Here is a 504,144-nt window from a genome sequence, read left to right as displayed (position 1 = left end):
TTTTTTTTTTTGAGGAAGATTAGCCCTGAGCTAACTACTGCCAGTCCGCCTCTTTTTTCCTGAGGAAGCCTGGCCCTGATCATCGTGTCCATCTTCCTCTGCTTTATACGTGAGATGCCTATTACAGCGTGGCGTGCCAAGCGGTGCCATGTCCGCACCTGGGATTCAAACCGGAGAACCCCGGGCTGCCGAGAATCGGAACGTGCGAACTTAACAGCTGCGCCACTGGACCGGCCCCGTGGGTGATATTTCATTTTAAAGGTTTATTTTTATTCTTTTAGGTCTCCAAACCACTTTCATATTGAAGGAAATTATCACACTTTTCATGCAAGTAGCTTACCATACAAAGTTAAGGGTGTTTTACAGAAATGTTAAAGGTAGTTTGAAAGTAGAAAAAAATGACCATTATGATTTAGCTTACATAGATAGAAAAAGTCATCCTCAAGCAAAAGCATGAGGGATATGCATTGGAAATAAAGACTACAGCTCTTTATCCATGGTGGAGAAAATTTTCAGAATCTCCTCCGGAAGACAGACACACTTATTTAAAGATATTAGCCTGGTAACCATATTTTCTCCCTCAAAGACCTCAGGTAACAGAAAACATGTCTCAGCTTGAAATTCACAGAGTTTTATGGTAGAAAGCTGTCATCAAATTAATGCCCATCTTAACTAGAAGGAAGTAAAGCCTCAGAGCAGTAAAAGGACTTGCCCAATGTCACAGTTGGAATGGATAGTCCAATTCTGTTCCATAAAGAGACCCTAGCAATCCTATGGTTGTGTTGAAATGGAAGCTACTTGGACGCAAAACATCATAGGTCCATTGACGAAATGGGTGATGGGAAGTAAGCAAGAAGGAGGCCCCCAGTTCCTGAAGCAGTGGGTAAAGAAAGAGTCTGTAAATTGGGTGAGCAAGGCCTGGGACATGGGAACACAGGCAGCCTTCAAGTGCTCGGGAGCCAAGAGGATGAGGCACTGTTCCCTGAAATCTGTCTGTTTATGGAAGGAAATGATGCTGTGGGTCAGTTCAAGCCCTAGAGATGGAGCCAGGCTGGGTGCCAAGGCCACTGACAACTGAACTGAGATAAGGCTGGTCCCCCGTGGCCTGGAGACTTGACGGGGCAACAGATCAGAACTAAGGAGGGACTGCCCAGCTAGAGATGAGCAAAGGGAGAGAGAGGATGCTTCTGGAAGCTGCCAGCTCTGACAGAAAGCAAAGTCCCTCAGGGAGTCATCAGAATCAAGCAGTTGTGGCCAGGCCACAGGATCTGGTCTGGGCTGGTGGCTTGTTCTCAATCCCCACTAAGTATGTGAGGAGGGGTGAAGAGACTCACGTTTTGCATGTGTGGCATCCGGGACTGGCTCTGGGGCTGGGAGTATGAGAGAATTTCGCTGGGACTTGACTAGGAGGACAAAGGCCCTTGGAAGCAGGACAGATTAAGTGGAAATGTGGCGGATGAAGTGGAAATGAACAGACCCAGCAGGTCTGTGTCTCTAAAGGTCCTAGAATGGTCCTCTCAAGACCTGGAATTTCAACTCAGCTTTGTCTCTGATTTGTGGTGTGTCCCTGGGACAAATGGTTTATATATCTAGGTTGCAGCTTCTTCCTTTTAAAGGGGGAAATAATACAGCTGATAAATAGGGTCACTGAATGTCAGTGAGCTTGTGATTTGCCGAAGTTCAGTCTTTGGGAAGATGGCTGGGTTGTTGGAGGGCCACGGGGCTGAGGCACACGGAAGTGCTCCCAGAGCCGACAGTGCTGGGCAGGCGGGAGCTGTTACCCTTCTCAGCCACCTCTCCTCTAGTGCCAACCGTTTCTTCAGATTGTTCCTCAGAAGCCAATTATCCATTTTCTCCTCACTTGATCAAGTCTGGATTTGGACAGAGACCATGAAGATAGGACTGCATAGCTAAATAATGTTATAACCTATACCCATTTAGCTGACATCACTAACAACATTTGTTAAATCCTTCTTCAATTGCCAGATTCCATGCTAGATACTTTGCACTCATTACCCCTCCTCCAATAAGCCTGCTACATAGTTTCTATTGTTAACCCCAATTTACATATGAGGACACCGAGGCATGCAGAGGTTGCAAGCAACTGGTAGAATCAGAATTTGAACTCAGGCAGCCTGTGCTTTATAACTGCCAAACCACACAGGCTTTCCCAGATAAAGCTACTAGGTCACGAACAAGTAGGAACAGAGAGTAGAGAAGGAATTTTCAATGGGAAGAACTGATAACTGGAGATTTGGGGGAGAAGGAGATGAAGAGAATTGGAATGGAGAAGAAAAAAATGTCAGTTGCTTGTGGGGGAAATAGAGTAAAATTTGTCTTGTGAATAAGATTAAAATGAAGCCATCAAGGCTGATTTTATTCACACATCATATACTTATAAATTAAACATTCATTGAATAGCTAGAATTAAACGTGGTATCAGCCTACTGGGTGCTCACAGCCTAAAAACCAGATGTGCATATACCTCCAAAATCTAGTTCAATGACGGAAAGAGTGTGGAAATACTGCCTAAGATAGACCCCTAGGCCAAAGGTTACAGAAGAATTACAGGAGAGCTTCAGCCAGAGATGCTGAGCTCTCATCTTGTGGCTCTCTCATCTCTCACAGAAGGAAGTACAACGATTCCTCTCTCTCTGCACAGGGGGCAGGGGGTGGGGGCTCCTCTTTGCATCATGATCAAGAAAGTCAAATTCCACTCATCCAGGTCAGCCTCCCTCCCGTAACCCCAGCCAAGATCAGACAAGAATGAACAATCACACAGGGCCAGTTATTCAGAGGTGGAGAGAGGATGTAGAAATGAGGCCCCCGGGGACTTTTTACATCGCAAAGCCCTGAAATTATTCTTAGTTTTGCTCTGTTGTAAGAGGAGCCAAAAAATAGCAACCATTTCTTGGTGGAGAGGTGCTGAGCTGTAAGCCTACTAACCTCTGCCTGATATTTTCCAAGCAGCTTTGTGAGTCTCTAGAAGACGTTTAATGGCCTATTGTAAGGAGAGAGCGGGCCAAAACAATTACTCGAAAGTTATTGCCAGGCTATTTTTAAAGGGATAAAATCCTGACACGAGAAAAGCTAAGCTGTTAATCTTTTTGAACATTGATGTAAACCACCATCAGATTGGGATAGAGTGCGTAGGATTAACAGAATAACTGCTGTCCAGATGCTTCTGGAAGCCAGAAAGCCCAAAACATAACAGGCAGAAGAGCAGGATGGTAGACTGAATGGGCACCACAGGTCTCGCTCGTTCCTCGATCTCTGACTCCGTCTCACCCCCTTACCCATCATCATCAGACCTGTTCCTCTCTGTGTTGGTGGGGTATGAGTTTAAACAAAGGGAGAAAGTCCACCTCAAGCCAACATTGCTTTTCATAATTCTTTCCCTTCTTCCACTTATGGTTTTTCCTGAGTATAAAAATAGAATACTCATTGAAAAGGATTTAGAAAATATAGAGAGTCAAAAAAGAAAGAATTTCTTATAATCTCAATATCTGTTACCCCTGCATTAGGGTAAGGGGCCATTTGTCTTATTTACCAACTTTATCCTCAGAATCTAGAAAAGTAACTGACACACAGTAGGCATTTAATATGCCTTTTTTGTAAGAATCAATATTTTTTGAATGAGTCAATCAGTATTCAGAGATGTCTTAATATCTAGTTATACATTATCCTACGTTTTTCAAAGCATGCACTTTTTTGTAAATTTGTGCATATAATTTTTTCTATGAATTTTTAATTGTGGTGAAATTAACATAATTTATCATTTTAACCATTTTAAGTGCACAATTCAGTGGCGTTAAGTACATTCACAATCTTGTGCAACCATCACCACTATCCATTTCCAGAACTTTTTTATCATCCCAAACTGGAACTCTATCCATTAAGTAATAACTCCCCATTCTTCCCCCATCTTCTGATAACCTCTATTCTACTTTATTTCTCTATGAATTTACATATTCTTTCTTTTTTTTTTTAAAGGTATGCTTCTTTTTTTTGGTGAGGAAGATTGGCCCTGAGCTAACTCTGTTGCCAATCTCCCTCTCTTTTTTTTGTCTCCCCAAAGCCCCAGTACATAGTCATATATCCTAGTTGTAAGTCCTTCTAGTTCTTCTATGTGGGATGCCGCCACAGCATGGCTTGATAAGCGGTGTGTAGGTCCGCATCCAGGATCCAAATCTGTGAACTGGGCCACCAAAGCAGAGAGCGCGAACCTAACCACTACGCCACAGGGCCGGCCTCAAATTTACATATTCTAGGTTCCTCATATAAATGGAATCATACAGCATTTGTCCCTTTGCGTCTGGTTTATTTCACTTAGCATAATGTTTTCAATGTTCATCCATGTTGTAGCATGTATCAGAATTTCATTCCTTTCAAAAGCTGAATACTATTCCATCACGTGTATATACTACATTTTGTTCATTCATCTACTGATGGACATTTGAGTTTTCCCGGTATTTACAGCTTTGCATCTCCTTTTTTTCACTTTGCAATATTTCAAGAGCATTCCTCATTTTGTTTTATATTTCTTTCTTTCTCTCTTTCTTTTGAGGAAGATTGGCCCTGATCTAACATCTGTTGCCAATCTTCCTCTTTTTTTTTTTCTCCCCAAAGCCCCAGTACATAGTTGTATACCCTAGTTGTAGGTCATTCTAGTTCCTCTATGTGAGAGGCCACCACAGCATGGCTTGATGAGTGGTGTGTAGATCCACGCCCAGGATCTGAACCAGTGAACTGGGCCGCCAAAGTGGAGTTTGCAAACTTAACCACTCGGACACAGGGCCGGCCCTTATATTTCTCATATGTAAACTTTTTCTTATTTAATGTAATTGTGAAAACAGAAATTATCTCTTCCCCCTAAAGGGGGAGTTTGAGAAGCAAAAGCTTCCATAAAACACATGCATTTTTCTTGTCTAAAGGGGAGGGGATAGTATGATACATAAGACCACCAATTATAATAGCAAGACACGCTGAAGGACGTGAGAAGCGACCATTCATAGCTAAAGGAAACAATAACCATTAGACCTCTGATTGCTTTCTATTTCTTCAGCAAACTATTGCATGTCACTTAGCGTTTGGACGAAGTGGCGCTCCGCATCTCCATAGCCCCTGAAGACATTATAATCCTAGAGTACAGAATGATAATTAACAGAATGATTGAGTTATTAGACTGGCTTATATTCAGTATAACACTGAATCTGTAAGAAAGAGAGAATGGATACTGAATCGAGACGGAAAACTAAGTGCACGTTTCTACCTCCCAGAAAAAAATACTTTAAAACATTAAAAGAATGAATTAAAAAGAGATATAAAATAAGAAGCAGCGCAACCAGAAAGCTTAAAACTTTGAGAAAATTCATGAATGATAAAAAGCAGATGGGGTCATGTGAATTGAGGAGACTGAATCCAAAACACATGCAGGGGAAGGTAGACGAAGGGTCAGGCGGGGTTCTGGCAGAATCCCAGGCTCAGAATCAAGAGAAAAGAGGAGCGGAAGTAACTGAGTCAATGAACAACTTGGCAACCGAGGGAGGTGGGTTCCTCCTCCTTCCCGCTCTTATGTGAGCAACAGCAGCAGCAGAGTTTAGCACCGGCCAGCAGGGCTGGCCAGGTGGAGCAGATCTTATGCTGCCATGGTCCCCAGAGAGATCCGAGATGTGTACTAGACGTCCAAGTGGGGATGTCAAATAGGCAATTGCAAATTTGATTGTGGAACTCAGGGGAAAGGCAGAGGCTGGAGAGACAAATTTAGAGTCATCTCATATGGATGCTATTTAAAGCCATGAAACTACATGAGGTCACCTAGGAATGTGTATAAAGAAGAGAAGAAGGCCCAGGACAGAGCCCCAGGACACCCCAACATGCAGGGGACAGGTTATAGCTATGTGACACTGAAACAACCAGTAAGTTAAATTACTTTAATCAAGTTTGGGAAAAATTAATTGAATGGATCATCGACGGTTATGTAGAATGGGGCTTGGCTCCCTAGAACAGAACAAAAACACGTTCCAGGCCCCCTACCAAATCCAGGACAGTCTGGACTGACTGGAGCTCTTTGGGGAGAAGAGACTGTATTTGCTCATCTTTACATATCCAAGCTGCCACACAATAGGCACTTGATCAATGTTTATTTAATGAACAAATTTATAAATTTATAACTTAGCACTGCTTGGGAAGGATTTAGACCCAATTTCTAATTGTTGTTAAGCATTTTCTCCACCCACCTCAGATGTTTGTGCTCCATTTTTCTCCCTTTGCAAGTAACGTCTAGAAACATACCTTTTAGATTCAAAGACTTTTCCTTCCTTTTCACCTATCTCAATATTAAATTAATATTAAATCAGCATTTTGTCATTTTATTTCTAATTTTCCAGCTGTACAGATTTCACTTTTCCATCAAGACCTTTTTGTGAAAAATATTGGATAAGAAAATAGTCCCTCCTTAGACTCCTCCAAGGGCGATCATGGAAAGTGACTATCCAAGGAGAAGAATTGCGACGACACAGTCCAGCTACTTTTTCCTAAAGAGATTTTTTTTTAAGACTTTATTTTTCCTTTTTCTCCCTAAAGCCCCCCCGTACACAGTTGTATATTTTTAGTTGTGGGTCCTTCTAGTTGTGGCATGTGGGACGCCGCCAGAGCACGGCCTAATGAGCGATGCCATGTCCGCGCCCAGGATCCAAACCAGCGAAACCCTGGGCCGCGAAGGGAAGCCACGAACTTAACCACTCAGCCATGGGGCTGGGCCCCCTAAAGGTATATTTGACCTCCAAATGATCTCTGAGTTTCATTTCTCTAAGGGAACCAGTGGGTTTTCTTGAAATTGCTAACAATACTCATATCCTGTCAGAACTCTAATGTCTATTCAGATAAAAATGGGTTGAGCACCTGACTTCTATACTCAGTATCCCTGTTCATTGATGTCAGCCATAGTGGATGGGGGCCTCCAACATTGCAAAGAGGGGGAAAATCAGACAAGAAATACATGCAAAAGACAAAAAAATGTATCAGGGAATATTTCCATGCCGATCAATATGGCTCTACTTCATAACTTTTTATGACTTCAGAGATTTACATTTTATGAATTTATAACAACTCATTTAATCAAATCTTCCTTCTTGGACACTTAATTTGTCCTGTCACAAACACCTGTTACAGACAGTTTTGAACTCTAGTCTGATTATTTTCTTGAGATAAATTCTTAGACGAGAGATTGGTAGATTAAAGCACAAGCATTTTAAAGGATTTTTTGACATGAACTGTCAAATGGCTCTTCAGAAATGTTGTACCAACTTATACTCCTGTTATCAGTGAATCCTTTTCCTACACCATTGCTAAAATTAGGGTATTATCATCTTTTGAAATATTTGTCAACTATACGAGTGAAAAAGGTAGTTTATTGTTGCAATTTACATCTCTTTGCTTATGTTTTTCAAATTTTTGTTCAGGTCCAATTTATCAAGCTGTGAATGATACAAGAAAAATGGAACGTGGTGTCTCTTCTTTTTTCCAGAGTGCCTTGTACGATGGCTGATTTCATTCAACAGGCTTCCTTCAAGTGTCCTTAGGACCCAAATGCCTGGACAGTCGCACAACAAGGCACTGACGAAGCTGACAAATGTGAGCCTGTGTCCCAATCCTTTGCTTCTTGCGCTGAAACCATGGGCTTTCACAAGACAGCAGGATGGTGTCTTAAGGCTGAAGAAATGTGTTTCTTTTAAACAGAGTTCATGTAGTGATGAAAGACCTTTGCTATTGGGAATTGTTGGAGTAAAAAGAACCTGCAGAAACCAGAACACGAAATGGCCAACTTCACGAAAGGCAGTTCCAACAGCAAGAAGCCCTTTGCTTTTGGGGCCAAAGATCAATCAGGAGCCTACCCTTCAAACATCCCCTCTCACAATTTGTAGGAAACTTTATAACTCTGAGATGATTATAAGGTTTCTTTGGCAGTGCCAGCAGTTCGGGTGTGTGGTTCATTCTTGCCGTCTCTGTTACTGATGTGATGTGGGTGAGCCTTGGTTCGGACAAAGTATTTTGGTTTCCCATTGTCTGTTATGCAACAGGGCTTGCCCAGGTCACCAGCACAAGGAGTTGAAGGCTTTTGGGCTTCTAGAGGATTACGAACGATAGCCTATCATGGCTGTAAAGTCATAAAGCAGCATTTTGTAACCAGTCAATGAAGTGCTTGGGTTTTCTCGATAAAAACAGAAATTGTTAGACTGCATATGGCCGTCTTTTTCTTTCTTTTGAAAATTTTATTTATTTTTTTATTGAGGTCACATTGGTTTATAACATTATATAAATTTCAGGTGTCCATCACTATATTTTGACTTCTATATAGACCGCATCATGTCCATCACCAAAAGTCTAGTTGCCATCCGTCACCGTACACATCTGTACACATATGCCCCTTTCCCCTTGCCCCTTCCTTCTTTTTCTTTAAAAGGGAGAAAAAGATGGACTTCAGGCAAGATGTTGAGGATCGCAGAGGAAAGAATGCTTTTTAGCATTGAGTGGTGGCACAGGGCAGGGGAATGAGGGCAAAATGCTGTTAAATTCTGAACCGAAATCTCTTGAAGTTGGGAAAAGTCTGGCAAAATATTCAAGCCATAACAAAGCACTTCCCTTATAGCAAAAACGTGTTTCAGCTACCAGTGCTCAGCGGTCCTCCCCTCCCCAGCCCAGGGCACAGCCTCAGTGAACCCTCTCATCTCTGGCCCTCGAACAGATCAGCAGGCACAGCCCCTTCGGGAGATAGCACAGAATCTGCGTCTTTGAGCCAGGAGGGACCTCACAATGTGCCTAGCACAAACTGCTCATAGCAGGTTAACAGCCAGCCCAGAGGAGAGGCACCAGACACCCAGCTGGGCCATCTTCCCTCCAGGATGACCCCTCTCCACCACCCCAGGGGCCTCTTAAGACCCCTTTCCTATCGACTGCTCTTCTTGGGAGTAGAAAGCATTCTAGATACATACTAAAATATATTTACTGATGAAATATATCATGTCTGGGATTTCTAGGGGTGGGGGAACATTGGTGTGGATATAGAGGAAACAAAACTGGCTATGAGTTGATAATTGTTCAAGCTGATAGTGGATGCATGGAGGTTATTGTGCTATTCTCTCTACTTTCACCTATGTTTGAAAATTCTCATAATGAAATGCTTTTAAAAAAAATCATGAGACAATTAAAAAAAAGAAAAAACATATGCTTTTTAAAAATCACGGTGAGGGGCCGGCTCAGTGGTGTGGCAGTTAAGTTCGTGTGTTCTGCTTTGGCGGCCCAGGGTTCCTAGGTTCAGATCCCACGTGCAGGTCTACACACTGCTCATCAAGCCATGCTGTGGTGGTATCCCACATACAAAATAGAGGAAGATTGGCACAGGTGTTAGCTAAGTGACAATCTTCCTCAAGCAAAAAGTGGAAGATTGGCAACAGATGTTAGCTCAGGGCCAATCTTCCTCACCAAAAAAAAAAAAAAAAAGAATTTAGGTGAGGGGAGCTAGGAGATTCCTCCACAGTATTTTTCTGGTGTCCAGTACATGGCTTTTGATCAATAACTATGGACAACAGTGATAATGATCAGAACAATGACATGTGAAAAGACCAGTAGAGAGAAACCTGACAGATATAAAGGCAGTCAGGAGTCAACCTGTCAACAAGCACTTCAGATGATTCAGAAGTAGGTGGCCCCAGGCCCACAGTTTGAGAAATTCTTTAGTAATGAGTTAAATAACAAAACATGATTTTCATCTTCCACTTAAGCTGATTTTCTTTATTCTAACAAGGCCACTCTAACAGTGGGATGTAAGCAATTAACTCAACTTACATCATTAGCCCGAAGGGTTTGAAAAGTGTAAGTATTTCCCAAATGCTATGTACGTAATTACTGCACCCACACATATCTATCAACAAAACAAGCTTCCGTAGTTCTTAACAATCTCTATGCATCAGATAAAGAAGCACCAGTGGTTAGCAACCATATTTTGAAGAGATTTAGTAGAAAAACTGTTAACCATTAAGAAAAAAGGATAGGAAAATACTGAAAGTTCTTGGTATTGATGAAAGCATTTAATTTAAAGAATTTTTTTTAAAAACTTACATCACTTATTGGAATAAAATCTTAATATACTAGCATTTCTCTGGTGGGTCTGGGGAGCCAAGTCTGGTTCTGGAGAAGATCTAAGCCAGGAGTGTTCCCTTCACGGTCACAGTTTCCAATTCTGCATCATCACGTAGTGAGTGAGACATTGAGAGGAAGACGGTAGAAAAACAGGCTCTCTTACTTTGTTTTAGCATTGCAGAATGTCGCTACTCCAGTGGAGGGAGACTTGGCAAGATCTATCAAAATTACAGAGGCGTGTAATGCCGTCCGACTCGGGAATCCTCCTTCTGAGCATTTTCCTGCAGACACAACTGCACACGTGTAAATGATAGGGCAGGGCCGCATTGAGTGTAATGGCAAACGATTGGAAACAATCCAGCTGCCCATCAATAGCAGATGGTTTAATAAGCCATAGTCGTCCACACAATGGGTGCCATGCAGCTCCAAAACAAAAGAGGAGAAGAAAGGAAAGATGAGGACCATCTCTATGTTCTGTTACAGAGAAGGCTCCAAGTCATAAAGGAGAAAAGCAAGATGCTGCAAAGAATAGATGAGAAAGAGAGGAACATAGGAATAAATGTTCTTATTATCTTGATTCTGCATAAAGAAAGCTTGAAGGAAGTAGTGAAAGTGGTTAACTATAGATAGGGTGACCATATTACTTTTTGCCTAAATGGGATATCTTTAAGAGTGAAGGAGTCACTATTAATATTTATACCAAGGCAATAGCTATAGCTTGGGACTGTCCTAGACAAACTGGTTGGTATGGTGGCCCTACGCAGAGGGGTGGGGCCGGGGCTTGGGGAATAGAATAGCTGGGGACAGATGGTAGTGAGGCTTCACGAAGTCTACTTTGACATATTGCTTTGACCTTGGAACCATGCATACATTACTAATTGGAAACAGTGAGAAATAAAATTTAGAAAATATTCATGAATACCATGGTCATTGTAAAATTTGCTGCTGAATTTTAATGGTCTTTAACGGCAGATAAGCATTTCATGTTATATCACCTCCCTGCTGATGGTGTTTGAAGACATGCCTGGAGCATCATGAGTACAGAACTACACTCTCACAGGTGAATTTTCCAATTAGGAGCTGAGGATATTCAACCTGCATTGATTCATCTATCCATTCAGTCATTCATTCTGCTTTCAGCAAATATCAATGAAGCACCTTCTACATGCTGGGCTAAGGACGGGGGACTCTCTGTGCTCAGGATTGATCCTGACCTCCTCATGGACCTCTAGGCCTGGAGGAGGCTGCAGGCAAGTACACGGGATATAAAAGCAGTGTGACGAAGGGCAGTTGCCAGAAAAGTAGCAATACTGTGGGCACACAGGCTTCCCAGAGGAGAGCAACGACCCCTGGAATGAATGAATGAATGAACGCATGCATGCAATAACATAAAATGACCTCATATCGCTGCCAAATCTGCAATTCACTTGTTGTATGACACACAGAGCTACTAATATTTTGGAAGAACAGGACTGGGATAAATTCAAGTTGCTCTGCTTGGTTAAAGAGAGGAATTGGTAAGAAAGAATAGTCCAGAGTTCCAGATCCTGGTTCTCCTCTGCCACTGACTTGCTGTGAGACTTTAGGGAAAGTAACAAGACTCGCTCAACTTTAGAAAATATAAAATAATGGTGTTTGGCAAATGGCTCTCTAAGGTCCTCCTAACCCACAACTCTCTGTCCAACTCGTGGATTTTTATCTCTCTGTTTCCCTCTGCTTCAGTAGGAGACATTAATTTTCCTAACTCAGGACCTTTGCACATGCTGTTCCCTCTGCTTGGAATGGCCTGGCTCTTAATCTTCACTCGGCCAGCTCCTCCTCATCTGTCAGGTCTCAATTTCACCTTTTTTAAGAGGCCTTCCCTGATCGTGCTAAGTCAAGTGCCTTTGTGATTTTCTGTTTCCCTTACAGTTTTTATCATAATTTCCAGATGTTTTATGGGAAATTGTAAGCTCTGTAAAGCGGGAATAGCGTCTGCCTTGTATTCCTAGGGTCTAGCACCTGGGAAGTGGTTGGTTCTCATAAGGATATATTGAATGAATTGGTTGGTCATATTCTAATTTCTTGAGTTGAGTGGAGCTTGCACAGACGACCTCTAGTCCCTGTTTCCGGCTCAGACAACAGCTGTGTCTTGTCCAGACGAATCTGGCGCAATCTCCCTGCCCCCCGCCCCCCATTTTCGGGGGAGGGAGTGCTTGCTTTGGGTTGCTGCGACACTGAAGTGATGACAGACCGCCGCGGCAGGTTTTGAAGGCGGTTAATCTCGCTTCCAAATCTGGATATTTCAGAGACGTAGCTCTCCCAGGACACCAGCTTTTCCGTCTGGATATGATTTTTTTTTTTGTAAAACTGCTAATTATTTTTAGCAGTTTATACAACTGACATATAATTCTGCTGGGACTAAAGTAGCAGAGTTGAGAAGAAGCTTGCCAATTATGTATTATTTTGGAGCCCCCTGCACAAACTATTCTCTAACAGACCAAAAATTATCTTCCCTTGGGCCCCTTCCTCACCATGATTTTTTTTTCCCCACTTCTGCTTTTAATTTGAACTTAAAAGGCTACAGCTAGCTTAATTTAGCAGTTACCACGGAGGGCCAATCACCCCACTCAAGCACTGACTCATCTCTCCATTCATTTTATCAATGACATCAGCCCAGGCTAGAAATAAAAGCTGAGGAAAAGCCAGCTAAGGGGAACAAAGGTTTTTAATTGTTCCATTGGACTCTGCAAATTAATAGTTATTTTAAAAAATGTGTTCATAGTCACCGTTTAAACAAATGTTCTTTTTCTTGACTTCTGCTGGTGCTTGGACCTCAAAGAATGCCATCAAACAATGGAACATGGAGTGCTGGCTGGAGCCATACACAAGATTCCCTCCAAAAATTCACTTGGCAGGGGACGACGTGGCAGCCTAAATGGTGGAGCGGTTTGCCTACAACACAGGCCATGCATGGCAGGGGTGCGAACAAAACCCTGGTCTGCAGAGCGCCACTCTGTCCTTATGAGGCTCTTTTGCTCCTCATGTCAGGCCCATGTCCTACCATACTCACTCCAGTCCGTCTCCACATCCCACCTGCCAGCATCAGGGTGAGTGAGGTCTGCCTTTTCTATTTTCTGCCCAAATCAGGCTGACTGACTGGCCAAGAGGAAGCATTCCATCTGTCTTCATTTTCTAGGGCTGCTGTAACATAGACTACAAACTGGCTGGCTTCCAACAACAGAAATTGTCATCTCGCAGTTCTGGAGGCTGGAAGTCTGAGACAGACCAGGTGTCAGCAGGGCTGGTTTCTTCTGAGGGCCAAGAGCCTCTCTCCTGGGGGCCCCAGGGCTCCACGGCTGTGGCAGCATAATGCCAGTCTCTATGCTTCCATCGTCACCTGGCCGTCTTCTCCCTCTGAGCGTCTGTCTCGTGTCCAAATTCCCCTTTTTATAAGGGCATCAGTCATATTGGGTTAGGACCCACCGTAATGACCTTATTTTAACTTGATTACCTCTGTAAAGAACCCATTTCCAAATAAGATCACGTTCTGACCTACTGGGGGCAGGACATCAGATCTTTTTGGGGGACACAATTCAACTCCTAACCCCATCTAATTTCTCTGTCAACTGAACTGCAAACCTCCATCTGACAGTGGTGGACAGAGAGAAGACCAACAGTGAGACACAGCTAAGGGGAGTCTTTCTAAACCAAGGTGGAGTTTAACCAATATGCAGACAATAGCTGAAATTAAACAGTTTTGGTGTTATTATTGTTATTGTTATTTGCTTTCAACATGCTCCCTGACCAAGTTTTCATTCATTCATTCATTCATTCATCATAGATGTATTGAATTCCTACTATGTGCTGGGCAGAGTTCTAGGGGCTAGATACACAGCAATAAACAAAACACAAAAATTCTGGTCCTCACAAAGCCTATATTCTCGTTGCAGGAGAAAGACACAAGCAGGTAGTATGTCAGACTATAATAAATTCCATGAAGAAAAATAAAGCAAGGAGGAGTATGAGTGCCAAGGGAGAAGAGTAATACAATCTTAGGTTAGTTGGTGAGGGAAGAACTCACTGAGGAGGTGATATGGGGGAAAGACATGAAGGAAGTGTGAGGAAGCCATGTCGATATCTGGGGGAGAGCTTTAGAGGCAGAAGGAAGAGCAATTACAGAGGCCCTGGAGTAGGAGCATCTGAGGACCAGCAGAGGGAGTGAGTGGGGGAAAAGGGCTGGCCGAGGTGAAGCTGTGGAGGGGGAGGGGAGCGCACAGGACCGAAGGCCTTGCAGGACATTCTAAGGACTTTGGCCTTTCCCTCTGAGAGAGATGGCAGCCGTTGGTGGGTTTTGAGTAGAGTGACGTGATCTGACTTGCATTTTAAAGGAGTGCTGTTGGCGGCTGCACGGAACACAGACTGTAAGGTAGCAGGGGAGGAAGCTGGGAGATCAGCCTAGAGGCCACCTGGTGATCCAGGCAGGAGGTGTTGGGGGCCTGGCGAGTGGAGGTGGTGCAAAGGGGTTGCATCCTAGAATCCGCAATGACTGGGAAGGTAGAGCCAGTCTTCTTTCCTAATCAGATCGGATGTAGTTTGTGAGAGAAAGAGACGAGCCGAGAATGACTTCAAGATTTTGACCTGAACAAGTGGAAGGATGGAGTTGCCATCAACTAAGATGTGAAAACAGGAATTTGAGAGGAAAATCAAGAGCTCAGCTTGGAACAAGTTAAGTTTGAGATGCTTATTTGACACCTAAGTGGAGATGTCTGAGTGCTTGCAAGTAGCATGTGTCTATAGGGCAGAACAGACACTTCTTAGACATTCAAGGCACTGCATTTGTCACTTCCGCACAACTACTCAATGTTATCTGCCACTTCCTCCCAACATGAACCATGGCGTTTCTCGTCCCTCTTCTCACTTATTCCTGCCCCTAAGACTTCTTTGGTGATTTTTCTCCTTCTTAGAATGTCATCTCAACTCATTTCTTCCTGTCTGAATTCAAACCACCCTTTGGTTTTTATTTGTTCATTCAACAAATATTTACTGTGAACCAGACATTGCTTAGGCTGAAGTTGGACAGGTGTCCCTGTGTCTCTTGCCCATCACCCACATTGCTCTCCTTTGCTCTCAAATACTGACTGAGCCCTCGCCACCTGGAGCCCTCCTTCTGGCCTCTAGTCATATACAACCCTGGTTGGCATTTGACAAATGGGGTGACTGTCCTGCTCCCTAATGAAGACACAAGCTGTCTGCCTTGAGCACTTGGTACATGTCCAGGGACTCCCTGTAGGGTTGAATTCACAGCTCTGGCTCATCTGCTTGGTCTACAGAGCCTCGCTGTCTGGGTGCACCTCCAGACTGAACCCGAGCTCCCCTCACTTCCCTGGGTTTCCCCCAGATTAATAAAGGAACAGGAGGGAGGAGGCAAAAAGAAGAGGGAAGGGGGGTCTAAGCTGTCAGTGCTGGACCCTCGGCCTCGATCTATCAGCCTGTGGGCTTCTGATCCCTCTGCTCCAGCACACAGCCCTCCCGAGCCCAGTCAACTAGCACTTCTCTGGGGAGGAGGTTTCGTGGTGTCATATAAGCAGCATGCGCTCTGCTCTCAAGCCGACTTGGGCTTGAGTTCTGGCTCCGCCACCTGCTAGTTGGCAACATTAAGCAAGCCACTTAACTGCTATCATCCTTATCTCACTCACCTCTACAATGGCTTACCGTACTCTTTAGGGTTTTTGTGAGAATACATACATATATATAAAGCAGATGGCTCAGTGCAGACACGTAGAAACTGTCCAGGAAATAAATGCCATATGCCCTGAAAAGGCCCATTGGGACCATCTCTGATTCCAGGCTGGACCATGCCAATTCTAGTGCGGTCAGTTCCTTGCCTAAAGGCTTTGGCAACTTCCCGAGGGCAACGTCCTGTGGACACTCAGAAGTGAGTCCAGCTTGAGCTGCCTGCCCCACAAGGGTGGATAGGTGATGTGTCCCTGGGAGAACAAGGGATGAGAGAAAGTCCATAAGGGGGGGTCACAAAGGAGCCATGGGGATCCCGTGTGAACCTCATTCATCCTCTTTTCTTGGATCTCTACAACTTTCCTCACTCTTAGTTTGATATGACTTGATCCCAGTACTTTTAGATGCATGGACACTGAGAGGAATATAAGCCTCTCTCTACTGCTCTAGGAGAGCAAGTGTGATTAGACACAGTGAGTTGTTGCTAGAAAGACCGGCCACCAAGCTCCTGAGGGACAGTGGAGTTAGTCACAAGGCTCAGTCTACACAGGCCAAATCCAGTGGAGTACTCACCCCCCAGCTGAGCCAAAAACATCTGAGTAACTGAGAAAGAAGGATGGGATTGTGGATTTAAGTTTTAGGAGAATGATTCTCTGCAACTTCCTTCTTTGCCCTTGCATAGGTACAATTCCGTTTAATCCTCATCACTCTAGGGGGTGTGGTCCCCCGGTCACAGACGAGGACACGGTCCAGAATAATTGCAGTGGCAGAGCCATGCTCAGAAACCAGTATTCCTCCCCTGGCTCTCTCCTGCCTCAGATATGGATCTCAATCCCCTCTTCCAGAGAACGAGCGTTGATGACAATCATCTCATGGACAGAATCGCACACTGTATGCCCTGCTTGACTCTTCGAAAGGACGACTTATGTTAGGCTTTTCAAATGCCCATTTTCCCGGCATTTATGAAGAACTTGAAGCTTAGGCATGGAAGAATCTGTCTGAGGGCTATGACTTTCGTTTACTCGAGTTATCCAATACGCAATTGCCAAATCTGAGTAAATATAGCTGCTTTCCCCAAACCAGCAGGAGTGAATCAGAACCTCATATCTTTACCTTTCTTTCATTTGTGTTGTTAGGTACAAGGGTGAAAAGTCTCCAGAACTGTGCAGAACTTCTAACAGATAAATATTTACTAGAAAAGAGCACTGGACTAAACGTCAGTGGAAAGTTCTACCTGGTCAGCAGCCTTCAGTTTTGTCCTTGCACCCTCCCCTTTAAACATCCTAAACCTGCAGGCTCGATCTCAGTCTGGCCTCTGGGGCCAACCCTGCCCACAGCCTGGTGGCTTTAACCAACACTCTGACATCCTGTTATGGCTTCTGCTTTGAACGCTCTTCCTTTACTCCCCAAAATGAACCCCATCTGTGACCCAATCATTGGCTTCCTGCCCTGTTTCTTAACCTTGAGTATCCATGTTTGCATCCTGCTAACCACTTGAATTCCTGAGGGGCTGAGTTTCCAGTGACAGATACCCCCCCCAGGAACAGGACACCTGTCCTGAAAATGGGCCCAGGGCCTGGGGCCTGTTCCTTGCCACCAAGGCACCACCTGCCTGAAAAATCTCCAACATTATCTGCTCCCAGCTTGTCCTGGGTTACACCACCTCTTTCTGCAGCCACAGCCTTCAGAGACCTCACTCTGTTTCCAGACGCTAGCTGCTCTTAGCAAAGGCCTCTCAGTATCTTCTCCACGTGCCTGTCCCATTCGGGTAGGTACACCTAGTTCCAGGCTTTGATCTTCATGGTGTCTCCCATCTGACAGATAACCAGGTCATGCAAGCCGTGTCCCAAGACAGGAGGGTGAGAAGAAATAAGTCTAGTCCTGGCTCTTCTACTAATTGGTTGAGTGGCCCTGGGCAAGTCATGTGACATTCCTGAACCTCCCTGCTCATCCTCCGAATGGGCAAGTAGGAAAGGTGCTGAATGGGGGGAGGAGGGGTCTGGAGCTCAACTAGATCATCTACGATCTGAGGATTCTGTGAACTCCACATTTACATAATTAATTTACACAACAAGCAAGACGGAGGGCCCTTGTTCTCAATGCACAAACTCACACACTGCTTAAGGTTAACTTTATGTGTCAGTTTGACTGGGCTTAAGGATGCCTCGATGGCTGGTAAAACATTATTTTGTGTGTGTCTTCGAGTCTGTCTCCAGAAGAGATTAGCATTTGAATGGGTAGACAGAGTAAAGAAGATTGCCCTCACCAGTGGGCATCATCCAATCCACTGAGGGCCAGAATAGAACAAAAGGGCAGAAGAAGGACAAATTTGCTCTCTCTGAGCTGGAACATCCATCTTCTCCTGCCTTTGGACATAGGTGCTCCTGGATCTTTGTCCTTCGGGCTCAGACCCGGACTTACACCATTAGCCCCTCACACTCAGGCCTTCAGACTCGGACTGAATTACACCACTGCCTTCCTGGGTCTCCAGCCTGCAAACAGCAGATCGGGGGACTTCTCAGCCTCCATACCACATGAGTCAATCCTGTAACAAGTCTCTCTTTTTCTCTCTCGGTATATTTAGTTTCACTAGAGAACCCTGACTTATACAACACCCATGCCTTATGCACAATTCTGGTGTGTTCAAAACAAAGCAAAAAAGCTTGGTTGCCATAGGCTGCCAGCCAAGACCATCCCAAGGGAGCTTGAAGCCTGAGAGAAGGGATGCAGCTATGTGGAATGGATGCTCATTACTCTCTGTCCCTGAGCCAGGTCTTGCCTGAGACTCATTCTCAACATGGCACCCCAGGCAGCCAGAATTAATTGATCACAAGACAAAACTTATTGCTCTCCTTCCCTGGCAATCCCACCATCTATGACAACTTTCCACAGATATATTAACTCAAGTGGAATCCCATGCTCACCGGAGACAGCTTGGAAGGAGGAGGGCCGGCACCAAAGGACAGGATGCTAGCTGGTGGTGGCCTGGGGAGAGCAGAAGGGGTGCTGTAGCCTTTCTCCAGCCCCCTCCCCAGGGTTGTGTGTGTGTAGGAGCTTCAAGCCTTTTCAGACCTAACTAAATGGCCCTCCTTCTTCCTTGTATTATGAGCACAGCCACACACTGTTTTCCAGATGACAAGGACAAGTCCCCTACCAGATCTCCTTTGGTTTGGCAAAGCTCTCCCCTAGACACACTTTGGAACAAGGAGAGATGATTCCTCACTAAGGCATCTAAATTACCTATTCCGGGCATTTCCAACATACGTTTTTTAAAAACTGATTTCATTCCTTATATCTGGATAATTTTATAGATTTAAGTTGATAGACCAGAAGGGGATACAATTTAATTTTCTATCTGTAAAACCTAGCAAAGTAGGTTTGCTTATAAACACCTATTTCAGTTTCTTTGACCAGCTATCATATCTGTTATTGGTTCTCTGAATTCGAAAAGCTGAGTTTATTTTGAAAATAAGCAACAATAGTCTCGCCCTCGCCCGCCAGGGGGCCGGGAGGGCTGGTGGGTGGGGGTGTTGGCAACATGGAGACTCTTGTTAGGTCCTTGCCTTTGTCCTGCTCTATGTGGCATGCGTTAGAAAGAAAACATTCCCACCATTCACAACAGTCTGTAAGGTAGTTTGGACCAGTGTTACTCTGATTTTACAAATGAGGAAATTAAGCCCAGAGAGGTTAAAGGGCTCGTCTGGAATCTCATGATTAGTTATGACTGGAAGCAGAATACTGTCCCCTGACTTCTGCTGTTCTTTCTGGGACCTGTAGCTAAGACAGTTCTGCTCTGACATGCTTGTGCCCTTCCTCTCCTCACCGTTTCTAGAGACACATTTCCATGCACAGAACATCAGGGCCCACAAGGGACCCTTCCTGATCACCAGCCAGCCTCCAACGAAACTGTTGCCTTAACTAAGTGATTCTGCAGGGAAACAGGCAGGGGACCACAGACACAGACAATGCAGGAGGGAGGTAGAGAAAGGTTTTCGTCCTCTGTGTGGCTAGAACGTGCGTATATACAAAGGAAGGAGTCAGACTTGGACTTCAGAGTGAGGCAAATGTCAGAAGTCCGTTCGCATGCCTGTAGGTTCCTGGTTCAGTGATCAATCTGACAGTTTCCTTCTCTACCGCTCCTTGCAGAGTGACATGAGCAAATCAATAAATCTCTTTATACCTCTGGGTCCCCGTCTGTAGAATGGGGAAGATAAGAAATCTCACCTCTCAGGATCCTCACGAGGGTGAATCAAGACAACTCACTGTGTAAACAGTGAACTTCTGTGACAAGATCACCATTATCGTTATTAGGTAGTTAGAGCGCGGAATATACAAATAACAGATGGCTTCTGCTTCCTCTCAAAGAGATTACAATCTGGGAGGCATATACGCTATAGTCACATGAAAATGCTTTAAGGTCAACTGCATTCCTGAAGAGCTACATCATTCAGAACACACCTCATTCAAGTCTGATTTTCCCACACGTAGTTACAATCGCAAAACGGCTGAGGGGAGACGTTTTCAGTGCACAAGTCTACAATCACAGCAGCATATTTTTGCTCTAACGATGTTTTAAAAAAATGTCCTAGAACTATCCCTTTTATTTTGCATAGACATTCTCCTAAATTAACAGCACTATGGGTTACGGCCAGCGCCAGGCCCTCTTTATCTATTGCATCTAACTTTATTTCATAGTAATTTACTGTACATTTTCAATTTCACGGCTTTATAAAAGTTTAGATGGTGCAGGGCTGGCCCCGTGGCCGAGTGGTCAAGTTCACCCACTCTGCTGCAGGCGGAATCCTGGGCGCGGACATGGCACTGCTCATCAAACCACGCTGAGGCAGCATCCCACATGCCACAACTAGAAGGACCCACAACAAAGAATATACAACTATGTACCAGGGGGCTTTGGGGAGAAAAAGGAAAAAAAAATAAAATCTTAAAAAAAAAAAGTTTAGATGGTGCTATCAGAGGATAGAAAAGATGTCAAACTATTAAAACAATGAATGTTGAAATAACAGCACTACAGTCACTGTAGGGGAGGAAGACAATTCCTCTACTATGTAGGTCCCTCTGGTTGGTCTAAGAATTAAATCGACAGGGGACAGAATAACAGGAGAAAATCAAACAAAGTTTAACAACATGCAAACATGGGAGAAACTCAGGAAAACTGAGTGACTTGCCAGAATGGCCAAAGCCGCCACCTTAAACACCATCTTCAGCTAAAGACAAAGGAGGACGTGGGGGCTAGTGGTTTGGGGCTTCAAGATAGAGAAAAGCAATTTATATGGAGATGGAAATGCAAATGTTTGTTAAACAAGTGTTTGCTGGGCCATCTGTAGACAATGGGACCCCAGAGACACATTTTACATTCATCACAGTTACTTCACGTATTCAGTAGCCGCTCCTTCCTGGAAGGGCCTTCTATCTTAAATTCTTTTAGGCAATTAGGGGGAAGGTTAAAGATTTTTTCAGAGTCTTTTGTTTTTAAAAATAATCAAGGCAAAGAGACACATTTTGGGGTGGCCAATTCTGATCCCCAAAATCACTCATGAAAGCCTTGACCTGTGATTTGCAGCATGATTTGCCCTCATACCGACCCAGGCCTGTGGGGGTTTCTGTCCACCACTAAGGTGGGGCTGCCACCAGAAAAGGGACTAAACGTGGTTTAAGTTTCACAAGGTCAGTATTCTGGCTTTGTTATGCCATTCTGGACAAGTCATACAAATTTGGAGGAATTTGCACTATTTTAAATGTTGCCCTTTTGGTGATATTTTATTACTATTTTACATAGTATTATTTAAAATTTGCATAATTCAAATTTACATGAAATGTGAGTGCACTGTTGGGATGAAGGGAACAACTTAGAGCAAATAGCATTCAAGTGCGCTCCAAGCTCTCCAAATAAAGGTGGGAACAACTGACTGAGGCGGTGGAGGGAGTGGGGAGCAGGGTGCTGGCTAATTGGGGAATACATTTTGAAGAATGAACATTATGAATACATTGAATAAAAATACAATTTGAATAGAAACTAATTTGGAATGTGTTGAATAGAAGATATATTCTGATTACTATAATAGGCCAATTCTTTGGTACCACTGGAAACTGCTCGATTTCAGAATCAATAGTTCTTGTGATTGCTGTGCTTTTGAAAGGACCTTGGATCCTTTCTGTTTTGAAAAGGTCCACCATCATCCTTTGGGCTTTGCTCAGAAGCATGGTAAACAGCCAGCAGCCAGGAATGAAGCCGCCCCCGAAGGTTACAGAGTTCTGCCTGAAATTCCTGGAAGGCCCAGAATTCAAACCTGCTTTGTCAAGCGTGGGGCACGGACCATGTAATATTTCGCAATAACTAAACAGTAACCATTAATATCTGCCTGAAAGAAGTTCTATCTTTGGTTGCCAAAGGATACGTTAAATCCTCTTTGATGTTTGTTTGAATAATGGAATAGATAGTTTGGGTTGCACAGGAGAGCATAAAGCATATTTTTATCCTGAATGGGCAATTAGAAATCCTGCCTTTAAAACAGCGACAAAATTCCTTGTCTGCTTGAATTACCACATCAATTGGTTAATCAACAAATATTTATTAAGTTCCTGCAATGGAACCTTTGACTTCCCTGTTTAATAACTCTTGACAAATTCTCTGATATCCTGTCAAAGAAAATATTTCCTCTACCAAATCTTTTTTAAAACATGTTTATTTTTCCATTTCATCTTTGGACTTGCTAGGGGTGTTTTTTCGGTTGTTCGTTTGGGGGTTTTTTTTCCCCAAAGAGATGGATTAGTCAATCCTATGTCTCTTTCTAGTTCTAAGTTCTACAAACTTAGGTCAGGAAAGTAAATTTATGTTTCCATGTTATAAAAGATGGATTCATGGGTTAAGATCACCTAGTTCAGCGGTTCCCAAATCTAATTGTGCATCAAAATCACAGAGGGATATATAGAGATATAGATGTAGATATATAACTGAATGGTAGCCAATGTGACATTAGTCTGTGGAAGTTCATGTGGGAACCACTGACTTCATCTTACAGGCAAGGAAACTGGAGGTCACACAATTAGTGGCAGAGTTGGGCCAAGAGACCCCAAGCCTGCTCCCAACTCACAGTTCTATTTCAGTTCTACTGAAGCTTCCAGTACATTCCATAACTGCCAGGATTAAAGAGATAAACATCTTTCAGTGAAATTCCCAATGGATTTTTGGACATGGCCATTTTATTTCTTTCCCTTAGATTTCCACTCTTTATGAGTTTTGGGTCTCAAGTTCTTCAATAGCAAGAAATTTTATTAAAAGTGACCAGTAGCACATAATCCTATACTAAACACTGTTGAAAACAAAGCACAAGTTTCATTCCATTGGGAGCTTGTCAAGCTGGTCCTTCAGCACTTACCGAAGGCTTACTGTGTGCAGGGCTCTATGCCAGGCTCTCTGGAGACATAAGAAGAACAACATCGAAAAGGTATGCTCCAATTACAGTCTGATTGAAGCAAGGGGACCCGAACATATAAAAAGATGATGACACCAATTTGTGCAATAATAAGTTCTCCTCCTGAGTGTATTAGGGCAGGTCAGCTACTATGACACACAAACTCCTAAATGGTTAATATAAATTTCTGGTTGGTGGGCAGGTTTCCTCCAGGCGGAGATTCAGGCTCCTGGCGTCCTTCCATCTTTTAGCTCTGCCACCTTCAACACAAGTTTCCATGCAGTATCAGCTGTCTGCTGCTAGTGCTTTAAAATGATTAGAACCGTAAAGCAAGACTACTTCATGGTCCCCTCCTCATTGAATCAGTTATAAAGTGACTCTTCTCTTTGGGATTCTCTTTAACCAATAGGGAGCTCTTGGCTGAGTGTCCCACCCAGCCTTTATAACTGTGCAGGACCTCACCACAGGCATTCTGTGCAGGAACTTTCCCTCTGGTCTCCTCCTCTACTTTTATTTTTCCTTGCTTCTGATTTCTTTTTCTTCCTTCCTTTCTTTCTTTCTTTTTTTTTGTGAGGAAGATTGTCCCTGAGCTAACATCTGTGCCACTTCTCCTCTATTTTGTATGCAGGAAACCGCCACAGCATGGCTTGATAAGTGGTGCGTAGGTCCACACCTGGGATCCAAAGCCGTGAACCCCAGGCCACTGAAGTAGAGTGGGCAAACTTAACCACTATGCCACCAGGCCAGCCCCTCTTTCTTTCTTTTTAAAAAATATTATTAAATAATTTTGGCAAACCAAGAATTATAAATTTAATAAGTGCAACCAAACCCAAAAATATAAATTGTGCTATGCCATCTCAAAGCCTTTTCTAATGAAGTACGGCATGCACAAGTAAATACATGAAACAAAATATACTGCTGTTGACTCCGAAGAGAACAGAGCTACATTGCCAAATTCTGTGATATTTTTTAATCCAAAGAACCAGTAGCTAAACAGACTATGTCAGGTCGTATTCCTAGGCTGTGTGGTGACAACCGTCCTACGCATCTCCCCACTCATAGAACCACAGGGGACAGAGGTCTTGAATGGGTTCCCCTTTCTGGCCAGGCAATGGGATCCAGCCTTAACAACAGAATTGCTCTGAACGCAAAAAAAAGCAACAACAAAAACCTTCCTTCTAGTGGGGTGGGGAGGGAAGAGAGGATATCATTGAGAAAACAGATTAAGCACAGGAAAGCCCGTATCTGAAGATCATGTAATAATAGGAAAAATTTTCACTGTGAGTATGTGTACAGCCCCTCCACTAATCTGGTAACAAGATTCCATCACCTCTCCTTCCTGGCACCGGGCTGGGCAGAGAATTTAGGGAGCAGATATTTTCTGAGGATTCTTTTTGACTCTTCCATGGGCCCTCCATGATCCTGACTACCACCCAAAGCTGAGGGTAGGAAGATGACACCGGACTCTCTGGCCAGGTGGAGTAGACCAGATGCTGGACAGACCACGTGAGAAAACAGAAGACACATGCACTCATGTACATGTATATTCAGCTCTCATGCACATAGATAAAGCACTTTTTTCTGGTTGCGCAATATATACTTACTATAAAAAAAAACTCATAGAAAATTTAGAAAAGACAAAAGTCATTCTTCACTCCATCTCCCAGAGGTAAACTACACTTTCATACATCTCTTTCCTGCTTTCATAGACATATATACACACATGCTTATGTGTATTGGTGTGTATATATATACAATATAATTAGGTTTATTTTATATGTGTCATTTCGTGGTCTTTTTTTGGATTCAACATTATACCATGAGATTTTTATCCATCGCACTGAAAAATCTTTAAGGATGTTATCAGTAAAAGCTAACATGAATAGCCCATGATTTCCCCAATCATTTCATATTAGTGAACGTTTCGGTTGTTTCCAGTTTTCGGTGTAACAGAAGGGAGAATCGCGTGCACCCGTGTGTCAGTTGCTCAGCTTCTGCAGCACACCCAGAGGAAGCGTGGGCCTGAAGCTCTGCTCTGCTCCCCTGGAGGAACTGGGAAGCAGGGATCTGCTTTCAAACATTGTGACTCAGTGGCCCTGAGTTTGCTTTGATCCCTATTTTAAAGGATGTTGTATTTCCCTTCTCTACATAAGGATGTGCTCTCTAGTTAAAGCTAGAGGCCCCTCATTCCATATGCTTATATCTAGAAGGAGCATATATCCTGACTTGCCTAGCTGGCCCCAGTCAATGTCAATTGTCCCCACGCAGTTAGTAATAAAGCCCCTTCTCACTCTTAAAAGCGTTTGCACTTGGAAGATAAATGATATGGTCACCATCTTATACCCTGTCTGCTTCACTCTTCAGTTCCTGCCATGGAGGCATTTGAGGTGGCAACGTGCTCCTGTCCATTCAGGGGCGTGGTCTCCAGGGCCTGCAGAGGTCAAGAGGAGTAGCAGGGCCTCTGGATTGCCCCAAAACTGCACCCTAAGGACACTGAGCCCACAGAGTGCATGACTTTCCACCTTCTAAACATACGTACATGTGATAGAAGCATTTCTACTGAGGTTGATGGAAATTTGACCTTATATTTATTTTTATCTGTATTACATGGATTCAATCTGTTTTTGACTACAATAACTCAAGAATATAAATACATATCTGTCTTATTTGTAGTTTCCTAACACAGCATTATGTGCACTGTGGATACTCAATTAAGCCACAACTCACTGTCTTTAGGACTGACATCAAAAAACCTTGATAAGATTTTTGACAATTCTGATGCACAAAAACGTGCTCCTGGACAGAGCTTGAAGAAGGGACAGTTGAACTACAATGTTGACAACAGTTGTATTTTGAATGCAAGCACTAAAAGAAAAAATTTTATTTTTTTCCTGAGCAATCAACCTGGCGTTCATTTTTAAAAAATAGAAATAGTTCTATTTTTATCTGATATGAAAGTAAATATCACCAGTAACATCAAAATAAGCACTCTAAACATTTTGATTCACGTCTTTGCAGACTGTTTCTGTGTACCATGAATGCAATCACCAAACAGATGTGCGAGGGGCCCCCATCCCCTCCCTGGGGTCAGCATTCTCTTACATAGAGAAGTGATCGGAAGGTTGGCTGCACTTTCTCTCCTGCAAATGTCCTCACTGGGTGTTCCCCTGCCATCATGGGCTTCCGCCATTGCCCATGTTGCTGGGTGGGACTCTGAACTGTGGTCCCCTCCAGCTAGAGCCTGGGTGGATGTGCTGGTGGGCTGGAGGGCTAGCACCTCCCCTTTGCACCTGACCCTTCCTATCTCCACCACAGTAGCACACCAGACTGCAAGGTGAGGATAATTGTAAAAAGCAATTACAATGACTTTCCCACCCATGTTCATAGCAGCATTATTCACAAGAGCCAAAAGGTGGAAGCACCCAAATGTCCACTAACAAATGAATGGATAAACAAAATGTGGTTTATATGAGAAATGGAATATTATTCAGCCTTAGAAGGAAAGGAAATTCTGACACATGCTACAACATGGATCAATCTTGAAGACATCATGCTAAGTGAAAGAAGCCAGACACAAAAGGACAAATACCGTATGACTCCATTCATATGAAGTACCTGGAATAGGCAAATTCATAAAGACAGAAAGTAGAACAGAGGCTACCAGGGGTTGGGGGAGGCAGAATGGGGAGTTAGCGTTTAGTGGGTATAGAGTTTCTGTTTTGGATGGTGAAATAGTTCTGGGAGTGGACGGTGGTGATGCTTACACAACAATGTGAATGTACTTAATGCCACTGAATTCTACACTTAAAAAAAATGGATTTGGGGCTGGCCATGTGGCTGAGTAGGGTTAAGTTTGCATGCTCTGCTTGGCCCAGGGATTCACTGGTTTCAATCCTGGGTGTGGACCTAGCACCGCTCATGCAGCCATGCTGAGACGGAGTCCCACATGGCACAGCCAGAAGGACCTACAACTAGAATATACAACTATGTACTGGGGGGCTTTGGGGAGAAGAAGAAGAAGAAAAAGATTAGCAACAGGTGTTAGCCCAGGTGCCAATCTTTAAAAAAAAAGTGTTAAAATGGTTAATTTTATGTTATGTATATTTTACACACACAAAAAATATCCCCCCCAAAAAATAGAGGAATTACAATGTAAGAGAGTGAGCGCTAAAGTTCTACCTAAAAACTTACTCTTCCTCATGGCCTCTCATGACCTAGTCTTCTGTGGGAGACCCCCAAGGACACTTCCGACCCCTGCAAACTGCTGATTTGCATCCATGCTCCTCCCATGCCACCACAGCCCCTGCTTCTTCCGGTGTCTCTGTTTATAAGTTGCCCCATCCTCTGAAGAACTCCACTGCTTCCAGAGGATGCGCCTCACTCTTGGGTTCTTCCTCCCACACAGGGCACAAGGAGGGCTGCAGGTCTGCTGGAACTTAGCTAGCTAATCTAGTAAAACAAACACATCTCTCAGAGACGAAGGTTGATAATTTTTCCTGGAGACAATAGAGCTGAAACCCATACTGAGAGACTCCTCAATTAACAAGGCGCTTGTTCTGCTCTTGAAGTCAGTGGGTCCTGTTAGGAGGTGGAAGGCAGTTTGGTTTCTGATGTTCTCCTTGTAAGGCCTGCTAGAATCACAAAAGGGGCTTATTCCTATTTAACGTCCACTTTCTCATCCTCCAGGAGGGTCTCAGAGCCATTTCTTATAAAAGGTGGGGAGAGAGGGTGGCCGTTTCTCTGCCACATAAACAGAGAAACTCTGGCAACGGAGTTTTGACTGGGCCAAAGCTGTGTTGCAGTGTGCAGCTTCAGAGACAGTCCAGGTGCTGGGGACAGGCCAAAGCTCCTTCAAATCAAGGGATGTTAAGACACCTTTGACCAACCATCTAGACACACCCTTGATTTGCCAGAAGCTCCATGGAAAGTCACTTGAATCTTGACCAGCGCTGGGATTCTGACACATGCAGAAGTGTCTGACGTCACTCGGTGGGCTCTGACAGATATAAGGTCTGAGCACAAGGTCCCCAGAAGACAAACTCCGCACAGGTGTGGAAAGGATGTTGAATGAGCCAGACTCACCGGCAGCATGGGCCTTGGGCTCTGAGCCTCTGGGAGGCTATGAGTGATGTGCCCTGACTCATCCCACGGTGGGGGCCAAGCCCCCCCAGGAAGGAAAGTACTTGTAAAGGATTAAATGAAACTCAACTAAAGAATTATTTGCCTGGGAGCTTAAGTCAGCAGGGTAAGGAGCCTATTAAAAAGGCTGCAGTGGTGGAAGGGGTTTCTATACAGGCTAGAGATGTCTGGAAGCCAGTAGGAGGGAGAAGGAGAGGAGAGAACAGACACCTCCAGAGTCACTGGAAATCATGGGTGACTGGACTATGTGAGCAGTTCAATAGTTGGGAGGAAGGTGGCCTCACTAGGGGCAGCCAAGGGCTGTGGGATGACCAGGACAGCCGGGGAACCAGCCTGGTTGTTTGCGAAAGGCCTGCATCTTCCATCACTATGCTTTGCCTTATCCTCAGAGAAGCTGACCAAAGGATATTGCTTCTTTCAGTGACTAAATTTGGAACCAAGGGATCTTGATAAAAACTAAACACCCTTCTTCTCCCTTCTCCACCTGCCCCTTCATCTATCCCAATAAACAGAAACAAAAACATAACATAATAATACAGTGTCACATGCCATGGCTTATGCAGTCTTGTCTCCAAGCAGATAAGGAACAGCCTTGACATAGTGAAGGAGCCCCCAGGGAATCAACAGTGCCCACGGTTTGTAGAAGAGGAAAGAACACAGAGGGCATGATTTTTTCAGAGAATTTCATTGATCATTAGCCAAGCTGTGGCCTCCTTGATGTGCATTGCTGGCATGAGACCCTGCCCATAGCAGGTCTGGTTAAGCAATAGACAGTTTCTAGGAAGTCTAGGTACAGTTATGCTGTAGATTTCTCGGGTCTCCAGGCCAAAGTCAACGTGGGGCCTTTCCTCCCTGAGTTCTCAAACTGAACTGACAGCCAGGGCCAGGAAGCTGGCCAACGGGATCAGAGGAACAACAATGAATGCAGTTGCTATAAGCCTGTGCACACTGAGCCCTTTGGGCAAGCACATCTGGTCCATTCTATTCCACCATTAAAGACTCCTGCCTTTGATTTGGACACAAGACAGAGCATGACTTTCATCCACGTTTCAGCATGGTTATCTCCCATAATGACGGGCTGCCAGATGTTGGTGTCCTAGTGAAGTTGCCCCGATGTCTTAAAAATGTTTTATTGCTCATTCTAGACAAGAGGGAGACTGTGGCTACAGAAACAAGAAATGCATCAAATGACAGAAGGTACCAGGGATGTTCCCAAGAACTGAACAATGGCATCTCGTGGACTGTGTCAATACTGGCTACTTTCATTCATTCATTGTTTCATTAAAAAAATTGTGTATGCATGTATGTGCACGTACGTGTATGTGTGCATGCATGCACGTGTGTGTGTGTGTGTAAGGCACAGCAAGGTGACTTTTTTCTGCCCTGAGTATCTCTCAGTTTGCCGGTTTCCTTGGGGCCACAAGACTTTAAGTAGACGGAGAAGGGCAAGCTGGTTTAAAGGAAGCTTGAGGCACAGCGGTTTGTCATTTGGGCTGAAGACAGATTCAGGGTTTACTGAAGTCTCTTCCAGTGCAGTTTGCGGTAATGAGGATGGAGCGGTGAGCCTAGAGAGGCTGAAGGAGAAGTTTTAAAAAGAGACACTGAGAGGAGCACAGCTGCAATAGGGGATGAAAATTTGGGAGAAGAGGGTATGTTTAAGAATATTTTTAAGGGGCTTTAGTGGTTTGTGGCATAACACTCTCTTCCATATGCCCAAGAAACCTCCACTAAAACCCATGTATATTACCCCATTACAAGGACATAAACAAGGGGATAGAGACTAACGCTGACTCAGGGACTCAGGAAAGACTCCACTCAAGAAGCAGCATTCAGACTTGATCTTGAAGGATGGGTGGGAATTTTCTAGAAAGAAAAAGATGGGTAGGAGAGTGAGTCTCAAAAGCAAGCCCAAGACAGACACTGGTGACTAATGTTTCACTTGTTTGAGGGGAAGTGAGAAAAATAAGGGCAAGGTAGTAAGTTTTTCGAAAAGCTAGATTTATGCAGTTTAAAGGAACTTGGGTTTGAGACGATGTACTTTGTACCTTTGGAGTATGGCAGTTTTTCTTTCTCTTGTGAACTTCAAGGTGATAATAAATAGTATTATTATAATTTATAGTCTCTCTTCCTTGGCTTAATAAAAACAACACACATTTCCCACATTTAAAAAAACATACTGGAAGCCAGTCATGATGACCTCGTGGTTAAAGTTTGGTGCATTCTGCTTCGGCGGCCCAGGTTCGGTTCCCTGGTGTGGAACCACACCACTCGTCTGTCAGTAGCCATGCTGTGCTGGTGGCTCACATAGAAGAACTTGAAGGACCCACAACTAGAATATACAACTATGTACTGGGGCTTTGGGGAGGAAAAAAAAAGGCAAAATAAAAAATATTCTAAAAAAAAATGTACTGGTCTTTGAAATTCTATGACCTGAGAAGTGTGGGTGGTGCATTCCAAGCTGAGGGAATAGATGATGCAAATCCTGCTGGGACAGGCCTGGGTGCACATGGAGAACTGGGAGGAATCCAGCATGTGGCAGAGGATGGGGACAGAGCAGCGGTTTAGGGTTAGATGGGGGAGAGTCTTTCACAAGGAACTCAAACTTTATCCTTCAGGAAGTAGGAGCCAGAAGGTGTTTTATAAGTGGAAGAGAGAGCTAATCATGTTTGTTTTGCTGGAAGATCAACTTGAGCTCCAGTAAAGCAGATAGATTGGAGAAAAAAAGAGATGAGACAAAAAGACCAGTGATATAATATTTTGTGGATAAGATGAGGGTGTTAATTATGACCAGTAGCAGTGGGATGAGGAAACAGAAGACTCTAGAGACTATTCTAAAACAGCATTGGCCTCAAAGACATTCAGTGGAAGGCTGTAAACAATGCTTTAGGGCACCATCAACTAACAGAAACAACCATTTTTTTCAAGTATGTCTGAGGATGTCTTGAAGCTGAGTTGTAAAGACTACAAATAGCCTATCAATTGTTTAGGCTCATGAATCCCAGTGCCTGAACCAACTTGAACAGTTAAGAGCACTGGGGTTACCACAAGTCCATTCCACCTAAGAAAGTATGCCTTTGGGTCCATTGGCCAGGACTTTAACCTGGCATTTTTGAGAATAAGAAATGACATATTCAAAAGACTTTGGGGGCCAGGTAATTTAAGGGAGCAGAATGGATTTACAAGTGTGATGATAAACTGCAACTGACACTTGGCCTCAGTGAGAGGGCTGTAATAGGGAATGGTGGAGACTGTGGCAAATTGGAGCTAATGTGCTCTACCTAAAAGGGCAGCTGCTAGTCTGCACCAGCCTATTGTTGTAATGTGGGAAAGAGGCCAGATCTTCTGATTTTTTTTTAACAAAGCTGGGAATCTGGGTTTTTACTGTCAGCGAATTCAAGTTTAAAAAACAACTACAACACTATAGGAGTCAAAATCCATTTTGTTTGTAAACTGAATTTGTCCATGACCTCCAATCAGAGACCTTTGGTCTGGGGACTAGACGGCTATTAAGCTAATATATATTCACACCAACACCTCACCCAAGAAGGAAAAACGTGAGGCCATTTAGTGATATACATAAGATTTGAGTTGTCTGTAGGAAGAAAGAAAAGGATACGAAATTTTTTTTTTAAAAGATTGGCACCTGAGCAAACAACTGTTGCCAATCTTTTTTTTTTTACTGCTTTTTCTCCCCAAATTCCTCCAGTACATAGTTGTATTTTTCAGTTGTGCGTCCTTCTAGTTATGGCATGTGGGACGCCACCTCAGCATGGCCTGACGAGCCGTGCCATGTCCGCGCCCAGGATCCAAACTGGCGAAACCCTGGGCCTCAGAAGCAGAGCACGCGAACTTAACCTCTCGGCCGTGGGGCTGGCCCCTGAAATATTTTTTGACGAACAGTAATCCTGATTCTCCACGTCTGTTTCCAGAGGAGGTAACAGTGTATTCTGGAAACTATACTTGTCACCTCCAAGCAATGCTACAGCTATTCTCACATTTACTTTTCACAACTGCTTTAAATGAAGGAAGAACAATGTTATTATCCTCATTTGACTGAAGATGGAGTGAGGTCTACAGTTCCCCTAAAATCACTGAGTGTGGTGGCAGCAGAGCTGAGTCAGAACCCTGCCTACTGTCACCACCTTTTGCATCAGTCTACGCAGCCACCTGTGATGGGCTCCTTGGTTTATAGGGACAACCAGGTTTACCCCCTCACAGAACAGAAAGTCTCTCTCTACAGTTGATGGTCTCTGAAAGCGGTGGAGAACATCGGTGCAGGTAGTCATGGTGGGTGAGAGGGTTCAGGAAGCACCAGGGGCTCACCTGGGATGCTCACGGTCCCACGCTTGGCTGTTGCCCCAACAGAGGTAGGAACCGCAAATAGTAATCTAAGTGTGAAGAGCGACCTCTCCGGTCTGCGCCACCCCCAGGATCCACAAGGGGGACTGACTTTCCTCAACTCTCTCCACCTGCAGAACATCAAACAGGAGGATTTTGTTCTTTTTGTCTTCGTTGCTGTTTTCAAAAGACTTGGGGAGGGGCTGGATTTAGGACTGCTGGATGGTTTCCCAGGTTCCTAACTGGAGTGATTTATCTCGAAAGTTGTTTTTTGGGTCTGTTTCAAAACTTGCATTCACCTTTGCAGACTGACATGAAAACGTACTCAGTATTTGAAAAAATAGACATGCACGCAAGCAATGATTTTGAGATGTACACTTGAGGAAACTTGTATAAAATCTGAGAAGTGAATGAGAACAAGGGGGCAAAATATTATAGTAGTTTAGAGTGGAGATGCTGGAGCCAGGGTGCCTGGGTTTAAATCCCGGCTCTATCACTTTCTGGTAGGGTGATTGTGGAAACAGACCTCCACAAGCTTGCTAATAATTGGATCTATTTCCTAATGTTGTTGGGAGGGCTAAATGAATGATGGGGTTGGATTAACTGGGAAACAGATGATGAAGGGAGATTAGCATGAAGGCCTTTGATTGGGGGTGCTCTGTGCTGAGGAAGATAAAGAAGCAAGTTTGGACAGAGGGAGAAATTGGATTGTGATTTAGTCTCTCCCAAGACCTCAGCCAACCCCACCAGGAGCTCTGGAGCTGGTGGAACCTTTCAGAGTTGTCCCAAGTTGGGGTAGATGGACGAGGTATTTACACTCCCACATGGATCAGTCACTCGAAACAGGCTGCTCCCTGGAAGGCTACAGTATGCCTCAAGCAAGGTGGTTTTCTTTAGCCAGAGCAATTCCCTGAGGAGGCTGACCCTGGAGCGCTGTCTGCAGGCAACAGACCAGCAGCTGCGGGAGTAAGCCTTTCCCTCTGGAACAGAGATGGGGCAATTGCAAGTGTATCTGTTACAGTAGACAATTTGCCCACCAAAGCTAATTTTACATATGCACGGAAAACATAATAGAAGTGATATCGATTGATGTATGACAACTTCCAAGTATTTAGGTCACTTCCTTATTTTCAAAGCACAAACAAAAATAAATACATAATCAGAGAATAACAGAACCGTAGAAGCTGGGAGGCATTTTAAGGTTTATCTCTTCTAATTGCTTTATTTACAGATGAAGCAAATTGAAGAACAGAGGTTTAATGACTGCCCTAGGTCACGGCAGAGTCCAGATTTAAATTCAGGTCATCGGACTTCAAGTTCAGTGTCCCTCCCACCGTATCACAATAAAGCACATTGTACCAGGAATGGCAAATAGATTCCATCTTTGATGCCAGCTCTAATGGATGGGTAATGGCTGCCTAGATGAATATGTTGAGAAGGAGAATCAAATTAGAGCTTTAATAGAGAACTCTTACTAGAGTCTGACTCTAGGTTTTAGAACTTCCTTGGCCTAGAGATGGTCAGAAAAATGACAAGCAAGTTAAAAACAAGATTTATAGAGAAAAGTAGACTATTGTCTTAGAAGGGAAAATGCCAGATTTGGTCAATTTATAGCTGGGGGGTATCTCACTGGATTTCTTGTTTTTCCAGAGAAGATAGTTCCTGGAGTTATATTTCCTCTTTTCTTGTTTGCACAGTGAGGGTATTGGACCACAAAATCGTGGAGGCTTCTTTCTGCTGGCCCTTGAATGCATCCAGAAAGCTCTGTTGATGAGATGAATGATCTGGGTTTTTCCCCGGGGCCACTGAGAAAGCTGTGGACATTTCCTTCCAGAGCAGCTTGAGTGACTGCATGAAGGTGGGCTAGGGTACACATCCTGGTTCCTCACAGTGACAAGAAGATAGGGCTCCAGAGTCAAAGCTGATGGGACTAAAACTTAAAAAAAATTATATTGTGGCAAAATATACATAACACAAAATTAGCATTTCAACCATTTTTAAGTGTACAATTAAGTGGCATTACATTCACAATGTTGCTCAACCATCCCTTAGTATCTGTCTCAAGATCTGTTTCATCATCCCATGCTAAAACTCTGTACCCATTAAACACTAACTCCCCAACCCCTGGTAACCTCTATTCTACTTTCTGTCTCTATGAATTTGCCTAAGTACCCCAGTTAAGTGGAATCATATAATATTTGTCCTTTTGTGTCTGGCTTATTTTACTTAGGATAACGTTCTCAAGGTTCATCCATGTCATAGCATGTGTCAGAACTTCATTCCTTTTTCAGGCTGAATACTATTCCCATTGTATGTATATACCACATTTTGTTTATCCTATTTTGTTTGGCTATTGTGAATAGTGTTGCTATGAGCATTGGTGTGGGAATAATATTTTTTACATCCAATTCATGCCTGAAAACTTAGAATCATGAAATAATTGGAGATCACTTATTGTTCATGTTATAGATGAGGAAACAAAGGCCCAGAAAACCCAACCTCTCACCAGGGACAGCCTTACCAGGAGGTACCAATACCATGAGATCTAAAACTTGGATTCACCATTTGGCGGAATCATGGTAAAATGAATGCACTATTCTTTACAATCTCTGTTCAGTTTACTTGTGGCAGATGGGAGAGGTATGATTTTAAAAACATATGACTTACTTTAATAGATATCCAGTACTTGTCAAACCAAGTGGTCAACCTATCATTTTATAACAAACTATCCTAAATTTAGCAGCACACTATTTCGTTACACTCACAAATTCCTCAGGTCTGGAATTTAGACAGAATATGGTGGGGGTCACCTGTCTGTGTTCCACAATCACTTGGGCCTCTGCTGGGGAGACTTACATAGCTGGGAGCAACTTGAACAGCTGGGCATCAGCATCTTCTGGAGATGTCTTTATTCATTTCTGATGCTGAGCTGGAATGCCTCAAAAGCTGGCTCAGCCTGGACTGTTGATTATTGTATCTGCTCTTGACCTCTCCATGGGTCTTCGGCTTCCCCACGACATGGTGGAATCAGGGTAATCACACTTCTTAGGTAGCAGTTCAAGGCTTTAACAATGCGTATTGCAGTCAACAAGGCAGAAACAACAGGACCTTTTGTGACTTAGCCTCGGGAGTCACGCCGCACCACTTTCACTGCACTCTGTTGGCCAAAGAAGTCACAAGCCTGCTCGCTTTCAAGGTAAGGGACACAAACCCCACTTTTCATGAAAAAAGCGTCAAAGGATGTGTGATTTAAAACCATTGCACCTAGTGAATATTGCCGCCTTCAGAGCGGGTACGACCTGAATATCATCTCCTTAAAGTGGTTCCATTGGGATCCCATGTAACTATCCCGCTGCTGCCGTCCTTGCTTACAGCTTTCCAGGATGACTTTTGGAAACCCTTCTAGACTCTACTAAGTATCCTTTTGACGTCCTGGTGGCGGTGAGTCTTTAAAGGTGGATTTAATTTGGGGGAAGTCCAGTCACAGAGGTGGATGGATAACTGAACATCCATCAAGCATTTAGTAGACTACCTGTATGTTCTGGGCACTAGGGAGAGACACATCAATATATAATTCAATTTTTAGTTAAAAACAAAGTAACAAAGTTGAGTGTGAGCAAAAAAACCTAATCAGATTGATTGTCTTGTATGCCTAGTGATTGCACATGAAGGTACTTTGCAAAAAAAACCCACACTAAATACCACTTACATTTTGAGCAACAGTTGTGCCCCCAACCCACCCTACGTTTTTGAAGGACAGCCATCATGTGGGTAGGTAAATTCTGGTGTTTCTTAAAAATATCATCTCCCATGATTTTCTAAATGATGATTTTCAGAGAGGTAGCAAGTTAACTGGACAAGAACTATGAGTCCATGTGCTTTCTTCTACTGGATTCATCTAAATGGCGGAGCTGTGTAGCAGAAAACAGGAATATACTTTCTTCTACTCAGGAAATCACACCAGGTCAGTTTTGGTCTCGTATTGACTGTCCAGGCTTCCTGAACATGGCCTTGAAGCTTTCGTGTTTTAGATATGAATGTTGTCAGGGAAGGCTTAAGCGTAGAAATCCGGATTGCTACAGACTGTGGCCCTGGTGTCCTCACCTACTGTCTATTTGGAGCCTTGTCCTAGAGGGCTGTAAGGTTGCCAAGGCAACCAGCAGTCCTCTGTGAAATGCTCCCAGCCTTTCCCATGAATACACAATTTGTCTGTAGCTTATGATCTGACATTTTACATAAGCCCACAGTAGAATTTTAGCAGCGCTCAGGTTAAAGAGAGTAACTTCCACCTCACAATCTCAGTGATAGCCCAGAGGCCAGGCCAGTAGGCAGAGCACATAGGGATAGTGAAACCCACACTTCCCCACCCTAAACATGATTGCCATCTCCGGGCTTTTCAAGGGAGCCTAAACGCTCTCATATTTTGCATCTGACTTGCCCACAGATCCATCTCTGTGAGAGGCCTGTTTAATTTGGGTATCTCTTCAATTACACCAACTAGGACCCTTATCTCTTTCTCTCTTTCAAAGGCCATAGAAAGATCCAACTAATGTTCTGGGTATTAGTCCTAAATGAAATAGAGATCACAGAAAACAAATACCTGGATGAGTCAGGAAGTGTGGTTTTCTAAGATGGCAATCTGACCAGCCTATTAGTCTGAGTCCTTGACCTGTCAAAGTGCTGCTAGAAAAAGGTGTATTGTGATAAGGGCATTGGGCTAAGAATTAGCGTCCTGGTCTTTCCTTACTGCAGGACATTCTTGTCCAAATCTCAGACCCATCATCACTAAGATGGGAATCATAACACTGACTTTGCAAGGTTGCGATAAAAGTCTTTCATAATATTTGATGCATTCCACAGGTATTTTTAAAACCTTTAAGACTGTTCATTTTAGGGACAGTATTAACCAAATTTTCCAAGTAAAAAACAAAACAAAAACCCCGAAAATTATTTTTACAACTTAAAACTTTAAAAGAACAAGATGGTTGTGATTCTCATAGGTCTTGAACAAGCTGCCATCCTCTAAATAGCAGAATCAGAAACTTAAATACAGAGACTGATTCATAGGAATTAATAGTATCTGAGGTTTACTTACCATGTAGGGCAGCCCAGGAGCTGGCTCAGACTTTATCCTGCAATAAGTAAATCAGGTTACACACACCTTTAGGTATTGGACACAGAGCACAGAGCAGGACATCTGGGCAAAGCAGACTGGTTAAACAATCTGACAAGGCAGTTTATTTTGAGTCAGGTGAACCTATAACATGGTCTGGAAGATCTCAAGCAAACTATTTTCTTTATTTAGAAAAAAAAACCCTTTGAGTAATAAGACCAATAAAATGAGTCTGCTTGAATCCATTTGAGAAGCACAAATATCTCCTTAAGCCAAAAGAATCATATCTGCCCCATGAATATAGAAGGAAAAATTTAAAAATTTTTAAATTAAATTCACTTATTACGCAATGTCCTCACGTATAGTCTTCCTGGCAGGTGAAGTGAGGTGAAAAGATCATTTGACCTTAGAGACATGAGTTCAAGTTTGGGCTCCAACTGTGCTTAGCTGTATGTACTTTGGCAAACTACTTAACTTTTCAAGGCTTTAGATCCTCTTAAACCCATAAAATAGCTTTAAGTGTGAAGTGGTTACATGAGACAGTGTTGGTAAGGATTCTAGACCTCAATTTACCACTAACAAATTTCATGACCTGAGGCCAGCCCTTTAGACTTTTGGTACTTCAGTTTCTTAATCTGTAAAATGGGGTAATAACATCTACCCTACCCATATTGTACAAGGATGTTGTTAAATATAATTAAGTAGTAGACATGACAGTCCTCTGAGGCTCAAGGGAGAATTAATGCTGAAGTTATAATCTATCTATATCTGTATATTTAAAATGCATTTCTTATAGATACCATATAGTTGGATTTTGCTATTTTATCCCTATGTTTTTATTGGAGTTCTAAGGCCATTTACATTTAGTGTAATTATCAATATGGTTGAGTTTAAAGTTATCATCTTAATATTTGTTTTATATTTGTTCCATCTGTTCTTTGTTTGTTTGTTTTCCTTCTTCTGGATTAATTTAGTGTATTTTTACTCTTTTATCTCCTTTATTGGTAATTATATCTACTCAGGTTTTCTTTTGTTTTTAGTGGTTGTTCTAGGGTTTGCAATAATACTATACCACTTTGTGTATAATGAAAGAAACTTACAATAATGTACCTGCATTTTCCCTTTCCTGTCCTTTGGATTTGTTTTTTGTTTTTTGCTAACATCTGTTGCCAATCTTCCTTTTTTTTTTTCTTCCCAAAGTCCCGGTACCTAGTTGTAGCTCCTAGTTGTAAGTCATTCAAGTTCTTCTATGTGGGATGCCACAGCAGCTTGGCTTGATGAGCAGTGTGTAGGTCCACACCCAGGATCCAAATTGGCAAACCTTGGATGGCTGGAGTAGAGTGTGCAGACTTAACCGCTCAGCCATGGGCCAGCCCCCTCTCCTTTGGATTATTATGGTAAAACATTTTATTTCTACATATGTTATAAACCTAACTGTACATTATTATTTTTGTTTTAAGCAATTATCTTTTAATGAAAAATTTAAAACTAGAAAAAAGTCTTTTATAATTTCTTACATGTCTACGATTTCTGGCACTCTTTTTTTCTGTCTATAGATCTAAGTTTTCATCTGGTACCATTTTCCTTTAGCCTAAAGGACATCTTTTAACATTTATTGCAGTTTAAGCTTTCTGTCAAATTCTCTCAGCTTTTGCTTGTCTGAATGTGTTTTAATTTTGCCTCATTTTTGAATGATGTTTTCTATGGATATAGAATTCAAAGTTGACAGGTTTTTTCTTTCAGTGCCTTAAAGACATCATTCCATTGTCTTCTGACTTACATTGTTTATGATGAGAAATCTGTCAAATTCTTAATGTCTGTTCCTCTGCATTTAACATGTCTTTTTCTCTGGCTTTTATACTTTTTTCTTTATCACGTATTTTCAGTATTTAATTATGATGTGCCTTGACCTGATTTTTTTTTATGTGTCCTGCTTGAAGTTTATTGAGCTCCTTATATCTGTAGGTTTATATTTTGTATTAAATTTGGAAATATTTCAGCCACTACTTCTTCAAATATTTTTCACATCCCTTTTTTCTGGGACTCTAATTACAAGTACATTAGACTTCTTGATATTGTCACACAAGTAACTGAGGTTGTGTTCATTTCTTTCCCAGCATTTATTTTTTTTCTCCATGCTCCTGTTTGGATAGTTTCTATTGCTATGTCTTCAAGTTAACCAATTTTTTCTTTTATTTAGTCTAATCTGCTATTAAGCCCATTCAGTGAATTTTTCATTTAAAATATTGTATATTTTTACCTCTAGAAGTTATAGCTATTTACTTTTAAATATATCTTCTATTTCTCTCCTTGTGATACTAATGTTTTCTTTAATTCTGTTATAATAACTATCTTAATGTCCTTGTCTGGTAACTCCATCATTCCTGTTATTTCTGAGTCCTGATTATATTGACTTATTTTTCTCCTGGTTATTAGTCAGATTTTCCTATGTCTAGTAAGTTTTGATTGGATATTGTTTTTCTTGAGAGTTTAGATTTTGTTGTCTTTTTAAAAATAGTGCTGATTTTTTTTTTTTTGACAGGCAGTAAGTTATTTGCTTGATCCTTTTGCATCATGCATTTAAAATTTGCTAGGACAAGTCTGGAGGAGCCTTTATTTTAGACTAGTTAGTAACTGAAGCTTGATAGTTAACCCTTACTACTAAGATTTGACCCTTCGGAAGCCTCTGTTTAATGCTCTGAGTGTTCAGTGAGGGCTTTCTGCTCTAACTGGTCAGAACTCAAACATCTCCTAGCCCTGCTGAACTCTGAGAATTCTTCTGTTCATAGTTCTCTCATAGGTATTCTTTGTCCAGTGTTGTGGAGGTTCACTCTGGGCATCCACAGTTTAGTAATCAGCCAAAGATTCAAGGGAATCCTATGCAGATTTATGAAGCCCACAGTCTCCTCTCTGGTACTCCATCCTGAAAATTGTTCCGGATGCCTCGACCGCTCCAAACTCTGATCTCCATCTCCTCAACTCAGCAAGACCACCTTGCTCTGCTTGAGTTCTCCCACCTCATCCTGCACACCAGAAAACGCCACCAGGCAGAAAGTCTGGGTGACTACAGGGTGCAGTCATTTATTTCTCTCCCCTCAGACATTACATTCTTTCCTAGTTTTCTAGTTGTATATGGAAATTCCAGTACTAATTACTCCTTCATGGCCAGAAAATGAAATCTTCTAAGCAGCCGTCTAAAGTTAAAGCCTGCTTTTGTGTACTAGATCCCATCTTTTTCACCGACTGAAGGATATCTTTTTGGCAGTTCTTCCCTGTCTTTCACACATGATCAAATTTTTGTTCTCTGCTGGATAATTCCAGCACAAACATGCAGGACCTTCTCCCATATCAAAAACAACAACAAAACATAAACAAAGCAAAAAAAAACTTCTTTAACCCCCACTTCCCCTGCCAGCTATTACCACATTAAGTTGCTCCCCTTTGGAGCAAAACTCCTTGAAATAGCTTTCTATAGATGCTGCATCTAATTCCTGTCCTTCTATTCTCTCTCAGACCCATTCCAATCAGACTTTCACCCCCTCCACATCAACTTCTTTCATCAAAGTCAATATTAACTACCACATTGCTAAATCCAATAGTCAATGTTTAGTCCTCATCTTACACTGGATCCCAGATTTATAAGCAGTATTTGTCCCAATAGATCACTTCCTCCTCCTTGATATATTATCTCTACTTGGCTTCCAGAATACTGCACTCTCTTGGTTTCTTTTTCCCACCTCATTCATCACTTCTTTTTTAAAAGCAAAATTGTTTCATTGAGGTATAATTGACATATAAGATTATATTAGTTTCAAGTGTGCAACATAATGATTCAATATTTGTATATATTGCAAAGTGATCACCACAATAAGTCTACTTAACATCCATCACTGTCCATAGCTACAAAACTCATCACTCCTTTTTAATCTCCTTTGTAGTTTCCTCCTCCTCTCCCCAACTTCTTAACTCTGCAGCGCCCAAGGGTCTTGGCTCTCCTTTATTCCCTATATATGCTCATTTCTTTGGTGATCTCATCCAATCCTATGGCTTTAAATACCACGTATAAATTTTTTTCTCCAGCTCAGACCTCTCTCCTAAATGACAGACTTGAATATATCCACTAGGATGTCTGAGAAATTTCAGTTAACATGTTTTGCACTGCTCACACCCTTAGCATTTCACATCTCAGCTAGTGGCAATTCCATATTCCAATTGCTGGCCCAAAAACCTTCTTGACTCCTTTGTCTCACGCATCTCACACATCCATCAGGAAACTTCTCACTACTTTCCCTGTTACCACTCTACTTCGTGCTAGCACCGTCTCGCCTGGATCACTGCTATATCCTCCTAATAGGAATCCCTGCATCAACCCTTTAGTCTACTATCAACACAGTTTACGTTTATTTTCAACATAAATTAGATCACGTCACTTCTCAGTTCAACATTCTCCAGTGGCTCCCCATTTCACACAGGAAAAGCTAAAGTCCTTACGATAGTCTCTAAGGTCCTATGCAATCAGTTCCCATTACCTCTCGAACTTCAACCCTTGCCATTAATAGCCTCCTCACCCCTTCTCTCCAGTCACACTGGTCTCCTTGCTGTTCCTAGAACATGCCCCTCCTTGCTACCGTGTACATTCCATGCAGCAGGGATCTTTGTATATTTTGTTCTTTCTTGTATCCTAAACTCACACAACAGAGCCTGGCATAATAGTAGACTCTTCAATAAATATTCATTGAATGAATGTATGGATGGATGAATGCATAATTACCAGGCATCACCTGAAAATAGCAAAGGAGGGTGAATTTTCTCATCTCTTTGACTCCAGAGCAGGGGTGTGTAAACTGCAGCCTGCAAGTTGAAATTGAACCCATCACCTGCTTTTGTAAATAAAGGTTTATTGTAACCATGCCCAAGACCATTTGTTTGCATACTGTCTGTGGCTACGTTCCCATATACTGTAGCAGCAGAATTGAGTAGTTGCTACCGAGAAAATGTGGTCCACAAAGGCTAAAGTACTTACCATCTGGTTCTTTATGGAAAACGTTTACTGATCCCTGATCTAGAGGGTGCATGTTGAAAGGGAGAATTCAGCTATTCCTTGTTGCTCACACAAAAATCCAGCCACCAAACCCAAAGAATAAAACACATTCAGATTTAGGTAGGTGAGCCAGTCACTCAGTATCATACAAAGATGCAACAACCTCACTTTTGGGGGATAGTCAGCCTAGGAATGCTCCTATCCCATGCACGGGTGGTATTCTGTCTGTGGAGGTGGCAAAAAGTAGCCATGTTTGCCCACACACTTCACCAACGGGAAGATAAGGGAAGTTAGGTCTATTTTTTCACAACTACATAAATTAATCTCTCAAGAGTTGAGAATTTCCTGTAACTGCCTATTCTTAATCATGTTGCCACAGAAGAGTCATTCGTATCATATGCTTTGACTAAGTGACATGTTTCATTTCCTTAAATAGAGTCAGCTCTCATCCATCTTGAAGACAGGGCTTCTCGGAACCCTGACTGGCACAGTGGGTAAGCTGGGGGCTCAGCAGATGCTTCTCCAGGATGCTGAAACCTGGGCTTGAAAGAGGAGAAGGGTGGGCTATAGGATCTCCCCTGAAATGAGCCCATGGAGAGCAAGTGGACCCTGGCTGGAGGGCTTCCCCAGGAAGTTGTCACAGCACTCAGGATGACTCAGGGTTGGGGCTGCTCTGGGCCTGTCCCAGCCTCCTTGGGAACTCCCTGGACTTGGAAGGACTCTGCATAAAAGAGCCGACTGAGAGCCATGCAAAGTTTAGATTTACACCCATGGTAATGGCTAGAATCAGACCAACCTCCTGAGCACCTGGTGACCCTACACCCATCAAATGTGGCACTTTGCTGCATTTGCCTTAGCCACTGGAGAAAAACATTCCTACTTCTCCAGTCCCCAAGCAGAACTCTCTGGTTACATCTTCCACGGGCTGGGGTCCTCCCTTAAGAAGAAGGGAATAAAGTTCTGTAACGTGAAGAAGAGAAGGCTGAGGACGATCACTCAGTCAAATGGTGCTCAAAAGATGACGCCCAACCATCACTTTGTAAAACCAAACAAAACTCACTAGACTTCAACGCAAGGCGAGGACCTTAACTAAGAGGTAAGTTCCACCTGATAGCCACTGAAAATACCGGATTCAAAACTAATTTGAGGAACATTCAAAAGTACTTGCACACCAGAGAAAAAAGACAAACCTTGAGTGATAGTCAACTACAGCAACAGATTTCTGAGTTCAGGTTCCTCTGGGTGGTTATGGAGTCATTCCCTGGAGAATGTTAAGACCAGGATGGTTCTGCTGGACTTTGGTGTAAACTTACCTGAATCCAGACAGCTGGGTTGGGTAAACCTCTAAACTTCCCTCTGACTCTATGATTCCATGAATGATTAGAATAAAAGGAAATTCAAGGAGGAAGAAGAGGCAGAGGACGGTGGTGATCTCCTGTCCTGGCTACCCATCACGCTGCCCTGGCACTCACATCTCTCCACAGTACAAATCAAGACAGGGCTTCTCACGGTGAATGTTGCATTTGTTATTAATAGCAGTACTTGCGAGGAGAACTGCTCATTTTCTAAAGAAATGCTGGGAAACAGGAGAAGCTTCAGCAGAACATTTCAAAAGCACTTTGGACTCAACCCTTGCTAGGTGCATGTCTCTTTTCCTCAGCTTGGATGACAGGAGACGAGTGGGGGAAAACAACTCAGTGAACGACTCTTTCTTTGATGCATTACCTGGAAGTCAAGAATGGAACAATCCTGGAGGCTCTGATCTGACAACTTTTCAGACTCCCCCATGAGATAATAAGGATTCACAACAATGTACTAACTGACACACAGAAATGTTATTTTGTTGCAAGCTTGGACTTAACGTGTTCAGTAACAGAGTTAACAACCTTTGCAGAGGAAGTCACTAAGCACTGTGGGGGAGGAAGTAGAAGAGACCTACAAGGAATACCCAGAGAGACACACCGATACTTCTATTCTTAAAGAAGGTGTTGAAGTGCCAGTTGCCTTTGACCTCAGGAAAATTATCCAGGCATGAAGTCACAAAGAGCTAAGGCAGGAAAACCAGGGTCCCCAGGTGATTACTGGAATGTACCCTGTTGCCTTCTATGCCACAAGAGCGGGGCTGCTACAGCCTCTGCTGTCTGTGGGGATGCCTCCCTCCTGCTGGGAAGGTCACTTGCTCCCAGAGGAGACCACCATAGTGTTCGATAGGAGCATGATGTAAGGAACTCTGGCCTCTCCTAAAGATTTCTCTCCGTGCAGCGCCACCCTGCTCCTCTGCCCCCACAGGTACATCTCCTCCAGCCCAGGTGCCAGAACCTTCTCTGGGGAGATCCAGCCCCTTCTCTAAGCCCATGGGAGTCCCAGTCTCTGTGCCTTTGGAATCTGGCACACTCTGCCGCTTGGGGCTGTGGCCACCTATTGGTGTGCCCCTGTTGGGCTTCCGCTGGCTTCGAGGAGGCTGGGAATAAGCTCATGTTCTGTGAGAGGAGCGGGAGGAGGATGGGCCCATGGAGTGCCTACTCCAAACCAGTCTCTCCACCAACAACCAGTGTTGCTGGTTTCATCTGATATTTACCTCATTACCATAAGTACTGCCTTCTGAAAGCCTCATTGTGTAGTCTCACATGAGGAATGTACCCTCCTCTAATTAATGGGAATTGTACCTACTGTGCCCATTTAATTTCAAAATACCACTCCTCTCCTTCCAATTATTGGAGAGATCCTCTGGCTGAGCCATCTGGACGGATGGCTCCCACCCCAAATCATTTGTGCCCTGGTAATGAGGTGAGCATGAGGGCACGAGCTCTCTGTTTATCCCACCACACAGGACTTTCTGTTTGTGTCTGGTATGTCCTGTCAGCACCCTGGTGTGCCTTGTGTCCTGCTCTGACCTACAGGACGCCTAACTGCCTGGCTTCCGACTGTTCTCCTGGGTCTGGCCCCTCTTGGCTCCCCCTGAGGTTTCTCCCACGTAAGGCTGTCACGTCTGCCAATCTCCTCAAGATCAAGCTGGCAAACAGTGCAATGTGGTGCAGTCCCCAGATGTGTGTGAGGGCAAGGAAAGGCCAGCAGTCACCTCGAACCAGAGAGAACCCTCTCACTCCTCATTGAGGATGGAACACAATTATCCCTTCCCAAACTCAGAAGAAGTGACTGGAATCTTGCGACCTTTGAGCTGGAAGAAATCTTTGACTTATGCACGAAGAGACCAAAGCCCACGGCTCAGGTCAAAGAGCTGAACTTGGCCTCTTGACTCTTAACCCATACTCACTCTTTCCCCTGCATTAAGCTGCCTCAAGCTGTTCATTTCTAGTCAATTAATCTCTTCATTCTAAACTCTTCAGGTTCACAGGGTACCCCAAAACTACAGACGGGAGAAAATCTCCCAACTGGTGCTCTGGAAGGAGATGGAGTCCGAGAGAGGTGAGGCAGGGTTTCTTCTCTCCAAGTAGCAACCAGAGAAGAGCTTTTCTCCTAGAATCGTCATCTCTGAGCCCGTCCACAGCTCCTGCAGCGCCTCACACCTACTGGCCCAACCTGCAGGCCTGGGAGCCTCTCCCAGGTATTGGCTGCTGTCCCAGCAGAAGGTAAGCTGGGTGAGAAGACTACTTCAGTATTAAGGACTCTTTCTTAGTGATATCTCATGCCTGTTTCCTGGAGAATGACCTGCATGCCCTTGGGTTTCTACAGATTTTTTAGTTCCTATTCCTTGTCTGACATGTGACTTATGACCTTTCATTAACCTGGCTATGTGTCTCCTGGACCCCTGATGGCCCAGCCGACAGCACCTTTGATCCACTGACCCCTCTGATCTTCTGTATGTCTCTGGCCTCGCTCTGGATACTCATGCTGTGACTACTAGCTTCTGGGTCCTTCTCCAGGCCCGCTCCTCCCCTGTGCCTCCATCTATCACAGCTCTCCCTGCCCTGCCAAGTTCCTGAGACCTAGTTGATCTTGATACAGATTTAAACCAGCCTGACCTCAAACACATCGGCCTGAGAAACTTGTTGTTATGTTGGCTAGGGTTACACCACTTCACGGTGCCACGGAGCCAGTTTGCATAAAACTGGACTTGGGAAATGCAAACTTTCTAAACAAACACACTGGGAGGTGCTTAAGTTTTTTACAAAAAGACTGGAAACGTTAAAAACTTCGACGTGGAAGGGACACTAAAAATACTTCAGTTCAGCATTTCCCAAAGTGAGTTCTAGGGAAAACAGAGAGGAACATAGGTCCCATGTATTATTCAATGAAAAAGAATTCTGTGGTCAAATAAATTTGGAAAACACTACATATGATAGGCCTTTCATGGGGACTAAAAATATACGTTAGCAAATTAAAGGCTCTGGAAAGGCCTCCGTCAAAGAAATCTCTTAAGCTTTGTTGAAGTCAACACATCCCAAGTTAATCTAAACAAAGAACTCTTCTCTTCTTTGATGCATATTAATTCTGCAGATCTAATGATTCTCGGAATACGTGCCAGGACACGTGGCTGAAGGAAGGCCAAGCCTTCCTTTCGCAGAGGAGGAGAGGCAGACCTAATGAGGTTTCAGAAGCTTGCTCAAGGTCACACACTCAGTCCCAGAGAGAACTGTGTCCAGAACAGACTTCCAAATTCCCGCTCCAGGGCGCTTCCCACTAAACCCTGTTGATTCCTTTTTATAAATGGATTCCTCCGGGAATGCCTCAAAACGTCAAGCATTCTCAATGCTCTTGAAATTAAATTCAAGGAACACAATTGTATCCACACAATGTTTCTGGAATACACATTTTGCATGAAGTGAGAAGAAAACTTGCTTTTTTGTGTGCGTGTGTGAGGAGGATGGGCCCTGAGCTAACATCTGTGCCAATCTTCCTTTATTTTATATGTGGGATGCTGCCACAGCGTGGCTTGATGAGTAGTGTGCATGTCCATGCCCGGAATCTGAAGCTGTGAACCCCAGGCCGCTCAGGCGGAGCCCTCGAACTTAACCACTAGGCCACCAGACCGGCTCCAAAAACTTGCTTTTTCATCTGAGGTAATGAATGGGGACTGGATTAATTTTTTTCACTCAGCATAGGCACTGGATGACATCAGCGGTTGTAAATCATTTAAACCAGCAGGCAACTGTCTCCATAATTTCCATTTACAGGCTCCTGAGGCAGGATTGGCCAAGCGACTCTTTGAAATCCTTTTTGGATTTATTGGTAAGCGATAATACAAATATGTGAAGTGGGACATCAAAGTAATATTTCTTCGTTCTGAATTTTCTTTTTTCTTATTCCAAATCTACCCTCATAAATGCAAATTAAAACAATGAGATACCATTTCACATCTATTGGAATGGCTAACAACAATGACAAAATGCCAAGGATGAGGAGCAACTAATTAGAGCCCTCACGCATTGCTCATGGGAACGCAAATGCTGCAGCCATCTTCCAAAGCAGTTTGGGAGTGTCTTACAGAGAAAAACACTCACTTACCATATGACTCAGACGTTCCCCTCCTAAGTATTACCCAAGAGAAACAAAAACTTAGGTTCACACAAAAATCTGTACACAAATATTTATAGAAGCTTTATTCATAATTGCCAAACACTGGAAACTATCCAAATGTCCATCAACAGGTGATGTATGAACAAATGGTAAATACATACAATGGAATACACGTCAGTAATAAAAAGGAATGAAATTTTTATACACCCAACAACTTCTTGAGGGTGTTGTGCTGAGTGAAAAAAGCTAATCTCAAAAGGTCACTTATTGGGCCCAGCCCGGTGGCATAGGGGTTAATTTTGCGCACTCCACGTTGTCGCCCGGGATTTGCGGGTTCGGATCCTGGGTGTGAACCTACACACCACTCATCAAGCCATGCTATGGGGGTGTCCCATATACAAAGCAGAGGAAGACTGGCATGGGTATTAGCTCAGGGACCGTCTTCCTCACACACACACACACACACACACACACACACAAAAGGCCACATATTTTTTGGCTCAATTTATATAACATTTTTGAGATGATAAAATTATAGAGATGGAGAACAGATTAGTGGTTGCTGCTAGTGAGGAATGGTGGGAAGGGGCAGGAGTAGGGAGGGGGTAACTGTACAGGGGCGGCAATGGGGAGATGTTTTTAGTGAAGGGATCATTCTGTTTATTGGTTGAGGTGGTGGTTACACGAATCTGTGCACGTGATAAAGTGGCAAACCTGATATCAATTTCCTGCTTCTGACCTTATGCCATAGTTACGTAAGATGTGACGGTTGGAGGAAACTGGCCAGACGGAATAGTGGACCACTTGGTATTATCTTTGCAACTTCCTGTGACTCCACAATTATTTCAAAATGGAAAGTTTATACCCATATGTATATACACACATGCATGTGTGCACACACACGTATGATATCCACAATAACATGGATGAATCTCAAATACATTACGCTAAGTGAAAGAAGCTAGGCACCAAAGGCTGCATTCTGATTGATTTCATTTATATGACATTCTGGAAAAGGTAAACTTTAGGGGTGGAGAACAGATTAGTGGTCTCCAGGGTCGACATGTGAGGCAGCCCACTAGACTTGGGAATGACAGAGCTGTTCCGTACCCTGATTGTTGTGGGGTCACGTGAATCTATACCTGTGTTAAACTCGTGGAGCCATGCATCAAAAAAAGAGTGAATTTTACTGTATGTAAACTTAAAAATAAACTTTAAAAAATAGATTGTCAGTAAAACACAGAAAACCTTACTTCTATCCCAAGAAAATATTGTGATTACTTTTGCATAAATTACGCAGTTGGTTTTCACAATTTAAATGCCCATAGCGATACTATCCAAAAGGGAAAAAATTTCCGGAGATTGCGTGATTAAGTAAAAGATTATCTTTACATTTAATCTCTTCAGTATTTTAGATTTTAGCAATACAAATGAGAAGCTTTGATGGCATTTTGGATTATTGACCAGCCAGCTAAAATTACAGCCTGGTGGGTACTAAAGCTTGAATTATTATACCGTGAAATTAAAGTCTGAACAGAGTATGGGAAAGCTAACTTGAAACCAAAATAGGGTTTTGGCAAGGGGGAAAAAAACGCTCAGGAGTTAATTGCATAACTTGAATTCATTCCCTGCTTCCTTGAACATGTTCTCAGTTCGCTCTCACAGCGGCTCAGGTGTACATTCCCGATTTAGCAGTTGATTTTTCAGACTCATTTGGAGTGTTGGAATGCACCCTGTTTGTTCTCCACCTCACCCCACCTGTGAGTCTCTTTTGGCAGGTTTATTTATTCACTCCTTAACTTCTGTTGCATGCTTTCTCATCTGAGTATGTCAACAATAGGATAAGACTGGAATGTACAACACGGTAAACTGAAACCAATGGGTAACTCACAGGCTGACAACTTTGTATTTCAAGTCACCACTCTTGTGCTCAGTATTTTCTTTATGGTATTTTTGGCTTGGTTCCACACCGGAAAGTTTAAACTCTGAAGTTGTAGATATACTGCTTTTAAGAAAAATCAGCTAATCTTTTTTTTTTTTTTGGAGGAAGATTAGCCCTGAGCTAACATCCACCACCAATCCTCCTCTTTTTGCTGAGGAAGATTGGCCTTGAGCTAACATCTGTGCCCATATTCCTCTATTTTCTATGTGGGATGCCACTGCAGCATGGCTTGATGAGCGGTGTGTCAGTCCATTCCAGGATCTGAACCTGCGAACCCCAGGCTACCAAAGTGGAGGGTGTGAACTTATATGCTACGCCACGGGGCTGGCCCCCAAAATCAGCTAATCTTTTGATGTCCGTTTATTTGTTCCACCATCTTTTCCTAGTTGTCAAGAGAAGCAACTTCATAAGGCAAGATTTCATTCTCAGCATCATTACATATAAACATTAAAAGCTGAAATTCCAGCTTGCGCCTGGTGTTTAATCATCAATAAAAATGGAATCTCATGTCTGGCCGTGCCATCTCCCACCACTGGGAAGGTGCTGCTTCCCGCTTTCCTTGTGTCTATCACAGCATGAGGACTGAGCTTCCCTTTACATTCAAAAAATGGAGCTTTCTCCCTCTGAGCTCAAAGTGCCTCAGACGACGCTGACTGGAATCATGCTATAAAATATTCATAACTCAGTTTCATCTCCTAATTCAGAGAGGCATGCCGAGTGGATTGTTTGCTATTTGTTTATATTTTTTACTTTGATTTTTATTAAAGTAATACAAGCCTGAATTTTAAAGAGTCAAATAGTTCTACAATGTTTGTAGAGACAAATAGTAACAAAGAGTAATCCCCCCACTGCCTCTTCTCCAGAAGAACCACTTTCAAGTGTCTGAGCTGATGCTTTTTGTATTGACTTCTATACCCCTAAAGAAAATGCTTGTGTTACTTTTGAAGGGTAGCAGAATGTGCCAGCTCAAAATATGACTGTAGGAGTTCAGGACATGCTACCCTAAAATATGCTGCGTTAGTATATTGATTATTTTGAGCTCTAGGCAAATGCAGGGAGAAGCTTTCTCTGGACTCCCTTATCTGCCTAAAGACAGATCCTCCAAGAGGAACATAGTTGTCATAAATCCCCTCCTGGGAGTTTCATCAACCAGGGAGAATTGACTCTTGTCACGGGACAGGAGACTAGAAGTTGACACCACATCCAGACACACTTTGTCACTAATTACCACACCTCCCATCTATTCTTCCAAGGGCCCATTCATTGTTCCTAAAAATCATGTCCTCTCCCCTAAGAGGCCCACACCCCCACTGCCCTTTCCCTGTGAAGATGGTATTTAAGCCTGAATTCTAAGTCACTTCTTGGAGTTACTCATTCTTCCCTGGGCATCTCCCACGTATACATGAAGTACACATGTTAATAAATTTCTGTTTGTTTTTCTTTTGTTAATCTGTCTTTTATTACAGGGGTCTCAGCTAAGAACTCAGAAGAGTAGAGGGAAAATTATTTTTTCTCCCCTACAGTTTCCTTGATTTTTCCTTTTTAGGCATTGTCTATAGACTTAGACTTTCAAGTTAAGGAGCCGGCTCTCTCTCCTCCGGTTACCCCCTCAAAATACACACGCCTGTCCCATTCCCTTACCCTTCCCGACAGTCATATCATAATTTTTGTTAGATCTTTATTTGGTGTTTATATCATTATGACCATGTACATGCTACTTTAAACTAAACCATGTAGCAAATTATAATGACTTTTCCTATCCTGAACAACTTCTCTGCTTCCCTGGATAATAATTTTATTGTTATTATTATTATTAATACAGATCACTAATTGAAACACAAACTCTCCTTCAATTACATAAACTTCCTCTCAACACACTCAGAGCATCACATATTTTATCAGCTTAATCTTCTTGAAGAAATGTCTCCCAGGTTCTCTGACATGCTCCAGTCTGGATTGTTTTTTTCTCAACAACTGAAGTAGAACTGTCACCCTGGGATTTCCCTTCACCATCTTGCTGAGGATTCCCTTCACTTCGCTCTTGCATTGGACCTCCTGTATCCTGTAACTTGTGTCTTCTTTCTTGGTTTACACCCTTGTTTTGGTGAAGCATATCCTTCAGCATCTTTCTGATAGATAAAGGCATATGGAAAATACAATTTTGGAAATATTGCCTTTCTAAAATATCTTTATGTGATCCTCATACATAACCGATGTTTTGCCTACATACAGAATTCTAAGATAGGAGTCATTTTTCTTCAAAGTTTTGAAAGCATTGCTTTACTGTCTTCTAATCTCTGGTATTTTTGTTGAGAAAACTGAGGACATTTTTATTTGATCCCTTGTATCCTTTAATCTTCCAAGATCTTCTCTTTATCCCAGGAGTTCTAAAGCTTCACAATGACATGCCTTGGTGTGTGTCTGTTTTTACCCGCTGTGTGTTAGTCTAGAAACTTATATCATTCTGATCTGGAAAACTGTTTTGAATTATATTGTTAATGATTTCTTCCTTTCCATTTTCTCTATTCACTTTTGGGGAGAATTCTTCAACTTTATCTTCCAAATTATTGTTTTAAAATTTTTGTTATCTTTCTAAATGTTTAAAGCTCCTTTTTCTTCAAAATTTCCATTTTTATATCATGCCGTTGCTGTTTCAAGGTTGAAATATCTGTTCTTATATCTCCAAAGATACTATTGATAGGTTTTTCTTTAAAAGCTTCTTTTCTTTGAACAGCTGTGTTTCTTTCATGTTGCTTTTTTATGTTGGTTTGTCTTGGTCTGGATCTTTCATATTAGCGTTTTCCTCCCATATCTGGTAATCCTTGAGTACATATTCATAACAGTCAATAGGAACTCTGTACGTGGCTGGGGCTTTTCAACAGTGAATTTCACCCTAGGGTGGCTGAGCTGTTTCATCAGGAGACTTGTAATCAGTGTCTTTAAGACTTTCTTCTTGGCCTGGCCATTTTCCTAAGATGACTCTTCCAGTAGGACAGTGGCATAGCTGCCAGCATTTGGGGAGCCGACGAGGATGGGGAGCACTGGGGTCTCAGATCCAATAAGAACACATATGCTTCATCTCCTTATTTCTACAATAGCACCCACATCCATCTCTGCCTACTGCCTCCCAACCCAGAGGCCTTCTGTTTTCTGTATGCAGAGAATAATCTAATATTCTATGAGTGTGGAGGGGGTCATCTGTTTGACAGAACAAATTGGAAAATGTGATCTGGGGATTAAATTACTCCTTAAAAAGCTTTCAACAAATCCTCCTTATTTAGACCCCTCCCTTGACCTCCACTTCTAGAGGCACTTAGTGTTACCAATTCAAGGCCTTTTTAGGGCATCTGTGGAGAAATCAGCTTTCCTCGCTGCTGACTTAGGATTCAACTTCCTTGTGTCTGCTAAGTCAGTTAGCTCTCATTTATTTGCTTTCCAGAAGCCAAAAGTTTGCTGTGGTTTTCTCCTCTCCTGTTCTCCCTATGCCATTAAAAATCTCCTTTAGTGTAGTTTCAGAGAGATTTCAGGAGAGAGGGATATTAGAGGCATGTTCAGCCTACTATCCTTGTCTGGAAATCACCATGCACTTTTGACAGCAACGTGTGACCTATCAATCATATGAAGCTCTCTCTGCTCTTTATGGAAGGTGTTGCTGATCAGGGTTAGGGCTATCTCTCAGGTGCACCTCCCAACACTATGGGGACGCCAGCAGGTAGGGCCTGAAAGCTCACCATGGAGGACATGGGACCTTGCTTCTCCAGGTACCCACCCGCCTTCCCTTGCCTGGGTGGGCAGTGAGGGGTGAATGTGTGTCCATGTGTTTGTCTGTGTACGTCTGCTTACGGGAGCCATGCTCATCTCAAGCAAGTGGAAAGGAAATGTTTACTTAAGGTGATGAAACAGCTGAGGAAACCTTCAAAATTGTCCATTTATGCCCCCTAATATTACAAGAAGAAATGAAGACCCAGAGTAGAATCATGACATGTTGGAGGCCTATTCCCAGGAGGGACTCAAAGACAATTTACTTTGCCATAAAAGTATTTACACCCCCCAAAATCACATAGCTAATTAATGGCAGAGTTGAGATGAGCACTTCCAATCTTTGGCTTTCCCATTATGCCCTCTCCCACTGCCCCCATTGTACAGATGGGACAACAGGTCCATAATGACTACAGGCTTTGCCTGTAGTTGTGCAACTAATGTTAGTTGCTTAAGAAAAGAAATAACACAGAAATAACAAAAATAATACAGAGCCCTGATGTAGAAAAAAATATTCTGTTGATGCTAGAATGTAAACTGAATCCAATTAAAAACTTTAAAAGTGGAGCAATGACAGCATCATAGCAGAGTGAGTTCCCTTTGTCTCTCCCCTGTAAGTTACAACTAGTCAGACATCCACTGACCAACAGAGGATTCCCTACACAGCACAACAGGACACATAAGAGATCCAGGCATCTATACAGCTGAAGGCAGGTAGACTAGACCCCTGGGAGGTAGTGGAACTAGGGGAGCAACCCTTCTGCCCCTCCCCTAGCAGCTGGTGATTCATGGCACAGATCCCGACTTGTCCACACGCCTGTAAGAAAATAGGCTTGCTCAACTGGCAGAGAGTCTGGATCAGGTTTCTCCCTGTCTCCCAGAAGATCCAGTGTGTGCACCCCCTCCCCCAGCTGTGGCAGTGGCCAGCTCCTTCCCACAGTGGGGATAGTATACAAAACTCAGATTTTCCCAGCTGGGATGGGACGCTCTGACCAGAGTTCTAAAAACACAAACTAGCTAGCACTAGAGATGAGAGGCTGCACAGCAAGCAACAACAGAAACCTTGACCCACTTAGTCCCTTCTCTCCTCTAGTGGTGGCAGGTGGAACCTGTAAACAGAAGCTTCAGGAACCACAGCAGAACTGGGGACCCAGTCCCCAGTGGCTACATCCCCAACATCAGCTCTACCAGCAGTGGGGGCTGTACACAATTCCCTGGATCCCCAGGCTGCCAGGAGTGGCAGCAACACCCATGAGCACAGCACCTCAGGCTACAGTACAACAAGCACCCCCAGATAACCCAGGAACAGCAGAGCAGGTGGTACATGGGAAAGCAGCATCAGAACCCATAAAGAGCCAGTGGAAGAACACAAAACCCAGGTGACTCTGGTAGTAGCCTGGCAACCCCAGTGGCAACACTTGAGAATAAAGTGAAGGCACCAGAAAACATAGAGGCACAAGCAGCACAAGGAGGGCACTGATGATGCTCCTGGCAGAGGCAGTGGGGAGAGGAAAGTGCAAGCTCTCAAATACAACCAGAGGCAGCACAGAACCAAAGTAACCAAAGCCAAATCCAAATACGAAAGGTGGTTATTACTACAAATGTGCCAGTAGAGGACCAATTCATCAAACACCATGAAAAGCTACAGTAACATAGCAGAACAGAAGGAGATGGACAGCTCTCCAGAAACCAAACTTGAAGTTACAGAAGATTAGAATCTTACTGGCAGAGAATTCAAAATAGCTGTCAAAAAGAAACTCAGTGAGTTACAAAGAACTCAAAAGGACAGTTCAATGAGCTCAGGAATAAAATTAATGAACAAGGGGCCAGCCCAGTGGTGCAGTGGTTAAGTTTGCACATTCCGCTTTGTTGGTCCGGGGTTCACCAGTTTGGATCCCAGGTATGGACATGGCACCACTTGACAAGCCATGCTGTGGTAGGTGTCCAACACGTAAAGTAGAGGAAGATGGTCACAGATGTTAGCTCAGGGCCAGTCTTCCTCAGCAAAAAGAGGAGGCTTGGCAGCAGTTAGCTCAGGGCTAATCTTCCTCAAAAAAAAAAAATGAACAGAAGGAATACTTCACTAAGGAGATTGAAACTCTGAAAAAAAAAAAAAACCCAGAAATTCTGGAGATAAAGAACACAATAAGTGAGATGAAAAATAATGTAGAAAACATTAAAGATAGAGCACAATATATGGAGGAGAGAATTAGTGAGCTTGAGGATAGAAACTTAGAAATGAGTCAGGTGGAGGAGGAGAGGGAACTAAGATTTCTAAAAAATGAAGAAATTCTTCAAGAAATATCTGACTTAATTAGGAAAAGTAACATAAGGATCACAGGTATCTAAGAAGGAGAAGAGAGGGAGAAAGGAGCAGAGAACTTATTCAAAGAAATAATAGCTGAGACCTTCCCAAACCTGGGGAGGGAGGTTCAGTTACATGTAAATGAAGCTACTAGAACTCCTAATTACATCACTGTAAAAAGACCTTCTCTGAGGCATATATTAGTAAAACTGGCAAAGTGAGTGACAAAGAAAAAATATTAAGGGCAGCAAGACAGAAGAAAATAAGTTACAAAGGAACACCCATCAGGCTTTCAGCAGATTTCTCAGCAGATACCCTGCAGGCTGGGAGAGAGTGGAATGATATATTCAAAATACTGAAAGATAAAAACTCTCAGCCAAGAATATTCTATCCAATGAAATCATCCTTCAGATATGATGGAGAAATAAAAGCTTTCTCAGACAAACAAAAGCTGAGGGAGTTCATCACCAATACACCTGCCTTATAAGAAATGTTGAAAGAAGCCCTCCTATCTGAAACTAAAAAGCAAAGTTTCACAAAAACTTGAGCAAGGAGACAAATAGAATCAGAAAATTGCAGCTCTATATCAGAACAGGTTAGTAAACACTTAATTATAACATAAAAGATGAAGGGAAAGAAAGCATAAAAAATAACTATTACTAATACCACTAGCTTACAAACTCACAACACAAAAAAGAAGAATCTGTGACAACAATAAGAGAAGGTGAAGAGAAAATGGATAGAACTTGCATAGGCTAATGGAGATAAGAGGCTATTAGGAAAAGGACTATCTCATCTATGGGATCTTTTATATAATCTTCATGGTAACCATTTAAAAAAAATCAGAGCAGAGTTACAAATCATAAATAAAGAGAAAATTGAGAAAACCATCACACAAAACCACCAAACTCAAATGGCAGCCAGAAATACAAGGGAAAAGAAATAAAACAAAAGATAAAATGGAAGTATTAAGCCCTCATATATCAATAATCACTCTAAATGTAAATGGATTGAATTAACCAATCAAAAGACACAGAGTGGCTGGATGGATTAAAAAACAAGACCCAAGAATATGCTGCCTCCAGGAAACACATCTCAGCTCTAAAGACAAACAAAAGCTCAGAGAGAAAGGATGGAAGATGATATTCCAAGCAAATGGCAAGTAAAAGAAAGCAGGTGTAGCTGTACTTATATCAGATAAAACAGACTTCAAGATAAAAAAAGCCAATGAGACAAAGATGGGCATTGCATAATGATAAAAGGGACATTCCAACAAGAAGAAATAACTCAATAATATATATGCACCTATATTATATATAGGAGATATATGTATATATATATATACACACACACACACACACATACACTCCTATATAATAACACAGGAGCACCAAAGTATGTAAAGCAACTATTAATAGACCTAAAGGGAGAAATTGACAGCAACACAACAATAGTAGGGGATCTTAACATTCCACATACATCAATGGATAGATAATCCATACAGAAAGTCAACAAGGAAACAATGGCCTTAAATGAAATACTAGACCAGATGGACTTAATAGATATAAAGAGAATGTTCTGTCCAAAACCAGCAGAATACACATTCTTCTCAAGTGCACATGGAACATTATCAAAGACAGATCATATGTTGGGAAACAAAGCAAACCTCAATAAATTTAGGAAGACTGAAATCATATCAAGCATCTTTCCCAATCACAATGTTATGAAACTGGAAATCAAATACAAGAAAAAAGCTTGGAAAGTCACAAATATGTGGAGACTAACCAACATGCTACTGAACCATCAATGAAGAAATAAAATAATAAGTTAAAAAATACCTGGTGACAAATGAAAATGAAGACAAAACATACCAATTCTTATGGGATGCAGCAAAAGCAGTACTAAGAGGGCAATTTATAGCAATACGGGTCTACCTCAACAAACAAGATGAAAATCTCAAAGAAGTAATCTTAAACTATACCTTAAAAAAAAAGGAAAAGAAGAACAAAGCCAAAAGTCAGTAGAAGGAAGGAAATATTAAAGTCAGAGCAGAAATAAATGAAATAGAGACTAAAAAAAACAATGGAAAGGATCAATGAAACTATGAGCTGGTTCTTTAAGATTAAAAAAATTGATAAACCCATAGCCAGACTCACTAAGAAAAAAAGAGAGAAGACTCAAATAAATAAAATCAGAAATGAAAGAGGAGAAATTACAATGGATACTACAGAAATACAAAGGATTATAAGAGAATACTATGAAAAGCTATATGCCAACAAACTGGATAACCTAGAAGAAATGGATAAATTCTTAGACTCATACAATGTTCCAAAACTGAATCAAGAAGAAATAGAGAACCTGAATAGACCAATCACAAGTAAAGAGATTGAAATAGTAATCAAAAACCTCCCCAAAAACAAAAGTCCAGGACCAGATGCCTTCTCTGGAGAATTCTACCAAACATTCAAAGAAGATTTAATACCTATCCTTCTCAAACTATTCCAAAATATTGAAGAGGATGGGACACTTCCTAACTCATTCTATGAGGACAACTTTACCTTGAAAACAAAACCAGACAAGGACAACATAAAAAAAGGAAAACTACAGGCCAATATCACTGATGAACTTAGATGCAAAAATCCTCAACAAAATATTAGGAAATCGAATACAATACATTAAAAGGATCATACGCCATGATCAATTTATTTATTCCAAGAATGCAGGGGTGGTTCAACATCCACAAATAAATCAGTGTGATACACCACATTAACAAAATGAGGAATAAAAATCACATGATCATCTCAATAGATATAGAGAAAGCATTTCACAAGATCCAACATCCATTTACAATAAAAACCTCTCAATAAAATGGGCATAGAAGGAAAGCACCTCAACATAATAAAGGTCATATATGACAAACCCACAGCCAACATCATACTTAACAGTGAAAAACTGAAAGGCATTGCTTGAACAGGAACAAGACAAGGGTGCCCACTCTTGCCACTCTTATTCAACATAGTACTATAAGTTTGGGCCAGAGCAAGCAGGCAAGAAAAAGAAATAAAAGGGATCCAAACTGGAAAGGAAGATGTAAAATTCTCACTGTTTGTGGATTACATGATTCTATATATGGAAAACTCAAAAGAATCCACCAGAAAACTATTAGAAACAATCAACAACTACAGCAAAGTGGCAGGTACAAAATCAACACACAAAAATCAGTTGCATTTCTATGTACTAACAACAAACTAGCAGAAAGAGAAGTAAAGAATACAATCTCATTTACAATTGCAACAAAAGGAACAAGTATCTAGGAATAAATTTAACCAAGGAGGTGAAAGACCTATACACTGAAAACTGTAAGACATTATTGAAAGAAATTGAAAATGTCATAAAGAAATCAAAAGATATTCCACGCACATGGATTGGAAAAATAAACATAGGTAAAATGTCTATACTACCTAAAGCAATCTACAGATTCAATGCAATCCAAATCAGAATCCCAATGACATTCTTCAGGGAAATAGAACAAAGAATCCTAAAAGTTATATGGAACAACAAAAGACTCCGAATAGCCAAAGCAATCCTGAGAAAAAAGAACAAAGCTGGAGGTATCACAATCCCTGACTTCAAAATATACTACAAAGCTATAGTAATCAAGACAGCATGGTACTGACACAAAAATAGACACACAGATAAATGGAACAGAATTGAAAGCCCAGAAGTAAAACCATACATCTTTGGACAGCTAATCTTTGACAAAGGAGCCACAAACATACAGTGTGGAAAGGAAAGTCTCTTGAATAAACGATGTTGGGAAAACTGGACAACCATATGCAAAAGAATGAAAGTAGCCCCTTATCTTACATTGTACACAAAAATTAACTCAAAATGGATTAAAGACTTGAACATAAGTCCTAAAACCATAAAACTCTTAGAAGAGAATATGGGCAGTACATTCTTTGACATCAGTCTTAGCGGCATCTTTCTGAATACCATTTCTACTCAGGCAAGGGAAACAAAAGAAAAAATAAACAAATGGGACTACATCAGACTAAAGAGTTTCTGCAAGGAAAGAGTTTTTGCAGACTAAGAGTTTTTGCAAAGGAAACCATGAACAAGATGAAAAGACAACCCACCAACTGGGAAAAAATATTTGCAAATCACACATCTGACAAGTGGTTAGTTTCCAAAATACATAAAGAATTCATACAACTCAACAACAACAAAAAAAACAACCCGATCAAAAAATGGGCAGAGGATATGAATAGACATTTTTCCAAAGAAGACACGCAGATGGCCAACAGGCACACAAAAAGATGTTCAACATAACTAATTATTAGAGAAATGCAAATCAAAACTACAATGATATTTCACCTTACACCCATAAGAATGGCTATAATTAACAAGACAAGAAATAACAAATGTTGGAAAGGATGTGGAGAAAAAGGAACACTCACGCACTGCTGGTGGGAATGCAAACTGGTGCAGCCACTATGGAAAAAAGTATGGAGATTTCTCAAAAAGTTAAAAATAGAAATTCCATATGATTCAGCTATCCCACTACTTGGTATTTATCCAAAAAACATGAAATCCACCATTCAAAGAGATTTATGCACCCCTATGTTCATTGCAGCATTATTCACAATAGCCAAGATGTGGAAACAGCCCAAGTGCCTAACAATGGATGAATGGATAAAGAAGATGTGGTGTATATATATACAATGGAATACTATTCAGCCATAAAAAGGACAAAATTGTGCCATTTGCTACAACATGGACGGACCTTGAGGGTATTATGCTAAGGGAAATAGCCAGGTAGAGAAAGACAAACACTGTATAATTTCACTCATATATGGAACATAAAGAAACACATGAATAAGGAGAATAGATTAGTGGAGAATAGGTTAGTGATTAATAGATTAGAATAGAATTAGATTGGGGGAAGAGGGTGGGGGAGGATGAAAGGAGTAAAGGGGCACATATGTATGGTGACAGATAAAAGCTGGACTATTGGTGGTGAACACGATGCAGTCTACACAGAAAATGATATATAATAATGTACACCTGAGATTTACACAATTTTATAAGCCAACATGACCTCAGTAAAATAATTTTTAAAAAAACTTTAAAAGCTGTAAAGAAACCTTCTGACTTTGAACCAATGAAATCTTCTTTGCACCCAAGGAGAAAATGCAAGACAGTAATTCAAATAAATATGTAAAGCATCTTGGTACGCAGTTCATTATCCTTATGACATTCATTAGGGAGTTTCCAGATTTTGAGCTCTTCACTATAATTCTCCCTGATGTTAAGCTTCCCCTCCTCAATCACCGGGGGCTCCCTCCAAACCCTATCTGCTTATCTATCTCAGTAACTTGGGCTGGGCAGTGCAGAATGCTCAAGGATGCCTTCCCTTCAGCTTAGTCCAGAGTCAGTACTTAACTGCCACCTCCTTAGTTCCCTTTACTCTGGGCTCAGTTACATTCAAGAACCAAGGGTCTCCCAAACACAAGGTACACCAAGTCGTAAAAGTGTGCTGGAATTCACTGAGGCTTCCGTCACCGCCCCCCGCCCCCCGCCCCCAACCTGGATGACTCAGGCAGAGGCATTCTCAGCCAATGGGGGGACGGTTTTTTATTTACAGTGAAATTAATCCCAAGAAGGAGGCAGATGCTCCTTTGGTGCCATAGGCCAGGGATTTTATTTTTCAAGGAGTAGAGTCAAACTCATATTAACAGGAAGAACATGAATTCTTCGCCTAAGACTAGAATGTTGGAAGAAAATTCTTGCATGTGTTGGTAAAGCATGTTTCCCCTAAGATGAATTCAGGAGGAAGCCAGCCTCAGCCATTGTGGGTGGAAAGAAGACAAACTATAGTCAAAGATTCTGTTGTATGGGTCTGGGGCACCCTTATGCTTACATGACCTGCAGAAGTCTATGCAAAGGGAAATTCTCACTAAGATCTGGCCAAAGCCTGAGGTAGAGGAGGATGCAAGTTGCAAGGAGACCATGGGTAGGAAACAACTTTACTTTGTGCAGAGGAGCTTTCCAGGGAGGGAGGGGTGTGGATGCTGGTTTGGGAAAGGCCTAAAGAGGAGAACATAGTAGAGGAAAGGGGTGGAAGGACAGATGTGAGAGTTAAGGAAAGAAGGACTATCCACAAGGGCACCCTCTTCCAACATGGAATCCCAGAGTGGAGCAAGGATATGAGATTGCTCCCGCCCCAAGTCTTCCTTACGTGAAATAATGAGATCAACATCAAGGTGCAATATGGGTTCAATCACAGCATGTGAATGCCCATGAAGAGGGCAGGGTCCCTTCCTGATCAGTTGACAGGGCACCAGCTGCTACCAGGTAGAGAGGACAATAGACAACTTCTCAAGTCTGACAGTCACACGACCAATTCACCTAATCCCCCACCCACCCACTCCCACCCAGGAAGAGGGTTTAGGAGGAAAAATATCTTGGAAGTAGAGGAGGAAAACTCTGTTCCTTTTCCCTCACCAAAGATTCCATCCTCTAGTTCAGAAGCCCTGTTAGACATCCTGGTGACTCTACTTGGTCCTGAATTCACAGCAGAAGCCCTGCTTTCTGAGGTGTGGGGGTAAGGCTGGAGGCATCCTGGCTAGCAAGGCAGAGTCTTGCATTCGGATTTATGCTCCTGTCTCTACTATCTAGAGTCCTTTTCCATATGTTCTTTCATTTGGTTATCATCAAACATGAATTTGTTAAGTATTCTAGCAGGAGACCCACTGCTCGGTGCAGAAGAGCAAAGCTTCCGGTGTTGGCCCCCCTGTAGGGTCAGAATTATTAGTCACCAGATGAGTAACCCAGAATACATCCTCCCACCAGTGGCTGCAGATCCAAGACAAGTCCTTGGGGAAGACCTGAATTCAGGAATCAAGCAGCAATTTCATATATCTCAGGAAAGCTGGGAAGATCAGGGCTGAGGGAAAAGTTTTCGGTTTGGCAGTGAGAAGGCCACTGGTAATCTGTAAACTGATTTAGTGAAGGGCTAAAGATCTGAGTGGATTAACAGGGGATAGAGAATATCCTTTCAAGAAGTTAGAGGTAAAGGGGAGAATAAAATTAAGATGCTTGTTTGATGGGGTTGGCAGGGAGTGGGGAAGGACAGATCAAGGAAAGCTAAGCAACAGAGCCTTTACTTACTGTGTATCTTTATTGCACAGTATAGAACACAAGACAAAATATACCGTCTGTTGAGATCATATGTACTATTGTTATGTGAGTCATGACAAGCATTTTTTAAAACCATTCTCGAGATATAATTGGCATACCATAAACTGTAGAGATATAAACCATCTAATTTTATAAGTTTTGGACATATGTATATACCCATGAAACCATCACCAAAATCAAGATAATAAATACATCCATCTCCCCCAAAATTTCCTCCTAAATCTTTGTAATTCTTTCTCCCAGCAATCACTCTCCACCCCAGGCAACCACTGATCTGCTTTCTGTCATTGTACATTCGTTTTTGTTTCCTAGAATATTTATATGAATGAATCATACAGTATATATACTTTTTTGTCTGGCTTCTTCCACTCAGAATAATTATTCTGAGATTCATCCATGTCATTGCAAATATCAATAATTCATTCCTTTTTATTGCTGAGTAGTATTTCACTGTATGGATATACCACAGTTTGTTTATCCATTCACGTGTTGATGAGTGTTTTGAGTTTCCAGTTTGGAGCTATCCCAGATAAAGCTGCTAGGAACATGAGAACACAAGTCCATACAAGACTTTGTGTGGATACATGCTTTCATTTCTCTTGGATAAATACCTAGGTCATATGGTAGGTGTATGCTTAACTTTTTAATAAACTGATCATATGGTAGGTGTATGTTTAACTTTTTAATAAACTGCCAGACTATTTTCCAAATTGGCTGTAACATTTTACATTTCCACCAACAGTGTATGAAAGTTCCAGTTGCTCTATGTCTTTGTTAGCACCTAATATGATCAGCCTTTTTAGTTGTAGCCATTGTAACAGATGTGCAGTGCTATCTCATTGTGATTTTAATTTGCATTTCTATTGGTGACTGCTAATGGTGAGCATCTTTTCAGCATGGGCTTATTTGCCATCCATATATCTTCTTTGTTTGGGTATCTTTTCAGATCTTTTACCCACTTTTTTTTAACTGGATTATTTGTTTCTTGATGATTAACTTTAGGGCTTAAAACTTATGTACTCTGGATACAATTAGTTTATAAGATAAGTGATTTGCAAATATCTTCTCCCAGTAGCTTATTTTTTCATTCTTTTAACCGTGTCTTTTGAAGAGAATAAGTTTTACATTTTGGTGAAGTCCAATTTATCAATTTGTTCTTTCATGTGTTGTGCTTTTGGTATAATACATAAGAAACATTTACAGAACCCAAAGTCACTTTATCTTATATATACTTCTAGAAGTTTTATAGTTTTAGGTTTGACACTTATAGCTATCATCCGTTTTGAATTAATTTTTGTATATGGTATGAGGTGGTGGTCCAAATTCATTCATTTGCATGAAGATATCAAGTTGTCTAAGCACTATTTGTTGAAAAGATTATCTTTTCTCTACCGAATTGTCTTTGCATCTTTGCCAAAAAATCCGTTGTCCATATATGTGTGAGTCTATTTCTGTTCTCTCTATTCTGTTCCATTGATCTATTTGTCTATCTTTGTGCCAATACAACATTGTCATGATTAATGTAGCTTTATAATAAATTTTGAAATCAGCTTCAACTTTCTTCTTTTTCAAACTTATTCTGGCTCTACCAGCCCTTTGCATTTCCATATGAATTTTTGAAGCTATTTTTTAATTTACACAAAAAATCTGCTGTGATTTTTTTATCAGAATTGTGTTGAATTGATAGATCAATCTGGAGATTTGACATCTTAACTTGGGTCTCTGGACTCATGAACACAGTGTATCATTTCATTTAGGTCTTCCTTAATTCCTCTCAGCAAAATTCTGTAGTTTTCACTATACAGGTCTCTCACATCTTTTTTCTGATGTATTCCTAAGTATTTATTTTTGATGATATTGCTAGTATGCTATTATTTCAATTTCAGTTGTTCATTGCTGGTCTATAGAAATACAACTAACTTTTGTATATTGATCATATATCCTACAAAACTCATTTATTAGGTCTAGTAGCTTTTGCAGATTCCATCGGATTTTCTACGTGGATGATCGTGTTATCTGCAAATAACGACAGTTTTACTTCTTCCTTTCCAATCTGGATGCCTCTTATTTCTTTTTCTTGCCTTACTGCACTAACTAGGAACCTCTAGTGCAATGGTAATAGAATAGAATAGAAATGGCAAGAACAGACATCCTTGACTTGTTCATGATCTTAGGAGAAAAGCATTCAGTCTTTTGCCATTAAGTATGATGTTAGCTGTAGGATTTTCATAATTGCCCTTTATGTGGTTAAGGAAGTTTCTTTCTGCTTATAGTGAGCTGAGAGTTTTTATAAGGAAAGGATGATGGATTGTATCAAATCCTTTTTCTATATCTATTGAGATGATCATATGATTTTTCTTTTTTAGTTTATTAACATGACGACTTATATTCATTAATTTTCAAATGTTAAACTAACCTTGAATTCCTGGAATAAACCCCACTTGGTCACAATGTGTTATGCTTTTTATATATATTGTTGGATTGACTGGTTTGTAGTTTTCTTTTTTTGTATTGTCTTTGATTTTGGTATCAGGGCAATTCCAGCCACAAGGAATGAGTTGAGAAGTATTTCTACCTTTCCAGTTTTCTGGAAGAGTTTAGATAGAATTTGGTATTATTTCTTCCTTAAATGTTTCATAGAATTAATCAGTAAAGCCGTCTGGACTTGGAATTCTCTTTGTGGGAAGCTTTTTAACTACAAATTCCATCTTGTGACAATCAAAACCATCTCCAGACATTGCCCAATATCCTCTGGGAGTTGGGGGAGAATAGCTGCAGTGGAGAGCCACTGTTTTAATATCTGTAGAATCTGTAGTGATCAATTCTCAATCCTGACGTTGGTAATTTGTGTTGTCTCTCTTTTTTTCCTGATCAATCTGTCTAGAGATTGATAAATTTTGTTGGTCTTCTCCAGAAGGGAAGAAGAAAGGAGGGAGCGAGGGAGAAAGGGAGGTTGTTTCAGCTGCTGACTTGGCAGAACATTTGCTTCAATTCAATTTCATCCCAACTGGTGCCAATTCTGAACTTTAGCCTCCTCTAGGATTTCCTCAAGTTTGGTTCAGACCGTACATGTCAGACAGACGAGCTCCAGGTGTATTTGAACATGGTTTACATGTGGTCTGTCGACAGCTCTACAATGATTTACTTTTTGCCTGGAAACACTCCTCAGGCCGCTTGTAGGCAATATGTAAATTAACTTTGTTTTGCTACTGTGAGTGATTTTGGTCTTAACTACAGTCCTGTGTTGCGTAACAATGGGGATACATGCTGAGAAATGTGAAATGCAAGCATTGTGCAAACATCATAGAGTGCACTTACACAAACCTAGATGGTATAGCTACCACACACATAGGATCTATTGTACTAATCTTATGGGACCACTGTCATATCCGTGGTCCATAGTTGACAGAAACATCATTATGTGGTGTGTGACTGTATTTCCTTCCTCTCTTCCTACCCGTCTATCCTTCCTCCCACAGAAATGAAGAGGGACCGGTGGGTAGAAAGGGGTGGGGCCACAGATTTCTAGGGGAGTTCTGTAGAATGGCCCGCTTGTACCTGGTCCTGGTTCTGGCACTGAGTAGATTCCCCCTCCTCTCTTTTCATGATCCCTGGCCTTCTAACTCCCCTGCCAAACTTCTTATTCTCCCACCCAGGCTTTCCACAGTCCCCCCAGAGTCAGACCTAGGTCATATAAGACACATTCCAATTCCTGCCCTTGAAGAATTTACACTCTAGCAAAGGAGACAGACAGGAAAACAAAACAATTGTGATAGAAAGTGCTAAGTACTACTGTGGGCAGAGTAGGAGCCAAAGGAGGGAACCCAACCCAGCTGGCTCTTTTGAGTCTCAACTCAAACATCACCTTCTCTGAGGAGCCCTCTCTGATCACCCTAATTCACATGACCTTCCAATCACTCTCCATCACCAACTGTTTATTTCATTCATAGAATTTATCATGATAGGTAATTATCTGTGGGTTTGATTGCTAATTAGTTTATTCTCAATCTCTTTCCATGAGAATGTAAATTTTCTGTGAAGGTTAATTTTATGTGTCAACTTGGCTAGACCATGGTACCTAGATGTTTGCTCAAACACCGTCTAGACATCACTGTCAGGGTATTTTTTAGATGCGATCAACATTTAAATTAGTAGACTTTGAGTAAAGCAGATTATCCTCCATGATGTGGGTGGGCCTCATCCAATCAGTTGAAGGCCTTAAGAACAAAGACTGGGATTTTCCCAAGAAGAAAGAAATCTTCCCAAGACCAGGACATAGAAACTCTACTGAGTTTCCAGCCTGCTGCCCTGTGGAATTCAGATTCAAAGCTGCAACATCAACTCTTACCTGAATTTCCAGCCTGCTGACCTGTCTTACAGATTTGGGATTTGCACACCCCCATAAAAGCACGAGCCAATTCCTTAAGGTAAATGTCAATCTCTCTCTCTTTACACACACATACACACACACATCCTATTGGTTCTGTTTCTCTGGAGAACTCTAATACACTCCCTAAGAGAATGGACTGGACAGTGATAGACTAGACAGTGTGGCCCCCAAACTCTTTGTTACAGATCTACTATGAGATAAATACAGAAGTTGAGAGTAAAAATTTACAAACTTTTATAGTGATTTGAAATTCCTATGACATCCAAGTGCATGTTTATTGTGTTTTCCAAAAGCACTGGTTTCCAGTGGATTGAAAACCAACAAGCCTGGTTCTCTACAACAAAGAGCTTGAGATGCACTGAGTTAGACCACAGGCTCGCCTGTCTCATTCACTACTGTATTCCCGGCGCCTACCATCAGGGTCTGGGGAGTCCAGTAGATAACACCTGCTCCCGTCTTCGTTTAGAAGCCATTGAGAGAGACAGACATACCATCACAGGCAGTTTTGCCTTCAGCTTCTAAAGGACTGAGAATCACTTTTGGGAAATGGAGGCTGCAGGACTGTGTCGGTGTTTAATGGGAGATGAGGAGGGGGGAGGAAGAAGTGGAGGACATCTAAAGATCCCCCCTTTTCACGCCTGCAGGAAAGAATGGTGACGCCCTTCCCAGGAAGCAGGAGTGGGTTTGGAAGTTCAGATAATGGATTCCTATTTGGCTTTACTGAGTGACAACGGGCCATCCAAGGGGGAAGTTGAAATACAGGCCCAGATAAGTCAGAGCTGTGCAGTTGGGCATTGTTGACAAGGAAGGGTAACTGAAATTGGGGTTCACCCAGGAGAGAAGGCCCAGGATGGATCCTTGGGGGAAGGCCTGCAGTGTGAACATCATCCACATGTAGACCTTAGTCCAGATAAAGACCTAAGACACCCCACACACGCCTAAGAAAAAGAGAATTCCAAGAAGTCACTGTGAATTACCCTAAGGTAATTCAACACCCATACCCATACCCTAAGGTAGTCATCAACAGGTCTGCGCGTCTGTTAGGATAGAATTTTCTAAAGCAGGAAAAAAATACTTGAGTGACTATCAAACCAGGACCCAAATCAATAGATTTTCTTTACTTCTTATTAAAAAGATTTTCTGCTGCTCCAACTTTCTAGGAAATTATATATCTGTTCTTCTTCTTGGCTGCCCAGCATCTAAACTTTTACATTTCAGGAATCCCCCACCTTACTGAGGCAAAGCTTGCCTTGCACGATAGAGGAAGAAAATGCCAGAGACTCACCTCCCCAGATGCCCTTGCACCTCAGGCAATGACCCTGGCTCTGCCCATCGAAGGTCCCAGCCCAGGCTTTCGACTGGAAGCTACTGATGTAAAGACGCAGGGCCAAGGCTGCATCCATTTTGATGCTGGGTGGTGGAAGCTGCACAAGTTCTAGAAACATCTCCAGGCGGCACTGTGGGTAGCCTCTAGTCCCACCGCTGTAGCTTTAGAGGTTCTGGGATACGATTTTGGCAGTTGTTCCCATACAAGCCTAATTCTCCAGCCCTCCTGGTGATTCTGTCAAGGACCCATTTTCCCTTTTCATATAGTCCTTTGCTTCTTAAACAGGCCAGAGTCAGTTTTGTTACTTAAAACTAAAATCCCCAAATGAAGTATTCTACCTACATTCTTCCTAGCACTGTGTACAAGAGAATCTTAATTTTACTTTAGATTATACCCTGACTTTACAACAAAACGGTGAACACACTAGAGTGCTTTTACAGTAATATTCCATTCTGTAGAAACATCAGCAGGGAGTCCAGGCTTCTGAAGCACAAATCTTTACGGGGGAGAGGGGAGGCAGAGGAATAGACATGAAAAAGAATTTGAAGTGCACCAGATCTTTCCTGGCAGTCGGAAGAGGCATGATATCTACTGCGCACAGGATTCCTAAAACTCAAGGAGTGCCAGACACGAGGAGGAGCCCATCTCTGAGCCGGGACCAGAGCAGGTGGCTTCCCAGAGGCCAGCAGGGAAGAGGAGGCTCCAGTTTCTCCCTCCATCTCCCTCATCCATCCTCCTCCAGGGTCCCAGGATGGCACATTATCCATCAATATATACAGAGGGATGGGGCCTTTGCTGGCCCCTGCCAGGACCCCCGGAAACAAGGCAGAGAGCAAGTTGGATTCGAAAGGCTTAGCCCTAAACAGGGCTGTTCCCCAGCTGTGAACTGGCACCTGTGATTGGGCAATGCTGGGGTTGTTTGGTGCCTCGGTTTCCTCACTCATAAATTGGGGGGAGGGGTGTGAATTAAGTCAGTGGTTCTCCATCCTAGAGCAAGCACTGGTGCTAACCTTTGGAGTAGTTTTCGCTTTTCACAGGTCCATGTGGGAATGAGAAAACATCCCCCCAAAATAGAGTGAGTTTTTCATAAAGCTAATTTATTTCTGTTAAAGCACGCAGTTATATTTTGTGATAATTCACTTTACGTGTAACATCACGGGGATGGTAGTGAATAATGGGTGTTTTCAGTTAGTTTATTTTAGTACCTAAAAGTTGGCAACTCTATACAGGTCTTCCAAATCCTCTTTTGGAATTTTATCAGTCTGTGAAATCCAAAATCTGGAAATCAATAGACTAACTAAACTCTAAGCTCCCTCCTGCTCTAACCTTCTTTGTGTCTGCAGATCTGACTCAGTGGAAGGACCAGGAGAATATCTCAATAGTCGAGAGTCAGATTTTAGTTTAACATTAAAAATTGAGCAGAATACTCAGGCCGTCATATATTCTTATAGCATTCACTGAATTTAATTGACATCCTTGACTCCTACCTACAATCTCCCATAAGCGGATCCCAGCAAAGATTAAATGCCTCTGTGTGGCCACTGGTAAATAGTTAACTTTGACTTCAGCTAGCCGCCTACATTCTTTCAGAAAACCTTGAGTGAAGGACATTATTCTAACCTTTTACCTAGATGGCCGTCAGCATTTGTCCCACTCCTGACTCTTCCCTCTGCTTCCCACCCATGCCTCACTGCCAGATCTGGGCGCATAGTCAGCACCTGTCACCTGGCTCCATTTCAGAAATAGCCGGGGGGTGACTTCAACTGGCGGGGCCCTAAGCAGATGAGTTTGTGCTTTGAGAGCAGTGGCTCATTTCAAAGTCTCAGTTTTTGAGTTGCTTAGCATGTTTATTTCCATTCTCCATGTAAGGACCTGTTGGGGACAGAAAGATGACAAGAATCTTAATCGATGCTGATAGTTAAATATCACATTTACAACATGAAGCTTTACTAATTAAAAAAAATGTTCTGGGGCTGGCCCGGTGGCATAGTGGTCAAGTTCATATACTCTGCTTTGGCAGCCCGGGGTTCGCAGGTTCAGATCCTTGGCACAGACTTAGCATCGCTCGTCAAGCCACATTGTGGCGGTGTCCCACATAAAAAAAATAGAGGAAGATTGGCACAGATGTTAGCTCAGCAACAATCTTCCTCAAGCAAGAAGAGGAGGATTGGCAACAGATGTTAACTCAGGGCCAGTCTTCATCACACACACACACACACACAAATTGCTCTATTGTTAGTTTCTCGTTTTTGCCTGAGTATCCCAATTTCCACTCAAGGTATGAGAAGATCCAAGCTCATTCTGAGTACTGCTCTAAACTAGGTTATTTGTTTTCCTAAAACTGTGTCCCTTTCATTCAGAGTAGTTATCTCAATCTGTAATGGGATGTAATGACACATGTTTATTTGTGTGATCATTTGAAGAATAGCCATCATTCCCTCTGCGTGCAAAATACTAAGCTATCCAGGATCAGGTAGGATGTTATTGACCATGGTATGCCCAGCACTCTCTGCCCAGTACATAGCAGGCACTCAATAAACACTACTGGTTGAATAAGCAAGATGAAATGCCCGGGAGCTTGTCTCTGCAGTTGTCAAAAAAAAACTTGTTTGTTCTCAAGAACCAACTTTCTGCTACTCTGTTCCTTCGAATCCAATAGCTTGAAGTCTACACTAAAACCCAAAAACCTGAATATTGGGCAAATCAACTGACAACTTATTCTAGATTTTTCTGAAATCCTTTACCAGATTGTCAAACTGTTAAATTAGTTCTACAACTGGCCTAAATCGGTGGCAGCAGAAGGGAATGAAATTTACGGGTTGGATTTTCTTTCTCTTCTTTCATGACAGAATTTGCCAGAAGGAAAGACCACATGGACTCCTCCAAGCTGGCTCCTTTTAGAACCATAGGCTGGAGGAGGTGCCTCCCTTGTGCTGTAAGCAGGGAGCGGCCCTGCTGCCAGGACACCGCAGGTTCTGGGAACAGGGGAAAAGGTTATTCCAGGTCAGTGAGGAGGCTGGTACCAAAATAAGTCCTGGCACTGGCTTGATCCCAGCATGGCTACGTGAGGCATACAGGATGGAAAAGTGGGTAAGAGGAACATTAGCCTGAGGACATCCAGAGAGAAGGAAGCCAGCAGAAACTGGACCAAGCAGGACACATGTGCAAACAGAAGACACCGAGGAGAATGAAGGGGAGTAGACAGTTTAGCTGGTGGTAGGAGAAGGAGAGAGAGGGAGGGAGGGAGAGAGGGAAGGAGGGAGGGGGAGAGAAAGAGAGAGAGAGGCACTGAGGCAACATTAGACTCTTAGCTTCATGAGGGAAGGGACCATATCTATTTTGTACCTGGAGATAAACAGTGTCTGGAACATGGAACTCATCCAATAAGAGTTTGTGGATTGACTGACAGACACGATGAGACAGCGCAGAGCCGGAGAGCAGGGGTGGGGGTTAGATGGGCACCTCTGAGGGGTCAGCAACCTGTTGCATCTGCAGAGCTCTGAGCAGACGATTGTCTCCATCTTATCCATATGGCCCTCATTCCAGCCTCCTATGCAGACAAGATTCCTGTCTTCCTTATTGCCCCATGATTCCTTACAATAAACCTCACCATGTATGGTATCATTTTTCTGGTTCCTAAAAGCTCAGAGAGTCCAACAGAGAAACGTGCAACAAAGAACAAAATAAAAATCCTCCATGAGCCAGAGACGATCATTGTTAACTTTTATCCCAAAAACATAGCTTTATGTTCCACCTTTTTTATACTAAACAAGTGAAATATTTCCATACCACAAATAAGCCTTTTAAAACATGATTTCAGTGGCTACATTTAGTCACTCCATTATATGGGGTATTAGGTATTATGTACTAGACATATTATTTCTGAAACATTGCTTAAGTAATATCATGCAATCCACACAAAGACCTGTACATGATAGTTTGTAGCAGCTTTATTCCTAATTGCTAAACACTAGAAACATTCCAGATGCCCATCAACAGGAAAACGGATAAACAAACTATTGGACAACCATACAACAGAATACTACTCAGCAGTAGAAAGGAACAAACCAATGATGAATGCAACATCATGGATGCATCTCAGAAACATTATGCTAAATGAAAGAAGCCAGACACAAAAGGCAACACACTGTGTGATTCCATTTATGCAACATTCACAAAAAGGCAAAACCGTAGGATAGAAAGTAGATGACAGGCTGGGGCTTGCGGGAGGGGACTGACAATGAAGGGCAACACAAGGCGACCTTTTTGGAATGATGGAGAATGTTTTGATTGTGGTGGTGTTTACATGACAGTATACATTTGGCATAACTCATCCAGCTGTATACCTAATAAAAGTAAATTTTATTGTGTGTAAATGATACCCCCAATAAATCTGACCCCTACCAAAGCAATAATGTCAGATAGAAAGTCCCTTTCACAGATCTTGTTTTGAATATCTGTGGCTGTACCCTTTAGACAAATTTCCAGAGGCGGAATCACTGGATCAAAGTGTATACACATTTTAAAGACACAGATACATTTTTCACCCAGCCTGTTTTGGAGACAATGCTTAAAGGAGCAACTGTAAGACTTTTAGGAACACTGACACACAGAAGACAGCATGCACAGTGTTTTGCAGAAGTCGGGGGACCAGTACAGTTGCTGCCTTTATATCCCCCTCTGACAAAGCATGGGTGACCATAGGACCACTCTACTGCCTTTCATCCAAATTGTCAGGAATACCTTGGTCCACTGACTCCCAACCCTCCATCCCTAAAGCCAGAGCTCAGCACCACCCAGTGTTGTCCAGTTGACCTTCCTGCAATTGTGGGAATTTATTATCTATGCTGTCCCATACACAAGCCATCCTGGGCTCCTGGGTACTAGAAATGCAGCTAGTGCAAATGAGGAACTGAATTTAAATTTTTCTTTAAGTGTTAAGTTTAGTTAATTAAAAATTAAATTTAAATAGCCGCTCAAGGACCGGCCGGTGGTGTAGTGGTTAAGTTCATGCACTCTGCTTCGGTGGCCCAGGGCTCGCGGGCTTGGAACCCTGGGTGCGGACCTACACACCGCTTGTTAAGACACACTATGGTGGTGTCCCACATACAAAAAATAGAGGAAGACTGGCACGGATGTTAGCTCAGGGACAATCTTCCTCACAAAAATAAAAAATAAAAACAAAAAAATAAATAGCCACATGAGGCTAGTGGCTACCATATTGGACAGCACAACTCTAGAAGTCTGGTCCTTGACTGTCGGAGAAGTGGAAGGGTCAGTAGCTTGGCATCCAACGTCCAGTCAGCCCGACTGTGGGGCCCACTTGGACTGTACAGCCCAGGCCTGATTACTGGGTTGTCTGCCTTGCACTCCCATATCAGGACATGGGTCCTATCTTGCTCCTAGTTCTGGAGTACCTCGCTTGATTCTCTACCCTTGCTCCTGGACCCCAGCCTCACTCCCCACAGCCCACCGGCACCTGGAATCCTGCACCAGCTCCACTCACCTGGCATCCACCCTGGCTCCCTCAGCCTGTCTGCCTGCCTGCCTGTCTGGGCTCATCTTTTTAGCTGCTAGGATTTGCCTCGCTGGAATCCTAGAGCATCCACAGTCAGTGTTGGAAGAAGAATCTTTGTCTTTTTTTTATTATCTCTTTCTCTCTTTTTTAAATCTTTTATTCCAAGCCTCAACCCTTATCTTTGAGAATTGACCTTGCCCTTGGGATCTCCTCCTACACATCGATGCCACCTAAGCCCAGGGTGTTGGAGGGCTGAGTGGGGAGAGAGGAGGCATGGGGAGAGACAGCAGCTACAGACACAACGCTCTCCTTCATTCCGACCAAAGCCAGGCTTTGCTGAGTGCTAGGGCTCAGCAATGGAAATATGCATGGATGCCTGGAAGATCTGGTTTAAAAGGCACACCTTATTCATGTTCAGCTTGAAGCCCCCACAGGCACTTCCCCACCTAGCTCCCAGCATGCCTCCACACAACAGGGCCCATCATGCCCCACCCCCTGGGACACGTCAGAATCCTAAAGAGAGAGAGAAACAGAGAGAGAGAGAGGTAGGGAGAGGCCCCCTTTCCTGCCCACCCAAGGTCAACGCCCACCTTCCAGCTTCAGTTTCCTGGTAGAGAAAGTGGTCTACCCCAGATAACACTGAAAAAGCCCACCCTCCTCAGGGAAGACTGGCCCCCAGCCCACACGCTGTGACCTTACCTCACACCCTCTCCAGGACAAGGCACTAGAACACAACGGTCACCTCACATCCCGAGGAAAACTGGGACACGCGTGGGGTTGGGGATAGGGATGGGATATGAATGGGGACTGCTTGCTCACACTGCCTCAGTCTCCCGCCCTGTAGCTGTGGACTATGGCATTCTGGTTTGGCTCTTTCATTGTCAACTGAATCCAAGGCCAGTGAGAATTTGGACAGGAGACCCCTTATTCCTCTGTGTCAAGGACATTTAAGTTCTTTGATGGGCAGAAGCCTATCTGGGGCAGGGAAGGTGATGTGGGCTTTGTTCTAAAGGGGCACAGTCTCCAAAAATGACAAGACCTTGTCAACAATCGTAGAGAGAGCTCATTTATTGCTAATATGGCTAATATGGCAAAAAGACCTTAGAAGAAGCAATAGGAAGAACATATTTGGGGCACGGTGATCAGAAGGAGATACAGAGGGACACTTACGTATGGTCATTTCCCACCAACCAGCGTGCTGCCTCTGCCCTGAGGACACACAATTAGACCACAGCCATGCCTCTCCTGTTGTGTAAAGAAGAGTGAATTGATAATAACGGGGGAAAAAAGAGGGCCATAGCCTAGAAAACCTAGTGCTTTGTTAAAAGGGCTTTCTAAATTATGGCCACAAAAGTATTTTCTGAGTCTGTCATCTGCTACAACCTTGTCCCACAGCAACTCAACATTTAGTATTAGACCTTTGAAGGTAAAACAATTAGCTGAAATGTGATTAAATATATATATATATATATATGGTATTTTATATACATACTCTCCTGACTTTCATTGCTGTCTAAAGACATTTAATATTCAAATTGTATTTATTTTACTAGTAAAATGTGGCATCTTCCGTTTAGCTACACAATATGTAATAAAATGGGATTGGAGAACAGGAGGCTCTGAATGAGTTCATCTTCTGGTGACAGGACCCAACATGTTCATCAGACACAGGCCACAGGTCAGGGAAATGGAGGGCTGGAAGAGATCTTACAAAAAGGAAACCAATCTTCCATAAGCCTGAAGCAAAAAATTGATTGTTAATGCAGAACTTTCTCGGATGTTGTTCAGTCTTCCTCTGATGATTCAGAATATTTGTGAGGTCCCCTGTGGGTGCCACGGAGACACCGGAGAGCACCAGCTGAGGACTGCAGAGTCATGCTGAGTCCATATTGATTAACTCCAGAAACTGTTCATATTGGTCTCCGTCCCACAGAGGTGGAATGTATACTGTGCACAATATTCAGTTCCGTGAGCTGAAAATTTCAGTTGAAATTTTAGAGATTAGTAACAGGACATCCCATCAGCCTTAGGAAGCAGATGGTTAAGACTGTCTTTATGATCATTCACTGCCATTTATTACACCTCGCACAGAGGTGTTAAGATCTGGTGGGCAGTTTGGACTTGAAATAACTCACACAGTTTTTAAAAGGTCTGAGTGATTTAAGCGATTTAACCCATCAAGAGAGCTTCAATCCTTCCCAGCTTCCAACAATCCCCAAATCTCTTGCAGAGCCCGACTGAGTTCTGCCACGCCATTTCCACAGTTCCCTGGACACCCCATCCGGGTTGTCCGCATGCACCTCCAGCTCATATGCCTCAACACGGGCCTCTTATCTCCCTCAAAAGCACCGGTGCAATTCCCTAAGCTGGGAAACTCGGAGTCCTCCCTCCTCTTTGTCCCCTATCATCCCCAGCTAAGTGGTCCCCAAGCCCGTAGATGCTGAGTCAGAAATACCACTCAGGTGCTACTCCCAATTCTGTTTCAGGCTTCCTCTTACTCACCCAGCTGACTACCACAATCCAGCCTGATAATATCAATTCTCACCCATGCAAATTTGAGCAGTTCCATGATGGCTGAAACAGGGGACAAGAAAAGATTCTTTATAACCACCAAAGAGGTGCAAATGTAGTGACCTCTTTCCTTGTCCACAGAGCCCCGTAATACTAGATCCCGCTTATTGAGCATTTGCACTAGGAGTCAGATTCTGCACCAGACGCTTCCTACATTATCTCATTGAATCCTCACTACAGCTCTATGAGGATAGTGGTGTTACTACATTTCATAGGAAACCAGATTCTGTAGCAAACTGAGCCTCAGAGAGGCTGTGACTTGCCCAAGGCCCAAAGCCTAGACTCTTAGCTACTGCACTGGCAAAGCAATGGCTCCAGAATGTGTCTTTCTACATCCAAGAGTGGTGGTGTGGACTCTGCTCAAGGCCAGGTGTCCCTGGAGAACTTGTTACAGTTTAGGGGTGGTTGTGGGAAGAAGGATGCTGGCTGGGTAGGAAAACAGGGAGTTGTTTTCACTTGAAATGGAATTCTGATTGGTTGAATGCAGTTTCTTTCCAACTTGGGCTTGATCTCTTGATTACCAAGTGCGTTCTAAGTGCCCTCAAAGTCCACCTACAAAGTAGAAACCTCCAGGGTGCTGGTGATCCAGCCAGTTGACCGATGATTAAGTGCAGGTTGGCAGTGGGGGTAGCCTGGGCTGCGGCTTCCATGAGACCCTAGAGACTGGGCATTCAGTGATAAAAACGACTTTAGATTGTTTAGGTAGGAACCCATCCAAAAAGATACACACCATCTTGTTTCTCTGCATCATCTGCAAAGGGCCCTCCATTGATCTGGCCCAACAGTGGACCCAAGGGTAGGTCTGGGGCAGCCCCTAGCCACATATGTGCCAACTTCCCCTCTCTCCAGAGGCCCATGTTGCAGTTTAATCATGGTCTGGATCTATTCTGGGCAACATTCATTTCCCGTGGTGGAAATTAGGTTCTGACAGTGTTCATTTCACATTTAATCTCTTCATTCCAATTACAATCAGTCCCTTCGACTCAACGATGACACTTCCTCTGGGTTAAATGGATGGTTCTGCCAAAACCCAGAGCCCCTTCAGGAAGTGCCCCCTCCTCCTTCTGCCCCTCCTCAGGAGGCAGGAAAGCATCGGGTTTGTTGCTGACTCTTGCGCCTTACTGTCACTCCAAAAAGGATGTGCAGGGAAGCAGCATTCTACATACTACTTGCTAGCGAGGGGGACACCTAGTGATGAAATACAACCATGAGAGGTTAAGAACATTCTTTTTTTAAAAAACTGCCATATAGAGGTATGATTGACATATAAACATCGTGTATGTTTAAGGTGTACAACTTGACGTTTTGATAAGTATATACATTGTGAAATGATCACCAAAATCAAGCTAACGAATATATCTATTGTCTCCACTTAGCTACCATTTTCTTTTTGGGTTTTTGAGGGGTTTGTGTGTGTGTGTATGTGTGTGTGTGGTGAGAAGACTTACTTTAAGATCTCCTGTCTTAGCAAATTTCAAGTATACAAAACAGTATTGTTAGCTATAGTCACCATTCTGCACATTAGATTTCAAGAACCCACTCATCTTGCAAAAGTGAACCTTTGTACCCTTTGAAGTTAAGAATATTTTTTTGAGTCTTCATTTTTCTTCATTCAGTTTTCAGGGTTTGCAATTGTATCATTTAAGATGGAAGGCTACATGAACCTGGGGGTTACTGTAAATATTCAATAAGAACAAGATTACCTTTTGACCTTGTTCCCAACACAGACATAGATGAAAAGAAATTAATCTTGTTAATTTGCTGTTTTCTTATTCTACCCGATGGGTGATTCAAGGGTCACAAGGATTTATGAGCTCGTTTTGCAGAAGAAAAAGAATGCCTTCAAGGAAGTTAGATTACCAGATAGCCATCCCTCAGCTGCCCTTGACCCTGAAGTCAGATTGCCCAAGGGTTTATCTGAAGTGAAAGAAACACAGATTTCCCCTTTGTTTCTCTAAAACTCCTCCTTCCGACCCCCTTAGATCTATAAAAGCTCCTGCTTTCTTCTTTTGTTAAGGCAGATTTGAGAGAGCCTATCCATCCTTCTGCCTTCTCATTTTGGCCAACACAAATAAAGTTTTCTTCATCTCGAAGCACCGATGTCTCAGTGGTTGGCTTATTGTGCCTTGGGCATCCGAACTTGAGATTAAGAGGTTCAGTATCATACAGATCAGAGCCTCTGTTTTTTTCAATCTGGCGTTTCCAGGTAAATTAGTGTTGGTCACCCTTTTGACTGCATTGGGCCTACGAGTGCATATTTAAAAACCAAACAAAGACCCTTACTTTCAAAGTTCTTTGTCATCACCCTCAAAAAGTATTTTCAAGTCTCTCATAATTCAGAGGGCAGGTTAGCATTTGACAAAATAGAGGCAACAGGAGGTAGGGGAAAGAGCCTTGGTCAGCATTTGGGGGACAGGATTCTGGTCCCTGCTCTGCCCCATCAGCCAAAGCCCATCAAGGGCAAGTCATTGAACTCTCTCAGTCTCAGTTTCTTTAGCTGTCAAATGAAGATGTTGAACTACAGGACCTTTAAGGGTCCTTCTAGCTCTAAAATTATGTAAGTGTATGAGATATAATCATGCAATTGATTATTATTTATACCTCTTGGGCGTTAGAGGCTGAAGGTGGAAGAAATTAGAATCTGTCCTTGGTGACCTTTCTGGTACATGAGCACTGGCATGTGGGGCACAGGGGAATTGGCAAAGGGTCCTCCAACCCTATTGTGCCAGCCCACCTATGAATTATTCATGTTTTACACACAAGCTAGAAAGAAGAGGGTGGTATTTGCTGGTTTGACCTCTGACAGGAGATAAGCTGGGAAGAAGAATGTTGTTTGCTAGACAGGGTTCATCACGGGCTTTTCAGATGGGAAGGGACTTTACAGATTATCTAGTCTACACCCACTCACTCCCAGACAAACAAACCAACACTCAGATTGACAAAAGTGATTGGATCAAGATTACACAGCTAGTTAGCTGCAGAGTCAGAACAGTCCACAGAGAGGAAAGAAACTCATGTTATTTATAACCTAACACATGCAATGGTAGAGAGTTTGGTTTTCACATCAATGTTCACAAAAGCCACATAATACAACACAAAACTGTGACAAATGTTGAAAGTCATTGCTATATGTGTGCATTAGTCACAAGCAGACCCCCCAGAAGTTCTTGAGAGAGCAGAGGAGAGAGATGGTCCCCAGGAAAGGAGAGAGATAACTCTTAGGAGGCTATTTGTTTCTTGGATACAGAGTCTGATCAAGAAAGAAGGCCCCATCCTCCAGAATCTTGGGCCAAGTAACTAAACGTTTCATTTCAAACATTTCTAGTATTCTTATTGAACATGAAGAATTAGTATACCACTGAATTTTCTCCCCAAGTTTTGGCACACTGAAAATAGGTCAACTTTACCAGCCTCATCCCTTTTTACTCTCCTCTTCCCAACCCCCCTCCAACCATGCTGCCGACCTCCTTACTAGTCCTTGAAACTGCAGATCACCCTCCTGCCTCAGCACCCACACACATGCTGCTCCTCTGTTTGGAATGACTGTCTCCCAGAATCTACCTGATTCATTTCCCAGTCAAGTTTCCACTCAGATATCATCTTTGCTGGAGGCCTTCCCTGACCTCTTATAATTTAGGAGACAGTCTGACTCCTGGTCCTCTTCACTCTGTTCTATTTGTTCCTTAGTTCTCTCACCTTCCAATGCTCTGTACTGTTTATCTGTCTCCCTTCTCATGTGTAAGCTGCAGGAGAGCAAGGGCTTTCATCTGTTCTGTTCTCTGTGCTGTCCTGAGGCCCAAGAACAGCATCTCTAGCACACAGTTGGTGCTGACAAAATATTTTTTGTGTATGCAAGCTCTTACTCGCTCCCTGCCTGCCTCTGCCTTCAAATTGTTACCTCTTTCCCAGACCTGAGAGAGTCCCACCTCCCAAGTGGAAGTGGGTCATCCTCAAAGCTGAGAGGAGAGGAGAGTCTCCAGCCTCCTCTTTTTCATTTGAGGACCAGAAAGGTTAAGGAAACTGTCCAAAGTCACAGAGCCAGGACTTGAACTTGGATCTTTTGTTGACTTCCAACCCAGGGGTCTTTCTGCAGTTCCCCTGTTTGTCTGGGGAATATCTCCTGCCTCCATCTGCATCTGGCTCCCTCTGCTGGCAGGTACCAGACCTCTTCACAGCTCATCTGAGCAATGCTGAATCCCGACTCTGCCACTAATTAGACTTGCGGTCTTGGCCAAGTTATTTAACCTTTCTCTGCCTTGGGCTTCTCACTTCTCAAGAGGAAGGATAATATTTGCCCTACAAGATGTTCCTCAGGATTAACCAAGATGGTGAAAGCACAGCTTCTCCCACAGGATGGGCTCAGTGCCTGGTTGCTCGTTTCCTTTGGCTGGCTTATGAGGAGGAACTTCCTTTACAAAAACATTACATTTCTCAAGGTCTCCTCTGTGGCTTTCATCCCCAAGGCTAAACTCCTAACAGACACGGAAGAAATTCTTAGGGAGTGAACGCAGATGTTAAAGGGGCAGGTGGCAGGGAGAAAGCCCTCTGCCCATGGGGCCATCTTGCTGTCAGGGCTGGCTCATAGGTTCTAGCTCTTGGGCCTGGCACCCTGTTAAAATTGACAATGAAGCCTCCAGGGGGACAGGTAAGGCAACACGGGGCATTTTCTGTTCTTCTCAGGGGCCAGCTCATTGGCAAAATGTCTCAGTTTCAAAAGTCATCCTAACAGGGAAGGAACGATGATTTCCTCAGAGACCATCATGATGAATATTCCCCAAAGTCTGCTCTTCAGTATGAAAAAAAAAAAAAGTAGGGTGTTCTGTGATCTAAACACAGTTCACAAAACACTGGGTTTAAGAGTTATCCAACTGCATTTATGCAGGACTTTTCAGAGCCTTTACTATGCTTAAGTGCATTGTGGCTCTCCTAGAGGAATGGAGGTGTACACACACTAAAACATTTTCCCAACTTACTTGTACCCCTTTTTTCCCCCCACGCAGCTCTTGCAACTAGTGGTTTCTATAGATCACATTTTGGGGGAAAATTCAGCTGTAGACAAACTTCCTTATGTTGAAGCTAAAAAGCTGAGCCTGGACAGATTAGATGGTGTAATCAAGATCAGACGACAAGTTAGTGGTAGAACCAGGGCTAGAATCCAACATCCAGGTGTGTTTTCTATGCTGTTCCATCTACACAGCACTAAGGTTGATGGAGGCCTTCAAGTCAAACCAGCTTTACTGAGCGATCCTGCTATTTTCACTCAAGGAAATCAACTGGCACGGAGTGTAATGAAAGAGACAGACTTTCTAGAGACAAAGAATAAAAGTGTGCATGTGAGTGTGTGTGTGTGTGTTTTGTGAGAGTAATAGCAACAGCATTGAAAGATGTCTTCCCACCCAAAGTAGGTGAATAGTCCCCAGAAGCCCCAAGTACAAGGATTTCTCTCCCTAGGCCTCTCCTGCCCTCACAGGTTCCTGGGAACAATTCATGTAACTGAGTCTGCCTCAGTGGTGGGCAGCATCTCCTGACCCCCCCATGGCCCCCAAAGATGTTGTAATCAATGTGACTTCCTCCGGCAAAAGGGACTTTGCAGATGTGATTACCTTAAGGATTTTGAGATGGGGAGATTGTCCTGCATTATCCGGGTGGACCCTATATGTAATCACAAGTATCCTTATAAGAGGAAGGCAGAGTGAGATTAGACTACAGAAGAGGAGAAGGCACTGCGACAATAATGAAGACAGAGGAAGGGGCCATATGTCAAGGAATAAAAGTGACCACTAGAAACTGAAAAAGGCAAGAAAACAGATTCTACCTGGAGCCTCCAGAAGGATCCCGACCCTTCCACACCCTGACATTAGCCCAGTGGAACTGATTTCAGACTTCTGACTCCAGAACCATAAGAGAATAGATTTGTGTTGTTTTAAGCCACTAAATTTGTGGTGACTCGTTACCATAGCAATAGAAAATTAATACATCCAGGTTGATGAGAACATCCCAGCTCACTCTGAGAAGGTTGTGCCACCCAGATAAGTTGTGACAGGTTCAAGTGTTCAGCTTAGTCATGCCACACTGCTGGCAGCCACCCAGAGATCTCCTCTGGGCATTGCCCTCTGACACAGCTTGATATATAAGAGTTGAGCTTCCCTGTTCAAAGAACATCCGGGCTCCTGGTGGTTTCACCAATTTGTCCCTGTTGCAAGAAGTAGGCAGAGACTGATCTGTGATATTATGCCTTACCTGTGTGGCCTTCAGTGATAGTTTTCCTTGGCAGCATTGCAACTTAGCCATTGAGCAAAATGCTAGTCAAGAAGTTGGGTCTGCCTGGGAACGGGATGTGTTTGTTTATAAAATATTTCAACATTTCCAGGGTGCATTTTCTCTCATGCGTTCTGACACTGTTATCACTCCTGCATAGCCTGCACTGATACTTCGTAATATAACATCTCACCATCAAATCTGAGGCCCGGGAAATTATTTCACCTGAGACCATCAAAACACACCTCGAGTCAGAATGAATTTCTTCTAAGACAAGGCAGCCACAGAAAGTGTCTCTGGCTTAGCTGCTATTCTGTTCATTGAAGATAGGATATTAGGCAGCATTTAATTAGGATACTTGGGCAAAAATCCAGCTGTGATACCATTGCTGTATGCTTCTCCGTTTTCTTGTGACTTCCTGAAGTGAGTGCTAGAGGGGAGGATGTGGCACCTGGGGCGACCATCTGTGACGCAGCTCAGCAAACACAGAGCTAAAGTAGAGGTTGAGTCAACCAAGCATCAGACAGGTCAATGATGCTAACAGAACTGGTGTGAAGCCAAGTCTGAAAAGTCACACTGACCCTCTAGATTTGATCACATTGCCGGAGGTGAAACAAGGACCAAGAGCAAATCAGCCGGGAGGAGATGTCACAGCAGCAGCTCTCAGGAGACTGCATCTCAGCCTTTTCCCTGCTTCTCCTTCAGGATGGACAAATCCATTAAGCTGTACAGGCTAGACAGATATAAGGGACTCACCTCCCACAGGCCTCCAGGTCTGGGACCAGGTGCCCACTTTCAGAATGAGGGTGTTGAGTTGCACAATTTAAACCCCTTAACTCAATAGCCCATGACTTGGATTCTGAAGCACTGGAATGCTCTTTCTGTCAAACACACCTGCAGGAGTCTCATGAGAAATTCTTATAGTCACTAAGGGGCAATTAATAGAGATTACAGAGCCAGACTGCCTGGGTTTGATTCCCATCTCTACCATTTACTAGCTCCGTGACCATGGCAAGCTACTTAAACACCTTGACCTCAGTTTCCCCATCTGTGAAAGGAGGATAGAAAGTGGTACCCATCTCAAAAGACTGTGGTGAACACTGGATGAGTTACTATGTGTCAAGGCTCCAACAGCTCCTGGAATCAACTTTCAGTAAAGGTTAGCTATTATTTTATTATCAAAGATGAGCAAAGGGGTAACCTCATAAAAGGTCATTCACTAAATGACCAATTTTTAAAATTAATAGGTTCTGTAGTCTTTAAGTTATGGCCAGAATAGGCTACTGCTGTAATGAACCATCCCTAAGTTTCATTGGTTTAGCACAATAGAAGTTTATTTCTTGCTCAGGTCAAGTCTAAAGCATGTGTCCCTAATTGGCAGCCAGCTCTCCTCCAAGGGACCCCCTTTTGGAACCAAGCTTCCTTCCATCTTGTGGCTCCACATCTTCAACACATGGCTCCAAGCTTGCCCTGGGGCTTGTCTCTATTTCAGCCAGCCAAAGGGGGACATGGAAGGCATGGCAGGGGATGTTTCATGGGCCAAGACTACAGGTGGGACACATCAAGTGACCACAAGCCTTTGGCCAGAACCCAGCCTACGGCCATACCTAACAGCAAAGGATGCTGGGAAGTTAGCAGCTAGCATTCTCTGCCACCCATCATCAAAGATTTACATGAGAGGATTACACTGCCTTCAAAAACTTTGCCCCCACATCTGAATTTGGTTTTGGCTTCTGGTTTAGTTTTAATTTCTCCCTAGCCATGGCCCACTCAAAATTCAGTATATTCCTGAGGTTTCCGGATTTAGGATATACTCTGGGGAATGAAAATTCCTTATGTATTTCTAATTACAAGTGTTGACTGTTTCTCAAGTGTTCAAGATTTTATAAATGACAAGTTGGGATACATCATTTATATATCTCCCAATGACATATTTTCAGCTTAATCCATTGCCTTTTGATATTCCCTGATTCACAGATTTGTTAAAATGTTTCAGCAAATGAATAGTTGGCTTATATTTTATGCAAATACTTTGCACATACATTTATGCTTATATTTTATGCAAAAATAAAAGACTCCCAGAATCTACAATGTGAAACACACAGGAAATTGACATTTAATGAGCAGGTTACAAAACAGCTGGTGTGAAACAGCCACTTCTAAATTAGAACCAAATTATGAAATTATAACTGAAACTATTGAACAGACTCAAAAGCTGTTGGCACTATCAAAAGCACAACTTCCTGTTGACTTTATAAACTGCTATATTTATTATGTTTTTATAAATGCCTAAATTTTTTTAAATGCTGACTTTTTGTTTCTAACAGGCAGCAATAGGGATTTATAGAGTTGGTATTGGTCTGAGAGAGATTCACTGTGAATAGGTAAAACTGGTCCAAGTGGGGATGCCCTAAGGAATTAATACAAAAGACTATATGACTACTGCCTCAAATTTAATATATCTACTCCATAATTACAAAAATGTGAATGAAGAATAAAAAGTAAATGGTAAAATAAGTTTTTAAAAGTTAAAATATGGATAGAATAAAAAATAAAGAAGGAAGCAGGAAAAATTATATAATATACTAAAATTTGGCTACTAATGGCTAGAAATTACCAATGGTTGCTAGAGTATTTAAGAAATTGTAAAAAGAACCCTAAACCTGCTGTCCGGAAAAAAGTTTGTCAAACAAAAATTGATATTCTAGCAGAAAAGCTTCCATATAAAATCCTGAAATTGGGGTTCCTGGTGATAAAATATGCTTTATTGGGTCCTAAATATATTTATTCTGAAGAAAACTATATTACCCTCTGATTGTTAGCTTTCAAGAAATTGAACTTCACTTCATTACTGCTAGACACAACTGAGAAAACTGAAAAACAGTCAATTAAATCTTCCCAGAAAGCTGTTTGCTATTAAAGTCATTCCTATTCAACGAATGCCAAATTTGGTAAATCAGCCAATGTGGCACAATCAATGAGTTGATCATTAGGCAAGATTTATTTCCACAAAATCAAATTTTGGCAATTCGGCTTTCATTGAATTTACCTAACATCAGTCAACATCCACTCCATCCTTTCACAAATGAGAGATACCTGATTATAGTGGGGCATCACTGGCAAAAGACTGATCATTTTTGGTATGAACTGACCATAATTTACAAACATTTGACCCCCTTTCAGCCCTGAGCTTTCGTGCGTTAACCTCTAACGCCTCCTTCACATGTGGGAGCTGAACTGCCATGAACAGGGCTGAAAAGGAGCCCCACGGGTCACCCTGATTAGAAGAAGCATGCAGCCTTTTGAGTGTTTTATAGTTTTAATTACAACTTAGTGATTTAGTTGTAATTTAGAAGTAGCTGTTTCACACCACCCATTTTGTAGCCTGCTCATCAAATATCAATTTCTTGTGTGTCTCACATTGTAGATTCTGGGAGTCTTTTTTTTCTTTTTGCATAAAATATAAGCATAAATATATATGCAAAGCTATACATATATTAGCTTCCTACCCATGTTAGTTTTTTAGGACTGCCGTAATGAATTACCACAAATAGGGTAGGACAACAGAAATTTATTCTCTCCTAGTTCTGGAGGGCAGAAGTCCAGAATCAAGGGGTCAGCAGGACCATGCTGCCTCTGTTCCATGCCCTTCTCTCAGCTTCTGGTGTTGCTAGCAGGTCTTGGTGTTGCTGGCTTGCAGCTGCATGGCTCCAATCTCCGCCTCCAACACGCTGTCACATGTCATCCTCTCTGTGTCTTCACATCACTTTCTTACAAGGACAACAGTCACACTGGATTAAGGGCCCACCTGTATGACCTCACCTTAACTAATTACACTTGCAATGACTCTATTTCCAAATAACGTTAGGACTGGGGGTTAGGATTTCAACACATCCTTTTGGAGCACATGAGTCAACCCATAACACTGCTTCTGCCCTCATTTTCCAGATATTTATGGTTAATGACAGTCAATTTAGGCAATTCTCTCTCATGTCCCTTGTCACTTTTCTTTTTCTAATTTATTTGAAAAATATCTTTAAATAATGAATTGTACATACCAACATGCTTGACTAATACAAAAGTAGTTTTGGTTGAATCAAGCTTTGTAAAATCTCTTCCTGAAAACCTAGCTAAGATAGAGTATGTCATTCCTCCCTTTTCTAGTCTTCTTACTTTTCTGCAATAGCTTGCCTTGCCTCGGCAATCTCACAATCATACTTTCTAGAAAAAAATTCCAATTAATGTAATTTTATTCTTTTTCAATAAAATTGGTACAGAGGTACTCAAATGCAATACAGCTGTAAGGTTTCCTAAGGCTTATCAAGCAAATAAACTCACAAATAAGAAAATCGCCTTTGTCAAGCTTTCCAATTTGGGGACTGGAAAATTTGCCACCAACTGAGGGAGGTAAAAAGCAAGAGGCTGGTGAAAACTTGGGCAGGAGGGCATGTAGGAGGAAACTGACCTCTCAAGAGAAGGTCAGGGTGTGAGGGTGGAAGCAGGAATGAGCCAGAGGAACACCTCATCTGCCTTCCTGTGGGTGCCACACCACTGACAGGAAGGACACCACGATTTTATAATAATTTAGTTCTTCACAGAAATATGTCCCTCCCTCCTTTTCTTCCTGGTAACTAAATGTCTGAAGAAGGAACTTGAAACCAAGACTAGAAAAGGAAATAGCACAAGAGTTGGCATCAACAAACAAAAGCCCATTAGCTGAGATGAAGCCAGCAAGGATGGCAAAGCCAGGCCAGGAAATGTGCATAATGATGGTGCCAGGTTCCACTTCTGACCTGCCACAAGAGCTGGGGCCTGGCCAGAGGGTCTGAGTCCATTTTCACAGGACAGGCTGGGTCTCAAGAGGATACAGAACAAAGAAAAATTCAAGATATGGCATGAGAGACGAGAGTTTTCTCTCAAAGAGGAGATTGGAGGAAAGAAACCTAAGTGATAGAAGAGAAAAGAGAAGGGGGAGACAGAGATCTGTGACATGGGACAGCCCCTCTGCGACCCTGACATGGAAGCTGTATCTGCAACAGATAAAAAGGGAACAGCAACCAAGGGTTTTGAGGATCAAGATAATCCCAGCCAATATCTCCTGAGCATTAGCTAGGTACCAGGCACTGCATCAGACACTTGGGATATAAATGGGAACAGAGGTGGTAATCTGCTCTGAAGGAGTTTACTGTTAGACTTGCAAACAAACAATGAACACCACAAGATAATCACTATATTGAAGGTATGACTGAAGGGCAGTGGGAGAGGCATGCCAAGCATCTCCTCGGGGCCTCTCAGAGGGCACATCTGAGCTGAGTCTTTATGGAAGAGAAAGCATTTGCTAGAGGGACAGAGAGAGGAGGGATGTCCTCAGCAGAGAGCGTGATGACCAGGTCAGTGTTGCTGGAGCACAGCTAGAGACATTAAGAGCAGCCCAGCAGGGACCTCTAGGAAGGCCCTGGGCACCGTGGAAGGACTTAAGGCTATGTCCTAGAGCCAGTGGGGAGCCAGTGGCAAATTCTGGTGATGAAAGCAACATTATCTGATTTGCGGACAGAAAGATCTTTCTGGACCTGTTTTGGAGGCTGGTGTAGAGGGAGAGAGAAAGAAGGTAGGAAGGCTTGAAATAAGGCCATTGCCTTATTGGAGTAGGACTGGGGGTTGGGGGTTCGTTAGAGGGCAGGGGTGAATATATTTAAGAAAAATAATCAACAGTGCTTGGGAAGCAGGGAAAAGAAAGCCCCTGCACCAAGGCTCTTACTGCCGTTTGGGCAGCTGCATGCAGTGTTGCAATTCCAGCATGGGAACACTGGAGCATATTTACGCATGTTGAGGAAGACGGTGGGTCCAGTCCTGAAGAGATGAGTGTGACTGATCTGCCTAAGGACATCCAGGCGGAGGAATACATCTGGTGGTCAGGAGAAAGGTTTCTCGAGAAAGAAAGAGAGAGAGATTTTAGCATAATGAGCACATAGGTAACAAATGAAGACCTGGTTGTGATGGAAATCACTCAAGCTGACTAGGAAGAGTAAGAAAAGTACCTAGGTCGCAGGGGAAATAACTTGGGACATTTATATTCAAAGGATAGACAGAGGTGAAAAGAAAAATCCATGCAAGAGATTGAGAAGGGGCTAAAAATAACAGGAAGACCAGAAAGGAGGGGAAAAGTTAGCCTCTGAGAGAAGGAGGGACTCCCTATTAAGAGAGATGGGGAGAAGGAGATAAGAATGAATATAATGTATGCATGTGGGTGGGTAGAGAGCAGAAGGGTGTGAGAGTTCATGTTCATGTTTTCTTTGTGGAGTAAGACACCAAGACATGTCCAGGGGAAAGGGTGTAAGAGCATGCGGAGGCTGTGTTGAGGCTGAAATACCAACTGTGGAGATAAGGAACATGTGCATGAGCACTACTGAGCAGTCTTGAGGGTGCAGTTGGGGTTGGATGTCTTAAAGGCACCGAGTCATGCTGATTTGTGATTTATCAGCCTTACTCCGGACCCTGGTTTAAAGGAAGGAAGATGTAAAGCTGAATTTACTCTGTGTTTGTTGGTCTGCCAAAGAAAAAGGGCTAGGACATTGAGAGAGCTGGTAAGAGTGGTTGAAATTATGTACTTTAGAGTCTGGGCTGGAAGGAAAAAGAAAGGATGATAAGAAGGGGCTCACTGTGCCTAGAGGATGTGGAGGAGACAAGGATTAGTGGTCAGGATAGGATGAGCAGTGGTGCTTTCCTTCACAGCATTTGCTTCAGATTAATTAACAGTTAATTAAGTCATTATTTGATTGTTGTTCTCCTGCAGGAGATGTAGGCTCTAGATGAGGAGACCACGTCTATTTGGTTCATCACTGTATCCCAGTGACATCCTACTACGTGTAGTACATGCTAATTAAATTTTTGTTGAATGTTTAATGAGAGAGCTGGAAGGTCTAGGAAAGACTGGATTATGGTCAGAGAGGCATTTGGACCCTCTCACAGGTGGAATATTTCCAAGGGATAATGAGATCCAAGGTGGAGCAGCTGCATTTGGTGGCTAAAGTAGAGTGGAGACAGAGAACCATGGAGGTAAAGGGCTCAACTTGCAGACACATTGCAGCCCCTAGGTTACATTTATGTGAGCACGTCTATGGTGACCTGGAAGCAGAACTGCAGAGCTAGGGGAGGTGGTCAATTCCTCATGGCCTTGGGATATGCAAGCCAAGGGAAACAGGAGAAAGAGCAATTCGACAGGAAGTGGTCTCCTCAGACAAGGGCAAGGAGCGGAGGAGTCTATTTATGATGCGACAGGGCAGAAAGGAGAATGTTGATGGGAAAATCAACAGGGCCCTCGTGACTTCATCTAAGGAAGCACAGAGCAGAGGGGAGAAGGGAGAACAAAGGGGTGGAGGTGGTTGAAAATGAAGGGGATGAGAGGTCAAAATTAACAGGTCTCACGTTTCTAACGAGAACTTTATGAAGAACATATTTGGGTGCTAAGATGGATGCAGGCCCGGGGGGGGGGGGGGGGCGGTGCGGAGGGGGGTTGTTGAGGGGACGGGGGTGAAGGATGCTCCAGGCGCTGCTTGCATCTGGTTCTGGGCTGCAGAGAGTGCCTGTAAAATGGGGAGTGAGCATTGAGAGAGGTCAGTCAGGCAAAATAGTCATCATGGAGAAAAACACTCTGTCCATGGGCACATCTCAATTTTAGGCAGAAATTAACTGTGAAAATCAGTTATGATGCAACTGCTCCATTTCATCTTCTCAAAATTCCCCGCAAATACTCTTCCTTCTGCATGAGTGTTCTGCGTCAGATCTGCCTTTGCTAGTAGCACTTAAATAGTTAAATTTATGGTCCAACTGGTCAATCATTGCAAACTTTTTTTGGGTTAAAAGGCTGTGCACAGCATTATTTTTAAAAAGCCTGTGACCCAATTGGTTCTAATCATTTTATTCTAATGATTATTCTTTAATTCCAAAGATTAGATTATTTTGATTATTCGCAGATTGACTATATTTTTTCTATTTATCTATTTTATTTACTTTTTACTAAAGAATCAGCTTTTGGATTTGGCACCACCTTTTTCCATTTTCTAATTCATTAATTTCTGCTTTTTATCTGTGTTTCATTTCTTCCTTATGCATTTCTTTGGCTTATTTTGTTGCTCTTCATTTTTTAATTTTTAGAGTTGGATATTTAATTCACTTCTTTCTTTCTTTCTTTTTGGATTGATTTTAGTTGGACTGATTTAAGACTATAAATTTTCTCATGAGATCTACTTTATCTGTATTCAAAAGATATCATTATTGCTGTTCTCTAGAAATGTTACAATTTTGATTTCTTTATCATCTTTATACAAAAAGTATTTAATAAAGTGGTTTAAAAATTTTTTAATACAAAATTCTAACCGTACACAAAAGTACAGAGAATAGTATAAGAAATTCCCATGTACCCATCACCTAGCTTCAACAATTATCAATACGTGACCAATCTTGGTTTATCTTACCCCAAATCCCAGACATCTTATCATTTTCTCTGTAAATATTTCAAAATGTAAACAGAGAGATTTTTAATTTCCTAGTGGAAGGGACATTTTGTTTCTGGCTTTATTATTAATGTCTGATTTTATTGCATGATGAGTACTGAGTATTTTCTGCACTATTTATCCCTTTGGAACTTCTGTAATTCACAAGTGTTACATGGGCAGTTGATAAGAAGGTGCATTCTCTATTCCGAGGATACAGAGTTCAATATCCATCACTTAGATTTACTTTAGTGTCATAGATTAGAAGTAGTAATGTAGACGTCTCTGTATATTGCTCATGATTCCTACTTTATGAATGGAGCTGCTGTACACATATCCTCATTACTATTACATCTTCTTGTAATTACACCTGTTAGCATTATAAAGTGCCCTTACATAATGGTCTTTTTGTGTGAATTCCATCTTATGTTAAGATTGAGAGCTGCACTTTCTTTTTTTTTTAAAGATTGGCACCTGAGCTAACATCGAGTGCCAATCTTTTTTTTCTTCTTCTTCCTTTCCCTCTCTCCGAAGCCCCCCAGTACATAGTTGTATATTCTAGTTGTAGGTCCTTCTGGCTCTGCTATGTGGCATGCCACCTCAGAGTGGCCTGATGAGTGGTGCCATGTCCGCGCCCAGGATCCGAACCTGCAAAAGCCTGGGCCACTGAAGCGAAGCGCACACACAAAGTTAACCACTCAGCCATGGGGCCAGCCCCTCCACTTTCTTTTTATTTGTATTTATTTGTTATACCCATAACCTGTCCTAATGTTTTCAGTTTTGGTCACCCCATTCTTCTAAACACCTTAGGCCTTATCATGCAATAGCAATCTTATCAGTCAGGGTTTTTAGTTGCAAGCAACAGAACCCACTCTAGTGAGTTTAAACAGAAAATCAAAGGATATTAGGTAACTCGTGATATTCCTAGGAAAGGCAGAGAATTAGTCTAGGGGGCTGTGCAGCCAGGGACAGCACCCATTCACCCCACAGTCCTTCTCTGGGACAGGACCCTGTCACATCTGGGCGCTGACCCTGCAGCTCACACCCCTGACACTGAGCAATGGAGAACAGCAGTGGACCTCTGCCACTGCTGTTCTGAAAGTCATGTGTCTCTCCACCACCCACCGCCCCTTCCAGAAAGAGATTCCACACAGCTCACTTTTCTTATATTGCCTCTTTTTAAATAGAAGTCTGATGGACAGGACCTAGATCAGTTCCTGTGCCCTGGCTTCAAGGAAAACTGGAACACCGAATTCTGCCTTCTGCCTTCAGGAGGAAAATTCATAATCTGGAGACTTCTCCAAAATATAGGAGGCCATATTTGCCACAAATATGATAAACACCTTTTACAGCAGTATCACTGAAGTTTCAGATATAGAAATTCAACTCCTAACTAAAAAGAGAATTTATTTTTAGAATCCATAACCAGATATTCCCCTGACATCATGTTGTATGTAGTTGTTTTTTGGATATTTGAACGCATGCAGGGTCTTTTCTAAAAATGTCCCTACTTTTACCAAAAAATCATATGTAATCATGAGTTTGACCTTTGCTTTCTTGCTTCTCTTAGGATCACTTCTTCCTCCTTGTTTCTACATCCAAAGCTCTTATTCCAGGCTCACAACTTCTTACCCAGAATACTAGACCTCTTCTGACAGTTCTCTGCCTTTTCTTCTCCTTTTCCCAAGCCATCCTACACAGTGCCCATACCAAACTCTCTGGTGTTATGTTCTCGCAGCCTGGTGGCAGGGTCCAAGCTTTGCCTCATCTTCATTTGGCAGACACGTGCTGAGCGACTATGCCGTGCTAGTCAATGTGCTTGGGGCTGGGGTTCAAACATGAGTAAGATAAGGCCTAATCTTAATCTAGACAGACCATCGAACAGGAAAACACAACATAATGCAAGTCCTATAAACTGTGGCACAGAGAAAGGTGCCTACACCAGCCTGGTGGGCAGAGGCAATCTAAGGAGGCTCCTGGAAAAGGGTCCCTCTGAACAGGGTGGGGAAGGAGCACCGGGATCTACCAGGAAAGGAGGGGGATGGTAAGCACAAGCAGCTGCCTGTGCAGAGGCAGGTAGGCCTGAGGGTGCTTTGTGCTCTGAGGAAAAGCCACAATTACCTTAATTCAGGACCGTAAGCTGCCTAAGATGATGTAGCAGGAGAAGACTGGTATCTCAGAGCAAGATATGACATATTGAGGAGTTGGGACACATTTCTTAAAGCCAATGGGGAGCAACTGAAGGCTTTTTAGCATTTTAGAAAGATCATCCTAGAGGCCAGCCCCATGGCTGAGTGGTTAAGTTCACATGCTCCACTTCGGCTGCTGGGGTTCGCAGGTTTGGATCCTGGACGTGGACCTATGCATGGCTCATCAAGCCATGCTGTGGTGGCATCCCACACAGAACTAGAAGGACTTACAACTAGGATATACAACTATGTACTGGGGCTTTGGAGAGAAAAAAAAAAAAGAAAGAAAGAAAGACCAACCTAGCCACATTATACAGAACGGACTAGAGGAGCTTGCTGGTGGCAGGCAAAAGGTAGAAGGCTATTGCTGAAACCCATGAGAGAAGTTATGGGGTGGCAGTGGTGGTGGCTGTGGGGATATTGACGGGGGACAGACTGGAGAGGTCTCAAGATGGGATCAAAGGCACTTAGTGACTGTGAGAGATAGAGCAGAGCAAGAGTCAGAGAAGACTCGGGATTTCTATGTTCCTTGGGTGGAGAGGTTCTAAAATGAGTCTATGAGAGGAGGTGCAAATTTGGGGAGAGCGGGTAGAGTGCTGATCGGAATGTCCCAAGTGGAGTGGTCCAGCAGGAATCTGGAAGTTAACAAAACTGTGGTGGAGGCTGAAGCCTCAGGAGTAGGGGCGATGCCCCAGGGGAGGCTGGGGAGTGAGGCTTCTCAACCCTGGGTGCCCATCACAAACACCTGGAAAGCTTGGAAGGATACTGATGCCTGGGCAGCGATTAAAGCCCCCTGGCTGGTTCTAATGGGCAGCCTGGGCTGAGAGCCACTGGTCCAGAGAGGAGGATGTCAAGCGTACAGGATGCCCCTTCTCTCCACCCTTTACCAGCCAAGTGACCGTGGGAAAGTCATTAGCCTTTCTGATCTTAAGTTTCCACCTCTAAAAAATGAAGACTGTAAAACTTCAATGAATTCTAAGTATCAAATCTCACAACATGTGTAAAGCACCCAACACCATTCCTGGTGCATACTTCAGACCAGACAAGCATCAGGATTCACTACAGGACCAAGTCTGAGGAAGGGCCTACGCTCAGCCCACATCTCCAAAGAGCGCTGGGCTTTCTGTTTAACAGGAGGGGAAACAAGGACTCTCCCCAACCCGGAATGAACAGAATGACACCCCTCTGGGTGCACACAGTCTGGTGGCTCACACAATAGTCTTTACAACTTACTGCAAGCCGTGGAGGCAGCACGAGGTCTCAGCACTGAAAGCGATATTTCAGCGGCTCTGACTCTTGGTTAAGATATGACACCCATATAGTCACTGAACAAAACATTCCTGAAGCAGCCATTGTGCGCCAGGCAGGGTATCTATTAGGCATTCCTTCTTTCTTTATCCAACATCACTGAGTGCCTACTGTGTGCCAGACAGCACACTGTGTTCTGGGGAAGCAATAATAAACAAGAAAGAGATGGTTTATAACTCCGAAGGGGCAGACCTTTCTCCTTGACATCTCTCTACTCTGTCCCCTCCCCAACATCCCCACAGCCACCATCATTGCCACCCCATAATTTCTTTCATGGGTTTCAGAAATAGCCTCCTAACTCTCGCCTATATCCAGTAGCAAGCTCCTCCATGTCAGATTATTTATCAAAAAATCACACAAATGAACATCACATTACTATATGATTATACAAATACACAATATTATGGGATCATATATGAGGGGGCCTCCATCAAATAGAAAGACCAGGAGGGCTTCCCTGACAAAGTGACAAGCAAACTGAGAAAAGCAGGTGCTGGCCAAAGCGTGGGTGGGTGAGAAGAGATTTCTCCGGCCTTCCACACCTCACCAGTCAGCTGTCTCACGCCTCCACGCCCTTCTTTACGCTCCTCTCTCAGCCTCAGACATCCTGGCCGCCTGGTCCTCCAGCCAGCACTCCTCATCATCCATCCACCTCAAACCCATCTCCTCCTCAAGGTCTTTTCTGACCACATCCTGTTCTCCCAATCACCCCTCCTTCCTGTCTCCACCGTCCACCATCCACTGATCTATCATCGAACCTCTAACCCCTTAGAGCAGGAGACTGAGGTGGGCAAGTCTGTTGGGTCTGTTTACCTCTCTATCCAGCAGCTAATACAACATCGGGTGCCTTAGTCAGAGTTCCCCAGAAAAAGAGAACTAACAGGGTGTGTGTGTGTGTATGAGAGAAAGAAAGTGAGAGGGGGAGAGAGGGATTTTAAGGAATTGGCTCAGGCGATTGGAGAGGCTGGTAAGTCCACAGTCTGCAGCGGAGATCAGCAGACTCCAGCCCCATGGGAGAGCTGATGTTGCAGCTCTGGGCCAAAGGCAGTCTGGAGGCAGAACTTCCTCTTCCTCAGGGGACGTCAGTCTTTTTTCTCTCAAGGCCTTCAACTGATTGGATGAGGCCCACCCACGTTATGGAGGGTAGTCTGCTTTACACAATGTCTACTGAGTTAAATGTTAATCTCATCTAAAAGATACCTTCACAGCAACAGCTAGACTGCTTTTGACCAAATATCCAGGTACCGTGGCATCACCAAGTTGACACATGAGATTAACCATGCCACCACGTAAAAACAAGTGCTTGGCAAATATTTGTGGAATGAACTGATGAAATCTGCTAACGTTACTTTTATCTTCTCCTTTCTCTTCCTTTTCCTTCCTCCTTCATCTGCTCCTCTTTTAATGCCTTTCCCAACTCCTCCCCCTTTCTCCCACTTCCTTTCTATCCTTTATCTATATCTTTCCCCCACTGGTTCCTCCCAGGTTTGCTGGGGGGGTCCCATCAACTATGGAGCTCCACAAGGAGTCCGGGGGAGCAGAAAAGCCCCTGACTGTCACCACGTTGATCCCTGAGAGCCTCCCACCTGGCATGAAAAGAAACACAAGGGAAAGGAACTCATCAAGGACGAACTACGTCAATGCAGAGCCAGGATGAGCACCCAGGTCTCCTGGCAACCAGAGCTCTTTCCACTAACTGTGCCAAACCCGCAGGTGGGGACCGGCTGAGGAGTCACAAAGGCCCCTGGAGGAGAACCCCCCTCCCCACAGACCGCACTCCAGAGAAACCACGGTACCTGGACCCCTGCGCCGCCCTACAGGGAGTCAAAGAGTTCCAGGCCTCTGGAGTCAGAATCCAGGTGTCTCCTCCTCAGGGGGCAGCATGAGACCCACGGTGTCTTCGGTCGCCTCTGCATCAGGTTTCTGACGTGGAGCGATACCGTGCTCGGCTCCACTTCACAGGACTTCATCTTGACCCGCCCACTCCTGCGCAAACATAAGCCTCCGCCAAACTACCTTTCTTCCTTCTCCCTCCCTCCTTTCAATACACGTTTATCGAATACTTTCTCTGTGCCAGATGTTAGGGACACAAAGATAAATAATAAGCCAAGGTCCTGGTCTCGGAGAGCTCCCACGCCAGTGGGGACAGACTCGAGTGGCTGTCGCATGTGCCTTCTTGCCTAGACTGCATCCGTGACTGGTCTCCCCGGCAGCCCTCTGGACGGGCTGGCTCCCTGCTCACGGACAGCTTTGTCCACCTCTTCCAATTTATGCTTTAAAATACTGAGACCGGAGAGGGGAGGTGCTCTGGCAAGACACCGCGGGTCTCCCAACAGCAAGTTCAAGGCCGAATCCTGTTTCTTTTCTTTAAAGCCAGCTGCTCAAGGGGGGTGAGCCCCCGTCTTAGGAGTCGTTGAACAGTTCCAACCACTAGAGGGCACCAAACAACCCTCCATCGGTCCACATGGCCCCACATCCTGCAGAGACTGCACGCCAGGTCACTGTGCTCCCAGGGCCACAAAACTAAAGCATTTTATCTTTCTCAAAGTGAGCCTGGCCCACCAGGCAAGCTTGAAACTGACTGCACAGACTTTACTCTTGAGCTAATAATAAGGTAAGAGGTGAGGGAGTCAAGCTGTCTTTATACGAAGGAAAGAGGCTACGGATTACCTTATTAATTAGCATATCAGAACCAATGACATAAAAGATTTCTAGAACCTATGCTCATTACCTATCCATCTGCCAAACTCTCATGTCGCTAGATAACCAAACACAACCTTGCATTATTGGCAAGCCATTGTATAGCAGTGGCATCAAATAAATGCCAGACCATGGACCCATGCATCAGAGTCACCTAAAAGGTAGGTCTTCCTTTCTCCCCCTCCCTCCTCTCTTCCTTCCTTGATATGTACTTGAGGACCACACCCACTTATTCTTTTTAATGTCTGGAATGGACGCAGGAATGTGTGTTGTCGAAAGCCTTCTGATGTGTAAAAGAGTTTGGAAGCCACTGCTATAAATGGGAGCATCCGCGGAGAGCAAGAGTGAGAGAGAGAATTGAACTCAAAGGTAACTCGCACCTTTGGGGCTACCAGAGGGAGAACAAGTCTGCAAGGTCGCTGGGCGTCCTGAGCATTGTCCCCCTGCTTTGTCAAGCAGCAGCTGCATTTGGTCGTTGGAAAGTGGTGTGAGTCTCTCGGCTGAGGACCCTCTCCCATGACTTGAATCTCAGTGGGATCAAGGCTATCACAAGGCAGGGTATCCTGCTGGAAAGGACACTGGTTTGGGATTAGACCAGCCTCAGTTTGTATCCAGCTCTACCAGCTAATGGTTATGTGCCCCCATTCAAGTGTCCATGAATTCCCCAAGCCTCAGTTTTCTTATGTGCAAAATAAACATAATATTCATCTTGTTGTAGGGAGTAAATGAGCAAAGATCTGCAAAGCGCTTAGTGCCTGGAGGAGTGCAATGCCTGGGAGGTCAGGGATGCTGTCCATGGGTGGACTAGTATTATTATCAGCCTATGAGAAAGGACAGCAGGACAGCCCCGCCCCTGCTTCCTGCAAGGACCAGGCGCCTGGGCTGTCTGCAAATCTGTATTACAAGATACACTTCATCAACTCCAGCTGGTGGTTTACAGGGAGGACTGTCTTTCTAGCACGCAGTCAAAATTTGTCAGCTGAGAAGCACACATGTCCTCACAGTCCAGTCAGGGGTAGAGAGCCTCAGCGTCCGTTTCTACCAGTCTTCAGAAACTTGCCGAGTCTGAGGATGACCTCCATGTTCAATCCCAATGGCCCCTGGAGTCCTATAAACATTTCCCGGACCTCTCCTACGAGGGACCCTGCTGAGTGTCTCCTCCTCCTTGAAGCATCTGTACCTTCGCTCCTAGGAATCGCAGGAGCCCCCCAAGCTGGCCTGCTTCCCTCTGATCACTCCCTCCTGGTTGTTCTTTATCCACACCATGCTCATCAGCATCCCTCAGGATTCTGTCCTCGGCCCCCTGCCCTTCTCCTTTAAGCTCCTCTTAAGTGATTTCATCCATGGTCAGGGTCTGTCGGTCCCTGCAGGGCGATGCTGTCTTTTCTACCTCTGACCTTTAGTTTCATATCTCAGGCGTCTTCTGGGCAGCCACTTATGGGGTATTCATATGAATTTTAAAACTGATATGTCCAAAATTAAATAAATCATCTTGTCCTGAACCTCCTGCTCCCATATACATACCCCCTACCAAATGACCTTATCTTCCTCCTTGTTGCTAATCAATTAATCAGGTCACCATCTAGTCAATTCCCAACCAGAAATCCAGCAATCATCTTCCTATTCCTCTCCCACCACGTTTAATCCTTCCCCAAACCCTGCTGATTTTCTCTCTCGAACACGTTCAGCCCATCTCTAACCCTTATGCAGGACCTCAGCATCTTTCCCTGAACCACAGTGACACAAAGAATTTAAACTCCTTGGTGCCATGTCTGCCCCCACCGATGACAGCATTTCCACTCATTCTCTACCACACAGCTCACAATTTACAATCTCGTAAGATAACATTGTGGCCCTCTCAAACCAGAAAGCCATTTTATGCCCCATGCCCTTCCTTGTGTCAATCCCTTTACTGAGGACACCCATCCCACCTGTCATCACTCAGCTCCCTCTTACTCACGGTGGTGGGTTGAGTGGTGGTCCCCTAAAAGACACGTCCATCCGATCCTGTGAATGTGACCTTATTTGGAAAAAGAGTCTTTGCACATGTAATTAAGTTAAGGATCTCACGATGTGATCATCCTGGATTCTCCAGGTGGGCTCTAAATCCAATGACATGTCCTTTTAAGAAGAGAAGAGACACACAGACAGCCATATGAAGACAGAGGCAGAGATTGGAGGGATGCTGCCACAAACCAAGGAACACCTGGGGCCGCCAAAAGCTGGAAAAGACAAAGAAGGAAATCTCCCTAGAGCCTTCAGAGGGAGCACAGCCCTGCTGACACCTTGATTTTAAACCTCCAGCCTCCAAAACTGTGAGACAATAAATTTCCATTGTTTTAAGCTACCAAGTTTGAGGTAATTTGCTATGGCAGCTCTAGGAAACTAACACACTCACCCTTCAGGACTCAGTTCATACATCATCTCCCCCAGGAAGTCCTCCCTGAGTTCCTCCTACCATGACCCCCCCGCCCCCCCCCGTCCTGCCAGCTTATATCAGAATCCCTTCCTGTGTCTGACTCGCTTGATAAATTCCTGAAAGGCAGCAACTAGGTTCCGGTCCCCATTGTAATATGAGGGTCCAGCATGTTCCAGGAAGATAGCAGGTACTCAACCAGATCAGTGCATGAGAATCCCAGTCCCTGTGCAGCTCCTATGGTCCAGGCCTTATGCCCAGAACTTCACAAATGTTACCTCGGTGAGTCATCTCAATAAGCCAGGAGGTCGGGACCATCATCTTTGCTTCATAGATGCAGAAGCTGAGGCGCAGCACCTGGCCCCAGAACAATCTGTAAGTAGAGTTGGAATTTATATCCAGATCTCTTTGAATCACAGGTCCTAGTGAGCATGAGCATGGCATTTTCAAAAGGCCAGTGGCCAACGAGAAGAAGAGGGATGTTGGAGCAGAGTGGAGAAAAGATTGGGTCTTGATTAGCTGGTTTTGAGACAGAACCATGTGTGTGCGTGTGTATGCACATGTGTGTGTGTGTGAATGGTAAGGAGGGCCATAGGTTAGTACATTAAAGATGAGCTAACTCATAATGCAGCATAGATATATTACAGCAGCTTCAATTCTGAGGCCTGGGAGCAAGGGGTCCTGTGACACAAGAGGGAGAAGAAAGGACGCAGAGGGAGAAGGAAGAAGAGGAGGAGAGGGATAGCTCTGCTACGCTGGGACACAGAACATGTTCTTCCTTCATCCTCTCCATCACTTCCTCTTGTCCGTGCCTCTGCCCCTTCCGGTGGCCTTGTGCTCAAGCATCAGTGCACAGATGCTGTCTCAGCTGCCACGGTGACACTTCACCAGGTACAGGAGGCTAAATAATGGCCCCCAAAGACATCCATGTCCTATCTCCTAGGACCTATGAATGTTTCCTTATATGGCAAAAAGGGACTCTGCAGATTTAAATTAAGGATCTTGAGAGAGGGAGGTTATCTTGGATTATCCAGGTGGGCCCTAAAGGCAACCTTAAGTAACCTTATAAGAGAGAGGAAGAGGGAGATTTGACACAGAGGAGAAGGCAGAGTGACGGCAGAGGCAGGGACTGGAGTAATGCGAACATGAACCAAGGAATGCTGGCAGTCAGGAAGCTGAGAGGCAAGGAACAGACGCTCCTCTGGACCCTGCAGAGGGAGCGCAGCCCTGCTGACACCTTGATTTCTGCCCAGTGCTACTGATTCCAGACCTCTAACCTCCAGACTAGGAGAGAATAAATTCCTGTTATTTTAAGCCATTAATTTTATGGTAATTGGTTACAGCAGCCACAGGAAACTAATATATCAGGTCTTCCAAAATTACCTCCGTCTCAGTCAAACTTGTTTTCTTAACAGCCTTCTTTAATTTGGTGTTAGAGAGGGACAAAATCTGGTTATATCAACTCACCCTAACGACAGTCCCTTAATACTCTCAGAGGCAATGGAGTTTTTAAAGGAGGGTACTTACAACGCCTAAAATTCATGTCTAACCGGTAAGATTAACGTAAAGAAATGAAGTGAACAGAAACTGCAAGCAGTGGGGTGCAAATTTAGGGAGGTGGACCAACAAACAGGCAAATTAGGGATGGAGGTCTGCCATCAAGGGCTGTCCCCTTAGTCAGGTCCTTCTTTTCACACATGGGAACTTAAAGATTCTCCAAAAGCTCTACGTTTGTTCTCAGTGGCTCCAATGCTGCCCCGTGCAGTGCCTGCCACGCTGTAAATGCTGAATCTGCTGGTGAGTGAATGAAGATGGCAGAGAGGGAGGGGAGGAGCAGCGAGGCCACCTGCAGGCACACGGAGGGGGGGTCTGTCAGACGTCTGCCACTTGATTACTGTCCATAAATGGAACCTGTTATTAACATTCATGTAATTTACATTTCTCCTCAACCTGAAGCTTTTCCCCAAGTACTATGTTATTTATTGCATTTTACAATAATTTCTTATTGTCAGGAACACATATCTTGAGTTTTCTGTGCAAATTCACCCCATAAAGCAGATGAAGTCTTTCTGCTGTAGAAAGACCTCCCTCAACACTCCAAGGCAAAGCTCCTCACTGATAACTTCTGGATGGTTGCTCAAGTTAGCACAGAGCAAAAAGCTGACATTATCAGCCCCAAAAGAAAAGCCAGTTGCCCAGAATAATCAAAGCCCACAATGGACACCATTGACAGCATCTGCAATATACTGTCTAAGTGATGTGAGCATCAAAACCTGGAAAGCAAGACCTACACCTATCCTGCAAGCTCCCTACAAGTGTTCTTTTTCAATAGTTATATTTACACTTCCTTTTTTTTTTTTTTTTTTTTGGTGAGAAAGATTCACCCTAAGCTAACATCCGTTGTCAATCTTCCTCTTTTTGCCTGAGGAAGATCGTCACTGAGCTAACATCTGTGCCAGTCTTGCTCTATGTTGTATGTGGGACACCAGCACAGCATGGCTTGATGAGCAGTGTGCAGATCCATGCCTGGGATCCAAACCCATGAGCCCTGGGCCGCCGAAGCAGAGCGTGTAAACTTAATCTCTATGCCACCGGGCCAGCCCATTCTCTAGTTCTTTTAAGAGTGCCAAAATGAATGGTAAAATATGACCACACGGGGCCCTATGAGAGATGAGCCTGTAGAATGAGCTCCAGCACTGATGACAAAATAATCCTCTAACCCCTCCTTGTTTTCCTTCGTTAGACAAAACTATGTTGAGCAGCTGCTACATTCAAATTCTGGAGAGACATGCAGGAAATAACCATTGCATACAGAGGGAGATAGTACCTAAGGGAAGTAGTGCAAATACGCTATAGAATATTGGAACTAGCCATGCTACAAAGCCCCCTTGTTCCTGGGAAGTCTTTGAATCCATGAGTTAATTAGTTCCACTCAGGACAGCTTGAAAGTCCTCTCAGCCTTTGCTCTCCCACTGTCAGTCTGGGGTGGCCATCCCTACCTGGGATTTGCCCATCAGGTGGCCATCAGCTGTTAACCACCAATGCTGGCCTCCAACTTCAGCCAGAGCAGTGCTTCTCAAACTCTGAAGTGCATTCAAATCAACTGGGACCTTGTTAAATGCAGATTCTGATTCCATTAGGCCAGGAGAGGAGGCTGAGGTTCTGCTTTTCTAATGAACCCCCCAGGTAATGATGATGATGCTGGTCTGAGGACCACATCTGAGCAGAAACAAAACCAGTCTCTGGAGGCATACGCTTCTAGCGTCATGGGTGTAAGCTTTCAAGCCCTTCCGTAAGGGAGGAGAGGCTGAACCATCTGGATCATTGGTGGATGGGGGTGCTGATTAGCAGTGTGGTTTCAGAGCTGCTACCTGGCTCACAAAAACGGACAGGTACTAAATCTAAAAATAGAGTTAGAAAGCACAGAGGGAAGCAGCTTCAGAGCCAAGAACAAAGGAGATAAAGACAAAAGTCTTGGGATATCACTCTATTAGGGATACAGGTTTCCCAAGTCTTTGGACTCCTTTCAGGTTTGGGATTCACATAAAAGCAGACACCTTCAGTGCATGTCCTCCCGGTTGGAGAGACTGCAGTCATCCCCTCCCCGCTTCCTCTGGCTGCACAGGCACCACCTCCTGCCACGTACTTCCTGTTGCCGTCCTTGTTGAGTTGAGAATACTATTGGTGATCAGAGGGAGCAGAGGAATGAGGGGTGCTGAGTAAGGAAAAGTTCAGAGAAGCTGCTAGAGTGGGCATTAGAGTGACTGCTCTGTTGAGGCCACTGTACCAGGGCCATCAATACAACTATCTTCTTCTTTATGAGAAGACAAGCCCATGGGCCACGTGCCTTTCGCCTTGATATTCCCAGCCTCTGCTCACATCAGTGCTCACAACATGCTGTTGCCACTGGACTTGGGAGAAGTAGGAGCACGTGGAAGGAGGCTTGAGGACGCAGCAATGCCCCTAAGAACCATCACACCAGCCCAAGGCAGCAGGCTTCCTATAGAAGGTTTGGCCATCCCAAATCATGGTGTCCCTGACTGGACTCTCCTTCACAGTAACAGAGGAGTAAACTGAAGCAGCCGGCCCTGGAGGTCACACAGCAAATCACAAATACTCAGTGATGGCAGCTTGCTGTGTGCCACTGGGCATTTGCAGATCTCTTAGTTGCTCCTCAGATTCTTCCATGTAAAATGGCATGTTGGACTTGATGCTCCTTTAGGCTCCTTTCCGAGGAATCATTGCGCCATCCCACATCCTGTGATGCTACTGACTACGGGGTAGAGCCCGGAGTTTGGGTCCCTTCAGGCCTTGTCTTCCTGGTACCTCAGAAGCATAGACGGCTCAGCCACGGTTGTGTTTTCTCCGCTCTCTGACAAGTCTCCTCACATTTCCTCACTTGATAAAATCCCCAGGCCTATTAATGAATCTATGAGGTCTGCCCTGTGTCCTGGAGATGGGAGGCGGTGGGAGGACTTGAAATCAACCAGGACACATTGTCTTAGAGCAATGTGGCTGAAATTTCTGAATACCCCCTACGTTCTTTTTTTCCTTCCATTCATTTCCCCTTCTCCAGACCCATAAATCCTTAGTTTCTAGAATTAGAAAGAAACACAAAAGAATCCATCTTTCAGTGTTTGGAAGCTACATGTCAAAACTATGTAGCTAAAAAAGTATTAGTAAAAACAACAATATGAACAACAACAATAAACATATTCTGCTTGTGATTGCTGTATTCTCTAACAAAGGTCTTTAGACAGCAGGAGTCAAGCAGACTAATATTTAATTAGCATTGCCTAATTTCTAAGTACTCTTAGTTCCTAGCTTGGCTTTGATTTTGATGCTAATGTTTGATCACTCAAAATGACTATGATGTTGCAAAGCTTCTGCATTCAGCTTCACACACATCAGGAAGACACAACTGGCCAGCAAGCACTAGGTGATGTCACCTGTGAGGGGGGCGTCTAAAGGCTCCCATTCATTTCGCCTAATTTTGGTCAATTTAACAAACCCCAGGTGAAATCACTGTGGCTTTTTCAGGGAGAGTGAAGTTTTCTTAGGGATGAGAAAAAATGTGAAATGAATGAAAATATCCTTCAACAGCACAAACCCCACAAAACACTACTATAGGAGAACTGCAGAAGAGATTTCCAAGCCAAATAAAAACTCTAATTGAGTAGGTAAGGCTTCTTTTAGGTGTCTTGCCTGCATTTACTTACTTCATTCCAGTGGCCACCTTGTGACTCAGGAGATACAGTAATTATCTCCGTTTTACAGAAGAGGAAACTGAGGCACAGCAGATTCAATGACCAGCCCTCAGTCTCACCCAGCTGGTAGGTGGTGGAGTGGGCAGCTGAACACTGTTTGGCTCCAGTGATCACCGCTCTTCATGACTCTGCTCTCATTTTGGTGGAAACTAGGTCAAGATTAGGGAACACTTTAACACCTGCCTGGGTAGGAGGATTCAAGGGAAGGTATGAGGGTCCCAGCGCCCCACTTTCTGGCAGTGTGATTCCAGCCTTCAGGCCGGGAAGGGAGAAAGGAAACACATCCTTTCCCTCAGCTGAAGGGGAAGAGGCGTTCCCAGCCGTTCACGAAGGGCTGCAGCCGCCCGGAGGACAGGGCGAGGATGCGCGCCCCTCCACCCCATCTCCACCCACCCACCCACCTTCACTTGGGTCCCCCAACCACACGCGGGTACTTGCAGCCCTGGGCAAGCCCTGGAGCTCAGCTCTGCGAGCAAAGGGGAAATTAAACCGTTTGCACAGAATGAAATTTGGCCCGTGGAAGGTGCCTGCAGCTGGCGGTTAACACCAAGCAGTAAGAGGATCAACTCCTAGTCCGCTGGCTTAAAAAAGGGGGTGGGGGCGAGAAGTGTGCGCGCAGCCTTTTACCCATTCACGTTAGTTAATTTGGATGATAAGGGTTCGTGTTTAATCCCTTTGTGTGCCAGTGAATATATGAAATCGACAACCCCTGAGAGGGCACCCGCGGCTGGCAAAGCAACCTGCGGGAGGGTGCGGGTCGTGTCCAATCTGGCGTGAAGTAGAAGTCGTGAGGAGACTGAAAGCAAGACAGAGAGGGACACCCTAGGGGTGCGTAGTGCAGACCGAGTCCCACACCTCCCAGGCCGTGGCAGGTGGACCGCTGGCTTTCCCAAGGCCCGGCACCTCAGGCCCCCAGCCCACACCCGCCCCTCTGCGCCCTAGGAGCTCCCCAGGTCCCACCAGAGAGCAGGGCTCCACCCTAGCCATCTCTGCCAAGGACTAAGGACACCCAAAGTGAGAGCCCGGGTCCTGCCATGGTCCAGCCGAGTCGAGAGTATTTAGGCGAGGTGGGAGCAGAAAAGGAGGGAAAGATACCTAAGGAGAGGCCTCGGTTGTTGTCAGATGGAACAGATTAGAAAAAGGTGAGAGCTCGGAGGCTCTTGAGCAGGTCATAAAACACAAACCATTTTTATAGTTTCCATCTGCAAGAAAGCTCACCCCCCCACACACACACACACCCCGCAAGCCTGGAGCCCCCAGAGTGCGGGTTCGAAGGCAGCAAAAGTGAGCGAGCCCTGTCGGTGGGGGAGGAGGCCCCTGGCCGCTGGTCCAGGCTGCCTGCGGAGGCGCAGGCGGCGGCGAGAGTTCCCAGCCGCCGCAGCCCCCCTCCTTCCCCTCGAGCCCGTCCAGCAAATTTCCTCCCTCGTTCCTGTTCGTGCCTTCCCTCCCTCCTCCTCCCCCGATATATTCGCTCTCTAAAACCATAAAAAAGAGATCAACTTCCCTAACTTCACGGAGCCCTTTTCAGTGACAAATATTGATGCCCAAAGTGTCTGCGCTCTCCCGCCCCCAAACGTTAAGAAAAGGCGCCCGCGAAAGGGGGACATAAAAAGTTAACAATGCTGTGAAAATATGTTTGCAGAAAATAGACAATCGTTGGATTAAACGTATTCAAGTATGAAATAATGCCTTTTTGTGTCAAAACTTGGGCGATGGGCGGGTACAAAAGTTCCCTGTGGCAGCTACTTGCTCCCTTTGTGAGCCGTGCGCTTTGGCGTCTCCACTTGGGCGCATTACTCAGAGCCCTCTAAGCGCGATTGTTTCTCCCTTTCTAATGACATTTACCGGATCAAAACATGCTGTTAATTCGATCAGAAGGCTTCACCCTCCCTGACAAAGCCACAATAATTTCTCCTGAAGTTTGTTAAATTGACCAAAATTAGGCAAATGAATAGGGGTCTGTAGGCGCCCCCTCTCGCAGGTGACGTCGCATAATGCTCGCCTGGGCCAGCTGCATTCCCCCTTTTCTTCTTGGCCCACTCTTCTCCGTGTTGCCCCCCAATCCTCCCACCACCCCCCTCACTCTCTCACACACACACACACACACACACACACACGCACGCACGCCTGCCTGTCTCTCCTCCCCCACCCTCTGGCATTATTAAAATTTAGCCCAATGAAACTATTCATACTTTTCAATGGACATTTTCGTATAGGATAATAGGCTACAAATTGAGCCTCTTCCCCCCGCGAGGAGCGAGCCCGAGGGGGGAGAAAAGAAAGCAAGCGACGTGGCCAGGGAGAAGGGGGAGCGCCGCGTGCCGAAGAGCTGCGGGAGGGGCGAGGCGAGGCGGGAGCCTCGTGTGCCAGCCGCAGCCCCACACCTGCCGGGATGTCCGGACAAATAAAGCGGTGTAAACAAAAAGGGGGGAGATGGACGTGTCACCAAGTCGTGTGAGAAAAGCCTGGGAACAAACGGGGCGCCTCCGTCTCCAAGAGCTCTCCCTTGAACCCGGCGGAACAGCCTATTAAAGGCTTACTTAATTACTTTAATGACTCTGGACAGGCTTTAAAACGCACTCGGCGCTGGGACTGTGGGCTTGCTGGGATTTGTAAACAGGCAATCGTGTGAGACTCAGCGGTGGGACTAAAGGAGGCGACGCTGTTTTGTGAGGGTCCTCGCCCCCCGGTGCCCGCGGCCGCTGCGCCCCTGCGCTCCGCGCCTGCGGCTGCTGCAGGCGCTCGCACACCCGCCGGCCCCAGTTTACCGCCTCCTTTTCCCGCCGCGGCTGTTGCCATGCAAATGTTGGTCCCCCGCCGATCACGTGTCCTTTGAAGGGCCACGTGGATTAACAAAGCTGATCTGCCCCCAGCTCGCCCCCCTCGGCTGCTAAATTTTTTTTCTTAACTTCTTTAAAAGTGATCTTGAATGCATACATCCCCCAAACGCAGCTCCCCTAATCCTATGGAATAATTCAACTCGTGAATGCACTTGGAGTCCTAGATGACCGCTTTATAAGGCAGCCTCTCAGAGTGGGGAGGCCGCAGTCTACCTGGGACCCTCGAGGAGGCACACGGGCCGTAAAGTGGACGGGTGCCTCGCGCCACTGCCTCTCCGGTGGGCGCGTACTGACCAGGATGTCAGACAAGCTCAAGGAACGCAAAGTGAGTTGGCTGAGCCCAGACGGTTCTTGCGCCCTGACGGTGGGGGCGTCTGGCTCCCTGAGCCGCCACCTGGCTGGACCGACGGCAGGGACGTGGCCACACGGGATTTCTCGTGCAGAGGAATCCTGAGGGGTTTGGGAAGACAATGAGGATAGAGAGAAGACTCCTCGACCAGGAGAAGCCCACGCTCGGAGACTGGTGGCCACCTCCCCAGCGCCCTGGCGCTCAGCTTGGCGGGGTGGCTCAGCGGGCAGGGAGGCTGGAAGGGGAGCGCGCCCGCGCGGTCGTGAGAGGGCTGAGCTCATTTGACCCAAGTGGGGAGGGGCGTTGGGAGCTGGGAAGACAGTTGACACGCAGGTACAGCCATGCTTTTGACGACTCCCTGGGCAAAGTCAATCCTAAACATACAAACTTTTGTTCGCAGAGAACGCCCGTTTCCCACAAAGTGATAGAAAAGCGCAGAAGGGACCGGATTAACCGCTGCTTGAACGAGCTGGGCAAGACAGTGCCCATGGCCCTGGCGAAGCAGGTAAAGTCGGTGGCCAGAATAGTGTGCCAGGCGCTGAGGACTCTCCGCTGCCACTCCTGGCGAGATGCCGGGAGTCTGGGGATGGAGAGGGCCTTACATGTGGGCCTCCCTCCCCGGGGGCCTGAGCGCTGAGTGAGCCCCAGGCGGCCCTGGCGCAGACCCTCAGCAGCGCCCTGCTCGCTGGTGCTCTCCAGATAAAACCGTGCACCCAGCCTGGGGGTGGCCTGAGCCCGCTGGGCCGCTTAGAGGCGCCCTTCCTCCTTTTGCAGAGTTCCGGGAAGCTGGAGAAGGCGGAGATCCTCGAGATGACCGTCCAGTACCTGAGAGCCCTGCACTCCGCTGATTTTCCCCGGGGAAGGGAAAAAGGTGGGCGCGGGGTGGGCAAAGAGGAACCTGGGTAGGGAGCGAGCGCCACACAGAGCCCTGGGGACCGGGAGTGGGAGTGAAGGGGCGCTTGCGGCAGGTCTCCTCTCTGGACGCTGCTGGAGCGGGGGCCGGCCAGGGTCCCCCGAAAGCTAAGGGGGGCTGGAGAACAGGTTTCTGAGGAGAGTGGTTCCGTAGCCTCCTTTCAGGTCAGGCGAGCCTGACCCCACCCCTCCCTAAGGAAAGGGAGGTCGCTTGCTTGGGCTTTTCCAGTCTCCAGATTAGGCAGAGGGGAGAGCGCGCCTCAGGTGGGAACTTTGGCCAGAAAACGTGATGGGAGGTACCTGGCACCCGCTTGGTCTCCCAGTAGGAAGGGGTCACTCAAGGTTTTTCCTTTCTGCGGTTTTTCTCCCGCCTCCAGCAGAACTGCTAGCAGAGTTTGCCAACTACTTCCACTACGGCTACCACGAGTGCATGAAGAACCTAGTGCATTACCTCACCACTGTGGAGCGGATGGAGACCAAGGACACCAAGTACGCGCGCATCCTCGCCTTCTTGCAGTCCAAGGCCCGCTTGGGCGCCGAGCCCGCCTTCCAGCCCCTGGGTTCGCACCCGGAGCCGGATTTCTCCTATCAGCTGCACCCGGCAGCGCCCGAGTTTGCGGGCCACAGCCCCGGTGAGGCCTCCGTGTTCCCGCAGGGCGCGGCTCCCGGGCCCTTCTCCTGGCCGCACGGCGCGGCCCGCAGCCCGGCGCTTCCCTACCTGCCCAGCGCGCCCGTGCCGCTCCCGAGCCCGGCGCAGCAGCACAGCCCCTTCCTGGCGCCGGTGCAGGGCCTGGACCGGCACTACCTCAACCTGATCGGCCACGCCCACCCCAACGCCCTCAACCTGCACGCGCCCCAGCACCCCCCGGTGCTCTGACGCCGACGCGCCCGCCAGATGGCTCTGCGCTTCGCGCGCTGCTTAGGAGAAATACTCTATATTGTACAGGTGTAAATACTGTGCCAACAAAAACCTGGGTGGGAGAAGGCCAAGAGCGAATTAGTCTTGTGAAGGATATCCCCTTGGCAATAAACGTTTCTATTAAAGAGACATTTCTTTGTTACCTCTTGCTCCTCCACAACCTATCCTTTCCCAGGTGCTGAGGTCGCGAGGCTGATAGGAGCCAAGGTGACAGCCCTCGGTAATTTGGGGAGGTGGCGCTCCAGGATCTGGGGGAGGGGAAAGGCTAAAAGGCGGCGTCGTTTGAGGGCAGGATTAGAGGCTCCCCCGGGGCTCCAGACCAGCATCCGCCTCGCGCGCATCTTGGGCGTTTGCCTCGGAAAAAGGCAGACGCGAGGAACAGGGCCTTTGGCTCTCAGAAAATGAAATCGAAGAACCCACCCCAAACTGGCGCGGGCGGACTTTCGCCAGCCTGGAGCCTAGGCGCCCTGCCTGCCCCGAGGCGGGCCCCGGGGCGCGCGCACCACGTGCCCGTCACTCTGGCGCGCGGCGAGACCCGAGCCGGCCGGACGCGTGACTGGGTCTCCGGTCTCGTTAAGTCTCTGTAAAAAATATGTAGAGGAAGTAAGTTCTGATTATGGCTTAAAAACATCCTACGAAGCTTTATTTTATCTTCGGATGACATCTACTCGGCGCCCGAGGGGTCAGGGAAGCTGGCTGTGCCTTTGCGCACAAATCCGCTCAGCTTCGGGGGCGCCCGGCAACCACGTGAGAGGCCGGCCCTGGCCGGGGTGGGAGATGGGCTCCCTGGGGGATTGTTCCCTCCGCCGAGCCCCACCAGCCGGCTCTGGCGCGGGGTGGAGAGCTCGGTTCTCGGATCAGGTTCTCTGGCCTGGTGAGAAACGCCTCTCCCTTTCCCCGAGGGGCGACTTTAACCTTCTCGCTCCACCCAGAACATAGTCAGGAACATAGTGGGGTCTGGGGGAGACTTGGCTAGTGATCTTTAGGGGATTATGGTTTTCAATTCTAGTCGGATCTGCGCCTTACCCACAAAACAGCGATTCCTTTAAAACAGCAAACTAAAATCCTGTTTTCTATGACCCAAACAGCCAAATGAGCCTCACTATTGTCTTACGTAAACAGGTAAATGAACAAGATATCCAATCGGCTAAAGTTGTGTTTGTGGGGATTTAAATTTTTTTCCTTATTTTTTTCTTTGCTCCCGTTAGCTTTGAGGCCCTTCAAATAAATAATTCGAAATTATGTAGCAGGTTTTCCTCTGTTTCCAGAGGCCATTTAGCTGAACTATGGTGATTTGTCTTCTCCCAGATTAACTGGAGGAAAATAAATTAACTTATTCCATTTCTGTGGACAGGGTTTAAGGGAGCTCTGACCTAGATTGTTTACTGAGGTCATGGAATAGGATGACCAGCAATTTGTAAACCATCAAACTTCATTATGCAGAGACAGGCAACAACCCACACACTTCATCACATTGCCCATAAAGTGAAACTTAAATGTGTGTTTTGGGGGGCAGGGGGAATCCACATACTTTAGAAAAGGTGTTGCATGTAAGGAGTTCTTGTCCTTATGTGCACTACACATCACTGCAAAACCTACGTATAAAATGTGAGAGGCAAACAAGCCTCTCCTCCCTTAGGACCCCGTACAGTTGGGGCATTAAAGTGAGTGTAAGACCAGGAGGCCTTCCGGATAGCAAATAAACACTGAGCAATACGGGATGAAAACGAATTATGCAGAAACGGGCGAATGCGTGGTGCCTATTATTGGAACACATGTCTTACACCCATTTTCATCAGTGCTGGATACAGAATATGAAGAAGGCCTTTCAGGCTTTTTTTCTCTGAGCATTAAGCCAATCTGAATTCCCTTTGGCAGTGAAGCATTAAAGATATAGTGTTACCCTGGAAATATAAATTATTAATATATTCAGCATTTTTGTCACTTCTCAACTGTTAACCAAATTAGACAAAACTTTCTTTTGCTAAGTAGATTTTCTCTTTGGGATTAGCTTTGGGAATGCACAGGGCCACCACAGTAAAAACTTTGGTCATTTACATATAATTTTGCAAACTTCCACTGGCCCATGACAGTCTTTGTACCTCAAACGTTGGTATTCCTGATTTTTTTCTTTCTCATTTAACTGTGGAGGATAAAACCCTGCTTTGGATTCACAATGACCTTAGGATAAAAGTCTCCCTCCCCTTTCTGTGTGTGTGTGTGTGTGTGTGTGAGTGTGAGTGTGTGTGTTGTCTCTTTTTCTGAAACTTTCATCCAAAGTTCCAAATCTCCAGGCTTGGCCAAAAGTCAAACTTGGAATAGTCTGACTTTAAAAAGATTAAAAATGTCACTACAAAATGGCAATGATTCAAATCAGATTGTGACTTTACTGTGTTCTTCCTGCACTTTCTCTGACAACACATCACTTCCAGCCTCCCTGTCCCAAACCCCCACCACTCCAGCCTCTGTCTGAGTCTCTTATGCCCTGTCCCTCCACTCTTTCTTTTAAGTAAGTTGTATAGTAATGGTTTCCAAGAGAGGCTCAGCCAAACCCAGAAATAACAAAAAACAAAAAACAGTGGGTTTGGCTGGAGGTGACCCATTGTGATTCCTCTGAAAGGGGCACCCTCTTGTTTCTTGGGCTTCATCCTTGAGTGGGCAAGAATAAAAATAATCATCCCCATGAAATCAAAGGTTTTCTCCAGGGGCTTGAGGAACAAAGCTGATGGCTGGTGCTTTGGGTCGGTCCCGTGGCTCTGCAGGGCTAGAACGAGGAGCTTCCAGGCACTCCGGCCGCCGCTGCCTAAAGGGTGGTAATACAGAGGTCACTTGTGCTTCCAAGCGTTATTGAGCAAACACAGCCCATGGATCAGCGGGGGCCTCCCGTCTGCGCTGCTAGATACCAGGCAAGGAAGGCAGAGGAGGAGCTATGTCAGGGCTGAAGTGACCCCACAAAGGTATGGAATTCCTAGGAACCTGGCAGTGGCTGTCTGCACAGAGTAACACACCAAGAAAAGGCAGGCAGTGTGGGGCGTGTAGTTGGAGCTCAATAAACATCTGAATGACTGCCTGCCTGCCTACAAGTGCTGAGTCTGCTGGAACTCTGCATCTCCCCCAGACCTCTTCTTTCTGGCCCTCAGGCCCCTCCCTACTTCAGCAGAAACCAGAAAGTACTTGTGCAGCCACCCAGAAATCTGTGGAGTAATCTACACACATTCGGAGGTGGTCAGATGGAAAATGACCCTGCCTTTCCCTAAAAATTTGACCTGGTGGTCTGCAAGCAGGAGACAAATGAAGGCAGATCACTCTTCTGTAGGCCCTGCTAATTCCAGACCCCAAATCCAGGACTTGAACTGAGATCTAGCCTGATGGGAGTTCTGCTCCTTTCACATGAGAAAGATCCAAAACTGGCCTGATTTTACCCTCTTTTCTGCTCCACTGGTTGTTCAGAGTGTAGCTTCTGGAGCCAGACTGCCTGGATTTGCATTCCAGCTCTGCTGCCTACGAGCTGTGTGCCTTTGGGCAAATTGCTAAGCCTCTCTGAGTCTGTTTCATCATCTATAAAATAGAGATATTACAAGTACATTTACCTGATAGGGTTGCTATGAGGATTAAGTGAATTGGTAACTTCAAGGCACTCACCACAGCACCATGGGCACCACAGTGGACCAGGCACCACAGTGAATGTTCAATAAACATTAGTTATTATAATAATTATCCATTCTTCCTTCTGTTCTCCCAAAGGGTCAGATCCTTGGGACTACCTCAAAGTGAAAAACAAAATGCCAAGGCAAATCATGAAAAAATGTAAACCCTAGCGCTTGTTCTTAAACCCCAAGGCTTGTTCTGGAACAAGTCAATGTTCTTCATTTGGGGCGAGTGGGGGTAGTGAGCTCTAGTTCCATTCCATGGTCAATCTGGGAGCCCTGAGCCCTACTCCAGTTATGACTGGTAGTCAGAGCCCCTCTAATAACTCTGCAGTGCTCTCTCTCACGCTTTCATACACAGAAATCGAGCCTGATGTTATTTTGCAACAGCTCATAAACCTGCAATCCCACCCTCTCCAATTATACATTCTAATGCCTATTAACATGCAGATCTTGGCCACTGCAAATTCTGTCTTGAAACCTGAGGTAAATAAAGAAATTCAATATTCCTTAAATACACTTTGTATGGCAGCTTTATGCTCTTCTCAGCATCTTCCCATTTTTCCTCCCCAATCAAGTATTTGATTTATTCATCACCTGTCTGCTGCACTCCTGGCTCCAGACTCAACCCCCCATGCAGGTGACAGCTCTGCTGCAGACCCCAGCTCCCTGGGTCCCGTGCCCTCACTTTCATTTCTCCTTCTCCCCAGCGTTCTGCCTGCCTGGCTCTAGATACCTGACTCTCCACGCATCCACCGCCTGGTGGCAGAATGTCTCTGCACACGTGTGTGCCCCACGTGGTGGGCTATCACTGGCTTCACACTTGTAGCCTCTCCCAGCAGTCCTCTTGCATCTTCAGCTATCTGACTGGAGTGTTTGGAAGGCGGACCCAGGCAGGCTCACCTCAGGCCCTGTCTCTTCCTGCCCACAGGAAGCAAGCAAGCGCTCCCTCCTGGGCTGGTTGGGAGATTTCTAGCTTTTCCTGTGCTTTTTAATTCTAAGATGAAGTTTAATTCTAAGGCGAAGGGTTGCAAGCCCACTCTCTGTCCATCGAAGTGACATCCTCCAATCAGTCGCAAAATTGACATTTTTATCTCCACTTGACACCTACATCTACATCTCAGATGATTCTGAGCACATCTAGGAGGAAAAAAACGCCTTTTATTTATTGGATACCCTAAAACCCCGGAACCTGGGTGCCTATATGCGTGCAGCTAGGAAGGTAGATACACACATATGCCTGCGTGCACCAAGTGGTGCAGGCCCAGGAGTACAGCATGTGTGTGTGCACAGGGTCTGCTTGTGTACCCAAGTGTGCACATGGATGGACAAATGAGGCCAGAGGAAAGAGCCGCCCACTTAAGAGAACTGCTCAGTTAGAGCTGGAGGGACCCAACTATTTCTGGCTCACTTGGAAGATAAGAAGCAATCATTATGAAGGTCGGCAAACCTGCTCCATTATAATCTTTGACAATCCCCCTTCATGATGGGAAGAGCTGAAGCAAAGCAGCAGAGGGGCAGTAGGCAGCGTTATGCCCAGTGCGGCCAGGGAGACAATGGGAAAGCTACCAAACCTCAGAAGACGGGGATAGGAGACAGGAGCAGGAACTCCGGGCTGAGCTCTAAAGAGAGGGTGTGAAGAAAAAGGACTCCAAGAGAACTGGGAACCTGAGCACTTTTTGCTTTCTCTATTCCTGGCTAGCCTCATTTATTATGTTTAGCTTAAAAGCAAGAGTCAATAAAAATATATTAAAGCTTTATGAGTATGATGAAACTTTCTTAGTACACTATTTCTAGGAGCCTGTTTGCTAAGTTTGATGAAACAAGAGTAAGCCTCCTCTCTCACTTTATTACAGATATTATCAGTAGAGGTCTGTCACAAAACAAAAAAACATTTTCATTTCCACCCACTAACAACAGGACTTTATTTTTCACATAAACATGTGTCAGAATATAAATGTGTGATCTAACCCTGCTGTTCTTTCTAAACACAACCTAAGGTGAAGAATAAAATTGCTATAAAGGGCAGCCATGGAGAGAATGCACACAAGTTTGAGGACTCCAAGATACAACCTGTCTCTGTACTTTCTGGATGTATTGTGTGCCACTCATGTGGCACAGCCATAATTTCAACCAATATAGCCTCAGCAAAACTGCAGGGGAGTCTGGGGAGCCAATCCTGAGCACTTGGAGAAGCCGTTTTGGAAAAAGTCAAACTGGAGGAAGGATCATTTGCAAATTTATATTCTGGCCACAAGCCACATGCTTTTAAATTTGTAAAACTCGAAGAATCCCTGATTTCACGAACTCTTCCTATCCTGATGTACAGTGAAGAGGCAGACATGAATACAATTGAACATCATCTGAACTACATCATAGTTCAGTCAAAAAGACAATAGCAACGTGGATATTGTCAAATTAGAGCTGAGTACTAACTGTGCTGACCTTGAATAACGAGCTGACGATGGCCCAAACCTATGTGGTGAGGGGAGGCCACAGGGAAAGGCATTTCACTGCTGTTTTATTAATTTCAGAGGGAAGAAGTTGAGCTAAGAATTCCTTAGAATACAATTAAAACTGGAAAGAGAATTTCTAAAACACTGAAAGTAGGGTTGTGTTATCTGTTAACCTTGGTATGAAAAGAACATTTATCAGTGAGACAGCATTTTCAAAGCTTTTCAATTATGTATCACAGAAAGAGACATCAGGAAAGCTGAATATGCTTTGGATTGGATGATGGAGTTTAGGAAACAGTAATTCCCGAGAAGCACTAAATACTTTCTACGAGGACAGTCCTGTAGGTAATAACCAAGTGATGTGGGTAATGGGAATATCAGATGAATTTATGTTGCACCTGGTTTGGGGGCATCAGGTGTATGCTGTGGTTTGCAAGCTTCTTCCAAAAAAGGTTTGTAGCCTATTTTTCCTTCTAACTCTGGGTCAACTTTGACAAGACATGATAGACCTCATCTCCATTAAGAAAGATGGTGCAGAGCTTCAGAAGTGATCTGAATTCTTGGAGGAAAGGCAGCCACTACTACCAACATCTAGCTCCTTAAAAGCCTTCTGAAGGATCTTCCAGTCACCCTGGAGCTACAGAGAGAAAACTACTGGACAAATAAACCCTTCTTCCCCAAATACATAAATATATCAAAATATAGATGTTTCCTCCCTTCCCTCCTCCTCTTCTTTCTCCACCCACACCTCACCCCCCAATCACCAACAGTTTTTCTCTCAAAGAGTAGGATCCAGTTATCCTGAAGGTTTCTTTGGAGGCCCTTAATCTAGGCAAAGCCATGTTATACAATAGAAGAGAACCCACTTTGGTCTTATTTCCAGATCTATCCTCAGCCCCAGGTAGCCTCACAACCTGTTCCCTCTGGATTCACCTCTATCCCTTGATCAGTCTCTCTCCCTTCTCCTAAACTCCACATCCAAACAGTCATCAGGTCTGGTGGATTTTACCTCCTATCTTTTGAATCCATTCATTTCTATCTCTTCTGCCACAGCCACAGACCAGCCTGCCAATGTCCTTTTTCAGCTTCCTACCAATTCTCCCAGCCTCCATTTTTGCTTCCTCTAATTTATTTTCAATATAGCAGCCAGAGTGACTTTTTTTCTAAAACACAAATCTGAAATTCCCCTGTTCAGAATTATTCGATGCCTGTCCATTCCTCTTACGATGAAGTCCAAGTTCCTTGTCAGGGCTTCCCACTGTGGCCCCTGCATACTTCTCAGGCCTTGTTGCTTGACACTGCCCCAAACTCAAAATCAGGCACACTGACCTCTTTCATTCCTCAGGTGTACCGAGTTCTCTTTCACGCCAGGCTATCATGAATGCTATATTTCACAGGCAAAGAAAAGCTCTGAGTACCTTTTCGCTTAGGCAACTGGCAGCCAGCATACTCAGACCTGCTGACTCTTCTCTAAGGAAAAGTTGATCTTTATTCTCCTCAGGTGAAGGGACATGCATAATTGCAGCAACATTGTGCCCTTTCAGACAAATCTGTCTCTGAAATGGCTTCATAAATTCTAGGTACGGAACACTGACAAAATTATCTGAAATGTATGCTCTGGTCTATATGTTTTTTTCTGGACTTTTATAATCAAACAGTATCATTATTTGAGGCATTAAATATTATCACTAAGAGGCATGGTGAGTAAGAATATGGGTTCTGGAGCTAAACTGCTTGGGTTGGAGTCCTGGCTCTGACATTTTCTGGTTGTAGGACCTTGAACAAATTATTGAGCAGCCCTATGCTTCAGTCCCCATCAGTTAAACAGAATGCTCGTACTTAGCCCATAGGGTTAACAGAAGGAGTAAATGAGTTGATAGAGCAATGCCTGGCCGATGGTCTGTCCCCAGCAACTCAGCTATTACGACTGAGACCTGCATGAGATTGCTACATAGACGAAAACAATTTCCTTGGAAATTACTTACCTGTTTACAATATTAAATTTTTGAAAAAATCATTTATCTTGTCAATTCATTGCCTCTTTTGTCTTGAACCAGTCTTAATTTTAGTGTTTTCCTCTCTGCAACAGAGAAGACCTCAAGAAAGGAAGAATCAGCTCTTTTTTTGGGACTTGCTAGGTATCAGGTACAGGGGCAGCTCCAGAAGTTCTGAATAGAGTTAAGAGCAGCCACCTGATTGGAATAGGGCTGGGAGATTTGTCTTAAAGCTGCCAACACAGTTTGAAGTAGCCTTAGTCGAGCTGATGGAAATTAAGAGGAAGCTGAATCCCTCACAGGTACTCCTTGATGTCTCCCCCGACCTGGCACCACGTTAGGCACTTTCACACACTGTGATCCATTTCATATTACCCTCCATTGTCAGATGAGGGCTACCTCAGAGAGTTTGTCCAAAGTCACGTAACTATTTTGTGGCAGAGCTAGTATGAACCATAATATGTTGCCTTCCCAGACCAGTGCCCTTTCTTCTGTGCAACAGCTGCCAACATCAGGAACATTTTCACGTTTTCTTAGAATTCTATGATTTGGATCTAAGTTTAGGAATACTCTTCTTGTGTAAAGTTGTGGTCCTCCAGGACCTCAAAATTGGGCAGCTGGATGTCCCAATGTACAGTTTCCAAAATCCAGGTTTAAAAAAATAACATTACTTTAAAAAACTAATTACAAAAACTCACTGTGGAAAGTCGGAAAAACATAAGAAAGTATAAAGAGGATACAAAAACACCCATAATCCCACCATCCAGATATAAGCACTAACATTTTTTATATGTTTCCTTAAAACCTTTCTATGCGGGGCTGGCCCCGTGGCCGAGTGGTTAAGTTCGCGCGCTCCGCTGCAGGCGGCCCAGTGTTTCGTTGGTTCGAATCCTGGGCGCGGACATGGCACTGCTCATCAAACCACGCTGAGGCAGCGTCCCACATGCCACAACTAGAAGAACCCACAACGAAGAATATACAACTATGTACCGGGGGGCTTTGGGGAGAAAAAGGAAAAAAAATAAAATCTTTAAAAAAAAAAAAAAACCTTTCTATGCACACACTGATTTTTAAGTAATATTTAAAAAGCTAATACATTTTATGGTATAAAATGTCACCAGAACGAAAGTGGAAAGTCTCCCTCCCACCTCTGCCCTAGCCACCCAGGGCCCTCCTAGAAGCAATCACTAGCACCAGGTTTTTACGAATGCCTTAAAAGATAGTCCAGGCTTACGTAAACTTAGTAATTTTTAAATTCTCTTTTTAAAAATGGTACCATATTTTATGAGTAAACACAAACCCGTATCTCTTTTCCTCACTCTCTGGATCTGACTCACCTTCCATCTCCTTTACCACATCTCCTTCCCAGCATTCCACACTCATATTCCTTCCGGTTGTTGCAGAGGCCAGTCAAAATCATCTCCAAATCTGCCTTGCTGATAAATCCAGTGTGAGACAGATCAAGTTCTTGAAACTTTTTTCTGAGATTGTCCCATAAATACTCCACCAAAGAGATGAGGCATCAGAAACTAGATGATGTCGAGTCTCTCTGTGGTGGGGCCGCACACATTTTAGGATGTGTGAGGTTCTATCGCAGCTCTCTGTACAACATCCTTCCAGTGAATTAAGTCTCTCTAAGAATTAAGGGTCACTGGGCCTAAATAACTTGCCTATTCTGACCTCTTACAATCCCATCTTCCAAAATACTTGTCATTTCCTCAACTTGCCAAGCTCTCCCCTGCCGGTGCATATGCTTTCTCCTCTTTCCTCTAGAAATTCATCACACCACCATCCCCACCTCCTCACCTCCCTTCTTTACCTGGCAAATTCCAGCTTCCCCTTTAAGATGCAGCCATCGGCTCTTTGGGGAAGCTTTCTCTGATATCCCCTCTCCATTCCTCCCAATCTCTTAGGCACTTCGCCGTTGCTCATTACACCCGTGCAAAATCCTATCGATCATGTGATGAATACCTGGTAAGCGCCTGACCAGGCCAGGGCCTGAGGCAACGGGGAGTAAGGCAAGTGACGTCCTGAGAGCACTTAGAGTCTAATGGGGAAGAAATGAGGTAAGCAATTATTAAAGTGTGATAAATGCTAAAAAGGAACAGTCAGGGTGCTGAGCAGAGGCTCCACTGGTCCAAATGAGGTGGAGAAAGTGACATTTCAGCTGATGCCTGAAGGAAGTGTGGGAATTAACCGGGCAAACTGGGGAAGAAAAGGAAGGAAGAGGGTTTCTTGTGTGAAGGCTCAGAAGCATGAAAGAGGAACTTGTAAGGAATTCATGACTGTCCAAATGGCCAGTGAACTGTTATAAGACCAGAAAGATCACTCTGGTTTCACTGTGGAGAAAGAATTGGAGACAGAGGGACTAGTGTTGGTAGCATTTACAGAGGATTTCTCAGCGAAGAGCTGAGAATATCAGTTTACTTGAATTTCATAATTCTGCATTATTTTTGATGGTTGACTTGTTTCTGAGTTTTTTTAAAAAAAGGATGCTAGATTATATTCATCTTTTTAGCACCAGAACCTAGCAGAGGTTAACACAGAGTAGGGGGCTGTAGAAATGTCTATAAAAGCTCTAAGATTAGGGTCTTTTCTCGTTAAATGGAATAGAGCAACACAAAATGGAGTCTCTTACTATTCCTATTAAAATATCCTATTAAATTAAAACAACAGCATCTTTATTAAACACCGATTTCCAAACTTGACAAGTATTACCCGCACTAGTGGAAGCAACCCAAAGACCCACTCACAGTTGAGTGGTTTGTAGGCAGCCACTGAAATTGATCTTTGTGAAGGCAATGCTTGACATGGAAATGAATAATAACGTCAGTAATGTAAGTTATATATGGATAAGAATAAAGATCTGATGTAAACATAGCCAAATTGTACTCTAAATTATGGTGACAGGGTTACAAATGTTAGAGACTAAAGATAATAAAATGCCTAATAAGAACTAAACATTTTAAAAAATTATTTTTATTGTAAAATTAAACAAAGATACCTGGTGGCACAGTAGTTAAGTTCGCACATTCTGCTTTGGCAGCCCAGGGTTCGCCAGTTTGGATCTCGGGTGTGGACACGGCACCACCTGGCAAAAAGCCATGCTGTGGCAGGCGTCCCACATATAAAGTAGAGGAATATGGGCATGGATGTTAGCTCAGGGACAGTCTTCCTCAGCAAAAAGAGGAGGTTTGGCAGCAAATAGCTCCGGGCTGATCTTCCTCAAAAAAAAAAAAACATACAGCAAACCATATGAAACAAATATTGGTTTAATGATTTATTTTAAGGTGAACACCCTTGTAACTACCACCCAGGTCAAGAAATAGAACTATTTTACCTCCATGTGGCCTCATCTCAGTCACAATCTCCTTCCCCCCAACTAAGTAAACTGCTATCCTGACTTTTATAGTCACCACTTCCTTGGATTTCAAAAAAATAGTTTTATCACCCAAATGTGCGTCCCTGGACAATACAGTTTAGTTTTTCTCTTGGTTACTTAAAAATATTGTGACATCTTTTAAATCTCTTATAATCTATAGATTGTCCCCTCCATCCCTTTCACTTTCTTACAATTTATCTGTTGGAAAGCCCAGGCTATTTGACCTGTAGAGCTTGGCAGTGGCTGGATTTTGTGGTGGTGAACTCGTGCACCTCCACACTTTCCTCTGTCTTCTATATCCTGCAGCTGGATCCACAGGCTAGATCAGACTCAGGTTTGATCCTTTTGAGAAAACTAAGCATGTTTTTAAAAAACTGGAATGAACTATGAATAGGTTTCGCATTTCACCATTAGCCCCTTCAGAGTTGTTCCCAGCTCTGCCTATCTGCTCTGCTCGCTGTTGCATCCTGCTCTCAGCTGTCAGTCATGGAGGTGCTCACTGTGTCCGCACACAGCCTCCTTTCGGCTCTAAGAGCTCAGTGAACTAGTCAGTTCCTCTGACATGGAGCAATGACTAGTCTCGCATGGCTTTAGGCAGAACCTCCTCTGGCCCCCTGAGCTGGGAGTTTCCAGCCCAGTCTATTTATTGACACTTCACCTACAAACCTTCATGGAATGGAGGGACATTCTCTCCTCTTCCATTCAAATACACCAGCCTCTTCCCCATTTGTTCCCATTTTGGGGAACAAATTTTCTTTCAATCATATCGAAGAAAAAAAATTGACTTTAAAATTTAAACTTTTTCAGTGACTTCATCTAAAATTTTGAAATGTAGCTTTATGTCACCTTTTATCTTCTGAATACATTTTGGCCCAGAGGCATTTAAAACAACACAATAATTACCAATTACTGTCATCATCATATCCTATGATCTAGTTGATCAGAAATTGTTTGATCATGGTAATGGATAGCTTAGAAGGACCATTCTAATAATCAAAATTTATGGAGCATTAATCTTTGAAGAATTAAAAATACCTTAGCAATTCATTTTTCCTGAAGTGAAACAACAGATCCTCTTTTTCAGATCAGACTTGGTTACACAGCCATTTATGCCTAAAACGGCAATGACACTCTACTTAAGTCGGGAGTCATCCTTGGCGCTTTCCTCTCTCTCTCATCTGTACATACGATCCTTCATCAAAATCCTAAACCTTTCTTCTTCTCCAAGTCCTCTGACCCTCTTATAGCCCCAGCCACTATTTCTCACCCGCAATATTGCCAGTTTCCTAACCAGCTTTCCTAGACTACACTTCTGGCTCCTCAAAATCTATTTCCACACAACAGTCTGCATGGCCTGTTTAAATGAAATTAAGATGGTATTTTCCTCCTCCACTAATTACCTTGATAACCTCTCAGTGTTGCAGTAAAATCTAAACTCCTTACCACTGTCGGCAAGACTCTGTTCCCAACCCTTGCCCACCCCGCCAACCTCACTGCCTTCTGCTCTCCATACAGATCTCTATACACCAACATGGGGGTCTTCCTTCACTTCCTCAGTGTGGGGCCTCCAAACATTCTCCTCCACTCCACTCATCACTCTTTCCTTGTCAGGTGTCAGCAATGCCTTCCTGGACCACCCATCTAAATCAGACTGCCCCTCACTTACCCACTAAATATCTCATGGTAGAAAACTGTTGCTTTTCTCCATTCAAATTACTTTTTGTAATTGTTTTAAATTGTGGTAAAACACACATAAAATTTACGATTTAACCACTTTCCAGTGTACAGTCCTGTGGCATTCAGTACCTTTACATTGCTCTGCAACTACCGCCCACCATCTAGAACTCTTTCATCTTCCCTTACTGAAACTCTGTATCCATTAAACAATTCCCCATTCCTCGCTCCTTCTACCCCCTAGCAACCACCATGCTACTTTCTGCCTCTAGGAATTTGTCTATTCTAGGGATCTCATATAAGTGCAATCAGTCAACATTTGTCTTTTCGTCACTGGCTTATTTCACTTAGTATAATGTCTTCAAAGTTCATTCATGTTGTAGCATGTATCAGAATTTCTTCCCTTTTAAAGGATAAACAATATTCCATTATATGTATATACTACATTTTGTTTATTCATCTGTCAATGGACACTTGGGTTGCTTCCACCTTTTGGCTATTGTGAATAACGCTGCTGTGAACTTGAACACTGCTTGAACTTGAACTTGAACTATGAACAGTACAAATATCTGTTCAAGTCCCTGCTTTCAATTCTTCTGGGCATATACCTGAAAGTGGAATTGCTGGATCATATGGTAATTCTATTTTTATTTTGCGAGGAATCCACAGCAGCTATACCATTTTACATTCCCACCAGCAGTGCACAAGGCTTCCAGTTTCTCCAAATTCTCGCCAATACTTGTTATGTTCTGTTTTTTAAATAACAGCCATCCTAATGGATGTGAAGTAGTGTCTCATGGTGGTTCTGATTTGCATTTCCCTATCGATTAGTGATGTTGAGCATATTTTCCTGTGCTTATCGGCCATTTGTATATCTTTGGAGAAATGTCTATTCAATTTCTTTGCTCATTATAAAATTGGGTTGTTTGGTTTTTTGTTGTTGAGTTGTAGGAGTTCTTTATATATTCTGGATATTAACCTTTATCAGATATATGATTTGCTAATATCTTCTCCCATTCTTTGGGTTGTCTTTTCACTTTGTTGATAGTGTCCTTTCAGGCACAAAAGTTTTAAATTTTGATGAAGTCCAACCTTTCTATTTTTTCTTTTGTTGTCTATGCTTTTGGTGTCATATCCAACAAATAATTCATAATTTTTAATTATATATTTATCAGAATGTTTTATTTCATAAATGCCTACCTTAATAGACTATAAGTTACAGAAAGGCAGAAACCTCTGTTTGGCTCATCATCCTATCCTCGTGCCTACACTGGGGCTGGTGACTAGTAGGTGTTCCAATATATATATATTTGTAATCTGATGAATACATATTTTCTGATTTTTCAATTTGTGATGTAGTATACTATGCTATTAATTTATACAATTATGAAAAATATTAATAAATGTGCTTTCTGTGTGATATTTAATTATCTTTAGCATGAAAATTCACACTAAATTAAGGCACATAAATTTAAATCAAACCACAAGTTTCAAGAAGTGCTGGGGAAAAAATTAAACACAACAGAAAGTATATCAATGCCATATTCTTAAAGCATATTATTTTTCCCAAACCTTTACAGATCTAAAATGAAACGACTAGAGGCCAGCCCTGTGGCCGAGTGGTTCAAGTTCCACATGCTCCACTTCTGCAGCCCAGGTCCACAGGTGCACAGGTTTGGATCCTGGCTGCAGACATACTCCATCATCAGCCATGCTGTGGAGGCATCCCACACACGTAGTAGAGGAAGACTGGAACAGATGTTAGCTCAGGGACAATCTTCCTCAAGCAAAAACAAAAAAGAGGAGGATTGGCAATGGATGTTAGCTCAGGGTGAATCTCCCTCACAGAACAAATGAAATGACTAAAAACCCACCTTCCAAGTTTTAGTCAGTCCATTTCAGATCTGATGTAACTTCATGATATATTTCTTCATTCTTCATTGGCAGTTTTTCAAAAGTGGTACAAACCTCCTTCTTAGATCAAATGAGGGGTACAGCCCCTTTGTGCCAGCTTAAGTGATAGCCCAGATAAAATGCTAAAAAGTGTCTTTATTTCCTTTCTGATTTTGTAAACTTTTGGGAGAAAGTTAACAAGTATTAATCAGCCTTTTAGATCAAGCAAACTCACAAGAGATTCTCTTTAATTTTTTTCCAGTTTGCTTCTGGGAATTAAAATTGAATGGGGCTTGTATTGTCAGCTTCAAAACAGCAGGGGGAGCTCATGAGGTTTTTAAGGCAGCTATTACCAACCACCCTCCCCCTCCAAAAAACATTGCTTTAAGCATAAAATGAATGGTATCAAGGAGAAACCCAAACAGTGAGAAAAGGAAGCAAAAAAATAATAAAATGTCTTCTAATGAGAGGTGAAAATGGCCAAAATTAGTTTCATAATAAAGGATCGATAAAAACCAACACTTAATCCAGACCTACAAACCCAACTCTCACACTATTCTTACCCTCACAACCCAACATATCCCCAGATGCCCAAGTCCCCATCACTGCTCTGGACCCTTAACCATTTTTCTCATGTGTTCAAAATGAAGCTACTAGGCAGCTGGCTTAGAAACTATTGTGCTTAAATTTTCTAAACATGTTTTTAAAATATTCAGTGAAATTCTCTTTGGGGAACAGCTTAAATAGTGTTTTTAAAAAATGAGTTGTAAACCACAGAATGGTGAATGAATACATGAACGAAAGCCCTTATTCATTGGAAAGAGTGAGGGGAACCAGGAGATACGTAGTGAGTTTTAGGGTAGAGAAGAAGTCATTCACTGTGAGGACAGGACTGTTGTTACAAATAGGAACGGAAGAGTATTTCCTATTTGGAAGAGATCATGAGAAATGACACTGGTACTACTTGCCATGTTGTCCTTTGAGCCTTAGCCTGGAAGACAGGAATCAATGTTTAGCATTTACGAGCCATCAACAGCCCTCATTCTGAGGCCTGACAGCCAACTAAGCTGGGAAGCCCTGGACACCATTTCACAGAGGCCTAGACAGACCGCCACAGGGCTCCCTATCTTATACCACTTACAAAAATTAACTCGAAATGGAATAAAGACTTAAATGTAAGACCTAAAACCATGAAACTCCTAGAAGAAAACATAGGAAAAAAGCTCCCTGACATGGGTCTTGGCAATGAGTTTTTGGATATGACACCTAAAGCACAAGCGAACAAGTTAAAAGTAAACATGTAGGACTACATCAAGCTAAAAAGCTTCTGCACGGCTCAGGGTCTCTCCTCACTCACCCTCCCCTTGTTCTCCCATAGGGATGGGTCAGGACATTGCCTTTTACTCTGCCCCACAAGGCCAAGGACGTTTTATGATTTACTATATGAGTGGATGAGATATTCCTTCTGTTGAGTTAAAAGGTCTTGATGTAAGTTTTCTCTAAATGGGTGTTCACTGACTGACAAATGTTGAGGTGTTGGGGTATGACTAAAGAATGATATGAGAAATAAAAGTACCCTAATCCTGCTTTAGACCACCCATTTTCAAGGGATTCTAAGGGAGATATAGACAACATGATGATGAAATACAGCAAATAAATACTTCTGGCAAGCAGAAGATTCCACCCTAACCCATAAAGTAAAGCTTGAGTGAGCTGGATGGAACTTGAAGAATTTCCTTTCACCAAGTGCGATCAGAGTAAACAGCAGAACCAAAGCTACGATACAAGAACAGTCCAAGCTGCTTTCCCCAGAGCTCATACCGCAGTCTCAGATCTATATTCCAATGTAAGAAGCCAGGGCACCTGGGGCCATTTCCAAAGAACCAGAGAAAAGAGGGAATGATGATACTGAAGAAGTGTATAAGAAGCTGGACTTCAGGATTGCTGTATACAGTTGTACACATTGGCACCGCACAAAGGCACCACGAAAAAGAGATGTGTGGGGGCCTGCCTGCACCCTAAGTGCTGTGTCCTGACACAGAGTCGCATCCACCCACGAGATGGGGGTACCCTTTCTAATTCCACACAGAGGTGACATTAGGCCAGCAGCTCTGTTGGACGGGCCACCGCCCTAGCTTCGATGAAACAGCCATCCACTTCATAAAGTATACTTACATTTATCAAAGACTGCCCTCTCCATGCACTTAGAACAGTCTTCATTAATAAACTGTCATTGGAGATATAAGATCTTGGCATTTTTCTTACCCATATCTTTCAGCTCTAGTTCCTTAACATTTTTCTGAGAATTTCCCATCTGCTCCTGGCCCTATTCTTAAACATGTCTGGATGGTGCTCTTTATTATCAGATGCAGGTTTAGCTACTCATCATATCTGCTGATATAATAGGTTTATAGAATCTCAAGCTAATGATGTTCACCTCCTAGGAACTAGTTTGATATCCATTTGTTGGTTTATGTCTATGCCTGATTGCTTTCTTACTGATTTATGCCTTCTGACTGAGGAAGCGACCATGAAGTTAAGAGTAGCTACAGAAAGGCTTCCCACAGTCTTAGGAGTTAGGAAGAGCCTTGGCATACTTTTCCATACAATGTAATACTCTTATTTTTGCAAACAGTAAAAGATGTTATTATTTCATAACATTTTTATCATTACTTATTACCTAATTACTTTATCATTACATAAATATATGATCAATGAGAACATGTGAAAATAGATAAAAATAAAAAGAAGAAAAATCCAAAACTTTATAAAAATCAACTATTAACCTTTTCATGTGCATTCTTCACTCTCTGCTCCGTGTATGTGTGTGTGCGTGTACAATATATTTACAAAATCGGGATTATACTTTCATTCTAGCAGGCAAAGTATGGAGACAGAATGGAAGTAAAGGTTTCTTAAAAACTACAGTTATCTTGGGAAGGCTCAGAAGGGAATGTAATAACGGAGGGCGACTAAAAGGGCTTTGGTTGCATCTGCAAGTTTTTTTTGAAGAAAAGAGGTGAAGTGAATATGCGAAAATGTTAACATCTGTTGAATCTGGGTAGTAGGTAAACAAATGTTTGCTAAATAACTCTCTATATTTTTGTGTAAATTTGAAATGCTTTATAATTTCCAAAATATGGAAGAGCTAGAATGCTATTAGGACTCAGCGTGTGACGTGTTAGTAGCAGTTCTACCATTTCTGGGGGCCTCTGCTTGCGCAGTCTTCTTTCTGGGAGTGTAGACTCTTCTGGTTTTACATAAATGGCTCCTCATAAGTTCAGAAACATTCAATAGAGATTTCTCATAAAAAGACTGGGTAACTCTCTCCTGAAAAGAAAGGGACAATCATTTCAGAAGCCCTTTCTGAGGCCAGCCCCGTGGCCGAGTGGTTAAGTTCGCACGCTCCACTTCAGTGGCCCAGGGTTTCGCGGGTTCAGATCCAGGGCATGGACATGGCACCACTCATCAGGCCATGCTGAGGCAGCATCCCACATGGCACAACCAGAGGCACTCACAACGAGAATATACAACTATGTACTTGGGGGGCGGGGGTTGGGGAGAAGAAGAAGAACGAAAAAAAAAAGAAGATTGGCAACAGATGTTAGCTCAGGCGCCAATCTTAAAAACAAAACAGCCATTTCTCCTTCTTTAATAATATAAAATTTTGATTGTCCCAGTGTCCCCAGTGCCTCATAGAGTGCCAAGCATAACTGTGAGAGAAAAATAAATATTGAACACAAACTGGTAATGCAAGCACTTGAACTTATATTTTCTCTTTCTCTTTGCTGTTACCATCCCAAAATGATGGATCTTTTGGAGGAAGAAAATTTTTTTTAAAATGGTTCAGAAATGACAGACTTATGTGAATTTATGACTTTTGGTGCCCACTGCCTGAAGGTTTGCTTGAGCTGGAATGTCATCAACACATGAAATAACAGCGTGGTCAGAGATTTCACCTTACTGTGCACAACGCACATCAGCACGATCTTCCAGAGCTTTCTGAGCTGAGGGGTTTTCATTGACAAGGTATCTTGACTTCATTTGGGGCCAAGACTATTTGTCTTTTTAGGATTCAGATGAGGGAACTAAATATTGGAGGGCTTTGACAGTTCAGCCTAGGTAATTTTTCCTTCTGGAAAACTGCTAGAATGTGCCAAAATATGTGAGAATCCATTCCTAAAATTTTATCACATAAAAGGAAATATATAAAGAGATTTTAAAACTTAATTGTGTAGTAGATTTCCATGTTGCTAGTGGAGTCTACTCTTTCAAACTTTCATATGGGACTTCAATTTTTATTCACTTCTCCCTTAAGTACTTACTGTTATTAAAAAGTAACAATTGTAAGACTTCCCGAAATATAGCAAGTTTTTATTTGATAGTCCAGAAGAAGGAAGGAGAAAAAAATTAAGAAGAAAATTTTGAAAATCCAAAACACCTGACAGTCAGAAATCATGGAAAACTTTACCAGAACTGTTGAAAGATACTGAACAACCAATTTAAACAGTCTTTCTGAATTTTTCAATAAAAACAAAAGTAAGGAATTTGGTTTGCATTAATTAAAGACTATTACATTCAGCCAACACAGGATCGCACTCCCCCCAACTCCTCTATTCAAAGAGCTGACCCCTTGGTAGGGAAGGGACTGACCAGTGAGGGGCAGTGGTGATACAATGTGAGGAGGCCTCAGCCATACCAAGTTAAGACCCAGCCCAGACATGGGGATCACAGAGACTTGAGAATTAGAGGGTACTCCTGCCCTTGGGCCCACAGCCTATACTTAACGTGCATCCTGAAACGAGGACCTGGCAGCAACCTCTTACCCAGCTTAAAAAGAAGAGAAAAGAGAAACGCAACTCCCCCAACCCAGTGAAGGCCAGCATCTTTTCTGAAAGACTGTGGAACAAACAGCCTGAGGCCACAGTGTGGGTGGGCAGGCGCCAAGGCCTAGTGCTGTCACTGAGGACAGCCTAGAAGGGTCAAAGGGGAGGTGGCCCAGCTCTTAGGACCTGGGAGACCTGACACAGGCACCCCAAGTGCACTGGATAAAGAGCCAGAAAACACGGCACCCCTTAATGAGGTATTTTTGCGCTTGGGTGATCGAAGGGCTGCTTCAGGAGGGTAGTGACAAAAAACCTTAGAGGCTTCTGTATGGCAAAATGGCAAGCACTTTCCATCCCTCTTTTAGGGGGATGCTAAAAAGAAGGCCTTTCCAAGTCTTCACGAGAGATGTGGATTTTAAGGGCGACCTTAGGTCATACAGAACTAATCAAGCGAAAACAATAAGAAAATGAGCCTGACAGTCAGCAAGTATCTGAAGACTTTATCAAAAAGAATTAGAAATGGACAAACTCACTGGGAGCTGCAAAAGATCAAATCTGTAAGGTGGCATTGTGTGGTCGGGATTAAATTATTTATTCATTGTTAATTTATTTATTTATGTATGTGCAAATGACCTTGCTGCTGCAGGTGCTAAAGGGCCTCTGAAAAGGCCAGGTTTTTTAGATCCAGGCCTAGAATATTGGTCCATTTAACTCATTCTTTCCTTAAGGCGATCAGCACTGACTTTTATCCAAGGAGATAGAGGAGGAAAACCATATGTGTGCAGGGGGTGACGCCGGACTTGAGCAGTCCTGCGGACCCAAGTATTTCAGCTTCATTCAAGATTCTGGGGAAGGCTCCATGCAGTTTAATGTCCAAGAAATTAGCAAATGAATGCTTATGTCAACATGTGAAAAATCCCTGGTTAAGCAGATAAAAGCTTCTGGGGAAACCCCAGAAAATGCAGGCTCTTTTTCTTTCCCTTTTTAGTTAATTTAATTTTTAAAAGCGGGCACAACATTTCTGGAGTTCTATGGAAACCCCCAAAAGTTACAAAAAATAAAAAGGGTCTAATGGATGCTTGATCTTTACATGCCTGAAATAGTCTCGATGTGACTCCTGGGAGAAATAAGGAGATTTCACCAGTCACTCTCTGTGTCACGTTATTGTGCAATAGTGTCCTCCCCAAACTGAAAGGCAGAGGATCCATCTCCACCTCTTACACACGCCTAAGGCGTGAAAACAAGCAATTCCTCATATGTACAACAGCATAGTTTGTGGGAGAAACCTGGGGGTGAAATCAATAGTGATGTTATTTTCTCTACGTTTAGACAAATAATGATTCACGGAAATGCTCATCCTGTGTTCCTGCTGACCCAGCACAGTGGGGACACTGAGTCGGACATGACCTTTGGAGGAAGAGAACACAAGAACTCAGCGTGGGGGATTCAGACAAGACGCCGCACATACTGAAGCCCACAACCTCGTGCCAGTGAGTTCTCCTTAAGGAGAACTTTACAAAAGAGATATGTGACAGCCAAAGGTCCCTGGAGGGAAATCCTTCTTCTAAATTGGTAAGGGATAGTTTGCTAAGCAGATGACTTGACTTGGAAAACACTGCATTTCATAATATATAGCTGCCTCTCCTGAACTACAAAGAGGTGGGCTTTCCCCAAAAGGGGGGGAGGGGAGAAAACAAGAAAAAAAACAAAAACAAAAGGAAATGTCTTCAAATATTATAGCAAGATTTTATTTTACATATTCAGTTGTCTTGGTCTCTAAAATATATCAGATTAGCACCAAAGTACTAAATAAACTAATAAGTTCTAAAGGAGAAAAGGAAAAATAGAGAGGACTTCTCTATATTACAGAACATCATTAATTTAGTCTGCACTATTTTGAAAGTTGTAGGCATTCTGACACTAAATGTCAAACTGCCTAAAGAATATAAATTTCAAAATAATTCCTCTCCTCATAAATTTCCTTGAACTTACCTAAGAGTAAAGGGATAGTCAGTATAGAGCAATAACAGTTATAAACCAAAGCCTCATAAAATTATGAATTCTTTAGATGTTTTCAACTTCTGAGTCTGTCATTCATTTTCCTATGGTAAAGTTCTATTTTGTTTGTGGCGCACTGCAATGTAATATATGCTGCTTTGAAGAGAAATTTTTACAGCATTCGATTCCTAGTTAGGTTTTCATTCATAACACAGATAGTGATGCATTTCAAGTAATAAAGCTGCACATTCAAATTTTTCCCCATAATGAACAGATGAGCCTTCTTTCCCATTATTCCAAATTAACTGGTATTTTATTTTAATAACAGAGAATAAAAGGAGTAAAAGTAAAGATCTTTTCCAATACACTTTATAAAAACAACTACCTAGGAAGAGATCAGGGTATTATTCCCTACAAGAAGATAAAATGTATCATTTAAAAAAAACCCTGACATTCATGCAATAATTTGTGCTCTGTAAAGCAATTTACAAACGAGTAGCAACTTTGAAAAGTTAGAGCTGAAGTAGTTCAATCTCAAAATGGTTTTTTTTGGAGGGGATAAGAGGAGAATCTCCATCATTTTCTTACTCTCTTTTAATCTACGAAGTTTGATTTATTGGAAACTACCAGAGTAGAAATTAGCAGGTATCATCAAAATAAACATTTTTAGAATTAGCACCATAGGACTGTTCAGGGCATAGATTGTGCTCAGAAAGGAGTTCACTAAAAAAAAAAAATCACAAAATTTTTAAGTACCAATTTTCCAATTAATTTTCATCAGCCATACCCAGTTCACTAATGCTGTTTTGTAAGTTTGAAATGTCAAAGTAATCATTTAAAAATAAATATAGCTCAATACTGAATTTCATCATTAGACTATTTTCCCTCTCCTTGAGTGTGGGGAGATCTTTTTGTTGATAATTGCCCATGTAGAACACGAGCAGATGCTCTGGTTTGGTGAGTGCATCATAGGATACTACTCGTTAGCATGGGAGAATTCAGAGTGGCAAAGAAATTCAAAAGTTGTCCTTTATAAACCCTGACATCATACAGAGCAACTAAAGCAAAAAAGACGTCAATATTTTACTGTGCTCACCCTTTTCAAGACATGCACAGGTATTCATTCTCTCTTTTTATAAGAACAGCAGCGAGCAACCGCAACACATACTGGTGCTTTATAATGTTCTAGGCATTGTGCTAAGCAATTATCATAGATGATTTCATTTCAGACAAAAAAAACACCCTTGAGGTAGTTATTATTATTTCCATTTTTCAAAACATTTTTCACTTCCAAAACAGGAAACTGGTCATCAACAGGGTTAAGTACCTTCTCCCAGGGCAGACAATAGTGAACGGCAGGGCTGGATTTGAGCCTGTGCCAGGCTGATTCCAGAGCCTGAGCTCTTAGATACTATGTGTCTGCCTCTTTTAAGTATCTTTTGCTTCTGCCTTTTGCCTTTAAATGACTAAAATTTATTAGGCTCCATATCGCAAAATAGCTTCTCATTTACTCAGCCTTGTGTTCATCATTAAACAGGCCGTAATAGTGTACTTTCTGCAGTGTCACTCGATTTTTCCCGGAAGTCTGACAGCACTCTCTGAGGGTGCAGGTGGCTGCTGTCTTCTCTTTCCCCAAAACCTCTGGCTCTTGTCTGATATCACCAGCCCTGGTGCCTCATTCCTGCCAACACGCTCATAAGCACCATTCTCTTTTCTCTGCATTTTCTTCTTTATTATCTCCTCTATCATCTAGTACTTAATAGTGCTTGATAATAATAATAGTAACACTTATATCTAGCACTTCTATGTGCTAGGCACTGATCTAAACACTTTACCTACGTTAACTACTTATATCTTCACAACAACAGTGCTGGGCAGGTAGAACCATTAATCCCCATTTACAAGTATGGAACTGAGACACAGAGAGGTCAAGAAACTTAAGGAAGGTCACAACTAGGAAATGGTGCAGTTTATGATCTAGCCAATTTACTATATTGTGCGATAGCACCTTGAATTATTTACTTATGTCTTTATTGTCTGCCTCCTACTTCCGCCATGTAAGAGGAGAGGGATTTCTGCCTTACTCACCTCTGGATCTACAGCACTCAGAACAGTGCCTAGCATACAGTAGGTGCTCAATAAATATATGTTGACTGACTGATATCTTCTTGCTCATCTTTCAGCTTTCAAGGGCATTTCCCTGACCCTACAGATACTGCCAGATAACCCAAGCACCTGTTTAATTTCACATGATGTACTGGTCATTCACAGAATATCAGCAGTAATCTTTGGGTCTTTGCTGTTTTCCAGTTTGGGGTTTGGGGTGGGGGTTGGGCTGTCTGCTATGAAAATCAAGTGCCTCATAGCCTCAAAGCCTACAGATCCCTGAGATGAAAGAAACCTTAGAGACACACTTCTCTGTCCTTCTCAGTGCCATAGGAAGTTGATCTCTCCCTACAAACTTCATTACTTCAGCTCCTGTGACCTCTGGCTTCCAGCTGGGTTTGCTAGTGAGAGACAACAGCAGGAGGGGAAGGCTGAGAAGAAGTCCTACCCCTGCTGTTTCTCTGCCTTGGTGCCATGATTTTGCCAGTGGCTGCTCCCTCTATAATGCCCAGCTTCTACTGGGCGGTCCCCCTTCCAGCTGTTGATGATTCCTCTTCTACTGCTGTACTGGGTTCCTGGAACAGCACTGCCTGCCTTTGCTACTTCAGACCTGAAGGTAAGGCCTTCCCCACGTGGCTAGTTCTTGAATGCCTCAGCATCCCTTATAGGTCCCCTCACTCTTGCTCCCATCTCTGAAAACAGTTCCTGCATTAAATACTCTTCAAAATCCCAGCTGCAAATTCCTTCTTCTTTCTGCCAGGATGCTAATACAGACACCACCTGGTCCAACGTCCCATCTAACGCAGCATCCCCAGCCTCTACTTGCCCATTTCCACCATTCCAAGGAGTCTTCACCGTTTATAGACTGTTCTATTTATTCAAATCTTACTGCTTTTTCAGAGCAGGAAAGATTTGCTTCCCATGAAATCCTATCTCCATTTTCGGGAGTGCACAGAAGAAGCCGCCTCTTTCCTCTACCTGACAGCCCTGTAAATACCTAAATACAGCTGTCACAGCCTCCCCCAAATCTTCTCATCCCCATGCTAAATGCATTCAATTTATTTTCCACTTTATATCTCTCCATGCCCCCATCTGAGTGCCTGAAAACAAGGGAGTGAAGAAATGGGAGAATAAATTTATAATAATTGAATGGTGGAGTGATAGGATAAAGGAATGAGGAAGGAAGCAGAATCTGCCTACTTGTGACCTTCTCCCTGGAGCTGATTTGTCAATTTCTCATCATACACTTTTTATTGTTATTACTACTTATACTTACATATTACTTCATCCATTCTTAATTTTTTTTAATCTTCTTATTGTGGTAAAATATTCATAATATAAAATTTACTATCTTAACCACTTTTAAGTGTGCAATTCAGTGTCATTAAGTACATTCACACTGTTGTGCAACCATCACCACTATCCACTTCCAGAACTTTTATATCATCCCAAAGAGAAACTCTGTACCCATTAAACAATAATTCTCCATTCGCTCCTCCCTCCAGCTCCTAGTAATGTCTATTCTATTTCTATCTCTATGACTTGCCTATTCTAGGTACCTCACATGAGTGTAATCATACAATATTTGTCCTTTATCTTGCTTATTTCACTTAGCATAATGCTTTCAAGGTTCATCTATGTTGCAGCATGTATCAGAATTTCATTCCTTTTTATGGCTGAATAATATTGCATTGTAAATATATACCACATTCTGTTTACTCATTCATCTGGATAAATAGACGACAAATATTTGCATTGTTTCTACCTTTTGGCTATTGTGAAGAATGCTGCTATGAACATTGGTATATAAATATGTTTGAGTCCCTGCTGTTAATTCTTTTGGATATATACCTAGGACTGGAATTGCTGGATATGCTAACTCTATGTTTAACTTTTTGAGGAGTCACCAAATTGTTTTCCACAATGGCTGCACCATTTTACATACCCAACAGTAATGCACAAGGGTTCCAACTTATCCATGTCCTTTCCAATACTTGTTATTTCCTGTTTTTGATAATAGGCTATTAAAAACAGCCTTTTAAAAAAACAGCTCTACTGAGGTAGGTGATATACAATAAACACCACATATTTAAAGTATAAAATTTAAGAAGTTTTTATGTATGTATACATTGTGAAGCTATCATCACAATCAAGATTATTACCATATCTATTACCCCCAAAGTTTCCTCAGGCCCCTCCATAATCCCTCTCTCTTACCCCCACCCTTCCCAGGCAACTGCATCCATTCTTTAACCCCCTATGTATTTTGGTTCCCCTTACCTATCCTGCCTATTCCCTTCCACCTGGGAAGCTGATCTCTTGGATGAGAGCAAAGTTGATTAGCAGATATGTTCAATAGCTTTTACACACACCAAGTTCCTCCCCCCAGAAAGCTAGCATTTAAGTACCAAGAACAAAATTTCTTTGAACTTGCAGTCTCTGCTTATACCACCTCTTTTCTGAACAAATACAGGGAAATCAGATTTAAATTGTAGTTACCTTTGCGGTAAGAATTATTATTCCCATTTCACAGACAAAGGAACTGAGGCTTTAAGAGGTTAGGCAACTTGCTCATGATCCCAGAACTCAAAACTAAAAGCACAGCCATACAAGAAAAACTGATACGTTGGACTACATCAAGATGTCAAACTTTTACACTTTAAAAGACACCGTTAAGAAAATAAAAACACAAGTCACAGACTGGGAGAAAATATGTACAAATCATATATCTGATAAAAGACTTGTATCAGAATATATAAAGAGCAATTCCAATGACCAATATTAAAAAAGTGCCTGACAACTGACTAAATTTTTTAAATGGGCAAAAGATTTGGATAGACATTTCTCCAAAGAAGATACACTCATGTCTAATAACAACATGAAAAGATGGTCAAATCATCAGTCATCAGAAAAATGCAAATTAAAACCACAGTGAGATACCACTAGGCACCCACTAAGATGGCTAAATCAAAAAGATAGACAATAACAAATGTTAGTGAGGAAATGGAGACACTACAACCCTCATGGTGTGTTAGTGGGAGTGTAAAATAGTATAACCACGTTGCAATACAGTTTGTCAGTTTCTTAAAAAGTTAAATATAACTTACAATACAATCCAGCCATTCCCCTTCTAGGAATGCATCAGAGAAATTAAAATGGATGCCCACACAAAGACATGTTTGCAAATGTTCACAGCACCATTATTCCTAACAGTCAAAAACTGGAAACATTCTAAAATGTCCATCAACTGATGAATGAATAAACAAAATGTGGTATGTCCATACAATGGAATACTATTTGGCAATTAAAAGGAATGAATTCCTGATATATGCTACAACATAGATGAAAATTGAAAACATTATGCTAAGTGAAAGAAGCTAAACACAAAATAAATATGGCATGATACCATTTATAGTAAATGTCTAGAAAGAAAGAAGATGGAAATCTTCTAAAACTACATAGTGGTGATTGGTTCCACAACTCTCTAAATTTACTAAAATCATTGAGTTGTATACTTACAATGAATTTTACAGTATGTAAATTAGGCCACAATAAACTTATTTTTAAAAATCACACAACTGGTAAATGCAAATACACATATCAAGGAAAGTTATCCTGAAAGATCTATGATTAGTAACTCTATGCAAGGAGGTAGGAAGTAGACTATAACTTGGTGCTGGATTTCCTCAATCTCCCTAAAAGTTAACAAAAGCTTATTTGGGGGGTTATACTAAGCAATCATAATTTAAGTGATTCTTTCATAAGAAGCCATTAATTATTTTTACAGCCTTTTACTGTGTTTTGGATTTCTTACAGTTTTTCTTTAGTCTATTACATTCCCTAAGATTCTGTTAAATATACGGGTGGATAGATTTTTCTGATTCTATTTTAGACTTTGTTTTATTTGAATTCCTATAACTGAAAGCATTCCAGTAAAGAGCAATGGTTACTATGAATGTGCTCAAATAAGAACAATCTCTGAGCTTCTCTGAAGACATCCAAATGACCGCCTACTGAGCTAATTGCATCAATCATATATTCACAGTTATTACTTATGTAAAACAGTGGTCTCTATTTATGAGCACTTAAGGCTTCATGGATACAGATAGAATATTCTATCTAAATTATCTGTGCCAGAGATTTAGTTATCTACCACAATATCCATCTGCCTTTCCTCCCTCTCTCCCTTCCTAGCTGGGTACCTTGCTACTCAGAATAAAATTTCCCAGCTACATTTCCCAGCCACCCTTGCAGCTGGGTTTATCCATCTGCCTAAATTCTGGCCATATGTTATAAGCAGCAGCATTGTGTGAGATTTCTGAGAATGGTGCTTAAAGTGAACAGACTCATCTGAAAGGAACCCCATTTTTGCCCTTCTGCCTTCTCCCCTTCTTCCAGCCTGCCACCAAAACATGAAGGCCCAAGCTTCAACACCATTAGAACCACTACGTAACCGTTAAAGGATAAAAACCAAGCTTTAGAATGGTACAGCAGCCTGGGTCCCTAACATATCAGCTCTGGGCTGCCTGCCTCCATTCTTTTTTTATGGGATGGAAAAAATACTTCTACCTTGTTTAATATACAGGAGCCAAGTTCTTTTACTCACACAGAACCCCATCGTTACTGACACACCATTTAACAGAAAAAGAATCCAATGGAATCATTTCTCTAAGGAATGAGAGAAGAGAGAGCAACAAGGAAGTGAAGTTCTAACGCTGTCAGCAACATATCCGTGAGGCCTCAGCAGAGGAGGTACAGTGACACTCAGTAGCCATGGTAATGAGGACTACAGCTGCTAGATTGGAAGTCATCTCAATAATAGGATTTATAGAACTATACTTAAAGACTGCTGCGTAGTGAGGCAGCAAATGGTAAATACACATACATATCAAATGTTCATTTCCTAAATCTGATTTATCTTTTACAACACAAAGATTGGAGAATTATCATGAGATGAAAGCTAAGTCCATCCAGGAGTTCTTGAAATGCTGATCTAATCAGAACATCCCCTCAAAACACAAAATTCTCAAACTATTTGCAGTTTCTTAAAATTCTTAAAAATACAGCACTTGTTGACCATATATAAGGTGAATATATTATCTAGTGTCTTCTCTGACTTTTTTCTCTAAATTATGTGCATTACGAATTAGACTCACCATGTGTTGAGTCCTACCTGTGCTAGGCATTCTCTAGTGTTATTTACTGAACATAATGTAGTGGCTACCTGAGTGCTATGTGTAGATAAACGTTTAAGGAATATTTTATATGAGACAAATTTAATGACATTTATACCCATGATAATGGTGAGATGATGGTAATACAGGACAGATAACATGCATGCCAATGTCCTCAGTGAAGAACTGTTACAAAACATGGGCTTTATTGACTGGTAGAATAAAGTGTGGGTTGGCAGTCTGGGCTCTGTTGCATACGTATGACCAATTTAGGCTTAGAAATATTAAATGACCAAAAAAATACTTAGATGCGCATAAAAACTAATTCCTGAAATTGATCTTTTCAGGAAGACACCTGAGTCTCAGATTCCTTCCTGTACCAAAAAGAAGATGGACAATATGACCTCTAAGCTTCCTTTTAATGTTAGCTTCCTAAGAACATAAATTTTGTCTTAAGAGTGACACAAAATATAAATATAAATAAAAATAGTGCATGCATACAGAGAAAACACACTGTCTTCAGATTTGCTGAAAGGGAAATTTTCTGGCAATAAACCAACACACTTCCCAATGTAGTAAGTGTAAATGATTTGGCTACTGAGACAAATGAACTTGCCCTTAAGATTTCAAGTTAGTAGTTATTTTAAACCTTTAAAGTTTACAAAGTATTATGTTAAAACAAAAAATACATAGTACTGTCAAAATCAAAAGGGACTTGGTGCATAATAGTTGTCCACTCCTTTTAATAGACCAATTGGTACAAATAAACTTGGATATCTGCCTTGGCTGAAACACATTCCAAGCTTATCCTAAGGGGTTGCTAAATGCAGTCTCGTGGGAAATAAAGTGCTCACAAAGTCCTCCTACTTTTGTCTTGTTTAGACTCCTGGTTTGTGTCTTTTGATGTGTGATTTTGTTTTTATGTGCACATGATAAAATTCACCCCATTTAGATACACAAAGCTGAAATAACCTAGAGGGGTTTGGAAATTAGAAAGTGTGGCTGGGAAGCTCCTGGGCTGACAAAGGAGAGCTGTTTACTTTGAAGTTCTGAGAACCTAAAGTCCTCTCACAAGATCATTTTAAGTTCCTGTAATCCTAAATCTCTCTGAAATCCACTCAGTTCATCAACAAGAACTGGGCAGATATAACACAAGCTGCATAGTAAGAAATGACTCACACCAAATAGGCTGTGATCTCCTACTAAGTAACACTACTCCTCATGTACTTAATCATCCCATATTAACCTATATACCTATATATTGTTATTGCTAAAACCTCACAGACAAATTCTAGAACAGGCAAACTATGGGAACAAAGAAAGTTTAGTGGTTGCCTGGGGCTGGGGTAGGGGACTGACCATAAAGAGTAAGGACAATGTTCTAGGTCTTAATTGTGATGGTAGTATCCATTTATCAGAATCCATTGAACTATGTATCTAAAAGGGGTAAATTTTATCATATGCAAATTACACCACAATTTACTTGAGTTAAAAAATAAAAATAAAATCATACATCAAAAGACACAAGCCAGATAACCATATTTAATGCAATTCTCTGAGCATTTTAAAGACACACACACAAATCCTGGCTGGAATCAGTATCTTGACTGCTAACACAGGTATTAGACGAGAAGGGTATTAGATGATGCCACATAACATTTAGAAACAGTGCCGTCAGGAAATCTCACTTAGAGAAAACAATATTTTATCATCAATTATATGGGATATATTCATTAGTGGGTAACATAAGGAATTAGGCCAGAATACCAGACCGTAATTATTTGTGACTCTGAGGTGGAATTAGATAGCCTAGTCTCTAAAACTCTAGTACTTATTACCCTGAAATTCTGTCACATCTGAGTGTCAAGATGCATTAATAAGATGCCTATTTATTTTTTTAAGCTCTTCACTAAGTACCTCAATAGTATTTTCTTAATTTTATTATGATAAATTATTCAAATAATATTTTTCCTTTATATAGTTATATATAAAAATGTTCCAAATGCCTTAATAGATTTTCTACCAGGTTTTTCCATGTCAGAACTGCTAAATGTACAAATACGAACTCACTGGCTGGTTAAATTTATTAATGGGCGTCAATGCACAAGTAATATAACATGTCCTAAAAGAATTATCACTCGATTGTAGCATTTCATTCCTTACATTGAAAATTTTTATTGCTAAAATAAAAGCACATGACCCAATACTCTAAATAGATAACTTAATTGAACAAATGTGATTAAATCTGAGGAAATGAAGAAGCAAGTGACTAGTAATTAATCTACTCAGTCAATAAAGCTATTTCCTAAAAAAGGCTTGCTGAGAGTTCTGTTTAAATATGAAAGATTAAATACATAAGTTTAGTTCCACTCTCTCCTAAAACCCTTCTAAAATGACAGTAAAGGAATAAAAATGGTATAAACTCACGAGGACAAAGATCACAGTAGTGAAGACAACATCATATAAGAGATGTCAACAAAATGCAGGAAAGCAGGGGGATGAATGGTAACTGAGCAGTAGAGCTGAAACCTCAGTACAGGAAGAGGGGGATGCAGACGAGAAGGAAGGGAATCTGACACACAGATCCCTGGACAGGAACAGAATTTGGATGCACGAGAGAACTTGGAAGGCAAGGATTAGGAAAGGGGCTGGAAAAGGGAGGCAGGAAGCTTTCCTAAGGCTCTGTTAGATCCCATGCAACCAGGTGTCAGCTCCTCTCCCTGTCCACAAAGGAAGAGAAAATGCATCTTTAGAGAAACTGAACCAGCAAGTGTCTAGATTTGGAGACATCAGGGAAGCTGTGCCCAGGGTCAGGTGTCATACTAAAAACAAGAATTAAGTGGAAGTCTACCCACTCAATAGTTTAATTCCTGAATACTTTATCCCATTTGGCCTCCAGAGTACTGGTAGCCAGGATTATATTCCCATGGCAGAAGATGATAATATTCTCTATTAAGAAAGTGACACTCAGAAGAGAAAAGACATAGAAATTGACTTTCAGGGGTCACCCAATGAAATGACTAGACCCTCAACAATCACTATCTTTCCCTCAGCACACACTGAGCATTCAATTGACCTGAGTGCCTTACTTTTAAATATAAACGAATACAGAAAGACCACTAAACATTTAGGAAAGTTTCTAACATGAAAGATAGAGATAATAAAAAATAAAATGGCCAAAAAAAAGAAGGGAGATGACAGAGATAATGCAAGGAGCAGAAGAAAACTTAAAACAACCTCCTATAATTAATATCCTTTTAAGAGAAGATTCATTTACCATTGTTGGGGCCAAGGGCAGCCTGCCCCAAAATATCCCACAATGATATATTGATTATTTTGAATCAAAGTTATTTGTTTTGAGTTAAAGATTTGACCCTCCTCTCTCTGTTCCCCCTGAAAGCAGGAAACAAATCTTCCATGTGAAAGGTACCCTACCCTCCCCACACCAGGAGACAGAGACATCCTTATCACCAGAGCTAGGGAATTCATGGTGGAGAAGCCTGTATAAAGAAACCTTGTTACTTTTACTAATTTACTATCTCAAGCCTAAACTCTGCTGAAATTTCTCACTCATTACACACCCCAAACCTAAGTTTCTCTGCCCTGTCATTTCCTCACAAATTTATTGTTTATTTGCATAAAAAGATGTACAAACTCTCTGCTTTGTTCACTCAGAAAGCAGCATTAATATAATGTCCCATGCACATGTATTAAATTGTTTTTTTCTCCTGTTAATCTGGTCTTGTGCCAGTTTTATTACAAGTCCACTGGTAAGAATTTAAGAGGGGTAACAAGAGGAATTCCCCCCTCCCTGATCTCATTCATTCAACAAAGACTTACTGAGCATCTGATATACACAAGTATTGTTCTCATTTCTAAAGGATGCTGAGGTTTAAGACAAAAATTCCTGCCTTCATGGAGCTTACATTCTAGTTATAATGTATCTATGAGACTAGAACAGAATGCTATATGAAGAATAAACATATAACAAAGAAAGAGTTCTAATTAAAAACTATTATAGCCATCTCCATTCCTACTACTTTAGTTCAGGCCCTTGAAGTTTTACAATAACTTGGTAAGAGGTCTCCTTCCATCAGATTTTACTAACACCACGCAATCCATCTTTCTCATAGTTGCTAGAATGATTTTTATTCAATCAATACATCCTGATTATGTCACTCCTCTTCCTAAAATCTTTTAATGGTTCTTACTTGCCTTCAGGATAAAATCTAAACTATTTAGCAAGTCATTAAGGCTCTCTATGATCTGATTCCTGCTTATCTCTTCAGCAGCACTACCTACATGCACCCTATGTTACATCCATATTGAATTATGGCTTATAATTCTTTGAACACATGCTTCCTCTTACGCCTCTAGACATAAGTTTTCAAAAAATTTTCATTTCAACCAACAATAAGAAATACATTTCACACCGTAACCCAGTACAGTGGCCCTCTCTCCCTACCTCCCTCTCCACTCCCCTTCCCCCTCTTCCACAGCCCTCTCCTCTTCCCTCCCCCTGCGTCCCTCCCTTCACCTCCCCCTCCCTCTCTCTTTCTCATGTGCACACACATACACACACACACAATGGGGAAAAAAGTTTCATGAGAGAATACTTACTCATACTATGTGAGGTGCAGGCTTCTATTCTATTTTGTTATTTTTTAAATGCTGGTCATGACACATTAAATTGATTTCATAATCTACTAATGGGTCCCAACCCACCACTTGAAAAACTTCGCTTTAGGCCTTTGCGTATGTTAATGTCTCTGCATGGAACACCATTCTCCTTTTCTTCTCCTAGCTAATTCTTACCTGTCCTTCAAGACCTCATTTATTTTTATTATTTTTTTTGCTGAAGAGATTCACCCTGAGCTAACATCTGTTACCAATCTTCCTCCTTTTGCTATTTCTGGGGAGGAGAAAACAAGGCAGAGAGAGGCCCACAATATTATGTTAGTGGAGCTCGCCCAACAAGGAAAGAAACATCAGGAATGGGGAATAAATATTACAACATACTACTGAGCATCTACTCTGTCATATTGTAAAAAATGTCATATTTTAGCAGAGTGCCAATTTTACAAAGTTTCCCTATTTCTAAAAAAATTCTGCCTAATCTGTGAACTTTATTACAATATTTAATGAACAAAACATCGAGGTGTGATTTATATTCACAGAAATAGGTACCACATTTTAACACAGTAACATTTGCGTCTGTTACTATCTCTGCTTGGAACACTGTTCACCTTTTCTTCTCCTGGTTAATTCTTACCTTCACCTGCAAGTGCTTCCCTAACACTTTAAATTATTTTTTTAAAATCTCAGATACTTCTACTCTATGTTAGGAATAATGTGCCTTTTAAAAATAACTCTAAGTTGAGGAACGTCTATTTATACTCCTGATGTTCAACAAATTCCAGAATGGGGATGGAAATGGTGGCCCGTGCCTTAGAAAACTGTTTATCTACTAGAATTGGGTAGTACCTTGACCAAAGACCAGAACTAGATTGTCTTCCTTAGTTAGGAGTACATTCTCCCAGGTTTTCTATTCCTCAAACACTACAGACAAGATTAAGCAGCACTATACATAAACAATATACCTTGAGAATATAAATTCATAACATAAAGATCTAAATTAAAGTCTCTGATGAGGACTGTCAAGCCTTTCTTGACAAATATAAATAATTTTGTTAAATGGATACTCTTGACATAGAGAAGTGCCTGAACTATTCTTTCATTTTTCCATCTGTCCAAGAGGTAAAGTTCCTACACTTACTGTTTCAGGTAGCAAGGCTTATGTAATTTCCATTCCAATAAATGCCTTTTTAAAAAAAATGAGGTCACATTGGTTTATAACATTATATAAATTTCAGGTGTACATCATTATATTTCGATTTCTGTACAGACTGCATTGTGTTCACCACCAAAAGTCTAGTTGCCATCTGTCACTGTACACGTGTGCCCCTTTACCCCTCTCACCCTCCCCACACCTGCCTGCCCTCTGATAACCACCAATCTATTCTCTGTATCCACGTATTTATCTTCCACATACGAGTGAAGTCATACAGTACTTGTCTTTCTCCATTTGACTTATTTCGCTTAGCATAATACCCTCAAGGTCCATCCATGTTGTTGCAAATGGCAAGATTTTGTCCTTTTCATGGCTGAGCAGTATTCCATTGTATACATATACTACATCTTCTTTATCCATTCATCTGTTGAGGGGCACTTTGGTTGCTTCCAAGTCTTGGCTATTGTGACTATTGCTGCAATGAACATAGGGGTACACATATTTTTTTGAATTAGTGTTTTCATGTTCATTGGTTAAATACCCAGAAGTGGAATAGTGTCACACCCATCAGAATGGCTATTATTAAAAAGACAGGAAATAACAAATGTTGGAGATGACGTAGAGAAAAAGAAACCCTTGTACACTGCTGGTGGGAATGTAAAAGTTTGCAGCCACTATGGAAAACAATATGGAGATTTCTCAAAGAATTAAAAATAGAATTACCAATGAATGTCTCTTAAAGGGAAGAGATGTTGATGACTTTAAAATTACAGCATAGTTTGAATGTCAATGCCAGAGAAAAAGAGAGAGATGGGAAAAGAGGGTGTTACCATTAGCAAGGTATAAAAGAGTAAATTCTTCCATGTACTTTAGAGAAACAACTCTTTTGGCAACTGGAAAGAATTTAAGACATTTTGATCCAAAGGCAACAGTTCAAATCTTTTTAGATTCTTCTGAAAAACAACTTAGGATAGATAGCTAAAAGAGTTGTTTTATAAAAATAATGTTGTAGTGATTTTTAAATGAAGCAATAAGATGAAAATGTAAGATTAAAACTCTTTTTAAAATAACGGCTTATGAGTAAATCAAGGCATAACCTCATTTCGATTTGGAATAAAAGTTCCTAATTATTATTAATTATTAAGATACAAAAGAAGAAATTTAATTCTAGGCTCTGTTTGACTTTTTACATTTTTCTATGCCAAATAAATAAAGGGTCTTTTCTTCCTTTCCCTTTTTTTGAGGTGGTGATTTTTATGAAATGAAATGTGCTCTAAAGGTTACGTCCATTCTTTCCTGTCTTCTACCACCTGGAGTTTCACCAAATGTGATTCACTCAATCATTTTCTTCTGCCCAGTCCCCAATGTCTTAGTATGTTTGCCTAAGTTTCAAGCTACTGCTAAGTTTTTAGATTTCTCTCAGTTAGACCCATTGGAAGTAGACGTTTCTTAGCAGCAATATTAGTTAAGTAAAACTCCATCGTTTATTAACTATGTATATAATTTTCTACTCAAACACAAATTTCAAAGTTGTGTCTTCACCAAATAAACTGAGAAAGCCTAGACAGTTGACACAAGCATGCCTCACGTTGCCAAAGAAAATAAGAAAGACCTGACAAACTACAGGCTAAGCATTAGACAGACACATAGATAGAATCAATGTGCTTTTTCTCATGCAAAGAAAAAAATTAGATGCAAACTTTACATTTAAAACTGCATTGTTCCCCTTTAATCTGGCCACCATCCGAGTGTGATCTGGATGTTAGAGAAGAGATGAATGGGAGACATTGGCAGGGATTGAAGCTTGGGGATGAATGTGGAAATGTAGAATGGATGTTTCTTTTTTCTGGCTTTGAGTTGACTGTTGTTTCTGTCTGTTTTAGAGCTGATCCGAGAGGACAGGGAAGTCAGTGTGGGCGGCTCTAAGGAGCCTCCCTCTCTACAGCTGCGGCTCAGAGGATTACCGCGCTTCATCCACAAGGCAACATTGCACAAGTCGCCTTTGAACAAAAGTCATGGATACTATTAATGATATGGTAATCCTTAATCGAGCTACCTCCCAGTAGTGATTATACTGACATGGGAAGAATATCTAAGTCGTGGAGGCAGCCCACAACAACACTGTGTCATTGTTCACCCCAGGCTTGACCAGGACTAACTTTTACCAGCATCCCTAACGTCACCTTTCCCTCTGGAGCCTCCCCCCAACCCCTGGCCCCAGCTCCCACTCCCACCCTATCATGGTAAAAAAAAGTCGCAAAGAAAACCCCGATCCTAAATCTTTTTTTAGATTTGTTTTTGCAAGTTCCCACACACATTTAGTGTCGTCTCAAAATTCATGCTGTCAACAGTCTCTAGGAACCATTTCTATCTGAGAACAAGACCACACAAAGGTTAGTTCGATAGGTCTCAGTGAAGATGTTTTAATTGTTTGACAATAGATTCTTCTGTCATTTGACTTGCAAATACTGTCCTCTTGCTCTCAGATAACATGTTCAGAATTAGAGAATTTGTCAATAAATTTCCAAAATCTCCTTAATTATGATACTGAGATACCAGTGATTACCTCATTTGACACAACTCAAATACTCTCCGGCAGAGAAAATGTTACAGCTCACTATACTGAGGGACTCCCTAGGGTCAAAACTAATTTACTCAGAGACAATTCCCCTAAATATAAGGAAAGTGACTTTCATGAATAAAAAATATATTTGTGATTTTTATGTAATTATATGTGTGAGATAAACATGTTTACCCTAACACATCAAATGACTTGTAGTGAATGTACTAACGATGATGAAGAACCTATACTCTAACCACCATCCTGACCTAATTATTCCTTTTCCATGGATTATTAATAGTTTAAAGTAATGCCATTCCTCTGCCATCCAAAACAAATCTAAACAAAACCAATAGCGACTCTAATTTTATGGACATTCTCCCAAATTCATGAGACCACATAGATAATCTTTCGAAACCATATAATAAGCCATGCTCAGCACACAATGAAGTTGTGATATGAAAAAGACCTGATTTTTCCAACAAATATCTCTGGAAAAGATCATTGTTCTAAATCAATTTTTCTTTAGCCTTTGAATAAAAAGTTCTTTTGGAAATTATATGTAATTTTAGAACTGCTATATTTACTGTATATGAGATATATACATTTAGCCAATATATGGATATGAAGGAGAAACAACAAATTGTATACATACGATATTTTAAAGGATATTTTCTATTCAATATAAAGCCGTAAATAATATAAAGGTTCATAGTGAACATGTGACAACATATGAAAAATTTTAGAACCATGAAACTAATGTGCTGACTTCTTCCACATTAAAATTAACAACCAACTGTTTTTTCGTTTTTCTGTGGCATGAGTTGTCAACTGGTTGTTTTTGAAGGTGGAAGATGGTAAGAGCACCTCCATCTCTTCATCTGACTTTATATACACTTCTATACTATCTGGATATTTACAATAAGAACATATCGATTTTCTTAATTAAAAAAATAACAAGTGGCCAGAAAACTTGGATTGCTTGGAATGTCTGAACTCTTATCCTCTTGAAGTGGTTATATTTTGTGTACTTATTGTTACAAAGGTGCCACTGTGGCAACTTCACAGTCACAGCAAACTACAGAGTAAAAGTTTTGGGATTCTGGTTTATGTCAAAATTGTCCATACAAATTAATATACCATTGACAAACAAAAGCATAGAAGATTTAACCTCATCTCATTTCCCTCCTCCATTCCTAAAGGAAACCATAGCTGAACACCACCACACCTAAAAACTATCAAGTATAATTTTCACTACCTTGGAAACATACTGAGAAACGTATTGGCCTTAGAGCTGCAAGCGCCAGCCCTGCATCTAACCAGCTGGCTGCCAAGAACCTCTCTGAGTCTGTTTTGAAATCTGTAAAATGGAGACAACAATACCTGCCCCTGCCACCTCATAGACCTATACTAAATTATCATTTTAAAATAAAATTGTAAAGCCAGAAATGACAATGAACTGCCACACCACAGAAATATTTTGTTCTGCGTTCAGTGCCTGGAGTTCAAAGTTGCACATCAATTTGCTAAAAAACAAATAAGTAAATACTTCAAGTTTATATTTAATCAAGATTAGCTATTTATTTATATTATTCCTGTTTTACCAGATAATTGTCTCGTCTTCCATAAACATTGGGTAAAATGATTTATAATTACTTTTGCTCAGTTTGTTAATTCAATTAAACTTGTGAGGAAAATTTAAGTTTTCTATCACATTTAACAGATAGAGAAACTAAGGCACAGAGACTTTAAGAACTGATTTACTTGGGATCAGACAATGACTCAATCCCTTCCTTCCATTATGCTGCCTACTCTAAATAAAAATATTTGCTACCTAACTCAGCACCGTCCAACAGGAACACACTGCAAGCCACAGAGTAATTTAAGATTTTCTAATAGTACATTTTAAAAATTTTTTTAAAAGGTAGAATTAATTTTAATAATTCATTTTATGTAATCCAATATATCCAAACCTCATGTAATCAATATAAAAAATCATGTAATCAATGTAAAAATCATTAATGAGATATTTTAACATTATTTTTTTTAATACTAAGTCTTAGAAATCTAGTATTTTACACTTACATAACATTTCAATTCAGACCTAAAAAATAGTAAGTGGCCAGAGAGTATGATTTCCTTGGAATCTAAGGATTTTTTATTTCATGTGCTCAGCAGCCACATGTAACCTTACTGGTTAGCACCAATATAACTGCTCCTACTTACCGACCAGAGAGGCAGGGTAGTATTAGGTATATGGGTCCGTAGTCAGCCAGTCTGTCTCTGAATCTTGGCTCTACCATGGCTAACTGGGTGACAACGGGCAACTTACTTTCGGGGCTCAGGTTTTTTATATGCAAAATATTTAATAGGACTGTTGTAAGAATGAAATGAGTTAATATTTAGTGCCTGACAAGTAGTAGGTAAATGTTAGCTATTATTATTGCTATTGTCAGAGAACATACGGGAACTCACTCTTACTTGTACCCTCCCCCCAATTAAATTTGAAAGAAACCAGACACATTAGGTCTGTAACAGGCTTTGTTATGTGTTGAATTGTGTCCTTCAAAAAGATTATGAAGTTCTTACCCCTCAGCACCTCAGAATGGGACTTTATTTGAAATAGGGTAGTTGGAGATATAATTAGTTAAGGTGAGGTCCTACCGGAGTAGGATTGGCCAATATGACTGGTGTCTTGATAAGAAGAGAGAAATTTGGACACAGAGACAGAGACACACAGGGAGAGCATCATACGACAACAGAGGCAGAGATTGGAGTGATGTGGCTACAAGCCAAGGACCACCTAGGATGCCAGTCACCACCAGAAGCTAGGAAAAGACAAGGTAGGATTCTACCCAGAGTCTTACCCAGAGTCCCAGAGAGAGCACGGCCCTGCTGACACCTTGATTTCAGACTTCCAGCCTTCAGAACTGTGAGAGACTAATTTCTGTTGTTTTAGCCACCCAGTTTATGGTACTTTGTTGTGGCGGTCCCAGGAAACTAACACAGGGGTCTTCACCCAAAAGGAAGCACTCTGTCTTAGAAACAGCCAAGGTTCTGGATAACTGACAATTTTGCGATTGCAAGGTCTCCTGGAATCAAGGGAGGCTTTTCTAAAGTCTGGACATTCCCATCTTCCAAAGGGCTCTTAGGCTGGTCCTTAACTCTACACGTATGCTTTGGAAGGAGAATCCTGCCCTTGGAAGTGGTATCTTAGTGGGACAGCTGCCTGTAAAATGAATGAACTAAGTCACAAACCTAGAGAAACAATTCCATTGATTTCTTGGGAATTAAACTGGTGTGAGCATGTCACAAAGTCTACCATTTGTTTTTAATGGACTTGGTCATTTTTGGGGGACATTTTCCCCAAACATCCTTTATGATACAATTTTAATGATATTAACTTTAACTGGATTAAGAAGTTTGAGTATTTCTGTATATCCTTAAAAACTAGGGCACTAAAGGTAGAGTATACAAAGAAGTAAAATAAAAATAATTTGGGGGGCTGGGGAAGGGGAGAATTGGAAGAAGGTGGTCAAAAGGTACAAACTTCCAGTTATGAGATAAATAAGTCCTAGGGATGTAATGTGCAGCATGATGACTACAGTTAAGACTGCTGTGTGACATATAGGACAGTAGTTAAGAGAGTTGATCCTAAGAGCTCTCATCAAAAGGAGAAATTTTTTTTTCCTTTCTTCTTATTGTATCTACATGAGATGATGGATGTTACCTAAACCTACTGTGGTAATCATTTAACAATACATGTAAAGAAAACCATCATGCTGTACACCTTAAACTTATACAGTGTTGTATGTCAAACATTTTTCAATAAAACTAGAAAAAGATAATCTAAGTGATATGGGTTTTTACATTTTTAATATTCCTGGCACTGTTAACTGTTCTATATTCTGTTTTCTACAGTTCTTTATTCTCCTAAATTATTGATAGCTATGTTCCTTTTCTCCATATATATATATATACACATTAAAGAATGAAGTTCCCAGGGGCTGGCCCCATGGCCTAGTGGTTAAGTTTGGTGTGCTCCACTTTGGTGGCCTGGGTTTGGTTCTTGGGTGTGGACCTACACCACTCGGTCAGTGGCCATGCTGTGGCAGTGACCCACATACAAAACAGAGGAAGACTGGCACAGATGTTAGCTCATGGAGAATCTTCCTCAAGCAAAAAGAAGAGGATTGCAACAGATGTTAGCTATGGGTGAATCTGGAAGGAAGGAAGGAAGGAAGGGAGGGAGGGAGGGAGGTAGGGAAGGAGGGAAGGAGAAAGGAAGGAGAGAAGGAGAGAAGGAGGGAAGGAGGGAAGGAGGGAAGGCGGGAAAGAGGGAAAGAAAGAAAGAGAAAGGAAGGAAGGAAGGAAGGAAGAAAGAAAGATAGAAAGAAATTCTCTATCACACATGCAGATTTTGTGACAAAAATAGCAAAGAAATAATTTCTCTCTAAAAAAAATTTGTTTTCCCAATTCAGGAATATTTGGCTGACTGAAAACAAGTAAATACTCAATAAATGTTTATTGTATTGATTTAATATGATGATTCTAAAATACTCTTATTTCAATCTTATGTTTTGCTAATTCTTCATATTTGCCAGAAAAACGTTTCTACTACAGCATCATTCAAGTATATTAAAAGACCCCTTCAAATCTCAATATTTATAAGAATGTCAACTGCTTCAAGTAAAGCTTTAGACCTAGAAAGGTCTTAAGAGACCTTTTGATCTAAACTTTTCATTTTACAGATGAGAACACTAGAGCAAGGGAATGTCAAAGACTTGACCAAGGTCACAGGGTTATTAAATGAAAGTCCAACTAGACCTCCTGTTACCTAAGTCTCCTGAGACCCAGTTCAGGGCCTCTACCCCACACTACCAAGCAGTGATTACGGTCATCCTGTCTGGCAGATGAGGTGAACAATTAACAATCAATTAGTGAATTTAAGCAGAATTTAGAAAAATGGTCTTACCATTAAATGAAATAATGCATGTACAGCTCTTAGCATGATGTGGGGCATGTGATAAACACTTGTTAAACAGAACTGCTGTTGTTGTTGTATAATTCAGAGACAGAATGTGCAATAGTGCAAAGCCTGTGGACTTTCAAATTAGATGGACCTGCGTTCAATTAGCTGTGTCCACTGGCTTATGCAATCTGGGCAAATCACTTAATCTTTCTATACAACCATTTTCTTACATGCAAATGAGAATAATAATGAGATAAGGTATGTCAAGTATCAGATAAGGAGAGGCATTTGTTAATATTAACCATGAAGTTATAGTCTGTTATCTGGTATCTTAAACCAAGAACACAAAGAATTAAAAGAGCTCTCTCCGGTCATTAACACAGCCACCTACAACTGAAGGAAAGAGGCCAGGCTCACATCAACTCTATCTTTAGTAACCCCCACCTCAGTCTTTTGCCCCCGGCACCGTTCCTTCGGCATTGACACTTCAGCCTGAGCGCCATGATGCTGCTGCTGTCTGGGTGTTCAGGAAGCTCCCCCTGTGGCATCCTGCTGGAGTCTCTCTTTCTCTTTAGGCTCCATTTTAAAAACTTCCTCCATCTCATTCTCTCAGGCACCTGATCTTGGCTTTCTAAGATAAAGACTACTTAGTGGATTAATTTATCTAACTAAGGTAGCATTCCCAACTTATGTTCTGTGGAACAGTAGCCTCTAAGATGCTCCATGAAAGAAGGCCAAATAAGCTTGGGAAATGTTACAGACTAAATCCCACCGAAGCAGATGCCCACCTTTAGACAAGGCCTACCAGTTGTCTCCTCAGCACTCCTGATTCCCTTTTACACTAGGGTTTTCTACTGCAAGCACCTGTGACTGGGCCTAAGGCTATTCTCTGACTGGAAGCGTGCTCTGCAAGCCTCTGTGCAGAGCGAGGGTATTTATGAAGGCCAAGGATAGCCCTCAACCAGTGGTAGATGGGGGTGGACAGATATGAGATATATCTACTCCAGCTTCCTTGTCCTCAGCTGGCTCTATACAGTTTCCCAGAGGTCCTCAGCAGGAAGGTGCCCTAGATGCCCAAACCGATAACCTGCTCAATAATGCATCCTGGATTGGCTTTCTTCCCTTGCCTGTCCCACTGCCCTGCCATCTTACCAGTGTATCCTTGGATCATCTTTAAAATAAACTACTTGTCTTAGGATCTGTTTCTTCTTTCTCAGAGAGTCATAACACACACACACTAGTAATATTAAAGGCCATGGGAAGTCTTTCAGAAAAGGAATTCACTTAACTTTCTGTAATCAGAAACTTTAATGTTTCTCACACTTATTTAGCCATGGGAATGTTTTTAAGGGTGAGAGCTTTGACCATTTTATGAAGCTAGTGTTCCTCTGATACATGTGGGAAATGCTGAACTAAGCATCAGACTGACATGTTAAAGTATTACCCGCCCCCCCCAGAGATACTAATGTCTTAACAGCTGCTTCTGACTCAAAGAACTGGATCCCTTAAGGTGAGAATTTCAGGTTCTATGGATAAGTGTGATGGAAAATAATGTTGGGGGGGTGTGTCTTGTCATGCCCTTCAAATCAAATCAGGTTGCTAACCGTTTTCTCTGCTATCATGAGCTAATAGGAAATGATGGGTGGGTTTCATGGTTAAAGAGTATCATCATGAGATTTGGCGGACAGTGCAGGAGACGTATGGGATGAAGACAGGTATTTCCTGAAACTGCTCCAGAGAAAAGAAGTATCTTTACAGAGAAGGAGCCCACCTTTCAGTGGTCTCAGCCAACAACATCAGATGCCTGGGACTGCAATATCCCTTAAGGTATTCAAGGAATAAAATGGTCAATACTGATCCGAATTTGAAATACTTAAGCCTTGAACTACTATGTAAAATCAATGACAAGACTTTAGAAAAGAGTAAAAATTTGGGTTCCGTGATAGAGAAACAGAGATTGGGAATATTTTAGTAAGCATTCTTCCTCTGCCTTTAACACAACCTTTGGCAACAGCCATGACTCTACTGTCCAAGCTGGACGCCACTGGCAGGGAGTGGTAAGAAGTCTCGTAAATCGATGTGTGTGGAAGCGTGTTTAGTGCAATCTGGCAAAGCTCATCTCCAGGACCTGACTTTTGCGACTTACAGAAATCCTCTTCCCAACTCTGCAAACACAGTTTACACTCCTCTCACTTTGTCATCTCAGGCACACTATCCCTTCTCATGTCCATTTTTCAGATGTTGAGATATTAAATATTTTTAAATAAATTACCACAGATCAATGTTAAAGATTCTACTTTTTTGTTAGTATTACTTCAAAAATCTTTGTCACTTATAAAATACTAATAAGTGAGATAACAAAGCAATAAAGAGAAATTTTAATTACTCCTAATATTTTCAGGGGTCCATTCTCTGTACTAAAAACGACAGGAACAGAAAACTACTAAGGAATGAGAAAATGTGAAAAAGGAGCACCAAGAGTCAAACATAGCCATGAAATGGGGATATCTGACATTTCCATCTTCATCAAGGGGGATTCTGTCAAGTAGCAACTCAAACTCTTCATCAGTAATCTCAACACCAAACCTGAAACAAACAGCAGTTAGCATCAGTCACCCCCCAAGTTCACATTTGGGTCACCCATACCAACAATACCCTAAGCATATGGCTGCCATTAACGCTTTGTTACTGCTGCAGTCCTCAAGATCAAGAGCACCACGTGAATATCAGAGGTTAATCAGGGTTTTGATCGCTTCAGCTTTCTCAGAGAAAGAGAGTCTACCACAGAATCCCTGCACTGGTGGTGCACAGAAATAGAAATACCGGCATGTTGAATTGTGTGTGATTGTCTTCTATAAAAGTTATTCATTACACTAAAACACTGGTATTGCTTAAACAAGTTAACTCTGAAAGGCCTTTCAATTGGACTGCTTAGCATGAAAGAAAAGGTAGAGAAAAAAAGTGCTTTTCGAAAAACAGCTTCCTAATGCTCTTGCAAAGCATTTCATAATGGCTTTAAAGACATTTTGCATACAAATATTTAAAAAGTGGCAGTGTTTATTCATCAGCAAGAAAGTGTTTTCATCTCTCAAGAACAATCAAAACATAATCCTTGAATTACTGGCATAAATAAGAATGACCTAAGCAATAATAATGAACAAGGCATTCATTCATCATTTTGCAAAGCTGATAAGACCCAGCTGACTTTTGAAAAAGAGGGGAATATATTTTCTTTCCACAATGCAATGATAGAATAACAAGAAAACTTTTTCCCCCCAATTTCAATATTATTTCCTTGATAATTATAAAACAAAACATACACACCATCAAGAACAATGCAACAAACAAAAATGGCTTTTTCATAGGCTACAAAGAATTAAGTTATCACGTATTTGTATTTCAGAAAGTACCGGAAGTTGAATAGCATCTCCAGGACTTTGCAGTTGGATGTCCTTTTTTCACTTGCATAAAATTACAAAAACAAAAAGAGTAGAATCAATTATTTAATGAGACACATAACACTTTTTATCTTATTCCCTGTTATTCTCTTTTCTTTTTCATTTTTTAGCAATGAAGTTACCAGTACTAATGAATATATCTTTGGCATTTTGCCTGAGAAATTAAAGTTAATGCTCAGGTTATATTTGGACTGAAAATCTTAAACTCTGTACTTAAAAAAGAAAATCAACAGGTTTTTCATAAGCATATGGGAAAAAATGCCAGACTAAAAGTCAAGAAAACTGAGTCTGGTCTGTAGCCACTATTATTCAGCTATATAATCAGGGCAAAATACTTAACTTTCATATTTCAGTTTTCTCAACTCTCAAAAAACCTATAGGTTCTCTATCTTACTGGTCACAGGACAATGAGATAATGAAAAAAGTGACTTGAAAAACAGGAAGTATCATAAAAATATTGTGTTGTGTATTATTATTGACACAGAATACAGGTTAAAAAAATCCTCAAAAAATACTAGAATAGATTGCTTAAACCTAATAGTGACACAGCTAGCCCTTTTTCTCAAAAACGCCTTCTTTCTGAGTGGCAGTATGATACAGTGGAGAAACCATGGGCTTCAGATTAACCGGACCAACATTTGAATTCCAGCTCTGCCACTTAGTAGTTCTATGTGGCCTCAGGCAACTTACTTAATCCCCTGAGCCTCTGTTTCTGTATCCAGAAACAGAAAGGATACTTTGAAAATTGAATAAGTTAATATATATAATATGCACACTTTCTTCAATGGGAAACGTATTTTCTTAACAGTTAAAACTATCCTCATTTTATTGATGGATAAAATGAGGCTTTCCCTAACCATTTACCTTCAAATCCACCTCAGTGTCCTAGTCACTACCATATCACACTGTTTTTATTATTATTTTCTTTATCACTGTCTGAAATTACCTTATTGATTACTTGGTTAATGTCTGTCTTTTGTCTCCACTTCTCATGTAAGCTACATGAAAATAGGTGCCTGTCTGTCTTGTTCACCACTGTATCCCTAGAACCTGAAACAATGACTAAAAGGTGTAAATAAATATGTAATAAGTAGACAAATGAATAACTCAGGCCTCCTGGAAGGATATATGTACTTATAAAAAAGAAAAACCTCTGCAAGCTACCATTCTATTACCCATTCTAATAGAAGGTGTCTGGATGATTCATAACAGCAAAAAACTAAAGTCAGATATGTTTAGTTTGGAATACATTTTACACTTCTAATTAAGTATGGATATCTTATATTCGCAAATTTAACCAAACTTCTAATAAAATAATAGAATTACAATTATTCATTCTTTTAGTTATTCCACAAATATTTAGGGACCATCTACTATGTGTAAGCATTATATTAAATGCTTGGAATACAGTAATAAAAACATATGTTACTGAGTAGCAAGCAAGACAGTAAACAAGAAATTGCAATAAAGTCTAATGAATGTTATGATAGAAGAGATACAGGATATTAAGGGGCTATTAACAACATGAGCTAATACAGACTAACAGTGAGGAAAGGATCCCTAAGGAAGGGATGAGCTGAGAGGTAGCTAGGTAAAGCAGAGAAAGAGAGAAAGCATTCTAGGTAGAAAACAAGGCACATTCTGGAAATGAAAGGACCTCAATCTCACTAACGCTTATAATTCAAGTGGGAGAAGGGAGAGAGACCAGGTTTGACAGAAAGATGAATGCCAGGCAGTACAAGCAGACACTTTATGAAATAAAGGCTTTTTGTGAAAGGCATAGAAAGCCATTGGTGATGGTGTTTTTCATGTGTCAACTTGGCTAGGCTAACAATCTCCAATTATTCAATCAAACACTAATCTAGGTGTTGCTGTGAAAGTATTTTGCAAATGTGATTAAAGTTCATATTCAGTTCACTTTAATTAAGGGAGATTATCCTAGATAATCTGGGTGGGCTGGATTCAATCAGTTGAAAGGCCTTAAAAACAGAACCAAGTCTTCTCTGAAGAAGAAGTTCTGCCTATGGACAACAGCTTCAGCTGGTGCCTGAGAATTCCAGCCTGCCCTTGCTGACAGCTTGCCCTATGGAGATTGGACTTGCCAAGCCAGCCTCAACCAGTATAAACCAGTATCATGCAATAAATCTCCTAGGATATCTCCTACTGGTTCTGCTTCTCTAGTTGAACCCTGACTAATATGCCATTAAAGGATTTAAAGCATGTAGTGACAATCAAATTTGTGTTTTTAAAGGCACTCTGACTGAAGTGGGAGGGATTTAAACAATACTTGAGTCAAAAAGACACTTTAGAAAGAGGCTGGCTATTGAAACAATCCAGGTTAGAGAGGACAGTGGCTTGATCAAGATAGTAAAAGTTGGATAAGTGAAACATGCATTTGGGATATGCTGGAAATAAAAGATACAAGACTTGATTTTTTGGTTGGATAAAGGAAGTGAGAAAGAAGAAGTCAAGGATAATTCCCAGGTTTCTGGCTTGGATGACTGGGTAGCTGGGGGTGCCATTAACTGAGCTAAAGGAACACTGGAAGAGGAACAGGTTGTGATGGTGAAGTGAAGATTCTGAGTTCAGTTTTAGACATGTTGAGCGTGGACTGTGCTACATCCAAGAGGAGATGTCCAATAAGCAGTTAGAGATAACTGCTGAGTCCAAAGCTCAGTAGAGTCCTTGGCTGTAAACATAAATTTGGGAGTCACTGCTGTATTAAGGTGATCTGAGGCTACAGGATTAGATAAGATTGCAAAAAAAAAAATATGTAAAGTGAGTTGAGAAGACGACATAGAACAGAGACCTTTTTGAAGGAATGAACCAAAGAAAGAGTACAAAGAACTGCATAAAGGAAGCCAAGAGAAACGGTATTGGAAGCCAAGGACACAGAAGGTTTTAAGAAGGAGACAGCAGTCAGTCATTTCAAAAGCAGTCAAGAGGTCAAGCAAAGCATGCATTTTATTGAATTTGGACATATGGAGCCTATGACCCTGGTGAGAACAGTTCTAGTCGAGTGATGGGGTCCAAAACCATATTGTAGTGGGTTGAGGAGTGAGTGGAACTTGAGAGAATAGAGACAGAGAATGGACATCTCTTTCAAGAAGTTTAGATAAGAAGGGGAAAGGAAAGAGAAGACAACAGGAAGGAGAGGTGGAGTCAAGGGAGTTTTTTTTTTTTTAAAGATGAGTAATATGAGCACAGTTAAATGCTGACAGGGACAGTATCCAGGCAGAGGTAAAAACAGAGAAAAAGAAGAGGAAATTATCAATGGATCCTGTGACAGAAAGAACACAGGTAGACAGGAGAAAGAATACCTCTCTCACTGAAACAGGAGGAAATGAGGAAACAATGGGTTTATAGGCTTTTAAATATCAGGGCCTTCCCTTATTCTAATTTTACTGTGAAGTAGGATGCAAGGTTATTTACTGAGAATGGGGCAGGAGAGAAAGGAAATTGCAAGGGCATGTGTTTTGAAGAAATTGGAAAAGGTCTGAAATAAGCAAGTAGAGAATGGGATACAGAGCCAAGTAAGAGAACATAGTAGGGATAGGCAGAAAGTGTTAAGAATCCAGGTGGGTTGGTGACAATGAATTTATAGTGATATAAATTTACTCAGTAGTATGACTTTCCCCAGCAATCTGGGTGCAGGTGAAGACAAGATGGACAATTGAGTTCACCTAGGTTTGGGAATCTGCTAGATAGATGTGAACAAAAGACAACAAAGCAAGAGTTTACAATATTGAGAAGAAAATGACTAACGTGGGAGAACAGAAGCTAAGCTGCATTCCAGCTTAGAGAGGGAAGTGGGAACATGAGTGTACTGATACACTAGGGAAAAGCAGGGGGCCAACGGACTAGAACAGATGGGAGATACAAGTCAGGAACAGGCTGAAAGTATGATTTCCAAGTTGTGGTTATTCTGGATGATGACACACTCTATTGGGAGAGGCAGGTAGACATAAGAGTAAAAACTAATATTTACTGAGAATTTCTATGTTCTTAGCACTGTGTTAACGGTTTTCCACGCATCGTCCCCATATAATCCCTACAACTATCAATTAATGTTATTATCATCCCAACACTGTCCTGATAGTGTCAGTGAGATCTCTGAGGTGCCTAAAGAGGGCAGAAGAGAAATGGTCTGGAAACGGCACTGAGGAGTGAACAGCTTCCTCTTGAAAGAGTGAAAGAGCTTCCAGGGACTCAATGTCCTTGGTGGAGAGCCAGATTTTGGTTAAAACTAGACTGCAATACTTAGAAGACGCTGAGAATGCGGCACAGTTTCTTCCTCACGGAACGGGAGTTCTGACAAGCACAGTGGAACGATTTCAGAAGGAGAGCAGTGAGAGTTTGGAAGAGAGAACGAGAAGCCCAGATGAACACTATGAAAAGAGATCACTGAGAGGATATATAGGTTCAACAGTTGAGGGGTTTACAACATGGGTAGTGTGACAAGGAAAATAAGGGTGAGGCCACATGGATTTAGACTCTAGAAGAAACCTTCAAACACAACTATCCAGCCTCTATTTTTGGCTCATCACTCATTCTGTCTCTACAGGCAATGGGCAAGTAGCTTAAATTCTCAGACTGTAACAATAGCCAATATCTACTGACTGCTTACTACGTGTCAGACATATTACATGTATTAATTTATATAATCCTCATAACACCACCATGAGGAATGTACTGTTAAGATCTCCACTGGCAGTGAAACCTTACATAGCTAGTATCTGGTAGGGCGTGAACTTGAGCCCTGCTCACTGACTCACGGGCTCCTAAAGTTTACCATTTTGCTATTTTCACTGCTTGAGCAAGGCTGTCATTTCTCTCCCTACAATTGTCTTTCCTATATTGTACACTTTCTGTAGCAGAAAAAGGTCCTTCCACAATTCTTCCAGAGAAACTTAAATGTTAATGTATGATAAGACGATGACAATGTCAGTACGTCCAAAGCCAACCTTTAACACTATACTCTAGAAGTAGATTTTGAAATAAGAACAGTCCAGCTTGGACTTTATCCAAAAAAAGCTTCCATTCTTAAGTACCCAAAAGACTTCCTTTACTTAGAAGGTAGTCTTAAGGCATATAGCCCCAAGATAGCATTTTAGCACAAATCTAGTTTGTTAAAAAAATTGTCTGTCACACAATAACTTTATTCTGTCCTCAGCGTAGAAACTAGCCTCTGACATTTCTCCCTAAGGACAAAAAATAAGTTACTGTCAGGCTTATTAAATTCCATGACAGACAATATCTTGTTTTGTTTTTAGCTCCATACATTTTTCTGTATTTAACAAAAAAACAAGCAAAGTAGCTTTCATACATATAAAATAAGCAGAAATCTCATTATAGAAATTCCCTTCTCTGTTATTTAACAATTTTAAAATATCAAATCATAGTATCTATGTATAGAATGCAAGAAGTAATAAAAAATAAAAATTGAGCAAAGAGACAAACCACAGTTGGATTCTAACTATCTTAATACTGATTTCGCAATCAGACTTTGCTTTTTAGTGGATGGAATTTCCAAGAAACCTAAAAGACTTGAACAGAAAAGATGCGGTATGAGGCCTCACATTTAATGAACATCTTTTATTTACTCCAACAGGTAACTGCAATGGGAAGGCTTAAAATTGAAGTGTTAGCGTGTTAATGATTTTACAGCTCTTCACTAAGGATTTTGTAATTTTTACTAAATGACAGTCTTTAGAAACAAAAGAATACAATCTATTTTAGCTAAATATATTTCGGAATAGAGATAATACTATGTCTGCTATCATAAATTTGGGTTTGTTTCATTGTATTTTAGCATTAATTCTTCAGCCAAATCTCTGAAAACAGGACCATATATTTTCCTGACCAATCTATGTTTAACTGGATATTTAAATTATTTCTGTAATTAAATCATATATAATACTGAAAAAGTCTTTAAGGATGATACCCTTTTCTTTAAAGAAGTACTTGGGGCTTGTTTTTAAAACTTTCTTTAATTTCTTACATGAAGCTTTTTCCCAACTAGACCACATTATCTTTAAAATATAGACAAGAATAGGGGTCCACCTATCCTTAGACAAGGATAGTGGTGCAGCGGTTGAGTTCGCGTGTTCCGCTTCGGCAGCCCGGGCTTCACCAGTTCGGATCCCAGGCACTGACCTACACACCGCTTATCAACTCATGCTGTGGCAGGATTCCCACATATAAAATAGAGGAAGATGGGCACAGATGTTAGCTCAGGGACAATCTTCCTCAGCAAAAAGAGGAGGACTGGCAGCAGATGTTAGCTCAGGGGGAATCTTCCTTGGGGAAAAAAAGAGACAGACAAGGATACATAGTGCAGGAAAAACAGTGTTTTTCATCACCTCTTTTCCCTTCATTATTGTCAAAATCTTTAATACCTTGTTCTCTTAGAAAACATCTGGGTACTATTAAAAAATAATTTCTCAGGCTCTGGAAAAAGTATCTTCAGCTTTTTTTTCCCCAAAATAGAGGAATTATTTAAATTAATGTTCCCGGAATATACTTTTCTAACATTATTAGATGTTAAAACAAAAGCACAATATCAAAAAACACTGATCAAACCCAGGCGATGGAAAACCCATTAACCAGATCATGTATGCCAGATCTCTTAGCATACGACAAACCTGCAACCTGTTCTGAGTAATACGTCTTGTCTTTTCTCCATCCTGTACCCCAAAGTCAGGCTTAAAGTTCCCGAGGAGATCCATGGGTTTGGGCTGGAAGGGTCCCAGAGGGGCCAGGTGGAGATGGGCCTGAGATGTGAGAATTACTAGTGTGATTCTGGTGTTAAGAACCACAAGCCATCTAGGGTCGCTCCAAACCCCTAGAGGACTTCCCAGCTGCCTTTGGGGCCACATCACCTTGGGATCGATCTCTCTCTCTCTCTTTCTCTCTCTCTCTCCTAAATAGATAGATAGGTAGATAGATAGATAGATCTCTCTATATATGTATATCTGGGGTTTTATTGAGAAGGATATTTGATACTATGGGGTAGTCCTTTACTTACGTTAACCAAAATGAACACAAGTGAAGGCCTTCGAATAATGCCTTTTTTTTAAAAGAAATCTCTCAGTACGGGGAATAAAGTGGGAAGTCATGGATTTGAGTCCTCAGTTCTGCCACTTACGAGACATGAGACTTTTGCTAGTGTATTAATCTCTCACAGATTGTTTCTTCATTTGTAAAATGCGCAAGACAATCACACTTAACCTACCAACCTACCGAGTTATTTCTAGCGTCAAGTTGGTTAATAAACATAGAAAACTCCTCTGTAAATTCTGAAGCAGTCTCTTGATGTCAGACATTCACAATATTAACAACACAATTGGGTCAAGTTTGCATTCAACACCATAACTGAAAATGTGGGTGGCTAGTTTTCTCCAACTCCCGTCCCATTCCCTATTCCTCTGGACATAAACTCGGTTTCTGCAGAATATATTTAATTTGAGTTACTTGGAAACAGAGCAATTAGACGATGAGTAATAGCCCAGGCAGGATACAGCTAAAGATTTATGCGAACGACCAAAGAGAGAACGTTTGATCCTGAGCAGGTGTTCTCCCTAGATTGCCTAACCTGAGGTTGATGGACTTTGGGAAACACGGCTTGTTCCCACGTGGGTAAGCCTTGGGGCCGCTGTTTTTTCGCGATTTTGAAGGTCACGTGAGATCCTGTGGGAGGAGGTCAGGGAAATTTTCCAAGCATTTAGGGCCCGAGTGGAAACCCTACCTTGAAATAGTCTTGTTACCACACACAAGCCCACTTCCCAAACCAAAGAGATCTTGCTGTGCGAGCCGCGGTGGGGCATGCCGGGAAGGTGCGGGGCATGCCGGGAAGGTGCAAAAGTCGCCGTGCTGACGCTGAGAGAAGGGAACTGATACTCTGGCACCCTTCGAGGAGAGTGAGGGCCTAAGAGCAGTGCGTGTGTTACCTCCGAAGTGAAATTTCTCTAGTGGTGTCCGTTTCAGAGCTGTTCTTACAGGACAAGACCGCTTGGATTGTTTCCAACCAGCTCCTCTAGTACTCAGCTTGGTCCAGATGGCCCGAAGGGGACTGTTTCTTGTGGCCTCTTCCCACTGTTACCGATCCCCACCTGTACTGACTTCCTCATCCTGGCTCTTTAAGTCTTCTCTGCCTGCGCTGTAATTTTTTTACAATCCTGCAGGGAGAAATGTCTCTGAAGTTTTATTTTTCAACCTGAAATGAATTAATACAGGCCCTCAAAAGTCTCCCAAATCACACTTTAAATCGCAGTGTAAGTTTTCTCATCTTGGACAAATTCCTTTTATGCTTGCATTAGTTTTGGGCAGAGCCCCAGCCCTATGTGAATGGATTATTGATGAAAACCTGTTAAATAGAACTCTATCTGACCTGACTGCAACATGCAAACAAATTGGAACACAGCTTCTGCATCATTTTGAACACAGCATAGGATTTACACTTTTTCTTCTCTCTGGCTCTCTCGCTCTTGCTGTCTCTTTTTGTTATGACTGTGGCTGAGATTTGACAATGCATTAAATAGATTCCTGGTCTGATTTCACATTGGAGGTTTTCCTAAATGATAAATAGAAGGAATATCCTAACTCTCAGGTGAAATTATCATTACTCTATTTTTCACATGTAACCTAATCTAGTTAGTTCAAAATTTAGGGCACTTAGATCCATCTGTGCAGATTGACTGTTGCAGTCCAGTTAGCTTCCAAATGCTGCTGTTTTCTAAAAATATGATTTAAAATATTACTAAGTGTATTCTAATATACTTGTAAAATTTCCTTGCTCTCGCTTCCTCGCTTTTTCTCGCTTTGTGATTCTCTTGTGGGAAGGACTGTCTTTAAGTTAAAAGCAATTAGAGGGGGCCAGCCGGTGGCAGAGTTGGTTAGGTTCTGTGCTCTGCTTCAGCCACCTGGGGTTCACAGGTTCCGATCCCGGGTGTGGACACACGCAGTGCTCATCAAGTCCTGCTTTGGGGGCATCCCACATAGAAGAACTCGAATGACCTACAACTAGGACATACAATTACTTACTGGGGCTTTGGGGAGGAAAAAAGAGGAAGATTGGCAACAGATGGTAGCTCGGGGCCAATCTTCCTCAACAAAAAGAATACCTTTAAAAAAAAAAAAAAGGAATTGAAATTGCTTTATGAGATTTACAAAATATAGCAGAAGAGCTGAAGGGAATAATTCAAGTTAATCAGAAGAAAATATTCAATCATTGGAAAAAAGTAATTACATAAATAGGTTATGTTATGGATTATGTTTAATATTCTATTTTAGAGCAAATACAGTTTACTACAGAACACATTTATAATTATAATCATCACCTTTTAACAAGTCACTTGTGTCATTTTAAACTAACAAACATTTTTAAATGAAATTAAAACTTTTACTGTGGGATCACCATTTCATAGATAAACATATAGTTATAAGTATAGGTATAGATATAACACACCTCTGTATAAATAACTTCAATGTTACATTTTACTGCAAATAAGATAATTTTCCTTTTTCTACTTTATATGTATTATGTTTCTTCTTTGCAACGTATTTCTATACTTTACTATTGATTTTTTTCCTAATGCACAATGGAAATTATGAGTTTTATAAAAAATGTTTTGAATAACACAAAAATATGTAGTATAAAACATAACCCCCTTCACAATAATTGCTCCCTTCCTTGCCCAGAAATGACCTTTGACCACGTGATGCTTCATCCTCCAGGTTTTTTTCATACATATACTAACATATATTATTACTTTAAAATAAAGTTGTATTTGAAAAACTCTGTCATCTTATTTTTTTCACTAAATTAATATTAGATGTCTGTGCTAATACTTGTATAGTTAATTCTTTTAAAAAGCCTATATGGTGTTCCATTATATGGATGTACTGTAATTTATAAGACCAACACCTTACTAATATTGGTTCTGTCTAATTTCTCCTTACCATTTAGCTTCCTGTGCTGTGTCTTTTTTCCTTTTCATTGCATCTCCACTCAATTTGGTATTTTCTGGTGACCCAGGGCCACTTTATTCCTTTTTCGTTTAGCCTGTTTTCTGAAATGTTTTTCTGACTTTTAAGTCATGTCCTTTTCTTTCAAATCTTCTCTTTTCATCCTCCTTTTTTTTCCCATTAAGGACAAAGTTCCTCTTATGCAAAATCTCTCCTGTCTGGTACCCTTGTGCTCGCCTCACACTGTTCCCAACCCCACAGTGAAGAGAAAGAGGCACTGAGTGTTAGGTTTCTGATAAGAAACAAGAGGCTGCTACTCGCAGGGAGCCTTGTCAAGATCTCCCTCATTCTGAGCACTCCATTCCCACGTGAACAACAGTGAATGGAGAGTCCACCCACCCAGCCCACATTGTTCAAGTTGTCCTTTGCCCTTTCTGTCAAATCTTGGCACCCAGGAGACAGCAGAACATGTTCTGAATTCAACGCTGGGTAGCCAGAGATCAATATCACTTGCCTGTTATTGCTCATTAGTTGTTCTTTCTCTGTGCCTGACGAGGAGTGATGCCTAAGCTCCCCTTTGTTGTGGCCCCTTCTCAGTTGGCCCAGCTAAACCCTATAGGGTGGGATGGCTCTCTCCATCCCCAGGCCACCGGCAGAGAAGCAGAGCATGGACAAGGTCGAAGGCCGAGTCTTAAGACATACGTTCTCTTACTGCTTCAGCAGCAGGTTCAGATGCTGTGGGGAAAGTTAGTATATTTTACCTCTTTGTGATCTTAGTTATCAAATACAAGGAGAATATTAACTGCCCTCTTAACTCACAGAACATTGTAAGAATGGAAATTTATAAGATGCTTTGAAAATAAGATTCCAAAGAAACAGAGTTGATTATTCTACACATCTCTTCTCCTTTTTTAGTACATATGTTTTGACTGACTTCCTTTGTTTATATCTGTAATCATTTCTGTTTTTTTCTGTCATTTGTACCTATTTTTCCCATGAATTAGTTCTTAATTATGGAACACAGACAATATACTCATATTTATCTCTGATGAGACTTTCTTTCGGCAGACTTTTTTTCTCAGGGAGGTAGGGTGGACTCAGAGACTGAGAAGGACATGGCTGTTGTCATTTATAAAAATCCTAATTTTTTTATGTTGCTCAAATTTCTTTAATATCTAAAACATTCTCTGGAATGTTTTTATAATTATTAAGGTCTTAATTCTAAGTGGCAATGTCAAATAAGCAAAAAAAGTTTATAAGGAGACTAAATTCCTGTCTGATAGTAGTTTAGGTACTGAGAAAATTAGAGTAATTCTTCGAAGCCATAGCTAAGTTGCTCAGGAAAACCAAATCCCTAAACCAACTCAATGTTTGATGAACTCTAGGCCGATGTCTTCATCTCTCCGTATTTGAACCTTCCCACTTTTATATTGGTGGAACTTTGAGGCCAAATGCCAATTGCCTTCTAATAATCAGGTAGCAGGTAGTGGGATGGTTAGAACAAATGTGAACATGACACCAAACACCTCAGGAGAAAGATGTTTTAAGATTTAAAAATAAGAAATATTTTAGGAGCTTAGATGGCCTACGTATAAGGGTACTTTTCTTCCTTAGTTGAAAACAGCTCATTTCTAAGCACACATTACCATCACTTCCTCTTCCTTTCCCAGTGCATTTTAATACCATATGAATGCATTCTAAAACTAAATTAGTGTTTCGGCCTGTGATTCTTAAAGAAGGGAGGAAATGAAAATTTGTCTTTTAATTAATAAGTGCATAGCTTCTAATAGATTATACACAATCTTGTAAGTCTTCTCAGTCTGAATAATCAAGATCATTTGGATTTTCAAATGCAACACTTAACTGTAATAAAAGAAATCCCAAAGACTCAGAATTCAGTAGAATTATACAACAGTGGACATCATATTGCTGATTAAAGCAATTATAATTTAATGATCCCACTGAGCGTTTCATCTTTGCTGTACCTGACAGAGACTCAGGCCATCAACTAGAAGGAAAAGCCTTAAGAGAATGTGTGACTAGTAGTGTGAGACCACCGCCATCTCAAATGTACAGCTTAAGTAAACTAAAGGAATTTCACATCTGCCAAGTTGGAAAATAACAGTGTATTAAAGATTTCAGAAGGAAGTTGAGCCTAAGTAATGTTAATCACTAGGATGAGGTTCCAAATAACTATACGGCTTTAAAGAGGACGTCTGACGTAAGTATTACCAACAAAAGTATTGATTGCTTGTAAAATTATAGATCAAGCCTTTGCATAATTAAGGTTTGAGAAGTCAATCTCTCACATGCTTTAACGAAAGGAGGATTTTACAAAATGTTGGCAGAGGCATGTGGTAAGTCCAATGGCCTGCTAACTGGTTAGATTATCTGAGGAAGTTATGCTTCTGGATTTGTATTTACGTTGGTCCAATTTGGCTTGCTTACCCTGGACCCTCTATAAAGTTATCAAGTCTATATGTGGTATTAGGAAATGAAGGCATAAATTAAGTCCCAGACCTAATCTCTTTCTCCCATCCCCTCCCCCCAGCCCCTGCTCTCTCCAAGACTTGCCAAAATCTATATTCAATAGATCTAAAATCAAATGAGTCCAGAACATGTAAGAGCATTAATGAAGAGTGTGAGTTTTGGAGTCAGATAAAACTACCTTGAAACCCCAGCTCAGCCACTTACTTGCTATATGATCTTGGTCAAGATATTTAATATCTCGGAACCTATCTTTCCTCGTCTGAATATCTGAATAATAAGGACAAAAATATTTACTTCACAGAGTTGCCATGACAATTAATTATTTTAGCCCAGTGCTGGAATGCAGGAGCAAAAGAATGTACCAGTACTGTTACTGTTAAGTTTCCTGAATGGTCTTTATATGGCTGCTACGTCAAGAAAATATAGAAGGTAAAATTAATACCTAATCCTCAGAAAGCACCCACCCTTTCCACCAAAGGCCTTTGTTGATGGTGACATATGGGATACTGGGTACTATTACTATTAATGCCACGTTACTTCATTTTAGAGAAAGGCTTTGTGAGTGAATATATCCCCAAAATTCATTCGATGTGAGTTGAATAACATTTGTAGAATTTTTGGATGGCAGAAAAATAGCCATAAAAATATTTGGAGTTCATAGCACTATTTAAAAATGTATTATTTTCAGTTTCATCAAAATTAAAACTTCTAGGGGCTGGCCTGGTGGCGCAGTGGTTAAGTTCACACGTTCCACTTCAGCTGTCCAGCGTTCACCATTCGGATCCCAGGTGAGGACCCATGCACTGCTTGTCAAGCCATGTTGTGGCAGGCATCTCACATAAAATAGAAGAAGATGGCCATGGATGTTAGCTCAGGGCCAGTCTTCCTCAGCAAAAAGAGGAGGATTGGCGGCAAATGTTAGCTCAGGGCTAATCTTCCTCAAAATAAAAAATTAAGACTGCTACTCTTCAAAAGATATCATTAAGAAATGAAAAAGCAAGCCACAAATATACATGTCTGAAAAAGGACTTATATTAAACATATATAAAGAACTCTTACAACTCAATAATAAGACAAACAATCCAATTAAAACTGGGCAAATGATTTGATTGGATTCAAAAAGGGAGCTGTAGAAAGGCCAATAAACTCATGAAAAGAAGTTCACCATCCTAAGTCATTGGGAAAATGCAAGTTAAAACTACAAAGAGTAACTACTCTACATACCTATTAAAATGGCTAAAACTAGAAAGACTGACAATGCCAAGTGTTGGAGAGGCTATGGAGCAACTGGATTTTCATATGTTACTGATGGGGATGTAAAATATTACAACAATTTTGGAAAACAGTTTGGCAGTTTCTTACAAAGTAAACAAATGCTTATCCAACCCAACAATTCTATGCCCAGGTATTTACCCAAAGGAAAGGAAAACATATCTATGCAAAGACTTGTATACACAAAACCCAGCAGCCTTGTCCATAATAGCCTCAAACCGGAGACAACTCAAATCTTCATCAACAGGTATATGGATAGACAAATTGTGGCATATATATAGAGTGGAATACTGCCCAGCTCCAACAAGCTACTGACATACTATGGATGAATCTCAAAAACATTCATATATATATATGAAATTCTAAAAACAAGAAATCAGCCAGAGGGCAACTGACTGGAAAGGAGCATGAGGGAACTTTCTGGAGTGATGGAAATGCCCTTTATCTTGACTGTGGTGATGGTTACACAGATGTATACATTTGTCAAAACTCCTTGAACGATATACTTCAAATAGGTGCATTTTATTGTATGTATGCACATCTGTGTAGTAAAGAATTTAACTTTGCCCAGAAAGAGGTCTGGCCTTTCCCCTTAGCTTCTAGAGGTAACCTCTAAGCCCTTGGACTGTCAAATGTAATAGGAGTATCTTTGTCTACCTGGGGGCCTTGGATTATGCTGGTAGACTAACAATTGATATAGAGTTGGAGCTGGCCACACCAGATAGTATTTAGGCTGGTGGCTGACCACACCAGAAAGACCAACTATGTGACATAAGGTGGGTGCTTTGGGTCACACAGTATCAGCCTGACCAGAGGGGCTGGGGACTGGAGACTGAGATTAGCCACACAGGCAACCCATCATGCCTGCATAATGGAATGTCAATAAGAACTCTGAACCACAAGGCTCAGGTGAGCTTCCCTACCTGGCAATATTCTACGTTACACACAGGTACCAGGAAAATAACATGGCCAAGTCTCCATGGGGAGAGGACAACGGAAGCTCTGTGTTTAGTACTTTTCCTGGATTCTGCCCTATGCACTCCTTCTCTTGGCTGATATTAACCTACACCCTTTCCCCGTAATAAACCATGACCATGAGTATAACAACTTTCACTGTGCTCTGGGAATCCTGCTAGCAATTATCAAATCTAAGGGTAGTTTTAGGAACCCCCAAACTTACAATTGGTGTCAGAAGTGAGGGTAGTCTGGTGGGGAACTGTGTTCCTGCTAACTTTCCAGTTTCCTAAACTCCCCAGGAGTTGGCGCTAAACTTCTAGACTTTAGCAATATCATATCTCAATAAAAATGACTTTTTAAAGATGGGGCTTTTTTTTCCTCATCTACTATGTATGTACATGTTCATATGTGTTTGTCCCCCAAAGAGACACTGTGCTTTTTTCCTTTTTTTTTTTTTTTTTTTGGTGAGGAAGATCAGCCCTGAGCTAACCTCTGTGCCAATCTTCCTCTATTTTGTATGTGGGACACCACCACAGCATGGGTTGATGAGCAGTGTAGGTCCCTGCCCAGGACCTGAACCCGTGAACCCTGGACCTCCAAAGCAGAGTGTGCAAACTTAACCACTACGCCACTGGGCTGGCCCAAGGGACACTGCTTTTAATGCTGGGAAAGAAAGACTCTTAAAAAGGCAATTTTGGAAGCACTTTAGTATTTTGTGCTTCAAGTTTCAAAGGTATAAATAGATCTTTATAAACTCAGAAAAAATATGAAAGAATGGGCATCAACTAATTAACAGAACTTATCCAGGCAAAGTGGGAAGAGATAAGCAAAACAGGGGTTGCCATTTATTATTCTCAGTCCATACTATTTAAGTGATATGATTAAGGATCATTTTTGCCTTTTTATGTTTTCCAGAATTTTTCAAATTAACAAAAGAAGAAATGTATTCTTGGCAAATTTAGAAATATATACTAATATATATTAGAAATTTAGAAATATAAAAATGTGACACAGAACTTTATGGTCACAGGAAATACAAAACATTTCATTTCATTTCATTTATACACATACTCTTGTGGCAGAGAAGAGTAATAGAGTGATCAAAGCTTTTAAGCATAAAACATTCTATATTAGTTATATTTGTATAGAATTCTGCAAAGGCAATCATATGGAAAATAAGATGCCAAGGAGCAGAAGGAGTGACATGAAGTATCCAACTGTAAAAGATAAGCTTGTTTTGGAATTTTTTTAAAAATAGATAATGGCGGCTATCAAATCACTATGGTATTTTTGTATTCAATTAGATTGATTTAAAAGAGTGATATAACAATTTTACTTTAAAATTTCAGTATTTACAGTATGCCAGAGTTACAGCTCTCGAGTCATTTAAACTTTTGTTGAATAATTTTATACATAAACTTAAAAGTTTGTGGAGAGTGCATATGTTTTCAAAATTATTTTAGGGATACATAAGTAAAAGGTTTGAAGGCCTGTAATTAGCTATAAACTACATGTGACAATCAGTGGGGGGAAAAAAAATATGCAATGTTCAATCTAAGCCAAGGATACTCTGCCACCTGGTGGCTTAGAAATTCTCACGGTCACTAGGCAGGAATAAAAACCTCGCCTCCAACCAGGCGTGATAATGAACTGATTCATAATATATAGAATTGGGGAGATGCATTATTTGATTACAAGACGGATGGATAGAGAGAAGGAAATAAAACTGTTAATTCTGAATATTATCATTGCGAATACGGGAAATTATCATTGGTAATTTTTTACTGAGTGGGAAAACATCTAAAATCTCTCACCTAAGGCTAACTAATTTCAGAAATTCTCAGAATGAGAATTCATACAGCTTTCTTTTGTGAACTTAAGTAAAAGCAAGTTTTATCTGTCATTTTATTGTGGAGAAACAGAAAAAAAAATTTCTCCATTTATGTGCACTTTGGAAAAATGAAACCACGCGAAAGATTCCATTAATTATAATACTTTATTTAAAGAGTATATGTGTAAATTCTTATTACCTGCTTTCAATGGCTGTCTGAAATTCCTGTTGACTAACGATGTTTTCTTTTAATTTGTCAATATTTCCGTTAAGAAAAATATGGACCCTGTCATAGTAAATCCAGTAGACATATTTCTAACCTCCAGAAAATCTTTCAACAGCTCCTCAAAATTATAAGGTAATAGAATTTTTTAAATGGTCTCATTTCTAGGGTATGTGATTTGAACTTATATGCGCATTCTTCAACTGTATTCTTGAAAGAACTTGAAACAGACAGAAGAAAAAAATACATGTTTAAGATGCAGTTTCACAATCTTCGGAGTTATTGATGACATACAAACCAAACTACAGATGATTTCAGAACTCTCCATCCCTTTAATAGAAGTGCCAATTGAAGTAAGTTTCTATTGTGTCTTTGTCCAAAAAATCTCAAATTTAATAGATACTGTAAATAATGCCTGGTTTTGTAATTCCCTTAAGAGGAGAAGGTAACCAATAAAGAAATAAAGATAAAAACAAAAGTGGACCATCCACCTCGATTAAATACTGACTTGAAAGTGGTCAAGAGTGAGAGAAGATCAGAATGAAACAAATTTGCCAATTTGACTTCAACTCCAGTTAAAGTGGAGGAGGGGCTGATTCTTCTTGTTACAAAATCTATAAAAAATGCAACATAAAAATTGTGATTTGGGGCTGGCCCGGTTGCCCAGCAGTTAGGTGCACACGTTCCACCTCGGTGGCCCTGAGTTTGCCAGTTTGGATCCCAGGTGCGGACATGGCACCGCATGGCAAAAGCCATGCTGTGGCAGGCCTCCCACATATAAAGTAGAGGAAGATGGGCACAGATGTTAGCTCAGGGCCAGTCTTCCTCAGCCAAAAGAGGAGGATTGGCGGCAGATGTTAGCTCAGGGCTAATCTTCCTCAAAAAAAAAAAATTGTGATTTCATGTCTCAGGATGAAAAGAGGATGTGGAGTCAGGAATCCAGCATCAGCTTTTTCCTCTGTTCCATTAATTTAAAACTTTGATTTCTTCTTGGTTCCTTGCTTTACCTTGATTAATTTTCTTATTGTTTGGTTTTCTTAATGAAAACAAAAACTCTCTTTGGGAAGTTGGAGGGGTTCTTTTGTTTGTTTGTTTTTGTTTTGGGCTTGCATTATGGGTGATCTTTAAAAGAAAAAGCTCAATTTATTTATATTAATAAAATGAAGTATTTATGTATGCGTATATGGGTGCGTGTGTGTGTGTGTGTGTGCATAACAACTTGAATCCAAAGCATGGCTTATGTTGATATTAACCACTTTATATTAATATCAGCTGTAACACAGCAAGCCTACCCAAGGAAGGTATCATGTATTTTTTTCTTTTTATCCTCACTGAGCCTGTCATCACACCCTGAATTTAGTAGGTCCTCAATAAGTAAATCACTTAAATAAAATGAATAAATAAGATTATGCCCAAACAAGCTGAGGGAGTTATTAGATTTCAATTTGGTTGCTCTTGGTTAATGTTCACATTATCCAACAAAATTTTCAGTATAGCTTTTTCTGAGTAGTCTTGTTTTTTAGCTATCATTTTGCTTAGTATTTGGTTTAGTCAACTGAAAATGAGAGTTTACAGTTTTGCAAAAATAAATCTGATATATTAGGCTAACTCAGAGCCCACAAACTGGTAGCCTCTGGGTGGCATCTGGTCTACAGATGTGCTTAATATTAACATTTTAAATGAGAAATTTTCATATAAAATTTGGGTTTCTGGTTCCTCTATAAAAACCAGAAGATGTAAGGCTGGCCCAGTTGCAAAGCGATTAAGTTCACGTGTTCTGCTTCAGAGGCCTGGGGTTCACCAGTTTGGATCCCAGGCATGGACCTACACATTGCTTATCAAGCCATGCTGTGGCAGCATCCCACATATAAAATAGAGGAAGATGGGCACAGATGTTAGCTCAGGGCCAGTCTTCCTCAGCAAAAAGAGGAGGATTTGCAGCAGATGTTAGCTCAGGGCTAATCTTCCTCAAAGAAAATAAAAACACCAGAAGACTTATCAATATCTATATCTTCAGTGACAACAATTGGCCAGGGACGAATGGTCACCACTCTCTTTAGAAGCCGGTTTGCCAAAATCCCCACTACTCTTTATTCTTTCCCTAAAACTGAGGCCAACCGTCAGATGGCACTTACCATCCACTCAGTAGTAGAGAAATATTTCCTTGTTACCATTTTTCTATCAGATTAAAAAGGCTACATAGTTCAAAAACATGGGTGAAAGACTATTTCTTTGTGGAAATTAAGAATCTTCGTGCATGTTTAGTCTTTGGACTATAGCCTCTTTGTTTACATTACTTGGCTGGCCTGTGAAGGCATCTGAATTTGTGACTCCCTGGGACAATCAAGAAGAGGAGCTTGGTTGGCATGTCAAGCACATAATTCTGGATAAACAAGTGTGTGTATATGTGTGTGTAAATATGAATATAACAGGCTTTGAAGGCAAAGCTCAGCTTTAGGTGGAGCTAACATATACCTGCAAAAATAACTGAGCACGTTTGGAAAAAGAGCAGTGAGGATGACTAGCCCTATGAGACAGTAAAACATGAAGTTGCAGTTTATGTTGCCATCTAAAAGGAATGGACTTATGAATAGACTCCTTTTTTTTTTTTAAGTATGCTTTGTTTTGGTGAGGAAGATTGGCCCCAAGCCAACATCTGTTGCCAATTTCCTCTTTTTTTTCTCCCCAGAGCGCTAGTACATAATTGCATATCTTAGTTGTAGGTCTTTCTAGTTCTTCTCTGTGGGATGCCACCACAGCATGGCTTGATAAGCAATGTGTAGGTCTGCACCCAGGCTCTGAACTGGCGAACCCCAGGGCATGGAAACAGCATGAACTTAACGACTGAGCCATGGGACCAGCCCCTGGACCATTCTTTGTTGTCTTTCTGAGAAGAAACCTAGAACACTTAAGGCATCTGTCGGCCTTGGAGAAAGCCTGAGATTTGTTCCGTGTGGTGGACGCTATTGCTTAATTGATCAATAACCTTTTACTTCCTCCTTCTTCCGTGGTGGCAGACACTCCACAACAGATGCTGTGAAAATGCCTGACACTCTGTTTCCCAATCTTCCTTTCTGCTGTGAGTGCCCATGTGACACAGTTATGGGTAACATGAAATATAGAGAAATCTGATGGGCCCGCTCCCAGAAAGCTTTTTCACCCTGATAAAAAGGAGAGAGACATAAGGAGATGTCTCTCCACCCTGAATGCCCCTTTCTCTTGCCTTTGAGTGAGGCTGGCTGATGACATGATGTCCAGAGCAGCTGCAGCTATCCTGCAACCTTGAGGCGATGAGCCCAAAGATGAGAAGTCAAAATGCTGAGGATGGTGGAGCTCAAGGTTCTGGGCCCTGGATGGTATTGTGGAGTTGCCAACCAACTCTGGAGCCCTGAACCCCCAGGATTTTTGACTCTTAAGATTATTTTAAATGTCTTCATTGTTTAAGGCACATTTAGTTGGATATTGTTACTTGTAGCCAAAATCATGTTAACGTCTACATTACAGAAGGAATGCCTAAAGAAGGACTGAAGTCATATTCAATTACTGATACATAAAAATAGAATTTTACTGAGAAAAGAATCATTCAAACTCCTTTATCTGTCCCTTGAGTGTATTAGCGTCAAGCCCAGGGGCCCCATGCTCGTTGGGTTCCCTCACGCAGTAAAGAAGATGGCACATCTGTCAGTGACAGTCAGACCATGCTGTGTTTGTCTTTTAATATAAGACATCTGGTGGGGGAGAAAGTTAGATAAGCGCAGGTAACAGTGAGGGCAGAGGGCAAAGTGGTACCTTCTCCACAACTGCTCATCTGGACTCTGGGAGGGTGCCACTCCGTGGAGTGTCCCATTCCAGTCTGGCACAGCCACGTCAGGATAACCGTAGTTGTGCATTGTGGTCAAGTGGAAGGTTTCACCCAAGGTTTAGCTTTCCTGGGCTGCCCTTGGGGCTCACGTGCCCCAAGTAAGTATCTTGCAGAACAGGCCCCAGAAGCAACTGAGAACATGGCTGGGAAGCTAACTCGAGCTGTTGTCATGGCAAAGGCAGCTGGCGCTATGGGGAAGGCTGCAGAAAGACGATCTGATAGTGTTGAGTGGGCATGTCAGCCAAACCCAGAAGGGCGACAGGGCCACCAGAAGCTGGGCTAAGGTCAGCTTGGCCGGAGAGAACCTCCAGCAGCGTTGCCCCAACAGAAGATCCCCGGCTCTCCACACTCAACTTCAGCCTAAGAGGTCTGCAGGGTATCCCTCACCAGATGGTAAAGTGCATCGTCCAGAGGCGGGGGAGTCAGAGGACAGCAGATGAACAGCAAGTGGACCTGAGAACATTGGCTCCAGGTCACATAAACCGCACCGCTTCCCTTCCCTCTCCTCTCACTGAAAAGAGCAGAGCAAAGGACAATCCCTCTGGGAGACTGTTTTTCATCCAAGTCAGGCTGAATGCCTCCCCTAAAGGGACAGCTTAAACTGCCAGGTAGACTAAGGTTTAAACGAGATTGGACACTGGGTGGATTTTTTGCCATTAGCCTGTGAGTAGGGGTGGTGGAGAGGTGGGGAGAGGATGGGAGTAGTGGGAAGACTGGCTTTATTACAGACAAAAATAAAGAGCATATATTTTATCAGCACATTTAAGTTGTAATGTGAGCTAAATTTATGACCTTGCTAAACACAGTATTTCATAAAAAAAACCTAGGAAAGTGACAGCAGCTGGCCTTGGGGGAGGGGAACTGAGGGACTGGGAGCGGGTGGGAGGCTTACTTTCCTTTGAAAACCTTTTGCATTCTGAATATCTTACCGTGTGTATATACTACTTTTTCAATTAAAAAATATGAGTGGTTAGTGTGAACAACAAAACAAACAACTCAATCGAAAAATGGGCAAAGATTATGAACAAACATTTTTCCAAAGAAGATACGCAAATGGCCAACAAACACATGAAAAGATGTTCAACATCACTATTTATTTGGGAAATGCAAATCAAAGCTACAGTGAGATATGACCTCACACCCATTGGAATGGCTCTAATTAACAAGACAAAACATAACAAATGTTGGACAGGGTGTGGAGAAAAGGGAGCCCTCATCCACTGCTGATGGCAATGCAAACTGGTGCAGCCACTATGGAAAACACTATGGAGATTTGTCAAAAAATTGAAAGTAGAAATACCATATGATCCAGCTATCCCACTGCTGAGTATTTATCCAAAGATCTTGAAATCAACAATCCAAAGAGACTTATGCACTCCTATGTTCATTGCAGCACTATTCACAATAGCCAAGACATGGAAGCAACCCAAGTGCCCACTGACTGATGAATGGGTAAATAAGATGTGGTATATATACACAATGGAATACTACTCAGCAATAAAAAAGGACAAAATTGTCCCATTTGCCACAACATGGCTGAACCTTGAGGGTATTATGTTAAGCAAAATAAGCCAGACAGAGAAAAACATTGCATGATTTCACTCATATGCAGAAGATAAACAAACAAATGGCTAAAAAGAACAGATTAGTGGTTACCAGAGGGGAAGGGGGTTGTGTGTGGGCATAAGGTTAAAGGGGCACACATATATGGTGATTGATAAAAATTAGACTATTGGTGGTGAGCACAATGCAGTCTATACAGAAACTGACAAATAATAATGTACACCTGAAATTTCACAATGTTGTAAAACATTATGATCTCAAAATAATTATTAAAAAAAATGAGTGGTTAGTAAAAACCAATGAAAGTAAATAGTATGAAAACTATAAATAAATAGAAGAGTTGTTGATCAATAACTAGTAATTCTTTCTAATAAAAGCATTTTTTAAAAGCCAGGGTGGGCCATTACTTGAAAACCGTATCTAGTAGGAAGAACTAAACAAATGTTAAAGGAGAATACCACAAACCCTCCTGAGTCATCACAGGTTGCTGTAAGGATTAAATGTAAAGCATTCAAAATTGTTCTTGGCACACAGTGAGCACTCAGCTATTATTGTAATTTCTGGAATTGGCTTATGGGGAAAAAGATGCTAAGACTTCTACCTTCTAAGCTCAGAGAACCACCACCTCTGGGGGCCAGCCACCACCCCAAAGGGGCCAGTCAACAGAATGGGTATCAACAATGTTCTCTGCCCCCAACCCTGGCCCCAGTCAATATGACAGAGGACTTGGATTAAAGACAAAGTGCAGTGTTCATGAAGAGAGGCTTTTCCCAGCTCTTCATCTCATCTGCCACACAGGGAGGGGGTAGTTATGTGCGTGGGTGGCCAAGAAAATGGTATGTAAAGCTGTGGAGGACCAAAAGCAGGGGATCCTGATGCCTCATCTCCTGGTTAGAATCCTGACATCTCATTTCCTGGTTAGACAGCTGCTTGGCAATGGAGAAGGGAGGAGATGACATGGTCGGACAGTGGGGAAAGGGGGCAGGATGTGCAACTCCTGGCTCTGAGAAGTGGAAGGTGGATCCTGCTCATGCCTCCAGGCCCCATACCCGGGAGCTGTGAAAGTAGATGAAATTGGGGGTGTAATCACCTGTGCCATAGATGAATATGCTAAATTAATTGGAAAAATTCAAGTAAAATTTGCACATCCAATATAAACATACCAAGCCAAAAATGCACTCAGCCTTTAAGGAGTTTACAATTCAGATGCAATTATGATAGAGTGTGCAATGGCTTTTTCGAGAAAGTTATGGGGACACAGAGGAGGGCATCTAAATCAGATGTGAGGATCCAAGAAGGCTTCCTAGAGGAGATGACACTTAAATTGAATTTAAAGCATGAGTATGAGCTAACTAGAAAAAACGGTAGTGGGGGAGCGTTTCAAGAAAAGCACATGAAGAGAAGTGGAGGTGAGAAATCGCACAATGCATCTTAGAATTTATGTGTGCTTTGGGGTGGCCGAGATGGAGGGTGGATGTGGGAAGTGATAGGATGTCAAGCTAGAGAGGAAGGCCAACCCTAGATAATGCAAGACCTGGCATGCTGAAACAAAAGGTATTACCTTTATTCTTAAGGCAGTGGAGGAGTGACAGAGTTTAAACAGGAGAGTGACATGATCACATTTGAAGTTTAGAAGGGCCATCCGTCCAGCAGTGTGTGGAGTCCAGGGTGGAGGTGGGCAGACTGGAGGTGGGGAGGCCAACCAGGAGGCTACTGCTGCAATCCAGGCGAGAGGAAACAGTGCCCCACTAAAGGCAGACAGCGGGGAGAAGATCGGAGAGACGATCAAGAAGTAGACTCTGTTTGGTGACTCACTAAATGTGAGACAAGGAAGAAGGGGCTGTCTAGAATGCTCTTTAGTTATCTGATTTGGACAGACACCAAGATTCAGGAGCTCTAGAAGGTGAAGCAGATTTTGAACGCGGTAAGTTTGAAATGAATCTCCTGGTAGACATGTGGATCTGAAGCTCAAGAAAAAGAGGTCTGAGCTGGACACATAGATACGAGAGTCAACACCACAGAGGTGATGCTGAAGCCATGGGTGTGCATGAAAGTGCTTCTAGGAACACGTAAGTGAGAACAGCACCTGGAAAATATTGGCACGTAAGGAGTGGGAAAATAGAACCCGCCAAGGAAGCTGTAAAGGAAGAGCCAGAGAGAGGAGAAGAAAACCAGAAGAATGTGATGCCATAAAAGAAAGCCAAGAATAGGCAGAGGTTTAGGAAGGAGTGGGTGGGCAGTAGAGGTAAGTGTTCCAGAGAAGTAAAATAAAGCAAAGACTGGAGAATGTGCATTTGATCGGCACCATGGGGGTCACTGGAGACCTCAGTGAGAGGAACTTCAAGGGGTAGGAGCCCCAAAGCCAGTGGATGGCGTAGTGCATGAGGGAGTAGGAAGGGCTCCTCCTACTGTTCAAAAAGAGTTTGCCAGGAAAGTAGAAGGTAGACAGATGCCAGAAGAGAACGTAAGTTCGCAGGAGAGTTATTTGAGATGTAGGACCTTATATGATGAAATAAAAAGCCATGTTTGAGGAAAACACAGATTGAAGAGAATAAGAGAAATGAACTGAGAATCAAGAAACTTGAGTTCTGGTCCAGGTTCTGCCAATAACTAATTGTGAGATTTGGGGGAAAGTCACCTGACCTTTCTGTGCCTCCATTTTCTCTTCTGTCAAATGAGAGAGCTGGCCTCCATCAAACGTCATTCAGCCAGAATATTTTGTGATTCTGCATCTACTCTATTCTGAGAGGTATAAATGCTGGTGCTTTATTTTAAACTCTTTGAAGCTAGAATGCTGTCACTTCAATTAAACCATTATTTTGTCTACCTAGAACTGTAGCGCGTAAGAAAATGAAGCTCGATGTAATTGCAGAAGTAAATTATGTTGAAGTAAATTGACTTTCAGTTTAAACATGAGAGATAGAAAGTAAATGCTGGTAAAGTCTCCTGGCACCTTTAGGGTGATCGATCAGAAATATTTGATAACTCATGTCTTTCAGGGACATTTGTAAAAGACCCTCCCTCACCCACCTCTGGACCTCTTGCTCATCCACGTTAGCTTGGTTGGGTGATATTTCCCTGAGTGGGCCTGGGTGGGTCTCCCACTCTACATGTTGTAAGAGAGAAAATTCACATCAGCTTTTATCTCTGGAGAGAGGGAAGTTCAGAAAAGAGGCACCTGGTGTGGACCTGATACAGAATGAAATCAACCCGATGACCACAACACTTGAGAAACACAGAACCTCTGACCATCTATGTCACAGAAAGCAACACATAGAAAATAACTTCCACCCAATGGAGAAGGACATTTTGGGTGAATCTGAAATGACAGCATCTGTTGAGGGACTGCAGAAGGTGACCAGGACTCAACCCAACTAAGCCTGTCAACGGCTTGTATGACTTTGTCAAATATCTAAATCTGTACTACCAGTTACAGGACAATATTTAACAGAGAATACAGTGTATGTTTCCTTAAATTAATTTCCCTAAATGTAAACATATTCCTTATTAATATGGATATTCTGCATTATAGTTTGGAGTAATTTTTGTCCATGGAATATTATTTGGTCTCTTGGAACTCTCCAGAACAAAGTATCACAAGGATATAATTTTTCCTGTGCTTCAGAGAATTGCAATCATTTATTTGTACAGGCATCCACTAAATTTCATATCAGTAATATGAACTTATAAAGTCACAAAGTAGTGCAGAGTGCGAAGCAGTCTACCATTTAACAAAAATTCCTGAAGTTATTTTCACGGTGTTTTAGAGCAGCTTGTGAGTGAGTCACAGAAGAACATTTGGGAGTCTCTTCTCTCTCAGATCCTAACACACAAAGCGTGTTTATGTTAGAAAGGCTGCCAGAATGTACTGTCACCTCACACTTAGACAGAAAACAACTCCTGTCTTCCAGTCATAAACAAAACGGAAAGTATCACTCAAAAGATCCCTCCCAAAGCAGATTGTAGTCATTCTTCCACATAAACCAAGGCATATACGTTATATATCACTTAAGAGGCCCGTCTCAGTTGAGGCTTGGAATCTCCTTTCGTGATTTTACTTATTGGAGAGAAGGAAAGTAATCCCTCAGCGTGGGAATGCGCTGTCAAGCTCTCCTACATGACTTTGGGCTGGAAATCTCCAGAGTTTTCTCCCCATGATTCAAAACCTGTGCAGACATTAAGACAAGACTGAAAATCACGTTGACAAGTAAATTAGGAGAAAAGAACAAAATAATAATACAAAGCAAGCTGAGTGAAATTCTCTGTGTCCGTCTACAAGCCCACACGATCCGGGAGGTTGTGACATCCTCCTTGATGGATGTGCTGTAGTTTGGAGCACGGCCCAGAGCCCCGGCTGGAAGTCAGAGCAGGCATCTCAAGTCCTAGCACGTTACTAACTAGCTGTGTGATGCTAGGCCCCTCGCTGGGTGTAGGTTTATTATAAAATAAGGGGATTTGACCATGTGATTGTTAAGAGCCCTTCCCCTTAGCTCTAAAACACCACTGATTCTTTTTCTCTTTCACGAACTCAGAAAATATATCTTAAATATGTCTCTTTTAAATGACAACGGGCACATGGTAGACTGATAATAAATATTTGTTGAACTAATTAATTAGTTCGGGCACTATGAACAAGAGGATCTTCTTTGCAATTATTTGATAAACTGTAACTTATGAGCTCTTTCTCTTTCTGACTAGGAGGAGAGAAGGCTGCGTAATAGCAAGCAGATCAACTAAAACATCTCTGGTACCCTGCTGGTGACTCCAGCCCTGTTGGATCTGTGTGGCTCAAGAATCAAGTTCTCCCATAAGCCTAAAGAATCCTTTTGAGAGGCCGGCCCCGTGGCTAAGTGGTTAAGTTTACGCACTCTACTTCGGCAGCCTGGGGTTCTTTGGTTCAGATCCTGGGCACGGACCTACACACCACTCATCAAGCCATGCTGTGGCAGCATCCACGTAGAAGAACTAGAATGACTTACAACTAGGATGTACAACTACATACTGGGGCTTTATGGATGAAAAGAAAAAAGGAGGAAGATTGGCAGCAGATGTTAGCGCAGGGCCAATCTTCCTCACCAAAAAAGCATACCTTAAAAAAAAAAAAAGAATCTTTTTGTTCTTTTGTCCTGCCAGAATGAAAAATCTTGACCAACTATGGAATGCATTTTACAAACAGAATTGAAGAAGGGTAATTACTAACAAAGAAGTGCTGTGTACCTTCTGAACAAAGAACTAACCGGGGCAGATGAGGTTTACTTCAAATACCAAATGGAATACTACAAGACAAAATTATTTTTAAACAATTAATATTGAGCCAAAAATAAAAGCAAAGAAAGTGCTATAAACTGTGTGAAAGGGTTAAACATTTACTTCTCTTACTTATTTTTATATTTGTTGAGCTCAAATTTGTCAGTATTTAACCATTAACCTTGGACAAGTAACTTTTCTATCTCTACGTTTCTCATCTAGAAAAAAGTAAAGTTCAGAGTGGGGAAAATCGGTCCAGATAAATTCTAGACTCAGTTCTAGCTCCTCTGAATCTATACAAAACTTCTTTTCTGGTTACAGTGATAATAATGTTCATATCAAAAATCTGATTTAACATGGATGAATGTTGAGGACATGATGCTAAGCAAAATAAGCCAGTCACAGAAGGACAAATACTGTATGATTTCTCTCATATTAAATATCTAAAGTAGTCAAAATCATAGAAACAGAATGTAGAAAAGTGCTTACCAAGGGCTAGTGGGACAGAGGCGGAGGAATTAGTGTTTAGAGGGTATAAAGTTTCATTTTTGCAAGATGAAAAAGTTCTAAAAAGGGAGCCAGCTTGGTGACGTAGTGGTTAATTTTGTGTGCTCTGCTTACGTGGCCCAGGGTTCACAGGTTTGGATCCCAGGCATGGACCTATACACCACTCATCAAGCTATGCTGTGGGAGCGTCCCACATAGAAAATAGAGGAAGATGGGCACAGATGTTAGCTCAGGGCCAATCTTCCTCACCAAAAAAGAAAAAGTTCTAGAGATCCATTGCACAACAATGTGAATATACTTAACACTACTGAACTGTACACTTAAAACTGGTTAAGATGGTAAATTTTATGTCATGTGGTTTTTACTGCAATAAAAAATAATTTTGTTTTATCATGAGAAGAAAGGAAATTTAAAACCATCCAAAATTCAGTTACCCAGAGAAAATTTCTATTAACCAACCAATGCTTGTCTACCACAACATAACCTAAGTACAACATTATGTTCGCTGTTTGTTTTTCAACTGTTAGAGTGCCTGCACGATGGTACTTATCTACTGGGAACAAAATCATGGACATGACAAAGACCCAGCTCTCAGTGGGTAACGAAATCAGCAATTACATTAAAGGGCAACAAGTTCTACAACAAGGGGGCACACAGAGAGCAACGGAAGCACAGAGAAGAAGCAACCAAACCAGGGTAGGGATGGGGGAAGGCTTTCAAGAGGAAATGGTGGCTAATCTGAGATGTGAAGGCTGAGGAGAAGATATCAAGGCAAAAAGAAGGCAGCAGCCTTCATTCTAGTCAGAAAGAACACATGCAGAAGTCTAGGCAATGCAGAGTGCTGTGCTTAAGGTGGGTGAGAGGACGTCCCTGGCAATCACCAGGGGCAGGAATACAAAGCCTCTGGACCCTGTGTTAAGGAGCCCAAACATTTCCCTGAAGGCAATAGGGAGTGATTGGAGAGTGTTCAATGTGGAATGGACAAGATTCGATTCAAAATTAGGAAGACACTTCTGGCTTCTGTGTAGAGAATGGATGGAGGGGTCCCGGCTGGTTGAGGGAGCCCACTTAGGTGGCTGGGCAGTGAGCTAGGTCAGACAAGCTGAGGCATAGCCAAGCTCACGTGGTATTTATAGTTTGGGACTGAAGTTTTTTCACCGAATACTCCATATTTAGTATTTTCCCATTTCACTAAAAAATGAATAAACAGGGCCGACCCAGTGGCACAGCGGTTAAGTTTGCATGTTCTGCTTCTCGTCACCCCAGGGTTCGCCGGTTTGGATCCCAGGTGCGGACATGGCACTGCTTGGCAAAAGCCATGCTGTGGTAGGCATCCCACATATAAAGTAGAGGAAGATGGGCATGGATGTTCGCTCAGGGCTAGTCTTCCTCAGCAAAAAGAGGAAGATTGGCAGCAGTTAGCTCAGGGCTAATCTTCCTCAAAAAAAAAAAAAAAAGAATGAATAATCATTGGATGATCTAGAAGAATGAATAAATTCTTAGACTCTTACAACCTCCCAAAACTGAACCAAAAAGAAATAGAGAGTCTGAATAGAACAATCACAAGTAAAGAGATTGAAACAGTAACCAAAAACCTCCCCAAAATAAAAGTCCAGGACCAGATGGCTTCTCTGGAGAATTCTACCAGACATTCAAAGAAGATTTAATACCTATCCTTTTCAAAATATTCCACAAAATTGAGGAAGATGGAACACTTCCTAACACATTCTACAATGCCAACATCACCCTGACCCCAAAGCCTGACAAGAACAACACACAGAAGGAAAATTACAGGCCAATATCACTGATGAACATAGACGCAAAAATCCTCAATGAAATATTGGCAAACCGAATACAGCAATACATGAAAAGATCATACACCATGATCAAGTGGGATTTATACCAGGAATGCAGGGATGGTTCAACATCCACAAATCAATCAATGTGATACACTATATTAGCAAAATGAGGAATAAAAACCACATGATCATCTCAATAGATGCAGAGAAAGCATTTGACAAGATCCAACATCCATCTATGATAAAAAACCCTCAATAAAATGGGTATAGAAGGAAAGTCCCTCAACATAATAAAGGCCATATATGACAAACCCACCGCCAATATCATAGTCAATGGGGAAAAAGTGAAAGCCATCCCTCTGAGAACAGGAACAAGACAAGAGTGCCCAGTCTCACCACTCTTATTCAACATAGTACTGGAGGTTTTGGCCAGAGCAATTAGGCAAGAAAAAGAAGTAAAAGGAGTCCAAATAGGCAATGAAGAAGTGAAACTCTCCCTCTTTGCAGATGACGTGATTTTATATATAGAAAACCTTAAAGAATCCATCGGAAAACTATTAGAAATAATCAACAACCACAGCAAAGTTGCAGGGTACAAAATCAACTTACAAAAATCAGTTGCATTTCTATACTCTAATAATGAACTAACAGAAAGAGAACTCAAGAATACAATCCCACGTACAATCATGACAAAAAGAATAAAATATCTAGGAATAAATTTAACCAAGGAGGTGAAAGACCTACACAATGAAAACTATAAGACATTATTGAAAGAAATCGATGATGACATTAAAAAATGGAAAGATATTCCATGCACTTGGAGTGGAAGAATAAACATAGTTAAAATGTCCATACTACCTAAAGCAATCTACAGATTCAGTGCAATCCCAATCAGAATCCCAATGACATTCTTCACAGAAACAGAACAAAGAATCCTAAAATTCATATGGAGCAATAAAAGACCCCAAATAGCTAAAGTAATTCTGAGAAAAAAGAACAAAGCTGGAGTCATCACAATCCCTGACTTCAAAATATACTACAAAGCTACAGTAATCAAAATAGCACGGTATTGGCACAAAAATAGACACACGGATCTATGGAACAGAATTGAAAGCCCGGAAATAAAACCACACATCTATGGACAGCTAATCTTCAACAAAGGAGCTAAGAACATACAATGGAGAAAAGAAAGCCTCTTCAGTAAATGGTGTTGGGAAAACCGAACAGCCATGTGCAAAAGAATGAAAGCAGACCATTATCTTTTGCCATACACAAAAATAAACTCAAAATAGATCAAAGACTTGAAGGTAAGATGTGAAACCATAAAACTCCTAGAAGAAAATATGGGCAGTACACTCTTTGACAATGGTCTTAGAAGGATCTTTTCAAATACCATGTCTGTTCGGGCAAGGGAAACAAAAGAAAAAATAAACAAGTGGGACTTTATCAGACTAAAGAACTTCTGCAAGGCAAAGGAAACCAGGAACAAAATGAAAAGACAACCCACCAACTGGGAGAAAATATCTGCAAATCATATATCCGACAAGGTGTTAATCTCCAAAATATATAAAGAACTCACACAACTTAACAACAACAACAACAACAAAAACCCCTGTCAAAAAATGGGCTGAGGATATGAATAGACATTTTTCCAAAGAAGATATACAGATGGCCAATAGGCACACGAAAAGATATTCAACATCACTAATCATCAGGGAAATGCAAATCAAAACTACACTAAAATATCACTTTACACTCATTAGAATGGCTATAATCACCAAGACAAAAAATAACAAATGTTGCCGAGGATGTGGAGAAAAGGGAACCCTCATACACTGCGGGTGAGAATGCAAACTAGTGCAGCCACTATGGAAAACAGCATGGAGATTTCTCAAAAAATTAAAAAGAGAAATATCATATGACCCAGCTATCCCACTACTGGGTATTTATCCAAAGATTTTGAAATCAACAAGTCAAAGAGACTTACGCACCCCTACGTTCATTGCAGCATTATTCACAATAGCCAAGATGTGGAAGCAACCCAAGTGCCCATCGACGGATGAATGGATAAAGAAGATGTGGTATATGTATACTATGGAATACCACTCAGCCATTGAAAAGGCAAAATTCTCCCATTCACAACAACATGGGTGGACCCTGAGGGTATTATGTTAAGCAAAATAAGCCAGATGGAGAAAGACAAAAACCGTATGATTTCACTCATATGTGGAATATAAACAAACACATGGACAAAGAGAACAGATTAGTGGTTACCAGAGGGGAAGGGGGTTGAGAGGTGGGCACAAGGGGTGAAAGGGCACATTTATATGGTGACTGACAAATAATAATGTACAACTGAAATTTTACAATGTTATAAACTATTAAGGCCTCAATAAAAAAATGTTTTAAAAGAATAATCATTGTAACCATTTTTCATGGTTTCATGGTATTTCATTGTATGGATAACTCATGATTTATTTAACTACTTGGTTATTTTGAAGGTTGTTTCCAAGTTTTTGTTATTCTAAACCAAGTGGGATGAATATTTTGATACAAAATCCTTATCCACATTTTTAAAATACATTCACAAATGTTAAAAATTATACTTATCTCTTGCAGCAGATGACAGAGGAGATGTTAAAGACACGATTACAATCCAGACGTGCAAGGCAATGTTACCAAAGGGACGTGTGTGTGTGTGTGTGTGAACTATAAACAGTTTACTTTGTCCTAAAAGACCATTCTGGATTGCATAATCTTCCAAAGAAGACATAATCTAACGCGTACATCCCCTACATAGCACAGGACAGGGATGGCTGTGGGTTTGAGCTCCACAGTACATTGCTCCATCCAGGCAAAAGGTCAAGTGTTGCAGAAGGCCAAAGCTAAAAATAAAGAGTGGCACTGGGAAAATTAAGGAGTTGTTCAGGGGGAAGTGAGTCATATCACATTGGCACTTCTGTCTCCTCCTGTGCACTTTGGTAACCTCCTCAGCCAGAGAAAGCACACTGGTTCTTAAATGAAAGTAATTTTAATAACAATAACACTAACGGTTTTAGTAACAATACAGAGTAGGTTCATTCCTGTAGCACTTTTGTTTCCCAAGGCCAACTTCTCATGGACCGTCTCTGGACCAGGCTGCCCTTGTCCATTAATGGCAAGGTCTCCAGGAGGACAGGGCACCACAAAGGTGAGGACCGTCCTTTGTGTTTATCAACGGGTCTGGTAGGAGATAGCTGATTAGAAGACTAGCAGTAACAATATAGAGGGTCCGTGCAACCTGCGCACGGGCTTGGAGAGGACTGCGCGTGGTCCCTTCATCGCTGCCATCCTGGATGTTTCTCAGGTATCCAAATTCCTACGGCCAGTCAGACTGTTTAGAAGGTCGCATCTCTTCAGGAAATCGTCAAAATATTCGTCCTTCAGATGCAAGTCAAACTTTTTCAGGACTGAAATGACATCTTCCTTTCCAACCTCCAAGAGAGAGAAAGAGAGATCAGACGGCTACTTTACAAAGTTTCCACCTAAATCACAGGTTTGGGGATTTCCATTTATTCGTCTTGTTAAGAGTCATGGGGAGGATGGTGGAGAAGAATGGGGGGAATTTATTCAGCATATTTTTTTAGAGTATCTACCATGTATGTATAAGATACAACAGGGCTATAAAGTCATAGTGACCATCTTCTTGGGGCTTACGTTATAATTGGAGAATTAAAACTCCATGTTAATAGCTGTTATCGCTATTTGCACAAGGTAACAATTACACACAAGGTGCTACAACAGTCCAGAAGAGAGAGAGCCCATCCCTGCTAGAACATCCAGGAAGAGAAAGGTAGCAGGGAAATTTTTAACTGAAAGGTTATTTCTTTCTAATTAGAACCTGTATATTTAAGACTAACTTCATTTATATTTTTAGAAAGTTATATCATTCACAAAATGATGAAAAAATGTATAAAAATAAATGCTTAACACTTAGATCAAGAACCTTTCCAATTAGATAATCTAATCTCAATCTTTATTTAACTCAACCGGCTCATACCTTTGGCAGAACAAAAAACCAAAGCAAATTAGTCTGATTTTGTATTTTGCTTATTGTGTCCCCACCTTGCCTAGATATACTGAGATATCTGAAAATCAGGGAAATGCTTTTCAGAGACTCACAGTAAAAGAAGAAGAGAGCAGAGAGTCTTGATGAAAGGCAAACTGGATAATCAAGATAGAGAATTAGTTACAGGAATGATGACTCTGTATCTTATGAATCTTGAAGTTAATAAAAACTATTTAAAAGAAAATATTTTGGTAATAAGAATTCTAACCAGGCTAAGCCTAGAGAACTTACTGACCTCTTTGTTTTCAAGCTGATTTAAAAATGTAATTCAAATGGTAAGTAGTTACTAAACACCAACTACATGTTGCCCAGTGGGGTTACAAAGATCAGTAAGACAAATGCCTTAGCTTCAAGAACTACTGTCTAGTAGGGAAAATGGACACGTAAATACAGGTTAAGTGACACGATACCATTTACAACCATTAAATTGATTTTAAAAACTATTAATATCGATATGCCCAGTTGTTGGCAAGTATAATGATTGAATTGTGTCCCCCCCAAATTCATAGTCAATGCTGTAAGCCCCAATACCTCAGAATGTCACTATATTTGGAGATAGGATCTTTAAAGAGGTAATTGAGGTAAAATGAAACTACTAAGGTGGGCCCTAATCCAGTATGAGTGGTGGCTTTATGAGAAGAGGAGATTAGGACACAGACACACAGAGAGAAGACCAAGTGAAGACACAAGGAGCAGACCCGTCTACAAACCAAGGAGAGAGGCCTCAGAAGAAACCAAACCTGCCAACACCTTGATCTTGGACTTCTAGCCTCTAGAATTGTGAGACAATAAACTTATGTGGTTTAAGTCACTCAGCCTGTGATATTTTGTTATGGCAGACCTAGAAACTAATACAGCAAGGATATGGGCAAAGGAGAAATTTTTATGCATTGCTAGTAAATAAACTGGCACAACCATTTTGGAGAGTCACAAGCCTCAGCAGCCGATTCCATTTGAGTGTCTACCCTAGAAAAAGTCCAGCAAATGCACCCAAGAATAAAAAGCTGTTCCATGTCGCATTACCTCTTAACTGTGAAGAAGTTGAAACTAACTTCTCTCAGTAGGAAAGTAGGTAAAGAAATTGTGGTTTGTTCACACCATAGAATACATCACAGCAGTTAAAATGACTCAACTAATGTATCTGCATATATCAACATGGATAAATCTCAAAAATGATGTTAAGTGAAAAAAGAAAACTGTGAAAATATTTTTACAGTATGATATCACTTATGTGTAATTTAAAAACAAAGTTGTATATATTGTTTATGTAAAGGATGAATACACACATGGGCACGAGAGGCATGGAACATAAGACAGGAGTGGAGAGCGTGGACTGTGGCGCTCTCTTGCTTACCAGTTACATAACCTCTGAGAGCTTAAAAAAAAAATCTCTCTGTGCCTCAGTTTCCTCATCTGTAACATGGGGTTAAGAAGAGTACGTACATTACTGGATTGTTGGGAAGACTGCGTGAGAAAATGTACTTAAATTGCTTAGCTCAGTGCGTGGCTCATACTAAACGCTCAATAAATATTAGTTTACCAGATAAAACATTAACTTAGTAAAAAAAACAATGTGTTCTACTATACAGGTAATCAAATGCGAGCAAAGTAAAATAAAATTGAGTTGTTACTTTTGGCAACATTTTATCTTGAAATGAAAATGCTGGGATAGGCAGGTCTTGGTATACGTGCCCTTGGATGATGCCCTCCCTGTGAGTGGGGGCGGGACCCAGTGACTCACTCTGACAAACAGAATGTGGCAACATGATGGGACATTACTTCCAAAATGAGGTCATGAAAAGCCTGAGGCTTCCTCCTGGGCACTCTCTCTCTCACTCACTTGCTCTGAGGGAGTCAGCTGCTGTGTTGTGAGCTGCCCTGTGGACTGGGCCACATGACAAGGAATGAATGTGTCTGGCCAACAGCCGGGGAGTGAACTTGGAGGTGGACCCTCCTCCAGCTGAGCCTCGGTTAGGCAACTGGCCGACAGCTGAACTGCAGTCTCCTGAGAGCCTTTGAGCCAGAGACACCAGCCCAGCTTCCTGCCCAACAGAAACTCTGACATAATAAATGCTGATTGTTTTCAGCTGACAAAGTTTGGGGGCTAATTTGTTATACAGCCATAGATAACTAATATGCCCAGCATAGGCCAGGGTGGAAACATGCTGGTCGTACGTATATAGCGTCAGTAAGCATATAAATTGGCGTAAATTTCTGGAGAGCAATTTTGGCAGTATTCCTAAAAATATTCACAAATTTTTTTTCATCCGAAGGAAATAGACAAAAATGGTGAATATTCATTGTAGTATTAAATATAATAGTGAACAACCAGTAACAACTTACCTGCCCAACACTGATTGGGGAATTGAGATATTGTCATCATATACCATATATTGATATAATAAGAAATATATATTTTAGTCTTCATTCCTGGCTCCTGGGCAGAGCTCCTACAGTCTGGGTGCTAGGAGAATCTTTTGTTCAAATATTTGGTCTTTGACCCCAGTTCCTGACACAGAGTTCCTAAATCCCTTGAAATATTCTGGGTGATACAAGTGTCTTTTGTTCTAATGAGGAAAATCTTGGTGGGCTCCTGGATAGCTTCAGGATGTGGATTAAGGCTGGTCGCCAAAAAGACCAGCCATAATGAGAACGTTGGAGTAATCAGCCCCAACCCCCATCCTCCAGGGAGGGGGGAGGTGCCAGGGGCTGGAGACCGAGTTAATAATCCATCATGCTCATGTGATGAAGCCTCCATAAAAATCCCTAAAGCATGGGGTTTGGAGAGCTTCTGAGCTGGTGAACGTGTGGAGGTGCTGGGAGGGTGGCACGCCCAGCAAGGGCATGGAAGCTCTGAACCCCCTCCCCCATACCTCGTCATATGCATTTTTTCTATCTGCCTGTTCCCGAGTTGTATCCTTTTGTAATAAACCAGTTATCTACTAAGCAAACTGTTTTCCCGAGGTCTGTGAGCCATTCTAGCAAATTATTAAGCCCAAGGAGGGGGGATCATGGGAACCTCTGATTTACAGCCAGTTGGTCAGAAGCACAGCTAACAACCTAAACTTGGGATTGGTGTCTAGAGGGAGGAAAGTCATTCTTGTGGGACCAAGCCCTTCATTTGTGGGGTGTGATACAAACTCCAGGTAGCAGAATTGAATTAAATTGTAGGACACCTAGCTGATGATATCCACAGAGAACTGGAAAATTGCTTGGGGTGGGAAAAACTCACACACATTTAGTGACAAGAAGTGAAGTATTGAGCTGAAAGTTGAGAGTAAAGTAGGAAAAATGGAGTTTTTCCTTTCAGGAATAAATAAATTATATTACCTGACAAAATCTTAAGAAGACATTAAAATTCCTGTTAAAATTCTCATTAATGGTTTGTTGAAATGTTCACAATATAATAACAACTATGTTCACAAAATAAAAATAATTGAGGATGACAAATTTTTGTGTTGTTTAATTTTTAAAAGACTACATTAGAAATACACCAACACAATGATAGTGATGATCTCTGAGTGATGGAGTTATTAAATGATTTACTTTTTCTTGGTTATATTTTTCTGTAGATTCTAATTCTTCTACAACAAATATGTATTATTTTTCATCTGAACTATCCTTAAGTGTGAAAACTAAAAGCAGGCCTAGTATGATTCTTAAAATACATTTACCTTGGGGGCTGGCCCCGTGGTCGAGTGGTTAAGTTCGCGCGCTCTGCTGCAGGCAGCCCAGTGTTTCATTGGTTCGAATCCTGGGCGTGGACATGGCACTGCTCATCAGACCACGCTGAGGCAGCGTCCCACATGCCACAACTAGAAGAACCCACAAGGAAGAATACACAACTATGTACTGGGGAGCTTTGGGGAGAAAAAGGAAAAAAAAATAAAATCTTTAAAAAAAATAAAATACATTTACCTTGACTACTTTTTTCCGGATCACGCTTTTCAAATTCTTCTCTGATGTTCCTGAATCCCTCTCTGAACTTGCTACATCAAATAAATCTCCTTGTCCTTCCTCTCTTCTTGATATTTTCCAACATGGGCTCCAGATATGACTGAAAAGGAAAAACACCAAAGTAAATCTTGATTTAAAAATTATATAAAATCTCAGAAAGGCAATTAGGTTTGACCCTTTGAGTAAAGTATCATTTTACTTCAGGAAGTAAAGACTTAAATAAGCTTACATAAAAATCCAAAATGCATTTATATAAGTCAGGATTTCTTAACCCGGGGTCCATACACATCTGGGGGCTCACAAGTGTGTTTCAAGTAGTCCATGAATTGCATGCCAAATACAAGGGTAAGTGTGTCCTCCAGGGAAGACAGTTCACAGTGTAAGGAGGTTCTCAGTTGGGTCTGAATTAGGGTGACCACCACCCTGGTTCACCAGAATTGTTGCTTTTAGCACAGAGAGTTCTGAGTCTTAGGAACCCTTCAGCCCTAGGCAAACCAGGGTGGCGGTCACTCCCTCTGCAGTCCAAAAGAGGGTGACGAAAAATAATTCAAAGACTTAATTTAAACTCAATTGAATGTATAAGGAAAAATTAGATTACTTCTTAAGCCATAGAATACTGCCATTTCTTCTTATTTAACCCATGTCCTGAGAATTATTTTGTATATAACCAAAGCTACCAGTATCTTTCTTCCTTAGTTTCTAGGCTAATAGCAATTTGTAAAGGACTCCCTTGTTACCATGAACCCTTACCTTTTGTCATGTGTAATTGGTGGCTCTTGCATTACCATGTTGAGATATTATTACCCTGGCAAGATCAGTCCAAAAGGGTAAAAATATGTTATCACTTAAGAATCCAGATCTGTTGGGGCTGGCCCCGTGGCTGAGTGGTTAAGTTCGCGCGCTCCACTGCAGGCAGCCCAGTGTTTCGTTTGTTCAGGCAGCCCAGTGTTTCGTTGGTTCGAATCCTGGGCTCGGACATGGCACTGCTCATCAAACCACGCTGAGGCGGCGTCCCACATGCCACAACTAGAAGGATGCACAACTAAGAATATACAACTATGTACCGGGGGGCTTTGGGGAGAAAAAGGAAAAAGGTGAAATCTTTAAAAAAAAAAAAAAAAAAGAGACTCCAGATCTGTGACAGGATGGAGAACTCAGGTGCTCTCAATTGTCTCAGGTGTCAGAGGGCACTCTCAAGTGGTGTACAGGAAGCTAATTTCTGCCTTCGATGGAGGCAGGCTAGAAATTAGGAGAAAGGACCCAGGAGAGGCCTCACATATCCCCAACCCTCCATGTGGGGAAGGACGGGGCCTGTGCACCCCTGAGAGAAGCTCTACATGATAAGGCATATTCAAATTCTGGTAGATCTTTTTACTTCTCTTTTGTAATCCATTGGTCTTTGGTAAAGCCTTTTTGAACAGTCCCACTTCGTCTCAGCTGTGCCTCAGAGAATCACAGCAGGACCTTTATGCCACCATTGGGGAGAGCAGTGCTTATGGTGGGTGTAGTGGTGGCAGCAGGAATTAATGTGGCGACCATGCAAAAATGCATCTCAGGGGAATAGAAGGGAAACTTCTAGTGCAGCTGCCTCTGACTCCACCAGAGAATTCTTCTTTTTTTTAATTTTTTTTTTAAAGATTGGCACCTGAGCTAACAACTGTTGCCAATCTTCTTCTTTTTTTTTTTCTGCTTTATCTTCCCAAAACCCCCGTACATAGTTGTATATCTTAGTTGCAGGTCTTTCTAGTTGTGGGATGTGGGACGCTGCCTAACATGGCCTGACAAGCGGTGCCATGTCCGTGCCCAGGATCCAAACCCTGGGCCGCCGCAGCGGAGCACGCGAACTTAACCACTCAGCCACGGAGCCAGCCCCAAGAATTCTCTTTTCAGTGCTCACCTTGGAAGTTCTGGTTTGTTCTATGAAGAAAGGTGACTTTTACTATAAGCACATACTTTACAATGACAAAGAATAAACATACAGAGCTCTCTCATCTGCTTAGTTTTTACCTGATACTTTTGCATTTTTTGATGATCCATTGTGATCTTCAGTCTCCAAGTTTTTAAAAGTTACATCTTTTTTTGAGAACACCTGTTCTGTTCTCATCATACCTGCATTAGGAGAAATGATACATATGATTTAATATATGTTTTATGAAACTGACAAGTACATTATCTTGAGATGGCAAATGAGTGTGACAAGTGGCCACCAATTCCCCACCCTTGGCCCATACCAGACAACATGATTAATCACGACATTCTTTCTGTTGAACCCAAATTTGGCCACTGAAATTTTCTCAACTTCTACCAGACATGGCAATGGTATAGAGCACGAAATATATTTATGTGTATATACAGATATATACACATATATACATACATAACAGATTTGTCTATTCTTTTTATCTTAAAAATGAACAATTCTTTAAAAACTCTTTGGCAGACCATGCATCATGATTTGGAGGTTGAAAAAAATACTACCACTGTATGCACACCATAGATATCCTTACATACGTAATTATGGAGACAAACATCAACTAACCTCTGACTTATCAGTTGGTTCATTCTATCCTTCCTGTTATCCAATATATATGAATCATTTTGGGCTTGAGGTCAACATTAGAAATGAAGAGGGCCGGCCCAGTGGCACCGTGGTTAAGTTTGCACATTCCACTTCGGTGGCCCCGGGTTCACGAGTTCGAATCCCAGGTGTGGACCTACACACTGCTTGTCAAGCCATGCTGTGGCAGGCGTCCCACATTTTAAAAAAAGTAGAGGAAGATGGGCATGTATGTTAGCTCAGGGCCAATCTTCCTCAGCAAAAAGAATAGGACTGGTGGCAGATGTTAGCTCGGGGCTAATCTTCCTCAAAAAAAAAAAACAAACAAATGAAGGACCAACGAGCCATACAAACGTGATGGTTCAACAGCACGGGCTCTGGAATTGGACACTAAGTAGGCTCTGAGTCTGTGTAACTCCTACCTCATAGGGTTGTTAAGGAGTAGACGATATATTGCATAAAGAGCCTACTAGACTGTGTGGCAATTAATAGGCCCTCAACAAATGGCCTTCATGATGACTATGTTGGAATGAGACCAGAGCTGAGAAGAACTCAAGGCCAAATCTAACACAGGGGCCAGGGCATGGCTGAGAAAGGCAAAAGCTGAGGGAAAATTAGGAAGTAGGGCCAGGGCTTATCTGTTCAACAAGCATTTACTGAGCGCCCACCATATGCCAGGTGCCACGCTGGGGCCTGGAGTCAGAAACGAGGAGAGCAGTGAAAGCAGAGAGCTCCCTTCCCCGGACCCTCCCTATTATTGCCATCTAGATTGCTCCCCAGCCCAGCACATTCAAAGCCCCGCAAATTCAAGGTACTGAGATGTGTTTTCATGAACAACGACATCAAAATTTTTCTTGGCAGTTTCAAGAGGTTTATGGTCAGATTAGTATTTGTTCTGCGGTAATTAAAAAGCATTAAGATGAGAGGTACTATTGCCAAACTTTTTCAAACTCCACATCTTTTATATAAAAAACTAGTTTGTTAAGAATTTCCCTAAATTCCGGCCTGAAAGTTGTTCTTTCGTCTTCTGAATTTTTCTGTGGTGTGAGATCCAGGAAGCTGTTTTCAATAAAAGGAACAATGGATTGGCTAAAATGTGAAATATATTCCCCTACAGATATTTCTACATAGACTCCCATTGACTTGGTCCTTTGAATTTTATTATTTGGATTATCAATGTGAAAGCATAGAGGGAATAACCCATAAAATCATGTGCGTCCAAGATAAAAGCTCCTGTAGACTTTTAACCCTATAAATCCCAACATAGGCTCTTGAGTGTCATGAGTCAGCTTGAAATTCCCTTTGTAAAGGCATGCATTCATTAGGTCAAAAGCAGAGGGAATGTGCCTAGCTTTTTTGGGCGTTTCGTCTGAGGTTTGTATGGACCTGTGGGGCTGTCATCAGCAACCTCCGCCTTCTGTTAAAAGGGTCAAATGATGTAGGAATTCCTGAGGGAATGGGTCCCGAACTGCTGTGTAGAACCCTTCAAAGCTTACCGTGATCTTATCTTAGAGTCTCAGGCTATAAGATATTAAGAATATAGGCAAAGGAAAAGGGGGAGATTGAGATGTATTTGCTAAAAAAATATAAGAACATAGTTAAATTCCAGCAAGGATGATGATCAGAGCCCTTCCCAAAACTCTTACCCTTTTTAGCTCAGATTGTTTTAGTTTTTAAGATGGAGTTTTGAATTTCACAATTTAATTCAAGTGGATATGGAAGAGAATTAGTAATTTAAATTAAAAGGTAAAAATCAAGACAGTAGACTTTGAAACTAGGGTTATCAGTCAAAAAGCACTTTCTTCATAAATATATACTCTGCATGTGCATCTGAGGGAGGAAAGGAGCGGGCAGAGAGAGAGAAAGAGTAGATTGTGATCCTGCTTGCCTCTATGGCAGGCTTGGGTTTTGTGTTGTATTGTGGAAGAAATCAGATTGTAGGAGATGGAAAGAAAGAATGACAGCAAGAAAGCTTTCCCAATTCCTTGGATGCTTGCTCTGCCCGCTGAACCATCCAGCAGAGTTCTCCCAACACGCAGCCCTCAGGCCACCCCTCCAGTGCGCTGACTCTGTGTGGACTGAATGACTCGTCCCAGCCATGAGGCCCTGTGCCAGGTGACGTACCTGGGCAGGAGTTGTCAATGCTGACGCGACTGATACACCTTCTCAGAAACTGAGACAACACCATGAGAAGCACATCTCTATAAGAATTAAACACTCCACGGGACCAAAAATGAGACAGGATGATAAGAAAAGAAGAAAGGTTGGCAATGTCAACGGTCGGTGGTACTGGGATTGGTTTCCAACAGATAAACGGTATTATCTTCATCCTTTCTCATCTTCCCTTCCTCTTCTCCTTCTGGATGCTGTTTAATTAATTCATAAATTCTATAAACATTTATTAAAAACTGAACACTTACCAAATACTGGGGACCCAAAGTTGACTGAGACACAGTCTCTGCTACCAAGGAGTTTGGTCTAGTTGGGGACAGCTAAGTGCATCACGATCAGCGCTGTGAGAGCAGAGTACAGAAGGCTAGAGGGCACTGAACACAGCCTCTTAGATCAGGATGAAGGATGAGGGAGTGGAGAAGGGGTGTCAGGGAAAGCTACCCAGGGAAGGCAATGCTTGGAGCAAATTCTGAAGGGTGAACAGCAGTTGACTGGGTGATGAACGTGTGAGTGTTGGAGGGACTGAGAGTGAGCAGGGAGTGGGGCGTTGCACAGAAGCCACATATGGTAGAGGAGACAGCTAAGACGAAGGTGAGAGATAGCAGGATGTGTGCAGGGAATTGCAGGTGAATCCACAGTGGTGGAAGATGCACGGGAGTGTGGAGAGCAATGGGCCCGGAGAGGTGGGTGGGGTCAGGTTGAAATGGCCCTTGAGTAGCAGCTTCAGAAAGGGAAGCAGGTTAGGAACTGCTGTTTACTCTGAAAGCTATGGAGCACCCCGGAATCACAGGAAGCAGAGGAGGAGCAAAATCAGGCCGACATTGCAGAGAGATTGCATGGGCTGCCTCGAAGTCACTGGCCAAGCAAAGGGCCAGGCCAGAGGCCAGGAAAATAGCTGAGAGTTACTGACATAATCTAGGTGACAACTGATGAGTAGTAGTGTAGACAGAAAGGAGGGGACAGACATAAGCAGGGTTGAGTGAAAAATGCATAAGGATTTCTCTTCGCCCTCCTTCACTGAGCCGGGCCATGTCCAGCCACCGCAAGCAGCTCTGGCCCTTTGAGAGTCTGAGAAATATATTCTGCAAAGAGACCAAGGCAACCTACACTGACTCCTTGAGTGTGACTTTGGCTCCTGTTTTTGTTGGTTGGTTTGTTTTTTAATGATCATTTGGTTAACAAATCCTTACCTCGTTTCCAACTCTCCCCATTCCCACCTACTCCAGGAAGTTCGTTATATTTCTTGGCATAAGAGCCAGGAAGACCTAGTCTGAATTTTCAGTGCTCTGAGGACCTCCTCAGAATGTTAGCAGGAAATGAGAAAGCTAGGTCTGGGCCCTTTGCGTCGTGAGCGATGTCGGAAGCTATTTCTCCTAGTCAGGCCCAGACACAATATGGAACTTTCCTCCTCATCATGTACTTAACATCTAATGTTCTTAGCTACTCCCCTTTCCACTAAAGCTCCTCCTTTCTTAATCAAGGCTTAGGATATTCATAACGTGAATTTGAAACAATACTGAATACTGAAAATTTCTCAAGCACAATAGAAATATTTAATCCTAATGTGTGATTAAAATGGTGGCCAGAATTTTCTTTAATAAGACGGAAATCAAATCCCTGCTTTAATCACTGACCTGTAAATGCTTCCTTTGCCTTCAGGATCATTGTTTTTAAACAGCTGCTTCACAGCAAAATAACCCCCAGATCTCATCTTTTCATGGATAAAGTTCTCTAGCTGGAGGAAAATGTTGGCATCACAATTTAAAGAGAGGTTTAATTTTAAAGTGCGTATCTTTTTTAAAATGTAGAATAATCTATTTTTCACAGCAACAAAATAAGAAATCAGAAATGAATTTTTATTTCAATGGGGCAAAACTTTTTGGAAAATGCTTAGCAGTTAGATAGCAATTGCTAATTTTGCTCTATTCAACTCTAAAACAATGTTTCTGATGGGCTCCACATGCCAATCAGTTAATCACGGTTAGGCTGCACCACCAAAACTGTCATCTGTCAGAGTCACAGCTCTTGGTGTTGTAATCTGCTGAGTGGGTGTCAAGTGCTCCAAGGGCAAGAGTCTCTATGGAAACCCATCCTGCCCGAGCTGGTGTCTCCACTCCACCAGTACATGTGCGCAAACACTTTGGCCAGCGTAGTATAACTCCCTCCCTTGGAGGCAAAGTGCTTGTGTCACAACGATGTGGTGGAAATCTGCTTGGTGGCACAGTGTGGTCACACATTTCCGTCTATGTGAAAGGGTGAGGGAAGGAGGGCACCTCCTTTAAGAGTGAGCCCATGTCTGCTGTCAAACACCTGGGGAGGGACAGGTACGGGGCTGCAGAGTGAGAGTCTAGCTCCCTTAGTCTTGACCATAACAGCGTCAAAGTTGTGTAAGAGGAAGCTCCTGTGTGCTGGTTGATGAGACGCTCCTGCCATATGGAAATAGTCTGAGAGCCGAGAAGGAAAGCGCACACAGGCAACCCTGGGCAAGGCACACGAACATGGCCTTCTCTCCCTGGGGACTAAGGATCAGTTCAGTTTGATTCAGCACACGTTGACCAAATTCCAGCACTGTGCTGGGAGGTGGAGATGAAAGATGACTAAGACAGTGTCCCCGACCTTGCGGGACCCACCGTGACAGGTAGAGTTCTGGCAGCAAGACTATCTTTGGGCTTCTGGTATTCACTTGATTTCCCCCTTCATCTTTAGTCTTTTCATAAAGTATTTGTGGATCTTCTAGCCAGCTTTCACTGGTGAGACAGGAACCAAGGAAATGAGTTTTGTCTTCTTTGGGACCAGAACACCAAGAGAGGAGGAAGCAGCAGACCCTTGGGGCCTGTGTGTTGATGGTAATGGAGGGAGACCGTCCTACGGGGAAAGTGAAAGCTTGGGACTCAGAGTTGGGAATCTGGTCTGGCTGTCATTCCCTCCAGGTCTCCTTTCAAGTGTCAAACCTTATAGTTTCCTATTTTATTTTAACAAAATAGGTGGTTCCCTTGTCCCTGGGTGCCTAGTTATCCAACCACTAGCATTCACGCAATGTAAAGGACAACAGTATGCTAAATCTTCACACAGGACCAACCTGTTAGAGGCCTTGTAGCCAAGAAACCAGTTATAATGCTGCCACCCACCTAGGGTCTCCCCACTTAGCTCCAGTTTACAGACTGAGAGACAATACTTCCATTCACATCACAATAAATACAATATCCGTTCAACAGGTGTTCCACGCACATGCAATCCTTCCACCTCAGGGCACTTGAGTGGTCTCTGGGCAACAAAGTTAATATTGAGAAAGCCTCTTGACTGCTCAGTGGTGCTGACTGGAGGGAAATTAGGATAAGAAATGGAGGTAACTGAGCAAGAGAGAGAGAAAACACAATTTTCATACCTCATCTACTTCTGTTGCAAGCTGGGCTCTGGGCTTAGAGGATGAGCTGGCCGTGCTACCCAGCATGGTTCCTCTGCTCTCGGCATGGCTCCTGCTGCCAGTCTGCTGGCCTGAGGTCATCCACAAAGACAAAACCACTAGAAAATATATACTCTCATATTCATCATGGTGGACATTTTATCAGTATTACAGCAAAAGAAAGCAACAAAGGTCAGTATGCTCTTGCTTCATACCGATCAATCAACTTATTAGGCAGCAATATTGCTGTGGCGGGCTATGTTCACACTCAATTCGCCAGCTCAGATTCTCTGTGACCATTACAGGGACCTGGACAGTCAAGAGGAAGACAATGAAGATAAAGTTAACAGCCAAGACCTTATTAGTGAACACAGCATGGATTAGCCGATGGGGAAACACAGGTTTTGATATTGACCAGATAATTGCTTCTTTTTAAAAATTTATCTGCTTACAGAAAATGCTAACATTTTTTAATAAAATTCATTTTAATAAAAAATTAAAAGAAAACTAATAAACATAATTTCACTGCCCAAGATAACCACTAACATTTTAGTGTTTAGCATTTATGTTCTTTTTCTGAGCATATTGTTAAAATAGTTGAGACTATTATTATACATAATTTTACCCACATAGATAAACAGATCCTAATATCTTGCTCTTTACATTTAACCTTATTATATGAGCATTTTCTCATGTTATTACAAACTTTTGAGGAAGGAGTATTTTCCTGGCTGTGTAATATTGCATCACTGGAGAGTTCCACAGTTTACTGTTTGTTTAGCCATTTCTCCAGTGTTGGTTATTAGGCTTTTTCTAAGTTCTATTTATTATGAATAACTCTCTAATGAAGAATATTATGCAATAAGTTTTTCCCCATTTAGAACTAGTTTTTTCTTTTTTTAAATGCTTCTTTGGTGAGGAAGATTGGCCTTGAGCTAACATGTGTTACCAATCTTCCTCTTTTTTTTTTTCTCCCCAAAGCCCCAGTGCGTAGTTGTATATCCTAGTTGTAGGTCATTTTAGTTCTTCTATCTGTGATGCTGCCACAGCATGGCTCGTGGAGTGGTGGTAGGTGGGTGCCCAGGATCTGAACCGGCGAACCCCAGGCCACCAAAGCAGAGCACGTGAACTCAACCACTCGGCCATGGAGTCGGCCCCTAGAACTATTTTCTTAAGATAACTTTATATTAGTAGAATAGCTGGGTCAATGAAAATAAACATTTAAGCCTCTTAATAAAATTACCTTCCAAAAGTCTACAAATTGGTACTCTCTCCAACAATGCATAAGAGTGCCAAGATATGAGTTTGAATCTAATTCTACTTCTTATTGATTGAATGACTAGGGACAAGTTATTTTACTTCTCAGAGCCTCAGCTTTGTTATCTGTAAAATGGAGATGCCGACTTCACAGAATTATGAAATTTACAAGATGTAACATGTGTAACTTGGCACAAGTTCTGGTACATAGTAAGTGCCAAACCTAAATATTGCTTCCTTTCTCTCTTTCTCCTACTCCTTTTCCCACTGTTGAGTGAAAATAAAATAAACTTCAGGGTTGTTCTATGTCTTCTTAGTCAGTCATTTAGCTCATGGTTGAAACTTCTTAACCACAAGCCATCTGAAATAGTTAACTGTACAAGCACAGGCACATTGTTTGTATTCAGTTTATAGAACCCACTAGATACTATGTAATTGAACTGGTAATAAATATTTGGTGCATTTGTTACTGTTACTGCATTTCTGAATAGGCTTGACGTTTTATCTATTTTTCTGTTTTATCCTTATGCAAATTATTTCCCTCTCTGTTCTCAGTTTCCTCATCAGAAAAATACAGATAATACTTGTCCTAGCTTATTAGCGTAATGAAAGTACTTCTTGCTAACTATTGAGGTTTTTACTCACAGACTGACAACAAACACACTGAGCAAGACATGGGTGGGATTAGCCACAAACGTCAGAGAGACATGGAAGGGAAGCGGAAGGAAGACACTAACCTTTTTCCAGAGCCTGCAATTTACACACATTAATGACACACACACACTGTCATGAGGCGTGCTTCACAGGGATTCAGATTTTACAGATAAGGAAACTGAAATTCAGCAAAGTTAGGTAACTTCCTCAAAGTCCTAAGCTACCAGAAGGTAAAGACCCAATTCAAATACTAAACTGTATCCTGGAAGCAGAAGGACATTTTTACGCTTTGTCGCCTCAGCCATTATTAACACTATTGTGGGACTGAACAATTAAATCGTTTTGTTAACTTGCGCTTCGTTGCTTTGAGAGAAAAGCACAACAAGGTAAATTCATCTGGGAAATTTATTTTATTAGTTCTGGTCTAAGGATCGCTTGAAAGGAAGCTGCATTGATCACATATCATTAGCAATCAGGTAAATTACGATCTGCGTGTGGCGAGGGGGTGGGGAGAGTGGGAGAGATTTCACAAGGCCAAAGTTTCACTTGGTTTCAGATTATAAACTATATCACCAGACGCCATCTGGAAGCCAGTTTTATTAACATGGTGAGTCCTGAGGATCCTCTCCGTGCAGGCAGCATGTGCCTGTAGTCATGGGTAACCAACATGAACCTCCCGCTGAGGACAGTCCTGTGCAGCTCTCAGAAAGGAGAGGCACAGAAGGAAAAGGCTTCTTATGTTACCCAGGGTGCCTTTCACAAAAGTGATCTTAGCACCAGCCAGAGTGAGGGAACCCCGCTGCGCTCCCAAAAAAGGAACAAAGACGCGGGCAAAAAACTGGCTGTGACTGTCAACTAAAATAACTAATATTTCTGTGAGGTTAAACTGTATGAAATTTTGGTTTTGTAGGCCAAAATCAGTCAAACATCACCATTTTCATACGGTTTAGCCAATACATATGACATCATTCTATAAATCCAGAATGAGCTGTTTCTGGGAACTGATTTCAAAGGCGACACTTCGTAATTAGGGTTTTGATGCAATATTGCCTCTAACTTATGTTCATCACTTTTAAAGTGCAGCTATGAAATATTTTGACATATTTCAAACTACGCAAAGGAAAAATAACAACTTAATTATAACAGTGGCCTTGGGCAAAGCCAGTGACTGTCTCTGGACTTCAGTTTACATCTATATAAGACAAAAATAATAACTTGCCTCAGGGAGTAATTTGTGAGTATAAAATGAAATGCCATAACTTCAGAGAGAGACCATCATAATTATAAAGTGTTCTTATAGCATCACTAATCATTAGAGAAATGCAAATCAAAACTACAGTGAGATATCACCTTACACTCGTTAGAATGGCTATAATCACCAAGGCAAAAAATAGCAACTGTTGGAGAGGAAGTGGAGAAAAGGGACCCCTCATGCACTGCTGGTGGGAACGCAAACTGGTGCAGCCACTATGGAAAACAGGATGCAGATATCCTACAGGCCTTCAAGCAGGAAAGGAACACCTCAAAGTAACACAAATGACTGTGAAGGTCACTTCCCCAACCTAAGGGTAGGTGGGGACATGAAGGAGCCTTTCACTTCCTAGTAATACAGAAGGCTTGAAAGGCAGATATTCCTCAAAGGAACCAAACTGACCCAAACTCTGAGTTCCTTGAGAGCAGACTCAGGGTCTTAGTCATTTTTGTTTCGTTGGTGTCAGGCACAATATCTGGTGATTAAAAAAGAAAAAGAGAGGGACCACCCCCGTGGCCAAGTGATTAAAGTTCTACTCTCTGCTGGGGCATCCGCATTTTGCAAGTTCAGATCCTGGGTGTGAACCTACTCCACTCATCAGCCATGCTGTGGAGGTGTCCCTCATATCAAGTAGCGGAAGATGGGCACAGATGTTAGCTCAGGGCTAATCTTCCTCAGCAAAAAAAAAAAAAAGAAAGAAAGAAAAAGATTGGCAAGGGGTGTTAGCTCAGGGCAAATCTTCCTCACAAAAAAAAAAAAAAAAAAAAGGAAAGAAAGGGAGAAGGAAGGAAGGAAATTACTGAACTGAGGTACGAATGGTGGGCTTTTAATGCAGCACTTTTGCAAGGCAGAGACCAAGCCCCACCTGGAGGGTCTCAATCTGCTCAGCAAGGAAAGGTGACAGGGCAAGGCTCTCTTACTAACCTTGAGCAAGCTGCGCTCAAAATAGACATAATCTAGTGCCAGCCCAATGGCGCGGCAGTTAAATTCCTGTGTTTGCCTTGGTAGGGGAGGGTTTGCCTGTTGATCCTGGTCTTCCACCTAACACTGCTTATCAAGCCATGCTGTGGTAGGCGTCCCACATATGAAATAGAGGAAGATGGGCACGGATGTTAGCTCAGGGCCAGTCTTCCTCAGCAAAAAAGTGGAGGATTGGCAGTGGATGTTAGCTCAGGGCTAATCTTCCTCAAAAAAAAAAAAAAAAAAAAAAGACATAATCCCGCCTACTTTAGTTTTGCTAAAGGTGATATTGGCTGCAAGGGACTTAGTACAGAGCACAGCACACAGTAATCAATGAGTCCAGTTTGGGGAGATCGGTGTCCTCCAGGGTGGTGGTCTCACAAAGGGAACGAAGGCACCTCCAGGCATGGAAGGAAGGGCAGGTCGGCAGCCGGATCTAGCGAGCTCGCGATGCCCGTTTTTCGGTGTCGCACGAAAGCAGGACAAGCCCCCGTGGCAGGGCTGAACCCCACGACGCCGCACCGCGGGCGCAACCCCGTCCCCTCGCGCGCCCACTCACCGCGGGCGGGCTCCTCGGGGGTCCGCGGGGCCGGGGCCACTACGGGGCTCTCCCGGGGCATCGTCTCTCCAGGCCGGCGGCGGCGCCGGGTCAGGGCCGTGGAGCAGGCCACCCCGGGACGCGCCGCGCCCTGAGAGCCGCTTGGGGCTGCTGTCCCCGCGGGCGGGACGCGCGGACCTGCGGGCTCGGCGGGCGGAAGGGAGCGCGCTCCCTCGGGGCCCCGCGCTGCAGGCCGATCGGGTCTCCCGCGAGCGTCCCCTCTTTGGGATTTCCGTGCCGCCAGGCTGGGATGCGGTGGGTTGAGAAGGCGGCGCCGAGAGGGTCGAGGGCTCGGATCGGAACCAGCTTCCTTCCAGCTTCCCCCGGGCCCCCGCCCTCGGCTGCTGTCCCCCGGGCGTCCCCTTTACTGTTCCCGGGCAGCGGTGGGCCACTGGGTCCGCGACCCCGGCTCCGCTCGCCGCGGGGTGGAGGTTGCCATGGCAACGGGACAGCGCCGAGCAGCCGGTCCCCGCCGCGCTTCTCCCGAAGCCGTGGGAGGAGCCCTAGAAAGGCCCAGAGATGGGATGCGCGGAGGAGACTGACTTCCACCGCACCCCGGGGTGTCTGCCGCCCACAGGGCCCGAGTTTCCCCGGGAAGCACCAAGGAGCGGGGTGCGGGCGCCGGCCTGGCCCTCCTGGCGCAGGGAGCTGCTGCGCCCCTTGCAGCGGGATCGGTGGCCCAGGTCGGGGATAGCGCCTCCGGCTTCTCCCAAAGCAGGCATGTCGGGGGTTCTCTGAACCCCGGAAATGGGTCTAGCAGGGGGAAGGTAACTGCAAGAAAAGAGTTAATCTGAAGATAGCTCCGTTCTTTCTATATTCAGCAAACCATCCAGCTCCCCTAAGGATAATTCAGAGAAATAGCCAAGGTTGGGAGAATTATGCACCCCAGCTGTCTCTGCTTTCTCAAAACAAATAGCGAGGACCGACTGTGTACCTCTCTACATACACAGCTTCTTCGAGAAGGTTAGAAAAGCTAAACAGATGTTCTCTTTCCCAGACCATTCTGTGGGCATTTCCCTAGGACATTGTTGAATGACACAAGTTTAATGCGCAGTTTTGCATCTTAGCAGCGTTAGCGGGTGGGGCAGCAGACACATGTTTAGTGCTGGAGGGTACTATCAAACAGGTTTGCAAAGTGGCTGTGCCATTTTACATGCCCATCAGCAGTGTGTGAAGGTTCCAGTTGTTCCACATTCTTGCCAACTCTTGGCATTCTGTCTGTTTTAATTTTAGCATTCTAGGGTGGGTAGTGGTATGTCACTGTGGGTTTTTTTTTTAAGTTGAATCATATGAAGCTGCTGATAATTGGCTTACAGAAATGGCATTTTCATATGATTCAACCTAATTTGCATTTCTGTGGTGAGTGAGGATGTTGAACACATTTTCATATGCTTATTAACCATCATATAATCTCTTTTGTGAAGTCTATGTTTCTGGCCAAGCCTTCAAGTGTTTTTAGATGGGGTTGGGTGTCTTTTCCTTCTCTGTAGTTTGCATTTTCACTCTTTTTTTTTTTTTTAAAGATTTTATTTTTTCCTTTTTCTCCCCAAAGCCCCCCAGTACATAGTTGTGTATTCTTCGTTGTGGTTTCTTCTAGTTGTGGCATGTGGGACGCTGCCTCAGCGTGGTCTGATGAGCAGTGCCATGTCCGCGCCCAGGACTCGAACCAACGAAACACTGGGCCGCCTGCAGCTGAGCGCGCGAACTTAACCACTCGGCCACGGGGCCAGCCCCTGCCTTTTCACTCTTAATGGTTTGTGTCCCCTGAATTCATGTATTGAAGCTGTGACTCCCAGTACATCAGAATGCGATTGTATTTGGAGACCGGACCTTTAAAGATGTAAATAAGTTAAAAATGGGGTCGTTGGGGTGCATACTAATCCTTTAGGACAGGTATTCCCGTAAGAAAAGAAGATTGGAACATGGACACACAGGGGATGACCATGTGAGGACACTGTGATAAGGTGGACGTCTGCAAGCCAAGGGGAGAGGCCTCAGAAGAAAGTGAACTTGCGAACACCATGATTTTAGACCTCCAGCCTCAGAATTGTGAGAAAATAAATTTGTTGTTTAAGCCAACAGTCTGTGGGTATTTTGTTGTGATACCCTAGCAAACTGAAGCATGGTGCAATTGATTAATGGAAGTTCAATGAAGTCCAATTTATCAATTTTTTATGGTTAATTTTATGATTTTCTTTTATTTTTGTGTAAAATCCGTTCTTGATTTTTTAAAACCTTGATAAAATAGGTTAAACGGATAATCTTTAAAGTTACAGACATAGAATAAAACAATATATGGCTAAAAGCCACTATCATGCTTAATGAGGAAACATTAGAAATATCACAAAGTGAAGAAGAACACAGGTAATCCATTACCTCCACTGTTATTTGAAATTAGTCTTGTGATGCTGGCCAATGCAACTAAACAAGAGAAAAAAGCAAGGAGCACAGTAACTGGGAAGACCCTTTTTACTTAAATGATCATAATTCACAGGTGATTTTGTTTCTGACCTGGAAAACTCAAGAGAATCAATTGAGAAACTGTTGCAACAATAATGTGAGATTTTTTTTTAAGATGATTTAATCCAAATAGAAAAAAGCCAGTAGTCTCTCTCTATACAAACAACACTCTTTGGAGAAATATAATCGAAGAAAGAATCTCATTTAAAGTAGCACCAAAAAAAGGCAAAATGCCCATGAATAGAGGTCACAAGAACATCCAGTCTTCATGGAAAAAACACTGAATATTCTAAAAATACAAAGTCTCTCTAAAATGTTTTGCAATTTAGTGAAATCTCAATTTAATTTTTTTACATTTGATAAGTTAATGCTAATATCTATATAGATATAGACATGGATACAGATAGTGCAAGGCTACAGGAACACACGGATACCTCTGAAGAAGAAGAGTCATAAAAGTGTGTAGTCCTATAAGATAAAACATTGGGAAGCAACAGTAATTAAAACTACGTGGAGCTGGTGTGTGACTAGACAGACGGATCGATGGTACAGCCTAGAGGGTCTAGAGAGAGAGCCAAATTCAAATTAGAATTTAGTACACTGTAAAAGTAGAATTTCTTAACAGTGGGGGAAAGCTGGATTATTTGGGGTTTTTTCCCTAAAGATTGGCACCTGAGCAAACCAATCTTTTTTTTCCTTTTTATTGCTTTTTTTGTTTTTCCTCCCCAAATCTCCCCAGTACATAGATGTATATTTTAGTTGTGGGTCCTTCTAGTTGTGGCATGTGGGACGCCACCTCAATGTGGCCTGATGAGTAGTGCCATGTGCGCACCCAGGACCCGAACCCATGAAACCCTGGGCCACGGAAGCAGAAGGCGCGAACTTAACCACTCGGCCATGGGGCCGGTCCCCCGGATTGTTTAATACATGATGTTGGCTCAACAAGGTACTCATTTAGAGAACAGTCTTATAAACACTAAAAGCTAGTGGAATGTCTGAACTGATCACAAACAGAAGTAATTTCCTAAAACATAGTTAACATTCAAGAGTAACTGAGGAAGTAAATGGGGGAGTAGATTAGCAATTTAATATCGTACTCATTTGTGATCTTGACTTGAGGAAACTAGAATACTACGTCTACTCCTGTAACCCTGAAGAACATGTACCTGGCATATTGAGCAGATGGGATATAATCTAAGTAACATTTCTTGAAAAAGTATTTAGCAGGGAAATGTTTCCTTTGCCAACAGGACCATGTTTTTTCTTTTCTTTTTTTTTGAGGAAGATTAGCCCTGAGCTAACTGCTGCCAATCTTCCTCTTTTTGCTGAGGAAGATTGGCCCCTAGCTAACATCCATGTTCATCCTCCTCTACTTTATATATAGGACGCCTGCCACAACGTGGCTTTCGCCAAGCGGTGCCATGCCTGCACCCAGGATCAGAACCTGCGAACACCGGGTGGCAAGAAGCGGAACATGCGAACTTAACTGCTGCGCCACTGGGCTGGCCCCAGAACCATGTTTTTTCTGATCACTCATGATTTAAAGAAAAAAAAAAAGCTTGTTGTTTTAAACTGAGTGTCTACCATTTCCTTTGTTATATTGGCTTTTCCACCGGGTACCTTACTTTGGAATTTCATTTCTATTGTTTCATCCAGCTTCAGTTAAAACTGCCAGTTAGGGGGCTGGCCCCGTGGCCGAGTGGTTAAGTTCGCGCACTCCGCTGCAGGCGGCCCAGTGTTTCCTTGGTTCGAATCCTGGGCGCGGACATGGCACTGCTCATCAAGCCACGCTGAGGCAGCGTCCCACATGCCACAACTAGAAGGACGCACAACGAAGAATATACAACTATGTACTGGGGGGCTTTGGGGAGAAAAAGGAAAAAAAAAATTAAAAAAAAATCTTTAAAAAAAAAAACAAAACTGCCAGTTAGACACGCGGTCATCCACTTGACAAATATTTAACCCTAGGCGTGGGGGAGTTCAAGTCAGGCTTGAAGATCGACTCTGCTGCGTACTAACTGTGACCTTGAATAAGCTAATTAATCTCTCCATCCCTCTGTTTTCTCAACTGTAAAATAGAGATAATAACAGTATCTATTTTATAGTGCTATTGTGAGGTTTAAATGAGAAAGTGTTTGTGGTTGCATAGTGGCTAGTATATGGTAAGAGCTCAAGAAACAGCTGGTAGTATTAGTACATTATAGTCATTATTATGATTATTGTTATTTGATAGGTTACCACCCCATCCATTTACATTCGCTCCAGGGTAGGGTGGGTAAGGAGGGAATTCCCTCGAAACTTGTCCTCTAAAGTCCTTTCTGCTTCTGTCACATCGACCCCTAGAGGGGTCTTTCACTTTGGCTGCAGTCCTGAATTATTTCAGGGTGTTTTCATGAATACATCATCGAAAATATTTCACTTTTCTCTGTCGAATTGTGACTCAGTGTATTAAAACTTTATTGTGCCCTGTAAAATGCAAGGTAGACTCTTTCTTTTCAGTTTAACTGTCTTTTACAGAATCATTGGTTTCAGTTTAATTATTTTGTAATGAGGATGATTGTTTCCAATTAAAATTAATTTTTAATGAAAAACAAACACATAATTTACCCAGCATGTTTAGGGCATAGGTACCTTTTCTATAGCTTAACAATCATAGAAGATATATCTTTTTATGAGGGCTAGGGTTAGGTATGTCTCGTTCACTTCCATGTCCTCTGACCTAGAATATAATATTGGCTCAACAGAAGCTTATTACATAAAGGAGTGATCTGTTGATAAGATTTTATTTGATTAATACTGAAAGCTTATCAGTTGTGATTTTTTGAGTTTAATTTAATCTTAATTGCTTTATGATTTAATCTTTGAGTTTTATTGATGCATAATTGGCATACAATAAACTGCACATTTAAAATGTGCAATCTGATAAGTTGTGACATGCCCCACAAAACCATCACCACAATTGAGATAGCTACTATCAAAAACCCCAGAAAATTAGAAGTGTTGGTGAGGATGTGGAGAAACTGGAATCTTTGTGCACTGATAGTGGAAATGTAAAATGGTGTGGCTGCGACTGAAAACAGTATGGTGGTTCCTCAAAAACTTAAAAATAGAACTACCATGTGATCCAGCAATTCCACTGCTGGGTATATACCCAAAAGAATTGAAACTGGCTCTTGGAGAGAGGTTTGTATACCCGTGTTTATAGCAGCATTATTCACAGCAGCCAAAAGGTGAAAGCTACCCAAACGTCCATCAATAGATGGACGGACAAACAAATTGTGGACAGTAAACACAATGGAATACTATTCAGCCTTTAAAAAGAAGGAAATTGTAACACATGCTGCAACATGGATAACCTTGAAGACAATATGCTAAGTGAAATAAGCCAGACACAAAAACTCAAATACTGTATAATTCCACTTTTCTAAGATACCTAGAGTAGTCAGATTGCTAGAGATAGAAAGTAGAATGGTGGTTGCCAAGGGGTCAGTGGGGAGGGGACAATAGGGAATTGTTTATTGGGTGCAGGGTCTCAGTTTTGCAAGATGAAAAGAGTTCTGGAGACTGATTGCACAATGATGTAAGTGTACTTAACCATACTAGATTGTATACTTAAAATGTTTAAGATGGCCAATTTCATGTTATGTGTATTTTACCACAATTTAAAAAAAACACAACTCTTACCTGCCCCCCAAAATAATTCATTCCTTTTTACGCTGATTAGTATTTCTTTTTATGGATGATTAAGCCACAGTTTATCTACTTGCCTGTTGATGGACATTTGGGTTGTTTACAGTTTGGTCTACTATAAAGAAAGTTGCTATGAATATTCATGTACAAATCTTTGTGTGAATATATGTTTTCAGTTCTCTTAGGTCAATACCTAGGGATGGAATGGCTAGATCTTATGGTAGGTATATGTTTAACTTGTTGTAAAAACTGCCAAGCTTTTTTCCAAAGTGGTTGTACTACCCCACAAGCAGTCTATGAAGGTTCCAGTTGTTTTACATCCTTGCCAACACTTGGTGTGGTCAGTCTTTTTAATTTTAGCCATTCTAAGAGATGTGTAGTGGTATTTCACTGTGATTTTTTTTTTTTTTTTGAGGAAGATTATCCCTGAGCTAACTACTGCCAATCCTCCTCTTTTTGCTGAGGAAGACTGGCCCTGAGCTAGCATCCATGCCCATCTTCCTCTTCACTGTGATTTTAATTTACATCTTTCTAATAACTAGTGATGAGCATATTTTTGTGTGCTAATTTGACATCTGTATATCTTCTTTGGTAATATGTTTGTTCAAATCTTTTGCCCCCCTTCTTTTATTTTAATTGGGTTATGTGTTTTCTTATTGAGTTTTGAGAGACCTTTACATATATATATATATATACACATATATAATATATAATATATAATATAATATATATACATATATAATATATAATATAATATAACATATATGTATATATATATTCTGGATACAAGTCCTTTCTCAAATGTATAATTTGAAAATATTTTCTACCAGTCTGTGACTCAACTTTTCATTCTCTTAACAGTATCTTTCAAAGAGAAGTTTTTAATTTTGAGGAAATCCAGTTTATCAAGTCATTCTTTTATTGATGATGCTTTTGATGTTGTATCTAAGAAATCTTTGCCTAACTCAAGGTCATAAAGATTTTCTTCTATGTTTTCTTCCAAAAGTTTTCCAGTTTAGGTTTTATATTTAGGTCTATGATTCATTTTGAGTTAATTTTTGTATTTGTGAGGTAGGGAGTAGAGTTTTGCTGTTTTGTTTGTATATATCCAGTAGTTCAATCACCATTTGTTGAAAATACCATACTTTACTTACTAAAGTACTTTTTTTATCTTTGTCAAATATCAATTGTCTGTATATGTGCGGGTCTATTTCTGGCCTCGCTATTCTATTCCATTGATCTGTGTGTCTGTCTGCACACCAATACCACATTGTCTTGATCACTGTAGCTTTAAAATGTCTTGAAATCAGGTATTGTTAATCCTATAACTTAGTTCTGCTTTTTCAAAGGGGTTTTGGCTATGCTATGTCCTATGCATTTCCACGTGAATTTTAGAAACAGTCTGTCAATTTCTACCCACAAAAAAAGCCTACAGAAATTTTTATTGGGGTTGTGTTGGGTCTATTTTGTCAGATTTATTCCTAAGTATTTCATATTTTTGATGCTATTGTAAATGTTGTTTCTTTAGGTTTACTGATTTTCTCTATTTTTGTTCTGTTTTCTATTTCATTCATTTCCACTCTGATCTCTGTTATTTTCTTTCTCCTACTTACTTTGGGTTTAACTTGCTTTTCTTTCTTTAATTTCTTTCTTTTTTTTTTTTTTTTTTTGAGGAAGATTATCCCTGAGCTAACTACTGCCAATCCTCCTCTTTTTGCTGAGGAAGACTGGCCCTGAGCTAACATCCGTGCCCATCTTCCTCTACTTCATATGTGGGACGCCTACCACAGCATGGCGTGCCAAGCAGTGCCATGTCCGCACCCAGGATCCGAACCGGCAAATCCCAGGCGGCCGAAGCAGAACATGCCCACTTAACCACTGCGCCACTGGGCCAGCCCCTCTTTCTTTAATTTCTTAATATGGCAGCTGAGGACATTGGTTTGAGGCCTTCTTCCTTTTCTAATATAGATGTTTAGTGCTATAAATTTCCTAGAATACAATTCATCTTGGTAAATATTCTGTGTGCCCTTGAAATGTGTTCTCCTGATGTTGGGTGAAGTGTTCTATAAATATCAATTAGATCAAGGAGGTTGATTGTGTCGTATGAGTCTTCTACATCCTTTCTGACTTTTTATCTGCTTGTTCTATCAGTAATTGAAAAAGAGGTTATTGAAGGTTAAATTGTGTTCTCCAAAAAGATATGTTCACGTCCTAACCCCTGGTGCCTGTAAATGTGACCTTATTTGGAAATAGGGTCGTTGAAGACGTCTCAAGTTAAGATGAGGCCATTGTGAATTAGAGTGGGCCCTAATCCAATGTCTGGTGCCATTATAAAATGAGAGAAATTCAGACATAGATACACAGAGAGGAGAGCCATGTGAAGACACAGAGCCCAAGAGACACCCAAGGAGAACACCACGTGACAATGGAGGCAGAGATTGAAGTGGTGCATCTACAAGCCAAGAGACACTGAGGATTGCCATCAACCACCGGAAGCTAGGAAGAGGCAAAGAAGGATCCTCCCTTGGAGCCTCAGAGGGATCCTGGCACACTGACACCTTGATACTAGGTTTCCAGCTTCCTGAACTGGGAGACAATACACTTCTGTTGCATTAAGCCAGCCAGTTCGTGGTAACTTGTTACAGCAGCCGCGGGAAACTGTTACAGAGATGTTCAAATCTCTAACCCTATTTGCGGATTTGTCTATTTCTCCTTGCAATTGTATCAAATTTTGTTTCACGTATCTTAAATCTCTGATTCCAGATGCATAAATATTTCAAGTTGTTACGTCCTCTTGATGATCAACCTCTTTATCTTATGGAATGATGTTCTTTATCTGTGATCATGTTCTCTCTTTCTACTTTTAACCTATTTATGTCTTTATGTTTAAAGTGCATTTCTTGTGGCAGATTCTACTTGGGTTTTGTTTTCTTTTCCCTTCTGACAATTTCTGCATTTTCTTAATTCTTTTTGTCTACCATTTTGAGGCTGCACTTGTATGCCTGCTTAAAAGTAGGGGGGATTTTTTTCCTTAGTTTTGTGTACTATTAACAGGTTTTTAATAAAAATTAGAGACCTGGAATATTTTGAGGATAGCCAAATGTGCTCTCCCTCTAGTGGCCACATTGAGTAACGTTATGCAATTCAAACAATTCTTCCAGAGCTGAATTTGTCCTTGGCAAGCTACGTATATTTGAAAGCTGTGTCAATTACTTATTAATTTGACTTTAGTGTTTTCTGCAGCAGTGTTTAAACTTGGATCACAGTCCTAAGAGATATTCAGTGTCTAAATAGACAAAGAGGGGAAACTTGGCACTTTTGGAATCTGGCAAAATAGTAGCCACCTAAAACAGTTAATAACCATTATGGTGTTATTAGCACTTTCATACGTAATTCCGAAACACATATAATAGTTGACACAGGATAGTCATGGCAAACAAGTAACATGAGTGATGACTTTCAAGAACTTGCAGAAGGAGGACAAAGAGCATAAAATATAATAGCAGAAACACAATCAAGATATGTGCAATGATTCCTTTGCAACTTCCTTTGAATCTATAATTATTTCAAAGCAAAATTTTAAAAATATCAGTGGTCATGATAAATGGAAACGGATCCAAACTCTCCAGCTAAAAGAATAAGAATGTCATTTAGAATTTCTTTTTAAAAAGGGAAAAGAAAATATAGAAGTTTACAGGGAACATACCACAAACATACAGAATGGTTGAAAGTAAAAGAATAGAAAGTGAGAAACCAGGCAAATACAAACCCAAGGAAAGAAGGTAGTGCTCTATTCGTTTGGGGGGAAAGGCTTTATGGCAAAAACATTGTCACCGATAAAGAAGACCACAACTTAATGATATAAAGTTAATTTCACCAAGAAGGTATAACAATTCAAACCATGTATGCCTTTAAAAACAAAGCCCTAAAATATGTAGGGCGAGATTTGACAGAACTACAAGGAGAAGTCGATAAATCCACCATTGAAGTGGCTATGATTTTATATGGCGGGCACACATTACAGACAATCATATTTCTGTTCATATAATTACTCCTGTTTTATATAATGAAATTCCATGTAACTACATTTCATAGTGCTCCACAAAAATTACAATAAGTTCCAGGTGCTCCATTAATGGAAAAACTTGAGAAATATTGTACTAGAAATTAAAGCACATTATTTCCCTATTCATTCAACAACCATTTATTGAACAACTGATATGTTTAAGGTATCATGGAGCTTGTAGGTTAAAACAGTCAGTTATTGTACTCACTTAGTTTAGCCATTTAATAGAAATGCATATTGGGGCTGGCCTGGTGGTGCAGCGGTTAAATGTGCACGTTCCACTTCTCAGTGGCCCGGGGTTCGCTGGTTAGGATCCTGGGTGCGGACATGGCACCGCTTGGCAAAAGCCATGCTGTGGTAGGCATCCCATGTATAAAGTGGATGAAGATGGGCATGGATGTTAACTCAGGGCCGGTCTTCCTCAGCAAAAAGAGGAGGATTGGCATTAGTTAGCTCAGGGCTAATCTTCCTCAAAAAAAAAAAAAAAATGCATAAGTGGGAGTTTCATAGAGATTTATTTATACGGGAAACTGCCTCAAAGTCCCTCTCTCCTCCACCACACACACATACACACTCTCTCTCTCTCCCTCTCAGTTAAGTCTGTATCTCCTTCCTAAAAAAATGTGCTTCATGGAACAAGCAAGAGTAGTTTCAAAAATTATGTCGTTAATATGTCGTCTTTTAAAACTAAGAAAATAATACTACAGCAAGTACCAGTATTGACCCACAAACTCAGCTGTGCAAGGCAACTTAAATTCTATTGAGAGACTCCATTTTGCCAAGCGGTGGAAATAATTTGGGCCCCCTTTTCTCTCCACTGCTTTCCGATGGATTACATCTAGATTCCTGGGATTTCTCTATTCCTAAGGATGAGGAGGGAGGGGCATGTGGCCTCGATCTTCGTCTCCCCATGCTGGCATCAGCTGCCAGGTCCTTATTCCCTTCTAGCCTTCAGTCATTGCTCCATCAAGGTCACTCCTGACATTTGCCTTGGTTCCAACCATGAGGCTCTTTGAGTCTGGCTTGCTCTCAGCTAACTTTGGTGCTCTTGGGTACAAAATGTTATTCTGCTGCTCCCAACACTTGGGGCAGGAGGAACTTCATGGGGCCTGTCCAGGGTCCTTCACGCTAGCAGGCCGACCTAGAGGTCACTGAGATTTCTTCTCCTGCTCCCTCGTCATGCTTGGACGACCCCTGTGAGGCTGACTCTAGCCTGTGTACTCAAACACCACCCAGCCGTTTCTCCCTTGGCTTCTTGCTGCCTACCTGGGCTGGGAGAGAGGACAGGGCCCCATTTTCTCAAAGACTCATGGTAACATGTCACTCCTTGCTTTCTCTCTAACATTCTTCCTTTCTCCCAGGTTTGGGAAAACTTGCTGTAATCTTTGGAAGGGTGACGTGGGCAGGAAAGCTTGCTTTCCCTCAGATGTTCTACCAAATCTACTATTTATACTTGAACTCCTCTTCCTTGGGAAACTTGAATGCCAAGAATAGTCTCTTTATTTTCTCTGCTTTCTGAATGTTTTCTTTTTCTAAGGCAATGACACAGAATGACTAGCTGACTGGGGTAAAAGAAAGCACACGGGCAAAAACCTCATATGTTAAAATAGCAAAATACTGTTCTTCAACAGTACAGATGAGCAAAAATGGTCTCTCTGATAACATTTATTAAACACTGATTCTAATAATAACATTATTAGACATTGCAAGTGTTTTTTATTTTATTTATTTATTTGAGGAAAATTAACCGCCAATCCTCCTCTTTTTGCTGAGGAAGACTGGCCCTGAGCTAACATCTGTGCCCGCCTTCCTCTACTTTATATGTGGGACGCTTGCCACAGCATGTGCCGTGTCCGCACCCAGGATCTGAACTAGTGAACCCCCGGCCGCCAAAGCAGAATGTGCGAACTTAACCACTGCGCCACTGGGCTGGCTCCTGCAAATGTTTTTGAAAAGGATTGATAGGATGTATGAAACACTAAATACTAGGGCCGTTCAAAATGCACTTAGAAAGTCAATCAAGCCAGCTCCTGGCGAGTAATGGCTTGATTCACAGAGAATGCAAGTCAGTGAAAGCAGAAGGGGTCAACACGGAGCATGGATGGTTGTGGTTGGAAGGCATTATTACACATGCATAAAAATAAGCTTAATTGTGCTTTAAAGATACTAAGTATACTTGTTGGAGTCCTGGTTACAGTAAGGAGGGGATGCTAAGATGAGGAGTGGAAAGGGGGGAAGGGGAAGTGATGGCTCTGTCTTTAGGAAGTCGGGGGTCTGCCTGTGCTGGTTGGGGCTGGCCTGCCAGGACTGGAGATCCCCCAGGCTGGCCTGCCTCCAGCAACCACTGAGCTGAGCCAACCTCTCTGGGGATGAGGGCCTTCTGGGAGAAGTCCCTCTGACCATCTCTTTTATGATTCCCCAGAAATCACCTCCTTTAAATAGGAATGCCTAAGATCCTTCTAACAAAACTTTCATAAGCATTCCTAAAATGTTAAAAATACAAGTCCTGACTGCGGTAACAGATTGAAAGCCATTCACCTGGAAGTACAACTAGAGCCCCTACTTGGACCCTTGTCACACCACGTTGGAATAGCCATGTAGGCAGCACAAGGATGCCTGTTCCCGGCACGTGAGCTTCCCCAGGGGAGCAATCTTACATTCTGATTTTCTATCACCAGTACCCTGCAGAGTGTTTGGCGTCTACAGTCGGCATTCTATAATGCTTGTTGAAAGATGAAAAGGAAAACAATGAATGAATGAATGAATGAATTGGGCGTGAATGGTTCAGATAATTTCTATTTTGATGGGGAAGAATAGGAAGAAAGTGGATCCCCAAGGGAGTTGATCACTAAAAGATAAGAAGGTTCTATAATGAACAAATGGGTTTAAAAAAAGACACATTTTGTGGTTTCATAACCTTGCTTGGCATTAGCTACATAGCAGGTGGTATTTGGAGTATTTTGCAGGAATGCTCATGGTTTCTGAAGGTGTGTGTGCTGTGTGTGCGTGCACTTTAATAACAGCTTTACTATAAAGGCACTTGATTATAAAGAATTTGTTAATTGAGGTACTGTTCTAATTAACTAAGCTACTCTGAGCAAGGATTGTGGAGAAACATTGCATTTCTTTTGTTTTGTCTTTTTGAAGCAATGCATCCGTGTGAATGAGTCTACTAAATACCTTTGATTGAAATTCAGCAATTAACTTATGGTCTTAGGTAATGAAAAAACAAACTTTCAGGGGCCAGCCCCATGACGTAGTGGTTAAGTTCCGTGCATTCCCCTTCAGTGGCCTGGGTTCGTGGGTTCAGATCCTGATGCAAACATACACCACTGGTCAGTCATGCTGTGGCAGCAACCCACACATAGAGCAGAGGAAGATGGCACAGATGTTAGTTAGCTCGGGGCTAATCTTCCTCAGTAAAAATAAATAAATAAATAACATTTCAGAATTCATTCCTCTTTGCTGAATGCTGAAATTCACCGTGTGAACAAATAGTGATAATGTGTTCTAATTCCTAAGCTTTAGGTGTACGCCTACACACAGGCATTGCGTTATCACCACCATCAGCAAATCCTTAAGTGTTTTTCTGTATTTCCTGTGCCTTTTACTCTTTAGCAGCTCCCATTCTCTATTTCCGATTTGGTAAATGAGACTAATTCTTTACAGGTTTCCGGTAAAAACCCAAAAGTGTAGTTCAAAGCCCTCTCTCATTTCTACATTGCCCCATCCCCCCAGCCTCCAGATACCATGCCACATTTGAAAGAGTTTTCTCCTGTCTCCTAGATGCCTTGTCCATTCTTACACTGGCAGAAAGCCACTGAGTACCAGGACCGGCGGGCAGACACGTGTTCTGCTGAGCGCCACTCTCTCCCCGGCCTGTGTAAGTGATACCCGGATCTTGTGATCACAGGCAGCTCATGCTCCTGAGGGCATCTGAGGCCTCTCTTTTCTGAGAAAGTCCGTGGAGGCAGAGGACAGTGTATGAATTTCCACAGAAAACCTCTTGTCAAGGATTCCCGATACAGCTTTGCGGACGTGACAGGATAATTGGACAGAAGCCGAGGAGGAATATGATATCTCCCATTTGGAACATATCAAAAATTCTGATTGGTAAAATTAAGTGTAGCAAAGATGATGATACTTCCTGAATTGATAACACTGATTAAGTTAATAATTAATTTAACTAAATATCTGTTAAAAAATCTTCTTGTGATGTTTAAATAATCGAACAATTTGACAGCAAAAATAAATCCAGGCATATAAGCAGAAAAAACTTTTTATTTTTTAAGTGCTTGTGGAATCACATATAAGTTGTTCTTTTTTTAAGATTGACGATCAAATAAATGTCATGGTATTTTGATCTCATAAATTAAAGCTATTATAAGAACTTACATGACACACTAGAATTAGAAATACAAGACAAATAATGGAGAGAAGAAAATATCTACTGATGAATAAGCAGTGGGATACTCGAGAATGGTATGAAGGAAAATGAAATTGGATCAGACTTCCTTACAATATATAAAGTAGTGTTAGATTTTAAAAAATAACTACCAAAAGAAGTAGAAGAAAATAGACTAACTACCCAGTAGGGCAAATAGACTAGTATATCTACAAAAGAGACACACATCAGAACATGAAGTATATAGTATCACCATAATATGGATCTGTTAAAATTTCAATAAATAACACTGTTAGAACAATGTAACAAACTAAATATCAAAAGAAAAATAACAAAATGAAAAATACTCAACACGTATTTATTGCCCCAAATATATAAAGAATTGTTGTAAATGTAGAAAAATACTCTACTTTAACTCCATAAATGGTCAAGCAAGATTAAAAGTTTATACAAAAGGAAAACCCTGACAAAGTAAATCGAATCATATGGAATATGTACAGTTTCATAGCAGTTAAAGAAGCACAAATTACAACTCATAAGATGGTACAAATAACTAAAAGATTTTTTTTTAAAGCCAGTGTTGGAGGAAGATCTCTGGGAAATAGGAGCCCGTTTACATTGCCGGTGGGCTCCACATTTCTTTTTTTTATTGAAGTAACATTAGTTTATAACATTATATAAATTTCAGGTGTACATCATAATATGCTGATTGCTGTGTAGATTACACCATGTACACCACCCAAAGACTAATTACCATCCATCACCACACACATGAGCCCTATCACCCCTTTCACCCTCCTCCCTCCCCGCTTCCCTCTGGTAACCACCAATCTAATCTCTGTGTCTATGTGTTTGTTTGCTTGTTGTTGTTGTTTTTAATTTCCACTTGTGGGTGAAATCATATGGTATTTGACTTTCTCCATCTGACTAATTTCACTTAGCATAATACCCTCAAGGTCCATCCATGTCATCACAAATGGCAAGATTTCATCTTTTTTTTTATAGCTGAGTAGTATTCCATTGTGTATATACACCACATCTTCTTTATCCATTCCTCCCTTGATGGGCACTTAGGTTATTTCCAAGTCTTGGCTATTGTGAATAATGATGCAATGAACATGAAAGGCCAACTTTTCAATATGCAGCAGGAAGTAAAAAACTTAAACATTCAATTTACCCATTCCATTTTGGGAATATATGAGAAGGAAAAAAGGGGGAAAGTGAAATTCGTGCAAAGTATTTACAAAGCGGCATTATTTTTCATAATAAAAATAAGAAACATCTCTAATGCACAGTTAAAAGACAAATGGCTTAGCCAACTGCTCTATATTAACAGGATGGAATACAGTACACTCTTACAATTAAAAATGATTGATATGGGGCTGGCCCCGTTGCCGAGTGGTTAAGTTCGCGCGCTCCGCTGCAGGCGGCCCAGTGTTTCGTTGGTTCGAATCCTGGGTGCGGACATGGCACTGCTCATCAAACCACGCTGAGGCGGCGTCCCACATGCCACAACTAGAAGGACCCACAACGAAGAATATACAACTATGTACCGGGGGGCTTTGTACAACTATGTACCGGGGGCCTTTGGGGAGAAAAAGGAAAAAATTAAAAAAAAAAAATCTTTAAAAAAAAAAAAAGATTGATATGTAGATTATGTTGACCCATGGAAATCTATATGTGAAGCTGTGACAAATAACGCTGAGCAAGTGACAAATATGTCCACTGCTAAGGTTCTTGGGGACTGAGCCATATCTTCCTTACATTGAATCCACAGGGCCAAACTTCATTCCTGGTACACAATAAGTGCTCAAGCGTTCGTTGAATGAATGCATAAATGGCTTTTCTGTTTATCCTGAATTCTTGACCTTCTGCCTGCTCTGACTTTGGTAAATTTACACTTTGTAAGCTTTCACACTGCTCACCTGGATTTCTGAACTCGGATAAATGCATACCCTTTGCAGTCCCGGCTCTAAACTAGTGACCTCTGCTCTACTGAAGTCTTCAGACCCAAGGTGACACACAGCTGCAGCTCAGCAAACACCTAACACGATGTCTGCATTCGTCAGCAAGCTCATGAAAAAAATGAATAAACTTTGTCAAATGTACAAAAGAACATTAACAAACACGGGAAGAGAACTAAGAGTTTAGAGTTAAAAACTGATTGTAATCATTCTAGAGGAAAGAACAGCTGTATTGGGAAACTTGTATAAGTATATGAACTGCTAAAAAAACAGGTTAAGGAAAATCAAACCTCATAGTAATATATTAAAAAATAATAATTATATCGATTTCTTAGGCCTAGACAGCATATGTCTCCCCAAGCTCAAGTGCCTGTTTAAAAGAGCCAAACACAGCCAAGGATTCGACCTTCTCTTACTTAACATCCTGGTTCCCCAGCGACTCCGATGGGAAGGTTAACAGCACTGACCCTCAAGAAGCCGCCAGCTGCCTGACAACATTCCGTCCAGAATATGTGCTGAGATTCCGTGAAGAGCAGAGTGGCACATGAAGCCCTTAAGGGATTTACAAAAGGAGTGTCCTACAAGGTCCCCGCTCATGGAGGCATCAGGTTGGGTCATGGGGCGACAGGTTGACCTAACAGAAAAGCAAAATACAGACACACGCACAATTTGCTTAAAAAAAAAAAAAAGTATTCACCTAGTGGCCCCCTGCCCTCGGCCTTTCCTGGAGGCACGGAGCGCCAGACACATAACTCTTTGATAGCAGAATGAATGACCGAACGACTGAATGGAGAGAAGAGGGGGTTCAGCAGGTTCTCAGGTTATATGGGGTAATCCCAGCATCAAGTGACGTTCGTCCTTATTTTGGAGGATCTTAGGGATTTGTGAGAGCGCGCAACTTGGAAGAGGCCCAAATATCCAGGCCGGGAGCTCTGATGAGGGACAAAGGTACAAGGCAGAAGAAGAAAAAAAGAGCCTGCCATGCCTTGGCCAGCGGCGGGTCCCGTGCAGGCCCCAGGTTCCCGAAAGCCGCTGTCCCCCGGGGCGGCCCCTGCCTAAGCCTTCTTATGCTATAAATACAGCGGCCCGCATGCCGCCGAGACACGCTGTTCCCTCCGCTCCCGGGACAGATAACACGAATGTGCCCTTTAAACGTCCCAAGCTGGGGGCACAGCCCCCGGCCCAGCCCGGCCTCGCGGAAGCGCCTTCGCCCCCGATGCCCTCTGCCGGGGAGCGGGGCGGCGAGGGGGGGGTCCCCGCACCTGCCCAGCCAATGCGCTCCGCGCGCCGGGCCCCGGGCCCTCCTCCTCTCGCGAGACCCTGCGCGGGGGATATAAGGCGGGCTGCGGGGCGAGGCGAGCGGCCCCTCCGCGTCGCGCAGGGTCGGAGACGGGGCGGCGGTGCCTGGGCGCGCGCGGGCGAGAGCGAGAGCGCGGCTCCCGGAGGCTGTGTGCGCCCGGCTGTCACCATGAGTGACCAAGCGTGGAGCTTCCTCAAGGACTTCCTGGCCGGCGGCGTCGCCGCTGCCGTCTCCAAGACCGCGGTCGCCCCCATCGAGAGGGTCAAACTGCTGCTGCAGGTGGGGCGGCGCGGGCGCGGGGTGCAGGGCGCGGGGTGCAGGGCGCGGGGCGCGGGCCGGGCCGGGGGTGTCGCGGACATCTGCGCTAGGCCCCGGGCCCCGGCGCCCGGCCTGCTCGGAGGCGAAGGTGCCCTCTGCGTAGACGGGTCCAGCGTCAGTAGCAGATTCCTGGTGTCGGGTGGCGCCCCGCATTCGGGTGTCTATATATGGAAACCCACCCGGAGTAGGTTACAGCCAGCCAGATCCTGCTCCTGGGGCAGCGCTGGCCGTCCCCTGAGGCCGCCTAGGTCGGCCTCACCTTTTAATTTGCGGTGTCCCTTGCACCCTCTTACCTGCACCCACCTTTTACGATGAAAACCTCACAATGATGATTACTCCAGAACTCGCCTACTGTGTCGCGTGCGCTATTCTATAAGCTGACACATGCATGATTTCATTCATGTTTATATAACCTCTGTGAGATAGGAGTTATTTTCCCCGTTTTACAGACGAAGAAGGAATTTTCGGAATAAACGCGGATGGCCTTACTCAGTCTGCCCCCAGTCTTTTCCTCCTCAGCCTGGTCTCGGAATGGCTTAACCTCATCATCCCATCCATCCTGTTTTTCTCCACTTGCCCAAAAGGCAAGGGCCCCTCAAGGAGGAATTGGGCCTCCTCAATTTGGGAGTCAATTATCAATAACAAGAAAAATCCCAGCAAATTGCTCGCAACAGCAACAGACCCCTCAATAATGCATGACTTGGATAATCGGCTAGAAAAATGTCAAGCTCTGATGCTTGGTGGATTTATTCTCCTCCGTCTGATACATCTGCTACCCCGAGATCTGGTGCCCACCCAGGGAGACTAGAGTGAGACTGAGAATCCTCATCTCCTGCCCATCGTGTCTGTTAACCCAGAGCAGGTGCCCCTGGGGTAGGGATTGTTAATCATTTTTCTCTCCCAGTGACCCCCTAGTATAGTTCTGGACTGGCCAATGCAGTAAATAATTGACTCTCTTTATACAGTTAAATCATCTTGTCATTTATTTGGGGCAGAACCTTTTCTCTCCAATGCCCTGATAATTGAGGCAAAATTGGATTTCTTTTTTGCCTTGGTATCCAGGTAGCTAACATTTATTTGTATTTATTCAATATCCATTTGATTTCCCCATACATTTTTTTAGAAAAAGGAATCAAGGAAATGCAAACCTTCTTTTGCTCCTGTTCTCTTGCCTTCTCGCTCTGCCCTGGGCGTCCTTTACCACCGAACTCCTCCCCCTTCCTCCCGGCACAGGTCCAGCATGCCAGCAAGCAGATCACTGCTGAGAAGCAGTACAAAGGGATCATTGATTGCGTGGTGAGAATCCCCAAGGAGCAGGGCTTTCTCTCCTTCTGGAGGGGTAACCTGGCCAACGTGATCCGGTACTTCCCCACCCAAGCTCTCAACTTCGCCTTCAAGGACAAGTACAAACAGATCTTCCTGGGGGGCGTGGACCGGCACAAGCAGTTCTGGCGCTATTTTGCCGGTAACCTGGCTTCTGGTGGGGCAGCTGGGGCCACTTCCCTCTGCTTTGTCTACCCGCTGGACTTTGCTAGGACCAGGTTGGCTGCCGACGTGGGCAAGGGGGCTGCCCAGCGTGAGTTCAGTGGCCTGGGCAACTGTCTCGCCAAGATCTTCAAGTCTGACGGCATTCGGGGTCTCTACCAGGGCTTCAATGTCTCCGTCCAGGGCATCATTATCTACAGAGCTGCCTACTTCGGGGTCTATGACACTGCCAAGGGTGAGAGAAGGGCATCGGGGGTGCAGTGTGGGGAGGAGGAGGGTGTGTGCAGAGAGGATCCTGAGGGATCTGTAACTCACCAAGGCTGATATATTTACTAATCTCGTTTTTATTCTAGTCCCTGGGCTAAACTGAGGCTGCTGAATGAGGAGGTGGCGTGGTATGGATAAACAGCTAAAGGGTTCTCTTTGTCCTCTACTGAAATAAACTCTGGCCTTGAGTTATTCAGAGAGGAAGAAGGGGGAGCCTCGCTCCCTCTTGCCACAGCTCTATCGGTCACTGAGTTTAACTTGGAGCCACTTCAACATGCCCTGTACCCTGGGCAGGACTCTGGCTTCCCTGGATCCAGAGAGGGCAGCCAGCAGCTTCTGTTGACTGCCTGGTTATTTGCGAGGCACCTGGCAAGGGGCGGATTCTTCCGGAAGGGTGGGCATGAAGTTGGAGGTCCGGTAGCTTCTTCTCCATCCCCCCTTGCTTTTTGCCGAGCTGCTGAGAGGAGTCATTTCATGGCCATTTGGCTTCTTGGCTCTGCTCACAGGGATGTTGCCTGACCCCAAGAATGTGCACATTATTGTGAGCTGGATGATTGCCCAGACCGTGACGGCAGTGGCAGGGCTGGTGTCCTACCCCTTTGACACTGTCCGCCGTAGGATGATGATGCAGTCCGGCCGGAAAGGGGGTAAGTCCGAGGTGGGCTAAGCTCAATCTTATTTTTCTCCCCAAGGAGAACACTGTTTGGTCTCTTTTTCAGTCTTCACTATTCTAAGTGAGTTGTTAAAATTATATGATAAGATTTTAAGAAAGATTATAATTAATTCCCCCCTAACAGTCTCAGCTATTCCTTTAAAGATTTTTTTTGTTTTTAACAAAGAGATGATAAGAATGTCAAAAATGGGATATTTAGAGGTGAACCTGACTAGGTATCTTAAATGATAGAGCCTAGGAGCAGAAACAAGGGGAAATAACTGAAGTAATTAGCTAGCTTATTTAAAAATAATTCTTACTTCTTTTATCTAGTTATCACAGGCATTGGTGGGAGAGGGTGATTTCGCTGGGTGAGAGATGGTCTGAAGTGGTCTGTTGCCATAGAAACAGTTTTGGCTTCCATGGGTTGAAACATATGAAATTCTCATTTTTAAAGTCAAAAACAGTCAAATGTTATCAGCTTCATATGGTTCAACCTAATAGTTATTACCTCTTTTATTTTAAACTGTATAATCTTGGGCAGTATTGTCTGAGACTAGACCTCAATTTTCTCACCTAGCTTAATTAACCCTTCCGCTCCACCCTGCTCCCTTCCTGTTTTATGGTTTGGCGATCTGTGGATTAGCTGGTTCAGTGCCCCAGTTCTTCACTTGATCTTGCGTTAAAGGAGTAGGAAGGACAAGAGACCCTGCCTGAGAGTTATGCAGGGAAGGGGAAGTGAGCTGAAGGTTGCGTAGAGCTGGGTCTTAAAGCTCAAGGGGCCATGTGAGTCTAACACTGGTAACACTGTGTGCAGATGTCTTACAGAGGAAAAGTCTCTTTCCTCCAGAATTATGGAGCCCTTACCAGCATTTGTTTCCACAGCGGATATTATGTACACCGGGACAGTGGACTGCTGGAGGAAGATTGCCAAAGATGAAGGACCCAAGGCTTTCTTCAAGGGTGCCTGGTCCAATGTATTGAGAGGCATGGGCGGTGCTTTTGTATTGGTGTTGTATGATGAGATCAAAAAGTACGTCTAAGGTCATTAAAACTCAAGTTCCTCGGTTCCAGATCCATTGTGTGGTTTAATAGACTTCCTAGGGGAGTAAAAGGAACCATCTGGGATAAAACCAGACTGGAAGGAACACCTCAGGAAAAAAATGCTTCATTGACGTTCATTAAACCACAAATGTATTTTGTATTTATTTTACATTTAAATTCCCACAGCAAAGATAACTTATCATACTTATACAATTAACTGAAGAGCTGATAATGAAGAAAACAGAATGTGAAACATCAATAAAGACCACTTAATGCACGTTCTCTATTTTATTGAATTCTTATTAACTACTAAACGGATTAAAAAAATAAGACCATAAATGCATATTTCTTTTTGAAAGATTCACCCTGAGCTAACATCTGTTGCCAATCTTCCTCTCTCTTTTGTTCCTCCCCAAAGCCCCAGTACATAGTTGTATATTCTAGTTGTAAGTCCTTGTAGTTCTTCTTCTATGTGAGCCGCTGCCACAGCATGGCTACTGACAGATGACTGGTGTGGTTCCACACCGGGGAACTGAACCCGGGCCACCGAAGTGGAGTGCACCAAACTTTTAACCACAAGGCCATCAGAGCTGGCTCAATGCATATTTTGTAGCATGACTCATTTGTAACTCAGTGACCAAGCTTTTAAATGTCATATGAGTACCTATAATGCTTAAAGTGCTGGCTTTGAAACTTAAGCAGGTTATGCACTCTCTCTTTATCTTATCTCATACCATGTTGCTGTAGGCTCAAAAGTGGTAACACAGATTGTGGCTTCCATAATCTCACCTTATTTCATGCAGTCTTCAGGTATTCTGAGGTTCTGCTAAAAGCTTTAAATCACTTTCAGGAATTTTGCGTGATTGAGAAGTGCTCAGTTTTAGTGTCTTTAGAGAATTGTGATTCTTAGAATTTTATGACAAGTGGACAGTATTCATTGAAAATCAGTTAGCAAGCTAGTGTTGAGTGTGGATTAGGCTCTGTGGAGGATACAAAAAGACAGGAACCCATCCTGACAGAGGCTTATATGGGTTAGGAGAGAGGAGTGACATGGCATTGTTCAATAATGTAACATAATACAGTGAATCTTGGTTGAGTCGGACTAGAAGGGCAGAGATGAAATGGGGGAGTGGCACGAGTGGACCTTGAAAGAAAATAACTAGATTTGGATACATGGGCATAGAAAGCATCTGCCACTATGAGATACATGGTTATAGAAAGATCTACCAGCACTTCCTGTCTGTAACGATTGATCAAGACCTAGAGGAAGAGTCAGTTTTGAATATGACTCATAAATTTGTGAGCAAGAAGAAAATAACAATTTCAAGTTGGAAATTACGTACTTTTGGTCCAGAAGACCAGACAGTTCATAGAGTCCCGGCTTGCTGAGAGTGATTTGGAGGGAGCAGTCCCTCTCCTGGGCAGCGCTTGAAGGGCAGGCCCGTGTCTTTTGTTTCTCCTGACAGGTGGTTTGAGGCGGGTGGTACCTCTGTACCTTCAGTTCTGTACCCTCCTTCCCAAGCTCTTCCATCTCCTCACCCCAGCCCCCCCACCCCACCAAGACAAAATTGGCTGCCTTGTTTTACCACAATAACTAAGGTCTGTGTTTGACCAAACCACATCCAAGGTTAACGTCTACCCTAATCCAGTAGATCTCTCTGCCGATGGAAAAGGCCAACGAGCTAAAATGGAAGTCCCTCAGTCCCATCTCAAGGCCAGGTCAACAAGCGTGTGTTGTTAGGGGCCTTCGGGATGCATTGTCCTCATGTGGCTTTCCACCCTAAGAGTGACAGGAACAGTCCAAACTCTGCTGCTGACGGAGAAAAGGAAAGCAGCGCAGGCTGGTAGGACAAATACTTTTGTGGAGTGTATCCAAAAGGCAGCACAGCCTTTCAGTATTTTCAAACCTAAGAGTCGGGGGGGAGGGGCACAAAAAGCAGTTGGGAACTGAGAGCAATGAATGAACAGTCCGTCCTCTCAGCCCAACCCAGAGCCGACATTGTTTTCTCTTCTTTAATTTGGTCCCCCTGGCACGGAACGGGAAGTGAACAGGAATCGACATGTGTTAAGTAGTGCACACCGTCTACGTTCTCCGTGTGACCCAGACGGCAGCCTCCCCATTCCTGCTAAGGTTACCTCTAGTGCCCTTGGGGAAAGATTTGTCTAAAGAACCCTGCTGAGTCAGTTCCTCACCACAGCTCCTTAATTCTCAGGAACTCCTAGAACACTAAGCCTCCGATGGAATGCTGTCATCTGGCCAGGGACAGACAGTACTTCCTTTGACTGTCCCATCTTCACAGTCCTCTCCCCACACCCTCACTGTGCAAAGCTGCCATGACTGAAGGGCTGGGAAGATGAAAGGGTTGATGTTAAAGTCCTGCTCCCAGGAACTATCCCTAGCCCCCTTCCCCACAGAGCTCTGCCCCTAAATGCGGTCCTCCTCTTACCAGGCCCCCCAAAAAAGTCTTTTGCATTTTTTATGTATTTTCCCCGTTAAAGCCTCACCTATAGTCCTCTTCATCTTTTTAGCCATCGTATTTTGAACATATGAGAAAAACTATGGAGGCTGATAGAGGAGAAGTTAGCCCATAATGGTAACTGCACATTATAAGAAAACTTGCTTCAACGATTTTTGTTTAAATCTCAATTAACTGAATAACTGCTTCCATTCCATTTTACTTTGTGTGAAATATGCAGTGTAACTTGTGTTGAGGCAAAATGTACAGACACCTACAATGTGGAAGGCTATGGGGGGACATAAGCTCTGCCCGGGCAGGAATTCTTCTTTCACCGCCGTGTGCCTGGAACCTAGAAGAGCGCCCAGGACATAACACGGTGTTGAATAAATACTTGTTGAATGCAAGAATGAATGAAAAGGAAAAGGTGCATCTGAAAACCATTGGGAATCTGGAGAGTATTTGGGGAAAGCAAACCCTCCCATTTGGGTGGAGTCCTGAACACACAAAGGGTAGTGAGTGGACAAGCCTGTTGGGGTCACGTAAGGGATGAAATTTACAGCTGCCTTAAATTCAAATTTGAAGTCCTTAAATACAATTTTACAAAGTCTATCAGACCGTAAGTTCCTTTTACTTTTCTGCTTCTCTTGAATATCAGTTTTTATCAATCCATGACGAACTCAGTCGACCCTCATTCACAGATCCCATGTTTGCAAATTAGCCTCCTCTCTAAAAATTATTTCTACCCTCTTTGTGTTCATTCATGGACATGCACAGAGTGGCAAAAACTGGAGTTGCTGGACACACACGTTCCCCGCTGACGTCAAACAAGGAAAAGAGGCCTGTCATGACCTATTTAATGCCATATTTTTCATGCTTTTTGTTGGTGATTTCACTGTTTAAAATGGCCCTCAAGTGTAGTGCTATCCGGGGTTTCTAAGTGCAAGAAGGCTGAGACATGTCCTACAGAGAAAATACGTGTGTCAACTAGGCTTCCTTCAGCCACGAGCTGCAGTGCTGTTGGTGTGAGTTCAATGTTAATCAATCAACAATGTGTGTTAAATATGTCTTTAAACACACACACACACACACACACACACACACACACACACACAAAAGGTTACGTACTGATTGGTTGACCAAAATGTGACCAGAGGCTGGGAGGAACCTAACCTGTATTTCCGTTAGGAGCCATGGTGCAGTGTTTGCTATTTCAGCATTCCCAGTAACATCGCAGGACGTAACTACCACAAACAATGAGAATCGACTACTAACAATATTAAGTCTATGTTACAGTAAGATTACCAATGTCTCACGTAAAACATTTTGTATAATTTTTATGTTCTACATATTCATTTTTAACTTTTGTAGCCTTCTACTAGAGCATTTTTAAACATTTTATTGGAGTTTAGTTGCCCCATTTCTTGCAATCATTGTTGAACCCAGTACTATTGAGTGACACACTATGTTTTCACATTTGCCTGAATGCTGTGGCCAATACAAAAGCATGATGTGGTCCTTGCCCTCAAGGAATTTCCTTTGCTTTATTTGAGAAGTAAAACAGACTAAAGTCAACAGATGACTCTATGTGATTTAAGTATCAAACCATATGATATATAATCTTAAGTCAGTGATTCCTGAACTTTCTCCAAAAGGCCTATTTTAGTAATCCAGACACAGTGTGATGAAGCTGTGGATTAGAATGATGGCAGTGAAAATGAGGGACGTGTTGTATTTTGAAGAATGGACAGGACATGATACAGACACTGAAGAAAAATGTTAAGAATGCCAAGGTTTTATGCCTTCATCTTTAAGAAGAAATGACATTACCCTGCTGGCAACAGAAGCCAAGAGGCAGCACTTGGGAAAGGCGACGACTTTAATTTCGGATATAATGATTTTGAAGTAACTGAAAATGCCCAGAGGGATCCAAAAGGTAAAGGACTATGTACAGAAGACAAGAAAGAGAAACTTGGGAACTACTTTATTTATTTATTTATTTATTTATTTATTTTGAGGAAGATTAGCCCTGAGCTAACATCTGCCCCCAATCCTCCTCTTTTTGCTGAGGAAGACTGGTCCTGAGCTAACATCCGTGCCCATCTTCCTCTATTTTATATGTGGGACACCTGCCACAGCATGGCTTGATAAGTGGTGCGGAGATCCACACCCGGGATCCGAACTGCCAAACCCTGGGCCGCAGAAGTGGCACATGTGAATTTAACCACTGCACCACCGGGCTGTCCCCTGGAAACTATTTTAAATATGGCATTTTTGTAAACAGCCCTTAAGAATCAATAAAATCAGTAAATATAAAACCAACAGAGAAGATGATCAAGACTTGGAGAAGAGTCACCATTAGGGGTTGAAAAGACAGATGCTAGTCAAAGTCATCAGAGGCAAAAGTGCGAGAAATAAATGCGGTAATCCACGTGACATCAAAGTAGAGGATTATTTCAAAGAGGGCCAATCATGCCAAATGCAGCAGAGAGGTTAACAAAGAATGAAATAGAGAGAAAAAGGTCGTGGGATTTGGCAAGGAGGGAGCCATTAGTGACCCGAACACATTAGTATGGTACTGAGGATGTAAGTCAGGATGTTTAAGAGGTTATGGAGGGAGTGGGGAGTGGGGCTGAAGGGGGACAATACGTACTCCTTCCACACACATTTGCTGAGCATTGATACATGCAAAGCAGTAAGTCGGGCACTGGAGCCACAAAGACTGACCTAGTCCCTGTCATTGAGGAGTCTTAAAAGAGGAAAGAAGGATATAAATAAGTACTGCAATAACTCACAGGATACAGTAAGTCCCATAACAGAGGGATGGTGAGAGAGAAACCAAGTGACCGATGATTGGATGTATGTGGCGGGTGATGCTGCAGGGAGACGTCAGGGGAAGATTCAGAGTATTCACCCCGGGGTCTCTGGAAATCAAATGTACCAGGGTAGACATGGGGGCAGCCTAGGCAGAAGGACCACTGTGTACAAAGAGAGTTATAAACAGCATTTTCAATTTAGTAGAAAAATAAATAAAAACAGGATAGTAGCCAGACGGTCAGTTAGATAAGGGGAAGTTACTTTTTCAAATTTGGAAAGACAGACTCATTTGAGTCCAATGAGTGAGAGTAGGGAGAATGGTAAGCGTGGACAGGACTGTGTTAGCTGACCCATCCTTCCTCTCATCCCATCATTGGAATACCTACACTGTGCAGACCCCGAGAACATACAGTCGAATAAAACTGGATGTCTGCCCTTAAGGAATTCACTCACGGTCCTGGAGGAGGCTGAGACTAAGGAAGGCTTCCGGGAGAGCTGATATGGGAGTTCTGTTTTCACAGTGAGTGGACAGTCATTAGCCAGGTACAGATAGTGGAAAGCTGAGAGGCAGCCCACCTGCCTCAGCATTACAAAGGCCCAGAGGGCGTGAAACACTAAAGTGCATCCCTGTCCTGAAAGGAGGACTGAAAGGGATCTGCGGGGAACGACGAGAGGAGGGGCAAAATAATCAAGTGCTAAGTGTGCTCTTCTGAAGACCCTGGATTTTATACAACAATCTAGAGAGAGGCACTAACTTTTTCAGCAAGGAAGTGACAGGATGAAATTTCCATTTTAGCACTTTGGCAGCAGTACGGAGTGGATTGGTGGGGCAAGGTGACAGCAGCGGAGGGGAGAATGGATTATGGCTGGAAACAAAGGTAACAGCAGGATGACATGAGGACCACCTATGGGACTTGGAGTGGGTTTAAAAGGGCCAGAGAGTGAGCAAGAGGGAGGAGGCTGGAGCTCCCCTCAGGCTTCTGTCATTGGTGGGGACCATATGAAAAAGGATCCTGTTATTCACCACCCCCAACCCCTGGTAGGGGAGAGAAAATGCAGCTCTTTCATTGACGGCTGCCCAAACACCTTCAGGTTCAAGACTAACACAATTCTTTGGGCAGTTTCACTGTAAGATCTAAGAAATTATCTTTAAAAACAAAGTGTGTTTATGGTTTATAAAGCATTTCCATATTGGCAGACCAGGTAATACAAACCAATGCTCCCTCTGAAAACTAGAAAAAACTATATAAAATAAAAACCTGTTTGATGGCACTGGGGAGCTAACAAGGCACAGAAAATTATGGGGCTGAGATTTGGGAGAAGACGACCCAGAGAAGTGACTCTGGTATTTGGGGTCAGTTTTCCCCACGGGGCGTCTGCAGATTGTGGAAAATGCAGCTGAAAGGCTGAGGAACTGGAAAAGGAGTTTGGAATTCTCTCAGGGAGAAAGGGACAAAAACTGCAATCCGGGCCTGCCATGGAAGGGGGGCCCTGGCAAACCTCCCGTGTTTTGGCTGGGCCCCGAAGGGTGACAGTGTTGCAGTGAGCCAACTGGAAGTGGGGGCCCTCACAGCCGCCGATGCCAAACTCCAGATCTCTCGGCCCCTCTAACTGGAGCAAGGCGGCCGGAGACTGTGAGCACCCCTGTGGCCTGCCCCAAGCAAAGGCAAGTCTTGTCTGGAAGGAAATATCATGCAGAGCGGGGGCAACACACCGTTTCTCTGAAGGACAAGATAGTAAATGCTTTTTTGTGTGTGTGAGGAAGATTCACTCTGAGCTAACATCTGTGCCAATCTTCCTCTGCTTTGTATGTGGGGTGCCTCCACAGCATGGCTGATGAGGGGAGTAGGTCTGCACCTGGGATCCAAACCTGCGAACCCAGGGCCGCTGAAGCAAAGCACACAGAACTTTAACCGCAAGGCCACAGGGCCGGCCCTCAGTAAATATTTCAGCCTTTGTTGACCAGATGGTCTTTGACATGACACAGCTCTGCCATACTGCAAACGCGGCTTTGGACAAGACCAATGAATGAGCATGGCTGTGTTCCATCAAACTTTATGTACGGATACTGAGATGTGAATTTCATATAATATTCATATGTCACAAAATATTCTTTTGATTTTAAAAAACCATTTTATAAAAACGGTAAAAGCCACAAAAAACGGGCTCTTGGGCTGCTGAGTTTGGCCCATGGGCTATAACTTGCTGACCCCTGACCTAGAGCTTCAAGTTTTTCCTACAATTTTTCATATAAACCAAAAATACAAATTAACTTTAAAATATCCTATTAGAAATATATTCTAAAGAGTCTATGGGTTAAAAAGTGGAAATCACAATGGAAACTCAAAAATATTTTGAACTTAATGAAAATAAAAATACCATGTTATTAAACTGTGGAAAACAGCTAAAGTTATGCTCAGAAGAAATTTATAGCCTTCAGTGCATCTATTAGAAAAGAAGAAAGGCTGGAAATCAGTGAACCACACATCCATTTCAAGAAGTTAGAAAAATAACAGCAAATTAAACCCAAAGAATAAAGCTGGAAGTAAAGAATTAAGGTAACAGTAGAATTAGTGAAAAATAGACAATCAACAATGCCAGTGAACTGCATATCTAAGTGTGAAAGGCAAAACTGCCAGAAGATAATGTAGCAGAGTCTTCATGCTCTTGGGTAAATGAAAATTTCATAAAATGCAACATTTAATAAAGTGCTAACCATAAAAGAAAAGACTGATAGACTGGACTAAAGTAAAACTAAGAACTTCTGTTCAGAGACACCATTAACAGTGAAAAGGTAAGCCAGACTGGGAGAAAATATTTGTAACATGACTCACACCGGGATTGTATCATATCCAGAACATACAACTGCTCCTATAAACCAACAGGAAAAAGACATTCAACCAATAGAAAAATAGGCAAAAAGCTAGAAAAGGCACTTCGATAGATACTCCAATGGCCAATAAACATGAAAAAGTGTTCAATGTGATTATCAGTCAGAGTAATGCAATTAAAATCATGAGATATCATTACATACTCACCCAAATGGTTAAACTTAATGACACTAAATCTTAGTGAGGATGAGGAGCAACAGGAGCTAACAGCCTTCTGCGGGAGAGTAAATTGGTACGCTCACTTGGAAAACTCTGGCATTATCTGCTAAATATGTAGACTCTTTGAACCAGCAACTCCACTCCCGAGTATATGCCCAATCAAAAGGGATGCACAGGTACTCAAGACACATCTACAGACATATCAGCATTATTTGTAATAGTCAAAAACCTAGAAACCACCTCAAATGTCCATCAACCACAAAATGGATAAATAAATCACGACACAGTCATACACTAGAGTATCAGACAGAAATGAGAATGAATTACAGCTACATGCGACAACAGGGAAGAATCTCACAAACATAAATACGTTCAGCAAAAGCAGCCGGACACAAAAGAATGTATTATAATCCCATTCGGAGGACACTCAAATACAGGCCGAACTACACCATGGTGTTAAAAGTGAAGATGGTAGCGTCCTTTTGGTAGGCGAGGAGTAACGACAGGAGGAAGCCCCGGGGGACCTTGTGAGCTCGGGCGAGGCTCCAGCGCTTGATCTGGGAAGCGGTGACCCAGGGTTTGCTTTGCGACTACAGACTAGGGGAACATTTACATTTTGTGCCCCCTTCTGTATTCCTGTAATCCTTAAACAGTTAACAACAAAATCTATGGAATGTCATCTTTTTGTGGACATAAACCTAAAAGACCACGTCCCTCTCACATTCCCCAAATACACTTTAAAATGTAATCTTCTCGAATTAATGGGGGAGTTAGGTTATTGTAGTTAGGATACACAACTGGATGGGAAACATATATTTGCTTAAATCTGGGTATTTTCTTCATGAAATACAAAGATTCTTGGAATGAAATAAAGAAAACAAAGCATACTCCAAATGCGGGAGATCAGCTGCAATCCCCAAATCCATGAAATAAATGTGATGTGTGATTTTGGTGAAGATTATCATTGTAACATACACTGTAAGCATTTGGAACCAGTTTTTAACTGTTTGTTGGTGACTACCAAAATTTTTTTGCTATCCTATCATAGCAGATGTGAAATTAGGTTCACAGGGAAAAATCCTGTCTCATTATAGTAAAACTATGTTACCTCATCAGTTCCACTTTATAAATCAGTAAAACCTTAAGAATGTCATCTAGAATAGTGCAACTTACGTGAACTTACAAAGCAGATTTTGAAATAGAGGCACAGAACATTCATTCTGTATTACGGTGACTCCAGAAACATCTCTAAGTGGATTAAAAACAGTCACCAGAATTCTAAAATCAAGTAAAATTTTCTGCTATAATGTAATCTTACTTGCCAGAGGCACTCTTTAACTCCGTAGCTGAGACCTCAAATACACTACTGCAGGAGCTATTCAGTGATTTACTCCAATGGCAGTGTAGTTATTAAACTCTCATCAAAAAATTCCAAAACTGTTGTTTTAGCAGCAAGTTTGGAAAAAAGTCTTTCTTATCACTCATAATACATATAATACATATGAAACACTGATGTGGGTAGACACTTTCAAAAATATACATCTTCAAGCTATGAAAAGAGTGTCCATTGTAGCATCATAACAATTTTACAGAACAAATTCGATGATGTGGTTTAAAGAGATGTTGATCAAGAACATAATTATAAGCTAACTCTTTCCCACATAAATGTCATACTTTCAAAGATATAACAAATACCCTCCTTCCAACTTCATCCTCACTAATTCTTAGTCTTGTAAGGCACATAAAAGTTATTATTCTAATTTTTAAAATGGGAACAAGGCAATGCATTTGAGAGACAGACATAGGATCAACACTCAGTTACCTTTCACTCTTCGTTCTTTCTTCACTGGGCCAAGCTAGTTCTTCACGCCTAAAACACATTACAATGGACTGAGAAATTAAAAAAGGATCTTGATTTTTAAGTTTCTTACTAATCTTTATTCGTGGAAATAAAGTAGCCATTAGCATTAAGCACGTTTTCTAGGATGGTATACAATCATTTGTAGATTAAGGCTTTGGCATTTAAGATATTAAACATTTTATGAATTTAATTATTAAAATATAATAAACTTGTGTCTCCAACTTTATATTGGTCATAATACGTTTCACAGTGTGCAGTGTTTGAATCTGAAGATGAGAAGCACACAGTCATATCCATCACAATCACCTTTTTTTTAGAGTTTGCCTAGATATCCATTTTGGACATTTGGATTAATGGGTTGAAAACTGCATTACACTATATTTATAAGCAAACCAGAACATTTTATTTGGAGTAGTAGCTAAGAAAGCAGCTTCCAAGGAATAGGGGAAGCATGAGATTATAGCTATCCCTTAGGAAATAATTTTTATAGTTCAAAATCTTTCATAGAATCTTATTAAAAAGGAGGTAACTAACATTTGACAGATAAGACAATAACTCTCAATAAGAATCTTGCCTAATAATTTTAGACTTCGGACTGGTGTAATTTCTAACTGCCGACATAAATCTTCTACGTGTATATATTAGGTACAAGTGAACCAAATATAAAGTAGTGCTAGATGATTCTTCACTTTTTTAGGTTCTTGAAAATGAAAATAGTATCCTTATGATTCCTTCATAAAAATGCCCTTTAAACCATAACAACTTCAAAGTATCTTGACTTATATCAGAGATTATCACACTTTCCAACTCCTATCCTTCTATTTATCATATGAAGTAATCATGACAACGGAATTGTAAATTCTGCCTTGACAAGATGAATATTGTTGCTCTTCCTGACTTTTACTTCAAGTTGAAAGCCTGTTATCAGTAACACTTAGATGAACCTCCCCTGTCAAAGTAGTAAAATCTAAAGGCACAAAATCAGTATCTAAATCAAAGTACAGCTTTATCTATGGAATTATGTGTTGTATCCTGATATACGGCAGCAAAGACCATGACCATACACAATGCACTCAGAAACTAATGCCATTATGAACATTAAAGGTTTCATATATATTTTTTCCCTAACAACTTAAAAATCAATTTAAAAAACTGGCTAACTTACCATGGGGCACATGTTCAAATGCTGAGTTTTAAATTCAGCATTATTTTATCTTTCCTTCAAGATAGGTTGTTATACAAACACTAAAAGTGCAATAAGTTAAAAAACAAAACAAAACCTTGGTTTAGTGTAACTAAAGTTTAAATATAAAGCAGAGCATTAAATGATGTAAAAACTTCTTCACCAGAACAGAGCATCAAATGACAATGAACACTATAGCACAAAAATCTCATCATCAGGTTGTGTTTACATGAATTTTTTAACCCCACTGTTCCTGGCTTAATGTGCCCTATCCTAAATAAAACCTATTGATACAAATGAAGACCAAGAAATTGTGAATTGTGTTTATAGTAAAATGCAGTTTGGCTTTCTGCCAAAAGTGTTAAGAAAGTAAGTTCAGCATACATGTTACAGAGCTTGAATTAACCCCCAAAATAAAAAACAAATCTTCCTATTGTGGCTACAAATAAATAATTCATGTTAAAAAAGGAAAGGTTTGGCGCTTAATATAGAAACTTTCCAATACATTCTAAGGGTGTACTGAAAGGCCATTCGTGAACAACAGTGAGAACTAGGACAGCAGACACAAACATGACTGAAATATACTTTGTTGTATGAAATAAGAGCCTAGAGAGTGACAGAAAAATATTCTAATTTCCAAAGTCAACTATATTACATGCTATTTGCCATTGCTAATTCCATTAAGTTTACTAGGCCTTTAAAAGCAGGACCAGCAAAAATGATACTTCCAGGATTCAATCCGAAAGCCCAAACCCAAACAAAACAAGAAATGAGCTGACATTGAAAGTAGCCTCAACAAATAGGTGATTTTTTTCCTTTATCATTCATATTTTAGTTTTCTTTTTCAGCCCTTAAAACACTAGCTAGAATTTCTAAAGCTATGAGACAATGCATTTCTTTTTTATCGTCTCTCTTAATACAGTAAATAGTAAATATACCAACTTGTTAACAGCAACACTTAAAACACTGTTCTGACACAATTCAAGATCTGCTTCTTGGCTCTTCGAACTGGTGGTGCTATTTTGCTGATTCAACAAATACTAGCTTTTGCTTATGATGATCTGGTCCTTGGACAAACTCCTGACAATGCAGCAGACCGGAGCTCTAAAGCCGACCTCATTTCTCAAAGTCATTAACGGCACTTTGCCTGAACGTGTTACAAACACGAACGAGGAGCTTCTGAGCTGAACTTTCTAATGTTTAGTTTGCAATCATTTGGAATGACTGATCAAGTTTTTAAGATGTACCTCAGCGCACTTCTACAGAGGTAGTGGATACCTCTGGTGCATCACAAGGACTGCCCCCGTACGAGTTTCTCTCCATCTGCTCATCAGATCTAAATCAGCTCCACCAATAAAAATAAATTTTAAGACGTTTCATAAGAAAGTGTGACTGTCTTACATGAAGTTATGAGTCACACCACCTGAGTTCTAAAGCAAAGATAAAACCAAGTCAAATTTGGGAGCTATGCTCATGGTTTAACTCTTATAAGAAATGAAAAAAAACATCAAATGACAACTAGTTTACATCCTGGGTCCAATGTGCGGTGATACCATCACAACTGTTCTGTCAGTGGGACAGCTGAATCTATTTCTACATAGAGAAAACATACATGCATACTACCATTTCTCTATTAAATACACATACATCTCATATAAATACATCCTCATAGGAAACACTGATTTTACATTAAATTGTCTTTTTGAAAACAATTTTGCATTGAATTATAATAAATTACAAGTTGCTGTTGTACACCTTCAATTGCTTAAAACAGTATACAGATGTTTACACAGAGAATTATAGTAATATACAAGAGCACTTCAGTAAGAATTGGATGAACAATGTTTAAGGTAAAGAGTTTTTATAACCAAGCTGTACGGACATTAGGGGGCTTAGGTCTTAGCAACAGGCCACTGGATGTGTCAAAAACTGGTCGCTCACTCTTACAACTGAGCCCACTGGTGGCACTGGATGTCCTGGAAGCTCCTCCTGAAAATTTATGAAGAACAAGAAATAATTTGAATTCTTTAAACTAAACACATAAATCATCATCTGATAAACTTCCTCTCCTAATTTTAAGTCCAGACTATATTCTTTTCCCTGTCTCATGAGTGTTTTTAATAGTCTAATATGATTTTCAACCAGAAATGCAGTTCAGAATCCCTGTGGAACTTCAAAATATAATAACAAACATACCCAGGGTCTACACTAGGGGATTCTGATTCAATAGTTTTGGGGTGGGAATAAATGTTTTAAACAGCTTCTCAAATGATTCAAGCAAAAAGAAAAAAAGCAAAAATCTTTGTATAACCATTTATACACCTATTCAACAAATAATTTACCACATTCAAGGCAGAATACCAAGTATGAGTTATTGGAACAAGACCTACGTTAGTCACTACGCCAATGAAGTAATGCTTGGCGAATGAATGAATGGAATTAAGAGTCATTTGACTGTTTAAGACTCACATGAACACCAGGAAGCTGTGGCATTATAAGTGGTTCCAACTTTCTTTTAGTATCAGCTCCTACTTTTTATAGTTTAGAATGCATACATGACAGACTTCTGTAAAGGGAAATTCCTGGCCTTTCTATGTGTCGCGTAGCCTAGCACTAAGCAGTTACTCTATGCCTACATTCTCTGGGCTACCCCACCAGCTAGGTGTGTGACTGATCCTATAACAGGCAGTAAGAGGGATTATAACTGATGACTCTACAGATTGCTAATTTGTGTTTTAGTTAGCTAATGAGGAAGATAAAGCACATATAAGGGCTGGAAGATATTACTAATAATTCTTAACCGGGTAGGGGGAATGTTTCAACAACCTGTAAACCTCATATCTATTCATTTCTTCCTTTAATAAATGTATTGAAATTCAAAGTCTCTCCACTATCTAAGAAACTATTGATATTTTCAACTGCTTCACCCTAGTTTCTTTCCTATGTTGCCATTACATGCTGTAAATGAAATCTGAAATTAAGTGAACACAAATAAAACAAAGCATAACAGTGAAAAATAACAGAATGCATTCCAGAAGTCAGCATTTTAAAACTCTTTCCTAAGAATGTAAGTTATATTTTTTAAAAAGGGTAAAAGATACCAACAAGTACAAAGTAATTGTGAATGCGCTTACTTAGTGGGCTATACTGGCCGAGGGTCGATGGCACTCGTCTTGAGGACGGTGATGAGCTGAGATAACCCATGTTGCGATGATAGTCCATCAGCTGTTCCGAGCGTTTCATCCCCACTGTTGGCTTCACAGCCTCAAGCCTTTTCAATAAAGCCTTCATTTAAAGAGAATCAATTTGAAAGTCAACATTAGATAAGTAACCATAGTTTTTAAAATGGCAAAGACAAATAAGTACTTTTTAGCACCTGAAATTCATGAAATAAAGCAGAAAAGACTTACATCACAGTTGACATACCATTTGAAAAAGTATTTCAAATAATAAACTTTTAGGAAAATCTAAGGGTTTTCTCCTTTCCTACAGCTAATTAAAACCTGTATTATTACGATTTTAACAACTGATTACAGGCACATCTCTCTTCTTTTATGTCAGGTTACAATCTTAGATACGGTGCTCTAAGTTAAAATACATTAAACTGGACTTTCTCATAGAAATGACATGAAGGAATAATGTTAAGAGTCTAGTGTTCAACTCTAGAAATGACATGAACTTATCTAAGCTACATAAATTCAACATATGAGCACAGAGCCGCAACCTTCAACCTGGTTGCTTTCCAGCAGTGCCTCAGGGCTACCAGGACAGGGCGGGAAGGCCCAGTGGGCAGCGCCCTCAGGCTTCCCTCTCTTAATTTCTACCAGCCCAGCTGTGCTTTCTGGATTGTCTGTTTTATATACTAAATATTCAGCATAAAATTTAGTTTGAAAAAAGCCTTTTTTTGCTGTTAAGTCTGAAAATCAACTACTAAAGGATATATACACCAACTAGCTGAGGCAACACAGTATCCAATATCGTGATCGTTTCTTTAATACAATTCAGTACGGCTCTAATGCGTAACGTTCCTAATTTTATTTTCTTTCTTCCCAAAGCAGAAGGTGAAAGTTTCTTTGGATTTTCACTGAGAAAGGAATATTTAAGTAGACCAAATGGATTTGGAATTGATCCATGGTTGTGTTTTATTATTTTCTTTATTGATTTAAACTTTCTCTGTGGCAAGTTGATCTTTATTTGAAAAGAAAATGCTGTTCTGCCCTAAGAGTCACATTAAAAAATCAGCCTCATGAATTCAGTCAGAGGACAAGTTTTCTCTGTGCAACCTTTTTTCTTTCTTCCCCAGCTTAGTTTCCTTTTTATTGCAGTAAAATATACATAACCTAAAATTTACAATTTTAACCATTTGTAAGCACACAGTTCCGTGCATTTGGCACATTCACGTCATTGTGAACCATCACCACCAACTATCTCCAGAATTTTTTCTCCACCGTTTTTCTCTTATCAGTTTCGCCCCTGCCCTTCTATTCTGAGGTTCCATTATCAGTGTTCCTGAGCGATTCCAGAGAAGGGCGAGATGGCAGAACAAGTCAAAATATTCAGGGGAAGAGCTGTTTAGAAAAGGGAGAGAGGTTTAGAAAGGGAAGGTGTTGGAGAAATAAACTGAGCCTGGAGACAAGTGGCAGAGGTGCAGAACACACAAAGAAGCAGACAGACCAGCGGAGAGAAGCCAGCCCACTCACCACTCTTTTGGCATGAAATGCCCTCCCTCCGTTTTTAGCTATCAAAGGCTAGAAAAGAGCCAACTCCTCAGTGAAGGCTTCTCCAACTAGAGTTGGTGGTTCTCTGATATGATTTATACATGGTTCTACCTGTAAAGTCTAGGTTTTTCCATCATAACATATTGTCTTTCTCTTTTTGTAGACAGAGAAGCTGTATAATTTAGGTGGTAAAACCTCTTAAGACTCTATCTTCTCTACCTACATTTATAGCTACTATGAGCCACTGGAAGGAATAGGAGAAAAAGTATAAAATACCATCCTGTCATGTAATTCATAACTTCCTGGGAAGACACTACTACTGCACGTCTGACTAAGACATTCATAACCGAGCAGGAAACTTCCTGTGTATCACACTGTCAATGGATTTTACTGGGCAGAGCAACATTCGCTGTTTTATCTGATTATCCTATTAACTACCCATTGGGCTGTGCAGGGTGGAATGGACAGGACGGAAAACTCGATAGTTTCAATTAACGACTGATTTTGCTTTTTTGCTGGCAGAAGTCTCAATTTACTTTTTATTTTTTTGCTGAGGAAGATTCGCACTGAGCTAACATCTGCTGCCAACCTTCCTCTTTTCGTATATGCGCTGCCACCACAGCATGGCCACTGACATAAGTGTGGTGTAGGTCCACGCCCAGGACCCAAACCTGGGATGCTGAAGCAGAGCGCACCACACTTAACCACTAGGCCACCAGGGCTGGCTCATCAGTATTTCTTAGATAAACTCCTAATTCCCTAAACTTATTTATTTGGTTGGATGTGTATTTTTCTCTTTTAAATTATAAGAAAATTGCAATGCTTATTCATCAGATGTAAAATACATAAATATAATTGAAATCAATTTTGAAACAATTTGACAATAAGCCAAAAAGTAAACCCATTCCATAGTCCTGATACGTCACTTACCAAGTTTACAAGTAGAAACTTGGGGAAGTGAAAGAGAAATGATTTGGCTCAGCTACCCAAATCACATGGAACATGTGTGTCATATGAACATAACAAGCCAAGCAAAACCTAAGGAATGATTTCATATAGAAATTGCTCTTGCTTGTACAAACAATATCAAAAGATGAAGTACTGATTACATTATAAACCCTAAAATAAAAAGTTTGTGCATTTCAATCTAGTCAGCAATTTGTAACTCCTGGGTAAAACTTAAAAATGACAGTTCAAAACATTTTACCACTTGTAATAGAGTGATAAAAAGCGAAGCTATCTAGTCAAAGACCTGGATTTAACTCTTGGCTCTGCCACTGATGGTGAGACCTTGGTCAAATGACTTAATAGGAATATTAACAATATGACCTCGAAGAGTCAGTTTTGAGTAATATGTGAGGTAATGCATATAAAGTGCTCGGAACAGTGCCTGGCATATAGTAAGGAGGTATTAAATATTACTGCTGTCATTAATATTTCTTCGTATTATTTTCTAGTTGTTTGACATGCAATAGTATTATTTTCCTAGCTAAGTTATAAATTACATGACTTCCAGTGTCTTACATAGCTCATAGCAGACATTGAACAAATATCTATTTAATGAATTGAAAAATAAGAATGGTTACTTATCATCCAATTTATGGTTTACAAAATCTTAAAACGGCTACTCAAATGAGATTCTAATAATGAATCCCAAAATAGTTCGTCCAAATATTCTTTTCTATCTAGGAAGTATCATTCTTTTGGAAAGAAAATTAACCCAGCCTGAATCCTATCCATCTTCTGAGGTAGAAAGGCTGAAACAAATGAAGGAGCAAATAACGTGTTACTGATTTCTGCAGCTGTCAGCAGAGGAGGGGTGCTTTATTGCTTGCGAAGTGATAAAGCAAAGACCCTGGAGGTCAGTAACAAGCGTCCTGTGGTCAGGGGAAATCAGGACTGTTCCTCATATTGTTCTATAGCTGGAGTCACACTTAGTTATCCTTGGCCTTCTTTCTTCCGGAAGGAGAGAATAGACAAGAACCAGAGAAGAAGGAAAACCATACTGAGTGAATTATAACTTATGTCAAGATCTTAGAACAAAGGTTCTGACGGATGAACACTCATGCCAGGTCTGAGGTTTGCTATGACAACACATCAGTCTCCCTTGGTCGTTTTCACATTCTATCTGGGAGCTCTAAAATTACTCCCCTAGAGCAGCAGACAAAGAACAGAAGAGGACGGGAGGATTTTATTTTTCGTTTAATATTTTTACGAATGGTCTGAATTTTCTAAACTTATACATGCAGTACTTTTATTTTAAAAATAATATTTTAACAATGTGGATGGACCTCGAGGGTATTATGTTAAGCGAAATAAGCCAGTCAGAGAAAGACGAACTCTATATGACTCCACTCATAGGTGGAAGTTAACATATTGACAAGGAGATCTGATCCGTGGTTACCAGGGAAAAGGGGGGGTGGGGGGGAGGGCACAAAGGGGGAAGAGGTGTACCCACAACATGACTAACAATAATGTACAACTGAAATCTCACAAGGTTGTAATCTATCATAACATTAATAAAAAAAAATAATAATAATATTTTAACATAGGAACTCCTAAGTATAAAGAGTGTATTCTACTTTTATTGTTTACTTATTTGTACTTCTCTGGATTTAAAATTGAATAACTACATTTTTTTTTCTCTTAGAAAGTAAAAAAAAAAAAGCAATAATAAGTTAACTCCATCTGAAGTCTAGGCTGTAATCCTGATACATTCCCTCAGGAATCTAACTTATTGCCTAATTTTGCTTCAATTACTGTTGCCTCTCCCACTTCTTTCACAGCTCAGGAAACTGCATACATTTAAAAGAAGGAAATAATCTTATTTCTTTCAGAGGGTAAAGTGAAGTATAAACTAAGTTTCCTTACTGACCCCCTCTTCTTCTGCTAAGACTATTCTTGTGCTCATAAAAATAAGATTCATATTATGTTCAAATGAGGATAAGGAGATATGACTTAAGAATATTTCAAAACTGATGAATTAAAAAATTAGTCTCCTGTTTGGAAATATTACAGTTCTAATATAATTCAGTCTATATGTAGCAAGGATGCCCTCTACTGGATAAAATTATTTTTTCTTCATTATTCCTTTATTTCGCTTCTGAATGAGACAGAAAGGTAATATTTGCTTATTGAAACAAATTACAAAGATCTCAAACTTCACCAGAAAGACAAATTAACAGTATCTTTTTAACTCTAAAGACAGGACTCAATTTTATACAACATCTTTGCTCTCCTTTTCTACCTTCTCTGTACACAACTACTTCTTGTCTTGAAGTATGTCAGTCTAAAGAGATTCTGGATTGCTAACAAGCTAATGTAAGAGTCCTAGAATAGAACTGCTTTAGTCATCATGCTTGTTAGCTATCTGAATTGGTATCTATCACTGGAGACGGAGCAAAGGAAGGGGTACAAATCATAAAAATTATGAAGTAACAGACGCTGTTGTGCAGTACATCTGACACAGAAATAACTACAAAAGTGTGTAAATGTGTGTGTGCACATATGCAGGCAAGTGTGCTATATAGATATAATGGAATATTATTCAGCCATTAAAAAGAAATGAAGTTCTGATACAGGCAACAACATGGATGAATCTTGAAAACATGCTAAATGAAATACCAGAAACAAAATGACAAATATTGTATTATTCCACGTATATAAAATATCTAAAATACACAAATTCATAGAGACAGAAAGTAAATTAGGAGTTACCAAGGGCTGAGGAGAAGGGAAGGAATGGAGAGTAACTGTTTTATCAGTAAAAACTGAAATGAGAAAAGTTTTGGAAATAGATAATAATGATGGTTGCACAACACTGTAAATACAATTAATGCTTCTGAATTGAATACTTACAAATAGTTAAAATGGCAAATGTTATGTGTTATATATATGTATATATATATATATACTGGGTATGTGTGTGTGAGGAAGACTTGCCCTGAGCTAACATCCATTGCCAATCCTCCACTTTTTTTTGCTTGAGGAAGATTAGCTCTGAGCTAACATCTGTGCCAATCCCCCTTTACTTTGTATGCGGGATGCCTCCACAACATGGCTGCTAAGTGGAGTAGGTCCGCAGCCAAGCTCCAAACCCGTGAACCTGGGCTGCCAAAGCAGAGTGCATGGAACTTTAACCACTCAGCCATGGGGCTGGTCCCTATGTAGTTTAAAACAACTTAAAAATTGATAATACAATATACCAGAACCCACTGAATTGTATGCTTTAAATGAATATAGTATGTGAATTATACCTCAAAAAAGCCGTTAAAGAAAAAAAAAGTAACTCCAAAGGTAGGTAACCTGGACATGATTCTGCTGCCTGCTAGTTATCTGCCCTTGAGGAAGTCCCTGTGTCCCACTCAATGTCTCATTTTTTCCCCCATGACAATAGTAACTATGTCATAAGGTTGCTATGAAGATTAAATGAACTCAAATTTGTAAAATCGTATGCAATTTCTTGTTTAAATAAATAAAATAGGCTCCAGGGCCACGTGGGAGAGTGAAAACAAACAAAACAGGTAAACCCAAAGGACATACAGTAATTTCAAATTATCATAAATCCTGAGCGACTCTTGAATACTGCTATGGGCTGCTCAGAAAGCTATCACATAGCTAACTACCACCGACCTCATTTCAACTTGCTTTGTTGTTATCTACTCCTTGCCACAGGCAGGGTAGCCCTCCTGAAGGGTTTAAGACTTTACTATTTTTTGTGGATATACCACCCCAGCTCCCCAACTCCTGGTGTTAGTGATGGCAAAAAAAAGAAATTTACAAGAGTTGTTACAAGTTCAGGTAAGTACATAGTGAAATAGGGCTATACTGGTGATGAAACACAATGACGATGAATTGTGGAAAGTGTTTTAGTAATTCAGTAACAGCTTTATAAATTATTTTAGTTCTGAATTTGTGTGCTCATTAAGCGTCTAATTTTAGTGTAAGACACTACCTGGGTTTAAAATTTTGGCTCAGCCACTTACACACTAGCTCTGTGTCCTTGGGCTAATTATTTAACCCCTCTAGGTCTCATTTATTTCATCTGTAAGATGTGTACCTACCTGAAAGAATTACTGTCAGGATTCAATAAGCTAATATTTTGAAAATACTTAGAACACTGCCTGGCATTTAGTAAGAGCTCAGTAAATATGGGCAAATACTATGAACCGAATTTTATTAAGAAATTGCTATGAACAGTTTTTAATATGAAGATTTTCAACAGTTTCCATATATATTCTTTAGAACATCAAAGCGTTACTACACAATTTATAAAAATCAATATCTTTCATACATTTAAGTGGCAGACCATCAAAATTGACCTAAGAATGTCTTTATCCTTTAAAATAAATGATATATAAACTATTTTAGCTTTCAAGGATACAATAAAGTGAAACAGATTTAGCTAGTGACTGAATACTTCACAGAAGATACATGTATCTGACCCTTGGACACCATTTCCTGTATTACTGTAGCAATTTAATAGATCTAGTCAAATAAATAATGGAGCCTTTAGTACTTTCATTTCTATTCCTTTAAAATATGGTTTATTGGATTAAAAAAACACATACTGTAACTCTCAGACTCACAGCTCATTATGGATTTCATGCCATACATATCTATACCTACCTTTTATATAATTAAGTTTGAAAATGTGGCTGTATTTGGGTTTCCTATAAATTGGACTTACAAATCAGTAAAAATGCATTTTCTTTAATGACTAAAAAATTTCAGTCACTTACCAAATTTTCTCTTTCAATCCTTTGTTGTTCCCTCTGTCTGTTGACAGCACTATGATATAACTTAGGGGGATGACCAATCGATCTTCTAGGAATCATACTTTTGCTTCCTGGTTTTTCAGCCTGCCTCGAGAGTTCTTTCAAAAGCCTCTGATTTTCCCGATCAATCTGTCTCACCTCCTCTCTTGTGAATGAGTAGTTCTTCCTAGGTGCTACTGAAGGCTGATCAAAGTGATGTTTTTGTGGTCCTTTTTTATCTAATTGCAGAAAAGCTACAGAAATGAATACAAAAAGAAAAAATGGCTAAACAAAGTGGCACAGTAATATGATAGTACAGGCTTTAACTCCAAAAAATGGAAACTATATTTGTTCATGAAAAGATATGTAGGAAATAACATTAATGACATCCAGACTACAATTATGTAGAAAAAAATTCAGAGGCAGCTAGAGTTCTATGCTCACCAGGTTCTTTGGCAATAAACACTATACACAAAACAACAAAACTATTTTAACAAGAAATGTACATGGCACTGGCTCTACAGCAGGTATAATTTATGAAAATGCCTTTGTCATGTCCATTTTATATTTCCCTACAGCAGCCTAATAGTAGGAGAGGTTAGAAACTTCTGGCTGAGGTTACTAATACAATACTTAATTTAGACAGTTTTTGTTAGTTGGAGGGCAAACTTCAAAAAATAAAACGTTCTCAGCAATGACTGATGGAAACAATGGCTAGAAAATGGCAAAAACAAACCCAGAATATTTTAAAACTTTCAACTTAATTGGAAAATATTTTTACTACAAAAGATTTATGGTCTTAATATTGGCATTGAAACAAATACTTCTACTGTAAAAGTCAAACATTTTACTCCTGACTATACATAAGTCAAAATGAATATATTATATAAAAGGAGTTTTTAACCAAGAAAAGTATTTTGCATACCATGACTCTCAAATGAAATTTTTATCAACATGCTTAATTCTTACATTTCCATATTATAACAATTTTCAGTAAGTCACAATTATTACTAAACATTTGTTAGAAGTTCCTAAAAGTATTAAGCTTGCTGAATGTTTCAGCTTAAAAGTACAGTGCTGTTAAGGGGAAAAGGCATTTTTCACCTCCATTTAAAAATGTGACTGATGCAGAAAAACTAAATCATTTGAGCAGGGTCACAAAAACTGTAAGTCCACCTCCCTATGTCTAAACTGAAGACTATCAAAGATTATAGACACACACACACACCCACAAAAGATTAAGAGTGGCTTCTTGATAGGAAAAATGAGGAAATTAATTATTAGTAATTTTGTTGAAAACCACAGCAAGTTAATGACAAAACCTGAATGAGAGCACATTTAAAAAGATATGGATGTGCTGCACATAATTAAATTATCTTGCTTCCAAGAAGTATGCATTTTGCAGAATTTATTGGTTTCTAGATTAGCCATATAGGAAAGCCTTTAAAATTAAATTCTAAAGAGAATTAAAAGTAAGCTATTTTCCTAATGGCATTTAAGAAAAGTTTTTAAAAGTAAAATAAGGCAATAGCAAGAAAAAATAAAATAAAATAAAGGAGGAAGTTCAAACTAATTCATTTTAAAAAACTACATTCTAACTCTCCCTGATGGAAAAAGTATACATGGAATGTTTAGGTACTGATACCAGGTATTACTATTATATTTTTCTAAAGTGGCTATATGCTTTAGTATGAGGCAACCTCAAATATACGATCCATTGTTTTTCCAATTAAGATCTAAAAATATTTTTAACTTGAATAAACTTTCAGAGATACAAACATATTTATACAAATATGTACATATTTAAACACATTTATTGCTTTTCCCTACTTTTCTTTAATGAAACAATTTTGTTCAAACTCTTTACAATATTTCAATATTACATCCATCATCACTAGAGCCACTTCTCGAGCAATCTAATGCCACTTACTAGAAGAATCAGCTTTACTTTCACCTAAGCTCACTGAGATACTGACAGCATTGATAAAATTTGCATGTAATGCTATCATTGGAAATTCCATCTCAAGCCATATTAAGTCCTTATTCATATAACATTAGTTCTTTTAAAAAAAATCCATCTTGTAGGCATATTCATGATCCCTATTAAAAATAAATGATGTTTGCTATTTAGAGTTATTTTTTTTAAGTTAAAAAAAAATCCAACACTTGTAACCGAGAGGTCACAATTCAAGGAATAACAGCTAAATTTACTAAATTTCTTTGTCTTCTTCATGAGCAACCTGTCAGATAAGAAATTCTGTGACATTCTTCCCATCTCCTTCCTGTGAATCTGGGCAGACTTGTGATTGCGTGAACCAATACAATACAGCCAAAGTGTGACTTTCAAGGCTCAGCAATAAAAGGAGATGCAGCCCGTCACCACCGCCTGACTGTGTTTGCTGGAATACTTGTGCTTGGTGCTCTGGGCCACCATGGGTGTCTGACTACCTGAGGCTGCCATGCTCTGAGGAAATCAAACCACACACAGGGTCCATGTATAGGCATTATGATCCTAGTCTTTAGTCATCCTAGGTTGTTGCTTTACACATCTAAGTTTTGCAATTTGTTATCAGAGCAATATTAACTAATACAAAATTTGGTACCAGGAACTGGGGTACTACCGCAACAAAAACCCAAAATACATAGCACTACCTTTGAAACCAGGTGGCAGGTAGAGCTGGAAGGGCCTAGAGGAGACTGTTGATGAAGAAGATGAAGTGGCAGAATTTTACCAATACTGTTGGCTGCAGTGACAAGGAAAATGGAAAAAATACGTACTGCCACTGGTAGATTTTGGCTAAGCAGATCTCCATGGAGAATGTTAAAAGCATCAATGTTTTATTTTATCCACAATAATATGACAGGATATAGAGATGAGCTAAAAAGGAACTGGTCAGTTTTCAAGCAAAATGTAGAGACAACATAAAAGAGTCAGTTGTATGAGGTTCAAAAATAAAACTACTGACTGGAGTGACATCAGCATCATGGTGGAGTGAGCTCTTCCCTTAGTCTCTCCCTGCTAAGATAACAATGAAAACAACATTCGTAAAACAACAGAGAACACTCACACAACACAACAGATGTCCGAGAGATCCACATAGCCATACGTCTGAAGGTGGGGATGCTGGATGCCCCCAGGAAGCAGTGGAAGAAGGTAAGGGGATTGCCTCTCCCTCCTGTGCAGCAGTGATCCTGGGGCAGAATGGCATGGCCACTGGCATGTGACCCTGAGAGAAGAAGGGAGAGAAGGCAGCCGTCCATGGGAAGAGGTGCACTCTTGGAGTTGTCTCCCAGTCCACAGCAACACCCTACACTGAGGGGACTAAGGAATCATGAGGGTGTCCACACCAAGCCAGGCAGACAGTGAGTGCAGAATTGGGGCATGGGGTCATGCACACAAAAGAAAGTGCCTCTCCCTTCTCCACCTGGTGCACCAGCTCAGCCCAACAGCCTGAGCAGGGGATCTCCACCAGAGCACCAGTGCGCATGCTTGTAAAGCAGCAGTGGCGAGCAGGCAAGCACAAACAGGCCCTGTCAGCATAGCTTCCAAAGGACAGGCACAGCTGCCAGAGATCACGGTGGGCTCAGAATACACAGCTCCTGCCCACCCCCTATGAGTGGCAGCAGGCGGAATCTGTGACCAGAGAAAAGGCACAAATCCACCCCATCAAATAGTATGAAGAGGTATATTAATACTCCAGACCAAAAGGAAAATGACAAGCACCCAGAAATCAATCCTGAAGACACAGAAATTTACAACTTAAATGAGAGAGAATTCAAAATAGTTATCATAAAAAACTCAATGAGTTACAAGAAAATTCAGAAAGACAGTTCAACAAAATCAGGAAAGAAATTAATGAACAGAGGGAATTCTTCAGAAAAGAGATTGAAACTATAAAGAAAAACCAACCAGACATGTTGGAGATGAAAAACACAGTAAGATAAAGAAAAATCTGGAGTCCCTAAATAACAGAGCTGATATTATGGAGGACAGAATTAGAAATTTAGAGGACAGAAATACAGAAATGCTTCAGATGGAGAAGGAGAGAGAGAACTAAGAATAAAAAGAAATGAAGAAATTCTCCAAGAAATATCCGACTCAGTCAGGAAATGCAGCATAAGGACTTTACATATTCCAGAGGGAGAAGTGAAGGAGAAAGCAACAGAGAACTTGTTCAAAGAAATAATAGTTGAGAACTTCTCAAACCTGGGGAAGAAGCTGGAATTACAAGTAAAAGAAGCTAACAGAACTCCTAACTAAATCAATGTAAACAGACCTTCTCCAAGGCATACATTAGCAAAACTAGCAAAGGTCAGTGACAAAGAAAGAATATTAAGGGAAGCAAGGCACAAGAAAATAACCTACAAAAGGAAACCCTATCAGGCTTTCAGCGGATTTCTCAGCAGAAACCTTACAGGCTAGGAGAGACTGGAATGATATATTCGAAATTTTGAAAGACAGAAAGTTTCAGCCAAGAACGCTCTATTCAGCGAAAACATCCTTCAGATATGATGGAGAAATAAAATCTTTCCTAGATAAACAAAAGCTGAGGGAATTCATCACCACAAGGACCCCCCCTCGCCCCCAAGAAATGATGAAGGCAGCCCTCATACTTGAAAAAAAAAAAAAAGGGTTTACAAAGCCTTGAGAGCAAAGAGATAAATAGGGAGACAAAACCAGAAAACTGCAGCTGTCTATCAGCATAGGTTATTAAACAATTATAACTTTAAAGATAAAAGGAAAGTATAAAAAATAAACCTAATCACTTCATTTTAACCACAAATTGACAAAACAGAATGAGTTGTGACAACAATAACTTAGTTGGGGAAGAGGACAGGGATGGAAACTGTTTAGACTAAGGAAATAGGAGGCTATCAGAAAATGGACTATCTCATCTATAAGATCTTTTATACAAACCTCACAGTAACCACTAAACAAAAAATCAGGACAGAGACACAAATGATAAATAAAGAGAAAACTGAGAAAACCATCAAACTGAATTAGGCAGTCCGAAACACATGGGACGAGAAACCAGGGAAACATAGAACAACCAGAAAACAAGTGATAAGATGGCAGCATTAAGCCCTCATATACCAAGAATCACTCTAAATGTAAATGGACTGAATTCTCCAATCAAAAGATACAGAATGGCAGGATGCATTAAAAAATAAAACCCAACCATACACTGCCTCCAGGAAATACATCTCAGCTCCAAAGACAAACACAGGCTCAGAGCGAAGGGATGGAAGATGATACTCCAGGCTAATGGCAAACAAAAGAAAGCAACTTGCCATACTTCTATCAGGCAAAGCAGACTTCAAGATAAAAAAGGCAATGAGTGACAAAAAGGGGCAGTATATAATGATAAAAGGGACACTCTACCAAGAGAACATAACACTTGTAAATATATATGAATCTAAAACAGGGGCACCAAAGTACATAAAGCAACTATTAACAGACCTAAAAGCAGATATTAACAGCAACACAATCATAGTAGGGGACCTAAACACCCCACTTACATCAATGGATACATCATCCAGTCAGCAAGTCAATGAGGAAATACGGAAATAAAATGAAAAACCAGACCAGATGGATTTACTAGACATATATAGAACACTCCATCGCAAAACAGCAGAATATACATTCTTCTCAAATGCACATGCAACATTCTCAAAGACAGACCATATGTTGGGAAACAAGGCAAGCCTCAATAAATTTAAGAAGACTGAGACCAAATCAAGCATCTTTTTGGACCATAATGCTATGAAACTAGAAATCAACTACAAGAAAAAAGCTAGGAAAGGGACAAAGATGTGGAGACTAAACAACAAGGTATCAAACAACCAATGGATCATTGAAGAAATTAAAGGAGAAATCAAATATATTTGGAGACAAAAGACAACGAAAACACACCATAGCAACTCATATGGGATACAGCAAAGGGAGTTCTAAGAGGGAAAGTCACAGCAATACAGGCCCACCTTAGCAAACAAGAAAAAAGTCAAATAAGCAATCTTAAACTACATGTAACAGAACTAGAAAAAGAAGAACAAAGCCCAAAGTCAGCAGATGGAGGGAAATAACAAAAATTGGTGCAGAAATAAATGAAATTGAAACGAAAAACAGTAGAAAGAACCAATGAAACTAAGAACTGGTTCCTTGAGAAGATAAATGAAATTGACAAACCTTTAGCCAGGCTCACTAAGAAAAAAAGAGGGAAGGCTCAAATAAATAAAATTATAAATGAAAGAGGAGAAATTGCAATAGATACGGCAGAAATAAAAGGATATAAGAGAATACTATGAAAAACTATATGCCAACAAACTGGACAATGCAGAAGAAATGGATAAATTCTTAGACCCATACAACCTCCCAAAACTGAATCAAAAAGAAATAGAGAATATGAATCACAAGTAAAGAGACTGACAAAGTAATAAAACAGCTCCCCAAAAATAAAAGTCCAGGACCAGATGGCTTCTCTGGAGAATTTTACCAAACATTCAAAGAAGATTTAATACCCATCCTTCTCAAAATATTCCAAAAAGATGAAGAAGATGGAACACTTCCTAACACATTTTACAAGGTCAACATCACCCGGATCCCAAGCCAGACAAGGACAACACAGAAGGAAAGTTACAGGCCAATATTGTTGATGAACATACATGGAAAAATCCTCAACAAAATATCGGCAAACTGAATACAGCAATACATTAAAGGATCATACACCATGATCAAGTGGGATTTACAGCAGTGACGCAGGAGTGGTTCAACATCAAAAAATCAATCAATGTGATACACCACATTAACAAAATGAGGAATAAAAACCACACGATCATCTCAATAGATGCAGAGAAAGCATTTGACAAGATCCGACATCCATTTATGATAAAAACTCTGAATAAAACGGGTATAGAAGGAAAATACCTCAACATAATAAAGACCATATATGACAAATCCACATCATTATTATACTCAATGAGGAAAAACTGAGAGCCATCCCTCTGAGAACAGGAACAAGACAAGGGTGCCCAGTCTCACTACTCTTATTCAACATAGTACTGGAGGTTTTGGCCAGAGCAATTAGGTAAGAAAAAGAAGTAAAAATTATCCAAGTTGGCAAGGAAGAAGTAAAACTCTCATTGTTTGCAGACAACATGATTTTACATATAGAAAACACTAAAGCATCCACTGGAAAATTATTAGAAATAATCAACAACTATAGCAGAGTTGCAGGGCACAAATCAACTTACAAAAATCAGTTGTATTTCTATACTCTAATAACTAACAGAAAGAGAACTCAAGAATATAATCCCATTTACAATCACAACAAAAAGAATAAAATATCTAGGAATAAATTTAACCAAGGAGGTGAAAGACCTATACAATGAAAAGTATAAGACATTACTGAAAGAAATCAATGATGACATAAAGAAATGGATAGATAGTCCATGCACATGGATTGGAAGAATAAACATAGTTAAAATGTCTGTACTACATCAAGCAATCTATAGATTCAACACAATCCCAATCAGAACCCCAATGACAGGGGCCAGCCTGGTGGTGTGGCAGTTAAGTTCACAAGTTCTGCTTCGGTGGCCCAGAGTTTGCTGGTTCAGATCCTGGGTGTGGACCCAGCATCACTTGGCAAGCCATGCCATGGCAGGCATCCCACATATAAATTAGAGGAAGATGGGCACAGATGTTAGCTCAGGAACAGTCTTCCTTAGCAAAAAAGAGGAGGATAGGCGGCAGATGTTAGCTGATGGCTAATCTTCCTCAAAAAAAAAAAAAGAAAAGAATCCCAACGACATTCTCCACGGAAATAGAAAAAAGATTCCTAAAATTCATATGGGGCAACAAAAGACCCCAAATAGCTAAAGCAATCCTGAGAAAAAAAGAACAAAGCTGGAGGCATCACAATCACTGACTTCAAAATAAAGTAATCGAAACAGCATGGTACTGGCACAAAAACAGACACACAGATCAATGGAACAGAATTGAAAGCCCAGAAATAAAACTACACATCTATGGACAGCTAATCTTCGACAAGGGAGCTAAGAACACACAACGGAAAAAGTAAAATCTCTTCAATAAATGCTGTTGGGAAAACGAGACAGCCACAGGCAAAAGAATGAAAGTAGACCATTAGCTTTCACCATGCACAAAAATTAACACAAAATGGATCAAAGATTTGAGGATAAGACCTGAAACCATAAAACTCCTAGAAGAAAATATAGGCAATACACTCTTTGACATCGGTCTTAGAAGGATCTTTTCAAATACTATGTCTACTTGGGCAAGGGAAACAAAAGGAAAAATAAACAAGTGGATCAAAAAGATTATTCACCATGATCAAGTGGGATTTATACCAGGGACACCAGGATGGTTCAACATCCGCAAGTCAATCAACATGATTCACTACATTAACAAAATGAGAAACAAAAACCACATGATCATCTCAATAGATGCAGAGAAAGCATTTGACAAGACCCAACATCCATTTATGATAAAAACTCTCAATAAAATAGGTATAGAAGGAAAGTACCTCAACATAATAAAAGCCATATATGACAAACCCACAGCCAACATCATACTCAACAGACAAAAACTGAAACCCATCCCTCTCAGAACAGGAACAAGAGAAGGGTGCCCACTTTCACCACTCCTATTCAACATAGTACTGGAGGTTTTGGCCAGAGCAATTCAGTAGGAAAAAGAAATAAAAGGAATCCAAATAGGCAATGAAGAAGTAAAATTCTCGCTGTTTGCAGATGACATGATCTTATATATAGAAAACCCCAAAGAATCCATAGAAAAACTATTGGAAACAATCAACAGCTACAGCAAACTTGCAGGGTATAAAATCAACATACATAAATCAGTAGCATTTCTATACACTAACAACGAACTAACAGAAAAAGATCACAAGAACTCAATCCCATTCACGATCGCAACAAAAAGAATAAAATACCTTGGGATAAATTTAACCAAGGAAGTGAAAGATCTATACAACGAAAACTACAAGACTTTCGTGAAAGAAATTGACGATGACATAAAGAGATGGAAAGACGTTCCATGTACATGGATTGGAAGAATAAACATAGTTAAAATGTCCATACTACCTAAAGCAATCTACAGATTCAATGCTATCCCAATCAGAATCCCAATGACATTCTTTACAGAAATTGAACAAGGAATCCTAAAATTCCTATGGGGCAACAAAAGACCCCGAATTGCTAAAGCAATCTTGAGAAAGAACAACAAAGCTGGAGGCGTCACAATCCCTGACTTCAAAACATACTACAAAGCTACAGTGATCAAAGCAGCATGGTACTGGTACAAAAACAGATGCACAGATCAATGGATCAGAATTGAAACCCCAGAAATAAAACCACATAGCTATGGTCAGCTAATCTTTGACAAAGGAGAGAAAGTCTCTTCAACAAATGGTGCTGGGAAAACTGGACAGCCACATGTAAAAGAATGAAAACCAACCATTCTTTTTCACCATTCACTAAAATAAACTCAAAATGGATCAAAGACCTAAAGTTAGGCCTGAAACAATAAGTCTTCTAGAAGAGAATTTCGGCAGTACACTCTTTGACATCAGCTTCAAAAGAATCTTTTCGGACACCATAACCCCTCAGATGAGGGAAACAATAGACAGAATAAACAAATGGGACTTCATCAGACTAAAGAGCTTCCTCAAGGTAAATGAAAACAGGATTGAAACAAAAAAAACAGCCCACTAATTGGGAAAAAATATTTACAAGTTATTTATCCGACAAAGGGTTAATCTCCATAATATATAAAGAACTCACACAACTCAACAATAAAAAATCAAACAACCCAATTACAAAATGGGCAGGGGACATGAACCGACATTTCTCCAAAGAAGATATACGGATGGCCAATAGACACATGAAAAGATGCTCATCATCACTAATCATCAGGGAAATGCAAATCAAAACTACACTAAGATATCACCTTACACCTGTCAGAATGGCAAAAATATCCAAAACCAAGAGTGACAAATGTTGGAGAGGCTGTGGAGAAAAAGGAACCCTCATACACTGTTGGTGGGATTGCAAACTGGTGCAGCCACTATGGAAAACAGTATGGAGATTCCTCAAAAAGTTAAAAATAGAAATACCTTATGACCCAGCCATCCCACTACTGGGTATCTATCCTAAGAACCTGAAATCAGCAATTCCAAAAGTCCCATGCACACCTATGTTCATCGCAGCATTATTCACAATAGCCAGGTCATGGAACCAAACTAAGTGCCCAGCAACTGATGATTGGATAAAGAAGATATGGTATATATGTACAATGGAATACTACTCAGCTATAAAAAAGGACAAAGTCGTCCCATTCACAACAACATAGATAGACCTTGAGGGTATTATGTTGAGTGAAATAAGCCAGACAGAGAAAGACGAACTCTGTATGACTCCACTCATAGGTGGTGGTTAACATATGGACAAAGAGAACTGATCGGTGGTTACCAGGGGAAAGGGTGGTGGGGGGAGGGCACTAGGGGTGAGGTGGTGTACCTACAACATGACTAATAATAATGTACAACTGTAATTTCACAACGTTGTTAACTGTCATAATCTTAATAAAAAAATAAATAAATAAAAATAAACACGTGGGCCTTCAACACACTTAAGAGTTTCTGCAAGGCAAAGGAAACGAGGAACAAAACGCAAAGAAACCCAACAACTGGGAGAAAATATTTGCAAATCATACATCCGACAAGGGGTTAATCTCCAAAATACATAGAGGACTCAGACAACTCCACAACAAAAGAACAAAACAACTCGATCAAAAAAGGGGCAGAGGATATGAACAGACATTTTCCCAAAGACATAGAGATGGTCAATAGGCACATGAAAAGATGTTCAACATCACTAATCATTAGGGAAAGGCAAATCAAAACTACAATGAGATATATTACACCTGTTAGAATGGCTATAATTACCCAGACAAAAAAACAACAAATGTTGGAGAGGATGTGGAGAAAAAGGAACCCTCATATACTGCTGGTGGGAATGCAAACTGGTGCAGCCACTATGGAAAACAAGATGGAGATGTCTCAAAACATTAAAAATAGAAATACCATACAATCCAGCTATCCCACTGTTGGATATTTAGGCAAAGAAATTGAAATCAAGAATTCAGAGAGACTTATGCACCCCTATGTTCACTGCAGCATTATTCACAATAGCCAGGACATGGAAGCAACCCAAGTACCCATTGATTGATGAATGTATAAAGAAGATAAAAATGTGGTGTATACACACACACACACACACACACACACACACACACACACAAACGGAATACTACTCAGCCACATAAAAGGACAAAATCATCCCATTTATAACACAGATGGACCTTGAGGCTACTATGTTAAGCGGAATAAGCCAGAGACAAAGACAAACACCGTATGATTTCACTCATATGTGGAAGACAAACACATGCACAGAGAGATCAGACCAGTGGTTACCAGAGAAGGGGATGGGTGGCGGGGCCTAAGGGGTAAAGGGGCACATTTATATGGTGACTGACAAATAATAATGTACAACTGAATTTCACAATGTTACAAAGTATTATGACCTCAATTAAAAAGCAAACAAAAACAACCTACTTCTCCTTCCTACTCTTTCCTGGCAAAAGATTCTCAAAATACTCAAGGAGCTGTAACTGAGGAAGCATACCCGAGGAGCCTCAGCTGCCTTTGGACCTGATTTAGATCCTGGATCTCGAGGTGTGGGGGATCTCAGGCAAGGGGGAATGTATTTTTGCGTTTGAGAGGAATATAAATCAATGTGTGGCCAGAGGTTGGCCTGAAGAGGTTTCAAAACACGTCCATAATTACCTGACATTCCTCCCAATAAGAGGGAGGGTATCTATGCCCCTCCTCTTAAATCTGGGAAGAAAGTGGTAACTGTTGAAACCAACAGAATAAGGAAGAAATGATGCTATGTGACTTCTGAGGCTAGGTCATAAAAGGCAGTGAGGTTTCTGCCTTGTTTCCTGGAACACTGTACTTGAGCCCTGAGCCACTGTGTCAGAAGTCCGACTACCCTGAGGCTGCCATATGTGAAGAAGCCAGGCCACATGCCAGTACTCCGCTCAGCAGTTCTGGTCTTCAAGTCATCCCAAGCCCAGACCACCTGCCATGTGAGTAAATCAGCACTCAAGACGATTCCACACCCCAGCAGGGAAGTCATCCCTGCCTTTGAGTCTCCCCATAACCCAAGTGTTGGGGTAATCTGTTATGTGGCAAATAGTAACTTTAAAAAGAATACCGTGTGATAGACAAAATACCTGTGGACCAAGTGCAGCCCACAAGCAGACAATTAATGCTTGTTTGGTTTTTTGGGGGGGGGTCTAATTGATCAATCAATCTTTATAGTGATGGGGCTTTGTCAATTTCACCGTCTAGTTCTGTTTTACTTTTATCACATATTTCAAATCAATGGCTCTTATATCTTTTTGGTTTATTTGGTCAGTTTATTAACGTAAAACACTCTTCTTTGCCCCTTTCAGTGCTTTTCACATCTTCCATTTTGTATACTAATAGGACTGATACTTCTATATTCTCCTTGTTAAGCCCCACCTGGCAGGGGTTTTTCAAGCCTTTATTTTCATTCTTCTAATACTATTTTAAATACGTTTTTAGGTTGGATTTGATTTAAATTTTTTAACCCCTTGTGATATTGTCTTCCGATAAATTGAAACCATCCACTTATATTGTTTGATTTCTCTTCCTAGAATCTTTTTTTTTTTTTTTATGAGGAAGATTGTCACTGAGCTAACATGTGTGCCCATCTTCCTCTGTTGTGTATGTGGGTCGCAGCCTCAGCATGGCTGATGAAGGCAGGTCTGCGCCTGGGATCTGAACCTGCGAATCCAGCCCACTGAAGCAGAGCACACCGAGCTTAAGCACTACACCACTGGGTCAGCCCCCTTAATTTTTTTTTTTATAAATGTTTTTGGGGCCAGCCCTGTGGTGCAGTGGTTAAGTTCCCACACTCTGTTTCAGCAGCCTGGGGTTCACAGGTTTGGATCCCAGGCACAGACCTACACACCACTTATCAAGCCATGCTGTGGAGGCATCCCTACAAAATAAAGGAAGACTGGCACACATGTTAGCTCAGCGACAATCTTCCTCCAGCAAAAAGAGGGAGAGTGGCAACAAATGTTAGCTCAGGGCCAATCTTCCTTACTAAAAAATAAATAAGTGCTTTGTGATTTCTTTTTTCCCCCCATTTTGGAAGACGGACTATGTTAAAAAAAATTTTTCTCTAACAGACTAAAAATCATATACTCTAATTCCATTTTTCTAGAAGTTCTTAAACCTTTCTGTCTCAGGATTCTTTTACACACCTAGATTACTGAGGACCACAAAATTGCTTATGTGGGTTACATCTATCATTATCATATAATTCACCTGAAAATAAAAATAAACCAATGCTATATTAACATCAAATTTTTGTAAAAAACAAAAAAAATCAGTGAGAAGCGTGGCAGAATTTAACGTTTTTGTAAGCCTTTTAATGCCTGCCTTAATAGAAGACAGGTGGATTCTCATAGCTGCATCAGCATTCACTCTGTTGTCCTGTCATTGTCATGTAGCCCCTGGAAAACTCCACCATACACATGTGGCAGGAGAACGTCAAAAGCAAAGCATGTCTTAGTTTTCTTAGCGAAAATAGTTTTGTCTTTGAAGAGTCTCTCTAAAATCACTGAGCTTGCTCTTTTAACTCTGTTTTAAGTATCATGTTCTTCATCTATGAGCCTGGGGCCTCTCTGGTGATTTTGGCTTTTCTCCAACGTTGGGCAACACCTGGTACTGTGCTGCAGATCCCTGGAATTTCCTGCTCGCCCATCTGAACCCTGTCTGCCGCAGCTGCCAGTAAAAGGGTGAGACGTGCTGCCAGCTCTGATATGCTAGTAGCTAACCTTCTCAGTACTGGCATCCTCTTCCTTATGGAGTGTAACAGGGTCTACATCTTCCCCTTGAATAAGGCACTTTGATTCATTCTCCCGTATATTGGTATCAGTTTAGCAACAAGTTCAACCAGTTTCCTTGCTTATCAATGCTTCCTCAATCCCATTTCTTTCTCTTATGTTAGTTTTTCATCTCAGAACACATCCTGTAAATGATGTATCTAATTATTTCTTACACAGTCTAGGCAGTAAAATTTGAGGTGGTGCATTTTTAAAGTGGCTCTAATTTGCCCTCTCAGATTCTTCCCAAACTGACCTAATTTTACCTATAGAAAGTATGAAACATACCTTCAAATCTAGTCATGTCAACTTCTTCACTGCTCTCCAAATATGAGAGATTCATGCCATAACCTAGTACCTATACTTTTGTTTACTACTCCCTTTTTTAATGCCCTCTCTGCTTATTCAACAATTTACAGCTCAAGGTCAAAGAACTAATTCCAACCACCTCCATTCAACATTTACATAGCAAAGGCAGACTTGGGGTGGGGGTAGGAAGTCCCCCAAATCAGTCACCTAATTGAGCTAAAACAGGCCGAATAGTCAGAAATTCTACTAAATTTTCAAAGTCTACTTTAAAGTCAGATGTCTAATGAAGCTAGTCTACCCTGATCTTGCCTTCTAATAGTTCCCTCAGAACCCCAGAAGTCTGAATTTAGAATGGTCCTTAGCAACCTATATCAACTACCTCATCCTACAAATGAAAAACTGCGGCACAGAATAGTTACTGCTTGTCTATGGTCAAATGGATAACATGCAGAAGCCTAAAATTTTCTGATTCCACTTCCAGAATTTTGTTCACCTCGCTACATTAAGCATCCAAGTTCAACACTCTACCATTATTTCATGTACTTGTTTTAACAGTTTGTTTTAATCATTTGTTTTAATAGTTCTCCAGGTGACATTAATATCCTACCTGGGCTCAGAATCACTGATATTGAGTCTCTCAGGCTATAAGGAATTTGGATTTTATTTGTAATCTAAGAATGAAACTAGTAGGACTGATGTACTTGTTGTTAGGGGAAGAAGCAGAGGGGCAAGAACAGAAAATCCTCCATCCTGGAAGTTTTAAGAGATTGAATGAGCATTTATCAGCAAAGCTACATTAAGTGGAAGCTTAACCATGAGACGGTGATGGCCAAAGCCAGAAGTCTGATTGTTAAGACACACTAAACAATCAATAGGTACTGTCAGGTCGAAGGGAAAAGAAAATCTACAAAAGAGGGAACATTTGAAGTGTGTAAACTGCTCCAAAATAGACTTTATTAATCTATGAGTTATTCGACTAAATGGGGACTTATTTATGCCCTTGTATTGCCATCATATGTAAATCATGTAAAGATTTAGTCTTTCAATTAACATTTCAAAGACAGAGAGCCTACTTACAAAGTAAAAATGTTGTCTTCAACTGACTTAAAACCTAAACTACAAGCCCCATATTTTGACAGTTATATTAATTAATCCAAAGGAAAGTTTGAAGTTGCTTTTATTTCACCTGGAATATATTTTTCCTTTCAAACTAAATATGGATAATAATAAATTGATATAGGAATACAACAATAAAGATTATTCTAACTCAAAAATATTTATATCTTAAAGCAACTGAAATTTGAAATATACTGTTTCATCAACTAGGTAATTTTCAAGTAATGCTCTTTTGCCTTTAATTTAAACTCTGAATACACCAGTCGCTTATTCTGAGTTCTCTCATTTGCCTGCATTCTTGCCATTTTCCCTATATGATGATGACAGGTCAGGTTATTTTAACCTTAGTGCTGTGGGAAAACATCCGGCTCCACTTCTCTCATTTATCGTATCCATCTGGTGCCTCTAGGCATTTCGATTTTATAAGGCACAAAAACAAACTCAGTGCGAAGTTGTTTCTAGTCCTCTTCAGTTAGCTTTGCAATATAAATGATATTTTTATGGTAAAATGGAGTATTTGATAAAGTCACGATAAAATCAATTATCCCAAACAATAAAACATATCTATGGCTGGCCCCATGGCCTAGTGGTTAAGTTCGCACGCTCTGCTTCAGCGGCCCAGAGTTTTACTAGTTCAGATCCTGAGCACGGACACGGACATGGCACTGCTCATCAGGCCATGCTGAGGTGGCGTCCCACATGCCACAACTAGAAGGACCCACAACTAAAATATGCAACTATGTACTGGAGGGATTTGGGGAGAAAAAGCAGCAAAAAAAAAAAAAAGAAGATTGGCAACAGTTGTTAGCTCAGATGCCAATCTTTAAAAAAAAAAAATAAAACATCTAATTGAAAAATCAATGCAAATTCATAGCATTTAATATTTAAGCTCAATATTTCATTCAGTTGAATATTTAAATTCAAAATACAGTTTTAAACAAGAAAATTACCTTTCAAAAGATGATTCAGGTCCATTGTGTCATGTAAGACTTTTTCTTTATATCTGTGGTCTAAACTGGGCTCTAACACTGAAGACTTGGAGGTGAGACTGGCCTCGTGTTTTTCCTTCCCTTTTTTGGCCGATTTCAAAGATTTTGAATTATTTTTTAAGTCCTCAACATTTTCATATACTTCTTGACTCACGTTTTCTTGCCTTTTAACTTTTACTTTCTGATCGTTTGACGCACCCAGTTCAAAAGACTGAACAGGGCTGATGTCTGGAGTCGACAGAGGAGTTACATCTGTGACAGTATCTTCAGATTCCTCAGGGTATTCCCCGACTTTTGGGTTACGACTTGAAGGTTGTGTTCCTGCTGATTTTCTTCCTGGTTTATACTTCTGTTTTGGTGACAAGCGGGTTACACCAGATAGACGGTGCTTTAATGAGGGAGATGAATCAGATGTGCAGCTACCAGACCCTGCATCCGAACAATCTGTACCTGAACTTGAAGACGAGGAGGACAACGAGGAAGAGGAGGAAGACGAACTACTTCTGGAATGCGTTTTACTTGCGCCTTTTTTAAAGTTATTAGTTGTTTTAGCTGACTTGGACCTGACATGATGTTTTCTTCCATCGTCACTGCTCTCCTCTCCATCTGTATAGTAATCATCTTCACCTTCTTTCGCAATTTTGGGAATTCTATTTGGAACAGGCAAGTGTATTTTATGTCCTACTGCAGCATCACACAGCGTTTTTGATCTTGAAGAAGTGGCCAATGATAAAGAATTTCTGGTTTGTATATTATCATTATTAGAGTGTTCTTCCGAAGGAATTTTCTCTTTTCTTTCATTTCCTTTCTCAGTAAGATAATTTCTTTGTATTCCAAATTTCAAGTTTTCTGCATCTTCATCTATTCTCTCTTTAGGGTCATCATTTTGCTTGTCAAAAACTAAGCTACTTTCACACTTCTCTGCTTCTTCAAAGTCACTGTCAAAGAAAGAATGGTCCACTTCACCTTCTGATATATCTCCAAACCGATCCATGATGGTAAAAATCTATCTGAAAAAGAGGAAAGTTTAACCATCAGACTAAAGGGTAATTTCCAAATGCTTTTCATTTTTATACAGTAATTGCATAATTTTCCCAAACTGAGAAGTTTGGTTAATATATAAAGAGAAACATGACCCAAAAAAACACAAAAACCAATAACTCAGTGAAGTGATAATGGGGCTACAGGGGTAACAGCAAGTTGTACTAATGATTTGAAAAAATAAGTCTAATAGTTCAGTTCAAAGAAAATAACAGATCATCAAGGCAGGCATATTACAAATATGGATACCGAGGTGAACCCTAAGGAAAATCTGCCTTCTGTAAATTACGTACAGTTAGAGTTCAGAACAAGAAAGGATGGTGTTAAAACCTCCTAAGATCAGCTAAGAAAGCCCAAACACACAGTATTTTAGTGGAAACAGTTGAAGGAAGGTTGACAAACTTCCCCGTGTCAGGACCTATCTTTGTCCTGTTCTCCTCCTTCACTGCAGTCGGTGGGGAAGAAGCAGGAGACAACCCGTTCAAAATAAAAGCTCCCCTCTCTCTTCTTAAAGAGGAACAAAAACTGTACGGCACACATGCAGGCTGTACAGGTAGCTCAGAGTCAAACCTCTGAAAATTTAATCACCTGTGACATAACCACATACAGAGGATGACAGGGGAAGAGTCTCACTATGTTAAAGGAGTCTGGGATAAGATATATTTCATCACAGACAAGTTACCCAAAATGGAAAAATTAAAGTATATTATTTAGACACATGGAGTTAAATATTAGAAGAAATGGAAAAAATGTTCAAAGTAGTTGCCTCGTGCACGGTGCAGGGACCACTGTTTTAGATACAGACCTTAAATTACTAGCTGAGCTGTAAATTTATGTATGTACTACTATGATAAAAATTAAAATTGCTTTGAAAATATTTAAATACTGCATACGGCTGGAATTAAATCGGAAACGTCACTATAAAGTCATAGCCTCTAAAAGTACTTTTCTTTCTTATTGGTGTTAGCAGCAGTGTCATACTATTACTAATAATGTTAATTCAGAGCGTGACTTCTAATGTTATTCTCCACCAAAAAAAACCAAGGATTCCTTGGAAGGCAGCTGATTCCATTTCTAGAGGCAAAGAAAAACAAGAAAGGCCTGGAGTATCTCATTGTTGCCAGAAAGCACAGTATTCAAATATGCCTGGGATAGTAGTAATAAAACAAAGGATCCAGTTTAAAGGGGCTTCCACTTTCTAAGGCAGACAATTTAGCACTGAAAAACAGAGAACACAAAATATACATAAAAATGAAAAAGTAATTCTGTGGCAAGTCATGAGTCCATAATGACCTTGAAAGCAGGCAAAAGAGTTATGTCAAAGGAAAGGTATATGTAAATTTCTCATAATAACATATAGTTAACAATCCAATTACATGCTCACTATACTCAAATTATGATTAATCCCATTATATCAAATGAAGCATTAAAAGATTATGTAATCTGTATCCTAAATCAGCCATGATACTCTGCAGCCTTTATTTAAATGACTCTGCGACCTACAAAAACAAGTATAGATGTGATTTTAAAATCAATCAAACTCATACATACCATTAATACTAATGTGATAAATATGATAGGTTAAAGTATGTGTGAAATACATTTTATCATTGGATAATTTTGTCTGCCTTTAAGATTTTAAAGAATTGAAGAGATTCTGATGGATTAAACTTATAAAATTTTAACTGTCCTCAACTTTTAAATGCTTAAGGGAACCCAACTGATTAAATCAGTAAGTTTAGACTTATTAGGTTTATAAACAACAGCTTAGTGCTTAGAAAAATTTCTGTCATTAGATCTATAAGTGTGCCTTGTTGGGTGTTTAGGTACTTAAGTTTTCCTTTTTGATTTTTCTTAAGAAAATCAAATACACTACAATTGTAATTGTGCTGTCAATTAAGCAAGTTTGCAAACGGTGTACAATGTTCAGGGAAATTTAAGCTAGGTGAAAATTAAAGTACAAGTGAGTTCTGAAATTCTAACACACTATTAGATTTAAACTGAAATAAGATGTGTTAGGTAGATCTTAAAGATTTAATAAAAATTAGATTATAAAACTTAGACCTAATAAATATTAAAATACAAGAAATATTACTTCCCATAACATATGCCTTTTTTACATTTTAAAATTCAAATTGACAGAAGGGAGCCTCTTCCCCAAATCCTCAAAAAAAAAGATGTTTAATAAGGTTTTAGATGTCATATTTATCCACATTAAAATCAAAATTTACTCTCTAAGGAATTTATAAAAACTGAAACTTGTCTCTTTTAAAGGCATTTGACAATTAATTTTCAGAACCACAAAAAAGCCATAAACCTTTCAAATCAGTTACCTTCATTTCTGGAAATTTATTCTAAGAATATAATATTAAAAAGAGGGAATGGTATTGATTACAGCATTCGTTGTAATACTGAAGAAAACTTAAATAGAAAAATATTATGATTCCATCAAAATAATTATTTAAATCGGGAGTCAGCAAACTACTGTGCGTGGGCCAAATCTGGCCTGACATTTGTATCTGTAAAGAAAGTTTTACAGGCACACAGCCCCACTCATGGGTTTTGGTATCGTCTCTGAGAGCTTTTTGCACTACAACTGCAGAGTTGAGAAGCTGTGACAGAGACTATACGGCCCACAAAGCCTAAAATATTGACCAACTGACCCTTTACTGAAAAAGTCTGTGGACTCCTGAGTTAGGTGACATATCACATGAAAAACATGGTATACAAAACTGTTAACCATACTGGATTAATAATACAATTTACACATTTAAACAAAAACTATAGAAAAAAAGGGCAAAATTAAGAGTTGACCTGTTAAAAGAAAAATCAACAATTCCACTGCATTTTTTTATATTTCCACTACTATTACCTAATAGTGTCCATGCAATAAATTAAGCAAATAAGTGATGACCGGGAGTGTGCGCAGTGAAAATGAACTGAGTCAGACAAACCCAGGCTCAAACTTGGTTCTGCCACTTCCTGGTTGTGTGTTCCTGGGCACATGCACAAGAATGTTCATCAGAGTACTGTTTCTAATAGCAATGAGTTAGAAAAAAACTCAACGTCTAGTAAGAGGAAAATGGATACGCAAAATGTTGCATATGATATGCCATATATCAGTCAAAAAGGATGAGCTGAGATCTACACAAATAACATTTACTAAAAGAGCAGAATTAAATGAACAACAATACGATTATGTAAAACTTAAAAACATAATACCAAATTCCTCACAGTCACGAACATATAAATAAAGTTATACAGTAAACATCTAGGAGTATGAGCCTATGAGAGGAGGGGAGGAATGAGGTTGGAAAGCGGGATAAAGGAGAAAAATAAAGAACCTGGGCAGAGGCCTGTGATCACGGGTCATTACCAACTTAAATAGTACGAGTGATCATTATCAATCCAATTCTGCCCACCTATGAGAAAAATGAGAAATCAAAACAGTCCGTGAATGGTGGATAGCTCTTATAAACAGTCATCAAATTCCAAAAAAAGTTACACTTTTTTGTAAGACAATTCACCCTTTAATCCAAAATGCCAGGGGCTGGAATAAAAAAGCGTTGTAGTCACTGTTTTTTCCTTTCCCACTTTGTTACATGGTTAAGAATACTTTTGCGATTAAAGAAAATTTTTTAAGTTTCTTCAAATTTTAAAAACAAATGGCTTCATAGCATGGCCCAGAGCATAAATTTTCCTACTCAGTTTAAAAAAACAAATCATCCAAATCATTCCAACTTCCATCCCCAGAAAAACTTGTTCACATTTTTAAGGAAATAAAATTCCTCACATAACTAAGTCTCACTTGTGTCAGTGCTGTTCCTCTACTGCTGCTGACAGCTAAAATGTACTGAGTACTCATATGTTAGTTAGCACTGTTCTAAGCACATTCTGAGTATTAACTCATTTAATCTTTATAACAACTTTAAGAGGTTTTACCATTCCCACCGGCCAACGAGGAAAATGAGGGAGAGCAAGAACTTGCTCAAAGTCACCCAGCTGGTAGGTGGCTCGGGCCGGACTCTAAAGCAGGCACGCTTTAAGGATCACGGTATCAACCACTGTTCTGATCTGCTTCGAAGGACAGTCCTTCCATAGGCTAGGATCTGAGATTTGGGGGTTTTTCTGACCTTTAAAACATACTGCTTCAATATCTATCATTTATTTGATGGTAAACAGTAGGCAAGTCCTCTCGTCACCGGGATTTTTAAAGGGAAACAGGACCTGTTTAGCAGTTGATTTTAGGAGGAGTTCTTTGCGAAAAAGGATGGTCTGTACAGTTAAAATTAGATACACATGTCAGCGTTTGCCACACATTTTGCTGGACTTATTCACCATGCAGCAGTTTTCCTCTAATAAAGTAAACTGCAACAAATCTCACTGGCCCACAAATTCAATCACCCAGTAGCCTTAGGTAAATTAAGAAGTGTTAATCTAGGTAACCAGAACTTAGACTCTGAATTAACTGTGGTTCCCCGATCCCAATCTGAGCTTGTGATCAAACCCCCTTTCCAGAGAGAGTAGGGAATTCCAAGGGTATTTCTGGAAAGGAGAGGGACAATTCTGGAAGTCACTAAACTAGAAATGTTTCCAGCACGCCTGCTTTTTCTGTGTGACGTATCAGAAGAACTTCTGTTAGTGACCCCTGACGAGCTTCGTGAGACCATGTAAAGTCCCTCATGCCCATGCAGGCACATAATCAACCTCTGGGCCAACAACTCTTCCTACCCTCCCAGCTCCCCAAGGGTCCTGAAAGGAAAAGATTCTACCCTACACATTAGGAAGGAAGGAACCAAGGCCTAGCAAATTCAAATGACTTGGTCACTTTAAATCATTAGTTTGTGGCAAGTATGCGTCTACGACATCAAGCTTTATCAAACTTGTGAATAAAACTGAAAGATTCTGGATAAATGGAAAAGAAGCTAATACTCATACAGACTCTATTACATGCCAAGCACTGTTCTAAGCACTTATTCACTGCACAACTCATTTAATACTGGTAAAAACTCTGAAGTCAGAGATGAGGAAACTGAGGCACACAGAGGTTAACTAACACGCTCAAGATCACACAGCTAGAAAGCAGTAGCGAGGATGTGAATCCAGGCAGCCTGGCCAGAGTCAACACTCTTAATGATGAGACTATACTGAAACAAGCAGAGGAAAATGAGTAAGCCAAAACCTAGTGGGGAGGGATAGTCTAAAACAGCCAAATAACAGCAGCACAGATAGAGAATGGGAGAAAGTGAGGAGGGAAGGTGCACTGAGGACCCCAGGTTAAAAGCAGGTTCATCGAAAAAAGACTTGGAGCTCACAAGTGGCAAAAGCATGACTTGGAAACCAAAAGACTAGAATGTTCATCAGTCACACTGGGATAGCAATATACAGTCTATGACAACCTGCATTATATTCTGCTGGGTCAAACCACTTCTTGAACAAAGAATTTAGTTCCGGGTACTATGGCAGAGTCTAGAATCGAAGTCACGATAAATGGTTCACAGAACGAGGAGCTCATAGCTGATAAAGGCAATGACTAAGGGGAAGGGTGTATTCAGATACTCGAAGGACTGTGAAAGGAAAAAAGGATTTTAGGGGCCGGCTGGTGGCACAGCAATTAAGTGCGCACATTCCACTTCAGCCGCCTGGGGTTCACCAGTTCGGATCCCGGGTGCGGAAATGGCACTGCTTGGCGTGCCATTCTGTGGTAGGCATCCCACATAGAAAGTGGAGGAAGATGGGCACGGATGTTAGCTCAGGGCCAGTCTTCCTCAAAAAAAAAAAGGAAGAAAAAAGAAAAGAAAAAAAGATGTTAGAGCTGGTGTTTGTAGTTCCAGAGGTGGAACTCGCATCAACACATAGAGTGCATAAGAGAGGTGCTCTGAGATGAACATAAGAACTGCTCAAGAATGGAATGGGCAACTTTCTAAGATTATGAGCCATAAGTCACTAGGTAATGCTGGAGCAAAGATGAATGTCCACTTGCTGGGATGCTGCAGAGGGAATTCACGCAGTAAGAGGACGTGATCTTTCCCAACCCTAATATTTTATGACGGAGGTCTAAATCCCAAAGTCTATCGGTAAGCCAAATGATTACAGATACTCCTTTGAAATCCCTGTTTTTTACAGCTAACAGTTTCCTGCCTTGCTTGTCTCCTTACCAGACTGGCAACTCCTAATATCTTGTTCATCTTTATATCCCCAGTACCTAAAGTAGGACCTGACAAATTACGCATTCAAAGAGTATTTATCCCATGAAAGAGTTTGGAGTTGAGAGACTTAAAACTGAGCCCTAGTTCTGCTCTTTGCAGCTATGTAAGCAGAAAAATCACCTCCTTTTCCTTGGTAGTTTCCCACAATGGTCCCTCACCTGCCCCAACACACATCAGAATTAACTATCCTCTTATCTGTTTACATGGTTCATGCAGTCCCCAATAGCTGTAAACATCGCCTTCTTAAGTGGTCACGATTCATGAGAGGTGGTCGACAGTCCAGTGCCTGAGACTTTTCAGGTTTAAATTTAGGTTCCTAATATCCAACCGATAGGGTTATTGTAAGGATTTAAACATTCCGGTGATTTAACTTGATTTACGGAAAAGTCATTCAACGATCCCGTCCACTGCGCAATCCTTTCGATAATACTTACTCCAAGGAGAGATTCAATTTACGTTAGAGAGTCATAAAAATAAGGAGTTAATAAGACAGTAAAGATTCTCTTTACTACAACATATTGGGAAAGGGTAAAAGTTAAAAGACAGTTCATCAGACCACAGGAACCCTTGTGATGCTCAAGGAAGACAAGTATTTGCCAAAGCTGCCTGGGCACCTACCCATTCGTAAAGCTCCTGCCGAGCCAGCAACATAAACACTAACGCTTTCACGATACATCAGGAAAACACACAAGAACCTGGCGTTTCTTAAACTGTCACTTTGTATTGAGACATTACATTTCTGTAGTTAGACACATCATTTCGTTCAAAGAAGGTAATCGATTGGGTACCCGAAAATCTCGACCCAAAGTTAAACACCTGTTTCCCAAAACCTGGAGGCTCCGTTCACCAACCTGTCGTGACCCCGCGGGGTAGCGGAAAATAAGTGACAGCCCCGCGGGGCTCAGGTTCAAGTCCGCCGAGGCGGGCGGTCCGCTGAGCCCGGATCCTGGGCGCGACCACTTCTTAAGTCAGGGCCGACCCCGACCCACGCCACCCTCGAGGGCGTCCTGAGGGCAGGCCGGGCCCTACCCACCGTACCCCACGGAACCCAGGCCCGACGCCTTTGCTGCGGTTACACCCGCCCCCCGAGGGGCTGGCCGGGTCGGAGAGGCGGCGGAGCGAAGGGCTGGGGGCCCGGCCCGCCCGCCCGCGCAGGCTTCCTCCTACCGACCCCGAGTTCCCGCCGCGGCCTGGGCTCCGGAGAGGGGAAACGGATGCCGAACCGAGGCGAGGAGGGGGGCGGGAAGAAGGGGTCGCCCACGCGCCGCTCACCTGGGCGCCGCCCGCGGCGTCCGAGGCTCGCGCGCACGCGCCGGCGCGCTCCCGCAGCTGCGCCGCACCGGCTTCCGGAAGCGGGAGAGCGGAAAGGGAAAGGAGGCGGCAGGCGAAGAGCCGCGTTGCCGCGGAAACGGGGCGTGGCCAAACGTGCGGGAGGGGCGTGGCCAAACGCGCGGCTTCTCGCGGCTCCTCTGGAAGGGTGGGCGTCATAGAGCGCGGCCCGGGGAAGGCTAGAGAGGGTCGAGCAGTCCCGCCCGGCCGTAAGAGGTCGGACTAACGACTCAGCTCTGGGCTGGGGAGGGACGGGTGAAGAAATGAGTCGTCTGGGCCCTCAGTTGCCCCGTGCACGATCAAGATGTTGCTGCTGTTAACGGCAGTCTGGGTGCGCCTAGTTGTTATAGTGGTGTAGGGGAGGAAGACATTTCCTCTTCCCAAATGTGGGTTCGTCTGGCCGGAGAATGAATTAAACTCACATGAGACAGAATAGCAAGAGAAAATTAAACAAAGCTTTATGAGGAACCATGGCCCGGGGTCTTTCTTCCCGAAGGAAGAAAGGGCACCGGAGAAGTGGGGTGCACAGAGTGGTTATATACCCCCAAACAGGGTGTTTCACATGTGATTGAAGTGTCCCTCCCACAATAGTCACAAGATTGCCCTGTCAGCACAGGGCTTGATGGACACAGCAGGTAGTGGTCTGCTATCTTGGTGGGTGTTGCAGGAGGCAAGTCTATTGTCTTGAGCTGGGCGGTCACAGGTGAGCTCAGCAATCAGTTCCTAGCCTAAGGAAAGATGCATAATCCTTAAAGAAATGCCAGCGTTGAGAGGGGGAGGGAAGTTAGTTACAGGAGGTTACCAGACTAGCACAATAAAATGCAGATTTAAGTCCTTGCCTTTGGCATTGATTAAGAGTTTCTAGAGAGAAGGTCATCTCCTTTCTTGTTCCTGGTACAGAGAGGGAGGCACCTTTTACAGGTAGAGATTTACCTTACAAATGTAAATGTGTCCTAACAAAGGGCAAGTTCCACTCCTCAGAGCCTCCTTCCCTGTCCCAGTTTATCAAAAGCAATCAGCCTCAAATAATCCTGATGCCAAAGAGACATATCTTGGGGTGGCCAATTCCAGACCCCCACGGTGGCTAATTTAATGTGGAAAGCTGCTTTAATTGTTTTGTAATTCCTTACCCAAACAGCAACGACAATAATAAAAATGGGAGTGATGTTGACGTGGGGTCGAGGAGTCGAAGGAAAGATTTCTTGGACTCTCAAGATCTGGTAGTAGTGCTCTTTTATTTAGAGTATAGTGTGGAATAGCATGGGGACAGGACCTATGGGCAGTCAGGCTACTGTGTGGGGACAGGGCCCACTGGCAGGAGGAGCCACTGCTGCCGCCCTGAGTTGAGGGTTAGGGTTAATTTTATAAGGCATGGGTATATGAGTCATCTCTTTACAAGACAAAGGAAAGAACATGAAAAAAGTTAAAATGGTATCAGTGCAGATGGGGTCTGGTCATTGGGTGATCCCATGACTTTTAGACAAGAATCAAATCGGATTAAGTAAAGGTCAGAAGCCACCACCCTAGATCAGTTACATGAGATTGCCAGACAGCAACCAACCCAAGTTCTGACCTTCCCCATTAAGAGTTTCTAGAGACAAGGTCATCTCCCTTCCTTCACAAATGCAAATGTCTCTCAAAAGGGCAAGCAAATTCCAGTCCTCGGAGCCTGCTTCTCATCTGCAGTTTTAAAATTAACCAGCCTAAAATCCTCATCAATGTGTCTTTGTGGTTGTTTATATTAGCAAAGTTCAGTTAGACAACTAGTTAGTTCCATGGGCCAGGGGCTGGTAACACATTAGAAAGTTCTCTATGACTGATAAATGAGATGGGTAGTTAAAACAAGATAAGAGAAAAATGATCTGTGTAGGAGATAGTGAATGCCACAGTTTTTCAGTTTTGAACTCACAGGCACATATAGTAGGTGTGGTAGAATAATGATGCCCAAAGGTCCACATCCTATACCCCAGAACAAGCAGTGAATATGCTGCTTTACTTGGCAAAAGAGATTTTGCCGATGTGATTAAGGAGCTTGAGATGGGAAAATGGACCTGGATTATCCAGGTGAGCTCAGTGTAATTACAAGGGTCTTAAGAGGAGAGGCAGGAAGTTCGAAGTCAGTAATAGGAGACGTGGCCAGAGAATCAAGAGATTGTAATGTGTCGACAAAAATAATCCATAACCAATCTATAAATGAAAATTTGGGTGAGTTTATTCTGAGCTGTAATCTGAGGACCATGGCCTGGGGCCTTTCTTCCAAAAGGAAGAAAGGGCACCAAAGTAGTGAGGTGTACAGAGTGGTTATATACGCCCAAGCAGGACTTTTCACATATGATTGAAATGTCCCTCCCACAATAGTCACAAGATTGCCCTGTCAGCACAGCGCTTGATGGACACAGCAGGTAGTGGGTCTGCTATCTCGGAGGGCGTAGCAGGAGGCAAGTCTATTATCTTGAGCTGGGTGGCCACAGGTGAGCGCAGCAATCAGTTTCTAGCCTAAGGAAAGATGCTTAATCCTTAAAGAAATGCCAACGTTGGGAGGGGGAGGGAAGTTGCACCTTTATCTCAAGGGCCTTTGTTCTTGCCATAGGGAATGTCTAAAGCAGATATACAATGCATGCTCAACAGCCACAGTCAGGCCATTTTGGGAAGACAAGGTCAGGCCGAATTAGGTTTATACCAAATGGCTTCCTCATACTCTCCAATATATCCTATTGCTTGCCATTTTTATTTGTCAAATGTACAGCTTGATGACTATAGTTAGCAGTACTGTATTGTATATTTGAAAGTTGCTAAGAGAGTAGGTCTTAAAAGTTCTCATCACAAGGAAAAAAAGTGTAATTGTGAGGTGATGGATGTTAACTAAACTTGTAATCATTTCATAATATGTACACATATTGTTATGTTGTACACCTTAAACTTATATGATGTTATATGTTGATTATATCCAAATAAAACTGGAAAAAAATTTTTACTCTTAATTAAAATAAAACAGCAAGAGGTCGGAGTGACGTGAGGAAGGGACTGTGAGCCAAGGAAAGCAGGCGCCTCTGGAAACTGACAAAGGGAAGAAAAGGGATTCTCTCCTGAAGCCTCCAGAAGGAATGCAGCCCTGCCAGTACCTCGATTTTAGACTTTTGGCCTCTGGAACAGTAAGAGAATAAATTTGTGTTGTTTTAAACTATTCAGTTTGTAGTAATTTGTAATAGCAGCAAACAGAAACTAATACAATAGGTACTGAATAAATATTTTTTTACATGAAAATATAAAGTTAGGAAGCATGGGTTCCGTAGCCTAGGGAGGCTCACTAAGGAACTGGCTCTATTTTAGTTCTTCATAATGCATTTTGTTCTTGTTGGTCGTAACTACCAGCAAGTACAGAGAATCACTTCTCTGTTCTTTTTGTACGCAAAAAGGAAGGATTTCACTTAATTCTGCTGGGTGAAACTATACTGGCACCATTTCCCAGGGATGATTGCCTCCTCTTTGGTCCAAAGTTTATGGGGCCAGCCCAAAGCATAGTGGTTAAGTTCACATGCTTAGCTTTGGTGGCCCAGCAGCAGGTTCAGATCCTGGGTGCAGACCTACACCACTGTCAGCCATGCTGTGGTGGTGACCCATATGTAAAGTGGCAGAAGATTGGCACAGACATTAGCTCAGGGCTAATCTTCCTCAGCAAAATAAAAGTTTATTGTATAGAGGAGTTGAATAGACATTTTTCCAAAGAAGGTATACAAATGGCCACTAAGCACATGAAAAGCTGCTTAACATCACTAATTATTAGAGAAATGCAAATTAAAACCATGAGATCCCACTTTGCATGCATAAGGATAGTTATAAAAATTAAACATTAAAAACAGAGGGGCAAGCCCCGTGGCCAAGTGGTTAATTTTGCACGCTCTGCTTCGGCAGCCCAGGGTTTAGCAAGTTTGGATCCTGGGCACAGTCCTAGCACCGCTCATCAAGCCATGCTGAGGCGATGTCCCACATGGCACAACTAGAAGGACCCACAGCTAAAAATATATACAACTATGTACCTTTGGGCTTTAGGAGAAGAAGAAAAAGTAAAATCTTTAAAAAAAATTAAAAACAGAAAATAACAAAGGTTAGCAAGAATGTGGAGAGATTGAACCCTTGTGCGTTACTGGTGGAAATGGAAAATGGTACAGTCACTACAAAACTACGGCACTTCCTCAAAATATCGAACGTAGAATTACCAAATGACCCAGCAATTTCACTTCTGGGTATGTACCCAAAAGAACTGAAAGCAGAGTCTTGAAAAGGTATTTGTACAACCATGTTTATACAGTGTTATTCATCACAGCAACAATGTGAATGTACTTATTGCCGCTGAACTGCACACCTAAACATGCTTAAAATAGGCGCCAGCCCCAGGCCGAGTGGTTAAGTTTGAGTGCCGGTTCAAATCCTCAGCATGGACCTCGCACCACTCATCAGGCCATGCTGAGACGGCGTCCCACATAGCAGAGCCAGAAGGACCTACAACTAGAATATACAACTATGTACGGGGAGGCTTTGGAGAGAAAAAGAAAAAAAAAAACGATTGGCAACAGATGTTAGCTCAGGTGCCAATCTTTTTTAAAAAAAAGATGTTAAAAATGGTTAAAATAGTAAATTTTGTGTATATTTTACCATGATAAAATATAAAAACCAAAAGAGATGATTCTATCTCAACTTTAATTTTGGCTCTTTTTCTGGCCTAAGAATGTGTAAAGTTTTGCCTTTGTCCTGGTTTTCTTTTCCTGCAAAGAGCACTTCCTCGGTCATCTATATTGAATGAATGAACCAATGAATGTGTGAACTAGATTGTAAATAAGCTACTTCAGGATGGAGATTTTATTTGCTTTGTGCCTCTTTACAGTTCTGGTCATAGAAGGTCATCAATTCATAGGTGAAGAAAGGCCCCTCCCCCAATTCACTGAATCTGGACTCTTGTCAGAAAAGACGTAAATAATATCCTCTCTCCGCATTTGGAAAATTCCTTCTCACTTATTTGTAAGCGTCTTGAAACAGAATATAAGTTTAAACATTTTTATAGAGAGCTATTAAAAGACCTTTCCATACTATCTGGCAGTTTTTCATTTATGCCAAACTTTCTTTATGATATAAGCAAGTGTACACCCAGTGGAAAGCTTTTCTCTTTTTTAGTTTAGGAATCAAATTTTGAAGAATGATGTCTTTACTGGCTTAAAGTTTATAAACCAACTTGAAATTAAGTGCAGTTAAGTTTCATATTTTTTGAGGATCTAAAGGGGTAGTTCAAACTATCTAAATGCTATAAAAAATAGAGGAAACTGAAAGAACAAAATGACTTAAATTTGCAAACATGATAACATCTGAATTTTTCTTAATTCCCACAAAGCAGAATTAGTAGGTCTCTTCTTGTCACCATAGAACTTTGTAATACCTTTATTATACTGTGTATTACATTGCTTTATGCTTTTCCACCGTCTTCTTACTCCCCCACCCCAATTAGAATGTGGGCTCTTCAAGGACAGAGACCATATTTTTTTATACTTTTTGTTTATTTATTTATTTATTTTTGCTGAGGAAGATTATCTTCCCCTTTTTTTGCTTGAGGAAGATTTGCCCTGAGCTAACATCTGTGCCAATTTGCCTCTATTTTCTATGTGGGTCGCAGCTACAGCATGGCTGCCAATGAGTGGTGTAAGTCGTTCCTGGATCTGAACCTGTGAACCTGGGCCACCAGAGCAGAGCAGGCGGAACTCAACCACTGCTCCATGGGGCTAGCCTGTATACTATTTTCTAACAAAGCACCTGGCTAACGTTTTTGGACTGAATGAAAGAATGAATAGAAGTCACAAACTACCTTCCAGAAGTTTATGCTCTATTTAAAAGTCAGGCGAATGCAATTGTTATTGTGTTGGTTTTGTAAGGACATTATTTGTATAATGTAAAAAGCAGTTTGTTTTGTCCTTTGACATTACATTACCTTTAACTATTGTATTTGAAGGATAGCAAATGAAGGAGAATACTATAATTTAGGTCCCACTATCAACTGACTGTGTGATTTCGGGTCAGTCATTTAACTTCCCTGAGCCTATTTCCTCGTCCACAAAATGGGATTATAATAATTATCTTTTTGCCTTTATAGAGTTGTAGTGAGGAACATGTGTTTTAAAAAGGTCTTCCAAAAATTAAAGTTTCCATTCAAATATGAAGTACTATTTTTATTAGCTTTTTTGTCTACCCAATTATTCTAGATATATTAGTATAGAAGAATATCAGACTTATTCATTCAAATATATTTGTTAAGGGTCTACTCTGTGCCAACACCTGTTCTGGACTCTGATTAATTCTCTAATATTAATTTTTACTTTCCAGAAGTATGTTGTCTTTCCTATAGTGGATAAATGACAGAGACATTGACTTCTTTTAAGTAGCATATAAAAGCTTTCTATAATATTAAACACATAGTGTTAATCCTAAAATATTCAAAATCCTTTCCTAATTTATGTGAGTAATCAATAATTGTGCACTGCCTATTTTATATTTTACTCTGCTTGTGACAAATATCATGAAACAGCATATACATCAGTTCAAAAAGTTTTTCAGGGCCGGCCTGGTGGTGCAGCAGTTAAGCATGCACGTTCCACTTTGGCAGCCTGGGGTGCGCTGGTTCAGATCCTCGGTGCAGACATGGCACCGTTCATCAAGCCATGCTGTGGCAGGCGTCCCACATATAAAAAAGTAGAGGAAGATGGGCACGGATGTTAGCTCAGGGCTAGTCTTCCTCAGCGAAAAGAGGAGGATTGGCAGATGTTAGCTCAGGGCTGATCTTCCTCAAAAAAAACAAAACAAAACAAAAGTTTTTCAGCCCACGTGTGTTTTGGAGGAATTAGGTAAGTACAAACACTTTATTTTCTTTCTTTATAATCTGCTGGACAATAATACGGGATATCAAAATCTAAGTGAGCTAGCTTAGAATGTTTTTTTTTTTTTGCTTTATGTTTCATAACTTGACAATATTGCAGTAAAATAAAGCTAAATGATATGGCTATATTACCAAACCCTCAGCTGGCAAATGGTTGTACATTGCCTCCCTTGCTCCATCCTTACGCAGGCTCTTTTCTCTATCTCATAGGCAGATGGGAGTAGCTTATGAATAATTATCAATTCCAGGAACAAGAAAAGTGAACTTTAACATATTTTGAGTGACAAGTCACTAGATGCTACTGATTTTGGTGAGCAGCCAGAAGATCTACCAGAAACTGATTAGTGTATTCTAACAAAGTAAATTGGGTAGGTTGTTAAAGTAACAGCACTAACGAATTATGCCTCCCTATGTTTAAGCCCGTGTGTAGGCCCGTCCCTTATTTAACTCCTGGTCGGGCCATAAGATATGCTTTGGCCAATGGGAAATTAGCAAATGTAAGATGAACAAAGCTTGTACATTGCATCCCTGAGATTGTCCTGTGAAGAAGCCCAGGCTCCCTTCTTGGAGGATAAGAACACAGGGAGCAGGGATGACCCATCTCAGCAGAGGCTCCATAGACCAAGTGGCTCCAGCCTATACCCCAGGAGACCACAGCTTTATTAGTGACCCCAGGCAAGACGAGCAGAACCGCCCAGCTGACCCCAGCCCGAACTGCTGACCCATAAAATCATAAGCAAATAAAATGGTTTTTTGGTGGTAGTATGTTATGCAACAATAGACAATTGACACACCACGTTTCCCTGAATTTCAGGTCAAAACTTAGATAAATTAAAATTATCCCTTTTTTGGGTTCTACCTTTGTTAATTCTTTATCTTGTCACTCGCTAATTTAATTTACAGTACTTTCCTTTGTAATTCCTTTTCTCTTCGAAGATTAATACGAAGACATTTCTGCCTGAAATTTTCCCAATCTGAGTATTTTTACTTACGAATATGGAACCCCACCCAGCATAATTTATATATATACGTTCTAAAATTTTGTTCAGAGATTCATCTTCTTCTTAGAAATGCGGCTTTAGCATTCTACTATTTGTTTTTAAGGTATTTTATCATTTCTTACTTTTCGAAGTTTGACCACACTTATGTCTATATCTGTATTTTCTGTAAACCACGCTCTGTTTGAAAGTTTACAAGAAAGAGAGATAGAGTGGTTAACTGATCTGTTAGGGTCTTACAGTGAATCAGTAGAAAAAACTAGAAGGGTATCTAGGTCTTTTGATGCGTGTTAACATCTTTACTCACAATTTTCCCCAAAGTAGTCAAGGGCAAACACTGTGTATTTCTCTCTAATCCTGTGACTACCTCCAAGATGGGACGGGGGGTTAAGGTGAAATATGCTTAATCGTGAAGAGGAAGATGCGTTACATATTTTGACAGGGATCAGGTATTGCCTACCAATTTACACTAATATTTTAAATGTCAATTTTTGTCTCTTAATTTATTCTTATCTCTGTGAGTTAAGGCAGATGTCATTCCCATCTTACATAAGAGAATAACTAAGATAGCATTCAATTATAACCTGCCGGGATGTACTGACTATAAGGAATACAAATAAGGCATCCCTACTTAGCTTGCCCTTTAATGCTTAGGTCTGGTAGGACTCAACACTGACTTGCGGGATGGAACACCTGCATCCTAATTTTACACCTGACTTAGAGCCTCTCCTCCCTCAGCACCTCCTGATCCCAGTCTCTCCCTTGGACCTCCTCACCTTACCTCACCTCTCAGTGTTCCTCAAACTTTGCACAGGATAGAGTCCCAACTACTACTTGTTAAGTAAATGCACGAAGTGTCCATGCTGACTTAGCAGCCATATGGCATATGCTTTAAGGAAGTTTTCTGATCACAAATGTACATTTCTCCAGATCTGCATTATTCTTGGGGACAATATACAGATGTGTTGGAAAGATCATGGTCTTATGAGTTATAGATCAGGGCTCTCAATAAAAGTCAGATCAGTTTCCGCTTTCACTGATTCATGTTAAGATCACTTAGCACTTGTTGGGGCTGGCTGAGATACCAGCTATACGTACAAAGCAACAAAACTAAACATTTTTAAGTTCATGAATTTAAATCCTGTTTTTTCTCCTCTGTAATATGGGATGACTAAATGACAGAATTTTTAGGAAGCACGATGGCATAGTGGTTAAATGCACAAGCTCTAAAGCCAGACCACATGGGGTGATAACCAAATCCTAGCTCTGATATTTATCAGCTTTGATAAATATCAAATATGTTTATCAGCTTTGATACGTTGAGCAAGTTATTTTACCTTCTGTGCTTGTTTCCTCTTGTGTGGATGGAGATAACATTATCAGGGTTGTTGTGAAGATTAAATGAAGCATCTCTACTGCTTAGAACAGTATCTGGTACACAGTCAGTGCTCAATTAGTTACCATTATTGTCAGCTATGGGTTCAAATCTGAAAATGGATATAAAGCCCTCAGCACAGAGTCCCTGGCCTGTAAATGATCAAAAGATATAGTTGTGATGGTTGGGAAGAACAAGCCACCATGCTTTACTTGAAATAATTTGGATTTGTAGGGTACACTTTGAGGAGCCCCGTGGGATAATAATTAACTATTTTTATTAAAAAAAAAAAAAAAAAAGAAGGCAAGAACAGGAAGACAGTAACTTCCTTTGAGGTCATCACCTAGGCATGGCAGAGTCACATCTGGCATAAGGCACACATTATCTCCTTCTCTTTGACTCACAAACATGTGAGAATAATGTGTCCCATGAATACTAATTAATATGAAAAACAACTTTTTAAAATGACAAATGTGAATACATTTATTTTTATACAGATACATAAAATAATTCATTTCTATGCTGTTTTGTTAGAGCTAAATGTTAGGGATAATTTTTTTTAGACCTCTTACTTCATCTCCTACTTGAAATCCATGCCATTCCAGGGAAATTTATTATGAAGACATGAATACACAGGTGGGCCGTGTCTTTCTATGGACACCAGCATTTCTTCTTTTGAATAATAACCTCTTGGATAATACAGTGTTTTAAAAGAATACATATCTACTAAATATTTTAGTTTATATTGTATGAATGTTGAATTTTTTTCCTTGTTGAAATGACACAGATGATTCTTTATAGAAAAACAGTATAGTCATAGTATTTGAAAATATATTTTAATGCTTATTTTTCTTAACTGTGCTTCCTTCGAAGCAAGATATGACTCAATTTATCAGAAAACAATAGCGTTTTAAACTGTTGAAATTCTTCATGATTGCTGCATGGAGAGGGTCCTGGGCTTTTGCTTTTAAATTTTTCCCGTATTCTTATCTTTATTTGTTACTGCTTCTCTCATCTACTTACTTCTCCTTCCCTTTTTTCCCCTATTCTTGATTTGCTCTCTCTACTCATCACCCCCCTTTTAAATAATCATTAATCTCTTTAGAATTCCTTTATTTATCCATTAAAGATACATCTGCTGCTTTATTGGTCCTAGCAGTAATTACTAGTATTCATCTAGCACATTGGCATCTTCTCAGCAAGCATTATCTGTATATTAATGCTGGAACCATGACAGAAGAGGAAAATACGTCTTCTAAAAATTATCAGGACCACTTTCACTCGCATGAGTAATAGCATTTGTACTGAATTGTTGGCAACGAAAATACCGGGACTTGGAGCCAAAGTGATGATGGCAGCTGTGTATACCCTCTGGCACCAGGCGGACTTCTCCGGGTCTCTCCAGACTAGAGATTGCAAGCTTCATTTACTCCTCCACTTTTGTCTGACTCCTTCCCTGAGGGGGCTGGGTGGGAGAAGGAAGGTTGTTAGGGGAACTGTGTTAAAGTGAGGATCTGAAATGGTTGCCTATTTAATCTAAGTAGCAAGTGAAAACGAGGCAGAAATCTGGGGGGCTGTAAGCACGCGAGGAGGTTGCTCGTCAGTACGGAGCGAGGATTAAGGGATCACCTGAGCTCGAGAATTACCAATGCTCCTGACACCTGCAGCAAAATTTTCCATCGACAGACGGTACCCTGGGGGCGGGGCGGGGGAGCGCAGGACGGAGCAGTGTCCGCCGGGATTGGTCGTGCCCCCTCCCCGCGGGGCAGCAGCGGGGCGGACCCCGCCCCCCGCCGCGGGGGGCGGCCGGGCAGGGCGAGGCGGGGCGGCCCCGGCTGTCACTCAGCGGGCCGCGCAGGCTCTCCGCCCCCCGGCTGACGCGCGCTCCGGGGCCGCCCCCGCTGCCGCTCCGCCTCGGGCTTCGCCGGCTGAAGTCACAACACGGGCCGGCTACCTGGGCGCGCCCGGCGGGCAGCTGCGGGCCGGGCGCCGGGTGGCGGCGCGGAGGGGTCGCCGAGAGGAGCCCGGCGGCGTCTGTTGGAGCCGTTCCCCCGGGGGGCCGCCGGCGAGGGCATGAGCGCGGACTGCCTCTGCCTCCGGAGCGGCGGCGGGAGCGGCGAGGGCAGGAGGCGCCGCGCGGAGGCCACCGTCCAGGGCAGCGCAGGGGCACAGCAGGGCAGGAGATGTGCCTGTCCTTAGCGGCACAGGAAGCAGCATGCACCCCGATGCCACCCACAGCAGCGGCGCCGGCCTCAGCCCTGCCCCGGGCGAGCGGCCGGAGTCCCGGGAGGACGCGGCCGCCCCGGGGGGCCCCGGCGGCGGGAGCTGGCGGGTGGCCGTGGCCGTGGCCGCACTCGCCGCCGTGTCCCTCTCCTGCCTGGGGCCCGGCTGCTGGCCGGCGGCGGGAGGCGCGGGGCTGTGCACCGTCCTGCTCAGGCTCAGCCTGTACCTGGGCTGCGCCGCCGCCGCCTTCCTGCTGGGGACCCTGTGCTCCCTCGTCTGCCGGAGCCCGCGAGCCCCGCCGCCCGACTTCGCCGCCGTCTGGAGACGGATGGCCGCCCGCCGCGGGCCGGCGGTAAGTACCGGTCTCCCTGCCGCCTCGCGCCCCCGCGGCCCTCCCGCTTCCGGGGCCGGCGCCCGCTCCCGAGTCCCGGGGGTCGCCGCGTGGCCGGTCCTCCCCGGCCCCGCTCCCCGCCTCGAAGCTGGAAGCCCGAGAGACACGGGTTGGGGTTGGGCGGCCCGGCTGGTGGATGCGAGCGCTCCGTCGGCCTCCCGTGGGCGGCGGGCTCGTGGGGCCGGCCGAGATGCTCCTTAAGAGCTCTGTAGCTGCTCCTCCACCGTTCTCGGTCACAACCTTGATAGTTGAATACTCGTGCCACAGCTTCGATGTTGCTCTGCAGCTGGTGAGTGGAAGGAAGGAGAACCCAGCATTCCCGATACGCAGGCGCTGCACCCTATACTGGTCCTTGTATTTGGTTCTTTTCGCCGTTCTCCGTGGGAGGTAACTTTGTGACCATTTACAGATGAGGAAACTTAACTCGCGGAGGCTAAGTTGGCTTAGGTCACCCCACCCCTCTCCAATACCCAAGCCTGTGTACACTTTTTACCACGCCATCCTGAATTCCACCATGTTAAGTAATGCAGTCCCGGCTAGTTTGTGTAATTTGGAAAGGGGATGCCAAAAGTCGCTCTCCTGTAGTTTGCAACAAAAGGAAAGCTATCCCCAGTGAGATATGGGACAGTCGGGCGGAGGTTAGGGAATACTGGAAATATTCCAAATGGGCTCTTCTCTTCCTTACTGCCAAACTACTACTTTCTCTACCTCCCAGCTTCCGTCTCGTAACCCTTTAGATGAAACTTGATTCTATCGTAGCTTGACACTCACTGCTTGACTGAATGATACCATCCTTAAACTGAAATTGCCCAAGCACTTTGTAGGAAGGCAAATGGCAGTGGCTTAACTTAATGAGAATATTTGTTAGAGAGGCCATTACGCCCTGGATTTTGTGTTTGCTTATGATGTGACCTGCTACTCCTTTGTAAAGATCATTACTCTCTTCACCAAAATCACCGTTTCCTGGGTCTGTCTATTCGGAATGCAGTGCTGAGATAATGGCTGAAGAGTGTAAGTTAACGAGTCAGGCATCCCCACTCAGGCACGTTGGTCTGCAGTTCAGTATATTCAGCAACAGGAACTTCTGTTTTCATAAGTAGTCTCAAAAATTAGTAATGTTTATTTCTCTTAAAAACCTCCACTTAATTGTCTTTTTTCATGTCTAATTTAGCAAGAGTTGGTGAGCAGGTGTACTTTTCCTCTTGCTTTTTTCCTACCATAATGAAAAATGAGGACCCCAAGATTTTACTAGTTGGTTTATTGGTCTGTAAAAAACGTTCCAGTTCTTTAGAGTATCGTAAGAAGTTATAGTTCAGTCCGTGCGATTTATCCGGTATTTTGAGTAAGCCAGGTACTATTCTGGAAGCGGGGGTTGAATCAACAAGACGCACAAAAGTCCTGCTCTCTGGGGATTGTATTCTTCTGGGGGATCAGACAATAAGTGAGATACTTTTGCACAGTAATAAATGCCTATGAAACAAAAAAATGACTGAGAGTTAAGTGACTGAGAGTGCCTGGTAAGTGGGGAGAGGAAGTTTAGATGGTGAGGTCACGGTCAAAGCCATAGTATTGCAGTCCACGTTGGAAGCCTGGAAGTTTCATGTTGTGGGTTACCATTCTGTTCCCTGGAAAACGTTCCCCAAACCGCCAAGCTCACTTGCACTCCTGGGCAGGTAAAACTTGAATTATCATTCAGAAAGGTGGTTGAGTAGAGGAATTAGAGGAAATAGTACTTTGAAGGTGACAGAACGTGAAGCAGCTTACGTAATTTCTCGTATATGTTACCTGAAGATTTCAGGTAATAGAAGAGTTGAAGTACAGTCTAAGGAAAGTAGACTATTGGTCGTTCTTCTTGAACTTGGATTCTTATAATAGCCTTAAATAAGAAAACAAGTTAGGAACCTTACTTTCTAAGTTAGATGTTACTTAGAATTGAGATGTGTGTTATTTGCATAAAATTCTCTCTATATATTTTTTACAGTACTGATGCCTTTAGTTGTGCTGTATTTCCAATGTATTTGTGTTAAAGGTTTTTTTTTTTTAAAGTTTTCTTCTTTATGAATGGAAGCATAAGCATGTGGTATAGTATAAAATACCTGTCAGTTCCGTGGGGGTAGGGTAGGAGTTGGACCACAAGGGTCATCTAACATATGTGGAGGGGAGGCTGTTTAGTAGTGAGCCAAATGGTGCCTTTTAAGATACAGTGACTACTGCACCACAGAAATTTTGATTCAGCATGAAGAAAAGAATCCTCATTCTTCTACATTTTGGATTCTTCTAGTGTTAGCTAGACGTATCAGATAGACACTGCGACTTATCCTTCTATCTGTCCATCCTTCCTTCCTTCCTCTTTTTTTCTTTTTGGATTTACTCTCTAGAAGGAAAACGCATACGTTGTTAAAAGTAGGCAACTAGAGAAGCCTAAACTAAGAGGGAAAAGGTGTTTTTATGTCTCGGAGTGTTCAAATGCTTCTACATGCTTCACAGTGCACTTAGCAGCTACAGACTCCATGTGGTTAGGACCCATGATTGACGCCTTCTGTTATCCCCTGCACCTTGTAGGAGCTCGAGAAGTGTCTGCTGAAGATAACGAAGAAGATTATGTCCATTTGTGGTCACTAACTTAGTGCTTTCCACCTCCAGTTAGAATACTAATTATTCTAGCATCTATTGGGTATTTCCTACGCACAAGGATTTTCATTTTGCTTGGGTGGGATCACTCTTGATTAAAGTAGTAAAAATAATTTTCATCTCAAGTAGAAATAATATCCAGTGGTATTTTCAGGTACTAAGGAAGCTTTTGTGTAAGGTCAGGAAGGTTGACGCTCAAGTCTTGACAGTTGATAGCTGAGTCCCACTTTAGAAAAACTCCGACTTTGTTGCAGGCCAGCAGAACTGGAGCTGTGATGTTCTAGGCCTGGCCTGCTCCTGGTGTAACCCTTGTTAGTCCAGCTTTGCTGAGTAGGCTGGCATAGTTGGTGATTTGGGTCTTGTGCTAAGCCAGTTAACTCACCTGGACCGAGCGCCTCAGATTCTCTAGCTGCAGTCACTCGACTGTAGCACGTGATCCAAGCAAGGCAACACAGCAAGAGAAATATGGCAAAAGGGAATCAATAGTTTAGAAAACTTAATTTCATTACTGGGTCAGTACTACAGAGTTCATCTTCTTATAATGGAAAAAAGGAAAATTTTTTCTGACATTTTAATGATAGGAAGGTGAGAGGGAAGAGCTTCTTTAACTGTCAATTATCTTATAGGCTATGGATTTTCTCTTTTCTTTTACACTGTAGTTTATTGGATACTGCTTGATTTACGTCCCACGTCCCATAAGTTCAAAAGTAAAGAAGTAATTCATTCATGAGGCTTGGGGGGCTGAAACAAGACAGTCCACAAAAGTCAGGTGCTTGGTAGTTTATGGGAAACTAAAGTCCACTGCCACGTGAAGAAAACATTAGTGAAAGACTTTTCAAAGTTTAAGCAGATAGAAAAGTTCCAGAAGTTCATCAAATCTCATAAGCATTGACTGAATGTCTGCTACAAATCTGCTATTCTGATCTCCTTAGATAATTTTTTGCCTCCTTAGTTGCTGAGCACCGGTGCCAGGCACACAGTAGGTGCTCAGTAGATGGTTTTTTGCCAGAATGAATGGATTATTGTTTGAGGTGAGAACACATTTAAGTCTCCAACTGACGTTTTTAGAGTTGAAGTTTCAACCGCAGTTTCCTAGAGAAGGGTCACAGCCTTGCAATAGGTGTCACTAAGAGCTTGGATAATTGCTTTCTGGAAGTGCTTGGCGCTGTTTTTAGTGTTGGGGAGGATTCAGAGGTGAACACAATACCCCCTGTCCAAGCCCCCTCAGACTGAGTACATTGGGTTGATAGAGAGGACTGGATGGGAGGGCAGATGTTTATAGAGACAGTAAAAACATTCACACTGGCAATCCATGGCGCCAGTTGGCTTGGGCAAGACTTCTAGAATTCCTAAATGAGGTCTTTTACTAATACAAAGGTTCTTTGAGTAAAACAAACTTAATTTAGTTACTTGAAGGAAAAACAAAAGAAACAGGAATTAGGGGGCCTATATACAGCCTCTTTGTGACTTTCTTTTATTATGCTAATGTGATAAACTAAGCTTCAGTAATTTGATCATGGATAATGGCAAAATACACTTACTACCTTCAGAATATTTGTTTGCATTTTAACTAGGGGGTTTAAGTCCTGTTGGCTAGTGGGGAAAATATTTTTGAGAAAGGTGGCTTTTTGAGAATGCTTTAAAATCATAGGATCCTATCTCATTCTCACTGTATTGTAAGGGTTGTTTTACTTTAAGTTCATACTATTCCTAATTTTTAAATGTAATTTTTTACATGGGTTATACAATCATATTTTTTTTTGAAAGAATCAAAGCATGTGAAAGAGTATACAGGGAAAAAAAAATCCTCCTTCCCTATAGGCAACCACTATTAATAGTTTTTTCTTCCAGATATATATTTTATATATTTATATAGAAGCAAATACAAATATGTATTCAAAAAGAAGTTTTCGATACCTATGATCTCTTGATATATAAACAGTGATTACACGTAAAAGAAAATTATTTATTTTCTGTGCTTATATTAGGAAGGAACTATTCTTTAAGGTTGGTGAGCATCAGATGATGCTGTATATGAACAGTGATAACTTCAAAATAGGAAGACATAATACGTGGTTAAATGTAGACCATAAGAAATGCTCATGAGAGCCAGCACATGTGTCCTAAGGAATGAAGAAAGTATGTATCTGAATTTCACAAAACTGTCTAAAGGAAGCAATATATATTTTCATAATTTGTACAAAACCAAAACCAAATAAACCAAGCAAACTGTTTTACAGACAGAGTACATGTACCATTTGGGATTCGAGTTGCCGGTGAGTTTGTGAGATGAGTCATAGGCACTAGGATGGGAAAGTGGCTTTGGTCAGCTTGTAGAAGTACTCAACTGAGAGAGGAGAATTGGATTTTAGTGTGTAGGCGTGGCAGCTATTGACGTTTCCTGAGCACAGCCTCAGAGCTGGGCTTTAGAAAGGTTAAATGGAAATATGATCGGGATGGACTTAAGGGGAGAAATACTGTGCAGTTATAGTGATAAAAAGTGAGAGTTAATGAAGCTGTGTGAATTCAAGAGTGAGTGTGGTTTTCCTTTGATATTCATTATCGTTAGTTATCATTGCAGGTAGGTTCAAGAATCTTTTCAAGAGTGTTCTAGTCCTAAAATTCTCTTTAAACAGTGAATTGAGCCCCAAACCAAAAGGTCCCACTGTTTATTCACAAACGTGAAGACTGAAGTCTCCGTACTCGAACATTTTACTTGGAGCCTAAATTCTGGTCATTCCCAGGAGGTTTATTTCTAACTCTTTTGAATCTGAAGCTACTTTTGTTTTGGGAGCATGCTGTGATGTCACCTTACTAATTGAATGTTGCCTTCTTAAAAACGTCTTAGGATTTGTTTCCCATCCTTGTCGTTTTGGAGGTAGGGAGTGCCCTCCATTCCTTAAAATGGATGAGTCTTGTAGTCAGAATGGTGCACACAATTGTACAGAAACGATGACTCAGCAGGTTTGGTGCTGAGATTTCAGGTTTTAGAAAATGAATGGTGGCTGTGGAAATCTGTTAGTATTAAAATGATGGCATGCAAACTTGCTTTTTTGCAAAAAAAAATTGCAACTTTGCTTTTGAAAGAAAAAAGTTTGCAAACATGGAACTTGTGTCTTTACCTTTCACTGCAAGGTCACTTTCCAAACTAGGGTTGGTTGGTTGTGTGGTGATGACAGGGTTAGATAGCAGCCCTGGGGTCCCCTGGATACCCTGAGAGCCAGGGCTTCAGTTCACTTACTCATTTCTACATCCTACTTTAGTCCTGAGGTATGTGCTTATGCAGTTTCTCGAAACACAGTGGAGTTTCTGGAAAACCCAGTGGGTTTGGTTGTATTTTGGTGGGCTTCTCAGCTCAGGTGCTGCTTTGGGAGCATGGCATGTGAGGTGTGCCTGCTCTGTCCCTGGGGCTGGCCCGTGCTTACCAGTTACTCTCGGCACTGGCCAGTCCTGGTGCACTTGTCAGCCAGCCTGAGGATTCCATGTGTGAATTAGCCATGAGCTGGATGTAAAGAAAAATGACTACGATAACCCCAAGTAAAATGCCTCTGAGGCCAACTGGGTAAAGGAATGAACTGTGCGGTTTTTTTTTGTTTTTGGTGAGGAAGACTCTGCCTGAGCTAACGTCTGCTGCCAATCTTCCCCCTTTTTTTTCCTTGAGGAAGATTAGCCCTGACATAACATCTGTGCCAATCCTCCTCTATTTTTGGTGCATGGACCACCTCCACAGTGTGGTTGGTGAGTGGAGTAGGTCTGTGCCCAGGATCCAAACCTGGGCCGCCAAAGCAGAGGGGGCAGAACTTTAACCACTTGGCCAAGGTGCCGGCCCTGAATTGTGCATTTTTAGGATAAGACGATGAACTTGTTTAGGCCACTAGGACCTATCTAATAAGCTTTCAATGTTAGTGTAGAATACACCTCTTGGAGAATTAGGTAAGTTTTTGCAAATACTCATTTCTAAAGTAACCTGAATTTCTCACCCACCTGTAAGTATGAGTTTACATTAAAAGTAGTAACTAGGGGCTGGCCCGTGGCGCAGTGGTTAAGTGCACACATTCCACTTCGCCGGTTCGGATCCCAGGTGCAGACATGCTGTGGTAGGCGTCCCACATATAAAATAGAGGAAGATGGGCATGGATGTTAACTCAGGGTCAGCCTTCCTCAGCAAAAAGAGGATTGGTGGCAGATGTTAGATCAGGGCTAATCTTCCTCAAAAAAAAACAAAAAAAAAAGTAGTAACTAAAATTTTATGGGTGTTTGCCCCTGTCTGCTCATGCAGGGCCATCACCCTCGACCTCCTCATTCCTGTGAGTCCACAGGCAGGGTCTCCTGTATTTGTGAGTAAGCTCACTTACGTTCTTCCATTCCTGGTGCCTGCAAAACATTTGAGAGGCTCCTCCGCTGTCACCACTGCCAGCCTGTGAAAAAGTGCATTTCTTGTTGGACTGCTACTCTGTCGGTCCCCCAAAGCTGGATATCCAGGAATGCTCGGTCATTGTGTTTGTTCTGAGCCAAAGCCATATTACGTGCTTTATAGAATCCGAGAGTGTAGCCCCTTTTCTCTCACTTGCACGTGCTTTTTAAAAATGGTTTCACTTTGTTGTAGAAGCTGGGGAACTTCTGCCCCTGGTTGCATCTCCTGTGAAGACAGCCCCTTCCCTTCTGTCTGTGGCTTCTCTCTCCACCTGGCTCCTTGCAGCCCCTGGGGTCAAGCTAGGACTTTTTCTCTGAGCTCCAAAACTTTCTCTAGTCTCCAACTTTGAACACACAGGCCACCTCCCAAAGGCCTCTTCCCCCTGTGCAGGTCAGCCCATGCAAATATACACCTGAGGGTTGCGTACGGGCTCTGCCAACTTGATAGATGTGAAATTAACATCTTAAATATTTCAGAAATTTCAGTGCGTTTTTCCTGAGGCAGACTTGTGAATCTCTTATTTTTCCTTCTGATTTTTGTCTTGTTTTACTAAAGCTTTCTCAGCTTTTGACCCTTAGAAGCTCAAGAAGTTGGTTCATTCTCCGGATTTGAGTTTTGGTCATTCTTGAGGTCTCATTTTTTTATCATCTCACTCTTAGGCGGTCTCACCCTTGAGCTGCTAGAATAACCATCTCTTCACTGAGGATTCGAAATGCATTACTCAGGCTCACGGCTCTTTTTGGGCCTCAGACTCGTTTATTCAGCTGCTTAACTTGACGTTTCCACTTGGCAATCTGAGTGGTGCTGGGAACACGAGTTCAAGTGTCCCCATCCTTCTTCCATTGTTCCTTATGCCTGTGACTAGCATCTCTGAAAGTCAAGTCCCCAGCTGGAATCCTAAGAGTCCTTCTTGACATTTCCTTCAAATCCTGTCTTTTACCTTTTTTTTTTTTTTTAAAGATTGGCCCTGAGCTAACATCTGTTGCCAGTCTTCTGCTCCCCAAAGCCCCCCAGTACATAGTTGTATATTCTAGTTGTAGGTCCTTCTGCTTGTGCTATGTGGGAAGCCGCCTCAGCATGGCCTGATGAATGGTGCTAGGTCTGTGCCCAGGATCCGAACCGGCGAAACCCTGGGCCACCAAAGCAGAGCGCACGAACTTAACCACTCAGCCACGGGGCCGGCCCCCATGTCTTTTACCTTTTGAGTGTCTTGCATGCATCTGCTTTGTTCCCTGTCTCCCACCTGGTTCCAGCTACCATCGTGTCTGATCTAGGTGACTACAATGGTCTCTGGTCCAGTCACCCTGCCTCCTGGTTGGCTCCTCCTTCGGTTCATGCTTTAATAAATGCAAACCCAACCAGATCCAAACCAGCAAAACCCTGGGCCACCGAAGCAGAGTGCACAAACTTGACCACTCAGCCATGGGGCCGGCCCCTCACTTTTACTGTTTTAAAAAACTTTTTATTATAAAGTAAGAAAATTCAGATTCAGAAAATCACACCAAATAATCTCATTCTAGGTGTTAGAGAGGATCATTGCTATTGGTTTGGCTGTTGTTTCTTGGCCTTTTCTACAGAGAGGTCTGGAAAAAATACGTATGAGATCTTTTACTGAGAAGGATCTCACCCAGAACTGACGTATGTATACTCTATATGTCGTCTTAAAGGCAAGTAACACTTATTCGGAACAGCGTATGTAATCGCCTTTGCCGTTTGCTTATCATCACCTGTATTGACATTGTTCACAGGTTCAGGGAAATGGTTTCTGTGGCCTCAGTTTGATTCATTTTACTCTAATCCACGGCTGTTAATACAGTGGACAAATACGTGTACTACAGCCGTCATAATGTGAATGTCATAAAGCGAACGCCTTAATAATTGTTATAGCTAAACCTAATATGTATTGCACTTACTCTATGCAGGTGCATATATGCATTACCCAATTTAATTTTTATATCTATCATATGAGTAGGGGCTGTTAATCTCATTTTACAGCTGGGAAAACTGAGGTTTAGAGAGGCTAAATAATGTGCCCAGGCTACACAGCAAGTGGAAGGACGAAAAATTAAACCCAGGTCTCTTCCTCTGGATCGTCCTATGCACTTAACCACTGTATTACCCTTTTAATGATTAAAGATTATTCTGGCCTGGTTCAGGTTTAAGAAAACTTGAGTCTTTGGGATGGTTCTAAGATCTGTTTAGGAATTAGTGTCACTTTAGAGGTCTCAGAATGAACGAAAATGATGTCACAACTGCCCCTTCTATGCTCATGACAATCATTACTAATCAAGTCAAGCTGTTTTTTTTCTTGCTGAATCTGAATGAGGCCTCAGAATCCCTTTCAACATGGCATTCCAGGCAGCCACTAAACGTTTACTAGAGTTGGCACATAATGTGAAACCCATCTGCCCTTCTGAGTGAGAACCTCACAGAAGGACAGTGATCCCTTTGGAGTCTTGCAACACTTTTTCTGTGCCTATATTACTCTGTCATTGCTATACCGTACCGTAGCAGTCAGTCATACACTCTGTTCATCTCTTCTGATAAAAATCAGAGTTTTCTAAACTCTCATCCATAAACACTTAATTCTGGGAGATGCTTTTAGGTCCCCTGCAAGAACAAAGAGGCAAGATGAGAGGCTTGGTGGTCATGTAACTTTGAAAAACTGAGTTCTTGACACTTTACTCATGTGTGTTATTATATTAACATTCTGAGAAATCCTACAGTAAAGGAACCTGTTTCAACTGTTTTTAGCTCAGGTTTTCTAAACATGAATGATCCTTGTAGCCTCCTCCTTTTTAAAATTTTTATTTATTTATTTATTTTTGATGAGGAAGATTGGTGCTGAGCTAACATCTGTGCCCATCTTCCTCTATTTTGTATGTGGGATGCTGCCACAGCATGGCTTGATGAGCAGTGTATAGGTCCACGCCTGGGATCCGAATCGGTGAACCCTATGCTGCTGCAGAGGAGCGTGTGAGCTTAACTGCTATACCACTGGGCCGGCCCCTCCTCCTCCTTTTTTTTTTTTTTTAAAAAACAGTAAGGAGATTTATCATCTTAATAATACGTAATCCAGAGGTAGGACAGGCCCAGCGGTGGGGCAGGCTCCATGTGGGGAATGTCAAGCCTCGAGCCCCATTTCTCTGTGTTTTTCTTAGCTCTGCCCTCCCCATGAGTGGGGTTAACTCTCAGGCTCTTGGCCAGATGAGTGCGGCCTTCTCAGGCGCCACAGCCACACAGCATGATGTCCAGAGGAAGACAGTCCCTTTTTAGAACAAGGAAAACATTCTTAGAAATGCCTCTGGCAGTGTTCCCCTCCCATCTTACTGGCCAGGTTTGGACAGGTACCCATTCCTAATGAATTGTTGGCAAGGGGGACAGGATTTCTGTATTTAGAGAGGAAGGAAGTAGTGGAGTCAAAACAATGACCATTTCACGTCACGGCACAGGTCTTCGTGACTGGGGCTAACCTCTCATTTTAGCCTATCTTTCGCACCCCCTGTCACTCTGCACTTCAAGGAACCTACCTGCCATTCCTGAGTTTACCTTCGTGTGGTGGACGTGTGCGCCTGTGTGCACACATGGGAGGGCCTTTACCCCCGTTTCCACATATTCAGTTCTGCTTGTTGTTGAAGGTACACTTCAGTTACCCTTCCATCCAGTCAGGTTTACCATGCTCTTCAGTTCTGCTTAGGAAACGGTTAGGGAGGGAGAAACGGTTAGGGAGGGAAGGGAAGAGAAAGAAGAGTCTAGGGTTTGGGCTGGCGGAAGATAATGAGGTCAGTTTTGGCCATGGAGATTTTGAGATGCCTCTGGATATGTTCAGCCTGCAGGTAGGTTTGCAGGTCTACAGTTTGAGAGAGAGAGATCTGGGGGAAACAGGCAGGTGTAGTGGTGGCCAGTGTCCATGTGGTAGATAAATCATAAGGTCAGTGAGACTGCTGAGGATAGCCTGTGTTGGTTGAAAAGCAGCGAGCCACAGGGCAGGCCATGGAGGAGGCTCCTACTGGGATGTGAGAGAAAGCATTCAGAGACGGTGAACAGGAGAGAGAAGCCGGGAGTAAATGGCCAGTAGTGTCAGGTGTGGCACAGAGACCCAGAAGGAAACCAACAAGTGTCCACCAGAATTGACATCTTGGAGGTCTTTGGAGACCCATGCCCAGAGGTGTTTGGGAGGCCAGTATGGACGTAGGGGCAGAACAGATACTCTTCTTAGGTGAAGAGTGAGTGGGAGGTGAGAAAGCAGAGACAGCTTGTGGACTCTCTAGAAGCTTCTCTGAGAAGCAAAGAAGAGAAGGCAACGTTTACAGGATAGTGTGGTATGTATGTTTTGGGAATTATTTGTTGTTGTCGAGGGGCAAGATTTAACCATGTTTTTGGGTAAAAGGGAAATCTTGAAAAGTAGAGAGGAAGGGCCTGAAAATCTCAGAGCCAGGGGATGACTGATGGAGCAGTGTCCAGGCAGACAGGCTCACAGCACAGGTGGAGGGCTAGCAGGCTTCAGACGAGTGGGAAAGAGGAAAAAATGGGAGCACAGGGAGAGCCTCGTAAGAGGTGGGCAGGGAGTGAAGATATTTCAAGCCGGGTAGCCTCAACTTCCTTGATAAGTGGGAGGCACCATTAATTGCTGATGGTGAGGAGGATGACATGTAGAGGGTAATTTTAAGGGAGGTGGTAAAAGGTTTGGAAAAAAAATTATTGGAGAGAATAACAGCGAAAACATTTATTGAGTCCTTACCAGGCCCTATCCTAAGTATGTTACAGTCTCATTCAATCCTCACAGTGACCCCATGAGATGGTTACTATTATCTCCATTTTAGGGATCAGGAAATAGTTGTAAAGAGGTTAAGTGTCTTGTCGAAGGTGACAGACGCAGTAAACGAGAGATCCAGGCTTTTTCTTTTTTTAAAGATTTTATTGTTCCTTTTTCTCCCCAAAGCCCCCTGGTACATAGTTGTATATTTTTAGTTGTGGGTCCTTCTAGTTGTGGCATGTGGGACGCCACCTCAGCATGGCCTGATGAGCGGTGCCGTGTCCACGCCTAGGATCCGAACCAGCGAAACCCTGGGCCGCTGAAGCAGAGCACGAGAACTTAACCACTCGGCCATGGGGCCAGCCCCCAGGTTTTTTCTGATGCTGGAGCCAGCTCCCTTAATCTTTGAGCTCTACTGCCACACGAGGAACAAGTGGCCTAGGAAGATATGTGGGTGGATTGTTTTAGAGTGAAGGGTGGGATGTGGGGTGGAGGCTGGGAAAATGTGGTGACAGCCGTTTGTGTGGCTGTGGTGTTTTTGTAAGAGGAGCGCTCAGCTCCCGGGGTGAAGCCAAGAAGACAGGCTGTGGTGTGTGGAATGATAAGGACAGGGCACAGGAATGCTTGATGAGAGTTGCCCAGATGTCAGCCTAGCTAAGGAGAGAACTGAGGGCTTATAGAAAAGGGAAGCGTCACCGGGGTTGGAGGTCTCCTCACCGTGATGCCAAAGCGTGCGGTATGGCCGCGAGAATGGGAGGCTGGAGTGGAGTGGAGTTGAGGAGGTCAAGGCGCTCTGTGGATGGGATCTGCCCTGACGGTCCACATTGTTCATCTTCTTATTTCTCTTTGACTGAGCGAATTGCTTCTAGAACTTCTCTGGTAAAACGTCTGAGAAGAAAGATGGTATTATACATTATGAAATGGGAGAAGCTAGGGGTCGGTAGAGTGGGGGTTGCTGTCCCTTGACTCTTCTGCCCAAGGCCAGCTTTGTCATTCAGGCATGGGCACTTTTCCTGATTAAATACAGTAGAAGCGAGGTATCAGGAAATAGAGTTGTTTTTCTTCTTTAGAGGAGTATGTTTTAGCTAAGTTAAATTTCCAAGAATGGTTTATTCCTACACACAGTGTAGACCATTCCAGGAATACAAATAACTTTTGATTCAAGCACTATATTTGAAACTACCTCATTAATTTAATTAATTTTCCTTGCCTTTTAAAGTGACGAATGGTTTGTTAATATCATTGCGGAATAAAACTCTATAAAGAGTTCATGCTACCTCCTTTGTTTGTGAGAATACAAATGAAGTATTGTAATGATCATTTCAGTTAACTAAGCAAAGTCTAAGGAGGGAGTCTTTTGTGACTCTGTTCCCAATTTATGTAAAATGGTTGCTATATTTTTACATGAAAATAAATCTTCCTAGTAATAGAACACTTCTCAATTTTTTGGGCGGGGTCATAATTTTTGTCATCATGACCACTTATCAGTATTTCTTAAAGTGTGGTCTAAGGGTTGCATAAATAATTTAAGAATTCTTGTTAAAAATATTGTATTCCACATGTTAGCTCAGCAACAATCTTCCTCAAGCAAAACGAGGAAGATTGGCAAGAGATGTTAGCTCAGGGCCAATCTTCCTCACCAAAACTAAATAAATAAATAAAAAAAATTAAAAAATACTGTATTCCAAAGACACACCTTAAACGTTCTGAATTAAGAATCTTGGGGGACAGGATCTCCAAATCTGCATTAGAACAAATTCCCCAAGTGATTCTTGAAAACGGGTTTAGTGTGCTTTCAAGCAGGGTGTAGGGCCTTCCTGGTGTCAGCAAGAACCAAGGAAATTCAGAGCCACATTTGATATTCACACAGATTTATGTACTTACACACACGAGTGTGCAGTTCTCCGGCCTCTCTGCTTGGAGGTGGAGTGGCTGCTGCACAAAGGCTTACCTTTAATACTATGTTTCTTTTAAAAGGAGGTTTTTTTCCTTTGAATTTCAACACTTTTATTTTAGATAGAAACAGAAGAAATAACTTTTATGATCTAGGCTGGGGCAGATAACTTTTACTCACCAGTTAGAAGGGATCTGAAAGTCAGCCTCTTTGGGTAGAGTCGTTTGAATTGTGTTTGCTCTTTTATGCAACTGGTATTTTTATGGCCGTAATTCATCTCATACATCTCATTATCTTGCATGTGTGTGTTCTCTGGGCCGCGCTGCCTGGAGCTCAGCTTGTCACTGCAAGGGAACTATGGAAATAGGGATCCCAGTGAGTCAAATTACCAATGTAATATTTTTCTAACCCGGTACTAAATATTTTATCACCAGTTTTTTATTTAGAAGCCAGTTAACAAATTAATTAAGAATGGTATTATGGTTTTCTAGGACAGTAATGGAGTAAAAAAAAACAACCCCCAAAACAGTGATTGCTTTCATTACTAAAGATCGCTGTGAAAAAAGCAATTCCTTGTGACTCATCTAGTTGCTGAGTTCCATGATAGCTCTGAAGTAAGGGCAACGACTCTGGCTCTTTCGTCATTTATATTCAGTGGTTTCACTGATAACTCTAATGAAATGAAAATAATTTTTATAATAGACTTCAATACGTGTGAACTTGAGAATTCTTCTGAAACGATCTCATGGGTTGATTGTACAGTTGAATAACTTTTCTTCTGTGACCTGGGCTGGAGATTGAAATTTTCTAGAAGATACCAGAATAGGAAGAATATTAGCATTCCTCAGCACAGCCTCCGCACGGTGCTGTAGCTCGTTAGTTACTTGATTATGAGCTTCTGTCAAGAATAGATTAAGCCCCATGAGCACAGAGAAGGTAATTTATTTACCTTTGTCTCTCTGGTACCCAACTAAGTGGCAGACAGAACTGAATGAATTGATGGAAATGTCATTCATGTCCTGGGAACCTGTGATTTCCCCGTATGAACTCAAAATTACATTGGAAGCCCGTGATAAAATGGTTACAGAATTTTTCTTACACACACCTTTTCAGGAATGCAAAAAGCTAATGTCATTTTCCAATTACCCTTCCTAAGCCAGTTTGCTTTTCTTCATTCTTTTCTTCCAGCCCCAGTATCTGTTTTAAACTTGCCAATTTAGGCAAACTGCTGTCTGCTGTCCTTTCGAGTGCATGTTATAATTTCAGTTTCCAAATCTGTGTCTAATTTGAAATATACTTAAATTTATCTTGTAATCAAGTGGAGTGTGTTTTCTAAGGATCTTCAGATTTGAGTCCTTGACATTAGAAATGAAATACATTTTTCTTCCCAAGAGTCTAATTCTTCCAACTGAATGGAAAAACTATCCTAAGTGTATTAACCTACCTCAAAATCTACCTCTATTGATAAGCTAATAGAGATTTTTCCCTTTGTGTTAATATTCATTTTTCTCTTAGAAATCAGATTAATAACCAAGAAACATTAATAAAGGCATCTGTGGCAGTAAAATCTGAAAGCATGAAAGGTCATAATAGTAATCACTTGTAATATAACTCTAATCATTCTTTGGGAAGGAAATTAACAGTGTAAAAAAATTTAGACTATGACTTTTAGAACCATTACGACAACCTATATTTGTAATTGCTTTATAATTTTTAAAGCACTTTTATATGCATTATCCTTCTTGAAATGCATAATAATCCTTTAATATAAATAGGGCAGACATTATTTAAATTGGACCAAATCTCAGAGGTGGACATGTTTATTATAATGCAGCAGGAAAGTGGGAATCAAGTACAGCCCACTTTTTTGGGGGTCTTAATCGACTGCTCTTTCCACTATAATGTGATAGCATATGCTTTTGCCATAGTAATAATGGGGGGATTATGCCCCAGCAGAAAGCATATTTGAATTTCATATTTGTTCAGAGAAAAGATCTAACTGGTTTTGTACCCCTTCATAGGATCTAGGCTCAGGATCTGTCTTAATTGATGATTGCCTTTCATTATAGAAATATAAACAGAACCTTAGGGGCCGGCCCAGTGGCGCAGTGGTTAAGTTCGCATGTTCCACTTTGGCGGCCCGGAGTTCACCAGTTCTGATCCTGGGTGTGGACATGGCACTGCTTGGCAAGCCATGCTGTGGTAGGGATCCCACATATAAAGTAGAGGAAGATGGGCACAGATGTTAGCTCAGGGCCAGTCTTCCTCAGCAAAAAGAGGAGGATTGGCAGTAGATGTTAGCTCAGGGCTAATCTTCCTCAAAAAGAAAAAAAGAAATATGAGCAGAATCTTGATTCGTACATTTGATACATGCAGGCAGGGTTGGCCTTTAGCCTGAGCACAACAGTACTTTGATAGGTGGTATGATATGCTGCAGAAGCTATGCATGATCTAATCAACTGCTCATCTCTTGCCAGGTTCATTTCATGTAAAATCCTGATAGGGCTTTTCCTTCTGGAGGTCAAGTTGGCTTTACTTTACTGCCTAAGTATTCCTCAGGGTCAAGAAGGCCCTGACCTGCCCCTGCCTCTTGTGTCTGTTACTCATTTTCCTGTCTGGAAATACCCTGCAGCATTGGACTTTCAAGGTACTTAGTTTACAGTTGGTCGAAGAGGCCAGAAAGGGATTTTTCCAGTTCACCTTTGCATGGTTGTGCTTCAGAGCATCCCCTACCCCCTGCACCCTGCACAATGCTCTGTTCCTTCAGTTTCTTCTCAGCTGGTAGAAGACTCTCCTTGAAGCACAACAAAATTCTTGAGGCATGCAGTCTTTTGAGTGAAATCGGAGTCCAAATCCAACTATATTTCATAGACATTTTTAGTATTTTTCACAACATTTTTGGTGGTACTACACTTAGACCAATATCATAGAAATGAAAATATTTTTTATTTAAAATAGGAAATAAAGGTAGAGACAAAGTAAATGTACGGTAATAAGAGAATAAATTATGGTATAAGTCATTCAAAATGATATATTCCAAATTTTTTATTATATAAGAGATTCTCATGATGTAATATTGAGTGCAGAAAGCCAGTTGCAGAACTGTGTGACTACTATGACCCTGATTCCTTTTAAAAAGTATGACAATGGGGGGCTGGCCCCGTGGCCGAGTGGTTAAGTTTGCGTGCTCCACTGCAGGCGGCCCAGTGTTTCGTTGGTTCAAATTCTGGGCGCAGGCATAGCACTGCTCATCAAACCACGCTGAGGCAGCGTCCCACATACCACAACTAGAAGGACCCACAACGAAGAACATACAACTATGTACCTGGGGGCTTTGGGGAGAAAAAGCAAAAAATAAAATCTTTAAAAAAAAAAAAAGTATGACAATGAAAAAGTACCAATAATAATTTATAACGATTAATGTGTTGCTAGGCATTGTTCTAAGTACTTCATATGTATTAACTCAATTAATGCTCCTATCAAGTCTACGAGGTAGGTACTATTGTTATCTTTATTTTACAGATGAGGAAATTGAGGTACAGAAAAGTAAATTGCCCAAAGTTATATGCCAAGTGTTGGAGTCACCGACTAGGAGGAAATACACCACCATGTCAGTAGTGATTATCTCTGGATGATGGTCCTGTAGGTTGATTTAATTGTTTTTTTTTTTTTTTAAGATTTTATTTTTTCTTTTTTCTCCCCAAAGCCCCCCGGTACATAGTTGTGTATTCTTCGTTGTGGGTTCTTCTAGTTGTGGTATGTGGGACGCTGCTTTAGCGTGGTCTGATGAGCAGTGCCATGTCCGCGCCCAGGATTCAAACCAATGAAACACTGGGCCGCCTGCAGCGGAGCGCGCGAACTTAACCACTCGGCCACGGGGCCAGCCCCAAATTCTTTACATCTATAGTATAGACTGTCTCTCTGCTCTTTATATAATTGGAAGTAGCATTTTAAAAAGAAATTAACCCTCCAGCCCCAGTGGCTTAGTGGTTAAGGTTAGCATGCTCTCCTTCCGCAGCCTGGGTTTGGTTCCGAGGCATGAACCTACACCACTCATCTGTCAGTGACCATGCTGTGCTGGTGGCCCATATACTAAAAAATACAGGAAGATTGGCACAGATGTTAGCTCAGAGCAAATCTTCCTCAGCTTCCAAAAATAAATAAATAAAAAATAAAAAGAAATTAAGCATGTTTGGAATCTAAAAAGCAACAATATGTAGAATATTCTTTGTATTTCAAAGAATAAGTTCTCTTTCTTATATCTAAAATAGAAATTATACTTAAGAGGGGGGGAAAAGACACAAATACCACTATTTTCTATCAGTACAATCTCCCTAAATGGTAAACTCTCTGTATGTGTGTCTGACAATTTTCTTTTATCGGTAATGAAAACAAGACCTTTTTTTAGTTCATGATTAAACATTATAAAGCACAATCCAGGAAACTGGGTTCTGATCAAGCCAGGTTTTGTTTGAATACTTAAATACTTCAGCAGCAGTAGAAGTGTAACGGCACATGCACAGTGGAACATGTCCAGGAAGGGTACCCCTTCCTCTCTGTAAAGTATAGCCTCAAAGGCAAAAATATTTCAAGAACAAGATGTTCTATTATGTTGTATCCTACTCTGGTTGCTTAACTTTTCAATCCTCCTCTCTTGCTTTCATATCCACCTTTCCATATCCTTTCCTTTAGAAAACCAACTAATCAGCCATCCAACCAACCAGCCAGCCAACCAACCAACCAATGGATTAGATGCAACTGGTTGAAAGTTGGTAGCATTTGAGTTTTATTAGCGATAATAGCTATACTTTGCTACTGTGTGTCAGGCATTCGGCTCAGTGCTTTCTGTGAGCCAGCAGTTACAGACTAGCCACCCATGGTTTGAGTGTGGCTCACGGTTTGGCCCAAATGGTGTAAGCCCACAGTGCTTGGAATAAAATTCAGTTACTTGGGGACATCTTCTAAAATTCTTGATTTCCATTTTTCGTTGAAAAGAATTGGAACAGCCAGCAGGATAGCAGTAGTAACCCCCTTAACTCATTTATATTCCTTACCAGCTTCCCGTTGTCTGTTTTTCTTTATTGGACCCCTGATATTAGTTATTTTATTTAACTTTTGAGGTATTATAAACCTACTTTAGCCAGAGACGGGAGTGACTGGGTCAAGGATCTACCATTAGTAAAAAGTCCCGTTGGCTTGGGAGCCCATGCTCTTTCCCTCCTGCTCTGCCACCGTCACAGCTCTATAGTATGGTTACTCAGCTTCCTTGTTGGGCATTTTTTTTTTTTTTTTTTTGCTGAGGAAGATTTACCCTGAGCTAACATCTGTTGCCAGTCTTCTTCTTTTTGCTTGAGGAAGATTCGCCCTGAGCTAACATCTGTACCAATGTGCCAGTCTTCCTCTAATTTGTATGTGGCCATAGCATGGCCACTGATGAGTGGTGTAGATCGGTGCCCAGAAACTGAACCGGGCCGCTGAAGTGGAGCATGCTGAACTTAACCACTAGACCACAGGACCTGCCCCATGGGTATGACTTTTACTGCTCATGTCACAATCTTTGGTCAGGGTCTTAGTCAAATGAGACAACCTTTCAAGTTTCTTAGTCCCTTCCTCTCTTCCTGAGGAGGAATGTGCGTGGTTCCTTTATTTCTTTGGTTTTGAATAAGTTATTTTTTGAGGCTGAGGGAGAATATGGTTGATTTGAAAGGAGCCATGGTTTTGAGAATAAGATAGTTTAAGAATGAGAGTATTAGTCATGGGATCCCAGTGGGTTGTCTGATGCTGAGAGTACTTTGACAGACTCAGCCATGTGACAGCTCCGTGTGGTCAGTGATGACATTTGGGGGTTTGTGTTTGTTTTCCTAAGATAAATAACTATTTCAGTAGCTTTACAGGAAAGCACACCCATCAATCCTTTCACTCTGTACAACCTTTTCTTTTTAAAATAACCCAAAGTACATTACATTTTTTAAAAAAATGTGTATGATGAAGGAGAGAGGCACTTGCTTATTTGAGTAGTCTAGGTAATAGGCATGAAACGAACGACGAGTCATGGCCTGGCTGTTCTAGCCACATCTGTGCTCCCACAGCAAGCGACACCGTAAACAGTGTCGTCCTTATAGACGACAGACAATGAGGTGTGTGCCTTGGCTGGATTCCAGATAGCTCCTGGTTGTTCAGTTGCTAATGGTGTCAGAGTACCCCGGGGAGAGGGCGTCTTTAGCTCCCACACAAAGGTGATTTGAGTGTGTTAGGGCTGTAGACCGGAAGCTGATATTCAGGAGTAAACAGAAAGCTGAGATGTCTTTGGGAAACCATCCATTGATATGGCATCTACTTCTTGATGCTGAGGGTCTAGTTATATATATTAGAGAAAAGCTTTCATGCTTTGCCCTGTCTTTGGAAAACATTTTTAGAATGCGTAATTATGTGTTGAGACCTCTGTTTTTCTCTCGCCAGAGAACGAGCTCACTGAGTGATGAAAAATAATCTCCACAAGTTGGTTTTAAGCTAGGTTTAAATCTTACAATGAAGACAAGCTTAATTTATTTTAATTAAATAAAAAACAAGGTGTATTTTTAGAGGATGGGGTACTAGGAAGGTTTAAGGAGTTAATAGTGTGGTGTGGATACTGAACATTTAAAATAGGAGGTGAGTGGTCAAACTACATTCGAAGTCCTAATTTCTGGATTAGGATATTGAAAGACAGAGGGAAAAGTACACACATTTTTATTCTATCTTTCCTAGAACTGGCATTTTAGGAAAGTGATTATCAAGAAGAGGTAGGCTTTACCTGGGGAATGAGGCCTGTGCCAGTACAGATGGGGGAAGTTAGAATTTGCCTTCAAGAATAAGTCTTTGGGGAAGTATGTGCCATGCGGAGTTTCTTTTTTTCCACAAACCTATAAATAGAAGGAAGATGAAGACAATTTTAGCTAACTAGCTTTCTCCTCTTCCCTTTTCACTTCCCTGCTTCTCCCCTCCCGTTTGCCCTCCCCTCCCCCTCCGTTCATTCCTCCCTCCCTTCCTCTCCTCGTTCCTTTCTTTCTGCACTTTGGGATAATGATTTCCATGTCTGTGTTCCGAAAGAGAGTATGTGGTGATTAACTTATACTCCTGTAGTAATTTAGACATGAGGAAATTCTGGTTCTGTACATATTAAATCCTTGAAAAAGAAACTTCTGTGCATAGTTACCCAGTTATTTTTGGCCCATGATATTTTCTTTCTTTTTTTTTCTTTAAATCTTCCTGTTCTCCTTTCTTACAGACTATCCATTGGGCTGTGGGGATCGGATAGGGATGAAGAACTTTTTTCTTTCTAATAAGGGCCAGTGACACTTGGGCGGTGGGGCGGGGGAAATCCAGAGGCAGACTGGAAAATCAGATTGAAAAATAACAGAGCTTTTACTTAAAGAGCCAAAATAGAAAATGTTATTCTCATAAGCTTCTTAAATTAAAGAGACTAAAGGCCTTATTCAGATACAGTCAGTAGTGACAGACATGTCTATATATATGTATTACGTGTAAGCATGAAACAGAGAGAAGTATGCAGACACGGCCAGAAGTAGTAGGGCCATAATTAGGGAGACAAAAAAGTAAAAAAGAATGAAAAAAACAAATTTTGAAGGAAGTTGTGAAGATGGACACATAAACGCAGAATACATTTAAATATGCACGTGCTGCCTGTCAGTCACATTTGTACCTGCTTCTCTCCCAGCCGTTACAAACAGGTTCCATTTTAAGAACCCACATTGAGGAACTTCTCAAATAAGTGCTGTTTGGCTTTGGTTTTATCATCCGATTAGTATTGTGTACAAAAACTACCGTACCTGTATTTGGGAAACTATACCAGACTATTTGCCAAAGGCTTTAGAAGTTGAGATTAAAATTATTTATCAATATAGCAGTCTAAAAGTATTAACTCAATTAATAAATTTTCAAAAAAATCCATAAGTTGTTTAAACATCTGCCTAAGGTTCTAAAATTCACCAGAATTTTAAAATTCCTCTTGTTCCCTCATTTTTTGTCTTTCACAAAGTAAATTAAAAATTTATTTACCATAAAATATACTGACCATTTAATTTTATAGCAACCTACTCAGAGACTAGAAAATAACTTTAAAGGATTGAAAATGTATTTCTTTTATGCATTAAATGGCTTTTGTCTATAGGATTATGATTATTTAAGGTTTTTAAAAAATTATTCCCTGAGAAGGTGTTGAATGTTATGTTAATTTGCAGCATAGAGGAATTCTTTGCTTTCATGAGTGCAACACGTACATATATATCTTAAGGCTTTTATTTCGAGGAATCTTAAAACTGTGGCTTTTTGTTTCTTTCTAAAAACAGCGTGAACACAGATGACACTCTTGGACTTGACCCATGGATAGCGTGAAACTAAGTCATGGACTGGAAGTTCTCCACTCCCAGTTGGGTGGCCCAGGGCAATGGGGTTGATGGCAGCTCTGTTGGGGTGGCCTGCCCGAGAACAAAGTGACTTCCTCATGCTTGTTTGTTGTTTGTTGGACGTGGTAATGCTAGTCAGGCACTTGTAATATTTCCCACGCACAAAAAAGAACTGTGCTTTTTTTTTTTTTAAGTGAGGAAGATTGTCACTGAGCTAACACCTGTGGCCAATCTTCCTCTTTTTTGGTTGAGAAAGATTGTTGCTGAGTTGACATCTGTGCCAGTCTTCCTCTATTTTGTATGTGGGATGCGGCCACTGCATGGCTTGATGAGTGGTGTGTAGATCTGCACCTGGGATCTGAACCTGTGAACCCTGGTGGTGGAGGTGGCACGTGCACGCATCTAACCACTACACCACCAGGCTGGCCCCTCTATGTTTTGTTAATACTAGTTTCTTTTTATCTGCCAAAACCATTAAGTAGGCCCAGTTACATTATACATGCATTTGATCATTTTGGTATGTGATCCTTTAAAAAAATTTTGTCTTTAGTGTAGTCTTACTAGCCAGATAGTGGGATTTTAATTCTGTACATTATCTCTCCTATTTTTTTTTTTTTGCCAAGCAGTATCTTTTTACAATTAACTTCTTTTTTAAAACTATTACACGGACATGTTTGGAGTAAGAAGTTGAAATCCTATGCCCTTGCCTAGCGAAAACCACATTTAATAGAGTGGTGTATGTGTCCCCAAACATTTTCTTACTGTGGAAAACTTTCTGTGAAGATATATCCCTAATTCCTTCTTTTTAATGGCTGCATTATATTCTAAAGTGTGCGGGTACCAGGATTTGTCTAACTCTTTGACTATTGATATACACGTGGGTTGTTTCCCAGTTTTCTGCCCTTGTGATCAATATAGCAGTGAAATTCCTGATGTATATACTTTTTTGCGTATGTGCAAGTATTTCTGTGGGCATATTCTTAGGAGTGGGATTGCTGAATGAAAAGATAGTGCATTTAAAATTTTGATATCTGTGGCTCAGTTGCTTCCTTAAAAGCTTGTAGAAATAGACATTTCCCCCAACAATTTATGAAGATGACTATTGCACATATCCTTGCCAACGTTAGATATTCTCCGTCTTTCCCCCTGCTGTGGCAGTCTGATGGTATCTCATTGCTCTGATTTGCATTTCTCTAATTAAAAAGGAAGTTGCACCTTTTTTTCTTGGTTTATCTTTTGTGATTGCCCTTTCAGTTTCTTTGCTTGGTTTTCTTTTGAGTTGTTTCTCTTAGCTCTATGTAAAATAATAGTCCTTTGTTATTTATGTTGCAGATATTGTCTCCTAGTCTGTCATTTATATTTTATAATATCTTTTGTCAAACAGGAATTTTCTCTTTTGTACAGTCACATTGTCAGGTTTTTTTCCCTTTATAACTTTTGGATTTTGTGTCTTACTTTAGGGAGCCCCTTCGCATCCCAAGATTGTATACAGCTTCTCCCTTATTTCCTTTGAATGCTTTTTTAGTTTAGAAATATTTAGCTTTTTAATTTATTTGGAGTTATTTATTTATATGTAAAGTGTGAGGTAAGATTAACCTTTTTTCCCACATGAATATCAAATTGTCCCACCACTGTTTATTGAATAGTCTGTTTTCTCCATTGATTTCAAATTCTTTTTTATTGTGTTCTGAATTCTCATATATAGATGCATCTGTTTTTGTACTTTCTACATTCTGTTGATTTGTTTATTCCTACACAGGCTTCATACTGTTTTGATATCTAGAAGGAAAAGAAATTTTTCTTTAATCCTTTTTTTTTTTTTCAAAAATTTCTTAACTAATCTTAAATATTTATTTACTCTTCCAGAAGAACTTTATAATCTGTAAAGCAATATCTTATTGCTTGTTCAGAGGGTGTTTCATGCCTTCGGTTTTATTTTTATATGTGATTTATTCATTCAGTAATCTGTATCCTTTTCTTTTTCTTTTTCTTTCATTTTAGAGTCCTGTGTATGAAAACTCACGTGAGACAGTGCAGTCTAGAAGGGTAGTCATTTCTCATAATATGGACAAAGCTCTGAAAGAAGGTAAGGATTAAATGAGAGTGAGTAATTACCACGTAATGCAGTTCATTATATTCTAAAGGGGAAATAGTAATCTCTGGCAAACTTATCTCTCCTTCTTGTCTGTGTGTAGCATTAGGAATTTTTCTTCGTGAATTTTTATTTGATGACTAACTAAATACATCTATGTTTTTGTTGAGTGGCCGGAATTTAAACATTTATTAAGTAGGAATTTCCGGGTCGCGTGAACCTAGCCAGCCATGTGGAGGTAGTTCCACCATTTGAAGCAAGGATTTGTTCTCTGTTACCTAAAATAGGTATCGAGAAGTATTTTTTACTTTTAGATGTAACTAGAGAAGGTGTGTTGCGGGTAAATACACTTGGAGTCACTCATGGACAAACCAGCGAACCAAATTAAGGGATATGGGTCAACCTTACAAAAGAGCGAAGGACAATTAGGTGAAACTTGTGCTGAGGAAGGCTGAAGGGGGCCTGTGGAGGGTGCAGTATTGTATGTCTAGAAATGGGAATAAGCGTAATGACAGATATTAAACTTTCAAAAAGAATATATTTTGATGATCAACTTAAAGTTTAAAAAGATGTTTTTAAAATAAGATTTCTAAAAACACTGGCAGTTTCAGTTATACATACAGAAAAAGAAGTCCAAGTTTTTTCAGGTTGCAAGTACGTGGTGTTAGATATGAAGTTAAGAGAGAACTGAGTATTACTTACATAAACAAGTGTGTTTTACTTGTCCTAGTTCCAGAAACCACCATATTAAAATTTGAGGATGAAGACTGTGTAAGCACAGTGACAATTGGAAATCGTGTGGATTCGCAGGATTTTAGAACTTTCGGGACTCTAAACTTTTAAAATATTTCTATTATATTAGTAGTTAAAGTCCAATCACTTTGATAAAACTTAGTGGATTTAAAATTTAACTTGTTATTCATAATCTCAAAATCATGGTTTAAAAAGTAATTCTTAACTGCTGTTATTGAGGTAAAATTTACATACTTTGAAATGCACAGATCTTAAGTGTACAATTCAGTGGCTTTCGATGTTAACCATGTAATCATCAAGCCAGTCAAAATAAAGAACATTTCCATCCTCACAGAAGGTTTGCCCCGTGTCCCCACCCTCCATTCATCCTAATTTCTATCACTGTAGATTAGTTTTCCCTGTTCTTAAACTTCATGGAAATTGAGTCATACAGTTTATAGTCTTTTATGCTTGGCTTCTTTTGCTCAGCATAATGTTTTTGGGATTTATCCATGTTGTGTGTATTAATTCATTCTTTGTTATTACGGAGTAGTATTCCATTATACTAACATGGTTATGTCACACTATATTTTTCCTTTCTCCTTTGGGACATTGGGCTTGCTTCTGATTTTTTGAAGCACAGTGAATAAAGTTGCTATAAACAGATGTTTTTGTGGACCTATGTTTTCGTTTCTCTTCAACTAATTCCTAGGAGTAGAATAGCTGGGTCATAGGTTAGTTACGTGTTTAACTTTCTGAGAAATTGCCAAATAGTATTCCAAAGTGATTGTGTCTTTGTAGACTCCTGCCAACAATGTATGAGAGTTCCATTTGTTTTACATTATCACCAGCATTTGCTGTTGTCTGTCTTTCTATTGTAACCATTTGGATGGGTGTAAAATGGAATGTTACTGTGGCCTTAAATTGCATATCCCTGATGACTAATAGTGTTGAGCATGTTTCCATATGATTATTGACCATTTCCAGATTCTCATTTGTGATGTGTCTGTTCAGGTCTTTTCTTTCTTTCTATTTCTTTTTTGTGAGGAAGACTGGCCTTGAGCTAATATCTGTGCCAGTCTTCCTCTATTTTTTGTGTATGTGTGTTGCTCCCACAGCATGGCTTGTTGAGCGGAGTGTAGGTCTGCACCCAGGATCTGAACCTGCAAACCCCAGGCCGCTGAAGCGGAGTGTACAAACTTAACCACTACACCACCGGGCCAGCCCCTCAAGTCTTTAACCTGTAGTTTATTTGTAGGAGTATTTTTGAAAATATACTCTGGATTCACATCCTTTGTTAGAAATAGATATAGTGAATATTTTCTCCCAGTTTGTAAATTGCCTCTTATTTTCTTAATGTCTTAGAGCTGAAGTTTTTAGTTTTGAAGTCTAATTTACCCACCTTTTTTTCTCTCTGTTCTTTAGATGGGATAATTTTTATTCATCTGTCTTCAAGTTCACCAGCCCTTTTTTCTGTCATTTCCAATCTGTACTTAAGTGCATCTAGTGAATTTTTTATTTCAAATATTGTACTTTTCATGACTAGAATTTCTATTTGGTTCTTTTTTGCAGTTTTTGATTCCTTGCTGAGATTTCCCTGTCACTTGTTATGACCACCTTTATCTTTAATTCCTTGAACATATTTATAGTAGCTGCTTTAAAGTCCCTGTAAGCTAATCCCAACATCTGGGCCATCTAGGTCTTGGTTTGTATTGATTGTTTTTTCTCTTACCTATATGTTACTTTTTTGGGGTTCTTCTCAGGTCTAGTTATTTTTGATTGTATACGGAACAAGTGGATGATACTTTCTAGACATTCTAGATTCTATTATCTTCCTCTCATGAGTGTAGGCTTTTGTTCTGGTACACAGTTTAATTTCTGACTGTCATCTTGAGGCTATTTGGTTTAATGCATTTTTTTAGGATGGGTCTGTTTGGATTTTGTTCCTAGTCTAAGGTGAATCCCTCAGTCCTGGGACATAGGCTTAACTCATCTAGTTCATGATCCTTCCACAGTTTCAATGGAAAGCCATGGTCACACCTCTAACTTGGGAAGATTCTAGCTCCAAACTCTGCCTCCCTGTGATTGACAGCAGTTGAGGTATCTGCTGAGCTCTTTCAGCCTTCCAGCTGCTGCTTTCCACTGGTCTTTTTGTAGTCTTACCATGCAATTGTAGTCAGCAATGCATTTGAGAGTTTGTACTCAGGTTTTGTGGCTCCGTCCTTTTTCGGTATTTCCTGTCTTTATTTCCAGCTGCTTTGGCAGTTCCTGTTTTCTGATATCTTAAGTTCAAAAACCAAACAGATGTTCAGTCTGAGTTCAAACTGCCTTGTACCTCTGAGACCACTGAGTGCCTTCAGGGGAGAGTTGTATAAACATGAATCATACCCAGTGCAAGTCCCTTCTTTCAAGGATAGATCCCCCTTCACTTGCTACCAACTTTGGTTGGTCTCCGGTGCCTTTAAATAATTCTTGAATATTTGTTCCAGAGTTCCTGATTGTTTTCTGTAGGAAGGTTAGTCTGATTTAAGCTATACTACCATCCCTGGAATTGGAACTCTTTCCTTACTGTTTTTATTATTATTTTAAATTGTGGTAAAATACACATAATGTAAAACTTACCACGTTAGTCATTTTAAATGTACAGTGCAGTAGCGGTAAGTACATTTTCACTGTTGTGCTGAGTTTCTAGAATTCTTTTCCTTTTGCAGCACTGATTGTCTATACCTGTTAAACAATTGTCTCCACTCCCCACTTCCTCCAGTCCGTGGTAACCACTGTTCTACTTTGTCTGTGAATTTAACTCTAGACACCTCATGGAAGTGGAATCATAGAGTATTTGTCCATTTGTGTTTAGCTTATTTACTTAGCATAATGTCCTCAAGGTTCATCCATGTTGTAGCATGTGTCAGAATTTCCTTTCTTTTTAAGGCTGATTAATATTCTGTTTTCTGTGTATACCGCATTTTGTTTATCCGTTCATCTATCAGTGGACACTTGGGTTGCTTCCGCCTTTTGGATATTGTGAATAATGCTGCTATGTATGTAGATGTCTTGTTAATTTTCAAGATTTAGACGTTTCTCTGCACTTAGATATAACGTATTTATCTAGCATGGACTTATTTGTTTCAGAAATATTTATTTAAAAAAAAAAGGAGAAGGCCTGAGGCCTAGTTGACAAAAAAGAAAAACCCCATATTTTCCTCAGGCTGATTTCTGTGCAGTGATTTATTTTAAAAGGAAAATATTATCTAAAGCCTTTGTGTGAGAGCTTTAGTTAATTATACTTTGGTACTTTTTTTTTTTAACCATATTCTTAATGTTTACAATTTCCCGTTCTTTATTTTAAGCAAAGTGATTACCAAGGAAGTTGAGCATTATATCATCTACAAAAGGAGAGCTATAGATTGCTATAAAGTTGCTTATTGGGAGTGAAATTATGCATTTGACAGTAGTTAAAAAAACCCCAACAAACTAAAACCAAAGTCGCCTTCTAAAAAATTTGGACATTTAATGAAGAATTGTAATCTAGAAATGCATGTTGAGAAGGCTAAGAGGTTTCATAAGCATTTAGAAAATCCATAGTGATTAAAATTTGCATCTCTGGAGTATTTTAATTTACATTTCTTAACCCTGGCACCAGTATATTTAATTGAAATTCTGAACATTATTCGCTAGCTGTAGTAGACTTGTATTGATAAAATTGGGGGTCTTGGGCTGGCCCAGTGGCATAGTGGTTAAGTTCACATGCTCTGCTTTGGTGGCCTGGGATTCGCAGGTTTGAATCCCGGCATGGACCTAGCACCGCTCATCAAGCCACGCTGTGGCAGCATCCCACATAAAAAAAGAGGAAGATTGGCATAGATGTTAGCTCAGCAACAATCGTCCTGAAGCAAAAAGAGGAAGATTAGCAACAGATGTTAGCTCAGGGCCCATTTTCCTCACAAAATAAATAAATAAATAAAAATTGAGAGTCTCTTGGTATGCTTGCAAAATTTATTAACAGGGACACTTGTTAAGGCTACAATAATGTGAACTCAGTTGATATGAAATGCTTATGAACCAATTATTTAAACATTTCCCCCTGAAGTTAAACTAGGTAACATCACTGTACCATTTTATCTTTATATATCTATTTTCCTCCTCTTAGAATATGTAATTTAGAGACAGATTTATTCAAAGAGTTGAGTAAAATACAAGGCATATGTGTATGTCTATGCATGTGCAAATGTTCACGTGTGAATTTTTTTGTTGTTACTAAAGTGTGCTTGTGTTGTAGCTCAATGTAAATTAGGATTTGTCCTGAGTCTTTAGAGAGTGAATGACAAGAAAGAAAGAGGTAATATTCACAAATGTAGGGCAAAATAATACAGTTAGGCTTTCTGTGGAGCAATAAGAGTTATTAAAGCTACAAATGCTGGAGGGCGAATGGCATTACCCGGGGAAGATGATTAAGGTATATTATTATTGTGTTTTGTTAGCCAATTTCAAATTTAAAAAAATATATTTTAGCAGTTTAGATATAGTATGAATGAGCTATATGTCTGTCTGAGAAGTCAGAACAGCCACCCTTCTATATCAGATACCTTCAAAAATTTCTCCTAAAGTTACATTTCCTGGAAAGCTGACAGGAGATAAAGAAAGAGACTTTTAAAAATCTTTTTGACTTACTAGTAAATCTCAGGCCTCTAGCCTAATTTTCATTAGGCTACCCTGAATTACCTCACTAAAGTGGACGAGAGAATTTAGTTCAGTAATTACTGAGTACATGCTGTTTGCTCAGAACTTTCAATTTAAATTCTTGAATTGAAAATACAATTCTTTGTAAAATTTCATCGTTTTTGGAGCATTGTGGGTACTGACCTCAGCACTTTGTCTTGTAAGATACTATCTGAATGTCTTGGAAATACCGTTACTTTCACTACTTTTTGTGGTCTTCACAAATGCAATTAATGTTATATGTACATTTCTGTTAGTTTTGATTGGCTCTTAATACTTTTCTGAATTTCAGTGGTAAATGTGCCTGTAAATAAATTGTCCAGGTTATGCGAAAGGCCATAACTTGAGAACAGTCATGGCAATAGAAGATATTACGAGGTCATTGTCCAAGTATAACAGAACTTTTCGTTTCTTGGGAACATGTCGTCGATAAGGTGAACCTGATGTGGTAATCTCTTTTACTGGCCCCTCTGTGGCCCATTCCAGAGGATGTTAGACTGTTCAAGAATTAGATGCTGACATAGAGGAAGCAGAGCTTGTCCTTGAAAGACCATGACTTCTCCCACCTCTTTAGGCCCAGCTCATCTAGTTCATGACTCTTTACCCAGTGGTGTGAACTATGTGTATGTTTTTTTGTTGAATGAATGAATAGATCAATCATAAACTAATAACCCCACATCTTCCCAGAAACTGACTTTCCTTCCACACAGAAAGTAATTATTAATTGCATTTTAAAAACTTTGCAAACTGTAAAGGGCCATCTATACGAACAATGGAATTATTGTCCTTGTTGTTACCATTAGGCCAGTTCCTGGTTGAATGAGGACTATTTCTTTGTCCCAAGAGACTCAGGTTGTGGACATTTATGGCCCATGGGGCTCTGCCTATTGAGCAGGGAAGAGTATATCTCTCAATTGCTCTGGGGAACAGGCAGAGGGGAAAAATGGCTCTCTTTCTTATACCGTTTATTTAGTTTGAGTCATTCCTCGTTCTGAAAACTTACAGATTACCTAACATCACATTGTCTAGACTGACGTGGTAGCCTTTTAACTGGTCTCCTCCATTCTAGTTTTTCCTCTACTTCGTTATCCTAAATCCTCTTTTCAGATTAATCTAACTAAAACTAAAGTTCCAATCACGTTATTCCATTCTCTGTAATCTTCAGTGATTCCCTTTTACCTACTTAGCTCTTTGAGAACAGTCTGAGAAGATAGATGTATTTGAGTGATAATAGCCCCTGAGTTTTTGTTGGCTGTTGTTATGCCTTTAGATGAAAGGCTCTTTGCTTGGCAGGTAGGATGAGTGCTCCTTGCTCCTTCATATCTCATTGTGGTTCCATTACATTATTTATGCTTATTTCTTCATAAAGACCTTAAAATAATTTTATGAATGTGAATTTCTCTGTCTCCTTGAATTGACCCATATGGTTATATTTTAAAATATTTTGTTCGTATGTGTATTGCTGTAAATGAGTGTTATGTATTTATAAATCATGGCTTTATTTTGTACTTTTTACATTTGTTAAATTTTTATGATACTTAGCTTGACCAGGGGTGCTGGTGAGCTGTTGATAGAAGATATATCTGTGGCTAACACATATTTCTGTTACTGAGTACAGATTTTTGCCAGTATCTATTTTTACCAATTTCTAACCAAAATGTATTACCAGAGGAGTATTTTAGAGCTGTATTAATTAGCATACACAATGTGGTTAGCAAATGTAATGGGACATTATGTAGATGAATATGCCCTTCACATTAATTCTTTAGCATTCTGAAAAGATTTTATTTTAAGATATTAAGTCTCTTATAATGCCTCTTAATTTCCCACTATAATTCGAAATTTTTAACAAAAGAAAAAATGCTTCTATTTTCCAGGTGTTTGGGGCCGTGGATTTCCTATTGGTTAAAAATTCTGTAACGTGAAAACTTTTAGTTTAATAAAAGAGTAAGAAAGAACTGCAAATGAACAAATTAGCGGTGTTTTGTTGGCCAGGTGGCCCTCATCATACTCTTGTCGTTTGGCATTGGGATGTCCAGAAGGATGTAAGGATATAAAGGCCTTACAGACAAGGGCCTTTGGAGGTCATGTAATCATGCCTACCATCTCAGGAAGCGATTTTTAGTATGTCATCCTTGTCTATTCGATATCTAACTCATTTAAAAGTTTCTTATGATGGAACGTGGCACGTTCACCATCTAATGCAGCAACCCCTTGAATAGCTTTAATGTTCCTATTAATTTCCTCCTGTGCTGAGCGGAAAAAACAACTTCCTTGTGGGTTCTACCCATTGATCCCATTTGAGCCTTTTGGGGAAATTTTTAAAAGACAGCCTTTTGCACGTTTTTCCATATAAATATGTTTCAAACAAGCTGGATATCCAGTGGATAAGGAAGCTATTTCAGGTTTCTCATATTTCTTTTACTACGTGCCGTGGTTTGTTCCTCCTTTGTGCAGGACGAATGTTTGACTGGCAGGTAGGAGGCTTGACTTTGCCACCTGTTTGACTTTGAGCAAGGTACTCCACTTATTGGAGCCTCAACTTCTTGAGGGGACGAAACTCAATTACGGTGTAGGAACCATGGTCTACTTGTTGCCAGTAATTGAGGTTATAGGATTGGCCCATTCCTATTTTTGCCATAATTTCTTACATCTGGGTCAGAAACCATTTCTGCTTTCTTCTTGATGGCATAGTCCAATTAGGGATGAAATGTGGCTACTTTTTGCAAAGTCTGGAAAACATTTGTTCAAATTAATATCTGGAAGTGAGCAGAAAATAGCTGAAGGTTTTAGGAGATGATTGATTTGTTGGTTTTGCCTTTTTTCTCATGTTCACTCATTAGAGGTGTGGAGATTGATTCCACCTTACATACTGTAGAAGCCTTCTATAAATATTTATGTAATGAATTGTGAAAGGTTGAGGTGGTATCATTCTTTTCTTTTCTTTTTGTTTTTTTAAGATTGGCACCTGAGCCAACCACTGTGGCCAATCTTCCTTTTTTCTTTTTTCTCCCCAGATCCGCCCAGTACATAGTCGTATATTTTAGTTGTGGGTCCTTCTAGTTGTGGCATGTGGGACGCTGCCTCAGCATGGCCTGATGAACAGTGCCATGTCTGTGCCAGGATCCAAACCGGCGAAACCCTGGGCCGCCCAATCAGAGTGTGCGAACTTAACCACTTGGCTGCGGCGCCAGCCCCCATTTGTTTCTTTTCAATGCCTGCCTCTCAGTCTTTGGCAAGTAATCGTTCTCAGCTATAAGGCTCAGTTATCTTAAGTATCTTATCCCCATGACTGAGGCCAATGGAATCACTTTGAGGATTTATCCAAACCTTTGTATTTGTGTCTGTGAACCAAATTATTGATGCCCTGTGTATGTTTTTGAGCTACGAGATTTAAGATGGTATTTTGTGGAAAAGCATTGGATATACTTTCTTGGTTGATGTTCTGAGACAAAAGCCATCACAGATATTACGACAAGAGTGGTGCTCCCTTTGACCTGTGGACTTTTGCACGTGTGTGGTACCTTCACATAGAGGTGAATACGAATCCTGAGCTGGGGGTTCCATTTGTTCTCCAATTTTCTAAGAAACATGACCCCTCTCCCCCTTGATGTGCAGTGGCCAAGATGACTAAAAGGACCACTAAATCCTAGGCTGGAAAATTATTTGAGAGTATGGGTTAGTCGTTTGTATGCCTGGTATGAAGTGAATTAGTATCTCAAGTTACATTTTGTTCCTCGGGATTCCTGGAGATAAAACACTGCAGACAAACCAAGCAGAACAGGAGGGTAAATTATTGCTTTGAAATAAGGTATCGTCACATCCAAATTAAGCCAAATCAAGTGGTGTTTGGAAAGGGAAAGAAAAAGCTTTGAGAAATAAGCAGTGATTAAGAGAAAAACAAAAGCCTAGGTATCCTTGAGCTGGACCAGATGGAGAGGGAATGTGTGGCTAAACGTTCTTCTCCCTTGTGGCAATCAGCACTTAAGCCCAGGAACACTTTTATCTTTCAAAAGACCTAATGTTTTGCAAAGATCACGTTGGCTTCACTCTCTCTCTGTGGCTTTGAGCTGCCCTGTGCAACACGGTAACCACGATACTCTTGTGATTCTTGAGCACCAGAAATGTGGCTAGTCCACACTGAGATGTGCTGAAAGGGTAAAATACACACCGGATTGTGAAGACTTAGCATGAATAAAAGGCAAAATACTTCATAATTTTTGATATTGGTTATGTATTGAAATCAGTATTTTGGATAGATCAGATGAAATATATTACAATTAATGCCATCTGTTTCTTTTTCCTTTTTAATATGGCTACTAGAAACTTAAAATTATGTATGTGGCTCTCATATTTCTGTTGCACAGCACTGGTCTAGAGCTGAGGTTTTCTAGTTCCAAGCATAGAATTAATCCAGAATTAAGAAAATAGAGACTAGAAATCTTCCGAGGAGGGTGGTCAGCCAGGGATGCTGAGCCTGGAGTCACAGCTGAAATAGGGGATTCTTCCTCCAATAGTCGGGGTCTCATTAGGAGACAGAAACCACACGGTGATTGAACAGAGAAAGTTTAAAGAATTATTAACATGGGATTAACTACTAAGAGATGAAGAGAACTCTAAAGAATGTAGGAGGAGCAGGTAATGGGAGCAACTGCTACATCTAGGGCTGAGGCAAAGCACTTTAGGAAGAGATAAATTTGGAGGAAGTGTTCTTCTTCACCCTAGACCTGAGATCCAGGCCTTGTTGGAGAGGGCACAACCTTGGCCCACTTGGCGGTGGAGAACTTTGGGGAGAGTCCACAGACTGGGGGAAGCCACCCACAGATTTGTCTGGGAAGCTGCTCTCCAGGTGCTGTTGGAACTTGCTGGGGGTGAGTGCCATCCAGTGCCCTGCGTGTTACTGTCCACTGCACATTGCACACAGGAACCAGAGCACACAGGAACCAGAGCACTCAGGAACCAGGAAGAGAAGCCCCTTCCTCCTGCAGTGTCCCTCTAGCATCATCTACTGTCAAAACTTAACATTATGCCAGTTGGCAAAGAAGAAATGTTTACAAGGTCCAGCTCTAGTATCATAAGGTGGAGCGAAAAAGGATGCATTTGGTGCTGAGAGGCAATAAATTGATAACTGGCATGCTCCATAAGTGTGTGGTCAGTGTGTGAGATGCTCCATTTTTTTATTTGGCACCAAGACATGCAGCTACCACACCCCAAACATTCTAGTTCGATGAGAATATTTAATTTAATTTTATTGAGGTAGCATTGGTTTATAACATTTATATAGGTTTCAGGTGTACAGCATTATAATTTGACATCTGTATATACTACAGTGTGCTCACCACCAAAAGTCTAGTTTCCATCCATCAGCATACAGTTGACCCCCTTTACCCATTTTTCTCTCCCCTTATCTCCATCCCCTCTGGTAACCACCAGTGTGTTGTCTACTTCTGTGAGTTTGTTTTTGTTCTGTTTGTTTGTTTTATTTTTTATATTCCACATATGACTGAAATCATATGGTATTTGTCTTTCTCCATCTGACTTATTTCACTTAGCATAATACCCTCAAGGTCCATCAACATTGTCGCAAATGGCAAGATGTCATCTTTGTAATGGCTGAGTATTATTCTGTTCTATCTATGTATAGCCCGTCTTCTTTATCCATTCATCTGTTGATGGGCACTAGGGTGTTTTCATATCTTGGCTATTGTAAATAATGCTGCAGTGAACATGGAGGTGCATGGATCTTTTTGAATTAGTGTTTTTGTATTTTTTGGATAAATACCCAGAAGTGGAATAGCTGGATCATATGGTAGTTCTGTTTTTAATCTTTTGAGGATTCTCCATACTGTTTTCTATAATGGCTGCACCAAATTTACATTCCCACCAGCAGTGTGTGAGGGTTCCCTTTTCTCCACTGCAACACTTATTTCTTGTCATTTTGATAATAGCCATTCTAATGGTGGAGGTGATACCTCATTGTGGTTTTGATTTGTATTTCCCTCATAATTAGTGACGTTGAGCATCTTTTCATGTGCCTGTTGGCCGTCTGTATGTCTTCTTTGGAAAAAATGTCTCTTTTCCTCTGCCCATTTTTGTATTGGGTCATTTGTTATTTTTTTTTGGATGGGTTCTTTATATGTTTTGCATATTATTGAGAGAATCATTCATTTTAAAAGATTTTGGGAAAGATTATGTCTTCTCTTGTTTTCTACTCTCTGTCTAGTTTAAGCAGTGAAAATGTGAAATAGCAGGTGGCCAGTTTCCAGTAGAAATGTTGTGTTGGTGCTGACTCCTTTGATCTAAATTTTACTCATTGCTTTGTTTCTTCCTGGTAGTGTTTGACTACAGTTACAGAGATTATGTTCTGTCCTGGTATGGAAGCCTCAGCAGAGATGAGGGACGGCTTTACCATCTCCTCTTGGAAGACTTTTGGGAAATTGCCAGACAGCTGCGCCACAGACTGAGCCACGTGGATGTGGTTAAAGTAGTCTGCAATGATGTTGTAAGAACTTTACTCACTCATTTCTGTGACCTGAAAGCTGCAAATGCCAGGTAATTGCTATGAACAACCTTCACCTCCTTTTTTTTTCCACGTTATTTTTCTTATTGAGTAAGGTCTAAGTCAAGACAAAACTCTAGCATATTCTTCCTCTTGCTGGCAGTTGGCTTGAAATGTAGACATCTTGAGGCAGAATAATTATAGTGTTCTTATAGAGTAGATTTTTAAAATAACCTTCTAATAGAAAACCACTTTACAGACTTGCTTAATTTGGTAAATAACTTAAACAGTGAAATGAATTTTACTGAGCCAGCACTATCCTGACCTTATTTCTAGTATTATGGGTACTTAGAAAATTTAAATATAGTGTTTTATATTGTGAGGAATGTCAGTGAGTTTGCAATTTTTAGAAAAGTTTAATTTTTTGTTTCTTTTTGTGAGTCCTATGTGAAGGGCTCCGTTTCATCACAATATCCTGAAAATTGATTTTTAAAACTTAATAATATAACGTGTGGGCTGTAACTAGAGAAGATGTTTACAGTGTGAAGATTGCTGATATTTAGGCTTGTTAGGCCTTTGGACTGTTATGTTGACAAAGTTTGTGCCTCTGAGATGACGGCCTTTGGAAGAAGAGTTCAGTGAGGCCATTTCTGCGCTCCCAACAAATTCCTGCTTTCTTTGGTTTGCTGATAGGATCTTAAATGTACGTCTTACTCTTGAGTGACTGTGAGAACGATTAATTATAGCACTTCTAACTTGTGCGTGAAAAGTAATACTGAAATGAGTAGCCTTCTCTCTGTTTGGATCTGGACTCAGGTGGGCTAGGAGCAGGGCTCCCTGTAGTTAACATGGCCTGTTCTCACTGATGTTATTACTTATTATTATTCCTCTGCTTTCAGGGAAGAGAGAAAGTATTTGAAAAATGCAGAAGGGTATGAGTAAGCGTTAGCATCCTTATTGGGCAAGTGGCAACTCACGTTCTCTTCGAAGAAGCCCCGTCGTGTGAATTTATCAGAGAGCAGGCCCTCTCCTGCCCTGGGATGTTGCTCAGTGGGACTTGGTTGCTCACTGTGGTTGTGCAGCAGCGTCTCTCTGTTCTCAGCTCTGTTGCCTCTTCCCTGCGTCGTCTTCTCTCCCAGTGTCTGCCTCCCTCAGGCTTATGAGGCCAAAATCCACAGAGCCATCAAATACCTATTGTTTTCCAGTTTGCTGCTCCCAGCATTTTGCACACCTTTTAGAAACTGTGACCCATAGTAAGAAATGGAGATTATATTGTGATCTGGTTTCATAAAACAATGCTCATTACCTGTGATAACTTTGGTATTGTTTATTCTTTAACATTTTTTTAAAATGGTGTTTGAGACTAAATTTTACTTTGCTCCTTGTGAGTCACAACCCATGGTTTGAAAAAATTACTGTAAGGCAGTAGTTCTCAGATTTTGTGGTCTCGGGATCCCTCTGTACTCTTAAAAGTTATTGAGGACCTAAAAGAGCTTTTGTTTGTGTGGTTGTATCTCGTGGTGTGCTGGAGCCAGCTTGGACTGGTGTGCAAGAGCTGAGGATGTCCATCTCTTCCCAGCTCTGAGTTCAGTGGTATCGTTGGTGGCTTGTAGTTGGCTGTAGAGGGAGTATTTATACTGTGAAATGGGCAAATGCTACAAATCAGAGCTTTTTTTCCTTGGAGAGCCAGGTGTTGAACATTTACCAGCTCACCACTCATATCTATCAGGATTTACCATATTAGATATTAAAACTAAGAAGTGTTTAAAGTGCAAGAATACACAGTACATTAGCCATCAGTGACATGTCATCTCACATCAGGTAGCCTCTAGGATTCTCCACTCTACTTACGAGAATGAGAGTGAAAAAGACAAATGACATTTTTGTGTACGAATACAGTTTTGACCTCACAGACCCCCTCAAAGGGTCTTGAGGACACTTAGGAGTCTCCAGACTCCTCTTTGAAAAACTGCTGTTTATAGAGAAAGTAACTTCCAGTAAGGAGGTGTGTGAACTAATAAGGAAAGTTGGAGAAATAGGCCTCTTGGGTGACCTCCTTCAGGTCTCAGAAGCTCCAGCCTCTCCTTTCGAGTGTTCAGCAAACCTTTGGAGCACCTGCTAGTTTGCTGTGGTGTCTGTTACCTGAAGCGCCCCCTCGTTCTGCCCAGCAGATCATGTCAAAGACTTGTTTGAATCTGTGGAAGCTCATTTTAAAAGAAAGCATTTCAATGATGGCCCAGTAGAGAAGAGGATTTAAAAATCAGTGTTTTTAACTCCAGTTAGAAGACTGATGGATGTAGGTTGCGGAGAAGAGCAAGTGGTTAGAGAAATCTAGTATTTTTATGATTATCTGATTTCAACATGAGAATATATTTTTCATTGAGACATTTGCCAGTTTCTGAAATTACTGCTTTTGTGGATAATATAAAGATATTATGGGTACAGAATTGGAATAATAGAAACAGAGAATTGTTATTCCATTTTAGAAACTCCTTCTCTTTGAGCTTCTAGTTTTCTTATGCCAGGGGTAGATTTATTTTACTGATATCTGGGCTACGCCTGGAAGCTCTACTTGATGATTCCTGTTAAAGGGAAAATCTACCACTGTTCTCTGGGATTATGAATATTTGAAAAAGTGCCGGTAGGTTACTGGTGTTTGCGTATAGATGATCGTGCCCCGGAGGTGAACCCTTGAGAACCAATATCTGACTGTGCATCATCTTCTACAAATCACTCGCTGAGACTGGCAGACACAGAGTCTAGGTTTGATGGCTTTATCTGTGCTCGTGTGCCCCAGGTAAACAGTGTCCTCTCCTAGAAATCTCCACTGGGGTGCAGATATCTGTTGGCTACAAAATGACTTTGGAAGCCCAGGAAGCACCCAATTGAATTGGTCACTATCGACAAGAGAATAATAAATTGCATTAATAAAAGCAACTCATCCTTGGATTGACTGTTAGGCAATTGTGTGGAGGCAGCTTTCCGGTCAGTCTGTATCTATTTCCAGGCCAACTTTCTGTTGCTGCTTTAAGCCAATCCAGATCACATGTAATTCTTGCCTCTGCTGCTGCTTCCTTTGTCCCATCTGTCTTGTTACAGCATGTTTCAGGAAAATCTAAAAATGATTGTTTTTATGCTGTTAAGTCAATAGCATCTTTAATTTTGTAGTCTCCTTCTTAACAATCTGTGCATTTTGTTTACCAGGAAAGCACCAGCATCCTGGTTAAGGGAAAACAATGTTTTTATTCATGTATTTTTCTTCTTTATCTCTGAGATACTTTTTCCTTTTCATCTTTGCAGTCTCTGATTATGGTGTAGTGTGAAGAGTCTGGCTGAGAGAACACAGAACAGAACTTGAGAGTTTCGTATTTGTTACCTCTGTGACTTTGGACTATTCTCTTAACTGTTCAGATCCTTAATATGCTCATCTATAAAATGGTGATGATGCTGTCTACTTCTCGGTGTAGATGGGGAGATTAAGTAATAATTGCACATATAACACTTACAAAAGGTTAATGTCCTATTGCTTGCTCAAGGAATGAGACCTCGGAGGTAAGTAGTAGGAATTACAGTAAAAAAACAATTGATCCACACCTAGGAAGGAGGATGCTGCCAGGACGGAGGCTACAGTCCTCCAGAAGGCTAGATGGACCTCTCTTAACCCCACAGTAGCCATGTGCCTCGTGTTCCTTTCTTCGCTTCTAAAGCAATAGTTGATGTCTATTTACTAGAGGGCACCGTAGGAATATCCCACCCAGAGCTAGGAGAAGATTCTAGCGAGCACTCGAATTTCCCTTTTACCGTAGATCAAGCTTGTTTGACCAACTCTCTGGGCTTTGACTCATTCAGAAGGTCTTCCTCTAACTCCCTTCTGGGAGGGAGAGGAGCGTGTGGAAGTCTGACGACCGGGCTCCTTTTATTAGCTGCCTTCCACTGGAACAGAGTAGGGACTGTGTGTACCTGGAGAGAGAGAGAGAGAGAGATTTTGATGTTATATAATGAAGCCTCTCTTGTTAAAGTGGATTTTTTTGGGGGCCAACTTCCCCCAAAATATCAACCAAATATATATTTTAAAATAAAGATTTATCCCTAAAAGTGCTTGACATGACAGATCAGCATCTAAATCTTTTTATGTTAAATATCAACTCTAGCTGACAGCATAACTAGAGTTTAAAATGATCGAAGATACTGTTTTTTTAAAAGTCCGCATATATATCCATGTCTGTACAAAGGCTTACTCTTAAAATCTCTGTTTATGCTGTTGGCTTTGCACATCAGGATTGAATTCCTCTTGCTTGTTGTAGAAGACAATGAGGAAGTCTTTTTTTTAGTGTTCATACTCCAGAAACTGGTCTTCGGTGTCTAGTGCAAAAAAACCCCAAAACTACAGCTAAGTCCTGGGAGACACTAGTCAAGAAGGTACCAACATGCATTTATTTGTTTCATTTCCTGTGTAGCACCTAGCACGTGTTCATCCCCCATTTAGTGTTGTTTTTTTTCTTTTCAGTATTGGCCATTAGTTAGTATAAGAAGCCTATCAACTTTGCTGCTTAGCTGAAAGATACTAGAAAAATTAGCCTCCCAGTCTTTGTTGAATTGCTGTTAAGAGACTGTGGGAAAACAAGGTGTAGAAAATTCTACTTTGCACTTCTCTTCACTCAGATCCTCCAAATTCACGGTCCTAGGGTGGGGATGGGGTCATTGCTGACAGGGAATCCGTGACCAGGGTTGGTAAGACTGGATGGAAGATACTTGAGTGCCTCATGGAAGGCATTTTGCCGTCCAGTTACGTAGCATCAAGTCATGGGCCCTCTCCTCATAGAAATCCCCATAGATCTTTTATCCCACGATCACCCAGTCAGGGAAGCTGGCTGGTGACCCTGTTTTATGCTGTGTTAGATTTTTTTGAAAAATGAAGCTGTAGATCACATTTAAGAAGAGACCTAGGAAACTTAAAAATCGTCTAGTTAGGGGCTGGCCCAGTAGTGTAGGGGTTAAGTTCACATGTTACATTTCGGCAGCCCAGGGTTCATGGTTCGGATCCCAGGCACAGACCTACACACCGTTCATCAAGCCATGCTGTGGCAGCATCCCACATACAGAATAGAGGAAGATTGGCCACAGGTGTTAGCTCAGGGCCAATCTTCCTCAAGCAAAAAGAGGAAGATTGGCAAAAGATGTTGGCTCAGGGCCAATCTTCCTCACCCCCCCACCCCAAAATCTTATTAAAGATATAGTCATACCTTTCTGCGTTGTTGCTGTGATTTGCAAGTTATGTATAAATGTTGACTCTACTTAAGGTTTGAAATCCCAAAAGGCCATACGTTTGCATTTTTCAGATTAGTCTGTGATTGAGGAAATTATTGACTATTGCCGTTGTTGAGGAGCGGGCACAGTTATTAAAACCAATGTATTTCTCATTTGAAATATTTTTTACCTAATGGTATGTAACTGAATTGTTTCCAGAAATTTCTTTCCTTCCTTTTCTCTCTCTCCGTTTGTTTATTCTTTTAGACATGAAGAACAGCCGAGGCCTTTTATGTTGCATGCATGCTTGAGGAACGCAGATGAAGAAGGAAGATTCCTACAGATGTGCTCTCGGATTCTGGTGTTTTGTCTCCTCCCCTCAAAGGATGTCCAGTCTCTCAGCTTGCGTATAATGCTTGCAGAAATTCTCACAAGAAAAGGTAGACTTTTATAAGTAACTGATATTACTAATGCAATGATAATTGTGCCAACATACTAGTTTTGCAACATACTAATGTGATAACACTTTATATGACACCTGTGGCCTTGTATACGATGGGACATAAGGGAATTAAAGTATTTTCAAAATATCAATTTTAAATGTCACTCAAAGAAGGCATCATTTGGGGGCTGGCCCAGTGGCCCAGTGGTTAAGTGTGCGTGTTCCACTTTGGTGGGCTGGGGTTTGCTGGTTCGGATCCCAGGTGCGACCTAGGCACGGCTTATGAAGCCATGCTGTGGCAGGCATCCCACGTATGAAAAAAAAACAGAGGATGATGGGCACGGATGTTAGCTCAGGGCTGATCTTCCTCAGCAAAAAGAGGAGGATTGGCAGTGGATGTTAGCTCAGGGCTAATGTTCTTCAAAAAAAAAAGGCGGCATCCTTTGGCCATGCATCATAAACGTTTTTTACATAACATATTGCCGAATGCATAGTCCGTTCCATTTATAAGAGATAACCAGACCTTATGCTCTCCACAGGGAAGCATCCATTTGGGATAGCTTTTGACTTACCCAGGCCAATAATTTATGCATTAAGGAAAGAATATCTATACTCAGACTCCAATGTGCATTTACCTAAAATGCCTTTGCTTACAAGATTCATTGATAATGCCTATATGTAATTTGTGAACTTGGTATAAATGAAAAAGGAGCTGCACCACCATATAGTGTGATTACCAGAACAAAGTATATCCAGGGAAATGCTTAGTTAGGATAAGAAACATGGAGGAAAATATGATCTAAGAGAAGCTTTTCCTGTCTCAGAGTCTCAAACAAATAACGTTGCATTTGATGCGCATTGATTGAATATCTCATTATCTCAGGAGTAGCCGGCTGAGCCCATTAGCTGCTACAACCAACCACAGAGACGAGGGCAACTTTTTAGGATGAATTTATAATAGTGTCATTGACTTTAACAACTTCCCCCCTCAGGTCTGCTTTCACCAGTTGGGAGAATGTTGACTTTCTATGGACAAAACATTTTGAGCCTTATAAAAGAAATATAAGAAAAAAACTTAGTGTACTTAATTTCGATAGCTTTGTTAGCAACTTGGGTTCCAAATGACTTTCTTTGATTTTTCCTTTACATTTAACTCATCTGTTAAAACAACTGCTTGATTGTAGCCGTAGTTGGTAGCATACCCAGAGGGATAGCTGGCTGTGTGTGTGTGTCTGTGTGTGTCTGAGTGTGTGAGAGAGAGAGAGAGAGAGAGTCCCCCATTTAGGTATTTTAAAAATGTTTCCCAAATGTAGTTTCACTTATATAACATAAAAACAACTACTTTAAAAGGGAATACCTTTTCAAGTGGCGCTTTCTTCTTTTTCCCACAGTCTTGAAGCCATTAGTGGAGCTGCTTAGTAATCCTGGTTACATTAACCAGATGCTACTTGCCCAGTTGGAGCACAGAGAACAGATGAATGAACATCACAAGCGAGCCTACACCTACGCTCCTTCTTATGAAGAGTTCATCAAGCTCATTAACAGCAACTCTGACGTTGAGTTCTTGAAGCAACTAAGGTATTTGGTCTTCCATTATAGCATGATAATAGCTGCTAGTTATCATCCTCTGCCTATTTAGGTTAAAAAGGAAGTCCGTAAATTTTGCTGTTCAGTGACAACTAAATTTATCCAGCTTTTCCTTTAGCAGTGGAATTAGTTTGTTCAAAGTACCATGTTTTTCACGTAATTAGGTTATAATAGATTGAAAGCTGTTCAGTTGTTAGGCGTACCTGCTTGGCTGCTCAGATGCTTGCCTTAGAAAAGCTTTGGAAGGCGATGATGTTTTTTTTAAATTATGATGGAGAACATTGTGTTGATTTTCATTTTTCTTAAAAAATGCAGAGGCCCAGGATTGGGAATAAAAGGTTGTTGACTAATTGTTTTGAGAAAACGTTTTAAAATATATCCCAGGAGTCTCTTTTATAGTGGAGTTCAATCTTCCTTACTGTACTTGAGATATTTTAGGAGTGAGTGTGTGCGTGTTGTGGGTTTATTTTTTATTTTTCTTTTTATGGTGTATGCCTATACAGTATGATTATATAGTATTGTGTAGTTTGTGGTTTTCCAGCACTGTTTCTCTAGTAACCCTTCTGTTTTAGTGTCCCCAAACGAGAATACATGGGGAAGAGAGGAATCTCTGATCTGTCAGTTGTGCTTCTGAAAACTAATTTTGGTAAATCACTGGTGGAAAAGTAAACTATTGGCTGAAAACGGGTCTTTGAACTATTTGAGGACTCGCAACTTGCCACATTTGCCTCTGAACTAGGGTTAACATTAAGGTGGGTTATGCTAATTCATCTTCTGGTCGGTCTGAATAATACACTGTCAAAGAGGCATATGTTGTAGATGGCGTTGTGTCCTCGTAAACTGCATCACGTTCTAAGTTCCCTCAAATGTATAGTGATGGGTTTAATTGTATGATTTTGTTTACAAGTAATTTCATTCTTATGGGATACAATCTCTGGAGATTTTGTTTATGCTTCTCTTTCTTTGCATAGTCTTGAATAAGCTATCTGGTACTCACTTGTAATAGATTTGTGATTATGTGCGTGCAAATCTGGAAGTTCTTTTTTGATGTTTGTGACATTGGAGCTGATCGAGAACCCAAGAGCCAATATTCCAGGTTTGTTGTCTAAGGCTTACAGCTTACATCTACTCAGAGGTCATCTTTACCATGGCTTCCTTTGACTCCTTTTAAAAAAAGTGTCATTCCATAGAAACTGAAAGAGTTCACAATGACGGGACACCTTTGTTGCTTCCTCTTCTTGAAATTCTTAAAGGACACTTACACACCAGGCTCTGATTCTAGAGATGCTGTTCAAACCTACGCTCCAGTATTCCTCTACCTGGTGCTTTTATACTTTCCCAGATGTGCTGCATCTGGTGTGACCAAGGTCACGCGATGACCACCCACTGTGGAATTACAGTTTCCTCCTAAGACATTGTTTGTGAGCACATGATACCTCATGTTGATAAATTGTGTCTGCATTGAATTCCTAAGCATTTTTCTCTTGCTAAATGATAAGGTCAGACATGGACCATTTAATAACTCCAAGGGACTTTAAGATAACAATCTAGGATCAATAGTGGCAGATACTTAAGTCAGTCGGTATTCATCCTTCTTCCAGACTTGTGGATGAGTGTTCTATTTTGTGTACCAAACAAAAGATTCCAGCACTGCACACGTGGTGACATAGTTAATTGTGTAACAAAGGGTGCCAAAGACATTTTTTTTTATCAGAACTAATTATTTTGAGTGATCAACTGTTGGTACTCTAGCACCATCTGTCATTTTCTATCTGAGCGAAGTTCCTGCATTATAAGACGAATGAATCTTGGTTAAGAATTAATGGTTTATCTTCTTCCAGATGTACTTGCCAAAGGCTCAGGGCTATTTGAAATTCTGTAAATACCTTAATGTTGGCAGTTGGTCATCTAGTAGATAAAGACGTAGCTCAGCCAGAATTGGCCTTTACAAAACAAAAGCCTGGTGTCTCCTGCCTCAGGATGATTGGACCACCTGCTTTTGTCACAATAGGAGCGTTGTGGAGTACCTTCATCTAAGTGGCCAAAGATTACACTAGAAATTCTGCTTTTACAATTTTCCCTTTTCCCTCTCATATGCAATGGAGCAAAAACAGTATGAGCACTTCAGTCTTTCTTTGACCTCACTTCCTCTTGATCTCATAAGTAGGACGACACGGAAGGATAACACGCATGGAGTCCCAGGAAGCAGGCCGTCTGTTGCGCACTGGGAGACTTAAGGGGCAGTAGAAATGCTGAACCAGAGAATGGTTTTTTTCAAAAATTGAGATATAATTCACATGCCATAAAATTCACCATTTTAAAGTGTACAATTCTCTGGTTTTTAGTATATTCAAAGGGTGTACAACCATCACCAGTAATTCCAGAATATTTTCGTCACCTTAAAAAGAAACCCTGTACCCATTAGCAGTCACTTCCCATTCCTCCCTCTCTTCCCAGCCCTTGGCAACCACTAATCTACTTTCTGTCTCTCTGAGTTTGCCTGTTCTGGATGTTGTGTATGAATGGAACCTTGCAACATGTGGCCAGTTGTGTCTGACTTCTTTCACTCAGAATAGTGTTTTCAAGGTTCATCCATGTTGTAGCATCTATGAACACCTTTTTGTGGACTGAGTAATATTCCATTATATGAATATAGCATATTTTCTTTGTCAGTTAATGGAAAATTTGGGTTGTTTGCACTTTAAATAATACCTTTTGAGTGATCATTGAGCATCTTCAGTAGTATTATCAGTGACTGTTGATAAATGAGACTAAAATGAAATGTTACAGATTCCTAACCTCTTCCTACCATCACCTCCTGTCACTATATACCTGCCACCCACAAGAAGTGATGCAGTGCAGACACCAGGAAGGGGTGTTCGTTTTGTGCATCATTCCTGTGCTGTGTATTATGTTCTCTTCTGTGTCCTCCTCCTTACTCTTAGACGTTGTGTTCCCAACAAGGTGTATAGAGTCAATGGGAGGACACTTGGAGGTACTTTGGTGATTAGATAGTCACACTCTTGAAGTGCCTACTCTATTAGAAGCAAAATGAATACATTTTCAGATTTAACTCAGTTGATGTAATGCCTGAGTCCCACTGGAATGACCTAGTCTTATGACCTCGATCCCTCCATAAGCTTTCGCTTTCTCGTGTAAATCTTGGGAAATATGTTGATAACTTCCCCCAGAAGGGCTGCAAAATTCTTTTGTAACAAGGATTGTAGACTTCTGGAAAGAGTCATGTGCACTGGGCAGCAGCATCTATGGGTTCACAGTAATCCTGAAGAATTTAGTCTCCTCAACAAGCTTAGCAAAGAACCTTAGGAGAAAATACTGTGAAAGGCATATATACACATATACACATGATATACACATCCAGAGTTGCTTTCCTGAGGCATCTTCTGCTGGACCTGTGACTATGAGACAATTCCTCGGGCTTTGCTGTATATTAGAAGTTCAGCTAGTTCTCTGTGATATAGCACGAGTGTATCTTTTACCCATGGGGCTGTTGTCCCTATTCCTTGTATCTTAGGGACAGACCTGAGGGCTAACCTTTGTTCTCTGCTTCTTGCACAGCTCCAACTAGCAAAGCTACCAGTCCAACTGCACTGGCAGAGATTGATCTTTTTACTGAAAGCAGTAGGTGATGTTGCATACATTATCTTGTTACTTGGCTGCTTATTGTTTATCTGATAGAAGAATTGCTCTCTATTCAAAGGTCAGGTCTGCTTACTGTTATTGACGGGCAAAATTGCTTCCTATCAGACTCCTGTCTGAAGCCTCCATCGATGAGGCTTATCAGCTGCCTGGCTCTAATGGAGCTGCTTTCTTCAATCATAGTCGGAACTATTCTCTTGTTTTTCTGGAACAATTAGCATCCTCTGCTGTCTGACTTTATTGATATTTTAGGTCACTGTCTTCAAATTGCTCTTCGTAAAATTTTGAGGTAGGCTGCCTAAGGCAGGGCATGTGTCTTATTTAAACTAAGCAGTGGTGAAACCATCCACTTTTATTTCATACATATTTGGCAGATAGATGCATATTTTCTAAAGAAAATAAAAATCTTTCAACTCTGCTAGGCTGGAATGCATGAAGAAAAGACAAGAAACCCCTTAAAGGTGATATTTGTAGTTCTGTGGTAGTTTGGTTTTTTTTTCTGAGTCAGCATGAGATGCTTTCACAGTAGGATTATAGAGCTAGAAATGCTTCCTTCAACTGTACTAAATTTGTGTTTTTTAACCCTGGCCGTATATTAGAATCACTCAGGCTTAAAAAAAATTACAGTTGGATATCCCACTGTCTTTTTTATTTTTTTTTTATTAATGTTATGATAGATTACAAGCTTGTGAGATTTCAGTTGTACATTTTTGTTAGTCATGTTGTGGGTACACCACTTCCCCCTTCGTACCCTCCCCCCACCCCCCCTTTTCCCTGGTAACCACCGATCAGATCTCCTTCTCAATATACTAATTTCCACCTATGAGTGGAGTCATATAGAGATCGTCTTTCTCTGACTGACTTATTTCGCTTAACATAATGCCCTCGAGGTCCATCCACGTTGTTGTGAATGGGCCAATTTCGTCTTTTTTTATGGCTGAGTAGTATTCCATTGTGTATATATACCACATCTTCTTTATCCAGTCATCAGTTTCTGGGCATGTAGGCTGGTTCCACGTCTTGGCTATTGTAAATAATGCTGCGATGAACATAGGGGTGCAACGGACTCTTGAGATATCTGTTATCAGGTTCTTAGGATAGATACCCAGTAATGGGATGGCTGGGTCATAGGGTATTTCTATTTTTAACTTTTTGAGAAATCTCCATACTGTTTTCCATAGTGGCTGTACCAGTTTGCATTCCCACCAACAGTGTATGAGGGTTCCTCTTTCTCCACAACCTCTCCAACATTTGTCGTTCTTGGTTTTGGATGTTTTTGCCAATCTAACGGGGGTAAGGTGATATCTTAGTGTAGTTTTGATTTGCATTTCCCTGATGATTAGCGATGATGAACATCTTTTCATGTGTCTATTGGCCATATTCATATCTTCTTTTGAGAAATGTCTGTTCATGTCCTCTGCCCATTTTTTGATCGGGTTGTTTGTTTTTTTGTTGTTAAGCAGTGTGAGTTCTTTGTATATTATGGAGATTAACCCTTTGTCGGATAAGTGGCTTGTAAATATTTTTACCCAATTAGTGAGCTGTTTTTTTGTTTCAATCCTGTTTTCCCTTGCCTTGAAGAAGCTCTTTAGTCTGATGAAGTCCCATTTGTTTATTCTTTCTATTGTTTCCCTCAACTGAGGAGTTACAGTGTCCGAAAAGATTCTTTTGAAACTGATGTCAAAGAGTGTACTGCCTATATTCTCTTCCAAAAGACTTATTGTCTCAGGCCTAATCTTTAGGTCTTTGATCCATTTTGAGTTTATTTTGGTGTGTGGTGAAAAAGAATGGTCAATTTTCAATCTTTTGCATGTGGCTGTCCAGTTTTCCCAGCACCATTTGTTGAAGAGACTTTCTTTTCTCCATTGTAGGCCCTCTGCTCCTTTGTCGAAGATTAGCTGTCCATAGATGTGTGGTTTTATCTCTGGGCTTTCAATTCTGTTCCATTGATCTGTGGACCTGTTTTTGTACCAGTACCATGCTGTTTTGATCACTGTAGCTTTGTAGTATGTTTTGAAATCGGGGATTGTGATTCCGCCGGCTTTGTTTTTCTTGCTCAGGATTGCTTTAGCAATTCGCGGTCTTTTGTTCCCCCATATGAATTTTAGGATTGTTTGTTCAGTTTCTGTGAAGAATGTTCTTGGGATTCTGATTGGGATAGCATTGAATCTGTATATTGCTTTAGGTAGTATGGACATTTTAACTATGTTTATTCTTCCAATCCATGTACAAGGAATGTTTTTCCATCTCTTTATGTCATCGCCTATTTCTTTCAAGAAAGTCTTGTAGTTTTCATTGTATAGATCCTTCACTTCCTTGGTTAAGTTTATCCCAAGGTATTTTATTCTTTTCGTTGCGATTGTGAATGGGATAGAGTTCTTGAGTTCTTTTTCTGTTAGTTTATTGTTAGTGTATAGAAATGCTACTGATTTATGCACGTTAATTTTATACCCTGCTACTTTGCTGTAGTTGTTGATTATTTCTAATAGTTTTTCTGTGGATTCTTTGGGGTTTTCTATGTATAAGATCATGTCGTCTGCAAACAACGAGAGTTTTACTTCTTCGTTACCTATTTGGATTCCTTTTATTTCTTTTTCCTGCCGAATTGCTCTGGCCAGCACCTCCAGTACTATGTTGAATAGGAGTGGTGAAAGTGGGCACCCTTGTCTTGTTCCTGTCCTCAGAGGGATGGCTTTCAGCTTTTGTCCATTGAGTATGATGTTGGCTGTGGGTCTATCATATATGGCCTTTATTATGTTGAGGTACTTTCCTTCTATACCCATTTTACTGAGGGTTTTTATCATAAATGGGTGTTGGATCTTGTCGAATGCTTTCTCTGCATCTATTGAGATGATCATGTGGTTTTTGTTTTTCATTTTGTTGATGTAGTGTATCACGTTGATTGACTTGCGGATGTTGAACCATCCCTGTGTCCCTGGTATAAATCCCACTTGATCATGGTGTATAATCTTTTTGATGTATTGCTGTAATCGGTTTGCCAAAATTTTGTTGAGGATTTTTGCATCTATGTTCATCAGTGATATCGGCCTGTAGTTCTCCTTCTTTGTGTTGTCCTTGTCAGGTTTGGGGATCAGAGTGATGTTGGCTTCATAGAATGTGTTAGGGAGTTCTCCATCTTTCTCAATTTTCTGGAACAGTTTGAGGAGAATAGGTATTAAGTCTTCTTTGAATGTTTGGTAGAATTCTCCAGAGAAGCCGTCTGGTCCTGGACTCTTGTTTTTGGGGAGGTTTTTGATTACCGTTTCTATTTCCTTACTTGTGATTGGTCTATTCAGATTCTCCATTTCTTCCTGATTCAGTTTGGGGAGATTGTAGGAGTCTAGGAATTTGTCCATTTCTTCCAGGTTGTTCAATTTGTTGGCATATAGTTTTTCATAGTATTCTCTTATGATCTCTTGTATTTCATTGGTATCTGTTGTGATTTCTCCTCTGTCATTCCTGATTTTATTAATTTGCGATTTCTCTCTTCTTTTCTTGGTGAGTCTGGCTAGGGGTTTGTCAATTTTGTTAATTCTTTCGAAGAACCAACTCTTTGTTTCATTGATCCTTTCTATTGTCTTTTTTGTTTCAATATCGTTTATTTCTGCTCTTATTTTTATTATTTCCCTCCTTCTACTGACTCTGGGCTTTGTTTGTTCTTCTTTTTCTAGTTCTGTTAGGTGTCGTTTGAGGTTGCTTATGTGAGCTTTTTCTTGTTTAGTGAGGTGAGCCTGTATTGCGATGAATTTCCCTCTTAGGACTGCTTTTGCTGCATCCCAAATGATTTGGTATGTCGTGTTCTCATTTTCTTTTGTCTCCAGATAATATTTGATTTCTTCTTTAATTTCTTCAATGATCCATTGTTTGTTGAGAAGCGTGTTGTTTAGTCTCCACATTTTTGCACCTTTCTCTGCTTTTTTCTTGTAGTTGATTTCTAGTTTAATAGCGTTATGATCAGAAAAGATGCTTGATATTATTTCAACTCTCTTGTATTTATTGATGTTTGCTTTGGTTCCCAAAATATGGTCAATCCTTGAGAATGTTCCATGTGCACTTGAGAAGAATGTGTAACCTGCTGTTTTTGGATGAAGTGTTCTATATATATCTATTAAGTCCATCTGGTCTAATTTTTCATTTAATTCTATTATTTCCTTGTTGATTTTCTGTCTGGATGTTCTGTCCATTGGTGTTAATGGTGTGTTGAGGTCCCCTACTATTATTGTATTGTTGTTGATGTCTTCTTTTAGTTCTATTAAGAGTTGCTTTACAAATTTTGGTGCTCCTGTGTTGGGTGCGTATATATTTATAAGTGTTATGTCTTCTTGGTGGAGAGTCCCTTTTATCATTATATACTGTCCCTCTTTATCTTTCTTTATCTGTTTTGTTTTGAAATCTACCTTGTCTGATATTAGTATAGCGACACCTGCTTTCTTTTGTTCATTATTAGCTTGGAGTATTGTTCTCCATCCCTTCACTCTGAGTCTGTGTTTGTCTTTGGGGCTGAGGTGTGTTTCCTGGAGGCAGCATATTGTTGGATCTTGTTCTTTGATCCATCCTGCCACTCTGTGTCTTTTGATTGGGGAGTTCAATCCATTTACATTTAGAGTGATTATTGAGACGTGGGGGCCTACCACTACCATTTTGTGTCTTGTTTTCTGGTTTTCTTCAGTTTCCTTTGTTTCTCGTCCCATGGTTTAATCTGTTCTGATGTAGAGCTGCTACTCTCTGTTGTTGTCCTTCTACTTATCTCCTCTGCTCTTGGTTTTGTAGCCCCTTTCCTTTTTTGGATTTTTCAGGAATGAGGGTTTTCCTGAGGATTTCCTGAAGAGGAGGTTTTGTGGCAATGAACTCCCTTAATTTTTGTTTATCTGGGAAAGTTTTTATTTCTCCATCGTATTTGAAGGATATTTTCGCTGGGTAGAGAATTCTCGGCTGTAGGTTTTTGTCCTTCAGATTTTTGAATATATCATTCCACTCTCTTCTAGCCTGTAAAGTTTCTGCTGAGAAATCTGCTGATAGCCTGATGGGGGTTCCTTTGTAGGTTAGTTTCTTTTGCCTGGCTGTCCTTAATATTTTCTCCTTGTCGTTGACTTTTGCTAGCTTCACTACTATATGCCGTGGAGTTGGTCTTCTTGCATTGATAAAGTTTGGAGATCTATTGGCTTCTGTCACCTGAAGATCCATCTCCCTCACCAGATTTGGGAAGTTCTCAGCCATTATTTCTTTGAATAGGTTTTCTGCCCCTTTCTCCTTCTCTTCTCCCTCTGGTATACCTATAATCCTTACGTTGCATCTCCTAATTGTGTCTGATAATTCTCGGAGAGTTTCTTCATTTCTTTTAAGTCTTGCTTCTCTCTCCTCCTCTGCCTGCAACAATTATATATTGCCATCTTCCAAATTGCTAATTCTTTCCTCCAAATTATCGGCCCTACTGTTCAGAGCATCTAGATTTTTCTTAATCTCCTCTATTGTGTTCTTCATTTCCAATATTTCTGTTTGGTTCTTCTTTATCGTATCAAACTCTTTTGTGACATAGCTCCTGAACTCGTTGAGTTGTCGGTCAGAATTCTCTCTTAACTCATTGAGAATCCTAATGATGGCTGTTTTGAAGTCATCATCATTTAGGTTATATATCTCATTTTCTTTGGGATTGTTTTCTGTGTATTTGTTACTTTCTTTCTGTTCTGGAGATTTAATGTATTTTTTCATATTGCTTGATGATGTTGATTTGTGCCTCTGCATGGAGATAGAGTTTAGTTGCTCCTTTCACTTGTTTCAGCTGCTGCGGTGGGGGGAGCAGCTGTTTATACTTCACCAACCAGGAACCCTGTCCGTAGTTGCTAACTGGGCCTGGGCCCCTCTTCGTAGCCACAGTGGCCCTTTGGATTCCCTCCTCTGCCGTGGGGGCCGTCACAGGGGGGCTTCAGGCTGCAGGTGCCTACTGTTGTTGCCCACCTAGATGCGCTCTCTCCTTGGGGTCTGCAACGGTGTTATGGGCTTTTCCAGCGGCCAGGGGTGGGATCACTTATATTTGTCGCTCCGTTGCTGTCGGCACCCACCAAATCTCACTTGTCCTCTATGGGTCGCAGGAGAGCTATTGGCATCTTCTACAGTCTGTGGTTAGTACACCTAGCTATGCTGCTTTTGCCCTGGAGTCTTCCAGCCTTGTGGCTGGCGGCTGGGTGCCTTCTACTGGTGCTGTGCAGAGGCTTTCCCTAAGGCTGCTGTGAGCCTGTAGGGTTTCCCCCTAGGCTACTAAGCTGGGTCTCTGGAACTCTCTCCAGCCCCAGTCCTCTCCGAGATCTCCGGCAATCCCTAGCCTCACGGGGTGGGCAACGGCAGCTGGGGGTCGCCCCGCCCTCTGGGATTCTCTCCGGGCATCTCCCGGAGCCGTGAGTGCTCAGCGTGGCCCCTCTGCTAACGACACACAGAGAGTTTTGTCTGCTGCCCGGGCGGAGCTCCGGTGCTTCCCCTCCGGGTCGCCGAACCGGCCTTTGAAAGTTCCCCCAGCCCCGGTCCTCTCTGAGATCTCCGGCAATCCCTAGTCCCACGGGGCGGGCAACGGCAGCTGGGGGTCGCCCCGCCCTCTGGGCTTCTCTCCGGGCCTCTGCCGGGAGGCCTGAATGCTGGGCGTGGCCCCTCTGCTAATGGCAGGCAGAGAGTTTTGTCTGCTGCCTGGCGGAGCTCCGGCGCTTCCCCTCCGGGTCGCCGAACCGGCCTTTGAAAGTTCCCCCGCCCCGGTCCTCTCCGAGATCTCCGGCAATCCCTAGTCCCATGGGGCGGGCAACAGCAGCTGGGAGACCTCCGTGCCCTCCGTGTCTCTCTCTGGGACCCTCCGGGCGCCCCGGGCACCAGGCTGGGTCTCCCCGTCAATGGTGGGGAGAGACTCTCCCCGCAGGCTCAGGTGTGCAACTCCAAAGTTTCCCTCTGCGTTTAGGAGTAATTGCGGGGGGTTTAGGTAGGGTTCTGGTCACCTGTTTCCACCGTCGCTCCTCTGTTGTGTTCTCGCTCCTGCCCTAGATGTGTGTGGATCCTCTGGGGGCGTCCGTTGGAAGAAAGCCGCTTGCGGGTACTAGGCTGCCCGTCGGGGTCGGAGAGTTTTCACCTATTTCCACATCCTCCCGGAGGAAAGTCCATCCGCCTTCCGATGTATAGTCGCGTGGGTGTCTCAGACGTCCTGAGATGCTGTCTGGATATCCTTTGTCAAGCGATAAGTGTCCAAATAATTGTAGACTCGAAGGGCAAGAGACAAAGAGGACTACTCACGGCGCCATCTTATCCCACCGTCTTTTGTAGTGACTTCTTTTTTCTTCTTTTCTGGCATCCCAGATGTCAGAGTGAGGATGTGGTGGCTGGATGGCATAATAATTAGAATTTTCCAGGGTCTTCTGGTAGGAGCGGTGATCAACTCTGCTGACAAAACAGGAGCCAAAAATCTGAATGTCATGTTGATGCGGGATATTAAGGGGCAGCTGAATAGGTTTCCCACTGCCAGTGTGGGTGGTGGGATGATGACCACAGTCAAGGAAGGGCAAACCCAAGTTCAGAGCATAGATGCATCCATTAGTGAACTTTGACGATTACAACGATACTGGAGAAAAGACTGTTGTTCCTTTATTTTGAAGATAAAGCAGGAGTCAAAGTAAACATTAAGCAAAGGAGAAAGGGAGGGTTCTGCCCTTATAGAACCTCCTGTGAAGGAGGAGGCAGATTATGGCCCAGGAATGCATCCAGTGCTGAGTTGTGTAATTCTTCAGTGTATTTGTAAGAAGTATTGTAGTGAAAATTATTTACTTGTCCATGAAAAATACAGATGCCTAGGCTTCACTCCCAGGAATTTTTGTATAACTGGTCTGGAGTGGAACCTGGGCATCAGTGTGTTCTAAAATCTCCCCAGGTGATTATAACATGCAACTAGCATTGAGAGTCTCTTTGAAATGTAATATTCTCCCACATGCTACCAATGTGACGTCTTGGCTAGATGTCACGTCATGTCATTAGGTATGTTCTAATTCTCTGGAAACTGTTTGGGATATAGAGTAGGTCTGTGGAGGAGAATGTTGATGAATCAGGACACCTCATCTTTCTCCCATGTTTGTTTTATTGAACAGTGGGCATTTGATCACCAGCCTTCCTGAGAGATGTGTTTAACCCAAGGTTTCACAACATTGGCAAAATTGAATTTGGGGCTGGATAATTCGTTGTCGCAGGGGTTGTTCTATTTATTGTAGAACAGCAACAGCATCCCAAGCCTGTGGCCAATGGATGCCAGTAGCACTCCCGCGGCTGTGACACCCAAGATGTCTCCAGACGTTGCCGTGTGTCCTCTGTGGCTCAAAATTGCCCCTGATGAAGAGCCACTGGTTTAACCCCATGAATAGATTGGCCATATTTATATTAGTTAGAATTAGATTCAGCTGAAGATTGTAGGAGAATCGCAAAATGATGATGACTTAGCAAAGTACAGAAGGTTTTTTCCTTTCTTATATCTTGTCTTTCCTTTCTTATATCTTCTATCTCATTTCCTTTTTTATATCTTATATCCTTTCTTATCTCTTCTTATAAGAAGTCTGGAGTAGGCAGTCCAGGACTGGTTTGGGGGCTCCACCCTCCTCAAGGACCCAGGCTCCTCCTGGCTCACTGCTCTGCCATCCTAAGGGTGTTTTCTAGAATGCCATCCATCACTTCCTAATTCCAGGAAGCAGAATGAAGGCAGAGAAAGACGTGGCAAAGGTCATCCACTGTCATTCAAGAGAATTTCTAGAAGCTGTTACATGACATTTCTGCTTATATTTTGTTGGTCAGAGCAATTGAGATGTAAGTAGTCTTATTCCGGGCAGCCTTTGGCTCAGTTGAAAATGGATGATTCTGTTACTAAGGGAGAAAGAAGAATGGCTATGGAATAGGCAAATAGCAAGTTCACTACAGGGCTGCATGTTGTATAGTTACAGTGAGGCAGGAGAGTGCTACTTCCCACACCAGCTTTGTGTGGTGTCCTGGACTGGACGTTTGACAAGGTTCAAGAGACGCCAAGCAAATGCTCAAGAAGGGGAAGCTCTCTTTGTTTTTAAGGTACCATTTGTTGACTATCTAATATGTATTAAGCACAATAGCAGGTTCTTTATAATCATCTGATCCTTATAACAACTGTGTGAATTAGATACTATTGTTCTCATTGTATGGGTGAAGAAAGTAAAGTGGCTTCTCCTGGATCACATCGCTAGTAAGTGACAGAGCTGGGATGTGAATTCACTGTCTCACTTCAAATCCCACGTGTCAAGCTGGGAAACCTGCTAGCCGGGTGGGCAGAGAACAGCGGTGACACAGGGCCCCCACCTTGCGGGGTGTCCTGCAAGCACGGCCATGACTCTCCACTGTCCACGAGTCTTTGCAGGCCCTCATCCTTGCATAGAGAACAACACTGGCCAAAGTACCATCATCTGTGGTGAAGACAGTGAGAGACTGCCAGAGAAACAAGTAGTAATAAAGAAAATCAGAGCAGCCTATCACTGCCGTAATTTCATTTACCACCAATACAGTCTTTAGTAGATTTTTCAGTTCTGGATTTGTTTACTTCTGACCCCTCATTTAAAGAGCAACATGGAGAATCTGAAAATAGTAGAGAGGAAATTCTAATGAATGAAAGATTTAAAGTGAAAAAGATTAAGGATTGTTAAGCTTGGAGAAGAGAAGGAAACATTTTATGTAGTACATGAGATTGATGTGGTGTTTTCTGTTTTACTAGGATAAAGCAAGAGGCAGTGGGCACAATGGATGGATGAACTTAGATCATAAATTAACAAGGGAGTGGGTTACTGAGGGAGTTTGTGAAATACTTTTTCTTTAAATATTAAGGGGATGGATTTTCACCTCTGAATTGGTTTTGGTGCATTTGCACATAAAGATAATGTCTTAAAAATATTAAAATTCTTAAAATTGCATGCTTCTCTGTAGAAGAATTTAAATTATTTGGATGTTGAGTGTTTTGAACAGTGACTCTGAAAATTTATTGTGAATCATGAGCATTAAAATAGGATTACGTTAAAAAGGAACATGAAAGAAGAAATCGAGCATACCTCGTGATGAACTAACGCACCGTGTCAGAGATCAATAAGCACATATAAATTGCTGAGGAAAGGGTTCGTGTGGGTGGACAAGGAGATGAGAAATCATAAAGTGTAAAACAAGAGGAACCTGGCAAATTTTTGTGAAAAGAATAAATGAATATAAATTTAGTTTAAAGAAACTCATTAAAATGCGAGGCTGCCTAAGAAAAATGCTCTAAAGGATCTTTCAGTTTTATGAAAAATAACAGTACGTGACTTCAGAATATAATTCCTTCTGTTGGTGTCTGGGAAATAGCAGAGGGCACAGAGGTGGGAATAAACATATCAGAGAACTCAAATTATTTTCATTTAGGAGGCAACGTAAGTATTGGCAGCCCTGTAAAATTTGATATGAGAAGCGAGGGTTTTGGTGTAAAAAGTTTCTGGTCTCTCTGAAATTAAAGAATGTGCTTGTAACTGAGCAATGCTGGCACTGCGGGTGAGGTGTATCTGCTTTATGATTGACAGTTGGGGCCACGAGTCAGTTTGTGTAAAGCAGTTGGCCTAGGATGTGCATATTCCTAATTGATAGCTTCTACTATTGTTGTTGTTGGTATAATCATTCTCCAAGGATTGCAAAGAGATTTAATTTTATTGTGACCGCTGATCTATTACTAGTGGCCCACTGGAATGCATTGTTTCATTTGGAGGCTTGAGGAGGCCCAATAAATAGCAATGGTCCTCTCTCTGTCCTGAGATGTGAACCATCTTAGGGCCAAGGAATAAGGCAAATGAAGACCAAAATGTCAGTCTTTTTACAGATAGGTCATGGAGACTGCGGTTTATATCTGCAAGCAGTGCACTGTCTAAAACAGAGTCTCAGGATTAGACGGTCTTTCCCACCGAGCTACAGTGGACCCGAGTAAGCCGCCTTGTCCCTGCTTCTCCCTCCCTCCCCAGCTCCCTGGCAGCTGCAGAGTCCACTTGCTGGCTGCCCTCGGAGGCAGAGAACACCAGCACTTACGAGGAAGGAGAACAGAAGGGCTGTGCTTGACAGGCCCTCCCTCCCCTCTGTGATCAGATTAAAAAGCCCTTCCTTCTCTAGGGAGGAGAGGAGAGGCGTGAATGCGGAGTGGAGAGAGATCAGAGATGAGCTTCTTATACTTAGAATGAATATGCAGTTGGAGGTGGGGTGAGGTGAGTGCTTTTACCCTTGGAAAAAAAAGACTGGTGCTAAGTCTCTACTTAACAGAAAAGAATTTTATGGTTCATGAGGTCTGCCAAGGGAATGGTGGTAGAAGTGATATGCTGGTAATTTTTAATAGCTGGCTTTTCAGGGGGAGGGGTGAGAAACCCTGACTTGTAGCATTTGCTGATTTCTGTAGTGTTACTCCTACCCTGGCCAATTTAAAGTCACCAGCATGACATCACTGAATGAAGGGTTGGCACCTTGCAGTAGCATGCCATTTTATATATACAGTGTTTCCACCACACTGGTAGAATAGATGTCAATAACCTCGAGCATAGATAATAGTAAAATGACTAAAATGATTAGGACATGATAAGTTTTGAGTACTTTTACCTTTTAAAAAATTTAACGTATTTAATTGTAAGTTAAGCAATTTTAATAATAGTAGGTTTAATTCCTGAAAATTTAACAGCCAGCTCTCCTCAGCTGGCACAAGCCTTGTGAGCTGGCTCCAGCGAGCACTGAGTGGTGGCCACACATACTGTGCCTTTTGATGATCCTGCACGAGACAGAAATGCAGTTTTTCTAGAGGCAAATGAGGGTCGACAACATGAGAAGTCAACCTATGGTGATCGGTCATGCATCTAAAGTAGACCCTGGCCAAGAACGTGGGCTTAAGAGTCAGTCAGAGCTGGACTTCACAGGATTTTGGCTTTGCTGCTTGCAAGCTGCCTGACCTTGGGCAAGTTATTTAAACTCTGAACCTGAGTTTTAACTGTGAAATGGAGAAACTTCTTCCTATTTCATAGGATTGTTGTGATAATTAAGTGAGATCGTGCATGTAATGCATTACCACAGTTGTCAGGACATGCTAGACTCCCAATAAGAGCTGAAAAAAATAGCAATTGTCAAGAGAAGGCGGCCAAATTCAAAGAGAAGGCAATCAAATCCTATGCAGCCAGCTTGCATAGGATTAATGGATGAGATGAGGCAACAAAATAATATCTTATTTCAGAAAAATCTAAGAATTGAAACATATAGCAGTGGTGCCAAACGTGTATAAGTGAACACTTTATAATGATATTAATAGCTGACAGAAAAATATGAGGAACACTAGTAGAAGTAGAAATTAGATATAAATAACAGAGAGAAAAATTCTGGCTTTCTTGAGGTTAACTAAAGGACACCAGCTAGCCAGTGGGGACAGAGCTTTGGTGTCTTCTGTAACGTGTAATTTCTGTACTGGAAACAAGAAAAGGAACACGTGGTAGCGTGTAGTTATTTTAGGAAGACTAAAAGATATAAACAAGATTAAGAAAATAGAAATCACTGATTGCAAACAGATGAAAATGGTTAATACTTGGTATATGTATTTCCAGATTATTTTCTGTATATGTAACATGAGGTGTGTGTGTATGTGCGTTTACATAAGTTCAGGACACCTCAGGCTGCCCTGGTCCAGAACTTTCTAACTGATGTGACTCATATAGGGTATAGGTGTGTGGAGATGAAGGTTTCCTCAGCCCTGGTGTGGGTAGGTGGTGGGATGGCTGGTTACCCCGGTGTTCTGTTCAAATATTATCATTTACCATGTGTGCCGCGACTGGAAAAAGGTTAGAAACATGCCTTAGTCTTTCTGTGGAATCAGCTGCCTTCTGCACACTACAAAAGTGGAAAACAGGTTTAAAGAAAACACCTTTAGAGGGAAATAGTAAATATCAGAGCAGAAATAAATGAAATTGAAACCAAAAAAACAATCAAAAGGCTCAGTGAAACTAAGAGCTGGTTCTTGAGAAGATAAAATTAACAAACTCTTCACTAAGGAAAAAAGAGAGAAGGCTCAAATAAATAAGTTTAGGATGAAAGAGAAGAAATTACAATGGGTACTGTAGAAATGCAAAGGATTATAAGAGAATACTATGAAAAACTATATGCCAACAAACTGGACAATCTAGAAGAAATGGATAAATTCTTAGACTCGTACAACCTCCCAAAACTGAACCAAGAAGAAATAGAGAATCTGAATAGACCAATCACAAGTAAAGAAATGGGAATAGTAATCAAAAACCTCCCCCAAAATAAAAGTCGACAACCAGATGGCATCTCTGGAGAATTCTGCCAAACATTCAAAGAAGATTTAGTACCTGTCCTTCTCAAAATATTCCAAAAAACTGAAGAAGATGGAACACTTCCTAACACATTTTACAAGGTCAACATCACCCTGATCCCAAAGCCAGACAAAGGCAACACAAAGAAGGAAAATTACAGACCAATATTGCTGATGAACATACATGGAAAAATCCTCAACAAAATGTTGGCAAACTGAATACAGCAATACATTAAAGGATCATACACCATGATCAAGTGAGATTTATACCAGGGACATAGGGATGGTTCAGCATCCACAAATCAATCAATGTGATACACCACATTAACAAAATGAAGAATAAAAACCACATGATCATATCAATAGACACAGTGAAAGCATTTGACAAGATCCAACATCCATTTATGGTAAAAACTATGAATAAAGTGGGTATAAAAGGAAAGTACCTAAAGGCCATATATGACAAACCCACAACCCACATCATAGTCAATAGGGAAAAACTGAAAGCCATCCCTCTCAGAACAGGAACAAGACAAGGGTACCCTCTGTCACCACTCTTACTCAACGTAGTACTGGAGGTTTTGGCCAGAGCAATTTGGCAAGAAAAAGAAATAAAAGGTATTCATATTGACAAGGAAGAAGTGAAACTCTCGCTGTTTGCAGATGACATGATTTTATATATATAGAAAACCCTAGAGAATCCACCAGAAAACTGTTAGAAATAATCAGCAACTACAGCAGAGATGCAGGGTACAAAATCAACTTACAAAAATCAGTTGCATTCTATACTCTAATAATGAACTAACAGAAAGAGAACTCAAGAATACAATCCCATTTAGAATCGCAACAAAAAGAATAAAATATCGAGGAATAAATTTGACCAAGGAGGTAAAAGACCTATACAATGAAAACTGTAAGACGTTATTGAAAGAAATCACTGCTGACGTAAAGAAATGGAAAGATGTTCCATGCACATGGATTGGAAGAATAAACATAGTTAAAATGTCCATAGTACGTAAAGCAATCTACAGATTCAGTGCAATCCCAATGATAATCCAATGACTTTCTTCACAGAAATAGAACAAAGAATCCTAAAATTTGTATGGGGCAAGCAGAAGACCCCAAATAGCTAAAGCAATACTGAGAGAAAAGAACAAAGCTGGAGGCATCACAATCCCTGACTTCAAAATATACTACAAAGCTATAGTAATCAAAACAGCATGGTATTGGCACAGGAGCAGACTCACAGATCAATGGAGCAGAATTGAAAGCCCCAAAATAAAACCACACATCTACGGACAGCAAATCTTCAACAAAGGAGCTAAGAACATGCAATGGAGAAAGTAAAATCTCTTCAATAAATGATATTGAGAAAACTGGACAGCCACATGCAAAAGAATGAAAGTAGACCATTAGCTTTCACCATACACAAAAGCTGACCCAAAATGCAACAAAGGCTTGAAGGTAAGATGTTGTTGCCCACAGTGGCAAAGGGCAAAGAATGACAGGTACTGCCAAGGCTACTTGGTTGTTGAAGCAATCAAAGTTTATTGATAAAGGGAAACAGAACAAGGAGCAGGGGTAAAGGGGAACAACAAATTGGTGTTTACAACATCCACACCACAATCAGCCGGGGAAGTCCCAATAGCTTGTATGGCGGGTAGGAGTGCCGATTGTCTGGGTCTGAGGCAAAGCATCCTTTCCTCAGTGAGACTTCCAATTGTTCTATGGCTGTGACTCCCTTTTATCCTAAGTTTTCTCTGGGTTCTGACTCAGGGTTACAACCATTTGGATATTTTGAGTGATTTCTTCTTGTTCCCATGGATGGGGTGTTTTTATCTTTTTTGTTCCCACGGATGGGATGTTTCTAAAGTCCTGTTAGGTGCCTGTCGGGGTGGCCAGCCCAGACAAGGAACATGATGCAGGACGTATTTTTTGGAACTGGTGCCTTGGGGTCAAGGCCGAAGTGGCCATCTTTGGCCCTGAGTCCAGACACATTCCTTTGTGTGGGGCCCAGGCCCAGTGTCCTTGGAAGGTGGGGGTGGGGGTCAATGAACTCTGTACAGATGTGAAACCATAAAACTCATACGAGAAAATATAGGCAGTACGCTTGTTGACATTCCTCTTGGATCTCTTCGAATACCATGTCTACTCGGGCAAGGGAAATAAAAGAAAAAATAAACAAATGGGACTTCCTCAGACTAAAGAGCTTCTGCAAGGCAAAGAAAACCAGGAACCAAACAAAAAGACAATCCACCAACTGGGAGAAAATATTTGCAAATCATACATCTGACAAGGGGTTAATCTCCAAAATATATAAAGAACTCATACAACTCAACAATAAAAAACCAAACAACCTGATCAAAAAATGGGCAGAGGATATGAACAGACATTTTTCCAAAGAAGATGTACAGATGGCCAAGAGGCGCATGAAAAGATGTTCAACCTTACTAATTATCAGGGAAATGCAAATCAAAACTACAATGAGATATCACCTTATACTTGTTAGAATGGCTATAATCACCAAGACAAAAAAGAACAAATGTTGGAGAGGATGTGGAGAAAGGGGAACCTCATACACTGCTGGTGGGAGTGCAAACTGGTGCAGCCACTATGGAAAATTAAAAACTAAAATCAAATTAAAGATAGAAATACCATATGACCCAGCTATCCCACTACTGGGTATTTATCCAAAGAACTTGAAATCAAAATTCAGCAAGACCTATGCACCCCTATATTCATTGCAGCATTATTCACAATAGCCAAGACATGGAAGCAACCTAAGTGCCCACTGACTGCTGAATGGATAAAGAAGATGTAGTATATATACACAATGGAATACTACTCAGCCATAAAAAAGGACAAAATCATCCCATTTGCAACAACATGGATGGAACTTGAGGGTATTATGTTAAGTGAAATAAGCCCGACAGAGAAAGACAAACACTGTATGATTTCCGCCATATACGGAAGATAAGGAAATACATGGATAAAAAGAAAAGATTAGTGGTTACCAGAGAGGAAGGAGATTTGGGGGGTGGGCATAAGGGGTAAAGGGGCACATATGTATGGTGACTGGTAAATAATAATGTACAACTGAAATTTCACAGTGTTATAAATTATGACCTCATTTTTTTAAAAAAAAACCCCTTTAGTGGGAAGAACATGTAACTCCTCTAAAATATTGGAAATATTTGCCTTGTTTGTGCTCCAGCTCCTTGACCCTTCCTGCTGAAAACCGTTCAACAGTCCTTGTGAAAAGATAGCTCAGAACCTTGTTATCTGCAGGAGCGCTCAGACATAAAAACTAAAATGAAATACTTGTCTTTGTTCATAATATTGGTGAAGACGAAAAATTTGATGGCACCTAGTGTTGGCAAGAGTATAGGAAAATAGCCAACCGCATGTCCTGCTGATAGGGGTATAAATTATTACCTTTCTGTGACTCAATTTTCTATTATGAAAACAGATCACAAAATGTGCATTATTTTTGATACAATTATTGTTTATAAAAACTTAGCTTAATGAAATGATCATGAATGTATGGAAAGATTTCTCCAAGAATGTTTCTTGCAATTTTATTTAAAATAGAGAAAAGCTTGAAGTAACCAAAATGCCTGAGAATAAGGGTTTGGTTAAAAAAAAATTTTGGTGCCTCTATTTGGATTGCTGTGTAACAATGGTGTTGCACTAGAATATTTAATAATATTGGAAGATAGTAACTCTAAGTTGATAAATTAAAAAGGCTCTAAGTCAGTATTTGTAGCATAAATTCAGTCTCATAAAACAAAAAAGAATTACTTTTTCATAGAGAAAAAGTTATAAAGATATACCAGATGTTAATCATGGTTAACTTGGAATGTTGTGCTGTGTATATTTTCCCATTTTCTTCAATAAACATATGTTACTTTAGAGAAAGTAAAATCTGCCGGCCGTTTATCAGGCTGGGATCACAGACACTAAAGCCGGGTACAAAGTTAACAGGAAACAGTATTTCTTCCAAGTATATCTAGTGGCTGCAAAATGTCATACTGATTCCTCTCTTTGAGTGACTATTGCTTTCTCCTTCACTGAGGAACTGTGCTCTCTAAACTCTCAGACTATCAGAAACTTTGCTGTTTGAAATTATATTAGTAAAAATGACACACTCTACCCTTGCCTGGAGGATTTCAATCATTTTGACACAGACAAGCAGCCTCATTTACAATCCATACGCAGAGCTGCAGATAAGGGGTTTCTGGACTCAACATTCCATGTCTTAACTTAACTTTGTTGTTTCCAAGGACATGGGACCCTAGATCCACCCGAAACTGACCCCTTTACACAGCCCTGCATTGAGCCTGTCACAATGCTGCTTCATTTACATTTCATCTACACTCCACCCATCCCCAGAATCTCATAGTAAGTTTACCTTTCCTTTTTTGGGGGAAGACACCCCCACAGTTCCTCCTGCTCCTTGCATTGGGCCAATAAACCTGATTTTGTTGGACTACAGTGACCCTGGTGGTCAGTGATTGGTTAAGTCAAGACACTCTTATAGTTAGGAAAAAGTAAGGCTACTTAACAATGTTTTAACATGTGTTTCACAAACACATGCACATACCATGTCCCTAAGTTGTGCATACCTAAAGAGTCAACCGCAGTGTTAAGGAACAATAATGATACTTAACGCATAGTGCTGAACTCTCACTGTGGGCAGGCGCTGTTCCAGATATTTTAAAGGTGTTATCTCATTTAGTGTTCATGGCAACCCTATGAGGAAAAATACAGTTATTCTTCTTTTTACAGATGAGGACTCTTGAGCTTTAGAATTTTCAGTAATTTTCCGAGTGACACGGTGAGTGTTGAAAGCAGGATTTGAACACAGGAGGTCGGGTGGCACAGCACACGTTCGTAACTGCTCTGATACACTTCCTGATTTGGGGGACACCTTCCGCTTAGCTAGCTGAAGTCATCGTGGCTTGCTTTCTTCCCAAACTCTTTAGCTGAAGTCCCCTTAATGAAAACATTGTCCTCAGCCTAGTACAAGTAGCCTGTGGCAACTCTGAAAACATTATTTTTAAGTTTTTAACTTTTTCTTAAACATTTGTGTGTATACAGTATTCCAATCTATAATAGATCCTTGCTATTTTTAACATGAAACAGCATTTTAAACCATTTACCATATTGTCCACCTGAGACTAGGATTTGTCTGCGTTTGACTCTCCCATGACATTCCAGCACGTGCACGCCCAAGACGGCTCTAATAATAAAGCGTTATTTTTTAAAAAATCTGTCTAGGTGTGCCTGATAAAATGAAGAGACTAATTTTTTTTTTCTATGGCTCATAAATAACTTTGAAATCAATTCTAATAGAATTCCAAGGCTGTTCTCAACAACAGACAGTAGAAGGGCAATACATCTATAGATTTCTAAGGTGATTTTGAAGGACTGTGTGGCATTTCAAGTGAGTTTAACCTTGGTGGGAAGAGTTCATCAATACACACCTTCTCTAAGTCTTTATTTGTTTAGCTAAGTGAATAAAGATAAAGAGAGGTGAGGTGGTGACTCAGACGGGCTGGTGGCAGCTGTCTTTGTGTGATTTTTTTTTTCCCTTGTCCCTGGGAAGGGGATACTGTAGGTAGGATCTTGCCAAAGTTGGAAAAGAGCTGAATTCTTGTCAGGCTGCTTCCTCTTAATACCTGGGTTTACATTATCATTTGGAAAAACACATACCAGCAATCTCTGCACTTTTTTCTTTTTTCTTTTTAAAGATTGGCACCTGAGCTAACAACTGTTGCCAATCTCCTTTTTTTTTCCCTTCTTCTCCCCAAAGCTCCCCAGTACATAGTTGTATATTCTAGTTGTAGGTCCTTCTGGTTGTGGCATGGGGGACGCTGCCTCAGCATGGCCTGATGAGCAGTGCCATGTCCGCGCCCAGGATCCGAACCAGTGAAACCCTGAGCCACCGAAGCAGATGCATGAACTTAACCACTCGGCTACAGGCTGGCCCCAATCTCTGCACTTCTGACCAGGAGAATGTTTACAACTATATGTCCTCCTGGTTTTTGAACCAAACTGGGCACCAGCAAGTCCATGTTCCCCCTGGAGGAAGAAAGCCCAGAGAGTACTGGGTATCGGTATACCTGAATAGGTCCCCAGAGGACCAGGAAGCTCGTGCCATCAGGATAGCCAGCATTTGGATGTATATGTTATATGGTTTTGTTGAGAATGAAAAAGCTACTCATTTCCTACTTTACCTTTTGGTATCAAGTGAAGGTGAACTCTGCAAATTTAATAATCGCCTTCAAATGCCTGCTGTATGCAAAGCACTGCGTGAGGAGGGCCTGGTGTATATAAAGATGAATTGCTTGTGGATCCTTGGATTCTTTCCCCTGCCGTCAAGTTGTTAGTAGTCCAGCGTCGGAGACCCATGTGGGTATAAATAGCTAAATATGAAGCAAGATATTAAGACCAGAAGTGGAGTGTAAAGAGCCAAAGAAGTGGATAGGAGCAAATATTTCGCCTGTGAAAGAGAGAGATCTAAGAAGTTTCAGAGAGGAAAGGCCATGAACTGAGTGTTTAAGAACAAATAGAATTTCAGCAGATAAGGGGGAGGGGTTGCATGCAAGAGGGAGCAGAAACAGAGTGAAGGCTGGGAGTCAGGAAGGAGCTGGAGTGTGTTTGTTGTATTGCATGCAGTCTGGTTTGGCAGGAAAATGGATGCGAGAGAGATATAGAAGGCAGTAAGGCTGGAAAGATTGTCTGGCATTGGCTGTGCTTATGTACTTAGAAAGGCTTTAGACGAGATAAACATTAACCTATATTGAATTTTAGGGTAGCGGGAAAATGATTAAGAACATGAGCTTTAGTGTCAGGGAGTTCTGGGTTGTAATTTTGGCTTTGGTATTTAAAAGCTGTGAGACCTTGGATAGATTTCTTAATCCACCTGAGCTCCGACTTCCTCCTCTGTAACGTGGGGATAATTATGGCACATTGTTTATGAGGATTAACTGAGATCATGTGAATTGAAGTATCTAAACAGGTACCTGGTCCCTAATGAAAGAAATCTATAAATGTTAGCTAGTATTGCATTATGATTTTATGGATTCCTTTTGAAAATTTATCTCTTTACTCAGATGGTGTGTATTTTCTTCAGTGCCACTGATGACTCATTTGTTCCAGAGTGTGAATCACTAAGAATATCAAAGGAAGAGATTGTTCCTATTGTTTGTACCTGTTGTGTTACAGATGTTATGCTTATTAATTTAGCTTGTTGTCTTCGTCAGTTTGGACTGCTGTAACAAAAATACCATAGAACGGGTGGCTCCAACAACAGACATTTCTTTCTCACACTTCTGGAGGCTGGGAAGTCCAAGATCAAGGTGCCGGCAGATTCCGTGTCTGGGGAGGGCCCACTTCCTGGTTTGTAGACGGCTGTCTTCTCGCTGTAACCTCACGTGGTGGACGTGGTCTCTTTTATAAGGACGTTCATCTTATTTATGAAGTTACCCCCCTCATGACCTAATCACCTCCAAAAGGCCCCACCTCCAAATACCATCACACTGGGGATTAGGCCTCAACATACATATTTTGGGGGGACACAAACCTTCATTCCATAGCACTCATTAGTATTTACTGAGGGCCTACCATATGTTTAGTGCCAAGGTAGGTCCTATAGGAGAATGCAAGACACAATCCCTGTCTTCAGAGAGGCTCATGATCTAGTTGGAGAAAAAAAAGGTAGCATATCTTTATTATAAACAAAGCCACAGCTTTGTCTTAGGCTTAAATGTGTTACCATTTTTTAAGGAAGTGTTATGTCCTTAAAGGACCGGGCACACCATTTTCTTTGTTCCTAGCACTCTGGAAATGTGACTCTTTATAACTGCAATATAAAATGGTATATGAATAGGTGCTACTAGAGAGCAGAAGTAATTTAGGATTTCAGAGAAGAGAAAGATTAATGTGGATTAGAGAGACTGGGGAAGATTCGAGGGAAGAAGGAGTATATGGAAGATCTAGTTAGATGGAAAAGTAGGGAGATTGTTTCCAGAAGGAATCAGCATGAGCAAAAGCTTGGAAAGTGACTCTAGTTTGGGGAGGGCAGTGTAGGAACTGGCCTGGCCTAAGTCCAGGTTTATATTGAGGAGAAAAAGAGGTTGGGTTGGGTAAGAGGGCCAGTGCCAAGTTGCAGAGGGAATGGCAGGCTGGAATGCAGGGTGACTCTTTTGGCGAGGTCACCGGAGGTGTGGAGTAAGGGAGGCATGAGATGAAAGTGGTCTTTAGGACCATGTTTTGACAGGGGTGCTCAGGATGGTTTTGATGGGAGAAAGAGCTGAAGTCAAGGAGGCAGTTAGACTGTTCAGCCATTGCAGTGACTCACGTGTGCGAAGACAGCCTGAACTGGGGTGGGGACAAAAGGAAGAACAAGAAGGGAGCTTAATTAGAGATTCTAAGGACAGATCAATAGGGCTTTGAGACTGAAATTTACTGGTGGGGTAGATGTCTAAGATGCTAAGATTTTGAGCCTAGAAGGATAGAGGGATGATGATGTTAGTGCAGACGTGGAGAGGTAAGGAAAGCTTCCCATGCAGGAAAGAAGGTAAGTTTAGTTTGAACAGGCTGAGATAAGTAGATGGACGGTTTGGAAAAGGTTTAAAAATGACTTATAATTCTACCATTTTAATACAACTGCCTTTCATTTTCCTTTATCCCTATTTTATATTGTAGCCCTGGTTCATAAACCCACAGATTTACATATCTGCAGTCATAAATATACATGCTATTTTGCATCTTTGAATTAGTCTGTCATTAAAATATATTTTTAGGTAATCTTTGTAATTCTAAATATTGTTGGCTGAGCGCTTTCCCCTTAGTCTGATATGTCCCCAGAGCTTCCTGAGAGCAGGGACCATATTGGTGATTCCTGTGTGTCTAGAACATAGAAAAAGATTAACAGCTGTTTATTTGATGAAAGCATATTGACCACATAGATTATTCCCCTGCTTTTCTTTGTAGAAGCTGCTATGACAAGCATGTGTGTATATATATATATATATATATATATATATATAGTCATATATATATATATATTGCTTCTATTAAATGGTTTCCTTGTGATAAGTTCTGAGATTGGAATTGCTGTATGAAAGGACATTGGTCTATTTGCAGGTCATCCAGGTGGCAATGCCCAAGGAGTTTGCAGACAGGTGCTGGGGTTGAGTGAGAAGTCAGTACTTTCCACTCATAGAACCTAAGTCCAAGGTTAAATTGCAGAGTTGGTTAGGGAGTGTTAGACTTTGATGGTTCCAGGTACTAGGTTTGTCTATGCTTCTTATTTACTTATTTATTTATTTTTGCTGAGGAAGATTGGCCCTGAGCTCACATCTGTGCCAATCTTCCTCCTTTTGCTTGAGGAAGATTTGCCCTGAGCTAACATCCATGCCAGTCTTCTTCTATTTTGTATGTGGGTCACCGCCACAACATGGCTGCTGACAAGTGGTGTCGCTCCGTGCCTGGCAACCGAAGCTGGGCTGTGGAAGCAGAGTGTGCTGAACTTAAGCACTAGGCCACGGGGCCAGCCCCTGTGTATTCTTCTTATTGTTTCCTCAGTCATTCAGTAACTCACAGGAAAATTCATGGAAAGAGCTATTTTTGTGTTTTACCATTATTTTGAGAAATGAAGGCAGTTCCATCAGAAAACTACTGATCTTTGATGCCCTAGCGAGGTGTCCGTTTGGAGAACACTGCCTGAGTGTGTATTCAGCCTCCAGATGTCTTCTCTGTGTATGGAGTCTTCAAAGAGCTCCCTATCTTTTGGGATGGCGTTCGGCCATGAGACAGCTTGACACACAGTGACTTAAACAAGTTTGGGATGTATTTTCCTCGTCTAACAAGATATTCTGAGATAGGTTGTCTGGGGCGTTGTGATGGCTCAGTCATGTCACTGGAGACCTAAACTACTCCTGTCTTTTTACATCACCTCCTAGCTTGCAACTTTTGTCCTCATGGCTGCTGTGCCTTCATCCAACAGCATCCTTGTTCCATGCAGGAAAATTGGGGGAGGACAAGGACGAAAGCCTGAGAAGGCTTTTCTGTGGGGTCTGCCCCTTTAGAAAGCTTTCCTGGTATCCCCACCCGGCCCAGCAAGTTCTGCTCATATCTCATAGACTAGAACTATATGCGATGGCCGTCCCTACCTGCTAGGGAGAAGGTTAGCATTTTTAGCTGGGTGCCTTGCTTTCCTTGATAAAGCTGGTTCAGATAGTGAGGAAGGAAGAGAGAAAGGATGGTGGCAACCAGCAGCGTCTGCCACAGTCTCCAGGTGACATGCCAACAATGCTCCCAGCAGCCTGTTCTTTGAGGTGAGGAGAGGCAGGTGTCAATATTTATATTACACAAGTGAAGACATAAAAAGATGTGAATCTGTGAAGAGTCCATGAATAGCTATGACTGTGATGAATTCGTGTGTGTCATCTGGGTTTTTGTTGAAAAGCAAAAGAACGTATCTTACTTTGTGCTCTAAAAGCCAGCCAAATGTGGTGTTAAATCTTAGAATGCAGCCAAGTTTGTGTTCAGAGTAAGAATGAATGTTAAATAGCTTTATTATGGTCAGATTCTTAATCAGTCAACGTAATTAAGGGCTAGGAAACAGGATAGATGAGTTTGGTCAATCAATACTTAGGAACCATTGAGTAGCCCTTAAGAACTTGGGTTCATGAAGCCCAACTGAATATGCTCAGAACAGCCACAACTTTAGGATTGTCCTCAGCACTGAAAGTATAAATTTTTATTTTTCCTGACTTGGAGCTGTTCTCAGTCACACATACATACACCTGGTGCTGTATTCCTGTGGTTCTCAACTCGCTCTGTGGGTTAGAATTACCTGGGAAGCTTAAATAGTATTGACGCCAGACTTCCACTGCAGATACTCTGATTATCTTCGTCTGGAATGGTCTTCTAAGTGAGAAGTAATGAGGGAAATCACTAAGACGGTGGCAGTAGGACTGGAGGGGAGAGGACATCTTTGAGAAGTAGGTAGGATAGCACCTCCAATAGAACTTCCTGCAATGATGGAAATGCTCCATTTGCACTGTACGGTATGGTCCATGAGGCACATGTGGCTATTGAGCACTTGGAATGTGGCTAGTACAACGGAGGAACTAAAATTTTAATTTAATTAATTAAAGTTGCCACATGTAGCTTGTGGCCACCTTATCGGACAGTGTAGATTTAGGAGGTAGAATCAATAGGCTCGGGTTGCTAGTGGGGGAAGGGGAGGATAGTGGTGGGGGCTGAAAGAGAGGGAGGAGTTGAGCATAACCTCAAAGTTCCTATCTTCAGAGAAGGGGCAGGTGGTAATGCTTCTGGTATAGGGATCGGAGTCGGGGGAGTGAGTTCATGATTCTTACGTTAGGGTCTCAGAAATGGCTAGCACGTGCCATGGCATAGCGCCTGGCTCAATCCGTGTTGGATAATTTTAATGATCCTTGGGCGAGATTCGCAGTTCTGGTGTTATATTTGATTCGTACAAATGTAGTCTAAAAGTGTCTCTGAAAATAGTATTTTCTTCCTTTCAATCTTTTCTTTTTCTCTTTTTAAAAATCAGGTATCAAATTGTAGTGGAAATAATCCAAGCAACTACCATTAGCAGCTTTCCCCAGCTGAAGAGGCACAAGGGTAAGAACCAGTTTGTTTTCTTCAGTTCTACACTCTGAAGGGCCTGGGTCCATCCCCGCTCTTCTCTCCTGTCAGAGCTTTGGCAAGTATGAGCATTCTTCTGGCTTACATTTAAATATGTCAGATTTATTAAGATCATCGTGTAACAGCGTTAGAGAAAGTCATTATAATTTCATCCTAACAAAAACCTTCGTTTGTATTTCTTTGTTCCCTTGTAAACTTTATTCATCTGTAGTCATAGTTCTAGAAGATTAAAATCATTGGCTATATAGTGCTTCTGTTATGTTTTTAAACTAAACATGATTCCTTAGTTTTTTCTCGTGTTAAAATTTAATCTTAATATTCATTAATATTTCTATCTTGAGACATAATCTTGATAGTCATTTAAATGACTCCAGTGAGTTGATGTTTCATAATTTGCGTAACCTTTTCCTTTAGTTAAACATTTGTAATATGAAGAGCTGCTTTCCTCCTTCTACTCTGGTAAATTAAAAAAAAAAAGTTCTAGGGGCTGGCCCCGTGGCCGAGTGGTTAAGTTCGTGCGCTCCGCTGTAGGCGGCCCAGTGTTTCGTTGGTTCGAATCCTGGGTGCGGACATGGCACTGCTCATCAAACCACACCGAGGCAGCGTCCCACATGCCACAACTAGAAGGACCCACAACGAAGAATATACAACTATGTACCGGGGGGCTTTGGGGAGAAAAAGGAAAAAAAAATAAAATCTTTGGAAAAAAAATTCTGCTTAAAAAAAAAAAAAAAGTTCTATGTGTTTTTTGTTTCCTGTTTGTTTCCCTCCAAATGAAGAGATTTTTTACTCAGGCATGATACTAAGGAATCTTAAGGTGTGAAGATGGCTCTCAACTTCCTTGTAATTTGCCGGTGCTAGCTTATTCCCCCTCTCACATATGAAGCTGAAGGACATGTTAGTGTCTAGACTGCACAGCAGGTCTTGATTCGTAGCTGAGAGGCAGCAAACACTTCTGTCCACGGAGATCTCCAGGCTCACTCAAGTCCCTGTCAGGGAGTAGGGGGCTAACAGAACAAGGAAGAGGCGGCCCAGAGACATGAAATGTGCTCCCAGGTTTCTGTTTAGCACGCAGAGGCAAAAGGAAGCTTGGGCTGGGGAGGTTTATTGTCTCTGAGTCACTGGCAGAAGGCAGGAGCTTTCTAAAGAAGGAAATGAAGGTATAGATTATGAGGAGACACTAATTCTTAATCTCAGCCCAGTAAGGAACATGGTGCAAATGCGTTCATTTAGAAATGCGTACTGAACACTGGCTAGGTGATTGTGATGCGGTAGTGAGCAAGACAAAATCTCTCATTCATTGAGTCCCTAAACTAGGCTGGGAGAGAATCAGACAATAAGAGAATAGAATGTACCATATTTCAAGCAGCGACATGTGCCTTGGGGAAGAACAGAGCTGTGGGGGAGGCGTGTGGTAGATAATGCTGGTTCAGCTGGAGTGGAGGCTGGTTGTGCATTCAGGTCAGGTGACCTCACCCTGGTGGTCACCTGTGAACCAAGACCTGGTGACCTGAGGGTGTCTGGGGAAGGGCAGGTGCAAGACTCTGAGGCGGCAGCAGGCGGCCTGTGTGGCTGGAAAGGAGTGAGTCAGGGGAGGGAAGCCAAACGTGAGATCAGAGAGGCGGGGGGGACCCTAACAGGAGGGGCCTTTCGGGCTGCAGGGACTTTGGCTTTTGTTCTGAAGGAGGAAAGAAGTCCTCGGGGGCTTTTGAGCAAAGGGGATGTGATCTGATGAATTCCTACAAGAGCACCGGCTCTGTTCCTCTCCTTTTTCTCAGAGTTCCCCCAGAGAGGGTGCTTCATTTCAGACAGTCTGACAGATGTTTTAAAGAGAATAGTAGAGATGGATTTCTCGTTGCCACCATTATCTTTTCTCAGTGCTCCTCCTTGTTATTTGAGTTTAGTCAGAAAAATACCTTATTTTGTGTTATTGTCTTAGTTTATTAGGGCTGCCGTAACAAAGTACCCCAGACTGAGTGGCTTCAGCAACAGAAATTTATTTCCTCACAGTTCTGGAGTCTAGAAGTTCGAGATCAAGGTGTTGGCAGAGTTGGTTCCTTTTGAGGGCAGTGATGGAGGGATCTGTTTCAGGCCTCTCTTCTTGGTTTGTAAGATGGATCTCTTCTTCCTGTGTCTTTGCATCATCCTCCCTCTGTCCGCGTCTGTCTGAATTTCCTCTTCCTACAGGGCCACCAATCCCATTGGATTAGGGCTCATCCTAGTGTCCCCGTTGTAACTTAATTGCCATTCTCAAGACCCTGTCTCCAAATATGCTCATTCTGAGGTCCTAGGACTTCAATATATGAATTTTAGGGATCGGGGGAACACAGTTCAGCCCATAACAGTTATGGTACTAGACATGCTCAGTGACACTTCTTTCTTTCATGCCTCCATTTTCCGTCTAGGCTGTCCTTACAACTGTCTAGGACGTCCTGGCCTCCTTCTGTTCACACAGTGGGGGAAAGGCAAATAACAGGCTGAGCTCACTGGGGGCCTTGGAGCTCTTTTGCCTGGAGACAGAGAACATAGGAGGCTGGTTTCATTACTTCTCTGATGTCACTGGCCAGCAGTGATGATCATCTCCAACCTCTGCGTCCACATAGTTTAATACTCCAGGGGATTTTAGTCTTCCTGCTTTTTACGAAGTTAAGCTGCCAAGATTGGCCCTTTACAACGTGCTTAGGGTTTAAGTGAAAACTTAACATGAGAGTGTATGTGCATTTTATGTTATAAGGACAAATTAACTGGCAAAATTTACTTTAAATTTGGTGTATTTGGGTTGAATTTTAATGATAACTGAAGCATTTGGTTTATTATGTGTGTTAGTTTCCTAGAGATGCCATAGCAAAGTACCACAGCTGGGTGTCTTCAATAAGAAAAATGTGTTCTCTCGCAGTTCTGATAGCTGGAAGTCCAAAATCAGGGTGTCCGCAGGGCCACACTCTCTCTGGACACTCTAGGGAAGAATCTCTTCCACGCCTTTCTCTTGGTTTTTGGTGTTGCCAGCACACCTTGACATTCTTTGGCTTGAAGACACATCACTCTAATCTCTGCCTCTTTCCTCGCATGGCGTTCTCCCTGGGTCTCTGTGTTTGTTTTCTTACAAGGACAAAGTCGTATTGGATTAGGGCCCGCCCTAATTAAGATGAACTCATCTGAATGCGAGTACATCTGCACAGACCCCATTTCCAAATAGGGTCATATTCACAGGTACCAGGGTTTAGGACTTCATCATATCTTTTAGGGGACACAGTTTAACCCACAACATTATAACTGATAAGTTTAAGATGGCTCTGTAGTTCCTTTTTTGTGAAAATGCTAGGAACATTTATTTTCAGTAAGCTGTATGACCACATTAAGATTTGCTACATTAATCTCCTTTTGGGTTAATTCTGGTACCAGTAGTTGGCTTTTTCTAGATTAGTCTCTTTGAAGTCTGTAATAGGACTCAAAGGAAGAAATCTCAGCCAGAAGGGGAATAGCTGAAACCGTCTAGGTGATTTCAGTCACAGTGTGTCTTCGTGTCCAGAACACAGACAGGCTCCGTGGCATCAGTGCTCTAGCAAATTGCGTGGGTCTGTATAAGAATGAAGGGAAACATAAGTGACCAAGAAAAGGTACATTGCATTTCATCCAAAGTTAAAAACTTGTATGTGTCATAAGAAAGTTAAAAAGACACCCCAGAGAATGGGAAAAAATATTTCCAAGTCATAAATACAATATAGAGCTTGTATCCAGAATATATAAAGAACACATACAACTCAATAATCAAAAGACAACCCAATTGAAAAATGGGCAAAGGATTTTCATAGATATTTCTCCAGAGAAGATATATAAATGGCTAATAAGCACATGAAAACATGCTGTGCATTATTAGACATTAGGGAAATGCAAATCAAAACTGATATGAGATACCACTTCACACCCACTAGAATTCTAGGCTACAGTAAAAAGCAGATAATAACATGTGTTGGTACGGATGTGGAGAAATTAGAACCCTCATACATTGCTAGTGGAAATGGGAAATGGAAAACAGTTTGGCCGTTCCTCAAAATGTTAAACGTAGAATTACCATGAGACCTGGAGTTTCCAATCCTAGGTATATACCTGAGAGAAGTGAAAACATGTCCGCAGAAAACTTGTGCTTGGATGTTTGTGCTAGCATTATTCATGATAGCCAAAAAGTCGAAACAACCCAAATGGCCATCAGCAAAAGGTGGTATATCCATACAATGAAATATCATTCAACAATAAAAAGGAATGAAGTATTGATAGATGCTACCACTTGGATGAACCTTGAAAACATTATGCTAACTGAAAGAAGCCAGTTAGAAAAGGCCACATATTGCATGATTTCATTTATAGGAAATGTCCAGAGTAGGCAAATCTATACAGAGAGAAAGTAGGTTATTGGTTACCTAGGGCTGTCAGGGTAGAGATGAGATGAGGTGGCATGGGGAATGAGGAGTGACTACTAATGGGTACAAGTTTTCTTTTGGGGGTGATGAAAATGTTTCTACATTTAGATTGTGGTGATGGTTGTACAACTCTGAATGTACTGAATTGTTTGCGGTAAATGGGTAAAATTTGTAGTATGTGAATAAATATGTAGTATGTGAATATGTCAATAAAGCTGTTGGAAAAAAAAAAGAAGGTGGAGACTGAAAATTCAGTTTGTGGCAAAGCCAGCTTAAGCGTGTGGCTCGTGGCTGCCTTACTGGACACTGCAGGAGGTAATTGGGGATTTCTAGGAGTCTTTAGTACTTATTCAGTGATTGAATTAAACAGCGTGTTCAAGTGTCTAGCTTGGTTTCTGGCATGGACCTATTTAGTACCGTTGAACTCGAGTAATAAGTCAAGTCTTAAGTTCTTTGATCAAACCTATTTCACTTTTTAAGTTTTATTCCAAATTCCAATTGGATAGTCCTGGTTTATTTGGTTTGGCTCTGAGCCAGAGAGTCTCTTCCGTTCTTGAAGTCTAGGACTCTGCTTCTCGTGGATGCAAAACTAGCTTGAAATAACCTTACAGGCTTAGAGTTGGGGAGAAGTGGTTTGCATGCCAGGGTGACTTCACGTTAGGCTCCACGGTTCTGATTCGTTTGGCTTACGTGAACGTCCAAGTAGACTAGCACCTGGAGGCTTTACTGGGCCCCGAAAGGTCCTTCCTTTAGGGATCAGGTGAAGAGCTGGGAATAAATCAGACGAGACTTGAGAGGAGAAAAGTAGAGGGGACTGGCTATTTGTTACGTGGTATTAGCTCTTCTGTCGCACTTTGACCTTTCAGTAGATACAAACGTGTGCTGGAGAACTTTGTGGAGAGAACCAACTTCTGTGTTAACTTCACAAAGCAAGTTCTTAGGCTTTTTGTAACCCCATGCAGCCAATAAATGTGGAGAAGTGAGATTAACCCGATTTTATAATTAGCTTTTCAGTTTAGTCTGTATATTATGGCATGTTTTGATGTGATATTTACATTCTATTTTTTTATCGAATTATTCTGCTAAAAAAGTGTTCAATATTTTTCATAAGTTATTTGAGTTATTAGATGTTTAAAATCGTATAAAAATTAGTTTTTGACAAAAGAAGTAGTTAAAGTTTTTCCCTATTCTTATTCAGGTTATGGTTATGGCGTGGTTATGACTCAAGTCTATTTGTGTTCATATTTTTGTCATAAAGAAAACATTTCAATGTAACTACTGTCACTGGATGGACGTTGTGGTCCTAACAGATTTGGAGAAACAACGTAATGTGCAATCACATATGGAAAATGGAAATAAAAGTTGAAAGCGTTGATTAGTTGAAATCTTTAAAAACAGTTTTTGGAGTATTCCATCTAGGAGGGTGATGCAGTGTCTAGGAATGCAGTACAGTAGTCCAGGACCTGGATAATGGGCGTGGAAAGGAAGGGATTGATAAGGAAGATGATGAAGGAAAAACAGCCTCCGCGGTGGCTGCTCAGATACGGGGATGGATCAGGTGATGAGATTATAGGACTGGTACAGCCTGCTGTCTAGGGAAGTTAAATTAGGCTGAGATCATAACTTCTGGTGGCTGCTGTTTCTGGTATGTCCCATTGCTTCAGGTTGGTGAGATGAGGTTTGGAGTATAGAAGAAGAAGTGCGAGAGCAGGAGTTGGGGGACCTTGGTCGGAGTGAGGCTCTCCTGCCAGCTTCCTAAGAAACATGGGCAAGTCCTTTTATTTCTCTAGGACTCAGTGTTTTCAGTCTTTAGATTGAGTGGTCTAGGTGATTGTAAAGAGTTTCTCAGTGTAGACACTGGAAGAGTCAGAGAATGTATAAAGGGGCTGGTTTAGGGGTGAGAGTGCTCACTGGTCTTGGGCATTCTGGATTTGGGACAACAAGAGGATAGAAAAGTGCCCATTTGGCATTTCTTTTTTTTTTGAGGAAGATTAGCCCTGAGCTAACTACTGCCAGTCCTCCTCTTTTTTGCTGAGGAAGCCTGGCCCTGAACTGACATCCATGCCCATCTTCCTCTGCTTTTTTTTATATATGGGATGCCTACCACAGCATGGCGTGCCAAGTGGTGCCATGTCCGCACCCAGGATTCGAACCAGTGAACACTGGGCCACCAAGAAGCGGAATGTGCAACCTTAACCGCTGTGCCACTGGGCCAGCCCCACGTTTGGCATTTCTAAGCTGGGATGCATGCTGTGGAGAGAGAGCAACCCTGAAGAGAAATATTTGGAAGTTGCCAGTATAGAGATATTAGTTGACAGTCTGCTATTTCTGCTGTCTCCACGTCCACTATCTTTGAAAAGCTAGTGCTGTGTTCCGCATTGTTAGAGGGGAGCAATGTATTAACAGTCTGCTCTCACCTCGCAGTTCATATGTAGGTGGTGTCAATTTTAAATAACTAGGTCTTTATAATTTAAGTGTAGATACGTTTTTATAATGAAGGAAGATCAAGTTTAGCATTCCCAATTTTCCTTAACTTTTTCTTTTAAGTGAATATTCAGCAACATATTGGACATTATAGGAAGCAGCTCTTGTTTTCTCTGTGACCTTTGGAGTTTTGATGTGTGGCTGTCAGAAGGTTACTGTATAAACTGGTTATAGAGAGCTACTGTAGCTCATTCTTTCTCAAATTGGTCTTTTATTTATTTCCAAACAAATGTATGGGCTTTTTTCCTCCTAGTAAAAGTCATTAAGGTAAGTTCGGTTTTTGTTAGTAAAAGGCTTCCCCGAATATAATCGTTGAGTTGTTTTTGGAGATCTTTGTGTTTTAGAGACAGTGTGATCTAGTGAAAATGCCGTCAGGCAGAGAATCAGGGAAAAGCATGTGTATGTTAACCTCATGCCACAAGCCCCACCTGTCTGTGCTGCTTTCCTTAAACCTGGGAAATTGTGTATCTCAGTGTGACCGTGTAGTGATGCCCCCGGTTGTGTGTGCACTTGTAAGCAGTTTCATTTCCAATGTTGTTTCTCATTTTCACATTCTCTTTGTGAGTGGGGAACTGAAGAAGATTAAAAAAAGGATGAACAGATGGAAGATCCTAAGACTTTTTAGGATTCAGCCTGGAGATGAGAACTTTATTCATGAATGTAGCGTATATATGCTGTAAATATAATATTGTTCCTGCATATAAAGATGTTTCTGGCAAGTCTTTTTCAATCATAATCGTTGATGATTAAGAAATGATATGCAATTGTGAAAATACTTTGAGGATTTAAAGGAAAAATGCCATATAACAAATTGGGAGAAATTACCTGACTGGGTTACCCTCTGAAACCTTAAGGAATTAACTAGCTAACTCTGCATTGCCTTTTCTCAGGATGACAGAGGCAGGCCTGAGGACCTCTTTGCTCTATATATTCAGCAAGTTCAAAATAAGGCTTCTGAGGCTTAACAAACTCCAGCAAATCCACATAAAACTCTGTATGTGTTTTAGTTTCACAGTAAATTAGTTTATCTTAAGTGGGGAACAAACTACTCTCCTTAAGAAGGTAGAAATTTCAGTCTGGTTCTTTTCTTGATAGCTTTTGTCTTGTGGAATTTTGGTCTTTTTAAGAAACAAGGTATCAGGGCTGGCCCGATGGTATAGTGGTTAAGTTTGCTTGTTCCACTTGGGTCGCCCAGATTTCATGAGTTCGGATCCTGGGCATGGACCTATACATTGCTCATCAAACCATGCTGTGGCGGCATCCCACATAAAATAGAGGAAGATTGGCACAGATGTTAGCTCAGGAACAATCTTTCTCAAGCAAAAAGAAGACTGGCAATAGATGTTAGCTCTGGGCCAAACTTCCTCACCAGAAAAAAAAAAAAGATATTATATGATTTTAAAGTCTTTACAGTGTCTCACCTGCTTTAACTGCTGATACAATTCTAGGGAAAGTAAATGATATCACACAAATATAAAAAAATTTTTGAGAGTGTCTAACTCAGATCCTTTTCCTGTGGGTAAGAAAAATTACATCAGGTATAATTAGGCAAAGAGGTTCTTAGAGCAAGCTTATACATCCTAAACAATTTGGAACAATTAGTCTCAGAAGTTTTAGTTTGCTCAGAAGCTTTTCTTGCCTCTGACCTTGTTTTATCATTCATCCTGGCCAAGTATATTGACTGAGGCCTGAGTTTTACCCCCTGGTAACATCAAGTGCTTGTTGGTCCCGGAGTTTGGGAAGTTCAGCAAGCCCAGCTAGCGGATTTCAGTGAACTTTTTTCAGTCTTCATCTCCTTTGACCATCGGCAGTATTTCACATTGTTGACTGTTCGTGTCTTCCTGAACCCTCACCTGCCCTGGCTAACACTCTGTCTCACTCTAGTTTGTTTGTTTTTTGCTTGCTTATTCTTCTCTTTTCAGCTTCTAAATGCTGGAGTTCCTCAACATTTGTTCCTAATGCTCTTACTGTTTTATACCTGTGTTGTCCAATATAGTAACCAATAGCCATATGTGGCTATTTAAATTCAAATTAATTAATAAAAATTTTAAATGTAGTTCCTCGCTCACACCAGCAACATCTCAAGTGCTCAGTATCTGTATGTGGCTGCCGTACTGGACAGCATAGAATGAACATTTCCATCATCGTGCAAGTGCTTTTGGGTAGCCCTGCTCTCTACTCTTTCCTGGGTTAGTCTTATCTTTCCCTTATCTGTGTGCTGATGACTCTCCAAATTTCCACCTACAGAACCTCTAGGCTGTGCTTTTCTACTTACCTACTGCTTACTCAGCATTTTTATTTGGATATCTCAAAGGCACCTCCAAATGAAAATGTGCAAATCAAAGCCCCACATGAGTGGTCATCTTCTGTAGTTTCTTGTCTCCGTGAATGGCATCACCACCCATTCATATAAGTCGGAAACCTAGGAGTCATCCTTGATCGTTCCTTCTCTGTCGTGTACTAGATCTACTCCATTATCATCAGCTGGATTGGCCTCCTGAGTATGTCTCAGCTCTGTTCTCTTTCTCCACTCCACCATCTTCCACCACTAGTCGCTCTTGAACTATGGCAATAGCGTCTTAGTTGTTCTCCTTGTATCCACTCCTGCCCCTGTTTAATATATTTCTCATACCAAAGCCATAAGGATTAAAAAAAAAATACAGATTTTATTATGTTGTCTCCATGCTTCAAACCTCTTCAGTGTCTTCCCATTGTTCTTAGAATGAAAACTTCTTGCCATGGGGCCTTCAGAGTCCTGCTTGACCTGGCCCTGGTCTCTGTCTTCAGCCTCATCTCCTGCCATTCCACTCCCTCTCTCGGTACTCCAGCCACACTAACTGCTCTCTTTCCTCAACACACCCTGATTCCTCCTGCCGCATATTCTTTGCACATTCGGTTTCTTTTTCTTAGGATGCTACTCTACCCTCAATATTACTCTGCCTAGGTAACTCCTCCTTACCCTTGATATTTTATCTCTAGGGTGTCCTTCTTCTCTGATGACAATCTCCCCTGATCCTGAGTAGATATGAGAGCTTGTGAGTTCTTAGGACCCCTCCTGTCAGTAGAGAATGTATACTGGAGGATATCTTCATCACCAGAAGTAGGTCTTTAGTCATTCAACAAACATTTTTTCAGTGCCATTATGTGTGAGGTACAGCTGTGCAAGGATGAAACTGTCTGTGACCTTGAGGAGATCATGATCTGAAGAGGAGACAGATAGACACACGTGTAAAATTGCCGTGCAGCTTGATAAATACAGTGAGGTTGCTTGTTCAGGATTCTGTAGTGGCATAGAGGTGTGCAGCGGTCAGCGCTGCCTGGAACAGAGGTGAAGAAAGGCTTTCCAGTCCGAGTACCAGGGTTGAGTCAGAAAGATTGAGTGGCTCTCCTTCCCTTCGGGGCTTGTCAGGTGGGTGTGGGTAGATGACCACCTGTGCATAGACGAAGAAGACAGTTGTGAAACAGCCTCAGTGTATGAGTTATATCAAGTGACGTACTGTGCTGGAGATTGGCACTTAGTCAAAAGATGAGGCTTGATAGGAAGACGGGACCTATCCTAAGGGGTCTTGTAAGCTATCCTAAGACATTTGGACTTAATCCTGTAGAGCGGTGGTTCTCATTCTATAGTGTGTGTCAGAATCACCTGGAGGGCTTGTTAGAATGCAGATTTCCAGGCCCCACCCCACAGTTTCTGATTCTGTGGATCTGGAGTGGGCCCTGAGTTTGCATTACTCACAGGTTCCCCAGTGATGCTGATGCTGCTTAGCCAGGAGCCACCCTTTGAGAACCATTGCTGTGGATGATTCAGACCAATGATGTCTCCATGTTTGCGTTTTAGTACCTAACTCTCTAGCTTTTTATTTACAATCAGAACAGCCAGAGTAGTTGAGAAATGGTCCATTAAAATAAGCTGGCTGCTATGGTCTGAATGTTTGTGTCCCCCCAAAATTCTTATGTTGAAATCCTAACACCCAAGCATGATGATATTAGGAGGTGGGGCCTTGGGAAGGTGCCTAAGTCCCGGGGATGGGGCCCTCATGAATGGGATTAGCGACTTACAAATGAGGCTGCAGAGGCATCCCAGCCTCTTGTACTGTGTGAGGACACAGCAACAAGAGGACCGTCTGCAGCCCGGAGGAGGGCCTTCCCTAGAGACCGACCATGCTGGCGCCCGCATTTTGGATTTCCAGTCTCCAGAACTGTGAGAAATAAATTTCTGTTGTTTCTAGCCACCCAGTCTGTGGTATTTGGTTATAGCCGCCTGAATAAACTGAGATACTGGCCAAGTATAGGAATTCTAGTAGTAATGGGACGTGTGCTAAATTGTCCCTGCAGTTTGATGTGAGTAAGCCCAGTTTTTCAGCTCCTTTTAAAGCCATCTTTTCTGCTCTTCTGCATCCTGAAATGTTATCAAGAATAGTTAAGGTGATTTAAGACTAATATTGATTCAGCTGACCACAATGAAGGACATGACATTGATTTGAGTTTGCTAGGAATTGCTGTATGTAAATAGTACATACTTGGGAGTGATGCACTCATAGTATAGGTTAGGAGAGTTTGGGAAAATTGTGCATGTTGTTTTCCTTAGAGTATAAGTAAAAAGTTGTGGAATTGATTATATAAAGTAGAATTGTAGGAGAACTTCAGAATATGTCGAATATGTACACACACACGTGCACGCACACACACAGTTACTTGCTGGTAAGAACCATAATGACTTCTAGTAGGAATTATTTCCTTAAAGATGGTATGTAGCTTCTTTGTCTAACTTTGGATTTAAAGGTGTCCCTGCCTGAAAGAAGGGAACTAGTCTGTAGACTCCAGAGGACTTCTCAGAGTCCTTTCTAATGCTTTGATGTGATCTGATTTTCCAGCATTGCAGTAATTTGACGCAGGCGATTGCTAATTTATGAATCACCTAAACTGACAAAACATGCCAGGCCATTACTAAGGGGCCTTTGCCAGGGTTTCTCTCCGCCCAGCCTTCATACTGTGAGCACTGAAGCCTCAGCGCTAGCCTCCTGCCCAGCCGACACCCAGCCTCTGCCTTGAGGGACTAAGGGCTCAGGGCACTTCCATTACACTCTCGCTAGTCTCATCATTTTATGTCCAAGGCTACCCCCTCTTCTCTCCCCCAGGAAAACATTGGTCATCATATATTCTGACCCCTGCATTTATACAAATAAAGTTCAGCTCCAGAGACGTTAAACACTGTACCCGGCGTGACTAGAACTAGCTAGTCACACACAAATCCAGAATTTGAACCCAAGTCGCCTCATTTTCAGTCCTGGACTCTTCTCACTACACTACTCAGTCACACAGGTAGATGTTATGAGAGTCATGCTGAAAACTTAGAAATTGCACTGGCCAGACCTGTGTCCTGAGTGTGTGTCTTCGTATCTGTTCAGCTCATAGTTCTGACTCGGGAGCAGGGTTCTCCTAGTAATATAATGTGTGGATTTAGTTGCTATGACATTATTACTTTAAAAATGTATTACAGGCATGGTAGAGGGCCTTAAGCCAAAGGAAGTGCTAAAAGTTTCAGCACTTGAGGCATTTAAAGGAAGGAACTAAAAGGTTTGCTGTGGGCACACCTGACTGGGCTGTGCACGGGCTGGGAGGGTCTGTAGTCGTTCCCATTAGGACGTGAGTGGTTCCGCCGTCAACTCCTGTGATGATTTCTATTTATTCCTTAAATATTCTTTCTATGAACGTGGAGGGACACTTCAGACTGTGAAATCTCAGGTATTTGGTTTGATACGGGAATCTCATTTATTATTAAAAAAAAAAGAACATACCGGCCTCAAGTTGAAGAGTAAGGTAAATATTTTTTTAGTTGCTGGGCAGCTTTTGAGGTGATTTTCAGATAATTTTCAGGAATTTAGTGGTGATTAGTCACTTCTGAGAATTGCTGTCAGTCTCTTGTCAAGAAGTCAAGCACCATTTCTCGTTTTGAAACTTGACTAGTCCCTAAGTACATATGTACCTGTTTGTTGAACCCTCCTTGCTAGGGAGTTTGTGAAAACTTCTATTTAAATCTACAAGACAGACTCAAAGCCTCGTTAGTCTGTCAGTGTGGGTCCAGGTTGAGGGATGGAGGCGTGGCATTTCCCAGTGAAGAGCTCCCTTAATTCCTTACCTCGAGTCCCTGAGGGACGCAGGAAGACGTGTGCATCCTGAGGGGGAGACCACGTGCTGGGGAGTTGGAGGATGGGGACGAATGTGCAACCTTGTCTCCTTCTCTGTCCCAGAGGTTGGACCTTTACATTAGCACTTCTCACTGGGTTGGGATGGTGGGTGTACATTTTGTCCCCCAGGGGACAGGGGACATTTGGCGATGTCTGCAGACATTTTTGGTTGTCACATCTGGGGAAGGAATGCTACTGGCATCTAGTGGTAGAGTCCAGGGCTGCTGCTAAACATCCCGTAAGACACAGAACAGCCCCCACAGCAAAGTTTTATCCAGCCCACCATGTCAGTAATACCGAGGTTGGGAAACCCTGCTCTGTGTTATCCATCGAATTCCTCGATCCACCTGCTGAGCGTGCTGCCATTGGGATGTGCCTTGGAATTTGACGGCGTGTTATGACAAAAGAAAAGTCCTTTGCTATTGATATTTATTAATGCCTGAAACTATAGTGATGTCATTACAATCCATTTGTACTTGTGCCGTTTCTGGTCATTAGTTTGCACTGTAAGTGACTTCACTCTCCTTCGCCTCATTAGAAATAGTACCTGTCAGTTGTCCCCTGGTGTTTTGGTTTTATTGCAAGTCCCTTCACTTGCTTAGGGAGGAACCGTAGCCTGCAGAGGTTTATAGCAAAAAGCAATTCTATGATGTTGTTTGTAGGTCTACTGTAATGTCTTTGTGGCCAAAAGGGTTCATCGACTATCTAATCTAAATACCTTTTTCAGCAAATGAACCCATTTCCGTTGGTTCTGACCTCAGTAGAATCTAGATGTTTAGGAGGAAAAATAGTAAATGTTTACAATTAATTGCTTTAGAATATTATGTCACTTGTGTGTTTATCTTGGCTCCAGTTCAAAGAGCCACTGCCATCCAGTGTCTCCCCTGCCACTGTTTGTCATCTTGGCCCTCCTTTTTTAAGGTAGATTAAACATGGTGTGATTAGCCCAGTTTTTAACAATGCACGGGGTCACCTAAGGCTCTCCAGAGAAACAGCCACGTGAATCTGGCTTGAGCTGGGCCACAGTGTGTCATCACACACCCGCGTGCCTGTACTTTTCTTGATGTGAACATTTCTTGACTGAATGGGTTTTCAGGTCACAAAGAAGCGTATTCATCTGCGTGGCTGAATTTACAAGGATTTTTGCATAGCCGACGCACAGGCTGCATGAGCACCATGTTAGTCGTTTAGCTCTGAACGTGCCGTTAGTTTTCTGAAGCAGAAATAAGCAGAATTGTCTAAGCAACAAGCTGCTGTTGCATTTGTCAGCAACAACCTTTGTGATCAGACAATGGCATTGTATTGCCCTTTAACAAACACCACGTACTCAATGTGAGCTGGGGACATCCAAGCAGAACATGAGGACATTTTTCCCAGCCCCACAGCTGGGTTTTAGGGGAAGGTTTATTCTCTCTTCCTCCCCTTTGGAATTTACATCTAGTTTTTGTCCTTTTAGAAAGACTTTCAAGCTTTCTTAGGAGAAGAATTTGGGTGTTGATAAGTATGTGTCAGTTTCTTCCTATATATGTCTCTTTCTCTATTAGCCTGTTTTAACCCAAAATTAAGATTGCAGTCTAGGTTTATTTTCTGAGAGGTGGCTTTTTGTCCCTCGATTTTAGGGTAATTTAAATGTTGTGCACAAAATTGAGAGTTTAAGGATATATGTTCGAAAAATATTTTTCTGAAAAATTAGCCATTCTGAGCGTGTATCTTTTTAGGTATGCACACAAAGCTTCCTAGTTTGCAATAGACTAATTTGGGGGCAGACTACATTTACCTTTATTTTCTCACTAAGGGGGCTCTGAAGTACTGTTTTTTCTCTTGAGATGAATGCTGAGCTAGCTAGTAAGTTCCTTGGTCAGGGCCTCCCCGTCAGCCAAGCATAGGACAAGTCGAGAAACCATTGTGGAAGTCAATGAAAATATCTCCACAGCACACATATGGAAAAACATCCTATGGTATCTGGCAGACCCCCTTGAACAAGACCATCCTATTGACCTGAAGGCTGCCTGTGATCCCTCTGTGATAAATAGTGGGAAAAGCTGCTTCTGAAAGAGAAGATGTTTTGTGGTACCTGTCTGTTTTTTAAATTAATTTGTTCAGCCTGCCTAGGTACTATTTTAAGCATTTGCACAAATTGGCTGAGTGAGACATGAGAGAGGCGACGGTGATCCTAGGGTGTTAGGGGTCTCTGATGCGATGTGTGAAACGTTACTTAGACTCCAGTTTGAGGGGCGCCAAGAAACAAAACACAGACCCTCTTCTTTTATTATTGGTACTTCCATTCTAAGCCAAGCATCTTATGACTCACCTCCGGAAAGTGTTTTGGACCTGCCTAGGAATATTTACATTTATCTGGCGGTCATCTAGGCCCTGAACACTGCCTAACACAGTCTTACCCTGTTTTCCTGAAGTGAGCTTGCTCTTCTGTGTTCCACAGTGGGTTTCACTTTCTGCAAGCCTCTGACCACTCACCCTTTTTACCCACCTCCCTGTGAGCAGATAACCTCACTCACTACTTCGAGAAAACAGAATCCCTATGAAGGGAACTGCTCCAGCTTCCAGCCACCAGTCTCCAAACTCGCTTGTATCTATATCCATCTCTTCTGCCGTCCCTGTTACTACAGTGCAGGAGATGGCCTTCTCCACAGCCAGTCTCTTCACCTGTCTTCTGGATTCCTTGCCTCGTCTATCACCTCTCTCTCTCTCAACTGGTTCCTTCTCATCAGCATTAAAACCAGCTCATTTCTCTCCCATTTAAAAAAAAAAGCCTTTTCTCAACCCCAACCCCTGCCTTCACATTGTGTGTGCAAAGGAGATGCTCAGAGCTTAGTCATTTTTAAAAATTAACTTTAAGTTTTTTTGCTTTTACTTTGTATAGGGTCAACTTAAGGGAAAAAACCCACTGTAAAGGTTTTTAAATTAAATTTTAGAAAGTTCTTGCTAAGACCACATAGCTCATAAGTGGCAGAGCCAGAATTCTAAGATTTTATTTTTTTTCCTTTTTCTCCCCAAAGCCCCCGGCACATAGTTGTATATTCTTTCGTTGTGGGTCCTTCTAGTTGTGGCATGTGGGACGCTGCCTCAGCGTGGCTTGATGAGCAGTTCCATGTCTGCGCCCAGGATTCGAACCAACAAAACACTGGGCCGCTTGCAGCGGAGTGCGCGAACTTAACCACTTGGCCACGGGGCCAGCCCCAGAGCCAGAATTCTAATCTAACCCTGACCCCAGACTTCTATGGAAAACTCTCCACTGGGTTTGACCTGGAGGTCACTCGTGATCTTGGCAACGACAGATTTGGTGCAGGGAAGGGATAGAAATCATTCTGGAGTAAGTTAGAGAGTGGGAGGTGAGGGTACTCACCCTGTTTCTCACCTTCACAGCCAAAGTTCTAGAAAGAGCACAATACCTGGTATAATAGTAAGCACTCAGCAGAATGTCAGTGGTATTATTCTTGACCTCTCGGTAATATTTGACACAACTCATTCATCCATTCCACAAATAATTAATGAGTTCCTGCTGTGTTGCCAGGCACTGTTGTAGGTGCTGGAGATACAGCAGTGTATAAAAAAACAAAATGCCCACCTTCATGAGGATGTACTTACAGGAGAAATAAGTGGGATATCCAGTATGGCAGTATGCACTCCAGAGTGGGTAAGGCAGAAAGGGAGAAAAGTCATGCTGTTGTAGGGAGGGGGTTGCAGTTAGAAATAGGGTGGCCAGGGAGGTCTTCCCTGAAACCTGAAGGGGGTGAGGAACCAAGCCATGCAGATATACGGGGGATGAAAGGGCTGGTCTGAGAAATCAAATATAAAAGCCCTGAGCAGGAGGGGCTGGCCCCGTGGCCGAGTGGTTAAGTTCGCGCGCTCCGCTGCAGGCGGCCCAGTGTTTCGTTGGTTCGAATCCTGGGCGTGGACATGGCACTGCTCATCAAACCACGCTGAGGCAGCGTCCCACATACCACAACTAGAAGGACCCACAACGAAGAATATACAACTATGTACCGGGGGGCTTTGGGGAGAAAAAGGAAAAAATAAAATCTTTAAAAAAAAAAAAAAAAAAAAAAAAGCCCTGAGCAGGAGCTTCTCAGTGTGTTCAAGAAGCTAGTCACCAAAGATCGCATAGTGTAAGATGTGATTTACGTGAAATGTGCAGAATAGGCAAATCCATAGAGACAGCCCTATAAAAATGCCCGTGGCTGAGAAGTTGGGGGGTGACTGCTAATGGGTACATGGTTTCTCTTTGGGGTGATGCAAGTGTTCTAAAAGTGATTGTGGTGGTGGTTGCACAACTCTCTAAATGTACTAAAAGCAGTTAAATCGTACGCTTTAAACAGGTGAATGGAACAGTCTATGAACTATATCTCACTAAAGCTGTTATTTTAAAAAGACAAGAAAAGAAACATTGAGGAGACCAGTATGGCTGGCGTGGTCAGTAGGAGGGGATGAGGTCAGAGAGGGGATGCTGAGGCCAGAGTGCGTACGGCCCCGTGTAAGAGCTTTGGCTTTTGCTGTGGGTGAACTGGGGCTGCGTTGGAGGTGTTTGGATAGAGGAATGACATGGTCTGACTCAGGTTTTAGTAGGATTGCCTTGGCTGCTATCTAGAGATGAAGACTGAAGGGGAGGCAGAGCTGAAAGCATGGTGAGCGGTTAGGAGGCTGTCTCAGTGAAATAGATGAGAGGTACCGCTTCTCCCCTTTCGCTGAAATCCTTTCTCTTTCGGCTTCTCGGTAACCCGCACTCTCTCCTTCACCTTCTCTCTCTCCTTCACACTCTCCCTGTCGGCTTCTCTTCTTCTCTCTGACTGTTAAATGTAGGGTTTATTTAGATTATGTCCTGGGATCATTTTATTTCTTCCTGAGTTGTGTCACCTACTCCCATGACTTAAGTTACCATGCAAGAGCTGAACACTTCTGAACTCCACACCTTGTGTCTCTCCTTAGATAGCTCAGATGCCCTCAAACTCAATTTGCCCTTTGCTGCATAACACACCACCCTAAAACGTAGTGTGTTAAACAACAGTCATTTCTTTGGCCCATGAAGCTGCAGTTTGGGCAGAGTGTGGCAGGGATGACATCCCTGCTTGACTGGGCTGGACAGTTCACTTTCAAGATGGCGTATGCACATGGTACCAAGTTGGTGCTAGCTGTGGGCTGAGATCTCAGCTAGGGTTGTGATCTGGGAGCCTCTCCTTGTGATCTCTCCATAGACTGATGGTTGAGGCTTCCTCAAAGTGCAGAAACCTCATGGCTGTTGTATGACTTATGAGGCAGCTCAGGCGTCAAGTCAGTGGCCTTTTATGATCTAGTTTTGGAAGTCATAGCATCACCCCCTCCATAATCACAAACCTCCCCAGGTTCCCGAAAAGGAACCCTACTTCTCAGAGGGAGATTGTCAAAGTGACATCATAAAAAGAGCATATGAGATGGGAGATATTATTGCGGCCATCTTTGACAAATACCATCTGCCACATGGTCCAAAATTGAACTTATGGTCTTTCATAAACCTGATTTTTCTCTCATGTTCCCTGATTCAATAATTGGTGCCACCATCTCCATGGCTGCTCATGGCAGAAACTTGGGAGCCATCTTGGATACCTGTGTTTTCATTACATTCCTCAGCAACCTGTCCTCTACGCTGTCCAGTCAGTCACTGGATCCTATTAGTTCTCTTTCTTTCTTTCTTTCTTTTTTTGTGAGGAGGATTGGTGCTGAGCTAACATCTGTGACCATCTTCCTCTATTTTGTATGTGGGATGCCTCCACAGCATTGGCTTGATGAGCAGTGTGTAGGTCTGCACCCAGGATCCGAACCGGTAAACCCAGGGCCGCTGAAGTGGAGTATGCGAACTTAACTACGGCATCACTGGGCCAGCCCCTCTCTTTCTCAATCATCCTGAAATCCTTGTAGTCCTCTCTTCTCCCATTGCCGTGACCCTATTTTAGGCCATCATCTCCCTCTTCAGTTACTGCAATGATCTTCCAACTGGTTTCTCTACTTGCAGTCTTTCACCTTACAACTATTGTTTATCCTGGTGCCTGTGTAATCTTTAAAAATACAGATCCATGGATGGCATACTCTTAAAACCCACTAAAAGCTTCTCAGTGCTCTTGAGCTAAAGACCAAAGTTCTTTCTTTGGACTGAGAGACATCTTCTGGCTTCTGACTACTCCAGATTCATTCTGGATCCCTCTTTACTGCTTTTGTGTCTGCTATACTGGCTTTCTTTCACTTCCTCCAAAGCTCTGCTCTCTGTCCGCCACACTCCCCTCCTTATTCATTTTGTTTGAATGTAATTTCCTCCGGGAAACCTGGGTTAGAATCTCCTGTTAAGCAGTTCAGTGGTGCCTACACTTTGTCTTTATAGCCCATCTTACACTTGTAATTGCTCATGCTACCTTTGGATTTCTTCCTTGCCGGACTCAGGTTCCATGAGATCAAACAATTGGTCTTGATCCCAAGTGCGTAGCCAGTGCCTGACACCTATCAAGCACTCAATCCATGCTTATAAATGACCATGCATACATATACATACATATAAAGATATTAAAAAAATACATAAGCACATCGATTTGTGAGTATACATGTACAGAGGAGGTTCTTTTATGTTTTACACTTAGTAAGATTTATCAGAGGTATATTTAGAAATTATATTAAGAAATTGGTATTTCTATGTGAGAGTATGTGTGTTTAGCATGAATTCTATTCTGTTCTATTCTGTTCTTTAGTTTAGGACCCACTGTTGTTCAGAATGTACCACATCAGACACTAATCTGGTTCAGCGTTGTTGTGTTCCCTCTCTTGCACCTTGTCCTCTGACTGGGTACTGTCCATCCATCCCATTCAAGGTAAAGAAACTGCTGCAATGAAGGCTGATCTCCTGAGGGCCAGGAACATGAAAAGGTACATTAACCAGCTGACTGTGGCAAAGAAGCAGTGTGAGAAGAGAATCAGAACCCTGGGAGGCCCTGCCTATGACCAGCAAGACGATGGGGCCTTGGATGAGTGGGAAGGGCCTCAAAGCCAGAAGGTAGAACTCTGGAGTTTCTTGGTTTGACCATTTCATGTCTGTTATGAACACTGATGTAATCACATATATAGTCTTTTAACTTTTTGATGTTTAACTTAAGACATATGTTGCAGAACATAGACTCATGTGTTTGTTTTTATGAGTCAAAGAGCTATATTTCTTGGAGTCCTGACTTCTGTGACTGGTAACAGGTAGGTTGGTAGGCATGGGGTGTGTGTATGTGTGTGCTCACATGCCTGAGTGTATTTTCCCATCCCCCTTTTGCCCTCCCACAATCCCAGATGAGCATATTTATATTTGCAAAGGCCCAATCCAGTTACCCATTACCAATTGGATGGAATAACCACCTGTGGAGTAGAAGGTGTCTTATAAGTTATTTTACTTAGCGCTCAGCACAATGCTATGAAATATGTACTTGATATCCCTGTTTTACAGGTGAAGAAACAGTCAGTTTAAGTAAATTACTGAAGGCCACGTAGATAAGAAGAGGCAGAACTAGATAAAAACTTGAATCTAGTTGATTCACAAATCTAAGTGCTTCCTCACCAAACCATAATGTGTCACGGACTGCTTTTGTACAACAAAAGTTTGCGCCGTCTCATACCGAGTCCTCAAATCATGGAGCTTAGGAAAGTGCTTTCTAGCCTTTCCTCGGTACTGGCCCTGATTCTCAAGGACCAAGCTTGTCTCCCAAGACCTAGTGCATGCTAAGATTGCAGGAAACGGCCACAGTGCTCCCCGAGGAGCTGGGCTATATCACTTGCGAACAGGACTTTGAGGCAAACTCCAAACTCCTCTTGTGTAAGGTGGCATTGGGCCACAAAGAAGCGAACAGCAGTATAATTTAGCTCTGGTGACAGCCTCTAACTTAGCCTATTCCGGTTTTTAGTTTCTTGATCTTTTCCTGTTCAGCTCTCAGTTTGAATTCAGATGCTTATCTGTGGCTTTCTCCTTCTTCCTTCTTCCAGTGATAAACTTTTACCTTTTCACGTGCTCCTGGCCCAGTCTCTGTTTGAGCCTCTTCAGGAAAGTTTGTGCTCTAACTTGGACCAATTCTAGCCCAAGCCAGAGTTCTCCTGCAGCATCTTGCACAAGTGGCACAAATGTAACCCTGAGCACCTCTGGTTTAATAGAGGAGTCCCCTAACTGCTGGATTTCTGTTTATTTTGCTCGTAACAAATACACCTTTCTGTGATTTTTGACTTTGTGGTCCAAAGTGAAAACTTCACGTTTTGGCGAAGATCAGAGAGAGTGGATTTGGCAGGTTGAATACTGTCACTCTTCCTCCTCCTCCTCAGCCTCTGCTGTCTTAAATAAACTTCTAGCCACATTTAGCGTAGATGAGGTCCTCTTCCTGTGTTTAATGCTTATATTAGAGAAGAAGAAAGGTCTAAAATCAGTCATCTCCCATTTTAAGCTACAAATTAAAAGTAAAATAACTAGAAGGAAGGAAATAATATAACAGAAATCAATGAAATAGAGAACAGAAAAACAATAGAGAAAAATCAACAAGACCAAAAGGCAGTTCTTTGATAAGATCAATAATATTTATACTCTCTAGATAGACTGACCAGGAAAAGAAGAGAGAAAACACAAATTACTAGTATTAGGAATGAGTGAGGGGACATCATTATAGCTCCTATGTGCGTTAAAAGGATAACAAAGGAATATTATGAACAACTTTAAGCCAATAAATTTCACAATTCAAATGAAATAGACAAATTCCTTTGAAAACATAAATTATCAAAACGGACTCAAAAAGAAATAGAAAATCTGAGTGTAGCCTAGATGTATTAAAGTAAAAGAATTTGTAGTTTAAAACTTTCCTATAAAGAAAACTCCAGGCTCAGATCATTTCGCTGGTGAATTCTATTAAACATTTAAGGCAGAGGTAATATCAATTTTAACCACACACTTTCGAAGAATGGAAGAGAAGGGAACTCTTCAAGTCATCATGGGAAGCCAGCATAACTCTGATACCAAACCAGAGAAAAACATTATCAGAGAAGAAAACTACTGACCAATATTCTTCATGACCTTAAACAGAAAATTCCTGAAGAAAACATTAGCAGATCAACTCCAGCAATCTATAAATAGAAAAATGACTCAATATATGTGGTGGGTCCTTAGTATAAACATTGTGTACATCATTGATCTCCAATGCTGTTGTCAAGGCTTGATGGAATCTTTTTTAAACAGCTTTATTAAGGTATAATGACATAAAATACATTGCACATATTTAAAGTGTGCAGTTTGATAAGTTTTGACGTATGTATATACTCATGAAACCTTCACTACAGTCAAGATAGGAAACATATCCATCACCCACAAAAGTTTCTTCATGCGCCTTTGTAATCTCTCCACCCTAGTTGAGACTCACTGATCTAATCCTTTAATTCACGTTTACTCATCTAGAAAGCAGCCTCTTAACTACCCTGATTTTTGGCACCTGTCGTTATCTTTTCTTTTTTAGCCGAAATCCTGATTCAGGCTCTTACTGATTAGTTTTTGTTGTTGTCTGTTGTGATTCAATAAGTCTCACAACAGCCTGTAAAGTAGGTGGTGCTATCCCCATTCTACAGGTGAAGAAACTGAGGCTCAGGGTGGTGGAGTGACAGAGCTCATAGGACTAGAAAGTAGCAGAGCTAGAATTCAAACCTAGCTATGTCTAACTCCAAGGCCTGAACAATTTTAACTGCTTGGTGTTACCTTCCTATCTTGCTTTTCATCCCAATATGAAAAAAGAAAAAATCTATTGCATTTTTTTTTTTTTTTCAAGATAGCAACCCCCTCCTCCAAAATGGCCTCACAATGGAAAGATGGAAGGAGGAGTTTAAGAAAAAATAAAGGGAAAAGAGGAAATGAAAATATATAGGGTTTGGAAATTAGTGATAGCAAATGTCTGACCTCTAGGATCAGTTTTCATATCAATTTGTATTTGATCCGCAAGGCCAATCCCAAACGAACATTAGTGAGTATAGCCCAGGACTCTGAACTTGAATGTGGAAAGGTTCCCTGACTCTTTCTGCAGGAGTTCTTATGGAGCTTCTCTGTACTCCATTTGTAAAATAGAGATAATTGGACATAACCTATATAGTATGGTAACTGTTAAATAAGGCACTTAAAAGGATAAGTACCACACTTGGCATTAATTATAAGGGAGTATGTTTAGTGATGAGATCGACGTAAGAGAAATCCAGTTGCGATCTCTCCTTTTAGGATAGAACGTCATTCCCAAGATCCTAATCCTACATATTCTCATTACTGTGCTGTAGATATTCTCATGAGTATATTGTGGGTATTTTCCAACTAGAGAATCCTGGCCAAGGTCACTCTTGGTAGCATGTTGGGTGCTTTAAGAGAACATTTCTAGGCCCTGGTACTTTTGAGTGTTTAGTGGATATATTTCCTGGAGAAAGGTTAACCAGCTGGTTAACAGGTAATCCACACAAAACTAAGTTTATAAAATACATGTTGTGAAACTGGATCCAGTGGGATTGGGAGATAGTGAAAAAGGAGTAAATAAAAATCCCTGAAGGGGAATAAAGAATGATCTGCCTTCGTAGGCTGCCTCTAGCCTGAAATACTCTATGGCCTTTAGCACACATATCATCTACCAGGACCCATTTTTGTCTCCTACTTGGAGACCATTGATTTTGGTAACACCCTTCCCAGAATTACCAGAGGTCTCAGGACAGAAAGGAAAGAAAATGTAGCAGAAATAAATTAAAGCAAGAGTACAGTGTTTGCTCTGTAGAAACCCTTAGTAAATGTTAATTATCATATTGTCTATATATTTTTTAAAAAAAATCATTATTTTAGCAGTACTGTCAACTTTGACCTATCCGGCCTTCTCTTCCTACTTCCACACAGCAATGTCAGAATTAGAGATCAATTAATCTCAAATTAATTGAGATTGAGTTAATCTCAAATAAACGAATTTGACTCCGAAATGTGCTGTCTACTCAGCCTCTTCACCCAGAGCCACACCATTAGTGTAGGTGTTACACAGTGAAATGCTCACGCAGGCTTCAAGAAAAGGAAAAATGAATACAGAACTTGGTTAATTTAAACCAGCCAAGGTATGAGATATAGCAGATGCTTAATTAGACTTGAGATATATTTACTGTCATTTATTTGTATATATTTGCACTTATCGAAGTGAACATAGAGTGTTCATTAGATACAATAAAAGAATCTAAAAAGGGTTAATATTTCATAAGATATTTTGGACTTGATTTTGTAAATACATGAATTTGTATCTAACTTGGAATTCATTAAAATCCGTGAAATTATGCTGGGAAGACTTCCATAGAATTTGTTGAATGTCCTTCCTGCTCAGCTCCTCTCTATGTTAAAAATGGATAGCTCTCTGGGTGATCTGTCGTCTCTGGCCAAAGTTGATGTGGGTTCCTTCAAGCCTCTTTGGAGCATATGCAGTTAGGATTTGTACTTCAAGATGCTTCGCTAGTAGGGTTTACATAAAGATACAAGCGATGATCTCCCTAAGTTAGTAAACTAACTAAATACTAATGGTCTGAAATATTCATAGAAACTCATTATTAATGATCTGTAGCAAGGGATGGCCATCCTCTTTAATTAGTCCCCAGAAATTGTTAGAAAAATGCCTGCCCCCATTCTGCCCACAAAACAGATTGAGAGCTTACTGTCAGTGACAGAAGAGTTTAATGTACCTGATCATATGTGCTTGAGTTTAGAAAGATCTTATGGGTAACATCTCTGAGAATTTTCCAACTGCCACAATATTTATTTTAAGAATCTTGAAATATGTTTTCTTTTAATTGCATTTGAGTTATACTTAGATGCCATTTTTTATTACTAATTAAGAATTAAGGATATGGGACTTAAATTCCTTCTAAATTAATCTGAGGCATTTCTCCTAATTAATTGAGTTATGAATTATTCTGAAGGTCATCTGCTCTCTCATATTACGGCAGCCCGTGCTCAAGATTGTTCCCACTGTCTCTTTAGATGGTGGTTTTTCTTTTTTTGTAAGCATTCAAAATAGTAAACAAAGGAGTAATTTTGGTGCATCCACACAATGGAATGTTATGGACCAATTAAAATGGCTTAAAAAGATTTTTTTAAGGAATGTCGTATTGTCAACAGAAGGACAAGATATAAAATCATTTTTAGATTTCCTCAGCTTCATCATAATAGGATGGAAAGCAAAAATGCCAAATTCCTGGACTCCAGCTTCGTGATCTTCTACACATTTCTCTTCAGTTTTTCTATTATTGGCACCTATTACTTTTAGCAATACATCCCATAAGGCAGGAATTTTTATCTGTTCCATTTCCTAGAAATGTATGTGTTTGATACAGAGTAGATGCCAAATAAATTCTTTTGCTGAATGAGTGAACAATGAATAGAAAATTGGTATTTATTGAATATGTGCATGTTGAATATTCAATAAATTTTATTCCATTTAAAATTTAGGAAGGTGAGAGAATTGCTATATTATGTTGACTATGACCTTAAAAAAGGAGGCATTTTTTCCTGAATATAGAAATTAATATATTGGAAGTTAAAGCAAACTGATTTTTAAAATTTGATTTTTAAAACCTTTTTCTTAAATTCCCTTACTAGATTCTTCAATTTGAAGATATCTTGGCCAATAATTTCTACCGAGATCACTTTCGAATGTACATGGAAAGGATGGACAAGAGAGCTCTGATTGGTTTCTGGGAGGCTGTGGAATATTTAAAGAGTGCTAACAAGGTAGTATATGTAGGCTCAAAGGACTATTAATCACTAGCTGGTGAAAACTTGCATGTTAGGCAGTGTATCTGTCTTTCTCAATGAAGCTGTAAGATAAGTATACATTAGAAGAAGATTTTAAACCAAATATAACATTGACATTGTGTTCTAGCCCATAATGGTAAATAAAATTAGATTTTTTTGTAAAAGGTGCTTTTGAATGTATAGTCAAGGGAAAGAATGATTGATACACGTACCAAAAGATTGAATTTAGTTTCAGGTAGTTATCTTTTAACACATGATAAAAAGGCATATAGATATCCACATTGCTATTATAATAAATTTGGTCTTGTCACCTACACCTTAACCTTGTAACCTTGTTGTTTTTAATTTGTAATGTGCCTATTTTACACTCCTGTTGTCCTTTTATGTCATTAAATTTGATTAAGGAATACAAAAAACAGTTTTGGTTACAGATACCTCTTACAGTGAAAAACCCAATGGTAAGCATTGTGTTTTGCACTTGGCAAGTTCTCAGTATATATTTAAGAATTAAAGAATGTGAAATATAAATGTATATGTATAGAAATATCCATAACAATACTTATATATAATACATATATTTTGAGAGGCTTATTAAAATAACCACAAAGCTTTGTGTACAGTGAATTACTCATTTGCACTTCCTATGAGTGCAGCTAGAACTGAATACTAACTTAAAATAGATCGTAAATCACAAACTACATGGTTAAGGCACTAAATCCAGTCTCGTAGTATTTTTAAATCTTCTTAGGAGTGCCTTTCTTTGTTAATTTGTTTTTTAAAGATTGGCACCTGAGCTAACAACTGTTGCAAATCTTCTTTTGGTTTTAATTCTTCTCCCCAAAGCCCCCCAGTACATAATTTGTAGATTCTAGCTGTGAGTGCCTCTGGTTGTCCTATGTGGGATGCTGCCTCAGCATGGCCTGATGAGCGGTGCCATATCCGCGCCTAGGATCAAAACCAGGGAAAACCCTGGGCCGCCGAAGTAGAGCTCGTGAACTTGACCACTCAGCCACGGGACCGGCCCTTCTTTGTTAATTTATAAGCCAGTTTTACTCAGTATTGTATTTGCCAACTTTATTACACATTTTGTTTACCAGACTTGACTCCCAACTTGACTTTGGGTTGCTCTCGAAGGAATATTGTAAAGGGCAATCTAAAGAATTTTCCTAAACTACTATACAATTTGAAAAATTTCAATGGATTAAGAGCATACTGCTTCCTCAAATAGCAGTATTTTGACCCAGCAACACTGATTTGGATGTAAAAGTTTTGGGATGCATGGTAAATTCGTATTTATTAAGTTGACTTCATTTTTTACTACTGTTGAAGACTTTCCATAACATTCCTAGAGTTAATGAGATGTCTTCAGAGGAAATGAAAAGACTATGTTAATCAGAAAAGATGTTTGCATTTCTGAAGTAGGCTGGAGATGACCTCAGTGTAATGTTTAATACTAAACTGTCTAATATAAGCTTAATTACAATGTAATGAGTTGTCATCCTGAAGAATATTTTTCTTGTTTTCTTAAATTACATAATTATTATATTGACTTTTTTCTGGAATGAGAAACCGCACTTCCAATTATTTATATTAGGTAAAAAAAGTCAAGGTTAGTTATTGGTGGGCAGAGCAAAATGGCGGGGTGAGCTGACCCGGGATTCTCTCCCCTCCAAAATACAACAAAAGATTGGAAGAACTGAATTTCAGAGAATAAACATAATGCCAGCTCGTTAGAGACCTACAATACCAAGAAGGCGGAGATCATAACCTAGCTTTACACCTTTGGAGGCGCTGGAACGGTAGGAGAGAACATCGCTCCCTCCCCTAGAGTCTGGGATCGCTGCGGCGCAGGTCGGGAAGGAGCGGGGGAGGGGCCGCGCGACTGGGGGATCATCCAGGACTCCTGCCGCTGATTCAGTGGAGACCCGCTGACGGGGGGAAAGCTTCCGTCCGCGGGGACCCTATAAATCAAGGGCCTTGGGAGACCGGAGAACAGAACTGATCTGAACCCAGACAGGCGCGTGTGAGTAACAGCCCCTCCCCCACAGCAAAGCCAGTGGGCGCAGCCATCTTGCCCCAAGGCGGAGAGCTAACACGCCACTCTCGACCCCCATCTAGTGGCGACAGGCTGTAACTGCAACTGAATTCTACCACCATGAGAAAAAACCGCTCCTCTACCATCCAGCAATTTATAAAAGCCCAGACCAGAAGGAAAACAATAAAAACACAGAATTAAGTCCTGAGGACTTGGAATTAGGTAAACTAAGTGATAATGAATTCAGAGCAGCTATAATCAAAAAACTCGGTGAGGTAGAGAGAAAGATAGAGAAACAATCCGAGTTCTGGAGTTACTTCACAAAAGGGAATGAAATCATAAAGAAGAATCAAACAGAATTACTTGAGTTGAAAAACACAATGGACCAGATAAAACAGAATATGGATTCCCTGAATGCCCGTGTAGACAACGTAGAGGAGCAAATCAGCATAATCGAGGACACACAGGCTGAATGGCGCCAGAGGAAGAAAGAGAACTAAGAATTAAAAAAAATGAGGAAAATCTCCGAGAGATAATGGATTCAATGAGGAGTAAGAACATAAGGATCACAGGAATTCCCGAGAATATGGAAAAGGAAAATGGAGCAGAAAGTGTGCTTAACGAAGTTATTGAAGAGAACTTCCCAAATCTAGGGATCAACGGAGAAATGTGTGTAGAGGAGGGTTTTAGATCTCCTAGATTTGTCAATGTAAAAAGATCCACCGCAAGGCACATAATAGTAAAGTTGGCAAATAGGAATGATAAGGAAAGAATACTCAGGGAAGTAAGAAAAAAAAAGAGAATAACCTATAAAGGAGCCCCTATCAGACTGTCAGCAGATTTCTCTACAGAAACCCTACAAGCTAGGAGAGAATGGAGTGATATATTCAAAGCTTTAAAGGAGAAAAACCTTCAGCCAAGAATACTCTATCCAGCAAGAATTTCCTTCAGATATGAGGGAGAAATTAAATCTTTTCCAGACAAACAAAAGTTAAGGGAATTTGTAACTAAAAGCCCTCCATTACAAGAAATCCTCAAGAAGGCTCTCATACTTGAAAAAAGAAAAAAGGGAGAAAGGGGACACAATCCACAGACTAGGGAGACCGATGGATAGAACCAGAACAGGATAGCAAATATTCAACTATAGCATTAGGGTAAAAATAAGGAAACTACCAAAACAAGGATGATCTTAGCACTCTAACTACAAATTAATAAGACGAGTTGGAATAAAAAATGAAAATAATTATTTAGGAGGGGAAGAGCAAAGGGTCTAAATCAGTATTGGTCGAGTAAGTAAGAGACCACCAGAGAATAGACTATATTATACACGAGATTCTAAATACAAACTTCAAGGTAGACACTAAAATAAAGTACAGAACAGAGTCACAAATCATAGATAAGGAAAAATCTAAGAAACCCAGCATAAGAAATTGCAGTATTAAATGGGTAGGCTAAAGCACACAGGAAAACAAGATAATGAGCGACAGATTGACAGCATTAAGTCCACATGCATCAATAATCACTCTCAATGTGAATGGATTGAACTCTCCAATAAAAAGACACAGAGTGGCAAAATGGATTAAAGAACAAGATCCAACAATTTGTTGCCTCCAGGAAACACACCTCAGCCCCAAGGACAAACACAGACTCAGGGTGAAGGGGTGGAGGACAATACTTCAAGCAAATAGCAAGGAAAAAAAGGCAGGTGTTGCAATTCTCATATCAGACCAAGTGGATTTCAAAATAAGACAGGTAAAGAGAGACACAGAGGGACAATATATAATGATCAAAGGGACACTTCATCAAGAAGAAATAATGCTTATAAATATCTGTGCACCCAACACAGGAGCACCAAGATTCATAAAGCAACTATTAACAGACCTAAAGGAAGATGTTAAAAACAATACAATAATAGTAGGGGACCTCAACACCCCACTCACATCAATGGACAGATCATCCAGACGGAAAATTAACAAGGAAATAGTGGAGCTGAATGAAAAACTAAAACAATTGGACTTAATAGACATATATAGATCACTCCACCCTGAAGGAGCTGAATACACATTCTTCTCAAGTGCACATGGAACAATCTCTAGGATAGACCATATGTTGGGAAACAAGGCAAGCCTCTACAAATTTAAAAAAATTGAAATAATAACAAGCATCTTCTCAGATCATAGTGCTATAAGGCTAGAAATTAATTACAAGAAAAAAGCTGAGAAAGATGTGGAGACTAAACAACACACTACTGAACAAGCAATGGATCATTGAAGAAATTAAAGAAGAAATAAAAAAATACCTGGAAACAAATGAAAATGATAGCATGCCATACCAACTCATATGGGATACAGCAAAAGCTGTAGTAAGAGGAAAATTCATCGCAATACAGGCACATCTTAACAAACAAGAAAAATCCCAAATAAGCAACCTTAAAGCACACCTAACTGAACTAGAGAAAAAAGAACAAATGAAGCCCAAAGTCAGCAGAAGGAGAGAAATAATAAAAATCAGAGCAGAAATAAATACTATTGAAACGAAAAAGGCAGTAGAAAGGATCAATGAGACAAAGAGCTGGTTTTTTGAGAAGATAAATAAAACTGACAAACCACTAGCCAGACTTACAAAGAAAAAAAGGGAGAAAGCTCAAATAAACAAAATCAGAAATGAGCGAGGAGAAATAACAACAGACTCTGCAGAAATACAACAGGTTATAAGAGAATACTACAAAAAACTATATGCCAACAGAATGGATAACCTAGAGGGAATGGATAAATTCTTGGACTCCTACAATCTCCCAAAGCTCACTCAAGAAGAGGCAGACAATTTGAACAGACCAATCACAAGGAAAGAGATTGAAACAGCAATCAAAAACATCCCAAAGAATAAAACTCCAGGACCAGATGGCTTTCCTGGGGAATTCTACCAAACTTTCAGAGAGGATTTAATACCTATCCTTTTCAAGCTATTCCAAAAAATTAGGGGAGATGGAACACTTCCTAACACATTCTATGAGGCCAGCATCATGCTGATACCAAAACCTGACAAGGACACCATGAAAAAAGAGAACTACAGGCCAATATCACTGATGAACATAGATGCAAAAATTCTAAACAAAATTTTGGCAACCAGAATTCAGCAATTCATCAAAAGAATCATACATCAGGATCAGGTGGGATTCATACCAGGGACACGGGGATGGTTCAACATCCACAAATCAATCAACGTGATACACCACATCAACAAACTGAGGAATAAAAACCACATGATCATCTCAATAGATGCAGAGAAGGCATTTGACAAGATCCAACAGCCATTTATGATAAAAACTCTGAACAAAATGGGCATAGAAGGAAACTACCTCAACATAATAAAGGCCATATACGACAAACCCATAGCCAACATCATACTCAATGGGCAAAAACTGAACCCCATCCCCCTGAAAACAGGAACGAGACAAGGATGCCCTCTATCACCACTCTTATTTAACATAGTACTGGAGGTCCTGGCCAGAGCAAGCAGGCAAGAAAAAGAAATAAAAGGAATCCAAATAGGGAGGGAAGAAGTGAAACTCTCGCTGTTGCAGACGACATGATCTTACATATAGAAAACCCCAAATAATCCATTGGAAAACTGTTAGAAGTAATCAACAACTACAGCAAAGTTGCAGGGTATAAAATCAATTTGCATAAATCAGTAGCATTTCTATACTCCAGTAATGAACCAACAGAAAAAGAACTCAAGAATACAATACCATTCACAATCGCAACAAAAAGAATAAAATACCTTGGGGTAAATTTAACTAAGGAAGTGAAGGACCTATATAATGAAAATTACAAGGCCTTTCTGAGAGAATTGGATGACGACATAAGGAGATGGAAAGACATTCCATGTACATGGATTGGAAGAATAAACATAGTTAAAATGTCCATTCTACCTAAAGCAATCTACAGATTCAACGCCATCCCAATCAGAATCCCAATGACATTCTTTACAGAATTAGAACAAAGAATCCTAAAATTCATATGGGGCAACAAAAGACCCCGAATTGCTAAAGCAATCCTGAGAAAAAAGAACAAAACGGGAGGCATCACAATCCCTGACTTCAAAACATACTACAAAGCTACAGTAATCAAAACAGCATGGTACTGGTACAAAAACAGGTGCACAGATCAATGGAACAGAATTGAAAGCCCAGAAATAAAACCACACATCTATGGATAGCTTATCTTCGACAAAGGAGCTGAGGGCATACAATGGAGAAAAGAAAGTCTCTTCAACAAATGGTGCTGGGAAAACTGGAAAGCCACATGTAAAAGAATGAAAATCAACCATTCTTTTTCACCATTGACCAAAATAAACTCAAAATGGATTAAAGACCTAAAGAGGAGACCTGAAACCATAAGGCTTCTGGAAGAAATCGTAGGCAGTACACTCTTTGACATCAGTATTAAAAGGATCTTTTTGGACACCATGCCTTCTCAGAGAAGGGAAACAATAGAAAGAATAAACAAATGGGACTTCATCAGATTAAAGAGCTTCTTCAAGGCAAATAAAAACAGGATTGAAACAAAAAAACAACCCACTAACTGGGAAAAAATATTTGCAAGAGATATATCTGACAAAGGCTTAATATCCTTAATATATAAAGAACTCTCGCAACTCAACCACAAAACATCAAACAACCCAATCAAAAAATGGGCTGGAGACATGAACAGACATTTCTCCAAAGAAGATATACTGATGGCCAATAGGCACATGAAAAGATGCTCATCATCGCTGATCATCAGGGAAATGCAAATCAAAAACTACACTAAGATATCACCTTACACCCATTAGAATGACAAAAATATCTAAAACTAATAGCAACAAATGTTGGAGAGGTTGCGGAGAAAAAGGAACCTTCATACACTGCTGGTGGGAGTGCAAACTGGTGCAGCCACTGTGGAAAACAGTATGGAGATTCCTCAAAAAACTAAAAATAGAACTACCATACGATCCAGCCATCCCACTACTGGGTATTTATCCAAAGAGCCTGAAGTCAGCAATCCCAAAAGTCCTGTGCACCCCAATGTTTATTGCAGCACTGTTTACAATAGCCAAGACGTGGAAGCAACCTAAGTGCCCATCAGCAGACGAATGGATAAAGAAGATGTGGTACATATATACAATGGAATACTACTCAGCTGCAAAACAGAACAAAATCATTCCATTTGTAATAACATGGATGGACCTTGAGAGAATTATGTTAAGTGAAATAAGCCAGCGAGAGAAAGATAATCTGTGTATGACTCCACTCATATGAGGAATTTAAAACTATGGACCAAGAACAGTTTAGTGGATATCAGGGGAAAGGTGGGGTGGGGGGTGGGCACAAAGGGTGAAGTGGTGCACCTACAACATGACTGACAAACATTAATGTACAATTGAAATTTCACAAGATTGTAACCTATCAATAACTCAATAAAAAAAAAAGTCAAATTGAATTTAGCTGATAAATTGTATCCCTCTGGAATTGAGATTTATGAGAAGGAATCCATTGCAATGGGAGAACTGTCTTCATTCTTATTTTTTTCCTTCCAGCGTTTAAAAGAAATTACATTTGTTAGCTGTTCAACATGAAGTGTTCATTTTAAGGAACCAGTTGTTTTTTCCAGGTCTAACACTTACCCCTTGGCCCTGAATGTGCACACAAGCCAAAGCCCCACATTGTAAATGTCTTCCTTCCAGCTGTGGAATGCAGAGAATTCAGAAGAAAATAAGTGTTCTCAGAGATGCTATTTCTTACCTTCCTTTTTCTTCATCTTTCTGTCTTTTCAGAATGAAATCCCACAATTAGTTGGTGAAATTTACCAGAATTTCTTTGTGGAGAGCAAAGAAATATCAGTGGAAAAATCACTTTACAAAGAAATCCAGCAGTGTCTTGTAGGAAATAAAGGCATTGAGGTATTCTGCAAGATCCAGGGAGATGTTTATGAGACCCTAAAGGATAGGTATTACCCTTCGTTTATTGTCAGTGACCTGTATGAGAAATTGATGATAAAAGAGGAAGAAAAACATGCCTCCCAGTTGGTTTCCAACAAAGATGAAATGGTGAGTCACGTTTAACTTCTGCCCCTTCAGTGGACAAGCTGTGAATACGTTAGGTGGGCGCGTATCGTATAAGCCAAATTTGATGTGCACTGACATCTTTTAATGTGCAGGACTTTAAGTAGAAGCTGAAGTTGAATTGCCTTGTTGCTTCTTGTCTTATGCACTTCTTCCTTTGTCCTTCTGACCCACGGGCTGCTACCTCCCAGCACTGAGTCAGAGACGTCCCTGCACTGTCTGCCTGAGACACACGCCGAGGTTGATTCCTGAAAAGTGAGGGCAGAAAGTCTGGGGGACGTTTGTAGCTTAGGCCGGTTAAGAGAATCAGTAGAACTGTAGTCTAGCCAAGAATAGATGAAGGATGGGGAAAAAATGAGCAGAGCAAGAGAATGTCGGGGAGATACAGGAAGTATTTGGGGATTTAAAAAAGTCAGATGAAATTAAGATGCTCTTAAAGAAACCTCGCTCAGCCTTACCTTAAGTCTGATTTTCTTTTAGTGTCTAGATCATTTTGGATAGTCCCAGGGGCCATCTCTCATTTACTATTAATGACTTATACGAGTTTTAGGGTTTGTGAAGGTACAAAGAAAAACAAAGTGTTTTATAATCACCTTACGTAGAGAGACTATAATTTATCTCAGATTCTTTCTTTCTGTCCAGTGCACTGTATCTCAAGCCCTGAGGAATCAGGTGCTCGCTCTTGCTGGTATTAGAAGCCAGCGTCTGTGAACTGTTGTTAAAGTCATTCATTTAGACTTTTTTTTCTTCAAGTTTTATTACTCGGTTCTTTACATTTTCAGTGTATAAAACGACTAAACTGATTGGTCCAAAATTCATTGCATATTATTTTTAAGATAGGTTAGTTTGTTTTAACTGTTATTTCTCTACCTCAAAAATTAGAAAGGCTAATATGCTAATGCTGCAAAAGAGGTTATCCAAATTAATAAAAAGATCAATACCCAAGAGGTAAATTGAAAGAGGACTTGATCTGACAGTTGATGTGAAAGGTAACAGTAAACAAACATGAGAGAATGTCCCACCTCCCCTAGGAGTCAGAGGGGAATGTATATTACTGACCATTTGAGAGCGACTACTCTTAGTTCCAATTTATCCTGAGAAAATAACTAAAATGTAGAAAAAAAGTTTATGCACGTTGGAGGACGTTTTAGTACATCTGAGGTCTGAAAAATGCAGAATCAGCTTGGAATGTGCCTCAGTGTATTATTAGTTCATAGAATACTGTGCAGCCATAAAAATTATAATTTTGAAGACTATACTACCCTCAAAATACTCAGCATTGTGTATTATATGAAAAAGGCAGAAAACTCATTGGAATGTATACAAGGTATAGAGTCGTAATATGTATAGTCATGGACAAGGATTAGAACATAAAAAATGGAAAACAGATTGGCTTTCTCTGATTAATACTTTATTTTTCTTTGAAAAAAATTTATTTTGCTGTTTATTACAATTAATAAAAGTTAGAAGAAAAAAGTCTGAAAGAAAAGTAAAGAGTAAACAAAGCAGAGGCCAGTTGTCAGGAGTTCTTTTCAGGGCTCTTTGTGCCGTGGCTGCTGCGGAATCTAATCCATATGCTGGTTGTTGGTAATCTGTTGGGGTTTTTTCAAGCTATATGGTTCTTTATGAATCTTAAGTCACTTTCAAATGCTAACCATTTTACTTGTAAGATAATCTACCTACTGGGGCTGGCCCCGTGGCCGAGTGGTTAAGTTCGCGCGCTCCGCTGCAGGCGGCCCAGTGTTTCGTTGGTTCGAATCCTGGGCGCGGACATGGCACTGCTCATCAAACCACGCTGAGGCAGCATCCCACATGCCACAACTAGAAGGACCCACAACGAAGAATATACAACTATGTACTGGGGGGCTTTGGGGAGAAAAAGGAAAAAAATAAAAAAATAAAAAAAATCTTTAAAAAAAAAAAGAAGATAATCTACCTACTGATTTGTAAAATACGTCTTTAAGAGGACTGAGCAAAGTGTATACTGAAAATACTTTTACTAGTGGGAATTTGGAAATTTTATTTGAAAGGGACTTGCATGAGCTTTTCATAATAATCTTAGAAGACCTAAAGGAAGCCAGGTCCGGTGTCTTTGTCAAAGATGAGGCACAGAACATTCTGAGTTATTGGGAAGATAACTCAGCTGCCTTCCCTTGTCCTGTATAGATTCCCTTGGGTGTACCATTTGGGAAATATTATAAGGAATTTTTCCTCTTTCGTTAGGCTATTAATGTTTCTTTTTTCCTGCAATTCTGAATACCGGTTACTTTGGTTCCAGATACTTTGATTTTTCACTTTGCTGAGAAAAAGCAATCTACTTCTAGGCTTTCTACTATAGATTCTTTCCTCAGTGGAATCTAGTATTTTGAAACAGTGTATTATAATGATCTAAAACCTCTATAATAGGTAATAATTATTGAGTAGTCCATCGTTACAAAATACGGCGGTTCATGTGACTTTTTCCGCCAGGGCCCGGGAGGTGAGGCTGGTGAGGAGGCGGTAGAAGGTACCAGTCAGATCAATGAACAAGCCAGTTTTGCTGTAAACAAACTACGAGAACTAAATGAGAAACTTGAATACAAAAGGCAAGCTCTAAATTCTATTCAAAATGCACCAAAACCTGACAAGAAGGTAACTCTTTCACTTTCAAGGTTGTCCTTAAAAGTTCCCATTTCTCTAATTTGAGAAATAGCCGTTTTCAGTTTCTGTTGAGAAATGTCACCGTTTCTTTAAAAAGAATTTTAACTGTGAGTAGGTTCCGTGGTTGTGTTTTTGCTTCTAGTATATATAGAATTAGAAAAGCACTTGTTTTTAACCTTCTGTGGTTCGTGATTCTTTCTGCTCATCAGCTACGAGTTACTCTGGGTTCTTTTCTTTGGTTTGCGTACATTATAACCGGGGCGCGGGACAGAGCTTTTCCGTTGTGCCAAAGTCGTTTCTGGAAGTGAGTTAACCACTCAAGGACAATCTTTAAAAATTTTGTCTTCTTTCAAATGCTGCGAGTGCAATTTAAGAGAACCTCACAGGGTCATGCAAGCAGTAAATTTTTTGCTGGAAGCCAACAGAATTGGAAAGTTTAAAAATGTAAACAACATCTCACTAATTGGCGTTTCTCAAACCCAAGAGGCAGTGTGGCTTTTTGCTTTGCGTTTATGCTTCCCTGCGGTCCAACAAGAAGGCTTCCCTAACGTCGATGTGGCTGAAGCTCTTTGCTCTGTCAAGTTGATCCCCTCTGGCACTTTCTGAATGTGTGTTCAGAAGCACAGTGAGGAGTAAATGCAGGACACTGTGCTGGTCACTGTGAAGAGTTGATGAAATAGAGTCTAACACCTGCCCTTAGGGAGCACCCATGCTGGTTGTGGAACCAAAATGTACTCACATGAAAACGAGGCAGATGGTCACAGCCCTTCTGATGATAAATGCAGGACGACGACCTAGCAGGGAGTGAAAGGAAGGAAAGGGTCTTTGTGTAGACTAAATGCTCAGGAGACGTTCGGCGTAAAGCTACTGTCTCAAACTGCAGAGTTACAGAAAAACCTGAAGGTTTTCTCATAAAGGAGATCCAAGGAGATAGTGAGCAAAGCACTTAAAAATAAATTTTTTTAATTGTAGTAAAATGTACACAACATAAAATTTACCATTTTAACCATTTTTAAGTGTACAATTCAGTGGCATTAAGTACATTCGCATTGTTGTGTAGCTATCAACACCACCCACCTCCAGAACTCATTTCATCTTGCAAGACTGAAACTCAATACCCATTAAACAATAATTTCCCATTCCGCCCGCCCCATCCCCCACCACCCCCCAGCCCTGGCAGCCTTCATTCTACTATTTGTTTCATATGAATTTAACTACTCTAAATACCTTGTATGAGTGGAATCATACGGTATTTGTCCTTTTGTGACTGGCTTATTTCACTAGCATAACGTCTTGAAGGTTCATCCGTATGGTAGCGTGTGTCAGAATTTCATTCCTTTTTAAGGCTAATTCCGTTGCATGTGCATACAACATTTTGTTTATCCATCCATCCTGATGGGCACTTGTTTTGCTTCCACATTGTGGCTGTTGTGAATGAATAACGCTGTCATGAACATGGGTGTACGAATGTCTCTTCAAGAGCCTGCTTTCAATTCTTTAGGGTATATGCAGAGAAGTGGAATTGCTGGTCATATGCTAATTCTGTTTTTAATTTTTTAAGGAATCTCCGTACTGTGTTTCACAGCAGCTGCACCATTTTACCTCCTCTCCAGCAGTGCATGAGAGTTCCAATTTCTCTGTATCCTCAACAACATTTGTCATTTTCTGTTTTTTGATAGTAGGCAACCTAGTGGGTGTGAGTTGGTATCTCGTGTGGTTTTGATTCGCATTTCCCTAATGATTGGTGATATTGAGCATCTTTTAATGTGTTTCTTGGCCATTGATGTATCTTCTTTGGAGAGATGCCTGTTCAAGTCCTTTGCTCATTTTTGAATTAGGTCGTTTGTTGTTGAGTTTTAGAAGTTCTTAACTGTTTTGGATATTAATCTCCTGTAAGATATGTGATTTGCAAATATTTTCTCCCATTCTGTGGGGTGCCTTTTTAATGTGATAGTGTTCTTTGCACAATAGTTTTTAATTTTTATGAAGTCCAATTTGCCTATGTTTTCAACTTGCCTATGTCTTTGGTGTCATAGCCAAGAAATTACTGCCAGTCCCATGTCATTCAGCTTCCCCTCTATGTTTTCTTCAAAGAATTTTATAGTTTTTGCTCCTACATTTAGGTATTTGATCCATTTTGAGTTACTTGTTGTATCTGGTATTAAGGGTCTATCTTCATTGTTTTGCATGTGGGTATCCAGTTTTCTCAGCACCATTTGTTGAAAAGACTGTCCTTTTCCAAATATTGATGGTCTTGGCACTCTTGTCAAAAATCATTTGACCATATATGCAACAGTTTATTTCCTGGTTCTCTATTCTATTCCATTGATCTCTATGTCTGTCTTTATGCCATGGTATACTGTTTTCATTAATGTAGTTCTGCAGTAAGTTTTGAAATGAGGAAGTGTGAGTCCTCCAGATTTGTTCTTTTTCAAGACGGTTTTGGCTGTTCAGTTTCCCTTGAAATTCCATGTGAATTTTAGGATGGATTTTTTTCTATTTATGCAAAAAAGTCATTGGGAGTTTGATAGGGATTGTGTTGAATCTATAGATTGCCTTGGGTAGCATTAACATCTTAGCAATATTTAGTCTTCCAATCCATGAAGATGGGATGTCTTTCCATGTATGTCTTCTTTAATTTCTTCAATGTTTTGTAGTTTTCATTGTAGAAGTCTTTCACCTCCTTGCTTAAGTTAATTCTTAAGTATTTTTTATGCTATTATAAATGGAATCGTTTTCTTAATTTCCTTTTTGGGTTGTCCATTGTTAATGTATAGACACATACCTGATTTTTGTGTGTTAATTTTGTTTCTTGCTACTTTGCTGCCTTGCGTGGCATTTTAAATAGTTTCATAACTCCCAGGATGTTTTCCCTGAGGCAGATTGTTTCCAAGTTGAAGGAGGAAATAATTCTAATAGAGAAAGAACGCACAGACCTGCAACTGCACATGGCAAGAACGGATTGGTGGTGTGAGAACCTCGGCATGTGGAAAGCTTCCATCACTAGTGGAGAGGTAGGTTTGACTGCTTTTCTTCTCAATTTTAACAGTTCGACTTTATAAGGCAAGATTTTGTCCTGGAGAATTAAGGTCAAGGATAGAAAACTTACATTTGTTTTTCAGACTGCATCTCTCTTACCTGCCTCCCCCATATTTTCACTCTGGTTCACCCATGACTGGGAGCTTTCTAGGTTGCCTGGTATAGATGTTATCTCACTCCACTTCAGACAGAAAGCTGTCCTTGTTCCCTGGAATTGTAAGCAACTTTCAGATCGGAACAATTAAATGTCCTTGAATTACCAATTTATTTTTCCATTGAGGGTTGAAATAAGATGGAAAGCACTACTTGAAATTTGGAGATGAAAATTAAAAATGTAAGTGGTGTTTCTGATCGTTCCATCCTGCCAACTTCATTTGCTCAAGAGTTGGTAGCTCCGAGATCTTTAATAATGAATATTTTTTCCTTTGAATTAGAAAATATTTTGCTGTTCTCTGAGGAATATGGAGTAATAGTGTTCAGAATATTCTGCATCCCTTTTCTTTTGTCTGTAAAAATAATTTCATTGAAAGGAAGGATGCTTATAGGCTTTTGCTTGGTTAGCGTGAATGACGCCTTCCTTCCCGCCTGCTCTGCTATCAGCCATGTGGAAACCTCGAGATAAAAGACGGGTCCACCATATGGTACACTAATAACAAGATCCTGAGCGAGGTAGGGTTCGTGTTTTGCCGTATCGTTGTTTCAAAAGGCTTGTCAGATACTCCTTAGATTTGCAAGGGCCTGTCTTTGTTCATCCCTGCCTTTCCAATCAACCCAGTAGCTTGACGCTTAACTCAGGGGAGGGTTTAAAATTCACAGTCATAAATTCACTTCTAGATTAGATAGTGAGACAAAGTACGTTCTCCATGAGAGAACGTTCTCATGAGAACTCCATGCGTGTCTCCTGAAAGCACACACATCACACGAGAGCTGAAGCAAGCACCCTCATGTGTCTTTGGCACTTGTTGTCATTCCCCCTAAGGTAAGCTGCAGGGCAATGTGCCTACTCTGAGGGGAGGCGGAGGGCAGGGGTCAGGGAGGGTTGCACTCAGCCTTGGCGTACCACACAGAAGCTCTTGATAGTGGTGGATGGAGTTATCTTTAGGTTGGAAGTCTAGGAAGCGGGTAGGCTCAGGTGTATGTAACGTCAGAAGGTCGTAGAGGAGGGAAAGAACACACATTCTGTCGCCTCTTTGGTTTTGCCTGGAGCTGCTCTGACATTTCAGTTTATTAAAATTATCTTCCAAAGGCAAACACTGAGGGAGAGCAGGAGGAAAAACCCTCACAAGGCACCTTGCCTGGTAATCAGTTGTTACTCAGAGCTTGCCTCTGGCACCTTGGTCACTGAAAAGGTGATGGAAATGGACACAGAGGGCTCACCTGACTGCCACAGTTCACGAAGCAGTCACACGGGAATGTGTGGAAGGTGTGTTTCCATCGTGCCACACCCTCCTGAGTTCTGATACTGGTGACCCCTTTACTACATGTGTGATCCTCAGACAGTCCAGTGACCCTGTCTCGGCCTCCACTTCACCCAACCTTACAGATGGATAATAGTCCTGCCTCACAGGGCTCACTGTGTGCCCAGTAAGTCTTGTGTCTCTTTCCTCTGCCTTTCTTATTGACTCTTTCTCTCTAATTGGATTTATGATACTACTTCAAGCCTTAAATTCAATGCATTTTCTTTTTGTTTCTTCTCTTATGTATGTTAAGAATAATACCGGCCTATTCTGAATTGTGATGGTGTGTGTGTATGTGTTGATGAATTATCTAAGTTGAGAGGGAGAGGAAATTGTTTCCTGATGTAAAATTTCATGAAAATAGAAATCGTGGTTTGTTGAATCTTGAAATTAAACTGAGGAGGCCCTCATCCTTTTCTGAGAGGTTTTGGTGTATCTCACACCTGTTTACTTGCTGTTAATTGGTTTTTTGAGGAAACAACAGTTAGCACGTTAAGTTTGCTATGTTAGTTTTCTTTTGCTGTATAACGAATTACCACAAGTTTCATGGCTTAAAACAATACTCATTTATTAGCTCACAATTCTGTAGATGAAAAGTCCAGTGCTTATGACTGGGTTGTCTGCTCACCGTATCACAAGGCTGAAATCAAGATGTTCGCCAGATGGAGTTCTTGTCTAGAGACTGGGGAAAAATCCACTTCCAGGTGCATTCAGCTTATTGGCAGAATTCACTTCCTTTTGGTTGTGGAACTGAGGTCTCTGTTCTCTTGCTGACGGCTGGGGGTTGTTCTTAGAAGTACCCTCAGATCCTTTCCAGATCTTCTTCATCTTTAAGCTACCACAACACATCAAGTCCTCCTTGTGCTTCCAGACTTTCTGACTTGCTCTTCTGCTGCTAGCCAGAGAAATCTCTCTGCTCTAAAGCGCTCGTGTGGTGAGGTTAGGCCCATCCAGATCATCTCCCTAGGTTAAGGTCAACTGTACCGTATAACACAAGCTAATTGTCGAAATAGCAACCATGATATTCACAGTCCCGGGGATTATGCAGGGTGTGAACACCAGGGAGAGGGAGATCTTGGGGACATTAAAAATCTTGCCTGCCACATCTCACCATGGTTGTTGTTTTTGTTTTTTTTCCCCCCAAGGTTACAGAAGAGAATGGTGAGCAAATGCCTTGTTACTTTGTCCTGGTGAGCTTACAAGAAGTTGGAGGAGTGGAGACCAAGAACTGGACAGTCCCCAGAAGGCTCAGTGAGTTTCAGAATTTACACCGGAAACTTAGTGAGGTATGAACGCTCGTGAACACAAGATTCGGAATTACCGAGCAAGAAGAGATTTAAGAGCTCATCTCAATTTTTACGCATAAGAAAACTGTTTAATTTTTCTCCTTTGCTGTTGATACTGGCAGAGTGGCATTTTCAGCCTGACATTTAGAAATCTGCTCATAGATCCTACTGTCTAGTCTAGTCTAAATCCTCAGGACAGATAATGGTCTGATCTCTGCTGTGGATTGCCACAGAAGCCCAGAGCTAGAGGAAAGCTAGGGATCGTGTAGGGCCAGTGGTTTCGAAGCTGCCGGTTGTGACCCATTAGTGCGTAGTGAAATCAGTTATGGGTTGCAGCAGTAGAAAGAGAATAGAATGTATTGGATTTTATCACGAAAATTAAAGGACTCAACACAGTGTCATGGTTGAAAGCACAGAGTCTGGAGCCAGACTGTTCAGGTTTAGATCCTGGCTTGAGTTCTCATGAGCTGTCTGACCTGGGACTTGTCACTCTGTCTTTCTGTGCCTTTTTTTTCTCATCAATGAAATGCAGATATTGATAGCACCCACCACACCTATCTCACGGAGTTGTGTGAATTAAGAGAATAAGTGCATACAGAGCATTTAGTAGAATGTGTGGCACGTAATAAACATTATTGTGTTGTTGTTATTATTAGAAGTAGTAACGAACATTGTTTCATAAACCTTTCAGTTTTATAGGTGAGGGTATGTTATGTATATAGATACAGATATGTGCATATGTGTGTGGGTTGCAGTGTAATGTATTTCCTACTGTGAGTTTAGTTAAAAATGTTAGAAAGCCACTAATCTAGGTTAATTCTTGTATTTGCTAGGTGAGGGAAACTGATCCCAGAGAATTTAATTGACTTATTATAGGATGTATACATAGTTGCCAAACCAGGATTAGAATCCAGGTCATCTCACTTTCAATTCAGTATTCTTCCACTTTCCTCGGGAATTGCATCTTCCTAACTCTCCTCCTATGGGAGGTAATTGCCTTTTCCCCCAGCAATCAAAAAAATTCTTCAATCATTTCTGTTTTCACTTAGGTCCATGTTTCTCTTGCTCAGAGTGAACGGATACTGGTAAACCCTATGGTCACCTCTCAGACCCCTCTTTTGCAAATGAAATATATCTGTTTCCTTTCACCTTTTCTGATAGGGTGATTTTTTTTTAACCCTTTTAATCACTAACTTCTGAACTCTATTACTTCTTCAACTGCTTTTAAAACCAATGGTGGCCAAAGCTTAAGGTCGTACTACAACGTTTCTCAAATGGACTGTGTTCACCCTAGCAGTGTGGAAAGCAAATATTTATCTTAATTTAAGAATAAATTTTCCCCAAAATTATTGAGTAAAATTAACAACGCAGGAAAATGCATCAGTTGCTCTGTGATAAACCATTGTGAAGCCAAAGGTTAGTATCAATCCAGTTGCTGATAAAAACAGAAGGAAGAGGAATTTAGGGGGGATTTTGAAATAAAATCTATGTTGAAAATAAAATGTACTTCGAAAACCAAAAACCATGACACTCAAGTGTTGGAAGAAACAAACCTAATAAACTTCCATGTCCTTTCGTCTCATTGTCACCTTTCCTCATCTGTGGCCTAATGGATGGGTTCTTCTCTTACCCTTGCTGTTTCCTATCGTGTGAATTTTCATTTTCTGAAAGAACCCTTCCTGTTAACAGCTGTGACAGGAATCACCTTTTCAGGTCCCTGGTGATTTTAATTTTCCCTTCCAGCTCTCACTGGCTGTTGCAGTTCTCTAAAATTTCACCCTGCATTTGAACCATAATTAAAAATCCTTCTTGGGCGGATGTCATTGTACTCGTGCTTTAGTGGCTGTCTAGGAAAGGCCAGTTTTTCCGTTTCCACCACCCGAAGCATTTACATGAACTTGTCACAAGTGACTTGTGACATACTGTCCCTCGCTATGGCCAGGCTGGCGGGGCCTACTGTGACCGTGATGATGGCAACAGGAGTAAAAGCTGTGGCAGGCAGACTCTGTGCTCACTTACTCGTCAATGCCAGTTGATTTCATTAAGCATTTTCAGATGGCCCCAGTGCCTTCCTGACGGCCAGGGTTTGGCAGTGAGGGCAGAGTGTGGAGCTTTTGGAACCCACTGCCCTCTTAGTGTCTGAGGGGCAGACCGGCAGAGTCCTGTGGGAATTGGCATTAAGAACACAGACTTTATGGTCGGGTGGATCTGGGTTTTAATCCTGATCCTCGATCGTCTCATATGTAACATAGGAATGATGATAATTCCGAATGCTTAGGGCTGTTACGCATGCCAAGCTTCTAGCAGTGTCTGGCAGAATGTAGGACTTAATCTACAACGGGAAGTCTGCTATTATTTATTAGTATATTTTATTATTATTAATATATTTACATTTTGCAGTTTGACATTGAAAGGCAGTATTAAAGGTACAACCCAAATGATTCTCTTTCCATTGTCTTCTTTTGTCAACTTTGATAACTTTTTACAGAGATGTTGTAAACAAAACACCTTTTAATAGAAAACCTTCTTCCTGTGAGCCAGGTGTCTATACCTAACATGTTGTGCTACACGCATGTTGTGCAAATCCATCTTCCCAGCGTGGCTTCAGGATTTCCCGGCTTCCAGGCATTCATGGGTGTAGGGATGAGCTTGAGCTTTTTTTGTCCCATTCCTCCAGATTCCTCGAGCCTCATTAGAACACATAGGTTTCCAAGGTCTGAAATCTCAGAGGAATGAGTACAAGAAGAAGATAACTTGGTTTGTTCTGGTTAAAATTCTCAAATCTTTTTTTAAGATTAAAATGTAATTTCAAGATACTAACATTTAATTTTCTTCCCCTCCAGTGTTTCCCTTCTTTAAAAAAAGTCCAGTTGCCTTCTCTGAGCAAGCTGCCTTTCAAATCTATAGATCAAAAGTTTATGGAAAAGTCAAAGAACCAATTAAACAAGTTTTTACAGGTGAGTGAGTGACAAGTTTTGGATATGAGAGGAGTCGTTAGCTGTTTTGGGTTAAATAGTCGTCATTCTAAGAGCTTGCTTGTTTGCTTCCTATTCTCAAGGCCAGGCCAAATCCTCAAAATATCTTTGATTTTTTTTTCTTTTGGGTAATTGAAGTATACCATACATACTGAAAATGCAGATGATACGTGTACAGCTTTCTCCATTTTCACAAACCAAACACGCCCTTGTAACTGGCACCCAGCCCAAGACACAGAACATTGCCAGCCCCTCCAGCTTCCTTCCGTCACTGCTCTCCCCGAGAGGGAACCGCGGTGCTGGCTTCTCACAGCACAGATAGCGACATTGTCCTTGAGCTTCATATAAATGGAATCATACAGCGTGCACTCCTTTGCATCTGACTTCTTTCACTCAGCATCATATTCATGAGATTCTCCCTCGTGAGTGCAGTTTTCATTGTAGATCATCCGTTTTCATTGTTTAGGTTTTTTCTTGCATGAGTGCATAGATTCCAGTCCTGCCATTGTTGAGCATTTGGGTAGTTTCCAGTTTGAGGCAATTAGGAAGAGAGCCTCTATAAACTTCTTGTGCTTGCCTTTTGGTGACTCTGTGTTGGGTAATACCTAGGGATTTGGGTTTTCCAGTTTTTCACAGTGGTGGTAGCACTTTTTACACTCTCACCAGCAGTGTGTAAGGGTTCTAATTGTTCTACATCCTCACCAGCGCTCAGCCATTCTCATGGGCGTGTCCTGGTAGCTTATTGTGGTTTTAATTTGCATCTCCCTGACAACTAATGAAGTTGAGCACCCGTCATACTGTGAACTGGCCAATTGGATAGTTTATTTTATGACGTTAAAGTCGTCGTCTTTGTCTACTTCTCAGTCCCATTGTCTGTCTTTCCCGTGTTGCTCTGTAGGAGTCTATGTGTGTTCTGGATTTGAGCCTTGTTAGACCATGTGTTGCAAATATCTTCTCCCTTTCTGTGCATTGCCTTCTCACTCTCTCAATGATTTCTCTTAATGAACAGAAGTTCTCAATTTTAATTTAGTCCAATTTATCAATTTATGCCTTTTGTGCTTGTTAAGAAATCTTTTCCTGCTCCGGGGTCCTAAAGATATTCTCTAAATTTCCTCTAGACCCTTTGTTTTCCTTCAGTCTGTTTTTAGAGAATAAGGCTGTCCCCAGTGTTTTTTTTTTTTTTTCTTTTGAGGAAGATTAGCCCTGAGCTAACATTTGCTGCCAATCCTCCTCTTTTTTGCTGAGGAGGACTGGCCCTGAGCTACCATCCATGCCCAACTTCCTCTACTTTATATGTGGGGCGCCTGCCACAGCATGGCCTGACAAGCAGTGTGTAGGTCCACACCCGGGATCCAAACCGGCGAACCCTGGGCCGCCAAAGCGGAACGTGCGCACTTAACCGCTGTGTCACCGGGCCAGCTGCCCCAGTTTTTCCTTAGCTGGGCTCTCTATATTCAGAGTATAGTTAAGTTACTCAAACCGTGGATCCCAAGGTCCTTTTAATTCTCAGAGACGTGGAACTTTGCCTTCTAAGACACTTTTTGCCTCTGCAGTAGTAACTAGAAGTCCTGAGATTTTAAATAATGGATGTTGCCAAATTCTTAGTAAAAGCTATGTTAAAACATAATCATTGAATCAGAAGGATGGATCATAGTTAAAATAGATACATTTAAGCCAGAGTTGCCTTGAAAGTGTTAATCTCTTTCTCTCATGTATTCATCTTTCTCTTTCTCGCTCTCTCTCTTTATATGTATATGTGTGTATATAAGCATATGTATCATGTGTAAACATATATGTATGTAAACAAATATACATATATATATCTGGAAATAAAATAACTGCACCTTAGACAAATTTTCTGAGTTTAATTATGGCAGGGCAGGGGTAGAGAATCATTAATGTTCAGATGCTCTTATTGGAGAGTATTTAAACCTGAAATACTACCATTTTGTTGCTGATTCAGAATGTCTAGGAAATATTAAACCCACTCAAGGATGGTACCTGATTAAATTGTTCAGATGAGTTAAAGATCCTTTTTGTGAAATGAATGTGTATTATTCAGAATCCAGGATTGGTAAGCCCCGGGACGTATAGCTTTGGAACCTCCCAGCTGACTCTGCGGTTTCCCTCCAGCCTCTGTGGTTGGGGAGGGTCTCAGTTTGCTTGGTCTTCCCAGCCCTGCAGCCGCCTTTCCTGACATGCTGCAGAGACTGCCCTTGTTCCTGCACTTTCCGGGATGCGGAGAGGGGTCCTCTGTGCCCTTAGTGGACTGTTGGTGAGGTACACGGTTTAGTGAGTGCTGCCATTGCACCAAGAGAAGCGTGCACTCTGGCGCACTGCCGATGGGTGGTGTGGGCCTGGCTGAGGGCAGGAATAAGCTGCAGCTAAGCCAGATGACACAGTGGCCATTTATCTTTTAATCAAGAGGATCTTAAGTCAGAAAATACTGGTTTAAATAGCTTTTCATTTCCTCAAAGACTTTATTTGAAAATGCTAACTAACTGTTCAGTATTTTTAGGTGGGTTACACAGCAGACTATATTATCCCCCCAACCACAAACAGGAAAAGCAAGATGCAGAAAGTTTCGTCTGAAAGGCAGATATTGTTAGGTCCACAGAACCTCCCAGAAAAAGGAATTCCACTGAGTGTATGTTTACTTGGATGTTCATATATGACATGTGGTTCCCTCTGGAAGCATACTCATAATACAGATATTCAATAATCTGGCTAATCATTCTTGGCCATGCCATCGTTTATATCTTACTTCATTCCTGCATGCCGTCTTCTTGGATCCTCACATATACATACCACCTACTCCAGCGATTTCCCCACTTCTGGCTCTCTCCCACTTCTGGGTGTGCACGTGGTGTGCACTCTGCTCGGGATGCTTTGCACCTTCCTCCATCATCCACTGAACACTCATCTTAGGTCTTCATAGAACAGAATAACGCGCTTGAAGAGTTTGCAGGGAAGGAGTTGGGAATGGGATTCCATTCTCAGAGTTTAAAGACTATAAAATCCCACTGATGCCTTGCCCTACAGACATAATCTTTGAGAACATTTCTGACTTTTCACACATAATTTAATTTGGTTATTTTCCTTCATCATGGAATATAACCTAGGCCAAAGACTTAACACCCTTAATCATTTCCTTATTTATATTGATTGTATTAAGGTTAGTTATCATTTCCTACTATTTTATAGAATAATGTTGGAACGTAGATTAGCTAAAGGAAATCAAGTTGGGGAAGACTGTCTCACTCATCCTAATCTACCCTCACACACAACTGAACATTACTACTCTCAACAAGGAATAAAGGCCTGTTTATTGGGCTCAGGGGCCAGGGAAGGCAGTAGTGACCCCACCTGCCCATCCGCCTTAATCTCCTTCCCCCCATGTAAGGTAGAACCTGTCCATCTTCAGGCCAATCTTCTGCAGGATACGTGAAGCTACAGCCGCTGGAAAGCTGGTGGAGCTGCTTGGCTGCCCCGGCCCGAGTGTGGAAGCATTGGGCGTGCTCAGAGGTGCTTATCCTAGGGAAGGCCATAGGGTTTATCAGATGTCAACCTTTGTCTGAACAGATATAATGTGAACAGCATGGCCCAGCTCCTCTGGGACTAGAACTTAACCTCTTCCACCACCCCAGTTTCTGTCATCAGACGCACAGTCTGCTCCCCAGTGTTCCATCTCCCCCAAGGGGGTTACACCTTATTTCCCACTGTTTTATTTATTCCTACTCCTGTATCTTTTAATAGTAGACATTTAAACCTTCTCGTGGTCACATTGTTAATTTTACTGTCTTACTGTAGCCCTTGCTTATACATAAACAGACTTGATTTGTATCCTCTTTTCCTCTCTCCTAAGGCCAGATAAGTACATAAAGAACTTGAGGAAATTTCCAGGGGAAGGGCCAGTAGAAACAGGTAATTACACAAACAAGCACGGCTTGGAAGATGGCCGCACAATGAAATAAAACTATTGCCTGGCAGGCAGGGCCACCATGTGACAACTCAAAGTTCTTTTTTCAGCTGTTGCATGAAGTCTGAACATAGCCATAAGGGGTGGATTAGGCGTATCCTTGTGTAATGTGCAAGTACGTAAGTTGTTCAGACACAAATGAGGGAAAGTTAAGTTGACTTTCAAAGGCAGTGGTCCCAGGATCTGTAAGCTGTGTGCAAAGGGAGAGTTTTGTGTTGCACTGAGCAGTGCAAACTGGAGTGAGTTCTCTTGTCTGCACAGTATCTCCCACAAGCAGAATGGTTAGGACACTCCTGTTAACCTAGAGAGGATCACTTGCCACTCGGATCATTGAGAACTGATCTAATGTGTTTTCTTTCATGGGGAAAGGGAAGTGGTTTTAGGTTCAGAATTATGATGTAAGTAAATCCCCCAATGCAGTCAGTTCTGCCTTGTCTGTCTCCACTTGTGGTAGCTTCTCGCAACATGGATGTATTCCTGTATAGGAGTGATTAATCCTCTTCCTTCCACAGAATCTGCTTTCGGATGAAAGACTGTGTCAGAGTGAAGCACTTTATGCCTTTTTGAGCCCTTCTCCTGACTACCTCAAGGTTATTGATGTGCAGGGGAAAAAACCCACTTTTTCATTGTCCTCATTTTTGGAGAGACTTCCTCGTGACTTCTTCTCCCATCAAGAGGTGAGCTGTCTAAAAGTTGTACCATGTTGGTAGCATGTTTAAATGAATGTCTTTTTGAAGGCTGTTTGAATAACAGTTATTTGTTGAAAGCTTGCTGCTAATCGGGAGAAAACAAATTCATCCATGTTCAGTTATGATCACTGTTGTATTTGGGGACACCTGCTTGTGCTCCCCTACAAGCCACTCGGAAGAATTAAGATACAGAAATGAAAAGATTGGGGCTGGCCCAGTGATGTAGTGGTTAAGTTCGCATACTCCGCTTTGGTGGCCTGGGGTTCACTGGTTCAGATCCTGGGTGCACGCCTAGCCCTGCTCATCAAGCCATGCTGTGGCAGCATCCCACATAGAAGAACTAGAAGGACTTATAACTAGGATGTACAACTATGCACTGGGGCTTTGTGGAGAAAACAGAAAAAGAGGAAGATTGGCAATAGATGTTAGCTCAGGGCCAATCTTCCTCAAAAAAAATGGAGGAGGGGAAGCTATTTAACCAGTGATAAAACACAGACATCAATTTAAAAAAAAGGAAATGAAAAGATTAATGACAAAAGGTGGGTAAGGGAAACGTGGATGGGAAGTTCTATAGGACTTCTTCCACTGAAAGTGGATAGCCAGTCCTTGGGGATGAGACTGTCATTATGGAGGAGTTGGAGCTAAGACTGAAGGTTTGGGAGAGGAAGGTGTGTTTGCAGAACAGTCAGCAGGTCACTGGACTCGAGGGGACGGGTTCTATATTGGGTTAATGGAAGATGAGGCAAAGAGGAGGAGGAGGGGGGCAAGGTCATGCTGGGCTGAGGAGTATAGACTTTATTCTCAGGGAATGGAAAGCCATGGAATATTTTGAAGCAAGATGAATTTAACGGAGATAATGTATGGGTAAAGGAAAGAATAGAGACTGCAGACGTTTGGGATCTTATATTCTGGACCTCAGGCTTCCCCTCAGACTAAGCTCCTAACTTATATTTAGGCCACCAAAGCCCCTTGTTTGACTCTCCAGCAAATTGCACAAGGTCACTTCCAGAATTTGGCATCTCCTTAGTTCATTGCCAAACGCCACTGCCTCTTCACCGGGATTGCTTTAATGAGTTTGGACAGAGGACCTGATGCTGGAAAGGAGCCTGCTGTTTTACTGCCTTCTGAGCTAGGAGGAGAAGTCAGTGTGTACTATAGAGCATACCCACACCAGGGTTCAGATCTGTGCGTAAACACGCTTCCCTCCCAAACATCTCTCCCTCTTCTTTCCTTCATGGCTGTGCATGTAACGTCTGGCTCTGCTTGGCCAGCTTACCTCCATTACCTCCCGTTTATTCCTGAACCCCTTGGAATTTGTGTTATGGCCAGTCCCTCCATGAATTATTCTCTGAAGGTGGTGCCAGTGGCCAAATCTGGTGGCTTCCTCTCCGTCTTCACCTTCTGCAGCCTCTTTGCAGCATTTCATGTTGCTGGACTTCTTGTAAAGCTGTGAAGTTTAAGGGAACTCCTCTTGTCTCTGTGACTTCTCAGTCCTTTCCTCTGCTCATCCTGTCCCCCCAGAGTCCTGTCATTAGTCCTCTGCTTGGTCCCACAACTTCGGCCTCTCTAGCTGTCTACCTCGCTGCAGACATTAGAATGAACTCTCCCAGCTGCCCTTCCACTGCCGGTGTTTGTCCCTCTGACGGCACTTCGTCTGCTTATAGAAACAGCTGTGTGCATATGTGTCAGTCTCCCCAGAGAGCTATGGGCCACTGAAAGTCTGGATCCATGTCACATGCACCTGCACTAGCCTGGTGCCTGGCGTATAATGGGTTTTGAACTGAAACTTGCCGATAATGCAGATCAGAAAATGAGGCACGCTGAAGTACAGAATAAAAGCTTGCATCAGAGCTTTAAAAATAACTAAATTACTTTAAAATATACATGTTTAAAAAAGAACAGTGAATTCAGAATCATCCAACTTTAAAAACTCAAAATGGTGAGAAAACTATTTTGTTCTCTGCTAACTCACTCCTGATTCATACAGCGGCAGAGGTTTTCAAAATGATTTTAAACCTTGAATAAGGCTTTAGGATCAAGCTTTTCCCTGAGGTTAGATACATTTGGCCCTCTTTCTTGAAAATACATTAATTTCTGCATGTAGGAAAGTGGAAGGGTTATGTAAGGTTGAAATATGAGTACATGGTTTGGAATTTACACTCGAAAAAGGACAATAACTTTACCAACTTTCTTGCATAAATGATCTGCTTCCTATGACTTTTCTGTGCCTCCAGGAGGAGACAGAGGAGGACAGTGACCTCTCAGATTATGGTGATGATATGGATGGAAGGAAGGACGCCTTGGCTGAGCCATGTTTCATGTTGATCGGGGAGATTTTCGAACTTCGCGGAAGTAAGCAAGCCTCTTTGTTATTACTTAGTGGTATTTGCTGGGTAAGTGGTGCACACACACACATTTAATATCCCTTTATTCCTGAATCAAACGTGAATTTCCATTCATTCATTCAGGAAATACGTTTAAGAGCCCACCAGATACCATGGTAGGAGCCGAGGTTACAACCTTAAGACAAAATCATCTGTGTGCTTATGGAACTTAGAGACCCGAGTCACCCTGCACCGTTTTCCTCTGAATGCAGGAAGATAGAGTGCTTTGAATTTCTTTTTATGTGACTTAGCATAGCCGCATTGCTTTACCACCAAAAGGTATGCAAAAAATAATTTTGCAGAGCAGAGGAAGAGCCCTGTTGCTGAAGGTGAGGTTGTGGTGCTGTTAAGATAGGATTATGGCCGGGGATGCAGGAGTGCCTTACCCTAACTTTTCAACTACCTTTCTTCCCATAGAGGAGTGTTGTCAGTGGAGGGGTGGGGGGATTTTGCCCCCAGGGGACATTTGGCCATGTCTGGAAACATTTTTGGTTGTCACAGCTTGGGGGATGGTGCTACTGGCATCTTGTGGGTGAAGGCCAGGGATGCTGCCAGACACCCAGCAGTGCACAGGACAGCCCCTCACAGCAAAGAGTTATCTTGCCCAGAATGACAGTAGTGCTGAGGTTGAGAAGTCCTACCCTAGTAGTTCTTTTTTTTTTTTTTTTTTTTTTAAAGATTTTATTTTTTCCTTTTTCTCCCCAAAGCCCCCCGGTACATAGTTGTGTATTCTTCGTTGTGGGTTCCTCTAGTTGTGGCATGTGGGACGCTGCCTCAGCATGGTCTGAAGAGCAGTGCCATGTCCGCGCCCAGGATTCGAACCGACGAAACACTGGGCTGCCTGCAGCGGAGTGCGCGAACTTAACCACTCGGCCACGGGGCCAGCCCCCTACCCTAGTAGTTCTTGAGAGAGATGTACTTAGAAGAAACAAGAGCAAAAAGAAGATCAAAATACTGTATCTGTTAAGACCCGCACAAGTCTTCCCCAAAGCGGTACTTTGGCGTGAGGTCAAATTGTACTGCTTGGCTCAGTCTTGAGTCCCATATAGCACTCACACCTTCCACAGGCCCCCAACACTCTACATCGTGAGACCAGTATACCAGAGCCTCAGTACTAGGTAGAGGTGCGGCAGGTACCTAAAGGCACATCTAACCCCCTAGCAGAGGAAGCAAATGAGAGGAGCAAGGGTTTGCAAGGCACTGCCAGCAACTGGTAGAATGTTGCCCTGTGAGCGTCCTGGGTTCCACTCAGATTAGCATCTCTTCCCTTGGGATGAAGAAGGTAGGCTGGGAGTTGGTTTTATAGGAAATGGGGCTGTGCATCCCTTCTTATTTATATATCCATTAACATGTCACCTGCAGAATTATTAACAGATGAAAAAACTTCAAGTACTATTATAAACTTGAGCATGTCTTATAAGGTCTTTTAATCCTCAGTATCACCTACAATGTCTGATCCATAGTAGATGATCAATAAAATGCCTGGATGGATGCACTGATGAATGAATAGACAGGAAAATTTTAAATGCTAAAATTAATTATCTTTGGTCATTGAACTTTTTCTTCCCCTAAGCTAAAATAATATATAATATCAATCAGCACACATTTGGGGAGCATATGTTTTAGATAAAACCCTGTAGGGGAAACAAAAATATATCAGATGCAGATTCCTCCTTCACTGAATTTACAACATAAGAGTTTCAAAGATGTAATTCACATCAAGCAGTACACACAATTAAATTCTAAACTACAGGCAGAGATTTATATATAAGGATGTTCATTTTAGCATAATTTCAATAATGAAAAGTTGGAACTAACCTAAACTTCAGATGGGGGATAAATTATGTAAAAAATACCCATATGATGGAATATCATCCAAATATTAAAGATCCTTTCAGATGAAACAGCTATAGCTGTTCCATATTTTAGACAGTTGAAGATATATGCTGATGTTTAACGTGGTTCAATGGAGGCAGAAAAACTAGTCCTCAGGATGCATACTAATGTTTAACTTGGTTCTGTGGGCAGGAAATTAGTACTCCACCCAAAGTCCAACTCTTCCTCATTGAAGTCTGGCCCATTAAATCGTGAAGCCTGCCAATTTCGCATAAAGTTGGTAAAAATAAGGAAGCACCGTCTCAGCCTTTTGTCAGTGTGTTCTTTGCGATACAAAGAGCTTGAGACGTGCGGATGCGTCAGAGCCAGTCCGGGCAGGAGTAGGGCTCCAAATCCCGTCTTGCAGCGTGCACATCCTCCCTCATATGCCTGCTCAGAAGCATGTTTGGTTGTGCTAGTGACATTTCAGAGGGGAAGAAATAGAGCGTCGTTTATAATGAGATGTGATGTATTTGCCATCAGCAAAATCCTAGCGTTGCTGCAGCTGCCTCTGCGGCTTTGAGCGAATGAGTCTCTGGAGTAATGGGGCTTTTTCTTATGGGGGTGGGGACGGGGAAGGGTAGGAAAAAGCATAGAGTAAGGGCGCAGCACCGATGGGAGAGGACTGTAGCAGAGCCATTTTTGGTTCCTGGTCTGGTTTACTATCCAAAATGGAACCAGTAATATAGCCTTTTTAAAAATTTATAAGCAGTCACTTGGCTGCCGGGCATTCTTCCTAGAGTTGCACGTGCCCTCAGACCCTCTGAGGGGGAGCTTCCTCTCCTGTCCTAGAAAGGCAGAGTGAAGTTATTGACACTGACAGACATGCTGCCTTCAGCCTGAACACCAGCCCCAAATGAACACGTCTGCCTGCTGACGGCGTGCTCTGAATCCCATCAAAAATTTACGACACGTTTGAGGCGTTGTTCTGATTCCAAGACTTGACTCTTACTTGAAGGATTAACACTACTTTAACGGGACATTTAGATACATTTAAAACGTTAAAAAAGACCATAGAATGTTTTAAAGTCAAGTACCGAGACTGTGTTCATTGTTGATGTCTGTTTGTGTGTCTTCCCTGTAGAGAGCTGTTTGTGAATTTGCTCCTTTTAGATTTTCTTACTGGTGCAGGAGCCCTGAACTCTTGCCTCCATTATAGCAAACTTTGAGTTCCTCATTTCCTCATGGGTCAGTAGCTAATAAACATTTTATTGAAAGGAGGTAAATATATAAATGGGAAATTCGGTTTAGGTTCTAATTTGTGGACCTGAAATATCTTCACAGCGTTTCTTTGCCTTCTTTTGATTTATATTCATGGTCTATACTTGCAAAAATCTGTCTCCGTGTTCATAATAAAAGTTTAGATCTGTGGAACCCTTCGCAGTGCTCTTTTGCACTAAATAGTGACAAGACCCTCAGAGCCAAAAAAAAAAAAAAAAAAAGCACATTAATACTGCCCTTTTCCAGATGAGGAAACTGAGGCTCAGAGAAAGTGATTGTGCCCAGCTGCTCTGGAGAGTGGCCCAGAAGAGTGCTCAATTCACGTCACACTCAGGATCCTGGCTCTGCGCAGTTTACCTTTCTTCCCCTAAAGGCGTAAAACATAGGAGAGTACGAGATGATCTACAAACTACTGTTGACATGGGAGCAGCTAGACCCATCAGTTCATTAATATTTCAAAATATTTGTCAACATCTCTCTACAGGTGTTTCTCATTCAGAGCAGTGTGTTAGAAAATTGGGTTCAACAAGACAGATAGAAATCTGAAATGGGAATTGTACTGTCTGTTAGTGAAAAACAGATATGTTCGCAGTAGCCCAGGGACATATGAAGTAAAGTATTATTTCCACTTGCTAGCTCAGCTGTTGTTTAGGCATTGAAAAGCTATAAAAACTCTTAGGTTTCATCTTAGCAATTGCTAAGGAGAAAATGAAAGCTTAGAGGAATTTTCCTGCGCAGAAGTTTGCTAACTTGGACCCAAATTCTGCAGATATGATAGCCCTGACTTGGTCTCAGGCCTCTGATTGAGTTAAGTGGTAAGATTTATGCTTTGTGCAGCTATGAAAATGTCATAATTGTGATGTCCTGTGATAATACTTTTCCTCTTATTTATATTTTAGTGTTTAAATGGGTGAGAAGAACATTAATTGCTCTTGTTCAGGTCACTTTTGGAAGAACCATCAACAAGTGAGTTGCCTGAAATTCATATTTGAATTTATGCCCTTGGCGTTTGCCTTAATAGTGACATCTCCTTGTGGTGTAGTAGCCAGTGAGCTCTCTAAGTAAAGGTATTTTATATTCTCTTACTTCTGATATGATTCTAAGATTGGATAAGGAAGCAGATTTCTGAAAGAACTTCTCCCACAGAATGCTTGGTGAACTAGATGATAAGAGCTTGAACCACCTCTGTCATCTGGCTGACAGGGGTCACGAGATTCTGTTCTGTAAAGTTGTCTCTTGATCATGATGACCGGTTTGAGTTTCTTGGGTACAATGTTTCTATGTCAGATGGTGGGAAGCACTTTAAGGCTTAGACTGTCAGCCACAATGAAAGTAGGATGAGCATCAAATGACAGGTATTTCTTTGGCGGAAAATGCAAACCATATATTTTTTTAGAGTTGAGGTAACAAAATAGTAATTCCTCTTGTTAGTTAATATCTGAGTATCCCTCAGGGGCGTGTGTATCATATAACAATATTAGAAGCCATATGTACATTCTAAACTATATTACATTATCGAAATACATAAAAGTTCAACTCTATACCCAGTATTCTTCAAGAGAGCAACATTATGATATTCCTGCACAATAAAAATGTGAATCACCTGCTAAAAATGAGGGAAAGAATCACTTGTTGATACAGCAAAATATGTCTTAACATGAAATTATCACCTTTTTCTGAAAGATTTAGTTGTCAAACATATGTACAAGATTAATATATAGTTTAATCATATAAATCTTATCAATTTTGATGGGAACATAAAGAACATACTATCTTTTTATTCATTTGCAAATAGACTATATTTCCCTTATGGTCATAAACGAAAGTTTACTTCTATTTATTTCTAAGGTTTTTTTTAAAAATGGTGTTAGTGGCTTGTTTGTTGACTTAGTATCATAGGCTTTTATTTTGATCAGAAAAATGGCCAGTTTAACTTACAGTTTCAGTTTAAGGCAAACTTCTTAACCTTAGTATTGACAAGGCCTTGGATAAAGAAACTGCCAAAATGGTCCTGTTTTTCTCAGCACTCCAGACTCGCTCATTTATTTTCCTTTTCAGGTTCAGCAAATCATGCATACTTTTCTTGCTCCTATTTATGATATTGGCCCTTAATTATAAAATGAGCAGCTGTGGTTTGTGTGTGGTGAATACATTTGGCAGTTATTTTCATGGGGCTGGAGGAGGGGCATCACGTAGAGAATTTTCAGGCTGTTCATTTCAACAGGCTTTTGATCAGGTAGAGACATTATGGAGCACCTGGCCCTTTGCTATTTTTGCCTTTAGCAGATGATGACACATCATAAAATTAAGCAGCAGCACAATATGTGCCTCTTGCCTTGTACCAACTATAATTTCACATACCAGAATCGCTTCAAAAGCTTCCTACGGTTTTGGCTAATAGAAAGTCAGGCCTAAATTAATAGAAAATGCTTAGGTGATGGCCTTTGGTAAGAGTCACTTACCTAATTTAAGTTGCAAATGGAAATTTTCTTAATTTCTTCATGGAGTGCCAGGGAGTAACTCAAAGCAAGAGTACAGAAAAAACAAGACGTCCACATTTTTATGTAGATTTTTCTTGGGCAGGTCAGCAGGTTCTCTCTTAAAAGCAGAAGTCCCATTAAATCAGTAAAATTATTTTATTTGGTCTAGAGAGGAATTGCACAGTTCTAAGCAACACAGGGAAGTATCCTAGGAGACATGCAGTTACAAACAGAATTAGCATAGTTTTGACTCACAGGAAAGTTTAGACTTCAATAGTGACTGATTTCTGTGTGCAAAGTACTCGGCTTAAAACATCGATTTCAGATACCATTTCTGAAAACCGTACGTTGTCCCTTTAAAAATCTGGTTGGCAAGTCAGGTTCTTAAAGAGCTTTTTGATTTATTATTCATGAATTGAGTTTGAAATTTCAGGTCTTTCTGGCACTAAGAGTCTAAGATGATTCTTTTCCCCTTTCAGCAGAGATTTTGGGCTCTTTGAACGTGTTTACTTGTGTCTTGACAGCGGAAATCCTGTAATTGGTTAGAATTTGACTAATGACTAATGAAATAGTGTAGTGTGGAAGACTTGAGTAACCAGATAAAAGCCATTTATTTATAATTGTGCAAGTCAGATGTCTGCCCAATTTTTCATCCCCATGGAAATGTGAAATGAGAGAGCAGTGTATCGTTGAGAGTCCTTCACTTTATGGTGAAAGGAGCTCCCTGTTTTCCCATGCCCATGAGCATGTGAGGGGTCTGCCCTGGGTCGGAACACTGCCCAGCGCTATCTGCCATAGCAACACCAAGAGACAGCTAGCGAAAAAGCTTGGTTCTTCCCCAAGACTTCAGGAGCTCAGGGGGCTTTTCCAGACCACTTTCAACAGTCTTTAAATGGATTTATGTTTTCAGTTTATACCTCTTCATGGAGAAATTAGTATATTAAGTACTGTGCATGGTTAAGCATGGTTGCAAGCTTCAAGCACATCAGCCGTCCCCTCTCAGTTCCCGTTTTGCAGATTGAAAGATGCGCATGGGCGAACCTTTGGAGAAGTCAGTACCCGTGAGACTGTGAGCTCCAGGAATGCATGGTCATCCAGTCTTAGCAAATAAAAAATGACTTGTAGAGCCAGAGTTTAAAAATCCAATTTCTGGTTTATTCATCAAACATTTAGATCAGGCTGTATCTTAACCTACCCATTGATAAATGCCTTTTGAGAATAGAGCATAAAATTTTTAAAAAACCTCATCCAAGAAATATTTTTCTCTTAAAAGACAAATCCGGGACACAGTGAACTGGATTTTCAGTGAGCAAATGTTGGTTTACTACATCAGTGTTTTCCGGGATGCTTTTTGGCCGAATGGGAGATTGGCACCACCGACCACAATCAGAAGCAAAGAACAAAGTCAGGAAACAAAACAGAGAGCCCAGCAGAAACTGCTCGAAAACATTCCAGGTGAGGCCTGGGTTCCGATCCTGCAAAGCACAGAGATCAAAAGGCAGCGTTAACCTTATTAAGGCATCTTTCATTTATATCCCTCAGGAAACATTATTTACAATGAAAAAAATGAGCACTGTTTTTTTTTTCTTTGAAATCGTATCTTGTCCTTTGCTAAGAAATTATACTGAGAATCTTAATAAGAACAATCCTGGTTATAATACTTTCTCTTAACTAGAAAGATGTTTTAAAACAGATAAAATTTGTGCTTTGAAAATCCTGCTAAGGAACACTATTTTGAGCCTTAATTTTTTTTTTTTTTTTTAAAGATTTTATTTTTTTCCTTTTTCTCCCCTAAGCCCCCCAGTACATAGTTGTATATTCGTCGTTGTGGGTCCTTCTAGATGTGGCATGTGGGACGCTGCCTCAGTGTGGTTTGATGAGCAGTGCCATGTCTGCACCCAGGATTCGAACCAACGAAACACTGGGCCGCCTGCAGCAGAGCGCGCAAACTTAACGACTCAGCCACGGGGCCAGCCCCATTGAGCCTTAATTTTTAATTGGGTAGCGCTGTGTTAAAATTGTAGTTTGTAAAAATGCCTTGCATTTGAAAATGCCTTGCCTTGAAAAATTGTAAATAAACTTATTTTCTCTTTAAACATTTGAAAGAGCTGATCATTCATGTTCCTCATGGCTCGGTGCTGATATCGATTGTGTATGTATCATGGAATAGCTCCTTCACTGACTATCTGTGCATAGTGCACTTTATCAATAACAGCATGGAATATAAACTTCATTTTTCAGATGCGCTTCAGAGCCTTGTTGGACAGCAAAATGCTCGTCATGGTATAATAAAAATATTCAATGCACTGCAAGAAACCAGAGCCAATAAGCATCTGATATACGTGAGTAATTTACAGCCTACCAGAGGGTTAACTGTTTCTCCAGTTGTACATTTCTGTCCCCATATCAGGGTAGATTTTAATTCTTTTTTTTTTTCTTTGCATCATTCAACATGATTTATTTTTTGACATCATCGGATTGTCTTTCATATGTTAGCAGAAGATAGCACTTTGGAATTTCAAAGCACTAATCAATGCATGGAATTCCTCCTCACTCCCGAGTTTTGAACTAATTGAGAGATTCGGGGAGATGAAAAGTAAAATATCAGCTTTATTGCTAAGAAAGCATTTGAAGAATGAGTTGTAGGAATGTCCAGATAACCTCCCAAATATCCTGAACATATCCTTCCTAAAATCCTGCCTGCTCCTCAGGAGTTAAATACTGTCCTGCCAAGTTTACCCATATGGGGAGCCTGTACCTGGATGCATCCTGACTTAGGCAGGAAGAGAACAGGGTGAGAACCCAGGAGTAGCTGAGGCCCCTGATTTCCTCCTTATGAGAACTGAGAAAGGCTGAAACCCCAGGTGGCACACACTGGGCAACTACTTCCTTTGGAAAGAGGAGAAGAGATTTGATATTTTCCCTACTGCCTACATTTTCACTGTCATTTGGGTCATTAATCTGGTTAACAAGAGTATAGTACTAGAAGCATTATCATCATTCACTTTATGGTGGAATTTGTAAATGATTTAAACAAATACTTGAATAAAAGCAATGATAGCTAACCAGACACAAAAAAGCAGCAACCATAAAGAAAATGTTACAAACTGAGCTACATTAAAATAAAGAAATCGTTTAATTAATACATTAGATTTTAATTCTTTATGTTCTTAATCATTCTTATTACTTGTAACTCTGAGCTCATTTTCTCAGCTTCATTTTTGTTTGTCTGTTCAATTTGGGTTAAAAAAAAAGAAAAGAAAAAAGTACCCCCAGTGGATGAAGCATGTTCCTTCTCTCATACTAGTTGTCTCCCTTCACTCGATTGGTTTTCTTATTTCAGCAAAGCAAACTGTTTCCCAGTCATCTGATTATATTTAGCAATATCAAATATCATTGATGGTTTGATAATGCTTAACAGACATGAAATAAGTATTAATTTCATTTGAGAGTAACTTGTTCACTGAGAATAATCTCAGACCTAAAATTAGACTTTTCTCTTAGACGTGAATATTTATTTTGAGTTAAACCCTTAGAGAAAAAAAACACACTTTCCCCCTTTTTTCTTCTTCTTTTTTGGCTCAGGTACTGATGGAACTGCTGCTAATTGAATTGTGTCCTGAGCTGAGAACTCATTTAGATCAACTTAAAGCTGGTCAAGTTTGAGACTGCACAAATAAACACCAGAGAAATGTCTGTGTAATAATAGACATGAAACATTTTCCTCTTTTCCGCAGAGGGCTAGACTGAGAACCATATTGATTTTTATTTTAGCTCCCTCCCTTTAGTTTTATGTGAAGTAAGCAGAATTAGGGGAGGAAATGATGCTGTCGTAGGCAACAGGAAAAAAACCACTTCTGTTAAGTATTGATTTTTATTTTAATAATAATATAAATACTTTAAAGTTCAACATGCTGATTGAAATACACGTTAATATGTGATAAGAACCTAGGAAATATTTTAAATATTTATGAAAACGGTTTTGTTTTAAAATGAAGAACTATGAATATTGTACAGTTAATTTCCTCACTGAGGATTCTGAACATTCCTGTATTATTTCGTGTGTACTGAAGAACATTGTCGTGCAATGCTTTGTGTGAGGTTATCGTGAAAATTTTATTGTCTTTATTTTTACCAAAGATTTCCCATAGTTTGAAGCATTTGAAGCAATAAAATATAAAAATGAATCATAGAGCTCTATGATGTTTAAGATGCTTCTCTCTCAAAAAAAGAAGGGGTCGAAAGACTTCAGGCAATTCAAATATTTATCAGATGCCTTTTTTGGAGAACACACTGTGTTGTAAGTACTTCTTCAAGGAGGTATAGAGTTTGCTGCCTTACTCCAGACAAAGAATGAATATGTGAAAAATAGGAGTTTTATTTTTTTAAATTTTTCTTTGAGAAAGATTAGCACTGAGCTAACATCTGCTGCCAATCCTCTTCTTTTTGTTGAGGAAGACTGGCCCTGAGCTAACATATGTGGCCATCCTCCTCTATTTTATATGTGGGACGCCTGCCACAGCATGGCTTGACAAGCGGTGTGTAGGTCTGCACCCAGGATCTGAACCAGTGAACCCCTGGCTGCCAAAGTGGAGCATGCAAAGTTAACCACTACACCACCAGGCTGGCCGCCCCCCCCCCCCCCCCCAAAATGTGATTTTTAGAGTGAATTAGAAGAACCAAATTAGTGCTTGAAATGATGCATGGGGGCGGGATGTGAGCTGAGCTTTGAAGGATGGGCAGGAATGAGACATGGAAACAGAAAGGGGAGGGAAGTTACTTTGGGGAGTTTAGGGACCAGAGTCTATCATTACATCTTGTGGACCACTAAGGGCATTGGGTGAGATCCAGGGCACAGATGTTTTGTTTTGTTGTTAATAGTGGGCCATGGGTACGTCACTTAAACTTCTTGAGTTTCACCATCTGTTATACAGCAATAATAAAACACTTTCCCCTACCTAACCCTCAGGAATACTGAAAGCAAAACAATTAATAGGCAGAAGTTCAGTTTGAAACCCATGAAAGAAAAACACTATACATATTAAAGTGGTGTTTATTATATCATTGATAAGTCATACCTGCCAAGTTCTTGATATGAAACATAAGTTCTGAAAGACAAATGATTAAAAATTAGTAAGCCAAGTTTTATCTTTGGGATTCTTTTAATTATAGCTCTTTGATCCTTTTTTCAAACCAGAGTGATATTTAACACTTGAGAAGAAACACAAAGTTGGCCGTCTATGTGGATAAGAACTGTCCATCGTAGGGGTGTAGAAAAGACATTCAGAGGAGAGAAGCAGTGGGAAGTCGCTGAGCCCCGGCAGCTCATCATAACACAGTTCCTGGAAATGTCCATCTGATACATAATTAAACTACAGCTGTTAAGTTTATACTGGAAATGAGAAAAATAACTATTTTGACTCCTCAATGTTTCTTTAAGATAAATTCTCACTTTTTCATGGGACATCACCTATCAGGAATCTTACAGAAGTTTTGATTTCTTTCTTTTTTTTTTTTTAATTAATGATCTGGAATCTTCAACTCTCTTGAGTCAGTGACTGGCTCCCTCTCAGGTCGAGGTGGATGCCGTGGTCTGTGGCAGTGGTAGTTGCAGGGGCTCACCTGTGCCAGGAGCACCAGCTTTGTGGTAATGACAGTGAAGTGAAATTTTAAATCCTCTGTTGGATTCACGGAAGACATTTAAGCATAGCACATTACCACGTGTCACATGTCAAATTCCTGCATTTAGCATTTCTCAGACCTGTATGTTAATGACAGTTAAAAAAGTGGTCTTTACTTTGGGATGAAGAAAGATAGCAGATCTATTAACTGTGCGATGCAAGTCAACATGCACTGCCTTATTACATTCCCATGAAAGGCTTAAGGAACTGGATGACGTATGGAGACGAGGACACTGGCTGGGAATTTAGATCTTCAGATGATTGAAGGAATGTTTATGGATGGTATTAACAAGAGCGAAGTGAGTGGGCTTATTATTGTAGAAAGAGATTTGTTAGGTATTATGAAGTCTTGTAATGGGCTTGAGATATTGAAACGTCTCTTTCCTGGGGAAGAATAGAGAGTCTTCGGTACAGATTTTAAAGGAAAAGGACTGGTCTTCAGGGGTGGCTTAAGTTTATACTTTTTAAGAGATTTGGGGAGAAGTATGTGACCATTTGAGTGTATCTCACAGACCTGAGTCCAGTGAAATTTCTTCCCTCTGTGTAAAGACAAAATGAAGTTCAAATTGAGGCTGGCCTGGTGGTGTAGTGGTTTAGTTTGCTCACTCTGCTTGGTGGCCCAGGGTTCATGGGTTCGGATCCTGGGCACGGATCTAGCATCACTCGTCAAGCCACGCTGTGCCGGCATCCCGCATAAGATAGAGGAAGATTGGCAGAGATGTTAGCTCAGTGACAATCTTCCTCAAGCAGAAAGAGGAATATCGGCAACAGATGTTAGCTCAGGGCCAATCTTCCTCACACACATGCACACACACAAAGTTCAAATAATTTAGACAAACCAGAACGTGAAACAAGAGCAAGTAATTTTCTGCTGTACAATACTTCTTTGGTGACTGGCACCTACATGTTAATTGCATTGTCCCACTAAGATGAGGTCTTGTTTAAATCCACTTTTGGAAAGGATGGTTGTGGTTTATAAAATAAAGCCACATCAGTTTAATATATTTACAAAGAAGGTATGGTTAAGGTATCGTTAATTCAATATATTTGTTTCACAGATGTAAATCGCTATACATCTTCCTCATATGGATCCTGCTATATTTACTGTCACCTTTTGCCTTCACACATGTCACTGATAGAAGGAAAGCCTCTTGCTAATTTTTTTAACAATATTTAGTTATAGTTCTTATATTGATAGACGATTTATTGAGATTTTTTCACATTTTATCTTGCTTTGAAATAAACCAAAGGTTTTTCAAATGTGGAAAATGAGTTGAGGCACAAAGGAACGTCTTGCTTTAATTGATTATCTTATCAGGAATATAGCCGTTATTTTACTCATTAAATTAAGATTGTTAAGGCAAGATATGGGGGGCAAGATTCTAAACAATTTCTTAAAGCCACTTTTTTTTGAAGTTTATAGTAAAGTAGCCAAATTTTATAAGAGTGTCTTTCAGGAATACCAGATGTTCCAAAAGCCTTAATGCAGTGTTAGCTTTCACAGCCTCGGGAGGACAAACGCCGCACGGACTTGAAAAAAATGTTATCTGAAAGTTTCTTCACATTTCTTTCTTTTTCTTAGTTTTGTGAAGTTTGAATTTAAAATTTTTAAATGACAAACAATAAACTAAAATTAAAAATTTACTATCCAAAATTCATAAAAGTAAAGATCAAAGAAATTTTAAAAATTAAACTTTTAAATGGTGTTTTTTATAAGTTTGTAGCATTTATACTTCTGAAGTTACTAAAACTAAGACTATACTAAGTCTTCTGGGATACTTTGTATTTAAAGAAAGGAAAAGATATTTGCTGTATGGACTGGTTTCAGTATTGAAGTGGTCTTGGCCGGTCTAGGCTAAGAGCTGGATCTTTGAAGACACTTCTGACAGGTCTTGATCCTGTAGGTAGGCTTTAAGTTGCAAAATTATAGGATACAGATTCAAGAATGAAGGTATTGTGTCATCAGTAAAACACCCAGGATAACATCACTTGGGATGCAGAAAATAATCAAACATAGCTACTATAAGAATACCCACCTTTTAAGGTGTTAGGATGGACGATCTTTGTTGCAATGCATTATGGTCTAAATTCTTTGACGAATAACTAAAGAGTGAAGTTCATCTGCCAGTGCAGGATTCAGACGACAGGCCTTAAAAGCAAAGATAAAGAATCAGTTATTTAGATATATTTTGAATTGTTGGGTCTTTGTTTTTAAAAAATTTTCGGTTCGTTTTTAAGAATAGCAAAGTACAATGAATTTCAAAGGGATTTCTTAATTAAGATGCATTTCTATTCTGATTCCTTAATAAGGGAAGTTCAGATGAGCCTGTGCAAAAAAGGTCATACTAAAAATAACCATGCTATTATCATTTGAAAAAGAGAAAATTTTATCAGTGCCAAGATTGAAGGGAATTTATGCACTGATGATAGCATTCTATGTTATGAATTATTAAAATAAGTAACATAGAAAGCATTAACATTTATCCTCAAACTTATTATCTTATTATATGAATAGCAGCATCTACAATAATCATATTTTAAAATATATAGTTTTGGGGCTGGCCGGGTGGCACAGCACTTAAGTGTGCATATTCCACTTTGGGGGCCCGGGGTTTGCCGGTTCGGATCCCAGGTGCGGACATGGCGCCGCTTGGCAAGCCATGCTGTGGTAGGCGTCCCACGTATAAAGTAGAGGAAGATGGGCACGGATGTTAACTCAGGGCCAGTCTTGCTCAGCAAAAAAAGAGGAGGATTGGCACCAGTTAGCTCAGGGCTAATCTTCCTCAAAAAGAAAAAAGAAACAAAAGAAAAAATATAGTTTTATTATGACTAAAGTAAATAGTGATAAGTAGTAGTGCCTAATTTCATAGAATGTCAAGAATTCAGAAGACACATCAGTGGTTATCTCCTCCAAACCTAATTCCATGCAGAAATTGTCCCGTCAATACCCATGACAATTGGTCACTAGATGTTTGCATGGTTGCTTCTAGGGGCAAGAAGTTACTGTCTTGTGGGAAAAACTTGCTTTTTTGTTTATTTTCTTTCCGACAAGTTGTATTAGAAGATGCTTCTTTGTATTAAGCTAAAATTTGCCTCCATGTACTCTAGAATCATTGAAGGGTCCTAGGAGAATGTATAACGCTGGCTTCATGGAAACCCTGAGAGGCAGAGTCATTGGGAGTCACCCAGCCTGACGGTGGCAGAGCTGAGAGCAGGCATGGGTCTCCTGACTCAGCCCACCATCTCTTCAGCATCACTCACTGCCATCTAAAGCTAGAATTCTCCCTCCCCGACAGCTCCTTTTCTGTGTATAGCCTTTCAGTCTGTGAAGACCACTGTCAGGACCCCCTCGTCTCCTTTTGTCTCTGAATAAAATGCTCAGTTTCTGTTTGACTGGATTCCAAACCCTTCACTGGCTTATCTCTGAATTTTCTCCATTTTAAAAGTATCTCCCATAAAATACAATGGCCAAAAATCCAGTGGGGCTATTATCTCCCACCATATGGAAAATAGTTCTAAGATTGTAACCTGCTTGTTTTGCTGTTTTATTTAGGATGAACATATGCCACATTTCAGGATATCTTTGACCCAGAGTTTTCTCTGCTTATATTTATTTAAAAGGATACTAAAGATAGCATAGAATCTGAAATTGATGTGGTTTGGAAATCGGTATGAGAGAGAGAACGTTTAAATTTTAAAAAGTTAAAGACAACTATTATTCATACTAATAGAATGGTGGAGTGGTAAATGTCTCAAAGGTCCATTGTATTTGTGTACTTTGTTCCTGTATTAGTGTGTTAATATGGGCTTGATGCTCTGGAAATTTTAATTTGAAACAATAATTTAGGGTTCCCAAACTTGCCTGCACGTTGGAATGCCCTGAGGAGTGTCAGCAGATGTGCTGTGTCCCACCTCCTGGGTGTGATTTAATTGTTCTGAAAGAGGGCCTGGACTGTGGAATTTTTAAAAGATCCCCAGGTAATTTTAATACGCAGCCAGTTTGGGAATCACTGCTGTAATATCAGATTCAGGCAAGGGACTTGAAAAATTGTTCCTTGCCTTCTTCCCCTGCTCCAGCTGAACAATTTGCTTTCCAGCACTCCACGAATTGCTTTATAAATGTGATGATGATATAATTCTAATTTGGACTTCATGGATGTCATGGCCCTAAGGCATGCGTAGTTTTTTTTTTTTTTCTTTTTTAAAAATTCACTTGCATTGGGGCTGGCCCCGTGGCCGAGTGGTTAAGTTCATGCACTCCACTTTGGCGGTCCAGGGTTCGGATCCTGGGCACAGACATGGCATCGCTCATTAGGTCATGTTGAGGCAGTGTCCCACATGCCACAACTAGAAGGACCCACAATTAAAGAAAATATACAGCTATGTACTGGGGGGGATTTGGGGAGGAAAAAAAATTCACTTTTAGTTACTGTTCATAATGATTCCCCCCTCCCCATCCCCTCCTCACTTTTAAAAATTAATTTTTTTTTTAAATTTCAGGTGTACATAATTCTATTTCTATTTCTGTGTAGATTACATCCTGTTCACCACCCAGAGACTAATTACCATCCATCACCATACATATATGCCTAATCACCCCTTTGCCCTCCTCCCTCCCTCTTTCCCCTCTGGTAATCAGCACTCCAATCTCTGTCTCTATGTGATTGTTTGTTATTGTTTTTATCTTCTATTTATGAGTGAGATCATATGGTATTTGACTTTCTCCCCTGACTTATTTTGCTGAACATAATACCCTCAAGGTCCATCCATGTTGTCACAAATGGCCAGATTTCATCATTTTTTATGGCTGAGTAGTATTCCATCATCTATATATTACCACATCTTCTTTATCTATTCTTCCTTTGATGGGCACCTAGCTTGCTTCCAAGTCTTGGCTATTGTGAGAAATGCCGTGATGAACATAGGGGTGCATGTATCTTTAAGTATTTGTGTTTTCATGTTCTTTGGGTAAATACCCAGCAGTGGAATAGCTGAATCATATGGTAGTTGTATTCTTAATTTTTTGAGGAATCTCCATACTGTTTTCCATAGTGGCTGCACCAGTTTACACTCCCACCAGCCGTGTATGAGGGTTCCCTTTTCTCCACATCCTCTCCAATACTTGTTATTTCCTGTCTTGTTAATTATAGCCATTCTTTTCTTTTTTTTTAAAAAAAGTATGCTTTTTGGTGAGGAAGATTGGCCCTGAGCTAACATCTGTTGCCAATCCTACTCTTTTTTTTTTTCCCTCCCCAAAGCCCCAGTACATAGTTGTATATCCTAGTTGTAGGTGATTCTAGATTCTCTATGTGGGATGTAGCCACAGCATGGCTTGAGCAGCATGTAGGTCTGTGCCCAGGATCTAGACCAGTGAACCCCTGGCCGCTGAACCAGAGCGCACGAACCAACCACTTGGCCATGGGACCAGCCCCAATTACAGCCCTTCTGATGGGAGTGAGGTGATATCTCATGGTAATTTTGATTTGCATTTTCCTGATAGTGATGTTGAACATCTTTTCATGTGCCTGTTGTCCATCTGTATATCTTCTTTGGAGGAATGTCTATTCAGATCTTCTGCCCATTTTTCAATTGGGTCGTTAGTTTTTTGGGTGTTGAGATGTATGAGTTCTTTGTATATTTTGGATATTAACCACTTACCAGATAGATGCTTTGCAAATATCTTCTCCCAATTGTTAGGTTGTCTTTTTGTTTTGTTGATGGTTTCCTTTGCTGTGCAAAGCTTTTTAGTTTGATGTAGTCCCATTTGTTTATTTTTTTTATTGTTTCCCTTGCCCGGTCAGACATGGTACTTGAAAATATGCTGCTTAAGACCAGTGTCGAAGAGTGTACTGCCTATGTTTTCTTCTAGAAGTTTCAGGTCTTACATTCAAGTCTTTAATCCATTTTGAGTTAATTTTTGTATATGGTGCCTCCAACATTTGCTTGATTTTAGATGTGAAATGCATTTGGGATCTAAATAAATTGATCACATGGATTAAAACAGGAAAAGCTTATTTTAACTGATTACCTCAAACTCATGAATATTCCTCCTAAGCGTGGTAGATGTCGTGCATAGGAAACTTTTCAAAAAACTACTTTTCATTCAAGTACTAGAATGAGGATAGAGGTTCACACTTGTTCTGGGTGAGAGAAATCCTGAATATTCTGGCTTTAAGGTCTTGGTGTGCTGGGCCTTAGGCTGCTGATAATAGCAGAGTTAGAGAATAATTTGCATCAAAATAGGACTTTTATCATCTGAGCTTAATTATGCTAATAAGAACCTGACAGAATTGTCTGTAAACAGTCTGCATGTCTGACACTCTCTGTGGACAGAGGTTATCTGCACAATAATTAACTAGGAAAAAACACTAAGCCATAAAGATGTCCAAGTCTCAACTAAAAGCCCAGAAATTTCTACTGGAGTCAATTTGTATTTGTTCTCAGGCTTACTCACTTTAGAATAATACTGTTTAGCTGTTGCTTCATCCTTTGTGATACCCAAGCCAAGCTGAAGACAGCGTGCGTGGTAGAAGGACGCCATGGCCATGCCTCTGTTGATGAATTCCGGGAGACAGTCCGTGACCTTGGCTATCATGGGGATGTCATGAACCTCATCGTAGTCGGCAATCCTGTTATGATGTGAAATTGTGGAATTAAAAAGGACATCAGTTATGGTTTACATTTGTACAAACCACATGTCCAGAAATTGTGCTTGTGCCCAAAGTGATTTCCCTGGTTCTGCCTGTTAAGGACTAAGCTGTTTGTTGTGCGTTGATGGGTAAATATAACACAGTCAGTGAATACTGGGGGGGAGGGACCACTGGGGCGGCTGCTGTGCAGCTTCCCTGTGGTAAACTCGTCAGGCTTAAGGACCACTAGAAAACAAAAGAAAAGTTCCTTTTTTCTTGTAATATTAATATTTTAATATCACTTTGCAGGTTTAAACAGTAGGGAAAAAAGCATTTTCTGTTTCTTTGGATCATTTATTTAAACGATGACCTTAAATTTGTACTTTTGTCACATAGGACCAGAAAACACATTAAGAAACTTGCACATTTATCTTTGCTAAAAAATGGGCAATAAAAAGAAGTCATCCTTCATTGCATGAAAATGAATCTAGTCAACTCCATGTCAACCGTAATATTATGGGGAATAGGAATGTGGGCAAGGATGGAAAGTTGCAAAGATTTTAAGAACAATTTCAAGTCTTGGTTTTAACCAGGTGGGTGCGTGGAGAGGTGGAACACTGGAGATCACACGTGAAGCAGCCTGCTGCCTGGAAGCCAGCATGTTGAGGAGCGAGGAGAAGCAGCTGCCTCATCCTCCACTGTGGGGCTGCCTCCCGCTGTGGGCTCTGCCAGAGGGCGATACTGGGGGGGAATACATCAGCATGGTCTTATGGCCACTAGAGGACATCCAGGTCTGGTATGTTTCTCCTGGTATGTTGCTTTTGTACATTATGGGTAAATGCATGAGCTCAGAGAAGAGAAATTTCCGTATAGTTTATGAGATGTTAGTGTTGGCATCTTTTCACCATTATTCTCACTTTACAGTCTTCATCAAGCTCTATTGCCATTGTGCAGTTATGAAACCGATGGCTGAGGAGTGTAGGAGGAAATTCAAACTTACTTAATAAACATCTCTGATGTGCCAAGCTAAGTCCTTTATATACACTATGTTTATAGTCCTGCAGTAGGAGTATTTTCTTCTTATAAATAAAGCAATTGATGCCCCTAAAAGTTAAGAAACTTGCTCAAAATCACTCAGCTGGTACACAGAGTTAATAGCGCTGAAATGCTGAAGACTAACGGCATAGAATTATACCATCCAGTATGGCAGCCACTAGCTACATGCGCTACATGAAATTTAAAAGTTCAGTCCTCAGTTGCACTAGCCGCAAATGATGCTCAAGAGCCGTCATTTACACTATTGCAGCAAGTTCGATGAACACATCTGGCATAGAACATCTGGTAAGAGTTTTTGTAAATACTTGCATCCAGCTTATTCACCTTTTGGAAAATGCAACACACTTTGTGAAAAATTTCATCTTATAGTAATACTCCACAAGATTCCCTTGAGCGTAGACGTTTCCACGTTCTGCTGCCTCCCGTAAGCAGTGCAGGGCAGCTTCAGTGTCCTGGCGGATGCCTTGTCCGTAAAAGTACATGAGCCCAAGTGCACCCTGGGACTCCAGATTCCCATTGCCACACGCTTCTGAATGCCAATAAAATGCCTAAAGGAAGCACAGTTTCATCTTTTTATTCACAAAGTGAAATTAGAATACTGGAAAGACAAAATCTCTAATTATAAGATAGCACTATTAATTCATCTCTAGGAAATAGTTCTAGCCCCTCAAAGGTATTTCAGGTTAGCACCAAGTTCACGTACCTAAAAAAGAGGGTGCTAAGGTGAGTGTGTTGCACGGTGCAGGTGAGGTCAGTCTAGAAGTTCAGGTCTCAGGAGGTTCAGATTTTTCAGAGGAAGGGTCAAGAAGGTAGGAAAGAGGAACTGAGCATCTGAAAGGCTTTGAGACACACCTGCAATGAGGCACAGCGCAGGGAGCTGGGGGAAGGGCAGCTACTGATGCTGAGAGACAGTCAGAGCTCCAAGTGTATCTCAGAGACAGCAGCTGTCGAGATCAAAGGCAGCCAAGGATAAGAGCTGCGTGTAGTCTCGAGCACACTGGCTCAATACTCAGCCACTAGGAATCTGAATTCATTCAAAAAGTTAGTCCCAAGTGGCTGCTCAGCCGAGGGGGGTCCCAGTGGTTCTGTCCTCTTACAAGTTTGCCCTTAACGCCTCTTACAATTAGGACTTGGCCCCACATTTCCTTCTCCCTGTAACTTGGAAAATGTTTCCATCATTGATAGTTAAAGAGATTGTATTTCTGAAAAAGTCTTAAATGGATTTAATTTTTAATTCTTAGTATCATTTGTTACTTCCTCAAATATTAATTTATTCACACTTAAAAGGATTTAAGCTTTAATTTCAGGACTCTCCCTCTTCTTTTAGCTTTTATTACCAAAATAATATTTTATATGTGTTGCTTCCCTCCCCCCCCACTTCAGGAAGATTAGCCTTGAGCTAACATCGGTACCCATCTTCCTCTATTTTGTATATGAGATGCTGCCACAGCATGGTTTGATGACTGGTGCCCAGGATCCAAACCTGTGAACCCTGGGCTGCTGAAATAGAGCATGTGAACTTAACCACTATGCCACTGGGCCAGCCCCACGTGTGGCTTTTTGTAGCATACAAAATGTTCTCATGTCCAAGATCTCCTTTGGTAGAGGTGGGGAAGGTAGCATTCATAGATGAGTAAAGGGTAAAATGAGCTTTGAGATCCAAAAATGTAAATTTCCTTTACGTTTTAAAGAAATGTAAGAGATTGAAAATTACACACTTACTCCTCACAACCCACCTTTCAAAAAAGAAATAGTGAAACAAATATTAATCTAAATATAGTGCTAGGATTAAAAAATGTTACCTTTTCTAATTCTTTAGGCTCTTTTGTTGAATAATACAATCCTAGGATACTTTGAGCCTTCACACTAGCTTTTGGATTTCCATTGTCTGCGGCAAAAAGCCACAGTCTAAAAGAGAAAGATAAAGCAAGTTATTCTTAGTTTCAGCATCTGGTTTAAACAGAATCTTGTTCTCGCGTAAGATTACCTTTCCGCATCCTCCTCTGATCGTTTGACGCCTTTTCCTTCATAATACGCTCTTCCAAGGTTGTAAGCTGCTGCAAATTGTAAGTGTCTTGCTTTGGGACATGGAGAATCAACAATTTTCTTCATATATTCCACTCCTTTTTCCTTCCACAAAGGAAAAGAACAGAGAAAAAACTCTAGTTTTTAGTTTTACTTAAACTAAATTCTTTCTCCCAATAATGTTGTAAGGTGTTCAGCCTCTGACATGTTGTAGAATGTCACGAATCTATGCCTAAGTGTGGTGGTTGTCCTGGAGTCTGCAGGGCTGGAAATAAGGAAGGAAGGAAGGAGGTACAAGTTCATCTTCTGAGCAGGTGTTCCCAGGAGCCCTGGGATATAGGGCATCTCCCTCATCTTATACCTTCCAGACTTGTGTTACCTCTCAATGTGGTTTCGTTTTTTTCTCTCCTCCCTCCCACCTTATAACCCTTATTCTGAATCAGCACAGTTCTTAGAAATGTATCAAAGTACAAGAAGAGCTGGTAACTTCTTGCCCATTTATAATTCTCAGAGTACACTTGAAAGCCCCGAACAAATTCTATCTTCTCTCTTTAAGCACTTTCACTAAGTGTGCTCAGTGATTTACATCCAATATACTAATCTTCATATGACATCTGCACTGTCACAAAGTGTGGAAAGAAAAAACGGTCAACCAGCAAACAGTACACCAAAAATAAAGGCAGATGGAAGACTTTTTTTTTTTGGTAAGGAAAATTGTTCCTGAGCTAACATCTGTGCCAGTCTTCCTCTACCTTGTATATGGGGTGCCACCACAGCATGGCTTGATGTAGATCCATGCCGGGGATCTGAACCCACAAACCCTGGGCTGCCGAAGCAGAGCACACAAACTTAACCACTCCATTACTGGGCCAGCCCCTGAAGACATTTTTTGATAATCAGAATCGGAGGTAATTCATCACCTGCAGACCTGAGCTATAAGAAAGGCCCTTTAAAGGAAGTTCTTCAGGTTGAAAGGAAAAGGAAGATGGTGCCAGATGGCAACTCAGGTTAATAGGAAGGAATGAAGAGCTCCAGCAGTAGTAAATATGTAACAAATATAAAAGGATACACATCCCCGTATATATGTGCCTGTGTGTGGATATTTTTTCCTCTTAATTAATCCTATATTGATCTTAAATTACATGTAAATACATGTACCATGACAAATAGCACTAAAGCTTGGAGGTGGGTGGGTAAATGAAATCATACTTCTGCAAGGTTCCTATATTTTATCTGAAGTAATTCAACATTAACTCTGTAAATTATGATAAGCTAAAAATGCATATTGTAATCTCTAGATCAACCACGAAGACAAAACCAAAAATCTATAGCTAGAAAATCAATAAATTAAAGTGGTAATCAAGCTATCCCATCACCATTTCCCACAGGTTTGAAATAGTAATTTTATGATATACTAATACCCATATATCCATGTGGGTCTGCTTCTGGGCTCCCATTTTGTTTTTCTGATTTATTTTTCTATTCATGAACAAAATACCACATTGCTTTAAGTACTACAGATTTATTTTTGGATTTTCAGTAATGTAAGCCCCCTCCTTGTCTTTCTTTAAATAGCCTGACTATTGCAAATAGGCTCTTTCCTATGAATTTGTAGAATCAGCTTGGCAATAGCCATAAAAAATCTTGTAGGAAATTTGATGCCGATTGCATTTAATGTATAAAGTTGAATCTGGGGAGTGATTAGAGGTAAGATGTAAAAATAGTGTCTCTGGAAAACAGAAGCACTGACAAATGAGGGGCGGTACTATTGCCTAATGAGTCCGTGGATGATGAATTCCATAAATCAAATCTCCTACGGTCTGCCACTAAATTCATTCGAATGATTACTGCCTTATGCTAAAGGAAGTGTGAAAAACCTTTTTAGAATTCTGACTGTGAGATGGGGAAAGAAAAGCTAAAACAGATGAACTTGTCCTCACCACAATTTTATCTCAGCCCCAAATTGGTGCTTTATCCACTTTTTTCCAATGCTATTTCCAAAGTCCATTTGTAGCTTTCCCAAATGTTGAGGCCCATGTGTGATTATCATCTCAGTAGGATAATAATGACATTTGAAGTTCCCTGAAGAAAATAGACATTTCAAGTCTACCACACAAAGCAAATATGGTTCCACCAGACTCAACCAAATTAGCATCAAGAACCACTTGGTAAATTAATGAAAGAAGTGATAAAATTTTAAAAATTTGATCTTGGCCCCTTTACTTGGGTAGTTGTGTGATCAAGGTGACAATATAATTCTAAGGAAGAAGGGACCTACAGATGCTGTCTTCTTTTTGCTCATCGGGCCTCCATGTGTATTACATTCAGTCCATTCTATTTGGAGTTGCCTTATGCCAACCCATTGAATCTACCAATTTTCCTGGTCTCTCTACTCCACGTTCTTACTTCCCGCATTTCATTCTACTCACCTCTCAGCAGAATTTGAGACACATGATCACTCCCTCCTCCTTGAAACAATTTCATCATTTGACTTTCCAGATGAAAACGCTCCTGGTTTTCCTCACCTTCCCTGGCTGCTCCTTCTCATTCTTCTTTGCCGGCTACTCCTTTCCTTTTGACCATTAGATATTGGAGGACTCCCAGTCTCTGTCCTCCGCCTTTTTCTCTCTGTTCACTCATTCAGCAACCTTATCCATTCTGTGCCATAACTACCACTGCTCCACAGATAGCTCCCCACTTCTTTCTCAGTCCTGATTGCATCACTGAGCTGCAGACACTTCACTTGACATCTCTACTTAGGTGTCTCATCAGATACATCAAACGCAAGATTCAAACAAACTTAGGTTTTCCTCCCTTACCCTAACCTGCTCCTCCCTCAGTCATCTCATTTTTATTAAATGGCAACATCGTCCACTCAAGCCAAAAAGTAGGACCCATCCTTGATTCTTCCCCTTGTCCCAGTTCTTCACCCAATCCATCAGAAAGTCGTGTATCCTCTTATAAGCATATCCCAAATCTGTCTACTTTTCTCTATTTCCGCTAATATAACTGTATTGAAGCTGCTCTTTTATCTGAACCACTGCAATGGCTTCCTGAGTGGACTGCCTGCTTCTGCTCTTGCCTCCATTCAATCCGTTTTCCAAGCCACAAACAAAATGATTTTTTTTAAATGCAAATCGTATTATTTTCACTCCCTTGTAGTGTCTACACTGCAATCCAAATACAATCCAAACTGTTGGCCGTAGTTTACCCCTGTCTCACTGGTTTGACTACACTCCAGCCATATTATTCTTCTTTCTGTTCCTCAGGCATTAGCACTAGTTATTTCCTCTGCCTGGAATGTGATTCCCCTCGACCTATACATGGTTGCTGCTTCTTGTTGCTCAGTTCTTAGTTCAAATGTCAGATAAAATGATGGAATGACACAGGGAGGAAAACTGTAATCCTAGAGCCAAAGTCTTCATGTTAATGTCAGGGAATGCTCAATGACCAGGAAATTGAGAGAACTAGGAAAGCAATGCGTTGGTATGAACTTCAGAGTAAGTACTGTGTGCCTTGGGCGGAGGACAGATAATAGTTGGAAAGTGAATTGGGGAATGAAAATAATGCTGGCTCTTCCGTTGAACACCATGGTACACTGCAATGTTGGAAGGAGAGCTCTCAACTAAAGAGGGCTGCTTGTGGGACAGCCAAATTTCTGATAAGGCAAAGAAGTGAAGGAAGTAGTCTGAGAAAAGGCTGAGGATTGGGGGGACTTTATCTGCCAGCTGGAAGGTTTAGGAGGGAGGGCAGCAGTGAGAGAGGGAGAGGAAACACAAAGCAATATGGAGTCAAGAATATGCGAGAAAACAGATGATTAGAGAGGCATGCATCTTGTGTGGTGGCCAAGGATGAAAGAGCTCTGAGGCTTGGTGAGACCAAGTGAAGTCAAGGTTCCAAATGGAACTCTGGTGTCAAGTTCAGATATAGTCACAGTGGGTTGGCCTCATGATGCCTGGTGAAGCCCCCACTGTTGGCAGCAATCAGGCAGAGACAGCAAACTTGGGGCTTGGGTGACGGTTTGGAATGGCACTTATTGGCTTGGAAACTAAAGAAATTACCAAGTAAATGTTACTTTATATGGCCTCTTGGTGGTCTACTAGCTGGCTGTCCATGGGAACAGTCCACGTTAGGCCCCTTTCTTTTGATCTTCAACATGGAAGTCTTTGGAAGTTTCTAAAGACGGATAGGACATGATCAGATCTGTATTTTGGAAAGATGGCTTTGGTGGCAGTAAGAATGATGAATTTGGGACAAGAGCAGAAGTTAGAGGATGTGCTTTTGCTATACCCCAGGTCAGGGGGTGCTGTGAGCCTCAACTAAAACAGAGGGAGTGGCAATCAAGGGCTGGAGACATATTTGAAAGACATTCAGGAGACCATACTAGTAGGGAAATGTGAGCAGTAGAAAATATTTCTTTTCTTTTTTTTAATTGAATTATAATTGACATAAAATACTATATTAATTTTAGGTATACAGTGGAAAATATTTTGTTTCTGCTTGTGAAAGGACTATCTCTAGTTTGGGTTCTTAACTTTAAATGGCTACTCCTAAATTTTCAGGAAACATATTTCCTAGTACTGTTTTTTTAAAAAGGTTTTTATTATGAATAAGTATTGTTTTATGAAATGCCTTTTCAGTACATACTGAAACCATCATATGGTTCCTTTTATTCAAGTTATTAAAGTGGTATATTATATCCATAGATTTCCTTATGCTGAATTATTAAATTTCTGGGCTAAATCTTATTTGGTTATTACATTTTATTTTTTTAATATATTTTGTTTATAACAAAGGCAAATATTTTATCTTAACAGCTGCCACCATAATTTTTCTTAGAGAGAGATGATCTTTCTCTAGGAAAGTTCTTTGAAAAAGCCCCTTGGGGGGATATCTTGATAACAGTGTTGTCAGCAAGGGGCCACAAGGTCAATCAATAAACATGCTTAGTGGCTACTGTGGGTGTGATGCTGTTGTAAGTTCCTGAGGAATTCAGCAATGAAGAGAGAGATAAAACCCCCTAATTTTGTGCAGCTTATATTCCACTTAGGGAGAAAAATTAAACAGGTAACAAATAACTGAGGTGATCATTAAGTGTGTGAAGAAAATGAAGGGGGCTATTTTGATAATATGGCCACAGAAAACCTCTCAGGGGAAGTACCATTTGAGCAAAGGCCTGAGTGAAAGGAAGGCAAATGAAGAGTTGACTAAACTACTTTGTGTGAGAAAATGGGATACGCTTATTTTTGCATCATAAAAGGAGAGAGTAGAGGGAAAAGACACAGAAAGGGGAAAGGGTGTTAGCTCAGGGCCAGTCTTCCTCAGCAAAAAGAGGAAGATTGGCAGTAGTTAGCTCAGGGCTCATCTTCCTCAAAAAAAAAGGGGGGGGGGAAAGGGGGGTTGGAAGAGTACTCGGCAAGTTTGTGACGAATCATGTGAGGTAGTGCAGCCAGTGAGAAGTCCTCAATGGAGGGCAATAGAAATGACTGATAAAGTTGCTCACCCTGTGGGGTCTAGTGTGGTCTTCTCTGAGACCCCTACATTTAGCAGAAGCAATGCTACAAGCAAAAATCCTTGTTTTATGAGATCGTCAAGGAGAATAGGCTGTGACCTATGTAGGGCAGAGATAAAGGAACAGCCACAGAGATGGAGAGTAGAGAGTTAGAAATTTGGCAAGAAGAGGAAAAGCACAGGTGATCGTGAGATCATAAGCCACCCAAAGATATTTGGGTTAATTTTGAAGCTCTTTGACAACCCACGAAATTGGTTTCATAAGGGAAAACTGTATACATTTTATTTAAATCTTAAGAAATGAATAGAGTTTTCACATACAACTTATTTTTTTTGGGGGGTGAGGTTTTATTGTGATTTTCTTTGTGCTTAAACATACCTGCATAGTAAAAATGTTCAAATTTCGTAACTCAATCAAGGAGTCTTAACATTTCATGTTAAGAATTTTATTGTGTGGATGCTTCATAGTTTATAAAATTTACCTATCATATAGTGAAAATTATCTAACATATACAGAAATTAAAGTTGAATTTAATTAATATTTTTGTCAATTTGTTTTTTTAGCACATTTCCTTTATGTAGTTTGATGTGATATTTGGCTCATATAGGCTCTGTATTATGTTTTTCATATTGAACAGAGCTTATTACTAAATAATTGTCACTTCTCGTTAAGTTTCAATGTGTGTTTCTATGCATACTTTCTTAACATCTTTGTTGAGACATTTAAAAATTTTTTCTATGTCATTTTCTGAAGTAAAGTACATATTTACTCTGTTTTAACAGGAGAATTTAGACAATTTACATTTGTCTCATGGTTGCACTAATTATGAGTTTCCTTGAGTTTTTTTTTTTACTTTTTATATAAAAATTTTCAAGCATGCAGGAAAGTAGAAAAAATACAATAAAAATTTGCATAACTACCATATGGATTTTCAGTAATAATATTTTGCTGTATTTGGTTCATCTGGGTTTTTCCGACTTGTTTGAAGTTATCTGCAGAGAAGCAAATACTGACTCAGTTCATCCCTAAATATCTCAGTGTGCTCTGCAAAAGAAGTAGTTCAGCATAAGCACCACAGAAGTGTCACTTCTAATAAAGGCGATATTATGGAAAAAAAGAAAGGTGAGGGAAAGAACTGATCTAGACTAAAAGAAATTTGCAGACATTACAGTTGAATGCAGTGGGTGCTCTCTGACTGGATCCTGGCTTGAAAGAGAATTTTGGGACAAATTGGGAATTTTGAATATAAACTGGGTATTAAATGGTATTAGGGAATAATTGTTAATTTTGGTAAATGTCTTCAATGTTCCTTTTACTTTTTAAAAGTAAAATTTTTAAAGATAAGATTTCACGATTTTAAGTTGTGTTACATTACAGTTTCTCCCCAATCTTCTCATATTTGATTGACGAAATGTGTTTTCTTAACTTTTTGAGACTAGAGTTCAATTGTCATCTAAATTCCTATTGCATTTCTTCTGGTCAGGCCCTGTCAGAAATTAAATACTTCTTTATGGCTTTATGCTTTACTTTATTTTTGTGCATAAAATATTTTCCACTGATCCCAAATTGCTTTGGGGGATTTATTATTTCTTCAGTAAATTTAAATTGTTGATTTTTTCCCTGTTTTTGCAATTCTTTCTGGTTATATTGTGGATATTTTAAAGATTTTTAAAGGGTATAGTTGTGAATATTGTCCTACTATTATTACCATTTTCCAAGGACCTATTTCTATATTCCATGTTAAATAATCCTATAATTTGTGTGATGGTATAGCCATGAAACCATTTAAATGTAAATAGGGGACCATTGAGTTAGAAAGCAGAAATAACTATAAAATCAATATTTCAAAAACAATTCTCAGAGAGAGAGACCTAGGAGGTCTCATGGCAAACGTGTCTTGGTAATGAACATGCTCTGGTTTCAGCTTATTTCATGAAAAAATAACTGCATCCCTCATAATATCTTTCTTGGTCCCCCTCTACCCATCTAATTCCCAATTAATTTTGGCAGCCCACTATCTGTAATCTCTCATTATAATAAAGCTAGATAAATACTAACGAAGCAAGTAGCATGGTGATAAAGTAAATATCTGAAAAAGTGTTGAGACTTTTTTGGCAATTTTTTTTAAGAACCACATTGAGTTTTTAATGACTTAAGATTGATATAAAAATAAGAGACTCCTAAAAATCTAGCAGGCCAAGCAAACCAACTGAATAAAATAATTATGATACTTTCAGTTTCATCTGCATTTGTAGGCAAAACAAACATGGAGATTCTGAATCACTTGAGACCGATTTTTTTTTTTTGCCTGAGACTTAAATGTCAGAGTAAATCAGTGAAATAATAAGCATAGTAATCTTACAGCCTTTAACTATTTATCTTACTTGTGATTAATCTTGTTTTAAAATATTTTCTAGAATGGATTTTAATACTGTCCCCTAAAATGTGCTTTACTATTTGAAGATCATAAAAGATTCATAAAATTAGTATATTAATTTACATTTATGACTTTAATTATTTAGTATATATCATAAGATATAATTGTCAGAGACATTAGATGGCACCTGCCTCAAAGACTGTGGTTAAATGGATGGACAATTGGTATTAAGATTACTGTTCTAGTCCAGGTTTCTATACATAAGACTTTCAAGCGCCTAGCTGCCAATTTATATACAGCACAGTTAAGGGGTAATAGTTTCAAGATTATTTCAGTCAGTATACTAAAATGTGCAAAGACAGCTGAGGAATCTAGGCCACTGAAGGAGTTTCCCAGCTTTGCTCCTGTCCTTCCCTCTGTGTAAATGTCATTCCTTCCTTTATGTGCTGTTCTTATGTTATCTGATTCAGCTGGTGTCAGCTGCTCTGTGAAAACTCCTGTGACCACACCTTTGTGTCTGGCACATGTGTCTATTTCAATCCAGGACACTTATAGTCTTTCTCAGACTCCAAATTCCTTTTCCTATTTTTCTGTGCTTCTCCAGCCTCTAAGGACTGTTTCTGACTCATAAATGTTTGTGGAATGAAAGAGTGAGTGAATAATACAGAGAATCCAAGTAAACCACGGTCAGAAAGGTCACAGAGTAAGCACATACCTCATGGGTTATATAGGAGGTGCTCACAGTGCTAAAAATAGAAATGGCTTTTCCAGCTGCTTTTGCGTCCTTCGAGGCAGTTCCAGGGAGGGCTGCAATCCCTGTGAATGGTACTATGCACAAAGAAACTCCACTGCCTTCAACAGGAGGATGTGTGTGTGTGTTTAGACTTGTAGAACTAGAGGTGGAATCAGACAGCAAGATGCATATTAAACAGCGAGGGAGACAGGCAGTTGGCTCTATGGGTCTCAGCATGAGGTTCTGGTATGAAGACGTCAATCTGGGAGTCTTTTAAAAGTATAAGTAATGTTAGTCGTGGGACCAGATAAGCTTTACTCAAGGAGAGAGGGGGCCACGGAGGCAGAAGGGGCTGAGGCCTAGGTTCTGACACACTTCAAGATTTAGAAGAGAAGCATCTAGAACAGGGGACTGAGGAATGGCTGTGAAGAGGCCAACAGAGAGAACTGTATTACAAACACATTGAAGATGGTAAGAAGAGGTGTGTCAAGTATGAGAAAGAATCAGATGAAACAAAGACACCCTAGACACTGAGAGAGGAGGGTGTTTCATGGAGCGCGTGGTCAACTGTTAAATTTGCAGCAAGTAAGGGCAATGTAGTCATGGATTGCACATGTCACTAAACTTTTAACAGGTAAAGCTATGAATAGGTTAAAATAAAGTATCTTGTGTTTAATGCAAACATTAAGTTTTTAAATCGTTCATTCATTTCATCATAGGATGCTATGGTTATAAAAGAGTAAAAATTAAGAATTTTAGGAATTAAACGTATAGTCCCCATCTGTTAGCTTTATACAAGAGAAAGTCAGGGGAGAAAACACTGGATGCTTACTACATGTGCCTGTGTTAGGTATTTTTATATGTTGTCGTTCAGTCTCATTAACAACTATGCGAGTAAGGTTAATGGGCTTTATTTTGTAAGCTGACTCCAGTGGATTGAATTGGCAGTGTATCCTTAAAGCTTTGTATTGACAAGAATTCTGAGGCTCTGTCTGGACTCAGCTAGAAAGGGGACCGTGATCAATTATTAAGGTCTGCCATAGCCAAGGGAGTGGGGAAAATGGTAGATGTTCAGAAATAGTAAGTAATTTTCCCAAGATCATACTCTTAATAAGTGGTGAAACCAAGATTTGAAAGCTTATGAGCTTTTCACATTTTGGAATTTTTAATAGACCATAATGGATAGGACACCTTTGCTAGTGAACACAGAGAAATGAATTTCTAAATATCTTTGAAAATTTTAAAAATAAATTCCCAATTTTTATTTGATAATGTATGAAATTTCTTTGTAAGATGAGGCCAAAAATAAGAACTAAAAAATAAAAATCATAAAGAATAGAGAACTATAATATTGATCCCTCAATTTCATAGTTTATTCTTTTATCTTCAAACATGTCAAAATAAATGAGGCCTAGAAATATTATTGATATACACTAGATTATTATGCAGGTATTAAAATGATAATGCAGATTATATTTATTGACAAGGGAGAACATTCAGAATACATTGCTAGGTGAAAGAAAAGATATTACAACACAGTATATATAGTATGGTCCTATATTGAAAAAGTGTATGTACGTGTGTGTGTATATATATTTGTGTATATATATGTATGTGTGTATATATATACAAATACACATACATATAATTTATATACAATATATATACAAATACATATATAATTTTTTTGCATAGGGTGACACGAAAGAATATACTTTAAAATAATAATGTTTATATTTGTTAGTAGAATTTGGAGTGACCCTGTTTTTGCTTATTTTCTAACTTTTCTCCATGTTCATGTAGCTTTGGAATAAACTTTTAAAAATAAAGGAAAACATTTTAAAACAGAAATGTTATTGACAGCTAATGGTAGCAAGGAGGGGGGCAAAAAAATTTTGTTTTTCACATAATGTGAAAATGACTACTGCTATCCTTTAAAATGCTAAAAGTTTAGATATTATTGAAATATAAGGATAGAAATATATTATTAAAATAGAAATAATTTTAATTGTATCAAAGAATCCGTGAACGGTGAAATCTTAAGCATGGTGAAGAAAACAATCACTTACAGCGTCTGGAGTCGTCCCCAGCCCATCATAATACATTACTCCTAGCTGGTAAGTTGCTTGATGATCCTTTTCCTTGATTTCTTCGAACTGTTCTAAAGCTTCTTCATACCATCCCTATGAGCCCCCAGGAAATATTGAATTATTTTATTATTACCTTAAAGTAATCCCAAATATTTAATTCTCATCTAAATCTGAGCTGGTAGCACCAAATAGAACAACAAAAGACAGCAACACATCTATAGAATTTGCAAGTAAGTTATTAACAACAGTCAACACACTATGAAATCAATTAAATAGACCTAAAAATGGCCGCTGAGGGAAGTGACGAGGAGGAGTCTGGGGGAGATTCTGTTTGGCTTTGACTCTGACTCTTGGCTGTTGTGAATCTGCTTTCGAAATGCTAGCCTAGCTCTCTGCTCAGTGCAGCCTGCTACATCACCTGCCACTCTCGGAGTCTGAGAAACTTCAGAGCTGGGGCTAAGGTCTTAGAGAAAATATGAATATCAGGATATCCACTATTATTAGATATCCACTATTATTATGGCTCATGTCTTCCAGTTTTGCAGGTTTCCAGCTAGGGAGAAGACATGGAAAAACATGTCTAAATTATCTTTCACCCGTACTTCCTAAAAAGACCTACATATTATGTGTCATTGATTTAAGGCTCAGCAGTTAGATGATCTGATAACAAATATGCTAAGGTGTAAGGGACTAACATAGGGCTTGTAGCTTAATCCACCATGGAAAATGCCGTAAAGAATGAGTCATTTGTAATGGTGGAAAGAGAGTCTCTTACTGAATTGGAAGGTCATTACTAGGAAGAGCAGGCCAGAGGAAAACAGCTTTTGGAAACCACAAACAATTGAATTTCTCTTTTCATAAACTATAGCTAGTCTACAAATTGATAAAATTAATAAAAACTCACTAAAACACTAAAAATATTTATTTTAAAGAACACATAACAATGAGTAAAAGACTACGTTGTTAAGACTCATTCTCCTTTCTGGCTAATGTTTGGCGTAGATGTGAGAGTGCTGGAAAAGTTAGAATATTCTATACAGAGGAAGACAAAGTCCTTTTAGTTTTCATGATTTTAAATACCATATACGTGCTGCAAAATCTTGAATATATACCTTCAACCCAGACTTCTCCTTTGACATCTAGGTCAAGAAGCAATACAACCTTATCTGAACCTATGCCCAAAGCTGAGAGTTCATTCCCGTAACCATTATGCTGTGCTGTCCCAGTGATGGGTGCCTGATGAGTCCTCAAGAAATATTTGTTGCCAGGATGAATGAAGGAGCCATCAAAAGATTAGAGAGTTAGCGGGGTATAGGTGAATAGATGCCCAAATAGTCAGTGGATGGTGAGGGTCTGGGGACAGGGTGGTCCCTTTTCACATCTTCCCCTGGGGTTCACTGAAGACTCGAGGCTACGTTACTGAAGTTGGAGTGATGGTTCGCACGGTTCCTCCTTGACCTACCTCACAGGTGCCTCAGTACAACATGGAGAAGAGGACAGCTCCCTCCTCATTCTACAGAGGAACATGTAAAACTACCTTTAAGTACTAGATAAGAATCAAGGTCTGCAATTGTTATTAATATGACAATATTTTATAAATGATATTCAATATTTTGGGCAAAAATATAAAAAGTAGACTTTTAATTTATAGTATAAAATGAATTTTGTACCAAAATGACTCCTATAAATGACATCATTAGAATGACTTTTATGGAGCAAGGTCAGGTATCTCCTTAAGCTGCTACCAGTGTATCATACTTAAAGCCACACCCACAATATATGGAAAGTGACAGAATTTCCCTGATATAACACTGTAAGCAACTCTACAGGAAATTTTGCTATGAGGATCCAACAACAGCATTATGGGAAATGAAAACAAAGAAACAAAAACATTATACCTCTTCAAAATATAGTTGACCTCGTAGGAAATAGGCCATAGCGTCCCCTCTTCTTATTCTTTCCTTCAAGAGTTGCAATGCTCTATCCACCAAATTAGCATGGCTGTAATGATCTGATTAAAGAAAGGAAAAGAATTCCATCTTCAACCGTATGATGTGAGTTTTCTCTCTTGAAGTAATAAACTATATAGAGTTCATCTGACACTGTTAATACCAGTTCCCTTCCTAGTTCTTCCTAAAACTGGCCTCCTTAGCTCAAGGAAAAAGTGTTACCTAAAAAAAAAAAAGGAAAAACAGAAAAAAAACCCCAACCCGTTATCACAATACCTAAAATCGTGCTTGTATAATCAAGGAATATTTATTGAATGGCATTCAAACTAATGCTGTTCACCACCAGGCAGAGTTCTAGCAATGGAGTCTGTGTGCAAGGCTGTCCTGTGAGTGAGTGAAATTCTTAATCTGAGCCTTAATTAGAACTACTCTAACCAAATGAGCTAACCATCCCCAATTTAATTTTTTTAATTCTATAGAAAAAAATGGTATCTTTAAATGCCAGTTTCAAGTAAAACATGGCATTGTTCTCTTAATAGAAGTGACATCTGGCTTCTCTTTTCCAGAAGGGTGTCCTAAAGTCCTGAGAGTAGAGTCAGGATCTAATTATGAGACTGCTCCCTGCTAATTTGCTACCAAGTAAGTTAGGTAGCAATTTCACAGATTCTTAGAGAAAAGATAGATAGGACTGTGAAGTTCACCACTTCTTTGAAGCAGTAAGAGTCATACTGCTTGTTTCTTTTGCTCTGGGGTACGAAATTAACTGTTAGTGAAAGTACTGTCAGAATTTGTACCAGTCTTTTCCTTTCTCCACTGGAAGAATTTTGGGTTCTTAGCAGCATACTGGGACAGGGAGGTATAAAAGGGGTTCTTGGGCAAGTTTTCACTGGTCAACTTCATCCTGTTTCCACAAGGTGTATTCTGTAAACAAGAATGAAAAATAAGATTGTAGAAATATCTTCCTCCAGAAAAATGCAAAAAGAGACTCCATTCCCACGTGGCAGTCCTTAGAAAAAGCAACCTCCCCGTATTGCCTAGGGATAGGACACCAAACCGTCAGCTCTGGGATGTGAATGTTCTTTCTTAGGAAACCAGGACCCTCCATAACTATTTGAAGCACAGCCATCCTCCATGGCTGTTTCCACAGCATTGGGATTAATGGTGAGAGCTGTTGGCAAGTCCTCTCTGGCGATGAGATCCAATGCTGCAATGGGTCGTGTTACCTAGCCACAGCTGGTAGCACTAGTAGGAACTGGTGCCACTGCCCATAGATACGGTTCCTGTGCACAAGTACCTTCCTGTTGCCTTGTAACTGATGCTCATCAGACTAATCCATTTCAAATTAAAGCATGTGTCTATTTTACCTGGGAATACACTTTATTTTAGCTGTGTTGTTCAGTTTTATCTTCCCATCTGTATTGGATTGCCATGTTATAAGATGGATCACAGTTGAATGGAAAATCAGAGCCTTCATATAAAATGTGGAGGCCACCTCATTTGGGATGAAGGAGTCCAGGTTGGCCTAGGCTGAGGGTAGTGAGACAGCAAACTCAGTTGTTGCTATGTGTTTTTGTTTACTCCTTGGCATTCTACTGTTACAGGGCCTTTCACCAATCAGGAACCAGCTTCCAGCAAAGGTTCCTGATTGGTGGTGAAGAGAAGAATTCAAGAGACCTTTAGTGTGATTGGCAAGCTGCATTTATACAATTAGATGATACTAATTCGCACAGTAAATTGTTTCATTAATGAGAATGAAGTGTAGAAAAGGGAGATAATTCAGTATATTAGGGGGAAAAAAATCACTGAAGTATCTGATTTTTGGAAGTCATTTAATCTTTTTAAGATAGTCAATTGCCTTATCTGCAGTTTGGACTATACTTAGTTTGAACTAGAGGATTTCAAAATGTCTGTCCTATATATGTAAAATTCTTCGATTATATGATTCCCAAAATCTTATGGTTGCTTTAGTGAATATAAAAGTTTCCAGTGAGCTTTCGGGTGAAGCATGTTTCGTAAAGTATTTAGAAGTAAAGCAATCCAAATAGGATGATGTAGATAGCACGATCAGTTGACTCAGAAACTGGCTAGAGAAGTGTTTATTTCACTGAAGACATTAACCCAGTGTGCTGCTGTATCCGAAAAGGCTAAGGAAAAACTTGCCATATTCAGGAAGGTCATTGGGAATGAAAAAATCAGAAAACAATACCTTCTTTAAACTCCAGCTGCATTCTGTGCTTACAATGCTGCACATGGTTTTTGTTGCTGTGGCTTAAAAGACTTGAAGAAAGTCTAGAAAACGAAGACTTATTGAGCTTTTACTAAATGCCAGATATTTTCTTTGTTCTAAGCGCTTTACAGGCACTAACTCCTACAAAACTTTATGAAATGGGGGCTATTATGGGGCCCATTTAACGTATAAGGAAACTGAGTCACAGTGAGGAAGTGAAGTAACTTGCCTCAGGTCACAGGGCTAGGAGGTGGTCCCGCTGGGATGGCCCTAGCACCTGTGCACTTCATCATTATTCTCCACTGTTCTCCACAAAGCAAAGCTAATGTGATTTTCTTAAATAGCAGGAATCCTATAAGAGGCTAAAACAAAATGTAGTACTTTCTAATTTCAGAAAATGAGAACTAAGAGAACATTTTAAAAAGCAAGAGTGTGTCTTTATTTCTGCCAAATCTTGGGATTAGATATAGAATCATCATTTGAAACGTGACAATTGTTTGCATAACAGGCAGTGAATTTAGAAAATTCTATAATAGAAATTAATTGATATAAAATCTGAAAGAAATCTACGCTTTTAAAGGGAAGGACAGGAGTCGTGGGCATTGATGCTGCCCCTTCTAGAGGCTCTTTACTAGTTACTGTGCCATCTGCAGCTGCTCTGAGTGTTAATTGCACAAGATTGTGCAACATCACCAATATCTAATTCCGGAACATTTTCATCACTCCCATAGAAACCCTGTAGACATTAGCAGTCACTCCCCATTCTTTCCTTCCCTTCAGCTCCTGACAATCACTAACCTACTTTCTGTCTTTATGGATTTCCTATTCTGGATATTCCATATAGATGGAAGCATACAATATGTGGCCTTTTGTGTCTGGCTTCTTTCACTTAGCATAACGTTTATAAGGTTCATGCATGTTTTCATATGTATCGGTATGGCATTCCTTTTAATGGCTGAATAATATTTCATTATATGAATACACCACATTAAAAAAAATCTGTTCATCATTTGAAAGACATTTGGGTTGTTTCCAGCTTTTGGTGATGATGAATAATGCTGGTAGTTTTCATGTACTAGTGTTTTTGTGGACATAGGTTTTCAGTTCTCTTGGGTATATGCCTAGGAGTGGAATTGCTGGGTCATGTGGTAATTCTATGTTTAAGATTTTGAGAAATTGCCAAACTGTTTTTCAAAGTGGCTGTGCCATTGTACCTTCCATCGGCAACACACAAGGGTTCCACGTCCCCACCCACACCCATCTTGTTGTTCTTTTTAACTTTTTTTTTTTTGAGGAAGATTAGCCCTGACCTAACATCCTTGCCCATCTTCCTCTGCTTTATATATGTGGGATGCCTGCCACAACGTGGCTTGATAAGTGGTGCATAGTCCGCACCCGGGCTCTGAACCGGGAACCCCGGGCTGCCGAAGCAGAATGTGCGATCTTAAGCACTGGGCCACCCGGCCAGCCCCTTGATCATCTTTATGATAATAGCCATCCTAGTGGATGTGAAATGGTATCTCATGGTTTTGATTTGCATTTCCTTAATGAAAAATGATGTTGAGCATCTCTTCATGTGCTTATTGGCCATTTGGGTTTTTTTTCCTTTGGAGAAATGGCTATTCAAATCCTTTGCCTATCTTGTAGTTGGGTTATTTGTCTTTTTATTGTTGAGTTGTAAGAGTTCTCTATATATTCTGACTACTAGATTCTTATCAGGTATATAGTTTGCAAATGTTTTCTCCCATTCTGTAGAGTCTTTTCACTTTCTTGATAGTTTCTTTGACCCCTCCATTTTTTTATTTTGATGAAGTCCATTTTTTTAAAAAATATTCTCAAATGTTTTATTCTGATTTGTTTCTTTTTAAAAAAACACTTTGTTGAGGTGTGATTGAAAAGCTGTACATAATTAATGTATACAACTTGATGAGGTTGGAGATAAATATACACCCATGAAACCATCACCACATACCTTTCGGCCAGATGTCAGGCTTATTTGGAGAAATGTCCATTCAGGTCCTTTGCCCATTTTTTAATTGGGTTCTTTCTTTCTTTTGCTATTGTGTTATAGGAACTGAAGTTCAACTTTTCTATTTTTCCTTTTCTTGTTTGTGGTTTAGGTGTCATGTCTAAGAAAAACCATTGCCTAATCCAAAGTCACAAAGATTTACTTCTGTTTTCTTCTAAGAGTTTTATAGTTTTAGCTCTTACATTTAGGTCTTTGGTCCATTTTGAGTTATTTTTTGTATACAGTGTGAGAGAGGGGTCCAAATGAATTATTTTGCGTGCGGATACCCAGTTGTCCCAGCACCATTTGTTGAAAAGACGATTATCCCTCCATCACTGTTGTACTTTTAACTGGGTAGTTCTGTTTTGAAGTATGTGTATTAAATCTTTTACAGGCAAGTTTGGCCTTTAAACTTGTGTTCTGAACAATCTAATTGTAAAGGAAAAAACTTATTTAGGGATACTTAAAAATGAATTTCTACTTTAAGTGGTAAATCAAATGTATTAAATTAAAGGCAACTTTAAGAAAGTTTTAGAAAGGAAACTTTTAGTGATAAATACAAAGGAGTTTGTATTTACAACTTCTATTTGTGTATTGTCTGTAACAGGTAAAATAGGTAACTATTTAGATTAAATTTGCAGGTATTTTAATGGTACAACTAACATGTTAAAAAATCATTTTAATTTTAGGCATAATTTTTTTAGGTAAAGGTGGCCTTTATATACTGAAATAGAGAATATCTACCATTATGCACAGACCTCATCAAGCAAAAAGTGGTTTCATTTCATTTGGGAACTTGGCTTCAGAAATGAGAAAGAACGTGGGGACTAGACTTTCCTCACCCTCCTTCTCTGGTAAAAGATTACAGATGATGTTAAATGGATAATACTGATCAACGGGCACAAATCTGACTATCAAATGTGGTCAGTAAGGTATCAGGAGATCTGGTGGGCACCTGGGAGAGGAGGCAGGCTATGGGGGCTGCGGAGAACACACCTGAGCCTCAGCCATGCTAGAGGTGTGGCTCGTCTCAGATATGAACAGCCTGCACGTAAACAAGCTGAAAGGTACACTTAGACAAAGAGGGACAAAGTGAAAAAAGATCTAGTGAGATAGTAGCTGGGCTCAAGACGGCGAGGAGGAGAAGGAAGGCTTGTATGAAAAGTTGCCACAATGGAAAGTGACTAAGCCCTGCCGTCCTTGGTGAAGCTGGAGGAAAGGCCTAATGCTGGGAGCACACAGAACCTTCGGGTGGAGGGGCCTCTGTGGCCTGGAGGCATGCAAAACGACATCCTCTTGTTAGCTCCAAGGCAAATGGAAATAGAAAGATCTGAGAATCATGCATAGGGCTGCTTCAACAAATCACAGATATTAAAAAAAAAAACTTCTCCAACCACATCCAAACAGCCTGTTTGGATTTTGGCAAAACCACCTTCCATCCTTGGAGGATCTTTGGAGCTTTTGCACCAGGGTATCCCAGAAGAAAGTGCCTTTTGCTTCTCTCTGTGTTGATCATACACTCAACACAGTATGCACATCTGGGCTGGCTTGATATTTTATTCACATAAAAATTTGGATGTTTGCACAAAAACCTCCAAAATAATAATTCTTACTAAATTATCCCTCCTTTTTTACTTTTTTACATACAAATATAAACCTTTGGCATGTGATACAATTCTCTAAAAATGTTTGTAAATTTTTTATGGAATAGCTAAAGGTAATTTAAATGTAAAACTGCTGCAAAATGAGTTTAAGTATGTTAGTGTCTTTTATGGGTTGTTCTCGCGTACCTGTGCAGAGAAGAGTTAGCAAAGCTGGCCTGAGGCTGCCATCTTGGGAACGGCATGCTGGCAAGGTTGGTCCTTGGCTGGCTTCTGGGAAGTTGACATTTAAGCTGTCCCCACCTGATAAGACTAGAGCTTAGATTGTGTGTACAAACAATGTGATGTGTGCTGAATACCTGCTTTCCTCTGGGAAATCTGTATTTTAGTAGTTGCCAGGCAGAGGAAACCAACATGACCAGTACCCAATAAAAACGTTGGATGCTCAGTCTGTAATGGGCTTCCTTTGGCAGAAACATCGCACACATGTTCCTGCATTCTTCACTCCTGGAGAAAGGAGCACACTGGTGTGTTTCTTCATGGAAGAGAGAGAACGATAAGCCTGTGCACAGATTTCTCCAGACTCCACCTGTGTCTTTTCTGCTTGCTGATCTTGTCGTGTATCCTTTCGCTGCAGTGAACTTAGCCATGAGGACAACTATATGCTGAGTCCTAGTCCTGACACAGTACCCTTGACTATGTTGTAAAAATACAAGTCTACACGTTCCATGTAACTTTTGGCCAAGTTTCTGTTATTTTTTATTATTAATATAATCATATTTGCTGATGTTTCTAATTGGCCCCTTTGGCACTTTTATTGGTTGGCCTAATCCAATACTGAAATAACGAATAACTATTTAAAGTTCTTCTAAAACTGAGGTTCAACACTGAAGTTCCTGACATAATGAACAAAGTTACTGGTGCTCATGAAAATAGGGTTAAATCAGCATCCTGGGCAGAAGTGCAAAGGCCTGTGTTTATTGTTCCTTTCGTTACTGTTGTCTAATGGTAGTGAAAAAAAAAGTAGTGTTCATACATTAACCAGAAGCATAATCTCTACATATATGATGGAAACTTAGGAAAGAATATTATAATTATTGCTGAGATCTCAAAAGACAATACTGAATCAGGCAGTGGCTTTCTATTTTTTCTTTCTTGATTTTTTTCCCTTCCAGCTAGGTCTGTTTATTTAAAACAAAAGTGCTTTTCCCCATGCACTTCCTTTTGGGTGTGGTAAATTTACAATGTCATGCTGTGAAAGGAGAAAAAAGAAGTACAAGAAAAGACAGGCTGTCTCTCACTGCCCAAGAAACTGTGGGGGGCACTGGATGGGACCGCTTAGTTGTTTTTTATTTCATTTTTCTCCAACTTAGCATGTATTCTGTAAGCAAATAAAATAGGCTCGGAAACCCTGATTTGTTCAAAATCTTAATGCCAGGACGTGGGATTTGCCTGCCTCGTCTGTCCTGTTCCCACTGTGTGGAAATGTCTTTTTGCCCAGTTTGGGCTACCAGGACCTTTCCTGTGGGGATTCACTCAACATCCAAAGAGAAATGAATATGAGTGTTATTGAGTGACTGTATATTTATTTTCTGGATTTACAGAAGCTTATTTGTACAGAAGAGCTGATGCTTTTGTACTTACAATCACACTCTGGAATGATTTACTTCTAGGGGCCAGGGAGTAAAATACTTGAGTAAATGCTTCAATTGCTCATCACTCTCAAATTGTGGTGACATTTGGGAAAAGAAACAGAATCAGAAGAGGAAGTGACAAAAATCTGTAACAACACAAATTTAAGTTGACCTCCTGTCCTAATGACTATGAAAGCCACACCAAACAGAAAAACTGGGTTAACCTTTTATTTTTTTTAATTTCTAAAATTTTTAATTTTTTTTTAAGGCAACCTTTTTTTGGTGAGGAAGATTGGCCCTGAACTAACATCTGTTGCCAATCTTCCTATTTTTCTTTTCTCCCCAAAGCTCCACGACACAGTTGTATATCCTAGTTGTAAGTCAGTCTAGTTCTTCTGTGTCCGATGCTGCCACAGCATGGCTTGATGAGCGATGTGTAGGTCCACACCCAGGATCTGAACCAGTGAACCCCAGATGGCTGAAGTGGAGTGTGCGAACACTATGCCACTGAGCTGGTCCCAAACTTTTATGAAATAATCATAGGCAGACCCACAAGGCTGCTTGTTTCCACTCCATGTTCTTAGACAACTTATAGGTAACAGACAGTAATGTCATCGCACACCCATTTCTCAGTTCCATTAGGTAAGAGAGAAGATTTCATGAAATCCTAAATATCACTATTGATCTAGGTAACTTCTGTGCTTAATGACACTTTCACAAGGAACTCTCAAAGTATTTTGGTAACTCAGTTCTTAAAAAAGATTAAGCATGTAAGAAATTTATATTATCAATTGTAGCTGCATAAGATAAGTGGATAGTAATGATTTATTAAATGATTGGGGAAACTGTCAAAGTTTTGAAATTCAGTGTTTTATTAAAAAATGCACATTATTTAAAGTAGCTGGAAAATATAGAATATCAGATATATGTTTGAGTAGAACTTAACATCATACATTACACTGTTATTCATTTGTTTTAATTATTATTTTATTAGTAAAATCAACATTTTATCTCTATTTTTTCTCCTCTTGGGGACAAAGATTAATTTGAGTAGGATGGTAACAAATTTTGGCAAACTTGAGTTACCATAAGAAGGTGAGTTTCAACTTTCTACACTAGATAAATTATATGTCAAATCTATCAAGTAGCTATGGCCTACAGAAAGAAGCAGAATGCATGCGTTTCCTGAAGGTACACTATATATCCAGCTACTGTCCTTATATTCCTTAAAGAAAGAAATAGGTTGCACAATAGATACACTGGGAGCTCTCTTATCTGGTATTACTGGGACTTATAGTCGGTCAGTTAAAAAAGAATCAGTGGAAATTAATAAGAGTATAGAAACATACCATATACATTTTAACTTAAAACATGTAAATATATAGTTATTTCCCAAGCTTTTCATGTAGGATCAGAAGCTATTTCTTTAAATGAGGTTGAACGTGAGAGTTTAGAGTTGTCTTTCTTGCATAAACCATATGCATACAAATTTCAGACTACGTTTCTTTAAAATGGAGTATGAATTTAAAAATGAAACAGTCTGAGTGTGGAACTCTCTCTCCCCATCTTTCACAGTTGGGTCATCCTTGCCTACTTTGAAAGCATTTTTCTTAGCGACTTGAGGATTTTGAAAGCATTTGATTTAGTTTTGTTAAAAATTACAGCTCTCACTTCTCACTCATATTTCACCAGTTATATAATATTTAATTATATTACATATTATAATAATCCTTATAGGTGTGGGAAAAAATTCAAACTGATGTAAGCCCAAGTAAGCGAGCATTCTAGAGAACAGCCTGACAAGACCTCCCAGTGGTCAGTGCAATGGGGAATATGTTTTACAGAGGAACTGAGTTTACTGGTTAATCAGAACAAAAAGTTAAGTAGGGATTGGTTGTGAGAACTTTGTGAGATTTTTTGTTCCTTGTCTGATTAAAACTAGCTTCAGGGGCCGGCCCAGTGGCCCAGTGGTTAAGTTCACACGTTCCGCTTTGGTGGCCTAGGGTTCACGGGTTTGGATCCCGGGTGTGGACATGGCACCACTTGTTTTAAGTTGCCTCAAGTTCTCTTTTTTAAAATAAATTTTACATTTTAGAATAACTTGAGATTTATAGGAAAATTGCAAAGATAGTACAGAGAATTCCTTCACCCAGTTTCCCCTGTTGTTAACATTACATTATTTTGGTATATTAGTCACAACCAAGAAACCAAAGTTGGTGCATTACCATTACCTGAACCCTACACTGTATCCGGATTTCACTAGTTTTTCCACTAATGTCCTCTTTCTGTTCCAGGATCCCACCCAGGTCACCACACGACCTTTAGTCATCCTGTCTCCTTAGCTACCTCTGGTCTGTGACAGTTTCTCAGGTTTTCCTTGTTTTCAGACCTTGACAGCTGTGAGGAGTCCTGGCCAGAAATCCTGTGGAAGGTCCCCCGATCTGGGTTTATCTGATGATTTGCTCATGGATGGACTTGGGTGATGGGCTTCAGGGAAGAATATCACAGAGGTGAAGCCCCCTTCTCACCACGTCTTATCGGAGGGCACGCTATCAACACGATCTGTCACTGATGATAACAGTTACCTGGCCCAGGGAGTGTGTGACAGGTTTCTCCACTGTAAAGTTACCTTTGTTTCCCCCTTCCCAGACTCTACTCTTTGGAAGCAAGTCATTATGGGTAGCCCACACTCAAGAGGGCAGGGTGGGCTGAGGTTAAGCTCCACTTCCTGGAGAGGGGAGTATCTAACACGTGTTTGGAATTCTTTTGTAAGGAAAAGCCTTTTCTCTCTCATTTATTTATTCAATCATTTATATCAGTATGGACTCATGGAAATCTATTTTATAGAATTATAATCCAACGTTGTTGGGCCATTGGGAACTCTTTTAGGTTCACTGCTCTGTCCCTTTCACATGCACCCATCCTTTTGTTTTTGGAGCATTTCCCTACTTTCTGGCACTAAAGATGCTCCAGGCTCATCGTGTATTTTCCCTGCCTCAGCCCTAGAATCAGCAATTTCTCCAGGAGCCCGGGTTTCAGCTATTGGAGGATGGTATTAAAAACCAAGATTGAGAGCTGGGTGTGTTCATTGCTACCGAGGTGTCACCGTTTCTAGGCCTCTCACAGCAGGCAGAGCTAGATGTATGCACACTATCCCATGTATTCACCAAGATATGACTATTTCTGTATGTATCCATCTGTGTCTATGTTAAGCTATCAGCTCATATGATGTCTTTGACGAATCCAGTACCATATGCTCATTCTAGCCTTCTCTACTTGTTTATAACTTCCCTTTCCAATAATGAGAAACCCAGGTAACCTCATCTAAAAGTTTAACTTTAAGGACTAACTTTCCATCCTTTTTCCTACTTCATTCAATTTTATAAATTCATCATCTGTAATTTCTACAACATTGCACCGAAAGGAAGACATGACCCGGAGAGGAAATGAGAAAACAAACACCCTCCAAGTTTTCCAAGATTTTTTCAAAACAGTGAGGAAGTAGACACTTAAATATATGTTACCGTTGAGACTATTGGAGCCCTTGAGACTAGAGGCTCTTAGGAATTAAATGTCATTAAAAGAGGATGAATATACTTAACCTATCACCTATCCATCCCTCCATCCACCTACCCACCTATCATGAATCATCTATTTTTTTGTGCCACAATATCCTGGTGCAGCAGCGGTTTAGAATAACTATACAATTTATCACCTTTCCCAAGAAGTCTGAGTAATCAAGGCTGGAAGAGTTTAGGTATGAAGCAGCAAGAAGAATTTCTTTTTGGGAAATCCTTTTGCTTTTACAATCATACTGGGATCGTGGATTTCCTGACTGCCAATGCCAGTGAGGGCCAGAATTATATTTGATTAGTTTAAGTCCTTTTTCAATCTGTAGATGTTTAAAAAACCTGTTTAAAACCAAAGACCATTTATTGAAATTCCAGATCTGGCTATCACCTTGTCTTTAAAACATTTTCTTATTTGGAGTGATACATCATCTTCATTGTATGAGCTATAGAAATATAGTTGCCATACATCATTATTAATAATTAATAAAAACAGTTACTATTAAGGCTCAGTGGAATCTGGTCAACATTAATATAAGGTGGACACCTGACTGGCAATTAACAATTGAGACATCATATTCAGATATGTTTGAATATTACTTGAATATATTTTGCAGTTATGATGTTCTCAAGAGATTTATGTAATATACGTGAAACCAAGCCAACTTTTGAGATTTCTAGTTTTACTTTATATTCCTTCACTTGCTTTCGAGCCAGAGTTTTCTATGGGATTACTAAATGTATAAAATTTAATTAAGTGTCCTATAATAGTGATAAATGGGGATTAGTAGGTATTCCCAATTACTCCTCCTTTCAATGCTATGCATTTGGAGAATGTTTTCCAGTCATCTTTATGGTCAATAAAGGCAAATGGGAAATAGATGCAATTAGCCTCTCTATTGGTTCCACCAAATACTTTTATTTAATAATTTTCACCGATTGGCACATATTCATTCATTTATTCAAGAGGAACTCCTCAAGTCGAAGGCACTGGGCTAAGCACTGTGGAAGATTCACATCTAGAAACAAGGCTACATTAACGGTCATCGTTAAATGAAAGCTGTTTTTCTATGGATTGTAATAACTTTCTCTAAGGAATTTATCTTGCTTTAAAGAAGCCAATCTTAGTAGCTTTGAAACTACCAAAGATGACCAGAATTCTTTAAAATAGATGTGATAGGAATGCAGGTTCTGGAGTCAAGTTGCCTGAGTTCCAGCTCCACCCTTTAAGACTATGACCTCAGACAAGTTACTGAACCTCTCAGAGCCTCAGTTTCCGGTAAAATGGAGAAGATAAAAATACCTATCTGTATTAATCTTGGGAAATAGTAAGTGCTCAATTAATGTCAATTTATAATAAATTGGAATAGACGTTAATGGTTATTTCACATAATTTCTCATTTGTAAATCTTTGTCTTTAACTTTATTTCCCATCGCCGTATATGTATCAGTACTGCAACCAGACTGAAACACACAGTGCTCTCAACACTGGGAGCTACCTTACACTTCCTAGAAATACTCTTCCCTTCCTGGACTAACCAGCAAACTCTTACCCTTCAAGACTCAGTCCATACCATCTTTCATTTTAGTCACTTAGTCATCATCCAACTTTTGTTTTTAAATGCTTATTCTGAAAGGCGTCCTCCTGGAAACACTTCTACCAGCAACGTAACCGTAAGTAGAATTAGCACTGCTTAGAAGAGGGGCTGTGGAACGCGCATCTCAGACCATCTTCCTCTTTGGAAAACTGATCTTGTTACATGTTCAGTAAAAACTTGTTACTTGCCAGTAAGCCACTGTCCCCCAAATGTATTTATTCTGTGTACTTTTGCCCTCCCTCAGCTTTCCTCAGTTTTTAGAAGGCTTTTAGGCCCGTTACTTTAAAAGTAAACCAGATACCTAGCTGAGACATACAGAATTTTTTGGAAACACGGTGTGCAGTGATTAAAGGGAGAAGAGCTTTAACAACTTCTCCCAAAATTCCTGTTCCTTGGGAAATTTCCACATGTAACAAAGTCAACAATAATTACCAGACTTCATGCTGAAGAGAATTTTGTTTTAAAGAAAAAAGGATGTAATATGGAGACACATTCATCACACAAGTATCCCATCGCATATGTTAACTGCAATACAAATGTTCCTTCTCTGATAATACCCGTATTAGTTAGGAGTTCCTGAAAATGAACCTCTGTGCAAACCTGAAGCTTAATTCTATGCTTTAAAAGGGAGTGCTTACCTATTGATAAACATGACAAAAGGGAACTTGGCAATATGGACACGTGTTCTCCCGTACGTCTGACATTCTTTAAATATCAAAAAGGTATTGTGAATAGTTTAAATATAAAAAACACAACACAAGCACAATAAACTTGTCCTCTAAAAGCATAATAATAAACATATCTTTTTCAGTCTGCTCTCAAGGGTATCCTTAGATAGAAGGAGAACCACTGAAGATTTTAGGGGAAAAGACGTATGGCCGGAGCTTTACTTTTTAGCTAATTTGAAAAAGTGTTTAGGAAAAGACAGTCGAGAGATTATATATGCGGTCAACGGCTACGATCTGAAGTCAGGAAGCCTGATTCTAAAGTTTCAGAGAAAGGAAGCACTCCAGCTACACCGGAGAGACGCCCGGACCCTCGCCCCACGCCCTGCCGGTCCCCCGCGCAGCTCGGAGGTGCAGTCAGCCGGAGGAGCCCGGAGGTGGCAGACGTGCCGGGCTGGGGTCCTTCCTCCACGCCAGAGGCGAGGGCGAGCCCACGTGTCCCCGTCCCCTGCGCCCCCCAGGCTCAGCGAGCTCAAGATTGACAGCTGGGACGCTCGACGCTTCCCGAGGCGACAAACCCGGGAGTGCTCTACTCCTCTCCAGAAGGGGACACGTGACCACAGCTGGGTGACTTTACAGGACTCCCGATGTGGGCACGGCAGCATTTTAACCTCGGAAGAGGCTGCTTAGAGACATTCTTTAATTTCGGGGGTCGGTGTGGCCGGCACCGCGGTAAAAGCTAGCCCCTCGGTTCCCACTCCCCGCCCCCACCCCCGCCCCCGCTCCCACCCCCGCCCCCAGCTCCCGCTCTCTCCCGAAAGGGGCCGAGCCCGGGGCGACCCTAAAGGATTCTCGCTCCTTCCTCCGTAGCCGGGGGCGGGGGCGGGGGCGGGGCGGCTTCCACAGGGGACGGTGCGGGAGGGCTCCCTCGTTTCCTGGTGACGTGCGTGCTAGCAGAAACCAGAACCTTCGCCCGCGACTCCCGCGTCTCCGTGGGGACAAAAGGGCTGGGCACGGCGGGGCGCGACGTGCCAAACGCAGCGCGCCCTATGGCGGCCGCACAACCCCCGCGGTCCCCGCCCTCCCCGGCGCACGCGCACTGGGGCCCCGCCCCGAGGTGGGCGGGCCCGGCGCCTCCCCGGCTGGCCAATCGGCTGGCGGGCCCGCGCCGCCTCTCCCCGCCCGCCTCGCCGGGTCCCCGGGTGCACGTGCTGCTTGTTTGTGTACGTGCGGCGGCCGCGGGGCGGGGAGAGGCCGGGCCGCTGGGGGTTAGGCGGCTGGGGCGCGGCGGCGAGGGCGGGCCCGCTGCGCCGGGCGATCTTTAAATTCTTACCCACTTGGGCAGCTGGTGCACTCTTACCTGCCGGTCTGCAGCGAGCGGGCGCCGCCCTGCACGCCCGAGGAAGCCTGTCCTCTGCTTCAGGCGGGAAATGCAGTTGCTGGATTGCAACCCGGAGGTGAGACTCGGGCCCCTTTTGTCCCGCAGGCTTAAGCTTCCAGGTGTTTGTCTGCTCGGGAACCCTAGAGAGGGGGACTGACCCCTGGGCGCCGCCGAATCAGGCTGCTTCGGAGGTGGAAGGTTTTGGAGTGGGGAGCGATTTTCAACTGCGGGAGGGTGGAGGATCGGACGGAGGCGAGAGGGATGCTGGAGCTGTTCTCCTCCCGCAGGTGGATAGTCTGAGGCATCTGCTGGAGGCCGGGGCCTCGGTCAACGCGCCCCCGGATCCCTGCGAGCAGTCGCCTGTCCACTTGGCCGCCGGGGGCGGTCTCGCTTGCTTTCTTCTCTGGCAACTGCAAGCGGGCGCTGACCTCAACCAACAGGTAACTAGGTAACTGATTGTTGCTGTGTGCTGGGCTCCCCTCCACCCCAAAGCCGCACAGACGTCTCCGAGACGCCCAAAGAGTCAGTTGTTTCAGTTGTTAGAAACATGTCTACGGCAGCGGTGTGCAATAGAAATATAATGCGAGACACGGATGTAATTAAAAATTTTCTAGTGGCCACGTTAATGAAGTAAAACAAAACGTGAAATTAATTTTATAATTTAACCCAGTTTATCCAAAATATCATTTCAGTGTGTAATCAATATAAAACATTACTGATGGATGTTCTGCGTTTTCTTTCCGTATGTCTACTCAGTCTGCTGTGTGTTTTACATTTATAGCACCTTTTGATTCAGACATTTCAGGTGCTCGTTAGCCTTAGGTACGGCTACTGGCTACTAAACTGGACAGCATACTCAGGGCTGCAGTTTATTTCAGAAGGAACAACTGCTACATTACCAAATTAAAAGTCTCAGTGTAGCAACTGAAACAATATTTGTGAGGCATGCGTACAACCGTTATAGTTACCTACAGAACTTGCTTTTGGTAGTCTGCGTCTTCCCTTGGATATTAAAGTATGGTAAATTATAAATTGTAAATTTTTTTACCTCTATAGAACCCTATTTTGCTTTTATTCACTTAAATTTTAATATATGTGGCTGTGCTGTACATGTTTTTGTTAATGAAACCTTCGTGTTTAATAGAACACCAAGTGAACTTTCTGACAAAAACCTGAATTGACAAATTCAGTCCAGTACAACACAGTTCTAACTGGCTTCCTCATGTAGCTTCCTCCCTAGTAATGAGACTTCACCCACCAACTTCCACAATCAGGAGTTTTGGGATTAGACTAAAATGTGCTGTCTTCTCTCTAAGGATGTGTTTGGAGAAGCTCCCCTACACAAGGCAGCAAAGGTTGGAAGCCTGGAATGCCTTAGTCTGCTTGTAGCCAGTGATGCTCAAATCGAGTAAGTATAAAATCGCTAACTTCAAATTTTATATTTTCTTGGATTAAACTAATCAGAGTCCTGAAGCTTAATTACATGTACTTTTAAAAATGATGCTTACCTAATTGATAATTTAGTTATCATTTAAATGTTAACTTAGGTTGTTAATGATATCTGATACTATTGAATCTGAATAAGTAAAAAATGGATCCTCAGCAGTCCAGAGGTGCAGTTGTGTTCATCTGTCATGGCAGTACTGCATCTTAGTTTTGGTTTAGGAAATCCATCCTATAAAAGTTCTCATTGACTTCCTTTGGGTGCTTATTCGTTGTATTGAACACAGAATACTCTTTCATTCCTTCCAAAATGGAATGTCCACTCTGCTGGACTCTGTGCTAGCCACTGAGGATACACTAGTGAGCAAGAATGGAATTTCTCTGTGCTTCCTTTGCCTCTTCTATTGTGAAACCAACATTTGTATGAGGCCAAAGCTCCTTTGTTAGGAAGATAATAAAAAAAAAAAGGCTAAACAATTGTCAGTTTTTATTTAACTTACTTTTTTCCTTTAATTCAGCCTATGTAATAAGAATGGGCAAACAGCTGAAGATCTCGCTTGGTCATGTGGATTTCCAGAATGTGCCAAATTTCTTACAACAATTAAATGTATGCAGACAGTCAAATCAAACGAACAGTCCAGTAGAGATCATTGTGTTCCAGTGCTCAGACAGAAACGAAGTTTTGGAAGTGTAGAAAATACGAATGGGAAAAGGAAGTGTTGGTAAGTAACTCATGGTTTCTTTTTTCTTCCTCCTTCCAGGATCTCTTTACTTAGTACAGAATTCATTGTTTCATTTAAATATTGGCAGTCTTATTTCTAGTCTCTCTTTCCATTTTCATTCACACATTTTAACAGTGGTTACAGTGACTTCTACTAGATTCTAGAAACCAAAAATTATCCTGCATGGTGGAAGGGTGGGGAGAAAACTTTTTTAAACAGTTTTTAATGTTACTGTGTTTTTTAACAGATGTCATGTTGGTTATGAAGAGGTCAGAAGAAGGCCCTCCCTTGATGCAGGTCTGCTGCTCAGCTACAAGCTAGGACTTTTGGCTCACTAACGTGTGTCCTTCTAAGAAGGAGGAAAACTTTCTTCTAAGTGAAGATCACATTTCACAATACATGTATTTACATGCCTATAATATTTTGGCTGTGCATACTTTGTCTTTTAAATTATTAAAGGAATATCTAAAGAATTCTTTGTGCAGTATTTACAATCTTTGAAAACATATCGTAGTTTAAACCATCAAACTAGACTCAGGAATTAATTTGAAATTAAACTTTTTCTTTATTAACAAATTTATAATACAACTTTATTACAGTCTCTGAGTCCAAGATATTTTAAATAATATTTGGTCGCTGGGGAAGACATAAGTTATAGTAAGCATCCTTGTTCCAAAAGTCTGGGCCCTTCCATCCACACCAGCCCTAGATTGGGAAAAGGGAAAGCAAAGTTACAGGACTACGTGATCAAAATTGTGACATTTTACAATCCTGCTCTGTCAGCAGGATCTTGAAATAAGACTCTACATACCCATATAATTCAAAGATTTGAATTCCTATAAAGCATAGAAAAGTATCTTATTTGGGTCCATTTCAGAGAGAATTTTAAAAAATTTTAATTCTATAGTATTTAATTATAGAAATTATAAAAAAGAGAAAGCTTCCTTATGGTAATTGTTCCCCCAAATACCACATTTTATTGATTCTAAGATGTACAGCTTTACAGTTCCAGCAGCCGAGGGCATGTGAGAGTTTAACTGGCTGTCTGTTTCTCTTAGTCCACAGCCGTAAAACGCACTGTGCAGTGGCGTCTTAGCTACGAGGAAACAGGGCAGTAAGAAACTGGAGCACTGCCCCTTGTGTTGCAATCTATGCCCTTGATTTTCCTCAGCCTGGAATCATTCCCTTTTCCATTCCTCATATCAGTAGTAACCCTTTTCCCCAGCACAAAATTACTTTCAAATAAAATCTTATGTGAATATAAAAATTTATCACATTTCTTGTAGGGCCATTGATTTCTTTTCAAGGCCCAGCCAGCGACTCGGGTGTGTGACATCGTTCTGAAGTGAAATGCTCTCTTTGTGAAATACCTGTGAGGAGGCTGGCCAGGACTCTGGAAATACCACCGAGTGGCCTTCTTCCTGGCCCTAGCTAACTGGGAAGAAACTGCTGGGGATTCTGGCAGGGACCTCGAGTCAGAGTTCCCAGTCCCTACAGAAGATAGTGTGTTGGCTGTTTTCACTGTGGAGGTGGGAGGGTTGAGAAGAGATGCTCTTTCATTTTTTCATTTTCCTTTTTCTAATTGCAAAAATAAGATACACATTGTAAAAATTCAAAGGGGATGGAAGTAAAACATAAAATAAATCCTGCACCAGTCCTACTCCCCCGCCCCCAGGTAACCACCCTTAAGTTTGGTTTATGGTCTTTGAGACCTGTCTCTATAGATAAATAAGCTGCTTTTTAGTATCTAATTTTTTCAGCAAAACTTTCTCTAATAAATTTAATATTCTAAAATCTGTTTTCTTAAATAGAAAAAAAGGCTTATATTATCTCTCTTTTAATCTCTGTGTGATCCTTTCACACGGGTAGGCCTTCTCCAGGTAACTAGACTCAATTGTTTTTAAGAGAAGTGGGTAGAGAGGGCACCAAAGCCAGAGACTGATGGCAGTAGATGGGGGCCACGCTGCCTGCCTTTGAGGTGAGTGCCTGGGACCTCCCCACGGAGGTGAAGAGAGGCCAGGCGGAGGCAGAACTCTCCATGGCCCCTGCCACAGACTGAATGTTTGTGTCCCTCCAAAATTCGTATGTTGAAGCCTGGTCCCCAATGTCATGGTATTTGGGGCTGGGGCCTTTGGGAGGTGACAAGGTTGTGAGGGTGGAGCCCTCGTGAATGGGATTAGTGTCCTCATTAAAGAGGCCCCAGAAAGCTCCTTCATCCCTTCCACCGTGTGAAGAAGTGAAAAAGACTGCCCTCTGGGACCCAGGCCGTGGATCCTGGATTTCCCAGCCTCCAGGACTGTGTGAGAGGGGAATTTCTGTTGTGTAGCCACTCAGCATATGGTACTCTGTTACAGCAGCCCTGGTGGGCTAAGTCAGCACCCTAGATTCTTGAGTCAAGTGAGGGTCAACAGTCCTACTGATGGCCAGGCCTTGGCTTCATGGTTTCTTATGTGTGCTCATAGAGCAAAGGGCTTTGTGCAGTTGCAAAGTTCTACAGAAATATAACTAGCAAAGGAGAGCGCAGTTCTCAGAGAAAGTCACCCGGAACTATGCCTTACTCTAGCTAACTGCTCCAGAAAACCCCCTCTAGATAATTCCATCTAGTGCAAAGTCCCACAAGCAAGCCAGAAAGAAAGAATTTTATTATCTCTATCTTGCCTCTAATTAAAATAATTAAGGCTTGCTTCTGTGCCTGGCTCAGATGACGACCCTTCTGGAGTTAGCTCCTGCCCACCCCTCCAGCCACACCTCTTCACCAGCTCTAGTATTGTGAAAACTCCCATAGTGCCTGGCTTTCCTTTCCCTGGCTCTCAGTGGTCCCCCTACAGGATCAGCCTTGTAAATTCCACCTTAGCTGCCATATTTTTTCTTGGGGTCCTTTCCACACTCTCCTTCTCTGTCCTACACTAGACTGACAGCTCCTTCAAGACCTTTTTTAACACCCTAGTGCTTAGGACAGTGGATGGCACATATCAGGCACTTAGTGAATGCTGACTGAATGAGCACTTTGCTACAGAAAGAGAGTAAATATTGCTCCTATTTTCAATAAGATAACAGGTGCCAGCCAAAAACGTTTCATAGAGTAAAAAGTCCAAATGCCTTGAAAGAGAAAAGCAGGGAGAAAAACACCTGAAATTTTAAGAACACCTTTATAACCTGTTCGTATTCACAGATACTCTTATCATTAGCAAAAGACTTTACTAACCTGGGGCTGTAAGAGTGCCGCTACACACACATTCAAGTACTTTACGTCCTAAAACATCTCATCCTTAGGACTTTAGTAACCTAACGTAGTTACATTCTTTTCAACCTGTGAAAACATCTCACCAATGAATGTCAGCGTTAAACCAGCCAATTCCCCAGGAATGCTGCTTTTAAAAAAGTGACCTAATTAAACCATAACTTCAAAGTTCAGAGAAACCTTTTTATTGGTACTGATATTGACGTAAGTAATAAAATGATAAAAATGAAAGATAGTGGGTAACAGGATATGTTGTCATTATGACTAATAATTATGATTTAATTTATACCTCCTTTAGCTGACATTATAAGCATAACAAATGTCTCAAATTCAAATCCTTTATAGAATGAGATTAAGTTCTATGTAAACAAATTAAAAGTGGTCTAGCCTCCATAATGTCCAGCATACTGCACAGCTCTTTTTGGTTCATTCTAAAATTATAAAGGGTTATATATTCCTCTCTCCCATTTCAAGGCATTGGTAAACCTCCATACATTTGTTTGTGCAAAGCTGTAAAATCTCGAAAGGAATAGATTCCTTTGTGTTCCACTGTTAAGTTCAATAACTGAGGAAGTCTTCCGTTCCCTCTTTTCCTCCCTACCCAGAGAGAGTCCTCATCCCAGCCTTAGAATACCTCCTGGGAGTGAGGATCCCCGCCTCGGTTTCTAATCTGTCTTTCTGTTAACAGCCAGTTGGCTATCCTTTGGTTCTGGGCTCTTTGCCTTGTATCTAAATTCATGTTAAACAGACACTTACCTTTTCCAAGATAACTTGCAAATCTTCAGCGCCTGTATAATGCGGATCTAAAATCAGAAACTTTATCTGCCCTGTAATCTCATTCCACGCAACTCCTAGTATCGTGTGGGCCAAAACTCCTCCTCCTACAGAAAGGAAGTACCAAATATGAGAGGGCACATAGTAACGTCAACTTCCCGTTCAATTTCAATTTCACAAGACTACTTTCCTATTGACTGATCTAACACAGCATTAAAAGTGACTAGCCTACATTGTAAAAGACCACAAACAATATCAAATATACTCTGAAAAGATAAAATTACATCTTTAAGATAGAAAAGATACAATCCTATCTATGACCATATGAGGTCTATATTCCACTGCCCTATCCATGGAATGACCTAATCTGGATGTAGAAAGGGCCACAGGGGGTCTAAACTCCTCCCTGCAGGGTACCATCACTGTGCTGTGGCACTCTGCTCTGCGTGCCTCCAGGGGCACAGTGCACCCCCTCCTTCGTTCCTTCAGATATCCTGCTGAAATCTGCCTGCCTGCCTGCCTTACACTCCAGTCTCAGCTTGCCTTCTGTCATCAGAGGACAAGTCTCATTCCTCACAGAATCGAGAATCTTTAGATTAGTTAATATCTAGAGCAGTTAATCCAATCCTCTTATTTTACAAATAAAGCCCAGAGAGGTTAAGCAGTTTGCATGATGTCACACAGCTGGCCAAGTTAGGGACAGAGACATGACTTATGATGCTCAGTTGAGTGATTGTCGCCTCTTTTCCTTACTGCTCTCAACTCTTTAAATATTCGAACAGTTATTTCTCTTCTTAGCCTTTACTTCTGGTTACTATAATCTTTTTTTTGTAATTTTCTTCCTGCCTTGGAAATTTTAAAATAAATATCCAGAGGTCATATGAATGGTATAAAAGCTAGTTCTAAAATATTTAAAAATGACTGATTTTATGTGACATTAAGCATTTACATTAACGACAAGTCTACATGCCCTCCACTCCACCCAGAGAACCCAGGACGGCCCAAGCTCTTACCGATCATCACTGGGGTCCCTTCGCTCTGGAAATGGTTGGCCAGCTCCCGCCCTTGAGAGGCCATTTCAGAGCCTTGGCTGGAAAGAAACCATTTTCTATCAGAAGGACTATTTCTAACAATAGGGTCAAATAATGAGCTTGGGAACCAATGTTTTCTACCTTGTTTGGTTATTGAAAAAAACACAGTATAAATTTAAATCAAATTAAGTGGTAGGGAACTGACTGAGAGGGCAATTTAAAGCAACACAACCCTGTAAATACTGAAGGTCGCTAAACGTGCCAGGAAAGAAGCACGAAGACCTGTGGTCTCCGCTTCTGGAACTGCACAAAGGAGGCCGTGGATCTCTAACATGAGACTGAAAGTGGCCACCCTGATGCCCAGGGGCTCTGCTGGGTGGGCTGATTGTCAGAAGAATGAGTGTTAAGTCCTGGGCTCTTGTCTGCTGGCCATCAGACTCGGGGTCCATAGTTCCTCCTTTCAGTTGGCACCAATACCCGCCCGTCTACATAACAAAGATTCCAGCAGTAAAAGACGATGTCCATGAAGCCAGTGTGAAAACTGCAAAATGTTTTCAAGTACAACGCATTATCTCTGGGGAATTTTCAATGTCCTGTGCAATTTATACTTTTGAGAAGAGAAGGAAAGATGGATAGATGAAGGATGAAGGGAGATATTTTTTTAGAATGGAGGTGCCACATGGTGCTAAACCTTAGCTCTTGCTTAGTAAGGAATGTACAAATAATGTTTAATGTGCCAGAACTTTCACTTTTTAGTCACCATATGCTTCACTACTTAATCTGTCATTTATCTGTTCGCACTGACCTCCACAGCCAATCCAAACTGCAATTGTGAAATCAGCTGTATTAAAGCATTTGGACACATAAAGATAACGTCACTGTATTTATCAGAGTGGTTGTAACAGAAAATGAATTTAAAACACAAGCTCATAAATAAGGAGCAAGCTAGTTATGGTCATAGAAATCAATCTAATTCATATTTGCTCACATTTTGATGTTGGAATCATGGTTAAATGCTATTGGAAAAAATGAAATGAATATATTATTCAAACACATTATTAGCTTATTAACATCTTACAAATAAAAAGAGCAGGAGGTAGATGAAAAGGTCAGTCATAGATCAACAATTGCTTTTCTCCTTTCAAGACTTTGTAAAGACTTGGGCATAAAAAGCTTGATTTTCTATAACTCCACTCAAAGTTGACATACTTCCAAGTTTTTCTCTTCTAGGCTAAAATTAGGTCTAGGCCACACAAGTATGTATCACAAAGTTCACTCACAAACCCAAAAGTCTTCTAAAAAATAACCAAAAAAATTTAGGATTAAAAAAATGAGATTTATAAAGCAGTGAGGCAACATGGAGGAAGAGGAAGGAGTGAAAACAAATGTGGGGAAAAGATAAATCATTTTTCTCTTATTTTAATAAAATGACAAACTTGCTTTGAAATGCTTTCTCTAGTTTCCTAAAGCGTCCTTACCTGACAAACAGTATTTTTGAAGTTACCCCAATCAATTGGTTCAGCACCAGCTGTACCTCGATCGATCCGATCCACTGCCGAGATCCGACAAATGTCGCTGGTTTGTCCCCCGCATCAACTAGAGCCTGTATGTGTTTAAAAATACCACAAAATCCATATGCAAGACAAACATTAAAAGTTACATTGAGGGCCTTTTCCCTGATTACCAGTATAATTTTTTCTTTCAAAACAGAACTAAGTCTGTACCTATGAGGTAATAATTATTAAAGGTATATTAAGGGCTAATGAAAGGTACAATTGCTTATCATTTAAAACGGCATGCTCTGTACCTGCTGAATTTCTCTGTGTGTTGGAATGGATCTCTCGGTGTAGCCCTGGTGTCTGAACCAAGAGCAGATAGTCTGCAGAGATCGATAAGCACAGCCCCAGCCACTGTCATCCATCCGATCCTGCATATAATGATGATAACCGTATATGCCCTGGACCACATAAACCTGTATAAAGAGAAGAATATAGTAAGTTATTCACTTAAGATAGAGGCACATATTCTACACATATACTCAAGTCAAGTTAACTGCTCTCAGAGCTAGAACGTTAATTTAGTTCCTTATGAAAATGCCTTCAGAGAACTACAGCTGAACAGTATACCCTCTTAGCATTTCATTAAATGTTTGAAGTCCTTACCAAAGGCTATAAGGCCTGGCAAGTCCTGCCTTCCGGCCTCCTCTCCAGCTTCATCTCCTACCACTTTCCGCTGTTGCTCGCTCTGCTTTAGGTTCAGAAGTGCCAGGGGCGGTCTGATCTCAGAGCCTTAGGTTCTCTCTGCGTGGAACACTCTCACTTCCCTGGGGTCTCTATTCAAATGTCAGAGGCCTTCCCTGGCCATCCACCCTAAGAATGGCATACTCCCTGACTACCCACCCCCTGCCCTGACTGTCACTCTCTATCTTGCTTTATTATTTTTTTTATTTTTCAAAGCACTTAACACTACTTACACATTACTTATTATTACTTTTTAAATATCTGCCCCCCACTAATATGTGTGCTCAGTAGCATGTACTGTGTCTTATTTATTTCTGAGCGCAAGCTTTTACAATGGGCCGGCTAACATTAATAGTCAATAAATGTTTGCTGAATAAATGAATGAATGAAGGAAGGAAGTAATAAAGGAATGAACAAACGAAGGGTCCATTTAATGGGACATATGACAAATGTTTCTGCAATTCTGTAAACCTGCCATGATTACAGCCCAGGTGTGCTACTTAAAGATCCTTAAAGAAGGGCCAACATCATACACATTCTTTCCTGTAGTATAATGTTAAGAGTATACACATCTTTTTTGACAAACTGGTATTATTATTTTTAAAAAATGAGGTAAGAAGAGTCATGAACAAATACGCAACAATTAGAGAATATATACTCTTGTCAAGCACACATATAAAATTTATAACTAGACCATTGTGGTAGGCTGAAAAATGGTCCCCAAAGGCTATCTACATCCGAAACCCTGGAACCCGTGGATGTTACCTTATATGGTTCAAAAAAAAAAAAAGAAAAAAGGGGTCTTTGCCGATGTGATTCAATTAAGCATCTTAAGATGAACAATTTTCCTGGACTCTCCAGGTGGCCCTGAATGCAACCACAAGTATCCTGATAAGAGAGGGGAATTTGAGACAGAAGAGAAGGCAACGCCCTTGCGGAGGCAGAGACAGGAGCCAAGGAACACAGGCCAAGGAACACGCGCCGCCAGAGGCTGGAAGAGGCAAGGAAGGGACTCTCCCTAAGAGCCTTGGGAGGGGGCGTGGCCCTGCCGACACCTTGACTTCAGCCCAGTGGTCTGATTTCAGACTGCGGCCTCCAGAACCGTGAGAGAATACATTCTCGTAGTTTTAAGCCCACCAACTTTGTGCTTGTTGTAGCATCCATAGGAAACGAATACAAGTCTCAATAAATTTCAGAGTCTGGATCACAGAGAAATTGTTTCTGACCAGTAGGCAAAAGAGTCATAAATCAGTATGTATATGAATGAATGAATGAATGAATAAATTTTAATATATTTGGACATTAAAAAATACTTCTAAATAACACATGGATTAAAGAAAAATCATAATAGAAATGTAAAGATACTTAGAAGTGAATAAAACTAAAATACTTCAAATTAAAACCTCTGAAAGCAGCACTTTGCTTGAAATTTAAAACCTTAAATTAGAAAATAAAAAAGATTAACAATAACATAAGTATATCCAACTTAAGAAGTTAGAAGAAAAACAAGTCAAAGAAAGTAAAAAAGTAAAAATTAATGAAGTAGAATACAAAAGCTACAATAGAGAGGGGTCAACAAAGCCAAAAGTTAAAAAAAAAGGGGGGGAGCTATAAAAATGATATGAAGAATGAACAAGAAAACATTTCTACAACTACAGTGGAGATTAAAACCTAGGTAAATATATAACTTAAAATGAAAAAGTCCTGTAACCATTAACAAAATTAAATCTGTTATTAAAAATCTTCCCACAAAGAAAATGCTAACCCCAGATTGTTACATAGGAGAGTTGTAACAAATGATCAAGGAAAGATCATGTCAATCTTATATAAACTCCTCTAGGAAATTTAAACAAGAGAGAATACTCCCAAGTCTTTCAATGAGCCAGCCTACTACTGACACAAAAACAAAATAAGAAAAGTATGAGAAAAGAAAATTATAAGCCAGTATCATTCATGAACACATATGCAAAAATCTTAAAATATTAACAAACTAAATCCAGCAGAGAATAAAAAATAATAATGATTCATAACTGAACTAGGCTTATCCCATGAATGCAGATCTATTCCTGTTTGGAGATTTGCGCTGAAGTATTTAGGGGTGTAAATAGCATGATGTCTGCAATTTTCTTTGACATGGCTCAAGGGGAAAAGAGAGGAGAAATGAAGCAAATCTAGCAAAAGGCTGACAATTGCTGCACATATGTAACAAGAGACATGTACAGGAATGTTCATCGCAGGGCTGTCTAAATGGCAAAATACCTGGGAAAAATCATACAAAGGCATATTATACTGCAATAAAGATAACTACAGTTAGACACAATACCATGGATAAATCTTAAATACAGAATATTGAGGGAAAAGGTGAGTTATTGAAGACCACATACAGAATGACACCATTTTTATAAAACTCAAAATCAAGCAACACTAAAAGCTACATTGTTGAGGGAATATATGTACATATGGTGAAACAATTAAGAAAAGGAAGTGAACGATGAACATAAAACTCAGTCTAACAGCTCCCCTTGGGGTGTGGGGGAGGCAAGAGTGGATGAGGAAGGAACACACAGGCAGACCAGTATTGTTCTACTTACGCTGAGTAGGGAGCTCTCCAGTACTCATTTCCTTACTATGCTTTATAATTCACATATATGTTATAGGTACATATCAAATATTACAAATATTTAAAAAATACATAAATGCTTCTTCCATCTCTGTAATAGAGATAACGAACCCATTTCATTGTCAAAAATCAATCAACCTGTATTCACTACTTCTGAGTGTCCAGGCACTTTTTAAGGAATTATTAAGAATTAAAAACAAATATAAGAAACAAGAGCTACCCTACAAGAGTTCCAAATAGAGTCTAGGAGAGAAAACATTTATGTAATAATCTACTAGAAAACCATCAAGAGTTACATTGTTTGTTAGAGACTCTAAGTTTTTTATTTCCATTCTGATTCTATGGCTGTGACAGAGCAAGATTTTTAACCAGGAATAGATCTCTCAAGATTTCCTCCCATATAAGCAAACTAAGCGATACCATTTAACATCACTGAGAAGGTGACTAAAGACTCATTGGCGTCCATGTGATGGTGAGCGCCCAGCCAGGGCCTGTACACGGGAAGCTGGTGTGCCCGCAGCTCTTGCAGATGGAACTGGGGTCCCGCAAGCACTGTGATGGCTGCAACCAGAGTGGGCTCCTACCTCCTCCAGAGTAGACTATATCATATACTCATTTCTAATTCTTAAAATCTCCTTACAAAGCACCTGGAGACTTGGCAGGTCCTCAAGAAATGCCATGAAAAGATGGACAATCACGTTTCCTCTCTGGGGAATTTGAATTGAGAGGTGTGGATTGAATCAGGCAGTGAGGAGCTGGGAATGAAGCTGGAGAGATGCATCCAATGGGCAGCTATGAGGAAGAGCAGGAAAAGTTACAGACAAGCTGAAACAAGGAGGAAACAGAAGATGTGAGGCTGAGAAAGGACAGAAGAGGGACAGGCCAGTTAGGATCGAAAGCATACACACAGGAAGCAGCAGCAGTGCCATCGAGGAGTCGGTGCAGGCCTGAGACTGAGGCAGCTGCCACTCCCAGGGCGGGTTTGTTCGTTCTAAGAGGCCGAGCTGTCCAAGTCTTCCTATTCTCGGATGCCCGTGAGACCCTTTCCTCCCAGCCTGCGTGCATCCTTAAAGGGACCCTTCCCCACACTCCACCAAGCCCTCTTACTGGAGCCACCTTGAGCAAGGATCCACCCCTGGCAACTAGCTACATGCTGCACAGGAAACATGCTGTTGTACCTTGTTAGACTTCTGCTACAGCGTGTTCTGGGTAGAATATGCCCTTAATCAGCATGATTTCTCAGGTTGAGAATGAAAAAAAATGGGACAAGCCTTTAAAGAAAATAGGGAATGTAATTTAGTAAGAGCAATGTGGTACACTCTCTCTATTCTTAACCTTTGGAGACCATTGTGAATTACTGCTCCATTAAGCAATGATTATGAAAAGAAACAGGTGGTAAGTCATGTTTTAGGGATGACAGACATTATGAATTAATCCTTACAACTTCCACTGGGTACAAACAAAACACAAGTCATGACATTAATGATCAGTTGATTCCCATAAGTAATTATTAAACTCACCATACCAGTCTCTATGTTAGGTGGATTGAGGTAAACATGTGGGTTTCTAATGTAACCATCTTTGTAGGGTTCGTCTGGAAAGTGATAAGCATTAGACCTTCTGAAATAAGGTCTGTCATGAGGCAGATTGAAGAGATCATGTAACTCCTAAATGAAATGAGAATTAATAGAAAAGAGACAAAATTTAAATGATTTAGATTCCTAGCCAATAAATAAACTCAAAATACAGAGAAAAAACACAGAAAATTAACTATATATTGGTGATAAAATTATCAAACACACCTATGATTTAATTTACTAAGGCCAAAGAGGATGAGATTCAACTAAAACCAAATAAGATTTATTTTTGTTTATCTATGCATATGGATAGAAACTGGAAGGCAACATAGAAAAATGAAAATAATTTGTTAGAGTGAGAGAACTGAGATAATTGAAAATTATTTATTATAACAGTCGGTTAAAGTACATCCAGGCTAAAGACTGGTTTTGAAACAGCCTTGTCCGCGAGTAAATTATAATTAATGATATAACTATATCAAAGTATTCTGAAAAACCATGCTTAGAGTACTTAACAAATATAAGGGGTAAAGATTAAATTACAGAGCAGAAATTGGTGGTATGAAACCAGCCAATGTGACATCAAAATAAAAATGCACATACATGTTTAAAATGCAAACTATTCCCAATTATATGAAAATCCATAACAGTTACTTCGAAAAGTCTGACATCTGTTTTCGGATCTCCCATGTATTCTAGCAGTGTGAACGGGATCATCAGCTCTGCAGCTGCTGCCTCTGCACATCAGTTCGTCTGGCACTTGGAGAGAGGTACAGAGGGTTACAGTACTACACCTCTTCTCAGGGACAGAGACCAGGAAGATGCTCCCAGGGCAGAATCTGACAGCTGCCAGGCAAGGCCACACGTCAAAAGCACGCACTCCAAAACCAGTCATTTTGCCAATAAATCTCATTTCTTTGAATGCTAATCATGTTTTCTTCAAAAATGTCTCTAATAAAACCCAAATAACCCTGGGAGTTGGGGGATGGAGTATTACTATAAATTCTAATTAGAATGAGCATAAATCCTAATTTTCCTTCCCTAACTGTAAACTTGTCTCTTTCACAAATCTGGAGGTAATGGAAGGGGAAAGGAATTGCTAACACTCATCAGCTGCTTTAGGCATGTAAGCATCTTTTCATTTTTATATTTCATGATGGAAAAATTTCAGAGAACATATTAATCACTGTGAGCATATGAAATTAAAATGTTCCATATGGTTTAGCATAATACTTTTTCATTAGTAATACTTGAAAAAAGAAGTTATATGAGAACAGAAATTACATAATATGTAAAATAAATAGTGTTTCCATACTTTTATATTAAATTACAAAATAATTTACATTATTAGAAATATATAATTAAATATGAAACGAATGATAGTCCTATTTGTTCTAAGAGTAAATAAATTCGTTTTACCTTTCTATAGGCCTGCAGCTGACCATCTGGAATTCCTGATGGATATGAAATTGTTACAAGATTTTTTCCCCCTGGTAATAAAAAGTGCAATGGTTCAGGGACCACAATAGATGTTCCTTTCATATATTTCAAAATGCACTTTTCCATATCAGTTAGTTGATTATGAATTGCATCAACTAGAAGTTTACGAACTCTGTGGAGGGAAATATTCGAGTGCATTAACAAAAGTTATAGTGGGTATGAGAAATCAAAGTGTAGACTTGATATATCCCAAATGTAATAAAAACAACTTGATTGGACCAGGTTTATTTAAGGAAGTCTAAATTATGCAAAGTTAAATAAACTGTATATTTCCTCTGTGTACATTAGGAGAAAACGCTATAGGTTTTTCATACTACCCTACTTCCTCCAAACAAACACTTAATTTCTAGATGACTCTTAGTTTAACATAAACAAGGAGTAAATCCTAGTAAAACCAACAACAACAACCCTGGATGTGCCTGTACGATATTTAAAAATGGGCTGTGATTACGTTGGGGAGGAGTCCTCATTTAAATGTGGCACTAGTATTACAAAATACTTACTTTCCCCACGTTTCTTCTGGAGCAACAGATAGAACTGCATCGACGGGTAAAGTCATACTAACATAGTGGTGTCCTGCGCTTTCTCTTTCAATGATGGGGGTTACGGCTGCCAGAGACGTTGACATTTCCAGCATAAGATCTATATTTACTATTTGATGCTATAAAGATAAACAGTAATAGTCAACTTATAGCACACTGGACGCTAAATATAAGAGGTAAGTAAAAGGACTTTTTAAGGACCATATAAAGCCATATTATGGTACATTGTTTAAAAGCATAAATCTTATTTAAAAAAAATTCTTCTCCGCTTGAAAATAATCTGAAGAGAGGTGGAGAGTTGTGGGGAGTGAAGATGAAATCAGACTGACCATGTATTGATAACGTTAAAGCTGGTATAGGTTCACCAGGGTTCATTATATTATTCTCTCTACTTTTGTACAGACTTAAATTAAAAAAAGAAATCAGATGAACAAGATACAATAACCACACACCAAAGGGACCTTTAACCATATATTATGACTATATACCCCTGGTCTAAAGACATCAAGAACTATAAACAAATACGGAACTCTATTAGGAGGTTTGATTTTGACAGTGGTATGGAACAACAACTCTGAAAATACCTCCTGTATACCGAATGAATTTAGCAAAATACTGAGGATACTGGAAGCCAGGTTTCTCCCTGGGAAAAGGTTAGGAATTGTGTGAGACTCACCCAGAATTGTAGGTATAGTTTACACAGATAAATATGAACATATGTGTTATATATGTGTGTGTGTGTATATGAATAGTATGTACATATAGATGTGGAGAAATGGCTGATTCCTGAGCAGGAATAGGAAAGTCCATAACGTGCCTGGAAGAAAGTAGGAAGTACTCAAAAATACAGTGTCAAAAGGACACTGGAGCACACTTGAAGGACTTTCTATTGGCCAAACTTTGGAAAATGTAAGCACCAAAATAGCTAACGATAATAACAGACTGTAAATCATCGCATAAAGTAAGAACCCATGCTACCATGCGGATAATAAACATACACAGGAAAGAGGAAAAGCCCCTCCTCATAATACAGTCATGTAGAAGGAGAGGAGAGACTCAGAAAAGTCGCCACTTTGCACCCTTCAGATTCATGTTGATTGCGGCAAACATCGTCAATTGATGCTAGAAGTGGTGGGTAAAAATTGGATGAGGAATAGGAAATATACACATTGTCTCAAACTATCTTCCCACAAGATACTTAGTAATTACGAGGGAAAAAATAGTACCCTCACAGTGGACAAAACTGGTGGGTAGCACCTTAAGTAAGTGATAAAAGTGACCATCACCAATACGAGGAACTGACTGACAGCACGCGCCTCTCTAATACGATGTGCTGTGGAGAAGGACATGACACTTCCTCTGCGGTGTTCCTACCAATGACCCACGACCTGAATCCAATCACGAGGAAGCCTGAAACAGACCCACACTGAGGGACACGCTACAAAATAACTGAGCTGTCCTCCTCAAAATGTCAGGCTCCAACTACTGGTAATTCTCAAATTATTATCTGCAGCCCATGATTTTTTTGTACACTCCACATTTGTAGATGTCACAGCTCACGTGGCTACCTCACTGGTGTCTCAAATATAGTATGACCAAAACTGACCTCATGTCTTCCCATCTTCCATCTTTATCCAAGCAAGAAACTGGTCAACCCACATCCGGTTGTTTCCAAGCATCTTCCACTTTATCCCCTGACTCTCTCTTGTATCCTTTCCCTCCTCTCTAGTACCGTGGCTGCTGGTTTAGTGAGGCTTCTCCTGAGGTCCCTGCCCATCTCTCCACCCTCACATCCAGCCTATTTTCCCAGCCTGGAAAATCACCACAGTCGTACTAATTTTGTACAACTTCCTGCCTTGCAAAAGTAACTCTATTTTTTATCTCCAGTATCTGGCAAAGTTTGTGGCACATGGCAGGCAGGTACTCAGTAGTATTGGTTCAGAAATTTCAACAGAATCAAAACAGTGCGAAGAAAAGTAAATAATTTCTTATTTCATATCTCACACAGCCTATACGTCACTGTCATGTTTGAGATTGATTTCTTTTTATTTATTTTTAAATAGTCTGTAAATGTACTGAAGCTGTTTTATTTTTGTGGGAGCAAAGAAAGCATCTAGAAAATCCTTTTAAGATATGTATTATAATGGGACAAAAGTTATCTATGTAAAACAGAGATATAACCTCTGGCAAGCCATTCGATCTTTCTGGACCTCAATAATCTGATCTGTAAAAAATAAGAAAGTTAAGAGGCAGCCTGGTGGCATAGCAGTTAAGTTCGCACACTCAACTTCGGCGGCTCAGGGTTTGCTGGTTTGGATCCCAGGTGTGGACCTACACACCACTTATCAAGCCATGTTGTGGCAGGCATCCCACATACAAAGTAGAGGAAGACGGGCATGGATGTTAGCTCAGGGCCAATCTTCCTGAGCAAAAAGCGAAGGATTGACGGTGGATGTTAGCTCAGGGCTAATTTTCTTCCAAAAAAAAAAAAAGAAGGAAAGAAAGTTGGACTGAATAATCTGTAAGATCTCACTTGACTCCAAATTCAAGGATTTACAATGTTTCCCACTAAGAAGACAGGTGAGCTGCTTACCAGATCTGGTAACTTTTTGTCTTTCTTCCTCATGAATTTTCGTTTTGTATCTTCTTCTTGTTCAACTCTAAATTTTTAACACACAAAGATGTTTATACTATAAAACAACTATGTATACACTATGAAATGACATTCTAAAAACACTTCTAGCAATCTTGAAACATACTCACTGAATAAAGCGCAGTATGTTCTTACAGGCAGAGCTATCAGTCAGTTCTCCCGGGATGGTGTTGACGTCGCTGTTAGGCCATATATACACTGAGCTGTGGCAAATTCTGAACACAAGTGCATTTGAGGAAAGTTTGGTTGACAGGTCACTCAACACATGTTTTAGCGCTTTCTTGATAAAAATTTCTAAATTAAAAGAATATAAATAGAAGTTAATAATAAAAATTTTAAACTTTTCTACATGAATGCTTCCACACACACAAAAGTAAAGCAGAGTAAAACTGACTCCCAAATATCCATTTCCCAGATTCAATAATTCTAAAAAATTCTTTGCCTTTCTTTTTTTAAAAAATTGAGATAAAATTCACAGACTATAAAGTTCAGATTTTTGGGGCTGAGCTGTGGCTGAGTGGTTAAGTTCATGCGCTCTGGTTCGGTGGCCCAGGGTTTCACTGGCTGGGATCCTGGACATGGACATGGCACTGCTCATCAGGCCATGCTGAGGTGGCATCCCACATAGCACAACCAGAGGCACTCACAAGTAGAATATACAACCATGTACTAGGGGGCTTTGGGGAGAAGAAGAAGAAGTAAAAAAAAGATTGGTAACAGATGTTAGCTCAGGTGCCAATCTTAAAAAAAAAAGTCAGATTTTTAACATGTACAGTTCAGCTGCTTTGATTATATTCACAAGGTTTTACAATCATCATGAATTCTAGAACATTTTCACCACCCCAAAAGAAACCCTGTACCTATCAGTGGTTACTCCCCATTTCCCCTACACCTACCTACGGCAATAACTAATCTACTTTTTGTCTCCATAATAGATTCGGCTATTCTGGACCCTTCATATAAATGCAGTCACACATTATATGGCCTTTTGTGTCTGGCTTCTTTCACTCAGCATAATATTTCAAGATTCATCCATGTTATGAATTCATCCACAGCATGAATCAGTACTTCATTCCTTTTTATGGCTGAATAACATTCCATGGTATGGATGTAACACATTTTGTTTAGCCATTCATAAGTTGATACACATTTGGGTTGTTTCCACTTACTGGCTATCATGAACATGCTGCTATGAACATTTGTGCACATTACTGTGTGGACATATGTTTTCAGTTCTCTTAGCCGATCCCCTAGGAGCAGCATTGCTGGGTCACAGGGTAACTCTATGTTTAACTTTTCGAGGAACTGCCAAAAACTGTTTTCCAAAGCAGCTGGACTATTTTACATTCCCACCAGGAGTGTATGAGGATCCCACTTAGTTTCAAAATACCGTATTAAATTATAGCAATTAAACTGTAGAATGAAATATAAATTTCTCTGTAGTTCTTTTTCTCCTTGGACTATACCCCACTAAGACTATACAACTACAGCTCTGTGTTCTACAGTCACAGGGGTCTTTTTCTGTGTGATACGTCATCAACCTGCTATTTGTCTGACTTCATTTTCAGCGATTCCCTTTTAATTTAACAGAATTTTTGAATATGTAAAACATTTTTATGGTTCCAAAGTCAAAACTACATAAGAAGATGTATTTGAAGAAGAAGACTTTAACTACTTGTCCTAGCTTTATACTCTTAAATCTAAACTGATTTAACCTTGTGGTTCAAATACTTATTTAACTATCACATTGATGTCTCGAAAAATAAATACCTTGGTTGTGGTAGAGAAAAGATTACTTATAATAAAACAGATTTTAGAACATCTTGATACATTTCAGAAAGCTGAATTTAAAGATTTTCAGCTGCACTACAAAAGACAAACATAATTCCTGGATTACCTTCTGTTTATCCCTGAAGGACCATGAGGAAAAGTTTATCTAAAAAACTGTGATGTCTTTACACTTAAGCACCTCGTTTCTCTGTATTTTCTTGTTAATGATTCCCTTCACTGAGTGTTGGGAAGTTTGTTACAGGAGGAAGAATACAATCAAGTCAGAAGACAAGCTCGAGTGTATTAATTAGGTGAAAACTATCTGCAGTACTAGTTTACATTTGATATCACACCATTACATCTATCGATTAGTGGATTCATTACACTGTGCATTAAGTTCATAGCAAAGTACATCTTCAATTTCTATTAAGTTGTGAAATGTAAGGCTTTATCCACGTGAGTAACATATTAGGGAACACCCACCCTTTACTGACAAGATAGGCCTGAAAATGAGTTTGATGTAGTCCTTGTAAAATGGTTCTCATCTTGATGGCACGGTAGAATCACCTAGAAAGCTTACTGATGCCTGGCTCTCTGTCCCAGAGACTTACTTTCATTGGTCTGGGAGTGCGGATTGGAAGGTGGATCAAGATTGAGAACAATATTTTAATCTGAAGGGATGGATCAGAAAGAACATTCTGCATTCTCTCCCTTCCTATTTCCACAGGGCCAGTAAACGACGGCCAGCGGGTGATTTCCTTCAAGGAACTTTGGCACTTTTCATGATTGAGTTCATTTATTATCAAGGTGTTAACTATCATCCTTCAGAGATATTAAAATTCTCCAATCCTGACCACCCTCCCCTCAGTTTCAGACTCAAAATTACCAAATGCCTGTTGGGAATTTGTGCTTGATATACTTGATATACTCTGGCATCTCAAGTGAAACAAATCTCAAATACAACTCCACATCTTCCTCCTCTGATATTCTTGTTTGTTTGTTTGTTTTGTTTTTGGTGAGGAAGATTGGCCCTGAGCTAACATCTGTGCCAATCTTCCTCCATTTTGCATGTGGGATTGCGACCACAGCAAGGCTTGACGAGCGGTGTGTAGGTCTGCGCCTAAGATCTGAACCCACGACCCCTGGGCCACTGAAGCAGAGGCACAAACTTAACCACTGTGCCACCAGGCCAACCCCTCCTCTGCTACTCTTTACCTCAGTTGTGGCAGCAGCCCAAGTCAGAAACAGGAAGATGCCCTAGAATTTGTTTTACACAAACCCTGCTGCGTTTTCTCCCACAGAGTCCAAACCGAGGTAACATTCAAGAGAGTGGCTCTGGAGCCTCAGGGTTACGTACAGTTGCAAGTCTGCAATGGACAAACCTGGATGTGTCATTTACTTTGTGCTCATTGCGGATATTTACATTTATTGTGACAATTTTCTGCGAGAGGGCAGTAAAGTTTCTTAAGGAAGGGGACATCTTTTTCTCATTTGCACAGAGGAGCCTCATGGGCCAGTGGTGGTGCTGGAACACAGAGTCTAAGTTTAAATCCAATTTATATAACTCACTAACTATATGATCTTAGTTTAATTATCTTCTCTCTCAATCTGTTTCATTTGCAAAATGGAGAGGATCTTGGTATATTTCAGCATCAATTTTATAATAAAAAAGGAGAGCTTTTTGGCAGACCTACCATTAGCAGTAGCCAGCTGAAAAGCCAGATCGAGGCCTCCTCTTACTCTGAAGAGTATATCCATAGTCTCTGAAATCACCTAAGACAAAGAAAAGCAAAATTCCATTGTAAAACAAGACAAACTCACTGGCACTCACCGGCGTATAAATTAGAATCTAACTGAGTTTAGGTTAAGGCCTTAATTAACCTTGACTCTTCAAATTATTTCAAGAGTTAACTCCTTGTTTTATGGAGAAAAACAAAACAAATACCCTAAATTCTAAATCAGGGACTCTCGACCTTTGTTCCACATTAAAATACTGATACCTGGGCTGCACTGCCCGAGATCCTGATTAATTGGCGTGAGGAGGATCTAGGCACAGGGATGTTTAAAAGGGTCCCAGGCCCCTGCTCGCTATGCTAGTGATTCTAACGGTAAAAGGGTGAGGGCCACTGCTCTAAGACAATATTTTTAATTATAGTCTTAACAACGGGTTTAACAATGACACAATAACATCAATGGTAAAGAACTAGTTGAAGAATGGGACATTACGTTAAACCCAATATGATAACACTTGGTGGTGGAGACAATGAGGGGAAACTAATACACCACTAATGGTGGGAGTATGAACCGTAGAATTTCTCAGGGGGCAATGTGGCAATAAGAATCAAAAGTCTTATATTCACATTCTTGGCCCAGTGATTCTGCATTTAGAAATTTAGTCTAAGGAAATCTGCAAAACATACCAAGATCCAGGAATAAGAATGTTAACCTAAATGTCAATAATAAGAGATTGGTTAAATAGTTATGAATATTATACAGCCATGAAAAATCATCCTTTAGAAGAATAGTTAACAGCATACAAAAATGCTTGCAACTTATAAAGGGAAAAAAGCACTTGTAAAATGGAACCTAATAGCAATTCTTAATTTGGGTCCATATGCTGAATTTCAGGTAGTTGATGTGACAAATGACATGGGTCATTTTGCTATAGGGGTGGGGAGGGGAGGAAACAGGAAGTGAATCTCTGGGAAGAGGTTTCAAAGATTTCATCAGATTCTGAAAATATATCCCAACAGGATGAAGAACCACACTACACAGTAAGAATCTGATTTTGAAATAAATGAATAAGTACTAACATTTAAGGAGTTCTTAAACTGTAAAAGGGACTGTGCTAAATGAGTGGACATAAATTAACTCTGATCCTCAGAACATTATGAAGTAGGTACCATTACTATTTTTCTGACTTACAAATCCTTTGTCACATTTTTTTAAGGGTGACTGCTTTTGCCCTAATTCTATTTCTGGGAATTTATTCTAAGGAAGTAATCAAGAAAGTTCAGGACACATTTAGTTTCAATGTCGTCCACTTATCATCCTGTTGTTCATCATAGCAAAAAAAAAAAAAAAATTGGAAACCACCGAAACAGCTATCAATAAGAAGCTGGTTAAACAAAGAACGATACTACCATAAAAAAGACTATGCACCCATATGAATAAAAAATATTTAATGACAATGAAAGATACTGAAGAAGATAAAAGACAGGGAAGAGCAAATTTAACTGTAAATTCCTGTATGATTTTGCATCATTTAATCACTCCAGTCTTTTGTACTCTTCTGTAAAATTGGAAAAATATACAACTTCAAAGGTTGTTGTGAAGATTCCATAAAAGATCATATGTGAAAGCACTAGAATCTCCCTAGACTTTGGAATTGAGATTCTCTCTGAAGAAATAACATTTAAGCTGAGCTCTGAAGGGTAAGTAGGTATGAGTAGGAATGATCCCAAAGGAACGATGAGGGTGCAGGTGGAAGAGCCCATCCAGGCAGGGGCACAGACTGGTGAAGGCCGGCTTCAAAGCCCCCTTAAGAGACTAGCGCAGATGGTTAGATCTGACGGTGACAATGACAAGGATGGAAAGAGCAGAGAGAGCGACAAGACATGGCCGTTTAGAAGTAGAGTCCATAAGACTTGCTTACTGAGAGTTGAGAAGTGGGAGATGTCAAGGATGACTTCCCAGGTTTTGGCATGCACAGCAGGGTGGATGGTGGTGCCATTTACTGACATGGAGATCACTGGAGGAAGAGCAGGTGCGGGACGAGGGGAGGTGGAAATGATGAGTCAGTTTTGAACCTTCTGAGTCCGAAGAACCTATCAGCTATCCAGGTGGAGGTACAGTTAGTAAATATGTGAATCTGGAGCTCAAAATAAAGGCCCAAGCTGGAGATACAAACCTGAGAGAAAGATTAGTGTGCAAAGAAAAGTATCCCTGAAGAACAACCCATGTAAGACAGGGATCGGAGGACCTGGCTGAGCAATTACACAGGAGGGAAACCAGGGCAGTGTGACATCACGGGGGCCAAGGGAATGGAGTATTTGATGAAAGTTACTTATATCTTTCCTAGGTCCAATCTTCATCAAAACTTTCAAAAACGCCGAATAATCCCTCGTTCTCAAAATGCATTCACAAGGAGGCCCGGAGCGGATCAAACGCGGCCGAGATGGTGGGCTCAGGTTGTGCGGGGCAGTTTCCTCGGGCCCTAGCGGGAACGGGCCGAGGATAAGGCGGCCCAGCCCACGGAGGGACAGCTGCCGCCGTGGGCCCCGCAGGACCAGTTCCTTTCAAAGGCTGAGGAGCTGTACTCCTGGCGGCTACTGAAGCCCGAGGGGACACGCGGGGGTCGGTGGCGAGCAGAGGTACTCACCATGTCTGCGACGTGGCGATGACAGACGCGCTGACGTCCGCTCCCGGGCTCAGGAAGCTGGCCCGGAAGTGGCGTCATCGAGGGGGCGGGGCATGGGAAGAGAGACTACAACTCCCAACATGCCCCGCCGCGTACGTCATGGGGCGTACCACACTACATCTCCTCTCGGATGGGTAACGGGGCGGGAAGCAGAAGACTGATTTTCGGTAAATTCTATTGGTTGAGTCACTCGTATCCTGCGGAGCCTCGTAAATCCGTCTGTGTGGTCCTCGATGCGGACTGGAACTCTCCATGTATCCTGCGTAGCGTACTTGGAATGGATTCTCCCGTACCCCAGGCGACGCGCCACAATAAACAGGGGCGGTGCGCGGGCCGTGCAGAGGCCTCTCGTGGCGGCGCCCCGCGCGGAATCGTGGCACGAGCGTGACTCGTAGGTCCCGTGGCTGCTTCAGCTGAGTTCATCCGGACTGGCCGTGGGACCCTCTGATCTCGGTAGTCGGGCTGGGTGCCCTTCTGAGAGGTGATTTGGTCCTCTTGGTCGCCAGGTGGCGCTTTAGATACCTGCCTACTCCGATCCTCCGTTTCCCTAATGGGAAATCCTTTGCCCCATCACCTCAGCCGAAGTTTTCTGCCCCTCCATCACCGCCCACGGCGCTTTATCCGTGCCTTTCAAGGGAACTTGCCATCTTGTGTTGTCCTTAATTCCATTCTTGTCTACTAGATTGTAAGCTCTCTGGGGGTAGGATCGATGCCTTTTAAGGTCTCAGTTTTCCTAGCTTCTACCAGCGAGCTTTACCCAGAGGAGGGGTTTGCAAAGTATCTGTTAAATATGTGAATGAATGATTTTGCAAACGTTGCTCAAGAAAAGTTAAGTAGTGGAAAAATTCAAAGCAAGAACTTCTGTTCTTTCTTTTCTTGCCTCCTTCCCTCTGTCTGTGGCTCGCTTGGTTGTGTGCCAGACGCTGCGCAAACACTGGGAATACTGTGGTGAGGAAGAACCCAACTCATACCACGGTTCCGGCCTTCCTGCAGCCCACAGTTTAGTGGGGGAAACAGCTCTTAATTAAAGGATCTCTGCACGGTGAATGTAAAATGATAACCCATTCAATAACCATGATGAGGGCTTGGAAGGAGAGGTACATACCGCTATGATAGAGGGAATTAACCAAGTGATGGATGAGCTAAACAATCCGAAGGATTATGTTAATTGGGGGAACAAGAGGGGTCGGCACAGTGAAGTACCAGCCTAAAGTGAAACAGCATGTGCCATGGTCCTGTGGCTGGAGACAGCCCCATCAGAACTGGAAGAACACAAATGGGGCCCATGTGCCAGGGTGGGGATCCCTATAGTGACAGATGAGGGAGATAGCGGACCTTGTGAGCCATTTACAGGATTTGAGCCCCTGTAGCAGCACAGGAAGCCTTTGTTGTTGGGCAGTAGGGATGGACACAAACCGAAGTAGTTCGCCTCAACAGACTGGTGTTTGGTTTTAAGACATCCCTTGATCAGAAGAAGAGGTAGGATGGGGAAAGGGGGTTGTATTTCCTTATGCTTTAATTTAAACAGAATCTTCACACGCCCCTTTGATCGTATGTATTAGCAATGATTCATGCTCAGATGAGCCACAGTTCTAAGTAGGCAAGCGTGTTTTGTGGTGTTGAAACAGCTTGCTCGAAATTTAAGGGAAAAGATTCTTACCTTGGCTTATAAACTGGGAAGCACAAGCCAATGGTTGTTTTTTTCACTTGTGCACACAACAGATGAATGGCAATGCAACAGATGCTGTCATACACATTTCTGTGTAATTTATGGATACTTCCCCTGGACAGTCAAGAGGAGGGTTCGAGGTGATAATTTTAAGTCCCATTATTCTCCTCCAGCCCCACACAGTAGATTCTTTCCCCACATGCGTTGGGACTGTTGTTTTATAGTGAATGTTAACTGAATGTTAGACTGAAAGTAATTTGGACTGAAATTTAGTAATCATTTTTTTTCCCTAAACTTTTCCCCTGTAGTTTTCAACACAAAGTAGGGTTTTGCTATAAAAGCAGTAGCCCTAAGGAATCTTTTGAAGTTACCACTATAGAGAACACCACCACAAATAGCAACGATGCCTGCAGAAGGAGGGAAAACCGATATGGAGAGGATTGGCCTCTTCAGTGAGATGGAATATGTTACTGTTGGGGATAAATATGTGTCATCATTTAATAGTAAGTATATTTGGTTTTCTTTACAGCCTAATAGTGGATATTTTCTATACGAAATTTTGGATTTAATATTTAAGTTAAATGATATTTTTCAAAGTGTTAGTTGTAAAGTTGAATAAACTTGTGAAATTTCCATAGAGTTAAGAGAGAACTTAATTTGATAAGAGCAAGGAGCTCATTTCATTGGGCTATCCTGCCTTCATATATTCTCGTCAGAGGTAATTTTACTTTTTTCCAAAGGTGCATGGCCGTTTTCTCCCTCAGTTATTTTTCATATTCTTTAACTACTAGTGAGCTCAAAGTCATGATATTCCTGCTTTACTTTTAAAGGACCCTTTAATGAGGCTGCAAGCAAAAATAGACAGATGCTGCCTGGGGGATCGAAGGAAATGTCAAATCTCCAGGCAGGTTATTTTGATCCCCATTTTGTAAGAATTTTTGAAGGCGAAGGCTATGTAAATCTGAATCAAGTGAGGAGACGGCGTATGATGGAAGAAGCCAAAAAAAATCTAAGCAAAGCCTTTCTCCCTAGCAGTGGAGAAAAAAAGCCGTAAGTGTTTGGGAGAAAAATCTGAAATACATGTCTTGCACCTTTCTCTCCTCTAGCCTAAATTAAGTGTTTGTTTTCCCATAGGACTGACTAATGTCCGACTCATTTTTTAAAGTCTGATTCTTAGGTTAAGTTTGTCTTACGTAGAGATGGTTATATTGAATGGTTTAAGTTGACAGGTAATTTTCATTAAGTAGATTCTCATTATCACATTAAATTTTTGATTATCTATGTCACTGTTCTCTATCAGTTTATAGAGAATTTTATAATAAAAGCCAACTAAATAATGAAAATAAATTTGTTTGGAAACCTTACAATAGTCAGATGAGGGAAAAAATTTCTTTATCTGTGCCCTTGACTATTTTTTTCTGCTTTTTAAAAACTTTTAAATAGTATGAATAAAAAATTAGGAGTCTTATTTTTGATAAAGAAGATAATTTATCAAAGATATGTTATTTAAAAATCATTGTGAAGATACACGCATGGGGTTTAACAATATTTTAGTTGTGACAGTTGTCACCTCAAGGTTGATTTTTTTTCTTACCTTTAAATCATTAAACAAATAAAACTGGATAGTCTATATCATATTATAAAGCTGAGCTTTATAAGCCATGCTCAATAACGTTGACTCAATTTAGAATTTATGATAGATGAGGATTGGTTGAAGGCTAATTTTGTGCTTATTTGTGGTATTTTCTTGAGCTCAGTAAAGGTGCATTCTTCTAAGTCAAAATTGCTAAGTTTTTATTAAGAGTGGGGAGTTTCTTATCTGTTATTATAGTTTAATAGTTTTTAACCTTTTCACACTTTGGATAGGTTTGAATTATTTATTATTATTACTTTTTCTTGGGCCTCTTCATTTTATTCTTTGATTTAAATTCAAACGTGCATTTTTTGATTCACTACTTCATTTCTTTTTTATCTAATGTATGTATTTTACCCTTTAAATAACTTTTTCCTATTTTTGAGTTTCCTCCCCCTTGATGAACTTTGACCTCTTGTGGTAATAATTGGAAATTGTTGCCTTGATACATTAGTTTATAATACGCTTTTATTCATTTGTCAGCCAAGAAATAATAACAGTTTTAGAATTAGAGTAATTTTTCTTTCTTTTTAAAGCTCACAGATGTGTGAAAAACATCTTTAATTTTGTGGGATATAGAAAGCATTTCCAAAAAGAGAGATTGGTGATATAAATAACCAGCCCTCATACTGGTACTTCTTCGACAGCAAATTATGGAACCGTAGGCGTTTAATAAATTCTAAATGTACTGATTCTTAATGCTTGCATAAAATCACGTTCTAGTTAGATTATGCCTGTGCATAATTGTCCTTTTCTGTGCTGTGTCCTTGTCTTATTTCCTTACTGTATTTTAGAATTTATGACATATGTTTATAAATAGCGATTAATGAAAATGAATGTCTTCTCTTAATGGAACCTTTATTTGTAGGCCAGAGATAATAAGTAATCAATGTTGATGTGTTTCTAGTTTTTGAAATTTTTAATTCAAATGTATAAACAGTGTCATTTTGATAATAATAAGGTTTCATTTGTCTTGTAGACCATTTTCTGATTACTAAATCTTATTTACTTCAATGATAACTTGGAAATTAGAGACTATGACTTACTAACATTAGTCGTCCTTTTTATCGTGAAAATTTTAAAGGAAGCATTTGTTACAAGTGCTAGATGATAAATAGTTTAATGATTAAATATATATTGTGGGTTCGGAAAATTTAAAAATTTAAAATTGAAGAAAAAATATTTGATTAATATTTTTCGATAGTGAAGAAATAAGTTTAAACACAAAAGAAGAAAATCGGCACCAAAATTCCATGAGATACACTTTGCCATCAGCAGTGGAAACAATACTTTTACATACATGTTTTGAAAGTATAGTTTCTAGTGAGTGCATAGTCAGAAGAAATCAGCCATTTATTAGCTAACTTGCCATAAAGTGTCAAGAAATTCATCTAAAACCACAAAAGGGTCTACTTATTGTTATAGTTAACTGAATTCCTGGAAACTATTCTAACTTTACAGAGATGATGAAGTTTTGTTATGTGGAAGATTTAAAATAAGCATAAAAAATTAAAAACTTACTATCTCAGAGTTTGTGACTTTGAAAACTGGGGGAAGTTAGATGAAAAACTTACAAAAATTGTTTTTTCTTTTCTCATCAAAGTTAAGCAAATCAATTCCATTGCATATGTTTTGCTCCTTTTTCAATCATTTTTTATAAATTGTGGTAAAATATATATAACGTGAAGTTTGCCATTTTAACCTGCTCCTTTTACTACTGTATTTAAGATGTGGATTAGGAAGCTACTATGGGACAATAGGAGGTCCAGTCCCATTCTTCAGTGCACAGTCAAAACCCCGGGAAAAATATGTGGTACCTGGAAAGAATTTATACACAAGCCCAGGCAAGAAAGGAACTGGATATGGGTAAGATATTTTTAATACTTTCATATAATTTGTTTTGAACTTAAAAAAATAAGATCAAATTTGACGTTCCAGAACCTGAAGTCACCATTACTTGTTTTCCTTCCTTAGCTATGCGAATATTACCATAGGTAAACAGTTTTCACACTCTGCTGATTTCTACGATGCACCGAGACTGAATTATAAGGTAAAATAATGTATTTTAACATTTTTCAACCTTTCTCTTATTTAGCTGACTTAGAGAATTCACTTGTGGTCTAATTATGTTTTGTTTTGTTGTATCTACTTATATTACTGGGGCAATGGCAGACTGATGTTTATGAATTGTGATAATTTTACCTTTTTCATCTTAGATTTCCACATCAGGCTGTAGATCTTCTCAGCTCTTCCTATGATGAACTTTTGTCTCCTCTGCAATTGACCACATCTATCTTACATCTCTCTGAACTAGCTATGAGACTTCTCTTAACTTGGCATGGTCAACTTTGTGCTATTTTAAGTAAAAGAGTCATATCCTCACCCTTAGCCACATTCCCACCACACCCTAGTAACTTCTGCCTAAGAAAGTGGAGGTGGTAGTACTTTTGGGCTGATCAAGAAGCCGCTATGCTGAGTGAATGGAATGGAGGAGTGACGGGGAGAAGGGAGAAAGTGGAGAGTGGAGAATGGATGAATACCCACAGAAGAGAGAGAAAAAGGTTGTGAAAAAACTACTCACTTTATTAAATGGCAGAAATAAAAACTGAAATGTACCAGCATATGCCTCTTACACTCACTTTATACAATATTTGACTTATAATGAAACCTATTCACTTTATGGGGAATGCCTACATGTGAATGAATAGAGAAACCCTTATAAATTTTGGAACAATATCAACATAATTTAATAATATCAACATAATTTAATAATATCAACATAAAGAAAGCTGATGGTAATGAAAAGTCAAGTTTGTTTGGACTTTAAGCGACAGAAATTAAATGACAACCGTTTTGCTAGTTCTTTTCGTTTTTGTGTTTTTAGGCATGCAGTCTTCAACAGTTTTGCCATGGTGGTTTTAAGTGGCAGTAGGGCTGTGAGGTAAAAGGATAGTGGCTAATTTTGCAAATGAGTGTGTCCAAAGCCAGGAAAAGTTTTCTATTAAATTGGGCAGAAATCTTGGTCATCTGAAAATAAGCATCTCTGTTTCTTTCTCTTTTTTTTTTTTTTTTGGAGGAAGATTAGCCCTGAGCTAACATCTGCCGCCAATCCTCCTCTTTTTGCTGAGGAAGACTGGCCCTGAGCTAACATCTGTGCCCATCTTCCTCTACTTTATATGTGGGATGCCTACCACAGCATGGCTTGCCAAGCAGTGCCATGTCCACACCCAGGATCCGAACCAGTGAACCCTGAGCCGCCGAAGTGGAATGTGCGCTCGTAACTGCTGTGCCACGGGGCCGGCCCCAGCATCTCTCTTTCTATGTATAGAATATTCAGTTTATGTAAAATTATTTATAAACAACTTTTCGTCTATAGGGATAATAATAATATATAAGTACATACAAGGCAACTTTATCAATGGCTCAGTAATTAGTCTTTCATCCTAAACTTTATAAGATACTTTCCTCTCCTTATAGTAAAGCTCTTGTGTTCTTATTTTCAGAACTTCTTATTCATGAGCCAGAAAGTTTATGTCCCTGGATTTCTTAAAATTAATTCTTAAAATAATTTTTAAAAATGTATCTTTGCTTTTAGAATTTTAAAGAGATTACTCCACTGTATATTTGCTTGACTTGTTTCTGACAAGAAATCTGCTGTCATGCTTGTTTTTGTTGTTCTATATGTACTGTCTTTTTCTCTGGCTACTTTAAAGATTTTCTTTATCACTCATCTGAGCAATTTGATTCTGATGTGGCTTGGTGTTGTTTTCCTCATGCTTCTTGTGCTTGAGGTTTATTAAACTTCTTGGATCTGTGGGTTTATAGTTTTCATCAAGTTTGCAGTATTTTCAGCTATTATTTCTTCAGATATTTTTTCTGTGCCTCCCTCTTTCTCCTCTCCTTCAGAGACTCCAATTACTTGTGCCTTGGGTCCCTTGATATTGTTCCATAATGTACCAATGCTCTGTTCACTTTCGTTTTTTTCATTCTTTTTTTTCCTTTTCTGTATTTCATTTTGAGTAGTTTCTATTGCTGTCTTCAAAGTCACCACCCTATTCTTCTGCAATGTCTAACTGCTCTTAATGTCACCCTGTGTATTTTTAATCTCACACACTGTGGTTTTGCTCTCTAGAAGTTCGATCTGAGTGTTTTTTATATCTTCTGTGTCTCTACTTAACTTTATGAGCATATAGAAGATGGTTTAATTACTGTTTTAATGTCCTTCTCTGCTAATTCTAACAGTTGTGTCAGTTCTTGGTTGATTTTGAACGATGGAGTTTTCCGCTCAGGATGGGTCATATTTTCCTACTTCTTTGCATTACTGGTAATTTTTCTTTTTTTTTTTTAAAGATTTTATTTTTTCCTTTTTCTCCCCAAAGCCCCCCCGGTACATAGTTGTGTATTCTTTGTTGTGGGTTCTTCTAGTTGTGGCATGTGGGACGCTGCCTCAGCATGGTCTGATGAGCAGTGCCATGTCCGCGCCCAGGATTCGAACTAATGAAACACTGGGCTGCCTGCAGCGGAGCGCGCGAACTTAACCACTCGGCCACGGGGCCAGCCCCGCATTACTGGTAATTTTTGATTGGATGTCAGGCATTGTGAATTTTGTCTTGTTGAGTGCTGTATATTTTTGTATCCTTATAAATATTCTTGGGCTTTGTTGTGAGATGCAGTTAAAGTATTTGGAAATGGTTTGATTTTTTCATGTCTTGCTTTTAAGGTTTGGTAGGTGGGGCAGGAGCAATGCTCAATTCAGGGCTTACTCCCCACTACTGAGGAAGACCAGTCTTTTCTGTGTCCTCAACCCCTTATCCTGGGAATCAGGTTTTCTAGCACAGCTCTGGAATCAGCACTCCGTGACAGCTGGACACTGTCACCTCTAATCGTTTTGGGGGTTTCTTTTCTTGGCTTTGCCTACTTTCCTCACATATATGTGCCAATCACTGCTCAACTGAATACTCTAGGACAGGGGTTGGTAGAACAAATACAGTGTTTTAGTAAAAGGTGACCATACTCTAGTAAAAGGTGATCCTTAAGCACTGTCTTGTGATCACCTGCATCTGAATCACCCGGGGTGACTGTTAAAACCGCAGATTAATGGGCCTTACAGCAGATCGATAAGATAAAAAATCTCGGAGGGAAGGAGCCTGGTAATTTGTAAATGAAATAATCAAGTGATTTCTGTGAAAATTAGAATTTGAGAAACACTGCCCAAAAGGATAAAGGAATAGTTAAATTATCAGTACCATTGTGGTGTGGAAGAGGGGGAGGAGATCACCAAGAAGGCGTGAAATTCCTATAGGCTGCAGGAAGGAAGAGGACAAGCAAAAGCAAGAGAAAAATCCAAAAAGGGGGAACGTTTCTGGAAGTGTTACTACAGCGTTCTTCGTTCTTCGTAATGAAAAGTCATCTTCCCTGCATTGACTATCTATTTAAATTTCGTTTACGAGACGTTTTCAGTTGTTGGTTGAATGATGAAATATCAGATTTCATATTTTTAAAAAGTGAAAAAATGCATCAGTATTTTTGTAGCTGTCTTTTTGAATGGATAACTCATAATTTAAATTTTTTTCTACATTATCAACAGCAATTTTTATACTTAGTGTTGTCCCATAGAGAAGATTGCAATATGGGAGGGGAAAAAATGACTTCTGTTTTGCTTGAATACTAGGTAGTTAGTAATGTTGTAATATAAGAATGATATATTGTATAAAAAGTAAGTATTCCTTATTCTTGGAAGTAAAAACTGACATTTATTGAGAGCCTACCATATGCCAGGTACTTTGTACACATGGTCTCCTTTAATCTTTACAACAGATTTAAGGGGTGGGGGAGGGGAGATATCCTCATTTACAGTTGAAGAAAATGTGACACTAAAAGGGTAAGTAAATTTCCCAGAGTCCCTAAGAAATGCTAAAAAGCAGGAAGGAGTTCGGGTTTGAACTAGAGGCCAGTCTTTTTCAAATTATATCACATCACTCAGATAGTTAATATAGACGTGTTCAGATAATAATAGATCTCTATATTTCAAATAAATTTATATCCCAAATGAACAATCATAGTTGTGCCTGTTCATAAGCAAGCATATCTTTTGTCTCATAAAAACAGACCATAACAAAGGAATGTTTAAAAAAGTGAACCCAGCAATGTATATTTAAAAACCTACATGCTTATATTAAAATTTAAAAGAAGATTTGACTCTGTTACTTCCAATTTGAGTAATTTATGCTCTATAATTTCAAACTCTTAAATTTGCAGAAAGAGAATGAAAAACACCATGATTTACTTAAAGGGACACCTTTCAAGTTAAATCTTTACCCAAGGGAATATTTTGATTCCAATCCTTATTTGTCTGAGAAGCCTTTACCGCCGCTTAAAAAAGCAGAGAAGAAAGAAGTACTTGCAAGCCCCTTTAAACCCTGCTCTCCTGGAAAAAAGGTAAGTTAAAAATTGTAGAATGAAGAAATGGTAAGCATTATAAAGAAATGTTGCCTCTTGCTGTCAAATTATTTTATTACCCATGGAAATAATAAACTTCTATTTGTATTCACGCCAAGAATCATGAAACTCGTTTTTACAAAATTATGAGAAGTCGCAAAGCATGGCTAGAGTGGGGAGTAATGAAGCTCTTGTAATGAAGTGATTGCTAATCACTTTGAATGTATTTGAATTGACGACGTATTTTCTAAGTGCCCCTCTAGATCTTAGGGACAGTTTTTCTCAAAACCATAAAAAGCCTGACCATCTTTCAGTTTTTGAAATGGTGATTAAAATGAACTATGTTTCTCTGCTGAAATTTAGGTGTGAATATAAATTAAAATGCTTCTTATAGTTTATAAACCTTAGCTTATACTTAATTTTTTCCTCTGTGAATTGCCTGTTCATTTCCCCTGTGGATTTTCTATTAGGGTATTTATCTTTTTCATATTGATTTGTAAGATCTTTTTGTATATTAAGGATATTGTTCTTTTGTCATTTGTCTTGAAAATAATTTTTCTAATCTATTGGATCTTTGACGTTGCTTGTAATATTTTGTGCTATTCAGAAACTTAATAATTTGATGTAGTCAGATTTTTCAATCCTTTGTGCTGAGTTTGATGCCGTTCTCAGAATGACTTTACCACCCATATTAGAAAAATATACACTCTTGATTTCTTCTATTAGTCTTATCCTTTTGCATCTTCATCTGAAATATATTTTGATATGAAGAGTGAGGTAAGGGTTCAGCTTTTATCTTTTTCAAAATCCAGTTTTTAGGGCAGGAGGATCTTTTTTTTTTAATTTTGGAAAGTTAATTTTTTTGTTTATTTATTTAATTTAATTGCCATAAGGATTGTTTTTTAGGGCAGTTTTTTGGGGGGAATGTGTTCTGTGTCTTGATTGTGGTTGTGGTTCAAGGGTATAAACATCTTTCAGAACTCATAGAGCTGTAAACTTTAAATGGGTGCAGTTTATTGTACATGAATTAAACTTCAATAAAACTCATTGTTTAAAAAGCCAGTTGTTCCTAATCTCACTGATAAAGTAATTTTTAACACCACTGCTTTGAAATGTCACCTTTATCAAATAAAAATTCCCATTTTTGAGGGTTTTTTTTCTTCTGGATTTCCATTCTGTTTGACCAATGTTTGTTTATTTCTGTCAGTACCAAACGGCTTTTAATTGCTATTAATATTGGGTGGTCTAATCTCTTCTTGTTATTCTTTAAAAGTGTTGTATTGGCTGTTCTCCCATATTTATTCTCTGGAACTTTGGGATTATTTTGTAAAGTTCTGGCAAAAAACAAGACCTTTTGTATGTTGTCGTAAAGTTAAATCTTTAGATTTTTGGATGTATTAGCATATTCATAATTTGAATCTCCTGATCTGATCTAGAAGTAAACTACTTATAAAATTTTTATTTCCCTTATAGAATTTTATATTTGACTTCACATAAGTTTATATATCTTATATTTATTCCTACTTATTTTAAGGCTCTGGTCAATAGCTTTTTCCCCTATATATTTCCCCTCACATAATTTGTCTTTATAAAAACATTTGATTTTTTAAAATAACTGGCCACTTCATTAAACTTTCTTATGTTCTAATGGGTGTTCTTTTGTTTCTGTTTGGGTTTTCGGATATATGATTATCTGCAAATAATTTTGCTCCCTTCTTTCCAATTTATTGCAATAATTTTAAGTGTGACTGGTCTATACTTTTTTTGTTGTTGTATGCTTTGTTCTATTTTGGTGTAAATAGATACTAGCATCTTCAAATAATCAGGGAGATTTCCTCCTTTTTTTATGATCTGTAACAGTTTAAATAGCACCAGAAATACTTGTTTCTTGAAGGCTTGAAAGAATTCTCATAGGAAATGTTCTGGGCTTAATTTCTTGCATGGTGCCTATTTGTTTTCTGTAGGTTTTCTATCTCTAAGTCAATTTTTTTTTTTTTTAAAGATTTTATTTTTTCCTTTTTCTCCCCAAAGCCCCCCCGGTACATAGTTCTGTATTCTTTGTTGTGGGTTCTTCTAGTTGTGGCATGTGGGATGCTGCCTCAGCGTGGTCTGATGAGCAGTGCCATGTCCGCGCCCAGGATTCGAACTAACGAAACACTGGGCCGCCTGCAGCGGAGCGCGCGAACGTAACCACTTGGCCACGGGGCCAGCCCCTCTCTAAGTCAATTTTGACATTTATATTTCCTTTGAAAATTTTTCATTTCATTCAGGTTTTCAAATTTATTAACGTGGTGGTTTACAAAAATATTATTTTATGTTTTTTGGTATTCCATATATGTATAGGTTCTCTCCACTCCATTCTCATTCTTAATTATAATATAGATTTATCCGTTTAATTTATTTTTTAAGGTATAATCTGATGGGTTAGTTTATTTATCGTATGTATTTTTCTGTTTTTAATTCATCGATTTTGTTTTTACATTTATTAATGAATTTATTTTACTTTGCTTCAGTTTCCGTATTCTTTGTTGCTCTTCAAGAAAATTCGTGTGTCCTCAATCTGGAAAACTTGAAAAATTAACAACCATGTCTTTCAAATGAATTAACTTTTCATGTATGTTTGGCTTAGATGCTCTAAGAGAAAGGATGCCTAATTAAATGGATTATTATGATTTTGTAGTTTTCTTGGTGACTATGTATAATATAAAGATTAAAATCGTGGTAAATCAATTTAAAAGTCAAAGCAAATATTTGTCTGTTTTGTGTACATGTAAAAAAAATATTTTAATTGACTACTGTTAATAGACTACAAGAAAAGTTGAAAGTAGAGGAGATCCTATTTTCCTCTCACCTGTTTCTCTGTGCTATTCCTTCTTTTCAGTATCTTCACCATCACTGACTGATGCTTAGTAAACTCATGTTATGCCAGGCTCTCTGTTGGACAAACTTCACCCTTGGCCTCTTCTCCATCCTCTGGTTCTGAGCCTTAACTCCTTTCTCTATCAAAATATGTGTGACCTAGGTCTCATTCTCTCAGTAATAGGCTCACCGTCTAACTAGGTAATACCAGGTCTGATAAACTCTCACTAAAATATTAATGCTTGGCAATAGTCTAGAATATTACCTTCCTATAAACATTTGCATTTTAATAGAGAACTTCTGGAATTACAGTGTGCTGACCCCGTAACATTGGCGGTAGCGATACTCTTTGCTGGTATTTGAATTAAACAGTATGGACAACTTTCTTTAAATGTAAAACTAACTTTATAGACAATACACAAATATTTATGAACTTCATCAAAATCTAATTTTGTTGGAAGCATTTTACAAAACCACATTAAATTGTCTCATTTTTATTTATAGGCTGGTGGAATGAAGGCAGGAACATTTGACCCTTACCCTTCACATTCTGCTGACCCTTATATGGTTAAATCGACAAACCAGATTTCCAGCAAAGATGTTAAGATTTTCCACCCACCAGGTGGACCAAAAAGCAGACCGATTGAAAGTATAATGACTTTGAATGTCAAAAGGTAGTAATATGTTACATTTAGCCCATATACCATGAAAAATTGTTCTCAACTTTTAGATTTCTTCGACATAATCTTTTATTTGTGCATACTTTTAGAAATGACAAATTTGGGTGACTTTAGAAATCTCAGCTCCATCTGTATTTCTGCTTTCCAATGTAGAAGTTCTTTTCCAGCTTCTGAAATTCCCAATGGAAAAAGCTTAATTTAACTGTACCAAACTGTTCTGTCCATAATTTTTTAAGCACCGTATTATGAGTTGTTTGAGATTATTTATATATTTATAGTTCAATTAGCAGTACGTGTTAACATTGTCTGTTTCTCAAAGGGACTTTTTGACCCTTGTTAAATGATTATGTCTGTGTGGGCTCCAGACTCTCAGTAATTGTGAGGAATCCTAATGACACGTTAAGATTTCTATCCTTCACTTTGAAATAATCTTCTATGAGAACAGGAAATATTTTGGTTAATTAAAAACACTATTCACATCACTTGATAATACTTTGAAGAAAAGTATATTATTAAGGTATTTTAAAAGTTCAATTTTTTTTTTTTAAAGATTTTATTTTTTCCTTTTTCTCCCCAAAGCCCCCCGGTACATAGTTGTGTATTCTTCGTTGTGGGTTCTTCTAGTTGTGGCATGTGGGACGCTGCCTCAGCATGGTCTGATGAGCAGTGCCATGTCCGCGCCCAGGATTCGAACTAACGAAACACTGGGCCGCCTGCAGCGGAGCGCGCGAACTTAACCACTCGGCCACGGGGCCAGCCCCTTAAAAGTTCAATTTTACCCAGTTTTTGAGCACTTTCTAAGTTGAAATGAAGTTCTTAAGAGGTCAGGATGTAAATTAGAGAAGGACACTCCATCATTCTTTTTGTATGTGTGCGCGAAAGACTGTAAATAAGTAGAATTTATTTGATTACCTTTCTATCTATTCATTGAAAAAGTTTTAATGCCAATTAAACTAATTTACATATTTCTAACTTCGGTGTGATCATACAGTGGGTTAGGTAAAGGACACCAAATTCACGTTCTTTTCTTTTATAAAATCAGTAGTACATCTTTATCACTTGTGGACAGTGATTATAATACCAACATTATTATTATATCACAGAAGTAAGATTGCCCTTCATTATTTATGTAATTTAGCTGTTGTCTACAGGAATAATATTATGTGTGGGCAGTTGCTAGAGTATTGGACTGGAAACAGCAAGATGTGGAGCCTTTTTTCCATGTCCTTTGACCTTTCATCCTTTGGCAAGCCACCTGTCAGTACTGTGCCCAAGTGTATCTATACATATAACAGAATGGGCAGTAAAATTAGAATTTTCCTCACCACACTCGACCTCAAATAGATGGAATTTTTTTTGGCGGGTGGTGCCTTCAGGCTTTCTGTGTGTTCTTTTCTATCCAGAGAACAGACCTGAGAAAGTCCTGTACTGCCCAGCATATGTGTTTGGAGCAGAGAAAAGAAAAGAGTAACTGATTGCTTTTTTGAAAAATCAGAAGTTTTATCTTTTGTTTAGTAATTTTGAGTTTATTGAAGTCTCTTTCTTTTCACATTACCACAAATATTATCCTAAATCAAGTTTCAGCTTCTTTTACCCTAATTTTAAAACTAATGAACTTCCCTGGATGGTAGTATTTAAATTTGGTCCTATAAACCAATTTTTCCTTCTTCAATTACATTTTGAAAATATATCTGCCGTGTATAAAGTAAAGCTTTTTAATTTGGTGAGAAAATTTGGTTTTTAATTGTTAATTTTTTATTGCAAAACATTTTTACAAGAATGTGCAGATGTATTACCTGTACCTATAAAATTAAATGTGCATTTATTTTCCAATTTTAGGGCACTAAATATGAAGAACTACAAGACTGCTTCAGTACAGTCCTATTAGCATCTGGAAGACAAATAGCTTGCTAGAGCCTGACTCTCAGTCATTTGTTATCAAGTGCTGATTATTTGAAAAAATACAAGATGTTGTGGACCAGATAGCTCAAGCATCAAAAGAAAGTTAAGCCTGCAACTATAATACTCTTTCTTGTTTTAGTACTGTTACTTAATGAATAAATAGAATTTGTTAATAATTTAACATATGATTTGATCTCCATTTAGATCTGTGTTTCTGAGAAGAATACAATGTTTAGAAATTTTATAAAATCTTGAAGTGTATTCTCTTGTTAGAAAGCTTTTACTCCTAATGTTCAAAAGTGCAGGGCTGGAGAACAGGGGTGGAGCTGGGGGCTAAAAGGGTAGAAAGTGCACAGCAAATTCTTAACTTGCTGTTTCTTCTTGCAAGTATTTGAAAATTGGATTGAGAGCTATCCAAGTGTCATAGCCTGTTAAAGCATTCTTAACATCCAAGATAAATTTGGATCCATTCGTGCTGCGTAGATTCATGTAGCCACACATTAGTGAGGCAAATGTCTCAGCTTATGTGGTATCCTGCCTTCTATTTATGGCCTCTGTAAAATGGCAGATCAGCCAGTGGCAGCTCCAGGATGAGTTGGGGGGAAGGGAGAATGGGGAATGCACTTTTAGTTCAGCATCTTCTAAAAGATTCCAGTTTCAAGGCGGATGCGGTTTGTCTCTGGGGTCCTCTCATGCTCCTCTGTAGCTGCCTCTCCTGGAGCACGTCCGTGGGTCTTACCCTCTTCCCAAGTTCTCTCTTCTTCACTTGCCCTACCACTTTAAAAATATCAGTTCTTAAAAGATATGATTTAAATCCATTACTATAATTCATAGTGAAGTCTCTGTCCATAGTCCTCTTTCAGTCAGGTGGGCGTACTGGTGGCATTTAAAAAGGGAAATTTACAATATTAACATAATTTGTTAGGGAAGTTATTTTTGATCCTTGGTGCTTTCTTTCTTTTTTTAATGATTGGCACCTGGGCTAACATCTGTTGCCAGTCTTTTTGTTTTTCTCTTCTCCCCAAAGCCCCCCAGTACATAGTTGTATATTCTACTGGTAGGTCCTTCTGGTTGTGCTATGTGGGACACTGCCTCAGCCTGGCTTGATGAGCGGTGCCATGTCCACGCCCAGGATCCCAACCAGTGAAGCCCTGGGCCACCGAAGTGGAGCGTGCGAACTTAACCACTTGGCCACAGGGCCGGCCCCTCCATGAGCTTTCTTAGTACTTATCCGTCTGTTTTTCTAGGCTTCTCAGAGCTGAAATCAGAATGTTTAGAGGCTGCAGTACCCTTCTTTTGGCCTCATTTTTTTTTCAATGGGGGAAACTATGTAAATCTAGATATACATCTGGCTTTTAAAGGGATTGCAGATGGTACAGAGAATTTTTACTATTGTCAAATATATATATTTTTAATTTTCTTGCCTGATAACTCTTTACTTTTTTCTAAAAGAATATTTAAAATTTTTATTTTCTATCCAAAGGACAGTGTGGAATGAATATCTTCAAGACACTGTCAAAGGTATAATGTGCCTCAAAGGGGAATACATTTGTCTTCAGAATAGGAGTGGTTTCACCAGGTGCACACAACAAGAAAACTCATATGGTTATATATTGATAAATGTTATCAAAAAGACTTAATAGGGTATATGCATTCTTTTGAGGTAAAAGGCTTATGTTTTCAGATTTTTATTAAGACCTAAATAATTGCTCATTTTTACCTGTGCCTTTTATTAGCTGTAATTAATTTTAATTAATGTGCCTGTCCTAGCAATGCACACTTCATATGATATTCATAGATGAGAATCCTCAGGTAATGCCTTATGGAGGGTGTAGGAAGTGCTATGACAATTGATAGAACTTATCTAGCGTTTACATAAATGCGTTGTATCAGTTTACAGAAAAGCAAATGCAGAAACCAGTAATAGGAATAGTGAAGCATGTAGGAAAGTTAAGATTTTTGAAATGATCAGTAATGGAGGAACACACACACACTTGATTTGAGGGGTGCAAACTATTTATGATGTCTGTTAATTGTTTTCTTACAACTATTTTCTCTTCTTTTAATTTTAAAAAGACAGCAATACAACAATAGGTAGTTTCCTATGAAAACAACTTTTTCCCCCAGACTCGGACATGAAGAGTTGAGTTAATGGACGCTGGCATCCTATCTCTTGACAACTCAGGCATCTAGTTATCTGCTGTCTTGTTATCATGGTTGTATGACTTGAGTAGTTTCCTGCCTCTCCATCAGTGAATAATGGAAGAAATAAGCTTGCTTAGCAGCCATTCATTTCTGCTACATAACATCCAACCATGTCTATTTAAGGCTCAAAACTGAAACAAAGATTGGGCCTATTAACCTGACCATGTAAGAAAGGCTTAATTTTAAGAGAGACTTCGACCAACAGGAAGCTCCAATAGGAAGTGGAGAGAAAGTTAAGCAGTAGCATATCATATGTTTGGAAATCTTCTCCTGTTTCTTCAGAGACTGCCTGCTCCTTTTGTATCTTAATGTTGTGGAACGTGCATTAAGAATAATAAGCCAGGCTTAACCCATGACTAGCTGTGTAAATTGGAACAAATCGCTTAAGCTCTTGAGACCCTTTCCTCATCTGCCTTCTCCATCTGGAAGAATGATCACGAAGACCAAACTAAAAATATTTCTTAAGTTGTAAAAAATTATATATAAACCCTTAAAACCCTAGATCAATCTTTACCCATCAAATAATTGGTTGTAAATAAGGTTTCAGATAATTTGTTAATTTGAATTTTCGTCAATTATAACAGAATATTTCATTATGGTATTTTGTTTACGATGTCACAAATCAATTAATAGCTAATACTTATAAAGTGCTCAGTGTGTCCCAGGTATCATTCCACGTGCTTTACATATTAATGTGTTTATATCTACTAATCACTTAATCTTCATTTAACAGATGAAGAAATGGAGGCAGAGAAGGGTTAAGTGACTTGTCCAACAATGGCAAAACCAGGCAGTTCTGACTGCTTTCAACCACCAGTTATTACATTGTGTTCCCAGGCCACTTGCCCACTTTTCCACAGAAATAATTATCCTTCTTAAGTAACTTAATTTCATTATTCATTCTGCAGCCTTTATCAGAATTAGAGAGCACAGCAAGGTAGAAGTCACTTACCTGTAGGAAATCAAGTATAGAGCACAAATTAGTTGACAAGAAAAAAACTGGGAAAGCTTCCCAATTTATTCCTCCCTACACCTTCTCAAGGGGCACAGGTTAGAAGCCCATGGGAGACAGGTAGAGAAACATATTATTTCCAAATTTATATATATTTCCAAAAATCTTCATGAAGCAATATGGACTCATTACACTTCAGTCAGGAAGGGATCTAAATATCATCTTGTCTAAACTCCTTGATAATTTTTGACAAGGGAGCCATGAACATACAATGGAGAAAGGAAAGTCTCTTCAATAAATGGTGTTGGGAAAACTGAACAGCCACATGCAAAAGAATGAAAGT

At 40.9% G+C, this 504,144-nt stretch overlaps 8 protein-coding genes and 4 long non-coding RNA genes across 39 annotated transcripts; 6 read left to right on the top strand and 6 right to left on the bottom strand.

Moving 5' to 3' along the window:
- Positions 1-87,221: 87,221 nt before the first annotated feature.
- Positions 87,222-97,929, bottom strand: LOC111770885 (uncharacterized). The gene is made up of 2 exons (XR_002804330.2): positions 97,456-97,929; positions 87,222-89,597 (listed from the first exon to the last, which is right to left on the bottom strand). It is a non-coding gene; the product is annotated as an uncharacterized lncRNA (long non-coding RNA).
- An 11,251-nt stretch (positions 97,930-109,180) lies between these two features.
- HELT (helt bHLH transcription factor) lies at positions 109,181-111,020 on the top strand. 2 transcript variants are annotated; one of them, XM_070253463.1, is made up of 4 exons: positions 109,181-109,207; positions 109,632-109,736; positions 110,006-110,102; positions 110,524-111,020. In XM_070253463.1, the coding sequence occupies exons 1-4, from the start codon at positions 109,181-109,183 to the stop codon at positions 111,018-111,020; spliced, it is 726 nt and encodes a 241-aa protein (XP_070109564.1). The 2 variants fall into 2 exon arrangements, with proteins under 2 accessions (XP_070109564.1, XP_070109563.1); XM_070253462.1 differs by having other exon boundaries at positions 110,521-111,020.
- Positions 111,021-189,725: 78,705 nt separating this feature from the next.
- LOC106782670 (uncharacterized) lies at positions 189,726-208,185 on the bottom strand. 4 transcript variants are annotated; one of them, XR_011433315.1, is made up of 7 exons: positions 207,590-207,717; positions 203,123-203,216; positions 202,890-203,026; positions 201,139-201,239; positions 196,783-196,884; positions 194,737-194,875; positions 189,726-190,184 (listed from the first exon to the last, which is right to left on the bottom strand). It is a non-coding gene; the product is annotated as an uncharacterized lncRNA (long non-coding RNA). The 4 variants fall into 4 exon arrangements; XR_011433316.1 differs by lacking the exon at positions 207,590-207,717 and adding an exon at positions 207,298-207,435; XR_011433314.1 differs by lacking the exon at positions 201,139-201,239 and having other exon boundaries at positions 207,590-208,185.
- A 16,991-nt stretch (positions 208,186-225,176) lies between these two features.
- SLC25A4 (solute carrier family 25 member 4) lies at positions 225,177-229,556 on the top strand. The gene is made up of 4 exons (XM_001491229.6): positions 225,177-225,792; positions 227,065-227,551; positions 228,090-228,230; positions 229,121-229,556. The coding sequence occupies exons 1-4, from the start codon at positions 225,304-225,306 to the stop codon at positions 229,276-229,278; spliced, it is 1,275 nt and encodes a 424-aa protein (XP_001491279.4). The 5' UTR covers positions 225,177-225,303; the 3' UTR covers positions 229,279-229,556.
- A 9,961-nt stretch (positions 229,557-239,517) lies between these two features.
- CFAP97 (cilia and flagella associated protein 97) lies at positions 239,518-276,223 on the bottom strand. 6 transcript variants are annotated; one of them, XM_005606388.4, is made up of 5 exons: positions 276,080-276,223; positions 267,519-268,563; positions 251,106-251,374; positions 243,781-243,931; positions 239,518-242,635 (listed from the first exon to the last, which is right to left on the bottom strand). In XM_005606388.4, exons 2-5 carry the CDS (start codon positions 268,549-268,551, stop codon positions 242,508-242,510), a joined length of 1,581 nt encoding a protein of 526 aa, XP_005606445.2. In that variant the 5' UTR covers positions 268,552-268,563; positions 276,080-276,223; the 3' UTR covers positions 239,518-242,507.
- Positions 263,174-266,419, top strand: LOC111770974 (uncharacterized). Its single transcript, XR_002804472.2, has 2 exons — positions 263,174-263,310; positions 264,909-266,419. It is a non-coding gene; the product is annotated as an uncharacterized lncRNA (long non-coding RNA).
- A 10,298-nt stretch (positions 276,224-286,521) lies between the features above and the next one.
- Positions 286,522-288,017, bottom strand: LOC111770973 (uncharacterized). Its single transcript, XR_002804471.2, has 2 exons — positions 287,875-288,017; positions 286,522-286,890 (listed from the first exon to the last, which is right to left on the bottom strand). It is a non-coding gene; the product is annotated as an uncharacterized lncRNA (long non-coding RNA).
- SNX25 (sorting nexin 25) lies at positions 287,490-452,876 on the top strand. 4 transcript variants are annotated; one of them, XM_023630937.2, is made up of 19 exons: positions 287,490-288,000; positions 312,141-312,225; positions 324,018-324,234; positions 329,696-329,868; positions 331,262-331,448; positions 360,050-360,120; positions 380,083-380,264; positions 385,875-386,006; positions 393,883-394,155; positions 396,640-396,801; positions 399,693-399,824; positions 402,452-402,592; positions 405,436-405,549; positions 410,059-410,223; positions 412,470-412,587; positions 416,615-416,681; positions 419,469-419,650; positions 420,437-420,537; positions 452,557-452,876. In XM_023630937.2, the coding sequence occupies exons 1-19, from the start codon at positions 287,641-287,643 to the stop codon at positions 452,641-452,643; spliced, it is 2,949 nt and encodes a 982-aa protein (XP_023486705.1). In that variant the 5' UTR covers positions 287,490-287,640; the 3' UTR covers positions 452,644-452,876. The 4 variants fall into 4 exon arrangements, with proteins under 4 accessions (XP_023486705.1, XP_023486706.1, XP_023486707.1 ...); XM_023630938.2 differs by lacking the exon at positions 452,557-452,876 and adding an exon at positions 421,781-422,382; XM_023630939.2 differs by lacking the exon at positions 396,640-396,801.
- On the bottom strand, positions 419,329-461,335 carry LRP2BP (LRP2 binding protein). 11 transcript variants are annotated; one of them, XR_011433311.1, is made up of 12 exons: positions 460,910-461,330; positions 447,042-447,168; positions 446,197-446,309; positions 444,278-444,391; positions 433,549-433,691; positions 433,364-433,469; positions 431,886-432,109; positions 430,331-430,505; positions 425,913-426,025; positions 423,818-423,956; positions 423,274-423,303; positions 419,329-419,670 (listed from the first exon to the last, which is right to left on the bottom strand). XR_011433311.1 is itself a non-coding variant. In XM_070253166.1 (10 exons), the coding sequence occupies exons 2-9, from the start codon at positions 447,145-447,147 to the stop codon at positions 425,960-425,962; spliced, it is 1,047 nt and encodes a 348-aa protein (XP_070109267.1). In that variant the 5' UTR covers positions 447,148-447,168; positions 460,910-461,335; the 3' UTR covers positions 419,329-419,670; positions 425,913-425,959. The 11 variants fall into 11 exon arrangements, 6 of the variants coding, with proteins under 6 accessions (XP_070109267.1, XP_001490987.1, XP_070109270.1 ...); XR_011433309.1 differs by lacking the exon at positions 460,910-461,330 and adding an exon at positions 447,612-447,819; XR_011433310.1 differs by lacking the exon at positions 423,818-423,956.
- On the top strand, positions 460,773-463,568 carry ANKRD37 (ankyrin repeat domain 37). The gene is made up of 5 exons (XM_023630946.2): positions 460,773-461,006; positions 461,218-461,370; positions 462,247-462,338; positions 462,892-463,095; positions 463,343-463,568. Coding segments are annotated over exons 1-5 (477 nt in total). The 5' UTR covers positions 460,773-460,979; the 3' UTR covers positions 463,344-463,568.
- A 68-nt stretch (positions 463,569-463,636) lies between these two features.
- On the bottom strand, positions 463,637-485,659 carry UFSP2 (UFM1 specific peptidase 2). 3 transcript variants are annotated; one of them, XM_070253163.1, is made up of 13 exons: positions 485,425-485,496; positions 484,699-484,794; positions 482,738-482,816; positions 479,384-479,567; positions 479,214-479,280; positions 476,582-476,739; positions 475,998-476,190; positions 474,522-474,668; positions 469,949-470,113; positions 469,620-469,744; positions 468,124-468,200; positions 467,093-467,217; positions 463,637-463,800 (listed from the first exon to the last, which is right to left on the bottom strand). In XM_070253163.1, the coding sequence occupies exons 2-13, from the start codon at positions 484,774-484,776 to the stop codon at positions 463,714-463,716; spliced, it is 1,485 nt and encodes a 494-aa protein (XP_070109264.1). In that variant the 5' UTR covers positions 484,777-484,794; positions 485,425-485,496; the 3' UTR covers positions 463,637-463,713. The 3 variants fall into 3 exon arrangements, with proteins under 3 accessions (XP_070109264.1, XP_070109265.1, XP_005606440.3); XM_070253164.1 differs by having other exon boundaries at positions 484,699-484,877; positions 485,425-485,494; XM_005606383.4 differs by lacking the exon at positions 484,699-484,794 and having other exon boundaries at positions 485,425-485,659.
- On the top strand, positions 485,506-500,825 carry CFAP96 (cilia and flagella associated protein 96). Of its 4 annotated transcripts, none has more exons than XM_070253171.1 (8): positions 485,506-485,630; positions 487,441-487,635; positions 487,963-488,182; positions 490,494-490,631; positions 490,740-490,815; positions 495,024-495,203; positions 498,567-498,736; positions 500,582-500,825. In XM_070253171.1, the coding sequence occupies exons 2-8, from the start codon at positions 487,536-487,538 to the stop codon at positions 500,628-500,630; spliced, it is 933 nt and encodes a 310-aa protein (XP_070109272.1). In that variant the 5' UTR covers positions 485,506-485,630; positions 487,441-487,535; the 3' UTR covers positions 500,631-500,825. The 4 variants fall into 4 exon arrangements, with proteins under 4 accessions (XP_070109272.1, XP_001916338.2, XP_005606436.2 ...); XM_001916303.5 differs by having other exon boundaries at positions 485,565-485,916; XM_005606379.4 differs by lacking the exon at positions 485,506-485,630 and adding an exon at positions 485,687-485,944.
- Positions 500,826-504,144: the final 3,319 nt, after the last annotated feature.

This window comes from Equus caballus, chromosome 27, assembly GCF_041296265.1.
Source record: "Equus caballus isolate H_3958 breed thoroughbred chromosome 27, TB-T2T, whole genome shotgun sequence".
NCBI classification, from domain to species: domain Eukaryota; kingdom Metazoa; phylum Chordata; class Mammalia; order Perissodactyla; family Equidae; genus Equus; species Equus caballus.
The sequence above is the reverse complement of the archived record's forward strand: the minus strand, read 5'-3'. Positions and strand labels throughout refer to the sequence as shown.

What these genes read in the sequence shown, in the direction of transcription:
- HELT (XM_070253462.1), top strand. Translation starts at nt 109,181, where the DNA reads ATGTCAGACAAGCTCAAGGAACGCAAA. An exon ending in ACAAGCTCAAGGAACGCAAA is followed by an intron (nt 109,208 to 109,631) that starts GTGAGTTGGCTG and finishes TTTTGTTCGCAG; the next exon opens with AGAACGCCCGTTTCCCACAA. An exon ending in CCATGGCCCTGGCGAAGCAG is followed by an intron (nt 109,737 to 110,005) that starts GTAAAGTCGGTG and finishes CTCCTTTTGCAG; the next exon opens with AGTTCCGGGAAGCTGGAGAA.
- SLC25A4 (XM_001491229.6), top strand. Translation starts at nt 225,304, where the DNA reads ATGCCGCCGAGACACGCTGTTCCCTCCGCTCCCGGGACAGATAACACG. An exon ending in GGGTCAAACTGCTGCTGCAG is followed by an intron (nt 225,793 to 227,064) that starts GTGGGGCGGCGC and finishes CTCCCGGCACAG; the next exon opens with GTCCAGCATGCCAGCAAGCA. An exon ending in GCAGTCCGGCCGGAAAGGGG is followed by an intron (nt 228,231 to 229,120) that starts GTAAGTCCGAGG and finishes TTGTTTCCACAG; the next exon opens with CGGATATTATGTACACCGGG.
- CFAP97 (XM_005606388.4), bottom strand. Translation starts at nt 268,551, where the DNA reads ATGGATCGGTTTGGAGATATATCAGAAGGTGAAGTGGACCATTCTTTC. An exon ending in GGATTGAAAGAGAAAATTTG is followed by an intron (nt 243,932 to 251,105) that starts GTAAGTGACTGA and finishes CTTTAAATGAAG; the next exon opens with GCTTTATTGAAAAGGCTTGA. An exon ending in CGGCCAGTATAGCCCACTAA is followed by an intron (nt 242,636 to 243,780) that starts GTAAGCGCATTC and finishes ATAAATTTTCAG; the next exon opens with GAGGAGCTTCCAGGACATCC.
- SNX25 (XM_023630937.2), top strand. Translation starts at nt 287,641, where the DNA reads ATGCACCCCGATGCCACCCACAGCAGCGGCGCCGGCCTCAGCCCTGCC. An exon ending in CTGAAAGCTGCAAATGCCAG is followed by an intron (nt 324,235 to 329,695) that starts GTAATTGCTATG and finishes TTATTCTTTTAG; the next exon opens with ACATGAAGAACAGCCGAGGC. An exon ending in GAGTTCTTGAAGCAACTAAG is followed by an intron (nt 331,449 to 360,049) that starts GTATTTGGTCTT and finishes TTTAAAAATCAG; the next exon opens with GTATCAAATTGTAGTGGAAA.
- LRP2BP (XM_070253166.1), bottom strand. Translation starts at nt 447,147, where the DNA reads ATGAAGTTGACCAGTGAAAACTTGCCCAAGAACCCCTTTTATACCTCC. An exon ending in GTCAACTATATTTTGAAGAG is followed by an intron (nt 444,392 to 446,196) that starts GTATAATGTTTT and finishes GGGGGCTCATAG; the next exon opens with GGATGGTATGAAGAAGCTTT. An exon ending in TGTGTTGCATTTTCCAAAAG is followed by an intron (nt 430,506 to 431,885) that starts GTGAATAAGCTG and finishes ACATCATAACAG; the next exon opens with GATTGCCGACTACGATGAGG.
- ANKRD37 (XM_023630946.2), top strand. Translation starts at nt 460,980, where the DNA reads ATGCAGTTGCTGGATTGCAACCCGGAG. An exon ending in GCGCTGACCTCAACCAACAG is followed by an intron (nt 461,371 to 462,246) that starts GTAACTAGGTAA and finishes CTTCTCTCTAAG; the next exon opens with GATGTGTTTGGAGAAGCTCC. An exon ending in GCCAGTGATGCTCAAATCGA is followed by an intron (nt 462,339 to 462,891) that starts GTAAGTATAAAA and finishes CCTTTAATTCAG; the next exon opens with CCTATGTAATAAGAATGGGC.
- UFSP2 (XM_005606383.4), bottom strand. Translation starts at nt 485,502, where the DNA reads ATGACGCCACTTCCGGGCCAGCTTCCTGAGCCCGGGAGCGGACGTCAG. An exon ending in ACAAAAAGTTACCAGATCTG is followed by an intron (nt 476,740 to 479,213) that starts GTAAGCAGCTCA and finishes TTATCTTTATAG; the next exon opens with CATCAAATAGTAAATATAGA. An exon ending in CTAACATAGAGACTGGTATG is followed by an intron (nt 470,114 to 474,521) that starts GTGAGTTTAATA and finishes CTCTTTATACAG; the next exon opens with GTTTATGTGGTCCAGGGCAT.
- CFAP96 (XM_070253171.1), top strand. Translation starts at nt 487,536, where the DNA reads ATGCCTGCAGAAGGAGGGAAAACCGATATGGAGAGGATTGGCCTCTTC. An exon ending in ATATGTGTCATCATTTAATA is followed by an intron (nt 487,636 to 487,962) that starts GTAAGTATATTT and finishes TTACTTTTAAAG; the next exon opens with GACCCTTTAATGAGGCTGCA. An exon ending in AGCAGTGGAGAAAAAAAGCC is followed by an intron (nt 488,183 to 490,493) that starts GTAAGTGTTTGG and finishes ACTGTATTTAAG; the next exon opens with ATGTGGATTAGGAAGCTACT.